This window comes from Geotrypetes seraphini, chromosome 1 (assembly GCF_902459505.1).
Source record: "Geotrypetes seraphini chromosome 1, aGeoSer1.1, whole genome shotgun sequence".
Lineage (NCBI taxonomy): Eukaryota > Metazoa > Chordata > Amphibia > Gymnophiona > Dermophiidae > Geotrypetes > Geotrypetes seraphini.
Window position 1 is genome coordinate 494,510,793 of NC_047084.1, and position 576,716 is coordinate 495,087,508.

Below are 576,716 nucleotides of genomic sequence, written 5' to 3' on the forward strand. Positions count from 1 at the left end.
CAGCAGAATGCTGGCCTACATTGTAAGTAGACGCGGCCCCTATACTTATCGCGGCAAGGGATCTCTCTGCCGCTATAAGTATAGCGGGCCGCGGCCCCCTGACCAGGAGGGTGCCCAAACCCTCTGCCCGAAGAGCCTGGGCCTGGGCCTGGGCCAATCAGGCCTTAGGCTTCGGCGGGATGGGCCGGGAAGGGGCGGGCCCGCTTCATTTTGACGAGGCGTGCCTGCCGGCTCAAGACGTACAAGACCCATCTAAGAACAGGTTTGGTGGAGTGGGGGTTAGCGCCGGGGGGGGTGCGTCTTCGAGCAGGAGGGATTGGGCACCCTCCTGCCAGCTATCGATATTGTCGGGGGGGGTGAGATCGGTAATGTCGGGGGGGGGCGGTCGATAGTGTTGGGGGGGCGGTCGGTAGTGTCGGGGGGGGTGCGTCTTCGGGCAGAGGGTTTGGGCACCCTCCTGGTCAGGGGCCGCAGCCCGCTATACTTATAGCGGCAGAGAGATCCCTTGCGATAAGTGTAGCGGGCCGTGTCTAATCTAACCCGTTTCTCTAACCCGCGTCTGTAACATGGACGCCGGTTACAGAATCGGGGTTTAGTTTAGGCCGATTCTGAATAGGACGCCTCTCCCGGGCATCCTATTCAGAATTAGGACCAAGGTGTCTTGCGGGCCTCGCCTTCAATATAGGCGGCCTGCCTGGGGAGCATTTTTTTTAAAAAACGTGCATCCTGATTGGCTGATTAGACAGCTGTAGGACGCCTACAGCTGCCTAAAATCGGGACGCACTTTTAGAGAATCAGGCCCTTAGTAAACAATCAAAGATAACCAGGACAATGAGACCCAAGAAGAACAAATTGAGGCTTGTTGATGAAGGACAGAAATGATTCACCAGTCCAAAGTCAGTCAGCAATCTTCAAAACAGGAAAGACCAAGAAGAAATACCAGGTCTTCAAACGTGCCTTGAACTTTACACAAGACATCTCCTTATGTAAGACTATCTCAAAGGAAAGGATCAAAATAGGTAAAAACGTGTCCTATGATTAAACTCTAGATAAATAATCACAAGTTTCAAGTCTAATTAATTTTAATATACTGACCATCGACGTGGACCTGGCTGGTTTACAATGCTAAAAAAAAAAAAAAAGAGGTTAAAATAAATTTTTGTAGGGAGGTAGGAAGGGGAAATTTGAACATTAAATAGACAAATTACAAATATGAACATGAGCTTAAGGGTAAAGGGGGAGGGGAAAGTTAATAATTTACATCATTTAAAAAAAATTAATTAAAGGGAAGGGGGAATAAAACACCAGGAATGAGGATTGCTTCTTAAAAGCAGTTCCTGTTTATACTGTTAGCTGTTGGAAAGGAAATATTTAGACACTATGGTATGCGTCTTGGAATAAGAATGATTTTAGTTTAGTCTTGAATTTGTCGAGTGAATTTTCGAGGCGAGTTGAGGTGGCATGGCGTTCCATAAAGTTGGAGCTACAATGGAAAAATTAGTTTTTCTAGTGTAGTAAAATTCTTTGATGGAAGGTATGGTCAGTAAATTCTGATCAGCTGATCTAAGGGTCCGGGAAGAGCAAAAGGGGATGATGAGTTTATCAAGAAAAGATGGAAGATGCAAAAGTTTGATTTTAAAGACCAGCAGTAAAGTTTTATAGGTGATGCGGTGGGTGATGGGTAGCCAATGAGTTTCTCGCAGAAGAGGAGTGACATGATCATATTTCCCAACCTTATAGATACGTTTGATTGCCATATTTTGAATGAGGAATAGCCTAATAAGCAGTGGGCTAAGAACCATGGGAGTCTGGTTCAAATTCCCTTCAGTTCCTTATGATCTTGGGCAACTCACTTAGCCTTCCACTTAGGGTTACCATATGGCTTCAGAAAAAGGAGGATGGATTGAGACATCCGGGTTTTACTTCCATTGCTTTCAATAGAAGTAAAGCCCAGATGTCTCTATCTGTCCTCCTTACTTCCATTGCTTTCAGTAGAAGTAAAACCCGGATGTCTCAGTCCATCCTCCTTTATCTGGAGTTATATGGTAACCCTACTTCCACTGCCTCAGGTACAAATTCAAATTATGAGTCCTCTGGGGACAAAATACCTACTGTAATTGAACATAGCTTGCAGGCAGTAAATAAAAAATAAATAGATGGCAGTTTTGTCATTAAATTACCCTGAGAGACACTCATGAAGAGCAACATTGTGACACAAGCCTAGATAAATAATGAACCAGTATGAAAAGCATGGTGGCCCAAAAGAAGAACTTTAAACCGAATTCTATAATTCAGTGTTTTCCAATCTTTTTTTGGGTTCAAGGCATCCTTAGTGTGTCAGCAATTTTTTCACAGCTCCCCTAAGTCATAAGAAATACCTAATAATTCTCTCCCAACCCCACACCTCTGTTTTGTTCTTCCCTTCTTCCCCCCTCCCCCATGTTCTGGTATATCTTTTCTTCCCTCCTTCCCCCTAATTTGGTATCTCTCGCCTTCCCTTCCCTCCCCTGTGGTCTCTCATCTCTCTCTCCTCTTCTCTATTTTACCTTTCCTTTTCTTCCCTTACCTGATCTGGTATTTGTCTCCTTCCTTCTCACTCCTCCTCCCCCCTGATTTGGCAGTTTTCTCACTTATCCACATTTCCCTCACAAACAGATGTGGCATTTCTCTTCCCCCCTCCTCACTGTACCTTTTTCTTCCTCCCCCAAACTACAATTTGTAATCTTCAGGCTGCTAGCAGCTTAAACACACTGCCATTGGTGGCCCTGGAACTTTCCCCTTTACTTTAACTTCCTGTCCCTGTAGAGCAGTGGTCTCAAACTCGCGGCCCATGGGCCGCATGCAGTCTGCCAGGTATTATTTTGAGACCCTCGGTATGTTGCCATTGTTCTGGAACGTTGCCCGCCTCACTGCTGTAACCTCACACAAGCGCTTGTCTGCACGCGATTGTGAGGTGGAGAGGACAATCGTGTACAGACGCAGAAAAGCGCTTGAGGTGGACAACATTCCAGTGAGGTGGACAACGTTCTAGAACATAAGGTAACCATTGGAGGCAGTGCAGCTTGTACGTGTGTATATAATCTCATGAACTCGTGAAATCTGGCACCTCTCCTGGCAGTGGCTGCTTGATGTAAGATGGCGGTTGTGTCTGGTGCTAGAGGAGGTGAGAACTGAAGGTGGTTGCTTACGCAACCACCGGACACTTAAGGCACAAGTCGAATATTGATTCTCCCCTCTACAAAAAAACCTAGAGGACTACACCTTAATCTTGTCTCTTGCAGTTGATATTTTAGAATCTAAATCACAATTTTGCATGAGGTAAAACTCTATAGTTTATAAATCTTTCCTTAATTGCTTCTGATAATTTCAGCTATACACAGCGTAAAGCAGTGCAACATGCAGAAAGTGAAAAACTATCGAAACTTCACTTTCTGCATGTTGCACTGCTTTCAGCTGTTTCTAGCTGAAAATATCAGAAGCAATTAAGGAAAGATTTATGAACTATAACGAGTTTACCTCATGCAAAGTTGTCATTTCTTTAATAAGACATTAACTATTTTTTCTGTGGTCCTCCAAGTACCTACAAATCCAAAATGTGGCCCTGCATAGGGTTTGAGTTTGACACCACTGCTGTAGAGGCAGTATGTTGCAGCAGAGGGAAAGCTTCTGTGTTGTCGAAGGTATTAATGGTCAATTATTGTCTATAATTGGTCTTAATTGGTACTAATTAGCAGTTACAAGTGTAACTGCCATTAGTCAGCATTCTATGAGCTGCACAAGCACACTTACAAGGTAGGTATATATCTGGGTTAAGGGTGTGGCTAACACACATGCAGGTTATAGAATATTAACATTCACACATCATAACTGCCTACAATTAGGTGCAGCCATTTACTACCAGCCATTGAGCTGGTATGTGTTTGCACCTACAGTTGGGCGCATAAATGGAGACATTCTAGTATTCTGTAAGATGGAACTTCTATCTACGTAGGTGTAGTCTACAGACCTCCGACTCAATCGCAGCAAATTGATAAGGATCTGATTGTGGATATCCAAAAGTTTGGAAGGAAAGAGGAGGTTCTGCTGTTGGGAGATTTCAATCTGCCGGATGCGGACTGGAATGTTCCGTCTGCGGAATCGAAAGAAGTAGGGAGATTGTGGATGCCTTTCAAGAGGCTCTGCTCAGACAAATGGTGACGGAACCCACAAGGGAAAAAGCGATATTGGATCTGGTCCTCACAAATGGAGAGAGTATCTCTAATGTTCGAGTGGGTGCTCACCTGGGAAGTAGCAATCATCAAACGGTTTGGTTTGATATAATGGCTAAAGTGGAGAGCGGCCGCACGATACTTAAAATCCTAGATTTCAAACGTACGGACTTTAATGCAATGGGAAAGTACCTGAAGAAAGAGCTGTTAGGATGGGAGGACATAAGAGAAGTGGAAAGACAGTGGTCTAAGCTGAAAGGAGCGATAAAAATGGCTACAGACCTTTATGTGAAGAAAATCAATAAAAACAAGAGAAAAAGGAAGCCGATATGGTTCTCCAACCTAGTGGCTGAGAAAATAAAGGCAAAAGAGTTGGCGTTCATGAAATATTAAAAAACCCAAGAAGAGGAGAGCAGAAAGGACTACAGGAAACTGAAAGAAGCCAAGAGAAAGATACGTTTGGCGAAGGCACAGGCGGAAGAACAAATGGCTAAAAATGTAAAAAAAGGGAGATAAAATTTTTTTCAGATATATTAGTGAAAGGAGGAAGATAAAAAATGGAATTGCTAGGCTAAAAGATGCTAGGAACAAATATGTGGAGAGTGATGAGGAGAAAGCAAATGTGCTAAACAAATACTTCTGTTCTGTGTTCACAGAAGAAAATCCTGGAGAAGGACCGAGATTGTCTGGCAAAGTTACACGAGAAAATGGAGTAGATACTGCGCCGTTCACGGAGGAGGGTGTTTATGAACAACTTGAAAAACTGAAGGTGGACAAAGTGATGGGACCAGACGGGATCCATCCCAGGATACTAAGGGAGCTCAAAGAGGTTCTGGCGAGTCCTATTAAAGACTTGTTCAACAAATCTCTGGAGACGGGAGTGATTCCTGGGGATTGGAGGAGAGCGGATGTGGTCCCTATTCATAAAAGTGGTCACAGGGATGAGGCAGGAAACTACAGGCCGGTGAGCCTCATTTCAGTTGTTGGAAAAATAATGGAAGTGTTGCTGAAAGAAAGGATAGTGTACTTCCTTGAATCTAATGGGTTACAGGATCCGAGGCAACATGGCTTTACAAAAGGTAAATCGTGCCAAACGAACCTGATTGAATTTTTTGATTGGGTGACCAGAGAGCTGGATCGAGGACATATGCTAGATGTAATTTACTTGGATTTCAGCAAAGCCTTTGATACAGTTCCTCATAGGAGGCTATTGAACAAACTTGAAGGGCGGAAGTTAGGACCCAAAGTGGTGAACTGGGTCATAAACTGGCTGTCGGACAGACGCCAGAGGGTGGTGGTTAATGGAAGTCGCTCGAAGGAAGGAAAGGTGACTAGTGGAGTCCTCAGGGTTCGGTGCTGGGGCCAATCCTGTTCAATATGTTTGTGAGTGACATTGCTGAAGGGTTAGAAGGAAAAGTGTGCCTTTTTGCAGATGATACTAAGATTTGTAACAGAGTAGACACCGAAGAGGGAGTGGAAAATATGAAAAAGGATCTGCAAAAGTTAGAGGAATGGTCTAATGCCTGGCAACTAAAATTCAATGCAAAGAAATGCAGAATAATGCATTTGGGGATTAATAATAGGAAGGAACTATATATGCTGGGAGGAGAAAAGCTGATATGCACGGACGGGGAGAAGGACCTTGGGGTTATAGTGTCCGAAGATCTAAAGGCAAAAAAACAGTGTGACAAGTCAGTGGCTGCTGCCAGAAGGATGCTGGGCTGTATAAAGAGAGGCGTAGTCAGTAGAAGGAAGAAGGTGTTGATGCCCCTGTACAGGTCATTGGTGAGGCCCCACTTGGAGTATTGTGTTCAGTTTTGGAGACCGTATCTGGCGAAAGACGTAAGAAGACTTGAGGCGGTCCAGAGGAGGGCGACAAAAATGATAGGAGGCTTGCGCCAGAAGACGTATGAGGAGAGACTGGAAGCCCTGAATATGTATACCCTAGAGGAAAGGAGAGATAGGGGAGATATGATTCAGACGTTCAAATACTTGAAGGGTATTAACGTAGAACAAAATCTTTTCCAGAGAAAGGAAAATGGTAAAACCAGAGGACATAATTTGAGGTTGAGGGGTGGTAGATTCAGGGGCAATATTAGGAAATTCTACTTTACGGAGAGGGTAGTGGATGCCTGGAATGCGCTCCCGAGAAAGGTGGTGGAGAGTAAAACTGTGACTGAGTTCAAAGAAGCGTGGGATGAACACAGAAGATTTAGAATCAGAAAATAATATTAAATATTGAACTAGGCCAGTTACTGGGCAGACTTGCACGGTCTGTGTCTGTGTATGGCCGTTTGGTGGAGGATGGGCAGGGGAGGGCTTCAATGGCTGGAGGGTGTAGATGGGCTGGAGTAAGTCTTAACAGAGATTTCGGTAGTTGGAACCCAAGCACAGTACCGGGTAAAGCTTTGGATTCTTGCCCAGACATAGCTAAGAAGAAAAAATTAAAAAAAAAAAAAAATTTAAATTGAATCAGGTTGGGCAGACTGGATGGACCATCCGGGTCTTTATCTGCCGTCATCTACTATGTTACTATGTTACTATGTAAGGCACTAGTAGGCATCCAAACTTTAGGCAAACCCTATTTATGCCAGGGTTTTCTTGGCCTAAATACAGGCACCTAAGTCCAAAACAGGAGCCTACATGAAAAACATCCACTCCTAACCATGCCTATTTTCTGGTAGGCGCCTACTAAGCCAATTATGAGATGCTAATTACTTTTTATCAGCACCAATTAAGCTTTTAAAATAATTAAGGCTCCCTTTTAGTAAGCCATGTTAGGTTTTTTATCACCATCCGCTATGGTATAAGCTCCAATACTCATAAGAATTCTATGAGCTTTAGAGCTTTTACTGCAGCGACGGGTAATAAAAAAACCCTAACACAGTTTGATTAAAAGGCCTAAGTTAGACACCTAGATCAGCTAGCACCTAACTTTTTATAGAATCAGGTCCTTAGTGCACATCATCCTGGTGCATAACTTTAGGCAATCTATATATAATTACCCCCAAGCTAAATTAAATGAAAAGGCTAGAAGTATCCCATTATTTGCTATAAGGTCATATGGGCTGAGTAGGTAGTGGAAGTGGTTGCTTTGCTATAAAGAAGATCCAGCTCGCATGGGATTGGGAGAGAGGGAGGTCTTGTTCCTTTGGCTTTTGTAGAGTTTCTTGTTGTTATCTTGGTGTCATTGTGGCCTGTTTTTGTTTATTACTGCTTTCTTTTGGGACTGAATAAAGATGATTAAAAAAAAAAAAGAAGAAGATCCAGCTCTGCAAAAATCAAGCAATCTGCATCGTAATGTATTGCAGTGGCTCAAGAGTATGAGGCAGTCTAGTGCATTTGTGCTGGAGACTCAGTAAACCTGTTGGCGTTCTGCCTCTCTTATACAGAATTGACTTTCCCAGGGGGCTCATTTAATTTCCCTTCTTTTTCCTAATCATCCTCCTGCACATTTCCTTGTGAGCACGACAGCTCTGAAAATGGATAGATTAAATGCATCCACGGCGTCCTGTTATTGAGTCAGCGAGTTCCATTCTAATGTAATAAACAGTTCCTCTTCTACAACGACTGAAAACAGAAACACCTCAAAACCTTTCTTCATTCAGAAGCTTTCAGTTGAAATGGCACATGCTATGCGTCAGATATCAGCAATGATTGCTTTCTTCCACATAATGCGATTTAACTTAGGAATTGTTTTGCTCTGTCTCTTATGAAGCCCCTCTTCTACAGCCTTACCTCTGAAGGGGGATTATTTGGATAATGCAATCTGTTTCCAAGAAGGGAAGGAAGCACATTGCAAGGCTCATGCGTATAGGACTATCAATTATTCCTTGACTCAAATGAACCACCCTCTCGACTTCATCAGACAGATTTTACTTAATGTATGGTAATTTTATACAGTACATTTCTTAAAAGATAAATACACACCTTCAGTCTGTACAGTCACCACCACAATCTCTCAGGATCCCTATTAATTTTTTCCTAACTCTGGAGCCCCGGTTGTAATATGCAGGATTTATTTACTACAGTACAGTAATTTGGAAGAAGAGAGTGGCCAAAATATAAACAACCTGCACTATGCAGATGATACAACGCTCATCACTAGCTGCAAAGAAGACATGTTGTATCTACTGAGAAAAGTCAAAGCCGAAAGTCATAACATAGGATTAGAACTGAATATAAACAAGATGAAGATCATGAACACAGAAAATGATGAAGATTTTGAACTTGAAGGTAATAGAATAGAAGTTGGACTCTTTTGTAAATACAGATTCAACTAGCAGAGAGGAAATACTCCACAGAATAGGAATGGTCGCTCTTCAATGAAGGCTTTCGACAAAGTATTCAAAGGCAAAAAGGTAACACTCCAAACGAAGATCAGTCAGGTTCACACACTCATTTTCTTAGTGGTCAGCCACAGATGCTAAAGCTGGACACTACGGAAACAAGACAGAAAGAAGATTGACTCATTTGAGCTTTGGTGTTAGAGAAGGATTTTAGGCATGCTGTGGACCGCCAGTAGAACAAATTGATTCTGGAAGAGATCAAACTGACTATGTCACTCGAAGCCCAAATGATGAAGTTATGACAGTCTTATTTTGGTCACACCATCAGAAGAGAAAGATCACTGGAGAAGGACATCATGTTTGGGAAGATCGAAGAAACCAAGCAAAGAGGGCGACCTGCAATCAGATGGCTGGACACATTGAAAGCAACCATAGGGATGACGCTGGAGGACCTTTCCGGACTAGCAGAAAACCGATTTCTTTTTAGATCCACAATTCATCAAGTCGCTAGGACTTGAGCACGAGTCAATAACACCTAACAACAACAACAGTATATGCTACATACAAAAAAAAAATTAACCATTAAAAATTCTGTGCAAAAATATAGAAAATTATAAAATTCTGTATTTTTTTATTTGTAATACTTTAGTGTAGAATTCTCCTACCATAAAGGAATGGCTTCTTTGTGCCCCAAGTCTTTCTCCCTCCCCAACTTTCCTTCTGCTCATGTTTGACCTCTCCCCCAGATCTCTGGCAGGTTCAATCACCAGAATTCTCTGTTCCTTTCCCAAGGTGGATACCCATGACTCTCTCTCTCTCCCCTTCCTTCTTTCTCAAACTCTGCCTCTGGCACAAACACTTCCCCATAGCTCTCTCTCGGCACAGACACAGCTCTCTCTCAAACCCCCTATCTTCTAAAATATCCACAGCTCTTTCTTGATTATTCCTCCTCCAGCATCCTATTCCTATACTGTAGCTCTCTCTCACCACCTCCAAAACACCCTCTACAGCATGTATCACTGATATCTCTCTCAATGACCATCCCCATATATCCTCCTGTTCCCCAACCTCTTGTTTCATTACCCATCCCTTTTTATTTGTTTTTGAATTGTATTTAAGCCACTTTTTTTTTCGTCTCCCTTTCTCAAATGTATTATTTTATTATAATTAGTACTAATTGTCCTGATTTTTTATTTTTATTTTAACCTAATTTTTAACTATATGTAAATCGCATTGGATTTTGATTTTGCGATTAAATATTTTAAATAAACTTGAAACTTGAAACATAGCTGTCTCAGTGACTACACCTAAACTTAACCCTTCCATACACCACTCCAGCTTTCTCTCTCTTTTCCACCTATACAAACACCCCTCCCCTAACCATATCAACTAAAATCCTTCTTATTTCTCATAACTTCATAATCAGATACATAAATATCAAGAAAGGTCAACCATTCCAAATCCTTGGGCTGATGTTTTTATAAAATAGGCATACAGTATGCACTTATTTGTTCTCTGTTAGAGAAAAATCTTGCTTTTATTTTACTTGTGTAAGTATTTTTCACTTTTTTTCTGTAATGAGTGGTTCTACTTTGTAATACATAAACTGGATTATGTTTGGTCTACTTGTGTATTTTTCATATATGATATTTTTTCCCTTTGTATGTTTGCGAGATATGTTTATGCTTTGGAAATAAGGCGGCTATTTTCGGAGAGAATAGATATTGGGTAGTTCCTGAGCTCAGATGTGTGTGAGATGCGTGTTAGGCGTGTCTGGCATGTGTGAATGATATCTTGGGTATTGTGAGAGTGTAATGGGGCAAGGTGTCATGGGTGTGGCTCCTGTGGCTCTTTACATCTCCCACTCTAGGCTAGTTATGTGTGGCTGGTATGGCACACAGGGTACAAGGAAAACCAGGGTGCAAACATCTTGCCTCATCCATTGGCTTCACGTCCTGATGTCATAAATCTGAGCGGTATCACTTGGGGGCATGTCACATAGGACACATTTGTGGCTTGTGAGCGCCTGCATTTATTAAATTACCCTCATTAAGAATCCATCCCCTTTTCTTTCAGAGAGAAAAGGGCCATAGACAATGCATCCAAACTATTTTCAACTAATGTACAGAAAGCTATGTCGAATGATAACTTGGCACCTTCAATTCCAGTGTACCTGGGGCCAAATCAGCTGAACTCCAACTCTGGTATTTACCATGTAGTCAGATAGTAACAGGAGTGCTTAACCACTGGTGCCCCTCCCCCCCCCCACACCAGGGTGCTGGAAGAGGTCAAATGGGGGGGGGGGGGAGGGCGTGAAGAAGGATCTTGAAATCTCGTTTACGGAAACTTACTAGACAGAGTGAAGGCAATTATTAGAACTGTTATTTATAGAATAACTATGTACTACCGTAATGTTAGTAATATGTTAGCATCTAACAGTGACATATGTGTCAGTAGTTATTAGTAATTTTATTATTCTTCAAGCATACAGCTTTAGCAGTTTTAAGGATCTTTGGAAAAGTGCAGGGTTGAAGAATACCGCACTTTTTCGAGGATCCTTAAAACTGCTAAAACTGTTTGCTTGAAGAATAATAACATTACTTTTATAGAATAATTGTCGCATTGATATCCATGCAATTAATATTTTGTGGTTGCCGAGTTCAGTGAGTAGTTATTAGTAGACACATGGTTTAGGAAGAAGATGTGAGGGTTTCATTGATCAATTAAAGGGGTACAGGAAACAAAAAAGGTTAAAAACCCCTGTATTATAATACCCACCAATATCTTTTGATTCTGGGACTTTAAAGCAGAACTGTCTGGATGAGAAAAAAAAAAAATAAATCAGCAGCTACTGAACACCACTTTTTTTTTTTTTTTTTTTTTTATACCCGTTCTGGCTTATATGATTCATTTTTTTTCCATTTTTAAAGTACTTTTACTGAGTTTTTAACATAAGAATTGTACATGAATAAATTTAAAAAACAAGGAAATTTTACAATTAAAATGCTACCAACATACAGATCATAGATGCAATGAGGACTAAAGCATCTATGCTATCTAACCAAAGTACGTATGAAGTCATTTATTCAAAAACAGATATAAATACTCCCATTTAGACCAAAAACTAAAATTAAAATTTGATTATAAAGGACCATTAAAATTACAAATATATATAAATTATACTCAATAATACCAGTTGGATAGTATCTATCTAAAGGTGAGGAAGTAATACTTGCTATTGGTGACTAAATATTATTAGTTTTAAAGTTTTTATTAGTAAAGGAATTAGCTTTATATTCGTATTTATGAATTATCATAATCGTTGCCCACCAAATGATGTGTTTAATGATTGAGCTGACTTCCAATGTGAAAGAATCATTTGTATAGTGACAGCTATTAATATATCAAGTAATTTGGAATGCCATTTATTCAAGGCTTCAGGCAAAGCAAGAGATCAAAAAAGAATAATAATGTCAAATGATAATTGAGACAAAATAGGTAATATAGTACCTAAGATTTTCCAGACTAATTTCCAGAATGGCTTTTCAATTCTGTCATACTGAAATCATTAAAATAAAGTATTCATCAAAAAACCCAGCCTGTTAATTTGATCCAAAACAGGGGCTTGTGAAGTCCTACAGTACATCATTCTCCATCATTCCTTTAGAATTGCAGTTGTGAGCTGAATCTACTCTGCTAGAATGCCTGCAACAGCCAGGTACAGTTGTGGTTTATGGGACTGAGAGGGACAGACCACACACCTCACTAGCAAACAAGATTGGAGACAGTGATAAGGGAAGGGGAGGGGCACACGATAGCTGCACAGACTGGATTGTAGCAGGTCTTGCTTATCCATTGGATGTTTAGATTTAAACTCAAGCTTAATTCAGAAAAAACTAAATTTTTCCTTGCAAGTCCAAATGATAGCATTGCAGACAAAAAACTTCAAACCAATAACCAGCATTTTGATATGGTCACCTCAATTAAGATCTTAGGGATGACATTAGATTTCTATTTAACATTAGAAGATCATTCCAATCTCATGATTTAAAAAAATGCTTTGTGATCCTCTGCAAATTGTGAACTATTAAAAAAAATATTTTGATCCTATCCAAGATGGCCACGGTCGCAGTTCTCTGAGCTACTGCCCGCAAAGTCTTCTCTTTTAAAACTTTTTTTCTGACGTTGTTCGTCTTACTACATACCAGTTATGCCGAAGAGGAGAGGGAAGAGCGTCTCTGGAACCTCGCGACGCTCTGGAGCAGCTCCCTTCGGGAACATAGAAGACTTGATGAGGCGCATGCAGGGCGCCACAGTTTCGTCGGCGTTGCCTTTGCCCAAGACGCTTCTGGGAAACGGAATGGAGGCATCTCTCCGGGCGTTCGAGACCACACTGAGCCTCGACGTGAGAGCTCCTCCCCCCAATCCTCGCGCCACCAGTTCCCCGGGTGTAGAGAGGCAGTCGGAAGTCAGCTTGTGTTCTCCCCCAGAGATTGCTGGGGACGGTGAGATAGATAGCGACCCAGGCCCCCAGAGTTTTCATCTGAGCCTGAGTGCTCTGAGTGAATTAACAACGGGGTCAGTTCCGACCCAGGAGAGACAAAGAGGAAGAGAACCTTTGGTTGCTAAGCAGAACTTTTCAGTATCAGACTTGCAAACTTTAAATATTGTAAAGCCCCAAGAGGTAACATTAGACACCTTGTGGGATCTGAGTGCCAATTTGGTTAGAACAATGAATACTAATTACCTTCAAATTGAAGGGAAGATAAAAACTCAAGAGAAGGAAGTTGTTCAAATAAAACAAGACTTGGGTGAATTAAAAATAGATATCCAGAATATTAAGGATGAACTCAAATCTTCCAAATTGACTCAGGACACATTAATCAAGGACAATGTTAACTTAAGAAGGAAGATAGAGACATTTGAAAATTTCTCCAGGAGTGACAATCTTAGATTGATTAATTTTTCTCGAATCCTCGAATCAAGGTAACATTAGACGCCTTGTGGGATCTGAGTGCCAATTTGGTTAGAACAATGAATATTAATTACCTTCAAATTGAAGGGAAGATAAAAACTCAAGAGAAGGAAGTTGTTCAAATAAAACAAGACTTGGGTGAATTAAAAATAGATATCCAGAATATTAAGGATGAACTCAAATCTTCCAAATTGACTCAGGACACATTAATCAAGGACAATGTTAACTTAAGAAGGAAGATAGAGACATTTGAAAATTTCTCCAGGAGTAACAATCTTAGATTGATTAATTTTCCTCGAATCCTAACAGTTACCCTGACGTTATCTGTTGGAGATATTAGAAGTGCCAGAAGACTCATTGCCTCCTTTTACCCAGGTCTATTACTTGCCGAATAAAAATCTGAATCAACAGGAAATAAATCAAGGACCAATTGATGTGTTTGCTTTACTTGAATTATCAGATAAAGAAAGTGCAATACCAGCAACATTGATAGTGACTTACATTGGACAAAAATTGGCTTTTGAAACTTTTCTTTAAGAATAAAGAGAAAAAGTTTTTTGATTTTAAGATACAATTGTTCCCAGATTTGGCAAGAGACACACAAAAGCGTAGAAGGGAATTCTTATTATTAAAACCTGGAGTATTAGCTCTTGGGGTGACTTTTTATCTTCGTCACCCATGCAGGTGCATAATACAATATAATTCTCAGAAATATATTTTCTTTGAGCCATATCAGCTAACGGCCTTTCTCTCTCCTAGAGAAGGAAAAGACATGAGGGCTTTAAATGTATTAGACGCCTGTATATCAGTTAACCGCGTACCACGCTTCTTATGTTAGTATTTCCATATTATTCCATTTATATTACATCTTGGATGTTATTGTGAGTTCAAGGAGGAAAAGCACACCAAAAATAATTAGCTGGGTTACGATAGATCTAAGAAAGCTACTGTTTAACCCTGAATATAAGCATCAAGGAACTACTCTGTTCTTTGCAAACTTACCAGATACTTTTGCCCTAGATTGGCCACTCTTGGAAATAGGATACTGGACTTTAGAACATAAGAATAGCTTTACTGGATCAGCCCAATGGTCCATCAAGCCCAGTAGCCAGTTCTCACAGTGGCCACTCCAGGTCACTAGTACCTGGCCAAAACCCAAAGAGTAGCAACATTCCATGCTACCGATCCAAGGTAAACAGAGGCTTCCCCCATGTCTTAATAACAGACCATGGACTTTTCCTCCAGGAATTTGTCCAAACCTTTCTTAAAACCAGCTATGCTATCCGCTTTTACCACAACCTCTGGCAACGTGTTCCAGAGCTCACCTATTTGAGTGAAAAAATATTGCCTTCTATTGGTTTTAAAAGTATTTCCCTGCAATTTCGAGTGTCCCCTAGTCTTTGTAATTTTTGATGGTGTGAAAAATCGATCCTCTTGTACCCGTTTCTACTCCACTTAGGATTTTGTAGACTTGATGGACATTTGATCTGACCCAATATGCAGGCTTGAAATAGCAATGCTACTGCTATCACCATTTAGAAAATTCTACTTATCCCATAACAGCTAAGCTTATAGCACTTGCAATCTAAATTTGACAACAGCGGGCAGCATTTGTTAAATTAGATGACTTATGGCTATTACAAACCAAAAATGCTTTGCAATTCAAAAAAAAGTATGAAAGTATATCTACTGTACTCTTAATGCATTCAAAATGTCTGCACTTTTAGACATCCATTATCTATTTAAAAGAGTACTCACTAATGCATCTACAAGTTATTAAAATAGCTGGTGCAAGCTACAGTTTGACTTTATCTTCAGGTTATAGACAATAAAACTGACACTGCTTCAATCTGGGAAAGAGTTCCATTCATGATGTGTCCACTTTGCATTGTTTTTTTTTATCAAGTTATGAATCAAAGCTAGTCATTAAATACTTGCAAGAAAAAAATATATATACACAAACATGTATACATATATCTATATTAGGGTTGTACTGAATATTCATATTCAATTTGATTTGGTCCCAAATAGTGCCTTGCATACATTATTTGTATTTAGCCGAATAGTGATTTAAATACAAATAATTCTGGGCTCTACTGTGCTAAATCCTAATGAAATAAACACTTGATCTTTGATTTCACATTGCTTCTTTTAGTATTTGTTATCTTACAACTCAATGCCCAGTACTTGTATTTGGCCAAATCGAAAATATGCTATTTGGTACAGCTCTAATTATATATGAGTTATATACTAAACTAAACTAAACTAAGCCTTAGGTTTATATACCGTATATATATATAATTACGGGGTGCATTTCTTATGCTAGCGAGTGGTGTGTACATGTACACTAACACAAATATACCTTACCTCCAGTGCGAGCTCTGGAGGTTCAATGGAGTAAGAAGCATGCATGATAGCACTGCAATTGGTAGCAAGACAATTGGTAGGATGTGAGAACTGGTAGGAAGTCAATTGGTAGAACAAGCTGCATGCTTCAAAACACCCCAAAAAATGCAATTTTTGCTCAAAAGTTGATTGTAAGATGTGGAGGGGCATATCAAAACATAGGGCTCCTTTTACGAAGCTGTGTTAGGGCATTAACACGTGGAATAGCGCACACTACATTGCCGCACACACTAGACGCTAAAGCACAGTTACTTACCGTAGCAGTTGTTATCCAGGGACAGCAGGCATCTATTCTCACATGTGGGTGACGTCATCCACGGAGCCCGGATGTGGACAGCCTCACAAGCAGACTTGCTTGGAGAAACATAGAAGTTTCGAGTCTGCCACACTGCGCATGCACGAGTGCCTTCCCACCCAGAACAGGGTGAGTCTCCTCAGTTCAGATAGCTAGCAGAGAAGCTAACTAGGGGAGCTGGGTGGGTTGTGAGAATAGCTGCCCACTGTCCCTGGATAACAACTGTTACGGTAAATAACTGTGCTTTATCCCAGGACAAGCAGGCAGCCTATTATCACATGTGGGTGACCTCCAAGCTAACCAGAATGGGATGGTGGGAGCGTTGGCAACTTAGGAGAATAAATTTTGTAATACTCTCTGGTCAAAATGGCCATCCCATCTGGAGAAAACATCCAGACAATAGTGAGAGGTGAAATTATGAACCGAGGACCAGGTGGCAGCTTTGCAAATTTCCTCAAAAGGAGTGAATCTGAGGAAAGCTACTGAAGCCGCCATGGCTCTGACTTTGTGGGCTGTGACTCGACTCTGTAGATGCAGTCCAGCCTGGACATTGGTTCAAATGGAGGCTTCATCAATTGAGCAAGAACAACATTGAGATCCCAAACCACTGGAGGTGGTTTGAAAGGAGGTTTGACATTGAAAAGTCCTTTTATAAATTTGGAAACCACCGGATGAGCAGAGAGGGCTGATGAAAAGCAGCAATTGCACTGAGATGGACTCGAATAGATGTAGACTTGAGGCCAGAAGTAGACAAGTGCAAAAGATATTCCAAGACAGAAGCCAAGGAGGTATCTCGAGGTTCCATGTCATGAGAAATGCATCACATAGAAAATTTAGTCCATTTTTGGAGGTAGCATTGTCTAGTGATAGGCTTTCTAGAAGCCTCTAAAATGTCTCGTACAGGTTGAGAAAACTGAAGGGGAGTTATGTTGAGAGGTACCAAGCTGTCAGGTGGAGAGACTGCAGATTGGGATGAAGTATAGATCCTTGAATCTGTGTAAGCAGAGACGGAAAAACTGGTAGAGGGTATGGCTCCTTGCTGCTGAGTTGAAGTAGAAGGGAGTACCAAGGTTGTCTTGGCCACCGAGGAGCTATCGGAATCATGGTGGCATGATCATTCTTCAACTTGACAAGAGTTTTGAGAATGAGAGGTAATGGAGGGAATGCATACAGGAAGAGATTTGTCCATTCCAGTAGAAAAGCACCTGCCTCGAGGTGATGAGGAGAATATATCCTGGAGTAGAACTGAGGCAGTTTGTGATTGTGGGAAAATGCAGAGATCTATCTGAGGAGTTCACCACTGAGAAAAAATGTGATGAAGAGGAGAGCAATTGAGTGTCCATTCGTGAGGTTGCAGAAGACGCCTCAATTTGTCCGCCAAACAGTTTTTCGCCCCTTGGATGTAAACAGCTTTTAGGAAGGTATTGTGGAGGATTGTCCAGTCCCAAAACTTCAGAGCTTCTTGACAAAGAGAGAAAGATCCCGTTCCTCCCTGCTTGTTGACATAGTACATGGCGACTTGGTTTTCCGTTTGGATGAGGACTACCTTGTCGTGAAGAAGATGTTGAAAAGCTTTGACAGTATTGAAGATCACTCTGAGTTCCAACAGATTGATATGACACTGACGATCTGTGCTGGACCAGTACAGAGACCGTCAAGGTGAGCCCCCCAAGCGTAGGTCGAAGAATCTGTCATGAGGACCCTCTAATGAGGTGGTGTCTGAAAAGTAATCCTCTGGAGAGATTGGAAGAGAGCATCCACCAGTGGAGAGACTGTCTCAACGAAGTAGTGACTGTAATGTGTCGAGGCAGTGGACAGCAAGCCTGTGTCCACTGAGATGCCAGGGGCCACTGAGGAATTAGGAGATGAAGTCTGGCAAAAGGAATCACATGTACTGTGGAGGCCATGTGACCTAGTAGTACCATCATGTGTCTTGCAGAGAGTGAAGAGCGGGAAGACACTTTGTGACAAAGCTGAAGAAGAGCATCCAGACGTTGCTGAGGAAAGAATGCTCTGAGTTGGATAGTGTCCAGAACAGCTCCGATGAACTGTAGATTTTGAGAGGGCTGAAGTTGGAACTTGGGAAAGTTGATTTCGAATCCCAAGCTTTGTAGGAACCACTTAGTCCATTGGGTCGCTACAATAATCCCCTGAGATGTTGAATCTTTGATGAGCCAGTCGTCTAGGTAGGGAAACACCTGAAGACCATGGTTCCTTAGAGCTGCTGCTATTATTCAGAATAGATAGGATATTTATGATAATATATGTTTGTGTTATACGGAATGATAATTGTTTGGATGGGTGGATGGATGGGTGGGGGGGGCAATGGATGAATATGAACATGAGAAAGATGAATGTGCTTTTATTGTATTACTATGAGTTGCATTGGTTGTATTGCACTGTTGTAGTTTTGAAAATTAATAAAGAATTAAAAAAAAAAAAAAAGAGCTGCTGCTACCACCACTAGGCACTTAGTGAACACTCTGGGAGATGATACCAGGCCAAAGGGTAGCACTCTGCATTGAAAATGCAGATTCCCCACCCGAAATCTGAGGTACTGACGGGAGCCCAGATGAATGGGGATGTGAGTGTAGGCTTCCTTGAGATCTAGAGAACATAACCAATCATTCTGATCTAGAAGGGGATAAAGGGATGCCAGGGACAGCATAAAAAATTTTTCTTTGACTAAAAATTTGTTGAGAGCCATGAGATCCAGAATGGATTGCAGATCACCCGTCGTCTTCGGAACTAGGAAGTAACGGGAGTAAAACTCCCTGCTCTGCTGTTCCAATGGAAATTTCTCGATAGCAAGGAGATGAAGCAGAGTTTGAGCTTCCTGAAGAAGAAGAGCGGTCTGGGATGGATTGGAAGGCTACTCTCTTGAAGGAAGCTCTGGTGGAATACGAGAGAAATGAAGACAGTATTCTTCCCGAATTATTGACAACACCCAGAGGTCGGATGTAATGGTCTCCCATCGATAGTAAAAATGATGGAGATGACCTCCTATGGGGGAAGGGAGGACAGAGGCAGAATGATGGAGGTTATGCTTTGTGTGAGACAATCAAAAAAACTGAGCAGCCTTAGGTGCAGCAGAAGGTTGAGGTTTCTGTTGCTTCTGCTGTTGTTGTTTCTTGGTGGGTGCTCGAGTATAAGGAGCAGCCCTTGGAGGATAACACCTCTGGAAAGTTGGAAGAGGTCGAGAAGGCTTTGCAGGAGTTGGCTTAGGCTTTGGTCTGACAATGGAAGCAAAAGATTTTTCATGCTCAGACAACTTCTTGGTGGCAGCCTCTATGGCATCATCAAAGAGGTCATTGCCTTCATAAGGAATATTAGCCAAATGATCCTGAAGATTAGGGTTCATATCAATGGTGCTAAGCCAGGCCAGGCGGTGCATCGCTACTGAGAAAGCAGTGACCCTGGAAGAAAGTTTAAAGGCATCGTAAGATGACTGGAGAAGATGTAGTCGGAGTTGCGCCAAGGTAGCACCGAGCTCCAGAAACTCCACATGTCTATGTTCATCCAAGTTCTTCATAAAACTTGGAAGATGGTCAATCAAAATTTTCAAATAAGACGTGAAGATGAAATTGTAATTTAGAATTCTAAAGGCCATCATGGAATTCTGGTAAAGGTGACGGCCAAACTTGTTCATGGTCTTTCCCTCTCTTCCAGGAGGTACTGTGGCATAGACTCTGGAAGGATGGGTCCTCTTTAATAAAGATTCCACAAGACGGGATTAGTGAGATAACTGTGAATTTTCAAATCCCTTGCAATATAGTGTTCTATACCTCGATTCCAATTCTAGATTTCTTTTGAAAGTTTGAGACAAAAGCCTATTAAGAGGAAGCTTGAGGGACTCCACAGGAGGCTGAGGCAGATGCATTTCCTCTAAATACTCCTTTGAATATTTAGAACCAGCATCCAATTTAATTTCTAGGTTGTCAGCCATTTGACGTAGAACAGAGGAAAAAGATAATTGGTCTGCTAGAGCCTGGCCTCGAGAAAGACTCGATGACCTCGAGGCGCCTCGAGTGGAGAAGGAGGGCAAAGCCGCTCTAGAGTACTGGTAATCCCAAAAATACACAGACTTGGAGGAGGCATTGGAATCAGCTGAGTCCTCAGGGTCTGGAAGTGGAGACCTCGGTCGAGGGGTTGGAGGCCTCGAAGAGCTGGAAGGTCTAGATTGAGGCCTGGACGAGGAAGGCTTTTCTACGGAAGAACACCTGAGCCTCGATTGATGCCTCGATGATGGCCTCGATCTATGACGAGAGTGCTGTCTGGAAGTAGGTCTCGGTTGAGATCGAGGAGAGGTTGCCCTATGCCTGAAGACGGGCAGTGCCGCTGTAGATTTAAACCCCATAGACTCAGTGGAATCTCGAAGCACTCCCAAAGACTCGGCTCCTTGTATGGAGTGTGAGGATTCCTGTCGAGGCACTCGCAAAGACTCGGCTCCTTGCATAGAGTGCGAAGATTTTAATCGAGACATTCGCAAAGACTCGACTCCTTGCATAGTGTGTAGATTCCAGACCAGACACTTGCAATGACTTGACTCCTTGCATAGAGTGTGTAGACACAGCTAGAGGCACAGGCAGGGACTCGACCTCGTGGGAGACTGCTGATTGCCCAGGCTGGACTGCAGGAAACAGAGTAAAGGCAGGCATGTATTTGGTCAGTAACTGAACAAATTGCTGCTCTAATATGGTCTGGAGAGAAGCCTGCAATTGTGGATCCGAGTCTGAAACTGGACCACTTGCTGAGGCTATAGGCTCCAAGGTGGCAGTAGAAGCATGCTTTGGCTTGGACTTTGATGCTTGGATAACTTGAGGACCACCGGAGGAACCTTCTGCTTAGGTATCTGACCTGAGGGAAGCTCAGGGGAAGATAAAGCAGGTGTACTCGAGGCCAAAGACAATCCAAACAAGGAAGGTCTGATGAGGTCGGAGTCGTCGAAGCAGGCGGACCCACGGCTGAAGTCAGGACCCGAGGTCGAGGTGTAGCTGAAGAGTCCATCCTGAACAGCTTTTCCACTTAAACTCGACGACGTTTAAGAGCTCGAGGTTGAAGAGTAGCACAACACGGGCACGACTTCGGACTATGGTCAGGACTGAGACACTTAAGACACAATATGGGTCCATGAGGGAAATCGCACGCTGGCACTGGCTACAATTCTTGAAGCCCGTTGCTGGCTGGGACATAGAAGGGAAGATAGCCACTGAGAAGTCAAATCCCGCAGGCTGCAGGCGAGCGACCTGCCCCGCCAGTCAGTCGATGAAAAAATAAAAGTCTTTTTTTTTTTTTTTTTTTCCATCAGAAAATAAAGATATGAACACAGAGATTCGCAAAAGAACTTATGACAAACCGTGGTGAAGAGAAGGCACGAAGCAATAAAGTTTCACAAAGAGCGTCAAAGATAGACATTGCGGCTCCGCAGAAATCTGAGAACTGAGGAGACTTGCCCTGTGCTGAGTGGGAAGGCACTCGCGCATGCGCGGTGCGGCAGACTCGAAACTTCTGCATTTCTCCAAGCAAGTCTGCTTGCGAAGCTGTCCGCATCTGGGCTCTGTGGATGACGTCACCCATATGTGAGAATAGGCTGCCTGCTTGTCCTGGAATAACGCCAGCATTGAGCTGGCATTAGTTCTAGCCGCGTAGCGCATGGTGTAGCGCTCAGTAATATCCTGTGTGTGCTAAAAACGCTAGTGCACCTTAGTAAAAGGAGCCCATAGTCTAAGTCTGATTTGGACATAGGGTGCTAGTCACCCAAAGTCGGAAGCAGCAAAATGTCCATTCTCGAAATGTACATCTAAATATTTTTTTTTCTGAAAATCTATCTGTACATCCAGGAATTTGATCATCCAGGCCACTACTATGTCTATCTTTATACCACATTCTCAACCAAAAATTCATCCAAGTCCCAAACGCTCAGAACAAGACATTTTAGACATGGGAGGGGCCAGCACTTTGTTGGACTGGCCACCCAGACTTAGCAACCGAGCAGAGGGGCACCTTACAGGGCACCGCTGTGAACGTCACAAAAAAGGTGCCACATAAATATTACATTACATTAAAGATTTCTATTCCGCCATCACCAGAACTCCCTTATAGATTATGGTGAGGCCCCAAAACACCCTATATCCACCAGTCTACAACCCCAATAGCCCTTATGGCTGTAGGCAGCACCTATATGGCATTACAGTAGGGTTTGGTGGGTTCATGTTTTCCACCATGAATGTAGTGGTTAGAGTAGCTTATGGACCTGGGTCCTCCTCTCTATGAGTCACTAGTCCACCCCCCAGACTACTTAAGCCACCTCTGTGCAGTTCTACTAGGCTTTCTTATGCCAGGTATGTACATTTTTATTCTGAATTTTGTGGGGGTACAACAGGGTCAGTGAACATGGGATGTGGGTCTTTACTTTGTTGAGAGTGGGTCATTACTTTTTCTCTGCAGTGATTATTTGGTCACTTTCCATACCTTTTGGGCACTTTACATCGTCTAACTCTCAACGTATAAGTTTTGCTTAGGCAGTCTCGTCAAACATTCAATTATCCCTGCAGGATGATTAAGTCTAGGTCGGCCCACATCCCACCCACATCCTGCTCTAACCACTTCTCCAAAAACACCCCTTTCAACTCTGGGCGCACAGCAGGATTCAGAGATCTAAAATGTCCCTGGATACATCAAAAAAACCTTTTCAATTATTGGCCAGGAAGATCTTCAAGCGGCACCAGCACGTCCTGTGGGCTGCGTGCCGGTGCCAGACGGGTGGGGGGGTAAGTTCAAGTTGTTTGGGTGGGGGGTGCCGGTTTGAGCGGGGGGGGGGGGCTTTGCGAGCGGGGGGAGCGATGCCAGTTCTCGGTGGGGGGGGGTGTGTGCTCGCAAATCGAGTCAATACTCGGTTTGCGAGACATGTTTTGCGAGAATGTTTTGCTCATCTTGCAAAACACTCGCAAACCGAGGTTTGACTGTATTTGAAATTCCATTGGTTACCAATGGAATTTAGAATCAAATTTAAGATTTTGATGTTAGCACATAGAGCATTGTTTGAGTTACAACTGTCAATATCTTTCTAATCTAGTACTGTTTTACACACCTAGGCGTTTATTGAGATCTTTGAATGATAATAGAGTAGCTGTTCCCTATATTTCGAAGGCTCATCTTGCCTTGACTAGAAATGGTGCATTTTTTTTTATTTAGTTCCAATATTATGGAACAGCTTGCCTGTAGAATTGAGAAAGGAAGAATCATTCCAAAATTTTAAAAGACATCTAAAGGCACATTTTTTTTCAAATGGCCTTTTAATTTCATTAGTTGAATTTGGGACTGCAGACTGCATCAATTTGCATTTATATAATTTTATATTGTTATAATTTTTTAATTTGTAATAATTAATTTTAGTTTGGTTGTAATAGGGTATGATTTATTAGAAATGTTAATTTTTTTTCTTTCCTATTTTAATGGAGTTCTTTTCACAAATTTGATTATGTTGTAAACTGCTTTGATCCTTTTTGGCTGTATATGCAGTATATAAAGATTTTAATAAACATAAATATTAAAAAACATATATCTCTAATATAATAAAGCTCTTACCCATGCATGCGCTGTTGAAATGGCGTGATCCCTGCTGCCGTGATTTGTGCCTCTGTGGCCGTGTTCCATTTGTGGCGCATGTGGCGGTTTCAGCAACGGCAAGAGCAATGGCAGGAGGGTGTCCTTCGGCCTGGACAAGGCCGACAGGGTGTGGGTGCTGCGAGGCGTCCAGCTGCTACTGCTGCTTTGGGGGCAGGGGTGTGCTGGGGGGCAGGCAGCAATCTTGGTTTGCTCTCGTGGGGGTGGGGGGAGACAGAAGGGGGCCATGGAGAGACAGGCAGGCATGGCACAACAGAGAGACAGAGAGAGAGAGAGAGGCAGGCAGGGGGCCAGGAAGAGAGCCAGACAAAAAGACAAGGAGCCAGGGAGAGACACAGACAGAAAGAATGACAAAAAGACAGGGGGCCAGAGAGACAGACAGCCAGTGGCCAAAGAGAGAAAGACAAAGAAAAAAAGACAGGCAGACAGTGGCCAAGGAGAGAGAGAGAAAGACAGACAGGGGTCTAGGGAGAGACACAGACAGAAAGAATGACAGACAGTGGGCCAGAGAGACATACAGAAAGAATGACAGACAGACTGCCAGCGGCCAAGGAGAGAGAGACAGAAAGAAAGAAACAAAGACAGACAGTGGCCAAGGAAGGAGAGAGAAAGAAAGACAGAAACGGGCTTAAAGACTACTATATATCTAAAACATTTCCATGCAGAAAAAAAGCAAATGTTCAAGAACAGAGTTCAAATGCTATAATGGTTTATTGAAAATGCGCTCTTGCTTTAGTGTAGATTTGTACTAACAACTCCAAAGCATCTTCATCCATATACAGTTGTTCTTAATGTCACCCATGTAAACCCACAAATAAGCAGATAAACCATTTTTTCAAGTGATCCATTACAGACCAAGATCGTAACTGAGAAGCCCTCTATGTGTTAGGAGAGTCACTGGTAATCAGAAACTACACTGTAAAAAATAACATTTTTAATCTGCACACTCCTCCCAAGACCAAACCGTCTCTGGTGCTAGATTTTAGTCATTGTTCATGTGTTTGATACACGCAATGCAGGACACAAAGTCCAGAAACCAGTTTTCAAAGTTAGTTGGGTTTTTTTTTTAGCCGCCTTGGAATCAATCTAAATATTTTTCTTCAAAGCTCATTTTCAAGAGCATAACAAAAAAATGTTTAATGCAGACTAAACTGTGCTCCTAGTTAAGTAAACAGATGACGGAAACATCCTAGGAGAAAAATGAAATTGAATGAACCAGATAAATACAAAACTCAAGGAATGAAGATACTGTAGTACACATTTATGGCCAAAAATACTATATTTTTAACCAGTAAGATCAGTTAGGGTATTACTGTACAACATTTGATATTGTCATAAAATTATTTCCCAACCCCAGACAGACAATACATGCATTTGAATGACAGTTTAAGAATAGCAAGTACGATTTCTTAAATACTGTAAGGGCATCTGCCCAAATTCTAAATATACAGCTCTAAGGGTGGCCACCATGCTAGCATGTGAGAAATCCAGCAAGATCTATCTTGCTGCATCCCAAACAAAACATTTCTTTGCCACTGGGTCTGGTTGGTTTTACAGTTCCCTTCACCATACAAATATTACTATTTTATGGAATAAATGAATTTGCAGCCAAAATATTTCCTTTTAACGTGTTAAGGTAATTCCCCCTCCCCCCATCTTTTTTTCCCATTTGGATTGTTTTCAATACAGAGCAAGACCAGCAACTAATATGTATATTTCATTTTCCTTTGGAAACAGGCATGGAGAAACCTGCAGAGAGAAAAGCTGGAAACCTCTGCACCACTTTATAAGTAGTAATGAATCAACATTAGGATATGTATCAATTCCTCTATGCCATATTGAAAAAAGGACCAATGTCAACAATGATTGACTACTGAATATAAGGTTCTGACTTCTGCTTTATCAGCATGGCGATCCAGTAAGTGAAATGTTCACCTGCTGACAAAGCAGAAGCCAGAACTTCATATTTCATTGTTTCCTATTTCAAAGATGTCAACTTGATGAAATCCCAAAGAATTGCTAACACTGTGTATATAAGCGCAACTGCAGATCTTTGGTAAGCCAAGTCAACTAACTGTGCATGTTGTTAATTATATTAGATAACTACATATATGTCACAATGTTGTGAATTTTATAATATTTATTAAAATATTCTTTTAAATAGTGCTCAGACCCACAGCCTTCAGTGTTTGAGCGTTTAAAACGAAACACAGGCTGCCATCAGACCATCATAGCACCATTTATGTCTTATACCACCATATATTATAATAAAGCAATCTAGTGAATAATATCTTTAAGAACTTATCTTTTCTGGTGGTAATGTCACACTGGATGGTCACGTGACAGGCAGCGCAGAATTATAAAGTGCTTATGCTTTCTTTAAAATGGCTCCTGGAAGCCAAGAAACACAAGTCCTCCCTTCGACTCGAGTTTCGCAATATACGTGCTTCCTCAGGGATTATTTTGCTCAGCTACCAAGGCAGGAACAAACCATACTGCTCATACTGATTTGCTTTATTATAATATATGGTGGTTTAAGACATAAATGGCATTATGATGGTCTGATGGCAGCCTGTGTTTCGTTTTATACACTCAAACACTATTTAAAAGAATATTTTAATGAATATTATAAAATTCACAAAATTGTGACATATATGTAGTTATTTAGTATATTATCACAATTATAGAAGATTTTTGTTCCCTAGTAGTAGGAAAAGTTAATTAAATTAGGAAATGAATTTGTCCATTAATGCAGTTAGCTCTCTTTATTTTGCATTTGTTTCAAGAAGGGCAGCAAGAGCGGCATGTGGGCAACTAAGTTTTCATTTCATTTCGGGCTCCCTGCTCCAATTTTTGTTGATTTTTTAGTTTTTTTTTTTAAAAAACCAACAAAACTTCCAATTTAATTAAATTCTGATCACATTTTAGAGCCTATCACATGGAAACTGACTGTACATGTTAATTTATAGGTCAATGTGCTTTTAATTGATTTTGTGCACAATTTTAAAGGTGCCTTAGCAAACCAAAAGTGTGCTAGTGACTGTATATCCCTAGTAGACAGTAGTACATTATTGAGGCATCCTATATCTTGTGCAAGTTAAACCTTCTGTTGAACTTTTTTTTTTTTTTTAAATTATATGCTTTTGTGACAAAGGATGAATGAGAAAGTGACGATCACCTTGCCAACTATCTACTACTATTACAATTACATTGGGGTCTTCTATCCCGCCAATACCTTTCAGTTCTAGGCGGTTTACAAGAGTCGGCCTGGGCATTTCCAGGGAGAATACATGGTTAATAGATGTAGTATGCATCGGGATCTGTGGTTTAGATCAGGTTATCTAAGGGGCATTTCTATTTAAAATACATGCAACTTGGTCAGTCAGTGAGTTCTGACTGCCATTCACCACTCACACCTACAAAACATCTTAAAGTTAAAAAAAAACAACCAACTAAACCCCACACCTCAAGTATGGCAGAATGAACAATGAAAATTAGAGTTCTTATATCTTCACAATCAAATAGTCTTTAGCTGTAAGAACACTGATTTCCCCTCACAGTGGCAATACATTGTTAGACATCATGAAATAGCTAATAAACCTATTTTTTTTTTTTAAAAAGGCTCTTTTGAAGGTTCTTTTAATACACTTTATAACTTTCTTGTGCTAGCAAACACCTAGTACAGAGAGGCTATCCAAAGTTTGTTCTGTTTTAACATTCAACAAATGAACACAGTTTTGGCAAACGTTAAAAGTAGATTTGTTGGGTGGAGGTGGGTTGCCTTCAGCTTTAGGTTAGAGGCACAATCTTCTTCTCTGTAAGGCAGAGCAAAAAAAAAAAAAAATCCTTCAATCTTACAATTACACAATACATTAACGACGCATCAACCCCCAGGTTTCTTAAAGAAAGTGCTTTGTAGGAGCCAATCTGGAGGCTCGGTGGCAACCAACTGTTTGATTCCGTGCTTAAGTCTTCTGCTTTCTAGACTTGCCAGAGAAGATACTGGAGATGATATGGTGGTGGGGAAGGGAAGTCGCACATAATAATGGCACCTAGTGGTCAGATCCAGGCTCAAAGATTGCAGGATTTCCAAAATAACCCCAGTACGACTACTGGACGCAATGACTAAGAATCCAAGATTGGGGAAGAGAGAGAAAGAGAAAAAAGAGAAGTGGTAAGAATCTAGGATAAGCTGTGGATATAGTTTATGGTTGATCTGGAAATCCAGAAGTGGTAGTTGGAAACTGCTGCATCCACAATAGAATAAAAAGCAAAGAAAATACGTGTGCTTCAGTGTGGTTCCTGCTGCTGCTATTTCTAGAGCGCTACCAGACGTATGCAGCGCTGTAGAGTCACAAAGGAGCCAGTCTCTGCTCGAATGAGTTCCCGCTGTGCGCCTCTGGTTAACTAAAGATTGCCTTGGTAAGTCCAAGATTTTTAAATATGGGTCTAAGCTTTACAGAAGCTCTAGACAAAGCTTTAGCCATAGCGCTATAATTCTCATGTCATGAGTAAATTCCAGTAAACCTGCTTAATATTTAAACCACCCACCACCATGGAACTTCTTAAATAAGCCCTTACATTATCTTTGCCTGCCTCCTTTCTTCTTCTTCTTTTTTAACAAGCCTATTTTTATAACTTTGACTTAGGTAATCTCTGCAGTTCTCAATAAAAGCTGGCAATAGACCTAGGGGTAACAGGGTCTGATTAACCTGTATCCAGAAAGGAAATAAAATAGGATTGTTTTAAGCAGCTAAAACAAAGCTTCCACACCTTCAGGGCCAAATTTCATCGTACACTCCCTCCACCACACCTTGCTACTGAAAACACAGGGCCTCTTCTTTATAGCCAACACACATGTGACCCTTTACGACTACCACTAATGGGCGTTAACTCAAAAGCCCTTTGAGATCAACATTGAGCGCTGGCTAGCTACACAAAGGCTTAAAAAAAAAAAAAAAAAAAAAAATTCCAGCCTAGTGAAAGCATAAGTTTTGATCATGTAAATTGCTCTATGGCCAAAATGATGAGATTTAACTCCCCCTTTTACAAAACCATAATAGCAGTTTTTAGCGCAGGCCAGTGCACTGAATGCTCTGTGCTACTCCTGACGCTCATAAAAACTCGTGTCGGGAGCAGCGCCGAGCATTCAGCGTGCTGGCCTGCGCTAAAAACTACTATTGTTTTGTAAAAGGGAGGGTGGGGGGTGTTAAACAGGTAAGTCAACTACATATGCAAGTAAATATAACTTCATATATATATAACTTATCTGTCATGTGAGCAGTGTTTGGCTGAATTCTTAGTTCATAGTTAGAGAATGCCCTGGAGACAAATTTGTCCCTGTTCCCACAGGAATTCAATTTCCCCGTCCTGACCCCGCCCCATTCCTGTAAGCTCTGACTTAACTACACAAACCTTGAACACTTACGATTTTAAAGTGTTTGAGGCTTGTGCTGATGAGGACAAAGCTTGCAGGAATGGGGCAGGGACAGGAAAAGATCTCACGGGGATAGGACAGGAAAATGAGTTCCCGCAGGGACAGGGTAAACTTTGTCCCCATGACATTCTCTATACCAGATTGCATCATCCTATTTCCTACATTTCGGGTAACTGTGATTTACAACCATAACCAAAAAATATTTATTATCACACAAGGTATTTTTGATGTGCAGATCACAGTAGCTATTAAGATATTTTTTTCATTGACCAAAAAAAATCCCTCAATATCACAGATATGAGAATACCCACATATTGCTCTTCACACTTGAAATCCTTCTGCAAAGCTGGTTCTTGTGCCCACTGTCGCAGGTCAATTTTAAATGCCCTCAGCATTAATCTTAAACGCAGACACCCATGGGCCTTCCTTATGGCTTAACCCTGGCCCAGAAATACAAATGATCTTAAAACAGCACGGTGCTAACAGTGTTTCTAGAAAAGGCAGGTTTTTCATCTTATGAGAAAAGAAAGATAAAGATATCTCTAGTCAGAAATAAACTGACAAAATTTTACATTCTCATCTTTTAAAAAAGTAAATAAAATACATTACTCAAAATGTGGATTAGCTATAAGACATACAATTACATAAATACATATTATCAATACAGAACATTCAATCTGCCAAAAATTAATGATTACAAAGCTGATATTGAGGCTGCCATACATATATAGGAGGAGAGCAACAGATGTATGTACAATGGTTACAGCATTTAGAATTGCACTATACCTATAGCTAGATTTCCTGCTGTTTGTTTTAAAGTCAAAAGGACACATTCTGAATAGTACAGAGAATGAGCTTGGAGGGGAGCAGTGGAAGGGATGTGTTTCATTCTGAGGGTCACTGTTATTGTTGGTACTCAAGCACCATTCAAAATCTTTTCTCACCTTGGCTCCCACCTCCCCTTTCACACGACTCACCTATTCCATGGTCCTGATTTCATTTTTTCTGGATGTATGGGCTTGTAGTTCTCATTATTCCATTGAATTTCCCCTCCCCGTCCAAAAAAAACCCAAAACAAAAACCCTAACTCTGTATCATAAAGAAGCAAATCCAGTCCTGGTTTTATCCAATGTGATAGTGTAAAATCTGGACTGGATTTGCTTCTTTATGATATGGAGTTAGATGGCAGCCCTAATCAATGTCACTCCCAGGTGAGCACTCTCTGGATAGCACCCTAGGTAACAGGCCAATTAGTTCACCTTAGAGGACTCTGGAGCTTAAAAGGCCTAATATGCAGAAACACATCAAAACAGAGCAAAGCTTATATGTGTCCGTGCTGTTTTCTTTCTTTCTTTTTTAAACTGAACATGTACAGTTTTAGCTGAGTCCTTCTGACAATTTGTAGTAACAGGTTGTTAAGGAAAAACAACGTTTAATTAACCATAAAGCCCACTGAGACAGCCATAAAAATGGTAACACATGTCCTAAAGTTGGTCTAATAATACTATGAGAGTCTGAGTTTCAGCTCAGAGGGCCAGAATAAAATGGCCCTTTGGAATGCTAAAATTTGCCTGCTTGGTGCAACTGGTAGTGGATTTGCTTACTTTCAATGCAGTACTAAAGCCGCACTTTAACAAACAGGCAGGAGCAAAAACACCCATTTTTGGAAGTAATTCTTGATTGAAAATGAGGAGGAATTGAGTGGGTATTTGAGCAGGGCAGTGAATGAAAATATTGAATTTGCTATTCAGAGCTGAAAAGGGGCACAAGGAATGCCAAAAAAGTGTGAAAATAAGCAGATCATGAACATTTCAGGCCCCCTTCAGAACTTATTAGCTGTCTAATTTCTCCATGTCTCACTGCATAGCAAAATATGGATACCATCTCTTTAGCGATATAGATTCGGTCCAGAGGAAGGCTACTAAAATGGTGTGTAGTCTTCGTGATATAGCATATGGGGACAGATTTGAAGATCTCAAACTGTATACTTTGGAGGAAAGGCAGGAGAGGGGAGATATGATAGAGATGTTTAAATTCAACATATAATCAAAATATTATTAGCCAAGTTGTGGGGATACCCCATGAAAAACCATTTATACTCAGTGGAGAAAAAGCCTCAACTATCAACAATATACAGACGGCAACCCAATGAGTTTTTTAGCCAGTCCTGTTCTGTATCATAGGCAAAAAACTCCACAAATTTTTCAAATGTACTTTTTCAAAATGGGAAAAAAACCACCACTGTGCACAGAGAACAAAGAAAAAGAACAAGAGACACAGTTCACTTATCTTCATAGATGTTCACTATGAATGTTTCATGTTCCTTCCAGCGAGTTGATCTTCCTGCTATAGCAATTCTCACCCTGGATGAAGATAAGGAATTAGCTGTTACCATCCAACAAGGCTCTTGTTTCGCTAATCAATGGCTGCGTCAGGGAAATTCACGTTCTCTCCTGCTCTGTTCACACATAGCTCAGAATGGCGCTTGGATTTAAACTTCTGGTTTCATGATGTCATTTCCGTTAGACTTCATTCTTTGAAACATTCATTGAAACATCTAATTCGACAATTCAAAACTAATAAAAAGTACACCATTCTAATTTCTGGTTAAGTCCATTAGGCCAAATGGTTAAAAAAAATGCATCTCTGTTCACTTTGATGCAGCAACGTCTTCACATCACCACGGCATGCTATGAGTGGAATATGGTCTAATACAAAACACCTGAACTCCTCAAAGGAATGTTTTTTTTTCAGCACAATGTCGTGTAAGTACATCCCACTTGTCTTTTATGCGTAATATTTGAATGATGCTGAAATAATCTTGTTTCTAGACTCCGTGCCGTATGCCCTATGTAGCATAAGTCACAAGGGCAGAGTATTGCATAAACTACCCCAATAGTTTCACAGTGGGTTTTCTTCCAGGTATACAAATCTGATCTCCCTCACCTACCATAATGTAAATGCGCATGAGTAGAGTCTCTTTCATTTGAAGGGAAACTCTGCAATGAGAGGGCATAGGATGAAATTAAGAGGTGAGGCTCTGGAGTAATCTGAGGAAATACTTTTTTACGGAAGTCTCCCAGAAGAAGTGGTGGAAGAGACTGTGTCTGAATTCAAGAGGGCCTGGGATAGGCACGTGGGATCTCTCAGAGAAAGAAAGAGGTAATGGGTACTGTAGATGGGCAGACTAGATGGGTCATTTGGCCTTTATCTGCCGTTATGTTTCTATGATTCTCTTACAGAAAAAGAAAGAGGGAAAAAACCACACTAAGCATGCTTGGCTAATGATGTTAGTGTGCTGTAAGGACTAGATATCAAATAGCACTTATTGTTGGCACAATGTCTCATTTGAATACTCCCTGAAACCCTTATTTGCCCCAGGTTCATAGAAATCAATGGTGAAAATTCAAGCACTGTGACCCACAGAAGAAAATAACTGGCAATGCATTAGCAAATTACAAGGCATGATGAACTGCTGGCATGCAGGGCCTGTTTGTGTCTAAATGGGAAAAAAAAAATGATGGATAACAAAAACAAGGGAAGGGAACAGGTGGGTGTAGGGGGGATGGAATAGGTCATATGGAAATATATTTTGGAGGAATGATAAACATATGTATGGAAATATCACAATTGTGAATCTACTTGTAATGAATACCTCTTTGTATTATTTTATTGTATATTTACTTGATTCCTTCAATAAAATGTTATAACTAGAAAGAGAAAAAATACCAACCGCACACTTGCTTACTTTACTTGAGAGTTATCCTGTCTATCAAGGGACAGCTTACTTAGGGCCTTGATCACACACCTTGCAATCCTCAACTCCTGAATTCCATACACGGAGCACGGGCCAATGAAGCCTCCACTGTCACACACAAGGATTGAAGGCTCTACTATTGCCTTACCTACCCTGCATTCTCAGCCATTACACATAGAACATCCTGGAAATTGCCATCCTGGGACAGACCGAAGGTCCATCAAGCCCAGTATCGTGTTTCCAACAATGGCCAACAGGCAGAAACCCAAAGAATAGCAACATTCCAGAGCTGAAATTGTGATGTCATAATGCCTCATTCCACTAATGCCTAAGAGCCAGGCTCATCACTGATGTCACAATGGTTTGATTGTCCTATACTTGGCTCACATAAGAATTGCCATACTGGGACACATCGAAGGTCCATCAAGCCCAGTATTCTGTTTCCAACAGTGGCCAGCCCAGGTCCCAAGTACCTAGCTAGATCCCAAGTAGTAAAACAGATTTTATGCTGCTTATCCTAGGAATAAGCAGTGGATTTCCCCAAGTCATCTCAATAATGGCCTATGGGCTTCTCTTTTAGGAAATTATCCAAACCTTTTCTAAATCCCCCTAAGCTAACTGATTTCACCACATTTCCTGGCAACGAATTCCAGAGTTTAATTATACGATGTGGGAATAACTATTTTCTCCGATTTGTTTTAAATCAACTACTTAGTAGCTTCATCGCATGTCCACTAGGTCCTAGTATTTTTGGAGAGTGAACAAGCGATTCACATCTACCCTTTCCACTCATTATTTTATAAACCTCTATCATATCACCCCTGAGTCATCTTTTCTCTAAGCTGAAGAGCCCTAGAAGAGTGGACTGTAGCTTTATCTCACACCTAAAATCACCCTGCTATATTACCAATCCTTACTTCTGCTGTGCATGTATGGAGGTAACTGTATAGACATCTAGAGGCCCTACGCTCCCTTCTATAAAGTTTGCTGTTTGTAATAACCAAAGAGCAAAGGATATCTCTCACCTGTGGGTAGGCAGCACAAATAGACCCAGGCCCTTTAAATGGCATAATGTGCCATTCTAGCAATACTGCTGGATAAAATACTTAAAAATCAAGTTTCAGATTTGGTTACTTGTTACGTCCTTTTTTTCTCATTTGAGAAGTAACTGAACTTTGTAAGACTAGGATTATTCATTGTCAGGGTCAGACTGTGTTGAAACACTCCACCAATGGCCTGGATGAGATTTCAGATTTTTTTTGAGGGTGAGGGCAGGAACTAGGGAAAAATCCTGGATTGCTGTATTATTTATTTATTCAATTTTCTATACCGTTCTCCCAGGGGAGCTCAGAACGCTTTACATTAATTTTTTTTCAGGTACTCAAACATTTTCCCCGATTTGACCTGGCGGGCTCACAATCTATCTAATGTACTTGGGGCAATGGGGAGATTAAGTGACTTGCCCCGGGTCACAAGGAGCAGCATGGGTCTGAACCCACAACCCCAGGGTGCTGAGGCGGTAGCTTTAAGTACTGCACCACACTGATCATTGTTTTTCATTTTTTTCACTGAAAAAACAGGCATCATCGTCTGTTTCATCATGCTCAATGCCAGGCCACTTAGCAACCTCTACTACAAACCCCAACCTACCTGCCCCATTCCTGCAGCTGTCTTTCAGGGATAAATACTGGAAGGAGGAATAACACTGGAATGAATGATGCCAACAATACACCAATCCAGAGTCTTATCCCTTTCCTCTACCCCCACAAACACAAAATAAAATGAAATCTCTGGTGGTGGGTTTCAATACACAAACTGACATTTGTGCATTGAAAAATGAAATTTGGAATGAAAAATCCTAGAATAATAAACAATAATGGCTATCACAACTTCCCACTCTACTAAATCTAGCATATTTCTGTGGGAAAGGCAGGAGCCATACACATTTTTGTTTTGATGGATCTAATATTTGCTGCTGGAATCTGGGGATCTCGTATAAATACCTTTCTTCAGCCTCAGACTGAGTCCACTAATGTCTGACTTCTCCACTCTGCCTTGAGTTGCTGTTCCTGATTCAGACATCTGAGGAGATCACTTTGGGTACCAAGGGACCAAAGTGAAAAAGGCAAGAGTATCCTACTGGTTGCTGGAGGACTGCATGGGTAGAAGGCCTGGAAAACCAGCTGTGGCTAGTAGATGTCATTCACCTTCCCTGTGCGGGTTTATTAGTGTCCATTATGGGAATCTGATTTGTATGTATCTACAAGTGTCTTTTCATACGGTATCTTACATACGGACATGGTACTTAATGTTCTTCGGACTTGTTTTGTCACACTGGCTCCCAATTATTCATCAAATTACATAAAACATTTTAATACTTATTTTTAAAAAAACAAACTAACACACACACCCGGATTTATAGACAGACTTCTTATCCTACACTGTCCAATTAGAACACTTCGATCAGGTAACCAGCATCTTCTGGCGATTCCTTCCCCGTGACATCTATTCTACAATACCATCAGAAAGCAGATTTTCTCCATTACAGCACCTATAGTGTGGAACTCCTTGCCCTCACATCTCCGGGAGGAAATACCTATGGACAGATTTAAAACCAACTTTAAGACCTTCCTTTTTAAGGACGCCTATGATAAGTAGACACTAGACCTCAAGAAGAAGGAAGAGCGTATCCCCCTCTTCCTGTGTTGACCTTTTATGTCTCTCTTTCCTATTAATAATTGTACTTCTCTGCTAATCCTTTTGTTTTCTATATGCCATCTAAGTCTTATTGTCCTAACATCTTCCCCTTTGATTTTAACAGCTATGACCTTGTACACCGCTTAGATAATTTTTTAAGTGGTATATCCAATTTTAAATAAAATTTGGAAAACATAATGCCTTGCCCATTGCATCTGTCTATGCTCTGTGGTGGTGTTTGTTTTCTCTTTTGAGGTGGTCTTCTGTTGTTTGCAACAGAAGGGCACATGCTATTTCCCTGTTCCTTCAGAAGCATTGGGTTGCTTCTTTTTTGCCTTTCTTGCTTCATTTGTTATTTTCTCTCTTCAGTACATCCGGCAATCAATGTTCACGCTTTTGTAGTATAACTGTTACCTTCTTGTTTATTAGTTTCATTCCACTTCTCCTTTCCCCTGGTTATCCAAAGCATAAGACAGCCTCTCCTAAGGGCAAATGTACTCTAATGTAGGTATGCCACCAGCGGCTCAATGCTTTCTGCAGGATTTTTTTTTATGTTCTGGTTCTGTGTGATGCCTTCTTCCGTTTTGCACCTGCTGCTTTCCAATTGATTTGTGAAGCATCCTGATCAGCTGTCCTTTTTTCCCCCTCACTTTCAGCCTTATCATGCTACCTCTGGAAGCCAAATGAAAAAGGACTCTTATCTAACTTTGACAATGGGAAAGAAAATTCAACCAATAATAACTGTGGTCTTAGTGACATTTGGTGCCCTTGGTGGTTTCACTTAGGCTTACTAACATGTGGGTGAATAATAACTGTGGGTGCCTTTACAGCAGGGGTGTCCAACCTGCGGCCCTGTGAAGTATTTTGTGCGGCCTCAGTCAATGCAGTGTTTTCCTCTGCTGCCCCTGGGTGTTTACCGTCTTGTCGGCTCCCTCCTCTGTCTTGCTGCAGCGTTTGCACGGCCCCAGAAATATTTTTTTCAGCCAATGAGGCCCAGGGAAGCCAAAAGGTTGGAGACCCCTGCTCTACAGTGTAGGACCCCACAAGTGCACACGGGTGAGAATGATCCTGTAAATGAAAGCAGATGAAGCTGGGAGGAAGCAGATGGGAGGAGGAGTATATGTGAATATAGTTGTTGATGTGCTTGTGCAATAGATAGAGGAGACTGATGCTATTTTCCACCGAACAGATGCCATGCTCTGCTGTGAAAACAGCAGTACTGTCTCTTTTAAAGTGAGAACCTTTTCATTTACTTTGCAACTTTTGCCCGAGCTGTTTTTCTGTTTTCTTTCCCAGCGGAATCAGAGGAAAAATAAGTATTGTAGAATGGTTCGGCTCTCAAGATTTTTCATGAGAAGGAAAAGAAATATATTTTTCCTCTTTAGGAAATAAAGGGAGCTATTTTGGCACATGGAAGGCCACATAGACTTGCTGCAGTACTAATATGCAGAGTAAAGGACATTGGGAAAGGAATCAAAACTGCATAGTCCAGTGAGTGAATAGCTTTGCAGGCAGGAATGAAGTCTGACAACGGGACTAAAAGCAGGCTCCATCTACTACTTACTCCAAATACTTTTCAGAAATGGAAAAACCAACTGAAGAGTGTCTAGATACCCTTCTAGGACAGCAGATAATATTCACATTTCTGGGGATGAAAACCACTGACAGAGGGGGAGGGGAGGTGAATAGACCCAAAATCTTGCGGCAGCAATTTTGTCCAGGTCCACTGCCAACCGGTTAATTTGACATTCCAGCCCCATCTGAAGATACAAGCTACTACGTGTTCCTGTTTTGTAACCAAGCTTTGGCAATGTAAATTTTTCCATAACTAAAAATTAAAAAGAAAAAAACGCTGACCTCACACGAACAGCTCCCCTAACAATAAGATGGCAGTGTAGTGTAGTATAGAGATTAGGCTACACAGGTATGAAGCACAGAACACAAGATGATTTTGAGTGAGCCTTAGGGCCTCTTCTATCAAACTGCACTAGCAGTTTTTAGCGCAGAGAGCCGTGCTGAATGGCCCACGCTGCTCACGACGCTCATAGGAACTCTATGAATGTCGGGAGCAGCACAGGTCATAGAAGAGGCCCCTAGAGTTCTTCATTCTTATATTTAAGATTATAAGCTCTTTGCCATAGGGACCTGACTTTGCAACACCTATGATCTACCCTGTATCACTGCCTCAAGACACCAATGGTGCTATGGAAATAGCACTATTCTTATCAAGAACACAATTCTAACTGCAGCCAACGGGGGAATATGTCCATGGCATATTTGGCATCTGCAATTGAAAAGGCTCGATCCAATAGTCTAATTATGGCACACGGTAATGCTACCAAATACAAATGCCTGTTCTTGCATGTTCAGGTAATTTTCCTTTTCTAAATATGAATTCTTTGTCTTCCATGCGTGTTTCTGGATAACCCAGGTATGGCTAAAGGCGAAATCCATGTGTGACTCCCTATTGCTTGATGAGCTCTCAAGGTCACAGCCCAAAAGTGGGCAAAATACCAAAACCCAGATGTACTTTATACATATCAATAATTTAAAAATCACAGTATCAATACTTTTTTGTCCTTCAGAAAAAAAAGGAACATAAATTAGAATAACCAATGGCTTAAATTCTAACAAGAAAACAGAATTATGCCCATTATCGCTCCAGGGACAGCTCAGAGTTGCCAAGGAATGAATCTGGAAATATACTTTTGTACCTTTTTAAATAATAAAAAAAAGCCCAAACCCATACAAAACAAGCTAAAAATGTAGGGCAAGGGCCAGGTAAAACAGCCTTCTTTTGCCTTAACAGCAAAAGGAAAGTGAAGATAATAATAATAATAATATCTTGCTCCCTGGTGAGTGCACAACTGAGAATTTAAATCACATTAAGTCACAAGATTTTGCTTTCAAAAAAACAAAACCCAAAAACAATTTGAGGAACTGTGCTGCATATATATTTCAGCATCCTCTGCTTTCCTCTGTGTAGTTTTAAATAAAATCAAATCTTTACTACATACTCTGTGGACATCTCACAGAGTCCAGGACGGCAATAAATTAGTATTATGCAAACTGTTTTCACAGATAATACACTCCCCCCTCTTGCATTTCATCAGTGGCCCAAAGGAGGAAAAGGGAAGGTCTAGCAGGCTCAAGCTAGACTAAATTGTACTCCTTTAGATTTAACTGTAAGATAGTGTCCTTGACTGCGGCAAAGACAAAGCGGATGTTCTCTGTGTCTGTGGCACAAGTGAAGTGGGAGTAGATGATTTTGTCGCTGTCTGGGTTCAAGTCTACAAACATCTTCAAGATGAATTCTCTTGCCGCTTGTGCATCTCGCTGGGGTCCTTTAAAAAAATGAAATATATAGAAAAGTTAAGTGTGCAAACAAGTTGCTGTTTTCAATGTTTTACTTTGCACAATTCAACTCAGTGGAACCCGACCAGCCATAAAAGGATCCAATCAATTCTCCCACAATTAGATTATCATTAATTCATTATGTGGTCGTTTTACTAAGGTGCGCTAACTGATTTAGCGCGTGCTAAATGCTAAGCGCCCATAGAATATAATGGATGCCTTAGCATTTAGAGCGCGCTAAATCGGTTAGCGCGCCTTAGAAAAAGAACTCCTATATAGTGCAATTTCCTCACAACTGCAAGGGAAACTTCAATTTCTCCAGAATACCACAATCAGATTTATTTACTGTTTGGGCAAATTTGAGAGAGCCTTTCTTTTACTGAAGTCATTACAATGGCTCCTGGTTGACTTGCAAGCCAAGTGTAAAACTGCTTGCTTGACTTTTTTTCTTTTCAAAATCAAAATTCTGAAAACACAGTTAGAATCTTGAATTCTATAGTAACCAGATCTCTATGTACCATAGTAAACAACTGAGCCTCAATTTTCCCATCAATGAAAAAATAAATAAATTAAGAAGCAAGTAGATCAAATGCCAATGCTGCTCTTTGTGACCTTGGGCTAGTCACTTAATCCTCCAGTGCCCACCACTTTGAATTCCAAAGCCACAAAAAGGTGGCATACAAATCCCCATTCCCATTCCCTTTCAGGTGGCTAGGATCCAGAATGACTTCCTTTTATGGCTCAGGGAATTATCTACCTATCTTTCACAAAGCTTTGAAAACATTTTTATTCTTTTAAATGTTTTACTAATTTTTGTGTAGGTAATTTCCCTCTAATTGTTAAGGCACTCATTAGAATTTTATTGAAATGAGCAGATATAGCATGCCGTTGCTCTCAAGAAATAGCTTACCATCATACTCAGGGAAATAGTCAACTAGATGAGAGTACATGATTTTCTCTTCTAGAAGATCCTTCTTGTTCAAGAACAAAATGACAGAAGAGTTCTGGAACCATGGATATGTGATAATTGTCCTAAACAATGCTTTGCTTTCCTCCATTCGGTTCTGAAATAGAATTTAAAACAACACAATTGTACTAGGTTATTACACTATAAAAAAACACACCTTTTTTTTCTTTTTAGTAAAGATACGACATATAACCTTCAGGAAATAGAGTAAGTGCTATGCAGGAGGTGGATTCGGAGAATGAAAACCATCATCTCATTTAAAGCAAAGTCAACTTGAGCATACCGCCTAACAAGGATTACAAATCTTACTTGGTATTAGGGATTTATATAACCCTTTTCCTCCCACAATCAGTCAGATTGTTTGTTTTGCGATGGACATTCATGTAAAGATTCTGTCCCGGAAGCAAGCCCTGAAGTACTAAAATTGAAAACACTGCAAGTAGGCAGGAGACAACCCCTGGATCGTCTCAATATTTCACAGATAGTGAGCAAACTCTAAATCTGAATTTCACATAGCTCTACAGCAGGGGTGCCCACACTTTTTTGGCTTGCGAGCTACTTTTAAAATGACCAAGTCAAAATGATCTACCAACAATAAAAAAAAAAAAAAAATACAAAGCACACTGTACGCAGAAAAAATGTTAATTATCTATTATATTCGGGGGGTTTTTTCCAGAAAGGTCAAGGCAGATGACTTTAAAATATGCAATGTAACAGCTACACAAAAATAGACAAATATACCCTCTCCCTATTTACTAAACTGCACTAGCAGTTTGTAGCACAGGGAGCTGCGCTGAATGTCCTGTGCTGCTCCTGACGCTCATAGGCTCCCTGCGCTAAAGGGGGCCAGAGTGCAAAATATAGACAGCAGATATAAATTCTGAAAATGGACACATTTTGATCACTAAATTTAAAATAAAATCATTTTTCCTACCTTTGCTATTTGGTGATTTCATGAGTCTCTGGTTGCACTTCCTTCTTCTGACTGTAAATCAAATATTTCTTTCTTTCTGCCTCCTGCATGCTTCCTCACTTCCAGACCTCATTCCATTCCCCAACCATCTCTCTGTCCCTCCATGAGTTCAACTTTTTCTTCCTCTCTCCCTGCCCCCTTTCTTTCTGTCTTTCTCTCTCCCTGCCCCCTTTCTTTCTTTTTCTTTCTCTCTCCCTGCCCCCTTTCTTTCTGTCTGTCTTTCTCTCTCCCTGCCCCCTTTCTTTCTGTCTTTCTCCCTGCCCCTTTCTTTCTTTTTCTTTCTCTCTCCCTGCCCCCCTTTCTTTGTCTGTCTTTCTTTCTCTCCCTGCCCTCCATTTCTTTCTTTCTGTGTCTTTCTTTCTCCATCCCCCACAAGCCACTGCCACCGATTTCTCCCTGCTTCCCTGACGCCAAGCCAGGTGTGTACAAGCACTGGACCCACAAGCCTTCCCCCCCCCTCCGACATCAATTCTGACGTCGGAGAGGAAGTTCCGGGCCAGCCAGGCAGCGATTGGCTGGCCTGGAAGTTCCTCTCTAATGCGTCAGGGGGAAGGCTGTGGGCCCAGAGCTTACACACGCCTGGCATCGGGGAAGCAGAGAGAACAGATCGCAAAGGCAACGCGAGTTTATCGCTGGTCGATCGTGATTGACCTTTTGGACACCCCTGCTCTACAGTATAGATATGCTGTTGTTTCATAAATACAGCATATTATGGTACACGACTTAATGCAATCAATCGATCTTCAGAAATCGTCAGAATACCAGCCAGGTAATATAACCTTTGCTGGGGCAATCGTCATTGATTCCACTTCATTTTTTGTGAATTTTTATGTTATGTACTATTTTCTAAGCAGCTAAATGAATGCGTATTTGAACAGTTTTCCTTCTTAGCATTAAAGATTACCTATCTTTGCAACTGCAATCTTTAATGCTAAGAAGGAAAACTGTTCAAAAACGCATTCGTTTAGCTGCTTAAAAAATAGTACATAACATAAAAATTCACAAAAAATGAAGTGGAATCAATGACGATTGCCCCAGCAAAGGTTATATTACCTGGCTGGTATTCTGACGATTTCTGATGATCGATTGATTGCATTAAGTTGTGCACCATAATATGCTGTATGAATGTAATATACGATAGCCAAAAAATAGAATAAGTTTTTTCATAAAGGCACGAAGACACCAAAGATACTCTTTATGCAGTCTTCTGTTATTTTCTATTCAAAGTGACATTAAAAATATATAAAATATTATTTCAGAGTGCCTTAAAATCTTTCAGCACTTACTCACTCGCCCCCCCCCCCACACTTTATGAAGCCGCGTTAAGCTTTTTTACCGCCGACTGCAGTGGTATTATCTCCGATGCTCATAGGAATTCTATGAGCATTGGAGCTAATACCGCCAAAGCTGGCGATAAAGCCTAACGTGGCTGCATAAAAGGGGAGGTACGTTATTTTGCATGCTCTGAATATTTCACCTAAAGGTTTCAACAAAGACTGTTGGTGACGTCACCCACGTAAGATTTTATGTTCTGCTTGTCCTAGGAGAAAATTTAAAGTACTTGTATTGTTAAAATAGAGCACATACTACAATGAACTAAACACTAGTGACTGAAAAATGAAAAGATATACACAGCATAAAGCCACTTTTTAAATATATTTACCCTTAATCTACAGGCAGCCTACAGCAGGCAAATAGCACACTCCCCAAAGTAGAATGAGGCTCCCAGGTTCCACATCAGTTCTTGGCCCTCCTTCTGAATTGCTGCATGGGCAGTGCTAGGCAACTTTTTCACCGAAGCTACTTAGCGACCCCTGGGGTCTCCTAAACATGATACTATCCTAAATGACCAATGTACTAAAACATGAATGCTATCAAAGGGAGTTAACATGCAAAAATTAGGTCACAAAAGTTTCAGTGTAAACTGTGCTGTTTTGTATCTCGTTAGCATACATTTATTGATGCTGAAAAAAGTTAACGAGCAAACCACCGTGCTAATGCAGACGTCTTCATTGTATCTGAGAAAGATGCATGTTTTTGCAATACTGTCTGCATGCACTCATGCCCCCTTTGCAGCTCATTATCAGCCATAATAACACATAATAATCACATTTACCTGCTTTAGTGGGGAAGATCTGTAACAATGGGTAAGGGCAAGACATTAATCAACTGTCCCTTGGGATTGTCATTTTTTTGGGGGGACTACTAAAGCTTGGCAGTGACTAGGGAACTGGGAGTGCACTATGCTGTGACGAGGGTTACAATGTTCTCAATAGCTGGAGTGAAAATGTGGAATGCACTAACAGGGAACTTGCGACTCTGTGCTGACTGTGTAAATTTCAAGACGTTGCTGAAAACAGTTATTTGTTAATGCATTTATGTAATATTTCTTAGCCGTTAGTAATGAAGATGCAAAGTAAGAGGTTCTTGTCTTCGTAATGATATTTGTCTTAATGACATGTATGTTTAATTGGAAACCGCTTGGTAACAGGCAGTATATACATTTTAAAAATAAATAATAATAATAAATACTTTGGGGATGTGTCATCGTGGAACGCAGAAATGTAGGCATTTCAAGAAAATGGCAATGCTAATAACTGCCACATGGCAGCTGGGCACCACCTTAGTAGGCAGTTGGAGAATTTAAGAAAAGCCATACTGGGTCAGACCAGTGGTCCATCAAGCCCAGTAGCCCGTTCTCATGGTGGCCAATCCAGGTCACTAGTACCTGGCCAAAATCTAAGGAGTAGCAATATTCCATGCTACCGATCCAGGGCAAGCAGTAGCATTTACTCACATGGGTCACAAGACCACAGCAGTAGTTTCCGCATCATCACCCATTACTAATAAAGATAGTAGCACCCAAATTCAATTCATGCAATGAGACCTAGTTACTAATAACTGGAGTTAACAGTAAAATAGCACATCTTAACAGTAGCTCAGATTGATAACTACATCTCTTTATGTCTGTCTGTCTATTTGTGGATAAACATATTTTCCTCGTTCTTTCCACTTGAGAATATGTAAATGTCTGCATATCTAAAATGGAAAAAAAAAGGAAGACTAACCCCCTCCCTTTTACTAAACCGTAGCATGTGTTTTAGCACCGGCCAAGACGGTAACAGCTCTGACGCTCATAGAATTCCTATGAGCGCTGGAGTTGTTATCGCTGCAGCCAGCACTAAAAACCTCTTTTGCAACAGGCCAGCTTGGTTGCACATATAATGTGCTAGATTCTAGAAAGACAAGACTAGACAAGATGATAGTCACTATTTTGATGATCATTGGCAGCCAACAAAGTAATCCAAGCAGCCTTAAGAATATACCATATATACTCGAATATAAACTTAGATTTGGGGGCCACAAAAATGGCCCAAAAATGGGGGGTCTTGGTTTATATTCAAGTCTACACTTGAGAACGTCTCTAACTAGTTTTAAAAAAATATCAAAAGTTAAATCTACCGGGGCTGAAGCTGTGGGGAATGGAGTCTGCCAGTCTCAATCCCGCCCTTCCCCCCCTCTGAAGTTACTTCCTGATTTTGAGGGGTAGGATCGAGACCGACAGAACCTATAGTGATTTGGCAAGAGCGAAGGCCCCTGCAGCGTCTGGCTTCATCATTGCCAGTTGGTTTAGCGGGACCGGAACAGAAAGCAGGGCTAATTGTAATCCAGATGCGCTGCTGACTCCTCACTCCCCCCTCCGCCAGGCAGGCAAACAGCATGTACGACCGCTGCAGCTGCTGCTGGGAGGAATCAGCTGCCTGCCTTACATGCATTCCCCACAACTAGAGCCCCAAGTAGCAAAGGGAAAGGGTGATGGGGAGAGATCATGGATGGAGGTAGAAGGAGAGAGAGAGAGAGATGAAGTGTTGGAAGAAAGAGGGGAGAGGATATGCTGGATGGAGGGGACAAGACAGTAGATACTGGTTAGAAGAGTAAAAATAAACACACTGGAGAATAATAGGATGAGGGGGATAGAAAGTTGTAAATAGAAGCAGATAGAGATGTAGAAAAATAAATGGAGGAAAACTGAAAAGAAAAGGTTAAAGTCAGAGATGGAAAGCAATAAAAACACACCTGTTCAACTAACTCCCCTGCCTAAGGCCAACAGATTACAAACAAATATTTATGTATATCAATTATGTGTCACATTAGGACAAAACTTATATTGATAAATCTTGCGTTATAATTACAGCATGTTTCAGGTTTCAGGTTTATTAAAAATTGGATATACCACCTTATCAAATATCAAAACGGTTTTACATACAATAATAAATTATAAAACATATATTAAAAACTAATTTCAATACAATAACACTAAGAGTCTGACGCACTGACAATGACTTACTGATACAAGAGGAATGTCAAATTTATCCTGTAAACTGATTATTATGTATATTGGTATTAGATCCCTAGTATGTGTCAAATTAGGATAAAAACTTGTATAAAAAAATTGTACTGTAACTATAACTATGGCAAATTGTAATCTGTTAACTATATAGTATGTATATCAACCTTTAACAGCTCTGAGCTGTTTGGGGAGAACGGGATAGAAAACGAATTAAATAAATGAATAAATAATAAATAAATAAGTGAAGGAAAGAAGGGGCAGATAAACTAAAGTCCCTGGAAAGAAAATTACGAAGAGACAGAAGAAAGCAGAGACTGGAAACTGGGATAAGCATGAATAAAATGACCAGACAACAAAGGTAGAAAAAAAAGAATTTTCCTGCTTAAATTTTTTATTAATTTTATAAAAACACATGGAGGGGCAGAATCGAAAGGAACGTCTAAGTCCGTTTTTGTCTAAGCCGCAAGTTGTCCAAAGTAAAAAAACAGCCTAGAACACATTTTCGAAAAATACATCCAAAATTTTTTTTGTTTAGAAAATCGTCTTAACTATACGTCCTGCTGATCTGATCGTCCAAGTCGCTAAAGCGGCCATCTTTATACCATATTTTCGTCCAACTTTCCGTCCAAGTCCAAAATGCCTAGAACAAGCCCTGTTGGATGTGGGAGGGGTCTGCAAAATGATGGACTGAAGACCCAGACATGGCACCTAAATAGTGGGCACTGCTGTGAACTTCACAAAAAGGGTGCCATGTCTTCTCCTCACTATAGCTCCCTTATAGGTGACGTTGAGCCCCCCCAAACCACCTCCAGAATCCCCTAGACCCACTTATCTACCACCCTAATAGCCCTTATGGCTGCAGGAGCCACTTATATGCCAGTAAAAAAGGGTTTTGGGGGTGTATAGGGGAGTGTACATGTTTAAGTATCAATGCAGTGATTACAGGGGCTTATGGGCATGGGTCCTCCTCTCCATGAGTCCCTAACCCACCCCCAAGACGGCTTAAGTCACCTCTGTGCTGGACGACTAGGCTTTCCTATGCCAGGCTGCCAGGTGATGATGGTCTGCAGGCTGAATTTTGAAGATGTGATTATGATTTTTATGGGGTTGAGGGGGTCGGTGATCACTGGGGTAGTATGTGGGGGTCTGTAGTTTGTGTCTGCAGTGCTTATCTGGTGACTTTAGGTGGGTTTTTGTGACTTAGACCATGTTTTAAATGGTCTAAGTCACAACATCCAAGTTCCGTCTAGGCTCTGTTGTAAAACTTTTGGTTATACATGCTGTACGACTAAGTCTAAGCCTACCCACGTCCCGCCCAAATCCCGCCCTCGACACGCCTCCTGAAACGCCCCATTTAGCTATCGTTGTTCAGTGGCACTATGAAGGCCTAGGTCGTTTAGAAATACGTCCAAAACCTGGTTTGATTATTATTGGCACTTGGTCATCTTTCATTTATGATCGTCCAAGGCCGCTTTTTGGACGTTTTTCTCTTTCGATTATGAGCCCCATAACATTTTTGAAAAACACTTATGTACTATACATGAATATAAAATAAACAATCCCCTCCCCCTCTCTGGATTTGTATGTATTTTATTTTTAATTTCATGAACAGAAAATGCAGTTTTACTGCAAATTTATACTGCTTTCTTTTTCTTTTCCAAAGTGATGTTTCTCTTTCTCTGGTGTTGAACTGCATATGGCTTCTTAAGCTTTAAGTCTGATTTTTGTCTACATTTACTTAAGTTTTTGGTTGCTTGTAGTTGCATTTTCCTATGTAGGAGGAGCCTTGTGAATATGTTAGCTTTGGGATATATGCATCACAGATAAATCTGTATTATGTTTAATGACTTATGGAGCTGATGGAGGATGAGCAGTCTTTATAGACTGGCTCACCATGTTAACCCACATTTGTAACCTCGTTTTTTATTCGAGTCAACCTTTTTTTCCCCCTTTTTGGAGGGAAAAAAGGATACCTCGATTTATATTCAAGTATATACGGTATTTCATCATTATGACTAGCAGGTCTAAATGATGTGGTTGTACCATTAGGCCAACTATGGGTAGACTTTGGAACATCAGAAAATTCATTTTCAAGGAAAGGGTAGTTGAGACTGGAATATGTGCATTGCAAAAAGTGGAACCTTTTTTAAAAAAAAAAAAAAAATCCTGTGGTAGCTGATTAGCTGATCTAGAATAAAATTATTTTTTAAATCTTCCATTGTAAACATAGAAACCTAACAGTAACATAAGGAATGATGGCAGAAAAAGACAAAAACAGCCCATCCAGTTTGCTCATTTGTGATTCATTCATGCAGGTAAAGCAGTATAAGAGTTCCCATATGTAATCTCTTCTTCCAGCATCTTTTCCAATTACTCCATACTTTCCTCAAAATAAAAAAATGACAACACAATTCTTTTTTTTTTTTTTTTTTTAGTTCAATATTTTTTATTAAGTTTTATGAAAAGATACAGTCCAAATATATATTCAGATATATGTAAGACACTGGGATCTCGAAACTAATAACATTTAGTGTAACACAGCAGTAACTACAATCAATTGTAATTAGGTTTGAAATCTTCTAAGAGAACCAAAGTACTTGGACTGTTTATGAGAAAACAGTAAAGAAAGAAAGAAGGAGAGAAAAGAGAAAGTAAAGAGAAGAAGAGAAAGAGAGAGAGAAAGAGAAAGAGAGAAAGACAGGAGTGTCTATGAAACAGAACTAACATAGGAGTCTAAGAATTTCCAAGGCGAGTTGCATAGTGTCATGTTCATGGATAGTCGAGCAATATTTTTCTTCTCATAAGCATATGATTCAAATTTATGATACATGCACAAAGATTTCCACCAAAAAGTATAATCCAATGATGAAGAGGATTTCCAATTCTTTAATATATGCATAAGGGCAGTCACAAACATAGTGTCAATAAGTTTAGGAGGACAATTCGAAAGAATAAAGCAGGGGTGCTGAGATCTGAGAATTATAATATCCAAGGTAAGTTCATCCGAACAGTTGGTAACATGTTTTATAGTGTCCCAAATGCGAGACCAGAAGGAGCGAACTGGAGTACAGTGGAAGAGCATATGATCAAGGGTTCCGGCCTCCTTCATACAATTCCAGCATATAGAGTCTTGTTTAAGTTTGGCTTTCCACATCCGAAAAGGAGTCCATACCGCATTCCACATGACGAAGAACATTGATTGTGAAACTCTGGAGGATAAGAGAGGACGATTTGTCGAGGACCAAAAAAGATCCCAGTCAACATCAGTAAGAGGGGTTGTTAGTATGGATTCCCAGTGTTTCATGGAATGAGGAGAAAAAATAAAGGAGTTGTCCCTTAGTATGCTGTAAAATAAAGAGATTGCTTTGCCTTTCGATATAGCCAGTAAAGACCAATGGCGTATAGTGTGAATGGATGACTCAAAGTCAAATCGTAGGGACTGAGAAGATATTGCTTCAGTGAGGGAAAGCCATTGAGAAAATGTGGAAGGTGGTAATAAGTATGTAGAGCAGAGTGTGTTGAAAGGAACAATAGAGGTCTGAGTAGTTATTTGATGAGGAAACCACAGCCCAGCCCGCTGCCATCTTTTCCATGAAAGTGATTTTCCATTGTGTTGGAGTTTGGGGTTGTTCCATATAGACACAAATGGGCTATCTTTGATTGAAATTTCTGCTATCGCATCTAATAGATGAAGGGCATGCTGCGTCGCACTCAACAGAGAGTATCTTCTCAGGTGTCTAGGGATTGGAATTGTTGCCATACAAGAGACATGTAGTGGTGTACATATAAATCGTTCTATCTCAAACCAAGCTGGAGGGTCCTGGGAACAGGGGTCCGTGATCCAATAAGCTCCATATTTGGCCATTGATGCAATATAATAAAAGTAGAAATCTGGTAAATTTAAACCGCCATTATCTGAATTGCTTTAGTTAATTATTACTGCTTGATGTGCAAGCTTGTGAAATCATTTTCACAGCACAGAAAAGGATACATACCATGGTCTTGTAAGATTAGATTTTACCCACCAGCTGCGATCAGCATTGGCTTTCCTGCTTACCGTGAAAATGTGCACATTACACAGTAGGAAAGAACATGGCCCCAGTGGGTTAGATACAGTCAAAAATGATTCAGATTTTGATTCAGTTCCCACCATAGAGATCAAAGAGGTGTAAAAATGTGCTAGGACATGCAGATTTAACATTAATGAAGCATATAACATGAGCAGTTATGCAGTTTATAGGGCCGAATGCAAGAGTCCCCAGCGATACAGGAGGTGATATGTTAAGGGCTTGGGGAAGGAGAGATGTACTTACATCAACTCATACAACAGCAATGTTCAAACAGTGTGGTAAAAATAAACAGACCACAATTACAATGAACTCATCACTGCATTATTTGAATCTATTTTAAAGAAAATATTAAAATATAATCAAGTTCACTGTGATGTAATATACTAGCTCTGTTTAACATCTTTGTGAGCGATATTGCAGAAGGGGTGTCTAGTAAGGTTTACCTCTTTGAAGATGATACCAAATCTGTAACAGGGTAGACACCACTGAAGGTATGGATGGCATGAGGAAGGATCTAGCAAAGATGGAATGGACCAGAAACTGGCAACTAAGATTAAATATTTAAAAATGCAGGGTCGTGTACTTGGGCTGCAGAAACCTTTTTTTTTGTGTGTTCAATATTTTTATTAAATTTGTCATACAATAAAATGGCAAGAACAAAGGAAAAACAGCAGGATACAAATCCGTACCAATAGCAGAAAATACACAACAACTATCACAGGGAATACTCTAAAAACATATAGTAAGGGAGAAAAGGCAGGCAGGACAATATATAAGAAACAGTCTAACACATGTCCACTATAGGAGCCCAGGTCTTATCGAAGGCAGACATTGAATTGGTTTTCTCTGCAGCTACTTTTTCCAAATTTACCATAGAGACACACTAGATTCCACCAGAAAGTTACATTTAAAGATGCAGAATCTTTGCAGTTTGAGAGAATAGATTTATGTGCTATCAGTAGTAAACTACATAGTAATCTAGATTGATATTTATCCAAAACATCTGGCAAAGCATGAGCCAAACATCACCGCAGCTTATGTATGGGGAGATGTGATCGGTAGATAATCACATATAATCACCCATTCCTGAGACCAGAACGTATACACATTAGGACAATGATAAAACATATGGGCAAATGTGCCAACCTCTACGGTGCAAGACCAACATTTATTAGAATGTTTAACATCAATTAAAGAAAGTTTATGAGGGGTCCAGTAGGCCCGGTGTAGGAGGAAGAACATCTGTTGAGCCATGACAGAAGACTTGAGAGATTTACGCGTGGAGATTCAAATCAGTTTCCAGGTGACAGGAGTAAATGAAGTATGAGCAGTATCTTCCCATGTTTCGTGTAGGGAGATGCAAGGCGCAAATTTATGATCCCGAAGCAAATGATACCAGGACGAGGCTTCTTTCTTTGCGCCACTAAATTTCGAGCACCACTGTAGTATAGAAGGAGTCAGCGATGTCAGTGGATGGGATTTAAGAGAAAGTGATAAACAATGGTGAAGCTGTAGCCAGCGGAAGCTATGCGTGGCAGGAAGTTGATACGCAGTGGCAATACATGAGAAAGACATAAGTGTAGAATTTTCCATCACATGAGCAAAAGACCATATGTCCTTTTTTAGCCATGACTTCCACTCTATGTATTGACCTTGAATCTTGACTAGTGGGTTGTTCCATATGGATGCGAGCAATGTCGAATTCCAGCATAAGTCAGCACAAGCATCGACAGCCTGTATCGCAGTTCCAGTGGAAGATAAGATGGCATTGTCCTTTGTAATACGGTTAGGTGCCATGAACGAAACATGTTTTAGACAATGTGTTGAATATAGGTGCAACTCAAGGGAGAGCCAAGGTGGAGGACGCTCAGGTGGAGATGTAAGCCATTTCGATCCTTGACGAGCGAGAAAAGCCAGGTGGTAATCATGGTAACTTGGAAAGTTCACACCTCCATGCTCCTTAGCAGCTTTTAGTTTTTTCAATGCAATACGAGGAGGTTTACGCTGCCACAAGAAAGCAACTAATATGGATTCCAACTTGGTATATATCTTATGGTCCAATAAGAAGGGAATCATGGATAGAATGTAGTTAAGCTTAGGTGTCAAAATCATCTTGATGGTATCAAGACGCCCCCACCAAGACAGTTTGAGAGGAGACCAGCGTTCCGTCAGAGAAGTAGCAATCTGAAGCAACAATTCTGCATTATATGTACAGGAGTCTTCCAATGATGGACCAAAGAAGACACCTAAATATTTCAGTTTCCGTGATGACGGTTGCAAGTGGAGACTCTTAAAGGGCTCAAGATCTACCAAGTTGTTCAGAGGCATGATCTCAGTCTTGGAGATATTTAGCTTATAACCAGATACTCGAGAATATTTTTCTAGTAAGAGAAAAATATTTGGCAATGAGGCAGGGTCAATATATAAGAGCACGTCGTCGGCATAAGCGGACAGTTTCACTTGAAAGTCCCCTATACGGAATCCATGAATGGTCGAAGCAGATCTGATGGCAATGAGTAGTGGCTCAAGAGCAAGATTAAACAGCAAAGGGGATAATGGACACCCCTGTCTTGTCCCTCGAGTAGGGTGAAATGAAGCGGAACACGAATCATTGATGCGTATGGAGGTAGTAGGACATGTATACAAGACTTTCACCATGGTAATAAATATATCAGGACACCCAAACCATTTCAATACTGCAAAGACAAAGGACCACTCAACGCGATCAAATGCCTTCTCTGCGTCCAAGGCTACAGCAACAAGAGGCATATTTGAGCTTTGAGCTTGATGAATAATATGAGCAAACATTCTGGTGTTGTCCGAGGAAAGGCGACCACTCATAAAACCACTTTGATCAGGGTGGATAATAGTATGAAGTATAGATTGTAACCTGATGGCTAATATTTTCGCAAAGAGCTTCGCGTCAGTATTGATCAAGGATAAAGGGCGATAATTTTTGACACTTAATGGATTTTTGTCTTGTTTCAGTAAAACAATAATGATTGCTTCAGTAAAAGTGCCATGAACTTGTCCAGATTCAATTAGGTGAAGATAAAGTTGTAATAAAATAGGGAGAAGCAGATCCTGAAAAGCTAGATAAAATTCAACTGTGAGACCGTCAGGTCCTGGTGCTTTCTTTTTTGCCATGGAGAGTAAGGCTTCAGATAGATGTGTATTCGTCAGTGGAGCAGCGAGGTTTGTGGATTGTAATTCAGAAAGAGTATCATGAGGCAAGGCGTCCAAGAAAGGACTAAATGAAGATATATCAGGGGCTTCCGACGAGTATAGTGTGGTGTAAAATTGGTGGAATTGCAAGCAGATATCGGCGTTGTTGAGCCACATAGATCCAGCATCATCCTGTATAGCCGGGATCATGGTTTTTTCTGATTTTATTTTAACATATTCCGCTAATTGGTGGCCACACTTATTGATATTCGCGTAATAGTACGCTGACTTCATGAAGACTTCTTTGGCAGCGGAAGAGCTGAGGAGCAAATTGTATTCAAATCTCAAAGCCCTCAAAGAATTCAGAGAAGTTAGATCATTAGGACGAGATTTATGCAGTTCTTCTGCCGCCTGCAGTTTTTGTAACAGGATGGTTTCACATTTCAGAATTTCCTTCTTCTTGGGGGCTGCATAGGAGATTATCAACCCTCTGATATATGCCTTGAAACAATCCCAGGTGGTAGTCCAGCTCGTAGCTTCTGGAGAATTAAGCTCAAAGAATTCTTTAATGCTGCTCCGCATGATAGACACAAATTTTTCATCAGACAATAAGCAGGAGTTAAAGCGCCATACCTTTCTATTTACTCGGGGGCTCAAGTCACTGAAGGACAAAAAAATTGGAGCATGATCTGACACTGCTATATCTCCAATGGTAGCTGAGTCGACCTTAGCCATCAGGTTGTAACTGAGCAGAAAGAAATCGATGCACGAATATGAAGCATGCGGTGCAGAGTAGAAGGTGTAATCCAAGTCTCCAGAATGTAAAGTTCTCCACGGGTCTCCAAGTTTCAGGTGTTCCATCATTTCATGTAACTTGAACCAAGACCTTGATTTACGATAAGGAACAGATGACTTCCTATCCAGTAAGGGGTTTAGGATTAGATTAAAGTCACCCCCTAAGATGTAGTGTGAGCCACAGGTAGATGCAGTCATATCTGCAATATCATCAAAGAATGATGGATGGTCCACATTTGGTGCATAGATATTAACAATACTGATTGGTAAATTATTAATGGCTATATTAACTGCTAACCATCTTCCACTAATATCATTAGTATGAGAGGTGATAGACAAATCAGCACATCTGCGTATAAAGGTGATCACCCCTCCTTTTTTGTGCACTGCAGGGGAGAATAGCACCGGGTAGAACCCTTTTAAAACCAGTTTAGTAGACTCCGTCACAGAGAGATGAGACTCTTGAAGTAAAATGATGTCTGAAGCAAAGCTTTCAATATATCTTAGTATCTTAACTCTCTTCACCGGGTTATTAAGACCCTTAACATTAAGGGATAAGCAGGTTATAGACATGTGAAAGCTTGAAAGAAGTCAGAGGACATATGGGATGAAATACATAAGTAACATGAGAACAGATGCATATAGTTGAAACATCTACGGTACAAACCTGTGATAATAAAAAAAAATGAAGCATGGCACAGACTGCATCAGCATAAGGGGTTAGCAAACAAGCTAACATAGCCTAAGGGTAAGTGAGTGGCACTGATAGACTAGCAAACCAACAGCCATGGAGACAAATCAGTGAGAAGTAAGCAAACATCACTACCATGAAGATCAAGAGAGGGCATGTCATATTAAGCAACATAGTGAGAAAACATCTGAAATGCAATATGTTCAAGTTCATATCTTATCAATAGAGGAGGGCTGAACAGACTCTAGGAACTCCGCCAGGACAGCAGGATCATTGTAGTCGGTGGTTTTGTTGTTATAGGTGACCCTCATGCGAGCTGGAAACAAAATGCCAAACTTAGCACCTATGTCTTTTAATTTAGGTCTGTATGCCAGGAATTGCTTACGTCGCTTAGCAGTCTCCTTCGCTAAATCTGGCACAAAGAGCAGTTTGGTACCTTCAAAGATGATCGGACCGTGAAGCTTGGCATGTTGCATGATGAGCATGGTCTGGTTATGTCGCAGCATTGTCACCACAATCGGTCTAGGAAACTTGGTGGTCAGATGGCGCTGATGAGGCACCCGGAAAGCATTATCAAACTCCAGTTTTGGAGCCTCATTCAATTTAAGTACCTGTGGCAGTAAGGTACCCAGAAATTCCACGATGTCACATGCTTCTCTCCCTTCAGCCAGCCCAAGAAGACGGAAACCATTGCGACAGGCCTTGTTGTCAGCGTCTTCTAGCGCATGCTCCAACGTGGCAACACGTGCTGACTGGCGCCGCAAAATCTTCAGCGATTCATCCGTCGCCGCAGCTCTTGTTTCTAATACATCTATGCGGGAAAGCGCTTTAGCAAATTCACCATTCAGGTTGGTAAGGTCCTCCTTTATGTCTGCGATGTCTTGCTTAGTGTCAGTGAGAAGTTCGCGAATGCCGCGAAGTTCCGCCATAATGGCGGACTGCTCATCCTCGGATTTACCGGTAGTCAGTTTGTGCGGAGAGGCGGGCTCAGCATTCTTCCGTTTACCGGGCTTAGAAGCCGACATGATTAGGACAACGAAGCGCTGAAAATGTAGCCCGACAAAAACAGCAAAAGTGATATTTATTGAGGCACAAACACGAGGGTCTCCGGAGCGAGTTTACCAGGCTGCCATTCGTGCACGCGCTCACTAGCGCTCCCGGGCTGCAGAAACCTAATTTAGTGGTACAGTTTAGGGGGTGAAGTATTTCTGTGAACGAAAGAGGAGCGAAAATTAGGGATGATCGTATCGGACAAATTTTTTGAAAATTATTTATATTTTTTAAAAATTATACAAGCTCTTGCAACTTGTTCAGGAAAAACAGAGAGCATTGATAAACAAGTATACATCTTCATTTAAGAGAACAATCAAGAAAAAAAAAACCTTTACTCTTCCTTAGACCACCATATAAAAGAAAAATTGAAGGGCGGTGGACAGAAAACTAAGGGCTCCTTTTACGAAGCCGCGTTAGCGGCTTTATCGCATGGAACTTTTCATCACGCGCTAACCCCCGCACTAGCCGAAAACCTACCGCCTGCTCAAGAGGAAGTGATAGCGGCTAGCGCGGCCGGCAGTTTAGCGTGTGCTATTACGTGCGCTAAACCGGCTTCGTAAAAGGAGCCCTAAAAGAAGATCAAAAAGAAAACAATTAGAAGAAAAGGCATTAAACTGAAAATAATCTACCTATCATTCACCAATCATACATTTTTAGTTGAATCAACACCATTGGAGATTTTTACTAATATCAACGAAGGCCCTCAAATGTTCCAGATCAAAGAAAACATATTTTACATCCGGGTATCTTATTATGCATTTACATGGATATGCCAGTAAATATGATGCTCTTAAAGCCCGAGTTTCTTCCCTCCGTGCCAGGAATTTCTTCCATCTATCTTGTGTAGATTTAGTCACATCTGGATAAATCCAAAATTTTTTACCATAAAATGGAATATGAGAATTAAACTGTATTAAGATCTTGTTCAACAACAAAAGATAACAAAAAGTGTTACTCGGACAGATACTTATAACAATGAATCCTCCAAAATAGATGATATATCCTGAAAAACGGCCTCTCTCTCTCTCCTGGGCCTAGACTTCTTCAGCCTGGGGTTTAGAAGAAACTGGCAAGAAGTATATCTTTTTTTTTTTCAGTTCAAACGTTTTTATTAAATTTTGTAAATAGTACAAATATAAAATCCGAAAAAACACCAAGCTGTGTATTGCAGCGATACAATCAACTGGTCATAAAATGTGCAAGAAAAGAGTGACGAAGGCTAATTATAGACAATCGCCAACGTACTTACTGATCATATCAGTTGTAGTTATGGACAGCAGATACAGTACATTATAGAAAGGTTCTAATATACTTGTCTACCCAGATTTGCAATAGGCTAAAACAGGAGACCACACCTTATGATATGAATAATAAGAGTTAGTCTTATCAGCAGCTACAAGTTCAAATTTAGAAAATAAACATACAGTATTCCACCAGGTGTTGTGATGCAAGGATGAAAAGTCTTTCCAACTTGACAAAATAGTTTTGAATGCTATGAGAGTTAAGCATTTAAGCAATCGGGTTTCATATTTATCCAGGTGATGTTCTGCAAGGCACTTGATCCATAAATGACAATAGCAAATGAAAGATCCTCATTGATATGTAGTATCTGACAGATAGTGGACCATACGTCTGACCAGAACGGTAGTAATTGAGTACAGTTATAAATCATGTGATCCAAAGTCCCTACATCATTCGCCCAGGACCAACATTTGTTTGAATTAGAGGACCCTACTTTGGACAATTTTAGTATTGTCCAATACGCACGATGATAAAGGAATAGGACAATGTGTAACATAGTAGATGATTTCAGAGCCTTAAATGATGATAGCCAAATCTCCTCCCAATTATACTGATCTGCAGGCACAGAGGCATCATGAGCCCATATATCACATAGGGCCATAGGTGGCGTAAATTTCTGTGTATGTAATAGCTTGTACCATGCAGAGGCTTGACCCGCCCTGGAAGTTATCAGAGCAGACCATTGGAATATGGTAGGCGTATCTGTTGATAAGGTAGTTCTCTTGAAATAAGCCAACAAGCAATGCCTTAGTTGCAGCCATTTGTAGTGATGAGAGGATTCCAAGTCATATGTCTTAGCGAGATCATGAAAATCTAGTAATGTATGGTCAGATAATAATTGTCCAATGGACCAAATGCCCTTCTTACGCCAAGATTTCCATTCCATATAGCGTCCCTGAATTAGTAAACACGGATTTCATCATAAAGGGGAGCTAGTGGTGGTGTTCCATCGTATTGGAGCAATGGCGTCCACTTCCTGTATAGCAGTTATAGTAGATGAGAAGATAATATTATTGCGTAGCACATTTCCCTTATTAGCAAATGGTACATACATGAGATGATCCTCAGGAAGTAAAGCGTGTTCTAATTTCAACCAAGCAGGCATGTTCGACTCCTCTGGAGCTACAATCCAATGTGATCCTTGTCTGCATAAAAAGGCCAGATGATAGTCATAAAGACTAGGAAAGTTGACTCCTCCATGCTCTTTAGTACATTTTAATTTTTTTAGGGCAATGTGAGGAGTCTTAGCATTCCATAAAAATTTAACCAGGGCAGATTCAAATTTCCTATATGCAGAGAGTGGAAAAAGGAAGGGAATCATAGATAGAATGTAGGTAATTTTTGGGGCTAGGACCATTTTAATCGAGTCCAACCGTCCACACCGAGATAATTTCAGTGGCGACCATCTGGTAGTGCTAGAGGTGATATGTCCATAATATAGGAGACGTTATATTCTTGAGTTTCTTCAATAGTGGTGCCGACATATACTCCCAAGTATTTCAACTTAGTCGGGGCGTATTTGAGATGGAGCGTTCTAACCTCCTTGCCACATGGCATTCCAGAAAGTGGCATTACTTCTGACTTAGTTGGATTTAGCTTGTATCCAGAAACAGTAGAGTAGGTGTCAATTGTATGCAGCACACTCGGTAAAGACTCCAGTAAAGTGTATATTTGGACGTCGTCTGCATAAGCCGATAATTTAGTTGAGAAGTCATCCAATTGAAATCTTCGTATGGAAGGGTTGGATCTGATGTCAATCAGTAGTGGTTCCAAAGCCAAGTTGAACAAGAGAGGGAAAAGCGGGCAGCCCTGTCTTGTGCCTCTCGAAGGAAAGAACATCTCCGAAAGGATCCCATTAATACGAAGTCTAGTTGCTGGGTGAGAGTACAGGACTTTCACCATTCAAATAAAAGATTCACAAAAGCCAAACCAAGAAAGTACTTTAAACATAAAGGACCATTCCACACGGTCAAACGCCTTTTCTGCATCCAAGGCCACGGCAACATATGGAGAGGCCGATCTGGAAACGTGCAGTATATGAGAGAAAAGGCGAGAGTTGTCGCTGGCAAGACGGTCTTTCATAAAGCCATTTTGATCAGTGTGGATTAATTTTGGTAATACCATTTGCAGTCTGGATGCTAACACTTTCGCATATATCTTGGTGTCGATGTTTATCAGAGCCAAAGGTCTGTAGTGTTGCACGTAGAGCGGGTCTTTGTCAGGTTTCGGTAAGACAATAATCATTGCTTCTGTAAAAGAACCCGTCGCCATGCCCTGATCGATAAGGTGATTTAGATACGATAACAGTTATGGTAATAAGGCTTCCTGAAAAGCCACATAGAACTCAACTGATAATCCATCAGGCCCTGGCGCCTTACGCTTGGCCATGGAGTTCAATGCTTCCTTGAGATGATCTAATTCCAGAGGTGAGGACAGAAGTTCGTCATCACGCTCAGTCAACTTGGGTCCAGTAATATGAGCAAGATACTCATCTATTAGCGGCGATGAAGGGTTTTCCGATTTGTAGAGATCTTGATAGAAGCTGTGAAATTGACCACAAATTTCCCTGTCTGTTAAGATCTCGTCAGTCATATTTTTTTATGGCCGCTATAGATGTTCTTTCCATCTTCAATTTTAGATATTGTGCTAGTTGATGACCAGCCTTGTTAGATGTGGCATACAAAAAGTATATCTTATTTAAAGGTGGAATTGAAATAGAGAAAAATTTCAATACTTCTATAAGGTATTTTTTATGTTTAAATCTATTTTATTAAGCAACAGTAAGTACAACAGCAATAATAACCATGGAATACAGTTTCATCAAACACCCGCGGAGGACTGGACTCTTATGTCCTCCCCGGACCCACAATACCCCCACCCCCCCAACAAAGAAAACCCTACCCCCACCCACCCCTCCCCATCCCCCCACATGTACAGAAAACTCGCAAGCAGGGAACAGCAGAGACATCTAGAAGCACAGTTTCAGAGGTGGAGTCTATTCAAGACCTGACTACGACTCTCAGCAGGCAAAATGTTCAAATATGGAGTCCAAGTGTGAACAAAGTCTCTGCTCCGACGTCGGGCTTCCCAACCCATAAGTTCATGGAGGCAATTCCTCCAATACCAGAATGAAGGTGGTTCAGAAGACAGCCAGCAACACAAGATACATTTCTTCCCCAAAATAAAACATTTGCTAAGAAATAATTTTTCATAAGAATTGTACATATACAAGAATGAAAAATGGGCAAACAGCATAGACTGCACGGAGACTGGCACAGGGGTCCGCAACAAGCCCTGTAAAAAGGAGGCCATCTCGGTCCAGAAGGTCTGAATCCCCTCACAACTCCAGAAACCATGAAAGTAAGAATTTACCTCCACCGAACAGCGGATACATAACTGAGTATCTACACAACCCATATGGTAAGCCTGACTCTGGGAGGCGTAGGCCCGTAGGACAGTTCGAAAGTGACATTCACGGAGCTCAGCACTATGTACCATGCCCGCAGTTCGAGTCAGGGTTTTTAACAAGAAATTGTCCCCCAGGTCCCTACCCAAGTCCCGCTGCCATGCCCCCAAAATACCAGGGAAAACCCTAGGTGGGCAAAGAGCAAGAAATACTGTGTTTTCTCAAAAATAAGACAATGTCTTATATTCATTTGGGGCCCAAAAAAATGCACTAGGTCAGTGATGGCTAACCTTTTTGAGCCCGAGTGCCCAAACTGCCGCACAAAACCAAAGAATTTCCTCAAAGTGCCAGCACGTCAATTAAACCTTAATAACAAGATTTTAGTATCTAAAAACTCTTTATAAAGTTGCCTGAACTATGTAACATCATTTTTAAAGGTTGGAATCTTTGTATTGTCAGATAATCAATTTGATTCACAATCCTTTGGTTTTCATTTCAATTTATTGGCAATTTATAATATTTTAATGATTTCATTCAATTTAATGAATTTAGGAAGAATTTGATTCAGTTACACAATATATTTTAAATGTATTATTCACATAACATGTCAAATGTATCCTGAGTAAAAAAATAAGATAAACTTCTTAAAACTGTTAACTGTGTCAAGACTCGGTGTGCATTCCCAAAGAGTCTATAAATGTTTTTTTGTAAAATTTACAATCAAAATTAGAAAATAGTTAAATCATTACATTTCTAATAATATGATATAAAAAAAACAAAAGAGCTTTCAATTAAACCAACCGTTTTTATTGGAAATTCCAGATTGGAATACAACAGGGCCATGTAAAGTCCCTTTTTTAAATAACATCTTTAAATAATATTTAAATAACTTAGAAAGTGTCTTAACTGCAAACTGAAAACACTGCTTCATGTAAACATATGCATTGGGCATGCTCTGAAAAAAATTAATGTGATTTTTGTTGTTGCATGCATGCTGATAACTTGTCAATCCTTGGCTCATAGTGCGTTAATTTCAGAGCAACACATGCAGCACTCATGTCATCCGTTAATGTTTCTAGCATCAGATTTTATATGATTCAAAGCCGAAAACAGCTGCTCACAAGCATAGGATGACCCAAACAAAGTAAGAAGAGCAATCCCAAGTGCTTTCATGGACTTAAAATTGTCTGGTAGAGAATTCCACGTTTTTAGGATTTCATTTTCAGAATTGCTAGCAGTGATTTCATTTGTCACCCTTTCACACTCAATACGTTCAAGAGCCGCACGCAGGTCATTTAATTTACTTTTCCAGATAGAGCTTTCTTGAAATTCCAGTAGCTCCATTTCCAAATTTTGAATATCCAACCACTGTAAGCAGGAAAGATCAAGATCCTCAAATGTGGACTTTTCTGGGGAAGTTATAAATGAAAGGGTTGTCTCCATCTTACGGAACTGAGAAAATCTTTTACTAAAATTCTCCTTTGCTTCGGCTACAATGGTGGAATATGCTTTGTGGATTTCCTAGTGTTTTTTATGACTGTCCACAAATGTTGTAGAATTATCCAAATGTATTTTTAGGTTGGGAAAATATTTTAGCTGTCCACTCTCAAGGTCTTTTTCAAAAACATGCAATTTTCTCTCAAAAAGCTTTGATGTCACTAAACATGCTTTCTACTGTTTTTCCCATGCCTTGTAATTTTTTGTTTAGTACATTAAAGTAGTTAGTAAAATCTGTAAAGAGCATGAGGTTGGTAAGCCAGGCCATGTTGGTGAGTTGAGGATAGTCTTCCCCCTTTTCGTTCATAAATAGCCTAACTTCTTCCAAGCAGGCCACAAATCTCTCTAACACTCGTCCTCTGCTCAGCCACCGGACATTATTGTACATCAGTAAAGTGTTATATTGTGCCTGAACCTCATCAAGAAGGGCTTGAAATTGTCGAAAATTAAGAGCACGCGCCATGATGAAGTTCACCATTTTTGTTACATCTTTGAGGACATCGTCAAGTTTTTTGCTGCTTTCTTTGGCGCAGAGAGCCTCTTGATGTATTATGCAGTGAAATTGAATCAGTGGATGTTTTGCTTCCTTAGCAAAGAAATGAATGAATCCTGATGTTGTCCCCACCATGCTAGGTGCTCCATCGCTAGTAACTGAAACTACTTTTTCTGGACTTATGTCTAGTGATGAAAAAGCCTCCATCACAGCATTGTGGATATCTATCCCTTGTGTTCTTCCAGGCAAAGACAGCAGTTTTACCAGCTCTTCTCTCATGATGTCACCAGTAGCATAACGCAAAATGAGTGCTAGTCTTGCATGGTTAGTAATATCTGTACTTTCATCCAAGCACATGGCGTAAAAGGGTGCTTTTTGTAAGTCGCAAGTAAGCTGTTGACTAACATCAGCAGCCATTCGCAGAACCCTATCTTTTGCAGTATTTCTGCTTAGCGGCATCTCAGAGATGCGCTGCACAATTTTATCCTTGTTTTGGAAATCATGGAAGAGTGAATTACTCCCAGCCAAAATTGCCTTTTTGATAAAATCTCCATCAAAGAGGGGCTTACCATGTTTTGCCATGCACAGTGAAATTTGAAAGCTGGCAACTGTAAGATGATTAATTTTTGAAAGATAGTTGCTAAAACTAAGAGACTGGGAGTGATATTTCTTTAATTTTCCTACAAGGAACTCTTTTCTTTGAGCTAAACCAAGTTCAGCAACACTGTTATGGTTGGTCTCAAAATGACGTTTGACACTTGATGTGCGAGACACAACACTTTCATTACACATAATACACAATGCTTTCCCACTACGTTCAATCACTCCATATGTCTCTGTCCAGGCCTCTTGGAATGGTCTTCCACTATCTGTTTTTGTTTTTTTGCTGTACTCATTTTCTTCTTCAAGTCTACAAAAAGATAAAATTTGTATAATAAAAAAAATCTAATGAAGTGCTGTATACAAATCCGTCCCCATAAAAAAATATGTGATTGGGGAATTTTACTAATTGTAGACATCCGTTTTGGTCAAAAAATATACTGTCCGGGTGAAAACCGGACTTGTGCAACCTAAGTGTATGGGAAAAGGACTTTTATTTTTCATTATTGGAGCCTTTGTTATTTTATTATGATGTTTACAAAAGCACTGTGAAGGGCCACATATACACTTTACTGTTTTTTGCTATATTGAGTTTTCCATAAGGTACAGCGCAGAGGATTAGTGTGTTGGTTGTTCACAGAGAGCCCAGCCCTCCTCTCAGCTTACTGAACTTCTCTATGCAATCATCATAAGCAGCTTTTTTATTTCCTCGAATTTAGCATGTCCCCCATGGAAGATACAGAGGGTTTTACAGAGGAGCACATTATTAGACACATTAACTTCCCCCCATATCCTCACCTCTCTAGCATGGGAGCACTAGGAACTGTTCCTGATTACAGATGTCACATGTGGAGTCACACTACAGCCTCACTGAGTTCCTGTGACAGACTGTGTGAAGCTTCTCTTCCTCCCCCCACTTTCCCCCTCACACACTGCCTGGCTCATAGGATACTAAGGGGAAGACAGGCAGGCTAAACATCCACTCACAGGACTGCAGCCAGCACAGGAGGATGGGCTGCGGCCCACCGGGACAATGCCCGGTCCTCCCAATGGCCAGTCCGGCCCTGTTGCCAGGTGAGCTGCAAAGCAGACACCGGCACACTTGCCTCCCGCCGCGCCGCATATCTTAATTGCGGACTAGAGAGTTGCGCGGGGACAGAAATCCCACCCATCCCCGCCAAAGTCTCACCCGTCCCCGTGAGGAATCCCACCCGTCCCGTGAGGAATCCCTCCATCCCCACCCGTCCCCGCGAGGAATGTCCTCTGTCCCCGCCCGTCCCCGTGAGGAATCCCCTCCGTCCCCGCCCGTCCCCGTGAGGAATCCCCTCCGTCCCCATAAACTTCTGAAATAGTTATTTCATTTAATTATGCTACTGAATTAAAGGCTCTGGTAGAAACCCATTTACAAATAAGCAAAAAGACTTTATTAATTTGGAAATATTAATTGGGAAGAATACACACTTTGTAAATGGGTTTCTAGCAGAGCCTCTTTTGTTTATAAATTTTTATCAACACAACTAATATACTACTTTATCCTGAAGCAAAAAAAAAAAAGAAAAAAAGAAATAGAATTCTTTTCCTACCTTTGTTGCCTGGTTTCTGCTTTCCTCATGTTCTCATTCAGTTCCTTCCATTCACTGTCTCTCTTCCTTCTGCGTCTTCCATTTGCTCTGTTACTGTGCCTTTCCCTTTCTCCCCCCTTCCAAATTGGTCTGGAACCCATCTTCTTCCCTCCGCTCCCCCCATAGTCTGGCATCTCTGTCTTCTTCCCTGCCAGCGTCTTCTCCCCACTCTCTCTTCCCCATTTCCTTTTAGCGTCCTTCTCCCCCCCCCATCTTCCCCATGTCCTGTCAGCGTCCTTCTCCCCCCTCTGTCTTCCCCATGGCCTTTCAGCATCCTTCTCCACCCCCCCATCTTCCCCATGGCCTTTCAGCGTCCTTCTCCACCCCACCCCCCATCTTCCCCATGTCCTTTCAGCGTCCTTCTCCACCCCTTTGTCTTCCCCATGTGCTTTCAGCGCCTTCTCCCCCCCGTCTTCCCCATGTCCTGTCAGCGTCCTTCTCCCCCCTTCTGTCTTCCACAAATGCTTTCAGTGTCCTTCCCCCACCCCGTCTTCCCCATGGCCTTTCAGCGTCCTTCTCCCCCCGTCTTCCCCATGTCCTGTCAGCGTCCTTCTCCCCCTTCTGTCTTCCACAAATGCTTTCAGTGTCCTTCCCCCCCCCCCGTCTTCCCCATGGCCTTTCAGCGTCCTTCTTCACCCCTTTGTCTTCCCCAGTGCTTTCAGCATCCTTCTCCACCCCTTTGTCTTCCCCATGTGCTTTCAGCGTCCTTCTCCCCCCCCGTCTTCCCCATGTCCTGTCAGCGTCCTTCTCCCACTTCTGTCTTCCACAAATGCTTTCAGTGTCCTTCCCCCCCCCACCCTGTCTTCCCCATGGCCTTTCAGCGTCCTTCTTCACCCCTTTGTCTTCCCCTGTGCTTTCAGCGTCCTTCTCCCCCCCTCCTTCTCTCCCGCCCCGGGTGCAGCACAGCCGGCCAGGTCCCCTTACTTTTGTGGCGCTTCTGCGACCGACAGACCGACAACAGCCCCGGTCTGACAAACCTCCCTGCCCTTAACCGCGAATCTAAATTTCCTTCTTACAGCAGCTGTAAGAAGGAAATTTAGATTCGCGGTTAAGGGCAGGGAGGTTTGTCGGACCAGGGCTGTTGACGGTCGGTCGGGTTAGCGCCACAATAGTAAGGGGACCTGGCCGGCTGTGCTGCACACGGGGCGGGGTGGACCGCCCCCTCCCTTGGTAGCCACTCGAGCCGCGAGGCTACTCCTCCTTACCTACCCTGCCTGCAGCACAGAGCCGAATGGAAGTCTTCCCGTGTCAGCGCTGACGTCGGAGTGAGGGAGGGCTTTGTTTACCGACGTCAGCGCTGACGTCGGGAAAACTTCCGTTCGGCTCTGTGCTGCAAGCAGAGCAGGTAGGGAGAAAAGCTGCGCGACTTAGTACATCCAGCCCCGCAGGAACCCCGCGACCCTCGGAGGCGTCCCCACGGGATCCCCGCGACCCGTGCAGCTCTCTATTGCGGACCTTCCCGCGTGCCAGCTGCAAGGCCTTCGCGTGCCATAGGTTCGCCATCGCTGCACTAGGTCTTATTTTCGGGTAAGGCTTATTTTTTTCATGTACAGTGTTGCCCCGGTCATTCACGGTCAGCAGTTCGCGGTCCCGGTCATTCGCTGTATTTTCCGACCGCGAGCTGCCAACCAGGAGAGGACAGCTGGAGAGGCAGGAGAGAGCAGCTGGAGTACCGGCGAGTGAAGGAAATCACTCGCTGTCTGCTCCGAAGGCCTCTTCCTGCACTAAAGTCGGGCCTTACCAATCAGGAGCTGTTTTGACACACAGCAGAACCCTTTGCCCAGCTTCCCTCCCTCCCATCCCCCTGTGCAGAACCCTTTGCCCAGCTTCCATCCTTCCCTTCCTCCCATCCCTCGTGCAGCAGAACCCTTGAGCACCCGCCGCGCAGTCGAAGCACTGATGACCCTTCATCCTTCCCTCCCAACCGATCCTTGCCAACTGCGACCATAAATACCTTGCTGCAGAGGAGCATTGGGCCTGCAGCACTCACAGACTGCTTTGCGGCCTTCTCGCAGGGGCCGTGTGTACTGATGGCAGCAAGGTATTTATGGTCGCAGTTGGCAGGGATCAGTTGGAGGGAAGGATGGAAGGTCAGCGGTGATTCGGCAGTTCGATTGTGCGGTGGGGGCAGGGGGAAGTGCGACTGCCTATGACTAGGGCTTATTTTCAGGGGTAGGGCTTAAATTAAGACCTACCCCGAAAATCACGCTAGTGCTTATTTTCGGGGTAAGTCTTATTTTGGGGGAAACATGGTAGGTCCAAAGGAGATACTCCCACAGGTTTAGGGAAGTTCAGAACCTGAAGTTTAAGTCTTTATCAAAATTTTCAATTTTTTGGTTTAGAATCATATTATCCTTAATTATAATTGTTACATTACTTTAAGTTCTGCAATATCCTTTTTTGTTAGGTCAATATCTAATCTAATCTAGTCTTTAATTTATATACCGGGTCATCTCCTAACGGAGCTCGACTTGGTTCACATGTAATTGATACTAGAGTACATAAGAAAGAGAGGATAAAAGAAAAAAAGCTGGATATCCAAAACATATTCTTGTTTTAAATTTCCAGCAACTGGGAAAGAAGATCGACTTCACTCATTATTAAGGATGTTTCCTGGGTAGATTTTATTAACGTCTCATTTAGCTTCTGAATGGCCCTCCAGACACTATCCAGAGTCACAACCTCAGAGCTAGGGAAATCCAACAAGGATCCTTCGATTCTTGCCCCACTACCTGAAGTTTCCTCTCCTGCAGTTAGCATCATCAGGAAACCACCAGTTCTACCTCGAATTAGCGCTGGACACAGTGGAGGTCCGCTTCTCAGAGGAGATAGTGAAGTGTCTTGCTCCAGGAACAACACCACTCCTTCAGCGTCATTCAATGCAGGGCACTTTCCGGGATATTGAGGTGCAGTTCTAAAGGCGAATCTGTCCAGGGTTTGCTGCATCGGGGGAAGAAGCTTAGGCAGGCAGCAGTAATGCCTTCACACTCCCCTTACATTTTGGATGGGGCATATTCAAAAGCAGCAGAAAAAACTACTGGAGCACCTCTCCTCAGTAAGCAAAACGCCGTCAGAGATTCAGTCCGCCATCTTGCCCCTGTATCTGACAATCTTAAAGTGGTCAGACAGGTAGAAAAGGTGACAACTAAAGCCAGAAGGATGCTTGGGTGCACAAGGAGAAAAATGACCAGCCGGAAGAAGGTGATAGTTTATTGTTTGCTTCTATTCCGCTACTAATGACTGGGATGTCAATTCAGAGCGGTTGGCATGAGCTTCTGTAAAAGGTGTTACAATACTTGAGCTTCTGTGGAGGTGTTATAATACAGAGTTACAAAGAGCTTCTGCGAGATGTTACAATACATTTATTTATTCATTCATTCATTTATTTATTCATTCATTCATTTAGCCCGTCCTCCCAAAGGAGCCCAGAATGGGTTACAAGAGTACATTCACAGTATAAGCAGGACAAACTTTGGTGGGAAAACAAACTTGGTGTACATGGCTCTATACAGAGTTACAAGGGCTTCTGTAGCGGTATTACAATACAGTTATTAATACCAGCATAATTATGGCATAAATCAATCAATCATCCAACTTATGTTACCGGCACATCGATCGTCATACCAAATCAATCATCCTACCTATCTTCACATCTAATATTAAATTTACTATTGCAGCCAAGCACACAATATTACACACTTCCTAAGGAGTTTGGCCTATTCAACTAAATATAGTCTATATTAGTGGTCTCAAACTCGTGGCCCAGGGGCCACATGCGGCCCACCACGTACTAGTTTAAGGCCCTCGGTATGTTTATCATAATCATAAGTAAAATAAAAGTTTCTTGATCATATGTCTCTTTAGCTAGAAATGACAATATTATTATTGACTTAGCCAAAAAGAAAGATTTATAAACTTTAAAGAGTTTTTATCTCATGCAAAATTGTCATTTCTTTAATAAGATATTAACTATTTTTTCTGCGGCCCTCTAAGTATCTACAAATCCAAAATGTGGCCCTCCAAAGGGTTTGAGTTTGAGACCCCTGGTCTATATACATGTATCTGTATTGTGTTTTATCTTTGAAGTATTATCTTCCTCAGTCTAGTTTTCTGGGCCTCAGCCCTTGGCCTATTTATATCATGTTATGTTCTTCCTAGTGCGCTCCAGATTTGGGGTGGAGGTGGGGGGGTAGCCAACTAACTCCTCTATGTTGTTTCATTGGCTAAGTGGTCTACGATAGTGCCTATGTATATGTCTTTGGTGGAGCTCCATTTACAGTAATGCATACATTTCTGAAGACTGCACCTTCAAAAAGATATAAAGTAGATGGATATATAGCAGGCCGCGTTGGTCGTTAAAAAACGGCTTGAAAAGTATGCTGAAAGATGCATTAAGGAATCTTGAGAAATACGAGAAGCAAAAATTAAAGTTGTATTTTTCTCTATTGAAATGTATGGATAGAGATTGAACTGCTGCTCCCTACGTTTAATGCTATTTTCTCAACAGAAGGGTGATAATATAGGGATTTTTTAATGTAATTATGCACGGGTCATAGTAATAATAATATAATAATAATAGTTTATATACCGCAGGACCGCGAAGTTCTATGCGGTTTACAAAGATTAAAAGATGGTACTAATAGATTGAACTTAACAGGGTAGAAGCTAGTGATTAACAGCTCAAGGGATCAGTTATTGAGGAGAAAGAGTTGTACGGGTCAGCTGCCTAGATATTTCAGGAACAGATATGTTTTTAGGCGTTTCCTGAATTCCCCATAAGTAGTAGGCGTAAGCAATTGTTCTTGATCTTTACCCCATAATGCTGGTTGATGTGAGAAAAGGTGTTGATGGTGTCTTTTGAGTTTACATCCTCTAACTGGAGGGGAAACAAAGTTCAAATGTGAACTTCTCTTATGTCTGTTGGCTGAGAAGGAGAAAAGGTCAGTTATGTATTTAGGGGCTAGAGCATATAGTACTTTAAAGCAGAAACAGGCGAACTTAAACTTTACGCATGCCTCCATCGGTAGCCAATGCAGCTGACAGTAGTAAGGTGTCACATGATCAAACTTCTTCAGCCCAAAAATCAGTTTGATCGCTGCATTTTGCACAAATTGTAATCGTCGCATATTCTTTTGGGAAATTGCTAAATAGGCGATGTTATAGTAATCAAGTTGACTCGGTACTAGGGACTGTACCAGGATTCTAAATGCTGGCAAATCAAAATATGCTTTAATGGATAGAAGTTTCCAGAGAGTGAAAAAACCCTTTCTGATTAAGGAGTCTACCTGGTCCTTCATGGTTAAGCACTGGTCTAGTGTTACACCCAATACCTTCATAGTAGACTGAATAGGATAACTAAGTTTATTGATGCATAGCGGTGTTTTGGTGTCAAGCGGGTGTGGCGAAGCTACAAAAATTTTGTTTTTTCTGAATTAAATTTAAGTTTGAATTCAGTCATCCATTGCTCCATCAAATTTAGTGCTTCTGATGCCTTGGGAGTAATTTCCGAGAGAGAGTTAGTAAATTGAATGATGATCATAAAGTCATCTGCGTAACTGAATAATAGTAGGTGTGGTTTGCAATTAAGTAAGAAGTATTTAAATAAGAAAAAAGAGAAAAAAAATAATATAATAAAGGGTTGGTTTTTTTGCCCACAACTGTATTGTGAGTTGAGTGAAATGCTACTTTTGTGGCCCTTATGGGTTAATGGCTCTAAACTCAGGCTTTTTCCCTATTGAACAAAAAGAAGTGAATAAAAAGATTAAAAGAAGACAATAATAATTTGGAAAAACCTAAGACAATTAAGGTTTCATATAAACCCTGTTGAGTGATAATATAAGTATAGTGGGTATCTTATGATAAGTATCCTAGCATTTGGGACTCCTAGGTCTTATTTACGAGAAATTTTGTGTGACTAGAATTCATCGGTTCATAGATGACATATTTATGTTATGGTCTGGAACTATGAAAAAGCTTAAATAATTTGGAACCTGAATCAACGCATGCAATGAATGCTTATCATTTACCATCAATAGTTCTGACAGGGGAAATATGCTCTTAGATTTGACTATTATCAAAGAGAATGAAAGTTTTAACCATCAAAGTGTTTGAAAAGAAAACAGACAGAAACACTTTCTGAAATATGATAGCTGTCATCCTAAAACGTTAAAGGACAGCCTTCATTTCTCTCAATTTCTAAGAATTAGGCGGAACTGCTCTGATGCTATGTTATTTAAATTACAGTCAAAATAGCTGTATATGAAAATGATCTATGAGAGGCTATCTGAACAAGATGGAAATTTTGCAACAAGAATTCTAAGAGATAATTGGGGGATTATAAAATAAATTCATGTAAACTATTCTGAGCTCCCTTGGGAGAATTGTGTAGAAAAATCGAATGAATAAATAAATAAAACCCCATCCATTGTTTACAATAAGGAGGCTTAAGATAGCATTTAAAAGAGATCACCAGTCCCACAAAATAATATCAGGAAAGACAAGACGGCCACAATTTTTGGTCACTATAATGTGACTCTTGTAATATTTGTGACATTACTCTTCAGGGAAGAGTTCACCAATCCCACAGACCAGTGTCCCGCAAACTTTCTCGAGCCGTGGCACACTAAAAAGGTAGTGGCCACGGCTCGAGGCATCTGGAAGCGAGCGGATATCACCGTGATGACATCATGCACATGAGTGACATCGTGTCAATTGTCTGTGTGTGTGTGTGTGTGTAGGCTCTCCAGGTGGGCCCTGAGATACCAGTGGGGGGTGCCAGAAGGGAAGAGAGCCTACAGGACGCGCCTCTCAAGACGAGAGGCATATCCTGTAGGCAGTCAGCTGGGGCCAGCGCCTCTCCTCCTCCCCAGTGTACCGTGGCACACCTGAAATCTCAGGAGGCACACTAGAGTGCCTTGGCACACAGTTTGAGATACACTGCCATAGATAATAACATTTATTCTCTTAAAAGCTTTATCAACTGTAAAACCGATTCTGTTATACTGTATATGTGATTGTTTGTCCCTGCCATAAATTATATGTGTTGAAATTCACATAGAAAAATAATTCCCGTGAGATTAACTGCTCTGCTTGCCCTCCTTCTCCCACCCTAAATCCAGTCCTGCAACCCCCGCCCCTTTCCTATAGCAGCATGGGAATTTTTACAAGTAGCTGCTCAGTTCCCCATCACCACAAAATTAAAAAAAAAAATCCAACCCTAGATTGTCACTCTTCCCAGATATGTGTAACAGTAGCCTGTATCCCTGCCTTTCTGATGAAGGTGGCAGCACAAGAATTATTCTTTACTAGTAACTGCTGTGGAATGAGCTGCATAATCAGTTTCTGGGCCCATATCGGCACTAGCAGCACCTGCCCACCACGCCCATGCAGCCCTCCTCCCGCCTCCGATCCCCACTCCTAAACCAAATCCAATAGTCACGGTTTTACGAAGTTCGCGGGTGCTCCGGGAACGCAACCCCCGTGAACTTTGAGGGAGTACTGTATTATTTTCTATCCCTTTCCTAACAATTCGTAGCGTTGTGTTTGATTTTTTTGGCCACTGCTGCACACTGAGCATATTGCAACACGTTGTCCACTATGAACACCTAGATCATTTTCTTCGCTGACAACTCCTAAAGTGGAACCCAGCTTCTTTGTAACTCGCCTGGGAATCAGGTAGGAGACTAGAGGCCTGTAACAAGTTCAGGAGGGGGGTCACCCGAATATAGGCAAGACCCCCGTTCTGGGGCCTTTTTTTGGCCCAAAAATCTCGTCCTATATTCGAGTATATATGGTACTTGATTTTCAACAATCACCTTCATGTCCCTACTAAATTCTGTGTTTATATCTCTTGCTTTCTTGATTTCCAAAATTGATTCTGTTTGCCCCACTGCTACAGAGGTGTATGCATCACCTTTAGTCAACCTCTTTTTGTCATTTAAAGAGCATGAAATTAACCTTTAAAAAATAAATCGGGGGCGCTTGTACAGTTTAGACCAGTGTATCGCAGATTGTGTGCCATGGCACACCAGTGTGCCTCCTGAGATTTCAGGTGTGCCATGACACACTGGTGAGAAGAATCATCCATGCCAACTGACTGTCAACAAGATGTGCCCTCTTGCAGTGAGAGGCACATCTTGTAGGCAGTCAGCTGGCACGGATGACTCTCCTCCTTGCCAGCGTCTTTCCTCCGTCTCCCCTCCTCCCGGATCCCTCCACCAAAGTGGGTCAAGACTAGATGGGCCTCCGTGCATGCGCAGACATTGACACAATGATACCATGCATGGGTGTGATGTCATCACGTCGACGACAGCACAGTTCTGGGTGCCTTCCGGCCGGGGCACGTGGGTTTAGTATGCCGCCAGCCAGAAAGTTTGTGAGAAACTGGTTTAGACACACATCCAAAGCAGAGATACTCAGTAAATAATGATCCTACCCACCCCTCAACTGGTCAATAACTTTAACCCTAAAGAAAACTAATATTTTCATAGGCAAGTTTTATAAGTGGTGAGAAGAGCAGAGCATGAAGCATAAGACAATGTCATTCTTCAAAACCTGTTCAGATTTTCCCAAAAAGGTTCCCAGAAGACAAAAACTTGCACACATATCTCTCAGTAAGAATGCACAAGTGGGGCACATGCTGTCAAATGTGACACTTAGGGTCGGATGCTCAAAAGCATACCGTGCAAGTAAGACTGATGCACGAAAGGATCCTTGGTGACTTTTACCAATCACAGTAGCAGCCACCGAGAATTCTATTCAAATACATTACAAGGAGCTCATTAATATTAAAATGAGCGCTCAGTGTAATGCACAGTGAAGAACGACTTATCTTTAGCATGCAAAATTTTCCTGCAGGTCTGGAGCTGTCATTAGGTTCTCTGGTAGGAGTAGTTTGCTTGAATTTTAAAAGTCTGCAAGAGTGACCATGTGCGTGTTTTGTGTGCATGTGTGGCCCGTGTCTAACTGCTGTGCCCAAGATTGCTATGGAACTCAAAAAAAGACTTCTTTCTTTCTTTGTAAATATCTGTAGCAAGTAGAAGAATCAGCTGCAGCTAGAAGGGTTTGTTTTTTTGTTTTTTTTGCCCTTGCTGCTGCTTACCTCTTCAGAGCTCTGACAATCCCAGCCCTGCACTTTACTAGACCTGCACCCTCTACCAATTAGCTCTTGTGTGCAGGCCCAGGCACAATTCCTTCCCTTTTTACTGATGTTTATATAGTAGCATTGTCCAGTAAAGTAAAATCGCTCACAACTTGGTGTTTTCCATCAGGTTGACGGAATTCTGTGCATTGGCCACTTAGTCCCAGAATGAACACCACAGCTCTAATACTACAGACATACTGTTCCTATATAAACAAAAAGCTACAGCACCACCTGGTGGACAGTTAACCAACCCACAGGACAAGTACCAGATGGAAGATACTGTATACACAGCATTTAGGGTGGTCCAAAAAATTAATTAACACATTTCATTTGTTTACAAGGCTAATTTTATTCCTTTATATAAAAAATGAAAACTACACAAAATTTTATTTAAATCAAACAGTTTAGGGGTCGCCCCACCTTGCTGGTGCAGCAAATGCGATGCAGTTCATAGGAACTGAATGGGCTGCATTGCATTTCCTGCATGGGAATTGCTACCATGGCTTTGTAAAAGGGACCCTAAATGCCAAGTAAAAAAAACAGAGGTGCTTGGGGAGAGGAGGGATCTGGGACTCCCCTCCTCCCCTCCGGATGTAAGGCTCCTAGAATGGTTGAACTCCTCAAGCTTGAGCCTTACTCATTAGCTTTTGTTTCTCTCTCTTTCTCTTTATTATTATTATTTTTTTTTTTTTTAAACCCCAGAAAACCCGAAATAAACAGCTTTTCTAACAGATCTGAGAAGAGGCAGCCCTGGATATCTGACCTACTACCAGCTGAAGACTGGAATTTTACAGCAGATGTTGCACACTGAGCCATTAACACACAGCTCTATCATGTGGCTTTCAGAATTGGCCACGGAGTACTCTTCGTTCAGTGGTGACAGAGTAGGTTCCTCAATACAACAGCCAGAGCTCTACAAATCCTCTGCATTCTGTATCAAGTATGATGCTCTGCTCCTGTCTGCTATGTGGAGATTCAGTGATGGGCTCAAAAGCTCATATTCTGTAAACAACACTCAGTTAGGCAACAGACACCCTACCGCCACCTAACTTAATTGTAGCATAGTAGATGACGGCAGATAAAGACCCAATGATTCATCTAGTCTGCCCAACTTGATTCAATCTAAAAATTTGTTGGGGGGTTTTCTTCTTCTTCTTAGCTATTTCTGGGCAAGAATTCAAAGCTCTGCCCGGTACTGTTCTTAGGTTCCAACTATTGAAGTCTCCATCGAAGCTCATTCCAGTCCATCTATACCAGTGGTCTCAAACTCAAACCCTTTGCAGGGCCACATTTTGGATTTGTAGGTACTTGGAGGAACTCATAAAAAAATAGTTAATGTCTTATTAAAGAAATGACAATTTGCATGAGTTAAAACTCTTTTTAGTTTATAAATCTTTTCTTTGGCTAAGTCTTAATAATAATAATAATAATATAATTTATAGCTGAAGAGACATATGATCAAGAAACTTTTATTTAACTTTTGTGATTATGATAAACACACCAAGAGCCTCAAAATAGTAACTGGCGGGGCGCAAGTGGTCCCCGGGTCACGTGTTTGAGACCACTGATCTACACCCTCCCAGCCATTGAAGCCCTCCCCACCCCATCCTCCACCAAACGGCCATATACAGACACAGACCGTGCAAGTCTGCCCAGTACTGGACCTTAGTTCTTCAATATTTACTGTTATTTTCCAATTCTAGATCCTCTGTGTTCATCCCACATTTTTTTTTAACTCCGTCACTGTTTTTCCTCTTCACCACCTCTCTCAGAAGCGCATTCCAGGCATCCATCTCCGTAAAGAAGAATTTCCTTACATTGCTCTTGAGTCTCCCACCCCTCAACCTCAAATTATGTCCTCTGGTTTTACCATTTTCCTTTCTCTGGAAAAGATTTTGTTCTACGTTAATACCTTTCAGTTGGTTTAATCAGCGCACTAATTGACTGGCTGATTAAAAACACAATTTTAAAAAATGGAGGCGCCTCAGGGCACCTCCAAAAAGGCTGCTAATATCCCCCTACGAAGGTGCCTTATGATGCCCAATGCCACTGTATGCATAGTTAACACTGGAAGTGGCATTAGGCATTGTAAGGCACCTCTGTAGGCACAATGCTTGTGAAAGGAAGGCGCCGGAAACGCAGGCCTTTAAAATCCTGGCCTACATTTCCAGTGGTTACTGTGGATGGGCAGACTAGATGGGCCATTTGGCCTTTATCTGCCATCGTGTTTCTATTTTTCATATAGCTGCGATTCTGAAAACTGCGCCACTGAGTGACTGACATGCGATCGGCGGCTGTTTTTAGGCGGCCGCCGATAACTGCGCTGTTTACAGAATTTGGGCCACTGTCTACAGCAGTGTTTTTCAACCTTTTTACACCTATGGACCGGCAGAAATAAAATAATTATTCTGTGGACCGGCATTGGTCTGTGGAACGGCGGTTGAAGAACACTGGGCTAAGTCGTGGGCCAGACCCCGCCTATCTCTACCCAATCTCCACCCCAGACCCCGCCCCCATAATAGTACTAATTGCACCTTGCACATCTCGTGCCTCATCTGGAAGCCTTCCCTCTGACGTTGCAACATCAGAAGGCTTCCAGTTCAGGTGCAGGATCCCCATAGGAGCCACCGGCAGGAAATTTCTGTGGACCGGCACTGGTCCACGGACCGGTGGTTGAAGAACACTGGTCTACAGCATGCAGAAAAGAGGTGGAAGAGGGTAAAGGAAAAGGGCAGTGGCTCTCCAGCCCTGATAGCAGATATTCTTGGAAAAATAAAAACATCGTAGTATAGGACTCCATAGACCAGTGTCTCTCAAATTGTGTGCCATGGCACAGTGGTGTGCCCTGAAGTATCTCAGGTGTGCCACGAGAGATTCCAGAATCTTACTTTATTTCCAAAAATTCCCTTCATAAGTATATATTAGAATAGATGACATGTACACCGCATATGTAAGAGTCTGTCAACGTTACGAGCGCCTGTGTGCGTAAGGATAGAACCGCCAAGGCAAGCATCATTCTTTGTTATGATTACTCACACTTAGCTTAAAGAACTTTAAATCGAAAAAAGAGAACGACTGCAAATAGTGGATGACGAAATGTGTGTTTGCTTGTTGACTATCGAGCCACGTTTTGAGTTAATTTGCACTCAAAAATAAGCACATCCATCGCACTGATTAGCAATTCTATTCTATCTGCTTTAGTTTCACTGTTGCTACAATTACCACCCATATATAGCTTAAAGAACTTTAAATAGATAACTTTCAAATTTAATTTTTTGTTGATTTAGCAATTTTATTATTTCAGTTATAATGTGCTGCAAAAAGCATGGTATTATAACTAGATGTAAAGCACCTGCATGTTACAATCTAGTGTACCCTGGTTAAAATAAAACCACTTCAGTGCCTGTGGTAGCATTCCAAATGTATAAGAGGCAATAGGTTCACAAGAGTACTGCATTTTTTAATCCATATAGGACTAGATTCTATAGATGGTGCCTAAAAAATTTGCCAAGTGCTGTTCTATAAACAGCGCTTGAAGTTAGGCGCGGTTTGTAGAACAGGGCTTACGTCCAGGAACTGTGCCTAACTTTAGGCACGGCCATTTGCATCAACTGAAATGTGGTTCATCCTAACTTTGGCATGGATCCCCCCTTATTCTACAATTATGCACATAAATCAAAGGAAATGCCCCTAATCGACCCCTCCCATTTCTATGCCCCCCTTTTTGACACGTGTAAATTTTAAGTGGAGGTGTGACCTAGTGGTTAAAGCTGCTGCCTCAGCACCCTGAGGTTGTGCGTTCGATCCCAGCGCCGCTTCCTGTGGCCCTGGGCAAGTCACTTAAACCTCCATTGCCCTAGAAACCATAGTTAGATTGTGAGCCCACTGGGAAAGAAAGGGAAAATACTTAAGAGTACCTGATTGTAAACTTGCTGTACACCACCTTGGGTGAATCTCTTCATAAAGGCAGTTAATAAATCTCAATAAAAAAGGGCTAATTAGTGCCAATAATTGCTCATTAAGATCTCAATTATTTATGCTAATTGGCTCATTATTCAATTTAGTACTTTTTAAAGAATTTGGGGAATAGCATTATGTTCTATAAGGTGACTTGATTCTCTTATACCTTTGTTGTAAACAGGAAAACACTGTCACCACAGCTGCATCAAAGCGATTAAAAACTAGAGGGCATGCTTGCTTTGCAAACTGTCTGAATCTTGGGGAAACATGCATGTAAATTCAACCCACAAACCCATGGATCTGCCAACCAGAATACTATGTGCCATTTTTGTTAAATGGCATGGCAAAATCCATGGTGGCTTGGCTGAAATCTGTCTTCTTAGTGACCCCTCGCCTTCTGACAAGTGATCCTCTTTCCCAAAGTAACGCAAGCCACGTCTTCCACCCCAACCCCCACGGCAAAAACCCGCATTACCAGAGTCTAGCGGGAGCAGCAGCGATGTTCAATTGCTCCTGTCTTTACAGTCCCAGGTTCAAAAATGGCTGCTGAGATCCCTAGTAATAATCTCACGGTATTAGCAATAGGGCTTAGTTTCCAAGTTTATTAAAATCTGATATACCACTTATAATAGCTGTCTAAGCGGTGTATAAAGTTACAACATAAAAAGTTTTAAAATTTTGAGGGATAGAACAAGGACATAAGATATAACACGACATACCGGAACAAATGGAGAGAAGGGCTGAACTACAATTGAAATGAGGACAGAAAGACAAAAATGGGATGGCACATTAGGAGATCACTTCTGAGAACCCCCTCAGGGCCAACTCCCCAAAACAATGACAACGGACTTAGCTTCAAGTAGTCTTCATAAGTCATACAGACGAAACAGGGGAGTAGGTAGTGTCGATTTCACTTGAGTTTTACTAGTTATTTCACTGTGTTTGATTCACATTTTGATTTAAAGCACACATGAGGTACCCGATGATGGTGTGTGGGTAGGGGTATGGTTTGCCTCTGCCTTGTTTGTATGAAGCGCTTGAGAATATTCTCCCTTCGCTGAGCCTTTGCACTGAGGTTACCACCCCAATTTCATTAATATCTAATATAATAAAATGCTAGGCCGCGCATGCGCACTAAAAAAAAAACGTGTTCCCTGATCTGTCGGGTTTTTTTAGTGCGCATACGCTGGTTGTACGTCACCAAACTCGGCAACGCAAGCCATGTCCGCCGTCGGCCTCAAGCTCCTGGGGGCCGGCGGCTCGAGTCGCCCAGCCGGTGCTGAGTCCCCCCCACTCCCACTTCAGCTGGCACGGACGGTTTGAGAATGAGGGAGAGAACGCAGCCAGATGGACCGCGGGAAGGGAAAGGGGGGGAGGGTTTCGAGGGAGCCGGCTGGCCGCATAAATTATTTTAATTTGAAATCTGCCGCCGTCGCTGCGGCTCCTCTCATCTTCCGACATAATATAAGTGCAGCTCATGAGAGGAGCCGCGGCGGCGGCTTTGAAAACAGCTCCCTTAGTTCGCTGCATTTTTTTTTTTAAGTTTTAAACTGCCGCCGTGGCTCCTCTCACGATCCCGGCCTGTGTCAGAGAAGGCTTCCGACGCAGGCCGGATCGTGAGAGGAGCCGCGTAGGCATCTTTAAACTTTAAAAAAAATCCAGCAAAGAACTAAGGGAGCCGTTTTATCTCCATGCTGCTACGAAGGAACAGGTGAGGGGGAGGGAAATGCTGATGCTGATGCACAGGGAGCAGGCAGGCATGGCAGGCAAGCAGGGGAAGAGGGAAAGGGGCTGCTTTGGGGGTAGGGGTGTGCTGGGGGCACATAGCAATCATGGGCAGGGGATCACAGAACAGGCAGGCATGGCTCAACAAGGGGAGAGGGAAAGGGGGCTACTTTGGGGTGAGGGGTTTCCTGGGCCAGACAGCAATCATAGGGGGGAAACAGAAAGGGGCCACGGAGCAGGCAGGCATGGCACAAAAGGGGGCAGGGGCATTGGGAAACGGGGCTGCTTTGGGGGAAGGGTGTTCTGGGGGCACACACCAATCATGCCGGGGAAGAGAAGGGGGCCACAGAGAGATAGGCAGGCATGGCGCAAGACAGAGACACAGACAGAAAGAATGACAGACAGACAGACAGCATCCAAGCACAGAGAGAGAAAGGAAAAAAAAAACAGTTGTCTACTCTAGCACCTGTTGCACAGGGGGAGAACGAAAGAGATGCTGATGGACAGGGGGTTGAAGAAAAGGAACGGAGGACTAATGTTGGACAGGGGGAGAAGGAAAGAGGTGCTGCTGGACAGGGGGGAGGTAAAACAAAGGGAGAAGGGCTGCTGCTGCATAAGGAGAGCAGTGAAGGGGTGGTGGTGGACACAGGGGAGGTAAAAGGAAGGGAAAATGGACAGGGGGAGCAGGCAAGGGGTGGTGATGGACAGCCAAGGAAAAAGAAAGGCAGAAAGAAAAAAAGCGGCTAAGGAGAGAGAGAGAAAGAAATAAAGACAGACACACACACATATGTTCTAGCACCCGTTAATGTAACGGGCTTAAAGACTAGTTTATTATATTATCTTATTTTGAAGTTGTGTTGATATTTACAGGTGTTTTTGCCCTCAAGTTACCACTCTTAGAACCTTCTGACTAGTTCTGCCTCTTTGTTGGTATCTTTTTCAAGTTTCAGTGGCAGGTTATCTGGAGGGATATAGAAGAAAAGCTTTCTTGTATTAAATATGAATGAAATATGTCGTGTGGATCTATGGATGTTTGGGGCCCCGAATGTGTGATGTGTAGTATGAATGATGTGTGACAGATTGATTTGTATTTAATTTCAAATGTTTTACATATATAAGATTCAAGAAACTTTAAGGGAGCCTAAGAGGCAACATCTGGAAATAGTTAAGTTAAAGCCAGGGACATTGTTACCATGAAAAAAACAGTTTTTGAGAGGCCCAGAGCAGGAAAGGTCAGCTAGTTTGACCTCCAGCATAGGAAGGGGGGTCTGGGTTTTTCTGTTGGTGTGTGTGTCAGTGAAACTTGAAACTGTCAGTTTTCCAAAGCAAGTTTTCTTCTGACACAGGCAAGATGTTTGATTTCAACTTTTTGAGAATGACAAAGTGTTCTTTGGGTATGTTATAATGTTTTATGTATATTCAGAAATTAATGTAAACAAAAATATGATTTGAAACTTTTGCTATGTCAAAAGGAATTTCTTTGTTCATACCTAAGGACAGCCTCTGTTGGCTGATTGGTTGACAAGTGAGATATCATACTGGTTAGTGTGAAGATATAAAAGGAACGCACCAGTATAGACTCGGAGAGAGACTATCAGGAGAGGTGCAAATTTCACGCCAGATGGGACTTCATCACACATATGTCTTCTGAGACAAGAATTTAAGATTAAAATTAATAAATAATAATATTGGACTGGTAATATATGTGTGATTGCCATTATTCCTAAGCACCTAGGAGCGAGGTTGGCGCAGTGCGCAGCAAGCGCGCTAATCACTAGTTAAGTTGTTAACAAAGTCACTAGTTCCTTAACTTCTTCCTCTTTTACAACAAGTCTCAAAGAGGGAATTAGTGCCAAAGATCTGGAAGCATGCATTAGTTGGCCATTACTGAAGAAACCAAACCTAGCTTTAGCATCACCATCTAGCTTCTGATCTGTTTCCAATCTCTCTTTTTTTCAGATTTCAATCATTTTTATTGGTATTTAAAGAAGAAATCATACATATGTAATTCTCAATACAATACATCATAGGTCAAATGTATGAAATAAAAAAAAACAACAAAAACTATCATACATATGTAATTCTCAGTACAACACACTATAATATAATTCATATGTATGAACAAAAGACAAAAATATAAAAAAAAACAACCAAAGCAAACAAAATTAGGCAGTAGATTAACATTTAAAATAAATATATCAAAAAGGACAGTATGGATGTACACCTTAATCAGACAAATCCTTATGGCTTAATAGGTGCATGGCTATAAGATTCCAATGGCTCCCATGCTTTAGCAAATTTTTTTAGAGCATTAATCCCCCTCTTTTACAAAGCCGCACTAGCAGCTGCCACGTGGCAACAGCCCCGAAGCCCTTTAAATCTCTATGGACTTCAGGGCCGTTATCACATGGCAGCAGCTAGCACAGCTTTGTAAAAGAGAGGGTAAGTCTCTCTGCAGCAACACGCTCATACTTGGCAGTTATACAAACTGTGTTCCACCAAGTTATGTAATCCACCCTAGAAGCATCCTTCCAATGTTGTAATATGATTTTAATAGCCACGAAGCCTTGCAGGATATAATATACCAAATCGGGCATTAACCTCTTTAAGATGTGGTCTATAAGCCAGTAATTGCTTGCGATTGCGGGTAGTGGTCTTACTCAAATTAGGTACAATAAGGACATTGAGGCCTTCAAATTTTAGTGGGAATTTGATTTTAGCTCGCTGCATTATTTCTGTTATCTGCTTGAATATGAGAAGGTGGACTATCACCAGTCTAGGATACTTTTGATTGGTAATGTGCTGTGAACGTATACGATGAGCAGCTTCCATTTCAAAATGTTCTTCAAATTTTAAATCCAACAGAGCTGGAACAAAGGTTGTAAAGAACTTAACCAAGTATTTCTCCTTGTTTTGGTCGTTTAACGCTTTTACTGCAGATTGGTTGGATTGTCTTTTTGTTTGGCGTTTTGATATCCACATGGCCTTCACAACTTGAGATCATATATTGAGCTTCCCGGTGGAACGTGATAGACATCTTCTACAAACTCACCTTTGGAAGTGTTGGTTTTTTTTTTAAATTCTTTATTTAAATTTTTTAAAATAAACAACAATTGTGCTTAACAGGCAACATACGATATTAGTACATCCAATATTTCTATTAGTGAACATAATAAGTCAAAAGGTAATACAGAGATAAGTCCATTTTTCTATTGGATCAATATAATAAAACATAAAAGAAGAAACCCATACTTTTTTTAAACATAGTCCTCAATAAAGGAGGAAGGAGACAAAGAAAGAAATTCTTCCAGGAAAGATCACATATTGAAAATTTAAAGGAAATTAAGTGAAAACCGATGGCTATAATAATAATAGACTTGAGTTATACCGAAAATCAATGTGGTGCAAATGAAACTCCTTTATCTTCTAAAAAGAAACGTAATTGTTGCGAATCATAAAAAATATATCTATTATTTTGAAATACAACAAAACATTTACAAGGAAATCTTAACTGAAAAGAAGCTCCTAATGATACAACTTTTTCCCGGTATGTAAGGAATTCTTTCCTTCTAGTCTGAGTCCATTTTGAAACATCCGGGTATATATATATTATTTCTCCCAAAAAAGAAACTTGTTTTAAACCATAATACAATTTCAAAATCATTTCTTTATCCTGATGGAATACCAGGGATACTATCAATGTGGCTCGTCCGGACAATTCAAGATTTGATGATTCCAAGAAAGTTGTTAAATCTTGTTTGGTAGTTGTCTCAGTCTCTTTTATTGTCCTTTTTAGATAATAAATCTTCTGCAAAGGTGGTATATTCATTTCCGTAATATTTAATATAGAAACCAAGAAATCCTTAAATAATTCCCTGGGAGTTTTAAATTTAGACATAGGAAAATTTAAAATCATCAAATTTAAACTCCTATTTTGATTTTCCAAATTTTCAATTTTACGAAGAAGAAAAACTTTATCCTTTGCATGCTGGTTATTTAAAGATTTAATCTCAGTTATAGATTTTTCAATATCTCCCACTTGTTTCATTTGATCATGACATACAGTTTCCAATTTATTAACTTTAGTAGAAACTTCAGCCATTAAATAAATAAATCCAGTACATACTGTTTGAAGGTTTTCAATTGCTCCCCACAGTGAGTCCAGTGAAACCACTGCCGGTTTCACAAGCGGCTTGAGTTGAGGTAACCCGGGTTCCCGTTCTCCTTCCCGGGTTTCACCTCCCCCACACTCACCACCGCTTGCCTGCAGTGCTCCTCCTCCTTCTGTTCTTCTCTCTGGGGTAACCTGCAACGACATTTCCTCCTGAGTCGGCTGCTGCCGGGATCCCTCCACAGGAAGGCCAAGATCCGTTGCCCCACTCGGAGGAGGAGGAGGGTCAGGTCTCAGAGGGCTCAGCGACGCGTCGCCGTCCGAGCTGAGCTGCTCCTGGAGCTCAGCTGCGGATCCGCCCAACGCCATCGGGACTGCATAGGATGTAATCACAGATTGACGCGGAGTCGAAGTCGCGGTCAGAGGTAGAGGGATATCCCTCTGCCGTCCCCTCCTCTTAGGCATCGAAAACAACTTTTAGAGGAAAAAACGCTACCGAAGGTAAAATTATTGCTTCCAGAGCGGGAGCTTAGACTCACACGTTCACTCTAGTCGCCATCTTGTCTCCCACCTTTGGAAGTTGAGGACTCTTCTCCACAACCACTATTAGACAAATGGAAAGATATCGGGTTCCTCAACAAAGAAGTCATAAGAGCCAATCTTCAATACACATTTTTGCTTGAATATTGTCGCAAACAGATGATCCCTAGAGGACTTAGAATGATGAAAACACCCAATGATGATAAGGTATTTTTGGAACAATGGTGTACCATTTTGAACAAATGCTCACTTGATTTTAGGGCTCCTTTTACAAAGGTGTGCTAGCGTTTTTAGCATGTGTTAGCTGAAAAACTACCACCAGCTCAAGAGGAGGCGGTAGCGGCTAGTGCGCGCTATTCTGCGTGTTAAGGCCCTAATACACCTTTGTAAAAGGAGTCCTTAATGATTTTACTGACTGAGACATCGAAAAAGAGATCAGATGAGATCAGAACTGACCTAGATGGAAAACTTGAGGACATAAAAAATGAAGACCAAGACTTTGACAATATCATCCAAGAGATAAATCTAAAAATGACAGAATATGAAAAGGAAGGGTCCTGTGTACTCACACAAGAGAACCATTTGTTTGGAATGCTACATTGCATTTTTCTTCAATAAAGATAAGACTTTTATATTTTGCACATTGTTTCTGCAGTTTTTCTCCTTGTTTTGGCTACAGTAGACTCTCAGAAGTGCTCCTCTTTGAAGGCTGCTATCCCCTAACCCAAGGGTAGACAATTCTGGTTCTCGAGAGCCAGAGCCAGGTCAGGTTTTCAGGATATCCACAATAAATACGCATGAGATAGATTTACATCTCTAGGAGGCAGTGCATGCAAATCCATCTCATACATATTCATTGTGGATATCCTGAAAACCTGACCTGGCTCCAGCTCTCGAGGACCAGAATTGCCTACCCCTGCCCTAACTCAGTGGTAAGCAAACTCATTAGCCAAAGATCAGCAAACTCAAAGAGGCAAAGATCAGCAGTACAACGATTAAGATTTATTTTGAGAGCCAAACTTCTTTTCAAGAACCATGGGCCGCTGGGTTTCCTGAACACTAAGTAGAAATACAATAGATGTATGGGACTAGGAGGGACAATTGGGTGATATAGAAAAGTGGTGAAATCTGCACAGTCAAGCCTGCAAGGATTACTAGATGTCTTTCAGCAGCTCCCCTCCCTCCCTCCTCCTTACCTTTGTGGTGATTTTCTTTTTTTTTTTTTTTGTCTTCCAGCTGCCCGAACAGGCTTTCATCAAGTCGCGTGTGGCTGCCAAAATTTCTCCTTTGATGCAACTTCCTGTTTCCGGTTGTGTCAGAGGAGAAGTTTCAGCAGCCACACGCGACTTGATGAAAGCCGGTTCGGGCAGCTGGAAGACACAAAAAAAAGAAAATCGCCATGGTAAGGTAAGGGAGAGGGAGGGAGATGCCCGATTGGTGACCGTGCACATTCCCTCCCTTAACTGTCATTCTTTAGCAGAGCTGCACTCAAGTGGCTAAAGAGCTGCATGCGGCTTGTGAGCCGCGATTTGCCGACCACTGCCCTAACCCAAGAGTCACAGTTCAAGACTGGCTTGAACCTGATAGCTATTTTCACTAGAAAAAAAAGCTTATATTTTGGATTTTTTTTTTTTCTGTCCTTTCAAGTTTGACTTTAATTTAACTGAGTTCCACTATCAGCTTTTATTTTTTCTACTTTGATGGTTTATTCTGTCAGAGTCCCTGCAAGGGATTATCTAGAACTTAATAGACGCAGAGGGCCTATCTTAATTAACCAAAAACTATCTGCATCCCGCAACCAAATCTCATTAAGACATTCTCATCCTCTCACCCTTCCTCCATCCATCACATCCTCTCTTACATCCACCAACACCTGACACCCCCTATTTTCCTTAAGTCTTCAATGGACTCCTCATCAGTCATTAATCTGCCTCCCCAAACTACCTCAATAGGACCAAACTCACCCATCCTCCCCAACTTACATCCATTAACCAGCTCCTGGGTGATTTTTGGATCTCTCAGTAGTAACTTTGAACTAGTTTGAAAAAACATATAATTGTGGGTTTGTTTTGTTGTATTATACTGTATCATGTGATCAACTAAAAAATATATAACCTTGGCAACCGGTACCTATACTTCTGCCCATCCCAAGCTCCTACTCTCTTCCCATCCCCCCTACCCACCACCTTTGAACCTTAAACTCAAAAATATTTGTTTTATGCAATTTAAAGTTGACTGCAGCTTTTTTTCTAGAATAAACTAGCTTGAGTCATGTAACAAAAAAAATTAACAATCGAATCACAACCCTTACCAAGCTACCTGCCATATTAATAGCTAGCCAGCTCAGCAATACCCAACCTACTCAGTACTCACCAAGGTAGATCCATAAACCCAACCACAGTCCACACCATGTTCCTAGTTGTGGACTATGCTGCCTGGATTTGGCCTAATGGTAAAGTTGCTGCCTCTGCACCAAGAGGTTGTGGGATCAAAACCCAGGGCTACTCCTTGTTGACTCTGGTCGATATGTTTACTCCTCCATTGCCTCAGGTACAAAATAAGTGCCTGTATATATATAAACCACTTTGAGTGTGGTTGTGCAACTACAAAAAGGCAGTATACAAGTCTCAATTCCCCCTCCCACTTATTCACATTAAACCAGCAATGATTTAATGCCCCTTGACTTGGGACTTCCAGCTGCTGCGATGATACCCTATGAACCCCTCTATTCCCAACACTATAACAGCCCACAACAAAGCCAGTTATAAATTGACAGCATGGAGGGCTGACAGGTAGGTACAGATCAGTAGCACCAACTGTGCCCAATCTCCTACTGAATAGGTCAATTCACACCACTCCTCAGCTCTACCCCATGTCCCCACTTTCCCTCCCATCATTCCATTCAAGTGGATCAATCACTTTTTTTTTATTTTCTGAATTTCTAACTCATCATCCCAACATACCTCTGCACCTTTTTCTCTGCTCCTCATCCCTGGGCTTGTGACCTCACTTACCTTGTGTCCCCCCTCCAATCATCACGCATCTCTACCCTCTACAAAACATTCTACCAGGTTAAAATTGGCTTCTGGTACTGGGCCAATGAAAAAAGACAGTCATTTCTAATTCATTCCAGCACTGTGTGTGTTAAATTATCAAAATGCATAACTTTAAAAAAAAAAAAAAATTGTCCCTTTAGAATGTGCATTGTAATGCTGCCAGAGAACTTTGTTGACTTTGTCCTCATATTTGATCCACTACCATCATGTACACTTTATATATTTACAGCCTACATGTTACAATGAAAAGTTTATTTGGAATGCAATCCTGTATTGTGCATACAGCCTTCAGCTGCCTCAGCTGTGTATATAGTATATATATCTATACGTATATCTTTTAATAGTACACCTGTCAGTGAGGGAATTTACAGTAACTGACCCAAAACAAACAGTTTTGAAATGGATGCAATTAGAAAGTCTGTGTGTACCAGATTCCTGGGCCCCTATGGTGTATATGGAAAAGGGAAGGAGGAGAGAAAAGCTTCAATGCTCGACTCTTATTGGATGCTCCCTCTCTTTATTCTTACCACGATGAGATCAGGAACAGTTCAAATTTGGGCTGTATACATAAAAACTGAGTAAAGCTCTTCTATGAGACAAACATGTTTTTTTCTGTTACATAGATCTTTTTGGATCCCTGTTAGGTTACATAAGTTAGACAGTTCTAAATCTAATAGATGCTGGCACTGTCATCTGGACATAGGGACTCTGGATCATCTGTTGTTCTATTGTCCTTTGATACTTAATTTTTGGAGGTCAATATGGGGTAAGATTAACAACATATTGAAATCATCAATTCCACTGACATATGAGGTGGTCATATGTGGAACGTTATTACATGCTAAACCCCCCTAAGGATCGATATAAATGCCGTGTTTTCCTAATAATGACCGGGATAGCCATGCAGATGGTTACCCGTAATTGGAAGAACTACGACCGCCTAAATTTCCCTTTCTGGTGGGCAAATTTATGCTCCAGCTATAGATATGAAAAAATGAATGCTGATAGTTTGGGGGCACAGTAATTTATTTAAATTGCTTTGGGGCCCGTTGACATCATATATTATTTCACTATAGTAGGTCTTTGATTATGAGTTAGTTTGTTTATTTTCGTACACATCCAGGGAAGGGTGGGGGGATATTTCTGTCCTAATTTTGACCTCTGAGTATTTATATTTGGGGTGGGTGGGAGGATGGGAGGGCATTATTAATTAGAATAGGGTAAGGCTATTGGGAAAATCTATGTTTCTGTGTTCTATTGAATAATCATTGGGTGGATAGGTGGATGGGAGTAAATGGTTTGGTTATGAATATCTGTAAGTTGAATATGCTTTTGCTGACTAAATGTATGTCATTTATCTGTAATTGCACTATTGTAGTTTGGAAAATCAATAAAGAATTTTAAAAAATAAAATAAAATAAAATCATATAAAAACTGAGTAAAGCTGTTATCTTCACAGAAAAAAAAAAAAAAAAAAGACAGACCGACAAATAGCAGCAGAAACTTGAAAACTTCCTAGCACTCCTCCCCAGAGTCTTCCTTGCTTGTGCTGCTAGCAATCTTCTTTTTCTGGGCTTACAGTCAGATCTACATTTCTGATCTGCAAGATATAGAAAAAGAAGGCAGATAAAGGCCATATATGGCCCATCTAGTTTGCCCATCCATATCATCCACTACCTCCTCTTCCCATATGCCTGCCCCATGCTTTCTTGAATTCCGATACAGACAATATAAGCTTTCTTTCTTCTCTCACAACCAGGAAATTTCACCTAGTAGCCTCCAAGTCACCTCAAAACATCTCCTTGCTCCAAGTCACTCACAAGGTTCCTTAAACCCAAGGGGTACATCCAATTAGGCTCTTCCCCCTCCTAAAGAATATACTTGCTCCCATGGGCTTCTACCTAGCTTGCTCAATCCTGCAGGACGCTCGACTGCGAGGACCCTAAACTCTATGACGCTAACCATCAGGTGAGTTTTCAGAACTAGGAAGGCTCTTTTCACAAAATCTGGAACGTCATCTCTCTAGGCCTCACCACGTCATCTCTCTACTACCTCTACTGGTTAACTTTCTAGGCCCCAATTTAAGCTTACTACCTGTTTTAGGATGGCGAGAACAGTAATCAAGAACTAAGCCAGAACCCAGGCAGCAGCCTCTCAGAACCATGTTTCCTTTTAAATGCCTGGCAAAAAAAGGAGGCAAAAGACAATTTGCCCTCTATTAGTGGTGTAAAAAAAGGGGGAGGGGGAGCGGTCTGCCCCGAGTGCTGTCTTGGTGGGGGCACCGGCACCCGTCCTCCTCTCTGCCCCCCCCCCTGCAGCACACATGCACCCCTTCCTTTCTCTCATACCTCTTCAATTTTCTCAGAACGAGCAGCATCATGAACTCTTGCACTGGGGTCGGCTCCCTCTGACGTCACTTCCGGGTCCAGTGCATATAAGTGACATCAGAGGGAGAGCAGATATGATGCAGGCAGCAAGTTCGTGACGCTCCTTGTACCAGGAAAATTAAAGAGGTACGAGGGAAGGGAAGGGGGAGGGGTGCTACCACCCCAGGCACCACTTACGCTAGCTATGCCACTGCCCTCTATGACAGCCTAATTCTCCTCCCATGACTATTCCCAGTGATAAAATCTATCTGAATATTCATATCTACTACTACTATTTATTATTTCTATAGCGCTGAAAAGGCGTATGCAGCGCTGTACATTTTAACATAAAATAGACAGTCCCTGCTCAGAAGAGCTTACAATCTAATATCAAAGTTTCTATATTCCTGCAGCATACCACCACCTCAAGGCAACACATACCTGAGGCAATATATAGAAACATACAGTGGCGTAATGAGGGTGAGAGGCACCCCTCCCCCGCACTCTTCTCTGCCCCCCCCACCTCCACCCACTCCTTCCCCAACCCCTCCTGCCACATGCGCCCCTTACCTTCCCCCCTACCTATGTGACATTCCCGGTGCGCACAGCAACCCCCAAGTTGCTGTCACATCAGCGTCGGCTCTTCCTCCAACGTCACTTCCTAGGTGCGGGTCCAGGAAATAGCGTCAGAGGAAGAGCCAATGCTGGTGCGACAGCAGGTTGCGGGCTGCTGCTCACGCCAGGAACATCACAGAGGTATGGGGGGAAAGGGGGCGGCATACACATGCGGCAGTGAGAGTGGGGAAGGAGCAGAGACGGCACTCAGGGTGGACCGCCTCCCCCTGCCCACACCTTACTACATCACTGGAAACATATTAAGGGCCCCTTTTACAAAGATTCATAACAAGTCTTGGCACAACGAGTATAACGCACCCCTTAGGTTCTGAATGGGCTGCGTGGCATTTGCTGGCCCTTGTTCCTTACATTTTTTTTTTTTTTGCATTTATATACCGCTTATAGCCTAGGTCAGGGGTAGGCAATTCTGGTCCTCGAGAGCCGGAGCCAAGCCAGGTTTTCAGAATATCCACAATGAATATGTATGAGATAGATTTGCATGCACTGCCTCCTTGAGATGCAAGAGATGCAAATCTATCCCATGCATATTTATTGTGGATATCCTGAAAACCTGACCTGGCTCCGGCTCTCAAGGACCGGAATTGCCTATCCCTGGCCTAGGTGGAAGGAGTGGCTCATTAGTAGAGCTGCTGCCTCTGTACTCAGAGGTTGTGAGATCGAATCCTTGCTCCTTGCGACCCTGGGTGAGTCACTCAATCCTTCAGTGCCCAACGCTGTGAATGTCAACTTTGAATGCCAAAGCCACAAAAAAGGCCCCATTCCCTTTCCCTAAGCAGCTTATTTTCAGGTACTCCAGCATTTTCCCTATCCGGCGGGCTCACAGTTTATCCAATGTACCTGGGGCAGTGGAGGATTAAGTGACTTGCCCAGGGTCACTAGGAGCAGCATGGGGTTTGAACCCACAACCTCAGGGTGCTGAGACTATAGCTCTAACCACTATGCTCTTTTCCCCTCCCCTTCCTGCTTTTCTTCTTATTTCATCTTTCCATCTCCTTATAGCTCTTGTATAGTAGTATATTGAATGGTTTGGAGTACAGTGGTGCCTCGCATAACGAACGCCTCACACAACGAACGCTGCACACAACGAACTTCATGTCTTGATTCACACAACGAACTTCGTTTCACACAACGAACTTCACACAACGAACTTCGTTTCACACAACGAACTTCGTTTCACACAACGAACTTCGTTTCACACAACGAAGTCGCCCGAGCTGCCGATGTATTGCATCCTTCCGCGCAGGCACTGCAGGCAGTCGTTAGTCACTGCGCTTAACTGCCCTCTCTCACTGTATACAGTCGTCCTTTTAAGATAAACTCAATATTTTTTATATATCATGGCTTCTAAAAAAAGCAGGAAGGTGATTTCTGTTGAAATGAAACGGGAAATAATTAGGAATGAATGTGGGGTAAAACAGTGTGACCTCGTCAAAGAGTTTGGCCTCAGCAAGACCACCATTTTCACCATTTTGACAAATTTATCTTTTTTTATGTCATCTTAGCATATTTTATGCTGCAGAACGAATTATTTTTTTTAACATGTATTGTTATGGGAAAACGCGTTTCACATAACGAACTTTTCGCATAACAAACTTGCTCCTGGAACGAATTAAGTTCGTTGTGTGAGGCACCACTGTATATATTTGTCTCTATTGTGTAACAATTATTGAATTGATAAAAGTTTTAAGTCTTTTTCTTCATTCTTAGTGCTGGAATGTCTTTTGTTGTTTATTCCCGTTTTGTATTTTGCCAAAATGTCAATAAAATTTCTTGGAAACCCCCCCCCCCTCAACAAAAAAAACATCACTATGCTATATCCTGCCAGCAACTCCTTTGGGTATTTCCCTATTTCAGTGAAGTCAGTGTGTTTGAAATACAGAACTTTATGTCTGGTGTGTCTAGACTCGAACTAACTTTTATATCAAACCTCACCATGTCGAGAATGCTGCTCCCCCTCCCCCACCCAGACATAAAAGACACAACTTCCTCCATTTGTGAGCAGCAAATCCAGTCAATCATCCCTTAGTAGGCATCATCAAAATTTGAATATGCCTTCCTCACTTTTTTGCTTGCAGCCTCATAGGATAGACTAAATATTTATTCTATTTAGCTGCTTTTTGCTGTGAAAATAGGAAAGAAGCTGGGTTGGAAATTTAAAAGGTTAAATGAATAAGGTTTTATTTTTCAAATATTTTTAATCACATCAGTGCTCAGCTGCTAGCTGCCACTGGCTAAATTAAACCCAGATATTGGTGCTTGTTCTTATTCATATCCAGCCTTTTTGCTGTCCTAAGTTAACCAAGTAACTACCTGGGTATCATCACTAAATATGGATGGTGGTGCCCAGATAACTCCCAGCTCTGTCTATGGACTGCCCTGGCACTAGGTCATATTTATTACAACAAATCCTCTTAACAAATGCATCAATTCTTTTATACACCCAAGCATGGATTCTCTAAATGGCACCATTGTCAGCGGTCGCCTAAAAAGCGACCGCTGATCACGTGTCAATCGGGCAACGGCGCCTTTTAGAGAATTGCGCCTCCGGCAAAAGTACAGGCCGGAAATGTAGGCCAGGGCTTTCAAGGTCTTTACTTTCAGTACCTACCTTTGATGTGAATTGCCCCTCTATGGGCGCTTCACAGTGCCTTGAAAATCAGTTTAAAATGGCATTTAAATGGCGTTTGCCACTTAGGGTTCCTTTTACTAAGCTGCGATAGCGTTTTCAGCGCACGCTAAATCCACGCTGCACGGCTAGAACTAACGCCAGCTCAATGCTGACATTAGCGTCTAGCGTGCACGGCAATTCTGCGCGCGCTAAAACCGCTATCGCAGCTTAGTAAAAAGAGCCATTAGTTTAGGTGCTCGTAGGGCACATACTGGACCTTAAAAACTGGCGCCGTTTACAGAATATGGGTCCTATTGTCTACTGAAAAACAAAGTCAACCTGGTGACAGCTGCAATTTTTCACTTATTTAGAATATACAAATTCAAGTCTTCATGAGTTTTCAGAGAGTAACTCCGGATGTATCAGTTCTATAGCTGAAGTTCCCTTAACTTTTGTTATTACTCACCCCAACTCACTCTCTTAATAAAAATATTGCATAGATTCAAATTCTGTGGAAAAATATAAACTTTGAAGATTCAGTTACTGGGTTGAAATTCACGTTTCATAGCACCCTTTGGGCTCATTTTACGAAGGTGCGCTAGTGTTTTTAGCGCACGTACCGGATTAGCGCGCGCTAGCTGAAAAACTACCGCCTACTCAAGAGGAGGCGGTAGCCGCTAGCGTGAGTGACATTTTAGCGTGCGCTATTCCGCGTGTTAAGGCCCTAACGCGCCTTTGTAAAAGGAGCCCTTTATGTGAAAAAAAAAATAATAATTCCCATGTTGTGCACTGCTGATATTATCCCTCTCCCCCCACCACCGAAAAAAGAAAAACCATAAAAAAATACAAAATAATCCCCAAACCACCCTATTAATGAAAAAATAAAAATAAAAAAATCCACTGTTGGCTTTCATGTCCCTCCAGGCTACTTACTTGTACAACACTTTATTCCTGGTCTTGTGGGTCCAGATATCAACCAAGCCCTGTAGTCTGGCGGAGGACCTGGCCAGGGCAACCTTGGCATTGGAGAATAACACGGGGACAAATTTTTCCCCATCCCCGTGGGAACTCATTTTCACGTCCCGTCAAGTTCTTTTTCCTATCCCTACCCCATTCCTTCATGCTCCTGTCCTCATCTGCACAAGCCTCAAATACTTTAAAATCATAAGTGTTTGAGGCTTGTGTGGTTAAAGCAGAGCTTAAGGAATGGGGCAGGGACAGGGATAGGGATAAAACTCGTGGGGATGGGAAAAATTTGTCCCTGTATCATTCTCTAGTTAGCATTAAAGCATGGGGATGTTAGATCAAAAGATAACTCTTTTATGACCTTGTTTAAAAGCTGACTGAAAACCCACCTTTTTGATATAGCCTTCAATCCATAACCCTACTCCCCACTGCCCACCAACCTAGCCAGCAGATTAACTGGCCCCCTAAACTGCATCCAAAACATCCTATTTGCTTAGACTGTAAGCTCTTTCAAGCAGGGACTGTCTTCTTTATGACTCTGTACAGTGCTGTGTACATCTGGTAGCGCTATAGAAATAATTAATAGTACCGTGTTTTCCCAAAAATAAGCCCTAGCATAATTTTTGGGATAGATCTTAATATAAACCCTACCCCAAAAATAAGCTCTTGTCCCTGGATTTGACGGCAGCAGCGCTTCCCCCGCCCTCACTGCGCAGCCGAACCTCTGCTGACCCTCCCATCTGAACCCCGCCGACTGCAAGCCCTACATACCTCCCTCTAGAGTAGCGTCGGTAGCACTCTAAACAGGCTGCTTCATGGCCTTATCCCTCCAGGACATTCCCTGTGCCGCATCACTGATGATGTCATCAGAAATGTGGCACACGGAAGGCCCCGGTGGGAGAAGGCCACGAAGCCTGTTTAGAGTGCTGCCGACGCTGCTCTGGAGGGAGGTATGTAGGACTCGCGGTCGGTGGGGTTCGGATGGGAGAGAGAGATGGAAGGATGGCGCAGCGAGGGCGGGCTGCTCAAGGGTTCTGCTGCATGAGAAATGGGAGGGAGGAAAAGATAGAAGCTGGGCAAGGGTTCTGCTGCACGAGGGATGGGAAGGAAGGAGAACTGGGGTGAAGGAGAGGAAGGGAGAGATGATCAAGTACATGAAAAAAAATAAGACCTACTCTGAAAGTAAGACCTAGTGCGATTTTTGGGCACAAAATTAATATAAGACACTGTCTTATTTTCAGGGAAACAAGCTAATTCTAAATGCTCATGTCAAAACTCAGCCATGCCTCTGAAAGTTTCTTTGCTCTTAGACTCTACACCAGTGTCTCGCAAACTTTTCCGGCTGGAGGCACACAAAAATCCAGTACCCTGGCTGGAAGGCATCCGGAAGTCGACATGATGATGTCATCGCGTGATCATCCGCTCATGCGCGAAGGCCCCTCTGGACCTCGACCCTACCGTTACAGGGATCCGAGAGGTGCGGGAAGAAGAGGAGAGACGCCGGACAGGAGGAGAGTCAGCTGTGCTGGCTGACTTCCTACAGGACGTGCCTCTCGCCACGAGAGGCACGTCCTATAGGCAGTCAGCCGGCGTGGACAATTCTCCTCCTCCCAAGTGTGTTGCGGCACACCAGAAATCTCAGGAGGCACACAGTTTGCGATACACTGCTCTACACACTATGGCATAGTGACCCTATAAGCCTACATACAAAATGCAAAAAAATAATCAATATTATGAATCCTATTAATGCTGCATGGCTTTTAGACTGCACAGGCATAATTTCCCTATAGTGTTAGGGATTAAAATATTTCCCATGCCAGCCACTGATCAGGTACACTCCTCACCTGCTTTCGGCTGGGTGCTTACCTCATTGTCTGACTCCACAAGCACTTGATCATATTCACTAAGGGCAACTAGAAACATGATTGATGTGACGTTTTCAAAGCAGTGTATCCATTTTCTTCTTTCTGATCGCTGGCCTCCTACATCCACCATTCTGCAAGGTTAACAAACACCACATAAGTTCTAGCTGCAATGCTCCACAATTATTCTATTCACATTTTGTGAAGACTGGTTTTCTATCTTTTCATTACATTTAAGCATGCATACCCATGAACAATTATAGAGGCTACAGATTACCGAGATTAAACTACTGGTTTACATTTTAATCAACATATAGGCGTATTTTAAAAATCTACACTTGGACCAAATCTCTGTAATTACAATATTTAATCTATGTTATGCGATCTACGTAAGCCAGTGGCCTAGAAAGAGGCGGCAGCGCCCCTCCCCACCCTCCCCTTTCTCCGCACCTTTTGAACTTCTCCGGCAAGAGCAACATGCCCATGTCAGTGTCTCCGTGCCCTCTGATGTCACTTCCTGGGCATGGGACCTGGAAGTGATGTCACACAGAACGCCAATGCTGACGTGGGCAGCAACCTTGCGCCGGGGAAGTAAAAAAAGGTACTGCAGAAGGCAAGAGGTGCACGCAGTGAGGAGTGGGAAGTAAAGAGGAGGAGGGGTGCTGCGCCCTTAGGAAGACTGCGCCCAGGGCAGACCGGACCCTTCTCCCCCACACCCCTCTTACTATGCCACTGACTTAAGCTGATGACCACTCACAGCAGTAAAGCTGATGGGGGGGGGGGAAGTTTAAAAAAAAAAAACCCAAACCTAATCCAATGTTTTAAAAAAGAAAAATATTTGTATACATTGAACGTTTTTGTATCAGCAGTACAAAAAAATAAATACCAGTATATACGATTGGGTGCCATCAACTTGTTTTCTACCTGAAAATGACGCTTTGTAAGTCGAAGGGGTATTCAATGATCCCTGTTGTTGGGACTCGAACTCTAAGCACATCTTGTTGGGAGGGTAGATAGGCAGGATCTGCTATACGGTCCAGGTCGTTAAGATAGCTACAGACAGGGAGAAACAACAGGAATGCAAGACAGTGACACCATAATCCCACAGGGGGAAGGAAAGAGAAGGGAGAGGGGAGAACAGTCCAAGAAAGAGGTAGGATGGAGGATAAAGCACCATTTTTCTCTGCCTGAACTTTGTGGCATCTCCCTCGTATGAACCTGTACACCACTGACCTTAAGAGCCGCATGGAAGGGCTACTGAACTTGGACAGGGGATTTCGACTGTCCTAAATGTCATGAAACTGCGCCTATAGCTTTTTCCCAGGGATTCAAGGTATGTTTTCCTAGGGCTCCTTTAACAAAGCTGCACTACCTAAATTACCCCGCGCGCTAGACGCTAACGCCAGCATTGAGCTGGCGTTAGCTCTAGCTGCTTAGCGCAGGGTTTAGCGCGTGCTAAAATTCTGCGTGCGCTAAAAACGCTATTGCAGCTTTGTAAAAGGAGCCCCCTAGTGTTTCGAAACCTTGAGATTTGGGTTGTTTCAAAAACGTGCATCCCAACATTAATCTAAAACAACATTTCCAAATATGGATAATTTTAAATAAAGTATCTGGAACAAAAGGGGAAACTCCCCTCCCCCACAAGAGCAGATGTATAAATCGGTTATATAAATTTTTGTATGAAATTTTTTGTTAGACATCTTGTGAGCAAGGGGCCAACTTTTTTTCCTTTTTAAGTGCAAGGTTATGAAACGCAAGGAAGACACAAGTTGCACTCACTGGGAAACATACAACCAGCTGCACTCAGTACCCGAAGACAATATTCTCCAGATCAAATGGATACTCAATGATGCCAGTTGTAGGCACTCGGACTCGCAGCACGTCCTGTTGAGTTGGCAGATAACCTGCTGCTGAAAATACGGTCCGTATCATTAAGGTAGCTGTGAAATAAGAAAAACCATTAGCGTCGACGACTTTCCTTGGTGAGAGAGGCTTTCGCCGCTTTTTGCTCTAGGCTCATGCTTTCAAATCTTCAGGAAGCTCAATTTTGTTTTCGTTATTTTGTTACCCATCTCTGCAACCCCTACAACCTAAGACATCCAGGCACCTGAGGAATCAACATTTAAAAATTCACGTTCAGCTGGAACATGTAGCAACCAAGCTGCAATGCTGTAACAGGCAAGTAAGGCACAATGAAATGTCATAATTTAATATGAAACTAAATACTAAAATATTTGTGATTCATTTAACAATTTTTTCCTCAAAAAGGGATTTATGTTTGTTAAGCAGCATTATCATCAATAGCCGATTTCTGTTGAATGCCTTTGCCTACAGAGAAGTCTGTTCAGACTTAGAAAATGGAGATTAAAAACTTCTCCAACATTTTCAACTTGTTAGTAAACTCTGCCCTTCTTTCCTCATCTAGCATATAAAAATGTACAAACTACAAATATAGCACAGTTACTTACCGTAACAGGTGTTATCCAGGGACAGCAGGCATATATTCTCACACATGGGTGACGTCATCTACGGAGCCCCAGCGCGGACAGCTTTTCAAGCAAACTTGCTAGAAGTTTCAAGTTTGCACACTGCACCACGCATGTGCTAGCCTTCTCGCCACTAGAGGGCGCATCTCCACCTCGTGGTCCTCAGTTCCATATCCAGCAAAGAAAAGCCATCCCCGGGGAGGTGGGCGGGTTGTGAGAATATATGCCTGCTGTCCCTGGATAACACCTGTTACGGTAAGTAACTGTGCTTTATCCCAGGACAAGCAGGCATGATATTCTCACACATGGGTGACCTCCAAGCCAACCAGAAAGAGGGTAGGTGGGAGGATGGCAATTTAGGAAAACAGGTTACGTAACACCGACTGGCCAAACCGGCCGTCACTCCTGGACAAGGAGTCCAGACAGTAGTGGGAGGTGAACGTATGAACCGAAGACCAGGTGGCAGCTTTACATATGTCCTCCATAGGAGTAGAACGGAGGAAAGCAACCGAAGCTGCCATCGCCCGGACCTTGTGCCCCGTAACTCGACCCGAGAGCGGGAGACCAGCCTGAGCGTAGCAAAAAGAGATACAAGCAGCTAACCAGTTGGATAAGGTACGCTTGGAAACCGGATGTCCTACCCGATTAGGATCAAAGGACAAAAACAATTGAGGAACCTTCCGATGAGACTTAGTACGTTGGAGATAAAAAGCCAACGCCCTCTTACAGTCAAGCGTGTGAAGCGCCGTTTCACCAGGATGAGAATGGGGCTTCGGAAAAAATACCGGAAGAACAATGGACTGATTGAGGTGGAAATCAGACACAACCTTAGGCAAAAATTTGGGATGGGTGCGAAGAACCACCTTGTCATGATGAAACACCGTGAAAGGAGGATCCGCAACCAAAGCCTGTAGCTCGCTAATCCGACGAGCGGACGTGAGCGCAATCAAAAAGACTACTTTCCAAGTAAGAAACTTAAGAAGAGCTTTATCTATCGGCTCAAAAGGAGGTTTCATCAGTTGAGCCAAGACCACATTAAGATCCCATACTACAGGAGGAGGCTTGAGAGGAGGATGAACATTCACAAGACCCCTCATGAAACGAGAAACCAGAGGATGCAGAGAGAGGGAACGACCCTCGAGATGTTGATGGAATGCAGCAATGGCACTAAGATGCACTCGAATGGAAGTCGTCTTCAGACCAGAATTCGACAGATGCAACAGATATTCCAGCACCGAAGACACTGGAACTGAACCCGGGTCAAGGTGGTTCGTGGAGCACCAGGATGAAAATCTGTCCACTTCTGGGAATAACAAGCCTAGTCGAGATCTTGCGAGAGGCCTCCAAAATTTCCCGCACTGACTGAGAAACAGGAATCGAAGTCAAGGGGAAAGGAACCCAAGCCGTCAGATGTAACGACATGAAGATTGGGATGTAACAGCGAACCCCGACTCTGAGACAGCAGAGAGGGAAAGACAGGCAGAAGCAGAGGCTCCCTGACACTGAGTTGAAGAAGAAGCAGGGAGAACCAGTGCTGTCTTGGCCAACGGGGCGCAATGAGAATCATAGTAGCTTTGGTCGATTTTAGATGAACCAGCGTTCTCAAAATCAGAGGAAAAGGAGGGAACGCATAAAGGAACCTCCCCTCCCAGTCGAGAAGAAAAGCATCGGCCTCGAGACGGTCCCGGGAGTACATACCGAGAACAGTAGAGGGGTAGTTTGGTGAGTCTCGGGTGAAGCAAACAGATCCACCTGAGGAGTCCCCCAGCGGTCGAAGACTTCGCGTAGAAACCCGGGAGTTCAGCGACCAACTCGTGCGGCATGGAGAAGGACGACTGAGTTTGTCTGCCAGACAATTCAGCTCCCCCTGAATGTAAACCGCTCCCGCAAGAAGATGTTCTGAGACACGGCCCATGTCCAAAGTCGCAGGGCTTCCTGGCACAGAGGCCAAGAGCCCGTCCCCCCCTGCTTGTTGACGTAATACATGGCCACCTGGTTGTCTGTCCGAACGAGAACCACTTGATCGTGCAGGAGGTGACCGAAGGCCCGAGCAGCCAGATAAATGGCACGAAGCTCCAACACGTTGATGTGACACCGACGATCCGTGGCCGACCATAGGCCTTGCGTTCGTAAACCGTCTAGATGAGCCCCCCACGCATACTCCGAAGAGTCCGTGGTCAGGACCTTGCAATGCGGAGGGACGCGAAAGAGCAAACCCCCGGACAGATTGGTAGAGTTGGTCCACCAACGGAGCGAGCGTCTGAAAGACGGAGTCACAGTCAAACGTCGAGATACTGGGTCGCGGTCCTGACGCCATTGCGAGGCCAAGGTCCACTGAGGAATCCTCAGATGCAACCGAGCAAAAGGTGTCACTTGGACCGTCGATGCCATGTGCCCCAAAAGCACCATCATACGTTGAGCCGACACTACCTGCAGTTGCGAAACCTGCCGGCCCAAGCGAAGCAGGGCCTCCAGCCGTGGAGAAGGGAGGAAGGCACGGAGGAGAACCGTGTCCAGCACGGCCCCTATAAACTGGAGGGATTGAGTCGGCTGCAAGTGAGACTTGGGAAAGTTCACCTCGAACCCTAGACCCTGAAGAAGCGTGATAGTCTGTTGGGTCGCTGAAATAACTCCTTCCCTTGTCGGGGCCTTGATCAGCCAATCGTCCAGATAGGGAAAGACCTGCAACCCCCGGGAGCGCAGAGCAGCCGCGACCACCACCATGCATTTCGTGAATACCCGAGGGGACGAAGCCAGACCGAAGGGTAGTACACGGTACTGCAGGTGCAAGTCTCCGACCTGAAATCTTAAAAACTTCCGAAAGTCGGGATGCACCGGAACATGGGTGTACGCTTCCTTCAAATCGAGGGAGCACATCCAGTCCCCCTCGTCCAATAGAGGATACAGAATCGGAAGCGATAACATACGGAACTTCTCCCTGACCAGGAACTTGTTGAGCTTCCGGAGGTCCAAAATGGGGCGCAAGTCCCCGGTCTTCTTCGGGACCAAAAAGTAACGGGAATAAAATCCCCGGCCCTGCTGATCGAGAGGCACCCTTTCGACCGCCCGGAGGCTCAACAAGGCCCTGGCTTCCTCTCGGAGAAGGGTCAACTGGCTTCGATTGGACGGGCACGCCCCGGGGGGCATGTCTGTAGGCTGCCTGGAGAAGTTTAACGAATAGCCCTCTGAGACGGTCCGGAGCACCCATGCGTCTGACGTAATCCCTGACCAAGCCCTGGCAAAAGCCGTGAGCCGACCCCCGATGGGGAGGGGGTTGGGCGACCTGGCGGCGGGGGCCAGCCCCCGGCCGCTCATCCCGTCAAAAGGACGGCGCCGGCTTGGATGCCCCCTGCGTAGCGGGCTTGGCGGGCCCCCCTCTACCCTGTTGGGTTGGGCGACGGGGTGGAGGTCTCGAAAAGGCCGGTGTCGATTTTTGAGGATACCGCCTAGGTGGCTGTTTAAAAGGCCTCTGAGGCGACGGCTTAGGCTTTGGACGAACCAGAGACGCCAAAGAGCGCTCTTGGTCAGAAAGCCTCTTGGTAGCCGCCTCCAGGGAGTCGTCGAACAACTCCGACCCGACGCAGGGTAGATTGGCCAATCGCTCCTGCAGGTTGGGGTCCATCTCGAGGGTCCGTAGCCACGCCAGCCGGCGCATGGCTACCGCACAAGCCGAGACCCTCGAGGCAAGCTCAAAGGCGTCATATACCGCATGAAACAGATAGAATCTGAGCTGGGACAGGTTGGACGCAAAAGTGGCAAATTTATCCCTGTGTGAATCCGGGATCACCCCCTGAAAATCTGGCAGATCCTTGACCATGGATCTGAGGTAGGAAGAATAGGCGAAAGCATAGTTGAGGACCCTCGTGGCCATCTGGGAATTAGCATACAGACGACGGCCGAATTTATCGAGGGTCCGACCCTCTCTCCCAGGGGGGACAGCAGCCGAGACTCTAGAAGGCTGCGAACGTTTAAGAGCCGACTCTACCAAGAGCGACTGATGGGAGAGTTGCCCCTTGTCAAACCCCTTAGGGGGAAGAGTCCGGTATTTGGATTCCATCTTGGTGGGCACTACCGCCACTGTAAGAGGGGTCTCAAGGTTCCGTAGCAAGGTCTGAAGGAGGACCTTGTTAAGCGGGAGGCGGGGAGATTCCCGCTGAGGGGCAGGAGAATCCTGTTCCTCCAAAAATTCTTTGGTATAGTGTGACCCTGCCGACAGGTCCACCCCCAAAGCCTTCGCCATGTCATGGACAAACTTTGAAAAAGAAGATGTCCGTGCAGGCGGAGAGGGTGACCGAGACTTCTCAACAGAGCCGAAGGGAGAGGCCTGGCGAGAATACCCGAACTGCCCTCCGGACCCCGAACCCCAAGAGGCACGATCCCGTGACCTCGAAGGGGTCGGGGACACAGTCCGCCGAAGAGACCCCCTTGGGGAACCCCCCGGGGTACGGGGTATGGAGGCCCGTCCCTTCCGCCTCGGCGAGGAGGCACGGGAACACTCCCGGAGCGGGGACCGTAAAAGATCGGGGTTGTCGAGGCGGAGTTCCTCGACACGCAAAGCCCCGGCCTCGGGCGTCGTCGAGCGATGACTCCTCAGAGGCGAGGCTCGAGACCGCTTGGCCTTTTTGAGGCGGTGCTTCGCCCGAGGCTTGCTCGAGGGCGATGAACCCCGTGAAGACCTCGGGGACGAGGACGAGGAGATCTGGCGTACCCGGCGCTGCTTGTCTCGGGACCGCACACTGACCTCAGGCTGTCTCACCGAGGTCGGGTCCGAGGGAAGCGTCGAGGTCGAGGCCGAGGGAGCTTCGGCCGCTGAAAGGCCGGTGCCCGAGGCCGAGGTCGCCAACTGCGGGGCCGCAGAGACCGAAGTCGAGGCCGAAGCCTGCTGCAAAGTCTCAATGGCCCCGGAGAGCTCCGAGGAAATTAAAGTGCGAAGCAATTCCTGGAACGCCGGGATCGTGAGACCCGGAGGCAACACCTGGGGGCGCTCCGCAGAGGGCGACCTCGGTTTCGAGTATTCCCTCGGGGCTAACCCCTTCGATATTTTGGGCTGGGCCGAGGCCAACGGTCCCGCCGACGAAGAGCCCGAGGATGGCTTCCTGGTAGATGAAACTGAGGAAGGAAGTGGAGACTTACCCGGGGCTTGCTTCTGCGAGGCAACCTGCTTCGAGGTAGCCGAGGGGTCCGAAGTCGAGGCCGAGGTCGAGGCCGGGGCCGAAGCCGAGGCCGAGCTCGAGGCCTTCCCCGTCGGGGCATCGACGGCAAAGAGATCAGCCATACGGGCCTTGCGATGAGTAAGGGCCCGTTTCTGGAAGGTGGCACACTTAGGGCACGATGCTGTCGGGTGATGGGGCCCCAAACACCTTAGGCAGCACCTGTGAGGGTCAGTGATGGACAAAAGCCTATCACACCTACCACACTTCTTAAATCCCGTTACGGGCCGGGACATGGGCCCAAAACAAGGCCGGGAACAAACGAGGTTCCTCGGCCACGGCTACCGGGAGCCCCCGGAGCACACGGAAAAGTTAGAATTTTTTTTTTTTTTGAAAAAAGAAGAAAACAAAGAAAGAAAACACAAATAACGCAGCGACCGCGTCGAAATTCCGCACACAGCCGCGGCGACAGAAGGCAATACGAGCACAAATTATCCACAGGGCTTCTGGCTCCGCGGATGAAAATGACTGAGGACCACGAGGTGGAGATGCGCCCTCTAGTGGCGAGAAGGCTAGCACATGCGTGGTGCAGTGTGCAAACTTGAAACTTCTAGCAAGTTTGCTTGAAAAGCTGTCCGCGCTGGGGCTCCGTAGATGACGTCACCCATGTGTGAGAATATCATGCCTGCTTGTCCTGGGATAATAGACTATACTTAGAAAATGCAACTTCATATGATAATTTGACTTAGGAAAAATATTCCACCAGCAAGAAAATCTGCTATTCCTTTTCTAAAATAAGATTATCCACACAAAAGTACCTATTCGTGTAGTCTTGGCTTTCAGGAGAAGCATAAGGTAAAATTATGTCCTTAATTTTCTTTCCTTTAGTCACAGCAGATGAATCCAGAGACTAGTGGGATTACATCCATCAACCAGCAGGTGGAGATAGAGAGCACTTGATTTATCCTCGGGTATATCTTGGATGCACAGTCTCCTGGTCAACCAGTATAGGTCTTCTCAAAGCAGTTGAATTAAAAACACAAAGTAAAGCACATAAAAGGCATGAGACATATGAAACATAAGACACATATGCAATTTAATTCCCTTACATGTGCAACCCGCACCACTGATGCTTCAAATTCGAGAATGCAATTTCAGCCAAAAGCTTGCTGAAACCGTGCCTGAGAGTGACAAAACCCCGCAACAGGGTGGGGCTCTGGATTCATCTGCTATGACTAAAGGAAAGAAAATTAACAGGTAAGGACATAATTTTACCTTGTCATCAATTGCGATGAATAAAGAGACTAGTGGGATGTACCAAAGCAGTCCAAACATAGGGAGGTAAATAAAGAAGCGAACGGGAAATCTCTCGCCCCCAAATCCTGCCCTGCAGCACGCGTCAAGGAGATACTACATTCCAGAGATTATGTCACCCATGATCATACAGAGGCTACCCTCCCTAGCATATGTGAGCAGGAGCCATCCTCGTCTGAGAGCACCATGCTGCGGAAACCACAGCTACATCGCCCCTCCACGAATAGAATGAGTGCAAAGCAGCCTCCTATCATAACCGCCAGGCCCCAAATAACCTCCAATGGTAAGGAACCATCCTGCCTGGCAATGGTCCTTAGCTGATATCAAAAACCCATGAGCACCGCCGCAGACCAGATCTTCTTTCCCTCACAAGGATCTAGAGCATCAAACCCGGTAACAGAACAAGGGAAGCCCTCTGAACTGTTGACCAAAGTCAAGAAGAATGCCAGAGGAGAGGCAAGACACCAAAACTGTACCTGGGCCCCGAAGTGACAAGTGCCTTTCCCAGAGCCCCCAAATAGATACAGCGACAACCGCAGACACTGAGACATCTGATCTAACTTTTAGCCCACTCCTCCACATGAATGACCCATAAGGAGCGGAAAAAAAAAAAACTTTGAGCCACAGAGAAAGAGCTGCAGCTAGCTCACAACTAGCCTAGCCCCAGCTGTCAGTCAGCAGGATTAAACAAGGTAAACTAGCGAAATGGCGCCCCGGCCAAGGCCAACCTCCTGGGGCCTGCCAAATACTGAGGGCAAAGGAATCACTGCCGGAGGCGGTGTCCCTCCTCCGAGAGAAGAAAGACTGACAGCGGCGGAGCATGAGGGGAGGGAAGGGCCTTGGCCGACTGCCCTCAGGGCCTCCTACCGCTGCCCACTCTAGTTGCAAGCCAGTAGTCAAGCGTGACTAAGGCTGAAGCAGCCTCAGCTGACCTATGCGACAAAGGAGTAAAAACTCCTCCCACCGGCGCCTCTACAAAGAGAATGGCGACCTCTGTAGTCCCGCGCCCACCTGAGTGAGCTTATGGGACTTAGGTATCCAGGTTCTTCAGGGGGGAGGGGGGAAGGGACCTGGGAGCTCAAGTGCTCTCTATCTCTACCTGCTAGTTGATGGATGTAATCCCACTAGTCTCTGGATTCATCTGCTGTTGATGACAAAGAATGAATTTTATAGAGCATATATGTACACTTTCTCCAGAAACTGTACTGTATGTCACCTTGAACCTTTGTAGGCATGGTGCGATTCATAAATCCCAGATTAGATTAGACTTTCACAGTGATTTTAACTATGTATCTAACGATAACATGACACAGATGATGTCAGATGCTGCATATCCTAAAGCAGTGGTCTTCGCTAATTTTTAAATGAGGGCCATTTTAGGTCCAAAAGGCTAAAGAAGAGCCAACAAGTATTTTCCTACTTGGGGCCATGATGCCAATAGCGCTTTTTGACATTCATTCCTACCAGAACATCTGGCCTTGGTCACACAATGCAGAACACAGATAACCCCTATGCAAATACAGGACAAAGTTCTAATGTACACAAATGAAGCCCTAAGATGCCAGACTCTGCATGCAGTACACCAGAGAAATAGAAAAAAAAAATGCATTTCTTCCTTAACAGTACAAAATATAGACAACAGATGTAGATTTTCAAAACTGACATATTTCTATCACATATTTACTACTTTTGTTATCTGCTGATTTTATTTTTTTAATCATCTTTTCCCAGTCTCTGGCTGCGCTTCAGTCTGTGTTCTTAATTGTTTCCAGGACCTTCTTATCCATTTGCTGTTTTTCTCTCCTTCACTTTCTGCCCTACATCCATCTTTGATCCAAACAGACCGGGAATTTTAAATTACAGTCCACTTGAGGGGGCAATACTTTCAAAATAGAACAAAACACAAAAAAAAACCCTCTCATCAATAATGGGTAAGTTTCTCTCCACCCCCAGGGCGTCTTTTTTCAACATCAAGTGTGTAGACCAAAGGACTCAGGCACTGCACACTGCAAATAAAATCAATACAAAAAGCTTATCCTTCCGACTTCCTGATGTAGCCTAGTGAAACACAGACTGTGTTGGAGCCATGAACTGACCTTTTCAGATAAGTGGGCTACTGTTAAACAACTTTTGTAGAGCCATAACATTTGCCACTCCAGTAGAAGCAAGAATCCTTGCTCCATGCAATGTGTTATGATTAAAATTCAAGCACCTTTCCAGCGACATTGTACCGCTGCTGTGGCGCCTTGCTGAAGAGTTTACGAGCACATTTAAATATTTAAAAGCCTTTAAATGTTATATGAAGATATTATTTGAGAAACTTGCCCAGTATTGATGAGAGGGTTTTTTTGTGTTTTGTTCTACATCCATCTTTGGCATTAATTTTTAACATTCAACTTTCTTCCATTTTTCTTTTTCCTTGCCAATCTATTTTTCCATGTATTCTGCTCCTCTCTATCCATGTGCACCATCTCCTCCCTCTCTCTGCCCTATTCCCATCAATCCTAAACAGCATTTCTTCCATCTCTTTTCCCTTACCCACTCCTCCCATCCCTGTGTACCATTTTTTTTCCCTCTCTCTCCCCCTCCTATGTTCTGACATTTCTGTCTTCCCCCTTTCTATGGTGTGGAATCCTCCTTCTCGCCTTCCGACAGTCTGGCATCTCTGGTCCTTCCTTCCTTCCTCCCCCCCCCCCCATACAGTGGTCTGGCATCTCTCTCTGTCTTCTCCATCCTTCTCTTACCTGGCATCTCTCTCCTTCCTTCCCTCCCCCTCCTCATGGTCTGACATCTTTTTCTTTCCCTTCCCCCCTTCCTGTGATCTGGTATTACTCTCTTCTTCCTGCAGTCTGGTATATCTCTCTCCCCTTCTTCCCTTCCCTCCTACTATGGTCTGGCATCGCTCTATCCTTCCCTCCCCCTCCTCCTTTCCATTTCAGTGGTAAGACATTTCTCCCCTTCCCTTTTTCCCATAGTCTGGTACCTCTCTCCTTCTTCTCAGTCTGGCATCTCTCTATCTCTCCTTCCTTCCCTCCCCCTTTCCATGGTCCATCCCCTTCTCCTCTTCCTGTGGTCTGTTCTCTCTCTCCTCACAGTCTGACATATCTCTCTCCATTCCTTCCATTCCATCCCTTCTCTGTACTCTCTCGCTCCTTCTCTTCCCCCGACTGTGATCTGACACCCACTGTGCACCCCTTTTCTTCTTTCTTCCTACAGAGGTCTGGCATCTTCTTACCCTTTCCTCCCCATCTCCAAAGTCCAGCATCTCTGTAGTACCCTCTCCTTCCCCTGGCTTTTTTACCCTTTTTTTTTGTGCTGCATTCTTAAGGAAAATTGTTAGTTTTAACAGGCCGAAAGGCTAAATTTAACAAATGGTGTAGCTTTCTTTGTTGTCATCGTTGCCTTTTTTTTTTTTTTTTGGTGGGGGGGATTGTGTAGGAGCAGTAGCCAAGTCTGTTGGATCAAGATTTACGGTTTACTCATAACCATGAATTGTCCAGCTTTCAGGCATTCTTCAGAGACCTGTAACATTCTTTAAAACCATCAATTTTTATTAAGCTATTATTTTTACTTTAGGAGCCATTATGTTCCTGTTTCACAGTCTCCTGTAATGATCTTTAATTTACACAAGCACTAAATAAAAACCTCCAATAAAATCATTTGACATTTGGATCACTATTTATCTAAAAAAAAAAGGGAATTAATTGTTTTGAAATCTGACTGTGTCAAAGTTGGTTTTTTTGGGGTTTTTTTTTGGGGGGGGAAACATATTCCCACCGATTGTATATAAATTAGAACTGTAAATTAGTAAAGAAATGATAATGGAGACATGACACGCCACAATGACAGCTGCACAGATTGACACCATTCCTCATGTTCAACTTTTCACCATTATATCAAAACCAATTTTCATGTCTTGTGCTACCATTCCTCTCCATAAACACCTTTTCCCATTCCCTCACCTCCTACTAGTATGCTACTAGAGGGGGGGGGGGTGCTATACTCCAAGACAAAATGTTTTTGGTCCATGTGGTAGTATAGCTTTAAAAGCTGGCTGCAGGACCTCACAAAAACTGGCATACACATGTTGCCAGAAAGCTCAAACCATTTTATTTATGTATACGAGGGAAATAATCAGCCCTATTTCCTCACAGGCTTGGTACTTCCAATGAAGTATGTACAAGCACAGTCTCAGTTTCAGTAACCTGTCCCTGACACAGCTATACACTTTATATGCAATAACTTCCTCACGCATAATCACAAATTGAAATAGCCAAGGGATAATTGGCCCTACCTTGGCAGTCTTCAGCTAGCTTTCACAAAATCCCTGGAGGCATACACTCACATAAGAATATAAGAATAGCTTTATTGGGTCAGACCAATGGTCTATCAAGCCCAGTAGTCCGTTCTCATGGTGGCCAATCTAGGTCACTAGCACCTGGCCAAAACCCAAAGAGTAGCCATATTAAGGCTTCCTACAACACAGGATACAAATGTTTGAGGTAGGACCACTCCTTTTCCCTGGAATTCCCCTCATGTACTTCAGCCAGGCCAAGACACCTTTACTTGGGGCCTCTCTCTTTCTGTTCTGCCAGAAGGCTTTTTAGTAAAAATAGGCACTTGCTTCCTTTTGTCATTACAGGAACGTAAGGTAGCTCTGCTTCAGTGAGGGAGTGATCCTAAGGAAACCCTGCCCTTGCCTTGTACTACCTACTCCCTCAAACGTCTACTACACCCACAGACAGATGATCAAGCTAGGCACATGTCTTGCGTCCAAAAGTGTATATGGGGAGAGAGCCCTTATCAGATGTGCTCAGGATTCAGTAGGCTAGGATTGCCAACTGTCAGGATTGTTTCAGGATTCTAAAAAGTTGTAAATTACCTGTCTCAAAACCAGAAGGATAGCTAAGTATGTGGATATTTTTCATAGTTTAGTCCACTACAACTCTCCATGATCCCCCCCTCTTCCACTGCAGAGGCTGTGGTAGGTTTCCAGCCAATGGGAAGGCTGCTCTAGTCAAAGGAATGAGGGGGAGCAGATCTCTGCACGGGGTCCCTTGGAAATAATCAGGAACTATTGAGTGGTTTTGGGGGGGGAGGTGTTGAAAAAGATTAGGACTGAAGAATGGGAGAAAATGTGAAGGGTTTGCTATCAGCAGAACTGACAGAAAATGTCAGAATTTACATGATGGTGGGCAGACCTGGTGGGGGGTGGTGACACTGCCTGATGCAACAAACCATTCACATTCAGTCCCATTGCAGGTAGTAAGATATCTTATATTAGTGCCTGTGGGATATCAGACTGACCCTGGAGAACTCAAGCTCCCCGGGGTTCAATTCCTCATTCCTCCCAGTACGGCACAATCTTATTTATCTCTTTTTCTTCTTCTTTCATTCATGATTTAAATAGTTTTAGCATTTAAATTTTATAACTATTCATTTCAATAATTTAATTTAATAACTTATTAACTTAGCTTTTCAGCCTTCAGTGAATACGTCCCCTGAATACGTCAGATTTGAAACGTGTATCCTGCCAGAGCTAAGATTTAACAGAGAGAGGAAAAGCCTTTTTTGTTTGTTTATTTTGTTTCCACCACAGCGCCAGTATGGTTAGGAGAAGACAAAGGGGGTGAAGAGGCTATAAAATGGGTGAAGAGGCTATAAAATAAACCCACCAAGATGTTTGAAAAAAACACCCTCTTGGGCAGGAAAATCGAATCGAATCAAAAAATAGATTCAATAGTCTAAATCGAATCAGAATTTTTTTTTTCTTGAATCGGGCAGCACTACTGTTTATGGAATACTTCTCAGAGCAGTTTACATAGTGGAGTTGCTCAAAGTCACTGTTTACATAATGCTTTATTTTTAAAAAAATTTGCTATTACTTTTGCTTAATAGAGCAGATTTCTTGGTATTACAGCTATAACTTTTATGTTTACACACCCAGCAATGATAAATTGATAAGACATTTTATATAGAAAATCTAGTACCAATGTGTTTTTTTTTTAAATTTTATCTGCCACCTCTTCAATCTTATCCTCAAACAGGTCGTCGCCCTTACAAGACTGCAGATCTTCGGGTCTGTTTAGGCCTCCAAAGACAAACAAAATTTTGTCTGATATAATCTCTACTTTTGGTCTATATTATATATGGAGATTTCTCCATCCTGATGAGGCAGAATATATGTTTTATTCTACTCCCCATGCCTCTTCTATGAGGGTGGATTACTTTTTAATATCCACCTCCTTAAATAGGCTCAGTTCTCATTGTTGATATTGTAGCCTGTCCCATCTCGGATCATTCTGGAATTGTTCTGCAGATAACAGATCAGACCCCTTCCTCAGCTCCTAGAATTTGGATATTTAATACAGCCCTCTTAGCAGATCCACAGTTTATTATGAAAGTCCCTTTATGGATAGAGGAAGCTTTTCAGTTTAATGCTTTGGGACACATTTAAGAAACGTTGAGAAATGTAAAGTATTACATGTGGGAAACAGAAACCCGAGGTACAACTATATGATGGGAGGGATGTTATTAAATGAGAGTACCCAAGAAAGGGACTTGGGGGTAATGGTGGACATGACAACGAAGCCGACGGCACAGTGCGCAGCGGCCGCTAAGAAGGCAAACAGAATGCTAGGCATAATCAAGAAGGGTATTACAACCAGAACGAAAGAAGTTATCCTGCCATTGTATCGGTGCGATGGTGCGTCCACATCTGGAGTACTACGTCCAATATTGGTCGCCGTACCTTAAGAAGGACATGGCGTTACTCGAGAGGGTTCAGAGGAGAGCGACGTGTCTGATAAAGGGGAATGGAAAAACCTTTCATACGCTGAGAGATATGGAGAAACTGGGTCTCTTTTCCCTGGAGAAGAGGAGACTTAGAAGTGATATGATAGAGACTTATAAGATCATAAGAGAGTAGAGAGGGACAGATTCTTCAAACTTTCGAAAAACAAAAGAACAAGAGGGCATTCAGAAAAGTTGAAAGGAGATAGATTCAAAACGAATGCTAGGAAGTTCTTCTTTACCCAACGTGTAGTGGACATCTGGAATGCGCTTCCAGAGAGCGTAATAGGGCAGAGTACGGTACTGGGGTTCAAGAAAGGATTGGACAATTTCCTGCTGGAAAAGGGGGATAGAGGGGTATAGATAGAGGATTACTGAACAGGTCCTGGACCTGTTGGGCCGCCGCGTGAGCGGACTGCTGGGCACGATGGACCTCTGTCTGACCCAGCAGAGGCATTGCTTATGTTCTTAAGGGGGAAAATTATTGCATATACGGCTAAAATTTGCAAGCAGAGTCAGAACTTGTTACTCAGGAAACGAGTATTAGGCAACTTGAACAGCAATTTTATGTTAATCCCACCCCTACTCTTCTATCTCAGTTGTATAAACAAATTTAAGTATAATATTTTATTATCTGAACGAGCAGAGAAGGCATTGCTTAACACTAGTACAGTATAATATGAACAGTGAAACAAAGCTGGCCGCCTCCTAGCTAATTACCTTAGGAAAAAGAAGCTGGCAGCTAAATACAGGCTATCAAAGATGGTGACACCATTATAACTAATCCTAAGGATTTTGCGGAAAAGTTTCAGCTGGTCCGTGAAAAAGCTGTTTACGTCTGGGACAGATCTCAGTGTAGCACATTTGAAAGACTTCTTTAAGGACCCCGGTCTCCTCAAAGTTACCATCCAATAAAATAGCACAATTAAACAGCCCCACAACAATCACAGGCTATCAAGGTGTTGAAGAAAGGGATGGCTCTGAGTGGTGATGGCTATTTGGTTGAATTTTATTGTGCTTTTCATTTACTTCTTTCTGTGAAGCTACCATATACAGTACACTTGAATATAAGCTGAGGTAGCCCTCCCCCCCAAAAGGAGGAAAAAGGGTTGACTCGAATAAAAGCCGGGGGAAGGTTTAATATTCAAGTGTCCTGCCCGGCTCTGCACCCAGCCCCCCTCCTTCATGATCATTACATTCCAGCAACCATAACATACTAGAGATTCCTTCGATGCAACCCATAGTATATGATATGACCCAAAAATCGATTTTCTCTCTCACTGCTCCGTTATGAAACAATATGCCATCTCATTTCCACAAAGATTCCTGTCTTTCTAAATTTAAATCAAACCTAAAAATATTTTTATTCAAGGATGCTTTGACTGCTAAAATCGCCTTAAGCAGATACAACTCTAACTCCCTTCCTCTTGTGTTTTCTTTCCATTGTCTTCCTTTCCTAAAGAACATTTCTTTTCTTCCCCCGTCCCTCCTGTAATCATGATTGTATGTCTAAGTCATTTATGATTATCTGTGAAATTTTATATTTTAGCCTTTTAAATTATGTATACCACGTAGACAATTATAAGCGGTATACCAAATTTAATAAAACTTGAAACTTGCCCTGCCAGGTTTTGCACCCATCCCCCCTCCTTTTCTGCCCTGCCAGGCTCTGTATTCTGTATCTCCCCTCCCTCCCTCCTTGCCCTATACCTTCTCCCTCCGTCCCGATGCCTTGCAGGCTTCCACTGGGTCTACTGTAAGACCTACTGATACAGCTGTGGGCTAGGACAGGAAGGATACCTTCCACCTCCTGTCCAGGCTAACTCTAAAAACTTTTACTTCCCTCCCCTCCCCTGCATACCTTTTGAATTCCCTGGTGGTCTCGTGGTGGGCTGGCACAGGAGGTATCCTCCTGCCTCCTGTCCTGGCCAACTGTGACAACTTTTACCTCGAATGTTGGGGTGAAAAAAGGCAGAAGGACCATCACAGAAACATGATGGCAGATAAAGGCCAAATGGCCCATCCAGTCTGCCCATCCACAGTAACCATTATCTCTTCCTCTCTCTAAGAGATCCCATGCTTTCTTGAATTCAGACACAGTCTCTGTCTCCACCACTTCTGAGATAAGAAGATGATACTACCATGCTGGTAGAGAGTGAGAAGGACCTCAAGAAGTTGATCCTGAAGCTGAAAGAAGAAAGATGGGACTTTACCTGAACATCAAGAAGACCAAAATCATGACTACCGCCAACAAGAAAGTCCACATAAAGATCAACAATGAAGAAGTAGAAGTGGTTGACAGCTTTGCTTTCTTTTGATCCCTCATTGATCACAGTGGTGGTTTGACAACAGAGATCAAGTGTCGATTAGCAATGGGGTGTGCAGCAATGGTGAGTATGTACCAAATATGGAAGTGCAAGGACATCTCAGTCACCATCAAATACTGATCACTGCCATTGTGTTCCCAATCATGACATATGGCTGCGAGACATGGATACTTACAAATGCAGATAGAAGAAAAATCGATGCTTTTGAGCTGTGGTGCTAGAGAAGACTTCTACGAATCCCATGGATAGTTAGGATCACCAACCAAGATGTTCTTGATCATATAAACCCAGATTTGTCCCTAGAAGGCAAGATTACCAGACAGAAACTGACCTATTATAGACATGTGATGAGAGTGAATTCACTAGAACAGGAGGTGCTACTCGGAACGGTCAGTGGTAAAAGGAAGCAGGGGAGACCAAAGGCCTGTTAGCTGGATGCCATCAAGAATGACATGGGAATGAACATCAAACAATTGAAAGAAGCCACGGAAAACAGAGAAGCATGGCAAGGACTGGCCTACAGAGTATTCAAATGTCGGACACGACTAAATGGATAGTAATAGTAGTATCCAATAGCTTAATGTTCCCTCTGATAGATCATGTCAAATGCGAACCGGTTATCTGGTCCAACCACTATTTTTTAAATTTCTACTTAAAACTACCTAAAACATTCTCCTTAAAAACTCAAGAGGATACATATACGAAAAGGCACAGTAAAATATCAACAATGGAATTCTGGCAGTTAATTATGGATCAGCTAAAACCTATGAATGCTGATGCAGCGGTTCGGGATAAGATTAATCCCATTAAGGTTACTAAGCTGAAGCAGAAAAACAACCCATGGTTCTCTGAATCGTTACCAGAGTTATGATGAACTGAAGTAAGGAAGTTGGAGAGAACTTGGAAGAAGCGTCAGAGTAAGGAGAAGAGAGGTAAAGCAATATAAAATAGTGATAACTGAGGCTAAAAAACAATATTATTATAATCTAATCAATCAATCAAGAAACTATTCAAAGGATCTCTTCAAGATTTTCAGTTCATTAATATCTACTAAAGAGGTTCTTGTCAACTCTACCAGATGTAGATAATTTGGCATGTTATTTTCAAAACAAGATTAAGTTAGTGAAAGAAACATTTATACTTCTCCCTCTGTATTCGCTGTGATAGGGGATTAACAGAACCTCAAATACAGAAAAAACGCAAATAACCTTTTCATATGTTATTCGCTGTTTTCTATTAAAAATCATTGTGAATATGGTGAAACTGCGAATAACATGGTGGGAGACCTGGCCTGTTGCTGAAGGAGAGGCAAAACACGGTGAAGAAAATGCTGGGAATCAGCAATTTTCTCTATGCAAGCTGATGTAATTTGGGGGGAGGAGCCAGCAAGCTAAAAACCGTGACTAATCAAAACCGTGAATGCTGAAACCGTGAATACGGAGGGAGAAGTGTACACATACATTAGAGGACCGCATCAAAATTATATATTTCCAATAATAATATGGAAACAGGAATTCCAGCTGATATAGATGCCCAGATGTCGGTCCATCAAATATGTTTGAGTATATCCCTTCTGATTTTCTCATGTGACTGACAGATCTTGTTAATGTATGCTTAGGAAAAGGCCAGTATCCAAAAACCTTATCCACCATTGAACTAACTCCTATAACAAAGGCCATGGGATTAGATCTATCAAAACCAGTGGCAGCAATACCATAGCCAACAAAACTGTTAGAATTCTGTGTTATCTTACAACTATCAGATTTTCTATACAAAGTAGATAGTTTTCATAGTTCCTAGCATGGATTTAGATCTATGCATAATATAGAATTCTTATTGTTAGAACTAACCATGATCGTGAAGTCTTATTAAGTAACGGCACACGATCTGTTCTGCTGGGCCAGACCGAGCCAATGGCAGCATGCACATACTGACACCGAAACAAACACCCACACTGTAGCCTCTTTCAGACATGGAGAAGCAGTGGGTCCCAACTGGAGCAGAAGATGAGGTAACCACATTAATTTTTTAATCAGCATTAAAAAATTAAGGCCCCTTTTTTAATCAAACTGCAGTAGAACTTTTTATCGCAGGCTAGCAAGTTAAATGCTCCAATGCTCATTCAATTCCTATGAGCTAGAGCAGTGTTCTTCAACCACCGGTCCATGGACCAGTGCCAGTCCACAGAAATTTCCTGTCGGTCCACAGGGCCAGCATGTGCGTCAGGCCCAAAACAGTGTTCTTCAACCGCCGGTCCACGGTGCGATCGATGCGGCATTATCTTCGAGCCAGCTCCCTCTTCCTAACTGATTCAGTTCACAAAGCCACGGGCAGCGGCTCCTACGTTGCAACGTCAGAGGGAAGGCTTCCAGATGAGGCACGGGACGTGCAAGGTGCAATTAGTACTATTATGGGGGCGGGGTCTGGGGATGAGATTGGGTAGTGATGGGCGGAGTCTGGCACACGACTTAGCCAAGTGTTCTTCAACCGCCGGTCCACGGACCGATGCCGGTCCACAGAATAATTCTTTTATTTCTGCCGGTCCATAGGTGTAAAAAGGTTGAAAAACACTAAGCTAGAGCATCTATCTCGCCGGCCCTTGGTAAAAAACTGTACCACATTTTGATAAAAGGGGCCTTAGCTTGTTAATCACGTTATTAATGTGCTAAATCTGCAGCCCTACTATTTCCATTTGTGAATCCTTTTTCACTTCTAAAACGTTATAAATTCATATTTTGTATACAGTGCCCTTAAATCCCACTCTTTTGATCAATTCACCCTTGGAATCTCTGGTTTGTACCAGAGGCAATGGAGAGTGAAAAGGACTTGCCCAGATTCCCCGATTCTCAACCCACTTCTGCAGAGCTGCTAAGTTACCCAGCTCCAGGAGGGGGATGTTTTGGTCAGTCCTGTTTTTGAGCTTGTATCCCAATTCAGTGTTCTATTTGTAATCCCTGATACTGCCAATTGAAAACAGCACTTCAGGTCCCAAAATGTACCAGGATAAGGTTGCAGAAATCTAGGAATGAGTTTCCCTTTTGAACTGGGTAATTTGGCTATTCTCCAGCTCCACCTATTAAGCTTCTGTATTCATAGCATGTGCTTACATAGGGCTCCTTTTACAAAGCTGCGATAACGTTTTTAGCTCACACGCTACGCGGCTAGAACTAACGACAGCTCAATGCTGGCATTAGTGTCTAGCGCGCGTGGCAATTTAGCGTGCATTAAGCGCGCGCTAAAACCGCTAGCGCAGCTTTGTAAAAGGAGCCCATAGTCCCCCTGCACATTCACAAACTATTACTGCTATCATACCCACAGCTAGGATCTGTACTTTTCCCTGCTGGAAAAGTTAAAAAATGGTGGGGAGGTCCCACAAATATATGTTTGCCTAGGGTCCAATATAGTGTTAATCTGGCCCTGACTGTGCCAAGAATGGAGCTATGAACTGGAGGCAGTGTTGTTGCCCTGGGAGCTATGAGCATGCACCTACATATAAGACTAAGTGGATCATTCTAATTTGCAGTGCAGTACACTTCTCCCTCCGTGTTCGTGGTTTCAGCAATCTCCCAACTTACATCCCCCAAATTACATCAGCTTGCATAGCGAAATCGCCGATTTCAAGTGTTTACAGAGAAAATCGCTAATTCCCATCACTTTCACCTTGTTTTGCCTCTCCTTCAGGAAAATGCCAGGTCTTTCACCATGTTATTCGTGATTTCACCATATTCACGATGGTTTTTAATAGAAAACAGCAAATAACATATGAAAAAGTTATTTGCGGTTTTTCTGTATTTGCGGTTCTGTTAATCCCCTATCACAGCGAATACGGAGGGAGAAGTGTACACTGTATGCCTCTACCATGGCAATGATCAATAGGAGACTCGTGGTGGGGTTGAGCAGTGGTAGCCATGATTACCATTCAAGAACTCATGAACTTGCGAGTAACAACTTGAGGATTGCTCTTCTCCAGGACTTCCTAAGTTGGAAAATCCAATAGTTACAAATGTGACTTTTTGCCCTCATGGCCAAGAGACAGTGAGTCATTAGTAGCCTAATTTTATCATGGCAAAAGAAACCCCCCCCAACAAAAACCAACCAGAGGAAGCAACAGAAATCTACAATTTTTACATTGGAAGCCACTGAAGAAATACCCTGAGCTCAAGCAGACTGTGAACATGTAACTTCCTTATACTGTATATCAATTTTTAGCCACCATATGGCTATCACCAGGCCAAAAATCCTTCTCACTTGCCTTATACTATTCATATAGTGAAGGGCAGATGAACAGTACTATCACCAGTATTCCCAGAGAGTACCGATTTGAAGCAGCTCTCTTATATTTACAGTAGTTTAGGCCTGTTTTGTATAGCAGGCTTCAACTTAAAAAACTGAAGTTGTGGGGTGGTCACTGCGCAGTACATATATTCCATGTCATTGAATACATATATTAAATTCAATGCTGATGCTTAAAATTAATCCGCTCACCACTGCCACTGAATATCAGCTCCAAAGATGCAATTTGCACATGGAGATTTATTGCCGGAGAAGTCCTGCAAAGCAGGATTAATGTGCCTAAAACAAAAGCTTGTAACAAGAATGAGGCAGATGATAGGCTGAATGAGTCCACCTCATTTCCTGAGACTAGTGCAATATTTTAAACATATAATAAAAATCTGATTAATAAAAAGGGCAAAAGGGAAATGACCCATCTTTAGCTAAGCCTTTAAATAAAATCACATAGGTCTGAACAATTCTATTTCACAGAGCAAGTTCAAAAAAGATAATTATAGGCATAATTTGTGCTGTAAAATGGTTTGGAGTGTCTGTTGAGGTAATTCTCAGTGGGTTGCTATAGATACAGGCACAAGGTGCATTACCAAGGTATGGCATCTGTTTGTCAGGCTACTGGCTGGTTGTACTGTAGCACGCTGCTTACATCTGGAAGAAAGAGTTTTCGCTGCATGGCAACCAGGAACAAAATGCAAACCTAGGTCTTTTCCCTTCTCAACTAATTACACAAATACAATAACATACAATTAAATACACAAAAGCACTCTGTGGGTGCTACATTCCCCTATAAAACATTCAAATATGTTCATAATGATGACTATATATGTTTTCATAAAAAAAATAAAAATAAAAATGTACATGCTCAGAGACTTGAAGGCAAAAACACGGGGCGAACCCCAAGAATATTGCCTCATCACCCAGCCATTGCATATGTTTAAATAGTGTTGAAAAACATTTTCTTCATTGCATCATACAGTCAACTTTCTTTTACTATTCATATGCACGATAAGCAAAGCACTTATCTTGTCAAAGGTTCTGACGTGGCCCGTTTCGATCCTGCGTCAGGGAACCAAGATGGAAACTTGAATTAACTTTAAAGGTGGCTCAGTCTCTTCCTAAACTTGGAAAGGATTCAAAGGCAAAAGCCTTCAAGTCTCTGAGCATATAAATTTTTTGAACATATTTGAATATTTTACAGGGGAGTAACTTTTTCTATTGTGGCTATATTGCACAAAGACAAGTTTCAGTAGCAGAACTGAGGGGTGTATTAGAGTATGGAGCAATTAGCGAGTGGACAAAAGGTTATGAGTGCCTGTAGTGGCAGGAGGATCGCTGCTTTTCCAGGCTGATGGCCTGATGTCGAACCCTGCCCTGTTTGACCTACTCTCAAAGTCGGTGGTTATCGGGAGATGGATTATGCTGTTGGAGAAGGGTCTGTTGTCAACGCTTTACTGTTATTTGGACTGAACTAAAGTTTTACTTTTTGCTGAGTTTTTCTGAGTTTATTTTTTAATCTTGTTAATTCATACCAAATTTGCATATTATTTTTTGCTTATGTTAAATCTGATCTGTTTCTTTTATTTACACTGTATAAATTACTTTACCTTTTCACTGTCAGGTATTTAACTTTTATGCCTTTAGTGCAGATTGTGATGACATGTTATCTTCCCTGCTTCAATTATTTTTCTTTCCTAGTAAACATGCTTCATACCAGTTTGGGACAAATAGGGAAATTTTATGACTAACAGCTTAATTTTTTTCTTCTTTCCCATTCCATCTCTTCTTCCTTTAAGGGGAATTTGCCTTTTATTGAGTTTATAATATTCTTTTCTTCTTTCTATTATGAGTACATAGTTCCTATCTCATTCAGGCTGCATAACATAGATTGTGATCCCGTCTGGGACAGACAGGGAATATCTTTGAGCCTTATTATTATGTTTTTATCTATCTTCAATGTTAATATCTTCCTGATGTGTTCTTTCTGTGAACCGCGAGGCATTGTGCAGTATACAAATAAATACTTATGTTATGTTTTTCATTATCATGTCTCAGATCTCTCTAACATAGCATTTCTGAGACTGTTATACTCTTATCTTGGTTATCAATCTGTGTAATGAATTTTCCTAGATGAACTCTCCTCAGTTTCTGCAGTACAGTCTCCTTTCTTTTGTTTCAAATTCCATCCTACTCTTAGGGCTCCTTTTACTAAGCTGCGTTAGCGATTTTAGGGCACGCAGCATTTTAGCGGCTAGAACTAACGCCAGCTCAATGCTGGTGTTAGTGTCTAGCGCACACGGCAATTTAGCGCACACTATTCCGCATGTTAATGCTCTAACGTGGCTTAGTAAAAGGAGCCCTTAATACACTAGACTTTTTGGGGGGTCTTAGGGTTTATTTTAAGAAAACTATGCCATTTTATTGACTGATATTTCAGAGGCTGTACATATGAACATTTTACTGTCACAGTGGGCAAATCTGGGATCTTTTAAGGCAGTGTTTCTCAACTCAGTCTTGGAGTAACCCCTGGCCAGTCAGGTTTTCAGGCTATCCACATTGAATATGCATGAAAGAAATTTGCATATAATGGAGGCAGTGGAACTCACTTGTTGGTCAATTACGAAAATGTTTGACAAGGGTAATTTCAGAAAACTATTAAAAACGCAGTTATTTGTTAATGCATTTTTCTAGGAACTGATCTTTGTGATTGTTCTTTTGATGGGTACTTTACGTGATTTTCTGATGATTATATGTTAATGTTTGTTTGATTGTATTTGTCCTACTGAATTATGTATGTAACGATATATAAACCGTTTAGATTTAAATGGTATATACATTTTTTAAAATAAATAAATAATTCATTGTGGATATCCTGAAAACCTGACAGGCCAGGGGGTACTCCAGGACCGAGTTGAGAAACACTGTTTTAAGGTAAGCTCACCTTGACAGCTAAACTGAACAGAGCTTGTGATGCTTTCAGGTCAGAACAAAAAAACAAAACAGAGTTGCCATACTGGGACAAACCAAAGGTCCATCAAGTCAAGAATCCTGTTTCCAACAGTGGCCAATCCAGTTCACAAATACCAAATACCTAGCAAGAGACCTACCGTATTTTTACGCATATAACGCGCGCGTTATACGCGTTTTTACCTACCACACATACCCCTCGCGCGTTATATGCGTGAGCGCGGTATACAAAAGTTTTAAAACATAGTTCCCACCCCGCCCGCCCCCCGATTCACCCCCCCCCCAGCAGGACCGCTCGCACCCCCACCCCGAACGACCGCTCGCACGCGCTCCCACCCGCACCCGCATCCACGATCGGAGCAAGAGGGAGCCCAAGCCCTCTTGCCCGGCCGACTCCCCGACGTCCGATACATCCCCCCCCCCCCCGGCAGGACCACTCGCACCCCCACCCCGAAGGACCGCCGACTTCCCGACAATATCGGGCCAGAAGGGAGCCCAAACCCTCCTGGCCACGGCGACCCCCTAACCCCACCCCGCACTACATTACGGGCAGGAGGGATCCCAGGCCCTCCTGCCCTCGACGCAAACCCCCCCCCCCCCAACGACCGCCCCCCCCCCAAGAACCTCCGACCGCCCCCCCAGCCGACCCGCGACCCCCCTGGCGACCCCCCCCACCCCCCTTCCCCGTACCTTTGGTAGTTGGGCCAGAAGGGAGCCCAAACCCTCCTGGCCACGGCGACCCCCTAACCCCACCCCGCACTACATTACGGGCAGGAGGGATCCCAGGCCCTCCTGCCCTCGACGCAAACCCCCCTCCCCCCCAACGACCGCCCCCCCCAAGAACCTCCGACCGCCCCCCAGCCGACCCGCGATCCCCCTGGCGACCCCCACGACCCCCCCACCCCCCTTCCCCGTACCTTTGGTAGTTGGCCGGACAGACGGGAGCCAAACCCGCCTGTCCGGCAGGCAGCCAACGAAGGAATGAGGCCGGATTGGCCCATCCATCCTAAAGCTCCGCCTACTGGTGGGGCCTAAGGCGCGTGGGCCAATCAGAATAGGCCCTGGAGCCTTAGGTCCCACCTGGGGGCGCGGCCTGAGGCACATGGGCCCAACCCGACCATGTGCCTCAGGCCGCGCCCCCAGGTGGGACCTAAGGCTCCAGGGCCTATTCTGATTGGCCCACGCGCCTTAGGCCCCACCAGTAGGCGGAGCTTTAGGATGGATGGGCCAATCCGGCCTCATTCCTTCGTTGGCTGCCTGCCGGACAGGCGGGTTTGGCTCCCGTCTGTCCGGCCAACTACCAAAGGTACGGGGAAGGGGGGTGGGGGGGGCGCCAGGGGGGGTCGCGGGTCGGCTGGGGGAGCGGTCGGAGGTTCTTGGGGGGGGCGGTCGTTGGGGGGGGGGGGGGGTTTGCGTCGAGGGCGGGAGGGCCTGGGATCCCTCCTGCCCGTAATGTAGTGCGGGGTGGGGTTAGGGGGTCGCCGTGGCCAGGAGGATTTGGGCTCCCTCCTGGCCCGATATTGTTGGGGAGTCGGCGGTCCTTCGGGGGGAGGGATGTATCGGACGTCGGGGGGAGGGCATCAGGCTTTCAGGATGGGGACAGACCTTCAAGGGGGGACAGTGCACGGAAGTCAGGGGGGGTGAACGGAGAGTCGGAAAGTCAGGGCGGGCGAAAGGAGCGTCGGGCAGCATGCGCGGTATACCCGTGAGCGCGGTATACCAAAGTTTTTGTACATATCATCGTGATTTCTGCGCGCTATACCCGTGTGCGCGTTTTATACGGGTGCGCGTTATTTGCGTGAAAATACGGTAAAACAGATTTTATGCTGCTTATCCTAGAAAATGTAGGTTTCCCCAAGTTTATCTTAACATAGGTACAAGATCCTTTATCCAAAATCCTTGGGTTTAGGCATATTTTGGTTTTTGGAATTTTTCAGATTTTGGAATGGTAACGTAAAAGATTTTCCTCTCCTCAAGTCCACATATTTTCTTACACAGACAATATCTTCCTCCTGTGTCTAGCCAAAGAATCCTTCAATGTTATCCTACAATACCTAACAAAGATTATGGAAGACCTGAGTTTCTGGACACAGAAGAACGTCCTCAAACTCAATAAACTGAAGACTAAAGTACTTTGGTTTGGAGACTATAATTCATTACCACACACAGATCTGGTGTGTCTACAGAGAGAAACTCAATATTGAGAAAACTTCAAAAGTATTAGGCATTATTCTAGACTCTCTTCAAACTTCTGGAGACCAGATTGACTCCTTGGTCAAAAAAATATTTTTCAGATTAAGCAAGTTCCACCTTAAGATAACCCAGTTTTCAAATAGTTGTGCAGCCTGTTTTACTCCCAAATTTGGATTACTGTAACTCACTGTACTATGGTATCACAATGGAAACATATGACTGGACATTAAAGCTTCAGAAGAATGCATGATATTGGCATGATAATATAATATATCTGCAGTTCTGAAATCACCAAAAAGGAATATAAGAGATTGCAACTATTACAGAACACAGTGGCTAGATTCATTTTTCAAGTAAACCAATTTGGGAAGACCGGTTCGCTTTTGGGAGAATTACACTGGTTGCCAATGAAAAAAAGAGTTCAATTTAAGATCGCTTGTACGATCCACAAGGCCATATAAGGAGAAAACTTAACAGCCTAGTATCGTTTATTCAGGTTATCTACTCCTTTCTTAACTCGAGAACACCACAACGACTCATGCTGACCTTCTCTTTTCCCCATGTTCAACGGAAAAAGTTATTTAAGTCTACCTTTGAATTTCAGGATCCTGAAGTGTGGACTAGCTACCTCTATATTTATGTCAGCTCCCTGTATTTTTTGCTCCATAAGACGCACTTTTTTCTACCAAAAAGTGGGTAGAAATCTCGGTGCGTCTTATGAAGCGAAGGTACAAATTTTGTTACCTCCCTGTACCATTGTAAAACCTGCCCGCACCACCTTTTATTAAACCCCCCCCACCCATCCCTCATCATTGCCCTCCTTTTTAACCTGGTAGTCCAGCATGTATCCTTCTTCCTTTGTCTCATTTCCCGGCCAGCGGCGCAGAGATCAGCAGCGCAGACGTCAGGAGCAAGCTTTACGCTCTCCCGCTCGGCCGCATGCTGATTTCCGAATGGCTGCCGTAGGTTCTCGTGAGAACTTACGGCAACCATTCAGAAAGCAGCACGGGGCTGAGCGGGAGAGCGTAAAGCTTGCTCCTGATGACTGCGCTGCTGATTTCTGCGCTGCTGATTTTTGCACCGCTGGCCGGGAAATAAGGAGGAGCCCGGCAGAGCAAAGGCTGCGAACACTGTCTGCAAGGTAGGTGCCTGGGCAGGGAGGGAGGGAAGCCGGCTGGAGCTGCTGGGCCCAGGAGCAAGGGAGGTGGGCTGGGGCCGATGGACCCACAAGCAGGGGATGGGTGGGCAGGATTTAAAAAGGTATGGACTGGGGGCTGGCTGGCTGGTTGGCCCGGGGCTGGCTGGTTTGAGGCTGGCTTGCCTGGGGCAGGCTGGCTGGCCAGCTGGCTTGGGGCTGCCTACCATTAGATGTGCCCACCACTTGATGTGCCCTGTACCCTGTCCCGGCCTACCACTAGACCACCAGAGGGGAGACAGGGTACACCATTTGGTTCAGAATTTTTTTTCTTGGTTTTTTTCTCCTTTAGAGGTGGGTATGTCTTATGGTCAGGTGCGCCTTATGGAGCGAAAAATATGGGTAATACAATTTCAGAAAAATGCTAAAGATATATCTCTGTTCTTTGTAATTCACTCGATGTCTATTCATCTCAGATCCTAGAAATCTTACTGTAACCTCAATGGACTATGTTCACAAACTTATTTTAAAATGCAATGAATCCTAGCTGAAATTTGTGGGATATAAGAAATTATATGGTATAGTAAGACCATAAAATTCTGTTACTAAAAGTCATGAGGGGAAGAAAAAGCCTCAAATTTATATAGAAGCACTATTCAGTTTAACACCTTCAGTTGCTTTCAATACTATCACAGGCTGAGACTGCCATTGAAAGTGGATTTCTGCATGGCAGATTTTTGATGCGGTTCTCTCCTGAAGCAGCCAATTGTGTTGGCGAAAGAAGGTCTCTTGTTGGGAACTGTTTGCTGGGAGCTTTGGGATTGCGAATGAGCAGAAATCATGCTGGATGTTTGAAGATAAGTCCCATTTTGTGATGTTAATCCTCTTGTGTGCACCTGACTGGCAGTTTTCATATTTAAACGCTGTATATAGCAAGTGGGAGGTTTTTTTTTATGCCTGTGATAGTATTGAAAGCAGATGAAGTTGTTTTACTGAATAGTGCTGTAAATTTGAGACTTTTTTCTCCCCCCCTCCCATGATTTAGTAACAGGGTTTTGAATGTGATACCTTTCAGTGACAACAATAAAAACAGCTTATTGAGAAATATTTTATTAGCATAAATGTTACCCTTTTTTGTTATTTGTAAAACCATAAAATTGACACCAAACTTTTCATTCAGCCATTGCAGATACACCATGATCAAGCTTCTTCAATATCTCAACTTTCTGTGCTATTGACAGAGATAAATGCTTCCTTTTCTGCTTCTCACTGCCACCCTGAGTGGAGTCTGCAGCTCTTTGTCATTTTTCCAGCCCTCTGACTTGAATTGCACAGAGAACAGGAGAAACACACACAACTGTGTTGGTTACTGTGTGTGCCATGTCAGGGAAATTAACTACTTCTAGTTTGCATCAAATTTCGGTTTTCGGAATTTCAGATAAAGGACCTTGTACCTATGATGGTGCCAATCAGTGACTTCCTTAGAGAGTAGCCTAAGGAAGTCCCTGATTGGCCTTTGGTTTGGCCAATCAGGGATTTCTTAGGTTACTCCCTAAGGAAGTCCCTGATTGGCTCAGGCACCTTGGGCTCCTCCCTTGGGAGGGGCCTGATGTGCCTGAGCCAATCAGGGCCTTAGGCCCCTCCCCATGAATCATATTCTGTACCGGGGTGGAGCTTAAGGCCCAGGCAGACGCATCGCTGGAGTCCGAAGGAGCAGGAGGGACTGCGCACCGCTCCTGCTCCAAACTTAAGGTACAGGGAGGGGGAGGGGGCATTGGTGGCTGGGCTGTTGTCCGGTGGCAGGAGGGAGTGGGCATCCCTCATGCCTTTTGGGATTTTTTTTTTGGGGGGGAAGAAGAAGAGGGGCCAATGGTAGGAGGGAGTGGGAATCCCTCCTGCCATAATTTTGAGGTGACTGCGGCAGCGAGGGGGCATTTTCGGGGGTTTGTGGAGGGAGTGGGAGGAGGCACCATGTTGCATGGAGGGGGCTTAAAATTTTTTTTTTTAAATCGGGCAGTTATTTTACGTGTGTAATACATGTAAAATATCTGCCCGATTAAAAAAAAAAAAAGAAAAAAACCCGGCAGAAGCCCTGACAGCAGTGACAGTAGGCTGCTTCTCCTGTCACTACTGTCAGGGCTCTGCCCCCAACTCAATTGCTCAATGAGCGATTGAGTTGGGAGTTTGTATGCAAATGATTTGCACCTCTGTGCAAACCATTTGCTAGCAAAAAAAAATAAATAAATAGTCAATCAATCGCTATTTTAAAATCAGCCAGGATTTGGCCAACGGCGACTGAATCGCTATCTAGTGAATCTGGGCCTTAGAAGCTTCACTGCATGTCCCCTAGTCCTAACATTTTCGGAAACAGTAAACATGCAATTCACATCTACCTGTTCCATTCCACTTCAGTATTTTATAAACTCCTATTATATCTTCCTTGAGATGGTTCTTCTCCAAACTGAACAGCCCTAGCCACTTTAGCATCTCTACAAGGAAGTCTTCCAAGTGAAATGTAAGGCTTTCGGTCCTATAAAGTGCTTTATTAAGTTGAAATGCACTTATGTCCATGCCTTATATCTTTAATCAACATGTTACAGATCTGTACAGCAAGGTAACAATGTGTATCTGAATGGCATGAAATAGAAATATAGATAGCTCAATGGCTGGTAGTCATAAGGGTCTTTAACTCCAGGAAGACAACTTACCTAAAGGCAGTAAATATACCTCCTCTCTAGCCATCCCCCTGTTTCTCTCATGCCCCTCTGCAGCCTGCCCCTATTGCACCCCTCTGCAGTCTTTCCCTGTCACTTGTTTTGCACTTCTGCAGCCTCAAACTGCTTCTTTTGGTCCTGAACAAAGACCTGGCTCTGCATTAGAGAGTTAGCAGGGACAGAAATCCCACCCATCCCCGCCAGGGTCCTCTCCGTCCTCACCCATACCCGTCAGGATCCTCTCCGTCCCCACCCATCCCCACAAGGAATTACCTCCATCCACGCCAATCCCCATAAAAAGCAGCAATTACTTTTGACAGGATCATCAATTCCACAGTTTCTTTTGTGTTTGCGCTGCTCTTTTCCTTGTGGAATCTCTTTGGTGGAACCCTTTTTTTGTTGTCTGTTCAGGTAATTAACTTATAAACCCCCTCTTTTACTAAGGCTGACCTGCCCATTATATTATATGGACGAACCCTGCTTTCAAAGCCTTCCATCCCTGTGGGAGTCCCGTTGGCTAGAGGGGGGTCCCCGTGGGAGTCCCGTGGGCCAGAGAGGGGTCCCCGTGGGAGTCCTGTGGGTTAGGGGGTGATTCCCGCGGGAACCACGGGATTCCCATGATCCTCGTTCCCGTGCAGACCTCTACTCTGCATACACTTGAACCACTCAGTTTAGGAAGCTGGGGAAGACTTGCCAAATCCCCTGAACCCTGAAGCTTAAGAATACACAGAGCCCAATCACCATGCAGGGTCGTGAGAAGCAGTTTGAGGCAGCGCTGTGGAAGGAAACTTTTTTTTTTATAGGGGGGGGGGGGTGTTAATGAAATCCTTTAGGTGCCGTAGTAACCTGGTACCTGGGATTTGTCAAGCCCTGTTCTAAGGGCCCTTAATATCTACCATTGTCTGCACCCAAAAGCAAAATGTTCAAAAAATAAATGTAACGATGGAGCTGTGCAGACACACAAACCAAAGCTTTGAGAGACAGAGAAGAAGGGAGAGAAAGAAATGCTGCTACCACCATATTAAGGTTAACAGGAAAGACAGTTGCCATTATAGTTCAGAGCAGTTTAGTCTCAAATCTACAGAACGGTGCAGTGAAAAACAGTCTGTTAAATGACTGGCCCACTGCATAATTCATGTCCAATAATGCTTAACAATGCTTTTGTATGAAGGAAGTCTATATTGCTCACAGAACTGTCATTAATCAGTCCAAAATATAATAATTTAGTTAATAGTTTCTAATCATATTACAGTATGTTACTGGATATGCACAATTTCTACTTGATTAAGACTTACTTTAGGTGTTTATTTTCAGTATGAAAAGATCTTTAGAGACTGGGATGAGGCTTTTCTCTTATCATGCTCCATCTGATGTTTTAACTGAACACTATGGGCTCCTTTTACGAAGCCGCGGTAGCGGCTTTAACGCGCGCAATGTTTAATCACGCGCTGCCCCCTGCGCTACCCGAAAAACTACCGCCTGCTCAAGAGGAGGCGGTAGCGGCTAGCGGTTTAGTGCGCACTACTACGTGCGTTAAACCACTACCGCGCCTTTGTAAAAGGAGCCCTATGTTCATTATCTTTTTAATTTCACCCATTTTTTTCTTCTATTCTCATTTTTTTTTTTTTTATTGCATACTTGTATCAGATGACTCAAATTCCCTGTCGATCATAGGCTGTAAAAAAGTCTTCCAATGCTGAGCCCTTTCATACCCTCTTCATGCCAGAGTGGCATTGTCCCTAATGTACAGTCATGTTCTGGGGCCTGGAATAGAGATCCCTTTCATGTGACTGAATCCAGCTAGTGACATGAGTGAGAACCTGGATAACCTCATTGCATTCAATTTTCATAAACCCTACATTCCTGGATTTATCAAGGGTTTACTCCCATTCAGTATTTTTTGAGGGACAAACGCTGAAAATCCAATCCCAGAGGGTCTTGCTTCTCTCTACACTATCAGAAATATAATAAATTAAAATTAAAGTATAAGATACAGAGATACACTCCTCCCTCAATATTCACGGGGGTTAGGGGCAGAGCCGACCCGCAAATATTGAAAATTCATGAATAACTTTTGGGCTGACTCTGACCCACCCTTGCCTCCCTCCTGCCTTCCCCCCGGCATCCCGGACCTTACCTGGTGGTCTAGCAATGTTTCGTGGCAGGAGCGATCTTCCTATGCTCCTGCCCTATGCAGATGAGTCAACCAAAATAGCTGCATGGGGCAGGAGCGTAGGAAGATCGCTCCTGCCCCAAAAGACCGCTAGACCACAAGGTAAGGTCCGGGAGGCGGGAGGGAGATTTCGGTTTTAGGAAATCACGAATAATCGAAATCGTGAGTCCTAAAACCACGAATCGGGTGGGGGAAGTATAATGATAATACCTGAACATGCCCTATATACATTGAAAAATTTCCAGGTGGGAACCTTTTATCTGAGGATGAAATTTCTAATAATTCATGAAGAAACAAACTTAAGAAATCAGCTGTTGCCCATGTATATGAAAATAGACTGTTTTGAACTATTTTTTTGTGCAGTAAGAGATGCTTCTGGAGTTTCACATGTGGTTCCTCATCAGTTACAGATTGAATATCCATGATTTACACAGCCCTGGAGAGAACTAAAGGACTGGAAGAATAATCTACCTGTGCTCCCCTCCCCCCCAAACACATACAGTGATCAAAACTAACCCTCTGCTACAACCTTCCTTAGTTTGGTTACACACCTAACAAAAGTTTCTGCAATCCTATGACACCTCAAAGCAAACTGTGTACAATCCTCAACCCCTTCCCACACCAGAAAAAAAGCAGCCATCTTTACTGGTGTATTCCACATTCTACAAGCTTCAGCCTAAACATGTTCAGCCTGCATTTCCTGTGAGATTAAAAAAGGTCTGATAAATTCAGACTAGGGCCAGCAGAGGAGGCACACATGCAGTGGCATAGTAAGGGGGAGGGGGAACCTCCGCAAGCGCTGTCTTCATGGGGCAGAGGCACCAGGGCCTCTCCGCCCCCACCCCAACATACCTCTTTAAATATTCGCTGGCACGAGCAGCATCTTCCAGTTGTTGCTCGTGCTGGCCTCCGCTCCCTTCTGACATCACGTCCTAGTTGCAGGACCAGGACATAACCTCAGAAGGGAACCGAGGCCAACACGAGAAGCAGGTGAACGATGCTGCTTGTGCTGGTGAACATTTCAAGAGGTACGCAGGGAGTGTGGTGCAAAGTGCGGCGAGGAACAGTAGGGGGTGTATGGCACGGTGATGCCAGGTGCCATTGTCCCGGGCACCAACCTGCCTCGCTATACCACTGCACACATGGGTAAATAGGTACTGTTTTCCTGCCAATGGAAGGACGGGGGTAAATTATCAGATTTTTGATGTATTAAACAGAGATATTATTTCGCTCCATTAGGATTCCAGTAGTAAACAAGCATTCATTTTGATGAGAAGGGGTAGTCTGGTACACTAGGACCATGTCTCACAACAGCTAAAATTCTGTTATTACAAAATATTTGTGGCCCCATCGAAAAGTCTCAGGGTGCTGTGTAAAGTTCTATATACAAAGATATAGAAAGATCAAATTTGTGAACAAAACCCAACTATTCCTAAGAAGTAAATGTTGTATGGGAGTTATGTCTGGGTCAGAGACTGAACTGAGACCTAGGATATTATACATTGATAAGTTATTACTATTCATACTCAGGAAATCCAGATTTCCAACCTTTGGTGTCTCTGGCTTGCTTTTCTGATTCAGTGTGTCCTATTAAAAAAAAAATCATAGCCATGCAGATAATAACACGTAATTGGAAGAATTATGATCACCTTAACTTTCCTTTTTGGTGGACGAACTTATGCTCCAGCTACAAATATGAAAAAATGAATGCTGAGATATTGGGGCATAGTAATGTATTTAACTTGGTGTGGGGTCCATTGGCATCTTTTATTGCTTCTATATAGTTGTCATTTCTCTTTAATTTTTGTCTGATTTCCTTACACATCCAGGGTGGGAATGTATTACTACTTTAAAAAAGAGTGGGTTATTGGAAGAATAATTGCATTTATATTATTGATTAAGTAAAGGGGTGGGGGAAAGATTACTTTTGAATATTTGTAAGTTCAAAGTACTTTTCTTGATTTGTTATACATTCAGATTCATATGTATTGCACTGTTACTACTTGAAAATCAATAAAGATTTATTTTTTTTAAAAAAATCATTCTTTGATATTCTCTCTTTTCTTATTTTCCTCCATTTATCTCGTGTCCTCCCTTCTTTTTCTAATTCAATTTACTCTTTTTGTCCTTGTCATTATGATGGATATTTTAATACCATCTTTTACGCCAATCTTTCTGCTCACTTCTTTTGATTCTGTTTTCTTCTTGCCTGTATGCTGTTATCACCCCATACTACTTCCGGTTTCTCTTAACTTTCTCCTCTGTTTCTCACCCCCTTCGTCTTCCTTTCTCTCCCACAATTCATTCTCCCCTCTCCCCCCCCAAAATTTAGTTTTCTCCCTGTGTGCCTATCCCTATCTCCATCATAGGTCCTATTTTTTTGTTTCTATTCACTTAGTACATGGTTCTTTTTATTTTATTTATTTAAATTTGGCTCATACCTTTTTCAGCTGTACTCAAGGCAAGTTATATTCAGGTACAGTAGGTTATTTCAATGTCCCTTAAGGCTCATAATCTAAGTTGTTTTCTCCATCCATCCTAGGTCTTCTGTCCTGCTCCCTCTATTCCTTAATTCAATAGGCTTCCTTCTCTCTACCCATTACATTACATTACATTACATTAGTGATTTCTATTCCGCTTGTGCCTTGCGGTTCTAAGCGGATTACATTAGAATATGGCTGGTCATTTCCAGGCGATGACAATACAATTATTTGTATAACTTTACAAACTTTGCATACCTAACTTTACATAACTTTTTGTACATAACTTTACATAACTTTACGTGGTGTTACTTTGTGTTACTTTACATTATCCTTACCTTACCCACCACTTATCATCTCTCTGCTCCTCTTCTATTCCGACTCCACTCTCTCACTATATTCTCAGTCATTTCTCTATTTCCGCTCCATTCCTCCCTCCATCTTTTATCTCCCCCTCTCTAAATATCCTTTCACAATCTCTAGTCATGTCACAACTGGATTACTGTAAACGCCCTATATCAAGGCATCACCCAAAAAGAGCTCGGAAGACTTCGAATCATCCAGAACACCGCAGTCAAACTTTTCAAAGCAAAAAAATTTGACCATGTTACCCCTCTCCTAATCAAAGCACGCGGGTTACCCGTATCTTTTCGCTTGACTTATAAAATTCTTCTCCTAACTTTCAAAACAAAAACGACACATTCCCAAGGATTCATCAACAGATTTCTCACCCCATATACTTCCTCACGCTCCAGCAATTATAACCTACTAGAGATTCCTTCGACCAGTCATATATTTTATAATACAACCAGAAAATCCATCTTCGCAATTGCGGCCCCAACATTATGGAATAACTTGCCATCTTACCTATGCAAAGATTCTTCTTTTTCCAAATTCAAATTCAACTTGAAGACATTTCTGTTTGCTGATGCCTTCAATTGTTAATTTCTCCCCAGCATTTCTCAACACACAGAATTTAAATTCAACCCCTCATTGTGTTTCCCTTTTAGCTCTCTCTTTCCTATCAAATATTGTATTTCTTCCCCTGCCTCTCCTGACCATGTCTGTATGTCATTGTGATCATCTGTTTTATATATTTTTAAAAATATTTTTAATAATGTACATCACTTAGTCATTTTATAAGCAGTATATGAAATAAAAAAAAATTGGAAACTATCTTCTATTTCCACGCCTTTACCATCTTTTCTGTATAAAAGTATTTCCTTAGATTACTCCTGAGCCTATCACCTCTTAACTTCATCCCATGCCCTCTCACTCTAGAGGGCATGGGATGAAGTTAAGAGGTGATAGGCTCAGGAGAAAAGGTGGTAGATGAGTGGAATAGTCTCCCGGTAGAGGTGGTGGAGAGTGTGTCTGAATTCAAGAATAGTGTGGGACAGGCACGTGGGATCTCTGAGGGAGGGAGGAGATAGTGTATGCTGTGGATGGGCCATTTGGCCTTTATCTGCCATCATGTTTCTATTTCTATCATCCTGTCCCTTATCTAGGGTTCTTTTCCCCTTTGTTCTCACTCTTCTATCCCTTATCATTATGTCCTCTACTCTTGATCCTCTCTTTCATATCACCCTCTGCTATTTATATGTCTTCTTTCCTTCCATTTTGCCCCTATTCTAGGTTTAAATATCCCCTCTCTTTTTCCTACACCTGAAAGCTCTCTAACCCCTGCCCTTCTCCCCAGCAATTCATGGTATATTAAACATTTGCCTCCCAAAGACCCCATTTGACCTCTAATGCCCATCAGCTTTCTGTTCTAACCTCCCATCCAAAAGCTTTCACATTTCACCTAATCTCCCCTAGCATGCGCTACTTCTTCCATTCTCTTCACAGTATTCATTTTTTTCTTTCCTCAAATCAGATCAGCAAGCATCTTGTTCCTCCCATCCTACCCTCTGACGTGACTTAAAACACTGGGTAACTCCCTCTTCCCCTCTACTGTCAGTTGAGTCCCGTCTACCTACAATTCTGAGATCTAACACTTACCATATTTTTCGCTTCATAAAATGCATTTTTTTTCCACCCAAAAGTGGGTGGAAATGTTGGTGCGTCTTATGCAACAAAGATATAAATTTTTAACACCCCCCGGGTGTTTTAAAAACAACCCCAGTACCTTTTTAACTCTCTGAATGGTGCCTTCAGTTCTCACGAGAAACTCCAAGAGACTTGCGAGAACTGAAGGCCCCATTTGGAGGGCGGCGCTGACCCAGGCAGGTGGGCAGAAAGCTCACGCCTGCTGGCCGACACTGAAAGAACCATTCAGAGGGCGGTGCTGACACACCGCTGGACCACCAGGCAATGGGAGATACTTAAGGAGGTGCGAGACAGGATGGGAAGAGGCGGCGCGGGCTCAGGCAGGCAGGCAGAGGGCTTGCGTCTGCCGGTCAATGCACCGTTGGACCACCAGGCAATGAGGGAGATTTGAAGAGGGACAGGGAGTGTTTTAAAAAGGGATGAGGGTTAATAAAGGTACTGTGGGTGTTTTTAAAAAGGCCCAACAGGGGGTGGGGGGTGTTAAAAATTTATATCTTTGCTACGGGACGAGGTGTTTTAAAAAGGGACGAGGGTTAAAAAAGGTACTGGGGTGTTTTTTAAAAGGCCCTACAGGGGGTGGGGGGTGTTAAAAATTTATATCTTGGCGACGGAATAAGGGTGTTTTAAAAGGGACAAGGGTTAAAAAAGGTACTGGGGTGTTTTTAAAAGGCCCAACCGGAGGTAGGGGATGTTAAAAATTTATATCTTTGCTACGGGACAGGGGTGTTTTAAAAAGGGACAAGGGTAAAAAAAAAGGTTATTTTTAATTTTTGTTTTATTGTTCTGCATACTGGAGGTTGCTCCCTGCTCTAGGAGAGGGTGGGGGTTCATGCTGTGGTATTCTTGATTATTGTTCCAGTTTTGTTTGGGACTTGTTTCTGTTTTGGGCTATGCCCTGTTTGTAATTTATTTTGGAAACCAATAAAAAATGTTATACCATAAAAAAGAGAGGGGGGATTAAAAAAGGTACTGGGGGACAGGTTATAGTACAGGGCAGTGCAGCGGGACAGGGTACAGAGCCTGACAAGGAGTGTAGGGTTAGGTGCAGAGCCTGGCAGGGAGAATTTGGTTCCGAATATTTTTTTTTCTTGTTTTCCTCCTCTAACTTTAGGGTGCATCTTATGATCAGGTCGTCTATTGGAGTGGAAAAATACGGTAGGTTATTGTCTGCTCCAACCCTACCCATCTACACAGGACAGGAGGGTGTACGGCTGGCATAGACACAGGTCAGCAAAAACTCTCCATTATATTCTATCTAGCAGGTTTAGAGGGGAACAGAAAAGAGAATGGACTGAACAGGGAGCCCATATAGCAAAGGAATGAAAAACAGAAAGAAATCTATTTTCTACTCCAGCATCTTTCTCCTATTTCCATACCAACTTGGCAGCACTATAAAATATAGAGAGGGGCTGCAGCATAAGTTTTGCTCTGCCTTTCACAGCCGCTACTTGGGCTTATTGCTCCAGTCCCACCCTTGTCCTCTGCAATACGGTGTGGTTGCAGCAGAGATAGGAGAAAGAAGTTGAAACAAGGAGTATAGCTACAGGCGGGCCTGGGTGGGCCTTGCCTGCCCAATCTCAGCTCAGGTCCACCCAGTCTCTTTCATGGCGCGAGCACGTGGTGGCGCCAGAACCAGGCTGCAGCGCCAGTCCCGCTCACAGCAGCACCACCCATGCAGCCTAGTGTACCACTTCTGAGAAAGGCCAAGTCACCACCTGCCACAGTCCCAGCTCTGGAGGTAGGCAGGGCTCGATGGCATGCTTGCACAGTTGCACTCCTCCAGAGTGGGTCTGCCTGCCCCCAAAATTGGTTGTCTATATTGGTTGAAACAGGAGATTTAGGGCATAGGACTCAGGATAATCATGCTAAGGCTGCTACTGCATATGTATAGGAAGGGTTTTCCTTTGGCACATGGTTTCAGAAGGAATGGCCTGGGGTTATAAATTATTACAGCACCATATTGGGATTAAACAATGTAGCCAAGAAAAAAAATAGAACTATCAACCAAAATTAAACATTTTAAACCTTTTCTATTTTTTGTATATTCTTAGAATATAATTTATAACATAATAATACAAACCCTGTGTTTGATATTTTTAGCTTGTTAATGACTTTTTAAAACTCTTGAAGCCATTAATTGTTAAGAAATGACCCTGCCCTCATCCTATTCACACTTCGCATCAATACTATTTAAATACTAAATTACATTAATTTTTATACGATACCCATCCAGGACATCTTAGGCTGAGCAGTGTGGGATAAAGCGTAGTTACATGGAAAATGTGAAAACCAAACATTAAACTTCAGTACTGTATATATTATTTAAATTTGTTTTCTAAGGGGGGGAGTACTATGTTTGTCTGTCTGAAACAAACAGAGAAGAAAATCAAGATAAGTAAGCAATACTTACTATTTTGTTGAGTCAGATAGCTGATACTCCCGTCGCCTGTCATAACTTTCTTGGATACCAGGATCATTCCATAAAGTTTTTATTGCATCTACATAGGGATTCTCAAATGATGACACCTTCTCTACATCAACATCTCGAACTAAATATGCATTGCCCTGTACCAAGATAAAGGCAAAGAGAGAATCTTCAGAATACTATATGTTATGCAAGAAGTTAATTCCTAGAATAAAATTGAATTCTTCATTTACAAAAACATGAAAGGAAATGTGCACCAGACAAAACATTGAGGTTTTTATCCAAGTTTTAATCTATAACTACCAAATCTATCACCACCCCCTGGCATCCCCACCTTCCCTACAGCCCTCTGGATGGAATTCAATTGGCAAAAGGAACTAGGCGCCAAAGCGGCTCACAATTCAACGTACATAATCTTTAAAACACACAAAACACAATCTGTATCCCCCACTATAACCCTTTCTATATTACACTATTCATAAATAGTTTAAAATCACTGAACTATAGACTGTGCTTTGTTCTGGTGGTATGCGTGGATCTGAGGCTTTTTCCCCTTGCTTAGAAGTGCGGCGGGCATTTACAGTCTATAGTTCAGTGATTCTATAAACTCTTTATGAACAGTGTAATATAGAAGGTTTATAGTGGGGTATATACAAATTTTCCCTTTCAATACAACCTATGGAGTGGAAGATTGATACAAGAAAAATTTCTTACCTGCTGTTTCCTCTTTTGCTGTCTTCCTTCTCAAGTCTGAACAGCGTGAGACCCACAATCTAGCAAGCAGTCAGCCTTACAGAGCTGCAACTTCAGAAGGAAAACCAGCAGCAGACGAATGCTACTTGCTGACTTCTGCTACTTGCTGACTTCCCCCTGCTAGCAGAAGGCAGCCACCATGGAGCACTCTTGAAATGTTATGGGAAGCATACAGTGGTGAAACAATTATTTATTTTTTTATTTAAAAGCACTTATATTCCTCACATCCAAACAATCTATGCTGCATACTCTCACAGACAGCTTCATTAGATGGAGAACAAGGCTAGAGCTAAGTAGACTTCAATGGTCTGTGCCCTGAAAATAACATGGACAAATCAAGATCAAGTCTATATATGTCTAAGTTCTTCTTTACCCAACGTGTGGTGGACACTTGGAATGCGCTTCCAGAGGACGTTATAGAGCAGAATACAGTACTGGGATTTAAGAGAGGATTGGACATTTTTCTGCTGGAAAAGGGAATAGAAGGGTATAAATAGAGGATTACTGCTCAGGTCCTGGACCTGTTGGGCCGCTGCGTGAGCGGACTGCTGGGCAAGATGGACCTCAGGTCTGACCCAGCAGAGGCATTGCTTATGTTATGTTCTTATGTTATGTTATGTGGTATCCCATCATACCTTATGCCAGGGGTCATCCAGTCTGCCCAGCAAGATAAACTCATAGCATAAGGCAGGGGTCTCCAAAGTCCCTCCTCGAGGGCCGAATCCAGTCAGGTTTTCGGGATTTCCCCAATGAATATGCATTGAAAGCAGTACATGCACATAGATCTCATGCATATTCATTGGGGAAATCCCGAAAACCTGACTGGATTCGGCCTTCGAGGAGGGACTTTGGAGACCCTTGCCTTATGCAATGAGTTTATCTTGCTGGGCAGACTGGATGACCATACAGGTCTTTTATCTGCCATCAAATACTATGTTACTATGTTAGTAACGGCATTTATTTGGGTATGTCTTCGGTCCGTATAAAAGCATTACAGACTGCTCAAAGACATTCTTCAAATAATACCAGATTGGCTTTTCATATGTTAAATTTAACAAAAGCTATGGAAGATTCAGCCTTCTCTGTATCTTTGGATGCAGAGAAGGCCTTTGATCGTGGTGCGCCCTTACCTGGAGTACTGCGTCCAGAACTGGTCGCCCTACATGAAGAAGGACACAGTACTACTCGAAAGGGTCCAGAGAAGAGCGACTAGGATGGTTAAGGAGTTGGAGGGAGATTAGAGAAACTGGGCCTCTTTTCCCTCAAACAGAGGAGATTGAGAGGGGACATGATCGAAACATTGAAGAGAATAGACTTAGTAAATAAGGACAGATTGTTCACCCTCTCCAAGGTAGGGAGAACGAGAGGGCACTCTCTAAAGTTGAAAGGGGATAGATTCCGTACAAACATAAGGAAGTTCTTCTTCACCCAAAGAGTGGTAGAAAGCTGGAACGCTCTTCCGGAGGCTTTAATAGGGGAAAACACCCTCCAGGGATTCAAGACAAAGTTAGACAAGTTCCTGCTAAACAAGAACGTGCGCTGGAAGGGCTAGTCTCGGTTAGGGTGCTGGTCTTTGACCAGAAGGTCGCTGCGTAAGCGGACTTGCTGGGCATGATGGACCACTGGTCTGACCCAGCAGCGGCAATTCTTATGCTTTTACCTTCATGCATCAAGCAATGGATTGGTTTGGTATTGGTTCCGGAATTATACAAATGATTCAAACCTTGTATAGTTCCCCTTCTACCAGATTATATATTAATAATACTTTTTTAGAACGTTTTCATCTGGAGAGGGGAGTTAGACAAGGGTGTCCATTATCTCCTTTGCTTTTTGATATTGTACTGGAACTCTTGCTATTGGCTATTCAACAGGCAAAGGAGAATCAAGGTATTACTTATGCAGGTCAGGAATATAAAGTCTCTGCCTATGCAGATAATATTTTGCTTCATTTGAGGAATCCTGAAACTTCCATTCCGCATTTACTGGATTTGATTGACCGATTTGGCAAATTTTCTGGCTAAAAAATAAATTGGAGTAAATCAGAGGTTCTTCCGCTACATAGTAACATAGTAGATGACGGCAGATAAAGACCCGAATGGTCCATCCAGTCTGCCCAACCTGATTCAATTTAAATTTTTTATTTTTTTTTTCTTCTTAGCTATTTCTGGGCAAGAATCCAAAGCTTTACCCAGTACTATGCTTGGGTTCCAACTGCCGAAATCTCTGTTAAGACTTACTCCAGCCCATCTACACCCTCCCAGCCATTGAAGCCCTCCCCTGCCCATCCTCCACCAAACGGCCATACACAGACACAGACCGTGCAAGTCTGCCCAGTAACTGGCCTTGTTCAATATTTAATATTATTTTCTGATTCTAAATCTTCTGTGTTCATCCCACGCTACTTTGAACTCAGTCACAGTTTTACTCTCCACCACCTCTCTCGGGAGCGCATTCCAGGCATCCACCACCCTCTCCGTAAAGTAGAATTTCCTAACATTGCCCCTGAATCTACCACCCCTCAACCTCAAATTATGTCCTCTGGTTTTACCATTTTCCTTTCTCTGGAAAAGATTTTGTTCTACGTTAATACCCTTCAAGTATTTGAACGTCTGAATCATATCTCCCCTGTCTCTCCTTTTCTCTAGGGTATGCATATTCAGGGCTTCCAGTCTCTCCTCATACGTCTTCTGGCGCAAGCCTCCTATCATTTTCGTCGCCCTCCTCTGGACCGCCTCAAGTCTTCTTACATCTTTCGCCAGATACGGTCTCCAAAACTGAACACAATACTCCAAGTGGGGCCTCACCAATGACCTGTACAGGGGCATCAACACCTTCTTTATACATCCCAGAATCCTTCTGGCAGCAGCCACTGCCTTGTCACACTGTTTTTTTCGCCTTTAGATCTTCGGACACTATCACCCCAAGGTCCCTCTCCCCGTCCGTGCATATCAGCTTCTCTCCTCCCAGCATATACGGTTCCTTCCTATTATTAATCCCCAAATGCATTACTCTGCATTTCTTTGCATTGAATTTTAGTTGCCAGGCATTAGACCATTCCTCTAACTTTTGCAAATCCTTTTTCATATTTTCCACTCCCTCTTCGGTGTCTACTCTGTTACAAATCTTGGTATCATCTGCAAAAAGGCACACTTTTCCTTCTAACCCTTCAGCAATGTCACTTACATACATATTGAACAGGATTGGCCCCAGCACCGAACCCTGAGGGACTCCACTAGTCACCTTTCCTTTCTTCGAGCGACTTCCATTAACCACCACCCTCTGGCGTCTGTCCGACAGCCAGTTTCTGACCCAGTTCACCACTTTGGGTCCTAACTTCAGCCCTTCAAGTTTGTTCAACAGCCTCCTATGAGGAACTGTATCAAAGGCTTTGCTGAAATCCAAGTAAATTACATCTAGCATATGTCCTCGATCCAGCTCTCTGGTCACCCAATCAAAAATTCAATCAGGTTTGTTTGGCACGATTTACCTTTTGTAAAGCCATGTTGCCTCGGATCCTGTAACCCATTAGATTCAAGGAAATACACTATCCTTTCTTTCAGCAACACTTCCATTATTTTTCCAACAACTGAAGTGAGGCTCACCAGCCTGTAGTTTCCTGCTTCATCCCTGTGACCACTTTTATGAATAGGGACCACATCCGCTCTCCTCCAATCCCCAGGAATCACTCCCGTCTCCAGAGATTTGTTGAACAAGTCTTTAATAGGACTCGCCAGAACCTCTCTGAGCTCCCTTAGTATCCTGGGATGGATCCCGTCTGGTCCCATCGCTTTGTCCACCTTCAGTTTTTCAAGTTGCTCATAAACACCCTCCTCCGTGAATGGCGCAGAATCTACTCCATTTTCTCGTGTAACTTTGCCAGACAATCTCAGTCCTTCTCCAGGATTTTCTTCTGTGAACACAGAACAGAAGTATTTGTTTAGCACATTTGCTTTCTCCTCATCACTCTCCACATATTTGTTCCCAGCATCTTTTAGCCTAGCAATTCCATTTTTTATCTTCCTCCTTTCACTAATATATCTGAAAAAATTTTTATCTCCCTTTTTTACCTTTTTAGCCATTTGTTCTTCCGCCTGTGCCTTCGCCAAACGTATCTCTCTCTTGGCTTCTTTCAGTTTCACCCTGTAGTCCTTTCTGCTCTCCTCTTCTTGGGTTTTTTTATATTTCATGAACGCCAACTCTTTCGCCTTTATTTTCTCAGCCACTAGGTTGGAGAACCATATCGGCTTCCTTTTTCTCTTGTTTTTATTGATTTTCTTCACATAAAGGTCCGTAGCCATTTTTATCGCTCCTTTCAGCTTAGACCACTGTCTTTCCACTTCTCTTATGTCCTCCCATCCTAACAGCTCTTTCTTCAGGTACCTAGTCCGTACGTTTGAAATCTAGGACTTTAAGTATCGTGCGGCCGCTCTCCACTTTAGCCGTTATATCAAACCAAACCGTTTGATGATCGCTACTACCCAGGTGAGCACCCACTCGAACATTAGAGATACTCTCTCCATTTGTGAGGACCAGATGTACATTGTCCAAAAGGATTATTTGACACAATCCCTTTTCTTTGGAAGGAAGAGGGTATAAAATATTTAGGTATTTGGATACAGAAAACGTTGGAAAAGACGATGAAAGTAAATGAGAAATCTTTATTGCTAAAGGTTACTGAAATGTGTGAACAATGGAACCCACTACATCTGTGTTGGTGGGGGAGAGTACAAACAGTAAAGATGATGATTTTGTCTGTGGTTTGCTACCAAATGGGTATGTTGCCAGTGTTTTTTCAGGGGTCCTTTTATAAGAAATTAAATAGTATTCTCAATAAATTTATTTGGCTGGGTAAAACTGCATGAATTGCTTTAGTATCTTTACAAAAACCAATTGCAGTGAGTGGGGTAAATTTTTCCAATTTTTATAGGCCTATATACTGCGTCAGGGTATGTATTGGATCCTCCCCAAGCTCATGGAAAATCTCCTTGATTGGTTGTATTTAGAGTGGCAACTTATGTCCCCATTACGATTGTTTCATGTGTTAAGTATCAAGTTACCTAGATATGTTAAGGACAATAGTATTTTATTTGACACCTGGAAAACTTTGAAATTTATTAACAAATTAACAGATATTCCAGTAGAGAAATCTACTTATCAATCCTTATGGCTTAGCTCCAAGATTCAAATTGGGAAGTCTAGAATCTTCTGGAAGCATTGGATGCAGGCAGGTATACGTACGCTAGATGTTACATCAGATGGGAAAATGCTTGATTTTTCATGGCTGCAACAGACATTTGGTATTGCTAAGTCTCAAAATTATAAATGGTTGCAGTTGAAGAAAGCCATTCAGAGGGGGTTCCCTGATTGGTAAAGTCTAAAAAATCACTATAGCCTGCAGCTCCTATTCTTCCAGACAGATTTTTTAGGACATCAGGCTGCCCGGTGGTATAAATTAATATCTGATTTCTTGAATAAAAAACCCAAAATCTAGTCTTAGAGACATTTGGAGCATTGAGATAAAGCAGTATATTTCTGCGTCTCGATGGCCACGAATTTGGACTCGGAGGATGTGATGTACAGTGTCAGCATCTATGAGACAAATATGTTTTTTCTTATTACATAGATCTTTTTGGACCCCGGTTAGGTTGCAAAAGTTAGACAGTTCTAAATCTAATAGATGCTGGCACTGTCATCTAGACATTGGGACACTGGATCATCTGTTGTTCTATTGTCCTTTGATACTCAACTTTTGGAGGTCAATATGGGTAAGATTAACAACATATTGGAATCACCAATTCTGCTGGCGTATGAGGTAGTCATATGTGGAAAATTATTACATATTAAGCCCCCCCTGGATTGATATAAATGCCATCTTCTCCTAATCATGACCGGGATAGCCATGCAGATGGTAACCTGTAATTGGAAGAATTACGATCGCTTAAATTTTCCTTTTTGGTGGGCAAATCTGTGCTCCACCTATAAATGCCGATAGTTTGGGGCACAGTAATTTATATAAATTGGTTTGGGGCCCGTTGACATCTTATATCACTTCAGAGTCAATTTTTGTTTATTTTCATACACATCCAGGGAAGGGTTGGGGGGGGGGTTATTTCTATTTCTGTCCTAATTTTGACCTTTGAGTATTTGTATCTGGGGTGGGTGGGAGGATATTATTAATCTGAATAAGGAAAGGTTATTGGGAAAAATCTATATTTCTGTGTTTTATTGATTAATCATTGAGTGGGTGGGTGGGATAAAATGGTTGGTCATGTATATTTGTAAGATGAATGTGCTTTTGTTGACTTATTATATGTTATATACTTGTGTCCTGCACTATTGACGTTTGGAAAATCAATAAAGAATTTAAAAAAAGGAAAATCAAGGAGATTGGTGGGCAGGTTGGAGTCCATCAAAATGATAATTTCCACAAAAGTCAATTATATTTTAAATATGCTTCCTTTACATTTTCCCAAGCATGAATACAAATCTATGGACTCCTTATTTTCTCAATTTTTATGTAACAACAACCCCGCATCGCACTGAGTAAGCTGAAAGCTTGCAAATCTAATGGTGGAGTCAATTTTCCCTGTTTCTATCAATATCATACTGCTTTCATATTGCGACAAAGTTCCCTTAACCATTGTAACAGTACACACTTGGGATCCCTACAGCCATTTCCTCATGGCGATCTACTCGGGGCAGGAGTGTAGGAAGATCGCTCCTGCCCCGAAAGCCTTCTAGACCACCAGGTAAGGCTGGGTAGGCGGCAGGGAGGTAAAAAATATGTTTTTTTTATTTTCCCCCTCCCCAGAAAAAAATCACGATTATGTGAAATCACGAGTGCAGAAACCGCGAATGGGGAGGGGGAAGTGTAGTTCATTTGTACTCATGACTCTGGGTTGATACATTGTAATGAATTTCTTATTTTCATTACCAATGTTATACCTTTCTCCGTATCATTGTTATGTTACATTTAAAAACTCAATGAAAAACTTTTTGAACTAAAAAAAAAAAAAAAAGAAAACCAAGGCGAATTACATATAAATTATTCTAATAATCACATTAAAAACAAAAAGAATGACAGCCACATTAAGGCCCCCTTTTATCAAGCTGCATTAGGGTTTTTTATTCTATGAGCTTCGGAGCTTTTACCGCAGTGACTGGTGATTTAAAAAAAAAAAAAAAAAAAAAAAACAACCCTAACGAGGCTTGATAAAATGGGGCCTAAATGTACATGAAAAGTATGCATAAATTCCAATTATATAAATCATCTATAAATCCATGAATAAATAAATAATTAACTAAGCCATGAATAAATACAATGCTTGTCACTAAAAATGTATTGCTTATCAATTTTAGCAGTTTTTTAAATTAATAATTTTAGCAGTTTCCAAATTTGACATATATCTTTGCCAGCAATCCTTTTCTTCCCACTCCCGTTATGTACTTTCCTTCTATGTACTTTTTTTTTTTTTTTTAAATTGTAGTTCTCCCTCTCTTTCCTATTGTTTCTTGTGGCTTTAAAATGCAGTTACCCAAGTATGTCCTATATTGTATAATGTATATTTAATTTAATGTATAGTGTCCTTTTATTTTATTTACTCTTTGTACAACGCTTTGTACCTTAGGATAAGCGTTTAATCAAAAACATGAATAAACTTGAACTTGAAACTTGAAATGATTAATACACAGAATAAAATAATTAAAACAAACATAAAATTCCATAAATAATAATACATGTGGGTATCCTTCCTAAAAAGAGTATCCTGCTGATGTTTTATAAAAATACAGATAAATCTGAATCTTAAGATCCGTAGGAATAACAGTGCCAAACTTAAAAATGAAACAATCAGCTTGGAGAAGAAGTCTATCAGTATCAGTTTATCAGACAGTTTTCTTTTAATTGCACTTCTGTGTTCTATAATACATTTGTTAAAAGTCCCCTTAGTTTTACCAACATGTGGGCAAATTGCAGCATAAATAACCCGTTCTGTTTTACAGTTGGAGAAGAGATGCAACTCATATCTCTCATTGGACTCTGGTGAGTAAATTAACATAGCAAACTGTACAATTATGACAGGGGAAGTGTCCCCAAATATCCTTCCTCGAAGGCACTGGTAAACAGGATGGCAGGAAACGTCATGGCCACAGTGTTATTATGTCTTCTAAAGGCAACTAGTAATTCTCTATCTTTGAAATGTGATACTGTCTGAATAATTGGCCAGTATTTTCTAAGAATCTGTATAATTTCATAAGATGGTCATAATAAAGGGCACACACTACTTTCTCTGTTGTTTTCTTTGGGCGAATGACAAGGAGGGCACCTCTAGATAGCCTCATTAGGGCTGATGTCCTTTCTTTAATGCAACTGACTGGATTACCCCTTTCCTAAAACATGGAAGTCATTTATTTAGTTTGCTTCTTCATATACACTTGGTGAATACTCTGGGAGAGTTTGCAAGGCCAAAGGGCAGAACCTTGTATTGATAATGGTGCTGTGCCACCTGAAATCTGAGGAATTTCCTGGAGGTCAGATTCACTGGAATGTGAGTATAAGCCTCTTTGAGATCTAGAGAGCAAAGCCAGTTGTTGCTATCTAAGAGGAGATATAAAGTTGCCAGGGACAACATCCAAAACTTTTCCTTCACTAGAAACCTGTTGAAGCCCCTGAAGTCTAAGATTGGGCGCAGACCTCCTGTCTTCTTTGGGATGAGAAAATACCAGAAGTAAAACCCTCAGTTTCTCTGCGCAGCATTGAGAAGGAGGAATTCTATCTCCTGAAGAAGGGACATCTGCTGAGGATTGAAAGAGGACTCTCTTGACGGATGATCTGGAGGCACATTGATGAAGTGAAGAGAGTATCCCTCTCGAATGACTTTTAGCACCCAAGGGTCTGTGGTTATCAGTTCCCAATGGGGATAATATAGCTGGAGCTGACCTCCAATTGGTTGAAGAAGAAGGTGAGAAATAGGAACAGTGGCTATGCTCTCTAGAAGCTCATAAAAAAGACTGAGCAGGCTTTTGAGGAGCTGCTGATTGAGATTTCTGAGGACGCTGTTTTTCCTTTTTCTGCTGCGGCCTACGAAGAGCTGCTGGTTTTGAAGAAAAACGCCTTTTGATATGAAGATGAAGGCTTAAAAGATTTAGAAGTTGAAGGCTTAGGCTTGGATTTAACCAAGGCATCCCAATGTTTTTCATGATCAGTAAACTTTTGTGTAGCATTTTCAAGAGTCACCAAACAGGGAATGTTCACTAATCTGTCCTGAAGATTGATGTCCAAATCTGAGACTCGTAGCCATGCAAGACATCTCATTGCTACTGATAAGGCTGATTCCCTGAAAGATAATTCAAATGCATCATAAGAAGATCTTATCATGTATTTTCTAGCTAAGGCAAGGGTGCGAGAGATATGATGAAATTCCTGAAAATGTTGTGGAGGAATGTATCTATCAAAAGAAGGTAATTTCTTAACAAGATGCTTTATATAGCAGGAAATATAGAAATTATAATTTAGAACTCTATTTGCTAGCATGGAATTTTGGTACAGGCGATGCCCAAATTTGTCCATAGTTCACATCCTGGTCGCACTGAGGCATAGACTTTTGATGAAGTAGATTTTTTCAAAGTCGACTCTACCACTAGGGACTGGTGCTGAAGCTGTGGTTTGTCAAAACCCAGAGAAGAAATTATTTTATATAGTGTCCAATTTTCTGGGAGCCACTGTAATGGAAAGGGGTGTTTCCCAATTCTTGTGAAGAGTCTCTTTGAGTATACCATGCAAAGATAGTCTGAGAAGTTCTTTAGGAGGCTCATCATAATCTAAGGCCTCCAAGTATTCAGCACTGTAAGCAGAATCAGCTTCTAGCTTGACTGGTAACTCCTTACCCAACTGGTGAATAAATTTGATAAAAGAAAGATCTTTCAGTAGGAGATTTAGCGAGACTTTTGCGAAGACTTTTCTGAGGTAGTATCATAAGCCTCCGCTGCAGACTCAGGTCTTCAGCTGAATCAGAGTGTCAGAGTCATAAAAGGGTTTTGGTGAAGGAGTGCTTCGAGTAGATCAATGCTTGGGTCAAGCCTGGTGTTGATCTGATGACGAAGACGATGTCCGACGTGACACTTTTACTGGATTTGGAGCGTTGAGACGAGGAAGAAGAAAGATGATGCCTCAATGAACTGGAGCGGGGCCTCGATGGAGAACTGGACCTGCGATGATGTGGTCTATGCATAGGCGTGGAACGTCGATGCTTCTCTGGAGAGCCAATGTTGATACCACAAGACCTTGTTACCTTATGCTCAGGTTGGACCGATACCGAGGAGTGAATGTCGGAGTAAGGAGCTTAAACATATCACTCACTTGGAAAAGTGCATCAAGTTTTTCGCGAAATGAAAGCACCGGTACCTTTGGCCTTTCTGCCGGTACCTTCGGTGCTGCATCTTGCCTCGGAGATGGTGACCTAGAAGAGAATGCACACCTCGATGTAGGAGAGGCAAGACACAGGAAAGGTTGTCGCTTAGTCGGACTCGAGGGACTCTATGTAAGAGTGACCTGTGAGACCTGTTGGGAAGTTGGCGGCTTCTTAGCTGGCTTACCAGAAGGACCGATGACTCCCGACACTGGTGTTTATGTCGATGTCTTCGAAGTCGAAGGCTGTGATGTCTTCTCCATTTCCATGCCGGTGCCGAACAATTTTTCTTGCTGAAGGCTCCGGCTCCTGATGGAACGTTTTTGCAAGGTAGAACACTGAGAACAAGAATCTACCTGGTGTTCTGGACCAAGGCACTGCAAACACCAATTATGGGGGTCAGTGATGGAAATTGGCCTTTGGAAATTGCAGCACTTTTTAAAATCCAACAAGGGCCAGGACATTGACAGAAAAAGCGCCTCAGCCAAACTGAACTCAATGGCTAAGGAAAATGAAACGGCCTTGGTCAAAGCCCGCGAGGAAAAAAAAAAGGGGGGGAAGTTCCCTCGCTCTTTTTTTTTTTTTTTTAAGAAAATATAAGTACTCTTAAAGGAAGTATAAAAATAGAAGAAAAAACACGTGAGCGGGAAGGCAAATGGCAAAAAACTGAACAACGTTCCGAAGAGAGACTTCTTAGCTCTGCGGAAAACTAAGAACTGAGGTACTGCAAGCTTACATCAGGCAGGAAGGCACTCTCGCATGCGTAGTGCGGGCAGTTAGCGAACTTTCTTAAGTTCTTAAGTGGTGATGCACTTTTAAAGCTGTCCGTACCAGGGCTCCGTGGATGACATCACCCACATGTGAGAATGCTGCCTGCTTGTCCTGGAGTAAAAATTAAATACAAAAGTAAAAGGGTCCTGACAAAGGAAAAACAGTCATTTGCTCTTTTCTTGTGCCAGAATTTACTGCCAATGTCATCACATTTGTAGCTGCTCACTCATGTGCAAGAATGTTAATGCCACATTTAGATAATCAAGCAGTAGTTTTGAAGGCTGCTTCTATCGATGATCGGCCAAGCAATCACAGCTGTTTTCTTAAAAGCTTAAAACACCAGCATGTATATGCAGCCAGGGATAAGAAAAAAAATGATTACAAGGGGGAAAAAAAGCTGCTGTCTAATCATTCGTGATGAATGGATTCAAGACTACAGGATCTACATTTAAAATAAAGGAAAAGTGCTCTTTCCAGCCTCACGTACATCACCTTGGGTGAATGTCTTCAAACGGGTGGTAAATCAATCAATTCCATCAACACAGCAACAAACCACCCAGACAAATATCCACCAAAAGACATAATTATTAACATTCAACTCTTGGACTTGAATCATATTGAAAAGACATGTTTTCAGCTGATTCATAAATTACAGCAATTGGTTGGAATGAGCATGTCAAATAATCACCGCTTTTTCCATTTTCTATCAGAGTTCTCATTCCAGTGTTTCTCTGGTACTGTGGAGTGTTTCTGGCTCATTTATCAGTTTGGTAGCTATTCTGCATGTATATAGTTTCAAGGGGGGTTCAGGGACAGTTATTTTAGATTCTTACAACACTGTGCGTTTGCCAACCAAAGACCACTGCGCTTCAGCTTAGCATCTGTATCCTTCCCCCCCCCCATACACATATATATTTGGAGGTGAGGACTGACCTAGAGGTAGAGTTGCTGCCTTGGCCCCCTGAGGTTGTGAGATTGAATTCCAATTCTGCTCCTTGTGACCATGGGCAAGTCAATTAATCCGAAAACAAAAAAGAAAATCCAACAAATCTATAGTGAAAATGCGGTAAACCAAGGACAAAGAAAGGAACTGCAGACAGATGTACAAGATATAGGCAAAGTTTATTTATAACAAACAGACTGTTGTGTACAAATAGACCATTTTTTACAAGATATGGGACCCAACACAGTCCGTGTTTCGATCAACACGTCTTCTTCAGGGGTCCCATATAATGGTGGTATCAAAGGACACACAACAATTATGCCTGATCTGTATGCTGTGTATTTTAGCAATCAAAATATGCTGCTGAAAAAGCTCTTTTACTGGATTTTATGGGATCCCTGAAGAAGACGTGTTGATCGAAACACGGACCGTGTTGGGTCCCATATTTAGTAAAAAGTGGTCTATTTGTACACAACAATGTTTGTTTGTTATACATAAACTTTGCCTGTATCGTGTACATCTATCTGCAGTTCTTTTCTTTGTGCCTAGTCAATTAATACTCCATTGTCCCGGGTACAAAATAAGTACCTGTAAATACATAAATTGCTTTGAACATATAGCCACAAAAAGGTGGTATACAAGTCCCTTTCTTTATATTTTTGAGGTTAGGAGATAAAAGAAGCAAGCCAGATGATAAAAGTATATAAAAGTCAAACATTGCCACTATGAGTGATTTATAAATGTACTATACTAGTTGTTCCCCAGTACTGATTAAGTAAAATGCTAGCAGACATTATTGCATTTATGCTCAAGAAGGTCAGTTTAATTTCCTGTTAAACAATTTACTCCAGAAGCACTATTCATCTCTTGGCAGCAAGATATCTGTCATGAGTCCACGCCTCCAAATGGGTTTTGTTTTCGGTGTTCCATGGTAGAAATGAACCTCACTCTTCAGGGTATTTTGGGTGCCGCCTCTGTCTTGCAAGGTTTCTGCTAATTTTCTTCTTAGTACTTGAGTTAAGGACAGTGTTTGGTGATTTCTCCAGTTAAAAATCAGCTTACTAGCACAAATTACGTCAATGTTTGAAAAATGTCTTCTCTGTGTGTGACTAAAAGTCTACATGATGGACAACTGCATATTCTTTCTGCTGCATTAAGAGGGGATGTTCATGGTGCAAAGTGTGGAGCTCCAGGAATGAAAATTTAGAGTTCTTCATAGCGGATATGTTTCCCAGAAACAGACCTTCCATTTTGGATGTGCTACTATGCTCAAATGCCTTAAATGGCTTGTGGTCTTGTGCAAAGATTAAGGACTTTTGGTTAGATGTCCTTATGTACCTCCAATCATTGGTAGGCTATATCCTCCCGGGTAACGATGTTGAGGGGATTATCTTTCAGGCTAAAGGTTAATTGGGGGGTCACCTTCAGTGTTCCCTCTAAGCGGGCGGGTGTTGTGAGCAAACTTTTTTCACTGTGAGCTAAAAATATCGGGCGCCAGCAAGTTATGAGCCAAATAAATATGTTGCTTTCTACCACAGAACTTCCTTACGTTTGTATGGAATCTATCCCCTTTCAACTTTAGAGAGTGCCCTCTCGTTCTCCCTGCCTTAGCTACTAAGTCTATTCCCTTCAGTACCTTGAATGTTTCTATCATGTCCCCTCTCAATCTCCTCTGCTCAAGGGAGAAGAGGCCCAGTTTCTCTAATCTTTCGCTGTACGGCAACTCCTCCAGCCCCTTAACCATACGTGACAAAAAATCAATTCATGTAGCAAATGCTACATTTATCTTTTGGCATGGCCCATCATGTAGCAAATGCTATAACTGATGGGCCATGCCAAAAGATAAATATATATATACTAAAAAATAAAAAATAAAAATAAATATATACTAGGAGTAAAGGGGCATGCAATAAAGCTTTTAAGTAGTAGATTTAAAACAAACCTGGGAAAATATTTTTCATTCAACATGTAATTAAAAAAAGATTTGGATAATTTCCTTAAAAAATCTGCATGACATTATTAAGATGGACTTAGGAAAGCCCACTGCTTATTCCTAGAATAAACAGCATAAAATCTGTTTTACTCTTTTGCACTGTTGTGCTTTCAGCAAAATGTTTTAAACACAAAAACAGAAAATCACATGCACAGGCATTAGGTCACCCAGGCATCTAGAATTAGCAATCTTGCACAGCCAGCCTATGATTGACAGGAGCTGCCAAATCACATTGAAAAGGATGATAAGGAAGGCAGATAAGAGATGGTGGAAGGAAGACAAAACGAAAAGGCAAGAACAAAACTGAAGTAGAAACGAGCCAAACATACAGTATAGCATACAAAAAATGTATGTTTTCCTTTGGCTTCCAAAAACTGATTGGCATCCAAGTTCCCTAAAGTTTCACACAGTCATCTTCTAATAATGTCACCATATACAGTTGGCTTGCCAGAAATATGTTTAGGATGCCACTGCAACTCTACCAACAGCATATTAACTTAACAGTGTAGCTTCAAAATAACTGCATCTCTATCCTTCCCTCCCCCCTGTGGTTTTTAGCATATCTCTCTTCTCATTTCCTCCACTCAGATCTGATCATTCTCTGCTCTCTCTTCCCTTTTCTTCTCTGGTCTTCCTTCTCTATTTTCTGCCTCCATCTAAATTAAATTCTTTCTTACTATTTAGTCCCGTTTCCCTCTTTTCACTGTGTCTACACACAGCTTGTCAGTCACCCCTTTCCCTCACCCCTCCATTATCTTACTATTTTCTTCCCCCTTTATTTATCTCCTCCTTCCATCCAGTATGTGTTCTTTCCCCACTTCCATTCAGCATCTGCTCTCCCTTCTCAACTGACATCCATCTGCCTTCTGCTCTCTCTCCCTTCTTCTCACTTCCATCATCTGTCCCCTTCTCTCTCTCTCTCATCTCCTCCATTCCATCATCTGCCCCTTCTCTCTCTCTCTCTCTCCCCCCCCCAACTTCCATCATCTGCCCCCCTTCCCCTCACCTTTGTGGGTCACTTTCTTTCCCCTGAGGGTGGCTCATGTCACAGGGGAAGCTTTGGCCGAGCAGAACCGCTTGATTGACAGTGGAACTTACTTGATTGATGTCGATGCTGGGGCCCGTTGCCGTTTGAAGGAAAAAAAAAAAGGTGGAAAAAAGGAACCTGTAAAGGCGAGAGGAAGGGAAACCTCCAGGACAGCTGCTTTTTGCCCTCCTTCAGCGGCCCAAGAGTTCAGACCAGCAGCGGCAGCTCTGTATGCTTTTAACTTCGGCACAGAGCTGCCCCTAATCAATAGTTTAGCGCGGTTTCATGAGGCAGCCTCGGGGCCTTTGATAGCCGGCCCGCTTCGATGATGCGATGTGGGCCGGCCTAGCAAAGGCCCCGAGGCTGCCTTATGAAACCGCGCTAAACTATTGATTAGGGGCAGCTCTGTGCCGAAGTTAAAAGCATACACAGCTGCCGCTGCTGGTCTGGAGGTGCGGAGACAAGGCAGGAGGCAAACGCGGTGGAAGGCAGGAGTCCCGGCACAGCGACTACAACAGGAAGTTGCAAGTCAGCTGACGCCGGCCTTTCGTTGCGGCGGGGACCGAATCCTTTGCGGACCGGCAAGATTTTGTTTGCGGACCGGCGGTTGAAGAACTGTGCTCTACACTGTGTGCGCTGTGACGAGAAACTTGTGCGCTGCGAGGTAATATTAAGCTTATTTGGAAAATGTTATATCTGTTTGTATTGCTCTATGCTTTATTTTCTTGAATAAACTGTTTAAAAAGAAAAAGAAAAAAGAGGAGATGTTCACAGGGTCAAGTAGGCTGAGGGAGGAATAGTATCCCTCTCATTCTATAATCTCGTGTGCACCCTTTGGCATTTAGTATGCAAATTTGTGCATGCAGATTGTAGCATAGTGCCAATTATATGCATAACTTAATTGATAAATTAGGCACTAATTTGCAAAATCAATAATCCAGCTATAGCTGGAGTTAATTGTGCTAACTGGCATTTTTTTATTTATTTTTCTAAATCATTTTCCCAGGGGAACGGTTTACATGAATTTGTTCGAATACTCGAGGATTTTTCCATGTCTGTCCTGGCGGGCTCACAATCTATTTAATGTACCTGGGATAATGGGGTACCAAGTGACTTGCCCAGGGTCAGCAGTGTGGGTCTGAACCCACAACCTCAGGGTTTGGGGGCTGTAGTTATAACCCCTGTGTTACACTCTCAGATATAGTGTGGTAGGAGATAGCATGGCAAGCACTGTCTGTCTGAGATTAGTCCTAATTCTATAACCTTAGCCCAGAAATCCTTTAGTGCATAATGGGGGAAGGTATAGTTGGGTCAGGGGCATGCCCAGCACTTAAATGCTAAAGTTATAGAATAATGATAGATAGTTACACATGCAACTACAAAATTTCATCATGGACATTTAAACCAGCCACTGACGTCTTGGAAGTAGCTGCGCCCGAATACTGGCATGTAAATACCAACTTATATTGACATTCTATAACGGCAATTACGTGCATAATTGTTGAGTGTGAAATAATCATTTGGTATTGATACTACAGCAATGCCATTTTCTCTCGTCTCTCTCTTTTGCCACTGTCAAGCTTGTTAATCACTTTTTTCCCTTGGATAACATGTCACACAGATATAAAACAAAATATTATGGTATATTTGGTTGGTCTGGAGTGGGCTTTGATGGGAACTCCAGTAGTTGAAAATTAAAAATTAAGCTAGTGTCAGGCAAACTTGTGCCCTGAAAATTGGAAGTACAGCTCCTGATCAAGTATGCATATGCTATCATATATATATATGATAAATGAGGAGAATCGGACAGGGACAAAGTGGACAGGGACACGATTCACTAAAGAAAATTTCCAATCCGACTGAGCTGGCCGATCAACCCCAAAAGCAACTGCTAGGGACCAGTTGAAAATGGCTTTCCGACTCTCCAGCTTCATTTAAAGCCCTGCTCTCTGCCGGCCCTGCTCTCTACTGCCCCGAATCTCTCCTGCCTGCCGCCCTGATGTTCTTCCCTGGATCTCTCCCCGAATCTCCGCCCTGCTCTGCCCACATCTCTCCTGCCTGCTCACCCTGACTCTCTGCCTCCCCCAACTCTCCTGCTCTCTGCCGCCCTTCCCCGCAGTGCAAGCACGTGGTTTTAAAGCAGGCCTGTACTGCGGGGAATGGCAGTAGAGAGCAGGAGAGTCGGGGGAGCCAGAGGCGCCGCAGCCAATTAGGGCCTTAGGCCCCTCCCAGTGCATCAGATGATGCGCTGGGGCGTGGCCTAAGACCGCTATTGTATAGCGGCCGGCAGCAGCAGGAGCAGAAGGACTTTGCACTTCCTCCTGCTTCCGAAGAGAATCGAGGCCTAAGGAGCAGGAGTGACCAGGCACCCCTCCTGCTCCCGAAGATGGATCCTGGGGGCCTAAGGAGCAGGAGGGACTGGGCATCCCTCCTGCTCCCAACATTCGTAAGGTACACGGGGTAGGTGGGCAGGGCCCGGCCTGGGGTGGGCCGGCCGTGCATCCTGTGGGCCGTTCGGGGATGCAGTGGTTGAGCCGGTGGGGCCTGTGGCAGGAGGGAATGAGCACCCCTCCTGCTCCCAACTTGTATGTACCGGAGGGGTGTCGGGCCAGTGGGTGGGCTATTCTCTCGGGCTCCCCGACTCTCCTGCTCTCTGCTGCTGTTCCCCGCCGTGCAGCCCCGCTTTAAAACCACAGGCTCGCACTGCGGGGAAGGGCGGCAGAAAGCAGGAGAGTCGGGAGAGCCCTAAGTTAAAGGTTTGTGAGGTTTTTGTCCTAGTACTGGCATTTTAAAAACTGTATCTACTGAGGAAAAGAGTCACCCTTTGGAGCTTGTAAATGTAATAAATACTGCAGAGACACCATTTTGAAGGTATGAGTTTTTGGGGAGGAAGAAGGTCTTTTTATTTCTTGCTCTTTGTGCTTCCTGATCAGTCATTCAATGCCATGAGCCTTTTATTTGCAGCTATGCAAGAGTTTTTCTTTTCTATTTGGTAACCTCCCTTTTCTGAGCATGGTGATGGTTCTCAAATTACCCACTAGATGTCATGCTTAAACAATGGCCACAACTGTTCTTGCTGGAGGCTGTTTTATGTGACATTCTTGCTTCTAATAATGCAAGCTGTAGGGAATGAAAGCATAGATAAAATACTTCAGCATCAACAGTCTTATATAAAGCACAGCTTCTCTCATTCTGGCTACAGTGGTAACTCCTGCCCCAGGCTTAGGAGCAGGAGACAAGTGCCAGATCATAAGCATGGTGTCTGAGATTTTTCCAGCCGTGATAAATGCTTCTGGCATCTCTTTCCCATGCATAATGTTATTACTTATAACCTCCTTGACCTAGGGCTAAGAGTTACAAGTAACAAACATTTGTGTGAGCAAATTAACTTCCATCCCTGAAAATGGCATGGCATGGCATTTAGGATTGGTTGCAAAGTACCAAGTTGGTCAGTTACTGGATTTTTTTTGTTTTTAACAAACAGTAACAGAAAGTTCAGCAGAGCTATTACACTTTTTAGGCCACTGCCGTTCCCTTTATGTATCTCACTGTTGCTTTCTCTCCTATGTTCTGGCTTCATTCATACACTGTCTTGTGCCCTGAGTTTCACTCTTTAACTTCCCCTACCCCATGCTTTACTATTAATCTCCCACATTGGAGGAGGGCGTGGCACAGGGGTTAACGCTACAGCCTCAGCAACCTGAGGTTGTGGGTTCAAACCCACAATGCTCCTTGTGACCCTGGGCAAGTCAGATTGACCTAGGTACACTAGATAGATTGTGAGCCCACCAGGATAGAGAGGGAGCACCTGAATAAATCTTTTTTTTTTTTAACTTTATTAGGTTTTAATGCCAACAAAAAGTGCAATACAATTTACATACAAATAATAATAATCAAATAAGCACTTATAAATAATCAGAATCTATACAAAAAATAAAATTCCCTCCCCCATTCAACATTACCATCAGGAATAATACCAAAACAAAAGATATACCCCCTCCCGCTCCCACCCCCTCCCCTGGATGTGTGGGTGCAAAACAATGGAAAATAAAGATAAAGGGCAACTATAACAAATCTACAAAAGATGTCAATGGATCCCAAACTAATTTAAATATCTTATTATGCTCCAGCACGTCAGCATTCATTTTCTCATACTTATAAGTTAAGCATAAGCTCGCCCTCCAGAAAGGAAAACTAAGGCGATCCCAATTCTTCCAATTGCGAGTAATCATTTGCATGGCTATCCCGGTCATAATTAGGAAAAGCCTGAATAAATCTATGTAAAACTGTTCTGAGCTCCCTTGGGAGAACGGTATAGAAAATTGAATAAATAATATGGAAAACAGTATTTTAGGCTAGATTTATTTATTCAATTTTTTTAGTCCGTCCTCCCAAAGCTTAGAACGGGTTACAAATTAGGTGAGCAAGCATTTCACTAAATGGCGCTAAAAAGTATGTGCTAAGGAAAAAAAAAAAATCGCCATTCAGTGCAATTCTATAAAGGGTGCTCTAGGATGAGTGCCATTTATAGAACAGTATGAAGTGCCGATACCCCTACAAAAAATAGGTGACAGAGAACTTAGAACTGCTGAAACCGGGTATAAATCCTGGTGCAAATTGGACGCATATCCCCCCAATTCTATAACACTGTTCAAATCTTATGAGAACGTCCAAGACCAGCTCATGATTCTCCTATAGCCATGACACATAGCTAGATTCACTAAACCTCCGATCCGTGTGTGATCCGTTTCCGTTTACATGCAGGCCGACAAATTCACTAAAGGCCTGCATGCAAATGGAGATTATTGTTGGCACGCCAACTGCACGGATCGCTAAAGCCCTGAAAGTAGTGACAGGAGAAACAGCCTCCTGTCACTGCTGTCAGGGCTTCTGCCGGCTTTTTAAATTTTTTTTTTTTTTAAATCGGGCAGATATTTTGCATATTTTACACATGCATAATATCTGCCTGATTAAAAAAAAAAAAAAATTAAACCCCCCCCATCCCAACAAGTGCCCCGAACCCCACAAAAAATTTGCCCCGCACCCTGCTCTCTGCTGCTCTGAAGCTCTGCCCCGAATCTGCCTGCCCCGACTCTCCTGCTCTCGCCCCAAATCTCTCCTGCAACCTGCTCTCGCTCCGAACCTCTCCTGCCCTTCCCCGCACTGGGAGCTCGTGATTTAAAGGGGGTTAAAACCATGGGCTTCCTGGCCTACAAAAAAGGAAAAAATCATGTATGCCTCCCCCTGCGTCAATGCCCCTCCCCCCTCCCCGCGCGCCGATGACCCCTCCCTGTGGAAAAATCTAGTCCAGCCGGCTGGCCGGGCCCAGCCCACCCACCATAAAACAAACTGTAGGAAGGATACCACCTCCCTCCCCATGGACACCCCCTCCCCATTCCAGGCCCCCTTTACACCCCCCTCCCTGTACCTTTAACAGAGCTGGAGGGGTGCTCAACCCCTCCTGCTCCAATGCCTCCCGCGACAACTCTGAGGCTTTAGGCCCCGCCCTGTTGCATCATGTGATGCACGGAGAGGAGCCTAAGGACCTGATTGGCTCAGGCTCCTACCTTGGGAGGAGCCTGGGGCACCTGAGCCAATCAGGGACTAAAAAATGGTTCCACCAAAGAGATTCCACAAGGAAAACAGCAGCGCAAACACTAAAGAAACTGTGGAATTGATGATCCTGTCAGAAGTAATTGTTGTTTTTTATGGGGACGAGCGGGGAGGAGGTAATTCCTTGCGGGGATGAGTGGGGACGGAGAGGATCCTGACGGGGACGGGTGGGGACGGAGAGGATCCTGGTGGGGATGGGTGGGGATGGAGAGGATCCTGGCGGGGACGGGTGGGATTTCTGTCCCCATGCAACTCTCTAATCGGTACATGATATGTTTGCTTAGTGAATCTAGCCCATAGATAATTACACATAGATCACACATAGATAATTACATGTGTAACGCCAAATCAGTGCCAATTAACACCAATAATTGAAAGCAGCTAATTATTAAGTGTTAATGGCTCAGTAACCTGTAACTTTTTCTGAGCTCGCTGGGGAGAATGGGATAAAAATTAATTAATTTGGCTGTGCACGAAACTCAGTACTGAGTCCAAATCTGGGCAACCTCTACAGAAGCCAGGAGTTTATGTCCAGAAATGTGCATATGTTCAAATGCATATGTCTTGGAGATTTCATAAATGGCTTTGTAACCTTATGTACAGATAACTCATCTAGGGGGTGAAGTTTTGTGCACATGCACACATGTTCCAAAATATGTCCATAAGCACATAAAATAAAATGGGAAATGTGTACACACTTCTAAGCAGGGTGAATAACATGTGGACAAATATGATCCGTTTGATACATGTATTTGGGTTTTCAGAAGGCATCGGACAAAGTACCTCATGAATGACTTCTAAGGAAATTAGTAAGTCATGGGAGAGAAAGTAATGCCCTACTGTGGATTAAGAACACGTTAAAAGATTTAAAAAAAAGAGAGTAGAGTTAAATGGTCAATATTCTGAATGGAGAAGGATAAACAGTGGAGTTCTCCTGAGATCTCTGACGGAACAATGCTTTTTAACATATTTATAAATGATCTAGAGATGAGAATAACAAGCAGTTAAATTTGCTGATGACACAAAGTTATTCAAAGTTGTTAAATCACAAGAGGATTGTGAAAAACTGCAAGAGGGCCTTATGAGACTGGGAGAAAACTACCGTCCCATTGCCAATCTTCCTTTTATTGACAAACTCACTGAAAAAATAGTATTCATTCAGCTCTCTCTGACTTTCTCGAAAAAACCAATGCACTACATCGGCCTAATCAAACAGGTTTCCGCATTAATCATTCAACAGAACTGTCCCTTCTTGGACTTACCACTACTTTTAATATAATTTAGATCACCGCAAAGCCATCCTTCTCATATCTCTCGGCAGCATTTGATACTATTGGTCACAATCTTCTTCATCGACTCAAACACTGCAGAATCTCAGGACATGCCCTCAACTGGTTTTCCTCCTATTTCTCAAATCGCAGCTTTCAAGTCCACTCTAGAGATTCATCATCTTCTCCAATCATTCAGACCTAAGGCATCCCACAAGGCTCTATTCTCTCCCCCTTACTCTTCAACATCTTCTTGGTCCCACTACTGATATCAGCCCAATCAATAGGATTCACCCTTTTTTGCCTATGCCAATGATATCCAACTTCTGCACCCCATTAATCACTCAAATCAAAAAGACTTACAAGAAATAAATCACAAACTTGATAGTATCAGCCTATGGTTATGCAATAATCGACTGGCTCTTGTCGCAACCCGCGGGCTCCTGAAATGCGCAGCGAGCCTGGGCCACAGCGACCGATACTATTCCCAGAGCGTTCCCTCCAACTAGGGAATCTTTCAGGCACCCTAGGCAAGACTAAGTGAAAACAGCAAGTGAAATGTCCACAGTGCAAGCACGCAAGGAATCCACACACACTCAAAGAGGTTCAAAAATAAAGCTTGACAGGTTGCTTTGAGGTTCCCAAGTAGGTTGTGATATTTTCCAAATACATTAATGCAAAAGCAAAAACATATAATACTGGGCCAACCTGGCCACACTGGTCTCACAACTGTCAGAATGACCCTTATTTCCAAAACCAGAAAAGACAAAAAACACAAAAACCAAAACTATGGCTAGGCTTCAATTTCTACAGCTCAGTCCTCTTCACCAGCCTAAATGGGACAAGGTAAGTTCAGCAATGAGGCAACATACACACAGGTCTTGCTGTATGGCAATGAACTTTTCATAAGCAAAAGATAAACTGTTCAAGCTGAAGCACACTGGCTGACTGCAATCAAGGAATTTATCCAAACTCGTGGCTGACATTCCCTGCAGTGGCTTATCAGTAGTAATTAGTCTCCAGCTGTGTGGAGAGGAGCGTAAGTCAAACGCTCCGTAGTTAATTGTTCAAGAAGTTGGTTGTTTTTTTTGCAATCATTTTTATTAGAAAGGGTAAAAAAACACAGCAAAAAAAATCTTCACAACATAGACATTTCTGTGGCACACCAAAATAACACAATCCCAGGCTTTCACCAAAACAACAGGTAAGAAAAAAAAATATCAAACACTCCACACCTTTTCAGCTTGCCTCTCACTAGGTTCACTGGAAAAACCAATATCCATTGGTTCACAGCTTCCAAACTGCTTCTCAATGGTGGGTTCAGACTCTTCTGAAAGGTGCACCATCTCACACTCTTCCCCTGGCTCATCAGCATTCAGTCGGTGAGGGAAGTCATGCTGCCTTTCTGGGAAATGCTTCCAGCTCCTCTGCTCCTCCCCCTCTCTGGGTCTCAGCTGCCCTGTTTTAACAGGCTCCAATTCGCCCCTCCCTGCTCTGAAGAGGGGGAAGGGAGAAAGCTCCCTCTGCAGCTGTGTCTGCTTAACTGACAGCTTCCTGCCAGTTCTCTGGCTTTCTGGGAGCTGTAGTTTCCTAGCTCCTGAGTTCCTCTGAGATTTAATAGCAGGCTTGGGAGAGTAACCTGCAACTGGACTGAACTCTCCCTGGCAGTCAGTGTCTGGCTCAATGTCGGTACAAGGAAAGTCAGTGCTTTCATAATCGGCAGGGCCAACCTGGTCAGCTCTCCTGCATAGGGGTTTACTGCTCTTCCTATCTAACCCTGTATCAAAGCTAGAAAGTGAGCTAGATTTGTCACACTCTGAATATAGACAAAACATCAGGTACTCTTTTTCCCATCACAAAGAACGAAACACTAACTGGTCCAATTTGTATTGAATCCCGTCAAATCAATATCAAATTCAAAGTTAAATTATTAGGAGTTATTCTAGACAATCATCTTACCTATCATGATCAAATCAGTTCAGTAATTCAAAAATGCTTTTACAAACTCTGTCTAATCCGTTCTTTAACCTCCCTCCTAGAACATTCTTCTATTCAAACTGTTATTCACTCCCTGATCATCTCACATCGATTATTGTAACTCCCTCTATCACGGGATTGCTCAAAAAGAAATTTGCCGGTTACAGCTTATTCAAAATACAGCTGTCAAACTTATTCACAATGCAAAGAAATATGATCATGTCACCCTGCTTCTCCGTGAGTCACACTGGCTACCGGTCTCCCATCACATCACATATAAAATTCTCCTGCTCACATTCAAAATCAAGTCAACCCATTGTCCATCTTTTTTAGACAAACAACTCATCCCCTATGCCTCTCCTCAAGCCTTGAGATCCACCGACCAGAACCTTTTAACTATTCCATCAATCAAAGAACTTTTCTACACTCATAATATCAACTTTTCCACCACTGCTCCTACCCTCTGGAATGCTATGCCATCACACCTTCATCTCAAAAATTCCCTTGACAAATTCACGTCTAAACTTAAGACCTTTCTATTTCAGGATGCCTTTCAAAGTACAAGCTAGACATCTCCTTAGTTATTCATCAGCGCTTACTAAGATCCGCTTTTAAGAAGCGACCTCCACTCCCTATTTGTTTTTTCCCTTCCCCTTCATTCTTCCATTTTTAATTTTACTTTTAATCTAGATGTATTTATGAAACACTCCCTCCCTTATTTCCTTATGTATCAACTCCCTTATCCCCCAATCATCTTTGTCTAGTTTATTTCCCCTCCCCTCCCTTTAAAAAAAACATATCATTTAAATATTTTCCCTTAATTATTTTAAATTGTTAATTTTAGCTCTGTAAACTGACCAGATACTCATTGATGACTGGTCTATCAAATTATAAATAAACTTGGACCCCTGATCCCCCTTTCCCAACCTAGAAATTCCCCAGTGATCAAGTAGATATCTCTGATCCACCCCCAACCCAACCACCCAAGGCCCCATGCACTGAGCCCTGGGTCAGGCACCCTAGCAAATGCTTGTCCTAGTGGTCTATGAAATCTCTCCCCTCCCCTCATACCTTTAGTTGGAGACAGGAAGAAAGCCACCTCCCTCCTGCCTCTCCTGGGCCTGCCCTTGTCAAAATGATGGCACCCTGCCCAGTGCATCTTAGGATGCACTGATAAGGGCCAAGTTACTATATAAGGAAAAACTTCTTATATGGCAACTAGCCCCTCCCAGTACATTCCAGTACATCCTAAAAAATAAAACTGACCTCTATTAAGATGTAATTAATGTGGCTTGGTGACTTCTTTGATTAACCTTTCAAGCAATAGTAATGTTGTTAACATCTGGAATATATAGTCTACTTAAAGAATGTAACTTATTTCCCCTTTATGAAGTAGGGGTAGAAGAAAAGCCTAGGTTGAGCTGATCAAGCTCTGTAAGGAAACAGTAAACAGATCTCCTTCTATAAAAGGTATATCGACTAAAGTATCAGTAACCTTTGGTCTTACTTGTATGAAGGAAAGGAAAACCCTTTGTATAAATCAAAAACCTCCTGACAACAGTCTGAACCTAGTAATATCAATCATTAATGATTTTATTTTGTTAGAATTAATTGAAGAACAGTTGTAGAGAATTAAGTAGGGTATATAGGTAGTGTAAGCCTAGGGATGGGTGGGATGAGGTTGCAGGGTGTGGGGGGTGGCTAAACCAGGGGTGCCCACATTTTTTGGCTTGTGAGCTACTTTTAAAATGACCAAGTTAGATTGTAAGCTCTTCCGAGCAGAGACCGTCTATAAACGTCAAAATGTACAGAGATGCGTACGTCTTTCAGTGCTATGATAAGTATATAAGTGATAAGTAGTAGTAGTAGTAGTAGTAATAATAGTCTCCATATACATTTGGCACTTCTTTTCTCTCCATGTCTACCCACCCATCATCTCTCTGCATCACTTTATCTGTCCTATCCAACAACTCTCCTCTATGTCCCTCTCTCTATCCTCCTCCCATATTCTCATCTACCTGCCCAACCCTCACCACCATGTCCAGCATTATATCTCTGTGCCCCTGTCCTTGGGTTCTCTCCATGCCCAACATGTTTTTCTCTGTGCCCCTGTCCCATCCCTTGTCCAGCATATCCCCCCTGTTGATTCCCTTCCAAGAGCACCCCCATCCCAGGGCCAACATCTCTCCCACTCTCTTTCATGCCCATCCTTGCAGTCCAGCATCTTTCTCTCTTCCCGTCCTTCCATTGGTCTAGTGTCTCTAACTTGTTATCTTTCTTTTCCCTAAACTCTCCACTTCCCCTACCATGGGTCCATATCTCCCCTTCTACAGTCCGGTCTCTTACTCTCCTCCCTTCACTCCTCCCCACCCCCAAATCTGCCATCTCTCTCCTCCTTTCTCATACCCTCTCCATCTGGTCTCTTCCCACCCCACCCCTTTGTGGATCTGCCATCTTTCCATTCCTTCCCCCCCAAATAATAGGTTTCTTCCTCTTTCCTACCCCTCATCTTGCAGATCTAGCTGCTCTTCCTCTCCCCACTGCTAGTCTTTTAAAACCAATAGGAAGAAACCTTTTTTCACTCAGAGAATAGTTAAGCTCTGGAATGCAGAGGATGTGGTAAGAGCGGTTAATGTAGCTGGTTTAAAAAATAAAAAAGTTTTGATAAGTTCCTGGAGGAAAAGTCCATAGTCTGCTATTGAGACAGAAATGGGGGAAGCCACTTCTTGTCCTAGATCAGTGGCATGGTACCAGGCATTGCCAGGTACTTGTGGCTTGGATTGGCCTCCATAAAGACGGGATGCTGGGCTAGATGGACCATTGTTCTGATCCAGTAAGGATATTCTTATGTTCTTATCTATTCCCACCTACCCCCAAGGATCTGACATCTCTTCATCCCTCACACACACACACCCTTGGATCTGGAATCCCTCCCTCCTCCCTCAACAATGGGTCTGGCATTTTTTCTTCTCTCCCCTTCCTCCTATCCCTATCCTGCAGGTCCAGCAGTTCTCTCCCTCTCCCTTCCCTCTTCCCCCACCACTAGTCCAGCATTTGTTCCACCTTTCCTCAAAAACTAGCGGGTCGTGGGCAGCACTACAGACATATTGTTGCTTTCTGGCTGCCAGTCTGTTTTGACCCACTTTTTTGATTAAACTTCCTGTGTGCTTTTTTTGAAGATTTATGGGGGGGGGAGGAAAAAATGCTGGACCAGCAGTAGGAGGAGGCAGGAAGAGAAAGAGAACTGTCGAACCTGCGGGGGAGATGCAGTACTATGGAGTCAACAGGAAACCATTGCGTGAGATCGGGCCCCTTAAGCATGTGAGCTGGATAAGGGGCCTGAATGTTTGTGACTTGGCATATCTGCAGGCACACATTTGATTTTAATCTTTTACTAAATGTACACATTATAGAAGCCACACATACTGTAGTTTTTGCTGCATTTCATCATTTTCAAATTCAGTTCAATGAAACGGATCAATCTGAAATATAACTTATCTTTCCAGATCACAACCTGTATATATTATAATATTACATCTATTATCACATGCCAGATCCTTCAGGAGAATCAATATGGAAAAAACCAACATATCTATTTATGCAAGTATCTAGCAGAAGTTAGGTTACCATATGATAGAGAAAAGAACAAATTAACCATCATAAAATAACAGTATAACTGAAAACACCAATAACAAGAGATCCTACTCTTTCTATAATATTAGAAACGCATAGTAAAAACTAAAGGCTTAGATTAGAAAAAAACATGGTAATTCGGTTTTAGAAGAACAGCACCTGAAAACAGCAAAATTTGAGAAACACGCAATAATTTATACAGTACTTTCCCTTTAATACCCTCCATATCTAGCACTGTGGAAGATGGTCTCTATTTCCCAAAAATATGAAACAGAGCTTTTCAAATATATTCCAGTAAAATGTACAGTCAAAAGTTAACCTGTACAAAAACTAGATTTTACAGGTCCGGCTGCAAAGTTTGGTCATGGCTGCTATTCTGAGTCTCACATGACTCAGACTGGCTCAACACTAAAAATTCTGAGGGCTCCTTTGTCTCTATATAAGCTGAAGCCTCATACAAGCAATCATGAACTGCATGTACTTCCGATCTTCAGAGTATACGCTGAATAAACTTATTTAACTATCCTGCTTTAAAATCATGCCAATACAAGAAGTTCTTCGACAGAATTCTCTCATTCCAGGCCGCCAAACTGAATACAGTGGTACCTCGGTTTACGAGTGCACCGGTTTGCGAGTGTTTTGCAAGACGAGCAAAACATTAGCAAAATCGGCGCCTCGGAAACCGAGCGCGCCTCGATTTGCGAGCGCCCCCCCCCCCTGCTAACCGGCACCCTCCCCCCCCGCGATCTGGCACACACACACCCCCCCGCCGCCATCAGGCACCCCCCCGCTGCGACCTGAGGTCCCCAACCCACCCGAACCCTCTTCTTACTTCAGTGTAGCCTCTGCACTGGCACCGGCACCAGCATGTCCTGCCGATGCCCGAAGATCTGCCTCCTGTGCTGGGCCTTGAGCATGTGCGCATGCTCAAGGCCTGAGAGTTTCCATTATTTCCTATGGGGAAACTCGCTTTGATAAACAAGCATTTTGGATTACGAGCATGCTCCTGGAATGGATTATGCTCGTAACCCAAGGTACCACTGTACCTGGCTTGGAAAACCTATACTAGAAGCTTCGTCCTACCTAGACTTTTGAAAATCACTAAAGACACGGCTGTTTGATATGTGCACATTTAACAATGGTCATTGATTTAACTCTCCATGCTTCCTGATGTATTCTTTATCAACTGTCTTACCATGTACTCTATTTACTGATTGTATGTATTCTCTTGTTGTGAACCGCTTTGAACTTCTGATATAGCGGTATACAAAAAATAAAATTATTATTATTATTATCTTAGGCTGTTGGTAGGTGACTGTACAACTCACCTTATTGTGTTCATACTTATATGGGATCTTGAGTGTATCCATGGCTTTGATCATTGCCTGCATTGCTGTGAATATATTCTGATACACCAGTTTAGTGAATCCCCTTTTGTCTTCATCAGAGTACCCCGATCCATGGATGATTCTCATCTGTTTGATGAATGTGCTCTTGCCACTCTCTCCAGTACCTGCAAAACAGCCAAATTATGATACATAGTCAGAACCTTAAAACCACAGGGGCAGACCATTCTTCCACAAAAAAAAGCCTGAAGATGAGTATACTGGACTAGATTTGACTTGATCGCTATGATCTGATGCAAAGAGGGCATCTTATTTTTGTGCTAAGTCACTGCCCTTCATCAATGGAAACTACCATATGTCTTCCTGAGATCCAAGATTCACTTATGCTCCTAAAATTTAAAACCACACTTGACCCGACCTCCTTCCCCAATATTTCAATTTTTCCTTCAGTTAATTAAAAATGAGTTTCCCTTCTTTTTACTGGGCTCAATTTAACAGAGACAAGAAAAATAACAAAGAAAGAAAAACGCTAGTCAAAGCTTGAGCAGAGTTTGAGCAAAAGTCAGTAGTGCAGCAAACTTCATATTTTTATTCTATTTCATGTCATATAAAAATAATAATAATAACAGTTTATATACCGCAGGACCGTGAAGTTCTATGCGGTTTACAAAGATTAAAAGATACCACTTGCAAGCTCAAAAGCTAGGGTGTATAATCAAGTATACTAGCTATGACCTGGAATCAACTTTCAGTTGGATTGCGCCAAGAACCCAATTTAATTTAGAAAATTGAAGCAGCATTTGCTCATTCAGGACAGATGATTTAAAGAGACCGTGGGATGGGACTCCTTTGATGTCTATATATGTTCTGTTGGTTTTAACTGCTATGTACGTTTTTAGGTACACTACCTTGGAATAAGGCGGTTTAGAAATTTGCAATAAACGAAATGAAAATTTTCTGTGGACTTCCAATATAAATTTGTACCTGAGGAAATCAAGAGTTTAGAGTGTTGTCCAAGATTGCAAGGAGCCACAGCAGGATTTGAACAGGGTTCCCTTAATTCTCAGCCTGCTGCTCCAACAATTATGGCTATCCCAGCTCTAGGTTCTAAACTGCATTATCTCTCATCTCCCTACACCATTAGCCCAATTATTCCTTCTCAAGGAGAGGGAGACACAGAAAATCTCACATGCCACAGAAACAGGAGGTGAACCCCAGGTACTACTGGGCTTGATATCTGCTACAGGTATTAGAGTCAGCATTAGACATGCTGGGGTCCAGAGTAGAAACTGGAGAGGGCATCTCCAAAGCCCACTTGCAGGCTGTGCCTTCCTGAGCTTCAGGTAGGGTTGGGACTCCTTCTGGTATGGGGCAACAGGGCAATTCCCCTTTACGTGACCCCTTCCCTGCCTCAAAGCTAGCCCTGAAAAGTACACTGGCTAACCACATACAAGTCTTAACGTTGCTATTAAAAGGTATATCTACTTAACAAGAAATTATTTTTATTGCATTAATATTAGACTATAAAGTAGACATGTTATTCATCAACAGAAATATGACCAGTTTCTCCTTGGTGAATTTCATCCCACAGGTTTTTTTTCTATTTTCCATTGTCCAAGAACTGAGAAAATAAGAGGTAGAGGGGTATATGCGTGTATCTGGGTCTGGGCCTGCAATTCATATCCTGTTTCCTAGGAGATACATCTCTTGGTACTCAAAGTCTAACATTCAGGTCACCCCATTCCACAAACACACACTTATCACAGTTTTTGTTACCATATCAGGGATTTGCGTTCTGCTTAACAATCGTCTCCAACTCTCTACATGTTGTGTGGTCTGTCTTTCTTCTATTTATAAGATCTTTAATGACAGAAGCCCTGTCCTGTGGAAAACTGTTCCCGTTGACCTTTGTTATAGGAGGTAGAGAATGACACGGTGACAAAATTCATCACCGTTCCCATCCCCGCAGATAACCGCAGGAAATAATCCCATGTCATTTTCTAGTGTCTATTTCAACCTCGGTCCTTCTACACCAGCATTCTTCAAAGCAAAGCTTGCGGGTCAGTGGTTGTGGCCATTTATACTCTGATTCTTCCCTCTCTCCTTAATGAATAACATGAAGATGGTTTCCCGCGGTTATCCGCGGGGACGGGGACGGTGATGAATTTTGTCACCGTGCCATTCTCTAATAGGAGGTTAAGAAATCTTTTAAATAAATAAATAAATGTTCACTGCTTGAGTCTAAGTCCAAGCTTAATACCTTTTTGTTTCTTAAAACTTACGGGCTGTGACTTGTCCTTTCTTTGCTTATCTGGGTTGAGATTTTTGTGTATGGCTGTGTTTGTTTTGTGATAACTCTCTGCTTATACTTGTCGAGGGGGGGGGGGTTGGTGAGGGGGCTGTTAGGGAGTTGGGAGGACAGGAAGGGGGACACAAAAACAGGACTTACATATGCTTGTCCCAGCCAATATACAGCTGAAAGCAGCTGTGTATTATGAGGGTCCTAGTTCAATACTGGCCAAGACCTGCGTAAGGGCCAGCAGCTGAACATACTCCAGTATGCCAACATTTAATGACAGGATGTGTCTGGGAACCAGCATGAAATATCAGGGTCTAATTTGGCATTTAAAAAACTACCACTTTACTCCCACCTCCTTCACCCACAAACACACACCAGTGTGCTGCATGCAAATGATAGGTAGGTGTAGCAAAAGTGAACTGGAGAAGCAGCACATCACAGGCAACCTACAATTTAAATTAAATCAAGAGAATCTTAAATATCATTTTGTATTGCTAGTGTCATTTTTAAAGCAATGTACAGTAAATGTAACTAGACACATTGCCTGAAAAATCTCATTTATTGGCCTTCCGTTCACTCGTTGAAATGGGCCACACTTGGCATCTGAGCAAATCAAATTTCTGCAGGAGACAAAACAGCTTTTGTCTGATTATACTTGTGCCAACTAGGAATGTGCATTCATTTGAAACCGTTCCCATGTTATTTCATACCCTTTTTTGCCCGGAACAGGGGGGGGAAAACCCCCCCCTAAAATTTCAGGATCTTTGCATTAGTCGAGAGGGTTCAAAGGAGAGCAACACGTCTGATAATAGGTATGGAAAACCTGTCATATTCTGAGAGATTGGAGAAGCTGGGTCTCTTTTCCCTGGAGAAGAGGAGACTTAGAGGGGATATGATAGAGACTTACAAGATCATGAAGGGCATAGAGAGAGTAGAGAGGGACAGATTCTTCGAACTTTCGAAAAATAAGAGAACAAGAGGGCATTCGGAAAAGTTGAAAGGGGACAGATTCAAAACAAATGCTAGGAAGTTCTTCTTTACCCAACGTGTGGTGGACACCTGGAATGCGCTTCCAGAGGACGTTATAAGGCAGAGTACGGTACTGGGGTTCAAGAAAGGATTGGACAAATTCCTACTGGAAATGGGGATAGAGGGGTATAGATAGAAGATTACTGCACAGGTCCTGGACCTGTTGGGCCGCCGCATGAGCGGACTGCTGGGCACGATGGACCTCGGGTCTGACCCAGCAGAGGCATTTCTTATGTTCTTATGTTCACTCTGCACAAATTGGATACACTCATTCCGATAAGTCCTCGAATCGGGGGAGGGAAAAAAGTTTCTGTAAACATAGGAAACTAAACGGAATGAAAACATTTTGGCTACACACCTTTGGTGCTAACAAGCACTACATTAGTTTCAATTAAAGGGTATGATCACATTTGTGTATATTCTTGTAATCTAATTATAATAACATATTTGGTTTGGTTTTAGATTTTATTTATACTAATTTTTCTATACCATTCTCCCAGGGGAGCTCAGAACAGTTTACATGAATTTATTTGGGTACTCAAGCATTTTTCCCCGTCTGTCCCAGCGGGCTCACAATGGGGGGATTAAGTGACTTACCCAGGGTCTCAAGGAGCAGCGTGGGTTTGAACCCCCCAGCCTCAGGCACCACACTCTTCCCCTTTTGCTATATAGCTTTTCACTAAGGGCTCCTTTTACAAAGGTGCATTAGGGCCTTAACGTGCGGAATAGTGCGCGCTAAAATGCCGCGTGCGCTAGCCGCTACCGCCTCCTTTTAAGCAGGCAGTAATTTTTCGGCTAGCACATGCTATAGCACGCGCTAATCTTGTGCGCGCGCTAAAAACGCTAGCGCACCTTAGTAAAAGGAGCCCTTAGTCACAGATCAAAATGATTTACAATTTAAAAACATATAGGAAGGACGAAAAGGAACTACAGTACTTAATTAAAGCAGACAAACACTCAAGACCAGCCATAACCATATTTACTGTGTGTTACCTGTATAAATATAAAGAACATACAGCAAATGTCCTATGCTGTTTATTCTAACTATACTTCTCCCGTTTTGAATATTTTGCACCTGTTACAAAATTTATGTAAATGTCCATTTTAATTATTAATATTATTATGATTTTTACCGATACTAAAAAGAATCAAACAGGTCCATGTCCCAAAAGGACATCATTATATTCTTTCAATTCCTGTGCTGCCACAGGCTCGTCTGTCAAATGCAGAACACTTTGGCACTTGTTTGGTTTTTACTTTTGAAAACATCTGTGAACCAAGTTTATTATTATTATCAAGTTTATTAGTCATTTATATATCGCCTATCAATGGAAGTTGTCTAAGCAGTTTTTACATTCAAGTGCTCAAACATTTTTCCCTGTCTGTCCTGACGGGCTCACAATCTACCTAACGTACCTGGGCCAATGGAGGATTAAGTGACTTCCCGAGGTCACAGGAAGCAGCGCTGGGCTTGATTTCACAATATCAGGGTGCTGTAGTTCTAACCACTAGGCTACTCCTCCTGCACATACCCTTAGGCCTCATATATAGTAGCTCACTTACCCAAAGTCCTTGTAAAAATATGACACCATCAACCATGTCAGGTTTGCGCTCTGTTCTTTGGTAGTTCTACGGTAAGTCCAACAAGTGAAAATGTCCTATCAGATGAGGGTACTGATTTCTGGAACAACTAAAAGATACTTTGCAAGCTTTCTTAGTTTAGGCCAAACTATTTCCTTGCTCTGTCAAGTTTCTGAATTCATTAAGTTATAGTGATGTGTAAAGGATTTTGTTCCCCCCCCCCCCCAATTTCCCCAATTATTGTATATATGTGACACTGAATAGTACCTGATTGTTCAACAAATTGTAATATTAGACAAAGAGAACCTGAGCAAACACTTAACACAGCCTTTACATCACTATATCACTTATTTAAGAAACAAAAGGACGATGGCTGGAAAACTTTGTATACCAATGCCCATAGTATGGGAAACAAAATTCCAGATCTAGAGGCTGTAATGTTAGAAGCTGAATTGGATTTAGTGGCGGTCACAGAAATGTGGTTGACAGAAAACCATGATTGGGATGTACTTATACCTGGCTACAATCTATTCAGGAGGGATAAGGTAGGTAAAAAAGGCGGAGGTGTAGCGTTATATGTTAAGTATAATATTAAAGTGACAATTGCAAGACATAGGGGGTAAAGAAGAAGCATTGTGGGTTAATTTGGAAAGAGGGAATGGAAAGTGTATCTACATTGGTGTGATATACAGGCCTCCTTCACAGTCAGAAGAAATGGACAAAGATTTAATTAAAGACGTTCACAAAATAGCTAGGAAAGGGGAAGTACGACTGATAGGTGATTTTAATATGCCGGACACTGATTGTACCATCTCTGTTATGGGACTATCTAGAAGCAATGAGATCTTGGACTCACTACAGGAAGAATTGTTCCAGCAATTAGTAACAGAACTCATACAGGACAGAACTATTCTAGACTTGGTGCTTACAAATGGGGACACTGTTTCTGAGGTTACGGTGGGTGATCATTTGGCATCCAGTGATCACCAAATGATGAGGTTCAATATTAAAATGTGGGATGACAGGACTTAATCAAATTTGAAGGTTCTAGACTTCAAAATAAGTCTAACTTTGACAAGATGGGAGAATACCTCAAGGAAGAGTTAGTTGGATGGGAACAGCTTAATGAAGCAGTAAAGCAGTGGAAAAAACTGAAAGAAGCTATTCTAAAGGGGGCAAACCTTTATGTTAGGAAAGTACATAAAGGTAAAAAGAAAAGAAGGTTGCTTTTGGTCTCAAATGTAGTAGCTGAAAAGGTTAGAGAAAAATGGTTAGCCTTCATAAATTACAAGCTATCATAGAAAAAGGACGACGGGAAAAAATATGTGGAAAAGCTACGAGAAGCGGGAAAACCTATCAGAAAAGCAAAGATGCAAATAGAAGAAAAGATAACCGATATGGTAAAATTGGAGGCCAAAACATTTGTTTTTGATATTTAAGTGATAGAAAGTAACCCAAGGGTACTCAAGGAACTCAGAGAGGTTCTAGTGGCTCCATTGTCCGGCGAAGCATGAAGAATGGTCTGGTAATTGGCAACTAAGATTTAATGCTCAAAATGCAAAGCCATGCATTTGCAAAAATCTAGAACGATAGAGTAGAGGAGGCAATGTACTTCTATGTATGGAAGAAGAGTAGGACTTCAGGGTGATTGTGTCTGATGATCTCAGGGTAGCAAAACAGGTAGAAAAGGCAATGAGCAAAGCAAGGATAATGCTTGGGTGCATAAGGAGAGGAATGGCCAGTAGTGAGGCCCCATTTGGAATATTGTGTAAAATTTTGGAGACTGCACCTTCAAAAAGATATATGTACAGTAGAAAGCAGTTGGTCCAGAGGGCTGCTACAAAATTGGCTACTGGTCTTCGTCATAAATCATATGGGGACAGACTTAGAGATCTTAATATGGATACTCTGGAAGAAAGACAGAAGAGAGGGGATATGATAGAGACAATTAAATATCTCCATTGCATTAATGTACAGGAGGTGTTTCTTTTTCAAAGGATGGAAAACTTCAGAAGGAGAGGGCATGGGATGAAGTTAAGAGGTGATAGGCTTAGGAGTAATCTAAGGAAATACTTCTTTACAGTAAGGGTGGTAGATGCATGAAATAGTCTCCCAGTAGAAGGGGTAGATATGAAATTAAAATAGCATGGGACAAGCAAGTGGAATCTCTTAGGGAAAGGAGGAGCTATGGATGAGTAGACTGGATGGGCTATTCGGCCTTTATCTACCATCATGTTTCTATGTTTATAAAAGTTATCCAATGTCCATATCACCTACTTGAATAGTAACTGCCTCCTTAATCCACCAATTGAATAAATTTAATATGTAATTAGATTCAGCTGATTGAACGCAGCCAGGCTCAACTGCTGTCAGCCCTGATCAATATAAAACTCACTATATATTGAATCTTACCATAAGAGTGAAAGAGTCACCCCAAAGTTGTTGAGTTTTTATAATGTTTTATTATTTTATATAGAAACAGGAACAAATCAGACAACAAAAAAAAGAAGGAATAACTTGTGCTCTACAAAATTACACAGGCTGGGGTTATTTGGGGCACCGATTCAGAAAATTGCATTGGATAGATTGCATCAGCTCTAGTTTCTTAGATCTGATGGCTATACAAAGTATTCTTGCACTTTTTATGCCTTTGGGATAGTAGAAACAAACATGAACATTGGGCAAAAAAAAAAAAAAGAAGATTGGCCTCCGAGGGAATATAAGGTGGTTGGAGGACAAAATGTAATTTATGACCCTTTGGTAGCACAAGATAGAATCATACTGCCACCACTACATATAAAGCTAGGCCTGCTGAAACAATTTGTAAAGACTTTGAATAAAGATGGTTCATGCATTGAATATATAGCGCATATATGTAACCCGGACTTACCATGGAAAAAGTGAAAGCAGGAATTTTTGATGGTCCACAGACCAAACAACTTATAAAATGAACATTTCATAGCTTTAATGAATGAAATTGAATCATGCGCCTGGTCTTCATTTGTTCTTGTGAAAAACTTTCTTGGCAACAAGAAGGCAGACAACTACACACAATTAGTAGAGGATATGCTTTTTCATTTCAACAGGCTTGGTTGTTAAATGAGTGTTATAAAGTCCTAGATCGCTTTTCAGAGAACCTTGGTGATTTAAGAGAAGAGCAAGGTGAAAGATTTCACCAAGACATAAAAACAATGGAAGCCAGATATCAAGGAAGATGGGATGCACATATGATGTCAGACTATTGTGGGAATCTTATGCGGGATTGTCATGGCAGATCCCACCCTCGGAAGTCTTACAAAAGGAGCTTCTTGTGTGTCAAATGACTGGAAAGTTTGCATCATAAACTTGTGCTTTTGGTATAAAATAAGTAGATTTTCATATTGTACACTTTTCTTTTAATTTTTTAATATGTTTTCTTCATGCTTAAAAGATATTAAACACTACATTAAAATATCCTGATTTTTTAATGGGCAAGCAGAGTGAAGAGTGGTATATAGCACATGTTCTATCTCAAAGACTAGAGCTGATAGGAGAAAACTGGTGCCATTTTTGGAATCAGCAGAAACAGGTCTAACATTTGAGGCACCAAAATGATTGTTATCAATAAGATATTATATACCATTACGTTTAAATAACAATTCCTCCCACTCAGTAATGACTCTCTCATACTTATAAAGCTGACAAACAAAACCCCTCAACAAATGTATTTTCCAACTAAAAATCAATTTCAAGGCTAATGTAACAAAAATATTTAACATGATCAAAGGAAATTCCAAAGAGATAAGAAAAAAGTTGTTGAAATATATCAATCTGAAAAGGGGTACAAACACATTTCTCTTGCTCTGGGTTACCACTGAACCACAATGAGAGCCATTATTTCCAACTGGAGATGCCATGGAGCAATGGTGACTCCTCCCAGGTCCAGCTAGCCTGCAGAATTACTCCAACGCATTCATCATCTAGGATGACACAAAACATCTCAAGAATTGCAGGCTTCCCTAGTCTCAACTAAGCTCACAATAAGAAAAACCAGGATTTTTTTAATAAAATGCTTTTTTGAGGGAAAATCTATCTAAAGATATTTTCTATTTACTGTAAAATACATTATCATCCAAAACTTATTCATCATGAAATAAAGATTAGTTTTTCATTATGTAGCAGGTATTTTCATGCAATGTTTAAAATTTTGGGTAAATGAATTCCATTAATCCATTCATAATGTCATGGGCATGATTTAAATCAAGTCTTTCCGACTGGTGATTTAAATCAAATCCACCCTGAGAAAGACTACACAAAAATGGGGTTAATGGAAGAGTAGCAAGGTGGAAACCACTGCTATCTAAGAACAGCATCAATGTTCATCTCACATCTGCAAAAACATACCTGGATGATCCCTTTTGGGATAATGTATCTCTATTATCCTATTATGTCTGGCGTAAAATAAATACAGTATTACACAGTAAGATCATACTAATAGTCAAACATGGTGGTAGCAGTACAATGATGTGAGGACCGTGGTGCAATAAGGGGGGAGGGGGCGGTGCGCCCCAGGTGTAGACCATAAGGAGGTGCTCCCGGGGTCAGCTTCATGATCCATGATTATTGCTCTGACAGTGTCGAGCCTTCCTCTCTGCTGGGTCCTTCCTTCGCAGAGTTAAGGCTGCTGACAATGAGAGAATGCTCTGAACAGGCTTCTTACAACATGCCGGGGTCTTCCCTTTGCTATGCTGATGATGATGTCACTGATGACACAGCAGAGAGAAGCCCAGACGGAGCAGGCCGCAAAAAAATCTCACAATGGGATTGGGGGGGTTCGGAGGTGCTGCAATGGAAGGAGGGATAAAAATCTGCTGCACAGGGGATAGGAGGGAGGGAGAGAAAGCTGCTGAACATGGGGGGGAGAGAGGAGAGGAAGAAATGTTGGACATGGGCTGAAGAAGAGGCAGGGAGATGCAACAAAAATATAGAAAGGGGTGAGAGGGAGAAATCCTGCATATGGTGGAGGGGAGGGAGACATGCATGGAGAAGAGAGAAGAAAAAATGTTGGATACAGGGTCAAGGGCAGGGAGAGATGGTGCATGGGGAGAGAGAAAGAAATGTAGCACATGATAATGGAGGGGAGGAAGGGAGAGATGCTGCATGGAGGGCAATAGAGAGGTTTGACACAGGGCACAAGGCAGGGAGAGAGAAAGAGAGAGATATGGTAGCAGTGGAAGAGAAGGTCCAGAGATGGAAGATGGATGGTGAGCATGGAGAAAAAAGAAAACGTCAAATGGGTAAGAGACCCTGGCAAGCAAGTTAACAGAAGACAAACAGAAACCAGAGCCTGGGACCAACATGATTTGAAAAATAAAATGACCAAACAACAAAAGATAGAAAAAATAATTTTATTTTCTATTTTGTGATTACAATGTCAGATTTGAAATGTGTATCCTGCCAGAACTGGTGTTAGACAGCAAGCGTGATCTATAACCTAAAAGAGAGAGGGAAAGTCTTTTTTTATTTTGTTTACACCACAGCGCCAGCATGGGGTTTGGTTGTAACCCTATGTAATGTTATATTGCAACACTGTGAATATTAAACCGTAACCCATTCTGAGCTCTCTGGGGAGGACAAGATATATAAATAAATAAATAATAAATAAAATTACTAAAAATATTTTTATACGGAAGGGGTGAGGGGTGATAAAAATGATCAGCTCCGGATGTCACATATCCTATTTCCGCCACTTTGTAAAGATTCTTTGCTGCCTCAGAATCTGGAAAACTTGCCATTATTAAAGGAACTGCACTTAACAGAAAATTCTTAAGGAGAACGACTTGTTACCAGTATTTATCTGTGAGCTGGAGATTAAGCTGAAGTGTAATTGATCCAAAACACAAAGGTAGATCTACAGTACATCTGAATAGCTAAGGAGAAAAAAAAAATTAAAGTTTTGGACTGGCCTAGTCAAAGTCTGACTTGAACTCAATAGGAGATGCTGTGGCGGAACCTGGAATTTGTAGTTCAAGTATGAAACTTTCAAATGTGTCTGAATTAAATCAGTTCTGAAAAGAAGAGCAGGCTAAGATTCCTCAACAGAAATGTGAAAGACAGATACCAAATCATAGGAACTGTTTAGTTGCTATTATTACTGCTAAGGAATTAGCAGCAAGTTTAGGGATCAGTTACTTTTTCACAAGGGTGGTATGGGTCTTGAATAAATGTGTACCTTAAATAAATGAAGTAATAATTTAAAACCTATGTTATGTGTTTACTCAGGTTCTCTTTATCTAATATTATATTTTATTTAAAAACTAGAAGCCATTAAAAGTGGCATTTTTTACATCACTGCTACTTCATGAACTTGGAAACTTGTAAGAATGTTTTGTCATTTTGGAAGAGCAAGGAAATGATTTGGCCTAAACTTTTACTAAGGTGTGTTAGGGCCTTAACGTGCGGAATAGCGCGCACTAGACCTTAATGCCAGCATTGAGCTGGCGCTATTCTAAAAGTGTACCGCATGGCAATTTCGTGCGTGCGCTAAAAACGCCAGCTCACCTTAGTAACAGGAGCCCTAAGTCAGCTTCAAAACTGTCTTTTAGTTGTTCCAGCCTAAATAAAATTGACTCCAAAAGGAATTGTGATAGACCTCAGAAGAAAATCTCCCCAGCCCAAGGGGGGAAGGAAGGAAGGTTTCAATCTCTGGCTCCCAAATTTTTGGACTGGCTCCTAAATCTTAAGAAAAAAAATGTATGAAGGTCTACCTACAACGGGAAGAAAGCATTTCATGTAAAGCAGTTTGCCACGTCTTCAAACCCACCCTCATCACAAACTGTCATTCTATTTTAATACCTTAACAACAAAAGCATTAGAATTCATGCTGACCACTGTGGGATATACTGTATTACTTTCTCTAGTTAATGGGCTTTGCCGTTTAGCCAGAAATGACACTGCACTTTGATAAGTCCTGTTCATCCAGATAATTTGGCTAGAGGAAACATATAAAATTTGTAACACACTGAGCAGTAAGTCTTAGTCGGACAATATTGCTATATTTAATTTCCTGCAAGACAGTGAAGAGAAGGATCGGCATGTATATTATAACCAACCCTGTATCTAAACGCAAGGGTTTATCTTATTCACCAGCAGGGTGATTTCGCTTTTGTGAAGCTCAGTTGTCCAACTGACCATAACTACATACCCTATTGTTCTTTGAACAATTGCGAGTACAGAGCTCCACGGGTTCTTACATTAGTTTTTCAGTAATAATATATATTCCTAGAAGAACTCTGCACAATAAGCAAGTATAGAAACTGCACTCCCACTAACGGCACATGTGTGGGCGTGGCATTCCAGCACGCAGGCTTTTTTGCACAGTCAATTTACAGATCACAGATCTGGCATACTGACAGATTTTAAAGTGCACAAAAATTTTGTAGTGCAGGTAATTACTGCAACCAGATCACATTAATTAAATAAATAAAAGACCCAAAAAATTCAGAAGCCAGTAATATTTCCAACAAACGTTCCAATGATAATACTGAAGTATAAATATCACAAGGTAAACTCAAATCATTCTGTTTAGTGGTTTGTCTCTCGAGACTAAGTCACAGACAGATGGACATGCAAATATCTATATATCAGGCTTTCCCATTTCCTTAAAAAAAAAAAACCTGCTTAATAAGGAGAAATTAGTTCATACTTGATTAATTTTCTTTTCTTTGGTCTATTGGATCAGTCCAGTCAAATGGGTTATAGCTATCTACCAACACGTGGACATACTGAACACAGAACTGTTTTCTGTGATAAGGGACAGTAATCACTATCCCAGATCAGTACTTCGATAACAAAACAGTTGAAACACAAAAAAAACCCACAAAAAAAGTCTCCTTCCTCTTTGACAACAAATGCAAAGCAAACAGTAAAGAAAGATATAGTCTTCTAAACAGAGGACCTTGTAGAACTATAATACAAAAGAAAAATCTGTGAAATGCACAAGAAACAGGGTGGGCCTCTGCTCTGGTCCACTGGTTGAAAAGAAAGAAAAAAAACCCAAACATATTCTCTCTTTCCTTTTCATCTCAATGGAGTTGTCCAGATGAATGTGATGTAACAAAAGACATCTTTATTTTGGGTGGGACTCTGACACTCCTGCCAACAGAACAGAACAGAAGCTCCAAAATACGCATCAGAGGAAGTTTGGAGAAGTATTGTTTGGAGAAGAAATGTGCCGAAAACCAGGTCACCACCCTGGGTTACCAGCCTTGTTCTCATGTAGTCACCCAACCCGGCTGAATAAACCCCCAAAAGGGCTATGAAATTGGCTTACCCGCCAAAAGATAATGCCAAATGAAGACTACAGCTTTCATCCATCAAGCTGTATTGGCCTTTCTGCCTCAAAGGCCAATACAGCTTGATGGATGAAAGCTGTAGTCTTCATTTGGCATTATCTTTTGGCGGGTAAGCCAATTTCATAGCCCTTTTGGAGGTTTATTCAGCCGGGTTGGGTGACTACCTGAGAACTACATGAGAACAAGGGTGGTAACCCAGGGTGGTGACCTGGTTTTCGGCACATTTCTTCTCCAAACTTCCTCTGATGCGTGCAAAAAGCACAAGAAAGTGATCCAACAGGCATATTTCATTAGTGCCCTGCAACTACCTATGCAGAACTCTACAGGCTCCAAAAATTCAAACGCAAGAACTCCCCCCCTCATACTGCTCCTTATGGAAAGCAGGAAGAAATACTGGCTGGTTGACGTGAAAGGGGAACCATCTAGAAGAAAGGAAAGTATAGTATAATAGCAGTCCCCCTTCTGTAAAGCAAAGGAAAGAACCTCTACAAGATATGGCTTGCAATTCAGAAACTCTTCTTGCAGAAGTCATCGCAACAAGAAATACTGTCTTCAGTGTGAGATCCTTCAGCATGGCCCACCAAAGAGGCTCAAAGGAAGCACTCTGAAGGGCCATCATACCATTGCGATAGACTTTTCAAGAACTTGCATGTTTACGGTCTCCTATCATTCTGTCTACTGCTTTGGTAAAGAAAGATGCTATCTTCATATCCCATTAGATTTAATATTTGATCATATCATTCCTTCATGTTAAAATAAAAAAACAAAACAGACGCCGAGGCTTGGATTCTATAAACGGTGCCACTGGCAGTGGTCGCCTAAAAAACAGCTGCCGATCGCATATCAATCATGCGACGGTGCGGTTTATAGAATCGTGCCTTCAGGAAAGAAAGGCCCAAAAAATGTAGGCCAGGGTTTTCAAAGTCTACATTTCTGGTGCCTACCTTTCACGTTAATCGATGCTACGGAGGTGCTTTATGACACCTAATGCCACTTCTGACATTAGCTATGCTTACAGGGGTATTAGGCATTGTAAAGAGCCTCCGTAGATGTGATGCAGGAGCTGTTTTTTTTAGGCGCCAGTAAGCACTTTGAATCTTTTTTTAAAATCCCTTTTAAACGGATTTTTGCAACTTAGGGGCTAAGAGAGCGCTTACCAACGCCTAAGTTAAGGCACCATTTATAGATTATAAGCCTGAATGCTTTGCTAGGCTCTGTTTCTCATAACGATCACAAATTATCTTAATAGACTTTTAGGGAGAAAAACAATGAGATATCTTAGCATTGGTTAAATTAAAAACTGAGTTTTTGTGTCCTTATTTGCAGCAGGGTATAAAGTAAAAAGTTGTACAGGGACAAAAATCAAACCCATCATCGTCCATCTCCGCTGGAATCTAACTAATCCCACTAAGATCTATTCCATCCTTGACCATTCCTCCAAGTAATCTTTTCCATTCCCGCCTGTACCCTTCAGAAGCAGTTATTTCATTTAATTATGCTACTGAAGCATGTTGGAGGCTCTGGCAGAGACCCACTTACAAATTACTAGTATGTAGTTTTACAAAGTACTAGTATATATTTTCACTAAGTACCGTAATTTTTCACTCCATAAGACGCACCTAGTGTAGAGAAGGAAAAAACAAGAAAAAAAATTCTGAACCAAATGATGTACCCTGCCTGCCTGCCTGCCACTAGGCCTGCTCTGTACCCCCTCTGGTGGTCTAGTGGTAGTCCGGGACAGAGTACAGGGCAGGCCTAGTGGCAGGCAGTTAGCATTCCCCCCCCCCCCCCCCACGATACCTTTTAAAAAAATTCTGGTGGTCCAGGCAGGCAGACAGACACAAACACACTCACACACCTGGGTATCTCTTCTTTAATTCCGGCGGTCCGGAGCTGTATCTTCTGCCCCTCCCTTGCTGGATGGCCTTTTGCGCTCCCGCCTGGTCCTGCCCTGCTCCCTGAATGGCTGCTGGTGAATTAATTCTGCTTTCTTGATGTCCATCAAGCTATCCAAAAACCTGATATGTGTGGGCAGTGAGTTCTATAATCTAGGTAGGAAGTGGGTATAGGAGCGTTTACAAGCTGTTTCCAGTAAGAGGGGGGAGGGTATGATGCTGAGCTGTTTCTCATTTTCTTAGAGGCAGTTCTTGGAAACAAGTTTTTAAGTACAGTTCTTGGAGGCAGGCTTTTAAGTAAAGAGAGGGCACACTCACAGAGACAGACAGTGGCTGTTTGCGGTCTCTCTCTCCTTCTCCACTTTCAAGGCTTGCATGCAGTGGCTCCTCTCCTCCCTGTTTCCAGCCAGATTCTCTCCCTCATACAGCTCTCTTCCCCCACTCCAAGGTCCACATACAACTTCTCTACTGCCTAGGTTTGTCTGCTTCTCCCCCCCCCTCGGCATGTCCTGGGCTCTCCCTCTGCTTGGCTTCCCTCACCAGGACTTCCTCTCTTGCTCTCCCTTCTGCAGCTTTCTTCACTGGTTCCTGTCTGGGTTTACTTTCTCAGCTCCTGATCTCACTCTCTCTCTCATAGTAACATAACATAGTAACATAGTAGATGACGGCAGATAAAGACCCGAATGGGCCATCCAGTCTGCCCAACTTGATTCAATTTAATTTTTTTTTATTTTTTCTTCTTAGCTATTTCTGGGAAAGAATCCAAAGCTCTACCCGGTACTGTGCTTGAGGTCCAACAGTCAAAATTTCTGTCAAAACCAATTCTAGCCCATCTACACCCTCCCAGCCATTGAAGCCTTCCCCAGCCCATCCTCTCCCAAACGGCCATATACAGACAGACACAGACTATGCAAGTCTGCCCAGTACTGGCCTTAGTTCAATATTTAATATTATTTTCTGATTCTAGATCTTCTGTGCTCATCCCACGCTTCTTTGAACTCCGTCACCGTTTTCCTCTCCACCACCTCTCTCGGGAGCATATTCCAGCCATCCACCACCCTCTCCGTAAAGTAGAATTTCCTAACTTTGCTCTTGAATCTACCACCCCTCAACCTCAAATTATGTCTTCTGGTTTTACCATTTTCCTTTCTCTGGATAAGATTTTGTTCTATGTTAATACCCTTCAAGTATTTGAATGTCTGAATCATATCTCCCCTGTCCCTCCTTTCCTCTAAGGAATACATATTCAGGGTTTCCAGTCTCTCCTCATATGTCTTCTGGCACAAGCCTCCTATCATTTTCATCGCCCTTCTCTGGACCACTTCAAGTCTTCTTACGTCCTTTGCCAGATACGGTCTCCAAAACTGAACACAATACTCCAAGTGGGGTCTCACCAACGACCTGTACAGCCAACATCTTCTTCCTTGTACTGGTTACACCTCTCTTTATACAGCCCAGCATCCTTCTGGCAGCAGCCACCGCCTTGTTACACTGCTTTTTCGCCTTTAGATCTTCAGACACTATCACCCCAAGGTCCCTCTCCCATTCCGTGCATATCAGCTTCTCAGCTCCCAGCATATATGGTTCCTTCTGATTATTAATCCCCAAATGCATTACTTTGCACTGAATTTTGGTTGCCAGGCATTAGACCATTCCTCTAACTTTTGCAGATCCTTTTTCATATTTTCCACTCCGTCTTTGGTGTCTACAAATCTTGGTAATATCCGCAAAAAGGCAAACTTTTCCTTCTAACCCTTCAACAATGTCACTCACAAACATATTGAACAGGATCGGCCCCAACACCGAACCCTGAGGGATTCCACTACTCACCTTTCCTTCCTCCAAGCGACTTCCATTAACCACCACCCTCTGCCTTCTGTCTCACAGCCAGTTTCTAACCCAGTTCACCACTTTGGGTCCTAACCAGGCTATCTTGCTCCAACCCAGGCTCCTCAGCTTCACAGAGCTCACCTGCTCCTCTACAGTCCAGCTTATCTTGCCCAAGCTCATCCTTCCTAACAGAAGCTCTGTTCCTCTGCCTGCAGCTCTCTTCCTGCAGTCTGCTGCACTTTTCTTCTGCCTCCAGTTGTCCTCCTGCCCAGGCTTGCAACAGCATGGTGTTCTCTTCCTGGTGCTCCCAGGGCTCTTCCCTTCTCATTCTCAGGCTTCCTCAGAATTCCTCCCCTTCCTGGCACCTAATTAGCAACAGATCCTGCACCAGGCAGGGGCTCTCGTTTTCTCCCTCTCGATTCACTCAGATTTTGCGCCGGTACAGGTGATTAGCTGCCTGGTCTGTTTCTTATTGGGCTTGGCCTTCCCTGCAGGCCCTCCTCTTCTACTGGGCTCCCGATTGGCCCATCACTCTCAGCTTTCCCCTGGGCTCCACCTCACTCTGTTCTTGGTTCTCACTGGCTCGCTTCCTGGCTCTGTCCCTTCTGTCAGCTCTTTCTCTCTCTCTACACCCGTGGCCCGCAGCTCCCCAGGCTCATGGGGAACAGCTGGTCAGTTTTTTCTTCTGCTGTGGCACTCTCCCGTGTTGCAGTTCGTCCCCCCTGCTGGTTTCTGGCCTCTCTGCCCAGCTGCTCTGCCTACCTTCCCTCCCATGACCTGGAATGCAGCCACGGTGTACCGACAGCACTTCTGGGTTCACATAGGGAAGAAATAGAGTCAGCTCCTCTCTGCCCACACCAGAACTTGGGCAGCTCTGTCTCCATCCCCCCAGCCCGGAGTGCAGCTATGATTTGTGGCAATGGCACTTCCAAGTTCGCAGGACACAAAGTAACCCATTTACATTAAACATGATTTCTCACTTGTAATGATTGATATTTATTCAAATATCTCTCATTAATATTTGAGGCAGCTCACTGTACTTATTAAAATGATCCTGCTGTTTTGGTCAAGGTTCCAATTTGGTGCTCTCTACCGTTGGATCTTTGTTATACTGAAGTTTATTCTAGCATTGGTAAGCTGCCATTCAAGAAGTTTTTTGTTTGTTTTTCGTAACCATTGTGCCTTGTTATTAAATGTTTTATTTTAAATAAATTCATGTTTGTTTTATCAATTGGTTATGTACTTATGTATTTATGATTATTAATGTATTATTCATTTAATATATATTTCACTTAATTTTGTTTCATGTTCTCATTTTATTAATTTCACTTTTTGTAATGTCATTTTTTGAACAGACCCCTGATGCAGCAGGCAATGCCAAAACAAAGACCATGTCGTGTCTACCAATAAAAAGAACCTTTTTGCCCCATTCTATGAGGCCCTTGATGCTTTTTTTTGTTCACTGCTCTTTGGTGTACTTTGATTCCCTCTCTTCATTACTTTGTTCTATGCATGAATTAAATATCAGCTACTGTGGCTGAACAGCACTGTTCCTATAAACTGCACTGCATGGGTCCCTCTTAATACGTCTGAGCCACACAGTGAAGCAATTTCTGGCTGTTCATGTGAGACTTGAGATGGTGAGGCCAGCCAGAAGCTCTTGCACTACATGGTTCAAAGTTACTGAAAACCAAACAGTACTACATCAAAGCTATTGTGCAGCAAACAGTGAGGTGAAGGGAGCCAGTATCAAAGGCAAATAGATCATTACCAGGCTATTGTAAGTACGGTATTTATATATCTACTAGTCTTTAAGCCCGTTACATTAACGGGTGCTAGAATAGATGTATGTGTGTGTCTTTCTTTCTTTCTTTCCCCTTGGCCGCTTTCTGTCTCTCTCTTTCCTCGGCTGTCAACCATCATCCCTTGCCTGTTCCACCTGTCCAGCAGTAGGCCTTCTCCCTTCCTTTTACCTCCCCCTGTCCAGCAGCACTCCTTACCTGCTCCCTCTGTCCCTCTTCCCTGCTCCCCCTGTCCAGCAGCACTTCTTACCTGCTCCCCTGTTCCTCTTCCCTGCTCCCCTGACCCTCTTCCCTGTTCCCCCTGGCCAGCAGCACTCCTTACTTTCTCCCCCTGACCCTCTTCCCTGCTCCCCCTGTCCAGCAGCATTCCTTACCTGCTCCCCCTGTCCAGCATGTGGCTCCTCTTCTTTAAAACAGCCTACCAGCTGTAACGAACCTCTGCCGCTCTGAGGCACGGTTGACATGGCCACTTTATGGTTGGTTTTTCTTTTACTGTCTCTCTGTCTTTTTAATTGGCTACTGTATGTGTGCCTTTTTTCCCATCTATCTCCTTGGCTGTTGTTTGTCATTTGTTTCCTGTGTCTCTCTCTGTCCTTAGTGTTTTGTTATTTTTTTCAATCTGTCTCTTTAGCCCCCTGCCCTTCTGTGCGTGTCTGTGTGTCTCTGTCCTTGTCCACTGTTGTTTGTTTGTTTTTTTAAATCTCTGTTTATTTCCTGATCCCCTCTGTTTCCATGGCAACCCTGAGATTGTGGCCCACGGCGTAGACGCTCGCCGCCTCCCCCCTCTCTCCTGGCGCTTGCAGTCCTGTCCCACTGGCGTAACGGGGGATCCGCCGTTTTTGCAGCGTCAGATCCGATGCTTCGGTCAGCCGTCTAAGCCCTGTGTGCATGATCGGCCTGGAGGAGCCGATCGGGGTGGTGCTCCCGTCCCCGCCGTCTATGCGTGCCGTGCGTTAGGCCGCCAGTCCCGCCTCCTTTTTCTTCAGTTTGTATCTCCCTCTTCCGCTTCTCCAACCCCCTGCCAGTCCAGCGCGTCTCTCCCCGTCTCCTCCCTGTGCGCGCACGGTCGCTCTCAGGCCTCCGCACCCCACCATCCTAATATCAAACTCATACCTGAGGCCGGCCACCACCACCACTTCCGCAGCTCGCTCGGCTTCGATACCCCGTCCCCTCTGACGCGCCAGGGGCGCGCATGCGCACTCGTATTTTCACGACGGACCAGGGAACATGTTTTTTTAGTGCGCATGCGCGGCCTATCATTTTATTATATTAGATATAAACATATATAGAGACAGAGACCAGACTATGCTTCCTTTTGGAAATTGTCAAAAGTATATGAAAAAGAGAGAGAATTAGACACTGTGTAAAGATTGGAGGTAGGGGAAATATAGGAGGTTCATGTAGACCAGTCATGGTGAAGAATCAATTGTCTCTTCACGTCATCTATCAAGATGGTACTGCCAGACTCCTGACAGTACCCATTAGGAAGGAAGGCTGCTGACTTCTGCCACAGATGTGCAGTGCGTACTAAAGGACTTATTTATTAAACATTCTTTCCACAGAAACACAAAATGGGAAGTGTCTTATTGTGTCAGTTTGTAAAACTATGGGGAGAGGAGAAGAGAGAGAGAGATTCACTGGCTCCTACATTTTTGTGCTGGCTAACAGATTCAAAGTAAATTTGCTCAGACCTGGACATGTTAACTGGGATCTGCAATGTATTATAAGAGCATAGGATTTCAATACACTGGGTATTAGCAGCAGTGTTAACACATCTGCTATGCCACTAAAAATAAATATGAAAAATAAAAATAACAACATTTATTTTTAAAACTATAAACGTGTCCAATCTACCAGTCTTGGCAGGGATCAATTGTACATAAACAGTAACAAATAAAATATCAAATCACTAAAACAGGCTACAGACATAAAAATATAAAAACACTTTTGGCAAACTTCATGTCATCTACAAAAAAATCGCCAACAGAGTATTCATGCTTAATGACTGCATATTAGTTTTAACCTTTTCAAAAATTAGTTGTACCTTGTTCTGTTGTATAGGATGAAGAGTGGTTACATTTTAATAAACCTTAAATTTAAACCGTAAAGCTCTTCAATTTCTCTCCTGGTAGGAAAAGTACTACCAGAATAGAAATATAATCAATACATGGCTCGGTTTATCTAAATTTATGTAAAACCGCTGAGAACTGTTGTAAGATTTGGCAGGATATCAAATTTTAATAAACAAGGGCTCCTTTTACAAGTTTCAAGTTTATTAAGTATTTGATTAATCGCTTACTCAAATATCTAAGCGATGAACAAATCATTCAATTTACAGATAATACAGGGGTTATAAAAGACAGATGGACACTGAACAAAACATATTAAATTAACGACTAACAGAATAAACAAAAGGAAAACAAAAGGAAAGGCGGGGTAATGAAATACAATAATAATGATAGAAAGAAGGACGATTATGGTAAAAAAAACAATAGGAGTGAAATAAAAGAAGTAGCCTTATGAAAATAAGCAAAAATAGGCTGGGACTCCTAAATATCATAAGCGTCTTTGAAAAGAAAGCTCTGAAGTTTACTTTTAAATTTATCTAAGTTATTTTCTTCTCTGAGATAAATAGGGAGGGAGTTCCAAGTTTGAGGAGCTGTAACAGAGAAGATAAAGTGCCGCCGTGTATTAATAACTTAAATGAGGGCATAACTAATAGATGTTGGTCAATAAATCTCAGGGCTCCTTTTACAAAGGTACATAGGAAAAGCATATGAAAAATAACTATAATATTATCATTTTTGTTGAGGCTGTAGTTAAACCATTTAAAAATTGTGAGAACAACAAAGTTTTCAGGAATTTACGAAAAGCTTAATGGAGTCAGGAAGTTCATTCCAGATCTCTACAAACTTGAAAACAAAAGATTGACTGAGCTTTCCAGCAGATTTAATTCCCTTAAAGGAAGGAAGGCTAACTTATATTTTTGTGTGTTTCTTAAATGGCACAGTCTAAGGATATTCCAACATAAAGTGGCACTAAGCAAGATTCTGTGCAGTGTGCCAAACATTTATAGAAATGCACTTAGCTCCACTAGTCAATGCCAATTTTTTAGGCAACTTACATACAATCTGGCCCACAATTTATAAAATATGTCTAAGTGCATGCAGCATATATACACTTCTCCCTCGTTATTCGCGGGGGATAGGGGCAGAGCCGGACTGCGAATATCCGGCTCTGACCCACCCCCGCCTCCCTTCCGCCTTCCCCTGGCATCCCGGCCTTACCTGGTGGTCTAGCTGGTTTTCAGGGCAGGAACGATCTTCCTACGCTCCTGCCCCGTGCAGATAGCCATTAGGAAATGGCTGTGGGAGAGACTACGGGAACTCCCCACAGCCATTTCTTAATGGCTATCTGCACGGGGCAGGAGCGTAGGAAGATCACTCCTGCCCCGAAAACCAGCCAGATCACCAGGTAAGGCCGGGATGCTGGGGGAAGACAAAAATATGTGTTTTTTTTCCCTCCTCCCCCCCTCCAAAAAAAATCGTGATTATATGAAATCGCGAGTAGGGGAACCGTGAATGGGGAGGGGGAAGTGTATGTATTAAAAGCCATTTTAAAAAATATTAATCTATTTTCCACAGCCACCTCTAATTAACCCCAATGTTTCTATTATTAATCTGGTTATGTTTTATAAAAGGATCTTGCTAACAGTATCCTATTTCTCATATTTCTATCAGCAGACCTGCATAATAATTAAAGTAAAAAGTAAAAAAAAGAAAATGGGGGCGGGGGGGGGACACTCAAATGTTTTTGCTGTAGCAGTAACAAACCATTCATTTGTTCTCGAATTATGTTAAAAAAAAAAAAAAGTACATTAGGTTTCAATTGTAGTAATGCAAAAATCATCTCAGTCAAGTGGAATTAGTCTGATTACAGAGTAACATAGTAGATGTTGGCAGATAAAGACCCAAATGGTCCATCCAGTATGCCCAACTTGATTCAATTTACATTTTTTTAATTTTTCTTCTTAGCTATTTCTGGGAAAGAATCCAAAGCTCTACCCGGTACTGTGCTTGAGTTCCAACTGCCACAAGAGAGAAGGATTTGTATAACCCCAGCCGAACGGCTCAACCCTACAATAACAAAAGAGTTAACCCAAAGGGATAAAGTAGTGTGAAGTTGAGCTTAATTTCTCTATGAAACATTTTTAAGACAGGAACAAATTCCTTTACGAATCCTTTAGTATGTGTAAGCTTGATGGCTTTGAGAACATTGAATGCTTAACCATGCAACAGCTTCCCTTCATAGACCTGGACACAAAGCCAGTGGCCTTGCTGTTAGAGCCATGTAGCTTCATTCCCCTTTCCTCCCCCATTTTTTGTAAATAAAAAGCACAATAATATATCATCCAACCATGAAAGCAAAGCATAAATTCAATAAGTAGAAAAATACAGATAGCTGTTCCTTGTAACAATAGTAAACAGTAATCAAAGCAAAAAAAAAAAATTCTGAAAACAAACTTATTAATTGTTTTCGTGGAGGGGTCTTTTCTGTTGGATTTAGCACTGCCAATCATTTTGAAAAGTTGGCTCCAATGACCTGAACTGTTAATGCCACATGCTCCAGCCCAAGTATTGAGAAGGCTTAACCTCCCCAAGTCCCTTGCATAGGGCACCTATGCACAGCAAGTTCCAAGTCCTGGTTACAAATAAGGTAAAAGCCCAAAGGAGAAGAAAATCTAGTTTAAAAGCAAACAGAGTAACTACAACCATTAGGCAGTATAATCATTAGGCAAACTAGCGAATCACCGTCCTAGAAGATAGCAAAAAGCAGTTGAAATGAAAGCAAAATATTGACACCACCACTTATTTCAACAGCCATCAGGAGGAATTGGTAACTGCAGGAAAGGTGGGCAATTTTCAAACAGCCTATATTCATTTTGGAAATTTGCCTTCATTTTTTGTAAGGGTCAAGACAGCAGGGAACCAGTTGAACATCAAGAGTATGAATCCAATTCTGCATTTTTACAAGATTGTTCAGAGAGGCAAAGTGATGGGGTGACCTCCTTCCTGCCTGCCCCCTTCACCAAAGCCAACCCGGAAAGCTGCCCTCTGATGTCAGAGCTAACATCGGAGGAAAGCCTTCTGGGTCATCAGGGGATCCCAGTTGCCTCCTTCCTGCCTTCAGCAGTACTTGTTGCAGGAACACGGTGGCTGACCTGGAAGCCTTCTCTCTGATGTCAGAGCTGACATCAGAGGGACGGCTTGTAGGTCAGTCATGTGCAGCATGTAAGAGCTGCTTCCCGTGTTTCTACAACAAGTGCCACTGAAGGCAGGAAGGAGCAGCCCAGCTGAACAACCCTGAAGGAAGCGAGCAAGGGAGAGAGGGGACATATCTGGGAGAAAAGGGGGGAGGAGCACATTGGGACATGGGAGGGGCACAATTTTGGGAAAAGGTTGGAAGGCAAGGAGGGGCCACAAATTTGGGATACAGAAGGAAGGGAGTTGGCATGAACTTGGGACACAAGGGAGGAAGGGGGCACTAACTTGGGACATAGGAGAGAGGGAGGAAGAGAACAGAAAGGGAGAATTGTTGGGCATGAGTGTGTGAGAGGAAAAGAGATGATGCACATGAGGAAAGGAAGAAAGGAAAATTGGGCATAGAGAGAGAGAGAGGAGTGAGATAGATGCATGGGGAATAGAAGGATGAGAGGGAGAAATCTTGTATATTATTATTATTATTCTTTATTCTTATAGGTGGTGGAGAGGGAACAGAGGGCTTGAAGGGGATGCAAGGGAGAAGAATGTTGGACATAGTGATGGAGGGAGAGATGTGGCATGGTGCTGGAGTGTGTGTGATAGGAGAATTGGAAATGGGGCTGGTGGGCAATGAAGAAAAATGCTGCACATGATCTGGGGGATGAGAGAAGGAGCAATATTGGATGTGGCAATAGAGGGGGTGGGAGAGATGAACCCTGGATCTCTCTCTTTCTCCATTCCCTTTGCAGCAAGGGAGGAAATGAGAGAAAGACAGATGGACAGTGAGAGAGGGAGACATGTTGTCAACAGGGTTGAAGGAGAGAGGAAGAAAAGTTAGACTCATAGAGGGACCGAGAGAGATGTTAGTTGGGCTATGAGAGAATGAGGTCCAGAGGAGAGGAAGAGTGCAGGAGGCAGAAAGAAAGAAATACTGGATGCACAGTCAGAAGGAAGTACAACCAGAGACTCATAAAATCACCAGACAACAAAAGGTAGAAAAAATGATTTTATTTTTAATTTAGTGATCGAAATGTGTCAGTTTTGAGAATTTATATCTGCTTTCTATATTTTGAAGTGTATTTGTCTATTTTTCTATAGTTGTTACCGAGGTGACATTGCATATTTTAAAGTGTTCTGCCTTGACCTCTTTGAAAAAAAACCCAAATACAAATAATTAACATCTTCTCTGCGTACAGTATGCTTTGTCTTTTTTTAATTTTGTGGTTACCATTATGTATTAATAAAATTATATTATTTGTATATAAAAAATGAATGGAAGAAATTGCATTACAATTAGCACTGATTATGGGGGTGGTGTCTGGGCCAGAGCTTGGGCGTGTCTGGGGTGGAGCTTGGGGGGTACTCAGTTGATATTTGTTAAACTTAGGGGGTACTTGGCTTGAAGAACTTGAGAAACTCTGCTCTATGAGACTGGCCTGGAAGTAGCAGTCCTTCCATGAGTGACTGTGCCCTTTCCCTGATGGAGGATGCCTGAGCAGGGGACCTCTGAGCACTGAAGCTATGAAGAATTTCAAAAATCCAACGGAAAGATACCAAAAAATAATAAAGAGAATCAGAGCAGAGCAAAAAAAACCTTATGAGCTCACCTGCAAAAGGAATAACTGAGGAGGGTGCTGTTTTTCACTGCAGAAGGGGAAGAGTATCAAGTTCTTAAAGTGATGCCTTTCTGCAGTTTTGCAGGAAATGAGAATCAACAGCTCAAGTACGGACTCCTGTGTATCCGCAACAGAACACTAAATTGTATTCCCTTCCAATTTTAATATATTAATTTGTAAACCACCTCATCATATTGCCAGGAAGGGCAGTATATCGAACATAATAAACTTATGGTCCATCTAGCCCAATATCCTGTTTCCACAGTGGCCAATTCAGGTCACAAGTACCTAGCAAAAACCTATTCTACCAGTCTCAGGGCAACCTAAACTTACCTGTAAATGATAGTATGACACCTCAGTGTTTTTTGACAAATACCCATATGCTTTACATCATATGTATTTAGCAAGGGGAGAGCAGGGGTAGAACATAGGCAGGGTTCCCATTTATACATGTAATTTACACAAGCATCTTACGTCATGCAAAAAAAGATATGACCATGTCTCTCCTCATATGATACATCATTGGTTATCTTTTCAGTATAGCTGGCTTAAGTGAAAACACCTAATTTTTAGGCAGGTTGATACAGGATACTGAATGCAATCCAAAAAAAAACAAGGCAAATAACCCCACGATAAGTAAACCAGAAAAAGAGGGAACAAGTGGGGAAGGCACCGTACACATCAGCATGAGAACAAATGGCGTTTATTAAGTATAATCATACATCAAATTATGCAGATGAAAATAAACAGTCCATCTTTTATGTACTTCTGGACCTGACACAGTCCGTGTTTCGGCTTCGAATAGGGGTAAAGGTGTCAATCTAGAAAGTACATGTACCTTTCACAAATACTGTGTCGGGTCCAGAAGTACATAAAAGATGGACTGTTTATTTTCAATTGCATATGTGATACAAGTCGATGTATTATATTTAATAAACCCCATTTATTCTCAGGCTGATGTGTATGGTCCCTTCCCTACTTGTTCTCTCTTTTTCTGATACAGACCACTAGCATAACTGGCTAAAAGACCCCAGGCACCTAGGTTCCCTTCTAGAATAGATTCCTACTGTGTGCCTTCTGAACACCTAATTGGAAATGCTCAGTAACAGAATTGCCCCATATGTCTCTTCTGAATGTCAGTCCCACTTCCATACCTGACTGTGGTTGTGTAAATTGCCTCTACTGTATTCCCTGCCAAAGCTGATTCGTGGAGCTGAAGACCTGACCCAGGTATTCAACTGGGATCATCTGCATGATTCCGGTTTTGATTCATCTTAGGGACAGCCAAAACCATATCTAAGCTCTGTCATACTCCCCAAAGAGCTCAGAACAGGTTATAGTTTTACAGTTATAGCGTTATATAAAATTATTCTTAGAACACTGCATGGAAAAATTGGGGCCCCTACAAATCATTATTATTTGCAATTTGCAAATTTGCAATTTTGCAAATCATTAGATTTGCAAATCATTAGATTATTTGCAAATCATTAGATTATTTGCAATTATGAATGGTCACGTTGTTACAACACAAAACTTCAACACAAGCAAGTTCCTGATTACCACTGCAAAGTCTCTTTGCTCTTAACTAGGTGTGTCCTTAATCTAACGATTGCCTCCCTGTGCCTCAATTTAGTGGGTTTCTGTATCTGTATATTCTAAAAAAAATTTTTTTAAAAATCAACATTTTTTTGTGTTTAAAAGGGGATATTTGTGCATGCTGCTTATAATTTATGTTGTTCTTTTTCCTAGCCTGCTACAGTATAGGACTTACCATCATTTCAAAGCAGAAAAAAACATCTATGGTCTTATATTCCCCTTGTGGAGAATAAAAGATTGTTTTTCAGACTCTGTTTTTGGCAACAGAAATCTCAACAAAAACACATCACCGACAGGTCACACTCTTTCTAATAGTTCCTTGTTTAAAAGAAAATCTGGATCAAGGAACAACAAAAACTTGGGCTATTTCCTTGATCCGATAACCAGTATGGATTAAGTGGTGAGAGAGCTATTTTTAAAATGAACAAAGATGTCAATCTGTGCTGTTCTCTGGCAAAGGTCTACACTTAGAGTATACTATGTACTTTATCCTGAAATAACAAAATTGCAGAGCCTGAAAATGAAATGAATAAATGTGAATAAACTGATAAATATTTTTCTTGTTAAATTTGACAAACTGAAAAGGCCAAACAACAACAAAAAAGTAACTAATGTGTATATTCCCATCTTCCTAGGCAGGAAAAGAGAATCAGGAATAGGGCAACGAGTGGTTTTTTAACACCATCTACTGAGGGTTGCCAGCAAGGTACCCAAGCCAAGCAAACTAGCCTTGTTCATAAATCACATATACATATACAGTATCAAACCCATCGTAGACATTCTGCAAACCACGTGTATTTTTAGTCTTTGCTGAGAACCACCATCCAGGAACTAAGAAAGGTATTCAACCCACAGAGTTCTATGACATACTGGGAAACCACTGGGCTAGGGCAGTGCTTCTTAAACAGAGCCCCCTGTTCCAAGTCATAGTAACACTATGGTTCCATCTTTCCTATAACCCTGTGAACCAATACATATCAGATTCAAGATTGCATAAGAGCAGAATTATTAAGGATTACTAGATTATTTAAACTAAACTAAACCTTAAGTTTATACACCGCATCATCTCCACGGATGTTGTGGAGGTCGACACGGTTTACAAGAATTTAAAATATAGGAAGAGAAGGAAAAAAAAGGTTTACCTGAACTTATATATAGAAGAGAAGAGTAAGGGGGAATAGAATTACATTACTGTATCTAGAATTATCTAGAAAAAAAGGGCAAATTATTTTTCTCTACCTTTACCAGGTTGTAAATTTAGCTGACAGTGCTCCTATTCCTGGCCTAGCTCCCCACTCTGCTCGCCGTGGCCCCATAACGTGGTCAAATTTAACAGCCACTCTTATTTATTTAGCCCATCCTCCCAAAAGAAGCCCAGAATGGGTTACAAGATTCATAGTATAAGCAGGACAAACTTTAGTGAGAAATACAGACAGATTTGGTAGACATAGGGGGTTTATATTACAGCATTTACAGTATAGACATAACATACAGACTTAGTAGACACAGGGTGGTTTAAATTGCAGCATTTCCTGTATAGATGAGGCATAACATATAGGTAAAATAGCTTTTTCTTTGCAGGCGGGTGCATCGTTGTTGTCAGAGAATGTGGAAGTAATTCAAGTTATATTCGTGGTGGCATACAAGTTTTAGTGAGATTCCATTTGGTATATTAGTCGATGCCTTTGAGTTCCATTCGTCAGAGGTACAAAGCTGGGTTTGTTACGAGATGGGTTTGTAAAAGAGGAAGATTAGAGAAACTGGGGCTCTTTTCCCTGGCAAAGAGGAGACTTAGAGGGGACATGATAGAAACTTACAAGATCATGAAGGGCATAGAGAAAGTGGAGAGGGACAGATTCTTCAAACTTTCAAAAACTCCAAGAATGAGAGGGCATTCGGAAAAGTTAAGAGGGAACAGATTCAAAACCAATGCTAGGAAGTTCTTCTTTACCCAGAGGGTGGTGGACACCTGGAATGCGCTTCCGGAGGGTATGATAGGACAGAGTACGGTATTGGGGTTCAAAAAGGGATTAGACAATTTCCTGAAGGAAAAGGGGATAGAAAGGTATAGATAGAGGATTACTATACAGGTCCTGGACCTGATGGGTCACTGACCTAGCACAGGCACTGCTTATGTTCTTATTAGGGATTTCTATTTCGCCATTACCTCGCGGTTCAAGGCGGATTACAAAAGAGTTAAAGAAGGTGGATTACAGAGATGTCTGGTCATTTTCAGGGAGAATAAAGAATAGAGTAGATTATTTCTGGGGGTTGGGAAGTTAGTGGAGGAAAGGAAGAGGACTTGTGGTGTTAAGCCTTTTTCCAAGGATTTCTTGAGCAGTATATATGTGGTGTCACGTACATAAGAACATAAGAACATAAGCAGTGCCTCCGCCGGGTCAGACCATAGGTCCATCCTGCCCGGCAGTCCGCTCCCGCGGCGGCCCAAACAGGTCACGACCTGTCTGAATCACCAGAAGGGGCTCCCTTGCCACCTTGGTTTCTCATTGAAGTCCTATCTTCCCATCGAAGTCCTAACCCTCCGGTCTTGCACATGCACGACCTGGTTGGGTTTCTATACTTATTACCTGTTACCTGGTTAGCTTTCTATACTTGTGTTACATCCCAGCTCCTCCCTCAGTATCCCACGATCCCTTTATCCCTCAGGAATTCGTCCAATCCCTGTTTGAATCCCTGTACCATACTCTGCCTGATCACTTCCTCCGGTAGCGCATTCCAAGTGTCCACGACCCTTTGGGTGAAGAAAAACTTCCTTGCATTTGTTTTGAACCTATCTCCCTTCAGTTTCTCCGAATGCCCCCTCGTACTTGTTGTCCCCTTCAGTCTGAAGAATCTGTCCCTATCCACCCTCTCTATGCCCCTCATGATCTTGAAGGTCTCTATCATATCTCCCCTGAGCCTCCTTTTTTCCAGAGAGAAGAGCCCCAGCCTATCCAACCTCTCGGCGTATGGGCAGTGTTCCAGCCCTTTTACCAGTTTCGTTGCTCTCCTTTGGACTCTCTCAAATACCGCCATGTCCTTCTTGAGGTGCGGCGACCAATACTGAACGCAGTATTCCAGATGTGGACGCACCATCGCTCGATACAATGGCATGATGACTTCCCGCGTCCTGGTTGTTATGCCCCTCTTTATGATGCCCGGCATCCTGTTGGCTTTTTTCGAGGCTGCTGCGCACTGTGCCGATGGCTTCAGTGATGCATCCACCAGCACACCCAAGTCTCTCTCAAGTCTGCTGTCTCCCAACAATGCCCCCCCCCCCAATTTGTAGTTGAACAACGGGTTCTTTTTCCCTATATGCATGACCTTGCATTTTTCCATGTTAAAGCACATTTGCCATTTGTTTGCCCAGTCTTTCAGCTTGTCCAGGTCCCTTTGCAGGTCCTCACATTCCTCCCTGGACCTAACTCTGCCGCACAGTTTGGTATCATCTGCAAATTTTATAACCTCGCACTTTGCCTCCTTTTCCAGGTCATTGATAAATATGTTGAAGAGTAGCGGCCCCAGCACCGATCCCTGTGGCACACAGCTCGTGACTCCCCACCAGTCAGAATATTGGCCCTTCACTCCGACCCTCTGCAGTCTACCCGACAACCAGTGCTTGATCCATCTGTGCACATCCCCTCCCACCCCGTGGTTCCATAGCTTTCTAAGCAGCCTTTCATGTGGCACCTTGTCGAAAGCCTTTTGAAAATCGAGGTAAATGATGTCGATGGGTTCCCCATTGTCCACCCGACTGCTTATTCCCTCAAAGAAGTACAGAAGGTTCGTTAAGCACGACCTTCCCTTACAGAATCCGTGCTGGCCATTTCTCTCAATGTGCTCGCAAATGCCGTCCTTGATCATAGCTTCCACCATCTTCCCTATAATTGAAGTCAGGCTCACCGGCCTGTAGTTCCCGGGGTCACCCCTCGATCCCTTCTTGAAGATAGGTGTGACATTCGCCAATTTCCAGTCCTCTGGTACCTCTCCAGTTTTCAAGGATAGGTTGCAAACATGCTGGATTGTGCCCGCTATTTCTTGCCTTAGTTCCTTCAGAACCCTTGGGTGGATCCCGTCCGGACCCGGTGATTTGCCGCATTTTAACCTGTCTATCTGTTTGAGGACATCCTCCTTACTTACCTCCATGTGCTCCAATTTTTCAGCCTGTTCCCCACTCATGAGCTCCTCTGAGTCCGGTATATTAGATGTGTCTTCTCTCGTGAAGACCGACGAGAAGAACGTGTTCAACCTCTCAGCTACCTCTCTATCCTCCTTAATCACTCCCTTCCTATCCCCATCGTCCAACGGCCCCACCTCCTCTCTCGCTGGTCGCTTCCCCTTTACGTAACTGAAGAATGCCTTGAAGTTTCTCGCCTCCCTGGCCAGCCCCTCTTCGTATTTCCCTTTTGCTTTTCTAACCTCTCGGTGGCATTCCTTTTGGCATTTCCTGTGCGCCTGGTGATTTTCCTCCATTGGGTCCTTTTTCCATCTCTGGAAGGATACTTTTTTGTCATTTATTGCCCTCTTTACTTCTGTTGAGATCCAAACCGGGTCCTTTGACTGCTTGTTCTTGCAGCCTTTCCTGAAACTGGGGACGTACAATCTCTGTGCTTCCTGCAGGGTGTCCCTGAATAGGGTCCAGGCGCTTCCTACAGTCTCCATCCTAAAGATGTTTCAGAGCCTCCTCCCCACCATTTCCCTCATAGCAACATAGTTCCCTTTCCTGAAGTTGAGCGCAGTTGTTGCGGTCCTCCTTACTATGGGTGTCCCCCTTTCTAATGTGAATCTGATCGCATTGTGGTCACTGTTGCCTAGTGGTCCTCCCACTTCTACCCCTCTTGCAGGCCCCCCTAATCCGTTCAGGATGAGGTCAAGAGTAGCACTCCCTCGCGTCGGTTCCCTGACCAGTTGCTCCATGAAGCAGTCCCTCACATCTTCTACAAATCCTGTTTCCCTAGTGCAGTTCGAGTGACCCGTACTAGGGAAACAGGATTTTTCAGGAATTTTTTAAACAGTGTAGTCTTATTTTTTTTTCTGAATGTTTTGTAGTCTGGGGTCGTTATCAGTAGATTGGAGATTTGGTAGTCAAGTTTTGCTGCCTGAGTGGCCAGGAGGCCATCATATAGTTTTTTCCTTTTAACTTCTTTGATTGGTGTGTGTGTGTGAATGGGGTGGGACGCCTGGTTCCCAGAGAATATCAACATTCTAAGAGCTCAAACTTCGTACTCCTTCAAGGGGTTTCATGGATAGATAAGCAGTTAGGTGAGAAGGTTCAAAGAATACATATTTCAAGGATTGATATCTCACTATACATTTGCATGGGTATCTCAAATCTAAGATCCCTCCTACAAGAGTGACTCCTGGTTTTAAGAGCAAAAACTGACGTCTTCGCTTTTGTGTATCCCGAGAAACATCTGGGATTATCTGGATCTTAAAACCCCAAAATTCTGTCTGTCTTTAAAGAACATTTTCAAAATCCAAATTTTATCTGGCAAAAGTGCCGCTGTCGCTAATGTTGAGGATTTAGCTGCCGCTTTATCTGAGGTCTCCAAAATAGTTGAAATATCTAAAAGTTGTTCATTTTTATTAAGAGTTTGTTAGTCTTGTGATTTTCTAATTGGTAGATACTTGAGAAAATGGAAGAATTGATTCTTCTGGAACCAGAAGTATTTCCCAAAAATATCTTTTCAACATCTCTCTAGGAGTAACTGAGAACACCTGAGAGAGGTTCAGGAAACATAAATTATTATTCAGAGAACCATTTTCAAATACTGCAATTCCATCTTTCTCCTTGAGTTAGTATTATCTTTAATTATAGCTTCCTTTGTTTGATGTATCTCCCTTAAATCCTTATCATATTTATCAAACCGAAGTTTTGAAAAACGTATCTCTTTCAGTTCTTCTTCCTGTTTCTTAGTTCTCTGCTCCAGATATTGAATTTGGGGAAATAAAGATTTCTAAGTTTCTCAAACTATGCCCTATCAGGAATCACGAAGGGCCCCCAAGAGACACTGCAAGGAATACCCACTGCACTTGTACACAAGCGGCACGCACACACACCCACTAAGTCAATCTAAAAAGAAAAGAAAAAGAAAAGTGGAGAAAAAACCTCAGTTGAGCTTCATCTGGCAAAAAAACTCCACTTTTAAGACAAAAGAAGTTAAAGTTACAAAAAAACGTGTAGCAACTAATTTGCAGTGAGAAAAAACACTGTAGCAGCCCTCACAGGAACCACCTCAAAAAAATCATCAGCACGTCAATTTTGAAAAAAATTTAAAGTGTGAGTACAATATGCAGTACATATCAAAGCCTCAAACAATGTCTATAGCAGTGGTCTCAAACTCAAACCCTTTGCGGGGCCACATTTTGGATTTGTAGGTACTTGGAGGGCCGCAGAAAAAATAGTTAATGTCTTATTAAAGAAATGACAATTTTGCATGAAGTTAAACTCTTTATAGTTTATAAAACTTTCCTTTAACAGTTAAAAGGAAAGATATATAAACTATAAAGAGTTTTACCTCATGCAAAATTGTCATTTCTTTAATAACACATTAACTATTTTTTCTGCGGCCCTCTAAGTACTCTATTTTTTCTGCAGCCCTCACATTTAAAGTTTAATATCTTTTCTTTCTCAAAACTGGCACATTTCAATCACTAAATTGAAAATAAAATCATTTTCCTACCTTTGTTTGGTAATTTCATCAGTCTTTGATTGCATCCAATATTTCCTCTCTTCTTTCAGCCTCCTGTATGCTTCCTCTCCTCCAGACCTCATTCCCTCCCCCAACTTTTTCTTTCTTTCTCTATGTCTGTCTTTCTCTGATTCCGTGTCCCATTTTTGCTTTGTTTCTGGCTCCCTGTCCCTCCCCCTTCTTTCTTCCTCCTTCCTTCCTGCCCTCCCCCATGCCACCGCCGCCAGGGAATAGGCTGCTGCCGCTGCCGCCATCGGGAACAGGCCGAGATCTCCCTCTTTCTCTTCTCCAGGGGGCAGACCAACTCTCGCCGCCTGACGTCAATTCTAACATCGGAAAGGACGTTCTGGGCAGCCAGGCAGCGATTGGCTAGCCAGAACATCCTCTCGACGTCAGAATTGACGTCGGGTGGCAAGAGTTGGTCGGCCCCGAAGAGAAGCAGGGAGATAAAATAACACGGTGCTGGCCTGAGAAGGGAAGGGAAGCAGGTTGGGCACCACTGCTCTAGACAAGCCACACTCTAGGGAGAACAGTGGACCGCCCCCCCCCCCCTTGGTACGCCACTGGAGCAGCAGCGTGTCTGGCCGGCTCTTCCGTGGATAGCGCAAGGAGCCGCCAACCCGCGGCTTTGGGAATGGAACGAGCTGGCCAGACACGCTGCTGCTCCAAAAGGAAGATAATGATCCAGTCCAGACCGCGGGCCACAAATAAAATCTGGAGAGCCACATGCGGCCCGCGTGTTTGAGACCGCTGGTCTATAGTGAGCAGAAAGATTTTTTTTTAAAACCTTAGCTGCAGACGGTGTCCAAGCTGTTTTCCAAGCACCAAAAATGTACTAGCCTGCTCGACCCCACAACCACTCTTGCCCGACGGGGAATCTCCGTTTCGCTGAGCTGCGTCAGGGGAAAAATTCCATCCTACTCCACCAGCAAAAGTTGAGGCCCACCATGTACTGGAACTGCACACATCCAAACACACAAAAGCAAACTCAGGCATGAAGAATTCTAACAGCAAACATCTTCAAAAAGAAGTCCAGACTCCTCCCCAAACAGCCATGCACTAATCCAGGAACAGCCTTAATCAAAGAACACCGTCCATTCAATCCGGATATTCAACCCAGCTGGGTGGACGGCACAAAAGAGTGTAGATCCACCTCTGTTCCCTCTGACGTAGCTGACGTCTCCAATCGCCGCGTCTTGCTGAAAAAGGAAGGAGTTCAATTACCACACAACGCAGAGAGCCAAACAGATGTTTGGCTTTCAAATAATGCATAATGAGTGGTTCCTCCATTCGCCTGGTATGTACACAGGACTTGTGCTCTAGTAATCTAGTCTTCAGTTTACGTGAAGTCTGCCCCACATATAACAGGGAAAAAAAGGGGGTATTAGGGATAATTCACTCCAACGAGGTTGAGCAACTAAATAGTGGTACAGCAGTAATATTGTCCCCCGATGAAGGCTAGTTAATAGCAGAAACACTCTAAAATAGTTTGAGCGTCGGGTAGCTCATAACTTACCAACGTTGGTTCTGGCTGGGAAACCATTAAGATAAGTGTTGCTGTTCTTCTTTAACACATAGTAATACATCTAATGAATTGAATAAATTGATTTTAATTTTAGACATCATCCTTAAATTAACTTTAATATTGATAAATTAAATAAAGTGATTTTAAGCTAGGACATCACAATTAAATTAAATTAATAATACATGTTTGTGATCAATTAAATAAATGATAGGTTTGTACTCTTAGTTAGTTAATTGATAGTTTTCTGATTAAATTAATAATAAAAAATTTTTAGTTAGGTAGGAGGTTTGAAGTAAATGATTATACTACATGCATTCAGGATGAAGACTTGAAATAACATCCAAGTTATAAGAGAAACATAGAAACATAGAAAAAAGCAGCAGAAAAGGGCTATAGCCCACCAAGTCTGCCCATTCCAAGTATCCCCTCCCCTGAATTTACTCCCTTAAAAATCCCACGTGAGTATCCCATTTTCTCTTAAAATCCGTCACGCTGCTGGCCTTTATCACCTGGAGTGGGAGTCTGTTCCAATGATCCACTACTCTTTCGGTGAAGAAGTACTTCCTGGAGTCACCATGAAACTTCCCTCCCCTGATTTTCAGCGGATGCCCTCTGGTGGTCGAGGGTCCCATGAGCCAGAAGATATCATCTTCTGACTCGATGCGTCCCGTGATGTACTTATATGTTTCAATCATATCTCCCCGTTCTCTTCTTTCCTCAAGTGAGTACAGCCGCAATTTTTTTAATCTTTCTTCATACGTGAGATCCTTGAGCCCCAAGACCATCCTGGTGGCCGTTCGCTGAACCGACTCGATCCTCAGCACGTCCTTTCGGTAGTGTGGTCTCCAAAACTGAACACAGTACTCCAAGTGAGGCCTCACCATAGCTCTGTACAACGGCATCATAACTTCAGGTCTCCTGCTGACGAAACCTCTGCGGATACACCCCATCATTTGTCTTGCCCTGGAGGAAGCATTCTCCACTTGATTGGCAACCTTCATGTCCTCACTAATGATCACCCCTAGGTCGCGTTCCGCCGTGGTCCTAACCAAGGTCTCACCATTTAGTACATAAGTTCTACGCGGGTTTCTCTTACCCAGGTGCATTATCTTGCATTTTTTAGTATTGAAGTCTAGCTGCCAAGTAGTTGACCATTGTTCCAGCAACAGTAGGTCGTGTGTCATATTATCAGGTAATAAGCTTTTGCCTACTATGTTGCAAAGTTTGGCGTCGTCGGCAAACAGTGATACCCTTCCTCTAAGTCCTTGCGTCATATCTCTTATGAATAAGTTAAATAGAATCGGGCCCAGGACCGAGCCCTGCGGCACTCCACTGATCACGTCCGATGCTTCGGATGGGGTAGCGTTCACCACCACCTTCTGAAGTCTACCGCTCAGCCAATCCCCAACCCATGTAGTTAGAGTGTCTCCTAATCCTATCGATTTCAGCTTGTTCAGTAATCTTCGATGAGGGACGCTATCAAATGCTTTACTGAAGTCCAAATATACCACGTCCAGTGACTCTCCGGCGTCCAGTTGTCTAGTAACCCAGTCAAAAAAGCTAATCAGATTAGATTGGCAGGATCTGCCCTGGGTGAACCCGTGTTGGTGTGGATCACGCAGTTTTTCTTCGTCTAGGATTGTGTCAAGATTCTGTTTGATCAGTGTTTCCATGAGTTTACACACTATAGACGTGAGACTCACTGGTCTGTAGTTTGCTGTCTCTGTCCTGCAGCCCTTTTTGTGGAGTGGGATTACGTTGGCGGTTTTCCAGTCCAAGGGGACCCTTCCTGTGCTTAGGGAAAGATTGAAAAGAACAGATAATGGTTCTGCCAGGACTTCCCTTAACTCCCTGAGCATTCTGGGGTGTAGGTTATCCGGTCCCATGACTTTGTTTACCTTGAGTCTTGATAGTTTGTCATAGACGCTACTGGGCGTAAATTCTAAATCTTGAAATGGGTCTTTCTGGTTATCTCCCGTCTGCAGCTGTGGACCAGCTCCCGGCGCTTCGCGGGTGAACACTGAACAGAAGTATTTGTTTAGTAGTTCTGCCTTCTCAGAATCTGATTCCGCAAAGTTACCGTCCGATTGCTTCAGGCGTACTATCCCATCTTTGTTTCTTTTCCTGTCACTAATATAGCTGAAGAAAGATTTATCCCCTTTCTTAATTTTCCGTGCTAGCTCTTCCTCCATTCGGAATTTGGCTTCTCTGACTGCTGTTTTGACAGCTTTAGATCTGTCTAGATAATCCTCTTTCGCCCCATCTCTGCCTAAATGTTTGTAGGTGATAAATGTGTCTTTTTTCTGTTTAACTAGGCCTGAAATTTCTTTACTGAACCATTGGGGTCTTTTGTTTCTCCTGCGTTTACTTACTGCGTCTACTTACTTTATGTATCGGTCTGTTGCTTCGTGCAGGATGGACTTCAGAGACGACCACATATCCTCCACATTGTCAGATATTGCTTGTTTATGTAGCTCCTGATGGACAAAATCTCCCATGCGGTTGAAGTCTGTGCCTCTAAAGTTGAGAACCCTTGTTGCTGTGTTTGTCTTAGGGAAACCTTTCTTGAGGTTGAGCCATACCATATTATGGTCGCTGGAGGCCAGTGTGTCTCCTACTGAGACTTCCGTGACGCTATCTCCATTGGTGAGAACTAGGTCTAGTAACGCCTGGTCCCTGGTGGGCTCCAATACCAATTGCTTGAGACGTGCACCCTTTATGGAGGTTAATATTCTTTTGCTGCTACCCGTAGTCGCCGAGAGTGTGTTCCAATCTGCATCTGGCATGTTGAAGTCTCCTAGCATTATTGTGTCCCCGCGCAGTGTGATGTTCTCTATGTCCTCGATTAATTCCATGTCTTTGTCCTCCTGTTGCCTGGGAGGTCTATATATCACCCCAAGGTATAGGCATTTTTCATTCCCTCTGGCCAGGTTCACCCAGAGGGATTCCCCGGTGTATCTAACATCTGTGATTCTGGTGGTTTTGATGCTTTCCTTAGTGTATAGCGCTACTCCTCCTCCCAATTTACCCTCTCGGTCGCAACGAAGTAGGTTGTACCCTGGTATAACCATATCCCACCCATGCGATTCCGTGAACCAGGTTTTGGATATCGCTATCACGTCAAGATCGGCGTTTGTTATCTCAGTCTCTAATGCTAGAATTTTATTGCCCAAGCTGTGTGCATTAACATACATAGCCCTCTATATCTGTGAAGAGATTCCTTTACGAGCTAGTGTGGCTCCTAAATTATCAGTGATATTTCTCCCTGAATTATTGTGGATATCATTGGTACTTACCTTAGACTTGGTAGTGTGAGTGCGACTTGCCTCCTCAGGGTGGTTTCTTACTGCTCTAGGATATAAGTATGTACCCTCCCCCAACTTACCTAGTTTAAAGCCCTATGGAGTAGGCGGGCCAATCGATGTCCAAATACGTTTCTACCTCTTCTGGTTAGGTGGAGTCCGTCTGGTCCTTGTAGTCTCTGGAGCGTCTCGCCGTGGTTTAGGAATCCAAAGTTCATTTCTATGCACCATTCTCGGAGCCATTCGTTAGTCCGTTGAATACGCTCTTCTCTAGCTCTGCCTTTGTTTCTTACTGGAAGAATTGATGAAAAGACCACCTGTGCTCCTATCTGCTTCAACTTCTTTCCCAGCGCTCCAAAATCTCTGGGGATGTTCTCTGTGGCATTCCTAGCAGTGTCGTTTGTGCCTACATGGATGAGAAACATGGGAAAATGATCATTAGCTTTTAGAATTTTGTCTAGGCTAGTGGTAATATCCTGGCTCCTGGCTCCAGGGAGACAGCAGACCTCTCTTGACTGCAAATTAGGCCTGCAAATTGGTCCCTCGGTACCCCTTAGCATGGAGTCACCAATAACTACCACTCTTCGTTCCTTCTGAGGGGGCCGGTCTGCGTGCTCTGGATTTGACGTTGTGAGCTGGGTATCCTCATGAGTCCCTTCTGCTATTTCCTCGGTGGTTCCATCCTGTAAGATCTGAAATCTATTTCTGAGAGTTGGCTGTGGTATTGATGAACGGCTATCCTGTTGAAGAGAAAAAAAAGAAGAAGAAGAAGAAGAAGAGAGTGAGAATGAGGTGGGTTTACTTCACTTGCCCGTAGAGGATGTTACTAGTTGCCAGGACCCAGCATTTCCAATCATCTCCTTTACTCCAATCGTTGTGTTTAGTGCTGTAGGTTTGGGCGTGTCGAGGGTGGACCTGTCGTGGGTTCTCTCTGTGATGTGTGACAGTTCCAGGATGGCGTCGTCGATGAAGGCCTCCCTGATGCTCCTCAGGCGCTTTACCTCCTCCCTGAGGCTCAGTAGTTCCTGCAAGATATCCTCGCCTAAGTTTCCTAGCTCCTCTGTCTGCGTAGAGACCGTAGTGCACTTTGGGAGGGGGGGGAAGGTCTCAGTCTGCACTGAGACCTCTGCCCTCTGATCCATGTCGCCCTCTGCCTTTTGTGTACAGACCTTGACCATCCCCTGGGTCCCTCCGGATGCTGGAGTGTCGATCTTGATAGTAGCTTTGGTACTCCGTGTCCTCCCTGCCATTTCCAAGTTAGAGGGATTTATTTCTGTAAAGAGAAAGGTTTAGATGTCAGAGAGTATGCAAGTTAGAGAGATTTATTTCTGTATAGAGAAAGGTTGAGATGTCAGAGAGTATGCAAGGAGAAAGAGGAAGATAGAGATACTAGAGAGTTTGTGAGTGTGTTTGGTTGTATATGAGAATGAAAAGTTTAGATTAGGCCTTGTGTTTGGTTGTATATGAGAATGAAAAGTTTAGATTAGGCCTTGTACAAGGCCCTTCTCAAGGCTCTTCGCAAAGGCGCTCTCGCTAAGGCGAGCGCCTTTGCCGCTCGCCTTCGCCGCGCGCCGAACAGCTGCGCGCCGTTGGCTCGTCCCCTTTTATGGGGGGAGTTTGGCTGGTGACGTCAGGGGTGGGCGGAGTTAGCTCTCGCCTCTTCCCCTGCTAGCACCGCCTTCTCTGCTCCTCTCTCTGCTTCTTCCTGCTAGCACACTCTCCGCTCACTGTTCTGCCATGTGCTCAGGACTCTTCCACCATGTGCTCAGGACTAGGCACAGCTCCTACAGTCTCCCTTCGGCTGGCCTTGCACTGTGGACTCTCTGCTGTTGGCTCGTCCCCTTTTATGGGGGGAGTTTGGCTGGTGACGTCAGGGGTGGGCGGAGTTAGCTCTCGCCTCTTCCCCTGCTAGCACCGCCTTCTCTGCTCCTCTCTCTGCTTCTTCCTGCTAGCACACTCTCCGCTCACTGTTCTGCCATGTGCTCAGGACTCTTCCACCATGTGCTCAGGTCTCTTTACTGAGAACATGCATCCTTTATGATACTTCAGCCTCTCAATTTATATATTGGGGTAAGTGTGTTGTCATAAAAAGTTTTTTCACATGATAAAAAAAGGGTTATTAGTAACAATAGATTATTTATAAAAAAGAAGCCAGACACTAATATGTAGAAAAATCTATTGAACTAGATTTTATATGAATTATCCCTAATACCCCCTTTTTTCTTGATTGATGATATATTATTTGTGGGTTGGATAACTTAAGAAATGATCCGTTTGTTTGTCAATTGATCCACATATAACAGGGGTCAGGGACAGACTATAACATAGATTACACCCTTCGTGTTACAGGTATCTAAACAGTTAACAATAAAATAATTTATTTTTTTTTTTTAAGTAATATAGTATCTAAGGCTAAAAGGAGGGAGAACATGTACGCAATGAAGTAAATGAAACAAAAAGGAAATGAGGGGAGGGAAGATTATTAAATACATCGAGATAGAAAATAAAAGGAGGTAAGTGTAAAAGGGAAATACATTTGGGTAGGGCTCGCTTCAAAAGAAGCATTTTGATTTACCAGAGAGGTTCTGTAAAAACAAAATGAATTGTCAAAGATGGCATGGATTAGAGACTAAAGGCGTCTTTAAAAAAAAGGGCTCGAGTTTAGTTTTAAATTTTTCTAAAGCGTTTTCTAATTGGAGGTCTGTTGGAAGGACATTCCACAAAGTGGGAACAGTGACAAAGAAAATGGATTTTTGGGTAGTGTCATAAAAGACTTCTTGTATCGATGGAATAGTAAGCAGGTTTTGGTTGCTAGATCGAAGAGCCCTATAGGATGCATACGGGATTAAAAGTTTATCAATGAAGGCTGGTTTGGTGGGAGATTTTAGTTTTGAAAGTAAGGAGTATTTTATAAGTGAAACGGTGAGTGATGGGCAGCCAGTGAGCTTGACGGAGGAGTGACATGGGACGGAGGAGTGACATGGTCATATTTTTTTCATGTGGTAGATTAATTTAATAGCAATGTTTTGCAGAAGTTGATAGAGGGCATTACAGTAGTCAAGGGTCAAAATTACAAGGGAATGGATCAAGATATTGATAGAGGGGAGATCAAGAAGAGAGGAGATAGAGCGGATGAGTCATAGCTTGTGAAAACATTTCTATGTGACGGCACGGATTTGCTGATGGAACGTAAGGCTTTTGTCAAGGATAGTTCTATGAGCGTCAGAGCTGTTACCATCCCAGCCAGCGCTAAAAGATATGCTATGCTTTGTAAAAGGGGGGGATTAATTAGCTAAATAAAATGTGATTTGGTAAGAAACAAATTTGCTTGGGGGGGGGAATGGATTACACCGACAGTTGGTTATTGCTCTAATTAAATGCTCATCCAAAAAACGTGACAATGAAAAATAGCAAAAATCAGATAGAATAATAGTAAAGGACTATAGAGTCATCAGATTTAATGGGCAAGCAGATGGTCCAGTCTTGTACTCTTCAGTTCCTCGGTCTTGACTCTCAGAATAAAATGTCACAAGCTTATTTTTGCCTTGCTGTTCTTTTATTCAGCCAGTGAGTTGGCAGAGATGTCATATGGTGAGACCAGATGGCTTACAGGACTCAACCACAAACTTCTCAGTAGGAAGTAAAAAACAGGGCAGCTGACTTGCACACATAACATGGCAATACTGAAGCACCTGAAACTGCTTCCAAGATTATGGTAAAAAGCCAGTGATGATGCCCTGCATTCTTTAGATTCTGGGTCTTAAGAGCATCCTTGACTCGTGAGTCACTCCCAGAACATTTGCTCCCTTCTCCTGTGTGGATTGTCTCCCCCCCCCAAAAAAAAAATTAAACTCATAACAAATAAATATGAAACAACGGACAACATATCAGTACTAGAGATATGAAGGCAAAAAAACCCCCAAAAACTGGAACCTCAAGAAATCAGGCTCTGTGTATACAGTACAGCCAGAATGAGAAATATAAACTGAATTGCAAGATATCAGCTATGTATTTCCAAAACCTGTCATATTCCAACTAATATGAACTTCAAAGTAAAAAATTTTTCTAGCTTTGTTTTTTTTTTATCAATTTATTCTTTTTTTTTTTTTTTTGTCCCAGCGTCTTTCCTACTTTCCTGTTTCTTCTATTTTTGCAAGGCCTCCTATCCATCTGACATTTCTTCTCTCTCCATATCCACCATCCTTCTGTATGCACTCTTACTTGTCCTGTCTAGCATCTCCCTTCTGTATCCCTGTCCCTATCCTACCCCCCAAATTTGCCTTTGTTTTCCCATCTCTCCCCTTTTGTGGTATCTGTCCTCCTGATGTCCCCATCTCTTTGGCATTTGCCCTCCCCTTGTACATCATTAACCCCCTCCCCTCTGTCCCTATCTTCCTCCTTGTCCAGCATTACTTCTGTGCCCCTCATCTCTGCCATTTTCCAGCATTACACCCATTGCCCCTCTTTCCAGCATTAGAACATAAGAATAGCCATACTGGGTCAGACCAATGGATGGAAAAGGTTGCAACAGGGGCCTCAAGGAGGTGGAGAAGGTGTGAAAAATACTAGGATCTGAGTTACATACAAATTCAATTTAAGAACGGTTTAAAAAACAGAACCCGTTCTTAACCCGGGCACTGCATGTACTGCGCATGTGCGGCCTGTGGTGTGTGGCCTCTAATATGTGGCCTATTACTTAGGCCGTGGTAATTTATTAAGATTTGAAGAGGGTGTGAGAGCTGAGTTTGGAGACCCTTGGTGAACCTAACACCCAATAAAGTGCAAAAAAGTCATTTATAATAAATAAAAAAAATTTCCTGCAGCTAATTGTGATTTGTGATGGGGCAGTTCTACAGGTGAGGGGTAGATTTTTTTCAATGAGATATTCATTAAAATGCTGAGAGTCAACACAATAATGGCTCTAGTGTTACTGAATATCTCATAGGCTGCTGTTATTTACAAATTTGTAAAAAAAAATCTTAATCTCACTGAAAAAAAAAAATCTACCCCTCACCTTCAAAACTACCCCATCACAATCAGCTGCAGGAGATTTTTTTTTTTTAAAAAAAAAAGGTTAGTTAACTTTAAAAATTAACAAAAATATTTAGGGCTCATTTTACAAAGCTGCGTTAGCGGTTTAACGCGCAAAATAGCGTGCGCTAAATCGCTAGACGCGCTAGGCGCTACCGCCTCCTCTTGAGCAGGCGGTAGTTTTTCCGCTAGCGCGGGGGTACCGCGTGATTAAAAGTCACGTGCGCTAAAGCCGCTAACGCGGCTTCGTAAAAGGAGCCCTTAATGTTTTTTAATTATTAAGTACACGGTAGTTAGATTTTTGAAAAATAATATACATTTTTAAGTATACCTAATTGAAGGTCTTGAATTCAGCCTTATTTAATTACGGCTAAAATAATGCAGCCTTCCAACATGAGGAGATTCTTCACCCCTGGTCTAATAGAAAGGTATCTCCTTATTTTATTTATTAATCTTTCTCAACAAGCAATTGGTAGGCAGTGTCCACTTTCGAAGTTCACCTCAACCAATCTCAGCACTGCCTCACTGCATGCCCAAAGAATTAGAACAGGGGACAGCTCTAATCAGCCTCTCAAGTGGCATTAATAAGAATGTGCTGCTACCTTTTAGCAAGAGCCAAGGAGGTGTACCGATCTCTGACTGACCAATTGTTTAAAATATAACAAACTGCTGGTCGCTGGCCTCAGATGACTGCCCCTTCCAGCCCTGTTAAGGCCATGTTTAAAAAAAAAAAAGAAGAAGACATTTTTACAAAGCTACACTAAGAAATGGGCTTAACGTGTCCTTACACAGGCCTCTTTTGCGCATGCTAAGCCCATTTCTACAGTTCATTTATGGCTGAGCACTAATGTTAGCATTAGCATGCAACTATCAATAGTAATAAAGGAAAGGTCCCTTTATTTAATCTTCTTTTTTTTTTTTTTTTATAAGGTCCGTATTCTATAACATGCGCCGTTGTTGGCAGCCACCTTAAAAGCGAGCACTGATTGCGTGTCAATCACACAACAGCACTGGTTACAGAATTGCACCTCTGGTAAAGTTAGGCACCAAAAATTTAGGCCAGGGTTTTCCAGGCCTACTTTTGATGTGAATCGTGCCTCCGTGGGCACTTTAGTCCGCTTAACGCCACTTCTGGTGTAAGCCATGCCTATAGTGGCACTGGATGGCCTTGAAACTCAGAAACTTTGTTTAAATGGCGTATTTATATTGAACTTGTGTGCCTAATACCACCTAAAAAAACTGGCACCGTTTAGAGAATCTGGGCATATGCGCTCCTGGTAGGTCAGCATTATTTAGTTAGTGTGTATTAATGTCTACATAATAGCTGATTAGTGCATTCACACACATTCTCCCCCCCTCCCCCCAACACATCCCCTGCCAAAAACATAATTACCACACACTTACTGTGTAGTATACACAGATGGCATAACTAATGCAAATGCTGTAGTGTCCCACATTAGGCCAATTTTGTTCCATGTGGTGCAGGTTAACACCTAAGAACATAAGAATATAAGATTTGCCGCTGCTGGGTCAGACCAGTGGTCCATCGTGCCCAGCAGTCCGCTCACACGGCGGCCCTTAGGTCAAAGACCAGTGCCCTAATAGAGTCTAGCCTAGGCATGGGCAACTCCAGTCTTCGAGGGCCAGAATCCAATTGGGCCCCCTGGATTTCCCCAACGAATATGCATTGAAAGCAGTGCATGCAAATAGATCTCATGCATATTCATTGGGGGAATCCCGAAAACCTGACTGGACTCCGGCCCTCAAGGACCAGAGCCGTCCACCCCTGATCTAGCCTTACCTTCTGGTCTAACAGGAACTTATCTAACCCTTTTTTTAATTGAAATTTTACAAATACAAAAGTATAAGAATAAAACAAAACAATAAGCTGCCGATACCAAAATATACATAATAATATGCAAAATATAGTATAGTTAATAACAAAGTAAAGTTAATTAGGATTTACATGAGTCCTTACATATTCATCAAGAGGGGATCCAAATTTTTGTGAATCTGGCTATGTTATTTTGTTTGAATGTTATTATTTCCTCATACTTTCTGATGACACAAATGTGATTCCACCATTCGTAAAATTTAAGCCTAGAATTGTGCAGGAGATATTTTTATTATAAATTACTTTTTTACACTTTATTGGGTGTTAGGTTCACCAAGGCTCTCCAAACTCAGCTCTCACAGCCTCTTCAAATCTTAAAAAGTTATGAGTGAGCTAGGGAGGGCCATGGAAGTGACTGAATCTGATTTTTGGAACTCCTGCTACATGCAATTAATATGCAACAAGTGAGGACCCACTCAACACAGCAGTGTAATTAAGAACTTCCCAGTTCTTAGAGTTGGCCGGGACAGGAGGCGGGTAGAATCTCTCCTGTTCCGGCCCACCACTGGACCATCACGGATTTAAAAGTTCCGGGGGAGGGGGGACGGAAGGGAGATAAAAGTTGTTGAAGTCAGCCAGGGCAGGAGACACCAGGTCTTACAGCAGGTCCGACAGAGGCTTACAACAGGTTTAGGAGGATAGGTCAGTGCTAACCCAAACATAAACCAAGACCCCCATTTTGGGCCTTTTCGGACCCAAAAATCTTGGTTTATATTCAAATATATACGGTATCAAAAAATACTACAAATTATGAAATAGTTTCCAAATAACGGTAATATAAAAATATTTACTTGTAAAATAGGTAGCTCAAAAATAAACCCAAACTTAGTGTGGCATTACTATACTTAATTAGTGACATTAAAAGGTTTGTAAAATGCTATTGCTACATGCAAAGGCACTGGATTTGTGCCACTCCTTTTTTTTTTCCTGAAAAAATTTCTTCTTGCAGCATAACTCCTTATCACTGGTTCATGGACAGAGTTTTCAGATTCAATTTGTTGCGCATTAAAAGATAGGATTATTTTAGCATTCATGCGCAGCAGTACGGTAGTTTAGCTGCTTTGTTCCATTTAATAATTCATAAGAAAGGATCTGAGAACTTTGTCAATAAATTATGAAAGATGAGGCAAACTAAACTTTCTCAAGAGGAATCTTAAGAATCATACATACTCCATGTGAAATGGAAAGAGACTTTGAACTTATATGTAGCGATCACACATTCAGACCGGAGAAAATGAAGTGTTCTTATGAAGCTGGAAAAAGCATTTCTGTTCAGAAATTGCGATTTAAAGCAATTCATAATGATTTATCTAAAAGTACAAATTCCCTTTTTGTGTTACATGCAACCCCTGTATGCATAAATAAGCCAGTAAATTTGTGTATATTAGAGAAAGCAATGTTACTTACCGTAACAGTTGTTATCCAGGGACAGCAGGCAGCTATTCTCACTAGTGGGTATTCTCACTAGTGGGTGATGTCATCCGACAGAGCCCCGATACGGACGTCTCACAAGCATGTCTTGCTTGAAGAAACTCAGAAGTTTCGAGATGCCCGCACCGCGCATGCGCCAGTGCCTTCCCGCCCGATGGTCCGGGCGTGTCTCCTCAGTTCAGGTAGCTAGCAGAGAAGCCAACCCAGGGGAGGTGGGTGGGACGTGAGAATAGCTGCCTGCTGTCCCTGGATAACAACTGTTACGGTAAGTAACATTGCTTTATCCCAGGACAAGCAGGCAGGTATTCTCACTAGTGGGTGACCTCCAAGCTAACCTCAATGGGATGGTGGGAGAGTTGGCAACTTAGGAGAATAAATTTTGTAACACTGTTTGGCCAAACTGTCCATCCCGTCTGGAGAAAGTATCCAGACAATAATGAGAGGTGAATGTATGAACCGAGGACCAAGTGGCAGCCTTACAAATCTCCTCAATCGGTGTCGATCTGAGGAAGGCAACAGGGGCCGCCATTGCTCTGACCTTATGGGCTGTGACCTTACAGGGAAGGGGTAATCCAGCCTGGGCATAGCAGAAAGAGATACAAGCTGCCATCCAGTTGGAGATGGTGCGCTTTGATACAGGTCGTCCCAACTTGTTCGGATCAAATGAGATGAAAAGTTGAGGAGCAGTTCTGTGTGGTTTGGTGCGAACCAGGTAGAAAGCCAAAGTACGTTTACAGTCCAGAGTGTGAAGAGCTGATTCTCCAGGGTGAGAATGAGGCTTTGGAAAAAACACAGGAAGTACAATGGATTGGTTGAGATGAAATTCAGAGACCACTTTAGGCAGGAATTTCAGATGAGTTCGGAGGACCACCTTGTCATGATGAAAAACTGTGAAAGGTGGATCCGCCACCAAGGCCTGAAGCTCACTGACCCTGCGAGCAGATGTGAGGGCCACCAGAAAAACCACTTTCCAAGTGAGAAACTTTAGTGGAGACTTTTTTAGAGGCTCAAAAGGAGGTTTCATAAGTCGAGAAAGGACAACATTGAGATCCCAAACCACTGGAGGCGGTTTGAGAGGAGGATTGACATGAAAAAGTCCTTTCATAAATCTGGAAACCACAGGATGAGCCGAGAGGGGTTTCCCCTGTAGAGGCTGATGGAAAGCCGCAATAGCACTCAGGTGGACTCGAATAGATGTCGACTTGAGACCAGACTGAGACAGGTGTAGAAGATAGTCCAACACCGAGGATAGGGAGGCTCGCTGAGGCTCCTTAGAGTTGGAAATACACCATGAAGAAAATCTAGTCCATTTTTGGGAGTAGCATTGACGAGTAGCAGGCTTCCTGGAAGCCTCCAAGACATCCCTCACCGCCTGTGAAAACTGGTGAGGAGTTACGTTGAGAGGAACCAAGCTGTCAGGTGGAGAGACTGCAGGTTGGGATGAAGTAGTGAACCTTGATGCTGAGTAAGTAGAGAAGGAAACACTGGAAGAAGCACCGGCTCCCTGCTGCTGAGTTGAAGTAGAAGGGAGAACCAAGGTTGTCTGGGCCACCGAGGAGCTATCAGAATCATGGTGGCATGGTCGGATCTCAGTTTGACCAGAGTCTTTTGAATGAGAGGAAATGGAGGAAACGCATACAGAAAGCGATTCCCCCAATCCAGCAGAAAAGCGTCCGCCTCGAGGCGATGAGGAGTGTAGATCCTGGAGCAAAATTGAGGCAGCTTGAAGTTGTGGGGAGCCGCAAAGAGATCTAACTGAGGCGTCCCCCACTGAGCAAAGATCTGATGAAGGGGCGTGGAATGGAGTGACCATTCGTGAGGCTGGATAAGACGACTCAGTTTGTCTGCCAAGACATTGTCCTTCCCCTGAATGTAGACAGCTTTGAGGAAGGTGTTGTGGCGAACCGCCCAATCCCAGACTCTGAGAGCTTCCTGGCAGAGGGAGGCTGAGCCCGTGCCCCCCTGCTTGTTGACATAATACATGGCCACCTGATTGTCTGTGCGAATGAGGACCACCATGTCGTGAAGCAGATGTTGAAAAGCTTGAAGAGCATTGAAGATGGCATTGAGCTCCAGAAGATTGATTTGATGGAGTCGGTCTGCACTGGTCCAGAATCCCTGAGTGCGAAGACCATCCAGGTGCGCTCCCCAGGCATAGGTCGAGGAATCGGTTGTGAGAACCTTCTGGTGGGGAGGAGTGTGAAACAGCAAACCTCTGGATAAATTCGAAGAGGTCATCCACCAAAGTAGAGACTGCCGAAGAGCAGGAGTGACGATGATGTGTCGAGTCAACGGATCCGACAACTGAGTCCATTGAGACGCCAGGGTCCACTGCGGAATTCTGAGATGGAGTCTGGCAAATGGCGTCACATGAACTGTAGAGGCCATGTGGCCCAGGAGGACCATCATGTGTCTCGCTGAGATGGACTGGCGAGAAGACACAGACTGGCAGAGACGAAGAAGAGCATCCAGGCGCTGAGGAGGAAGGAATGCTCTGAGACGTATGGTATCCAGGACCGCCCCAATGAAGGGGAGCGACTGTGAAGGCTGTAGATGAGATTTGGGAAAGTTGATCTCGAATCCCAAACTCTGCAGGAACAGAATCGTGGACAGAGTCGCCGAGATGACCCCCGAGGCCGAGGGAGCCTTGATGAGCCAGTCGTCGAGGTAGGGAAATACCTGAAGACCCTGGTTCCGGAGTGCAGCGGCCACCACTACCAGACACTTCGTGAAGACTCTGGGAGACGAGGACAGGCCGAAGGGAAGCACTCGATACTGCAGATGCAGATGTCCCACCCGAAATCTGAGGAACTTGCGAGAGGCCGGATGAATGGGAATGTGAGTGTAGGCCTCCTTGAGATCCAGAGAGCATAACCAGTCGTTCTGCTTGAGGAGAGGGTAGACAGAAGAAAGGGTCAGCATGCAGAACCTTTCTTTGACTAGGAATTTGTTGAGGACCCTGAGGTCCAAAATGGGTCGCAGGTCGCCCGTCTTCTTCGGAACAAGGAAGTACTGGGAGTAAAACCCCTGGTTGCATTGGTCCACAGGGACCGGCTTGACGGCCCGAAGCCGGAGCAAAGCCTGAGCTTCCTGAAGAAGAAGGGCGGTCTGAGTCAAGTTGGAGGGTGGTCCAGAGGGACCCGATGGAAATGAAGAGAGTATCCCTCCCTGATGATAGCAAGGACCCAGAGGTCGGTGGTTATGGCCTCCCAACGATAATAAAAATGATGGAGGCGCCCTCCGATGGGAAAAACAGGGGGAGGCAGGGCGAGACTGGTTATGCCCTCGACAAGACAGTCAAAAAGGCTGAGGAGCCTTAGGGACAGCAGACGCCGGAGACTTTTGCTGAGCCTTCTGAGGGGCCTGCCGCTTCGCAGGTTGCCACGCAGGTGGAGCTTGCCTCGGCTGATAACGCCGCTGATAGATCAATGGCGGTCGAGAGGGTCGAGACTGCTGAGGCTTAGGCTTCGGCCTAAGAATGGACTGGAAGGACTTTTCATGATCAGACAACTTCTTCGTGACTGTCTCGATGGATTCGTCGAAAAGATCCGCCCCAGCACACGGAACGTTCGCCAGGCGGTCCTGAAGATTCGGGTCCATGTCAATGGTCCGCAACCAGGCCAAACGGCGCATCGCCACTGAGCAGGCCGCTGCTCTGGCTGAGAGCTCAAAAGCATCATAGGCCGATTGCATCAATTGAAGACGAAGCTGGGACAGCGAAGCCACCACTTCCTCAAACTCAAACTGAGCCGTGGACTCGACGTAGGGCGTAAATTTGTGAAGCACAGGCAGAAAAAATTCCAAATAGGTGGCAAAGTGGAAATTATAGTTCAGGACTCGGGACGCCATCATGGAATTCTGATAGATGCTTCGTCCAAACTTATCCATGGTTCTGCCCTCGCGGCCCGGAGGCACCGAAGCATACACCTGGCCTGGATGAGATCGCTTGAGCGAGGATTCGACCAAGAGGGACTGATGAGAAAGCTGAGGTCCCTCGAAGCCCTTATGATGCACCGTGCGGTACCGAGAATCCAACTTTCCAGGGACCGCAGGGATCGAGTAAGGAGACTCAAAACACCTCATGAAAGTTTGGTCGAGGAGCTTGTGCAATGGGAGGCGCAAGGACTCGGCCGGAGGGCGAGGCAAGTGCATGGTGTCGAGGTACTCCTTCGAGTATCGAGACCCAGCGTCGAGGGTAATGTCCATGTCATCCGCCATTTGTCTGAGAAACGAGGAAAAGGACAGCTGGTCCGCCAGTGCCGGTCTTCGAGAAGGACTAGAAGAAGTCGAGGCTTCGGGCTCCACCGAGGCCTGTGAGCAACAGGGGGAATAAAAAACCTCGGGGTCCTCGAACTCCGGGCCTGGAGGAGGAGACCCAGCTGAAGCAGAATATCCCATCCGGGGCAACTTCTTCTGAGGCGAGACTGTCGAATGTCGAGACGAATGCCTCGAAGAGTGCCTGGATCGATGCCCTTCTCGATGCCTGGACGGGGATCGAGCCCGTCTGAGAGAACACTGATCCCCAGAAGCCTCCAAGGAGCAGATAGGACTCGATGCTGTCGATTGAAGAGGCGGAAGAGTCGGCGCCTCCCCAGAAGCCGCCCAGGCTTGATAGGGGGTCCGGAAGAACTCGTCCTGCTTCCTGCTCTGCCCAAGACTGGGAGGCCTCGAAGGTGGACGCCACACTGAGTCATGGGGCGGAGTAATAGGCTCCAAGGGAGGTAAGTCACTAAAGGAGGCTTTTCTCAAGGGAATCGGTTCCAAGGGAGGCATATCCCCAAGAGGGGCCTGCTTCGATGGAATCGGCTCCAAGGGAGGCATGCCACTAACCGAGGGCCGCCTCGAGGTGCCGGACACCGCCCGCCGCTCCTCCTCGCCGAGCAACGAGGTCGTGCGGCGCGGGGGAGGAGGAGGGGGCGGCCCGCCCCTCGGGACCGGAACTGGGAGGTCACCCTGGATCGAGGCAATCAGCCGGGGACCCATGGTGGTCATGAGTTCCACAAACTGAGCCTCCAGGAGGGACTTCAACGAAGCCGATATGGAGGGATCCGCACCAAACGGGGGCCCTTCCACACGGTCTCCACGCTCCTTCGGTGCAGTGTGCTTCTGCTTGCCAGCCTTCGGCACCTTAAGCACCACCGGTGGAACAATGGGTGTCGGTACCTGATCCGTAGGGACAGAGGAAGGCACCGGCGCCGATGACGAGGCCGAAACCGGCGTAAACGATGCTGGTTTCAAAAGGCCAGAAGCAGCCGGGGAGGCAGAGGGCTTTGTCGACGAAGTCGAAGCACCAGTCGATGTCGAAGCGATAGGGTCCAACGAAGCTTCCATCTTAAACATGGACTCCCACAGCAGGCAGCGGCGCTTAAACGCTCGCGCCGTCAAAGTGGAGCAAGGCCGGCACAATTTCGGAAAGTGATCCGGACCCAGACACTGGAGGCAGCGTCGATGAGGGTCCGTGAGCGAAATCGCGCACTGGCACTTGCTACACTTTTTAAAACCGGTGATTGGCCGGGACATAGGCCGGAAAAGCTCCGCCGCAAGGTCGAAGGCACGGGGCCTCTGCCACGCGGCCGACCCGGTGTCGTAAGGAAAAATTTTTATTTTTTTTTTTTGAAAAAAAGAAACCAAAGAAATAAACAAACGCACGGGAGAGCCAAAAGACCCCAACCCGCGGGAATAAAGAAGGCAAAAAACAGATTCAATGGGCGCAGAATTGAAGTTGAACTTCTCAGCTCCGCGGAAGAAAATGAACTGAGGAGACACGCCCGGACCATCGGGCGGGAAGGCACTGGCGCATGCGCGGTGCCGGCATCTCAAAACTTCTGAGTTTCTTCAAGCAAGACATGCTTGTGAGACGTCCGTATCGGGGCTCTGTCGGATGACATCACCCACTAGTGAGAATACCCACTAGTGAGAATACCTGCCTGCTTGTCCTGGGATAATAAGGGTGTATGTGTGTATACTTTTCATAGGAAAACTATGTTGGTAATTCTATGACCTAAAGGAAATTAGGTGCCAACTTTTCCTTCATAGAATACTAACATTAGAGTGAAATAACATGGTCTTCTTCGTGGGGAAGTTTTAAAGGGTATTTCCTATGTTAAACAAACTCCTAGCAAACCGTGCAAGGATATAGTCATGTAAAAAAAAGCGGTATGCCAAAAAGATTGTCCCTACCTTACCCTCTCCTTTACTAACGTAGCGTGGGTTTTAGGGCTGGCAGCAGTGGTAACTGCTCCAACGCTCACTATGAGCATCGGAGCAGTTACCACCGCTGCCGACGCTAAAACCTGTGCTAAGCTTTAGTAAAGGAGTGGGTTTTTTAATGTTTACGTTAAATCATGTTTATTGAGTCAAATCCAGCAAAAGTACAGATCATACAGAAGAATAACATGAAGCTCAGTTTTATGTACAAATAACGGTATAAAAGACAACAACCCCAACCCCCCCCCCCCCCACACACACACACACACACACACAGAAATGTGGAAAAAAGAAATAAATTACAAGGAGTGATATGAAATCAGCATCAACAATTCAAAAGTCAACTACATGCAAAGGGAGTCATAGCAGACCAGAACGGCTCCCAAGTCAACTGGAATTGAATTCCTCGTGCTGAAGAAAAGTCAGTAATATCCCGACGCTCCCACATCAGCAGGGGTAATCAACTGGGTTCTCCAGGCCATTGAGTTTGTACATTTGCCGAAGATGGCATAGCAAAATATTTATCTAAGTTAAGAGAAAGGCCGGAGTGAAACCCATATTCAGAAATGAGGTCCAGAGCAGTAGATAAAGAAGATTCTGGCTGAGTGGGAATCAGAAACAAATCATCAGCGAAAGCTAGGGTCTTGAGGTCTTAGTCCTCAATATGAAGGCCCCTCACCTCATCAAATTTTTTTTCTTTTAATGTTTAAATCAATGTGCTGTGAAGGGCGGAGATGGGCAGGACTGTGATAAAATCTTCCTGCCTGTGTCTAGAACACATGCACACGTTTACACCAGCTTTGCAGCAGGTGTAAATTTGTGCAAGAGGAGGAAATTTTTTTTCACTCAGAGAATAATTAAGCTCTGGATCGTGTTGCCAGAGGATATGGTAAGAGCATATAGCGTAGCTGACTTTAAGAAAGGTTTGGACAAGTTCCTGAAGGAGAAGTCCATAGTCTGTTATTGAGAAAGACATGGGGGAAGCCACTGCTTGCCCTGTATTGGTAATATAGAATGTGCTCCTTGGGTTTTGGCCAGGTACTAGTGACCTGGATTGGCCACTGTGAGAACGGGCTTCTGGGCTTGATGGACCATTGGTCTGACCCAGTAAAGCTATTCTTATGTTCTTAATCAGGCTGGATCTGGGATTCTATTTCACAAATGACTGTTATGGGAGGTTGCCATCTTCTGGAGTGATCTGTAACCAAGCTGGTTAGGTGACACATACCATTTGCATTATTTAACACAGTGGTTCCCAACCCTGTCCTGGAGGACCACCAGGCCAATCGGGTTTTCAGGCTAGCCCTAATAAATATGCATGAGAGAGATTTGCATATAATTGAAGAGATAGGCATGCAAATCTGCTCCATGCATATTCATTAGGGCTAGCCTGAAAACCTGATTGGCCTGGTGGTCCTCCAGGACAGGGTTGGGAACCACTGATTTAACACATGATGCAGCCCTTGCATGGGTAAAACACGGTTAGTTGTGTCAGGCTTCTTTGTTTTTATTTTAGACCTCATAAATGAAGGATATATTTTTGTTCTTAATCTGCTCCTTTCCACCACTATATTGGATCTAATGGATGGGTTGCCCTGTTGTTTCCTAGACTAGAATACTGCACAAGTAACCTTCAGGTGGGTTACTAATTATTTCGTTTAGCAACAGCATAAATTTTGGTAACACAGTAATTTGTATTTTTTTTTTAAACCCACAACCCCCCACCCCCACCCTGTACACAACGAAAGATGACCCAGCTCTGTTGCTGGACCTTCTTACCACTCCTTAATCCTTTACATTTAAAAGACAGATTTAACTAGGTTTCATTGTATCATGGCAGCTACGATGCTGATATAAAACCACACGCATTATTAAGCAAGCCACTGTACTCTTCAGTTACCAAAAAGTTTTCTATTTCATCTTAATTCTTCTTTCCATCATTTTTTCCAGCTCAAAAATACTGTAAATGTTTCAAATATAGCAACAGGAGATACTTAATAGAATTACTGATTTTCAAACCAAGTTTCCCCTTGATAATATAGCTTACTTCCTCCTCTTTTATCAAAAGATAAAAATAGAAGAGCCTGAAGAGTACTTTATGAATCATAGTATTCTGTTTTCTTATGAAAGTACTTATGTGTATTTCGAGCTCTCTGATAACTTTGCTGTTGCTCCCTCTTGTAAAACGAGTGCACCACCTTTAGGAAGATCTTTGGAGTAAGTTCTAGCATCTGTGGAAAGGCAGCATGGTAGCTGTTCAGTCTTTCTTTGACCGAGTTGTGAAATGCATTCCTGTTCTACTTTCCACAACATCTAAGGTGAACAAAGGGGGGAGCAATGCGTTCCGACTTCTTGTGCTGTTCACTCCAATAGCATTCAAAATGATTCTACTTTTGTTTCATGCTCCTTAGATAGACAAACACAGCACTACTATGCCTAAGGGGTCCTTTTATTAAGCTGCAGTAAAAACGTGATCTTAGCATACTCTTATGCGGATCTTTCCTGTGCACTATGGCCCTTTTTTTTTTTGTTTTGTTTTACCACAGCCAAAAAAACAGGACTTCTTTGTATTTTTTTTTCTCCATTACCACATGGCCATTTTTAAAAATGACTGCATGTGTTATTTGCCACCATCCATTTTGTATTCAGTAAGGACTCACGTGGTATTCATGTGCTAACCAGTTAGCGCGCAGTAACAGTAGTGCTGCCGATTCACTTCGGTGAATCGATTCATTTTCCCCACGAATTGGACATATCGATTCAGTGACAGCCTTCCCCCCGGTGAGGCCTAACATACCTCCAGGGCCTCCTAAAGCAGCAACAGCAGCAGCAATGACTGGCAGACAGATGCAGAGCTCTGAGTGGCTACTTGTGGCTTGCCCCAGTTGGGCCTTCCCTCTGCCACATCACTGATGACCTCACTGATGACACAGCATAGGGAAGCCCTGGCAGGCAGGCCATGAATATCCTGTTCAGAGCACTGCATCTGCCCCCCAGTAATCACCACTGCTGCTGCTTTAGGAGGCCCGATGGTTTGCCAGATCTCTTGGGGGGGGGGGGGATTGGTCGGGAAGTGCCACATAGGGGGTTGGCAGACATGGAAAACTGCTATACAGGAGGCTGGAGGGAGGGACAGAAAGTTGCTGAACATGAAGGGAGAGAGGAAGAATTGTTCAGCATGGGGTGGAGGAGAGGAAGGGAGAGATACAAAAAAGAAGTTAAAAAGGGTGAGAGGGAGAAATCCTGGACATAGGGTGGAGAGCCGGCAAAGATGGTGCATGGGGAGACAAAGAAATATTGCACATGATAATGGAGGGAGGACGGGAGAGATGCTGTATGGAGGGGAATAGAGAGGTTTGATCCAAGGCAGAAGGCAGGGAGAGAGAAGAGAGATGATAGACAGTGAGAAATAAATGTTGGATATGGCACTGGAAGGGAAGGTCCAGAAATGGAAGATGGATGGTGAGCATGGAGAAAGAAGAAAATGTCAAATTGGCAGGAGACCCTGGTGAGCGAGTTAACAGAAGACAAGCAGAAACCAAAGCCTGGGACCAACATTATTTGAATAATAAACTGACCAGACAACAAAAGGTAGAAAAAAATAATTTTATTTCTATTTTGTGATTACAATATGTCAGATCTGAAATGTGTATCCTTTGAAATGTGTATCCTGCCAGAGTTTGCATTAGCGAGCATGAATTAGGACTTAACAGAGAGAGAAAATGTCATTTTGTTTATACCACAGCACAGGCATGGGGTTGGAGAGGGCAAAGGAGGTGGGGTGGGTGAAGAGGCTACAAAATAAACCCACCAGGATGTCTGAAAAAAAAAAAAAAACAACAACAACCCCACCTGATTGAGTAGAAAAAGCAAATCAAAAGCAAATCGAATAATCAATTCAGTAGGCTGAATCGAATCAAAAAGTTTTCCCTGAATCAGGCAGCACTATAACACAGGTGTGCTAACAACTCTTTATCAAAGCAGTACAGTAAATACTACACCAGGCTCTACAGTAGAACACCACTGTATATCCCTACTGGTAACACTCATAATAACCATACTATTTCAGATTGCTATACAGAAACTATACACTAACCCAATATCAACTGAATCGAACATGTAGAACAGGCAAACCCTCACCAAATACTGAATTAAAGTAAAAGCATTCATAAATTTTATCCAAATTTGGAAGTCAGCAGAATAACCCTCTTGCTGCTCTCTCATCCTCACTGTTCTTCTCATTCTCTGTTCAAATGCAATAGCTAATCAAAGTCCTAGCTGTGCCCCTCACACTTGCTTGAGTCTGCCTTTCCACCATCACTATGGAACAATACAGAGGCATTATAATATTCTTAGACTTTACCATCCCTTTTCTAATAATTCCTATCATCTTGTTTGCTTTTTTGGCCGCCACCACACATTGGGTAGAAGATTTCATTGTATTGTCTACAGCAGGGGTGTCCAACCGCCCGAGGGCTGCATGCAGCCCCGTGAAGTATTTTGTGCGGCCCTGGTCGAGGGCGATGCAGTGTTTTCCTCTGCTGCCCCCAGGTGTTTACCGTCTTGCCAGCTCCCTCCTCTGTCTTGCTGCAGCGTTTGCATGTTTGTGCGGCCCCAGAAACATTTTTTTTGCCCAATGAGGCCCAGGGAAGCCAAATGATACTCAGATCTTTTTCTTGGGCGCTGAAACCCAAGGTGGACACTAGCATCTGGTATCTATAATTTGGGTTATTCTACCCAATGTGCATCACTTTGCATTTGTCCACATTAAATTTCATCTGCCATTTGGATGCCCAGTCTTACAATTTCCTAAGGTCTGCCTGCAGTTTTTCACAATCTGCATGTGTTTGTAACAACTTTGAATAGTTTAGTGTCACCTTCAAATGTCACTTCACTTGTCGTTCCAATTTCCAGATAATTAAAGTTAGATTGCACCTGTCCCGGAACAGATCCCTGCAGTACTCCACTATTTACCCTCCTCCATTGAGAAAAATGGTAATTTAACCCTACCCTCTGTTTTCTGTCCAATTCCTAATCCACAACTGTTACTATTGCTTAACAACCGTGGCACTCTAGGAGACCGCATAGTTTGTGGTTTAAAACTGGCCCTGCAAGTGAAAGAATATTGCCTGGAGGCTCCTGAAAGTCATTTTCTAATCAGACTCTGGATATATTTTTACTGTCCTTTTAGAGAGGCTTTGTCAGTTTTACTCAGTGAATGTGTCAGTCTGCTTCTCAACTCTTATTGTTTGTCCACCAACTGTTGAAAATATTTAAACTTGTGTACCAGACTAATAAGCACAGTTAGTTAGTTACCGTAACATATGTTATTCGGGGACAGCAGGCAGATATTCTCACATGTGGGTGACGTCATCCACGGAGCACCAGTACGGACACTTTAAAAGTGCATCTCCACTTTAAGAAACTTAGAAAGTTTGTGATAGCCCGCACTGTGCATGTGCGAGTGCCTTCCCACCCGACATAGGTACGCGGCTCCTCAGTTCAGTAAACCAGCTAAGAAGCCAACCAGGGGATGAGGGTGGGTTGTGAGAATATCTGCCTGCTGTCCCTGGATAACATCTGTTACAGTAAGTAACTGTGCTTTATCCCAAGACAAGCAAGCAGCATATTCTCACATGTGGGTGACCTCCAAGCTAACCAGAATGGGATGGTGGGAGTGTTGGCGTTTAGGAAAATAAATTTTGTTATACTGACTGGCCGAATCTCATCTGGAAAAGTAGCAGCTTTGCAGATTTCGTCAATAGGAGTAGATCGAAGGAAAACTACTAAAGCTGCCATAGCTCGAACCTTATGGGCTATGACATGACTCTCCAGTTGCAGCCCAGCCTGAGCATAATAGAACAATATACAGGAAGCCAACCATTAGAAATTGTTCTTTTGCCCCAACTTGTTAGGATCAAAGGAGACAAAAAGTTGAGGAGGTGTTCTATGCTTTGTCCTGCTGAGATAATAGGCCAAGGCTCGCTTGCAATCCAGAGTGTGAAGTGCCGTTTCTCCTGTGAATGAGGCTTAGGAAAAAATAATGGAAGCACAATTGACTGATTGAGATGAAATTCGGTGATGACTTTTGGCAGAAACTTTGGATGTGTGTGAAGTACCACTTTGTCATGGTGGAACACTGTGAATTGTGGATCTGCCACTAATGCTTGAAGTTCACTCACTCTTCTGGCAGAAGTGAGTGAGATGAAAAAAATAAATCGACGGGAACATTGCCTCAGCCAAATTGAACTTGATGGCTGAGGCGTAACTATGGGCCCCACCGGACAAGCCGTGGACGGCCACAAAATAAAAAATTAAAACTCTCGTTTTTTAGGGGGGTTTTTATGAGGAAGAAAAGAATACAATAAAAAGTGCAAGAGCATGAAAGCAAGCGACAAAATAACGAAGACCATTAAGAAACACGACTTCAAATGCGCCAGGGAAAAACCAGAATTGAGGAGCTGTGCGCCTACGTTGGGCAGGAAGGCACTCGCATGAGGACGGTGCGGGCTATCACAAACTAAGTTTCTTAAAGTTCGTGATACTTTTAATGTATCTGTACCGGGGCTCTGTGGATGACATCACCCACATGTGAGAATATGCTGCCTGCTTGTCCTGGGATAATACTCTATATACAGGGTTTACTTATTTTCAAATTTCCATTCTGCTCTCTCTCTCTCTTCAATTTTAAAGTCACATAACAACCACAAACATAAGATGGTTAGGCCAAACAAAAATAAAATATAAAATAAAATAATTGACATTTACATCATCTAATAATAGAAAAATCTTGTGTAAAATCCAAATGGTCCTGATACAAATAGAACCCTGCACAGCCTTAGGGAGGAAAATGCCTGCCAAAAACCAAAAAGAAATCCTCACTAAGTAGATTGGGAGGTGGCATACAATACTAAAATAATAATTTAAAAAAAATGTACGTGAATATATATAAACAAGTAAGTATAAATATGTGAATGTAAGGGGAAGTGAAATCAATTATAAGGTCTCCGCCAATCAAAAGAAAAAAAATCCCAACGGCGATTTATACTTATTTATCTCGTATATATTTATTATATAATAATATACAGTATTATGTGCCACCTCCCAATCTACTTAGTAAGGATTTCTTTTTGGTTTTGGCCTGATTATAAAGTATCAGCACAGAGTCTATCATAGACAAGCGTTGGTACTGAAGGCCTGTTGAAACAGGAATATGCTATGCTAAATGCTATACCAAAATGTCTTGTATTCTACATTGTCTCCAGTAGATTCAATGCGGATCACAGCAAGAAAAATAGTACAATAACTATAAAAGATTCCTAATATACCCAGCTGTCAAACAAATAGGTTTTCAACATTTGTTTGTCAGGTTTTGGAAAGTCCATCCAGGCACCTGGACAGTCCTCTAAAAAGAGGACATGTCCGGGTTTTCCCGGACATTTGGTAACCTTAGGCTATACTATCTTGCAAGTCAAGTGCAAGAATGCTCCCTTTGTCAATGGCCACAATAACCCACACTATGAAAATTATCCCAGTGCCTGATACAGTTGGAGGGGATGAAAGGAGTTACTGCCATTAGAGAGGTGGGAGTGGGAGGGTCGAAAGGGAGGATTGAGGGGTTGGGGAGATAGCCTTAGTGAGGCAATTGCTCTCCTTGCCAGTAACAAGGAAAGACCTAAACCAGTGAGCTCATGTAAAAGATGCCATGGACCAAGTGTGACTGTGATTGGGATGCAGGGGATTTGGGGCTTGCATATGAAACCCCCTTTATAAAGAGGGTTTCAATAAGACTTGGTTTTGTGTGTGTTAAACAGGCTGGCATTTTGTTTGTGAGATTTCCCAGTCAGTTTTGATGTGACATGACTGTTGAGTGCTGCAAGTGAAATGTAACTTTTCTCATCTCCATAGCAACTTGTGCTTAAGAGGAAGGAGGAGTTTCCTGAGTAAACAGAGAGGGATTTGTTTGCTCAGGAGATCTCTGAAATCTGTGAGAAGGTCACAGATGAGAGAGGAGTGGAAGAACTTAAGAGTTAAATTTACAGAAGTGTTTGGTTTTTTTCCTGGGGAAAAGGGTAGGGTAGTCCCTTATAAATACAGTACCTACATCTATACTAGTATTTATCATTTCTATAGCGCTGAAAGGTGCAGCGCTATAAATCTATAAAGGGACTGAGCTGGCCTGGGGTTTTGTCAAGTTGGCCCTTCCAAAACAAGGTACATTCCTGGGGGGGGAGGGATGGCGTTAAGAACAGTGGTACCTTGGATTACAAGCATAATCCGTTCCAGGAGCATGCTCGTAATCCAAAATGCTCATTTATCAAAGCGAGTTTCCCCGTAGGAAATAATGGAAACTCGCTTTGATGTGTTCCCCCCCCCCCCCCGAGAACCGGCATTGCTCCCCTCGAAGGCCCCCTCCTGCGATCAGGCACCCCCTCCTGCGATCCGGCACCCCCCCCTGCCTCGAACCGGCACCCCCCGCCACGATCCGACCCCCCCCCCCCGACACGATTGGGCACCCCCCCCCCCCCCGACACGATCCGGCATCCCCCCGACACAATTGCCCCCCCCCGCCACTTCTTACCCTCATCTGGGCAATCTTGAAGATCTGCCTACTCGTCTGCTGGGCCTTGAGCATCTGAGCATGCTCAAGGCCCAGCAGACGAGTAGGCAGATCTTCAAGAGTGCCCAGATGAGGGTAAGAAGCGGCGGGGGGGTGCCCAATTGTGTCAGGGGGGATGTCGGATCGTGTTGGGGGAAGGGTGCCGGTTCGAGGCAGGGGGGGTGCCGGATTGCGGGGGGGAGGTGCTCGTAAATCGAGCCATGCTCGGTTTCCGAGGCACCGATTTTGCAAATGTTTTGCTCGTCTTGCAAAACACTCGCAAACCGGTGCACTCGTAAACCGAGGTACCACTGTATAAATAATGGAAGTAGGGAAAAACACAGGACAGTGGAGATGCTTGAAGAAGTTGATAAAATTAAATTATGCTGCTTCCATTTATTCACAAGGGGCAAAGGCTTATGGTCGCAATGTACTGTATTTCTATTATAGCAAATATGTATTTTGCCCATGGTTTGTTTCAAAAATCATCTGTAAAAGGTTAAGAAAAATTGTCATACAGTTAGAAATGCCTAAGCAGTTAGTTTCATATGAACAGAGAGAGCAGTTTTCAAAGAGATTTCTACAGCTAAACAGAAGTTATCTATATAAAGTGTCTTTGTGAAAAATGACCCCTCTCTCCCCCATAAAAAATTAACAAAACAGATTACAGACAACGCAGAGGGATATAAAGAAAGAAAGGTGGACACAGATCTTTCATTTTGAAAGCCCCCCAAACACTTCTGGCACATATATTTTCCATATTTCATGGGGAAGCTACCTAACTAGAAGGCATGAAATTAAACTGCAAGGAGATCAGCTTAAGAGTAAAAGCACATCAGGAAATAACTTTTCCACTAAAAGGGTGGCTGGGTCCAAAACAGCTACAGAATTCAAAAAGACATGGGCTAAATACAGATTGCCTTAGTGCTACTTTTACTAAGGTGCGCTAGCGTTTTTAGCGCACGCAGGAAATTACCGCGCATTACGCTTCTAGAACTAACGCCAGCTCAATGCTGGCATTAAGGTCTAGCGCGCGCTATTCCGCGCGTTAAAGCCCTAACGCGGCTTAGTAAAAAGAGCCCTTAGTCTAGCAAGAGGATGGCATCAAAGCAAGACAAATGGCACTGAGGGATAACATCAGCACAGAGCAGCATAAGAGGGCTGCTCAAAAAGTATCAGCCCTTTATTCATAAAAAATACTTGTATTCAGATAAAACAATCTTATATTAATCTCTTTCAAAGTAGTCCCCTTGGGCTGCCACACACTTCTTCCAACGGTTCTGCCACTATCGGAAGCAGCGCTGGAACGCCTCTTGAGATTGCTTGCAACTGGTCCGTCACATTCTGCATGATGTCTTCACTTGACTGAAATCTGTTCCCTTTCAGGGGCATTTTCAGCTTGGGGAAAAGCCATAAGTCACACAGAGCCATGTTGGGAGAGTAGGGAGCCTGAGGAATCACAGGTGTGTTGTGTTTGGCCAGAAAACTCCGTATCAAATGCGAAGAATGGGCAGGTGCGTTATCGTGATGGTGCTGCCAATTGCTTGCTGCCCACAGGTCCGGCTGTTTGCGTCTCACAGTGTTACAAAGGTGACGCAGAACCTCTTGGTAGTACCCCTTGGTGATTTGACGATCCTGTATCACCAGGGTCCTCACTTGATCAATGACGATCTCATTTCTGGATGTTGAGGGTTTACCAGAACGTGCTTCACTCTCCACTGATGTGTGGCCATCTCTGAAGTGGTTGTACCACTCCTTTATCTGTGTGGTGCCCATTGCTTCGTCCCCAAAGGCCTGTTGATTCTTGCAAATCGCCGAGCTTTACAAAAAATTTAATGCAGTAGCATTGTTCAACTTTTTCTGTCATTTTGCTGGCGACTTGACAGCTTCTGTAGGCGGGGAAAAAAATGCAAGCATGTGCACACCTCCCTAGCTTTATTTGTTTACGCAAGAAAAATTAAGGTCTTTGAACAGCCCTCGTATACAGTCCTGAACAGAGGCAGAAAGGAGGTAACCTGTATAGGGTTTCCAGACGTCCGGATTTCCGTGGGCATGTCTTCCTTTTTGAGGCCATGTCCAGGGGTCCGGACAGCTTTTCAAAACCTGGCACTTTGTTTATGCATAAGAGAAATTTGCATGCCTACTATCTACTTTATAGACAAATCTTGCTGATGCATAGTTTGACGCCAAACTATGTAATATAGTAAGTGAATGCAGTTTACAGAATTATATGGCGCAGGACCTGCTTACATTGGAAAGTTGGTCCTCAACCTGGCAGCTAGGCTTCAATGCTAAGAAATGTAAGGTCATGCACCTTGGAAGCAGAAATCCATGCAGGACGTACTTCTTGAACGGAGAAACTTTAACTAGGACTTCAGCAGAACGAGATTTAGGAGTAATCATCAGTGCAGACATGAAAACTGCCAATCAAGTGGAGAAGGCTTCATCTAAGGCAAGGCAGATATTGGGTTGTATCAATAGAAGTTTCGTCAGCCGAAAGCCTGAAGTCATAATGCCGTTGTACAGGGCCATGGTGAGACCTCATCTGGAGTACTGTGTGCAATTCTGGAGGCCACATTACAGTAAAGATGTGCGCAGAATTGAATCGGTTCAACGGACGGCCACCAGGATGATCTCGGGGCTCAAGGGTCTCTCGTACGAAGAGAGACTGAACAAATTGCAGCTCTACACTCTCGAGGAACGTAGGGAGAGGGGAGACATGATCGAAACATTTAAGTACCTCACAGGACGCGTCGAAGTGGAAGATGATATTTTCTTTCTCAAGGGACCCTCGGCCACAAGAGGGCACCCGCTCAAACTCAGGGGCGGAAAATTTCATGGCGACACCAGAAAGTATTTCTTCACAGAAAGAGTGGTTGATCATTGGAACAAGCTTCCAGTGCAGGTGATCGAGGCAGACAGCGTGCCAGACTTTAAGAATAAATGGGATACCCATGTGGGATCCCTACTAGGGTCAAGATAAGGAAATTGGGTCATTAGGGCATAGACAGGGGGTGGGTAAGCAGAGTGGGCAGACTTGATGGGCTATAGCCCTTTTCTGCCGTCATCTTCTATGTTTCTATGTTTCATATTCATTAGAGATGAAAACCTGACTAGCTGGGGGTCCCCTAGGACAATTTTAAGAGCCACTATTCTAGCTAAAGATGGAATTTTGCTTGTAGATTACCTGGAAAAGGATGCAATTATCACAGCACAGAACTATGTTGCACTTCTCGACAAACTGAAGCACCAACTGATCTCTAAGGGCTCCTTTTACGAAGGTGCGCTAACGTTTTTAGCGCATGCACCAGATTAGTGCACGCTAGCCAAAATACTACCGCCTACTCAAGAGGAGGCGATAGCGGCTAGCGCGCACGGCATTTTAGCGCGTGCTATTCCGCGCATTAAGGCCCTAACGCACCTTCGTAAAAGGAGCCCTAAATGTTAAGGGAAGCTTTCAAAAGGAATATTGTTTCTTCAAGATAATGTCTTTCCTCATATGGCAGCCATTACACAGCAGAAACTAGCAGAAGTTCTGAAACTTTGAAGTTCTGAAAAACTCGGCCTACTCACCTAATTTGGTCCCTTCGGACTACCATTTCTTTCCTAACCTCAAGAAACACTTCAAGGGAAAAAAGTGTTCAAGCATTGAGGATGCCACATTAGCTGCGAACAAAGTAGCTTGTAGCACAACCAAAATTAATTTTCTCAAATAGGTTAAAGAAGTTAGAACAACAAAGTGTGTGGAGATCAGCGGTGAATATGTAGAGTAAATAGTTGGGGGGTTTTTTCAATCCCATAGCTTGTTGTTTTCTTTACAAAAGTCAAGAACTTATCAGCACCTCCTCATATGCAACAATAACAGTCTGAAACAAAAATATAAAAGTTATGAAAAGAAATAGTAAAAAACAAAACAATACAACCAGCCACAGTCAACCCGCTACAATCTAGATTCTAAGAGTCAAATCATCAGTGAAACAAAAATATTTCAGCTTCCTTCTAAATAAAATAAGATTCCTCTCTAATATCAAATCTAAGGGAAGTTTATTCTATAAATCTGACCCAATAACCTGAAAAGCCAGAATTAGAGGTTTGCAGATCTGCAATAATAATGTTCCCACTGGCTTTCATGCCTCAGAGCCAGTCTGAAAACTCTCCCAGTAATATGCAGAAAAGAATCAGACTCAACCAGCTCATCCAATACATATTAATTAACAGACCACGTACTGCTTATCTATATTGGACAAGACTATACTACTTTGTACCAAGTATTAAAGCAGTTTATGGCTACAGAGTACAATATAATAAATACAATATCTGCAAATCATTTGTTTACTGATAAGGGATTTCCCTACCTTTTTTCCCAAGAAACAACAAACACTCTTTCAAAAAATACTAGGACTAGGGGGCATGCAATGAAATTACTAAGTAGCAAATTTAAAACAAACCAAAGAAAATATTTTTTTCACTCAACATGCAATGAAACTCTGGATTTTGTTGCCAGAGAATGTGGTGAAAGCAGTTACCTTAGCAGGGTCTAAAAAAAGTTTATTTATTGTCAACCACAACTCTGAGCTAGTAGTCACCTAATCCTTCATTGCCCCATGTACAAAAAGTAACACCTGTATATACTGTAATACATAAGTCACTTTTTTGAATTCCATCATTGTTTTCCTCTCCACAGGTATTTGTGACCTAGATTGGCTACTGTTAGAATCAGGGTATTGGGCTTGATTTTAACATAAGGGGGATGATTCTCTAACACTGCGTCCTGATTTTAGCGACAGTAGGCATCCTACCGTCGTCTGGCAGCTAATCAGGATGCACATTTTCTAAAAAAAAAAAAAACACCTCAGGCATTGTAAGCATCTGTTGCGGGTCTACAGAGGCATGTAGGGATACTTAAGTACTCAAGTGTAGACTCGAATATAAACAAAGACCCCATTTTTGGGCCCAAAAATCTCAGTTTATATTTGAGTATATTCGATAGCCATTTTAGCCTTTCCTCATAGGGAAGTTGTCCTATCCCTTTTATCATTTTCGTTGCCTTTCTCTGTACCTTTTCTAATTCCACTATATCTTTTTTGAGATACGGCGACCAGAACTGCACACAGTATTCGAGGTGCGACTGTATTGTAGAATGATACAAAGGCATTATAACATTTTCATCTTTGTTATCCATGCCTTTCCTTATAATTCCTAACATTCTATTTATTTTCTTAACCGCCACTGCCAGATATTGAGCTGAGGGTTTCAACGTATCCTCAACAATGACACCTAGATCCTTTTCCTGGGCAGTGACTCCTAACATAGAATCCAACATCACTTTACACTTGCTCACATTAAATGTCATCTGCCATTTTGATGCTCAGTCTTCCAGTCTCACAAGGTCCTCTTGCAATTTTTCACGATCTTGCGATTTAACAACTTTGTGTCATCAACAAATTTAATTATCTCACTAGTTATTCCTTTCTCTGTATCACTGATAAATGTTAAAAATAAGCAGTCCCGGCAGAAGCAAGATGGCCGCGTTATAGTGAGGACGCTCACTATATACTCTCCTGTTGAAATTGTTTCCTCCTGATTATCAGGTTTACTGCTTAATACGTCATGCCTAAAAGGGGAAGAGCGGCTGCTACAGCCCGGCAGAGTGAGCTTACCCCGGGAAGGCAGGAGACGATTCGGAGCTTCTTTACATCTTCACCTCGGGGCGAACTGGCACTGCTGAGTCAGAGGGAAGTCTCGGCGCTCGAGAGAGATCTCGCTCAGCCCTGCAGGACCTGTGTCTCCCCAACAGCCGCAAGAGAGGGAAACTACGGCAGCTCAGAAGGGACAGGAAGGATCCACCCCGACAGAGCTGGAGGGCTTAGCAGCATCCCAAGTCTCCCAGGCAGAGATACCATCATTGGAGAAGGCAATGCTGGCGTCAGAAGCTGGAGGACAAGCTTTATCGGTCTCCCCACTGGTAAGGCCAACGGAATTCGCTTTGGAATCCATCTGGACTGCTTTAGACTCCTTATATAAATTGTGTGCAGGAACTCTTCCTCTGGTAAATGCACAAACTGTGAGAATTGACTCTTTACAGGAGGAAATAAAGTCACAGGGGGAAAAGGTGGACCGCTTGGACCAACGGGTTCAAGGTATTCAATCAACTCAGACTACTTTAATGCAGGACAAACTGTTGCTAGTAAGGAAGGTAGAAAATTTAGAAAATTATACCAAAATGTTGAATTTGAGCATACTTAACTTCCCAAAGACACTAGCAATGACTCCTAAAGATTTATTTTATAAATTTTTGGAGAACTCATTTAAATATCCTGAGACTAGTTTTCCTTCTTTACATAAAATTTATTACCTTCCAGTTTCAAAGAAGGCTTCTAAAACTGAGGCTTTAACTGATTCAATAAGTCCTATGAATGTAACAAAAATTCTGGAAACCTTAGAAGACGAAGTCATCTCACATTCTACACTTCTGATGACATTCGTCTTTCAGCAAGACAAAGAGGCACTCCTTAAGCTATTTTTTAGGCTTAAAAAAGTGACTTCTATGGATTCTAAGATTTCCATGTTCCCAGATGTCTCTAAATTAACTCAATCCAAAAGGAAAAGGTTCCTGGAAATGAGACAATCTGCACTATCTTTGGGGGCTAAATTTCAACTCAGATACCCTTGCAAATGTTTGATCTTTTTTGATTAACATTCATATATTTTTTTTTATCCCCCACAGCTACGATTTTTTTTCTTGAGGCAAAAGGAGCAATACTCTCCAGTGCTCCCATAGTTAAATAAGGTCCCAAATTTTCAGTGGAAGATGTAACATTAATGTACATTAATGATTTTCTTTATTTCCTGCATATATCACACCCTATGATTGTGAATTGCTTCTCCTATAATGTGGGCTTTATTTGAGAGATTGTTAATATTATAATTAATGTTAGTTGGCAAGATTGGTCATTAGATTTTTTCTTCTTCTTTCATTTAATATGCTAAATCTCTCTTTTCCTTATATACTCCAAGGAGAGAGGGAGAGGTGATGCTGGACAAGGGGGAGGGAAAGGGAAGGGCGAAGAGGTGCTGCTGGACCTGGCAGAAAAGGGAGGGGAAGGGAAGGTGCTGCTGGACTTGAAGGAGAAGGGGAGAAAAAGGAAAGGCGCTGCACGCTGGAGGGGAGGGTGAGATGGTGCATGGGGAGAGAGCATATTAGTTGTGAATGGGGTTGGAAGGGAAGGAAGGAAAATTGTTGCAGGATGAGTGAGAGTAATAGGAGAGGGAGAAATGAGGCATGGGGAGAGAACGTGCTGTGAGTGGGATTGGGGAGAGATGGACTGGGGGTGGGAAGGAGGGATGTCACACTTGAGGGAAGGGGCAGGGAGAAAGAGAAAGCATGGAGGAGGCAGAAAGTGTTGGACTCATGGAGAGAAAGGGAGAGATGGATGTGGAGGGCAGAAATGAGGGAAGGAGAGAGGGTAGAGTAAAAAGTTGGACTCATGGAGGGAGAGAGAGACGTTGGTTGGGGGATGGAATGAGAACTGGAGGAGAAGAAGTGTGCAGGAGGCAGAGAGAAAGAAATGATGGACTGGTGGAAAGGAGGGAGAAATGTTGGATGTAGCAGTAAAGGGAGTGGGAAAGATGCACCCTGAATCTTTATCTCTGAGGTGACACTGTATATTTTAAAGTCATCTGCCTTGACCTCTTTGAATAAAACCAAATATAGAGTGGCCTAGTGTCTGGGAGGGAACAGTAACAGGATAAGATGGAAAAACTAAACTGAATACAAATGATAATTAACATTTTCTCTGTGTACAGTGTGCTTTTTTGAAATTTTGTAATTACCATTATGTATTAATAAGATTATATTGTGTAAATGAAAAATGGATGGAAGAAATTGCATTACAATTAGTATTATTATTATGGGGGTGGGGTCTGGGGCAGAGCTTGGGCGGGGGTACACGGTTGATATTTGTTAGACTTAGGGAGAACTTGGCTTGAAGAAGTTGAGAAATTCTACTCTAGGGATAGAAAGAGTACCTGTACAGAATATAATATGTAAATTGCTTTGCACAAAAAACAGTATATTAATGTATTACCCTTACCCTTATGTATCACACTTAAACAGTGAAAACAGTGCATCCATCTCCCAGTCATACACAGCCTTCAACTCTTGACCCAAGCCACCCTCTTGCACTTGCAGCCTAAGTGACTGAAGGAAATTTTAAACCTGCTGATCCTGGAACTAGCAGTTGCATTTTGTGACATTCACAAACCTTCTCCCCCCCTCCCCTCAGAAAAAAAAGGCCACGGCTGTTAAAACAAAAACACTGAACAAAGTCATCCATGTAATTTAAGCACATTAAGTAGAAAAACTTACTTTAACTCTGCCATATTTTCTAGTTTCCTTGTACCCTGCCTTTAGGCTCTCACAAAACATTATATGAAATCCTGTGAACAGACACAGCAAAAGCTGAGGTGAAGAGCACAGACGGGAACCAAACGTATTAACACACTGACAAGTGATAAACCATTGCCAAGGCTTAATTATAAATCATGTATAATGAAATTTCCCTGCACACCCAAAAGGAGATAACATCTCTCCTCAACTGTAAAATGCTAGCCAGGACTTTTTTCCAAAATCTTGAACAAACTCACTTTCCTATATAAGTACCTCATGCAAATTTATTTTAGGATTCCCAGGCCAGTCGGGTTTTCAGGATTGCCCTAATGAATATGCATGAGAGAGATCTGCATATAATGGAAGTGCCAGGCATGTAAATCTACACCATGTATATTTATTAGGGCAATCCTGAAAACCCGACTGGCCTGGGGGTCTAGCAAGTTTACAGCACTTTGAGACCTGTATTGTAGGGTATGTATCCCTTGGCTTTTTGAGCCTATGACCTACACACAGCTTTTACGGATCAGTTTATTTTTGATTGGCATTTTTATCCGTATATCTTGACTTCATAGGAACCCCTGAAGAAGACATTCTGTCAAAACACTGACCGTGTTGGGTCCAGGCGGTCCAAAGCTTTTCAGCGGACTGCATCCTAGAGGTTTTTATGTGGTTTGCCAAGTTTTAATATTATTTTAATATTAATAAAGTCTATCTCAGGAACATCATTTCTCCGCATTGTTTTATGTTTCTTCTAGGGTATGTATCCCTACCATCAGTGCCAAATGCATCAACACAACATTCAAAAAAGGTACAAATTGATAAAAAGACAGGTATATCAATCACAAAAGAATCTTCACTGCGCTGAAGAAGTAGCTCAAGGCTGGGGGAGATCACTGCTTATTGCACCATCTTCCCATCAGACAAGGCTGGATCTAACCACAAGCCCTCCTCTTCATGGCACAGAACAATAAGCAAGAGTCCAGTACACAAAGATGCATCTGACAGTCATGATCTACCAGATACCACTCGAAAGTAGTATCTACCTGACTCCAGAATGATTCATAAAAATAAAAAAGAGACAAAAAATAGACACCCAATAATAAAAACCTTTGGTCATATTAATCCAAAAACTATGAGGAACTGGTCAAATAAAAATAAATGGGTTTTGTTTTGTTGGGGGGGGGGGGCTAGGGGGGATGGCATTCATACAGCCCCTTCAAATGAAGCACTTTAAAACCAACAAAAACCTGCAAATGGTACAATGAGTCCTGGCCAGAGAAAGATTACACTGAAAGTAGTTAGGAAGGATTGAAAGATAAAGTGGATTTCTGAAGGTCACAAGTAGCCATACCAACAAAAACTGAACCCTTGTCTTCTAATTCTCATATTCTAAGGGAGCATTTTCTAACTAGTCTGCTATGGCACATTGGTATGCCATGGAGATAGCACCAAGGCCTAATGCTCAGATCAAATCAACACCCAGGCTCTGTTCTCAGTGCTCTCAAGCAATAGCAGATGTCAGAAGAGACTCTCAGGCATGTAGCAGGCATATCTTTCTTTTAGGGCCCTAGGGCAGGGGTTAGCAGCTCTTCTCTTGTGGAGATCCCGTGATGTGTACCTGTCTCCTGTTAGCCTCCTCTTCCTTCCAGGCAGCCGCATGTGTTTCTTCAAAAAGCCGCAGGAAGCTGTTCCAACATGCTGCCCACGACTGACATGGAAGGCTTCCCTCTGACATCAGACAGCCTGGGTCAGCAACAGGCACTGTGTTGGAACAGCTTCCTGTGGCTTTGTGAAGAAACACGTGCGGCTTCTTGAAGGAAGGGGATGCCGACAGGAGATAGGTACACACTGCGGGAGGAGGGCACAAACTTAGAGCACAACAGAAAGGAGGGAGGGTAAACTTGGGACGCAGAATGGAGGGAGAGAGGGAGGGGCCATGAACTTGGGACAAAGGATGGAAGGAAAGAGGAAGGGAGGGAAAGAGATGCTGAAGTGGGGGAGGAAATAGAAAGGGAGAATTGGGCATGGGTGTCTGAATGAGAGGAAAAAAGAGAGATTGTGCACATGGGGAAAGAAAGAAGAGAATAGTTGGGCATAGGAATGAAGAGAGAATTATTGGACATGATGATAGTAGAGGAGTGAGGAAGAGCTGCATGGGGAGGAGAGAGATAAGTATTGGATGTGATGGTGGAGAGGGAACAGTGCAACTGATGGAAAGGGATGCAAGAGGGAGGAATGTTGGATATGATGATGGAAGGAATGGAGGGAGAGATACAGAATGGTACTGGAAAAGGGTGATAGAAGGAGAAATGATGGAAATGGGGCTGAGGTTCCATCCTGTGAGATCTATTCAGATACAATCTGGTAAACAGCTATCCATCTGATAAGAACTGTGCAGTTAACATCCTGGCTACTGTAAGGAGAATGTATATCAACTGTAGATAATTTGGAACTGGTTATATTTAGTAAATGTTCAAGGACAGTACCCTTTTCACCAACTGGAAGAATAAAGTGGCACCCTTCCCCTGCCCCCCATCCAAACTTTCCCTGTCCCCTCCTGCCATTCGCGTGCCACTTCCCCTGTACCTCTTTAATGTTCCCGGTGTGAGCAGAAACCCCAACCTGCCACTCGCACCAGCATTGGCTCTTCCTCTGACCTCACTTCCTAGGTGCAGGTCCAGGAAGTGATGTCAGAGGAAGAGCTGACGCTGGCACGAGCATAATAAATAAATAGGAATAATGGGTGATAAAATTTGCAGGTGACACAAAATTAATTGTTAAAATCTCATGCAGATTGTGAGAAACTGTATGAGGACGGATGTTCTTGGGAGATTGGAAGAATGGGTATCCAAACAGCAGATGTAATGCATGTAAGGAAGAAAAACTATATACAGTATACTTGTAGCTACAGATGCTAGGTTCCATATCAGCAGACAGCATCCAGGAAAAGGATCTTGGTGTTATCATCAACATTAAATTGAAATCTTCTCAGTTTTACAGAGGTGGCCATAAAAAAAGCATTTTTGGGAATTATTAGGAAAGGAAAAGAGAATAAAATCATATGTCTCTGCATTGCTCCATGATGCGACCATACCTTGAGTACTGTGTACCATTCTGGCATCTCAAAAATTATATAGCAGAACTAGAAACTGTACAGGGAAAGGGCAATGAAAATGATAAAAGTGTAATGAATGACTCCTGAATATAGGAAGGCTAAAGAGTTTAAAACTCTTCAGTTTGAAGAAATGGCTGAGATGAGATTTTTTTACTTTTCCCACAGCGAAGGTTTGATTGTGCCAAGCTCTGGTGGACCACGCAGGTAGGACTAAGGATTTCCTGTCGCTTTGCAAGGATATTATTCCTTTTGTGTCTCATCGCACCAGCACTTTAATCTCCGCTCCTGATGAAGACATCGAAACAGAGCTCTGTCGGGTGGCGATACAAAGTGTTGAGTAGCGACATGAACTTGTAACAGGACTCAGCTAAGTATACTTTATTGATGGATATAAGTTTTCAATTAATTTTTTTATGTGAGCACATTCACGGTTTTTTATGTGGATTTTTGCTTTCAGGAGTTTATTAAGTCTTTACTCCTCTTTTTTTCATTTGGTTTGAATGTTTATGTAAGATTAATTTATTTAACAAGATTGGACTGCAAGATGTATGGGGCAGTTCTTATTTAGACTTATTGTCTGGTGCTTGTCATCTATGAGTTATTGTCCGGGCCAAATTTCACTCTCACTAAGTGAGTTGTGCCCATACCGATGTCCATTATATTGATTTTTTTCAGTATATAGCAAAGACCAAACATTCTCACCAAAAGAAAAAAAAGTGTTACAATTATGTTTTGGATATGAGATAAGATTTGACAGAGGTCTATAAAATCCTGAGTGGAGTGTATAATAGGTAAATGAGAATCAATTGTTTACCCCTTCAAAAAGGTTCAAAGGCTACAAACCATGAAGTAGTACATTTAAAACAAATAGGAGAAAATATATTTTTTTCACTCAGTGGATTGTTAGGTCCTGAGTCCCGATACCAGAAACAATAAAAGCAATTAGCAAAGCTAGATTTAAAAAATACACACACACAGGGAAGGGGGGAGAGAAAGAAGCAGATGCTGATGGAAGTGCAGTGTAGGGAAAGCGTGGAAGAGAGAGAGAAAGAAAGAAAGAAAGAGAGAGGGGGTGGTGGATGGCACCTCCTGGCAGAGAGACGTCATGACACATGTACATTTATTTTTTAGCCCAAAGTAGGCAACCTTTATGCTTTCAATAGCCTGTTTTCAAGGTAATGTTCCTTCTTTTATCCTTGTATCTATTTTTTATGGTCTTTTTTGCGTGTTTTCTACATATTGAGTGTCACTTTTAAAATACATTTCTTCAGACCCCCTCCTAACTCTCTTCACAGTAAATAATACAAAGTTTATAGATCCTCAGAAGTACCACCTAGCACTCAAACAAATTCATTGTGTCAGGCTTTATGTACTACTTCCTCACCGGATCTTCCATACTTTACTATTAAATTTATAAATACTTTTTTCAACCGTGGAGGGGCATAATAGAAAGGGACGTCTAAGACCGTTTGCGTCCAACTTGCAAGTCGTCCAAAGTTAAAAAAACAGCCTTGGACACATTTTCGAAAAATACGTCCAAAATTTTTTTTGTTTCAAAAATCATCTAATTATACATCCTGCCGATCTGAAAGGGTGGTTGATCGCTGGAACAGTCTTCCACTTCAGGTTATTGAGGCCAGCAGCGTGCCTGATTTTAAGGCCAAATGGGATAGACACTTGGGATCTATTCACAGAGAAAGGTAGGGGAGGGTCATTGGGGTGGGCAGACTAGATGGGCCGTGGCCCTTATCTGCCGTCTATTTCTATGTTTCTATGTCCAAGTCGCTAAATCGTCCATCTTTATACCACATTTCCGTCCAACTTTTCATCCAAGTCAAAAACGCCTAGAACAAGCCCTGTTGGACATGGGAAGGGTCTGCAAAGTGATGGACTGAACACCCAGACATGGCACTTAAATAGTGGGGTACCTTACAGGGCACTGCTGTGAACTTCACACTGGTCAAACAGGTCATTAACATGTCTGAAATTGTAGGAGAATAAGATAAAATGTGCATTTGTAAACAAAGTTTGCTCTTTTAATAAACCTCTTACTTAAAGCCATTGGTTGGTTCCTAGCTACTTCTTTTTACCACACTGAGAAAGTCCCAGTACAGTGGTTACAAGTGAGGGTTGGGCTAAGACGGCATTTGAGAATCATTTACGCCAGTGTATCGCAAACTGTGTGCTATAGCACACTAGACGCCGGCAAGGAGGAGAGGCGCAGGTGCTGGCTGACTGCTTACAGGATGTGCCTCTCAAAGCGAGAGGCACGTCCTGTAGTCAGTCAGTTGGTGCCTATCCTCCCCACCGGTGTAGTGATAACAGGCTCAGGACCCTGTCTGGAGGGCCTCCGTGCAGGCTCAGATGTTGATGTGATGACATTATTGTATGCTTGTGATGTCATCACCTCGACATCCACACATTTCTAGATGCAATGCAGCTGTGGCCCCAACTACAAAAAATTTACAGGACACTGGTGTAGGCAGTCAAGTTTACATGGCTGATGCTTGGAGATCTCCTAAGTTGGGATAGATGGGATGTGCCATATAATCCTTATCTACCAACATTCACTTTGGCGTGACTTATATTCAGTTCATGAAAACGGATGGGTAGGACTCCAAAAATGGAACTGTTTTTAAAACTTACGACTTCTGATTTTAGGTTTTGTACAACAAACACAGATAGAATAGCCCTGTTGCAGAAAACATGAAAAAAGGTTGTTTATTGGATGACTACCAAGAAAACACAACTTCCACTAATAGTTGTTTTTTTTTTCAAGTTTATTAGCATTTAATGAATCACCTATACAAAGTTTCTAAGCGATGTACAAATTAAAAACCATCAGATGGTGGTCACATATATAATTTTTACACATTAATTATAAAACAAACTATTGACATTTTAAACAATGGGGAAAGAGACAAACATGAATAAGAGGGAAAAGAGGGAAAAGTTACAATATCATTATCTGTTGAAATTAACAATTAAGGAAAAACACAATAGGGAATAATGGGGTTGGAATGTTTGATAGTCTTAGTCAAATGTAAAGGAGTTAACATAAAATATGCTATGTATCAAAGGCATCTTGAAACAGAAAGGTTTTTAAAAGTTTCTTAAAAGTTAAAAGATCTTTTTCAATTCTTATAAAGTTTGGTAAGAGTTCCACAATGTTGGGGCCATAACGGAAAATATGTCATTTCTTCTTGTGCCGATGATTTTCAAGGAGGGAATCGATAAAAGATTTAAGGAGGATGAACGTAATGAACGTGATGTATTGTATGGAATAATCATTTTAGATATGAATTGTGGTTCATTAAGAAGTAATGTTTTATATACTAAAAGTATGATTTTAAACGTAATCCGATGGGAAATAGGAAGCCAGTGTGATTTAATCATTAGGGGTGTGACATGGTCGTATTTTTTTACTTTATGAATTAATTTTATTGCTGTGTTTTGAATTATCTGAAGTCGCCTTTTTTCTTTCTGAGTAATATTGATCAGAAGTGAATTGCAGTAGTCCATTTTGGAAATAATTAGTGAATGGATTAGAATATTAACAGATTTGGTCTCTAAGAACGTGGAAATGGAATGGATGAGACGTAACCTATGAAAACATGATTTAACTATTTCACTAATATGTTTGTGAAATGATAAATCTACATCAATGGTTACACCAAGGATTTTCAGATATGGTACAGATTCTAAAGGTGTATTGTCAAGAACGAATGGCAAAATTGGAGTTAGGTTTCCTTTCCAGGTGAAAAACATGGTTTTTGATTTTTGGATGTTCAGAGCTAATTTATTGCTGTTTAACCAATTTTTTATTAGTCCCAGTTTTTCATTAATGGCTTTTATTTCGTCAGCTTTTTCTGGATTGTAGGGGTGTAGAAGTTGAATATCATCTGCATATGAAAAAGATGTGAAACTTAGTGATTGAGAAATAGTTAGAAGAGGTGATAAGAAAATATTAAATAGAAGAAGAGATAGTATAGATCCTTGGGGTACGCCGTATGTTGATGAGTAAGTTGAAGAGTAGACGTCGTTAAATCTGACTTGGGAAGAGCGATCCGATAGAAAGGAAGTTAGCCATTTTAAAACTCTCTCATTCTTTCTCAGCTTGTCTTGTATTCTCCACTTAGCACAAGGGCCCCCCCAAGACATTTATCTTAACAATACTGGGTCACTTTTCTATTACAATTTTTACCCTCCCTTCCGTGTTTGCCTGCTTAATGTCACTTTTCTATTACAATTTTTACCTTCCCTTCCGTGTTTGCCCGCTTAATGTCACTTTTCTAGTTCCACCTTTCTTGCTTCTGTTCCCGTCAGTGATTGTTTTGTCTTAAGTCTTGTATGACTTGAGTGTTTTGTATTTATTTACCCTGATTCTTTTAATTGTGAATTCCTTAGAAAGTTTGTATAAGTGTTTTATCAAATCTATATTATATATATAAAATCGGAGGTATGTATGTATGTATGTATGTGTGTGTGTGTGTGTGTGTGCTGCGATCACGCAAAAACGGCTTGACCGATTTGAACGAAACTTGGTATGCAGATCCCTCACCACCTGGGATGATATGTTCTGGGGGTCTCGCAGCCCACCTGCACACGTGGGCGGAGCTACAAACATAAAATCAGATTTCACCCATTCATGTCAATGGAAAAAATGTAAAAAGCTGCCATTCTCACAGTAATTCAAAAACGGCTTGACCGATTTGAACGAAACTTGGTATGCAGATCCCTCACTACCTGGGGTGATATGTTCTGGGGGTCTCGCGGCCCACTTGCACACGTGGGCGGAGCTACAAACAAAACATCAGATTTCACCCATTCATGTCAATGGAAAAAATGTAAAAAGCTGCCTTTCTCACAGTAATTCAAAAACGGCTTGACCGATTTGAACGAAACTTGGTATGCAGATCCCTCACTACCTGGGGTGATATGTTCTGGGGGTCTCGCGGCCCACCTGCACACGTGGGCGGAGCTACAAACATAAAACCAGATTTCACCCATTCATGTCAATGGAAAAAATGTAAAAAGCTGCCATTCTCACTGTAATTCAAAAACGGCTTGACCGATTTGAACGAAACTTGGTATGCAGATCCCTCACTACCTGGGGTGATATGTTCTGGGGGTCTCGCGGCCCACCTGCACACATGGACGGAGCTACAAACAGAAAATCAGATTTCACCCATTCATGTCAATGGAAAAAATGTAAAAAGCTGCCTTTCTCACAGTAATTCAAAAACGGCTTGACCGATTTGAACGAAACTTGGTATGCAGATCCCTCACTACCTGGGGTAATATGTTCTGGGGGTCTCGCGGCCCACCTGCACACGTGGACGGAGCTACAAACAGAAAATCAGATTTCACGGATTCATGTCAATGGAAAAAAATGTAAAAAGCTGCCATTCTCACTGTAATTCAAAAACGGCTTGACCGATTTGAACGAAACTTGGTATGCAGATCCCTCACTACCTGGGGTGATATGTTCTGGGGGTCTCGCGGCCCACTTGCACACGTGGGCGGAGCTACAAACATAAAACCAGATTTCACCCATTCATGTCAATGGAAAAAATGTAAAAAGCTGCCATTCTCACTGTAATTCAAAAACGGCTTGACCGATTTGAACGAAACTTGGTATGCAGATCCCTCACTACCTGGGGTGATATGTTCTGGGGGTCTCGTGGCCCACCTGCACACGTGGGCGGAGCTACAAACAGAAAATCGGATTTCACCCATTCATGTCAATGGAAAAAATGTAAAAAGCTGCCATTCTCACAGTAATTCAAAAACGGCTTGACCGATTTGAACTAAACTTGGTATGCAGATCCCTCACTACCTGGGGTGATATGTTCTGGGGGTCTCGCGGCCCACCTGCACACATGGGCGGAGCTACAAACAGAACATCAGATTTCACCCATTCATGTCAATGGAAAAAATGTAACAAGCTGCCATTCTCACTGTAATTCAAAAACGGCTTGACCGATTTCAACGAAACTTGGTATGCAGATCCCTCACTACCTGGGGTGATATGTTCTGGGGGTCTCGCGGCCCACCTGCACACATGGACGGAGCTACAAACAGAAAATCAGATTTCACCCATTCATGTCAATGGAAAAAATGTAAAAAGCTGCCTTTCTCACAGTAATTCAAAAACGGCTTGACCGATTTGAACGAAACTTGGTATGCAGATCCCTCACTACCTGGGGTGATATGTTCTGGGGGTCTCGCGCCCCACCTGCACATGTGGGCAGAGCTACAAACAGAAAATCATATTTCACCCATTCATGTCAATGGAAAAAATGTAAAAAGCTGCCATTCTCACTGTAATTCAAAAACGGCTTGACCGATTTGAACGAAACTTGGTATGCAGATCCCTCACTACCTGGGGTGATATGTTCTGGGGGTCTCGTGGCCCACCTGCACACGTGGGCGGAGCTACAAACAGAAAATCGGATTTCACCCATTCATGTCAATGGAAAAAATGTAAAAAGCTGCCATTCTCACAGTAATTCAAAAACGGCTTGACCGATTTGAACTAAACTTGGTATGCAGATCCCTCACTACCTGGGGTGATATGTTCTGGGGGTCTCGCGGCCCACCTGCACACATGGGCGGAGCTACAAACAGAACATCAGATTTCACCCATTCATGTCAATGGAAAAAATGTAAAAAGCTGCCTTTCTCACAGTAATTCAAAAACGGCTTGACCGATTTGAACGAAACTTGGTATGCAGATCCCTCACTACCTGGGGTGATATGTTCTGGGGGTCTCGCGCCCCACCTGCACACGTGGGCGGAGCTACAAACAGAAAATCATATTTCACCCATTCATGTCAATGGAAAAAATGTAAAAAGCTGCCATTCTCACTGTAATTCAAAAACGGCTTGACCGATTTGAACGAAACTTGGTATGCAGATCCCTCACTACCTGGGGTGATATGTTCTGGGGGTCTCGCGGCCCACTTGCACACGTGGGCGGAGCTACAAATAGAAAATCGGATTTCACCCATTCATGTCAATGGAAAAAATGTAAAAAGCTGCCATTCTCACAGTAATTCAAAAACGGCTTGACCGATTTGAACTAAACTTGGTATGCAGATCCCTCACTACCTGGGGTGATATGTTCTGGGGGTCTCGCAGCCCACCTGCACACGTGGGCGGAGCTACAAACAGAACATCAGATTTCACCCATTCATGTCAATGGAAAAAATGTAACAAGCTGCCATTCTCACTGTAATTCAAAAACGGCTTGACCGATTTGAACAAAACTTGGTATGCAGATCCCTCACTACCTGGGGTGATATGTTCTGGGGGTCTCGCGGCCCACCTGCACACGTGGGCGGAGCTACAAACATAAAACCAGATTTCACCCATTCATGTCAATGGAAAAAATGTAAAAAGCTGCCATTCTCACTGTAATTCAAAAACGGCTTGACCGATTTGAATGAAACTTGGTATGCAGATCCCTCACTACCTGGGGTGATATGTTCTGGGGGTCTCGCGGCCCACCTGCACACATGGACGGAGCTACAAACAGAAAATCAGATTTCACCCATTCATGTCAATGGAAAAAATGTAAAAAGCTGCCTTTCTCACAGTAATTCAAAAACGGCTTGACCGATTTGAACGAAACTTGGTATGCAGATCCCTCACTACCTGGGGTAATATGTTCTGGGGGTCTCGCGGCCCACCTGCACACGTGGACGGAGCTACAAACAGAAAATCAGATTTCACCGATTCATGTCAATGGAAAAAATGTAAAAAGCTGCCTTTCTCACAGTAATTCAAAAACGGCTTGACCGATTTGAACGAAACTTGGTATGCAGATCCCTCACTACCTGGGGTGATATGTTCTGGGGGTCTCGCGGCCCACTTGCACACGTGGGCGGAGCTACAAACATAAAACCAGATTTCACCCATTCATGTCAATGGAAAAAATGTAAAAAGCTGCCATTCTCACTGTAATTCAAAAACGGCTTGACCGATTTGAACGAAACTTGGTATGCAGATCCCTCACTACCTGGGGTGATATGTTCTGGGGGTCTCGTGGCCCACCTGCACACATGGGCGGAGCTACAAACAGAAAATCGGATTTCACCCATTCATGTCAATGGAAAAAATGTAAAAAGCTGCCATTCTCACAGTAATTCAAAAACGGCTTGACCGATTTGAACTAAACTTGGTATGCAGATCCCTCACTACCTGGGGTGATATGTTCTGGGGGTCTCGCGGCCCACCTGCACACATGGGCGGAGCTACAAACAGAACATCAGATTTCACCCATTCATGTCAATGGAAAAAATGTAACAAGCTGCCATTCTCACTGTAATTCAAAAACGGCTTGACCGATTTGAATGAAACTTGGTATGCAGATCCCTCACTACCTGGGGTGATATGTTCTGGGGGTCTCGCGGCCCACCTGCACACATGGACGGAGCTACAAACAGAAAATCAGATTTCACCCATTCATGTCAATGGAAAAAATGTAAAAAGCTGCCTTTCTCACAGTAATTCAAAAACGGCTTGACCGATTTGAACGAAACTTGGTATGCAGATCCCTCACTACCTGGGGTAATATGTTCTGGGGGTCTCGCGGCCCACCTGCACACGTGGACGGAGCTACAAACAGAAAATCAGATTTCACCGATTCATGTCAATGGAAAAAATGTAAAAAGCTGCCTTTCTCACAGTAATTCAAAAACGGCTTGACCGATTTGAACGAAACTTGGTATGCAGATCCCTCACTACCTGGGGTGATATGTTCTGGGGGTCTCGCGGCCCACTTGCACACGTGGGCGGAGCTACAAACATAAAACCAGATTTCACCCATTCATGTCAATGGAAAAAATGTAAAAAGCTGCCATTCTCACTGTAATTCAAAAACGGCATGACCGATTTGAACGAAACTTGGTATGCAGATCCCTCACTACCTGGGGTGATATGTTCTGGGGGTCTCGTGGCCCACCTGCACACGTGGGCGGAGCTACAAACAGAAAATCGGATTTCACCCATTCATGTCAATGGAAAAAATGTAAAAAGCTGCCATTCTCACAGTAATTCAAAAACGGCTTGACCGATTTGAACTAAACTTGGTATGCAGATCCCTCACTACCTGGGGTGATATGTTCTGGGGGTCTCGCGGCCCACCTGCACACATGGGCGGAGCTACAAACAGAACATCAGATTTCACCCATTCATGTCAATGGAAAAAATGTAACAAGCTGCCATTCTCACTGTAATTCAAAAACGGCTTGACCGATTTGAACGAAACTTGGTATGCAGATCCCTCACTACCTGGGGTGATATGTTCTGGGGGTCTCGCGGCCCACCTGCACACATGAACGGAGCTACAAACAGAAAATCAGATTTCACCCATTCATGTCAATGGAAAAAATGTAAAAAGCTGCCTTTCTCACAGTAATTCAAAAACGGCTTGACCGATTTGAACGAAACTTGGTATGCAGATCCCTCACTACCTGGGGTGATATGTTCTGGGGGTCTCGCGCCCCACCTGCACACGTGGGCGGAGCTACAAACAGAAAATCATATTTCACCCATTCATGTCAATGGAAAAAATGTAAAAAGCTGCCATTCTCACTGTAATTCAAAAACGGCTTGACCGATTTGAACGAAACTTGGTATGCAGATCCCTCACTACCTGGGGTGATATGTTCTGGGGGTCTCGTGGCCCACCTGCACACGTGGGCGGAGCTACAAACAGAAAATCGGATTTCACCCATTCATGTCAATGGAAAATATGTAAAAAGCTGCCATTCTCACAGTAATTCAAAAACGGCTTGACCGATTTGAACTAAACTTGGTATGCAGATCCCTCACTACCTGGGGTGATATGTTCTGGGGGTCTCGCGGCCCACCTGCACACATGGGCGGAGCTACAAACAGAACATCAGATTTCACCCATTCATGTCAATGGAAAAAATGTAAAAAGCTGCCTTTCTCACAGTAATTCAAAAACGGCTTGACCGATTTGAACGAAACTTGGTATTCAGATCCCTCACTACCTGGGGTGATATGTTCTGGGGGGTCTCGCGGCACACCAGCACACGTGGGCGGAGCTACAAACAGAAAATCAGATTTCACCCATTCATGTCAATGGAAAAAATGTAAAAAGCTGCCTTTCTCACAGTAATTCAAAAACGGCTTGACCGATTTGAACGAAACTTGGTATGCAGATCCCTCACTACCTGGGGTGATATGTTCTGGGGGTCTCGCGCCCCACCTGCACACGTGGGCGGAGCTACAAACAGAAAATCATATTTCACCCATTCATGTCAATGGAAAAAATGTAAAAAGCTGCCATTCTCACTGTAATTCAAAAACGGCTTGACCGATTTGAACGAAACTTGGTATGCAGATCCCTCACTACCTGGGGTGATATGTTCTGGGGGTCTCGCGGCCCACTTGCACACGTGGGCGGAGCTACAAATAGAAAATCGGATTTCACCCATTCATGTCAATGGAAAAAATGTAAAAAGCTGCCATTCTCACAGTAATTCAAAAACGGCTTGACCGATTTGAACTAAACTTGGTATGCAGATCCCTCACTACCTGGGGTGATATGTTCTGGGGGTCTCGCAGCCCACCTGCACACGTGGGCGGAGCTACAAACAGAACATCAGATTTCACCCATTCATGTCAATGGAAAAAATGTAACAAGCTGCCATTCTCACTGTAATTCAAAAACGGCTTGACCGATTTGAACAAAACTTGGTATGCAGATCCCTCACTACCTGGGGTGATATGTTCTGGGGGTCTCGCGGCCCACCTGCACACGTGGGCGGAGCTACAAACATAAAACCAGATTTCACCCATTCATGTCAATGGAAAAAATGTAAAAAGCTGCCATTCTCACTGTAATTCAAAAACGGCTTGACCGATTTGAATGAAACTTGGTATGCAGATCCCTCACTACCTGGGGTGATATGTTCTGGGGGTCTCGCGGCCCACCTGCACACATGGACGGAGCTACAAACAGAAAATCAGATTTCACCCATTCATGTCAATGGAAAAAATGTAAAAAGCTGCCTTTCTCACAGTAATTCAAAAACGGCTTGACCGATTTGAACGAAACTTGGTATGCAGATCCCTCACTACCTGGGGTAATATGTTCTGGGGGTCTCGCGGCCCACCTGCACACGTGGACGGAGCTACAAACAGAAAATCAGATTTCACCGATTCATGTCAATGGAAAAAATGTAAAAAGCTGCCTTTCTCACAGTAATTCAAAAACGGCTTGACCGATTTGAACGAAACTTGGTATGCAGATCCCTCACTACCTGGGGTGATATGTTCTGGGGGTCTCGCGGCCCACTTGCACACGTGGGCGGAGCTACAAACATAAAACCAGATTTCACCCATTCATGTCAATGGAAAAAATGTAAAAAGCTGCCATTCTCACTGTAATTCAAAAACGGCTTGACCGATTTGAACGAAACTTGGTATGCAGATCCCTCACTACCTGGGGTGATATGTTCTGGGGGTCTCGTGGCCCACCTGCACACATGGGCGGAGCTACAAACAGAAAATCGGATTTCACCCATTCATGTCAATGGAAAAAATGTAAAAAGCTGCCATTCTCACAGTAATTCAAAAACGGCTTGACCGATTTGAACTAAACTTGGTATGCAGATCCCTCACTACCTGGGGTGATATGTTCTGGGGGTCTCGCGGCCCACCTGCACACATGGGCGGAGCTACAAACAGAACATCAGATTTCACCCATTCATGTCAATGGAAAAAATGTAACAAGCTGCCATTCTCACTGTAATTCAAAAACGGCTTGACCGATTTGAATGAAACTTGGTATGCAGATCCCTCACTACCTGGGGTGATATGTTCTGGGGGTCTCGCGGCCCACCTGCACACATGGACGGAGCTACAAACAGAAAATCAGATTTCACCCATTCATGTCAATGGAAAAAATGTAAAAAGCTGCCTTTCTCACAGTAATTCAAAATCGGCTTGATCGATTTGAACGAAACTTGGTATGCAGATCCCTCACTACCTGGGGTAATATGTTCTGGGGGTCTCGCGGCCCACCTGCACACGTGGACGGAGCTACAAACAGAAAATCAGATTTCACCGATTCATGTCAATGGAAAAAATGTAAAAAGCTGCCTTTCTCACAGTAATTCAAAAACGGCTTGACCGATTTGAACGAAACTTGGTATGCAGATCCCTCACTACCTGGGGTGATATGTTCTGGGGGTCTCGCGGCCCACTTGCACACGTGGGCGGAGCTACAAACATAAAACCAGATTTCACCCATTCATGTCAATGGAAAAAATGTAAAAAGCTGCCATTCTCACTGTAATTCAAAAACGGCTTGACCGATTTGAACGAAACTTGGTATGCAGATCCCTCACTACCTGGGGTGATATGTTCTGGGGGTCTCGTGGCCCACCTGCACACGTGGGCGGAGCTACAAACAGAAAATCGGATTTCACCCATTCATGTCAATGGAAAAAATGTAAAAAGCTGCCATTCTCACAGTAATTCAAAAACGGCTTGACCGATTTGAACTAAACTTGGTATGCAGATCCCTCACTACCTGGGGTGATATGTTCTGGGGGTCTCGCGGCCCACCTGCACACATGGGCGGAGCTACAAACAGAACATCAGATTTCACCCATTCATGTCAATGGAAAAAATGTAACAAGCTGCCATTCTCACTGTAATTCAAAAACGGCTTGACCGATTTGAACGAAACTTGGTATGCAGATCCCTCACTACCTGGGGTGATATGTTCTGGGGGTCTCGCGGCCCACCTGCACACATGAACGGAGCTACAAACAGAAAATCAGATTTCACCCATTCATGTCAATGGAAAAAATGTAAAAAGCTGCCTTTCTCACAGTAATTCAAAAACGGCTTGACCGATTTGAACGAAACTTGGTATGCAGATCCCTCACTACCTGGGGTGATATGTTCTGGGGGTCTCGCGCCCCACCTGCACACGTGGGCGGAGCTACAAACAGAAAATCATATTTCACCCATTCATGTCAATGGAAAAAATGTAAAAAGCTGCCATTCTCACAGTAATTCAAAAACGGCTTGACCGATTTGAACGAAACTTGGTATGCAGATCCCTCACTACCTGGGGTGATATGTTCTGGGGGTCTCGTGGCCCACCTGCACACGTGGGCGGAGCTACAAACAGAAAATCGGATTTCACCCATTCATGTCAATGGAAAAAATGTAAAAAGCTGCCATTCTCACAGTAATTCAAAAACGGCTTGACCGATTTGAACTAAACTTGGTATGCAGATCCCTCACTACCTGGGGTGATATGTTCTGGGGGTCTCGCGGCCCACCTGCACACATGGGCGGAGCTACAAACAGAAAATCATATTTCACCCATTCATGTCAATGGAAAAAATGTAAAAAGCTGCCATTCTCACTGTAATTCAAAAACGGCTTGACCGATTTGAACGAAACTTGGTATGCAGATCCCTCACTACCTGGGGTGATATGTTCTGGGGGTCTCGTGGCCCACCTGCACACATGGGCGGAGCTACAAACAGAAAATCGTATTTCACCCATTCATGTCAATGGAAAAAATGTAAAAAGCTGCCATTCTCACAGTAATTCAAAAACGGCTTGACCGATTTGAACTAAACTTGGTATGCAGATCCCTCACTACCTGGGGTGATATGTTCTGGGGGTCTCGCGGCCCACCTGCACACATGGGCGGAGCTACAAACAGAACATCAGATTTCACCCATTCATGTCAATGGAAAAAATGTAAAAAGCTGCCTTTCTCACAGTAATTCAAAAACGGCTTGACCGATTTGAACGAAACTTGGTATGCAGATCCCTCACTACCTGGGGTGATATGTTCTGGGGGGTCTCGCGGCACACCAGCACACGTGGGCGGAGCTACAAACAGAAAATCATATTTCACCCATTCATGTCAATGGAAAAAAATGTAAAAAGCTGCCATTCTCACTGTAATTCAAAAACGGCTTGACCGATTTGAACGAAACTTGGTATGCAGATCCCTCACTACCTGGGGTGATATGTTCTGGGGGTCTCGTGGCCCACCTGCACACGTGGGCGGAGCTACAAACAGAAAATCGGATTTCACCCATTCATGTCAATGGAAAAAATGTAAAAAGCTGCCATTCTCACAGTAATTCAAAAACGGCTTGACCGATTTGAACTAAACTTGGTATGCAGATCCCTCACTACCTGGGGTGATATGTTCTGGGGGTCTCGCGGCCCACCTGCACACATGGGCGGAGCTACAAACAGAACATCAGATTTCACCCATTCATGTCAATGGAAAAAATGTAAAAAGCTGCCTTTCTCACAGTAATTCAAAAACGGCTTGACCGATTTGAACGAAACTTGGTATGCAGATCCCTCACTACCTGGGGTGATATGTTCTGGGGGGTCTCGCGGCACACCAGCACACGTGGGCGGAGCTACAAACAGAAAATCAGATTTCACCCATTCATGTCAATGGAAAAAATGTAAAAAGCTGCCTTTCTCACAGTAATTCAAAAACGGCTTGACCGATTTGAACGAAACTTGGTATGCAGATCCCTCACTACCTGGGGTGATATGTTCTGGGGGTCTCGCGCCCCACCTGCACACGTGGGCGGAGCTACAAACAGAAAATCATATTTCACCCATTCATGTCAATGGAAAAAATGTAAAAAGCTGCCATTCTCACTGTAATTCAAAAACGGCTTGACCGATTTGAACGAAACTTGGTATGCAGATCCCTCACTACCTGGGGTGATATGTTCTGGGGGTCTCGCGGCCCACTTGCACACGTGGGCGGAGCTACAAATAGAAAATCGGATTTCACCCATTCATGTCAATGGAAAAAATGTAAAAAGCTGCCATTCTCACAGTAATTCAAAAACGGCTTGACCGATTTGAACTAAACTTGGTATGCAGATCCCTCACTACCTGGGGTGATATGTTCTGGGGGTCTCGCAGCCCACCTGCACACGTGGGCGGAGCTACAAACAGAACATCAGATTTCACCCATTCATGTCAATGGAAAAAATGTAACAAGCTGCCATTCTCACTGTAATTCAAAAACGGCTTGACCGATTTGAATGAAACTTGGTATGCAGATCCCTCACTACCTGGGGTGATATGTTCTGGGGGTCTCGCGGCCCACCTGCACACATGGACGGAGCTACAAACAGAAAATCAGATTTCACCCATTCATGTCAATGGAAAAAATGTAAAAAGCTGCCATTCTCACTGTAATTCAAAAACGGCATGACCGATTTGAACGAAACTTGGTATGCAGATCCCTCACTACCTGGGGTGATATGTTCTGGGGGTCTCGTGGCCCACCTGCACACGTGGGCGGAGCTACAAACAGAAAATCGGATTTCACCCATTCATGTCAATGGAAAAAATGTAACAAGCTGCCATTCTCACAGTAATTCAAAAACGGCTTGACCGATTTGAACTAAACTTGGTATGCAGATCCCTCACTACCTGGGGTGATATGTTCTGGGGGTCTCGCGGCCCACCTGCACACATGGGCGGAGCTACAAACAGAACATCAGATTTCACCCATTCATGTCAATGGAAAAAATGTAACAAGCTGCCATTCTCACTGTAATTCAAAAACGGCTTGACCGATTTGAACGAAACTTGGTATGCAGATCCCTCACTACCTGGGGTGATATGTTCTGGGGGTCTCGCGGCCCACCTGCACACATGAACGGAGCTACAAACAGAAAATCAGATTTCACCCATTCATGTCAATGGAAAAAATGTAAAAAGCTGCCTTTCTCACAGTAATTCAAAAACGGCTTGACCGATTTGAACGAAACTTGGTATGCAGATCCCTCACTACCTGGGGTGATATGTTCTGGGGGGTCTCGCGGCCCACCTGCACACGTGGGCGGAGCTACAAACAGAAAATCAGATTTCACCCATTCATGTCAATGGAAAAAATGTAAAAAGCTGCCTTTCTCACAGTAATTCAAAAACGGCTTGACCGATTTGAACGAAACTTGGTATGCAGATCCCTCACTACCTGGGGTGATATGTTCACGGGGTCTCGCGGCCCACCTGCACACGTGGGCGGAGCTACAAACAGAAAATCATATTTCACCCATTCATGTCAATGGAAAAAATGTAAAAAGCTGCCATTCTCACTGTAATTCAAAAACGGCTTGACCGATTTGAACGAAACTTGGTATGCAGATCCCTCACTACCTGGGGTGATATGTTCTGGGGGTCTCGCGGCCCACCTGCACACGTGGGCGGAGCTACAAACAGAACATCAGATTTCACCCATTCATGTCAATGGAAAAAATGTAACAAGCTGCCATTCTCACTGTAATTCAAAAACGGCTTGACCGATTTGAACGAAACTTGGTATGCAGATCCCTCACTACCTGGGGTGATATGTTCTGGGGGTCTCGCGGCCCACCTGCACACGTGGGCGGAGCTACAAACAGAAAATCATATTTCACCCATTCATGTCAATGGAAAAAATGTAAAAAGCTGCCATTCTCACTGTAATTCAAAAACGGCTTGACCGATTTGAACGAAACTTGGTATGCAGATCCCTCACTACCTGGGGTGATATGTTCTGGGGTCTCGCGGCCCACAACTCTATGTTGCTTGCTCAAGGCTGGGTTCACCCAAGAATTTATATGTTCTTGCTCCAGGAGGTGAAACTAAAATTGTTGTTTATAATCACGTTTTGCGTTAGTTGTATTGTATTCATTTTGTCAAATATTTCACATTATAATTTGAATATTGTACTTTTTATTACGCTGTAAAAAATAATTTCATTCACCACTATAAAGTATCTTTATTTGAATCCATTTACAGTGTTATTGCTATAATTAAATACCCGTGCAACGCCGGGGCATCAGCTAGTGAAATTATATTTATCATGTAAAATACATTGAAAATACTGTATATTCATTTTTAGTTGCTTGGATTGCAATATTTTATAATGGCAATTATGCTCATAATTGTTATAGAATTCACGCTTAGTTCGTTCTATCCGGGTGCCTAACTTGAGGTGTTCTTTTTTTAAAATTTACCCCTATATGTAATAGTGGGAGGGTCTGCCTACATTATGCATGTTAGGCTGGCCGCTGAACTATTTCCCTGTCTCAAAGCTTACCTTTCTGAATTTGCTTTTAAACTGTAGCCATTTTGCTGTAACAGGTTCTCATAGAATCTTGAGTAGGCTGTATATAAGCCCTAGGGAGCATGGACTGTCTTGTACTTACATCAGTTGATTTTATTTCTTTCTTAAAGGTGGCAAAGAAGCCCTGAGTGATTTAGGCATTCACCCGGATGATAACTTAAATCATTTCTGTGAGTACAGCAGTGCTCTTTAGGGCAAATTCTATAAGAAGCGCCCAAAAGTTAGGTGCCGACATAGGCACTGTTCAGCGCGATTCAAGTAAAATTGGGTGCTGTTTACTGAATCATGCTGAGCGGCACCTATTTTGGAGGCGCCCAATAAATAGGCCAGCTCTAGGTACAACTAAAAGTTAGGCACCTATCTGAGCGCTTAAGCACGCTTAAGAGCAGCGATTCTGCAACAAAGCGCCTAACACATAACCACACCCACACCCAACATGCATAGCGCCTATTTTTTTTGAAGGCCGCCTAAATTTTTAGAGGCGCCTTATTGCAGAATCCCTTTCTTGCTAGGCGCCTAAGTTTCAATTATTAATAATAATAATAACTTTATTTTTCTATTCCGCCATAGTCAGGTGACTTCTAGGCGGTTCACACTGTAAGAAGGCTGGACATTCAGCGAATAACAAGGACACAATACAATACAATAAGTCAACATACAATACAAGACAAAACAATACAATACAATGAGTGTATACAACACAGTACAATATAATACAACGAGTCTAAATATAATACAATACAATAATTCTAAAGACAACACCATACATAAGTCTAATACAGTATCGTACAATGAGTCTAAATATAATACAATAGTGAAGAGGGGAAAGTTACAGATTGGGGTTCAATGGGTAATGAGTAACTGAGTATTTCTTTAGAACTTCCATTTGAATTGGAGTACTATGGATAGCGAATATCTGAATACATGAGGGGCATCTTGAGAAAGAAAGAAAGGCGTTTAAAGGGAGGGGAGTCCTAGTGCGGGAGGGGACGATTTTAGTCAGTGAATTTTTTCGAATAGGGCGGTTTTGATCGATTTGCGGAATGCACTGTAAGACAGGTTGGGTTCGTTTATGTAGTTTTTCAGCCAAACTTGCTGTCTGTTCGCTTGGAACTTAAAGGTTCTATCCAGGAATGATTTGTATCTGCAGCCCGTAATCTTTGGGTATGCAAATATGTTTTTGTTTCTGGTCGCTCGTGTGGGGTTGTGTAGGATGAAGTGAGTTTGTAGATATGAAGGTGCTAGTCCCCAGACTTGCTTGAAACAGGTGCAAGCAAATTTGAATAGTATTACTGATTAAAAAGCTTAATTGGGCTTCTTAATCAATTTAGATAGGCACCTATCTAGTTTTAAATAAAACTTGGAAACTTAGCATTCTAAGGGTAGCTAATCCAGGTTACAAGTACCCAGCAGAAGCCCATAATGATATCTGCCTTAGCTGCACAAGGACTCTGTTCAATATGGATAAGTTATACACATATCTTTATGTATCATGCTAGGGAGCACTCAAAGGCCCAAATTCTGAAACCAGCACCTAATGTTAGGCACCTATTTGGAGGTGCCCAACTAGATAGGTGCCTATCTAAATTGATTAAGAAGCCCAATTAAGCTTTTTAATCAGTAATAATTGAAACTTAGGCGCCTAGCAAGAAAGTGATGCTGCAATAAGGCGCCTCTAAAAATTTAGGCGGCCTTCAAAAAAAATAGGCGCTATGCATGTTGGGTGTGGGTGTGGGTGTGGTTATGTGTTAGGCGCTTTGTTGCAGAATCGCTGCTCTTAAGCGTGCTTAAGCGCTCAGATAGGTGCCTAACTTTTAGTTGTGCCTAGAGCTGGCCTATTTAATGGGCACCTCCAAAATAGGTGCCGCTCAGCATGATTCAGTAAACAGCACCCAATTTTACTTGAATCGCGCTGAACAGTGCCTATGTCGGCACCTAACTTTTGGGCGCTTCTTATAGAATTTGCCCTAAAGAGCACTGCTGTACTCACAGAAATGATTTAAGTTATCATCCGGGTGAATGCCTAAATCACTCAGGGCTTCTTTGCCACCTTTAAGAAAGAAATAAAATCAACTGATGTAAGTACAAGACAGTCCATGCTCCCTAGGGCTTATATACAGCCTAGTCAAGATTCTATGAGAACCTGTTACAGCAAAATGGCTACAGTTTAAAAGCAAATTCAGAAAGGTAAGCTTTGAGACAGGGAAATAGTTCAGCGGCCAGCCTAACATGCATAATGTAGGCAGACCCTCCCACTATTACATATAGGGGTAAATTTTAAAAAAAGAACACCTCAAGTTAGGCACCCGGATAGAACGAACTAAGCGTGAATTCTATAACAATTATGAGCATAATTGCCATTATAAAATAATGCAATCCAAGCAACTAAAAATGAATATACAGTATTTTCAATGTATTTTACATGATAAATATAATTTCATTGAAACAAAAATAAATAGACTATGGGCTCCTTTCACTAAGGTGCGCTAGCGTTTTAAGCGCGCGCTAACCACGCGCTAAATGAAAAATACTAATGCAAGCTCTATGGAGGCGTTAGCCCTATATCTCCCACCCATAGATATCTAAACTCTACTATCTCTATCTTATACTATAGGTGGAAAAATAGCCTCAGAGCAGAGTGACTGCATAGTTGTATGGGGTCACATCAGTTCACATTTTCAATCATAGGCTATTCCACCTCCCCCCCTCTTTTATTATTGTTATATTATATCATTTTAATTTTTAATACCTTTTTTTAACCTTATTCCCTTTATTTTCTTTATTGCTTTCTCTATTAAAAACTGTTCAATAAATAGTCTTTGTAAAACTTATTAATCCATTTTCAAGAGGGCTGATTTCTTTACTCCTTATAGGTAACTCATTAAATTAATTTCCAATCCTCTTATAGATACACTCATAAATCTTCTCAATTCTTCTTAATCCATCTCGGTAGAGAAACCAGTGATATAATTCTTATAATGAACTCATGAATGGGTCGCAAAAATTTTCATAAGACATAGTACATAGTCCAATAGGAAAACACTGCCATCCGTGTTCAAATTGTAACACCTGCCCAGGTCCTATGGATCCTGTTCTTGAAACATTCTATCAATTGGTTTCAAAAGAAATTTCAGAAAATGAAAATAAGAAATGTAAATTTCGGTAGAACTTGACTAAGAGTGAGAATGATGCAATTTACACATTAAAACAGGACAGGAACTTAATACTCCATAGGGCTGATAAAGGAGGGGCAATTGTACTACAAAACAGGGAAGATTATTTGGCGTCAACTAAATAGCTCTGACTATGTTGAACTTGAAGAAGACCCCATAAGAAATCTACAAGTGATCATCAATAAATGTACTTATTCAGCAAAAGAACAAGGAGCTTTGAGTAAAAAAGAATTTAAATTCCTTATTTTATTGCATTCTACACTTCCAGTATTCTACCTGTTAGCAAAAGTACATAAATCAGTGGAAAAACCACCGGGACGTCCTATAGTATCAAATAGAGGTTCGCTTCTGGAAGCCTCATCTGTATACATTAACCAGTTCCTGTATCCTCTAGTGACACTGACTACCTCCTATGTTAAAGACACTACAGATTTTCTCAATAAATTACAAGCTTGTGAAATACATGCTAATATGTTCATGGTAACTATGGATGTTTGTTCCTTATATACAATCATACCATAGCATGAAGCATGATATGATATGATATGATAGAGACCTTCAAGATCATGAGGGGCATAGAAAGGGTGGATAGGGACAGATTCTTCAGGCTGAAGGGGTCAACAGGCACGAGGGGGCATTCGGAGAAACTGAAGGTTCAGAACAAATGCAAGGAAGTTTTTTTTCACCCAAAAGGGTCGTGGACACTTGGAATGCGCTACCGGAGGAAGTGATCAGGCAGATACTGGGATACTGAGAGAGGTGCTGAGATGTAACACAGGTATAGAAAGCTAACCAGGTAATAAGTATAGAAATCCAACCAGGTCGTGCATGTGCAAGACCGGAGGGTTAGGACTTCGATGGGAAGATAGGACTCAATGGGAAACCAAGGTGGCAAGGGGGCCCCTTCTGGTGACTCAGACAGGCCGTGACCTGTTCGGGCCGCCGCGGGAGCGGACTGCCGGGCAGGATGGACCTATGGTCTGACCCGGCGGAGGCACTGCTTATGTTCTTATGTTCATTGTCTATTATCAGGACCACCTTAGAAAAGAAACCGCATCCCTATAAAGTATCGACAGAATTTATTGAACAACTAGCCAAAATTGTTTTGGAAGAAAGCTTTTTTCTGTTTGAAGGAAAGTTATTTCGCCAAACATCAGGGATTGCAATGGGGATAACAATGGCCCCATCAGTGGCCAATTTGTTCATGCCAACTTTTGAGGACATGTGGGTATATATATATATATACCCTTCTCAATATTTTCTAGATGTATGTATGTGGATCAGATATATAGATGATATCTTTTTTATTTGGAAAAACACAGAAGAGAAATTGAAGGAATTTATTGAGTACCTGAATAATTGTCATCAGAAGGTGAAATTCACTTATTTATACAGTAAAACAGAGATATCATTCCAGGATGTGTTGGTAAAAATACAGAATGACGATATAACAACAGTAGTGTATAAAAAACCAACAGATAAAAACTCTTTGCTTCACTACTCAAGTTTGCATCCGACACTATTAAAGAACGGATTACTGTTTTCACAATTTCTACGCTTAAAACGGATCTGTTCCTCGAAAGATGAATTTAAATCACAGTTACAAGAGTTAAAAAACAAAATATGAACAGAGAGGATATCCTATGAAGATAATAAAAACAGCATACAAGAGAGCATTGTTCAATGATAGAGAATGGCTCCTGAATTCAAGAGGAAATGTAACTATCTAAGAGGATCATATCAGGTGTGTCATGACATATTCCCCAAATAGTTGGTTAGCTGCACATATTTTGAAGAAATACTGAAGTATACTGAATATCTGAGGTTCTCTGAAAGATAAATCTTTGAGGATAGCCAATCGAAGGAATAAAAATCTTAAAGAACTGCTATGCCCATCCATAATACCGGAAGTAGAACCAGCTGAAACGACTGGGCACAGTCAATGTGGACATTGCCAAATGTGCGAGATCAAGGAATGTACAAAATCTTTTATATATCCATATGATGGTAAACGGTACGAACTCAATCATAATACAAATTGTAAGTCTGAGGGAGTAGTGTATGCAATCAGGTGTTCCTGTGACCTGGTCTATATCGGGCTAACAATTCGTAAATTGAATATTAGACTGACTGAACATAAGAGTAACATTAAATGGCAAATAATAGGAGCTCCATTAGTCAGACATTGTGCCGAAAAACAGCATATGTTTTATTTGTTAAGAGTTTTGGTACTAGAGAAAGTATATAGGGGGAGGAGAGATGGGGAGTTCAGCAGATACTTGGCACAAAGGGAGCAAAAATGGATTTATAAACTTAATACCTTGATTCCAAATGGATTGAATAGAAGCATTAAATGGCAACATTTCTATTAAATTTCTTATTAAAAATTTAAATGAAATAAAATGGTGCCAGAAAGATAAGAAGGAGCGGACCCCATTCTAAATATGAAGTTTAAAAGCTCGGATGTTTCTGCTCAGATTGGTCTGACGTCATTACACTCACTGCATTCAGGGCGGCTATTTACAAAAAGACGATGACACCATTTTCTGCAGTAGCCACAGGAGGAACTGCAAGCCTGGAGATAGACAAGGTACGTGCTCTGGTGTAGCATTGAACATATATGTTAAAATATTTTTTAAAAAAAGGGAGGAAGTAGTAGTAAATCTATTCTAATTCTTTGCTTCAGCTAAATCGCTCTGGATAATTCCCTGAAGCAACGGTTAGGAACTAGAAAACCACGAAACGCTGGCTGCGTTTGGAGATGTTAATGAAGCAGTCTTGGATAACAAAAGAATAAAAGGAGTGAAAATGAGCTAAATCAAGCTAAGTAACAGTTTAGAAGACACATGTTTTTTCAAATAATGTGAATTTAGAAATTTGAATACGGATGTCAGTATTTTCCTGTTGGACTATTTACTATGGGGCTCATAATCGAAAGAGAAAAATGTCCAAAAACCAGCCTAAGTCGGCACTTGGACGATCATAAACGAAAGATGTCCAAGTGCCGATAATCGAAACGGGTTTTGGACGTGTTTACAAATGACCTAGGCCTTCCCTGTGCCGCTGACCGACCAGAGCTAAACGGGGCATTTCAAAAGGAGTGTAGAGGGTGGGATTTGGGCGGGACAAGGGCTGTGCTAGACTTAATCGTACTGAATGTATAACTGAAAGTTTTTCAATAAAGCCTAGATGGAACTTGGACATTGTGATTTAGGCCATTTAAAACATGGTCCAAGTCACAAAAAACTATATAAAGTGACCAGATAAGCACTGCAAACACATAGTACAGACCCCCACACACTACCCCAGTGATCATTGACCCCCCCCCCATAAAAATCATAACTTTAAATGTCTGCCTACATAACATCAGCACCTGGCAGCCTGTCATAGGAAAGCCTAATAGAGCTGCACAGAGGCGGCTTAAGTCGTCTTGGGGGTAGGTTAGGGACCCATGGAGAGGAGGACCCAGGCCCATAAGCCACTGTAATCACTGCATTCATGGTGAAACATGTGCACCCCCCAAAAAAAACCCCAAACCCTTTTGTACTGCCAAATAAGTGGCTCATGCAGCCATAAGGGTTAGTGGGGTTGTAGACAGGTGGGTACAGCACATTTTGGGGGTGCTTTGGTGGGCTCACCATGACCTATAAGGGAGCTGTAGTGAGATGTTTATGGGGCACCCTTTTTGTGAAGTTCACAGCAGTGCCCTGTAAGGTACCCCACTATTCAGTTGCCATGTCTGGATGTCCAGTCCATCACTTTGCTGACCCCTCCCACGTCCAACATGGCTTATTCTAGGCATTTTTGACTTGGACAAATATTTGGACGAAAATGTGGTATAAAGATGGACGATTTAGCAGCTTGGACAATCAGACGGATGGACATATAATTAGACGATTTTCAAAAACAAAAATATTTTGGACTTATTTTTTGAAAATGTGTCCTAAGCTGTGTCTGACTTTGGATGACTTGCGACTTGGACGAAAATGGACTTAAGACGTTTTTTTTGATTATGCCCCTCCACGTCTTCTGAAAATTTGTGCGAACCAATCATGAGTTCATTACAAGAATTATATCACTGGTTTCTCTAATGAGATGGATTAAGAAGAATTGAGAAGATTTATGAGTGTATCTATAAGAGGATTGGAAATTAATTTCATGAGTTAACTATAAGGAGTAATGAAATGGGTTAATAAGTTTTACAAAGAAAAAGCAATAAAGAAAATAAAGGGAATAAGGTTAAAAAAAAGTATTAAAAGGATAAAAAGTTAAAAATGAAAATGATATAATATAACAATACTAAAAGAGGGGTGGTATAGCCTATGATTGAAAATATGAGTGAACTGATGTGACCCCCATACAACTATACAGTCACTCTACTCTATGGGTGGAAGATACAGTATATTTATTTTTGTTTCAATGAAATTATATTTACATTATAAAAAAACTAACATGCCTATTTATGCACTTAACTTTAGGTGCAAGCACTTACACCAGCTTAATGGCTGGCATAAATGTACACACACCTTCCTAATATCCATTATGCATTTAAGTGATAATATTCTATAAACTTATGCATGTCCCAGAATCCCCATACCCCTCTCATGTCTACAATTTCCTAGGTGGAAGAGGCTGGAGTTCTAGAAGTTGCATGTGGAAACTTAACTTCTAGAACACATGTAACTGCTAATTGGTAGCAATTAGTGTTAATTAAGGCCATTCATGGCCTATTTCTCATTAACATCAAATAGCTCTTCATCTAATACAAGATTTCTGAATCGCTCTAATACCATTTAGTTTAAGGCAATTTACAACAAAGAGAAGCCATAATAATTCTACTGGAAAATACAATTCCTTGGATTAAAAGAAGATGTCCTTAAAATTCTTTAACTAAAAGTACATAGGGCTAGATTCTCTAAGCTCATAGATCAAGTTCTAATCACTTAGCAACCCCTTTTTCCCTCTGACCCGATTCACTAACCTCTGTCCTGATCATCCTCCAATCTGCGCATGCAAATGAGGGGGAACGACATTCAAATGTAGGCAGGAAGCAATTCACTAAAAAAAATGAGGGACACCGACTGGGCTGACCGATCCAAAAATAAGTGACTGCTGAGGACCAGTCGCTCAGGTCTTTTCCGACTGCCCTGCCTTCTGCCGCCCTGCTCTCTGCCCTATGAGCCATGGAATCAAGGGTGACATACTCATGTGGATAAAAAACTGGTTAGCGGATAGGAAACAGAGAGTGGGGGTAAATGGACAATACTCAGACTGGAAAAGCATCAAGAGCGGAGTGCCGATCTCCTGCTCTCTGCCTCCATCTACTCTCTTCCTCGCAGTGCAAGCCTGTGGTTTTAACCCACGGGTTTAAAGCGAGTTAAAACCACAGGCTCACAAAAAAAAAAAGTAAAAAGCTCTGTTGGGCACGAAGGGCTAACCAATGTGCAGACCATCTAAAGATGGTCTGCGCATGCATCGGGATCGCTATTCAGCGATCCCTGCAGTTGGTTGAAGGCGTGATTCTGATCGCCCTCATTTGCATGAGGGCGATTCGTGAATCAGCCCCCCGGACACGGATCAGATCAGATCCCTCACGGATCAGATCTGATCCGTGCCCTTAGTGAATCTAGCCCTAACTTTACAGTCTCTCATATAAAAATGTTTTCAACAATTTATGAAATTTCCAATAACTAATTTCTGTCTTTATTTGTACAGGTAAATAATTCCAAATAACAATAGCAGAATATGTAAAAGAAGAATTAAATTGACGTTTAAAATGTATACCTCAAACGGGGTAACTGCAATAAAAATGTTATCACTCATGAATAATACAAACTTGAAAAGAGCAAAGTGTTCGTAGGTTTGTCCAATGGAAGAAGCTGAATGGTCTGCTAGGCCAGCTCATCAGTCCTTTTATAGCCTTAACTCCATTCACACAGCCACAGAGTGACCCCAAAACCAGAGATGCGGACCAGTGACATAGATTATAGGTTTGCAACCTCATTTGGGCTGGTGACCCACTACACACATCAGATGTGAAGGTTAAAAGAGGTCATCTGAAGCTTGAAAAGTTTATATACAGTACTTCATTTTCATATTCAGATGATAAACAAGGTTGGATTTCTGCCTGTTACTTGTGACCTATATTGGCCTCTATTGGAAGCAGGATACTAAGCTCGATGGACCATTGGTCTGACCAAGTATGGCTTTTCTTATGTTTTTTTTAATCAAGGCGTATACTGCACTTGGCACTGATAAATCTTTTGACTGTAAACATATCTTCAATGCTGTTTGCACACACCTGAATAATTGGGATTTTCTTTTATTATTCCAGTTTTATACTGCTTGTTTGTTTTCTGTTTTCCCACTTTTCTTTTACTTTCTTCCCCATTCCCTTTCAGAAGTGGCCTAGAGGTTAAAACAGTTGCCTTAGCATCTTGAGGTTGCGAGTTTGATTCCCACTGCAGCTCCATCCACAACAGTGGTCTCAAACTCGCGGCCCAGGGGCCACATGTGGCCAGCCAGGTACTATTTTGAGGCCCTCAGTATGTTTATCATAATCACAAAAGTAAAATAAAACAGTTTCTTGATCAAAGGTCTCTTTAGCTATAAATTATAATATTATTATTAAGACTTAGCCAAAAGGAAAGATTTATAAACTATAAACAGTTTTGCTTCATGCAAAATTGTCATTTCTTTAATAAGACATTAACTATTTTTTTCTGAGGCTCTCCAAGTACCTACAAATCCAAAATGTGGCCCTGCATAGGGTTTGAGTATGAAACCACTTATCCACAATGAACAGTTATTCTTATCCGAGTCAGGCAGTCTTGATTTAAATCATGGTTTTCTGCAGACTCATTCTTGCTACAACCAGATGCCATCAGAACAGGCCAGTTCTTGACATACTGCTCAAAACAGTCCACTATAGAGTTCCATCCAGTGGTGTGCAGCGACATTTATAGCATGGGATTCAGTAGATGAGCTAAACTAGGGGTCACCAACCTTGGCCCTTGCCAAGTCAGGTTTTCAGGATTTCCATGATGAATATGCAGGAATCTACTTCCATACAATGGAAACAGTGCATGTAAATAATTTCATGCATATTCGTTGGAGAAGTCCTGAAAACCCAACTAAATTGAGGCTCCCAAGGACTGAGGCTGGACACTTTTGTGCTAAACATTAGTGCAATACATACCCTTAACCATGTGTTCACTGTGCTGAACAATTTCACATGCTACTTCTACTTTTGACTTCTGTAATTACTGTATTTTCACGCATATAACGCGCGCGTTATACGTGTTTTTACAAACCGTGCATAACCTTGCACGGTATACGCGTGAGCGCGTTGTACAAAATTTTTTTTACATAGTTTCCCCCTCCCCGACGTCCGATTCACCCCCCCCCCCGCCGCAGGACCGCTTGCACCCCCACCCTGAAGGACCGCTCGCACGCGCTCCCATCCGCACCCGCATCCCCACCCTGAAGGACCGCTCGCACGCACTCCCACCCGTACCCGCACCCCCACCCTGAAGGACCGCACGCACGCACTCCCGCCCTCTTGCCCCAGCCAACCGCGGCACCCCCGACACGATCAGGGCAAGAGGGAGCTCAAGCCCTCTTGCCCCAGCCAACCGCGGCACCCCCGACACGATCGGGGCAAGAGGGAACTCAAGCCCTCTTGCTCCCCCCCCCCCCCCGACACGATCGGGGCAAAAGGGAGCCCAAGCCCTCTTGCCCCGCCGACTCCCCAACTCCCCGACAATATCGGGCCAGGAGGGAGCCCAAACCCTCCTGGCCACGGCGACCCCCTACCCCCACCCCGCACTACATTACGGGCAGGAGGGATCCCAGGCCCTCCTGCCCTCGACGCAAACCCCCTCCCCCCAACGACCGCCCCCCCACAAGAACCTCCGACCGCCCCCCCAGCCGACCCGCGACCCCCTGGCCGACCCCCACGACACCGCCACCCCCCTTCCCCGTACCTTTGTGTAGTTGGCCGGACAAACGAGAGCCAAACCCGCCTGTCCGGCAGGCAACCAACGACGGAATGAGGCCGAATTGGCCCATCCGTCCCAAAGCTCCGCCTACTGGTAGGGCCTAAGGTGCCTGGGCCAATCAGAATAGGCCCAGGAGCCTTAGGTCCCTCCTGGGGGCGGGGCCTGAGGCACATGGGCCCAACCCGACCATGTGCCCAAGGCCCCGCCCCCAGGAGGGACCTAAGGCTCCCGGGCCTATTCTGATTGGCCCAGGCGTCTTAGGCCCCACCAGGAGGCGGAGCTTTGGGACGGATGGGCCAATTCGGCCTCATTCCGTCGTTGGTTGCCTGCCGGACAGGCGGGTTTGGCTCTCGTCTGTCCGGCCAACTACACAAAGGTACGGGGAAGGGGGGTGGGGGTGTCGTGGGGGGTCGGCCAGGGGGGTCACGGGTCGGCTGGGGGGGGCGGTCGGAGGTTCTTGGGGGGGCGGTCGTTGGGGGGAGGGGGTTTGCGTCGAGGGCAGGAGGGCCTGGGATCCTTCCTGCCCGTAATGTAGTGCGGGGTGGGGGTCGGAGGTCGCCGTGGCCAGGAGGATTTGGGCTCCCTCCTGGCCCGATATTGTCGGGGAGTTGGGGAGTCGGCGGGGCAAGAGGGCTTGGGCTCCCTTTTGCCCCGATCGTGTCGGGGGTGCCGCGGTTGGCTGGGGCAAGAGGGCTTGAGCTCCCTCTTGCCCCGATCGTGTCGGGGGTGCCGTGGTTGGCTGGGGCAAGATCGTGTCGGGGAGTCGGCGGGGCAAGAGGGCTTGACGTTAGAGAAAGGGCGAACCGCTGGAAGAGGAAGCAGCGCAGGCGCAGGGCTCACGGAAGGGCCGGGACCGCCAAGAGAAAGCAGCAGGACACCGGTAGGAGCTTCTACATGATGGGGGGGGAGTCGGGAGGCTGTGGGGGTGCGAGCGGTCCTTCAGGGTGGGGGTGCGGGTGCGAGTGCGTGCGAGCGGTCCTTCGGGGTGGGGGTGCGAGCGGTCCTGCGTTGGGGTGAATCGGACGTCGGGTGGGGGGGCATCAGGTTTTCAGGGTGGGGACAGGACTTCAAGGGGGAGAGGAGAGTTGGGGCGGGCGAAAGGAGAGTCGGGGTGGCCAGAGGAGAGTCGGGGCGGGCGAAAGGAGAGTCGGGCAGCATGCGCGGTATACGGGTGTGCGCGTTATATAAAAATTTCTGTACATAAATTTGTGTTTTCCGCACGCTATACCCGTGTGCGCGTTTTACACGGGTGCACGTTATCTACGTGAAAATACGGTACTACCACCCTTCTGAAATTTGTCCTTCAGATTTATAAACAGACCAATACATTATGTGACGTAGAACTGCAAATCCCCTTTCTCCCTCCATTTTTAAATCAGCAGTCTTGTATACTTAAAAGAAACCCTCCACCTCCAGCTTGTTTTAAAAATACCCGGTAAAACCATCATTATTACTGATCGCATCATTCAACAAATTCTTCTATGTGAGCGTGAAGTTTGGATTCTCTACAGGATCTTTGAAGTTCCAATTCCGTATTATAAACTCCATATTCCCTAACAATGAAGCTACCCCCCTTACAACTAGCCACAAACACACACACACAAAAAATCAAATGATGATAACTGACTCAGGAACAACACAGACTCCTTCGACTGTCAGATACTTCGTTTAAAACAGATGGAGATGGGGGGTAGTTTGACGACACTACTGCAGTGCTTCTCATCCCAGTCCTTGAGGCACAGCCAACCGGGTTTTGGGGATATTTACAATTAAAATGCATGAGTTGGCTTACGGAGGCATTGTATGAAAATCTCTCTCATGCATATTCATTGTGAATATCCCAAAAACTTAACTGGTAGGGGTCTGCCCAACACTTCTCTACCAGAAGTGGAGACCCCACTAGTCCTGGGTGTTTTTATTTTTCAAACATTCCAGACACTTTGAAAAATAAGACAAATCGCAGCAAAAAGGCACTCAAAACCTATATGGATAACTTATTCATAATAGCGCTAACCATTCTATGAAGATAGGCCATAGAGAATCAATATATCTGCTACTAGGAAAATGGAACAAGATGGACTGCTACAGATACCTATACAGACACCACATTGCCAGCAAAATCCTTCATCAGTTGCAGATGCAGAACTTAAAACTCTCACCCGATACAAAACGGGGAACTGCAAAAAATATATATATATATGCAGACAAAAAATGAAAGCAGATATCAGAATCTGCATGTCGTGCAACAACAGAGAAAGAGAAAGAAATGATATCCTCCTGTACAGTGCAAAATAAAGATAAGAGATGTAAATTCTCAACATCATTCAATCACTAAACTGAAAATAACAATTTTCCTACTCTTGTCTGGTGATATTATTATTCTAATCATTTTGCTCTGCTTTCCTGTCTGTGATCTTTAACTCTGTGTCCAGGCCTCCTTTCCATCTGCTATTTCTTTTCTCACCTCCTTTCTTCTTCAGGACCAAACAGGCAGGAAGTGAACATTCACATTCAGCTTTCTTCAGTTTTTCTGCCTCCTCAATCTATCTAGCTTTCCCTCTTCCCTTCATGTGCAGTACAGGCAGTTCCTGTTTTATGAACATCCGACTTACATCAGACACGTACTTACGAACGGGGTCCTTTTCTAACTTCGGTGTCCCAACACATCCCTCTCCCTCCCTCTTAAGTCCCAACGAGCCTTAACCCTCTCCCTCCCTCCCGAGTCCAAACAAGTCCTTCTCTCTCCCTCCCTCCATTCTGTGCCCCAAATACGTGGCTCCCTCCAGCAGGGTTTACCTTCTGACCGGCTCTTTCCTCCTTCCAGCCACAGTTGTTTCTCTGCATAAAGTCACCGATGTCAGAGGGAAGGCTTCCAGCTCAGCTGCTGCCTGCGGCTTTGTGCAGAGAAACAACTGCAGCTGGAAGGAGGAAGGAGCTGGCCAGAAGGTAAACACCTGTCAGAGGGAGGCATGTACTTGGGGCACAGAATGAAGGGAGAGAGAGGGCCGTGTTGGGACCTGGCAGGGAGGGAGAGGGTCACGTTGGAACTCGGGAGGGAACACAAACATTGGGCAAAGGATGGAAGGAAGGAGGGAGGGGGGCATGAACCATGGAAGAATGGAGGGAATGAGGGAAAAAGATGCTGAGGTGGGAGAGAGAATAGAAAGGGAGAATTGGGTGTCCGAGTGAGAGGGAAAGAGAGATGGTGCACATGGGGAGATGAAGAAAGAGGAGAACTGTTGGGCATAGGGAGGGAGAATTATTGGACACGGTGGTGGGAGAGGTAGAGATGCATGAAGAAGAGAGAGATGAGAGGGAGTAATGTTGAATGTGGTGATGGAGAGGGAACGTGGGATGGATAGAAAGGGATGGGTTCATAGACAACGGCGCGAAAGACAAAGGTGCGCCCGGACAATTGAGCGCAGCGCGGAGGTGCGCGCCGCTCAAAATTACTGTTTTTAGGGGCCCCATGCCGGCGTTATGGGGGGTTTGGGGGGTTGTAACCCTCCACATTTTACTGTAAACTTAACTTTTTCCCTAAAAACAGGGAAAAAGTTAAGTTTTCAGTAAAATGTGATGGTTACAACCCCCCACACCCCCCACAACGCGGCGCAATCTCTATTAAGTAAAGTGGGGGGTTCCCCCCCACACACCCCCGTCGGAGCCCTAAAAACAGTAATTTAGAGCGGCGCGCACCTCCGTGCTGCGCTCAATTGTCTGGGCGCGCCTTTGTCCCGGCGCGCTTTTGAACTGACACCAAAGGAATGTAAGGGGGCCTCAAGGAGGTAAAGAAGGTGGGAAGAATACTAAGATCTAAGTTACATACAAATTCAACTTCAGAACGGTTTAAAAAAAAACAAACAAAAAACGGAACCCATTCTTAACCCTAGGACTGCCTGTACATCTTCCCTCTCTCTCCTCCTCCTCCTTCATATGTAGCCTCTCTTCCTTCTTTTCCATGTGCATTTTCCCACTCCCTGCCCTTCTACCCAAATGCAGAATTCCCCCCTCCCTGTCTCTCTCTCTTTTACCCAATCTAGCATTTTTCCCATCTCCTCCTCCTCCTCTCCCTGACACCCAATTTTGGGTAGCTAGACATCCAATTTTGGGTGGGCCAGGGCTCAAGTTAGGTGGACAGAACCCCACCCTACAGGCAATCTGGTTTTTCCCTTTTCCACTTGGGTGTAATGGCATAGTAAGGAGAGCTGGGGGTGAACTAACCCAGTCGCTGTCTTCACGTGGGGGTGCCGGCACTTCTTCTCTTCTCCAACCCCACCATGCACCTCTTTAAATGTTTGCCTGCATGAGCAACACCTTCTACCTGCTGTTTGCGCTGGCCTCAGCTCCCTTCTAAAGTCACTTCCTGGTTGGGGGACCAGGGCATGTAGTCAGAAGGGAGCCGAGGCCAGGGTAGAAGATGCTGCTCACACTAGTGAACATTTAAAGAGGAATGCAAACTAAAGAATGACTAAACTAAACCTTAAGTTTATATACTGCATCCTCTTCATAAAGATAGAGCTCGGCATGGTTTACAGGAACTTTAATATAAGGAAAGAAAAAACACAATAAGAATTAGTGATTATAAGTAGGATAGCGATATTTACATTTTTGAGAATAGTCAAGTTTTCAGATGCTTTTGGAATAATTGGAAGGAGCCCAGATACTGCAGCAGGGCAGGAAGGTTATTCCAAAGCTCAGTGATTTTGAAGAAAAGAGATTTCTCCTAATTTTCCAGCATAGATGACGCCTTTTAACGAGGGGAAGGTAAAATTATGTTCTCACCTGTTAATTTTCTTTCCTTTAGAAGCAGCAGATGAATCCAGACAAGTGGGAATAGCTCACATCGACCAGCAGGTGGAGATAGAGAAACTGATTAACCGTTGGCCTTATAGCCCGGTATTCTCTCTGTCCATTCAGTTATGCTCCTTGCCCAAGCATCCCGAGATAGGAGAATGAGCATCTTAAAAAACTTCTTTCCAGTATCAAATGCAACAATGAAACATTACTGAATACAACTACCAACAATAACCCAATTGGAAAATAAACAAAGACTGCCCCCGAACACCTATACAGATATTGAAGTTAAAGGGTGGGGCTCTGGATTCATCTGCTGCTTCTAAAGGAAAGAAAATTAACAGGTGAGAACATAATTTTACCTTCCTTAGCAAAGCAGCAGATGAATCCAGACAAGTGGGATGTAGCAAAGCAAAACTCAAATCGGGTGGGAAGTTAATGCCGCCTCCGCAATCACAGAAGCGCCAAAACTAACCTCCTCACGGGCTGCCACATCTAACCGGTAATGCTTTGAAAAGGTATTTCCCGACGACCAAGTAGCCGCCCTGCAAATCTCCTCTAAGGAAAGACCCCCGGACTCCGCCCATGACGTAGCTAAAGCCCGAGTTGAATGAGCACGAAGTTGCTCTGGCACTTGCTTCCCTGTCAACAAATAAGCCGAAGCAATCGTCTCCTTGACCCAACGCGCAATGGAAGCTTTCGACGCGGCCATTCCTTTGTTTTTCCCCGCGAACAAAACAAAGAGGTGATCCGACCGGCGAAAGTCGTTAGTCACCCCCAAATAATGTAGAATCATCCGGCGCACATCCAGGAGACGCAACAACGAGTACTGCTTCCCCCAATCTTCCTTCCGAAAGGCCGGGAGGAATAAACACTGGTTCATATGAAAGGAAGACATCACTTTCGGTAAGAAGGACGGTACCGTTCGAACCGATACACCAGCATCCGAAATCCGCAAAAAAGGATCCCTACAAGATAGCGCCTGCAATTCAGACACCCGTCTTGCCGAAGCCATAGCCACCAAAAACACTGTTTTCAAAGTGACATCTTTTAGCGTAGCCATGGATAAAGGCTCAAAAGGTACCATTCGTAACCTCCCAAGGACCAGCTTAAGACTCCATGAGGGACACGGTCTCTTCATAGGAGGTCTGATATGGTGAACTCCTTTTAAAAATTGGACTACGTCGGGTTGTGATGCCAGCGCCAAACGAGAAATCCGGCCCCTGTAACAAGCAATGGCCGCTACCTGAACCTTCAGAGAATTATAGGCCAACCCTTTAGCTACGCCCTCTTGCAGAAAGGAAAGAATAGCCGATAAAGACGCCCGAAAGGGCGAAATCCCGTGCCTCCCACACCACGAGTCAAAAACTTTCCAGACTCTAGCATAGGAGGTAGACGTGGAAAGCTTCTTTGCTTGAAGAAGCGTGGCAATCACCTGCTCAGAATAACCTCTATTCCTTAGCCGTGACCGTTCAATAGCCAGGCCGTAAGACCAAAGTGGGACGGATCTTCTATGGAGATTGGACCCTGAGTTAGTAAGTCCCGAGTCACTTGAAATTTCAAACGATCGCCCGCATACAGTTGCATCAGATCTGCGTACCACGGACGACGTGGCCAATCCGGAGCTACCAGGATCACCTGTCCCTGAAAGAGAGCGATGCGTTGTAACACACGATTTATCATCGGCCAAGGAGGAAATATGTATAGGAGGGAATTTGGAGGCCACGGGAGAGATAACGCGTCTACCCCCTCCGAGTTCGGTTCCTTTCGTCGGCTGAAGAACCGAGGCAGCTTTGCATTGCGAGACGAGGCCATGAGATCTATCTCCGGGAGCCCCCACTTTAGGACTAACATATCGAACGCCTGAGCGGACAGCTCCCACTCCCCTGGATCGAGACGATTTCTGCTGAGGAAGTCTGCCTGAATATTTTCGTGACCCGCAATGTATGCCGCCGAGAGGAGAGGAACATGCGTCTCTGCCCATTGAAACAGCAGCCTTGCCTCTTCGGCTAACTGAGGACTCCGGGTACCCCCCTGCCGATTGATATACGCCACTGCTGTGACGCTGTCCGAAAAGATCCTGGTTGGACGATCCTGAATCCTGGACTGAAATGCCAGAAGCGCCAGCCTGATAGCCCTCAACTCCAGCATATTGATCGACCACTGGGCCTCTACCGAGGACCAAACCCCCTGGATCGATGCTTGTAGGCACTGAGCCCCCCAGCCCCGAAGACTGGCATCTGTCGTGATTACGACCCAATCCGGCGTCGCCAACGGCATGCCCCGAAAAAGATTGAACTCGTTGAGCCACCACTGCATGCTGGAAGCCGCTCGAGGAGTCCACTGGAGACGCAGATCGTAATCCTGGGACGCCGGGGACCACCGTGAAAGAAGAGACCTTTGCAACGGCCTCATGTGGAACCGAGCCCAGGGTACCACCTCTATAGCCGCCACCATCGAGCCTAGAACCTGTACATAATCCCAAACCCGAGGTCTCGGGGATTCGAGAAGTAGACGAACCTGAGACTGTAACTTCTCTCCCCGCTCTCGGGGTAGAAACACCTTTCCCCGATAAGTATCGAACATCACCCCTAAATGCACTAAGGATTGAGACGGGGACAGCGAACTCTTGGGAAAGTTGATGATCCACCCCAAAGACTGAAGGAGAGAAATCACGCTCTGAGTCACCGACAAACTTTCCTGCCTTGAAGAGGCGCGGATCAACCAATCGTCTAAGTAAGGGTGAACTCGAATCCCCTCCTTGCGGAGACATGCTGCCACAACCACCATCACCTTTGAAAAAGTGCGAGGAGCTGTTGCCAGACCAAAGGGCATCGCCCGAAATTGATAATGCTGGCCTAGGATCGCAAACCGCAGAAACCTCTGATGCGGGGGCCAAATCGGAATGTGGAGGTACGCCTCCTTGAGATCGAGAGAAGTGAGGAACTCCCCCGGCCTCACTGCCGCAATGACAGATCGAACTGTCTCCAACCGAAAATGACGGATACTGAGAAATTCGTTGACTCGTTTGAGATCCAGCACCGGTCTGAACGACCCCCCTTTCTTTGGCACAATGAAGTAAATGGAATATCTGCCGAGTCCCACTTCTTCCTGTGGCACCTGCACCACCGCCCCCAGATCCAGAAGCACCTGAAGAGTCATTCGTACCGAGTCCCTCTTGGTTACCCCATTGCATGGGGACACCAAGAAAGAATCGGCGACGGGAGAGGCGAACTCTAACTTGTAACCGTCTCGAATAATTTCTAGCACCCACTGATCCGACGTGATATTGGCCCACTCCGCTACAAAAGCCGACAGCCTTCCCCCTAAGGGAATAGCGGAGGGAGCCAAGACCCCGTCATTGTGAAGACCGATTTGCTGGGGCACGGGCTGACTGAGCTGAAGGAGGTTTTGCTGCACGAAAGGAACCTTTCTGCGGAAACCTAGGCCTTGAAGAAGGGAAGGAACCATACGTGGACCTCAAACCCGGTTTACCTGTCCGATATCGGAAACGCTGTCTCGAGGTGGAGGATTTCAACGGGGGTCTAGGCCTATCTTCCGGCAACCTTTGGGTTTTGGTATCCCCAAAATCCTTAATTAATTTATCCAAATCTTCCCCAAAAAGCAAACGGCCTTTAAAAGGGAGCTTTATGAGCCGGAGCTTAGACGCTGCATCTGCCGCCCAATTACGGAGCCATAAAGACCTACGAGAAACCACCGCCAGAGACATTTGTTTTGAGGAAGCCCGAATAATATCATATAAAGCATCTGCTAAATATGCCAGACCTGACTCCAAATCAGCCAGTTCTACTGGAACCGAACCTCCCGACTCCATTAAATTATCAGTCATTAACTGAGACCACTGCAGACACGCTCGTGCCGCGTATGAACTACAAATTGCAGCCTGTAGAGTGACCGCAGCTACCTCGAAGGACATTTTCAAAGAAGATTCAATCTTCCTGTCCTGAGTATCCTTTAAGGCAACTCCCCCTTCAACCGGTAAGGTAGTCTTTTTGGTAACTGCGGCCACCAGCGCGTCAACCCTGGGTAATTGAAATTTTTCAAGTTCCTTCTGAGCCACCGGGTACAATAGCCGCATGGCCTTTGCTACCCTCAGACTTGCCTCCGGCGTGTCCCACTGCGCCGTGATAAGTTCCTGCATAGCCTCATGCACTGGGAAGGACCTGGGTGGCTTTCGCGTCCCTATCATAAGGGGATTGGTGGAACCAGAATTAGGAGCATCATCTTGCGAGATGTTTAAGCCTTGCAATGCTTTAGAAATTAATGAAGAAAGTTCTTCCCTATGAAAAAGACGTAGAGCGGACGGATCATCCACTTCCCTCCCCGGGGGATCTTCCAAGTCCAATACCTCACCCTCTTCAAGGGAGTCCGGAAGAGATAACGGGGAGACTGGAATAGTATCACCCTCGTCCGCGGCTGCGAGTCTGCGCTTTTTTGCTACCCGTGAATTTCCGGGAGAAACCGCAAGAACCGCAGCCGCACACAAAGGTTTGCTAGCAAAACCAGAAGTGGAAGTAGATGGAACCGGACGCTCCGACATACTCATAGGCACCGGCTGAGCAGGCTGAGAGCCCTGTAACATAAAAGCTCGGTGCATTAACATTACAAACTCTGGCGAAAATGAAGTTAGCCCAAATCCAGCCAACCCAGTCTGATCCGAACAGAGGAGCGGACCCGCGGCTCCTCCCAGCGTCCCTGACGCCACTGCCTCCGCTGGCTTCCCCTCCTCTGTCCCAGTAGTTTGGTGTTTGGCCGACTCAACCGCAAGGGAAGGGGAAATCACTTGCGCTTCCCCAACGCGGGACTGAGCCACTTCTGCTGCCTGAGAAGCCTCAGCCGGTGTATCTGAACACCCGGCTGAGCACAGACCTAGCAGTGTCCTTCGCTTACCACAGCGAGAACACCGCTTTGCAGCTTCTGCCGCCATTATCTGTCTGCTCGTTTGGAAACCCGCCCTTAACTCGCGACCCCGACCCGCCCTCGGTCGACGTCGCAACTCGTGTCGGATGGTCGGAACGCGGAGCGGAGAAACAAAAATTAGCAGAAGTACTCACCCCCAAAACGCGACGTCTAAAACGCGAAGTTATGGCTGGCAGTTGTAATTATAGCTGACCAAACAGGAACAGCACAGCACTAACAGGCTCTGTCTCTTTTTTTTTTTTTTTTTTATACTGGAAAGAAGACAGCAGAGCCCAATGAATCCCTCAATCCTCCGGAGGGTAGGGTGGAGAAGGGACCTGGGAGGGCCCAGGTGTTCACCTAAAGCCGGCACCGCTCAGCCAGGCACCCCTGTCTAGCAGAAGAGAACTAGTCTCAACAGCAGACTCAAGTCGCTCAGACATGCACCCGGCACAGCCAAAATCCAGGAGCTAGAGGACTAGCTCACAGTCCTGCTGGGAGATAGAGCAAACTGAATGGACAGAGAGAATACCGGGCTATAAGGCCAACGGTTAATCAGTTTCTCTATCTCCACCTGCTGGTCGATGTGAGCTATTCCCACTTGTCTGGATTCATCTGCTGCTTTGCTAAGGAAAGATAGTTTAAGTTTTTGGGTGGATCTGGTAGTGTCAGGTCTCGTAGAATTCCAAGATAGTGGAATTAGAGGAGGAAGAATATCATTCAAGATCTTGAATGTTAGGCAGGTACATTTATCCAGAAAGATCTAAGAAAACCACTGCTCATCCCTAGAAATGAGCCATAAGAAATAGAAAGACATCATTTTGGGCAGGGGTGCCCACACTTTTTGGGCTTGCGAGCTACTTTTAAAATGACCAAGTCAAAATGATCTACCAACAATAAAATTTAAAAAAAACACAAAGCACACTGTACGCATAGAAAATGTTAATTATTATTCCTATTCCAGGGTTTTTCAAAGAGGTCAAAGCAGATGACTCTATGCACTATCACCTCAGTAACAACCATACAAAAATAGACAAATATACCCCCCTCCCTTTTTACTAAACCACAATAGCAGTTTTTACCGCAGGGAGCTGTGCTGAATGCCCAGTGCTGCTCCCTGTGCTAAAAACCGCTATTGCGGTTTAGTAAAAGGGGACTAAAGTGTAAAATATAGACAGCAGATATAAATTCAGACACATTTTGATCACTAAATTTAAAATCAAATCATTTTTCCTACCTTGTTGACTGGTGATTTCATGAGTCTTTGGTTGCACTTTCTTCTTATGACTGTGCATCCAATCTTTCTTCCCTTCTTTCAGCCTGTATGCTTCCTCTCCTCCAGACCTCATTCCCTCCCCCAACTTTTTCTTTTTCTCTCCCTGCCCTTTCTTTCTCTCTGCCTCCCTTTCTTTTTTTTCTGTTTCTCTTCTTTCCTTCTGTCTCCCTGCCTGCCCTTTTTCTTTCTTTCTCCCTGCCCTCCCCCAAGCCACTGCCACTGCCATCGGAGACCAGGACCCAAACTGCCATCGGGGACCAGGACCCAAACCGCCACCAATAACAGGCCCGAAAGCCGACGCCAATAACAGGCCCGAAAGCCGACGCCGCCCCAACCTCTCCCTGCTTCGGCTGACCAGCATCGCGATCGAGCTGTTGGGGGAAATGCTGCCGGGTCCTGCCTTCGCGGAAACAGAAAGTAGGCAGGACCCGGCAGCAAGAAGAGGAAATGCTTCACTAACATGTCTCCCGCCTTAGCCCGTAGCAAACGCTTGCTTTAGGGCTCTCAACATGTGCGTGCCGGCTTCCCTTCTCGCTCCCCCCCCCCCGGACATAACTTCCGGTTTCGGAGGGAAGAGAAGCCGGCACGCACACTTTAGAGCCCGGAGCATAAGTTCGCTACGGGCTGAAATCTCCAAGCTGTTTTTTTTAAAAATGTTCAGCGACGGCGGCAGCAACTAAAAGCCCCTAGGGAGAACACTGAGGAAGGCTGATCGGCCCGGTAGATCAGGACGGCAACACTAGTCTATCACGGAGCCCGGGATGGGCTCAGCGATCGACTCACGTTGCCTTCCTGAGCTACCGGTTGATCGCGATCGACGTATTGGGCACCCCTGATTTTGGGGATCTTTCAGGAAATTGTGCTCCAAACTGGCCATTGTCAGAAACAGGATGCTGGGTTCAATGGACATTGGTCTGACTCAGCATAGCTTTTCTTATATTTAGAAGACTTGCAAAATAATTTACATAGCTACCAATACTAGTGTGGCTGTTGCCCAATTATTCAGTCTCCCATTACCACCAATCTACAACACACTCCATTGAACATGAGGTGAGATGGACAGAGTAGCAACTAAATAAAGATAGATCAATTAAAAAATGTAAACACATTAGAAATAAGAATTATTTTCAAACCAAAAGGGGAATTAAAAAAAAAATAAATACAAAGGGCTAGATTCACTAAATTGCAACCTGATTTCCCTCCGGCTCAATTCACTAACCTCTCCTGCGATCCACTTCCAATCCGTGCATGCAATTGAGGGGAAACGGCATGCAAAGTAGGCAGGGATGCTATTCACCAAACAAATTTGGGACACCAACTGGGCTGGCCAATCAAGAGAAGAAGCAACTGCTGGGGACCAGTCTCGCATGGCTCTACTGACTCTCCTGCTCCATTGCCGCCCTGCACTCTGCCCGGATCATGTAATCTGTGCTCCGAGTTCTGGATCTCTGCCGCCTTCCCTACAGTGCGAGTCCATGGGTTTAAAGCAGGGCTGCACGCCGCAGTGCAGCCCCGCTTTAAACCCGCAGGTTCGCACTGCAGGGAAGGCAGCAGAGATCCAGAGCTCAGGGCAGAGAGCAGGGCATGACAGGCTGACAGGAGAAAGCAGGCTTCAGTGTCAACGGGAAAACTTTAGGCCTTGGACAGAATACAAATCTCCCAGCTCCAAGAGAGCACTGAGCAGCAGAAAGGCAACAAGCCAGTGTCGGCAAAAGGGAAGAGGCTGCTGCCACCAGGGATAGCCCTTCCCTTGGAGAGCAGGAGAGTCAGGGCCCGGGAAAAAAAACAACAACCCAGCAAAAAAAAAAACGGACACAAAACGCATGCACAGACCATCTTCAGGGAAAGTAGATGGTCTGCGTATGCATCAGGATCGCACACTAGCAATCTGTGCGGCCAGAAGAGGGCATTCCTCCGATCGCCCTCTTTAGAATTTTTTGCTGTTGTGAATTGGTTGGGCCTGCTGGAATCGGCCACGGAAGGCAGGTTAGTGAACCTAGGCCAAAGAGCACTTTGTGCATGTTGCCGATTAGCACGTACGCAACTTACGTGTTGATAATTGGCAATGAACAGTAATTAACACTGAGTGCACAATTTTCTAAGCATATTCTATAAAGTGGTGCACATAAATTCTAGTGCATGAAGCTCAAAAAAGGGTATGGTGAGGGGAGGAGCATAGGCAGGTTGTGGGCATTCTTAAAAAATTTGGCGCACTTAGCATATGCCTGATCCACGTACAACTTAGGCACAGGTATTTAGGCCTGGTTTTCACTGGCATAAACGGGGGTGCCTAAATGTTAGTTACGCATACGGGTGCTATGCATGATTCTATAAACATGACTTCAGATGCATTTTATAGAATTGTGCTAAGCACCATCCTTTTTGACATCGATTTTTAAGGCGTCATATATAGAGTAGAATAAGGCCCTAAGAGTGCAACACTATATACATTGATGCTCTGAATGCTACGTTTTAAAAATTAACACCAAATAAAATGGAATATTATTGTTTCTGATGTAGAAATATCAGAATTTTCCAAGATTTAAATCAGTTCCCAAAAGGTGCCTAACGCAACCAGACCTTTAGCATTTCATTTTGATAGCACATTTCAGCAAAATAATCTTAATTGTGAATTGTTTCATCAAACTGACCAACCACAAAAAAATAACAAAATAAAAGCCTATTTACAGAGTTTACTTTTTTAAACAAAAGTGTACTATTCCATGCTGCAAAACAGAAACACAATCAGGACAGTGTAGAATCTGAAGTATCAAGATCACACGGTCTGGTGTTGAAATCTCTACACTGGCTGTCAACTGTGGCTGGATGCAAATTTAAAGCAATCCTGTTGATTTCCGAGGCATTACAGGTTATATGAGAGGATGCTTTGTGGTCTCTGCCTCTGAACCACAAGACGCTCATCTCAAGAACCACTCACTCACTGTCTAGTACAGAAAATAGGGGCCCATGGATTTGCAATATAGACCCCCATTATTGTGAAGGAGCTCCCAAAGGAGCACAAGGGATTAAGTGATTCCTCTCAGTTCTTCGGGATTGACATTTTGTCTGTATAATATAGCAAATGCTGCTAAGAAGATGCCTGCAGTGATTCACAGAGGTGAAAATAAATCATCATAATAAAACAGCCCCCCAAAATCAAATAGCAGTTCCAGCCTCATGTATTCGTGGATGTTTAAGAACCCTACATTTCTGAATGCTCGTATGTGAAAAGATTATATGACCACCATAATAATTATTTACTTAACAACAGAAATGCGGTGTACCTATGAGCGCACACACATTTTGGTTCCTTATGATATTACAACATTATGGGCTCCTTTTACAAAGGTGCGTTAGGGCCTTAACGCGCGGAATAGTGCGCGCTAAATTGCCACGTGCGCTAGACGCTACCGCCTCCTTTTAAGCAGGCGGTAATAATTGTGCTAGCGCGTGCTATAGCGCGCGGTAATTTTGTGCGTGCGCTAAAACCACTAGCGTACCTTCGTAAAAGAAGCCCCATATCTAAGCACCTACTCCTTAATCAAAATTAGTTATTACAGCCTAATAAACATTCATGTTATGCTACAGAATATTTTTAGTAGTAACATAATTTATCGCCCATATGTTGATAGCCTCTCAAAACTCTGCTAGCGAAATGGGAACCCTGCTGTACTCATGGGCACTGTGCTGGCACATTTCTCCCCTTGCCTACAGCAAATGAACACTAAATTTGGTTGGCACAGTAGTTAAGGCAGAACCCCTTGCATAAACTGAAGCCAAAACCAAAACAGTATTTTATAAATGTCCAAAACACTCCACTGCAAAGTATAGATGGCCTTAGGAGTAGTAAATCATAGGCCTCTAGCTTCAAAATTCCTCCCCCCTCCCCCCAAAAAGCTAAGCAAGCTGTTGTGACAAAGAAAAATGAGGTAGGCTCAGTGCATCTGCAAACCTGGTCGTTTTTATGGGAGTATTTACTTGAGTCTGTTCTTGCAATATAAAGTGAATACGTTTAAAAAAAATTACAATATGTAGTTTGGATAAGTACTGCTAGGGAGGTGCAAGGCTGCATCCTGAGGAAACTGTGCTGTGCTATATGAAGAGAGCAGAGGGCTTGGGTTGAGCAACACATGCATCACATGTTTTATTGGCATTGTGGGTTTTCACCCTGCTACAAGCCCCTTTCAAGGCTGCTCCCCAGGTGAGCAGTCCACCCCCACACCTCCATCATAGATACCCGAAACAGAATTTTAAAAAACAAATCTATTACATAGAAGCAACAACTTTGATTAATGCTCGTGCACAACATATAACCAGATATGGAATGCATAGGGTACCACAGAACAGCCTTTGTCATAATTTGGGTATTATTATTAGTTCAGCACTTTGACAGCATAGCAACGGAGAACACTCAGCAGGCATGTAGGCCCCGTTATTTGAGAACGATAAAGTGCCTACTGTAGCACCTTTAAATTTCTCGTATTTTGCTTCAAAAAAGCATTAAACTGACTCAACAGGGGGGGGGGGGGCCCAAACTGTCACATAGGTCACTCAAGCTACACATCCCTTTTCCTGGATCTCAGCCTCCATGTTCTGTCACAAGTCACTGGCAAGTCCTACAGCTTTCTCCCCCTACCCTACAAATAATCTGATCACCTACAAAACTTCAGAAGCCTTACAATCCTTTCTTCGAATGGCCAAAGCAGCACTTGCGATCGGTTGGAAGAGAGAGCAATTAGTTGCAGTTTGGAGCATTCTCCCCCCTCCCCCCAACCTGTCGCGTCACACAGTCCCTAGTTCACCCCCTATCTTTCTCCGAAGGCCACTTGTCCCCCTATCCTGAAGCGCTGTGACAACCCCCACGGAGCCAGCAAGGCCCCGAGACCCCAGTGCGCTCATGCAAGAAACTCCGGGCGGGGGGGGGGGGCCCTCCAACCCTTCCCCTCCCCCAACATGATGCACACATGTGCAATATCTTCCCCTCCCCCCCCCAGTCCCCTCCTCTCACGAGTCTGCATGGGTGCGCAAGTAGCTGCACGTGCGATGCTGCAGAGCTGTGCACGGGGGCCACCGGCGATGGAGGGAGGGAGGGAGGGAGGGAGAGGGGGGGGGAAGGGCGATGGCGCCATTCCCCCGGCACTCACCGAGCAGGAGGAGCTTGAGCTCCCGGCGCGAGTCCCGCTTGTCCCGGCGCAGCTGCTTCTCGATCTCGTCGTTGATCCGCCGGGCTTCCTTGGCTTCCTCGCTCAGGCAGCACGCCATGATGGACTCTAGAGTCATTCTCCCCCAGCGCGCCCCCTTTCTCCCCCGAGCCCGGAGAGCACCAGCGGCTGCGGCGGCAGAGAAAGCGGGGGAAGGGGGGGGAGGAGGATCAGCGAGAATTCGGGGGCCCCCCGCGATCAGCAGAGCACCGCGCCGCAGCCGTCACTCGCCTCCCGCAGCAGCAGCAGCAGCAACAACTCCCCCTCCTCTTCCTCCTCCTCTCGAAATCATGCACCAAACAACACGGGAACATTCGAGGCTGCACCGGCTCCGCCGCTACCTCCGGCGATCCCGTTTCCTCTTCCCTTTGTCAGGGAAGGAAAAAAAAAAAAAAATCCCGTTTCCTCTTCCGTCCTTAGTCCCAGAGCTCGTTGCAACTGACAGCCGGCGCAGAAATCCTCCGCCCTCCCCCCCAGACTCCCCGCTGAAGCGCTCGTGCGCTTTTCTCTTCCACTTAAGCGCAGACTGGCCTGGCTGCTTAATCAAATCCTCCTTTCTCGCCTTCTGTGCAATGCTGCGTCTCTAGACTACTATAGGGATTCGGCGCTTCCCTTTTTTTTCCCTTCTGCTATGGTGTAGTTTGCAAGAAAAGGAAAAAAAAAAAGGAGGGGGGGAATCAGCATCTCTCTCCCTCCACTGTATGGCTTTTCACTGGTTTAGCTCCCCGGGCGTGGTAAAGGCAGAATATGGCGGACCTTCCCTTTAATCCATTAGACAAGGAATAAACCTGGCTACATGCAAAAGCGATGCAAACCTTTATATTCACGCAGCAAGCTTAGCGGCATCCCCCCCCCCCTCCCCCAGGCCAGGGGGAAACCACAGTTGCCTTAGAGAAGGCAGGAAAGGTGCCATGATAATTTATTCTCTTCCAGACGCGGTCTATAGGTTTTGTATGTGCCTGTGGTTTGGGTTTGCTTTTGTATCATGCTTGCTAAAATGTTATGTTCGTTCGTGGGTGAGGAGAAGAAAATTTATTTCTTATGGAGGAATTCCACCCCTCCCCCCTCGCTGCTTTTTAATATAGAGGACCTGAGCTGTAATTCTTTAAGTTCATGTCATCTTTCTAGAGAACAGACAATTAAACTCCTGTAGTAGTTATTTAGAACCAAAACCAACTCTTTTTTTTTTTTTTTTAACACAAAGAAAACAACCAGGATTATATAACAGCCCAGTCTCCCTCTTTTATTATATCTATCTGGCTTTTCAGTTTCTGTACTAATAGAACATTACACTACAGTGATTCTGTCTTTTTCATATATTATTGTTTGTTGTCACAATGCCCCTGTATCACCTCATTTGATTAAATTTGCAGACGATACAAAGTTATTCAGAGTAGTGAGGACGCAGAAGGATTGCGAAGACCTGCAATGTGACATAAACACGCTCGAGAAATGGGCTGTGATATGGCAAATGAGGTTTAACGTGGATAAGTGTAAGTTGATGCATGTCGGTAAGAAAAATCTTATACACGAATTCAGGATGTCCGGTGCACTACTTGGAGAGACCCCCAGGAAAGAGACTTGGGAGTACAGGTCAACAAGTCAATGAAGCCATCTGCGCAATGCGCGGTGGCGGTGAAAAGGGTGAACAGAATACTAGGAATGATTAAGAAGGGGATCACGAACAGATTGGAGAAGGTTATCATGCTGCTGTACTGGGCCATGGTATGCCCCCACCTGGAATATTGCGTCCAGCACTGGTCGCCATACATGAAGAAGGACACAGTACTACTCGAGAGGGTCCAGAGAAGAGCGACTAAAATGATTTAAGGGACTGGAGGAGTTGCCTTACAGTGAGAGATTAGAGAAACTGGGCATTTTCTTCCTTGAAAAGAGGAGACTGAGAGGGGACATGATCAAAGCATTCAAGATAATGAAGGGAATAGACTTAGTAGATAAAGACAGGTTGTTCACCCTCTCCAAGGTAGAGAGAACGAGAGGGCACTCTCTAAAGTTAAAAGGGGATAGATTCCGTACAAACGTAAGGAAGTTCTTCTTCACCCAGAGTGGTAGAAAACTGGAATGCTCTTCTGGAAGCTGTTATAGGGGAAAACACCCTTCAGGGATTCAAGACAAAGTTAGACAAGTTCCTGCTGAACCAGAACATACACACGTAAGGCTAGACTCAGGGCACTGGTCTTTGACCTAAGGGCTGCTGCATGAGCGGACTGCTGGGTATGATGGACCACTGGTCTGACCCAAAAGTGGCAATTGTTATGTTATGTTCTTAATTCTAGTCTCCTTATCTCAAGAAAGATATAGTGGCACTAGAAAAGGTTCAAAGAAGAGCGACCAAGATGGTAAAGGGGATGGAATCCTCTCATATGAGGAAAGACTAAAACAGTTAGGGCTCTTCAGCTTGGAAAAGAGACGGCTGAGGGGAGATATGATTGAAGTCTACAAAATCCTGAGTGGAGTAGAACGGGTACAAGTGGATCGATTTTTTGATCCGTCAAAAATTACAAATCTAGGGGACACTCGATGAAGTTACATGGAAATACTCTTAAAACCAATAGGAGGAAATTTTTTTTCACTCGGAGAATAGTTAAGTTCTGGAATGCGTTGGCAGAGGATGTGGTAAGAGTGGATAGCGTAGCTGGTTTTAAGAAAGTTTTGAACAAGTTCCTGGAAAAAAGTCCATAGTCTGTTATTGAGAAAGACATGGGTGAAGCCACTGTTTGCCCTGGATCGGTAGCATGGAATATTGCTATACCTTGGGTTTTGGCCAGGTACTAGTGACCTGGATTGGCTACCTTGAGAACAGGCTACTAGGCTTGATGGACCATTGGTCTGACCCAGTAAGGCTGTTCTTATGGTCATTTAGAATGTCACCAAGAGATTTCAAGAATAAGTTGGTAAAACACTCATCTCTGCTCCGTCAAAACAGCAGTCAGGGAGGCTAAATTCCACATGAAAGAGTCTCTGGCAAAGAACATCCAGAAGGGAGATAAATCCTTCTTCAGGTATATCAGTGACAGAAGAAAAAACTCAGGCGGGATTGTACGTCTTAGGAATCCAGATGGAGACTATGTGGAAAAGGATTCGGAAAAAGCCCAACTATTAAATGAATACTTCTGCTCAGTCTTCACCCGAGAAGCGCCAGGGCTTGGCCCTCAGCTACAGACAAGGGTTGGCTCAGTTGACCCTTTTAGTAACTTTGAGTTTACGCCCAGCAGTGTCACGGTGAGCTGTCAAAGCTCAAGGTTAACAAAGCAATGGGGCCGGACAACCTGCACCCCAGGGTCCTTAGGGAGCTGAGTGATGTCTTGGCGGAGCCACTGTCTGCGCTCTTCATCCTCTCCCTTAGTTCAGGCAGCATCCCTTGGACTGGAGGACAGCTAACATCATTTCACTCCACAAGAAAGGCTCAAAGATGGAGACAGCAAACTACAGACCAGTGAGTCTAACATCGATAGTGAGCAAACTAATGGAAACTCTAATCAAACACCAATTGGATAAGATCCTGGATGAGGAGAATCTATGGGATCCCCGACAACATGAATTTACCAAGGGGAGATCATGCCAATCCAACCTGATCAGCTTCTTTGATTGGGTGATGGAGAAGCTGGATATTGGGGAGTCCCTGGACATCGTGTACCTGGACTTTAGCAAAGCATTCGATAGCGTACCACACCGCAGGTTGTTGAGCAAGATGAGTTCTATAGGATTAGGTGACACATTGATGCAATGAGTTGGGAACTGGCTTGGAGGTAGGCTTCAAAGGGTGGTGGTGAACGGCACCCCCTCCGAAATGACGGAGGTGATCAGTGGAGTGCCACAGGGCTCAGTCTTGGGCCCGATCCTATTCAACATCTTTATAAGGGTCTTGGCAGAAGGGCTTCGAGGTAAAATAACATTATTCGCCGATGACGCCAAACTAAGTAATGTAGTGGGCAAATGCATAACAGACGAAGATTCAATGCCCGACAACATGATGCACGACCTACTCCTACTGGAGCGCTGGTCTAGGACATGGCAACTCAACTTCAATGCCAAAAAATGCAAAGTTATGCACCTGGGCAGCCAAAATCCATGCAAGTCTTATACCCTTAATGGCGAGATCCTAGCAAAAACGGTAGCAGAACGAGACTTGGGGGTAATCGTCAGTGAGGACATGAAGTCTGCCAATCAAGTGGAGCAGGCTTCGTCCAAGGCAAGACAAATCATGGGATGCATACGAAGGGGTTTCGTAAGGCGGAAGTCATTATGCCATTGTATAGATCCATGGTGAGGCCCCACCTGGAATACTGTGTGCAGTTTTGGAGGCCACATTATCGCAAGGATGTGCTGAGACTGGAGTCGGTGCAGAGAATGGCCACCCGGATGGTCTCAGGACTCAAGGATCTTCCATACGAAGAACGGCTTGACAAATTACAGCTATACTCGCTCGAGGAGCGCAGAGAGAGGGGAGACATGATTGAGACGTTCAAGTATCTTACGGACCGCATCGAGGCGGAGGAAGATATCTTCTTTTTCAAGGGTCCCACGACAACAAGAGGGCATCCATGGAAAATCAGGGGCAGGAAACTACAAGGTGACACCAGGAAATTCTTTTTCACTGAAAGAGTGGTTGATCGCTGGAATAGTCTTCCACTACAGGTGATTGAGGCCAGCAGCGTGCCTGATTTTAAGGCCAAATGGGATCGGCACATGGGATCTATTCACAGGGCAAAGGTAGGGGAGGGACATTAGGGTGGGCAGACTAGATGGGCCGTGGCCCTTATCTGCCGTCTATTTCTGTGTTTCTATGATAGTGCAAAAAAGAATCGGTGCTAAATCTGATGGTTAATATCTTCTTGCAAAGTTTATATTCCTTAATTATAACATTCAAATTTATATCTTTAAATGTTAAAAATGATAGAGACAAAATAAATAGGAAATGAAACATTTCAGGAAAATACACTTCTCCCAAACACCCACCCCCAATCAAATCAGATTAGCTGGATTCAGGATTATGAGCCTTTATTTTGATCCTTTATTTTGCCCATGTCTGAGAGTTAGAGGTAATAATGCATTTTCATTTTTATTGGCATGCACTACCTCAGTGGCACACCTTAGAAAACCTAGCTTTAAGTTTACCCACTCTGAGAAGAAATATTCTCAGGGGTGGGTTAGGAAGGGGTTTACATCTGCACACATGCTTCTGAACTTTCAAAAAGTATGCATATATTTATTCTCCTGGAAACTATCTACAGAAATTAGCAGGTGTAAATGAGCCTTGCAGAGTTTTCTTGGGTTAATTTTCAAAATGAAAGCACATGTAAAACTTAGCTTTCAAAATTAGTGTATGGAATATGGATGGATAAGTTCTTCTTTACCCAACGTGTGGTGGACTACTGGAATGCATTCCCAGAGGGTGTAATAGGGCAGAGTACGGTACTGGGGTTCAAGAAAGGATTGGACAATTTCCTGCTGGAAAAGGGGATAGAGGGGTATAGATAGAGGATTACTGCACAGGCCCTGGACCTGTTGGGCCTCAGCGTGAGCGGACTGCTGGGCACGATGGACCTCAGGTCTGACCCAGCGGAGGCATTGCTTATGTTCTTATGCCTGTATACTTGACAGAAAAACAGGCAGTAACACAATTACAGTAGACTTTCTCTCCTTTACAAAGCCACACTAGCATTTTTAGCGCCGGCTGCGGCAGTAAGAACTCCGACGCTTGTAGAATTTCTATGAGCATGAGTTCTTGCCACCGCAGCCAGAGCTTAAAATGCTAGTCTGGCTTTGTAAAGGAGGAGGTCTGTTAACTGGAACTCAATTCTAAGAAATACTGTTAACCGGAAAAAATTCTAAGAAATACTGTAATACGTTAAATAAAAATTAAAATAAAATCAATTTCTGTTGGAAATTTAAGTGTAAACTTGGCAAGTCACACCTGAGTACACCCACACTTTTCCTACCATATGGCATGACTTAGTAAGGGGTATAGTATTAGGTCTATTTTTAATAGTAACTCTCAAGCAAACAGAAACTACATTTATCTGGCATCTATCAATCCACAGGGGTGAGAGTCTACTGTACCTCCAAAGGGACTTACCAGAGGTCACCGGGAATAAGAGTGGGGAAAGTTGATTGGTTTCTATAGCTCTTAGCCCTTTCTCTAATGCTAGATCAGCCCTCCCATTAAATTCTTCTATTCTGCTATGTCTGGTCAATCAGGCCTGCTGGATCATGTATGCAGTCTCCAATAGAGCAGAGTCTCAAAGAAGACTAGAAGCTCTCTTTGTGCTGTTCTCCTCTTGTCAATAATGTAACTATAATTAGTACTTTAATACAGTGATAACCAGGCTATTCCCTTCATTTCCAGCAGTCCAGTTGTTCATTGGCATCACTTGAATTTTTAGGTTTGCATTAATGGTGTTTCAGTGTGCTAATGTGGTAATGCACCTTCTTAAATCTAGCTCTTTTCAAAGTGCCTATTCACAGTATCCTTATGGGGGATAGGCATTTTCTAACAGCCTGTTTGTACATTTTTAAAGTTTTTTATTAGATTTTTAAATACTCATTCTGAAATAAGAAAGAAAACACAGCAATACATTCTCTCTTCAGTACAAGGAAATGCACACTTAAAACCTATGAGGATGAAAGTGCATCAAGTCTGCATAACTGACGACAGAGCAAAAACAAATCGAAAAAAAAAGGAAATTCTAGGAGAAAAGGAGAACATTAAACCCTCCCTGTACGTACAAACCAGCGGTCACAAGAACTATCCTCAACATTATCCCTCATTAAATTGCAATATCCCTCATTAAATTGCCTCCAACTGCTCAGGATCCAGAATCCCTTGATTCTGTAAAGGCCTGCCCATATCTGAACACAATCTAATTGATTAATGAGCCAATTAACATAAATAACTGGATGCTAACAACTGATGTTAATTGGCTCTAATTAGAGGTTGTGCGCACATCCGGCTGTGCACTATTTTATAAGCCTGGGTGCCCAAATCCCATAGTGCACAACCCAAAAGGGGGTGTGACCAAGGGAGGGGTATGGCGGGTCAGAGACATTCTCAAAGGATGCATGCGGTATTATAGAATTTCTGGGAACAGTGTCCAACTTGCACCTCAAGATTTATGCCAGGTATCAGCTGGCATAATTCTTCATACCCAAAGTTGGGTACCATCCTATAAAGGACAGTCATCCTGGAGCTCATGTATGAGCTTTTATTAAAGTTAAAATCCTGGACTCTTTGGCCTCCTATTTGGAAAATTATGGCTTGTGAAATTACGGAAAAATTGCAAATGAGTTCTATGTATTTGTTGCTTTGTGTGTTTTTGTCCTCCAGGAAAATGGGATTTAGCCAAGAATAGCTTTGCAGATTTTCTTTCTAGAAACATGGTGAATTTTAATTATAGTACATATGTTAATGAGTGATGTTATAGTTAATTTGCATTTCCTTAGTACCAGCAGCAGATGAATCCAGAGATCTGTGAGATAGCACATACCTACCAGCAGGTGGAAATAGAGCCCTGATTTTCAGGAGTATACCTGGATGGAACTCCCTCTTGCCAATCAGTATGCTCTATCTCCAGCAGGTTGGATGGCGGCTATCATTCTGGTTCCTGGTTGCTGCTCCTGAGAACAGAAGGCTTGTTGCTCCTGTTGCTGCAGCTTCAGTTGAGCCTTGGGGTGTTAGCCGAGCTGGGCCAACTTTGGGGGCAACATCTGGGCCCACCTGAGTCCCTTCCCCACCCTCCCTACCATTACAGAGAAGCTGAGGGGATCGGAGGTTCTTACATTTTTCAGAATCGGGGGTCTCGATTTGGACGGTTCCTTCTTTTCTGCCTAAGGTAGTTTTGTCTTTTCACGTCAATTAGGCTCTCTTCCTTCCGGCTTTTAGGGAAGAAGAGTGGGGGGGGTCGTGATTTCAGTCTTTGCATTTGCTGGATTTTCATAGAATTCTCTTGCACTATCTTCAGGTTACTAATGACTTTCGGAAGTCAGATCATCTCTTTGTTCTATTTTCAGGATCTAGGAAGGGCATGGCGGCCTCAAAAGCTTCAGTGGCTCGGTGGGTCCAAGAGGCTATTGCTTCTACTTATTTGGCAGCAGGCAAATGGCTACCGGAAGCCCTCCATGCTCACTCGACCAGGACAATGGCTACGTCCTGGTCTGAGTTCAGAGGTTTTTCTCTGGAGGAGATTTGCAGGGCGGCCACTTGGTCCTCCTCTAGCTCTTTCTCTAGACATTACTGCTTGGATGTGGCTGAGCGGACAGAGGTGTCTTTCGGGGCTTCTGTCATTACAGAGGCCGCATCTTAGTCCCACTCAGTATGAATTGGCTTTGCTACATTCCACTGGTCTCTGGATTCATCTTCTGCCGGTGCTAAGGAATGTAAAATTATGTCATACCTGTTAATTTGCTTTACTTTAGACGCAGCAGATGAATCAAGAGCCCCACCCGAGCTAGATTCTGCGGATGCTCCCCTGGCAGGGAGGGGAGAGTACTGGGGATTGTTGTTAAATTAGCGATTGTGTTATGCTTGGTGTTCTGGTTCTCTTATGGGGAAGTTTTCATGAGCTGCAGCTGCATTGACCTGGATGCTTGGGCAAGAGCAGTACTGATTGGCAAGAGGGAGTTCCATCCAGATATACTCCTGAAAATCAGAGCTCTATCTCCACCTGCTGGTAGGTATGTGCTATCCCACTGGTCTCTGGATTCATCTGCTGTGTCTAAAGAAAAGAAAATTAACAGGTAGGACATAATTTTACATTAGGTGATTTTACAAATACTAATGTATCAGACTTTTTTTGAATATGCAGAATCTTTAGCTTGTTCAAGGTTTAAGGTTCCAAAAGTCATAATAAAGGGCATCAATTCAATTTAGTAGCATTTTTACACTTTAGATGGTAATGATTTTATTTTTAACTTAGAATATTGATATCGGGTTCCTTGGTCTGATCATTTTTTTTATTTGAATTTGTTTGTTGTTTTATAGAGAGAGCAAAGTAAATTAATTTTAATTTTTGAATGCAAAGGTTGATTTGACCTCAAGACCCTATGCTATTTTGGGATAAAATTAAGGAATTACAAACAGATGTACCTGAATTTAATCTAATCGGTCATTGGAATATGATCAGTAGAAGTGTTCTTGATGAGATGACACCTTTAATTAAGAGAAGAAAGCTGATCCAATGATCAAATAAATAGTTTAAGAAAGAACTGTTGGAATTAAAGAGAAACTGCAGAAGATTAGAAAGGAGATGAAGGAAGGCACCATCTGTAGAAAATAGAGAGGAATGAAGAAGAGCAATTAAGAACTATAAAGATAAATGAACTACTAAAAGGACATATTCAACTTTAATTGGTGAGGAAAAATTAGATTTAAGAAAGGCTTTTAATGTGATAAATCAACTATATCAGTCAGGGACTCTTATCTCCCATAATACGATTACTCCTACAGCTTCAGATTTGGCTGTATATTTGAAGGAAAAGGTAGAAATGCTATAGTATTTAAAAATTAATTACCTGAGGGATCTAATAGATCAAGCCCTGATATTTCAGCTGACAGGATCTGAGAAAAGTATTATATTATTGGGCATCCCTCCTGTCGATCTTAGGGAGGGGGCTGGGGGGCTCCAGCAGGAGGGACTGGGCATCCTTCCTGCTGGTGGATGTCTTGGCAAGGTGGTGGCAAGAGGAATTGGGCACTCCTTCTGCCGTGGACATTCAGGGGTGGGGGAGGCAGCTTCGGAGGTTCAGCAGGATGCCCAGTCCCTCCTGCCGCCACCCCCCAAGACATCCTCCGGCAGAAGGGATGCCCAGTCCCTCCTGCTGCAGCCCACCAGTCTCACCCTAAAATCAGCAGTAAGAGGGATGCCCAGTCCCTCTTGCCAGAACCCCCGAAGCTGCCCCACCCCTACCCCTGAATGTCTGCGGCAGGAAGAGTGCCCAGTTCCTCCTACCACCACCTCACCAAGACATCTACCAGCAGAAGGGATGCCCAGTCTCTCCTGCTAGAGCCCCCCAGTCTCCCCCTAAGATCAGCGGCAAAGGGCATGTTCCCTGACCCTCCCCCCAAGCCCACCCAGACTCCACAATTCTTTTTTTAAGTTGGCCGGCCAGAGAGATGTTTTCTCCCTCCAGCAGGCAGGCCTGCTTTTACTGAATGGTGGGCTTGTCCCTTCCTGGTGCATCATGGGATGCACCAGGGAGTAGCCTGATTGGTCCAAGTGCTTAAGGCCCCTCCACCAAACAGAATCTTAAGCCTCTATCCCAGTGCATTCTGGGATGTGCTGGGAGTGGCCTAAAACTCAGATTGGCCGTTCTGATGCAATCTTTGGCAGTTGAGTTCAAAAAAAGTGTTTTTTTTTCCTCTATCAGTAAATAATTAGTATGGGCTGCAGTGTTGATTGGAACTGATGAACCATAGGTAACTGGCCATAGGCTGAAGCAGAACTAGGAGAAAACAAAATTTTTATGGGTTGGTCAGATATTCAGACAAGCAATTATTTTTTTATCTGTTGGCTTAAATTAATTTGAACTGGACTTTACTGCTTGCATTATAGGGATTGAGTTTGTCTATTACAGATGAAAATGCAGGTTAATAAAGTAGTGAAAAATTCTTTTGACATAATGAAGAAGTTAAGAACTATTCACAAATTGTTTGAACAAAATGTGTTCAGACTCCTTTTTCAATCTCTGCTCCTGGTAGTTTGACTCTGCTAATGTTACTTACGTAATAGGTTGCTCAAAATCTCATGTGTAAGCTTCAGCAGGTTCAGAATTTATTTATTTTCTTTCTTTCTTTATAATTATTTGTAGCCCGCCTATCTACAAATCTAGGTGGGGAACAATACAAACATACAAAATCAGCAAATGACAAAACAACAAAATGCAAAAGCAATACACACTGGAAAAAAAATCATAAAACATCTGAGCATCTTTGCACAATCATAAAATACATCTTCAAAAAGACAAATCAAAGCTAGTACAATCCACAGCCTAACACAGAAAGATAAAATCTTATACACCCACGCAGCAGATGCCAAAAGCGTGTGAAAATAACAGTTTTTACTACTTTTCTAAATTGGCAAAGCATGGTCAATTGACGCACAGAAACCAAAAAGGCATTCCACAGGACCGGGTCCTGAACCGACAACATGGAATTCTAATTGCCAACAAGTTTCACAGTTACTAAAGATGGAATTTCCAATCGCAAACTGTCAGCAGGCTGTAACTCATGGACAGGAAAATACTATCGAAAGGGTGAGCGAACAGCTATAGGACAATTGCTTTGAAGCACCTTGAACATCAAACACAGGATCTTGAATTCTACCCGCATCTCAATGGGCAGCCAATGAAGCGCGCGTAATATCGGAGTGATATGATCAAATTTGGACACATGAGCAATAAGGCAAGCAGCGGCATTCTGTGCCATATGCAGGGCATGCAAAACACATTTTGGCAGCCCTAAATAAATAGAGTTGCAGTAATCCAACAACGGTGTTATCAATAACGTAACAGAATGCAGCAGTCTGCCTGATTTTATTATTGTTACTTCCCAGAGTATACTCTAGTATCTTACCTTGTATACCACATTGAACTATTTTTTTTCAGGTTTTTATTGATAAATTTCTTTATTGATCTTTTCCAAGAGATATACATTATACAGAAATTTTCTTTTTCTAAGAGTTTAAGCATAATCTCACATAGACCACCCCTGAACAAATCCCAACCCCTTCCCCTTTCCTCCCCAAATACTGCTTTTATTGACTAAAACAATTCATTCCATAAGACTTCCCTAAGCATATCCAAAATGAGACCAAATTATAAGAAACTGCAACTCCCCCTCCCGATTCACAGTTTCCCACTCACAAATTCTGTTATTTGTGATTTTTTTTTCCCCCTTGTTTTTTAATGCAGAAACACTGCCCCTGACATCCCCCAGACCTTACCTGGAGTTCTAGCAGTGACGCGAGGCAGGAGTGATCTGCCTATGCTCCTGCCCCATGCAGACCTGTCATCAAAATGGCTGCCGTGAGTTCCCGTTGTAGTTCTCGAGACTACAATGGGTACTCATGGCAGCCATTTTGATGACGGCTCTGCATGGGGCAGGAGCGTAGGAAGATTGCTCCTGCCCCACATCACCGCTAGACCACCAGGTAAGGTCAGGGAGGCTGGAGGGAGGTGGGGGTGGGTCAGAACTGACCCAAAAAATTATTTGTTATTTTCCCTATTCACGGACCGGCTCTGCCCCTAACCCCCGCGAATATTGAGGGTCTGCTATACACTTCTGGGGTGGGACATTGTCAATATTACATATGATCTTGCCAAGTTATGTATGAGTTTCATATCTAGTGATAAGTCTGTACAGTATAACGTCTCATAATTGTTAGCTGTGAAATGGCTTGCAGGTAGTCTAGTTTAATTTGCACCTGGACTAGTGATGGAGTTTTGTCATCTCACCCTGTCTCTGCTAATGTGTGCGGCTTCAGGCAATGTGTGCAGCAGTGAAAACATAAGCAGTCAATTTCTGTTCCATCAAGGTATGGCCCGGGATAGGAACATTTAGAAGACAGCATTCCATTAACAGAAAACAATGCTTGCTGGTGATCCTCACGAGGAGCTTCCCAGTTTCCTGCCAATAGGGTTTTATTATACGGCGGGACCACCAAATATGTAGAACATCTCCTTGATTTCCACAGTTCCTCCAACAGCTACCTGAGCCAACTCCAAATATCTATTTAGTTTTGTTTGGTGTGTACATTTTGTTTGGTGTGGTTTGTACATTTGAATAACCACATGTAGATGGATTCCCATTGGCTGGTTATGTATGAGCTCTGTAATGAGTGCTCCCACTTGACTCTATATGGGTTGTGAGGTGATTCTCAAAACAACAACGCTCTATATAACCAAAGATTCCTCCTTTCCCTATGCCCTTTCTCAGTGCTGTTTCCATTTCTGTTTTTCCTAAGTGAAGCACCCAGGCAAAGGTACAGAACTGAATGAAAAAATAAGAGTCTCGGGTTGGCATGCCATATTTCTCCTGGAGGGTTTCAAATGATATAACATAGTCCATATCCCAAATTTGGTCTACAGTTTGCAATCCTTTCATTGACCATTGTCTGCACAGACATAGATTCTTCGATCACCACAAAATCCTGCAGCAAGCACAGAGGCGCTTGTCTGAAGTAGCTGTTCTATAGGGGCTCAGGGCAGCTTCTATTAGGAAATATCTTTAATAAATTTTTACTGTACAGGGCTTATCTACGTACATTAACCATGCAACAATTTCTTGCAATAAAGTATCTTTATAATACAGTTGGAAGTGAGGTACTCCCATGTCTCCCTTGGCTTTTGTTTAATATAATATGGATTGACGAACCCAGGGGGGGCTTCTTGCACCAGAAATAAGCAAACACTTTTTTAGTTAATTGGCAGAAGAACTATTTAGGGATCATTATTGGGAGGACCATAAACATATATAGCAATTGGATGCAATTCTTCCCATCCAGCTTAGTCTTAGGCCTACCCATCTGTCTAATTCTCCAAAGAGCTTTTTAATAAGGCTGGATAGTTTGCTGTGTATAATCTTGCTGGGTCTGCTGTTAAATTCACCCCTAGGTATCTGATGCAATGTTCAGCCCATTAGAAGAGAAATTCTGCCTGCCAAAAATACTGATCTCATCTGGGGGATAGACATGAGTTGCACTAACAATAATAATAGCTTTATTTATATCCCGTCATACCTTTTCAGTTCAAGACGGTGTACAACAAGAGGTGATATAAGGACAGCGAGATAACATCAATTAGAATTGGGGAGTGGTAGAAAGACAGTAGTGTGATGAGGTAGCATAGGCTAGGAGGAAGAGGTGAGTAAGATGAGGTAGGTGTCACGCAGATTTGGAGGATCAGGTAAATTTGTCGAATAGGTGGGTTTTTAGTGATTTTCTGAATAAGTGGTATGTTAGGGAGTTCTGGACTAGGTCATGTAAGGTGTTGTTCCAGACCCCTGCTTGAAAGAGAGTGTTCTGTTGAGGAATCTTTTGAATTTGCATCCTTTGGGAGAAGGGAAAGCGAACAGCAGTGTTCTGCGAGAGAAGCGGAGTTTGTCCTGCAGGGTGAGATGTTTCAGGAGGTAGGTGGGTGCGGTGCCGAAAAGAGTCTTGACGCAGAGGCAGCCAAATTTGAAAATTATTCTTGCCTCTATAGGTAGCCAGTGGAGTTTCTTGTAGTATGGGGTGATGTGGTCAGATTTTTTTCAAACCAAAGATAAGTCGGACGGCTATGTTCGGGATAAGTCTCAATTTTTTGATGGTTTTTTCCCCCTTGTCTAGTTGTGAAAGGACAAATTTTAGTTTGTGGGTTTATATTTGAAAAGCTGTTTTTTTTTCCTGTTTTCTGCATGTGTGACTGAGGCCAGGTGTTATGGTGTGTATAGAAGACCAGAAACTTTGGTTGGTGTTGTGGCCCCAAGTAGGACAACATTTGTCAGTTCTCCTTCAGCTTATTTGGAGTCGAAACAACCCCAACTGAAAAATTTGTGATTACTTATGGCTTGATCCCTGACAAACGACGCTCACGTACCCAGATTTCTAACCTTGGTTTATAATCAGATCCATTTATATTCAAGCATATATGGTAACTATGGGCCTGTTTTACGCTAGCGGCTGCCACGCGGCAACAGCCCCGAAGCCTTTTAAATCTCTATGGGCTTCGGGGCAGTTACTGCAGCTTTGTAAAACAGGGCCTGCAAGACAAAATTAGCAATTTTGGACAAACCAACATTTGTTCTATAAAACACTGCCGTGAAATTCAGGAAATGTAAATGCATGCTCTGACTGAGACGAAACTTTAAAATTTTTGAGAGAGATCTGGAATAACCCAAAAGAATTCCACAAAGTAGTAAAATTGATCCAACAAGCTGAAGAACATGTGAGCCTGTCTAAGTTGGACAATGTTGCAATAATGACTGAAATAATTAAACAACAAGCAAGGAAGGTTAAAAACAGGAGTACACCAGGAAAAGATAAAGAGCATGAATTCTTTATCAGTTCACATGAAAGAATAACTATGAGGATTAATGAAATACTGTACACAAAAACCCTCCCATAAGAATGGATGACAACTGACCAGATTATTTCTGATCATAAAAGACAAAAAACGGGTTCCATGGTAAGCAACTACCGCGCAATCTCATGCTTTCAGGTGATGTTCAAATTGCTAACTGGAATTTTAGCTAATGCAATAATGCAGCTACATTCAAACTGGAACTACCCCAGCCTTTCCAAACACATCTAGGGCCTGATTCTATAAAGGGTGCTTAACTGCGCCTAAGTTCTACCTAAAGTTAAGCAGGAGTTAGGCATCCAAACTAAGTGGTTAATGAGTGATTTAAGGGTCTTAACAAGCAATAATTGGCAGATGGACATCCTAGGGATGTAGATGCGAATTTCAAGACGCGTCCACAATTCAGTAGGCGCCCTTCGGGAAAAACTGTACCTAACCATTTAGGCATGGGTGTGACACAGGCATGACAAGGGAGAGGCTTCAATGTGGACGTCTCTTCACTCATTAACATATATTTGGGTGCCACAGTGTGTCCATCTAATGTGGAAATTGTAAGCAAATGAAAACCAGGTCTACTTTTCAGTGTGGTTTGGGCTTTAGATAGATATGAGTTCTATGGACGGAATTTAGGCGGGCTTTGGACATTCTCAATGCAATCTTCTAAATAGGGTTTAGGAATTTATTTTTGTTTTATTAAGCTCAAAATACATTTAATAAGCCACCACATAAACAGGACACATCAATACAAACATATTGCATGTCAAATCTACTTGTTTTCTGGCCAAACAGCAATGTTATTTGCTAATTAGAGCACATGGAAAACACAGCTTTAGGTTACTTGCTAAAAAACAACCCTTTTTTCTCATTAAACAGTGCTCCAATGAGCTCATTCTTCAAAGAGATGCAACCACATGACATAAATATATAGATTGCACAGATAACTTCATTTGCAAAAGGGTAAAAACTGAAAAACCAGATACAGACCTTAGCATGGCTTCTAGTTCATTGCAAATGGAGGTGTGCAGCTGCACAATGGTGACCTCATTGTGATATCATCAATGTGCACCTGCAAGGTAGAATTCCACAATTAAAATAAGAACATGTGCTGGGGGGAGTTGTTTGGGATTTGAACACACGACCTCTGGAAGATGAACATAGGGCTTTTACCCATTGAGCCCAGCAGCTTCTAGTCAGTTATCTCTGACTGTCCTGTGATATTATAGCTTAGTGATATGCTACAGTACCATCACATGGCTAGGATATCCTAAGCTTTCATGGTAGGAACCTCCCTGACTAATAAGAAGCAGCTCAATGGGTAAAAGCCCTGTGCGAATCTTCCAGAGGTTGTAGGTTTGAATCCTAAACAACTCCCCCAGCACATGTTCCTATTTTAATTGTATAGCATGAAATCTAAATTCCAGCAAACACATTCGTATGAAAAATGTTTTTATATTCTTTTTTTTTATCCTCATACGAATGTGTTTGCTGGAATTTAGATTTCATACTATACATATTACATTCCGGCTTGTGAAAAGCCTATTTTAATTGTGGCCAAACAGTCACATCCCAGGTGCTTCCGATTTTATTTCTTGTTTACTTGGGGCACCATGTAGTTTTGAATGAGTGGGATGGGGGATATTAACATGTCATCTCTGCTGTCCCTTTGGCAGTAAAGGTAAGCCACTATGCCCTAGGCCAGGGATTGGCAACCTGTGGCTCGTGAGCCCCATGCGGCTCTTTGACCACATGAAACATAGAAAAATGATGGCAGATAAAGGCCAAATGGCTCATTCAGTTCATCCGCAGTAACCATTATCTCTTCCTCTCTCTAAGAGATCCCATGTGCCTGTCCCACGCTTCCTTGAATTTCAGACACAGTCTCTGTCTCTACCACCTCTTCTGGGAGACTGTTTCATGCACCTATCACCCTTTCTGTAGAAAAGTATTTCCTTAGATTACTCCTGAACTTATCACCTGTTAACTTCATCCTATGCCTTCTCATTCCAGAACTTCCTTTCAAATGGAGATTCGACTCCTGCGTATTTACGCCATGTAGGTATTTAAAGGTCTCTATCATATCTCCCCTCTTGCGCCTTTCCTCCAAAATATACATATTGAAATCTTTAAGTCTGTCCCCATACGCCTTATGATGAACACCACACACCATTTTAGTAGCCTTCTTCTAGACCGACTCCATCCTTTCTATATCTTTTTGAAGGTGCGGTCTCCAGAATTGTACACAATATTCTAAATGAGGTCTCACTGACCTACTGACCATACTTCTTTCTATACACCCTAGCATCCTTCTAGCTTTGGCCATCACCTTTTCATCCTGTTTGGCCACTTTAAGATTATAATCACACCAAAGTCCCGTACTTCTGTCGTGCACAAAAGTTCTTCAACCCCTACACTATACCTTTCCTTTGGGTTTTTGCAGCCCAAATGCATGACCTGGCATTTCTTAGCATTAAATTTTAGCTGCCAAATTTCAGACCATTCTTCAAGCTTCTGCCTGCCACTGTGTCCACATCCCCCCCTGCCATGAAAACCGGCCAGAGGTATGACCCAAACGCAGGTAGTGACTTAGATGTATTGTAATTCATTAATTTTCTGGGTAAAAAGGTATGCATTATAAAGGATTCACCAAGACCACATCGTTTAGTGCAGAGATTACCAAACCTTTCAAAAGATGGTCTATATAAGGATATCAAAGTGCTGAAAAGGCTGGCAGAGGAGTTCCCTTTGGAGGCTGTGAACCACAAGGGGCGGAAGTGGCATGTCAGATTCATTGATGATTTGTGATTCTGTGGAGGGGAAGAAGATAAATCAGAGTCCCAAGTTTTAGGACTATGGCACAAGATAGTGTCAGTAAATTTCTATATTTCTTGGAAGTTGTCAATCTTGCCACACCCTTGAGAATCCTGCCTTCTCTTGCATCTAGCCCCTGGGGATGTCCATGGCACGTCCTTCTTTTACCATAGCAAAAGAGTGACAGCAGTAGAGAAAATATTAAAAATAAATAATCTTAGCAGCTCAAATAGGCAGAAAGATAAACAGAAGATAAGAGACAATATGTAACTGAAAAACAGTGAGCACAAATGCAACCTCTGATGTTACAGGTAGAATTGAATATTGTTTATATTACAGAAATGGTTCATGACTGCCATGGGATGCAAACATGACTTGACGAGCTATAATCTATTTAGGAAATATAGAGATGATTGAAAAGGTAGAGCAGGTCTGTATGTGAAAAACAACATGCATGGGACAGACACAGAAGATGCTTAAATAGAAAGAAGATGGAAATGCAACATAGCTGTTGGTGTTACCTTGAGCAAGAATAGTGGGAGCTGAGGCCGATGTCAGACACACTTGAATGGAGAGAGACAAATAAGAGTGGGGGAACGGAGACAGATGCTGAATAAACTTGTTTCCAAGTTTTATTATTACTGGTTGCACGCAGTGGTTTGATCTGCGAACAGACAGCTTGGAGTTTTGTCAAGGCCCTGAGGCAGTGGCGTTTTGCCACAAAATGATCATCTGCCTGGCTGTGTTTTTTTTTGTTGTTGTTGTTGTTGTTAATAGTGGTTTTTCCACAATAATACTCCATTTGGCAGTTCTTTGTTAAGCTCCCACCTGCTAACATTTATTATATGCAAAAGTATTTTTGCCTATGATGCTTGGGTGGAAGAGTGTGGGTACCCCTCTCTGATAGTCTGAGGCTTTTTCTTTCACTTAGAGCTCCTTTTACTAAGTTGCGTTAGGGCTTTAACGCGCGGAATAGCGTGCGCTACATTGCCACACGTGCTAGACCTTAACGCCAATATTGAGCTGGTGTTAGTTCTAGCCATGTAGCGTGTGGTGTAGCACGTGGTAATTTCCTGTGTGCGCTAAAAATGCTAGCGCACCTTAGTAAAAGAAGCCCTTAGTTTAATTATTCTAAGCACATAGTGGGTTTTTTTCTCTAATGGAGTGATTTGTTGTTTGAATATTTGATCATTCCATTGTTGCATACTGCCAGTGGGAAACTGTGCAGCTTAGGAAGGAGAGGAAGGCATCTTGATTGGTAAGTTGAATCAACCCCGTCATGTTTGACTGCCTGTATAGAACATGAGAATAGCCTTATTGGGCCAGACCAAAGGTCCATCAAGCCCAGTAGCCCGTTTTCACGGTGACCAATCCAGGTCACTAATACCTGGCCAAAACCCAAAGAATAGCAACATTCCATGCTACCGATCCAGGGCAAGCAGAGGCTTGCCCCATGTCTTTCTCAATAACAGATTAGGGACTTTTCCTCCAAGAAATTGTCCAAACCCTTCTAAAAACCAGCTACGCTATCTACTCTTACCACAACCTCTGGCAATACGTTCCAGAGCTTAACTATTCTCTGAATGAAAAAATATTTCCTCCTATTGGTTTTAAAAGTATTTCCCTATAACTTTATAGTTGGCAAGGTAGTAACTTCACAACCAGCATTTAAACATGGGTGACCTGGGCCTACATAAAGTTGTAGGCAAGGCTATGATCACTTTGTTGAACAGACTGGATGGACTGTGAGGGCCTTTTTTACTATCATTGACTGTGTCACTGTGCCAGACTCTAGTACAAATAGCTATTTTGTGCATTAGCATTTGTAAATTTGAACTTTTCATCTTAAAATGACAAATGTGACTGTTCTAGTAACTACTGGATTTGGAAATAGGAAAACTAGTGCCTCCTCCTAGTGTACCTCTCTCTAGTCTAAGCATATCACCCTTGTCCTGCATATTTGTCTCATCTACATATCCCCCCATCTAGTCCCAACCCCAAACCAGCATGTTCTTTCATAGTGTCTCTTCCCTGTTCCCACCACACCCTCTTGCTAAATCCCCTCTCCTTGTCCTAACCAGCATATCTCTCTCAATCCTTCTTCCCTGTCATCAACATTCTTTTCCTTTCTTAGTATCTCTCCTTCTATCTACCATTCTTGCCTTATTGTTTGTCTGTCACTCTCAAACTCTAACCTTGTTCCTACCAGTGTGTATTATTATTCTTTTCTGTCTGGGCAGTTTCTACCCTCTTCTCCCAGGCTTGACCCACCCTCCAGTTCTTTTACATCTGTGGTTCAAGTTTCAAGTTTACTAAAAAAAATTTAAACCGCTTAATCAGGTTTCTAAGCAGTGTACAATATAAAATGAACCTAAAAACAGGTTAAAATTAGGGATACTAAACAATACCAAACTAATTTAGTGAAACACATAAGACATATGGATTAACTTCAAACAATAGGAAAAAGGGAAGAACTACAGTCTTGAAAGAGATAGCGCAACAAAAAAGGGAAAGAACGCTCCCCAGTTCTAACATCTCCCTGTAATTCACCTGTCCTCGCTTGTTAGAGGTATTGGCAGAGAAATAGCAACCAAGGGAGGGTTTTGGAGGAGGTGCTGCTGTGTGCCTTTGTACCTCTCATTTGCTCTTGTGATTTCCCTTTTTACCATCACTAATGACATAACTGCATAGGGGATCTTTGGGGGTGCATCATGCGTTCACCTCAACAGCCAGTGCCCAAGGGTGTGACAGATGTATTTATTTATTCAATTTTTTAACCCATTCTCTCAAAGGAACTCAGAATGGGTTGCAAGGACACATTCACAATAAACAGTAGTGGAAGGAGAATACAGAATAGATACACAATTTACACGGATAGAGCAGATGACCACACTTCACATATTAGAGTTAATTTCTTTGTGAACAGAATATCGTACATAGTTCAAATCAAGTCAAAGGTTATTTTGTGGCCTGCTGGTATGTAAAAAAGATAAGTCCACAGCCCCCCTCCCAGTGCTAAGTATATATATAATATAAATCTAGCCATCAATTCACATTAAATTAATGATGACTACTTGCTCTCCCAATCCTTTTCCTTATTATTTATTTTCTTAGAAGACCAACCCACACAGATTTTCCATCACTTAAGATGAAGCATTTTCTTGAACATGACTGGACTGGGAGAGCACACAAGCCATCTTTATTTTAATGTGATTTGATGGATCTAACCACACAGTCCGAAGGTGAAATGTAATGTAACGAGGAAGAAATGGTGTGATATCATATTCCTTAAATAATAATAAAATAAAAATTGAGAAAATCAATGTCTTCTGTATTATACTTACAGTAAGGCACTCTAGGTCAGGTTTCATCTGACCATAACAATATTTCTCATCGAGTCATTTGGCCTTCAGTTTCTTACCTTTTAATGTAATGACTAGGTAATGAGCACTATGTGTGGCCCTAATGCTTAATTACAGTTATGGAGTACAGACTGCTGTACTAGCAAATTAAATATATTTCAGAACTAGTCAACAGCCTCTGGTAGAATTCTGTTCATAAAAGAAAAGGTATAATCATACACAATCTTTATTAACTAGCTGCTAAATAATACATTGTTCTCTTTGTTTTCTATTTTTCTGAATATACAGTGGACCTGCTTTAAATGCAAATGTTATGTTGCCTTTCTTTTTATTTATTTATCAAATTTTTACATGTTATAAATCAAGTATCCACTTTGTTATGCTGCCTTTCAGTGCAATAGCTTCTTTGTCCCGTTTCCTTTTCAGAAAACAGCATCTGTTGTAAGTCTTTAATATTTTCTCTAAAACTTTGCAGGGAAAAGAGGTGAAATCAATTGACCTCTTAGGGAGTCTTTTTACTTTTTTTTTTAAAGCCACTTCTGTTTTACCTACAAAAAAAGGTCTTTTAAAAAATTGCGTAATTTCATGATCTATGTGCAGGTGATATAGTTTAGGCAGAGTGGAGGCAGAGCTGCAATACACATGGAACCACATGTTTGAGGGGGTGCTGAAAAGTTCTCAGCCAAACTAACCAACTTCCCCCCACCCCCCCATTTTTTTTAATTTGCCATGTTTGTTCTTTGGAGGCTTTTCTTCTCTCTTCTCTTTTTTTGTAAATGTGTGCATCAACATTTGCACACTGTTGTAGGTAGCCCAGGTAGCCTATTGTGTTAAGGCACTTAAGTATGAATGCCGATAGTTTGGGGCACAGTAATTTCTTTAAATTGGTTTGGGGCCCGTTGACATCTTATATTATAGTAGGTCTTTGAATATGAGTAAGTTTTTGTTTATTTTCGTACACATCCAGGAAAGGATGCGATGGGGGGTTATTTATGTCCTAATTTGATCTTTGAATAGTTATACTTGGGGTGGGTAGGAGGATGGGAGGATTTTATTAATCGTAATAGGGTAAGGTTATTGGGATAATCTATGTTTCTGTGGGTAGGCGGGTGGGTGGGAGAAAATGGATGGTTATGCATAATTGTAAATTGAATGTCCTTTAATGGACTTATTATATGAGATGTATATTTGTGTATTGCACTATTGAAATTTGGAAAATCAATAAAGATTTTTTTTTTTTTAAAGGCACTTAAGTATCTAAGGGCTCCTTTTACTAAGGTGTACAAATGAATCCCGTAGGGATTTGGGCAGCTTGTTCCTAGCATACGGCGCAGCAAGGCAAAAGGGATGGAGTCTGGAGTTGGCAGTTGAAGAGAAGGGCACAGATAGGAGGGACTTACCAGCTGAGCGGAGCTCACAGGAGGGAACATAGGGGGAGATAAGTGAAAAGAGATAGTGAGGGGCAGCTGAGTGAGTGCATTTGTAGGTCAGTAAGAGGAGTTTGAATTGTATTTGGCAATGGATGGGAAGCCAATGAAGTGACTTTAGCAGAGGGGTAATGTGAGTAAAGCAGCTCTCCTGGAATATGAGTCATGCAGCTGAATTCTGGAAGGACTGGAGGGGAGCGAGATGGCTAGGTGGAAGGCCTGAGAGTAGCGAGTTGTAGTAGTCTAAGTTTGAGGTGATGAGGGCCTGTTGATGAATTTCCCCCCTAATAGAAATATAAGAAGAATACTTGCAAACAGCAGGAACACACTGCCATAAAAAAAATACTGTAAGGGTAGGAAAACCTCAGCGTCAGATGCAAACACTTGAAAGGAAAAGTAACCATAACAACAACAAAACCAAGCTGCATTTTGGCACAGAAAGTTAAGGCTCATTCTGGCAGTAATGTATCCAAAGCCAAGCTTCATCCTGATATCAAAGAGTCAAACCTCATTTTGATACCATTAAAACAAGGTAACTTTTAAAAATAGCATAGGAACCACTATAATATAGAGCACAATAAAGTTACTCCTCCCCCTTTTTACTAAACTGCGATAGCGGTTTTTAGTGAAGGGAGCCATGCTGAATGCTGTGCGCTGCTCCTGACGCTCATAGGAACTCTTTGAGGGTTGGGAGCAGCGCAGAGCATTCAGTGCGTCTCTCTGCGCTAAAAAACGCTATTGCAGTTTAGTAAAAAGGGGGGAGTGGGTTAATGAAGTAACAGCCTATAAAAAGCAAACATAACTATCAATAATTCCCAAAACTATATATATTAATGTGCATCTCTATAATTAAATAGGAAAGAAAAAAATGCCTATTGTAAAAATACATCAGTCAAAATCAAACAGCCTGCATAAAAGTAGAATACTCAAATTTTGTTATATATAGCCAAAAAATAACTTTAAAAAAAGGCCACAATGAAAGAGGGGAAGAAGAGAAAACAGCAAAAAAAAAATTGTCCATAGCAAAGCACTTCTGCAAAACAGTGGACCATGGAAAACTGTTACAATGCCTAGACGCAATCGGAATCAGAGGAGAGGTACTGAACTGGTTTTGAGGTTTCCTTATATCACGCACCTACCAAGTCCGTTTTAATCATGATCTTTCTGACACATGGAGCAATCCATCTGGCGTGCCACAAGGATCACCACTATCCCATTTGCTCTTCAATGTTTACATGTCCTCATTGGGTGCACAACTGTCCCAGCTGGGGATAAAACTATTTAGCTATGCTGACGACTTCACAATAATTATCCCATTCACAACTCTGTCTCAGAAGTCACCCCCAAAGCAACAAAAGTACTAAATCGGATGGAGCAATGGATGACTGAATTCAGACTAAAACTAAACTCAGAGAAAACAAAATTTTCATAGCATCGCCATACCCACTTGACACTAAAGCACCAATGTGCATCAATAACCTTAGTTATCCCATTCAACCCACTATGAAGATATTGGGAGTAACACTGGACCAGAACCTGACCATGAAAGACCAGGTAGACTCCTTGATCAGAAAAATCTTTCTCACCCTCTGGAAGCTTCGGTCCATCAGAGCTTACTTCGATGTCTCATCATTTCGAATTCTGGTACAATCCCTTATACTGAGTCAACTCGATTATTGTAACATCGCCTACTTGGCACTCCCCCAGAAGTATATGTGGCGATTGCAACCAGTTCAAAATGCAGCGGTTAGACTACTTTGTGGACTGAAGACACCTTCATATCGACTTTTACACTAACTGCCGATGGAGGCACGTGTGAAATTCAAGTTTGGTTGTTTTTGCTTCAAGGTACTTTATGGCTTAGCCCCTAAATACATAACAGACCTTTTCTCTTTCACAACCAACAGACAAAAGTGAAGCTCACACCCAAACTTTGTTTCTCCACCGGTTAGAGGTTGTAAATTTAAAAGTCATTACCAACATTTTTTTGCACATCAAGCAGCATTATGGGGTAAAGACCTTGAACAATTGCTCATGCCTACTACCAATGGGGAATTCAGGAAACGCCTAAAAACACATCTGTTCCTGAAATACTTAGGAAACCAACCTATACAATCTTAGTCCTCAACAAATGATCGCTAGAACTATCAATCACTAAGTCTGTACTTTGTTTATTCCATTCAATCTGTAACATTTCTAATCATTGTAAACCCGCATAGAACTTCACGTTCCTGCAGTATATAAACTGTTATTATTATTATTATTATATTCAGTTTCCATGTTAAGATTGCTAGGAACTACAGTGTTAAGTGAAAATATAACCCTTTGTTCTTCCTGGAGTAATAAATCTAGATTACCACCTTTCCATCGTGGTTTGACAGATTTAAAAACAAAAAACTGTAGATCGCTAATTGAATGTCCAAACCTATTCCAATGTTCCATCAGTGGTGTTGATCTCACATCTTTGACAATACTGCTATCTCAGGATTGGGGTGTTTCTAGCAGAAGGAATGATACAGTGAGTAGAGATAACTGACGGTGAGTGACTGTGTTTTCAAACATGCCATAGTTAAACCTCTCCTCAAAAAACCTGCAGTAGACCCCAAATCCCCCTCTAACTATTGCTCCATCTCTCTCCTCCCCTTCCTATCCAAACAACTCAAATGTGCGGTTCACCGCCGCTGACTGGACTTCCTTTCTTCTCAAGATATTCTTGACCCACTTCAATTGGGCTTTCACCCTCTCCATTCTATGGAAACTGCCCTTGCTAAAGTCTTGACCTTTTCCTGGCCAGATCCAATGGCCTCTACTCTATCCTTCTCGATCTGCTGCTGCCTTTGGTACTGTTGATCACCACCTAGTTTATTTATTTATTTATTCACTTTTCTAGGGGAGCTCAGAATGGTTTACATGAATTTACTCAAGCATTTTTCCCTGGTACTCAAGCATTTTTCCTTGTCTGTCTCGGCGGGATCACAATCTATCTAATGTACCTGGGGCAATGCGGGGATTAAGTGACTTGCCCAGGGTCAAAGGAGCAACATGGGTTTGAATCCACAACCTCAGGGTGTTGAGGCTGTAGCTTTAACCACTGCACCACACACTCCCCAATACTCCTCGATATGCTATCCTTGCTGGGATTCCAGGATTCTGTTCTCTCCTGGTTTTCTTCCTATCTTTCTCATTGTACTTTCAGTGTATGTAGTAGTGGATGCTCCTCTGCAGCTATCCCATGATCAGTGTACCTCAGGGCTATTTCTTGGGTCCTCTGTATTACTATTTAAAAAGGCTTACCAAAGACCTTCAGTCACTTTCCGCACTGGACAGAATGCCAGGAAATCAAAATAGTATACAAATTAAGTTTTATTACATATATACAATATTTCTAGCCATAATCATTGATTAAGTACAGAGTTTGAATCAATACGTTACCAGTTATTACATCATCACGGTTATTACATCATTACTCTTGTCCACGAACAGGAGGCTTACTCACAAAATGTCATCACACAGCGTATCAGTGGTGGAAATGTCCCCTTCCTTACAGGTAACTTTCCTTTCTGGGAAGGCAATATTTATACATATCCCCTCCTTGTAACTGAATGCCGGGAGGATGTTTACCAATATACTCCTAGCCTGCCTCGTGAGCTAATTTCCCATCCCAATGTCGGGAGGATGTTTACCAATCAGTATGTGTTAATTTCCCATCCCCTTCCTTGTAGAGGATATTTACCAATCTGATTACACATCCCCCCTTTATGGATTGAGCTAACTGAATGTTTGTGGATTGAGCTAGAAACTCCTAGCCTGCCTGAGCTGACAATGACCTGCTCTCATAATTATCAGTAGGTGCTGAAAAATTTCTGGCCTTGCTCGTTCTCATAATACTTGTGTTTCCCTGTAACAGCTATCATGGATCCTAGGCAGTGTCATTCAATATTAATAATCCTTTCATACCATACGTTTCACATTCGTGTCACATTCGGTCCTTATTGAGTGATACTGCCACAGGATACCATCGTGGGTCGTGTTGATTTACAGCATAGTCCATAAACCACATAACAATTCCACAAGGACAGAACAAGTACTATTATGGTTAGTATAATTACTAATCTGGTGCTCTATTATGCTTTTGTTCAAATTCCTTATGGACTGATTTATCCTACGGGATCCTAGTATTAACTTTCCCAACTTTAAATCCCAATTTGGAACGGAAAAGTTGTTCTCCCAGAATCCTATATCAGGTGTTCAAACATAAGTTTGATTCTGCCAAAGAAGTGTTGACATATTGTGTAAGCATCCTGCAAAGGGTACTATCATTTTTTGGTATTATTGGCTCATTAGTCACCACACATATTACGCGTGGTGCTATTTCAATAATATAGTCCATTCATATATTATTGATTGTAATTTACAAATTCGCCCTTGCAATGTGGAGTCACAAAATGTTAAAATTAAATTTAGGTGCCCAGAAAAATTGCTTCTGAGGTTCCCCTAGTATGAGGGGTAACACTACATATTTACACATGAGTATCATTACATTGTCTTGAAATTGTTTATTAAACACGGTCCTCCATATCTGCTCATTTCTAGTGTGTTCATTGCTTTTAATTTCTGTAATCCATGTATGGTCTCTTGTTGTCACATTTGCAATGATACATCTGGAGTTAGCGCTGCAAGTGAAGTTATCTTGCTTCCGATTCATTGAAGAATGCTTCCATCTCCATGACGTAACGACCCCTTAATACGTCACCCGGGGGCAGCGCCTCTTACCCCATACCATATTCCAAGGATTCCAAGGCACACGTATATCTGCAAGTTTCAGAAAACATTATTACTCTCTCAAATAACATTTCTCCTGAGGGACATATTCCCATTTTTCCACTCCCGGTTTCATTACAAGGAGAGCCTTATCTTTCCCGATTGCAATCACCTCCGCTGGTTCCGGAGGTCCTTTAGGATTGCTAATCCAGATTTTGGCTATGGACAGTTTCCCAATCGTCAAATTGGGGGTTACATTATCCCTCCACTGCCCATATTTGTCATCTGTAGTTAGTTTTTTAAGGGCCTCTTTCAAAAGTCCATTCATCTTCAATTAATCCCGCTGCCTGGGGATAATAGGGCATGTGATATACCCATTCAATATTATTTTCCTTAGCATATTCTTTTATCTGCCCTCCCATAAAATGTGATCCATTATCAGTTTGTATTTGTAAGGGCATACCATAATACTGAATAATCATGTCTAAAGTCCTTAGAGTGCTCCATTGTGACGCAGAAGCACAAGGGAATGCTAGTAATAATCTACAGCAGTACACATATATTTACATTTATGACTTTCGGGTAACGGTCCTATGAAACCCATTTGCCAAATCTGGGCTGGCAAATCGCCCCGTGCCCCATTACCTTATGTGGTACTTCCCGTTCTTGATATGTTGACACACCGGACATTTTCTGATCACATGTTAGATCAAAGGAATCCCTCGTTCCTGAGCCCACCTGTAAGTAGCTTTTTCTCCAAGATGTCCACTTTTCTGATGTGTCCAAATGGCTGTACCTTCCAACCATTCTTCCACCTTAGGAATTTCATTAGTAGTTGTTACAGAAATGGTAGCTGCGGCATCTGCTTGGGAATTAAACAATCGTTCCATTGAATCAACAGGCATATGTGCATCTACATGAAATACTGACACTGTTGTCTCCTGTACAATTTTTTTTTTATGTCTTGCCACAATTCTTTACCCCACAGTTAACCAATTATGGGACTTCCACCTCATTAACCATGTAGCAAGACCATTAGCGACCGACCAGGAGTCAGTAAAAAGATATCCCACTCCCCATTTCACTGGGGATTCATGAGCATATACTGGCTTTATGATTTCCAGCTCTCCGTTAGGAATATTAGCTATTTTTTCGTGCAAAGTAGCTACCCCATGCTCACCTATTTTAGCTCTTTGAGAAATGTACCATTTCCATTTAATAATACTTTGTTCCTGAGCATATCCTACTCTATTTGACTTGGGATCAGACATTACCCATTGCATAATTGGAATTTGTGGTCGCAATAGTAATCTGTTCGGTCTCAGCCAACGCCCAATAACATGCTAAAAGTTGTTTTTCGAAGGGAATATATTTTTCACCTGCTTCCGGGAATTTCCTGTTCCAGAATCCTAAGGGTACCCGTTTCCCACTTTGTTTTTGCCATACATGTAATTCCACTTCCCCCTCTCTCATGGGCCACATATCTACAGCTGTCTGTATGGCTTGTTTAGCATTTCCAAAAGCAACCTGCTGTTCCTCTCCCCACATAAACTCATATTTTTTACGAGTTACCTTGTATAATGGGCTCAGTAGTTGACTCAAATGTGGAATATGTTGTCTCCAAAACCCAAATAAACCAATGTATGATTGCATCTCCTGCTTATTCTTTGGAGTAGGAAAATCTAATATTTTTCATTTTGCTTTCTCTGTGATTTCCCTAATATCCTCTATTCCACTGAATTCCTAAAAATTTTACCGACGTTGCCGGTCCTTGTATTTTTGTTGGATTTATTTCCCTTCCCTTCTTTTTCATATGGTCAATTAATAAATCCAACTGCCCTTTCACCTCTTCCTTCGTTGTTCCCGGTATCAATATGTCATCAACATAATGAGAAATTTGTATAGAGGTGAATTTCTGAAATTCATCTAAATGTTCCGCTACTATTTGAGGACAAATGGTAGGACTATGTAACCATCCCTGTGGTAGCCTAGTAAAAGTAGATTGGGCACGTTCAAACAAACCTGAAACCTACTTACAGGAATATACATTAACATTTTATAACATTTCCAATATTCTTTTATCGTTCTTAAAAAACTTATTTCGGACTGCTGAAAAGTCCGCGGCCAGCCTTCAGACAGTGACTAGTCAGCCTGCTTGTTACTACAACAAAAGGCACATCCTTCCTTAACACGTCTCACAAAGCTTTCTTCCACATTCTTGTACGTTCGTTCTACAGACTATCTCCCTGTTTTTAACCATCTCTTAAAGAAACAAGGAAAAAAAAAAAATTCAGGCTACATCAGGCAAACAGCTTCTAAATTTTTTATCCATAAACCCTTTGGTTCCTTGTTTACATTATTAATTTCATTACAAGTTCCTACATTTAAATCCATAATTTGTTAATATTTAAGCATATTTTAAATATCGATCCCTGTTTTTGCAACATTCGTAGAATTGCAGATAGACCCCATGCTGTCTCTCTCTATTTTTTCTCCCCTTCCCCCTCCCCTCTGCCTAGTGAACAAAGGAGAAACTTAAAAAAGCCCGCCAAAGGAGGAAAAAGGTGGGGGTGAAAATCCCTCTCTTTGCAGTTCGCTCTTTCAAACAAAGGAACTTTTACTCCAACATCCTATTTACTCGACCGCGCCTTTTCTTATATTTTGTGGCAGCAATATGAACTACTAATACCCAGCTCCTTCAAGCCAAAGCAACTACATCACCCGATTTATCGGGGCATTTTTTTTTCTAAACTACATCACCCGATTTATCGGGGCATTTTTTTTTTTCTAAACTACATCACCCGATTTATCGGGGCATTTTTTTTTTTTTTTTTTTTTTCAAAACTTGTACAAGATCAAGTGGTTCTGCCCTTCCCAGAACCCAGAGCAACTACATCACCCGATTTATCGGGGCATTTTTCTAAACTACATCACCCGATTTATCGGGGCATTTTTTCTAAACTACATCACCCGATTTATCGGGGCATTTTTCTAAACTACATCACCCGATTTATCGGGGCAATTTTTCTTTTTCTAAACTACATCACCCGATTTATCGGGGCATTTTTCTAAACTTGTACAAGATCAAGTGGTTCTGCCCTTCCCAGAACCCAGAGCAACTACATCACCCGATTTATCGGGGCATTTTTCTAAACTTGTACAAGATCAATTGGTTCTGCACTTCCCAGAACCTTTTCCCATGACTCTGCTAATCCATGATTATTGGCTAGTTCTTGTGCTATTAAATTATACGGTGCCTCGATCCAGCTGGGCACCTCTGTAGGTTCTTTTGAGGATTTCTCTCTCTTCCTGAACATTCCTGTGTCACAAGAGCGCTCAGGTTTTCTTTAGAGAAATCCTGCCGACTACGCCAATTAATGTATTACTATTTAAAAAGGCTTACCAAAGACCTTCAGTCACTTTCCGCACTGGACAGAATGCCAGGAAATCAAAATAGTATACAAATTAAGTTTTATTACATATATACAATATTTCTAGCCATAATCATTGATTAAGTACAGAGTTTGAATCAATACGTTACCAGTTATTACATCATCACGGTTATTACATCATTACTCTTGTCCACGAACAGGAGGCTTACTCACAAAATGTCATCACACAGCGTATCAGTGGTGGAAATGTCCCCTTCCTTACACCTCTTCTCCATGTATACCCATCTCTCAGTACACTGTTGTCCTCCCAGTTTTCAATATCACCTCTATGCTGATGACTCCTAGATCTACCTCTCCATGTCAGATAACTACAGGAATTCAGGCCCGAGTCTCAGCCTGCCTGTCCGACATTGCCGATTGGATGTCTCACTGCTATCTACCACTAAATATGGCTAAAACCAAACTCCTTATCTTTATGCCTCCCTCCCCTCGCCTTTCTCTATTTCTGTAGATAATGCTCTCCTCCTGCCTTTCTTGTCAGCTCGCAACCTCAGGGCAATCTTTGACTCCTCTCTCCTCTCCAAGCACACTACCAAAACCCTTATCCATGCGCTCATCACCTCTCGCTTAGATTACTGCAATATACTTCTCTCAGGTCTTCTGCTCAAACGTCTCTCTCCCCTTCAATCCATTCAAAATGCTGCTGCATGACTCATATTCCATGAAAGTCGCCATACTCACTTTACCCCTCTCAAGTCACTTCATTGGCTCCACATCCATTTCCAAATACAGTTCAAACTCCTCTTACTGACTTATAAGTGCATTCACTCTGTAGCCCCTCAATATCTCTCCTCACTTATCTCCCCTATGCTGCCCCCTGTGAACTTCGTTCATTGGGTAAGTCCTCTTATCTGTACCCTTCTCCTCCACTGCCAACTCCAGACTCCATCCCTTTTTTCAGCTAATCCACTGGAAGCAGATTCTGCATCTCAGAGTCTGTGATCTCCCGCAGCCAGAGCTGTCCCTGAAGGGGATCCTCTGCAGTACAAAAAAAAAAAAAAATCACACCAAGTAGCAAAAAATACTAAAGTTAAAGAAAAATAACATGAGCAGAAAAGACTTGCTTCTACTGTCTCACTTGTAGGAAGACAACTGGAAGTTGGAGGGCAGTTTAGAGGTAAGAGAGGAGCAAAACTATGAAAATTAAGCTTCGTACAAGAGATCTCGTAAGATGGGATTGGCTGCCTGAGAGTTCATGAATAAAGTGGGGTTGTACGTGGAAAAAGTCAATTTAAATCTAAGATTAAATCTAGTATTGTGTCAAGAGTAGAAAAGATGTAGATGTTCTACAGTTCCCTTCCATAGTAAAAAAAAAAAACCAAAAACAAAACCCAAGCCATCAATAAATTGTCTAGTTAAGCACAGTTCTTCTTTAAAAGGATGATCTTCCAAAAAGGAAGCAATATATAAATTTGCCAAATCTGGTGCCATAGAGGTACCCATGGCCATGCCCTTTATTTGTTGATAACAAAAAGATATTTTTTGTTAGGAATGTATCTGGGTTTCTCCAGACAAAAATCTGATGATCCTAGGTACATAATCAATCCTGTTAAGAATAACAATCCCACCTCCTTTGGTAGCAGCTTTTATCACAATATCTGGATTGTGTGTTAATGATCGAATAGCCTCAAATTATGAAGTTAATATTGACTTATGAAGTAATAATATGTGGAACACTATTACATGTTAAACCCCCAATGGACTGTTATAAATGACGGCTTTTCTTAATTATGACAGGAATAGCCATGCAGATGGTAACCTGTAATTGGAAGAACTATGAACGCCTTAACTTTCCTTTTTGGTGGGCGAACTTATGCTCCAGCTACAAATATGAAAAAATGAATGCTGAGATATTGGGGCATAGTAATGTATTTAACTTGGTGTGGGGTCCATTGGCATCTTTTATTGCTTCTATATAGTTGTCATTTCTTTTTAATTTTTGTCTGATTTCCTTGCACATCCAGGGTGGGAATGTATTACTACTTTAAATAAGAGTGGGTTATTGGAAACAATAATTGCATTTATATTATTGATTAAGTAAAGGAGGTGGTGGGAAAAGATTACTTTCAAATATGTGCAAGTTCAAAGTGCTTTTCTTGATTTGTTATATGTTCAGATTCATGTGTATTGCTCTGTTACAACTTGAAAATCAATAAAGATTTAAAAAAAAAAAAATCGCTACTTTTATGATTTTCTAAGACAAGAACATCTTTCTGAACAGAAAGGGTGCTAGATGCATGAAATAGTCTCCCGGTAGAGGTGGTGGAGACAAAGACTGTGTCTGAATTCAAAAAAGCATGAGACAAGCATGTGGGATCTCTTAGGGAGAGGAGGAGATAGTGGATCTGCAGATGGGCAGACTGGATGGGCCATTTGGGCTTTATCTGCCATCATGTTTCTATGTTTTTAACACAGCAATCACATGTATATGCATATAAGAGGGTCAATCGGTCCAGGAGGGATCCAGGTGGATGGAACTGCTTGCTGTTAGAGTGCTGAATGTGACAGCTATGCTGACACCAGATAGGTTATGCCTTACACAGCTTCTGACTAATCATACTTAATCCCCTAACGCAGACCCATAGGGGGACGAAACATGGCCATGCTGGGCTGGTAGAGAGTATTGTGTTCATCTTAAAATTCGCAGCTAATAAAAATGTTTATAACATTTCTATGGTCTACTTTATCTTCTGCTGCACTGGATCTTATAGAGCTTGAGGACTGTTTGCCTGTTTGATTTTTTAGAACAATTTCTGGGTTATAAGAAATGTGGATCTTATAGTGTGTGCATATGTTCTTTAGAAATCAGGGAATTTGTACATCTCCAAACTGGGAAAGTGTTCAAGTTACAGCACACATCTCATTACAATACTCTCTGTGGGTTACATTGTGATTTGTCCGTGCCCTTTATTGTATGTCGGTAAGATTAACATCTTATTAAGTCTAGAATCATAGAATATTGTAGCTATATTGTTAGAGATGTGAGATCTGCACCACTGATGGAATATTGGAATAAGTTTGGACATTCAATTTGCGATCTAAAATTTTTTGTTATTAGAGAGAGAAGGTAATCTAGATGTAGTATTTCTTTGAGAAAAACAAGAGTATGGGGTTCTTAATAATAAAAAAAAAAATCTAAAAAGTGGCCTAAATGGGTACTTGGACGATCAAAAAGCCTGATCATCCAAGTACCCATAATCAAAGCACGTTTTAGACATATCTAAAACCAGCTTAGGCCTTTCCTCCGCCTCTAAACGCACAGAGAGAAAAGAGGCGTTTTTAGAGGTGGGGAAAGGACGGGGGGTAGGCAGGAGGTGGGCCGACCTACATCTAGGCCTAAAACAGGTATAACCAAAACTTTAGACAGATTGCCTAGTCGGCACTTATATGTTTTGACTTAGACCAAGTCAAAACAGGTATAAGTGCCAAAAAGGGGCCGTTGAGCTGATCGTGGCTGGCGCGATCAGCTCAGCGATCCGGCAACCTACCCACCCCTCATCGCAATCATCAGGGCAGGAGAGATGCCTCATCTCCCCTGCTGCAATAGCGATACTACCAAGTGCCGCCAAACGCGGCACTTGGGATTGCTAACGCGGCAGGAGAGATGACCCATCTCTCCTGCAGCAATCCACTCATCCCCCGATCTGATCGGGCCAGGAGAGAGCCCAAGCCCTCCTGGCCCCGCCAACAACAATCAGGGCAAGAGAGAGCCCAAGCCCTCTTGCCCCGCGGCACCTCCACCCGTCGATCACAATCAGACAGGAGGGAGCCCAAGCCCTACTGCCCGGTGGCACCCCCATCTGCTGATCACGATCAGGCAGGAGGGATCCCAAGTCATCCTGCCCAGGCAAACCCCCCCACTCCCACTAAGATACAGGCAGGAGAGATCCCAGGCTCCCCTGCCCTTGATGCAACCCCTCATGACCGCCCCCCCGATTGGCCCCCCGCTGACCCGCGAACCCCCCGCCGACCCCTTGACCCCCCACCCCCAATTCCCCTCCCCATACCTTAAAAATCATTGGTTGGACGGATGGGTGCCAAGCCCGTCCGTCCGACAGGCCAGCCATCCTCAGAATGGCTGGCCTTAGGGCCTGATTGGCCCAGGTGGCTCAAACCCCGCCCACAGGTGGGGCCTGAGGCACCTGGGCCAACCGGAATTGGCCCAGTAGCTCTAGGCCCCTCCTGTGGGCCAAGGACCGAAGCCCCTATAGCCAAACCCACCACCCAATCACTGTGTATGGAATATTTTATATCAACTATAAATTCTTCAATATATAAATATCATAACTTATACTTATATTTATGTATTGAAGAATTTACAGTTGATATAAATTATTATAAAATATTCCATACATAGAGATTGGGTGGTGGGTTTGGCTATAGGGGCTTTGGTCCTTGCCCAAATTACACAATTCCAAATTCTGAGAATTTAATGTTAAATTAACATTCAGGCCAGTAGACACTCAATTGGAGATCCTGTGTTGGTTAGGTTCCAGGATTTTTGATCTCCATACTCCTACATGTCGCTTTTTTATAGATAATCTCCCTATGTTTTTCTGGGTCTGCCCCTTTTATAAAGCCATGCTAATGATTGCCTCTGTGGGAACTGCCCCAAGCCCACACAGATTTAAAGGGCTTTGGGGCTTTTGCTGCATGGCAGCCGCTAGCACAGCTTTGTAAAAGCAGGGGGGACGACAGTGCATACTTGTAATTGCTGTTTTGCTGAAGTGCTTTGCTATGCTGTGGGTAATTTTTTTCTGTTTTCCCTTCTTCCTCTTTTTGTCATTGTATCCTTTTTTTTTTTTTTTTTTTAGCTATTTTTAGGCCATATACCTGTATATTTTTTTTATTAATATTCAATTTTTATTCAGGCTGTTTGGTTTTGAATGATATATTTTTATAATAGGCAAATTGTTTTTTCTTTCCTATTTAATAATAGAGATACACATACATAGGGCTCCTTTGATCAAGCCGCGCTAGCGGGGTTAGCACGTCGGACATTTCATCACGCGCTAACCCCCGTGGCCGGCTAAAAAACTAACGCCTGCTCAATGCAGGCAATAGTGGCTAGTGCGGCAGGCGGTTTAACGCGCAGCATTACGCGCGTTAAACCCCTACCACAGCTTGATAAAAGGACCCCATAGTTTTGGGAATTATTGATAGTTATGTTTGCTTTTCATATGCTGTTACTTCTTTAACTTTATTGAGCTCTATATTATAGGGGTTTCTATGCTATTTTTAAAGGTTACCTGGTTTTAATGCTATCAGAATGAGAGTTGACTCTGTGTCAGGATGAGGCTTGGCTTTGGGAATATTACTGACAGAATGAGGCTTGGTTTTGGAAACATTATGCTTCACTTTTGATCCTCTGAAGGTTCAGAGAGAGGCTGTGTTTTCCTCAATTGCAGCTTGGTTTTGTTGTTATGGTTACCTTTCTTTTTAAACGTCTGCATCTGACGCTGAGGTTTTCCTATACTGAAAGTCTTTTTTATGGCAGTGTGTTACGGCTGTTTGTAAGTATTATTCTATTATTCCTTCTAGTCCTGTGTTCACATTTTACATTTTGTTGTTTTACTTACTCTGTTAGCATGCTTAGATCTCTTATTACTATGGACACATGTAAGTGTACGTTCACACTTTATTAATTTGTCATTTTATTCACTCTGTAGATTTTAAATTATTTTATTATTTTGAAAAGTTTGCACAAGATAAATTTGTTTAAAGAAACATGGAGTACAATCTTAAACATTCATTATAAGGTATTAAAAAAAATAATAAAAAGATAATTTGTGCTCTAAGAAATCATAAACTTCCCCTTTTATCAAGCTGGGCTAGAGATTTTTAGCGCAGGCCAATGAGGTAATTGCTCTGATGCTCCTATGAATTCTATGAGCGTCGGAGCATTTACCATGCTGGCTCGCGCTAAAACCTCTAGTGCAGCTTGATAAAAGGGGCCCTAAGTAGGGAGAAGCTATAAATGCTAGGAACCAGCAATTTAGGTAATATCCTACATCTTATAGTTTAAGTTTAATAGGATTGATACTGTATATCAGGAGTGTCCAACCTGTGGCCTGAGGGCCGCTTGTGGCCCCCGTGAAGTATTTTGTGCGGCCCCGGTTGAGAGCGATGCAGTGTTTTCCTCTGCTGCCCCCACGTTTACCGTCTTGCTGGCTCTCTCCTCTGTCTTGCTGCAGTGTTTGCACACCCCGAGAAAAATTTTTTTGGGCCAATGCGGCCCAGGGAAGACATAACGTTGGACACCCCTGCTGTATATCATTTTTTTCTCTCTTCCATTTGTTCAGCTGTTATCATTGCTACTGCCTAACCATGATATTGGTATGTTCTCTCTTTCTCTCCTCTATTTATTTTTAAAATAGGTGTCACTCCATACTTATGCCTTATTTTTCTTTGTTCTCTTTTAATAGTTCTTTTATATATGTGGCACTTGCTTTCATTCACCCTTAATTGACACGTTTCCCATTCCCATGTTCCTTAGATATTTTTAATCCATTTGTGGTACTTATTTTTATCCATTTTAAAGGTATGGAGGGGCATAATCAAAAAAAAGTCTAAGTCCCCTTTTGGCCTAAGTCCTTAAATGTTCAAAGCAGAAGCAGGGAAACGTCCTTGTTTTGATTATGGTCTGCCTCTACTAAACGCCCAGATCACCACTACGTCTAAAAGTACATCCCCTCCCCATGACATCTACACTTTTTGGCCATAATGAACTAAAAAAACGCCTAAGCCCCAAACGTCCAACAGAAGGGCTTTTAGGCGAAGGAGGAGCCAGTCCTTCGCCTAAAAGCTGGATACTGTAACCGGTGTCTGTCAAAAACAACACCGGTTACAGAAACACCCCCCCCACAACGATCCAGGCAGGAGGGTGCCCAAGCTCTCCTGCCATGTTGAACCGCGCCCCCCCCCAACATCGGGGCAAGAGGGAGCTCAAGCCCTCTTGCCCCATCCAACCGCGACCCCCCCCCCCCGACAACATTGGGGCAAGAGGGGGACCAAGCCCTCTTGCCCTGCGGCACCCCCGACTCGATCTGGCCAGGAGGGAGCCCAAGCCCTCCTGGCCTCGGCGCCCCCCCCTCTGATTTAACGGGCCAGGAGAGAGCCCAAGCTCTCCTGGCCCCGGCGACCCCCCCCTACTGGATTGGGCCAGCGGCCATCAGCTCAGTGGTCCCTTTTTCGGCACTTAGACCTGGTTTGACTTCGTCTAAGTCAAAAAGGTCTAAGTGCCGACTAGGCAACCTGTTAATGTTTTGGTTATACCTGTTGTACACCTAGGTGTAGGTCGGCCCACCTCCCGCCCTTTCCCCGCCTCTAAACACACCTCTTTTCTCTCTGTACGTTTAGTGGCAGGGGAAAGGCCTAAGCTGTTTTTAGATACGTCTAAAAACCAGCTTTGGTTATGGGTACTTGGACGATCAGGCTTTTTGATCATCCAAGTAGCCATTTAGGACACTTTTTAGACTTTTATTATTATTATTAACCCCATACTGTTTTTATGTGACTCATCACTTTTATGGTATCTCACATTCTTTATTAGTCATTTGTGATATATATGCATGGTATATATGTGCCTTGTTTATGGCATTTTCGATTATTAACAAGCACGGCTGCATTTGTCTTTATCTCTATACATTCTTTCCATATGTGCACTGTTAATACATGTAGACTATTTTGAATTACACATATTGAGGGGCATTTTCGATTAGGCATCCAAATCTGAATGTGGACGTTTTAAGGAATATGCACAAAAATTCAATGGCATCTTTTTTTTCTGAAAATGGCCATTTTTCAGATGTGCCTCCATCTTTTTGAACCATTTTGTTAAAAATACATCCAAAAGAAAACCTCATAAAACAAGTCATTGGGATGTAGAGGGTCACACAGACTTCCCAGCACAGCAGTGGGGCATCTCAGAGAGCACTGCAGTGAACGTCATATAAAAGGTCCCAGTTACATATCTCACCATAATCCCCTTACATTGTGTGGTTAGCCCTCCAAAACCCACCCAAAACATACTGCACCCAACACCTTACGCCTGCAGTTAGCACCTATAAGATGGTCCAGTAGATTTTTGGTAGGCTTACATGCTCCACCACAAGTATAGTAGTTAGAATGGGATATGGGCCTGGTTCCCTTCTCTGCAGTGCACTACACTGACCACGACTACTCTAGAGACCTGATTACTGTTCTACTAGGACTGCCCAGAACATCTGATGCTGTCATATACTGTTTCATATATATATCTTTGGGGTCTGGAAGGGGGTAAATGACAACTGGGGGAGTGTGGGGAGTCATGCTTACATCCCTCCAGTGGTCATCTGGTTAGTTTAGGCACTTTTTTGCCACTTATTAATTGTTAAAACAGATCTAGCCCCAAATGTCTAAATTGTGCCCTGGATGAAATCTTAAATGTTTGATTATGGCAGAAAAATGTCCAGGTCATAAGCCCTAGTCCCACCCAAACCATACCTCTAGCATGCCCCTTTAAGATTTAGATGAACTGTGGATGAAAAGCATAGAAATCCATCTAGAAAACAGATTTTGAAAATAGAGAATTGGAAGGTTTTATCGAGCAAAGGCCCATTTATGTCACTTTTTGTACGTTTTTCTTTTATGAAAGTGAGCCCCATATACTGCCTGGAAAGGTATTTTAGCATACACTTCTCCCTCCATATTCGTGGGGCTTAGGGTCAAAGACAGCCCGTGAATACCAAAAAATCGTAAATAACTTTTTGCTATTATATTCACGGGGCTTGTAGTATAGCCCTCACGAATACCGTGAAAACACAAATAAAACCTATCATTGGTATTCACGATTGTTTAAAAAAAAAGTTATGTATTGCAGTTCTTGCATTGTACTGTACACTTTAGCAATACAATTCAAGTACTTTACAGTATTATAGAACTGACCATGTGCATACAAGCATATACTGTACTGTGATCCCATTAAAGCATAGTTCATATACAGTAGAGTACACTTTTCTCCAATGCTACCATTTGCCCAACCACACTGAAGCAAGTGCTGAACTTTCTCTCTGCACTCTCTTCTCCGACGCTGCCATTTGCCTGACCATGCTGGAAAAAAGTGCTGAACTTTTTTCTTGACACTCCAGAATGTCATCATTTGGGGGGGGAGGTGGAGCCAGCAAGATAAAAAACGTGAATAATCGAAGTTGCGAGTGCCAAACCTGTGAATATGGAGGGAGAAGTGCATGAATTTCATGCACTGGGTAAAGGAGTACATAGTGCATGAGTTCATCATGAGTGCTCAAATTGGTGTTGGGGAGTTGCAGTCCTCAAGCTGCCTGAAATTTAAAAAAAATCATCACAGTTGTACTCAGTCCCAGGCTTTGGGACTGATACAGTTTTGTCAGCCTGACTTTAAACTTCAAGCACCTGGAGTGGTAGAGGTTAGCAGACTAGTTGGGGCTGGGAGTATTCTTCTGGCCCAGTTAAGATAGAGCAGTATATCACAAACTGTGTGTTGCAGCAGATTCCAGGTGTGTTCTGAGACGCCGGCAAGAGAGGCGCTGGCTGCTTATAGGACGTACCTCTCGCAGTGAGAGGCATGTCCTGTAGGCAGTCAGCTGGTGCCAATGACTTTCCACCTCGCCAGCATCTCTCCTCCTCTCCTCTCCCTGCACCTCCCCTCCTTCAGGATCCCCTACCGGCAAAATGACAGGTTCATGTTCGCGGCTGAAGGGCTCCGCGCATGCGCAGACGTCAACATGATGATGTCAGTCATGCGCGTGACATTATTGCATCGATGTCCGCGCACTTCCAGATGCCTTCCAGCTGGGACACCGGGTTTGGTGTGCCGTGATGCCAAAAAGTTTGTGGGACACTGATATAGAGACCAAGGAAAACCTTGAACTCTCTGGGGGGTGGGGTATGGAGTGAGCTGTAATATGACCTCACACTAGAGAGTTTTAAATTAGTAGTTTGGGTGGAAGATTTGTCTTTTGGGCTATCTCCACCATTAGATCAAGGTCCATCCAAAATGGAAGATCTTTTCCAGGAGACATAACTGATGAAAGTAGTCTTTTGTAAATAAGTTATAAGTGTTACAACTAAGGGCCCAATTCACTAACCTGCCACGGGCTCGCACTGCGGGGAAGGGCAGGAGAGATTCGGGGTGGCAGGCAGGAGAGATCCAGGGACGAGCAGGGCGGCGATTTGTGGTAGAGCAGGCAGGAGAGATCCAGGAAGAGCAGGGCAGCAATTCACAGCAGAGAAGGAAGGAGAGATCCGGGGTAAAGCATCGGGGCGGCAGGCAGGAAAGATACAGGCCAGCAGAGAGCAGGGCTTCAGTGGAGCTGGAGAGTCGGAAAGACATTTGCGACTGGTCCTCATCAGTCGCTTCTTGGGTTGATCAGCCAGCCCAGTCGGTTTCATAAATTTCTTTGGTGAATCTTGTCCCTGTCTACTTTGCATACGTTTCCCTTCATTTGCATGCACAGATTGGAAGCGGATCGCAGGAGAGGTTAGTGAATCAGGCCGGAGGGAAATCTGGTCACAAATGGTACACGATCGGTTTGCTTAGTGAATCTAGCCCATAGTCTAGGTCAGTGGTTCCCAACCCTGTCCTGGAGGAACACCAGGCCAATTGGGTTTTCAGGCTAGCCCTAATGAATATGCATGAAGCAAATTTGCATGCCTATCACTTCCATCATATGCAAATCTCTCTCATGCATATTCATTAGAGCTAGCCTGAAAACCCGATTGGCCTGGTGTTCCTCCAGGACAGGGTTGGGAATCACTGGTCTAGGTTACCATATTTGTGAAGACACATGACCATGCCTTTAGCCTCTCCCCAGCCTCTCCACTGCTTTCCCCCATCCACCCTACACACTAACTCTATCCTTTTCCATCCAGCAGATCCAACTCTCTCTTTTCCCCTTCCATCCAGTGTGTCCCCCCTCTCTCTCTCCCCACTTCTATTCAGTGTGTCGCCCCTCTCTTTCTTGGGTTTCTCCTCACTTCCATCCAGCATCTCCCCTCTGACTCTCCCTCTACCCTTCCATCCAGCATGTCCTCCTTCTCCTTCCATTTAGTGTGCCCCCTCCCCATCCTTCATATGTCTCCCCTCTCTCCATCTATTATCTCCCCTCTCTCCTATCCTTCCATCCAGCATCTCTCTACATCTTTTCTATCCAGTGTCCCATCTTCCTCTCCTCTCCTAACCCTTCCATCCAGCATCTTCTCTGCCCCTTTTCTATCCAGTATGTCATTTTTCTCTCCTCATCCTTCCTTCTCTGTCCCTGATAAGACTGGCCCTAGAGATCCAACACTGTAAGGCTTGTAGAGAGAACTATAAAAGGCACTGCTGGAGCCCAAGAGCTAGTGAGGAGCAGGAAAAAGAGTAGCTTCTTTGTGGGTTTATAGTTTATTAAAATTTGATAAAACGCTTAACATAACATTTCAAAGTGTTGTACAATAAAAATTAAAACTAAAGACATAAACAAAACAAAAATAGACTTACATGGGGGAGGGGGAAGGATAAAGCTAAAAGGATAGTAGGGGAAAAATTACAATTCTTAAAAAATAAAAAACAGAGGAAAGGAACAAAGGAAAAAGATTGGGAAATGTTTAAAATTTGTAAAAGTTGAAAATAGATTAAAAGAGTATGTGATACATCAATCATATGTGTCTTTAAAAAGAAAACATTTTAAGCTACTCTTAAGGAGTTCCAGTTCATTTCAATGTTTGATTTTCCATAAATCTTTAAAAACTACTCTATTTGCCAAACATTTTGAAAATTAATTTTTTTGAAATTTTGCTATTTATCTTCTATTTATCATTTGTAAATCATTCCGTTTATTTAATTGCTGTAAACTGAGTCAAGCCTTCTCTGAATGATGACTTGGTATACAAAGCTAAGCCTTAGTTTATTTTACTCTTGAATTTGTTCAAATTTTGTTCAGCTCTTAAATATAATGGAAGAGAGTTCCAAATAGAGGGTGCCGTTATTGAAAAAATATATGCATGGCGAGTGCCAATTATTTTTAATGATGGGACGTTAAGAGTATGTTGAGATGAGGACCTTAAAGTTCTGGGGGGATCGTATAGAATAAGAATTCTGTCGATAAATGCTGGTGTATTGGTCTGTCGGGTCTTAAATGTAAGAAGAGTGATTTTATAAGTGATCCGATGAAGAATGGGCAACCAGTGAGTGACCTCTTTTGCCAGTAGTAGCTATGCCCATTCTCCTCCATGCTTTTTGGCCTGGGGTTAGTAGGGTGAGTCCCCTTCCTTTCTTCAGAGTCAACTTCTCAAGAATTGATTCCTCATAGGAGCCTGCATCTCATTTCTGGCAGCAGGACACGAATATGCATGCATGCCTAGGAAACAGATGGCTGCTGGAGCAGGGGCTTTGTGTGCAGGTACACAAGTAGGTGCTCCGGACCCATATCATGGAGACATTACACTGACAGCTGGGAAAATCCCTTCCCCAAAGTAGCAGCTTGCATCTGCATGGCTGAAGGGGGCGTGGAGCTCAGGACCCTGGCAAGCTTGAGAGCAGAGCTGGGACTGAAGCTCTTCCAGGGGCTGCAAATATATCATAAGAACATAAGCAGTGCCTCTGCCGGGTCAGACCAGAGGTCCATCCCGCCCAGCAGTCCGCCCCCGCGGCGGCCCAACAGGTCATGACCTGCCTTAATCACCAGAAGGGGCCCCCTTTAGGTTTCTCATCGAAGTCCTATCTTCCCATCAATGTCCTAACCCTCCGGCCTTGCACCTGCACGACCTGGTGAGCTGTCTATACTTATGCAACACCCCAGCACCTCCCTCAGTACCCCACGATCCCCTTTTCCCTCAGGAATCTGTCCAATCCCTGTTTGAATCCCTGTACTGTACTCTGCCGGATCACTTCCTCCGGGAGCGCATTTCATTTGTCCACGACCCTTTGGGTGAAGAAAAACTTCCTTGCATTTGATTTGAATCTATCTCCCTTCAGTTTCTCTGAGTGCCCCCTCGTACCTGTCGTCCCTTTTAGTCTGAAGAACCTGTCCCTGTCCACCCTCTCTATGCCCCTAAGTATTTTGAAGGTCTCTATCATATCATATCAAGGTATGTCTTTTTTGACCCTGAGATGGCTTGGGGGAAATCCACTGCTTATTCATAGGATAAGCAGCATAAATTCTGTTTTACTACTTGGGATCTAGCTAGGTACTTGGGACCTGGGTTGGCTACTGTTGGAAACAGGATACTGGGCTTGATGGACCTTCGGTCTGTCCCAGTATGGCAATTCTTATGTTAATCAATGCAATGCTCTTAATGTCAGCTGTTTACAAAGCACAGCACTTCCTGGACTTTAGAATGTGACCTAAGGGTTTGGGGCATTACCACACAGAAAGACTTTGGGGTGGGGGGTTGGAGAGAGTGAGTTCAAAACCCGGACAAACTCCCCCAGTCCAGGAAACCATCTGGACTGTCCAAACTATCAACTCTGCCCCAGTGCCCCCGCTCCTGATCTGCCACACTCCCCTGCTATTTCAGTACTGAACTCTGCCCCCCGCAGAGAATGAAAACTAGATACTTGCACAAAATGGCTTACCGTGGCCCAGATGCACTAAAGACAGTGATCGTCGCTAAACCTATTTTGACAGCTTTAGCGACGATTGCATTTGCCGACCTGATGCACAAAATGGCTCACCGCATGTTTTTCCCTCTCGATCACTCGTTTTCCAGTCCGGCTATGCAAATTAGCTAAAACCCCATGCAAACTAGCCAAGTGATTGATGCACTAACATTGTTTGGCTATGCCCAAAACAAGCAAGGGTTTTAGTGATCCCCAAAAAATGACAGGTTTAGTGATCCAAAAAAAATGACAGGTGTTGGTAACTGTGTACTGAAAGGTCTGTCTTGGGTTTTTTTAAAAAAAATGGCATATTCCCCTTGTATCCTGTGATACAGAGGGAGGGGCCTTTGGCGTCTGACTCAATCAGGGCCTTAGGCCCCTCCCTGTGCATCACATGATGCACCGGCGAGGGAAAGGCCCGCCGTTTTGGACAGGCAGGCCTCCGAGGAAGATGACCGAGTATCCCTCCTGCTCTCAACTTCCTTGAAATGTGTGGGGGGGGGGGTCCACGGGCTGGGGGGTTCAGGGGCCCTCTGGTGGCAGGAGGGAGTGGGCATTCCTCCTGTCCTTTTTTTAGAGGGGGAAGGGGATAGGGTAGGGGATGTTTGGGGGGGCAATTGGCTTAGGGGGTGGACCTTCAATGGCAGGAGTAGGAATCCCTCCTGCCAATTTTCTGCCACAAGGGGGTGGTCAGCATGGCAGGAGGGAACGGGCATCCCTCCTGACAGTTTTCACTAGAACGAGAGGAAATTCATGGTGCCACATTTGCCAGGGATCATTGTGGAGGGCTGGGGGGGTCTTTTTTATTTTTTTAAATAGGGCAGATATTGTGAGTATGTAACACATACAGCATCTGCACCCATGCAAAAAAAAAAAAAAAAAGTTTCCTGCCCTGAACAGCTGAGTGGCAGGAGGCTGCTTTCTGGGATTCCCCTGCCAGCTCTGCCATGTGTGAGAGTTGCTCTCACACATCGATCAATCAGAGGGGAGAGGCAGGGATTACTATTGTGCCAATGTGAATCATTTGCATGCAAACTTTTTAGTACATCAATAGCTCTTTTTGAATCAGTCAAAAATCGGATTGGCGCAGACCCACAAGGTCTTACCGATCCTCTTTAGTGCATCTAGCCCTAGGTGCTTGAGAGAGACAGAGAGTTTAAGCTTTTGGGGTGGGGGCTCAGGGTTGGCTCAGGGTGCCATCAAAGTTGGCTCAGGGTGCCATAGCCCTTTAAGCCAACCCTGCTGCACAGCAAGTCTTGGCTTCAATGATCAGACAGCAGCAGTCAACCTGATCTACTGGCCAGTGGCTGTGGTGACCTCCACGTGCAGGGAGCCAGCTGACCACATGCATGCTCCCAGTAAATCAGGTGACCTTTGATGCTGCTAGCCCGCGCACGTGTCAGGGTGAGCTTCGCTGCGTCAGCACAGGTAGACACAGCAAGAATCGATGAAGGGAATATGAGACGGTACTCGGACGTCTTGGGAGGACCCTGGGTGGGTAGTTGATCACTGAGAGGGTCCTAAACTCGCACGTGAATGCCGCAGCAACTACTTCCATCCCCGCAGACCCCGTTCCAGTGCAGTTCTCTGTTTCTAACTTGTCTTTTGAGGACCTGTCGCAGCTTTACTTCTCTGGCGTCTCTTTCCCTTTCTCCGCTGCGCCGTTTTTCCAATTTTATTTCAGCATCCCGCCCTCCTCTGACGCAACTTCCTATTTCCGGCAAGGTGGACGCTTCCAAATAGGGGAGGGGAGGGGGTGGGAGGGAGAAAGGTTTGCGCTGGTGGGACCGGGGGCACCGGAGAAGGAAGAGCTGCGGGACTGGTGGTGGGTAATCATGAGTTTGACGGGAGGGGGGGTTCATGGAGAGATGCTGAATCGCGGACAGGGAAGAGAAGGGGGCGAATATGTTGGACCGAGGAGGGAGGAAAGAAGGAGAGGGAGAGCTGGCAGGTTATGAGGAGGAGCGACCAGTCTGCGAATGCGTTTGGGGTAGGGGTTCGGCGTTTGAGAGTGAGAGGGGCAGCCGAATGCGTGTGGCTTGTTGAAGTCTCATTTCTGTACAAGTGGAATTTGTAAATCTAGTTCTAAATTTATACCTGTGTTGCAGGTGAGTTAAGAGGCTTGCACAAGTTCACAATGGGATTTGAACTAGGGTTGTGGTGACCTAGGCTGGGCTTAGTGCAGAAATTAGTAGGTTGTCCCAAAGCCCTCCACAGAAGGCAGTATTTTGTTCAGGCTTGGGATATCTTGTATCGTGGGGGTGCGGGGCAATTGCCTTGTTTTACATCTCTGGCTCTTAGCCTACTGCTCTAACCACTGCCTTATTCTTCGCCAACACAGGATCATTGATGCTGCAAGGCCACTACTTTTTGGGGGTACTTACAGTGGATATGCATGGGCATTAGGTATCCACTCCTGTCTCCCCTTTCTTCTTCCTTCCCCCTCTAGTTAGGGTGACCTTAGCTGTATCTGTTTGGTGGAGGATCAGCTTATGTGCATGGTGCCTGCATCAGTGACTGCGTTCTGAGTTGCTGACAGCCAAACTTTAGTCTCAACCGGCTAAAGAAAGGTGTGTCCAACCTGGGTGGGCCTAGAACCTCTTGTGGCTATGGCCCCTACACAGGATGCTTTTTCTTTGAAGGTCTGGAGACACTCTCATATCTGTCACTTAGAAGCAATAATGCATAATTAAAACCTTTGTCATCCCTGGGTGTCCCTTTTACCTCTTGATCATCTAATGTACCTCATTAGATGATCAAGAGGTAAAAGGGACACCCAGGGATGACAAGATTATAGAGATACTCAATAAATTCTTTGCTTCAGTCTTCACTGAAATATATTGGGAGATTACAGGGGTTCAAGGAAGGTTTAGATAGGTTCCTAAAGGATAAGGGGATTGAGGGGTACAGATAGAAGTAGAGGTAGGTTAGAGAAATGGTCAGGAACCACTTCACAGGTCATAGACCTGATGGGCCGCCGCGGGAGCGGACTGCTGAGCGCGATGGACCTCTGGTCTGACCCAGTGGAGGCAACTTCTTATGTTCTTATTTCCTGCCAAAAATGGTGTTTAAAGTTAATTAGAGGAATTGAAACAAATTTTTGTAAACCTGGAAGATGTAATAGGGCAAGCTGACAAACTAAATAGCAGCAGATCATCTTGATTGGATGGTATACACCCCCAGTATACTGATAAACTACAAATTACTAATTTATAGATCTGCAATTTAATTTTTGAGTTCTAGCTTTTAAAAAAAATCCAGCATGGTACCTGAAGATTAGGGCAACCTAATGCCATTTTTAAAATGGATTTCAGAGCTGACATGGGGAATTAGAAATGATGAACATGTCAACTGCACAGTAGAATGGTGCAGTTTTTTTTTTTTTTTTTAAAGGCTTATTGAGGCTGGCTGGATATCTGTTACCTGTAATCTTCACGTGCTGCCATGTTTTTTTTTCTATTGGGTTCATGTGTGGGATTGATTGACTGGCACTAAGACATTTCCCTCCTTTTTTTTGCTGAAGCACTCCATTGTTGTCTTTGCTTCTGCACTTAGGGTCATTGTGCTAATGAAAGGTGAATCTTCTCCGAAGTCCTAGATGTATGGCAGCCCAAAATTGTCAGCTGCTGATGAGGCAGGATTAGTAAGGTCATTAGACATTACTAATACTGTACTTCAAAGTTCATTTTGATCTCATGTAATACAAAAAAAAAAAAAAATCATACACCATATATACTCTAATATAAACTAAGATTTTTGGGCCAAAACCTTGGTTTATATTTGGGTCACCTCCCAGACCTGTTGCAGGCCTCCACTGAGCCTGCCTTAAGACTTGGTGGTCAGTGGTGACTGGGACAGGTAGAATCCCTCTTGCCTCCTGTCCTGGCCAACTCTCACCACACTCCCTCACTCCAGATTAGTAAATATGGTACCTTTTAAAATACCTGGAGGTCCAGCGGTGAATTGGGGCAGGAGCGATCTTCCTACGCTCCTCTTCAGTGTAGACTTGCTATCTGAATGACTGCCACAACTTCCTGCGTCAGCCATTCAGATAGCTGTGCATGGGGCAGGAGCGTCGGAAGATTGCTTCTGCTCACCACCAGGGATTTTAAAGGTATCATATTTACTAATCAAGAAGGCGGGAGGGAGGTGAAAATTGTTAGAGTTGGTCAGGACAGGAGGCAGGAGGGATTCCTCCTGTCCTGGCCCACTGCTGGTCCACCAGGTTTTATGGCAGCCTCAGTGGAAGCCTTCAAGGCATCTGGAAGAGGGAGATGGGGAACAGGGTGCAGGGCAGGAAGGGAGGGGGATCCAGATGCCAGGCAAGGGAGGTAGTGAGGGAGGGAGTTGGGTGTAGAGCCTGGCAGGGCTGAGCAGGGCACTTGAATATGAACCCCCCTGGTTTATATTCAAGTCAAACTTTTTTCCTTCTTTTTTTGGGGGGAAAAAGGTTACCTTGGTTTATATTTGGGTTGGTTCTCTTCCTACTACTGTGTCTGCAGAATCATTTCTGGGACTTCTTTTTAAGAAATTTTGGTCCCGATGTTCTGAACTTACTGTGCCTTTAATGATCAACGCTAAACCAATTCTAACAAGTTTAGTATCAAAGTATTTTAGCTTCCAATGTACATAATAACTCTGTGCAGTCTTTTCTTGGGGATCTGGTCACCTAGATTGAGAAGGCATAAAGGTACCTATTTGCAGCCTAGACACACAAGAGGTGCCAGTGGGGTTGAACGAAAAGTAATACTTCTATAATTTATCACTGCTACACATGTTAATTTGTTTTTTGAAATCTCTTCCTTCACTTCAGTTGGTTAGAGGTGCTGTGTGACGAGGTTGTTTTGCTATTTCTAGTGAAATGGAACATGAAGTGAGTGCTTGTTGTGATAGACTTTCTGATGGAATCCCTCCAGTTAAACTTAATGCTGCTCTCAGGTTGTTTATGCTGGTGATTGTATTGATATGAGTGCTGTGGCAAAAAAAAAAAGTATTGTGAACTGGGAAGGGCTGATTTGTGGAATCAAATAAAAGTGGATGACCTATGATAGAAATTATCGAGTCTCACATGGGAATGACAAACATCTAAACTAGTCTAAGTGTTGTAGGAAGGAGGGAGAGTGGCACGATGGACTTGGAAGGGAGGGAGCTCAAACTTCAGACAAAGGATGGAAGCGTATAGGGAGGGGGCATGAACTTGGGACACAGATTGGAGGGATGGAGGAGAGCATGAGCCATAGGATGGAAGAATGGATGGAGTGATGGGAAGAGATGCTGAGATGGGGGAGGGCATAGAAAGGGAGAATTGTGTCTGAGTGAGAGGGAAAGAGAGACGGTGCACATGGGGAGATGAAGAAAGAGGAGCATTGTTGGACATGGTGGTGGGAGAGTAGTGAGGTAGAGATGCATGGGGAAGAGAAAGATGAGAGGGAGTAATATTGGATGTGGTGGTGTAGAGGGAAGAATGGGATGGATGGAAAGGGATACAAGAGGAGGTGGAGAAAGTGGAAAGAATACAAGGATCCGAGTTACATACAATTTAACTTAAGAACGGTTTTAAAAAACGGAACCCGTTCTTAACCCAGAGACTGCCTGTAGTTTTGAAATCGCCTATTATTATTGTGATATCCAGTTTGTTAGCCTTCCTGATGTCAAATATTGTAACATTTCAGCATCTGTTCATCCTGGTCAGGCAGATGGTAGTATACTCCTATCACTATTAGGGCTGTACATCGAATATAATTTTTAATCACATGATTAATTGCAATTAACATTTTTAATCACATGATTAATCACTATTTAAAAGCACCCCTTGTACAGTGCAATATAGAGATAGCAGATGTAAATTCTCAAAATTGACATTTTAATGAAAGTAAAAATAAAATAATTTCTTACATTTGTTATCTTGTGATTTTCTTTCTAATCTTCATTTCCTGCCTCTGGTTCTGCATCTCTGTGCTCTCAGCACAGTTCTGTCCAGCACAAGCAGATTGGGGGATGGGCAGTGGCATCAGCAGCTTGTCGATGGGTTAGGGTTAGCGTAGCGACACCAGCAGCTCACTGCTGGGGGAGGGCAGCGGTACCAGCAGCAGCACTAGCAACTCTGGAGGATGGTTAATGGGAACAGGATTGTTAAGCAGGACTGATGTTAGACCTGCTGGGGCCCAGGGCAGAAATTAAGGAGGGGGACCCTAAATTAGAACTTCTCCTCCTGACCCCTCCCCAATTTTCCCATCCACCAAAGCCTTTCCATCCAGTATCACTGTCTCCCTCCCCACCACCCTTGGGTTCACCGTCTCTCTTTCTTCCCACCTGCCCTCCCATCCAGCATCTCCCTTCCTTCCTCCCACTACCACCAAATCCACCATCTCTCCACTTTTCTTTCCAAATGCCCTCCCACCCAGCATCTCTCTCTTCCTCCTTCTTCCAGTAATGTTAGGGGGGGTCAAGCAGGGCAGCTCCAGGGTGGGGTGGGGGAGGCGATAGGCGGGATGATCTTCTCTTTCGCCCTGCTTGGTCTGACGCCCTCTCCAAGAGCTCACCATTTATAATTCAAGAGGATCGTAAGCGGGCCAGCTGTTGTCTGTATATCGTGCACGCACACAACACAAGCACAACAGCTGAGCCGGGACTTTTTTGGTTTTATTTTAATGGGCTCAATTATTGTGCTGTGTTGTGTACTCGCACAACACACACACACACTAAAACCGGGTACTCCAGCAGAGCTCCCCTTCACCCCCATGGACAGCCATTCTTTTGAAGCCAGTCAGCGCCCTGCCGATGCCACTGGCATACCCCTGCCCATGATGCCGACACCCCCCTCCCCCATACTAAATAAATCGGCAGGAGGGATGCCCATTCCCTCCTGACACAGTCCAGGCTCCCCACCTTGGCCCCCCTCAACCTGGCTGCACGACCAACCAAATCTCCCTGTACCTTTTCTTAGAAGATCCAGCAGGAGGGCTGACAACTCCCTCCTGCCGGCAGACCTACCTCTTTGAAATGATGGAACTTCCTCTTCCTGGTGTATCCTGGGATGCACTGGAAGGGGCCTAAGGCCCTGATTGGCTTGGAGCCTTTTGCACCTGAGCCAATCAGGAGGGTCTGCAAGCAGGAGTGAGTGAGCGAGTATCTCTCCTGCTGAGTCTTTTAAAAAAGGTACGGAGGAGTTGTGGAGGGGGTTGTACAGCCAGATGGGAGGACCCTGAGGCAGTAGGCATCCCTTTTATGATACTAGCTACATGCCCTATTATCAAATCTCCCACTATAAAGGCCGTCATAACCTTCCCTCCTGGGCAGAAGTCATTGGCGATACTTTAGTAGTAGTGGTAATACCTGGAAATGATGAATCCCTTTCATCTTTTGGATCATCTCTTTGTGTTGACTAATCCTAGCCATTTAGGGAAGCTGGCCTCTTAAGGCTTCTGTTGCAAGATGGAATGGTGCAAGTATCTCCTGGGTATATTTTGGGTACGGTAAACAGCCTTTTTTTTTAGCGAGCCTACTTCTCTAGGGAGGTGGCTTCTTCGTGAGTGGAGTCCTGAGCGGTACCGCCTGACAAGATTTGGGCAGCCATGTGATCCACTCTTCATGCTTTTACTAAATTTTGTAGAGTGGATGTGGTAGCTTATGTGGATACTGCTATTGGGTCTTGTGTTTTGTCTGCAGGCTCCTTTATCCCACCTTAGACTCAGGGAATTGCTTTGGTACATCCCACTGGTCATAACTTGTATGCCTTTTCAACTAGAAGGGAAGATTAGGTACTTATTTGACGATCATTGTTCTAGTAGAAAGCCATACAAGTCTTTATCTCCCTCTCTGTAAAAAAAAATTTCATATCGTTTGCTTACTGTCTCAGGCACAGGTGTTCTGGGCCTACGCTTGATCTGCTGCTGCTCGGGGTATGCAGAGTGTTGGATTTCCTGGACAGCTCAGCAATTGCTGTGTGGCATTAGCCTCTGCAGGAGAGGGGGCCTAATGCTACATAGGTAAAATTCTTCCTGCTTTATGAAAAAAATAAAAAAAATCAAATACATGAAATAAGAGTTCATCTCTGCCTGATATGGGTGCATGGTTGTTATTTCAGTGTTAGTGCCTATTGCACTGTGGCATAGTCTTGTTATGTTTATTTTTTAATTGATTTCTTTTCTTTATGGTCAAAAGCATACCCCTCCTCTTTTGACTTTCTAGTGTTTCTCGACTGCTTTGGTATGAACTGAGGAATACAGAGCAGGTCGGAGGAGCTGGAGCTGGAAAAAATCTGAAATATTACCAGGAACAATTTACATTAAATCCACACCTATACGTATGGATACTAAAATAAAATTATTAGGCGTCACCTTAGATAGCGAACTTACATTTCATGACCACATAAGTTCTGTTGTAAAAACTTGTTTCTTCAAATTACATATCATTCGTTCCCTCAGATCTATTTTAACTACTGACTCGATTAATACCTTAATTCATTCTTTAGTCATTTCCCACTTAGACTACTGTAATTCTCTTTTAAATGGACTCCCCCAAAAAGAACTTCGACGGTTGCAACTCATTCAAAATACCGCAATCAAACTCATTTACAGAATTGGTAAGTTCGATCACGTCACTCCTTTTCTTAAAGAGGCTCATTGGCTCCCAGTCACCCATCGGATAATTTATAAAATCATACTGCTTACTGCATACTGCCACAAGGCGAGGGGAATCAAACAGAGCCTCAAGGGATGATAGCCCAGGAGGAGACCGGTAGGGCTAGAAAACCCAGAGGAGAAGCTGGGGAGAGGGGTGGCGGAAATGTGGAGAAACCGAAAGCTGCGAGAGTAAAGGCTAAGGGCAAAGCAGAAGCACAGGAAACAGGAGAACTGCCCGAAATTCAAGGGGAGGCGGCCCAGGTAAATACGGAGGTGGAGGAAAAACGACGGGACCTGCGGTGCTTATACGCCAATGCAAGAAGCCTCATGGCCAAGATGGGTGAACTAGAGGCCGTAGCCAAGGGGGAGGAACTGGATATAATTGGAATTACAGAAACATGGTGGACAGAGGAGAATCAATGGGATGTGGCGCTGCCAGGGTACAAGCTCTACAGGAGGGACAGGACCCACAAGAAGGGGGGAGGCATAGCACTATATATAAAGGACTCTATCTACTCGGTCGGGATGGATATGGCAAAGAAAGCAGAGGGGCTGGAATCGCTATGGGTCAAATTGCCGGGAAACAAGGGTACAGGCATAAAACTGGGGTTGTACTATCGCCCACCTGGTACGCCGGAGGAAATCGGACACGACTTGGAAGCTGAACTGAGACAAGAATGCAGGACTGGAAGTGTAACAGTGATGGGGGACTTCAACTACCCGGGGATTGACTGGAGTATGGGTCACTCCAACTGCACTAAGGAAACAGGATTTGTAGAAGCTGTGAGGGACTGCTTCATGGAGCAACTAGTCAAGGAACCGACGCGAGGGAGTGCTACTCTTGACCTCATCTTAAACGGATTAGGGGGGCCTGCAAGAGGGGTAGAAGTGGGAGGACCACTAGGCAACAGTGACCACAACGCGATCCGATTCACATTAGAAAAGGGGACACCCACAGTAAAGAGGACCGCAACAACTGCGCTCAACTTCAGGAAAGGGAACTATGCTGCTATGAGGGAAATGGTGGGGAGGAAGCTCAAAAACGTCCTTAAGATGGAGACTGTAGGAAGCGCCTGGACCCTATTCAGGGACACCCTGCAGGAAGCACAAAAAATGTACGTCCCAAGTTTCAGGAAAGGCGGCAAGAACAAGCGGTCAAAGGACCCGGTTTGGATCTCAACAGAAGTAAAGAGGGCAATAAACGACAAGAAAGTGTCCTTCCGGAGATGGAAAAAGGACCCAACGGAGGAAAATCACCAGGCGCACAGGAAATGCCAAAAGGAATGCCACCGAGAGGTTAGAAAAGCAAAAGGGAAATATGAAGAGGGGCTGGCCAGGGAGGCGAAAAACTTCAAGGCATTCTTCAGTTACGTAAAGGGGAAGCGACCAGCGAGAGAGGAGGTGGGGCCGTTGGACGATGGGGATAGGAAGGGAGTGATCAAGGAGGATAAAGAGGTAGCTGAGAGGTTGAACACGTTCTTCTCGTCGGTTTTCACGAGAGAAGACACATCTAATATACCGGACTCAGAGGAGCTCATGAGTGGGGAACAGGCTGAAAAATTAGAACACATAGAGGTAAGTAAGGAGGATGTCCTCAAGCAGATAGACAGGTTAAAATGCGGCAAATCGCCGGGCCCGGACGGGATCCATCCAAGGGTTCTGAAAGAACTAAGACAAGAAATAGCGGGCACAATCCAGCATGTTTGCAACCTATCCTTGAAAACTGGAGAGGTACCAGAGGACTGGAAATTGGCGAATGTCACACCTATCTTCAAGAAGGGATCGAGGGGAGACCCCGGAAACTACAGGCCGGTGAGCCTGACTTCAATTATAGGAAAGATGGTGGAAGCTATGATCAAGGATGGTATTTGCGAGCATATCGAGAGATATGGCCTACTGAGAACAAGCCAGCATGGATTCTGTAAGGGAAGGTCATGCTTAACGAACCTTCTGTACTTCTTTGAGGGAATAAGCAGTCGGGTGGACAATGGGGAACCTATAGACATCATTTACCTTGATTTTCAAAAGGCTTTCGACAAGGTGCCACATGAAAGGCTGCTTAGGAAACTGTGGAACCACGGGGTGGGAGGGGATGTGCACAGATGGATCGAGCACTGGTTGTCGGGTAGACTGCAGAGGGTCGGAGTAAAGGGACAATACTCTGACTGGCGGGGAGTCACGAGCGGTGTGCCACAGGGATCGGTGCTGGGGCCGTTACTCTTCAACATATTTATCAATGACCTGGAAAAAGAGGCAAAGTGCGAGGTTATAAAATTTGCAGACGATACCAAACTGTGCGGCAGAGTTAGGTCTAGGGAGGAGTGTGAGGACCTGCAAAGGGACCTGGACAAGCTGGAAGACTGGGCAAACAAATGGCAAATGCGCTTTAACGTGGAAAAATGCAAGGTCATGCATATAGGTAAAAAGAACCCGTTGTTCAAATACAAATTGGGGGGGGCATTATTGGGAGACAGCAGTCTTGAGAGAGACTTGGGTGTGCTGGTAGATGCATCACTGAAGCCATCTGCACAGTGCGCAGCAGCCTCGAAAAAAGCCAACAGGATGCTGGGCATCATAAAGAGGGGCATAACAACCAGGACGCGGGAAGTCATCATGCCATTGTATAGAGCTATGGTGCGTCCACATCTGGAATACTGCGTTCAATATTGGTCGCCGTACCTCAAGAAGGACATGGCAGTGCTTGAGAGAGTCCAAAGGAGAGCAACGAAACTGGTAAGAGGGCTGGAACACTGCCCATACGCCGAGAGGTTGGATAGGCTGGGGCTATTCTCTCTGGAAAAAAGGAGGCTCAGGGGAGATATGATAGAGACCTTCAAGATCATGAGGGGCATAGAGAGGGTGGATAGGGACAGATTCTTCAGACTGAAGGGGACAACAAGTACGAGGGGGCATTCGGAGAAACTGAAGGGAGATAGGTTCAAAACAAATGCAAGGAAGTTTTTTTTTCACCCAAAGGGTCGTGGACACTTGGAATGCGCTACCGGAGGAAGTGATCAGGCAGAGTACGGTACAGGGATTCAAACAGGGATTGGACGGATTCCTGAGGGATAAAGGGATCGTGGGATACTGAGAGAGGTGCTGGGATGTAACACAGGTATAGAAAGCTAACCAGGTAATAAGTATAGAAACCTAACCAGGTAGTGCATGTGCAAGACCGGAGGGTTAGGACTTCGATGGGAAGATAAAACTCAATGGGAAACCAAGGTGGCAAGGGGGCCCCTTCTGGTGTCTCAGACAGGCCGTGACCTGTTCGGGCCGCCGCGGGAGCGGACTGCTGGGCAAGATGGACCTGTGGTCTGACCCAGCGGAGGCACTGCTTATGTTCTTATGTTCTTATGTTTTAAAATTAAACATTCTCACCAGCCCCTATTTCTAGATAAACTATTAATCCCCCAAAGTTCTTCTCGTTCCTTAAGATCAACTGATCAAAAACTGCTTTTCATTCCTTCTTTAAAAGAATCCTACTACACTAGGAATACTAACTTTGCTATAACTGCCCCCACATTATGGAACTCTCTCCCTCAATTTCTTCGGGATGAAATCCAATTACCAAAATTTAAGACTAATCTTAAAACTTATCTATTTCAAGATGCCTTTGCCAAATCTTAATCTTTTCTTGGTTTACTTGTTGATCTCTTTCTCAAAACTAACCTTCTCTTCAGCGCATATCTCTCATACCATGCACCCTTACCCCTCGTGTTATATCCCTTCCCTCTATCTCATTTCTTCTAAGATTATGTAACTTTTCCCTTCCTCCCCACTCATCCTCACTGTCAGGTTTGTCCGTATGTTTTATATGTTTTTTTTTTCATTTTTTTTTTATTTATTTTATTTTTCTTACTAATCTTTCTAATACACCATTAAATAATTCTTCCTTTCCTATTTCAAATTTTATTGTTAACCGGTCAGATATTTGTTTTATGATCGGGATATTAAAAACCAATAAACTTGAAACTTGAAAATGTAGATAATTCCTTGTACACAAACTTGCAATTAGGGGTACACAACCCATTGGACAAGACTCGTATGCTTTTCTGCTAGAAAGAAGGTTATCAAGGTAAGTACTTAATCTTCCCTTCGGCAGTTAGTGATCTGTAAGCTGTCACTAAAATTGTCTGTAGTACCTAAAGATTGTAGGGTGGCCAATGTTATGCTGATTTTTTAAAAAAGGGGTCCAGGAATGATCTGGAAAATTACAGACTGGTAAGCCTGACTTCAGTGCCGGGCAAAATAGTAGAAACTGTTATAAAAAATAAAATTATGGAACATAGTTTAATAGGACAGAGTCAGCATGAACATAAGAATTGCCGCTGCTGGGTCAGACCAGCAGTCCATTATGCCCAGCAGTCTGCTCATGCGGCGGCCCTTAGGTCAAAGATCAGTGTCCTATTTGAATCTAGCCTTTATCCCAGGACAAGCAGGCAGGCTATTCTCACATATAGGTGGCATCATCAGCAGAGCCCGGATGCGGAAGTGCGCAAGCAGACTTGCTTGAAGAAACTAGAAGTTTCGAGTCGATCGCACCGCGCATGCGCGAGTGCCTTCCCGCCCAGCGTAGGGCGCGTCTCAGTTCTCAGTTTTCCACAGAGCTGAGAAGTCCGTCTTTGACTCTCTGCGTTTAACTTCGTTCCTTCGTGCCTTCTCTGAACCGCGGTTTGTATTTTTTCTTCACGAATCGCTGTTCTTACTTTATTTCTTTTATTTCTAGTTTAAAAAAAAAAAAATTTTCAATCTTCCGTCCGACTGCCGGGGCAGGCTGCTCTGCCGCAGCCCAAGGGCTTCGATTATGCGGTTGTCGTTTTTCCCTCTTATGTCCCGGCCTGTAACGGGCTTCAAGAAGTGTATCCAGTGCCAGCGTGCGATTTCCCTTACGGGCCCACACCATCGGTGCCTCAAGTGCTATGGGCCAGAACATCAACCGATGTCGTGCGAGCGCTGTGCTACTCTTCAACCTTGAGCCCTTAAACGTCGTCGTCTTTTGGTGGAAAAGCTTTTCGAGATGGATTCTTCCTCCGATCCCTCGACTTCGAAGGCGACCTCGGCCTCACCTTCGACCGAGACTCCTCCTGCTTCTACTGCTTCCACCTTGAGCATCATCAGACCTTCGTCGTTTGCAGTGGCTCTCTCTTCGACGACATCTGCTGTATCTTCTCCTGTTGCCTCAGGTCAGATAGCTCAGCAGAAAGTTCCAGCAGTGGTGCTCAAAGTGCCTAAGACTTCCAAGTTGAAGCACATTTACACTGCCTCGGTGGAACCTCCAGCCAAAGCAGGTCCGGTTTCAGATGTGGATCCATCCTTGCCGGCTTCTTTCCAGACCATGTTGGAGAAGAAATTCATTCAGTTCCTTACTAATATGGGACCAAAGCTTCTTCCTCTCATCCAGCTTGGACATTCTGCAGACTCCTGTGAGGTCGAGTCGCTTCCTTTGTCTCAGTCTGAGCTTACACACTCTAGCTATCTGAACTGAGGAGACGCGCCCTACGCTGGGCGGGAAGGCACTCGTGCATGCGCGGTGCGGTCGACTCGAAACTTCTAGTTTCTTCAAGCAAGTCTGCTTGCGAGCTTCCGCATCCGGGCTCCGCTGATGACGTTACCCATATGTGAGAATAGCTGCCTGCTGTCCCTGGATAACACCTGTTACGGTAAGTAACTGTGCTTACCTGCGTATGTTCTGGTCCAGCAGGAACTTATCTAACCTTTTCTTGAATCCCTGAAGGGTGCTTTCCCCTATGGGTACAGCCAAGGGAGGTCTTGCCTCACCAAATTGCTTGATTTGTTTAGAGGTGTGGAAAAACATGTATATAAAAGTGAGCCAGTTGATGTAGTTTATCTAGATATTCAGAAAGCTTTTGACAAAGTTCCTCAGAGTCATGGGATAGGAGGCAGTGTTCTGTTGTGGATTTAAAATTGGTTATTGGACAGAAAACAGAGGGTAGGGTTAAATGGCCATTTTTCTCAGTGAAGGAGGGTAAATAGAGGAATGCTGCAAGGATCTTTACTTGTATTGGTACTATTTAAAATATTTATAAATGATCTGGAAATTGGAATGACAAGTAAGGTGATTAAATATGCAGATGAGACACAATTATTCAAAGTTGTTAAAACACATGAGGCCTCTGAAAAAATTGTTGGAAGACCTTAGGAAATTGGAAGACTGGACATCCAAATGGTAGATGAGATTTAATGTGGACAAATGCAAAGTGGGAAGAATAATCCTAATCATAGTTACCTGATGCTAGGGTCCACCTTAGGAGTCAGCATCCAAGAAAAAAATTCTGGGTGTTATTGTAGACACTACGCTGAAATCTTCTGCCCAGTGTGCTGCTATGGCTGTAAAAGCAAACAAGATGCTAGGAATCATTAGGAAAGGGATGGCAAATAAGACTGGGAATGTTGCATTCTTGCCTTGAATATATTGCACACAGTTCTGGTCACCCTATCTAAAAAGATATAGCAGAAGTAGAAAAGATTCAAAGAGTGACCAAAATGATAAAGGGGATTGAACTCCTTGTATGAGGAAAGACTAAAGAGGTTGGGACACTATAGCTTGGAAGAAGGGGGGGAGGGGGCTATGATTGATGTCTATAAAATCCCAAGTGGTGTAGAATGAGTAAGAGTGAAAGTACTTTTTGAAAGGGTGAAAAATCGAAAGATAAGGGGACACTCAATGAAATTACATGGGAATAATTTTAAGAGAAATAGAGAAAATATATATATTTATTTTTTTTACTCAAAGAATAATTAAGCTCTGGAACTCATTGCCAAAGAATGTGGTTACAGTTGTTAGTGTAGCTGAGTTTAAGAAAGGTTTGGACAAGTTCCTGGAGGAGAGGTCCATAGTTTGATATTGTGGAGGACATGGGGGAATCCACTGCTTGCCTTGGATTGGTAGCCTCAAATGTTGCTTCTATTTGGGTTTGTCATGTACTGGTGACCTGGACTGGAAAAAGGATATTGGGCTAGATAGACCATTGTTCTTATGTTGGCACAACATTCTTGTAGGTGGCATGGTGGCTAAAGCCTTATAGGCTACCTAAGAATAGCATTTTTCATAGTGGTAGCATGCTTAGCCTGCTTGCTGGCAGGCAGTATCCTTAAAAGCTACATGGTACAGTGTTAAATGCTCTGTGATGATAGTAGCCACGGTGGATGCCATTTAGTGGCAACACCATTATATATAGCAAAATAGTAGCATCTTGGTATTCTGCAGAGTGGCAAACCTCTTTATATGTGGCATAGTTGAGGTGTCATGTGTATCCCAGTTCCAGCTTCCTTCATGCTGCATGATGGCAGCTGCCTTATCCACTACTCGGTAGCAGCATTCTTCATCACTGCATGGTGCAAGCGTAATTATATGCTGCATAGTAATAATGTTCTTATCTGCTGCATGATGGTGGCATCTTTATATGTTGCAAGGTGGCAGAGACTTTTCAGCGAGGTTAATTCAGCACCCTTTATTCTTTTAGCTGCATGGTACTGACACTCTCCTATTTTATGACGCATTGGCAGTAGGCTGAGTATTTTCAGTGGCCTCATTGGCTCTAAAGTGGCAGCAGCCTTCTCTGTTATGTGACAAAATGCCAGCTCCAACTTCTACTGCTCTGCAGCAACAGTTACGTAATACGTGGCTTTGTGTCAGCCTCCACCATATCTGTGCCCTCATGGACTTTGTGGGTTCCAGTCTCTGATTCTCTGTGGTGCCACTTCCACAGGGGGGGCATAATGGTAACTGCCTTGGAGGGTGCACAGTGGCAATCCAAGGGAGGCATGCTGACATCACTTGGCTTCCCTCACTACAGTTTCCTATTGGGCTGGACAGGAACATCTCATCTTTGGTATGCTGTTTTGGCTCCTAACAGGACCAGTGTTTTTGTTTGCTTTTTACTGACAGCATCTTAAGATGAGACGTCTGCCTCTATCGTGTAGTTCCAACTTTCTCGTATATTTGGGACTGGCCCAACCTCAGTTCTACCATTCTAGATGATGGCTTTAGTGGAGTCTGCCTCTTCTATTTGAGGTTCTGTTTTATCAGGACCCTCACTACTGCTCTGCATGCAGTTATTTCTTGCCTGTAGCATGTTCTATCTTGAGCAGTTTCCCATGTCCTTTTAGCAACAACTTCTTTTGTTGTTCTTTGGTTTGACTGCAATGTGATTTACTCATCAGCTTGAAGGTTGGCATCTTGCCTTTGCAACCTGCTGAGTTGCCATGACGACACACATTCAGTGCTTGCTCATAACACACCTTCGCTACAGAGAGAGATAGTTGGGTTACAAGTGCCATCCTAACACATGGCTTCATGCTCTTCCATCATCGTGTGAGGATTGGACACCTCTGTTTCATAGTTCTTAGCTGTCCACAAATGTAGCTTCAGGAGATAGCATACCCAGATGTGACTTGCATGTGATTGGTGCTATCCACAGATGTGGATTTTGGATGCAGCAGCTGCAGATAACTTCATATATAGAGGTTGTGAAGTGACTGTATATGTGTGGGCCACAGGCATATCTAAGAAGTTGATTTTACAGGAGTGGCCTTGGCTGCAGCTTATTCAGTTCTACATCTGATACAGTAGCCTCCTGTATGATGTCATTTGCCACAACCTATTCTTTTTTTTTCTACAGAGAAGTTTACAATGTAAATTTTAAAAAGTTTTTATATATATATATATATATATATTTTTTTTTTAGTCATATTTTTTTTGCCATTCTTCACAACTACATCCCATAAATCTTCTAAGAGTTCAAATTCAGAGAACATTATCCTCATGTGTTTAACAGCACAACAGGAATAATATTCTTCATACTGATGTGACCCTCATCACAACCTCACCAGAACTACTTTCTTCTAAGGAATCTTCTTGAGGTCTCATCCTATTAAACTGATGTAATAGTACATAGCCACACTGAATTCTTGGTGAGCTTAACTGTGTTGGATGAACTAAATTACTGGATCTTAAAGCAGACAGTGGCTACCATAATGCCCTACTTGATGACATACCATGAATACTCTCCTCTATATCTGTAGCTTTGTCATAATTTAGTACAGCCCAATGCAGTTAACAGCTCGCCACCATTTAAATACTTTGAAAACTGCTGCTCCTTCATGTATAATTAGATCCATGAAACCATACATTCAATAGCATATTTGAAAAAGAATGCCTTTTCTTTGCTGTACTGCATAGGGGCTGAATGCTGACCACAGATGCCAAGACACACTTGGTATTAGAAACAAGTATCCTAGGATAACAGCAATCATCTGAACTTTCTCAACAAGGGTTACAGTAATGCTTTGCCACTGACAAGGTTTTTTGATTTTAATTGCTATAACATGATATCTATAACAGCAAAGTTCGCAGGTCCATGACCCTCTTTCACTGATCCACTTTAAAAGACATAGTTGATGTGTGTAGCCATCACACCGGCAAGGATTGAGTAATTCACAACCTATTATTTTAACATGGTGAGCTGTTTCTTCAGCAGCAATAATACTGGGTGCATTTTTTTGCTCCAACGTCTTACTATATAACACCATCTAACCCTTCTGCTGCTCTGCAGTACTGACTGTCTGCATGTGCATTTCCAGGAACCACTTTCAATGCCTTGACCTCTGAACTACTGTTTTGGGTCAGCTTTGACTGTTGTCTGCAAAGCTTTACCTCTCACAACTACATAGTAACATAGTAATACAATAGATGACAGCAAATAAAGACTTTTGTATGGTCCATCCAGTCAGCCCAACAAGGTAAAACCATAAGGTATGGTTGAGATACTATATATGCATACTTGACCTTGATTTGTGCTTGCCATTTTCTAGGCACAGATAGAAGTCTACTCAACACTGGCATATCTGTTCAGCTACAGTTGGGGCACAGACTGTAGAAGCGATCCAGTCGGTAATACTGACTGACTTTTGTGCATCTAAGCCATAAATCTAAAATGCTGCCAAATTAATACCAGTAATACCAGTAATACACAGCATCGGACAGGAGGAGCAGCAAGGATAGCTAAGGGAGAGGAAGAGGAGCAGGAGAAAGCTGTTTAAACACAGTTAAAAGTAAAGAAAAGAGCAGAGGAGGAAGAGCAGGAGGCTAGGGGCAGGGCGAGAGTAAGCTCCGCCCACCCCCACCGCGTCGGAAGAGTCAGCGTCCGAACTACCCTACAAAAGGGGAGGAGTCAAAGACACACGCGGTGCACAGCATCGGACAGGAGGAGCAGCAAGGATAGCTAAGGGAGAGGAAGAGGAGCAGGAGAAAGCTGTTTAAACACAGTTAAAAGTAAAGAAAAGAGCAGAGGAGGAAGAGCAGGAGGCTAGGGGCAGGGCGGGAGTAAGCTCCGCCCACCCCCACCGCGTCGGAAGAGTCAGCGTCCGAACTACCCTACAAAAGGGGAGGAGCTAACGGCGCGTGGCCGTTCGGCGCGCGGCAAAGGCGGGCGGCAAAGGCGCTCGCCTTAGCGAGAGCGCCTTTGCGAAGGGCCTCAAGAAGGGCCAAGTCACTACACCCAGGAGCACAGGGAAGGACTGAAAGGTAAGGAAGCGGCAAGTACAGAAACACAGAAGGTAAGGAAGAAGCAAGCGCAGAAAGAACCAGCACACACAAGAAGCAGTAAAGTAAGGAAGAGCAAAGACAGCACACATAAGAAGGCAGCAAGGCAAGAAGCAGGCACAGAAGAAATAAACACACAAGCAAAAGCAAGGAAAGGTAGAGCGTAGGCAGCGCACACAAGAAGAAGGTAGCAAGGCAAGAAACAGGCACAGAAAGAGCACATAATCTTAACTGTTATCTTAAAAGTAGGAACGACGATGGAAGCAGAGGGAAACCAGAAGATGAGCTTTCCAGTGTTCTGCACAGACTGTCATATGTATGACTACCTCCCCTCGGGGAGACAGTCTTATGTATGCAGTCGGTGTCAGGAGCTGAAAAGCTTGAAGAAAGAAGTCAAGCGACTTGAGGACAAGATACTGGAGCTAGAAGGACTTTACACCACAGAGGACCCTATCAAGGCATTTGAAGACTTCAGGAGTGAGAGACACATTGAGAAGGAAGTCAGGGAGCTCGAGGAATTCATTGAGGAAGCATACAGGAGGAGGGTGGCAGAGAACGAACTCCAGATGAAGGATGAAGTTACACCAATATGGAAGGGGGAGCAAGAAGCAGATGACCTCAAAGAAGACAGCCACGGAGGAATACCACAAGAGGGGGAGAAATTGGCTAGTCGATGCCCAGAAGAGAGAGAGAAGCACACTGAGGACATTGACCTGAGACCGAAGCGAAAACTGAAGAAGGGAAAGTCAGCGATCCTAGTGGGAGACTCGATCCTGAGGCATGTGGACAGCCACATAGCAGGAGGGAGAGAGGATCGACTGGTGACCTGCCTCCCAGGAGCGAGAACCAAGGACATCGTGGACAAAATTGGGATGATCCTGGATGGAGCAGAGACGGAAGAGACCACAGTAATGATCCACATCGGGACGAATGATGTCAGCAGGAGAGACTACAGAAGAGGCACGCTGATAGAACAGTTCAAGATTCTGGGAAGGAAGCTGAAGATGAGGACCCAGAAGATAGCATTCTCAGAGATCCTACCGGTACCGAGGGCAGATGTGAAAAGGCAGGAGGAACTACAATCAATAAATGCGTGGATGAGGAAATGGTGTGAGGAAGAAGGTTTCCACTTCGTGAGGAACTGGACAACGTTCTGGGGCAAGAACAAGCTCTACAGGAGAGATGGACTGCACCTGAGCACAGCGGGAACAAGACTTCTAGCAAGCAACGTCATGAGAGGAATAGAACAGGCTTTAAACTAAAAGGAAGGGGAAAGCCGACAGTCGACCTAGAGTCGACGATTCGGAAGAAGGTATCCCATGAAGATACTAAGGGGAAAAAAGGCTGGGAAGAAGCAAGGGATAAATTACAGGAGTCGACTAACCCAGAAGAGGAGGTTAGAAAGAGTGCAGCAAAAGAGAAGACACCAAGGATCGAAGCACAGGGAAAGGTAGTGAAGACAAGAAAATGCCAGGACCTAAATTGCATATATACTAATGCAAGGAGCCTAAGCAACAAAATGGGGGAACTAGAGGCTTTGGCCAATGCAGAGGACATAGACATCATTGGAATCTCTGAAACATGGTGGAATGAGGAAAGCAAATGGGATACAGCACTGCCGGGGTACAAGCTCTACAAGCTCTATCGCCAGGACAGGTCAGGACAGAAAGGAGGTGGAATAGCCCTATACATAAAAGAAAGCATACAATCGACAAGAATGGACACAGTGGAGATGACCAACAAGCTGGAATCGCTATGGATTAAAATACCGGATAGGAAAGGACATGAAATAAAGATGGGCCTATACTATCGTCCACCCGGGCAAACCGGAGATATCGACAGAGAAATGGAAACCGAGATGAAGCGAGAATGCAAAAGTGGTTACACAGTTATTATGGGAGACTTCAACTACCCCGGGATAGACTGGAAACTTGGAAGCTCCAGATGCGCTAGAGAGACAGAATTTCTGGAGGCTACACAAGATTGTTTCATGGAGCAGCTTGTTAGAGAACCGACGAGAGGAAATGCCACTCTGGATCTAATCCTAAATGGGTTAATGGGCCCTGCAAAGGAAGTGGAAGTAGTGGGACCGTTGGGAAACAGCGATCATAATATGATCAAGTTCAAAGTTGAAGTAGGAATACCGAAAGGAAAGAGAACCATAGCAACAACTTTCAACTTCAGGAAAGGAAACTATGAAGCAATGAGGGAAATGGTAAGGAAGAAACTTAGGAACACTTCCAAGAAATGGCAAAAGGTAGAACATGCCTGGCTTTTTTTCAGGGACACGGTGAGTGAGGCGCAAAATTTGTACATACCCAGATTCAGAAAGGGGAACAAAAAGAGTCGAACAAAAGACCCGGTATGGCTGACTAAAATAGTGAAGGAAGCGATAGGCAATAAGAAAAATTCATTCAGGAAATGGAAAAAGGACAAAACTGAGGGGAACTGGATGGAGCACAGGAAGTATCAAAAAGAATGTCACCGAGTGGTTCGAAAAGCCAAAAGAGAGTATGAAGAGAAGCTAGCCAGGGAGGCACGAAATTTCAAACCATTCTTCAGATATGTTAAAGGGAAACAGCCAGCTAGGGAGGAGGTGGGACCGCTGGATGATGGAGACAGGAAGGGGGTAGTGAAGGAGGAGAAAGAAGTCGCAGAAAGACTTAACATGTTCTTTTCGTCTGTATTTACGAACGAAGACACAACCAACTTACCGGAACCTGAGCAATTCTTCAATGGAAATGAAGCAGAAAAATTAACATCCATGGAAGTGAGCCTTGAAGATGTGCGCAGGCAGATAGAAAAACTAAAAACTGACAAATCCCCGGGTCCAGACGGAATCCATCCAAGGGTTCTGAAGGAATTAAAGGAGGAGATAGCAGAACTACTGCAGCAAGTTTGCAACCTATCCCTGAAAACAGGTGTGATACCAGAGGATTGGAAGATAGCCAACGTCACGCCCATCTTCAAAAAGGGATCAAGAGGTGACCCGGGAAACTACAGACCTGTGAGTCTGACCTCGGTTCCGGGGAAAATGGCAGAAGCGCTGATAAAAGAAAACATCGATGAACATTTGGAAAGAAATGAACTTCTGATACCAAGCCAACATGGTTTCTGCAGGGGGAGATCGTGCTTAACTAACTTATTGCACTTCTTCGAAGGAATCAACAAACGGACGGATAAAGGAGACCCCATAGACATCGTATACCTAGATTTCCAAAAAGCCTTTGACAAGGTGCCTCACGAGCGTCTACTCCGGAAACTGAAGAACCATGGGGTGGACGGAGATGTGCATAGATGGATCAGAAACTGGTTGGCGGGTAGGAAACAGAGGGTAGGGGTGAAGGGCCACTACTCGGACTGGAAGAGGGTCACAAGTGGTGTTCCGCAGGGCTCGGTGCTCGGGCCACTACTATTTAATATATTCATAAATGATCTAGAAATAGGGACGACGTGTGAGATAATAAAATTTGCAGACGACACCAAACTATTCAGTGGAGCTCGGACTAAAGAGGACTGCGAAGAATTACAAAGGGACCTGAATAAACTAGGGGAATGGGCGACGAGATGGCAGATGAAGTTCAACGTTGAGAAATGTAAAGTACTGCATGTGGGAAGCAGAAACCTGAGGTACAACTATACGATGGGAGGGATGTTATTGAATGAGAGTACCCAGGAAAGGGACTTAGGGGTAATGGTGGACATGACAATGAAGCCGACGGCACAGTGCGCAGCGGCCGCTAAGAGAGCGAATAGAATGCTGGGTATAATCAAGAAGGGTATTACAACCAGGACGAGAGAAGTTATTCTGCCGTTGTATCGGGCGATGGTGCGCCCGCATCTGGAATACTGCGTCCAATATTGGTCGCCGTACCTTAAGAAGGATATGGCGATACTCGAGAGGGTTCAGAGGAGAGCGACACGTCTGATAAAAGGGATGGAAAACCTTCCATATGCTGAGAGATTGGAGAAACTGGGTCTCTTTTCCCTGGAGAAGAGGAGACTTAGAGGGGATATGATAGAGACTTATAAGATCATGAAGGGCATAGAGAGAGTAGAGAGGGACAGATTCTTCACACTTTCAAAAAATAAAAGAACAAGAGGGCATCTGGAAAAGTTGAAAGGGGACAGATTCAAAACAAATGCTAGGAAGTTCTTCTTTACCCAACGTGTGGTGGACACCTGGAATGCGCTTCCAGAGAATGTAATAGGGCAGAGTACGGTACTGGGATTTAAGAAAGGATTGGACGGTTTCCTGCTGGAAAAGAGGATAGAGGGGTATAAATAGAGGATTTCTGCACAGGTCCTGGACCTGTTGGGCCGCCGCGTGAGCGGACTGCTGGGCATGATGGACCTCAGGTCTGACCCAGCAGAGGCATTTCTTATGTTCTTATGTTCTTAATTGATTGTTATCACCTAATTAGGTAATTAATTTAGGTATGGATCTAGGATGCACACCCAGCTTTGGGTCACTTATACAAAATTTGGAATTGGAAGTTTAGATTGTTCCAACTGACAAATTGCCAGAACCAGATGGTATTTGCTCCAGAGCCCTGAACAGGCACAAACATAAAATTGCTTACCTGTACATGAAAAAGGACATAGTACTACTCTAAAGGGTCCAGAGAAGAGCGACAAAAATGGTTAAGGGACTGAAGGAGTTGCCGTACAATGAGAGGCTAGAGAAACTGGGCCTCTTCTTCCTTGAAAAGAAGAGACAGAGGGGACATGAGCGAAATATTCAAGATAACGAAAGGACTAGACTTAGTATAGAAAGAGAGATTGTTCACCCTCTCCAAGGTGAAGAGAACGAGAGGGTAGTCGCTAAAGTTAAAAGGGGATAGATTCAGTACAAACATAAGGCCCTTATCTGCCGTCTGTTTCTATGTTTCTTCACCCAGAGAGTAGTAGAAATCTGGAACACTCTGCCAGAGGCTGTTATAGGGGAAAGCACCCTTCAGGATTCAAGAAAAGGTTAGATAAGTTCCTGTTGGACCAGAACATATGCAGGTAAAGCTAGACTCAAATAGGGCATTGGTCTTTGACCTAAGGGCTGTCGCATGAGTGGACTGCTGGGCACGATGGACCAGCAGTGGCAAATCTTATATTCTATCCATACTGGCTTTGCTTCTAATATGATGTTGTCATCTAATCACTGATAAGCTTGTTTGGTTCCATGCCTTCCACACAGGATTTCTTAATTGCTTCTATGATGCTAACTCAGCAGCCTTCTCTAGAACTCTAGCCATAGTTGTTGGCTGCATGGCTCCAGCAGCTTCTCCTGATTTGTTTTCTTTCATTTTCATTCTGGTTCTTGATGGTACTTCCATCAGTGGCATTTTGTGTCTGTTCTGCTGCAGCTTTCTTAAGGAGCATGCTTCCTTTGGTCACGTATTTGGTGTCTTTCCAGTCTTCCAGTTTGTGCAGATGTCCTCTTTTTGGAGGTGTCTGAGCCTTTGTAATTTAGCATGGCTCCTCATTGAGTCATGAGCCTTCACCTTTTAATGTCTGTGGTGTACATGAGCTAGATCATTTTGGTTATTCTGGGCCTGTTGTCCTTTTTCTGTTTTCCCTGTATCTCCTCACTTCCTCCATTGGTTTGTGCCTTCTGGATGTATAACATATTCAATGGCATTAATTCCTGCTCTAATCATTAGCCATCTTCATTGTTCTAGATCACAGGTGTCAAAGTCGGTCCTCGAGGGCCAGAATCCAGTCGGGTTTTCAGGATTTCCCCAATGAATCTGCATGAGATCTATTTGCATGCACTGCTTTCAATGCATATTCATTGGGGAAATCCAGAAAACCTGACTGGATTCCGGCCCTCGAGGAGGGACTTTGACACCCCTGTTCTAGATCAATGGTCTTCGCTAATTGAGTGAGGGCTGAAGGAGGGCTGACATATCTTCCTATTTTGAGCAATAATGCCAATATTGCTTCTTGGCATTCATTCCTACCAGAACACCTGGCCTTGGTCACACAGTGTATAACACAGATGAACCCTATGCAAATATAGGACCACAAACAAAGTCCTAATATACGCAAATGAAGCTCTAAGATTCCAGACTCTGCATGCAGTACACCAGAGAAATAGAAAAAAAATGCATTTCTTCCTTAATAGTGCAAAATATAGACAACACATGTAAATTCTCAAAATTGACATATTTCAATCACTAAATTAGAAATATAAAATCACCAAAGGTATGAAAAATGATTTTATTTTCAATCATCTTTCCCCAGTCTCTGGTTGGACTTCTGTCTGTGCTCTTAACTCTGTTTCCTGGGCCACCTTATTCAGTTGCTGGTTTTCTCTCCTTCACTTTCTGTGCTTCATCCATCTCTGGCATTAACATTTAACATTCTTCCATTTTTCTGTTTCCTTCTCAATCTGTCTACTTTTCCATGTCTTCTCCTCTCCATCCATGTGCACCATCTCCTCCCCCTCTCTGCCCTTTCCCTCCTATTTTCCCATTCTCTGGTATCTCTCCCCTCTTTTCTTTCCCTCCTCCTTCCCTTGATCTGCTATCTCCTTTCCTGGCAGTCTGGCATATCTCTCTCCCCTCCTTCCTTTCCATCCCTGCTCTGTATCTCTCTCTCTCTCTCCTTCCATTCCCTTCCCCTCCTGTGATCTAGCATTGCTGTCCTCCTCTTACCTTTCCCTTCCCCTCTTTTTCTTTTCCCTACAGAGGTCTGGCATCTTACCCTTTCCTCCCCATCTCCTCAATCCACCATCTCAGTACTACTCTCCTACCAACCCCCATCCCCGGCAGAATCTGGCACTTTTTTTTACCCTTTTTGTTTTCAATGCTGCACTCTTCAGGCTGGGAGCAGCATAAGTGAAGTAAACACACTGCTTTCAGCTTCCCCGGAAGCTTTCCCTTTGCTACTACTTCCTACTGTGGGGACAGGAATCTATAGCTAAGGGAAAGCTTCCGGTGCTGCCAAAGGCAGCATGTTTAATTCACTCACACTGCCCACGGCCTGAAGAGTGCAGCCTGGAAACCAAAAAGAGTAAAAAGTACTGGATCCTGATGGTGGAGAGTAAGGATGATATTTTGCAAAGGCTCTGCAGGCCGCCTCAGAAATCTCAAAGGGTCGCCATTTGTTTGCGGGCCTTGTAGTGAAGACCACTGTTTATCTTTTGTGCTTCTATAGAGTAGTTTTACTCTTAGATAGTTACCTTTGGAACTCCCATTTGCTGATGCTGCAGTTCACTTCTCTGTTTTTTTTTTCTTTGTCCCGCCCTAATTGCGGCACTGCTTTGCTATATCCCATTCATTCGGAACTGGTCTGTCATAGATTTAATGGAAGGGAAAATTTATGTTTCTTACCAGACCAGTCCAGAAGCTCTCCCTCTCTGTTTTCATTAAGTGTTTTCTTCTTACAGGTAATAAATAGTTTCTGCTTTTCATTTCCTTTACATGGATGCCTCATATCTCCTGACTCGATTAAATACCTGTATGTTAGTTGAGTATGAGTCATTCTGTGTTATCAGTAAAACCTTGGTGACATATTGGCTTTAATTATAATTGTTATGAGCACCATTGCTTGGCTATTTGAAATACTGAATATTCCAGGCTGCACAATACCCTTAAAGGACAAAGCTCTTGGCACTATTTATTTTTCTCTGTCTCCATCCACTGATAGATGGACATAACCCATTCATTCTGGACTGGTCTGGCATGACTAAAGGAAAGAAAATTATCAGGTAAAAAACATAATTTCCCTTTTTCCCAACATTGAAAGAATACCTTCTGGACTATATGAGCAACTGGTTGAAGAGACAAGATGGGCAAGTTTTTGAAAACTATCGCAAAGGAACTTCATGTCATTGGCAGAAATGTGTCGACTATATAGAGAAGTAAATACATAATACATAAAGAACAAGTTTGATGCATTTATTTTTGTTTACAATATCTTTATTTAAACAAAAGTTATGGAAGTGGAGTCATTACTTTTTATTTAACCCTTATATATCACAAATCCTGCAGAAATGGTGCCTAAATAGAAGGTGTGAACACAAGGCTGCTTGAGAGCAGGTATACATGCGAGTACAATATGCATGATTGTATTATGACTGTACCCCAGAATATACCTACATAGAACGTACATACAACTGTATTTGATCTTATCACATCGCCTTTTGTGCATAGGATAAGTTTGATAGTCTTCTCATTATATGCAATTTCATTAATCTTTTTAACATACAATTTCAGCAGTTTTTAGGATTTTCAGAAAGGTGCAGTATTCTTCAATAGCTTTTTTTTGACGATCTGCTAGATCGTCATTCAATCCTGCTTGTGCATTTTTTAGAACTAATTTTTCAACCTTTTTGACTTTCTGAAAATCCTAAAAACTGCTGAAATTGTATGTTAAAAAGATTAATGAAATTGCATATAATGAGAAGACTATCAAACTTATCCTATGTATGTGATAAGATCAAATGCAGTTGTATGTTTGTTCTATGTAGGTATATTCTGGGGTACAGTCATTAATCTTGCAACATACAATTTCAGCAGTTTTTAGGATTTTCAGAAAGGTGCAGTATTCTTCAATAGCTTTTTTTTGAAGATCTGCTAGATCGTCATTCTATATATATATATATATATATGTATATATGTATATATGTATATATATGTATATATGTATATGTATATATGTATATATGTATATATATATATATATATATATATATATATATATATATATATATATATATGTATATATAGTAAAAAAGGTTGAAAAATTAGTTCTAAAAAATGCACAAGCAAATAAATATATATTTTTTTCACTTTTAAGTCCCCAGCCAACGAAATTGAAGCTGATTTCAAAAGTTAAAAAAGATAAGTAATTCAGCTTTAACTTTAAATATTTTAAAAGTAAAAATAATATATATATATATATATATATATAAATTATAAAAAATGCACAAGCAGAAGGATTGAATGATGATCTAGCAGATCTTAAAAAAAAAAGCTATTGAAGAATACTGCACCTTTCTGAAAATCCTAAAAACTGCTGAAATTGTATGTTGCAAGATTAATGAAATTGTATATAATGAGAAGACTATCTTGATATTTATTGCAATCTAAATGTGTGGATGCTGAGGTCTGTGACTTACTAGGATAAGTTTGAAGCATTAGATGTACAAAAATGACTTTTAAATTATCCCCTTTATGAACATAGCCTTGTATCTTAGCTTTTATCTGCTAATAACAGGGGCCTTTTACTAAGGCGCGCTAGCCAATTTAGCACGCCATAAATGCTAAAGAATCCATAGAATATAATGGGCGTGTTAGCATTTAGCGCGCACTATATCGGCTAGTGCGTCTTAGTAAGAGGATCCCAATGTGAGAATACTGTGTACAAGTTTCAGAACCAGAGAGTTGGAGGAACAATTTATTTTGATTGTAGACTTAAAAGGGAACCTTTTTTTTTTCCCCCCTCTCTTTCTCTGCAGCATATAATTAAAAGCAATGATTGACTCAGTTCAAATAAGACGACGGGGTGCCTTGGACTTTGCTTCTCATTATGAGTACCTCTGCATCCTTCAAGATACAATCCCATTACAAGCTGTAAATGCCAACCTGGATCAGGGCATTCTTGATGTAAATGCAGATCGCTTGAAATTGGTCGATTGGGCACCTCTGTTGAATACTCTCAAGATAAACAAGAATTTAACATCTGTTATAATAAGAAGTTCTTTCCAACTAACTCGGAGAGAGACAGGTTTGTGCTGAATTTGGTAAAGGTGATTAGATTACCTGTAAAGAATTTGACTTTTTAAAAAAATGTTGGCATCTGCTTTTTTGCTTAGTAGTTACAGTCGTGTTCTGAATATGACAGACAGAAACTTGCATAACTTTTATAGTGTAAAAGAGACTTTAAATGCAGTTTTCCATTTGTTTGTGGCCCACATTCTTAGAAACAAAGAGGAGGAAATAGTTTTCTCATGAAGACCATTCTAGTGTTTAGTTGTGGTAATTTTATAACAGGTCTGTAAAAATTCTTACTAAAGAACCACATTTTCTATAGTCTCCAGTAGTGCACAAGTACTCTCACACAAACTTACACCTAGCAAGGTAGGTGTAAATGTGAGCTACTTTTTGTGTACATGTGTTACTCCTGGTGGAATTCTGTGTAACTGCGCAGTGCAGAAATTCAGTACATACTAGCTAGCTAGCTAGCTATTTATTTTGTGTTGGTTTTTTTTTTTTTAAATTCATTTTTTTTAAAATTCATTTACTCTCCTTTTTACAAAACTGTAGCGGTTTTTAGTGCCAGCTGAAGTGGTCTAAGCTCTGACGCTCATAGGAATTCTAAGAGCATTGGAGCTGTTAAGGCTGCGACCAGCACTAAAAATGCTAGTGCGGTTTTGTAAAAGTGGGGTTATTTGTTCATTCAGTTTTCTATACCATTCTCCCAGGGGAACTCAAAATAGTTTACGAGGGTAAAGGCAAAATACACTTAACAGCTTTAATTGAAGTAATTGTGAGCTATTGAACGTATCACTTTTCCACATAGTCCCCATGCAAGATGACACATTTATTGCAGATGATATTCAACTCGTTCATCCCATAATTCTGCGCAAATTCAGGAAATCAACCATAAACTTAATCTCATTAGCAACTGGTTATCTCAAAAATTTACTCACCCTTAATATCGCTAAAACAAAGGCTATGCTCTTTCCAACTAAAGAAAATGAAACATTGAAATCTCAATTATGCATCTCTTCTACTCCAATCCAACAGGTACCAACTATTAAACTTTTAGGTGTCATTCTTAACAATTCACTCTCTTTTAAAGCTCAAATTGGCTCCGTAGAGCAAAAATGTTTCTTCAAACTAAGGATGATCCACTCTATTTCAACCCTTCTAGACCCAAAAGCTCTCAATATTCTAATTCATTCTTTGATCATTTCCAGCTTAGACTATTGCATCTCCCTCTATCAGGGAATCACCCCAAAACAGATCAGGAGACTACAGATTCAAAATACTGCTATTAAAATCATCTTCAAGGCTAAAAAATTTGACCATGTTTCTCCTGTTCTTAAAAAAGCCCATTGGTTACCCATCACTTACAGTATTTCATTCAAAACTCTCTTACTAGCATTCAAAGTTCAACTCGATCACTCCCCCATATTCATGGACAGGCTTTTAATCTGTTATGAATCCTCAAGGCCACTGAGATGTTCTAAGCCAGTGGTTCCCAACCCTGTCCTGGAGGACCACCAGGCCAATCGGGTTTTCAGGATAGCCCTAATGAATATGCATGGAGCAGGTTTGCATGCCTGGCACCTCCATTATATGCAGATCTCTCTCATGCATATTCATTAGGGCTATCCTGAAAACCCGACTGGCCTGGTGGTCCTCCAGGACAGGGTTGGGAATCACTATTCTAAGCAAACATCTCCAGAGTATTCCCTCAATCACATAACATAATATTGTGCTTGTTGACCATGTAACCATTAGTTCAACGCAGTTTACAAAAAGTTACTAATGAAAATCATAATAAATGGGATGGAGAAAGTTAGTTGGTCAAGTATTTATCAAATAGGTTTTCAGTTGAGATCTAAAGTCTTTATAAGAATGAGCTGCAAGCAACAAAGCTCGAAACTCCTTATCATGAAGGGGCTGCCTGGGATGTCAAAGTGTGATTGAGAAATTTTATACTTTTACAACCCTGGATTGAAGGAGGATTAAACAAAGAGTGGGTTCTTCTACTGTATCTGTATGATGCCAAGGAAAATCTGTTAACCAAGTAATGAAGGGCTGTGGCGTAAAGAACCATGTAACAAAAACAGCCCAACTTGAACAACACACGAGCCTCCACAGGCAGCCAGTGCAACTCACAGTAAAAAGGCGTGATGTGATCATATTTCTTTAAGCCATAGGTCATTTTGACTGCTGTGTTCTGTACTAATATACTATACAAAATACTATACTAATATACTATACAAAATACAGCCCTAAGACTCATCTACATCACAGAAGCATACCATGACTCTCACTGGCTCCCAAAACAAGCAAGAGTACACTTCAAATTCTACTGTATACTATTCAAAGCTATTAACGGAGATAGCCCAACCTACTGGAATAACCGACTATCTCAATACTTCTCATCCAGGCACAGGAAAACCCACTCACTTTTCACACACCCACCATCCAAAAAAGTCAAACGAAAAAAAATATATGGCAACCTAATAGCCACCAAAGCAGCTAAACTGTACAGGCAAATCACCATTCTGTTGTCATCGACCACAGACTACAAAACCTTCAAGAAAGATACTAAAACCCTACTCTTCAAAAAATACATAAAACCTATCTAATACGACTAGTTCCTACCTAAACCCCCCTACCCACTCTACACCCTTAATATACTCTAATATGCTTCTAACTACCCAACTAATGCTAAAACGCCTCTATTTACCCAACATTTACCACCTTAAGATCTCGATAACTCTTTGGTAATTCTTATTACCCAACATTTATCACCTTAAGATGTAGACAACTCTTAGGTAATTCTTATGTAACTCTTATGACATCTCTTATGCTATTCCTGTAAACTTTTATGTAATCTCTGAAAACTTTTATGTAATCTGCCTTGAACCGCAAGGTATTGGCGGAATAGAAATCACTAATGTAATGTAATGTAATACAAGTGTTGCCAGTTCTCTCTTAGTAATTTTCAGATAAATGATATTACAATAATCAAGAAGACTTAGTAAAAATGATTGAGCTAATAGTCTAAAAGCAGCAAATTCAAAATAAGATCTAATAGTTCGTAGTTTCCAAAGAGTAAAATAGCATTTATGCACTACAGCATCTATCTGGGTTTTCATAGTGAGGTGCTGGTCTAAAATAACTCCTAGTATTTTAATTGTTGAATGTATTGTATACGAAATTGAATTTATGTTAATGGATGATTCGAAAGGAACTTTGCTGGAGGACGCCACAAAAAACTTAGTTTTCTCTGACTTTAATTTAAGCTTAAATTGTTGCATCCAGACATTCATCTGTTGCATTACGGCTTGAATTTTAGTAGTAATATGAGACAGATCTGAGTTAAATGGTATGACAATTGTGATGTCATCGGTGTAACTAAACATCCCTATGTTCAATTTACTTAAACATGAGCCAAACGATGATAAATAAACATTACATTACATTACAGATTTCTATTCCGCCATTACCTTTCGGTTCAAAGCGGATTACAAAAAGAGTTATGGAAGAAGGGTTACAATGTTAGATCAGAGAAGGTTTCCAAGAGAGGGAAAAGTAGGATCTGGGGTTAGGGAGGGAATGGTAAGAGGGGGGTTAAGCTTTATCATGGTATTAAGCTTTATTAAGGGATTTCTTGAAGAGTATAGTTTTTATTTCCTTTCTGAACATCTTGTTAAATAATGTGTGTGAAAGCGGTGATCCCTGAGGAACACCGCATGGGTTCTTCCAGATAGTAGAAAGTAGAGTCTTAAACCTAACTTTATCAAGTCTGGTTTCCAAAAATTCCTCTAAACCATGAGTAGACATATCTTTGGAAACCTAGAGCATCCAAACAGATTAGCAAATTAGAGTGGTCCATGAGATCAAAGGTGCTACTAAGATCGAATTGGAGCACCAAGACATTACTGCCTTTACTTAATAGGCTTGTTAAGTAGTCATCTATTTTTTGATACAACACAAAAAACCATTTATTCGATAGTTGCACCCACACTTTGGAACGCCTTTCCCCTAACACTACGGCAATAAACTAATTTAAACAATTTTAAAATCAATCTTAAAATTTTTTTCTTTTCAAAGACGCTTACGAGATTTACGATCGATAATGGGAAAAAAAGAGAGAAAAACGCGAAGACGTCTGTTCCTGACATTCCCTCTCCCCCCGTTTTTTTTTCCTGTACCCTTTCCTTTTATTTTCAATATTGTACCCTAACCCTTTTTCTTTTTGTTTCAATCCTACTTTTTTGTCTTAATTGTCAGTATTGGTTTGTTTGTCTATCCCCCAGGCTTTTAATTAATTTTTAATGTTGTAAGGATGTAAACCGCTTTGGTATATAAAAGCGGTATATCAAGTCAGAATAAACTTGAAACTATTGTTCAACTAGCTTCTGCATTCTTACAGAGAAAAAGTTTTTCGGCTGCTCCTGTAGCCAAGTGAGCACCACTTCCTTTACTACATCATGCTTTCTCTTTTGTTCTACGGGTCGCAGTGATGCACCCATAGCTCATCGCCAGTGACAATTCTCTCCAGAATACTCAGATCTTCTTCGAACTGAGTCGCAACCTCCACACGCTGTTGCTTGTGCTGATCAGTAAGCTGTTTGGGAACCCATCGTATGCAGACCTTCCTGTATCCCAAGTCATCATGCATTATGGCAAATGCAGATCCATAGTTGATATCCAAATCTGCAGCCAATTGAGACACCGTTATCCATCGGAGGGGACATGGATGCTAGACCTGCAGGGGGAGAAGGAGAGGGAACATGGATGATGCACTTCAAGTTGGGGGGAGTGAGGAGGGGACATGGATGTTAGACCTGCAAGGGGAGAAGGAGAGGAGAGGGGACATGGATAATGGATCCATAAAGAGAGGGGAAGGGGGGTGAGAAGGAAACTCGGACCAGAAAGGGGGGTGAGGAGAGATGCTTGACTGTAGAGAGAGGGAAAGGGAGATGCTATACTATGGGCAGTAGGGAAGGGATTCAGGGTGCAAGTGAGAGAGGTGGTGGGTGGGGTGAGGGGACGTGGGCGCTTGACCTGCAAGTGGGGATGGGGGGGATGGTAGAGAAAGGGAGAATGACAAAGACCAGAAAGGGGATGGGAGGAAGAGACTCTTAGCCAGTGGGGAGAGGGAGAGAGAGATGTCAGACTATGAGGGTCAAAGAGGGCATTCATAGCGCAAGTGAGAGAGGGGTGGGATTTAGAAGGAGACAGAATTGCAGTTGAAGTGAGAGAAGGAACTAAGGAGGCTGGAACTTGAGAAAGGAAAAAAGCAGGAAGGAATTTCAGGCCTCAGGATAGGAGAATTCTATGCAAAACACTACAAATAAACTTTGCAGAATTTTGAAATATTGTGCGCAGAATTTTCAAAACATTTACGCAGAATTCCTCCAGGAGTAATGTGTGTACATCTCAGTTATGCTTCTGGGACTTCCCAGGCAAAAGCACAGGTTATATAAAAAATAATCTCGCATATACTTGAGTATCTGAATAAATCCATGTAAATCGTTCTGAGCTCCCCTGGGAGAATGAATGAATAAATAAATAAATATGTATACACCAGTGCAATTCTATAAGAACTATTTTCTGCATATAATGCATGCTTTGCATATGAAAAGAGCATTATAAAATTACCTTCCTTCTAACCCAGTAGTTCCCAATCTTGTCCTGGGGATCACCAGCCAGTCAGGTTTTCAGGATATCCCTAATGAATAAGCATGAGAGAGATTTGCATATAATGGAAGTGCCAGGCATGCAAATCTCTCATGCATATTCATTAGGAATATCCTGGTTAATTGGTGGTCCCCCAGGATAGGGTTGGGAACCACTGTTTTAAACTTAAGCTATCAGGCTTACACTATAAAGTGGGTTTTTCAACCCAATCCTCTGAAAGCTCCAAGCCAGACTGGTTTTCAAGATATCTACAATGAATATGCATGAGGTATATCTACAGACAGTACATGCAAATTTCTCAAGTATATTCATTGTGAATATCTGGAAAACCAGACTGGGGTTGAGAAACCTTGCAAAATAGAACAGGAGGAGAGCTATTGGACTAGGTGTTGAAAATTGATCACCCTGTTAAATGTACAGGCAATCCCCATCTTACGAACTTCTGACTTGTACTTATGAACGGGGATCCTCTCCCTCCCTCCCAAGTCCAAACGCACTTCTCTCCCTCTATTCTGTGTCCGAAGTTTGTGCCTCTCTCCTACGAGTGTTTACCTTCTAGCCGAATCTCGGTCTCCACCTATTGGCAGAGGAGCATAAATTCATCCGTTTCTGTGAAGTCTGGAAGGACTAAAAGAAAGAAAATTAGCAGGTATGGACCTAATTTCTCCTTCCCAAAGCATGCTGTCAGCTGTATGACAACATCATCTAGATAGGTGAAACAGGCAGTTGCCTCTTTGTTTCATATGTCACCAAAAAACTGGGTCCCCACCTGCCTCCCCATGGACTTCAACCAGTCTTTCACTTGGATACACTGACCTTTGAGTGCAGGACAAAAGTGCTCCTACAAAGCCGTGCTTACAATTGCATGCAGGGACAAGTGCATGCAGGAGAATTCGGGATTTTGGGGGCGCAATTGTGCTTTTCAAGAAAATCATTTTTGAGCTGTAAATGACGGGAATTGCATTTTCATTTTCAACAGATCTTGCAAAATATAAGAAACCATTTGGAAGACGAAGTCCATCCATTTCATCAGGAGACCTGACTTTTCAGTTATGCAAAGCGATCAAAGACTGTCTGTGTGTGTCGGGTGCACTGAAGAAATTGGAACTGCATGGATTGCCATTACAAGAGAGAGATATGATAACTCTTGCAAAGGTGAGAGATTTTTTCACTCGGGCCTAGATTTTCAAAAAACCAATGGGCTGCTGTTGCAGCTATTATAGTAATGATTTTAAAAAAGCGAGTCATTCTCCCAAAAAACGCTCATGCAAATGAGGTTGTCGGAGAGTAGCGAAGAGTCGCTAAATTAACATGTGTTCATCGCTAGTTATAGTGATAGGCACATGCGCAGAATAAACGGAGCCCCTCTCCCCTACAAAAACAGCAGGAGAGATGACCAATGTCACCCGCCAACCAACAGCCAACCCCCCTTGGCAGCGGGAGAGTTGCCCAGTCTCTCCCACTCAACTGACATACCCCCAGGCAGTGGGAGAGGTGCCCAATGTCTTTCGTTGCCAACCAACACCACCCCAACCCCTCCTCAGCAGCAGGAGAGTTGCCCACACTCTTATCACTGCCACACAACCATCTCATCCACCTGTGCCTCTGACGGGGCCAATCAGAGCCTTAGGGCACTCCCCAGATTCATCTAGGGTGGGGCTTCAGGCTCTGATTGGTCCAGGTTGTTTAAGGCCCCTCTTATGGGTGGGGCTTTATGCATCTGAGCTAATCAGAGCTCTGGCCCAGAAGCATAAGGTCCCACCCATAGGAGGGGCCTTAAACAACCTGGGCCAATCAGAGCCTCAGGCTCCTCCCCTTTGCATCCCAGGATGCACTGGGGAGGGGAAGGCCTGCCATTTTGAAGAGACAGAGTAGGCATCCCTCTGGCCAGTCATCTGAAAATAAGGTAAGGAGGAGAGGGCGGAGGTTGTTGGAGGCACGGGAAGGGTTTGCGAGCCTTGGCAACTCTCCCACTGCCAAGGGGAGTGGGGGTTGTTGGTTGGTGACGGGAGAGATTGGGAATCTCTCTCGCTGCGGGGGGGTGGGGGGTGTATATCAGGTGGTAACTCTCCCACTGCGGAGGGGAGTTGGTGTGGGTGTTGGTCAGTGTCGATGTGGTAGGAGAGAGATGGCATCTCTTCTTCCGAACTTCAATTTGGGATTGTGTTTTTTCAGAACATGCTAGAGATGTGTTTTTCACAGTGCTATCACTGTACTGGCACCCCTGGACCAGTTGCTAATTTTTGTTGCCAAAAGCAGATGCCGCTCTTGGCGAATGGCTCAGTTATATTTAAGAATCCACCAAAGTGCTCGTTTGAATACCGAAGAGCCTATTTGCATGGCAGTGTCGGAGACTGCTAGAAAAGCTCACAAAAGACCGTCATAAGCCATTTTGATAATCTGCCACTAAAATGCATTCAGGCTAAACCGTCAGAAATCAGTTTAGCGACCGCGTTAAATGCCGATTTTTTTAAAATAGTTAAGCTCTGGAATGCGTTTGCAGATGATGTGGTAGAAGCGGTTAATGTAGAAAGGTTTGGACAAGTTCCTGAAGAAAAAGTCCATAAACTACTGTTGAGACAGACATGGGGGAAACCACTGCTTGCCTTCGATCAGTGGTATGGAATGCTGCTACTATTTGTTTTTTTTGCCAGGTACTTGTGTCTTGGATTGGCCTTCATGAAGACTGAAAACTAGGCTAGATAGACCATTGGTCTGATCCAGTAAGGCTGTTATGTGATTTATTTAGAAAACTGAATCTATAACAGGAGTACAGTTTTTCAGTATATGTTTAAATAATTATTTTTTTCCACAGGGATTGAGTAAAAATTCCTCTCTTGAAGCACTGTCATTACCATATTGTTTAATTGGAGATGAAGGACTAGAAAGTGAGTTCCAAAAATGAACACAGTTGTCATAACCATGCATGTATCGCATGTATCTTTAAACACATGTATTCTATGGTGTAAGAGGAACTGCAACTCCCTTATTCTAATTTTCCTAATTTTTAATGAAATGCTTTATTAGGTGCTATATTAAAAACTGATTAGATCTTACATAAACATATTTATTAAAGCAATGGTTGATAACTTTGAGGTTGAGGTTCCATAACTTGTCATTGTTTATAGTGGTGATAGTACTCATCATCATCAGTCTATTGCCTCTTCTCTAATTTGGCTATTTCAGTTATGATTCTCAGAATAGGATCCTGATTTTTCAGACTTGAACCTGGAATGATGCTATGACATTTTGCTTTCGTCTTTTAGTGTCTCTTCATTAACAGGCATAGCATCAGAATTCCAATTATATTTTATCTTCTACTCATTTATGGTATAAACAAGACTCTCTCTAATAATAAACCTGTTTCTTTAGTGTCCCTCCAGACCAGCAGGTGGAGACTGAGACATTGACTTTTAGCTGTAGTATAAGTGGGCTGTGTGCAGTCCCATCTACAATCAGTCTGTTCTCAGTCTCCAGTAGGTGGAGGTGGTAAGCCTGTGCAGACTTTCCTTTAGTTAGTGTAGGGCCTGTTGGATTGGATTAGTGGCCTTCTTGTCCCTGTTTGTGGGTGCCAGATTGAGCTTGAGGGACGTCTGACCTTAGGGGTGCCACACTTGACTGGTTGAGTCCCTCCCCCACATTTCCCCCACCTCCCCAAATTGTTTTTATCTTAGATGTGCCTCTCAGCTATAAGTCTTGCCACAGTTCAGGCAAGGCATATAGCTTTGAGAGCCAGTGAGGTCTGCTCACTTGTTCACTAAAGTTGTATAAAAAAAAAAAATCCTGAGGCAGTGCCAGTCTGAAAGGAAGTGTCTAATTGATTTTAATTGGGTTTTATTACTAACCGGCACTTTTGTTATTAGTCCTAGCAGTTTTCATAATGAGCACTTTTAACAAACAAGGTGCAAGATTGATACAGCCGGCATGAGCACAAAGTGCTCTGGCCACTGCGAAGGGGTATCCTCGCCGTCTTCGGGTGCCTGTGAGCAGGGTTCCCCTTCACGAGTGCACTGCTTGTCGCCTGCAGGAAAGCTTGGGCTTCCCCTACCGTCCACACAGGGATTTCCCCAGCTACTGACGGTCAGGGAAATAAGGTTTCCTTTACTGCCGATAGTGCTGGGGACTCCCTTACCACTGCAGCTGCTATAGCAGGATCTCCTACTTTAGCAACTGGGTCTGTTCAGGCCTTTTTGTCACTACAGGCCTCAGATTTTTTTGGTGGGCTTTTTATCAGGAAGCGCCGCCATTTTGTGTAAGGCCTCGGGTGACCTTCCTTCTGTCTTAGAGAGACAGGAACAGGTTTTAAATGTTTCTCCTGCTTCTGCCGCTGGGGGGGAGTGGGTGTTTGCCCCTGATTTTGTTTTAGCCATGTATAAGGCTTACAAGTGGCTGGGGGTCTTTTTCCTTCCCTGAGGGTCTCTTTTTTTTATTTGGGGGGGTTTGCCTTCCACATCTGCCCCCATTCAGCCACTCTTGGCGTCTGCTCCTGCCTTGTCCACCCCCAAATCTTCGTCCAAGTGATGGCGAATTTTGTAGGACGTGGATTTTTTTATTTGCAGACATGTTTTTGCCTGATGAGGACTTGGACCTTTTGTTAGATCCACCAAGATCCTCTTGGGTGGGGGGGGATGAGGCAGGCATTTGTTTTTCTGAGATGCCAGTTGGTGAAAATGTGTTAATAGTGCACATTTTTCACCGAGAAGAGATGAAGGAGCTTATTTATTCAGGTTTCTTCGGTTTTGCACTTTGAGGAAGAAGTGAAGGACCCCCTGCGTGTGGTGGACCCCCTGCATTGGGGAATTCGGTCAGCCTCCCGTTCTTTTCCTATGCATCAGGATATTTGGGATGTGGTGTATGCACTGTGGAAGACTCAGGACATGCCTTTTCACTTGGCGCAGTCCCTGACCATGCTCTATCCCATTCCTGAGGGAGATAAGGATACCTTTAAGTCTCCTGCGCGTAGACATACGGTGCCAGTTGAGGGTGGCTCAGCCTTGCGAGACTCCCAGGATCGTAAGATGGAGTGTATTCTTAAGCAGAGTTTTGACGTGGTTGCCTTGGCTTTCCAGGCAGTGATTTGTGGCTGTCTGGTTGCCTGAGCTTGTTTCCGTTGTCTAAGAGTCCTGGACCGGGAGTCTGATGTCTCGGTCGTTTGGCTCAGGGCAGATGGTCCCTGGAGGAAGCGTCTTGATCGATCAGTCTTCTGGAGACCAGAGCTATTCAGTTGGCTTTATTAGCTTTCCAGGTGTTGTTACAGGGCAAGTTGGTTTGGGTTCTCTTGGACACAGCGGTGGCTTATGCCAAGTCTTCAGGGGGAAACCAAGAGTCATCTGCTAGCACAGGAGACATCTCTTCTCATGGAATGGGCAGAGACTTAATCTTCAGGACATCTCGGCTTCCCACATAGCGGGAGTGGGTTGTCCAGGTGGATTTTCTCAGTTGTCATGTGCTGGATCCCGGAGAGTGGTGTCTCAGGCTAGAAGCCTTTGAGTTGATTGTTTGGGCCTGGAGCTAGTGTGAGCCTTCTTTTCTTCAAGCATGCAGCAATCTCCTGCATAACTATAGTTGGACTCATCCTTGCCAGCCTCCTGTACCTTTTTCACAACTTCCCTAAACCTATTTCCAAGTTTATTAAAATTTTTGATAAAATGCCAATCATACATTCTAAGCGTTTAAAAGTTAAAAAATTAAAATGGGGAACAATTAACATATTTATTAATGACACAACAGTACTTACATGAAAACAAGGGGATGGTAGGGAGAAATACAATTTTTAAAGGAAGAGAACAACTAAGGTTAAAAACAAGAGGAAAAGGGAGGGATCATGTCAGAGTTAAATACTGTATATATAAACAGCATTTGGCATGGAAGGACCCTAGAATCATTTAACGTTCAGAAGCGTCTTTAAATAAGAAGCTTTTAAGACCACCTTTAAATTTATCAAGATTTTTCTCAGACCTTAAATGTGGTGGTAACGAATTCCATATTGTAGGGGCTATTGTGGCAAATGAAGTTGCCCCACGTGCACTGATGATGTTTTTAGGATGGGACATAAAGAAGGTGTTGAGAGGCAGATCGTAAAGTTCTTGGAGGATCATGAGGAATGAGGAGTTTATGAGTAAAAGAAGGTTCCTTGGCGTCCATAGTTTTAAAAGAGATTAAGGCAATTTTTTTTAAGTAATGCGATGATGGATTGGCAACCAATGTGCACCTTTCAGCAAGGGAGTGACGTGGTCAAATTTTTTCCTGTTGGTTATAATTTTTATGGCCGTAAGCGTCTGATGTCTTTTTGACAGATACCTTTGAGTAGAGAATTGCAATAGTCAAGTTTGGAAATTATGAGTGAATGAATTAAAATGTTAAGAGATTGTGGATCAAGAATGTTAGCTAAAGACCTGACCATTCTGAGTTTCCAAAAACAATTTTTTGACAACTGCGCTAATCTAAAGGTGATAAGAGAGTTTGTTGTCAATTATTACTCCGAGAATTTTGATTGAATTGACGGAGTTTATTAATGTGCCTTTGATCGGGGATGCTAAGTGAATATTTTCTTTCCAAAGGAAGAGTAGACAATTAGTTTTGGAGATATTTAGTGAAAGCATGTTATCGCAAAGCCATTGGCTGATCTTATCAAGTTTTAAATTGACGAGGCTGATGTCATTGGGATCGGATGCATCAATGGGATGGATAATCTGAATATCATCTGCATAAGCGTATGCGGTAAGACCAATGGATTGACATAAAGTGAGTAGGGGGGCCAAATAGATATTGAAAAGAAGAGGGGAAAGTATAGATCCCTGAGGGATGCCGAATTTATTTTTGAATTCAGTTGATGATGTGTTATTGAAAGATACTACAGAGGTACGGTTTGAAAAATAAGAAGAAAATCAATCAAAGATTTGTTCTGAAATTCCAACAGCAGCAAGTCTTTGGAGTAGTGAATGGTCTATGGTATCAAAAGCAGTTGAGAGATCTAATGAAACAAGAATGACAGATTTGTGTTGATCCAGATGATATTGTATAGAAGTGGTGAGACCTATCAAAGCATGTTCAGTTGAATGGTTTTTATGAAAACCGGTTTGATTGGGGTGTAAAGCATGGGTATAGCTGAAGAAGTCGGATAGTTGATTGAATACTATTTTCTCTGTTAATTTTGAAAGAAATGGAAGATTTGAAATAGGCCTGTAGTTGGCGCAGTCTGAGATGCTTTCTTTACTGTTTTTAAGTATAGGATAGATTATAGAATGTTTCCAAGCAGATGGTATTATTGATGTGGAAAGACTTTTAGTGATTAATTTAAGTATGAATGGGCCAAAAATAGAAAAATAATGTTTTAGGATAAATGGTGGAATGGAATCAGAATTTGAGCCTTTGGGGTTTAAGGATTGCATAATGCGCTGGATTTCATTTAGGGAAGGAAGATTAAAGTGAGAGCAAGTTGCATATAAGTGGCTTTTGGTATTCCCGTCTGTTTTGCATGTTTTGATTTATTTTTTATTGAATTCCTTATGATTTGAATTTTTGTTTGGAAAAAGTTTGCTAGGCTTTGGGTTGGGGGGAAGAATCACTTTTAATATTTTGTCTTTGCTTGAAGTATGTCAGATTTTTTAAAATAGAGAATAAAGCCGAAGAGTTCTTAGCTTTTGAGATGCATTTTTGTAATATTTTTTCTTTGCCAAATTGATTGTTTGTAAAATTTTGGGTGTTTATTATATTTATCAAGATTAGATGAGGTGGGGTAGCTTGCTATTTACGCTCTAAGGAGCGTAATTGACGTTTAAGAAGTAGTAGTGATGAATTGAACCAGGGATTTTTTTGTTTTTTTGGAAGAAATAGTACGTGTTGAAAAGGGGCAATTTTGTCAAGAAGGGAATGGCAGGCTGTGTCCCAGATCTCTGTTTGTTTGTCTGGGTCTTCCTGGATGAAGGAGTTAATGTAAACATGGAATATGGAAGATGTTAGTTTTTCTTTAAGCTGCCAAAAGTCTCTTGTGTGAATTGATAAAGGTGGAGGTGGGTTATGGTAAGAATAGTAGTCAAAATGAAATAGTGGTCAGACTAGGGTACTTGAAGCAATGAGGTGTTAGAAAAGTTGGATTTATGAGATGATGGAATAAAGACCATGTCAATAATATGACCTTTCAAATAAGTAGGGTCTAAAAACAAAGGGGTGAAGTTAAGATCAGACATATGAGTCAAGAAGTTTTGAGTAATGGAAGAACTAGCATCTTCCAAATAAATATTAAAGACTCCTAATATGGGAAATTGAGATCGAGTGGCAAAATCAAATATTAGAGACTGAGTTTGAATCAGGCTATTTTGACTAATAGGTAGAGGAATGTAAAGTAGTAGTAGGTCTATTACAGGATTAGTATTGATTTTAAAGAAGAATGGATTTAATGGCCAAAATTGCTGGAGGAGTTTCAGAAATCACAGAGAGGGAGGATTTATAGTTGATAGCTAAACCACCTCCCCTTTTTCCAGTACGGTGATTGAATGAGTAAGAATAGCCAGGAGGGGTCAGAAAGGATAAGAATGTAATGTAATGTAATTTATTTCTTATATACCGCTACATCTGTTAGGTTCTAAGCGGTTTACAGAAAATCTACATTAAGATTATAAATAAGAAAGGTACTTAAAAAATTCCCTTACTGTCCCGAAGGCTCACAATCTAACTAAAATACCTGGAGGGTAATAAAGAAGTGAAAGGTAGAGATAGAGGAAAAATAAAATAAACATTTTAGTAATACAGCATTGTTCTTAATACTTTGGAAGGTAGAAGAGAGAAAGGAATAGATGCCTCCTCACTATCACATAACCAGGTTTCTGCAATATAGAGAATGTCAAGGGGTTTTGTTGAAGAATGTGATGTTTGTTGCAAATAGATTGTGAGTTAATTAAGCCAAAATTTAGAGATTTCTGTGGTCTGCGTTTATTCCCAGGATGAATAGTCGAAAGGACAAACTTAGGTGTAATCTCAGTCAGTTGTGAAGATTGTGGTATGAAAGTTTGATTGGGTAAGAGTGGCCTGTTACCTCAGAAAGCTGGGATCTGTTGAGGCTGTGGTTCCATTTTGGAACAGAATCTTTCAAACCTTTTCCAAAAATACTTTTCCTTGTCCAGACCAATGGAATAGTTGTGATATTTGGGATAGTTACTTTTTGGTATTAGTCTGTAAACCACTGTATTCCATTGTTGGGTAAGTGGTATAGTAAATCTGAATGAAAAGGAGACACACAAAAAAAAAGTAGTTCTGTGTGATTTGCCTCTTTTTAAGCGTAGTGTATAATCACAGACTGTTTAGTATTTTTCTGTCTTCAAGTTGATGGTGGATAGTCTGTACAGACTATCCTGGTACTTTTCAGCCAGCTTCTGACTTAGTTAGCTGTTGGTTGAGCAGGTGTTGGTTTTGTATTGCCTTTAAAAAAAAAAAATTATTATGCTTTTCAAGTACACTCTTGCTCAAGCAATACAGAACATAAATACAAAATCCATTACAGAAAAAATATGACAATTAGGAAACAAAGTTCTTTCTTAGACCCCAAAATGGAAAGGGGGTGTTCTAATTAATCAGGAGAAAAAAGAAGTAACAAAAAGTAAAAGAATTTAACATGATTTAAGCTCTGATACAATTCTTAAATTGCAATCTAAATGACTTGAAATTGAGGTGGATAACTTCTTTAAATTAATAATTCTGTTACATCCCTTCCAGATTCTATACGCTAGGTGTTCAATCCCAACCCGCAGTCCAGGTGTTGCAGAAATCTACATCTTTTCTGAACACATGTTCCACCCTTTTAGCCCGAGAGTTAGTAAACAGTTCCAGTTTCAATTTCTGCAAGCAGTCCATGCAGAAGTCTTTTGTAGTTGCTCTGCTTCTGCTTCTTATTTTTTTGCTTAAAGTTTTGTTTTGGTGGCTTCAGTGCCTTGAGACCCCTCCCTGGTGGTCCCCTGTCGGAGAAAAAGACGCAGTGCTGGACTGTAGCTTCACAGAGAAACTCTGGTGGGTCTGTGGAGCCAACCTGCTATCTTCTTCAAGTACCCGGGTTCCCTTCCTATGGAAATCTGCTGGTCTGTGACTCTGCCACAGGTTTCTAGCGCAGGCTATGTGTGTCTGGACAGAAACCCACTTGGGTTTCGAGGCGCAGGCTACCTTTCCCGCCCCTGACCATGTGGCTGAGGTTCTGTGGGAGCAGAGGTTGTAGTTAGTCTTTTGCCAGCTGACAGTCCAAAGATCTTCACTTCTGTGCATTTGGAGCTGTTTCTGAGGCAGAAAGTCCCTTTTCTCCACTCAGCTGCTTTAAAACCACTGACAGGCAAAGGCACTACATAGACTGAGTGTACCTTCATTATTTCCTATGGGAACTTTGGGGGCGGCTTGTGGATCGATTTAAACTTTGTTTTTCAGTTTCTTTGGGTAAGTTTCCAGTCCCCCACCTCCCCAGACCTCAAATCACTATTTTTTATTTTCAGTTTTTGTTTATTTTTGCTGTTTTTGGTGCAAATTCGTGATGGTGACCATCTTGGATTTTAAAATCAATCTTTTTTTCTAACTTCTAGTTCTGCCTCAAAATCCCCTTGATTTGGCTCAAAATCGATTGGGATGAACTCCCCAGCCTCTAATCTATTGGTTTTGGACATTGATGGATTGTGCTGGATGGGCACTAGATCAGCGATTTTTGTACTGCGTGCTGTAACGTGCCGAGGGAGGGGGCAGGAGCTGTGGACTTCATCTCCTCCATGTTCAATCCCAACCCCAGTCTGGGTATTGCAGAAATCCACAACTTTACCAGCACATGCTCCACCCCCTTAGCCTGAGAGTTAGTAAATAATCCCAGTTAGTCCCAAATCCAAGCACTTAACCTGAACAAATCCATGATAAGGAGGTACAGGGAAGAATCCCCATCAACAGAAGTAATTCATGAACTGATCTGCTCTGCAAAATATTAACAAGTGAGAAACAGGCACAAAGGCAACTCAGAAAATCATTGAGGAACAATGTATCACTAACCTGCAATGTGCAGCGAGCACCCCAAGAAAGGACTTCAGAGATGTGTATACACGCAGAAACTCCCCATAGGATCTGCTAACTGGCTGGAAAAGCTTTAAACCTGTAATGCCTGGAGGGACAGCAGCTATCACCGTGTACTCCGTTGTCCATTCATAAAAAGGAATTCGCAAGAATATTTTATAACATAACATCCACCCTGCGATCCTGAGAGTCATGAAACCTCACTCCCCCATCACTAGGGAGGGCTGTGCGCTAGAAAACTGGCGCCATGACGGATCTACCTCAGGTTGTTCAAACCTTCCAAAACTCAAGATCCAGGTGAGAAAGCGTAGACATAGATTTAGCAGATCGGAAAGAGCTTTCTGGGGATCACATTGTTCTGGAACCAGACCAAGGAGCTGTGGACTGAATGGAAGGTCTTTTGAACCGTTAAGATCAAGTGAAGCAGAGACTGTTTCAACTTCTTGACCACAAGAAGATATGTTTCTTTGACGGGTTCTTGGAAGCAGCATTTCTTGTGAAACGCATCAGAACCCCGAGAGGAGCGTTAACTATAACAACTTTTAGGTGAAATGTATAACATCTTTTTGAGAAGTGAAAATTCACCTACTTTCTTGAAGTTTTTGAAGATTTGCACAGTTGAGAAAATATTAAAAGTGCAATGATTGAGAATATGAGATGTTGACTAGTGGGCTTGATCCACATTATAGTCTCACATTACCACCATTTTCTCTGAGCACTTTTATAGTTTAATAGTCATTACATGCTAAAAAAATATACAAAGAATAAATATCTGCTGGTAGTGTTTGTTTTGATATGGGCTCTATGCAAGTGTCAGTTGCTTTCGCCGATGACTAATTGGATGGGATTATGATGGAACTCCAGGAAACATTTATTTCAAATGCTGACAATAAGCATACCTATCCCAACCCGCCTTTGCAAGTCTATAAAACCTGTCAGTCCTCTCTGTTGTCATCGCATGCTCCAATTTCCATACCCTTCCTTTTCCTAATTCATAAAAGCTGCATTATTCCCTGGCATAAAAAGGGAGTGACCTCTCAATGGTATCTGATCTGTGACATAGGGGTCCCCATATAAATTCCTAATCAACCACTTCCATGCCTCCACCAAGGATCACAGCAGTAAGCTCTTTTTAAATCGATCAGGAATCGGACATCCGTCAAATGTAATAGTGAGAATAAAACGATCAGGGCCACAATACTCCTTTTCCATCGTCACCGGTGTAAACCTGTGGGAATGTAGGAACCAATCTCCAATATGCTGGAACTCCGGGAAACATTTAAACTCATTTGCATGCCAAATTGTTTGAACATTAATTGCCGTTTTCAAATCAGACAGTTGGCACCATAGTGACCCATAGGATTTTAATGACAATTTTTGTGCATCTGGCCCTGAGATGGAAGAGCAGATGGGTGGGAATTCTAGATCTGGCATGAAAGAGAAAGGGGAGATTAAAAAAGGATGAGAGGGGGTGACAAAGGGAACCAAAAAATACATGAGGAGGGAATAGGGGTTAGAAGATATGTAAGTAGGCAAGCGAATGTGAAGGGAAGGGAATGCAGAGAGGAAGATTTATTGGGGAGCTTTCTGAAATGAAGACAACTTAGCGGTGGGTAAATGGAAAAGAAAGGAAGATGGAGAAAACATTGTGAAAAGTAAATGGAAATAGAAAAGGAGAAACGATAGAGAGACCTGAAATACCTATAATAATGAAAGAAAACTATTTTCTGAATGAAAAATGTTTAAAACTTAAAATCTATAAAGTAAAACGGTCAACCACTTGAAATGTGTTAAGATTTTTAATCCTTGTTGAAGAATTTGTATAAACTGCTTCAGGATAGTGGGGACCTTGCTTCTGAGGACTACTTTAATATTTAAACTGCTTTGTTCATACAGGAATTTTTACAGTTCACTTCCCACCTTGATATGAGGGGTGTTAAATAATTTATCTACCTGAGTGTGAAAGAAAGTAGCAAGCGTGTTGAGAAACAAGTCTGTGCATGTTGTGATCAGTGCTCCCTCTAAGCGGGCGGGTGTTGTGAGCAAAATTTTTTTCGCTGTGCGCTAAAAATATCGGGCGCCAGCGCCAACTCGCCCGATTCTCCTCTCGCCGCCCTGCCATCTCCGTACGCCGTGCGCTGTGACGTGACATTGTGCGCTGCGAGGCAATATTTTGTGCGCCAGCGCACGCCAGCGCAGCTTAGAGGGAACACTGGTTGTGATATGTCTCAAGGTTACTCATGCACAGTTGCGGCTCACTGCAAGGCTAACATTCCAAAAGATACGATGTCAGGAGAGTCCTCATGCGAATCAAGTAAAATACTGCTAGATTTGGAGCACCATTCAGTGATTAAATTTCTCACAAAAGAAGGGAAAATGCCAAAGGAGATCCATGAACGCATGACTAATTTATGGTGAGTCTGCCTCATTATCCTGCAAAGTAAAATTTTGGAGCAAGCAGTTTAAGTGGGGTAGAGAGCCAATATTGAAGATGATCCCCCCCCCACACTAGATGGCCTGTGGAAGCAACTTCCACAGAAATGTGCAAGAAAGTAAGTGGGATAGAAATTTTAAAAATAAATAAAATCAAGGATTTAATTTTGTCAGACAGACGAATTAAGGTTTCCTGAATAGCTGAAGAAATGAACATCTTGGCAGGTACAGTTTGGAAAATAATTCATGAAAAGTTGGGCTTGTCCAAAGTTAGTACAAGATGGGTTTCAAGAATGCTGATGCCATGTTAGAAGGCCATGAAGCTTCAGTGCTGTCAGGAGAACTTGGAGATGTTCCATGAAGACCAAGTGAATTTTTTTCATCGTTTGTTGACTGGAGATGAGACTTGGGTCTATCACAGAGATCCTGAGTTCAAAATGAAGCCAATGCAGTGGAAACACAAGTCATCCCCCAGCACAAAAAAAGTTCAAGACAAAAAAATCTGCAGGCAAAGTTATAGCAACTGTTTTTTAGTGTGATGAAAGGACTTTGGTTTCTGAAGTTCATGACACACAGGAGAGTATCAGCAATACAATGATGCTTGCAGGAGTCAATCAAGGACAAAAGCCGAGGAAAACTCATAGTAGGTGTGCTGCTTCTTTACGACAATGTGCCAGTGCACATGTCATGAAAATCACAGGCTGCCGTCCGAAAATGTGGGTTTCAGCAGCTGAACCATCCATCATACAGTCCTGACCCAGCTCCCTCAGATTATTTCTGGTTCTGAGTTTTGAAGAAATCTCTCCGTGGACAGCAGTTTTCAAGTGATAAAGACGTCAAAGAAGCTGTGATGTCCTGGTTTGAAGTTTAAACAGAAGAATTATTTTCTAAGGGGTTAAAGTCATTGCAGGAAAAGTGGATGAAGTATATGGAGCTATCAGGAGACATTTAAAAAAAAATCTCTTTTCATTCCTACTGAGATAGATATTATTGAACGCCCCTCATATGACTGATTTACATTTTATTACTTTCTTAAGGGGCAAACAATTTTGAGCAAAATAGTTATTTAAAACATTTTGGTTGAAAGTTTGTAAGTTATCAGCATAAAAGTTATCTGTATATTGAAGATTTGAAAAATATTTAATGCGAGATGGGAGTGTGTTTTGTTTTTCTTGGAAATATTGGGGGTCCTTTTACTAAACAGCGGTAAGTGCTAGCGTGCCCTTTCTACATCTTAAAAAGGCTTACTGCAGGATGTATGTTAGTGTTCTGTGGTAAATTTGCTTTATTTTTGGGTACGTAAACTGCGCTTTCCTATATTTCTTGAATGTTTGGGGATGAAGTGTGGACATGACAGTGCTGCTTGGTGTGTGGGGCATTGCTGCATGCTAACAGAGTAGGGTTAGCATGTGGGCCCTTTTCGTCTACAAAATGTATGGCGGAAAGGGCTGACATAGTAATATTGTAATGATCATATGTTAATTGTGCAATTAGTGTGACACCATTAATTTGGGAAATAGAAAAATTTCCCATTTTCTGGCCAAGGCAAAAACATTTTCTTGCCACAGGAAAAACATGTGTAAGGGTAAGCTAATGGTCACTTTTACTGCAGGGTTAGTAAAAGGACCCATTGTAAAGCAGCAAAATTGAATATACTTGAAAAAATTTATATTCAAGCATACTGGATGTTCTTTTTTTCATTCCTTATTTCCTTAGCAATTTGTAAAAATATAAAGAATTCAACGACAATCAAGACTCTAAATTTTACTGGCTGTAACTTGACCTGGTGTGGAGCAGAACACATGGCTAACTTAATAAAGGTAGAAACCAAAATGGTTCTTTTTCTTGGCAAAAATCAGTGAAATCCAGTAATTAGACATTTACTTCAAGAAACACAGGACTCTATTTTTTTTGTGTGTGGATTTTTTTTTTAAATATATGCACAAAGTAGATGAAACTCCTGAGTAAAGTGAGATGAAAAATATTCTCTAAGCCCTTCCTTTTCTTCATCTGCTGCCTCTGTTAATCTGCTTTTTAATTTTTCCCTTTTATCTTGGGATAGTATGATGAAGCTGTGTTACTGTATTATCTAGTAAATTGTGTGGCAAAATATTTTGGAATTTACTGTATATTGCAGAAGTGATACTGTAATTTGCTAAAATTATAATATGAATTTTTCCCAAACTACTAACGGTCCTTTTACTAGAGTTTAGCACATTAGTGTGCATTATAACATGGCTCATAGGTATAGAATAGGGCATGCAGCATTCCGTATGCTCTAATTCTGTTAGTGTGCGCTATGTTTTAGTAAAAGGAAAAAAAAAACCTACTGTATTTTTCGCTCCATAAGACGCGCCTGACCATAAGACACATCCTAGATTTAGAGGAAGAAAACAAAATAAAAAGCATTCTAAACCAAATTCTCCCTGCCAGGCTCTGCACCCTGTTCCCCCTCCTTGCCAGGCTCTGTACCCTGTCTCCCCCTTCTGGTGGTTTAGTGGTAGAGCAGGAGCAAGGTACAGAGCAGGGAGGCCTAGTGGCAGGCAGGCAGGCCTAGTGATGGGCACAATAATAATTATGCTCAGAGTACCTTATACAATCCAATGGGAGTTCTGATTCCACTTTCTCAAAGCGAGTCAGTGGTGTTGGAATTCTTCATCATTCCCAATACATGGAAAGTACTCAATATGTTTTTTAGAGATATATGTTTTTAAAGATTTTTTTCTCTCTTTTTGCTTTTTAAAGATTTTTTCCTATTTTCACATCAATATAACTTATTATAGCTTAAATAGCTTGTATATAGAAAAAGGTTTAAAAGTGCATCACTTAACTTAAATCCTTATCTAAGATGGGTGAAAAAAGTGCATCTTATGTAGTGAAAAATACGGTATGTCTTTTAGTATGAAGCTTACATACTCTAGAAATTGTGTGGCCATTCCAATGTTTCACCTAATTTAGTATTTATGGAAGCTTCAGATGAGTGAATTTGTTTGTTTGTTTTAAAGTTGAACTAGCATGGGGGTGGTGGTTCATGGTATTGGTTCCTTCATCTTCAGATTTTTTTTTGGGGGGGGGCCTAAAAAATCTGGATTTTTCTGTAAAATATGTTCTTTGAAAATTTTGACATTTAGTATGGGAGTAGTGGTGGTGGGGAGTTACACACTTTAACAGTGTAGACTATGGCTAAACAATTGTCTTCTCCTGGTTTTCATGAACTTTGTTGTGTGTATATAGTCTTTGTAATCACTTGCCTTCATTACATGAATGTCTGTCTTATACATATTCATTGTGGATACCCTGGAAACTCAATTGTCTGATGATCCCCCAAGACAGGTTTAAAAATCCACTGTTTTAGATGTTTGTTTATCTTGCCAGTTTGTCCTTTTTCCTTGCCCATCTCTTCTCTCCTTTCATGTTTGGTCTCCATCTATCCTTTTTAAACTCTTATATGCTTGGAGTTCAGTTTTCATCCCTTTTTTTTACTTTCATTGTTATATTTTCTTTGTTTGTTCTTTTTTCTTTCTTTGCTCCTTGAATTGTTTCATTGTGGCTTTTCTGTTTCTCAGACTAATTGGTTCAATGTGGCTTTTCTTTTACCTAAAAATAACAGGTTTATTGTTTACAGGTACAGAAATAACTTTCTTCAGAACTTGGAGGTTTTGCTGTAAACCAAAATGTTTTTCTGTACCTATTTACCTCTCTTTTTTTGTCTACAATATTTATAAGCACCAGGCAACCAAAAGACATACTGAGGCCTGGGCAGAGAGTCTACGGTATAGAAGACCTGACCTTGACTGCATGGCTGGCTTGAGACGCATCACTCTCAGTTATAACAACCTCATTGGTGATCAGGGAGCTGCTGCTCTTTCAGAACCACTTGTAGAGGACATGTGGCTAAAAGGTACAGAAAACAAGTTGCTTTTAATTTAAAGCACTAGTGGCAGACTTTAACATGAATAACAAAAGAACATAAGATTTACCATTCTGGGAAAGACCAAAGATCCATCAAGCCCAGTATCCTGTCTCCAACAGTGGCCAATCCAGATCACAAGTATCTGTAAGATCCCAAAAGAGTGAAACTGGACTTTTCTTTTAGGAAATTATCCAAACTATTTTTTAAAACCCTTTAATGCTAATTCTAGCGCAAAGGGTACAGTAGTCTTGACAAGTGGGTTTCTTACCTTCACCCACAAGGATTTCAGAAGATATTATCTACATTTTTCAACACCATCTCCTTGTGTGACTGGGCAGTGCCTCAGCTGCTCAGTTTTTCCTTTTGCAGGCAAGTTGAGAAGGTGTCTTCCTCCGCTCTGCATGTCATTTATTATTTTTGAGGTTTCATGGTGCTACAAAGGTTCCCAGGATATCTGGGACAGCTCTGCCTGGGAGAAGATACAGTCTGTGGATCAGAGGCTAGGTAGGTCCCCTTTGGATAACTCAGGGCGTGTTCCCCTGGAGCTGGACTTGCCCCTGATTTTTCAGGCATTTGTGTGTAGGCTGAGTGACCCCATGTTGATCCAGAGGACTGTAGCTCATTCTGGCTGCACCCCTCTCCAAAGATGGGCTGAGGGTTTCAGGCTCTCAGAACCTGTTTAAAAGACAGCCCAAAGAGACAAGCAGATGAAGAATCCTAGAAGCTTGTCTAAGGCAGAAATCTTCTCCATTATCTAGCTGTTGCAGGCACAGCACCAAGCAATTCTGTGAGTAAAGTCTATTACTTCTATGGGAAATTGGGGTGGTTCAAGAACTGGACTTTTGAGGGTCTCTGGAGCTCTTTCTATAGGGTCCCTCTCCTTCAAAAACCTCTTTTCTTAATTTTATATTGCTCTCCCTGGCTGTTTTCTGGTGCAAAAATGCTGTCATGGTGGCCATCTTAGATTTCCCAATTTTATTTAAAAAAAAGCCTCTACCTACCTCAAAACACCTCATTTTTGATAATAGTTTTTTTTATGGATTCCCAGGCCTTTTTTCTATCCCTATATTATGTCAGTTTTATGCTGGGTGGTCGACCTGAGAAGTGTCCATGTGCTGCACAGGATCACAGAGTGGTTTTAGTTCCCAAATGACAGTATGAGGCTTTAGCTGGCTTTGAAAGCAGTGGTAACAGCTTCCTGCCATAAGATGCTGCAGCAGGCTTCGGAGGAGAATGCATGGTCTTTTGGGGGGCTGATTATGTAATAGATGATCTATATGACATGAAAAAAGTCTGCTTGTTCATTCACTACATGCGCCATCTATAGCTTTCCCTGTCTGCTAAGGTTAATTAACTGCAAAAAAGTTGATCTAAAAGACAAAATTCATTTGTCACCTCAAGATAACGGAGATGAACTCTCCTCACATTCAGAATATCAAAACTTTGTCCTTTTTCATCATGCCTGTGGCATGGAATGCCGGAAGTCAGATTTCCAGATTTATATGGAAGACAGAGACCACTTTTGGTACAATGGAAGGTACAGTGCATAGAGACACACCCGCCTACGAAAACCTGAGGGAAAGCTCTCTGCATGACAGTGCACGACACGCCGAAACCCTTCCTTATGGTGACAGCCACTAGGAAAACCGTCTTGACTATAAGATCTATCAGTGAGGCATTAAGGGTTCAAATGGAGCCTTACAGAGGGTCCGTAGAACAACATTAAGATTCCACGTAGGGAGTGGTTGTTTCAAGGGAGCATGCAGCTGCAACACTCATTTCATGAATCTGGTTATGTCAAGATGGGAAGCTAAGGATCCTTTCTCCACTTGAGCTCCAAAGCATGAGATGCCGCAACCTGCACTTTGAAAGAACCACCACCAGGCTCTTTTCAAATGTGTCCTGAAGGAATGACAGGATTACGGAGCCATACATGGCTCCACCTTCTGATCAGCACACCAACGCTGAGAAATCTTCAAGTACTTAGCATAAGCCAAAACAGTTTCTGGCTTCTTTAGCACTCTCCAGACCAGTAGAGGTTAACTTTACGATTGGGTATATATCTAATCATGACCAGCAGGTGGAGACTGAAAACAAAACTTTGGGACAGTATATCCTAGCCCCTCCTCTCTATTTCCCTCAGTCTTCTTTCAGTCTCCAGCAGGTGTTGAGTGATCTGTACCCATCTCCCTTGGTAGGGCTGTTGGAATTTGTTTAGAGGTTTATTGTCCCTGTTTTTAGCCGGACGGAGCTTGGACGGACTCTGTTTGGGGGTTCGTCCGACCTCGGGGGTGTCAAACCCGGCGGGTCACGAGCGGGGTCCCTCCCCCCACTTCCTCCACCTCCCCATATTTTTTTAGAGGAGCCTCAGCAGTAAGCCTTGCCCCCTAAATCAAGCAAGGCATATTGCTTCGAGAGCCTGTGGAGTCTGTTCTGTAAAAAAAAAAAAAAAAAAAAAAATCCTGAGGTAGTGCTGGTCTGGAGGGTTGTATCCCTTTAAGAAAACTGTATTTTACTGTATTTTTTCAACTAACCGGCACTTTTTTACAGCTAGGTCGCGTATGGAGCAATGAGCACTTCTAAAGGGAAAAAGTGCTCATTGTGCTCCAGACGCGAGGCACTCGCGGCCGGCCTGTGCAAGCGGTGTTCAGGCCGGTGCGGTGGAGGAGCTCCGTCGGCAGCGGCTGCAGGCGCCCAGAGCTCCCCGCCGATGGTGCCTCGCGAGTCGGCAGGGAACGGTGGAGAAGCCCGGTCTTCTCCGTCCGCCCACGGAGGGATTCCCCGAGCCGCCGACGGTCGGGTTTTAGAGGATTCCCTCTCAGCTGATATTTTGACAGCTGATGCCGGCTTGCCTGTTTTAGCGGCTGAGACTATTCAGGTCTCTCAGCCGCTGCAGGCTATGGAGGGAGCTGTTTTGGCGGGAAAGACGCCATCTTCTCTGTCTGGCCCCTCCATTTTGTCTTCCACCTCAGGTGACCTTCCCCCTGTTTTGGCTAAGCAGGGGCAGGTTTCTGCTGGGTCCCCTGCTGTGGCAGGGAGTCCCTTGGGACCCTCGGGGGGTTTTTCCCCTGATTTTTTCTTTTCATTATGCAAAGCCTATTTTCAGGCGGCTGGGGGTCCCGGTTGCGCCCAGGGGGTCTCGGGGGGTGGGGTTTCCTCCGCGCTCCCTGCGGCTTTGCCTCTCTCGTCTGACGTGACGTCCCCTCCGCCGCCTCTCTTGTCCAAGCGTCCGCGGGTGTCGTGGGACGAGGATTTGTGGTCGGAGGAACGTGTCGGTCTGGAGGAGGACCTGGACCCTTCTGAGGAATTCCAGGACCCTCTGGAGGGGACGGAAGCTGGCGGCGGGTTGTCGGGTTTCCCGTTCTCCAGTGACGAGGCGTCCGTGGTGCGCCTTTTTCAGAGAGATGAGCTGCCTGACCTTATTCAACAGGTTTCTTCGGCTTTGCGTTTTGAGGACGCGCCGCCGGAGACTCCGCGTGTGGGGGACCCTCTGTTACGAGGGATCCGTTCCGTTTCCCGCTCTTTTCCTATGCATCAGGATATTCGGGATATTATTCTTGAGCAGTGGAAAACGCCGGAGACGCCGTTTCGGCTGGCGCGCAGCATGGCTCGCCTGTATCCCATTCCTGAAGGGGATCGGGCTACGTTAGCTTCGCCAGTCGTGGATGCGGTGGTCTCGGCTATTTCCAAGCGGCATACCGTGCCTGTTGAGGGCGGTTCTGCCTTGCGGGACTCTGAGGAGCGCAAATTGGAGACCATCCTTAAGCAAAATTTCCAAGTCTCTGCCTTTGGGGTCCAGGCGGCTATTTGTGGGGGACTGGTCGCTCGCGCCGTGTTTCGGTGGGCGGAGCGGGTCTTGGATCGAGAGTCTGACGACTGGTCTCTGGTGGATCAGGAGGTAGCGAAGATTGAGATGGCTGCCTCATTCCTCTCGGATGCTCTGTATGACTTGGTGCGGATCTCGGCTAAGTCCATGGCTTTTGGCGTGGCCGCAAGGCGTGTGTTGTGGCTGCGCGCTTGGGCGGCGGATGCTGCGTCCAAAGCTAAGCTTACTAAATTTCCCTTTCGGGGGTCGTTTTTATTTGGAGAGGACTTGGATAAGTTGATTCAGACTCTGTCGGACTCGAAAGTTCCCCGTTTGCCGGAGGACCGTGCCCGCCCGGTGTCTCGGGGTGGTGCGGCCCGGGGGCGTTTGCGGGAATTTCGCAAGTATCGCCCTGGGCGTGGGGCTGCTTCTTTCCAGTCTCCGGGGTTTTCCCGGGGTCGGTTCTTCCAGCACATGCAGCCCTTTCGGGGGGTCCGTCGGGGGGCAGGGAATCCCTCCGCCGGTTCCCCCGCTTCCCGTCCTGCACAATGACGCCTTGCCGGCGCCCCCCTTGGTTCCGGTGGGGGCCCGGCTGCGCGACTTTTTTCCCAAATGGGCCGAGATCACGTCCGATCAGTGGGTCCTGGAGGTGGTGCGGGACGGTTATGCCCTGGAGTTCGCCCGCTCTCTGCCGGATTTTTTCCTCGCTTCTCCGTGTCAGACTCCTGGGAAGACGCTGGCGTTTCGCCAGACCCTTCAGCGCTTGCTAGATCTCAGGGCAGTAGTTCCAGTGCCCCCCCCGGAGTGGGGCACGGGCAGGTACTCCATTTACTTTGTGGTGCCCAAGAAGGAGGGGACTTTTCGGCCCATCCTCGATTTGAAAGGGGTCAACAGGGCTCTCAAGGTTCCCTCTTTCCGTATGGAAACGCTGCGGTCGGTCATTCTGGCGGTTCAGCCGGGGGAGTTTCTCACTTCTCTCGATCTGACGGAGGCCTACTTGCATGTTCCTATTCGGACCTCTCATCAGCGTTTCCTGCGCTTTGCGATCTTGGGTCGGCACTATCAGTTCTGTGCGCTTCCCTTTGGGCTGGCCACGGCTCCCCGGACGTTCACCAAGGTGATGGTGGTCGTCGCGGCAGCCTTGCGGTCGGAGGGCATCCTGGTACACCCCTACCTGGACGACTGGTTAATTCGGGCCAAGTCGTTGCAGGAAAGCTCCCGGGTTACGGCTCGGGTGGTGGAGTTTCTCCGGTCGCTGGGCTGGGTGGTCAACCTTTCCAAGAGTCGGTTGGTTCCGGCTCAGCGTCTGGAGTACCTCGGGGTGCTGTTCGACACCTCCTTGGGGAAGGTCTTCCTCCCAGAGGCCCGGGTGAGCAAATTGCAGTCTCAGATTCGCCTGCTTTTGGCGTCCCGGTGTCCTCGGGCGCGAGATTTCCTCCAGGTCCTGGGGTCGATGGCGGCGTCCCTGGACGTGGTGAGGTGGGCGCGGGCCCACATGCGTCCTCTCCAGTATGCTCTGCTCCGGAGGTGGTCTCCCCAGAGGCACGGGATGGATGTTCCGGTTCCCCTGCGAGGCTTGGCGCGCTGCAGTCTGCGTTGGTGGCTCCGGACCCCTCACCTAGTTCAGGGGGTGGGTCTGGATCTTCCGCAGTGGACGGTGCTCCTTACGGATGCGAGTCTCCTGGGTGGGGGGGGCCCAGTGTCTGGGTCACTCAGCTCAGGGAACCTGGTCCACGGAGGAGGCCTCCTGGTCGATCAACGTGTTGGAGACCAGGGCGGTCCGGCTAGCGCTGTTGGCTTTCCACTCCCTTTTGTTGGGCAAGTCGGTCAGAGTCCTGTCGGACAATGCCACGGCGGTGGCTTATGTCAATCGTCAGGGGGGCACCAAGAGCACTCTGGTGGCGCAGGAGGCGGCTCGGCTCATGGTTTGGGCGGAGTCGCATCTTCTGGACCTCTCGGCCTCTCACATTGCCGGGGTAGAAAACGTTCAGGCGGACTTCCTCAGTCGTCACTTCTTGGATCCAGGAGAGTGGTGTCTCGGCGCCGAGGCGTTTCAGTTGCTAGTGCGTGCTTGGGGGCAGCCCCTGATGGATCTGATGGCTACAAGTGGCAACGCCAAAGTACCCCGCTTCTTCAGTCGTCGCAGGGACGGTCTGGCCGAGGGTCTGGATGCTCTGGTCCAACCGTGGCCAACGGAGGGGCTGTTGTATGTGTTCCCTCCGTGGCCATTAGTAGGCAGAGTACTGCTTCGCATTGTTCGCCATCCGGGGCTGGTGGTCTTGGTGGCTCCGGATTGGCCTCGTCGTCCGTGGTATGCGGATCTGGTGAGGCATCTGGTGGCGGATCCTCTTCCTCTGCCTCTCGAGTGCGATCTTCTGACGCAGGGTCCCATTCCCATGTTCGACCCGTCTCCCTTTTGTCTTACGGCTTGGCTCTTGAAAGGGGCCGCCTGAGTAAGAAGGGATATTCCGACAAGGTGATCTCTACACTTTTGGGGTCCCGGAGGCTTTCTACCTCTCGGGCTTATGTACGGGTTTGGCGTCTTTTTGAGGAATGGTGCCGAGCGCGGGGAGTGGTCTCCTTTCGCGCTTCTCTGCCTAACATTCTAGAGTTTTTGCAGGATGGCCTGGATAGGGGCCTGGCCTGGTCTTCTCTTCGGGTTCATCTGGCGGCCCTGTCGGCTTTTCGGGGGCTGGTGACAGGTAAGCGTTTGTCAGCCATTCCTGATGTGATTCGCTTTCTTAGGGCGGCCAAGTTGATCAGGCCTCCCATAAGGCCCTCGATTCCCTCTTGGGATCTCAATCTGGTTCTCTCTGTTCTAGTGCGCCCTCCTTTCGAGCCGTTGGATGGCTGTTCGTTGAAGGACCTTACGCTGAAGTCGGTCTTTTTGGTGGCCATTACTTCCGCTAGACGGGTGTCTGAGCTACAGGCTTTCTCTTGTAGGGCTCCCTTCCTGGAGTTTTCGAAGGAGCGGGTTGTTTTGCGGCCTGTTCCTTCCTTTCTGCCGAAGGTAGTTTCTCCTTTTCATGTCAATCAATCGGTGGTCCTCCCGGTCTTGGGTAGTCGGGAGGGTTCTTCTGAGCAACGACAGCTGCGCAAGTTGGATGTCGGTCGGGTCCTCCATGCTTATGTGCAGCGGACCCGGGATTTTCGGAGCTCCGATCATCTCTTTGTGTTTCTGGCGGGTCCTCGTCGGGGGGCTGGCGCTTCTAAGGCTACTATTGCGCGTTGGATCAAGGAGATGATTGCTTCCGCTTATCTTCTGAGTCAGAAGCCGGTTCCGGAGTTTCTCAAGGCTCATTCCACTAGGGGTCAGGCGGCTTCTTGGGCTGAGTCGTCGCTCGTGCCTCCGGTGGATATTTGTAAGGCTGCGGTTTGGTCCTCCTTGCATTCATTTGTTCGGCATTATCGGGTAGATGTTCAGGCGCGTCGGGACGCGGTGTTCGGTGAGCGTGTTCTGGTATCGGCCCTTCGGGGGTCCCGCCCGTGAGAGGGACTGCTTTGGTACGTCCCAATCGTAAAGTTAACCTCTACTGGTCTGGAGAGTGCTAAAGAAGGAGAAATTAGGTTCTTACCTGCTAATTTACTTTCTTTTAGCTTCTCCAGACCAGTAGAGGTCCCCACCCTGTCTGTTGTTGTTGTTGTTGGGGCTGTTGCGCGGGCAGTTTTTGGTTTTTGCTGCGGGTTCTAGTATTTTTCTAGGGCCGGGGAGAATTGAAGAACAGCGGCTGTGGCTCGGCTGGCTTAGCTGGCGAGCTGTGGGGACCTTCTTCCTTCGGGAATTTCTCCTCTGCATTTTCCAACAGCATTTTTGGGTATGTTATTTGTTACTCCTTTCGGAGTATTGTTTTTTCTCTCTGTTGTTTTCCAGTTCTTGGTTCTGCTTGGCTATTCGGCAGACTGAGGGAAATAGAGAGGAGGGGCTAGGATATACTGTCCCAAAGTTTTGTTTTCAGTCTCCACCTGCTGGTCATGATTAGATATATACCCAATCGTAAAGTTAACCTCTACTGGTCTGGAGAAGCTAAAAGAAAGTAAATTAGCAGGTAAGAACCTAATTTCTCCTTCTTGAATTGCAGAAAGGTAGTTATGACTACCTCTGAATATCCTTTCCATGCCAAGGCTGTGCACTCAACAGCCATGTTGGGAGACCAAAACTTTCCAGATTCTCCAGGGCAATTGGTCCCTGCAACAAAAGCATTGAAAGTAATGGCAGCTTGAGACATCTGTCTTTTTGTAGCCGCACTAGATCCATGTACCAAGATTCCATTAAATGCCCACCCTCCACTTTGCTCTTATACTACAAACATACCCCAATTCATAGCAAGTCATCCATAGATTTTATGGCTGGCATCTTTTCTTTCTCCAATATCAATGGTTTCTAAACTTTTTTTTTTAATTGGCTAATGAAAATAGACGACATGGCCAATCCAGTGCCACTAGCATCACCAACCCATGATGGTTTGATATTCTTCAAATAATCTGGCCTACCATTGGCCACGGGGGAAACACGTACAACAGCTCTTTTGTTGGCCAAGGCTGAACTAAGACATCTATGCCTGAGCTTCCCAGCTCAAATCATCAGGTTAAGCACCAAGAGATTTTCTTGTTGTCTGCTGATGCCAACAGGTTGATCGTCAAGTCTTCCCCAGCACTGAAAGCATTCTGGGACAAAGACCACTCCCCCGGATCCAGGGTCTGCCAAATGAAAAAAAACCCAAACAACACAGCTTGTTTACTCCTACTACATGCGCTGCCTATATGTCTTCAGGTGGGCTTCCACCCAACGAAACAATAACACTGCAACAGAGGTTTTGGGGCATGAATTGCAGTGGATGTTCTATAGTGATTTGGGGGGTTGCTGAATTCAAAACTAACTTTAATTTTTCAGTATAACCCTCAGATTTTTGGCAAAAGAGCATTATAATGCAAAAATTAACATTTTTCCTATATTTTCTAATGCTTGGAGTAAATGTTATAACAATTTCTGAAATATTAAAACAGTTTCCCTCAAATTAGATTTTTAAGCTAAAGTATTAATTTAGTGTTAGTGATGAACACAGGGAAAGGTTTAACCAGGACTTTGCTACAATGGAGAAAGGTTATCAGGGCAGATGGAATTCATCAATGCTGGCTGACTATTGTTGCACATTAATTAGAGATGCTCCTAATCTCGTTTATAAACACATTTCAACAGCAAAATGATTCTAGAAAATAATATTTATAGGAACTCTTAAATTGGCTAATGTGTTACATTATGACTTTATCATGCTATAAATATTTACGATTTGCTCAAAAAGCTATACGTGATAGGAGAAAACTGAGGCTATTTTCATACACAGGTCAAAACTCTATAAAAGTAAACCTCATTTTCTTCTTGCCCCAGAAAAAAAGTTAAAAATTTTTACTCAAAAATGTCTTAAGATTGGATTTAAAGTTTGATAAAGTTGTTGTCTTTTCTAAGGTAGTGGGGGAGGGCGTTCCAAAGGGAGCTGTAACCATGAAGATTGTTTTCAGAGTTGTGTCATAGAATATATGACGAATCAAGGGGACTGAAAAAAGATTTTGTTTGGTCGAACAAAGTGATCTTGAAGGGGAATAAGGTATGAGCAGTCGATCAATGAATGCTGGTGTACGTTCTGATCTTGCTTTAAAAGTAAGTAGGGGGATTTTGTATGTTATTTGATGGGTGACGGGAAGCCAATGCGCAGTGTGAAATAGAGGTGTGATGAACGAGGTTTTTTTCTTGTAGATTATTTTGATGGCGGTATTTTGGATTAATTGAAGTCTTCTCATCTCCTTTCCTTATTAGTAATCCCTTGATATAGGACATTACAATAGTCTAGCTTAGATATCACCAAAGAATGAATGAGGATATCCAGTGATGGGGTTTCAAGAAGAGTGGCAATAGAGCAGATCATTTTTAATTTGAAAAAACATTTCCTGATGACTGTATTTATCTGCTGGTGGAAAGAAAGTTTGTTGTCAATAAGGACTCTAAGAAGTTTGATTATATTTAATTTGATCGGTATTGATTTTATACGGATCGGGATTACTAGGGATTCTTGTTCATTAGAAGGAAAGAAGTGCCTTTTCTAGTTCCACTTTATCTTTTTTGAGATGCAATGACCAGTATTGCACACAGTATTCGATGTACGGTCACACCATGGAGTGATATTGGAGTGCAAATTTTCATTAGCCAATTAAAAAAAAAAAGTTTAGAAACCATTGATATTGGAGAAAGAAAAGATGCCAGCCATAAAATCTATGGATGACTTGCTATGAATTGGGGTATGTTTGTAGTATAAGAGCAAAGTGGAGGGTGGGCATTTAATGGAATCTTGGACAATAATACATATTTCATGCTTTAGAAAAGGTTGAAAGTAGACTCAATAACTGTAAGCATGGTTTAATGGTGAAGTGGAAAAGGCATTATTCAGAAAATAGAAAGCAGAATTAATGAGGAAAACAGGGATGAGCACAATCAATGGTAAGTTTAGATGTGAAATATTAATAAGGCAGGCCAAGAGAGACTTTGAAAAGAAGTTTGCGGTAGAGATGAGGACTAATACTAAGAGCATTTTCAAGTACATTTGAAGCAAAAACTCCATGTGGGAATTAGTCTGCTAGATTTCCAAGGGATAGAACAAGTGTTCAGGGAGGGCCAGGAAATCTTGCCTTGGTCTTTTACTGTGGAAGATGTTGGGGCTTACTCATATCAGAAACTTTGACAGTGATTCAGAGTACTTAAACCCTAAAATTTGAGTGTCCTCTATATAATCCGGGGGGCAGTGTTTGTTTCACCTCCTGCCCACAAACCAAGACTGCTGCAATAAATCCGTAAAGGCAGAAATCTATCTTGACTGGCTAACCCCCTCCTTTACTAACCCATAGCGTGGATTTTAGTGCCGGCATCGGCGGTAACTGCTCTGATGCTCCTATGTGTTCCTATGTGTGTCGGAGCAGTTACTGCCACTGCTGGCGCGAAAACCCGCGCTAAAGATTAGTAAAGGAGGGGGGGGGGGGTAAGTTTGGTTCTGTGCCGCCTATGAGAATACAGGGGCTGCTTATGCTCCACAAACCCGACGTCATCAGTACCAGATGAAATGCTAGAAGCTATTCTAACAGGGATTATGTACTGCACTGTAGTAAGATTTTGCACTTAATTTTTGCATTTAACTTATGTTAAGCACAAAACCTGTGCACAGTTAGCTTACTGCCTTAAATATTCCCATATAGTTATTGCATAGAAAAGTACTTTATCATTTGGTAAGTGTTATGAGGTAGTAAGAGTAACTTCCCTGTCACTTGTGCAATTAGCATGGATAAAGTACCCTGCAGTAACTGTAATGTGCAGAACATCTCCATTTCCCACCTGTAACCTGCCTATTTTTGGTTCATAGTCAGTGGTGCGCAAGACACCAGCGTGCTGACAATTCAGCGCAAGAAAAAAGTGTGCCGCCGAAAGCCGCCAAAAACTTATTTTTAAAGAGTTCCGATGAGGGGTGTGGGGTGAACCCCCCCACTTTAATGCATAGTGTTCGCGCTGCCGTGGGTGTGTGTGTGTGTGTGTGTGGGGGGGGGGGTGCAACCCCCCACATTGTAGAGAAAACTGAACTTTTTCCAATTTTTTTTTTTTTTCAGGAAAAGTTCCATTTTCTCTACAATGTGGGGGGGTTGCACCCCCCACACTCCCCCCAACAGCAGCGCGAACACTATGCATTAAAGTTGGGGGGGTTCCCCCCACACCCCCCATCGTAGCTCTTTAAAAATAAGTTTTTCGGCATGCGCTTCTTTCTTGCGCTGGATTGTCGGCACGCTGGTGTCTGGCATGCGATTATCCCGTCACCCTATTTTCTGCTCCATAATACTGCTTGAATTAGCATATGCAACCTGTTACACACACTGGTTTGACAGTGTATGCTAATTCACATGCAGTAAAAGAAGAGGATTCCCCATAAAACTGACAAGTAGATTGAAAACAACTTGTCAAAGAAAAATACTTTCTGCTGTTTTATTGTTTCTATAGCACTATAGGGGCTGATGTAGGAAGACATGTCGCAGAGCTGGCTCTATGCATTGGTTCTATTGCACAGTTGTGACCATGTCCAGGAAAACATGACTTAAAGTCACAGATCAAAATATTGAGAGTGGCCAATTTTTATGTAACTGCTTTTGGGTCTGTGACATGTTTTATGTGAAAAAAAAGGAAAAAGCTATTTTTTTAATATCAGAGTCAGGGGGGAAGGATGGGGGATCATTAGACTATCAGGGATGTTGTGGGAGTAGGGGCGAGGTCAGAAGGAAGGATGGGAGCCACTAGATCAGTGTTTTTCAACCTTTTTACACCTATGGACCAGCAGAAATAAAAGAATTATTTGGTGGACCGGCATCGGTCCGTGGACCAGCGGTTGAAGAACACCGGGCTAAGTCGTGGGCCAGACTCCGCCCATCTCTACCCAAGTTCCACCCAGACACCGCCCCCATAATAGTACTAATTGCACCTTGCATGTCCCGTACCTCATCTGGAAGCCTTCCCTCTGATGTTGCAACGTCAGAGCGAAGGCTTCCGGTTCAAGCACAGGATGCCCTTAGGAGCCACTGCCCATGGCTTTGTGCACTGAATCAGTTAGGAAGAGGGAGCTGGCTCGAAGATAATGCTGCATTGATCGCACCGTGGACTGGCGGTTGAAGAACACTGTTTTGGGCCTGATGCACGTGCTGGCCATGTGGACCGGCAGGAAATTTCTGTGGACTGGCACTGGTCCATGGACCGGTGGTTGAAGAACGCTGCACTAGATTACAGGGCTTTTTGGATATATTTGGGGATGGGTTAGGGAAAAAGTTGGCTAGATTCCAGGACCGGAATGAGGGGGAACAATGTAGAAAAATACTGGAACAGTTGGTTTGGTTCAGGGGTTCCCGCAACAAGTTGATTTCTCATACTGTACGCATCAGCACACAAGTTATAAGCCGTTCTGCATTGCTGAGAATTCACTTACAGCTAGGGGGCATTCAATGAAGCTACTAAGTAGTAAATTTTAAAACAAACTGGAGAAAATATTTCTTCACTCAATTTGTAATTAAACTAGAATATTAATTTGTAATGAAATGTTAAACTTTGTGCTTATATGAGAGTTAATCAAGTGTATATCTTTAAGTTCATATGAGTTTAATTGCTACACTTGTTGTAACATAAAAAAAATAAAGAATTAAAAAATAATAATAATTTGTAATTAAACGTGTAACAAACTGTACATTGTAATTCGCTGCATTTCTTTTAAGTTTCTACTTATTATAATTTCACTGACTATTCTACATATTGTAACTCGCTGTTTGTCCAGCTCTCTTCAATGTAAACCACCTAGAAGTCGCAAGATTATGGCGGTATAGAAGAATAAAGTTATTATTATTATTAAAATCTGGAATTCATTAAAATCTGGAATTATTAAAATCTGGAATATCATTAAAATCTGGAATGTAGTGAAAGCAGTTAGGGCTCCTTTTACAAAGCCGTGCTAGAGCCTTAACGCGCAGAATAGCGCGTGCTAAATTGCCCCGCACGCTAGCCGCTACCGCCTCCTTTTGAGCAGGCGGTAGATTTTTGGCTAGTGCGTGCGTTAAAAACGCTAGCGCACCTTTGTAAAAAGGAGCCCTTGGCTTAGCAGGGTTTAAACAAGATTTTGGAAAATTTTTTTCCGTTGTCCGGGTGTCGCTGTATCTGGGTAGCCTAAGAGCAAGATTTGGATAATTTCCTAAAAGAAAAGTCCATCAGTCATTATTAAGATGGACTTGGGGAAAATCCTCTGCTTCTTTCTAGGATTAGTAGCATGAAATCTGTTTTACTCCTCTGGGATCCTGCCAGGTAATTGTGAGCTGGCTTGGTTACTGTTGGAAACAGGACACTGAGCTTAATGGATGTTCAGTCTGCCCCAGTATGGCAGTGCTTATATGATCTTAACATTATATAATAAACGATTTAATAGTGAATAGACAATTTAGTAAGCAAGATTTTGTGTGACCCTGGCAATACATAAGTAAAGATTGAAGTTGGGTTTTTTTCTCTTTATTTGTACTATGACCTACATTTAATTCAAAACCAAGGTTAAGCCATACCTTTTTTTTTTTTTTTTTTCCCCAGCTTATTCTGTCCTTATTGTACAATGGTCTAGATTTTTGTGCTTTTTTTGAGTTTTAAACATGTCTTTTACAGCTCTTGATCTACGGCAATGTGGTATTTCAAATGAAGGAGCAAAAACTTTACTGAATGCTCTTCAGTCCAACATGATCCTCATGGTATTAGATATACGAGAGAATCCATTAATTGGTACGTACTGATTTTATCTTGGTTCTGTGTTCTAGATAAGTGGAGTGCAGTAAGATATGTTCCCTTCCTTGTCATTGTGGTTGTTTTTTTATAATGGTATCCCAGGAAACTGTTCATAGTTGCCTTTTGATACAATGCATGTTTGCAATTTTGTATCTAGATGAACTAAGATGCATCTTAAAATGTTTTACTGCAGTGGTCTCAAACTCCAACCCTTTGCAAGGCCACATTTTGGATTTGTAGGTACTTGGAGGGCTTCAGAAAAAAAAAAATAGTTAATGTCTTATTAAAGAAATGACAATTTTGCACTAGGTAAAACTCTTTATAGTTTATAAATCTTTCATTTTGGCTAAGTCTTAACAATAATATTGTCATTTATAGCTAAAGAGACATGTGATCAAGAAACTCTTTTATTTTACTTTTTGTGATTATGATAAACATACTGAGGGCCTCAAAATAGTACCTGGTGGGCCGCATGTTGTCCCCGGGCCGCGTGTTTGAGACCACTGTCTTACTGCATTCAGATCCTAGGCTGATAAATGTTTATTCTCATGTGGTGCAGTGGCTGAAAATAATGTTTAGAATGATAACTAATATTTTCTTAAAAAAAAAAAAGCATGGGAAGACACTTTTTAAAATGTGCACACATTTCATAATTTCCTCTGCAATCAAAATAATAATATGTAACTCCCCTCCGAGTACTTGATTTGGCAATTGGGAGAAGGAGGGTGAATTTCAAATCTGGGGAAGGAGACAAAAATCATTTCAAAAATCTTTGCAGAATTTTTTTTGTAACTTCATTTTTATTGAGAAGAAAATTTTCCAAATACAAGAGAAATCAGAAAATAGCATCTCTTATATTTTTTTAAATATTGTGCACAGAGGGGGAATGAGCGATTGAGTCGGTGCAGATCCCTGACAGTAGTAGCAGCCTCCTGTCACTGCTGTCAGGGCTTCTGCTGGCTTGCTTTTTTTTTTTTTTTAATGGCACATATTTTGCGTGTATTACACTCGCAAAATATCTGCCCAATAACAAAAAGAAGAAAAAAAAGTCGTCGTCCCCCGACAAAGTGCCCCTCCTTCCCTCCCTTCCTGAACAAAAAAAAATGGCAGGAGGGATGGCCACTCCCTCCTGCCACCAGATGCTAAACTAGAGAGCTGCACGGGAACGGGGACGACGGGGGACCCGCGGGCATCCCGCGGGTTCCCCCTTCGGGTCGCGGGGATCCCGTGGGGACGCCCCTAGGGTCGCGGGGATCCCGTGGGGACGCCCCCTAGGGTCGCGGGGATCCCATGGGGATGCCTCCGAGGGTCGCGGGGCTCCTGCGGGGCTGGATGTACTCAGTCGCGCGGCTCTTCTTCTCCCTACCTTCTCTGCTTGCAGCACAGAGCCGAACGGAAGTCTTCCCGACGTCAGCGCTGAAGTCTGAGGGGAGGGAGGGCTTAAACAAAGCTTAAACAAAGCCCTCCCTCCCTCCGACGTCAGTGCTGACGTCGGGAAGACTTCCGTTCGGCTCTGTGCTGCAGGCAGGGCAGGTAAGGAGAAGGAGAGTAGCCTCGCGGTTCGAGTGGCTACCAAGGGAGGGGGGCGGTCCGCCCCGCCCTGGTTGCAGCACAGCCGGCCAGGTCCCCTTACTTTTGTGGCACTTCCCCGACCGACCGATAACAGCCCGGGTCCGACAATCCTCCCTGCCCTGTAGCCGCGAATCTAAATTACCTTCTTACAGCAGCTGTAAGAAGGTAATTTAGATTCGCGGTTAAGGGCAGGGAGGTTTGTCGGACCAGGGCTGTTGTCGGTTGGTCGGTCGGGGAAGTGCCACAAAAGTAAGGAGACCTGGCCGGCTGTGCTGCACCCGGGGCGGTAGAGAAGGAGGGGGGAGAAGGACGCTGAAAGGCCATGGTGAAGACAGGAGGGGGGGGAAGGACTCTGAAAGCACTTGAAGACAGAGGAGGGAGAAGGACGCTGAAAGCACATGGGGGAATACAAAGGGGTGGAGAAGGACGCTGAAAGGCCATGGGAAGGGCGGGGGGGGGGGAAGGACTCTGAAAGCACTTGTGGAAGACAGAGGGGGGAAGGACTCTGAAAGCACTTGTGGAAGACAGAGGGGGGAGAAGGATGCTGAAAGCACATGGGGAAGACAAAGGGGTGGAGAAGGACGCTGAAAGGCCATGGGGAAGACAGAGAGGGAGAAGGACGCTGAAAGGACATGGGGAAGATGGGGGGAGAAGGACACTGAAAGGAAATGAGGAAGAGAGAGACGCTGGCAGGGAAGAGGACAGATGCCAGACTATGGGGGGAGCGGAGAGAAGAAGATGGGTGCCAGACCAATTTGGAAGGGGGAAGAAAGGGAGAGGCACAGTAACAGAGCAAATGGAAGATGCAGAAGGAAGAGAGACAGTGGATGGAAGGAATTGAATGAGAACATGAGGAAAGCAGAAACCAGGCAACAAAGGTAGGAAAAAAATTGTATTTCTTTTTTTTTTTTTTTTTGCTTTAGGATAAAGTAGTATATTAGTTGTGTTGATAAAAATTTATAAACATTAGAGGCTCTGGTAGAAACCCGTTTACAAAGTATGTATTCTTCCCAATTAATATTTTCAAATTAATAAAGTCTTTTTGCTTATTTGTAAATGGGTTTCTACCAGAGCCTTTAATTCAGTAGCATAATTAAATGAAATAACTATTTCTGAAGTTTATAGGGACGGGCGGGGACGGAGGGGATTCCTCGCGAGGACGGGTGGGGACGGAGGGGATTCCTCGCGGGGACGGGTGGGGACGGAGGGATTCCTCACGGGGACGGGTGGGGACGGGTGGGATTCCTCGCGGGGACGGATGGGGACGGGTGGGACTTTGGCGGGGACGGGTGGGGACGGGTGGGATTTCTGCCCCCACTCCACTCTCTATGCTAAACCCGACGTGCCCCCCTCCCCCCTGTGCAGAAGTAATATGGCAGGTGGGATGCGCTCTCCCTCCTGCCATTGCCCCCACCCCTCCACAAACTGATATGGCAGGAGGGATGCCCACTCCCTCCTGCCATCGGGCCCCCTCGGTCGGGTCTCCCCCCCCCATTTGGGTTTCTCTTACCATCGCCCTCTCCCTCCCAGTACCTTTAAGTCTGGAGCAGGAGGGATGCCCACTCCTTCCTGCCACAGGACACCCCTCACCCCCCCTGAACCTCCCCCTACTTTTTTAAAAAGTTGGAAGCAGGAAGCCCGCTCTGAGGCTCCTTCTTTGGGCCTGACAGTCATAAATGATGGGTCTTCCCTTCCCTATTGCAGCATGTGATGTATGGAGAGGGGCCAAAGACCATGATTGGTTCAGTCACCTAAGGCCTCTCCCAAGGCATCTGAGTCAATAGGGCTTTAGGCACCTCTCTCTCTAGCCAGGATATTGAGGGAGGAGCCTAAGGCTCTGATTGGTCAAGCCAATGGGGGGTGGGGGTGGCTCAGGGGTGCCTGGTACATGGGGGGGCATGGCGCGGTGGTGTTCTGCATGGGGGAGGGGGTTCTTTTTTTAATGGAGCAGATTGTGTGTGTGTAACACTTACATGACATCTGTACCATTAAAAAAAATAAGAAGCCCTTACAGCAGTGACAGGAGGCTGCTTCCCCTGTCACTGCTGTTAGGGCTCTGTGCATGTGTCAGTCACTCACTGAGCGATTGATCGGTCGCATTTGCGTGCAAACTTGATAGCACATTGATCGCTGCTCGAGAATCGGCCAAAGAATTGGCCAACAGCGATCCAGTCGATAACTTTAGTGCATCTGGCCCTTCGTGTATCTGACATTTGAGCAGTGTTTTCTAGTGCTCCCAGTTGCTAACTTTTTTTTTTTCAGTTTGATGCTTTGAGCTATGTAGGACTTAAAATAGTGAGAAAAAGTTTGTTTAAGTCACTGGCATGTGTTCATCTACTGTTTCTCTTTGTTCTTTGAGGATGTTTTAGCCCACTGATTTTGCCAGGTACTTGTGACCTGGATTTGCAACCGTTGAAAACAGGATACTGGGCTTGATGGACCTTTGGTCTGTCCCAGTATGCCATTGCTTATGTTCTTATGTTAGAAAAGCTTTTTTTTTAAATGTTGAGTTTTTTTCTTTAAAAAAAAAGCTCTGGGTTTTAATATGAGGATATTGACCATTAATTTATACTTTTCAGCAGTTAATTTTTAATTTATTCTTCTTAGATCGTGCTTTGCTGAAAGCCGTTATTGAAAAAGTTCTGGTGAATGCAAAGGGTATTAATTCTGAGGTAAGTTTTTATTTTTTATTTTTTCCTATTTTAGGATGTGACCCTGTTTGTGACTTTGCAGAGACTCATGTATGAGTACCAGTTGTATGTAAATTTTTTCAAGAAACTGTTAGAATAATCTTTATATGTCTCTTAATTAATACATTAGTCAACCTAAAAATATATTAAAAATAGTAATTCATTTAGGGCTCCTTTTACAAAGCCGCGTTAGCGGTTTAACGCACGTAATAGCGCACACTAATTTGCCGGCCGCGCTAGCCGCTACCGCCTCCTCTTGAGCAGGCGGTAGTTTTTCGGCTAGCGTGGGGGTTAGCGCGCGCTAAAAAAGGTGCGTGCGATAAAGCCGCTAACACAGCTTCGTAAAAGGAGCCCTTAGTAAAGCTACAAACAAAGCTATTCACATCTTTTACCTCTTTGTCTATAACTGTGTCCAGAGGCCAAACATATGAAGGACTTGTAAGTTTTGTTAAAACAGTATCTTAGGCAACATAAGCAGCAGAATTTGTTTAGGTATTTTCCTGTATTTGAGTTTAATTTAATCACTGCGATACCTTTTTTTATTTTTTAATATTGGACTAACTTTAATACAGGACATCGGGATCTGGAATTCCTATCACATTTTAAGCCTTAAAATTTTACTGCTTTTGTAGCCTTTAGAGTACTGTATACACTCGAATATAAACCAATACGAATATAAACTAAGGTAACATTTCCCCCCCCTTCCTATTTTAAGGGAAAAATGTTAACTCAAATATAAACCGAGGGTCTATAGTCAAGTGCTGCCTAGTTGAACACCCATCCGATCTGTCCCCCTTCTGAACCCCGTGCTGGTCTCTCCACAGGTCCACATTAAATCCTGGAGGTCCAGTGCTGAGCTGAACCGAGACGGGAGCGATTCCGCCCTCTCCCGACGTGAGGTGTCGAGTTCTGTCCCAGCTGTCATCTGGCTATAGAATCACATAAGAACATAAGAATTGCCACTGCTGGGTGAGACCAGTGGTCCATCATGCCCAGCAGTCCGCTCTCGCGATGGTCCTTAGGTCAAAGACCAGTGCCCTAACTTGAGTCTAGCCTTACCTGCGTACGTTCTGGTTCAGCAGGAACTTGTCTTTCCTTGTCTTGAATCCCTGGAGGGTGTTTTCCCCTATAACAGCCTCTGGAAAAATGTTCCAGTTTTCCAACACTCTCTGGGTGAAGAAGAACTTCCTTACGTTTGTATGGAATCTATCCCCTTTTAACTTTAGAGAGTGCCCTCTCGTTCTCCCTACTTTGGAGAGGGTGAACAACCTGTCTTTATCTACCAAGTCTATTCCCTTCATTATCTTGAATATTTCGATCATGTCCCCTGTCTCCTCTTTTCAAGGGAGAAGAGGCCTGGTTTCTCTAACCTCTCACTGTACGACAACTCCTCCAGCCCCTTAATCATTTTAGTCCCTCGTTTCTGGACCCTTTCGAGTAGTACTGTGTCCTTCTTCAAGTATGGAGACCAGCGCTGAACGCAGTATTCCAGGTGGGGTCATACCATGACCCAGTACAGCGGCATGATAACCTTCTTCGATCTGTTCATGATCCCCTTCTTAATCATTCTTAGCATCCTGTTCACCCTTTTCACCACTGCAAGCTCCCTCCTTCCCTGCCTCAAAGAAGCAGCATAGGCTTCTCTCAGGTCTACCTTAGTCACTGGTGATTCAGTGGAATGGGTCATGGCAGGAGAGATCCTTTTATGCTCCTGCCCATGCAGTCTCACTGAAAAAATGGCCGCCTATTCACCACCCCTTCATTTCTCTTGAGACTGTCATTGGAATACTTTTAATGTTTTACACATACATTTTGATATTGTCATCTTTTGTTCATTCCTGAGCTGAAGAATGTTCTGCTTTTGAAAGCTTGCTGAATGTGTTAAGTTAGTCCAATAAAAAAATCACCTTATTTTCCCTTTGTTTTACTTTTTTGCTATCTTATAACATACTAATTTGACTCTTGTTTTTTTCTGGACCATCTCTTTATGGTATTCAATAGTTACAAAAATATTTCATTGAGATAAATCAGAGCAGGCTCACTAAATACAGGCTAACTTCCAAAGGAGATATCGGTGATCTGGGGGAGGGGGTGATAGAGATTAGTGCTGCCCGATTCAGGAAAAAAAATTTTTGATTCGATTCAGCCTACTGAATTGGTTTTTCGATTAGATTAGATTTTCCTGCCCAATTGGGTGTTTTTTTCAAACATCCTGGTGGGTTTATTTTATAGCACTTACTTAAACAAGGGAATTCGAATAATCAAAGGTGAACTTTATATCCACTTTCATTGATCACCTTACAAAATCATGCTATTTAAATATATAATGTATAGCTACATTATAGCTGGTGCTTAATAGTGAACACTCAGACCCACAACTTAATCCGAGTGAAAAATCACAGAGAAGCATCATAGTAGTTCACAGTTTCACCCACCAGAACCATATACCATAGATCAAAAAATTCCAATTATCTCGAATGAAGCAAAAGATAACTTATCTTGGTCTGTGGTGGGAAAACATTACAGCTGCTCCGGGCACCTCCTTAAATATTTGAATAGAATTAATACATATACACCGACCCCCCCCAACCTAGGTTTCACCGATGGCTTTTTCAGGAGGGGTACTACAAAAAAAACAAGTGATACTGATTAGAGAATGACACGGGGAAAAAATCTGTCCCCATCACTGCACCGTCCCCGGCCCACCATCCTCTGCACCGTCCCGTTACCGCCGTTCCCTTCACCGCCCCGTCACCGTCACCGCCATCCCTTTCACCGCCACTTCCATCCCATTCACCGCCCCGTCACCGTCCCCATCTAGCACCCATCTTCTTCCCTCCGCTCCCCCATAGTCTGGCATCTGTCTTCTTCCCTTCCAGCGTCTTCTCCCCACTCTGCCTTCCACATTTCCTTTCAGGGTCTGTTCCTCTCTACCCTCTTTCAATGTCTATTCTATTCCTTTCCACCACCACCCTTCCCTCCCTCCTTTACCATCTGTTCCTTTCTACCACCCTTCTTTCATATCTTCTATCAGTCCCCCCACCATCACTAGCAGTCTCTCTTCTCCCTTACCATGAGCAAATAGAACTTCTGAAAATTGTATTGCTGAGGCATTATTTCTAGTACGCCATTTTTTCCAGATGGATAATGACATCAATTTTATAATTCTTACTGTCTGCTCAGATTTCATTCACAATTTGGTTTGTGTTTTGTACCTGAGGATTCCATGAGGCATTTAACCTTTTCCTGTCTCTTCTGTGATTTCAAGTTGATTCCTTCAATAATGGAGTCTCAAGGCAGTAGCAGTTTTCTATTTTGGGCTCTTTTGACATTGTTTAAGGGATTTCTTGTACATTTGGTGCTGGTCTTCTTTGATGAGGTCACTTCAGAATCTATTTCCAAGGAAGAGAAACTTTTTCCCTTTCACCCCCTCCTTCCTTGTGTGAGCCGGAACACGCGGTCCCCGCAAGCAAGTAATTTTATATCATTTTAATTCTATTCATTCATAGAAATTAAAGTCTAGATAATGCCAGTCACATAACAAAACATGATTTTACAAAAATAATTCCCTGCACAGTCAAGCCTGCAAGGATTACTAGATGTCTTTCAGGAGCTCCCCTCCCTCCCTCCCCCTTACCTTTGTGGCCAAGTCAAAATGATCTACCAAAATAAAATTTTAAAAACACAAAGCACGCTGTACGCAGAGAAAATGTTAATTATCATTTATATTCCGTGGGTTTTCAAAGAGGTCAAGGCAGATGACTTTATGCAATGTCACCTCAGTAACAACTATACAAAAAGACAAATATTCCCCCTCCCTTTTTACTAAACTGCGATAGCGGTTTTTAGCGCAGGGAGCTGCGCTGAATGCCCCATGCTGCTCTCGACGCTCATAGGCTCTCTGCGCTAAAAACCGCTATTGCGTTTTAGTAAAAGGGGGCCATAGTGCAAAATATAGACAGCAGATATAAATTCTCAAAACGGACACATTTTGATCACTAAGTTGAAAATAAAATCATTTTTCCTACCTTTTTGTCTGGTGATTTCATGAGTCTCTGGTCCTTCTTCTGATCCTTCTTCTTTCTTCTCCTGCCCCCCTCTTTCTTTCTCTCTCCCCCTGGCTCCCCTCTTTATTTCTGCCTTTCTTTCTCTCTCCCCCTGGCCTCCCTCTTTCTTTCTCTCTCCCCTTGGCCCTCGCCTTTCTTTCTCTCTCCCTCTGGCCCCCCTCTTTATTTCTGCCTTTCTTTCTCTCTTCCCTTGGCCTCCCTCTTTATTTCTCTCTCCCCCTGGCCCTCCTCTTTCTTTCTGCCTTTCTTTCTCTCCCTCTTGACCCCCTCTTTCTTTCTGCCTTTCTTTCTCTCTCCCCCTGACCCCTCTTTATTTCTGCCTTTCTTTCTCTCTCCCCTGGCCCCCCTCTTTATTTTTTCCTTTCTTTCTCTCTCCCCCTAGCCCCCACAAAGCCATCATGCCAATTTCTCCACTTCCACGATTCTTTCCCTACCCTAACCCCCAAGCCAGCAGCCGATTTCTCCCTGCTCCTTCCCCGATGTCCTGATGTCCTGAACTTCATCGGTCAGCAGCAGCATTCACAATTCACTGCTGTTGCCCGCTTCAGGCCTTCCTCTCTGTCGGGCCCTGTCTTCATGAAAACAGGAAGTAGGCAGGACCCGGCAGAGAACAAGGCCTGAAGCCGGCAACAGCAGCGAATTGTAAATGCTGCTGCTGCCCGAACAAGGTAATGGAGCACCAAGGCAGACCGTTTCTCCCCCCTCCCAGCCGAACCCCCGCTGACCCTCCTATCTCTCCCCCCCGTGAACCTTTCCGACCCTCCCAGTGAGAGCAGCAAACCTCCTTCGCGGCTTTCTCCTACCTCTGCCGCGTCACTGATGACATCATCAGTGATGCAGCAGAGGGAGGAGAAAGCCGACGCTACTGGAGGGAGGTTTGCTGCTTTCGCTGGGAGGGTCGGAAAGGTTCACTTGGGGGGGGGAGAGATAGGAGGGTCAGCGGGGGTTCGGCTGGGAGGGGGAGAAGCGGTCTGCCTCGGTGCTCCAAGGCCTGGCACCATTACCTTTTTCGCCCCTCCCCCCCCCCCCCTTGGTACGCTACTGCTCTCCAGCTCTCCTTAGTTTGCCGGTTTTCTTTTTCGGCGACCGGCACGCTTTCAAAGAGCCGCGCATGCACGGCTGCTCAAAGTTCAATCTTCTGCTCTGCTGCAACTTCCTGTTTCCGGTTGGGTCAGAGCAGAAGATTGAATACTGAGCAGCCGCGCGTGCGCAGCTCTTTTGAAAGCGTTCCAGTCGCCGAAAAAGAAAGCCGGCAAACTAAGGTGAGGTGGAGAGAGGAAGCTGGTTAAACAATCGAGCCGATGTGCGGGTGGGGGCTGCGGGGACCGTACCATCCTTTATGCCTCACTGCGGTGACAAGACCATTCACCGATCCACGGGGCGGTGATGGCCTTGTCCCCGTTCCCGCAGAGGCTGCTAATTTTCATTCCCCGTTTTTGGCGGGTTACCCGCTGCTAAACGCAGTAGCCGCGGGTAAACCGCCACCGTGTCATTCTCTAATACTGATCATCATTGCGTCCACTAGCACACAGCCAAACTCCTAAAAGAACAACTAACATTCTCATAATACATATTACAATTTCTGCATACAGCTTACAGGGAAGGGAACTCCATCCTACTGACAGTCTGGTGTCGCGTTACACACCAGCAGGCCACACCTCTAAAATACCCCCGTGTTGCCGACATCATAGCTGACATCATCTGGCGGGCATCTCAAACCCCCTAAATCTTAAACCAGTCTATTTCATTGTTTAACCCTGTCGGGGCCAGAGTATGCCACTGAAAAATGAACTTGTGTTTTTGATACAGCAAATATTGAGATATATTCCCAGTATCTTTATAAGCACACAAAAGTACCAGCTGAATGTGTAGGTGATCAATGAAAGTGGGTTTATTTTATAGCCTTTTCACCCCTTTTATAGCCTCTTCACCTCCTTTGCCTTCTCCTAACCACACTGGCGCTGTGGTGTAAACAAAATAAACAAACAAAAAAGACTTTTCCTCTCTCTGTTAAATCCTAGCTCATGTTTGCGGTCTAACACCAGCTCTGGCAGGATACACGTTTCAAATCTGACATATTGTAATCACAAAAGGGAAAATATAATTACTTTTTCTACCTTTTGTTGTCTGGTCATTCAAATCTTGTTGGTCCCAGGCTCTGGTTGTCTTCTGATAACTTGCTGCCAGGGTCTCCTTCTTTCTTCTTTCTCCGTTCTAACCATCCATCTGCCATCTCTGTCCTCCCCTTCCGTTTCCCTTCCCTCCCCCGGAGGTCTGGCATCTTTCTTTTTTTTCGTCTCCATTCACAGATCCATCTTTTCTTAACTATCCTTTCATCCAGCATCTCTCTCTCCTTCCCCACCACCCCAGGGTCCACCATCTCTCCCTTTCGTTTCCCAACTACCCTCCTTTCCAGTATCTCTATCCCCCCTCCACACCATCCCTTGTGTCCAACTTCTCTCCCTTTCTGTTCCTTCCCTCCCTAAATCCCATTGTCCATTATCTCTCTTCCTCTCCTCTATTTTCAGACCCATTATTTCTTCCCCCCCAAAGTCCTGCAAATGCACGTCTCTTTGAACCCCCCTTACCTCCCTCCCTCCCTCCGTGTACTTCTACACTAAGGCCTACATCCCCCCCGAAGACCTGCCTGCCTGCCTGTCCCCCCCTTTGAAGGCCTGCAAACCCCCTGAAAGCCTGTCCCCCCCTTTGAAGGCCTGCATCCCCCCAGAAGGCCTGCCTGTCTCCCCTGAAGGCCTGTCCTCCCCTTTGAAGGCCTGCATCCCCCCCGAAGGCCTGTCCCCCCCTTTGAAGGCCTGCCTGTCCTCCCCCCTTTGAAGGCCGCACCCCCCCAAAGGACTACACTTCCTCCTTGCGTCTTCCCCACTGGCCTCCTGAATCAATCTTCTTAACTTCGGCAGCCTGCAATAAGATCGCTGGCGCTAGCGATCTTTGCAAGCTGCTGAACGGCTTCGGAGCATCTTCTCTCTGCCGCGATCCCGCCCCTTCTCTGATGTCAGAGAAGGGGTGGGACTAGCGCCAGTGATCTTATTGCAGGCTGCTGAAGTTAAGAAGATTGATTCGGGAGGCCAGTGGGGAAGACGGAGAGCACAGCAACGGGAGGCCAGCGGGTAAGCTACTTTCCAACTGACCCTCCTCAGTCACCCTCTAAAGCAGGAGCGGCAGGCCAGCAAAAGGCAGTGCTGCTGCTCCTGCTTTAGAGGGCGAGTGGGGAGGGTCAGTCAATGAATCGGGAGGCCGATTTTTTTGGCGGGGTAAATTGATTCGAATCGATTCACCCAAAATGAATTGGTGAATCGATTTGAATCATGAATCGGGCAGCACTAGTAGAGATCTCTTGAGTCATTTGAGAGATACCTTGGCTTGGTAGAACAACTGCCCCCATTTTTTCTTAAACAGAAACTTATGCCCAGGTGGGCTTCTCTTGCAATCATCAAATGACAGGAAATCTGAGACAAATAATACATTCTCTATAGAAGGTGAGGCTGGAGTTGACACCTTCTTTGCGTATCAGTTTTGATACAGAGAAGGCATTCAATAAAGTTAATTGGCCATTTATGCTTGAAATGTTGCACACACAGGGTATTATGGGATCCTTTTTATCAGCAATTCAGGCTTTATATTACCTTCAAACAGTGGAAATGGGAGTCAATGGGAGATCTTCAAAGTCCTTCAAAATAGCAAGGGGAACAAACAAAAAAAAAGTGCCCCTTATCTCCCCTTTTTTTAATTCTCTTTTTGGACCTTATAATTTTGGGCAATCCAAAGATTAAGGGTGTACAGATTGGGCCTAGAGAATGACCTGGGGGACAAATTTTTCCCCGTCCTCGCGGGAACTCATTTTCCCATCCCATTCCAGAGAGTTCTTTTCCTGTTCCTTCCCCATTCCTGCAAGCTCTGTCCTTATATGCAAAAGCCTCAAACACTTTAAAATCATAAGTGTTCGAGGCTTGTGTGGTTAAGGCAGAACTTACAGGAATGGAACAGGGATAGTGTCAAAACTCGTAGCGGTGTGGAAATTGAGTTCCTACAGGGACAAATTTGTCTCTGTGTCATTCTCTTAATTGGGACTGAGACTTTTTATCTGCTTTTGCTGACAACCTCCTGGTTCACTTAGTGAACCTAAAATGGTCTTTAGCAACTTAATTAATAAACATCAGAGTTTGGAGATTTTTTTTTCTAGTTTTAAATTAAATCTTTCAAAATCCATTTTTGGCGACACAGTCACAACTGGGAAATTGGTTGAAGAGGGGATGCCTGTTGAAACAAGCTCAGGACTCTTTCTTTGGGCTTGGGGTTGAGTATGTTGATACTTCTAGGATATGTATTACAAAACTGTTGTATTACTAGACAACACCCATGACAATGGGCTGCAGTTTCTTTGTCCCTAATGGGGAGGATTTGTTTGTCTAATGTGATTTTCCCGTTCAATAGGGATGATATACTGAACCATAGGGTTGTCCATCTGTGCTTATGAGTATACTGCAGAAGATATCAATCACAGCTTTTCAACTCCTCCTTCTCCATGGTCTCTGCTTCCCCCTTCAGTTCTTCTTTCTGTTCGAGCAAGAAGGTGTTCTTCTGATCTGCTCCGTTTATTTCTTTATTGTTTAGCGGTACCTTTTTTGGTTTATTCGTTTTTTTATGTGGTTTCAAAGGATTGCTTTGCTTGCTTGGAAAGGAGCAGACATTTAGTCCTTTGGGGACCTGTACATCTAGCCCCTAAATGAGGATGGACACTTGAAAAATAGCTCTTTTAGAACCCTCGATAAAGCCTTTGTATGGCGAAATGGGTCCCGTCGGGCTGGCTAGTAATTCTGCACAATAAAGATAAGTGATAAAGCTTGCTATGACAATGCTTCATTAAAAAATCCAATCATATAGTAAATCAGCAACAGTAAGATTTTGGCAAAACATTAAGGAGGAGGTGGTGATAAGGGTCAATGATTAAGTTACTAACCCATTTAACTTTAACATTACACATGTGTTGAATCAAGCGGGTTTCTGAGACTCTTTACCCTCCTTTCTTATATATTACACTCTGAAGTGGGGTGATTTGTATTTGTGGAAGTTTATGTGGCACCCTTTTTGTGAAAGTTCACAGCAGTGACCTGTAAGGTGTTCTGCTCTGTTGCCATGTCTGGGTGCCATGTCCATCACCATGCTGGCCCCTCCCACGTCCAAAAGGTCTTGTTCTGGGCGGTTGGGACTTGGCCAAATTTTTGGTTGAGAATGTGGTATAAAGATAGATGTAGTGGCAGTCTGGATGATCAAACGCCTGGTGTACAGATAGATGATTTTTGGAAAAAAAAAATTTAGATGTACTTTTCAAGAATGGACATTTTGCTGCTGCCGACTTTGGGCGTCTAGCACCCTACGTCCAAATTGGACTTAGACATTTAAAAAAAATTATTATGCCCCTCCACGCCTCCATTGATTCGATCCACCCTATCACTACAATATAGCTTGTATCCTGGTATGACAGTGTCCCCCATTGGTTACTTGATATCCTTTTGGAGGAGGAGTGTGTGGCGCAGTGGTTGGATCTACAGCCTCAGCACCCTGGGGTTGTGGGTTCAAACCCCGCACTGCTCCTTGTGACCCTGGGCAAGTCACTTAATCCTCCATAGCTCCAGGTACGTTAGATAGATTGTGAGCCCACCGGGACAGAGAGGGAAAATGCTTGAGTACCTGATTGTAAAAACCGCTTAGATAACCTTGATAGGCGGTATATAAAATCCTAATAAACTTGAAACTTGAAACTTTTGCATTCCTTATTTTTCATAAACACTAACCATTTTAGCTATTATTTTTGTCTACCACCTCCTTGGAAAACCGTAATGGTTTTCTTTTTTTTATATAACTAACATTAAATATATATTGCCCTCTTTATGGATCCTTCAATTTGGCTGATATTCATTTTGATAACAGATGTTTGGCATCACCAACTTCTCTCAGATGTTGTGGCCTCTCTCTCAGGGGCATGTCAAAACCTGATGCTGCAGTGTGGCCAGATGTTGATTGGTATTCAGGCTGATCTCTTCTACTCAACTGATGACAGTTAAAATTTAAACTTTGGTTTGTCTTGCAAGGAGGGTGAGGGGCATAGAGTCCTACTTATAAAGGAGTAGTACCATATTACATTCTATCTTGATAGTCCTTTGGCATGTTGGGTAAGGGGATCTGCTAGAATTTGGGGGTGGGTGAGAAGGAGGGATTGGGAAACTGTGATCACCATTACCGTACCAGTTCCTGCTGCTGAGAAGTACACCCTCAGAAGGAAGTTCTTCGAGTCATAGAACAAACCTGAGTCACTTTGCAGGCCCTTTGAGGAATGGAGAGGAGGTAGAGTTGAGAATCCACAGTATATACCACTGGTTCCCAACCCTGTCCTGGAGGACCACCAGCCAGTTGGGTTATTAGGATAGCCCTAATAAATATGCAGAGAGAGATTTGCATATAATGGAGGTGATTGGCATTCAAATCTGCGCCAAGCATATTCATTAGGGTTATCCTGAAAACCTGATTGGCTGCTGGTCCTCCAGGACAGTTTGGGAACCACTGGTATATACATTTGAAAACTATGTAACTATAGTTGGAATATAGAATTACTCTAACTTTAATTTTTGGAAGATTATATTATGAGACCCATTTTTAAAGCACTTAGACACACAAAGCACCATAGGTTTCTATGGTAGTATGTGTCCTCTTTGAAAATGAGCTCCTATAGGTCTTACCTACCGGAGAAAACATGGACTGAAATTGTCATTTTAGCATGATTTTCATAGATAATGAGTTCATTTGTTTTATTTTTGTGTGCAGTTCTCTAATATATGCCCCCTCTTCAAACACAAAAGGGCTTGTTTGTATACTAGACTTTCTGCACAAATATGATTTTTTATTTATTCTAACCATTAATTATGATTTAGTCGCAAAATAGTCACTAAAATAGTGTAATGCTTCTTTCTAGTTTCCATGGTTCAGATCTCCTCCATCTCCAAAAGAGGCTTCCAGAATAAAACAAAGGAAAAAAATGATTGTTCTAGGAAATGGACGGAAAGGAAAAGCTACCATTCGCATTGGTAATGCTTTCTTGCATTCCCCTCGTGAGTGTTTTATTTTCATATCCTTCAAAATATGCCAAACTATATTGTGATACCTGTTTATAACGCAAATAAATGACTTACTAATTATACAGTAGGATTTGTAAATGGCATACACTACACGACTGGAGAATCGGAATCTCCATGGATGTATGCCAGGAATGCTAGGAATCAGAATCACCATAGAAGTATGCCAGGAACGCTAGGCAAATTGCAGCAGTCATTTTAACTTCAGGGGAGGTTTTATTAGTTTTGAACATGAGAAAATGAGCATGTGGCCAATTAAATCATTTTAAGCCCAGTCATGTGTTTATAAAGTTTTAAGGTACTTTTTTTCCCATAACATAATAAAAAGCCATGCTGAATCAATCCTGATATCCCATCTCCTATAGTGCTAGTCTGGATCATAAGTAGCCAGCTGATTTTAAACTTGCCCATAGCTCAGTTTTGGGCATGAACAATGGCTCTCACAAGTGTATCTGATTAATAATATTTTATGTACTTTTCCTCCAGGAATCTGTTCAAACTTCTATTGAATCCTACTCGTGGTTGCCTTGAGCACATCCCTCCAGCACTAGATTCTGCATCTTAATTATGTGCTGCATGGAAAAAAGTTTTACCATTTAATTTCTTTTGGATGGCCATTAGTTTTCATGGTTTCCTCTTGGAAAGGTTAAATAACAATTACCTATTTAACCATACCACCCACTCATGATTTTATACTTTTTTTGTTGTTCCCAGAGTTGTGTGTTGTCCAAGCTGAATGCCTTAACCTGTTTATTCTTTCTTTATAAGACATCTTCTCCCCCCCTTTATCATTTGTCACCCTTCTCTGATCATTTTGTAGTTGAGCTATATCCTTTTTGAGATGAGGCAAAACTGCACACAACAGGCCCGTAGTACACATTAAATATACTGAGTCATAACAATATTCTCAGTTCTCTGTACACTCAGGCCTGGATTCTGCAAACAGCGTCCCGATAGGCAGCAGTATGTGTCCTACCACTGTCTAACCAGCCAATCGGGATGTACGTTTGTTAAAAAAAAAAAAAGCTCCCGAGGCAGGCCGCCTACATTGGCAGCACCTCCAGGAGCCTAGATAGGCCTGCATTCCCATCTAAGCTCACCTAAGGCTAGCTGTGGGCGTGGTTTGCCCTGGAAGTAGCCTCAGGTGAACCTAGGTGGCCATATGCGTCTCCCTAGTCCAGACTCCCCCCCCCCCCGCTAACCTTGAATGATGGCCGGATGGACATGTCTTTTCACCATCTGGCCGGCAGGCCCGACTCAGTCCAAGCGCATTGTAGGCGAGGCCATAGACGCCTGGGCCACAGACGCCTTAGGCCCCTCCCCATCCCACAATGCACCAGAAAGGGGCAGACCTGCCTCATTTCGACAGAGGTTGGCCTTCTGGCAGGACAGTGGGAAGACCCGTATAGCCATCATTCAAGGTTAGCGAGGGGGTAGGAGAGGGTGGCATTGCAATATCTACGGTGGGGGGTGGGAGGTTTCCGGCAGGAGGGATTAGGCATCCCCCCTGCCACATTCGTTCGGTGAGGGTGGGGGTGGGGGTGTTGTGATATCTACGTTAGGGGGTGGGAGGTTTCCAGCAAGAGGGATTAGGCATCCTCCAGCCAGTTTTGTTTGGGGGTGGGTGGGGGGTGTTCCGGCAGAAGGGATTGGGCATCCACCTGCCGGCGATGTTCAGGGAGGGGGGTGTTCCGGCAAAAGGGATTAGGCATACCTCCTGCTGTGTTTGTTTGGGGGGACGGTGGGGGAACTGGCGGCTGCAGCCATGGCCACTAAACTTATCGCGGCAGGGAGATCCCTTGCGTCTGTAACATGGACGTCGGTTACAGAATCGGGTTTATTTTAGGTGGCCTTAGGCCCGATTTCTATATAGGACGCTCGTTGGCTTCTGAGAGTGGGTATCCTATACAGAATCCGGCCCTCAATGTGTATGTGCTGAAACAAGGCTGCCCTGTGAACTTCTAAAAGCTAAGTTACTCAGCATTTCATATTCTGCTCTTTTCACTGGTTTTCAGCATTATATCTGCTTAATTTCTCTTCTCCTCCCTGTTTCTTACTAAAAAAAAATATAAAAAAGCACAAAAAAATAAATCCTTCTCTTTCCTCTGTTAAATCTTATTTCCTCTTCCTGCATTTTTGTTTAAAATACTGTGTTTTAGGTGGTATAGAGCCTATATTTCTGGTGCCTGTGGCTCAGGGTGACTAAAGTAGGGAAAATCCTGTTATAAATCCTGTGTTTTAGGGTAGCACTGATAGAACCTGCATTTTTGTTTAAAATACTGTGTTTTAGGTGGTATAGAGCCTATATTTCTGGTACCTGTGGCTCAGGGTGACTAAAGTAGGGAAAATCTGTTAAAAATCCTGTGTTTTAGGGTAGCACTGATAGAACCTGCAGTTTTGTTTAAAATACTGTGTTTTAGGTGGTATAGAGCCTATATTTCTGCCTTACTTGTAGTCTTACTTATAGTCCCACCAACCCCAGGGACCACTATTCATATATAGAGACCCATATAATCAGGACTACTCAAATCAAGTCACTTCACAACCAATCAAGATGACTTTTATTCTATGCAATCACTGTGGTGCTTTAATTCCAAGACATACTATTTGGAGGCTTAAGGCTTGCCCCATCTGTCTTCAACTTGCCAGTATTAAGGAGGAGCTCTGCAAACTTAAACAGGAATTGAATACAATTAAAGCAGCTTCCATCACTCCACAAAATCATACCAACTTACCACCTCTACCTCAAAGAATAAAACAGCCCAGGAATAAATGGGTCACAGTAGGCTCAGGAAGACTGCGACATGTAACACAGAAACATCCACCTTCACTTATATTACCTCTACAGAATTCCTTCACTCCACTAGTGCACTGCGATACTCAGGAAAACAGAAGGGAGGTGGGACTGGAACCAATGAAGGTAACTCAAGAGAACAAGCACACCCTAAGTACAAATAAAAAAAGCCAAAAACAGAAAACTATTACTGTTGGGGGATTCCATCATCAGAGGCATTAACCTTGGAACACAGGGCGAGGAGACCAAAATAGTGAAATGTCTTCCAGGATCCTCAGCTACCAGGAGTTCCAGGCAAATACTGACTATAATTAAGGAATAAACTAAGGATTTTAACACTGATGTTGTTATCCATCTGGGAACAAATGACCTGGCCAACAACTCCACACTTGCAGCACAGAAAGCTTTTCGGGAGCTTGGTGAGGGCGTGAAACCTTTTGTAAAGACTTTAGCTTTTTCTGAAATACTGCCTGCATATGGAAAGGGAGAGCAAAGAGTGAAAAACACAGAGGACTTTAATAGATGGCTCAGAGCCTGGTGTCATCAAGAAGGCTTCAGGTATATAGGAGGATGGGGAAATACATGGAAGGACAAGAAGCTATATTGCACTGATGGGCTACATATTACTACAGCAGGAAAAAGAAACCTTGCAGAGAAATTTAGACAATATTTTTCTAGGCATTTAAACTAGAAGGTGGGGGTGGTGTATGTACGAAGGACAATTATAGAGACCACCCCCGGCAAAAGAAAAGATGTGATAGTAGTAAAGGCTGCAACATAAGCAATATCAGCAACTCATTTCTTAGTATTGCAACGGAAAGTGAAACGACACAAAAATCCATACGAAAAAGGAGATTATCGCTGAAAAATAGCTGGAAAGCGATGACCACAAATGCTCGCAGTCTAAGCAACAAAGTTCATGATCTGCAAGCCCTGATATTAGAGGCAGATCTAGATATTGTTGCTATCACAGAGACATGGTTCAGTGAATCACATGGATGGGATGCAAACATACCGGGATATAATCTTTTTAGGAAGGACAGAGATGGTCATAAAGGTGGAGGAGTAGCTCTCTATGTAAAGATCAATATCCAAGCGACCGAAATGCAAGGGACCTGGGGAGAGGAAGAAGCGATATGGATTGCTCTGAAAAGAGAAGATGGAACTTCTATCTACGTGGGTGTAGTCTACAGACCTCCGACTCAATCGCAGCAAATTGATAAGGATCTGATTGTGGATATCCAAAAGTTTGGAAGGAAAGAGGAGGTTCTGCTGTTGGGAGATTTCAACCTGCCGGATGCGGACTGGAATGTTCCGTCTGCGGAATCAGAAAGAAGTAGGGAGATTGTGGATGCCTTTCAAGAGGCTCTGCTCAGACAAATGGTGACGGAACCCACAAGGGAAAAAGCGATATTGGATCTGGTCCTCACAAATGGAGAGAGTATCTCTAATGTTCGAGTGGGTGCTCACCTGGGTAGTAGCGATCATCAAACGGTTTGGTTTGATATAACGGCTAAAGTGGAGAGCGGCCGCACGATACTTAAAGTCCTAGATTTCAAACGTATGGACTTTAATGCAATGGGAAAGTACCTGAAGAAAGAGCTGTTAGGATGGGAGGACATAAGAGAAGTGGAAAGACAGTGGTCTAAGCTGAAAGGAGCGATAAAAATGGCTACGGACCTTTATGTGAAGAAAATCAATAAAAACAAGAGAAAAAGGAAGCCGATATGGTTCTCCAACCTAGTGGCTGAGAAAATAAAGGCGAAAGAGTTGGCGTTCATGAAATATAAAAAAACCCAAGAAGAGGAGAGCAGAAAGGACTACAGGGTGAAACTGAAAGAAGCCAAGCGAGAGATACGTTTGGCGAAGGCACAGGAGGAAGAACAAATGGCTAAAAATGTAAAAAAGGGAGATACAAATTTTTTCAGATATATTAGTGAAAGGAGGAAGATAAAAAATGGAATTGCTAGGCTAAAAGATGCTGGGAACAAATATGTGGAGAGTGATGAGGAGAAAGCAAATGTGCTAAACAAATACTTCTGTTCTGTGTTCACAGAAGAAAATCCTGGAGAAGGACCGAGATTGTCTGGCAAAGTTACACGAGAAAATGGAGTAGATTCTGCGCCGTTCACGGAGGAGGGTGTTTATGAGCAACTTGAAAAACTGAAGGTGGACAAAGCGATGGGACCAGACGGGATCCATCCCAGGATACTAAGGGAGCTCAGAGAGGTTCTGGCGAGTCCTATTAAAGACTTGTTCAACAAATCTCTGGAGACGGGAGTGATTCCTGGGGATTGGAGGAGAGCGGATGTGGTCCCTATTCATAAAAGTGGTCACAGGGATGAAGCAGGAAACTACAGTCCGGTGAGCCTCACTTCAGTTGTTGGAAAAATAATGGAAGTGTTGCTGAAAGAAAGGATAGTGTATTTCCTTGAATCTAATGGGTTACAGGATCCGAGGCAACATGGCTTTACAAAAGGTAAATCGTGCCAAACGAACCTGATTGAATTTTTTGATTGGGTGACCAGAGAGCTGGATCGATGACATATGCTAGATGTAATTTACTTGGATTTCAGCAAAGCCTTTGATACAGTTCCTCATAGGAGGCTGTTGAACAAACTTGAAGGGCTGAAGTTAGGACCCAAAGTGGTGAACTGGGTCAGAAACTGGCTGTCGGACAGACGCCAGAGGGTGGTGGTTAATGGAAGTCGCTCGAAGGAAGGAAAGGTGACTAGTGGAGTCCCTCAGGGTTCGGTGCTGGGGCCAATCCTATTCAATATGTATGTAAGTGACATTGCTGAAGGGTTAGAAGGAAAAGTGTGCCTTTTTGCAGATGATACCAAGATTTGTAACAGAGTAGACACCGAAGAGGGAGTGGAAAATATGAAAAAGGATCTGCAAAAGTTAGAGGAATGGTCTAATGCCTGGCAACTAAAATTCAATGCAAAGAAATGCAGAGTAATGCATTTGGGGATTAATAATAGGAAGGAACCGTATATGCTGGGAGGAGAGAAGCTGATATGCACGGACGGGGAGAGGGACCTTGGGGTGATAGTGTCCGAAGATCTAAAGGCGAAAAAACAGTGTGACAAGGCAGTGGCTGTTGCCAGAAGGATTCTGGGCTGTATAAAGAGAGGCGTAGTCAGTAGAAGGAAGAAGGTGTTGATGCCCCTGTACAGGTCATTGGTGAGGCCCCACTTGGAGTATTGTGTTCAGTTTTGGAGACCGTATCTGGCGAAAGACGTAAGAAGACTTGAGGCGGTCCAGAAGAGGGCGACGAAAATGATAGGAGGCTTGCGCCAGAAGACGTACGAGGAGAGACTGGAAGCCCTGAATATGTATACCCTAGAGTAGAGAATGACACGGTGACGGTTTACCTGCGGCCACCGCATTTAAGCCGCGGGTCACCGCCGAAAACGGGGAAGAAAAATAGCAGTCGCTGCGGTGACGGGGACAAGGCCATTCACCGACCGCGGAAACGGTGAACAGGTTTGTCCCCGCGGGCCAATGTACCCCCTTCTAGGAACCGCTATTTCACCGTGCTCCTCATTTGTCATTTCAACCCTTCCTGCCAATCGCAGCAGAAGGGTACCCAACCCCTCCTGCCGGTCCTCCCAATGGCCTCCCCTAAGATCGCCGGCAGGAGGGTACCCAACCCCTCCTGCTGGACCCCCCCCAACGAACCCTCCCACCCCGGAACCCCCTTAGTCTTACTTTTCAAGTTGGACCGGACAGCTCCTCGCTCGTCTGGCCAGCAGGCCTGCCTCCGTCCAAATGAGGCGGGCCCGCCCCACCCCTCCTGCCGGTCCTCCCAATGGCCTCCCCTAAGATCGCCGGCAGGAGGGTACCCAACCCCTCCTGCTGGACCCCCCCCCCAACGAACCCTCCCACCCCGGAACCCCCTTAGTCTTACTTTTCAAGTTGGACCGGACAGCTCCTCGCTCGTCTGGCCAGCAGGCCTGCCTCCGTCCAAATGAGGCGGGCCCGCCCCTCCCCTCCCCTGCCTAACCCACAGGATCCTAGGGCCTGATTGGCCCAAGCACCTAAGGCCCCTCCTATAGCGGGAGTGGCTTTAGGTGCCTAGACCAATCAGGCCCTAGGATCCTGTGGGTTGGGCAGGGTAGGGGCGGGCCCGCCTCATTTGGACGGAGAGAGGCCTGCTGGCCAGACGAGCGAGGAGCTGTCCGGTCCAACTTGAAAAGTAAGACTAAGGGGGTTCCGGGGTGGGAGGGTTCGTTGGGGGGGGGTCCAGCAGGAGGGGTTGGTTACCCTCCTGCCGGCGATCTTAGGGGAGGCCATTGGGAGGACCGGCAGGAGGGGTTGGGTACCCTTCTGCTGCGATTGTCGGGAGGGCCGTTGGGGGGGTCTACAGGAGGGGTTGGGTGCCCTCCTGCCGTGATCGCTGGGGGGAGGGGAGACTTGCAGCCGTAGCCGCGGTCACTATGCTAATCACGGCAGCATTTAAAGTACATGTCGTGTTTGTTTTTGCATTGCTAGCCCCAGGGGTGGTGGAAGATTAGTGATTGAAAAACTGTATGAAAAATAACTATTTTAAATTTAGTGATCAAAATGTGTCAGTTTTGAGAATTTTTATTAATTAATTTTTTCTCTGCGTGTTTTGTTTTTGTATAGTTATTAACTAATATTTAACTAAGTTTTAAAGTTTTAAAGAATGTTTCCTTTATACGTAAATAAAGAAAAGTGAATGGGATTGCAGTGGCGGTGACGGGGCGGTGAATGGGGTGGCAGTGGCGGTGACGGGGCGGTGAAGAGGATGGTGAGACGGGGACGGGGCGGTGACGGGGTTGGTGAGACGGGGACGGGGCGGTGACGGGGATGGTGAGATGGGGACGGGGCGGTGACGGGGACCAATTTTTTCACCGTGTCATTCTCTACCCTAGAGGAAAGGAGAGACAGGGGAGATATGATTCAGACGTTCAAATACTTAAAGGGTATTAACGTAGAACAAAATCTTTTCCAGAGAAAGGAAAATGGTAAAACCAGAGGACATAATTTGAGGTTGAGGGGTGGTAGATTCAGGGGCAATGTTAGGAAATTCTACTTTACGGAGAGGGTGGTGGATGCCTGGAATGCGCTCCCGAGAGAGGTGGTGGAGAGTAAAACTGTGACTGAGTTCAAAGAAGCGTGGGATGAACACAGAAGATTTAGAATCAGAAAATAATATTAAAGATTGAACTAGGCCAGTTACTGGGCAGACTTGTACGGTCTGTGTCTGTGCATGGCCGTTTGGAGGAGGATGGGCAGGGGAGGGCTTCAATGGCTGGGAGGGTGTAGATGGGCTGGAGTAAGTCTTAACAGAGATTTCGGCAGTTGGAACCCAAGCACAGTACCGGGTAAAGCTTTGGATTCTCGCCCAGAAATAGCTAAGAAGAAAAAAAAAAAAAAATTTAAATTGAATCAGGTTGGGCAGACTGGATGGACCATTCGGGTCTTTATCTGCCGTCATCTACTATGTTACTATGTTACTATGACCTACTGTGTGCAATACTAATTGCACCATCTCAGAAACACAGGTATTTTCTATCCTTGTTCAAATAATTCTAACTTACTGTTATCTTTTTTTGGATGAACATTTTAACATATGTCGATTTGTAATCTGCTTAGAAATTTTATGATAGTGCAGAATCTGAATGTAATAAAATAAACATAATGTCTACAATGACTCCAAGGTCTTTTACTTGAGTCTTTTACTCAGGGAACAATAATTCCAATTACACATGCAAAAAACTGGTTCTGTGTGCATCACAAGTGCCTGTTCTCACTTGAAGAAATTATGGGCTTTCTGGAGTTTGGATGAATATTACTGGCAGTTTATATTGAATTTGCAGAAAAAGCAGTCTTTGTCCTCCCTTCCTATAGAAGGCAGCATGAAAAAATCATTCGGTTGACAGAGCTATGGAAGCGGCTTTCCAAAGCTTGAAAGAAGCCCTGTACTCTGCTACTAACTGTAAAGTGGGCTTTGGAAGTACAGTATTCCAGTATTACTGGGGTGACGGCTCACCTTGATCCTGGACCATTAGCTCCTCAAATGATTGGCCAGACAAGGGAATCGATGGCCAAATCACACAATGGCTCCTAAGCCTACAGTCTTTCCAACAGGCTGGAAAGAAACATCTAAATACAGGCTTTCTTGTGAGGTGGTCCCCAGTGAAGCAGGTGCTCAACAGGATCTATTTTGTTTGCTTTTTTGGGGGGGAGTGGGGGAGAGTGTATGACATATGTCTACAGTAGATGTGATCAGGTTAGGGTTTGACAAAGGGATTCGGTGCTTGCTTATTTCGTTAGATATCGCAGCTTCTTTTGATGTCCTGACAGGACTTTGGCTTTATTAATAGGTGATTATTTTTCTGCTCAACAGCTATAACCCTGTCAATAATATATTTTATATCAATTATATAACCATATATAAAAATCAATTTATGTAGGAAAAGTATTTTGTATGTGTAGAATTCTCAGCAGGCTTTCCTTTTCTTTTATGTGCATCTGATATGAAAATCGCACGAGCCACTTACTTTACCAGATCCTACACAAGGTTTGGTCAGTTCTAAGGGCTCCTTTTACTAAGGTCCACTAGCGTTTTTAGTGCATGCACAAGATTAGCGCTCGCTAGCCGAAAAATTACCGCCTGCTTAAAAGGAGGCGGTAGCGGCTAGCGCGCGCAGCATTTTAGCCCTAACGCATATTTGTAAAAGGAGCCCTAAATAACTTCTACAGGAGCGTGACTTGAACACAGCTCATTAATTGTGTGTTGGAAGCCTCAACCCTGAAGAAATGAATTGAAACATGGCATGTCGATGGAGGCGCTCCCTTGATTTACTTATAAGATAAGTTTTTCCTACTAAATATTAAGTTATTATCACTATAGGTGTTTATGCATATATATATATGAGCCACTTTCTTCACCAGATCCTCTTTATATATATATATAAAGATTTTAAACATATATAAATAAAAATAATATATATATAAAAATCAATTTATATAGGAAATGTTTTTTGTTATGTGTAGAATCCTCAGCAGGCTTTCCTTTTACGTGCATTTGATATGAAAATCGCATGAGCCACTTTCTTCACCAGATCCTCTTTATATATATATATAAAGAGGATCTGGTGAAGAAAGTGGCTCATGCGATTTTCATATCAAATGCACGTAAAAGGAAAGCCTGCTGAGGATTCTACACATAACAAAAAACATTTCCTATATAAATTGATTTTTATATATATATTATTTTTATTTATATATGACTATATAATTAATATAAAATATGCTATTGACAGGGTTGTAGCTGTTGAATTTAAATGATTTCCCAGTTGAATTAACAGCCTTTAGTTTTAATTTGTATTCAGGTTAGACAGCTGTCCCTCAAGGGTCCACTCTTTCAGCTATCTCTAGGGGGGGGGGGGAATTCTAAAACATACCAGTGCCTAAGTTAATTGTAAAATGCTGTTAGAAACAGCAAAAAACGGTGAGGTTGAAGTGCCTACTAGCACCTAAATAAAAGGTGCTAGTTTTGCACCTACGTAGGTACTTTAGGCCGCTGAACCACATAGTATGCATGGCCAACGCCAGAAGTGGCATTAGGGGGCCTAAAGTGCCTACATAGGTATGATTCACGCAAAGATAGGCACTAGAAATATAGGCCCAGAAAACCCTGGCCTACATTTCCAGTTCCTGTCTTTCCCATAGGCACAACCCTGAAACCTCTGAGGCGTGATTGATGGCTACCAATATCAGCGCTGGTTACAGACTCCGTCCCTTAATGTTTGTATGTGACTGCTTTGTACCCTATTGCAGAATTTAGAAACTTACTGCAGATTATATTTCTGATGATCTTTTATTTTTTTTCACGGAATGGTTAGATGATGATTTTATTAGGGCAAGAGCATGTCTTCAGAAAATTCTAAAGAGGATGTCTCAATCATATTGTTATAAATTTATCTAAAACTGACCCCCTCTTTTATAAAGGTGCGCTAAGCTTTTTAGCGCATGCTAAATATTAATGCGCGCTAGACACACGCTAAACGCTAACACGTGCATGTTATCCTATGGACGCATTAGCGGTTAGCACACGTATTGATTCAGCGCACTAAATCCGCGCTAAAACGCTTAGCATGCCTTTTGTAAAAGAAGGCCTGAGCTTCTTGTTTGTAGCAGAATTCCTTTGTATTTGCTGCCTTTAATTCTGATGGTTAATAATGTGACTATTCCAATTTGTTTTGAGATCAAGAGTCTAGGAATTGCATTAGATTAGTCTCTAAAGAAGTCTCAGTTTAAGGGCTTGATATCGACCATATATTTTTGTCTGAGATTATATAGGCACTTAAAGATTGTTCTGACAAATTCTGATTTTAGAACAGTGTTGCAAGTTTTGATTCTAGTCTGATTGGACTATTGTAGTTCTTTATTTTTGGGAATATCTCAGACTATGATTAGGGCATGTCAAGCCATACAAAATTTGGCAGCTAGACTGCTAGCAGGGGCTATATATTATGAAATTATTACTCTAATAACTTTATTCTTTACAATGGCTTCCTGTATTTTGGCAAATTAAATTAAAAATACTTTGATATACAAGATTTTGGCAAGTAAAACACCATCATATTTTTCTGTCATCAGTGGTATTATATACTTCCTCTAGATTGTGGAGGTGTGATGATGCTAAGAAATTGTAATTGCCTGCCAGTCAACCGTATCTGTTGAATTGCACAGTCATTAACTTTGAGGGCCATTTGAATTGAATGATCTGTCACTTGATGTAAGAGTGGCAGATACACGAGTGCTTTTTGAAAGTGATTTGAAAATATTTTTTCTCCGAGGACAAGCAGGCATAATATTCTCACATGCAGGCAACGTCATCCATGCACCCAGTATGGACACTGCCAAGTGCACTGTCAGTTTAAAATCTTTAGGCAGTGCCCATACCACATGCATACTGGTGCCTTCCCACCCGCAGACGGCTTGCGGGACAATAAATTCTTAGTTTTCCATGAGGCCAAGAAGCTATTTTAAAGGCTTACATTTCCTGCACCTACCTTTGACGAGAATTGTCTACGGAGGCGCCTTAGAATGCCAAATGACATTTCTGGCATTAACCACGGTTACTTTTGACCTTCAGCTTTCTAAGCTGCCTCTGTAGGATGCAATGTAGGTGCCTCTAGGCACCTATATTTTTCTTTTTAATGATTTTTTAAAAATAGTTTTATAACGGCTTTGCAAATTAAATTAGATGCCGGTAGGGTACCTACCAGCATATAACTTAAGGCGCTGTTTATAGAATATGGCTCTTAGTACATAGCTGCTTTGAATACAACTGCGCTGTGTTATAGCAATGACATTGGTATACCGATCTGAGCTCTAATGGAAAGTTGTTGTTTTTTGTTTTATTTTTTCAATTTCTTTATTAAATTTTAGAGTATTGTTAGTAAATATAGTAACAGATAAACTTAACTGTGAACAATATAGGAACAAATTTGTGTAATGAGAAACAAACCTGTAGTGAACAGTTAGGATCCCTGTGGATGAGCTTATATGACTAAAGAGAGTTTAAGTATATAGCTTTACAAATTATAAAGTTTGGCCTCCACTGGATTTATTTTGTCATACTTTTTGTAAGGTGCAGATCTATATTTGGAAGCTGCTGCTACTACTTCATATTTACGCACAAGCTTTTCACATTTGGCAGTTTTAAAGTAAAATTCAAAAATGTTTTAAAGTAGGAGTATGTTGTGATGTGAGCGTGGTACGGATGGTGGTCAGTGTGTTCAAAGTAGGAGTATGTTTCACTGATCTGCACAACATAATTTACGCATTCAGTGTGAAACCAAAAGTATAGAAATATTAAAAATTAAGAATAAGAAACTAAAAAGTCTTTATTGCATAAGTCTTAATACCCCTTGTCATAGAAAACTCAAGTTGGGTGAGAGAAGGAGTTAAGATGGTGACAGGAGTAGACATGGTGGTCTGAGCTTCGCTATTCTTGGACTGCTGCCCAAGATCTGGAGCTGATGGGGAAACATAGGGGGGGTAAGGCATGTACCTTTCCTTCTGAGGAGACTACCAATGCTCTCTCCCCAAACAGCAGACACTCGACCACTTTGTGATTCACATGTTGGAGGCTACCCTAAATGTGGCACGCTACAGTAGAAAAGCTTGTGTTTGCTGAGGGAATTGATTACTCCTTCAGCCCTGGTATTTGTAGCACTCCTCCAATACCTGAAAGTAGAGCTGCTGGAGGAACAGGTGCAACCAGAGCTTTGTTGAACATAAGAACATAAGAATAACCTTACTGAGTCAGACCAATGGTCCATCAAGCCCAGTAGTCCATTCTCATGGTGGCCAATCCAGGTTACTAGTACCTGGCCAAAACCTAAGGTGTAGCAATATTCCATGCTATCAATACAGGGCAAGCAGTGGCTTCCCCCATGTCTTTCTCAATAACAGACTATGGACTTTTCCTCCAGGAACTTGTCCAAACCTTTCTTAAAACCAGCAACACTATCTGCTCTTACCACATCCTCTGGCAACACGTTCCAGAGGTTAACTATTCTCTGAGTGAAAAAAAATTTCCTCCTATTGGTTTTAAAAGTATTTCCCTGTAACTTCATTGAGTGTCCCCTAGTCTTTGTAATTTTTGACGGAGTGAAAAAGTGATCCCCTTGTACCCTTTCTACTCCACTCAGGATTTTTGTAGACTTCAATCATATCTCTCCTCAGCCATCTCTTTTCCAAGCTAAAGAGCCCTAACCGTTGGTCTTTCCTCATAAGAGAGGAGTTCAATCCCCTTTACCATCTTGGTCTCTCTTCTTTGAACCTTTTCTAGCGCCACTATATCTTTCTTGAGATAAAGAGACCAGAATACTCCAGGTGAGGTCGCACCATGGAGTGATACATGGGCATTATGACATTCTTAGTCTTGTTAACCATCCCTTTTTTAATAATTCTCAGCATCCTGTTTGCTTTTTTGGTCACCGCCGCACATTGAGTGGAAGGTTTCATCGTATTGTGTACAATGATACTCGGATCCTTTTCTTGGGTGCTAACTCCCAAGGTGAACCCTAGAATCCGGTAACTGTGATTCAGGTTATTCTTCCCAATGTGCATCGCTTTGCATTTGTCCACATTAAATGTCATCTGCCATTTGGATGCCCAGTCTTCCAATTTCCTAAGGTCCGCCTGCAATTTTTCACAAACCGTATGTGTTTCAACAACTGTGAACAGTTTACTGTCATCTGCAAATTTAATCACCTCATTCGTCTTCTAGATCATTTTTATAAATAAGTTAAATAGCACCGGTCTCAGTACAGACCCCTGCGGCATTTACTCTCCTCCATTGAGAAAAATTACCATTTAACCCTACCTTCTTTTTTTTTTTTTAATTCTTTATTCATTTTCAAAACTTCAATTGTGCACAAAAGATGATGCATTTACATCAAATATTAATATTACAGCACAATAAACTTAATAGAATAAAGACAAGACTTATTTTCCCCCACCCACTTTCCAATTAACCAACACCTCATAAAAATATCTATAAACAATCGATCTATACCTCTTAACCAAGGCCAAAACATATCCCCCTCCCCTTCCCTGGATGTGCATGTTTTCCACATTTATATAAATAAATCAATCCTTACAATATTTAGTTAATGGTTCCCAAACTTCCATAATTTTTTTATAATATCCCTTCTGAATGGCCATAAACTTTTCCATTTTAAAGACATAACATAGGGATTCACACTAGAATGAATAATTGAATCTATCCCAATTTTTCCAATTCTTTAAAATAAGCTGCTTGGCAACTCCTGTCATTATAAACAAAAGTTTGTTATTTTTTGCTGAAATTTGACTTTTTCCCCTCATAGATGTTCCAAATAAATTGGTATCATATGATAGTGCCACTGGATTTTCTAATAAATTATTAACTTGATCCCAAATAGATCGCCAGAATTTTAGTATCAAGGGACAATAGTATAGTAAATGATCTAACGTCCCAACTTCCAGATGACAATGCCAGCATCTATTAGACTTGCAACTATCTACTCTATGCAAACGAACTGGGGTCCAAAATGCTCTATGTAATAAGAAAAACCATGTTTGTCTCATAGATGCAGACATTGTACATCTCATCCTCCAAGACCAAATTTGTGGCCATTGAGAAGCGTTAATTTGATGCTTTATCTCAATGCTCCAAATGTCACGCAGACCATTTTTTGATTTCTTATTCAAAAATCCAGATATTAATTTATACCACTGAGCAACCTGGTGAACCAGGAAGTCCACCTGAAAACATAAGACCGGCAAGCTGTTTTGAACCTTCAAATTTTTCCATTCAGGGAACCCTTCCTGAATGGCCTACTTCAACTGCAACCATCTATAATTTTGTGATTTATTAAGACCAAATTTGTGTTGCAGTTGTGAAAAATCAAGCAGCTTACCATCAGAAATAATATCATCCAAAGTGCGTATACCTCCCTTCATCCAATACTTCCAGATGACCTTAAATCCGCCAATTTTAATCTTGGAGTTCAGCCATATAGTCTGACACGTGGATTTATATATAGGAATAGGTGTTAAATTATCTACAAATTTTTATAGTTTCCCAAGTATCTAATAAAATTCTATTGTCCTTGTATAATCTAGGCATCTTGATACTCATAACATGACATAATCTCAGTGGTGACAGGAGTTGCCATTCCAACCATAACCAATCAGGCAGAGTTTCCATGAGCTCAGGGAGGATCCAATACATACCCTGCTGCATAATATAGGCTTGATAATACCTATAGAAATTTGGAAAATTTACCCCACCCTCCGCAATTGATTTTTGTAAAGATACTAGAGCAGTTCTCGCTTTTTTCCCTAGCCAAATAAATTTAGTGAGAATACTATTTAACTTTTTATAAAAGGACTTCTGAAGATATACTGGCAACATTCCCATTTGGTAGCAAACCACAAGCAAAATCATCATTTTAACTGTTTGGAATCTCCCCCACCAAGACAAATGTAAAGGGTTCCATTGCTCACACATTTCCGTAACCTTCATCAGTAATATTTTTTTTTTTGTTAATTTTAATTGACTCATCCAACGTTTTATGAATCCAGATTCCTAAATACTTAATCCCGTCCTCCTTCCAAAGAAAAAGGAATGACCCAAATAAACCCTTTTGACAATGGACATTTAAAGGAAGAGCCTCAGATTTACTCCAATTTATTTTATAGCCAGAAAATTTTCTGAATTTTTCAATTAAACCTAACAAACTTGGAATGGTAGTCTCAGGATTTCTCAAATGAAGCAAAATATCATCTTACATATGCAGAGACTTTATATTCCTGACCTGAATAAGAAACACCCTGAATCTCCTCTGCCTGTTGAATAGCCAATAGCAAGGATTCCAGTACAATATCAAAAAGCAAAGGAGATAATGGACATCCTTGTCTAACTCCCCTCTCTTGACAAAAACTCCCGAAAAAGTATTATTTATATATAATCTGGCAGAAGGGGAACTATACAAGGTTTGAATCATTGTATAAATCCAGAACCAATACCAAACCAATCCATTGCCTGATACATAAAGGTCCATTCTACACGATCAAAAGCCTTCTCTGCATCCAAGGAAACAGAGAAAGCTGGATCATTTATGGCTACTCTCTGTTTTCTATCTGATAGCCAATTCCTAATCCACAACTGAACTATGCCACCTATCCCATGACACTTCAATTTTCTCAGGAGCCTCTCTTGAGGAACTTTATCAAAAGCTTTCTGAAAGTCTAGATATCAACTGGCTCACCTTTATCCACATGTTTATTCACACCTTCAAAGAAGTCAAACAAATTGGTGAGGCAAGATCTCCCTCGGCTGAACCCATACTGACTCCATCTCATTAAATCATGTTTGACTACATGTTCCACAATTTTATTTTTTATAATCATTTTGCCCGGCACCGAAGTGAGGCTTACCGGTCTGTAATTTCACAGATCTCCCCTAGAGCCCTTTTTAAAAATCGGTGTAGCATTGGCCACCCTCCAATCTTCATGTACTACAGACAATTTTAGCGACAGGTTACAGATCACTAACAACAGGTCAGCAATTTCATGTTTGAGTTCTTTTAGTACCCTGGGATGTATACCATCCAGTCCTAGCGATTTAAAACTTAACTTGACGATTTGGCTCGGTACATCTTCCAGATTCACTGAGATTTCTTTCAGTTCCTCCGCATCATCACCCTTGAAAATCATTTCCGGTTCAGGGTGATCTCTTACATCTTCTGTAAAGACTGAAGCAAAGAATTCATTCAATCTTTCTGCTATGGCCTTTTCCTCCCTGAACGCCCCTTTCACTCCTTGATCATCCAACAGTCCCACTGATTCCCTCACTGGTTTTCTGCTTCTGTACTTAAAAAAATTGCTATGGGTTTTTGCATTTCATCTCCAGTGTTGCTTAACAAAATAGCCCCTGTGTTTAGCTCTGTCCAAGAAATGTTGTTGTGCTTGAGCTGTGGTCTCAGACAAGCTGGAAGCGGGGAAGCATTTGGGAATGGAAGGAGCTCCAGCCTTGTAGGTGACTTTTATGACCCTAAAAAATTGAAAATATTTTGCTGGAAATTCCATGTCCTAATTTATGAATCTCCTGATTGATAATTTTCTTGTTATGTTGTATTTTCCTTTCTATGCCTCCTGAATTTTCCAGTTCATGGTTGTTTTCCACCTCCTCTTTTCCTTTTAATGTTAATATTGTGTTATTTTTCCTAAAATATTTTTCTTTGTTTTAATGGATATATAGTTGTAATTGTGAGGCAATATTTTTCCATTTCAAGAAATTCTTGAATAGTGTGTTAGAAAACCTATAAATAAAACAAAACACATTAGCTATGGTTTGAAACATTTTCTTAAGTCCAATTTAGATAAAGCACAGTGTAGTGAAGCTGACTTGAATATTCCTGGATGAAGAATTATTTATATAAATTATCCTATAAATTTGTACTCACATTTTATTAAATACATGTATATATCAAAACGGTACTCTGAATGTCTACATGCCCATATTGTGTGACTGTGTTCATGTTTTTTTCTGCATATAAAAAGACTTTACACAGTAAAATCTTCTTAAAATTATACACCCTCTCACAGGTCTGAAGGATATAATAATTTCAAATTTGAGTAATTTGAATGTACTAAGACTTATGTTTTGTTCTTGAATATGGTAGTTTTGATACATGCTTCCATATTTTTTCAGGGTTTGCCTCTAAAAGAAATCCAGCTGCTGACGAAAAGTGTGTGCCTAGTAAGGATTTATATTCTCCAGAGCCGTTGCCCCCAGGTGTTCGAGGATTCCTGCCATGGCGCACTGCAGAACGTGCAAATAGACAAAGGTAAATAGTAGGGTTGTAAATTTAATGTGATAATATGATCAATGCATTAAAAAAAAAGCACACTAAATTTTTAATGCTCATTTGCTGTGCCCACTGCTTCCCTGAGTCGCACAACTTGTCTCTCTCCAACCCCTCTTCCAGCAGTGCTCTATCTCTTCATTCTCCCTCCTCCCCACCATCCAGCTCCCTTTCCTCTTCACTCTCTTCACTTGGATTTTAGGGCTCCTTTCCTCGCTCACAACCCAGCTCATTCACTGGACCTACTGTTTTCTCGAGTTTACACAGTGGTGGCAGCAACAGCAGGAAATAAAAGGCAGGCATGGAGGCATTGCTGCTGCTGTTGGCTCTGTTAGTCCCATTTCTTTAAAACAGGATGTTGCATAAGAGGGGGTTAGACTGGCAGAGCTTCCAGTGGTGTGAACAAGATAATGCCCCTGCACCTGCTTTCTGTTGTTGCTGCGGCCATGTAGACCCAGGGAAGTAGAGGATCCGGTGAGTGAATGAGTAAGGGAGCAGGAGGGGGAAAGAGGCCCTGGAGAGAGATGAAGTAATGGTGGTGGGGGACAGCCATTTCCTACCTCAGCTATGGAACCGACTACCCACATAGATCAGGTTGCTAGACTCACTAATGACCTTCCGCAGAGCAGTAAAGACCTTCCTCTTCCGCCAATCGGGCCATTAAAAACTGCCTCCTCAATATACTTCTTCTAGTACTCTTTGCTGTGACCAGTCTGGTCTCTAGAATAAGCTCTGTTATTGTCTACTGTAACCTATTTGTTGTCATGACTAGTCTGTTTTCAAACGATTGTGAATGTCTACTTGTAATCCGTTCTGAGCTTCTGGGAGAACAAGATAGAAATCAAAATAAATAAAGGTGTTGCTGGATGGGGGTGGGGAGAGAGAAGTTGAGGGGCAATGTTGGATAACGTGAGGTGAGACCTCTTGTGCAGTCTGGAATACTATGACAATAAAGCCAACTGTTAGCCTGCTGCGTCTAATGGAGCAAAAAATATGGTATATACTACTACTACTAATACTACTTCTCATTGCTATTGCACTACTAGATGCATGCAGCATTGTACATTGGACACACAAGAGACAGTCCCTGCTCAAAAGAGCTTGCAGTCTAATTATGACAGACAGGACAAAAAGGGTGACTCAATAAACGCTGCTCAGGTTAAGGTAGATAAGGTAGGTGACGAAAAAGGGAATGACAAATAGATATGAATGCTTTGTAACTGGTTTGGAATTAGAATTTGAAAACAGCTTCAAAAAAGGAAGGCTTTTAGCATGGATTTGAAAAACTGCCAATGACGAAGCCTGACATAACGAGTCAGGCAGTTTGTTCCAGGCATACGGCGCAACAAAGTAGGAAGAGTTGGCAGTAGAGGAAAAGGGTTCAGATAAAAGAGACTTATCCAGTGAATGGAGTTCCCAGGGGCAGAGTATAGGGAGAGATCAAAGTGGAGAGTTACTGAGGAGCTACAGAGTGAATACACTTGTAAGTCAATAAGAAGAGTCTGAATTGTATGAGGAAATGGATAGGGAGCCAATGAAGTGATTTGAGGAGATGAATAATCTGAGCATATGAGGCGTATAGCAGAATTCTGAACAGATTGAAAGGGAGAGAGATGGTTTAGCGGAAGACCTGCAAGTAGCAAGTTGCAGTAGTCTAGGTGGGCGAGATGTGATGAGAGAGTGGATGCGGGTCTTGGCAATGTGCTAGGAAAGGAAAGGCTGGATTTTTGCAGTGTTGTAGAGAAAAAAACAACAGACTTTGGCAATCTGATGGATATGTGAAGAAATCAGGAGAGAGATCAGTAAAAGATGACCTCAAGGTTGTGAGCCAACGAGACAGGGAGGATGAAAGCAATATATACAGAAATAAAGAATGGAGGAAGAGGAGAGGTGGCCATGTTTAATTTTAGATGGCAGTGAAACAGCCTGAATGCCTGTAGAAATGTCAGGTGTAGAGCAGTAGATCTGTGAGTTGTAAGTATAGAGGTGATACTGGAAGCCATGGGGAGGAGGTTAGAGCCCCAAGGGAAGAAGAGGGAGAAAAGAAGAGGTCTCTGGACATAGCCCTAAGGTACACTGACTGATAATGGAATGGTGGTGGATCCACCCGAGCATAAGCTTAAAGTGTGATGAGAAAGATAAGAAAACCATGAGATAACGGAGCCCTAAAATCCAAGTGAGGACAGTGTATCGATGAGTAGATGGTGATCTACAGTGTCAAAAGCCGCAGATAGATCAAGGAGGATGAGGACTGAGTAGAGGCCTTTGGATTTGACCTGGAACTGGTCACTGGAGACTAGCAAGGGCAGTTTCGGTAGAATGAAGAGGGTGAAAGTCCGATTGAAGTGGGTCGAGGATAGCGCTATCCAAGACAAAGGCTGTGAACAGCACGTTCAAGTCACTTGGATAAGAAGGGGAGGAGGGAGACGGGGTGATAATTGGAGGAGCAAGTAACATAGAAATATAGAACATGACGGCAGAAAAGAGCCACAGCCCATCCAGTCTGCCCACACTAATGGTCCATCCCCTAACTACCTCCATGAAGAGATCCCACATGCCAATCATATCTTTTCTTAAAATCTGGCACGCTGCTGACCTCAATTACCTGTTGTGGAAGATTATTCCAACGATCAACCACCCTTTCGGTGAAGAAATATTTTCTGGTGTCGCCATGAAATTTCCCACCCCTGATTTTCAACGGATGCCCTCTTGTTGCCATGGGTCCTTTAAGGAAAAAGAGATCCTCTTCTACCTCGATACGGCCTGTGACATATTTGAATGTCTCGATCATGTCTCCCCTCTCTCTGCGTTCCTCAAGTGAGTACAGCTGCAACTTACCCAGTCGTTCCTCATGCGGTAGATCCTTGAGTCCTGAGACCATCCTGGTGGCCATTCGCTGCACCGACTCAATTCTCCGCACATCTTTTTGATAATGTGGCCTCCAGAATTGAATACAGTATTCCAGATGGGGTCTCGCCATGGATCTGTACAACGGTAGGGTCCAGTGATGGTTTTTGAGGAGAAGTGTAACTGTGGAATTTTTTAAGTTGTTAGACACAGTTGAAATGGAGAGCGATAGGCTGAGAATATATATGAAATCAATGTATAATCAAGTATATACAGTAAACCCTTTGGATACTTCTGTGCCACCAATAGTCATGGTGGCAGTCAAATCTACTTCAATCCACAGTAATCTAAACATCTCATCTCCTGTTGCACCTGCAATCTTCAAGCCTCAGTAGAAACAAATATGGTAACAAAAAACCAGAACACTGTAACTGGGCTATTTATGTGGCTCTGCATATTTGAAAGTTGAGATTTTATTCATTTATTGTTAATCTGTTTTAACTTAATTACTGTGAAATAGAAAGGGCACTATATTTCATCTATTTCAGGACTCTGTTTATGCAGAAAAAATTAGTTCTATAATATAAGAATAGCCTTACTGGGTTAGACCAACATCTGTCCAAGCCCAGTAGCCCGTTCTCATGGTGGCCAATCCAGGTAACTAGTACCTGGCCAAAGCCAAAAGAGTAGCAACATTCCATGCTACTAATCCAGGGTAAGCAGTAGCTTGCTCCATGTCTTTCTCAATAACAGACTATGGATTTTTCCTCCAGGAAATTGCGCAAACCCTTCTTAAAACCAGCTAAGCTATCCGTTCTTACCACAACTTCTGGTAATGCGTTCCAGAGCTTAATTTTTTTTCATTCAGAGAATAGTTTGCTCCTATTGGTTTTAAAAGTATTTCCCTGTAACTTCGAGTGTCCCCTAGTCTTTGTAATTTTTAAGAGTGAAAAATCGATCCACTTGTACCCGTTCTACTCCACTCAGGATTTTGTAGACTTCAATCATATCTCCCCTCAGCCTTCTCTTTCCCAAGCTGAAGAGCCCTAACCTTTTTAGTCTTTCCTCATATGAGAGGAACTCCATCCCCTTTATCATCTTGGTCGCTCTTCTTTGAATCTTTTCTAGTGCCGCTATATCTTTCTTGAAATAAGGAGATCAGAATTGAATGTAATACTCCAGGTGAGGTCGCACCATGGAGTGATACAGAGGCATTATAACATTCTTAGTCTTTTTAACCATCCCTTTTAAAATAATTCCTAGCATCATAGCAATTTATTTAGGTACTTCAGTATCATAAAACCAGTGAGAGAATCCGTGGGACCATTGGCTGATCAAGGAGCAAAAGGGACACTCAGGGAAGATAAGGCCATAGCGGAGAGACTGAATGAATTCTTTGCTTCGGTCTTTATGGAGGAAGATGTAAGAAATCTACTAGAACTGGAAATGGTATTCAAGTGTGATGATGCGGAGGAACTGAAAGAAATCTCTGAATCCTGGAAGATGGATTAAGCCAAATTGACAAGTTAAATCACCTGGACTGGATGGTATACATCCCAAGGTACTAAAGGAACTCAAACATGAAATTGCTGACCTGCCCTTAGTGATGTGTAACCTGTCGCTAAAATCATCTGTAGTACCTAAAGATTGGAGGATGGGCCAATGTTACGCCGATTTTTAAAAAGGGTTCCAGGAGAGATCCGGGAAATTACAGACTAGTAAGCCTGACTTCAGTACCAGGCAAAATGGTGGAAACAATTATAAAAAATAAAATTGTAGAACATGTAGGCAAACATGATTTAATGAGATTGTCAGCATGGGTTCAGCCGAGAGAGATCTTGCCTCACCAATTTGCTTGACTTCTTTGAAGGTGTAAATAAACATGTGGATAAAGGTGAGCCGGTTGATATAGTATATCTAGATTTTCAGAAAGCTTTTGACAAAGTTTCTCATGAAATGCTCCTGAGAAAATTAAAGAGTCATGGGATAGGAGGCAAAGTTCAGTTGTGGATTAGGAATTGGTTATCAGATAGAAAACAGAGGGTAGGGTTAAATGGTTATTTTTCTCAATGGTGGGGAGTAAACACCTCCCAGAGAAATCCGTTCCTCGGAAAAGTCACTCTTAGTTTTATCCTTCTCTTCCACTGCCAATTCGAGACTTTGTTCCTTTCATCTAGCAGCCCCCTATGCCTGGAATAAATTACCTGAGTTTGTCCGTCAAGCCCTTTCCCTTGTTTTAAAAACAGACTGAAAACCCACCTTTTTGATATTGCTTCAATCCTTAACTGTTAACCGTACTCCTCTGCCCTCCAACCCAGCCCGCTGATTAACCGTTTCATTTAACTGTATCCATGACATCCTATTTGTCTGTCTTGGCTGTTTATATTGTAAGCTCTTTCGAGCAGGGACTTTCTTATTCTTTATGACTCTGTGCAGCACTGCATGTGTCTGGTAGTGCTATAGAAATAATAATAGAGGAAGGGGAAGCCCTGAAAGCAGGCTTCTAGCACTCAGCCATTTGGGCAGGAAACCTTTTTTTTTTTTCTTCTTTTTTTTTTTTTTTTAATGGGCACAGATGCATATGTATAAAATGGAAAGACCATTGGCCATTCAGAAAGGGAATTTTAAGAGGTTTTAGGAGATTTGGGAGCGATTAGAAAAATATTGTAATGTTTAAATAGTGTTTTCCCCTTTAAATAAGCACATCCGGAAGAGGGGAGGTGGGGGGATGATAGGTTAATGAATTTTGAATAATTGTTATGTATGATTATAGATAATGTATGGGCATTGTGATTGTTTAGGGGGAGGGGGGATTAATTCTGAAATGGATATTGCAAGAATATTAAGTGTGATATTTGAGTATAAAATGTTATATTTACTGTTACACTTATTGTAAGTATTGAAAATAATAAAGAAGTGGAAAAAAAATGAAAAGAAAAAAAAGACCCCCTGGTGATGATGGCCTTCTGCAATGAACCAATGAATGTGGCACCAGGAAGACCCTCCCCCCCCGCGCTAGCGAAAAAAACAACAAGAGGGATGGCAATTCCCTCCTACCATTCACCCCCCTCCCATGCCAGTGAAAATGGCAGGAGGAATGCCCACTTTCTCCTGCCAATGCGACTCCCCCCAAAAAAAAAACCAGCAGCAATATGGCAGGAGGGATGCTCACTCCCTCCTGGTAATGCGACCTCTCCAAACAGCAGCGAAACTACAGGAGGGATTCCCACTCCCTCCTGCCACCGAAGGCCTACTCCTGTGCCATGTGCCCCCTGCCCCACCCAAACATCTCTAACCTCCCCTAGCCCCTTCCAAAAAAGGCAGGAGGGATGCCCACTCCCTTCTGCCAATGGAGGCCCCCCCAACCAATGTTTAAGAAAAAATGTATAGGGGAGGTTGAGGAGATGGGTTTAAGGAAATAGGGAATAGATCTTGTTTTTACATTAGTCACTACAGATTTGCCTGAGCAGTCAGAGTACATCACCGAAGGGGAATTCTCCATTATAGGTTGTGTCAGCTGAGGGAGATAATCTTTTACCCAATTTGCTGGTCACTTTTTGGTGACATTCTTGGCTCTTGCACTGAAAGCTTTTTTAATTTTTTAATTTATTTTTTATTAAAGTAGCCCCTACTTGAAGAATAGTATATAGCAGATCACTGCTTTAGGGACTTTTGAATCCTGCCCCTGTCTCATCCCTTTATGACCTGGGCAGCAGTAGCCAATGCTGATAATTCATATCTAGCATTCCTCATTGTAATTAATCAATCATTCAGTTTTCTATACCATTCTCCCAGAGGAGCTCAGAACAGTTTACATGAATTTATTCAGGTACTCATTACTTGCAACTGCACTGTCTGGGCTGACATTGTTTTGAGTTTTTAGAGTGTGTTGCCTCAAATATTTTAAAGTGCTTCATATTTTACTATGTTTATGCATTAAATAGTGTGTGTGCATGTAATTATATATTTCTTTCTCTCTTTCATATGCTTATTTAACTTTTTCACACAAAAAATGTAAAATGTCTTTCTTCTAGGGGTTTCCATGGGGTTACAAGCATCCAATCTCCATTTCACAAGCAGGTATTATGAAGTAATTTTTTTTTAAATTTATTTAATTTAATTCATTTTAAAGCATCAGAAGCTTCTTGCAATATGTCAAAGTTCAGTAGATGTTAATTTGCCCCAGGTGACTGTATTTGTCTGAATTGTAGCTTTTTATTGTATACTGTATATAATTTTTTTTCCCATTTTAGCCTTGCTAACATAGGAAGCTGCTATGTTGCTTTTTATTCTGTCAAACATAAGTTGTAAAGAACTATACAAAGGGGCAAAAATACCTGTCTGGAGGCAAAATAACTGGGATGAAACTTGGTGTGTGGGGAGGGCCCCTTTTCAAAGCTGCAGTAGTGTGGCTGCCATGGTAAAGCACCAAAACCCATCAACTCCTATTGGCTTTGGTGTATTTACAGTGGCAGCATCACTACTGTGGCTTTGTAAAAGAGGCCCTAGGTTTGAAAATGGGCCAAATCAGATTGGGAGTTAAGAGAAATGATCCAATGCATTTCTATGGGAAAAAGAATTCCAGCTTCTGTAGCAAAGAAACTTAGGTGCCCTTTTATTAAAGTTGCAGCAAAGGTGGCCTTAGTGCACCACTTATAGTAACATAGTAAATGACGGCAGATAGACCTGAATGGTCCATCCAGTCTGCCCAACCATTCATGCTCCATAAATTAATCATTTAATTTAAATGGCCCTTTTTCTTAGATATTTCTGGGCCAGAAACCCAGAGCTCTGGCCCAGTAGTGTGCTTAGGTTCTTTCTCCTGGAGTCTCCATCAAAGCTCACTCCAGTCCATCTTAACCATCCCAGCCATCGAAGCCTTCTCCAGCCCATCCAGCCCATGATACTTATGTGGGTTTTTCCTGTTTGCTGTGGCTGGAAAATGGCTGATTTTTCAAGTTAGTACCACGTGCTAATTTTACATTTAGCATGCGGCCATTAAAAAACCTTACTGCTTGAGCCCCTACTGCTACATATTTTGTAGGTGATAAGGGCCCCCGCACTTAACCCTAAGTTAAAGGAATTAGTGCTTAACAATGCCTCATGTACTATTAGTGCTGTTAACACTCGCTCTCTACTTCTAACATGCCCCCTTCAAAGAAATTTTTTTAAAAATTTTGTAGTGCACAAATTTACCACAGGATGCTGCTGCACATCCCACAGTAAGTCTCTTTAAGGTGTGGTAAATGGGTGCTAGCACTTATCACAGTTTAGTAAAGGGACCACTTAGGTAGGGTGACATGTATTGGAGAACAGGACAAGGCAGTTTAAAAAGTGGAATTCCCTACTCTTCCATACCCCAAACTGTCCTCCTTCAAGAAAAAGAATCACTTACACGCCATAAAACTACCGTACCTGCAACTGAAATGCTCCATAAATTGCCTCACTCCCAGAACTAGTACCCTGCAGAGTCCTAATTCTTGTATAATCCCACTTTTATTCCGGGATCAGTGGGTTATGCATCTCTAGCCACCAGGCACTGTAGAAAGCTTCAATTAATTGAATTCATAACCCCTTCATCCTGGGGCATGCTCAGTAGCATCCAGTTTTTGCTTGCCAAGCCTGTAGAGGTTTATCTCTTCTTTTCGTGTTTTATTTGGATAGTTTTGGGTTTGGTTTTTTTTTTTTTTTTTTTTTTTTTTTTACTGTCCTTTCAGCTTGGACAGTTTGGAGCTTTCAGCTCTTTCTTCGGGATCCTTATTGTGTTTTGCGGGTTCTGGTGTGCTCTTGCGTGTGCAGTTCCTTCTTCAGAAAGGATTTACTGTTTCTATGTGATTCGAGTAGTTTGCCTTTTTGGCGTTTGTCCCTTCTGCTTGCGGCCAGGGACCAAGTTCTGTGGTCCTTGGATGAGAGCAAGCTCTTGTGGCGGTCCTTGGAGGTATCATCCGGGTTTTGGGTCTCGGACCACCGGTTGGTCTGGTGGGTCCTGCCAGCAAGGGCTAGCCTGCTTTTGGGGCTTCCATTTCAAGGGACATTTGAGCAACTGTTCCTGCAGCTTATATAGCGGCAGGAAAGGAGTCTCCCCTAAGGTTGTAGGCCCTTTCTACCAGGGAGGGGGTTCCTCCTGGACCGAGTAGTTGATGGTGCCCCAGGATAAGATTTACAGGGCCGCTACGTAGGTCTCTCTGCATGCCTTCTCTGGGTTTTGTAGGATTGGTTTGACGACCAATCAGGATGCCGTTTTGGTGCTTCGGTGTGGGCTGCGAGCTCATCAGTCCCACCCTGTTTTGCTACATCTCATTGGTCTCGGTATAAAGTGGGATTGTAAATCCACACTTTATTCAAGGAACCCGCCCTATGTATCTCTGATTCGCTGTTCACCTGCCTGGAAATACTGGTAAGCTGGATTTATGTTTCAGTCCTGCTTAAGAACATAAGAACTGCCATCTCCGGATCAGACCCATGGTCCATCGAGTCCGGCGATCCGCACACGCAGAGGCCCAGTCAGGTATACACCTGATATAGTTTTAATCACCCATATCCCTCTATGCCTCTCGTAAGAAGATGTGCATCTAATTTGCCTTTGAATCCTAGCACAGTTGATTCCTTAATAACCTCCTTTGGGAGAGCATTCCAGGCGTCTACCACTCGCTGCGTGAAGCAGAACTTCCTGATATTTGTCCTGGACTTGTCCCCCCTTAGCTTCAAACCATGTCCTCTTGTCCGTGTCACGTTAGACAATGTAAATAATTTATTTTCCTGCTCTATTTTATCGATGCCTTTCAGTATTTTGAACGTCTCGATCATGTCCCCTCGCAGCCTCCTCTTCTCAAGGGAGAACAGTCCCAGTTTCTTGAGTTGTTCCTCATATTCCAAGTTCTCCATACCTCTTATTAGCTTCGTTGCTCGTCTCTGCACCCTCTCCAGCAGTTTTATATCCTTCTTTAGGTTGGGAGACCAATGTTGGACACAGTATTCCAAGTGTGGTCTGACCATTGCTCTATAAAGCGGCATTATGACTTTTTTCGATCTACTCGTGATTCCTTTCTTTATCATGCCTAACATTCTGTTTGCTTTCTTTGCCGCTGCTGCGCATTGTGCCGATGGCTTCAGGGTCCTATCTATCAGTACACCCAGGTCCTTTTCTTGTTTGCTCTTACCCAGAGTTGCACCTGACATTCTATACTCGTGTTCCTTATTCTTACTACCTAAATGCATTACTTTGCATTTCTCCACGTTGAACTTCATCTGCCATTGCTCTGCCCATTTCTCTAACTGATACAAGTTGCACTGGAGTTCCTCGCTATCCTCCTGCGATCTGATTGCCCGGCATAGCTTTGTGTCGACTGCAAACTTAATGATCTCACTGGATATTCCGTCTTCCAGGTCATTGATATAAATATTAAATAGGATCGGCCCAAGTACCGAGCCCTGGGGCACACCACTAGTCACTTTCTCCCAGTCTGAGAACTTCCCATTTATGCCCACTCTCTGCTTTCTGTTTTCCAGCTATTTGCCTGTCCACCTTTGTATATCTCCCTCTATTCCATGGCTTTGTAGTTTCCTGAGAAGTCTTTCATGTGGAACTTTGTCAAACGCTTTCTGGAAGTCCAAATATATTATGTCCACCGGCATTCCACTATCAATTTGCTTGTTCACAGTCTCAAAAAATTGAAGTAAATTCGTTAAACATGATTTCCCTTTCCTGAACCCATGTTGGCTGGGTTTCAGCAAGTCGTGTGTATCTAAGTGCCGGACTATGCTATCCTTGATCAGTGCTTCAACCATCTTTCCAGGGACAGACGTAAGGCTCACAGGTATGTAGTTGCCCGGTTCTCCTCTCGATCCTTTTTTGAAAATTGGCGTGACGTTCACTATCTTCCAGTCGTCTGGTATCTGTCCAGTTCTGATTGTCAGATTGGCAAGTTTTTGTAATAACTCTCCGATTTCAACCTTCAATTCCTTTAAGACTCTCGGGTGAATTCCATCCGGTCCAGGGGATTTGTCACTTTTAAGTTTGTCGATCTGGTAGTATATCTGGTCCAATTCCACTTCGACTGTGGTGAGGCTGTCTTCTATTACTCCACTAAACACTTTCACTGCTTCTGGTATTTTTGTGGTATCCTCCTCCGTAAAGACGGACGCAAAGAAGGAATTTAGTTTTTCTGCAATTTGTTTATCTTCCTTGATGTACCCTTTTATGGGAGTACCATCTGCTAGATGTAGCAATATATTTGCAGGTTCCCTGAGTTAGCGCTCCCCTTATGTCGGTGCAGGCTATGTCTCTCTAGAGCACTGTTTTGTAGTTCAGGTTCTAATGTGTGATAATCTGCTTTACAGTTTTCATTGTTGCTGTTTTGCATGTTTATATGAGCAGAATTAATCATTTAACGGGGAATTCCCCGATTTCCTTCTCTCTCTCTTGTTTCTGTAGATGTTTCCGGTTTCTTGGATTCTGACTGGATGCTACTGAGTATGTCCCAGGATGTGCTGGCAGAGGGGAGGGCTTATGAATTCAATTAATTGAAGCTTTCTACAGTGCCTGGTGGCTAGAGATGCATAACCCACTGGTCCCGGAATAAAGTGTGGATTTACAAGAGAGAAGATTAGCAGAGGTAAGAACTTCGTTAGCCCCTCCTCCTTAAACCTGTCGCTCCAAGTGCCTATCCAGCACTAGCTTTCTCCTTGGCAGACACCACACATGCTCAGCACACACAACAAAAAGAACACAGACATCCCTATCTGTAGAGGGTTGGAAATAATTCTGAGAATCATAGAAACATTGAAACATGACGGCAGATTAAGGCCAAATGGCCCATCTATTCTGCACATCCGCAGTAATCATATCTCTTTCTCTCTCCGAGAGATCCCATGTTCCTATCCCAGGCCCTCTTGAATTCAGACATAGTCTCTGTCTCCACCACCTCTTCCTGGAGACTATTCCACGCATCTACCCCCTTTCTGTAAAAAAGTATTTCCTTACATTATTCCGGAGCCTATCACCTCTTAACTTCATCCCATTCCCTCTCATTCCAGAGCTTCCTTTTAAATGAAAGAGATTCGATTCATGTGCATTTACATCACGTAGGTATTTAAACGTCTCTATCATATCTCCCCTCTCCCGCCTTTCCTCCAATGAGATCTTTAAGTCTGTCCCCATACACCTTATGATGAGGACCACACACCATTTTAGCATCCTTCCTCTGCACCAACTCCATCCTTTTTATATCTTTTTGAAGGTGCGACCTCCAGAATTGTATACAATATTCTAAATGAGATCTCACCAAAGTCTTATACAGGGGCATCAATACCTCCTTTTTCCTACTGGTTATACCTCTCCTTATGCACCCTAGCATCCTTCTAACTTTCACCGTCACCTTTTCAACCTGTTTGGCCACCTTAAGATTATCACATACAATAACACTCAAGTCCCACTCTTCTGTCATGCACATAAGTTCTTCACCCTCTAAACTGTACCCTTCCCTCAGGTTTTTGCAGCCCAAATGCATGACCTTGCATTTCTTAGCATTACATTTTAGCTGCCAAATTTCAAACCATTCTTCAAGCTTTGCTGGGTCTTTCTTCATGTTGTTCACACCATCCTGGGTGTCTACTCTATTGCAGATTTTGGTACCATCCACAAAGAGGCAAATCTTATCTGACAGCCCTTCAGCAATATCGTTTATAAAAATGTTAAAAAGAACAGGCTCAAGAGCAGAAACTTGAGGCACACCACTGGTAACATCCCTTTTCTCAGAGCGATCTTCATTAACCACTACCCTATTTCACTTTCAATTCAACCAGTTCTTGACCCATCCCGAAGGCACTCAGTTTATTTATTAGACGTCTGTGTGGAACACTGTCAAAAGCTTTGCTAAAATCTAAATACACTACATCTAGCGCACATCCTCTATCCAATTCTCTGGTCACCCAGTCAAAGAAATTGATCAGATTTGTCTGACAACACCTGCCACTAGTGAATCTATGTTGCCTCCAGTCTGTAATCCACAGGATTCCAGAAACTTCACCATTCTCTGTTTTAAAAGCATTTCCATTAATTTGCTTACCACAGAAGTTAGACTTGCTGGCCTGTAATTCCCTACTTCTTCCTTACTTCCACTTTTGCAGACATTCACGGTCTGAATTCCACAAATGAGATGGTTTGGATAGGCTGTAGTGTGCTTTGATGGCAACTGCAGTAGTTGGAACCTAAGTACAGTACTGGGCAGACTTCTAAGGCCTATATTTATTTTTATATTTATGTACCACTTATAGCCTAGGTCAGGGGTATCCAACCTTTTTGGCTTCCCTGGGCCGCATTGGCTGAAAAAAATGTTTCTGGGGCCACGCAAACGCTGCAGCAAGACAGAGGAAGGAGCCGGCAAGACGGTAAACACCCGGGGGCAGCAGAGGAAAACACTGCACGGAAAATACTTCACAGGGCTGCATGCGGCCCTCGGGCCACAGTTTGGACACCCCTGGCCCTCCTGGTGGGCTTGGCTCACACACTATCTAGTGCAGGGGTGCCCACACTTTTTGGGCTTGCGAGCTACTTTTAAAATGACCAAGTCAAAATGATCTACCAACAATAAAATTTAAAAAAAACACAACGCACACTGTACGCATAGAAAATGTTAATTATCATTCCTATTCCAGGGTTTTTCAAAGAGGTCAAAGCAGATGACTCTAGGCACTATCACCTCAGTAACAACCATACAAAAATAGACAAATATACCCCCCTCCCTTTTTACTAAACCACGATAGCAGTTTTTAGAGCGCAGGGAGCTGCGCTGAATGCCCAGTGCTGCTCTCGACGCTCATAGGCTCCCTGCGCTAAAAAACTCTATTGCGGTTTAGTAAAAGGGGACCTTAGTGTAAAATATAGACAGCAGATATAAATTCAGACACATTTTGATCACTAAATTTAAAATAAAATCATTTTTCCTACCTTGTCTGGTGATTTCATGAGTCTCTGGTTGCACTTTCTTCTTCTGACTGTGCATCCAATCTTTCTTCCCTTCTTTTAGCCTGTATGCTTCCTCTCCTCCAGACCTCGTTCCCTCCCCCAACTTTTCCTTCCTCTCTCCCTGCCCTTTCTTTCTCTCTGCCTCCCTTTCTTTTTTTTCTGTTTCTCTTCTTTCCTTCTGTCTCCCTGCCTGCCCTTTTTCTTTCTTTCTCCCTGCCCTCCCCCAAGCCACTGCCATTGGGGACCAGGACCCAAACCGCCACCAATAACAGGGCCGAAAGCCGCCGCCGCCCTAAGCTCTCCCTGCTTCGGCCGACCAGCATTTCTCTCCCCGACGTCAATTTTGCCATCGGGGAGAGGAAGGTTGATTGGCCCAAGATCGCGATCGACCTATTGGGGGAAATGCTGCCGGGTCCTGCCTTCGCGGAAACAGAAAGTAGGCAGGACCCGGCAGCAAGAAGAGCAAATGCTTCACTAACCTGTCTCCCGCCTTAGCCCAAAGCGAACGCTTGCTTCAGGGCTCTCAACATGTGCGTGCCGGCTTCCCTTCTCCCCCCCCCGGACATAACTTCCGGTTTCGGAGGGAAGAGAAGGGAAGCCGGCACGCACACGTTAGTGCCACGGAGCATAAGTTCGCTACGGGCTGAAATCTCCAAGCCGGTTTTTTTTTTTGGTTTTTTTTAATGTTCAGCAGCGGCGGCAGCAGCAGATGACAGCTGGGCAGACCGCCCAGCTAAAAGGCCCTAGAGAGAACACTGGAGAGGAAGGCTGATCGGCCCGGTAGATCAGGACGGCAACACGAGTCTATCACGCGATTGACTCGCGTTGCCTTCCTGAGCTACTGGTCGATCGCGATCAACATGTTGGGCACCCCTGATCTAGTGTACCTGGCGCAATGGGGGATTAAGTGACTTGCCCAGGGTCTTAAGAGGCAGAAATAACAAATCAAAAATACATTTTAATTTAATCATGAAATTGTAATGTATGTAATTACAGGACAAATTGGATGGACCATTCAGGTCTTTATCTGCTGTCATTTACTATGTTACTATGGTTCATTGTAAGCAGAAACGGCTAGAAAATTTTGCTAGGCACCTAAACATCAGTTTGATTAGTTTCTCTATCCTGCCCTGGGATACAGCTTCTAGATGTTTTCAAAAAATATTTGACTGAAGTACTGTAAATTCCTATTGAATTTGTTCTGCCAGTTGACAGGATTTATTATTTACCTAAGAGAAGGTATTATTTAGGTATTATTTACCTAAGAGTATTATTTACCTAAGAGAATTAGGCACTTTGGATGCATCTGTTACTTGGAGTTTTTAATTACTGGAGTGTGTGGTGCAGTGGTTGAAGCTACAGCCTCAGTACCCTGGGGTTGTGGGTTCAAATCCCGCGCTGCTCCCTGGGCAAGTCACTCAGTCCTCCATAGCTCCAGGTACGCTAGATCGATTGTGAGCCCACCGGGACAGATAGGGAAAATGCTTGAGTACCTGATTATAAAACCGCTTAGATAAACCTTGATAGGCGGTATATAAAAAACCTAATAAACTTGAAACTTAAACTTGATACTGAAATTCATAATAGTAGCATTCTGGGTTAGTTCTGTGTTTGGACAAGATTTGAATATTGTCATGTGTTTATATTTTTGGAGTTTGTGAATTGTGTTTCTGGGACAGGATATTTCCTAATGGGGCTCAAAAGGCAGTGTCTTTCTGGCTATGCTCCAGGAAGCTAGCATTGGTGGCTACCTTTTTACTTTATCCATGTAACTGTATTGTTAAATCCTTGCAATTGAGATGTTGCATGTTGCTTTTTTTTTTAATATAAAAAAAAGCTTGAAGTCTGTCCTCCCTTAGGCCTTCTTGTGTTGAATCTGAATGTTTATGATTATAAATGCCCCGAAACCAACATACCAAATCCCTTTGTTTCTGTAATTTCTCATTTTCTTTTTTGTGTTGATTGATTTGATTTTAATACTTGATGTACCGCTAAAAACCTCCCTCTACAAAGAAAAGAAATTAAAGACCAAAAATCCAGTGATAAGCTGTATATTTCATTTAGCTTTGCTTCTACTTGTAGAAGAAACCTGGATTACATTTCTTCTACAAGTAGATCAAGCAGAATTAGGGCTTTGTCATGGTAAATGGACTTTAGTGAGACTTAAATAGCCTTAATGCTGCAGGGCCAAAAATAGCACAGTGATATTTAAATCAAATGCATGTTTTGCATCTTATTACTATTCTAATTGTCAAACGTGACTTCTGGTGATATATTGCAAATCGTGTTAGGGCCAAAAAATCGATGGTAAAATAACCATAGCTATATGGTGGGGTTATTTTACTGTTTGACAGCTCCTGGGCTGCAGGCTGCCACCCCCCCCCCAACAGATCTGACGATTTAGGTCCTCCACCTCCCTGGTGGCTACCTGTACTGTTCGAGGAGAGGGACCAGTGGGAAATTATGACCCCTAGTGGTAGTCTCGTGAAATAGTCACTAGGGGTTCCATTTGTTAGTGGTTCTGGAGAGGCCAAGAGGAATGGGTCATCGGTTCTGGGCTGTCTCCTGGGAACCCCCCCTCCTCCCATGGATAATATAGGTACTCACCAGGGGGTTGTGGGGATTTGCTGGGCAGGGGAGCCCTACATTGTTGGGTCTGCTGGGATGGGGTGGGGGTATTCAGCCTGAATCCCGAGAGCATTGGGCTATGGCTTTGCGTGGCCCAATGTTCCTGGGCCACAGGAATAATGCTGATTGCAAGATGGCTTGCAGGCAGTGTTATTCCTATAGGATGGGATTTGGCAACCTGTGCTACTGGGGTACAACAGATTGCTGAGTTCTGCAGGGCATCAAGGTGTGGTAATGGGTAAACCTTTACCGCACCTTGATGGATTTCCCTCTCTTGTGTGTGTGTTTTGATTTCTTGAATAAATAAAATTTAAGGGGAAAAAGTAACTAGTTGAATACATTTAAACAGGAGCTAATATAAAAATACTTGCCTTTAAATTTATTTAATTGAAGGATTTATATTCCTCTCTATTAGTAAGTTTCTAGGCAGATTACAGTGTTACATACATAATAATAGAAGTGACATTACAAGGTCTACATGAGAAAAGGTGCAGTATAGGGGTACATTATACATAGGAGTAAGAGACTAGACATGTTTATATTTAAGCATTTAGTTTGACAGAAGTATATTAAAGCTTTGGTTTCTGCTTTGTTGGACCTGTTTCCAGTCTTGTATTATTAGCAGGCTAGGTAAGCTTCTTTTTGTGTACTTCCCAGGAAAACTTCCGCATAATAAAAGACAAAACAATGGAGATGAGAGGCAGGGACAAGGTTGAGCATTATAATTTGAATTTGTTTTATACTTTAGTATTGTTTTGCACAGATTTTGCCACAAGAGGGCACTGATGTCTCTAAATATAGAGGCATGTAATTCAAAGATATTTAACTAGGAGTTGATTTAAATATGAATGTGTTAAATGGTTTTTTTCAGCTGCATGAAAAGGGCATTCATTAAATAGTGATATACCCTTCAAATAAAAGTTCTTTTCATTTAGCTGTCTTTCAAGGTCAGCTCACCCAGGTGACATGGTATATTCTGTGCTAGTATCCTGGTATGCCTCTGTGATAAGGTGTCGTATATATAATAATTCATTGAAGCAAGGTCCTCAGAAGTGCCAGTATTAGCCAAGTGTTTTCAATGGCTATAGTAATTTCGGCACTGGCCTCCTCATTAGACCTGCAGTTAATTCTTTTAGTATTTTTTACTTTTCTATAAAATGCTTTGTTTACAAAAAAGTGCTTCTTATATTAAAGTGCTATATTCAATAATTTAATCACTGATTAGAAGCTCAAAGAGCTAAAAACGTATCTTTTTGTATCGCTATTCATATCGGGACGGGACCTGTCATTCGACATGTTTTGCCAAAAGGCTGTATCAAGAAAAGTGTTCTACTATACAAACATACTAAAATAAGATTCTATACATAAAAACATAAGCAATGCCCCTGCTGGGTCAGACCTGAGGTCCATCGTGCCCAGCAGTCCGCTCACACGGTGGCCCAACAGGTCCAGGACCTATGCAGTAATCCTCTATTTATACCCTTCCAGTAGGAAATTGTCTAATCCTTTCTTAAACCCCAGTACCGTACTCTGCCCTATTACGTCCTCTGGAAGCGCATTCCAGGTGTCCACCACACATTGGGTAAAGAAGAATTTCCTAGCATTTGTTTTGAATCTGTCCCCTTTCAACTTTTCCGAATGCCCTCTTCTTTTATTTTTTAAAAGTTTGAAGAATCTGTCCCTCTCTACTCTCTCTATGATCTTGTAAGTCTCTATCATATCCCCTCTGTCTCCTCTTCTTCAGGAAAAAGAGACCCAGTTCTCCACTCTCTCAGCATATGAAAGGTTTTCCATCCCTTTTATCAGACGTGTCGCTCTCCTCTGAACCCTCTCAAGTAACGCCATATCCTTCTTAAGGTACAGCGACCAATATTGAACGCAGTATTCCAGATGTGGGCGCACCATCACCCGATACAACGGCAGGATAACTTCTTTCGTTCGGGTTGTAATACCCTTCTTGATTATACCTAGCATTCTATTCGCTCTCTTAGCGGCCGTCGGCTTAATTGTCATATCCACCATTACCCCCAAGTCCCTTTCTTTGGTACTCTCATTCAATAACATCCCTCCCATCGTATAGTTGTACCTCAGGTTTCTGCTTCCCACATGCAATACTTTACATTTCGCAATGTTGAACTTCATCTGCCATCTCGTCGCCCACTCCCCTAGTTTGTTCAAGCCCCTTTGCAATTCTTCGCAGTCCTCTTTAGTCCGAGATCCACTAAATAGTTTGGTGTCGTCCGCAAATTTTATTATCTCACACTTTGTCCCTTTTTCTAGATCATTTATGAATATATTAAATAGCAGTGGCCCGAGCACCAAGCCCTATGGAACACCATTCGTGACCCTCCACCAGTCCGAGTAGTGACCCTTCACCCCTACCCTCTGTTTCCTACCCGCCAAACAGTTTCTGATCCATCTATGTACGTCTCCATCCACCTCATGGTTCTTCAGTTTCCGGAGTAGACGTTCATGAGGCACCTTGTCAAAGGCTTTTTGGAAATCTAGGTATATGATGTCCATGGGGTCTCTTCTGTTTGTTAATTCCTTCAAAGAAGTGCAATAAGTTAGTTAGGCACGATCTCCCCCTGCAGAAACCATGTTGGCTGGTTATCAGAAGTTCGTTTCTTTCAAAATGTTCACTCTGATGTCAGAGAAAGGGCAGGACCGCCGGAAGAGGAAGCAGCGTAGACGCAGGGCTAAGAGAAGGGGCAGGACCGCCGGCAGAGGAAGCTGCAGGACGACGGTAGGAAACTTCTACATGATGGGGGGGTGGGAGGCTGTGGGGGTGCGAGCGGTCCTTCGGGGTGGGGGTACGGGTGCGTGTTCCAGCGCGAGCGGTCCTTTGGGGTGCGAGCAGTTCTGCGGGGAGGGGGGTGAATCAGATATCGGGGGGAACTATGTAAAAAAAAAAAGGGGATAACACGCTCACGCATATAACGCGCATGGTTATACACGGTTTGTAAAATCGTGTATAACGCGCGCGTTATGCGTGAAAATACGGTAGTTTAATTCCTTCAGAACCCTTTGTCGTTCCTACTTTAAGATAACAGTTAAGATTACGTGTTCCTTCTGTGCCTGCTTCCTTCTGCGCCTGCTTCTTGCCTTGCTGCCTTCTTCTTATGTGTGCTGCCTTTGCTCTACCTTACCTTACTTTTGCTTGTGTGTGTGTGTGCTGCCTTCGCTCTACCTTACCTTACTTTTGCTTGTGTGTTTGTTCCTTCTGTGCCTGCTTCATTCTGCACCTGCTTCTTGCCTTGCTGCCTTCTTCTTGTGTGTGCTGCCTTTGCTCAACCTTACCTTACTTTTGCTTGTGTGTGGTTGTTCCTTCTGTGCCTGCTTCTTGCTTTGCTGCCTTCTTGTGTGTGCTGTCTTTGCTCTCTACCTTACCTTACTGCTGCTTGTGTGTGTTCGTTCCTTCTGAGCCTGCTACTTCCTTACCTTCTGTGCTTGCCGCTTCCATACCTTTCAGTCCTTCCCTGTGCTCTTGGGTGTAGTGACTTGGCCCTTCTTGAGGCCCTTCGCAAAGGCGCTCTCACTAAGGCGAGTGCCTTTGCCGCTTGCTTTCGCTGCGTGCTGAACGGCTGTGCGCTGTTGGCTCCTCCCCTTTTATGGGGGAGTTCGGTCGCTGACTCTTCCGACGCGGTGGGGGTGGGCGGAGCTTACTCTCGCCCTGCCCGTAGCCTCCTGCTCTTCTCTGTCTCCCTCCTCGGCTCTTTATTGCTTTTAACCTGCTTTTCTCCCTGCTCCTGCTACTCCTCTTGCCTGATGCTGTTATATATATATATATATATATATATATATATATATATATATATATATATATATATATATATATAACAACATTGTTTTTGGGATATATCATTCAAACTCTATAACTAAAAAGAATAATTACCCCTTATCACATTGTTTTGCACCATCCCGATCAGTTAGTTTCTTTTGTGCTATATTTAACCCTCCCACTTCACTGACATCAGAGATACAAAATAGTGAATCAGACTAGGGACTTCCACTCTATTTCCTGGTTTAACCCAAAAGGTTCTACTGTATTTAAGATAAAGATCCATCGTTGTTCACTGTAATTTACTCCCGCCCACCCTTTTATATGATCTATAACAGTGTTTTTCAACCTTTTTACACCTATAGAAACATAGAAACATAGAAATAGACGGCAGATAAGGGCCACGGCCCACCAAGTCTGCCCACCCCAATAACCCTCCCCTACCTTTCTCTGTGAAGAGATCCCACGTGGCGATCCCATTTTGACTTAAAATCAGGCACGCTCCTGGCCTCGACCACCTGCAGTGGAAGATTATTCCAGTGATCAACCACCCTCTTGGTGAAGAAGTATTTCCTGATGTCACCGTGTAGTTTCCCGCCCCTGATTTTCCACGGATGCCCTCTTGTTGCCGTGGGGCCTTTGAAAAAGAAGATATCCTCCTCCACCTCTATACGGCCCGTGAGATATTTGAACGTCTCGATCATGTCCCCCCTCTCTCTGCGTTCCTCGAGTGAGTATAGCTGCAATTTTTTCAGCCTTTCCTCATACGGGAGATCCTTGAGCCCCGAGACCATGCGGGTGGCCATACGCTGGACCGACTCAAGTCTCAGCACATCTTTGCGGTAATGCGGCCTCCAAAATTGTACACAGTACTCCAGATGGGGTCTCACCATGGATCTGTACAATGGCATAATGACTTCGGGCTTCCGGCTGACGAAACCCCTACGTATACAACCTATGATTTGTCTAGCCTTAGATGAAGCTTTCTCCACTTGCTTGGCAGTCTTCATGTCCTCACTGATGATCACCCCTAAGTCACGTTCTGCTACAGTCCTTTGTAGGATTTTACCATTAAAGATGTACGTCTTGCATGGATTTTGGCTGCCCAGGTGCATGACTTTACATTTTCCGGTATTGAAACTGAGTTGCCAGGTCCTGGACCAGTGCTCCAGTAGGAGTAGGTCGTGCACCATACTGTCAGGCATTGAGTTTCCGTCTGGCCCTGTGCTTTGGTCTGACGTGTTCCTGCCTACTACATTGCATAGTTTGGTGTCATCGGTGAATAGCGCTATTTTACCTTGAAGTCCCTCAGCCAAGTCCCTTATGAAGATGTTGAATAGGATCAGGCCCAAGACCGAGCCCTGCGGCACTCCACTGATCACCTCCGTCTTTTCGGAGGGGGTGCCGTTCACCATCACCCTCTGAAGCCTACCTCCAAGCCAGTCCCTAACCCATGCTGTCAATGTGTCTCCTAATCCTATAGAGCTCATCTTGTTCAACAACCTGCGGTGTGGCACGCTATCGAATGCTTTGCTGAAATCCAAGTATACGATGTCTAGGGACTCCCCAACATCCAGCTTCCCTGTCACCCAATCAAAGAAGCTGATTAGGTTAGATTGGCAGGACCTCCCCTTAGTAAATCCATGTTGATGCGTATCTCGTAGATTCTCCTTGTCTAAGATCGTATCCAATTGGCGTTTGATTAGAGTTTCCATTAGCTTGCTCACTATTGACGTGAGACTCACTGGTCTGTAGTTAGCAGCTTTCGTCCTGCATCCTTTTTTGTGGAGTGGAATGATGTTAGCTGTTTTCCAGTCCAATGGGACTTTACCTGTACTAAGGGAGAGATTGAAAAGTGCGGATAGCGGTTCCGCCAAGACGTCACTTAATTCCCTGAGTACCCTGGGGTGTAGGTTGTCTGGCCCCATTGCTTTGTTAACCTTGAGATTAGATAGTTCAAAGTGGTCAGTGCTGGGTGTAAACTCGAAATTTTGAAATGGGTCTGCAGAGCTATCCCTTGTCTGCAGCTGAGGGCTGGATCCTGGCGCCTCACGGGTGAAGACAGAGCAGAAGTATTCATTTAATAGTTCAGCCTTTTCAGAGTCCGATTCTACATAGTTCCCGTCAGGTTTCTTAAGGCATACTATCCCGCCTGTGTTTCTGTTTCTGTCACTAATATACCTAAAGAGGGGTTTATTGCCCTTCTTGATGTTTTTCGCTAGATTCTCCCCAATTCTAAATTTGGCCTCTTTGACCTTTGTTTTGACTGCTCTTGACTTGGCCAGATAGTCTTCCCTAGAGTCCTGTTTCCCTGATTGTTTATAAGATATGAACCAGCAGAAATCTGATTGTTTATAAGATATGGACCAGCAAAAATAAAAGAATTATTCTGTGGACCGGCATCATTCCATGGACCAGCGGTTGAAGAACACTGGGCTAAGTCGTGGGCCAGACCCCGCCCATCTCTATCCAATCTCCACCCCAGACCCCGCCCCCATAATAGTACTAATTGTAACACTATTTTTTCCATTCATTTTCACAGATACACAATATAATCTTATTAACAACACATAATGGTTAACCACAACATTAAACTACACAAAGCACACTGACAGCAGATGTAAAGTCTCAAAATTGACATAATTCAATCACTAAATTCAAAAATAAAATAATTCCCCCCTACCTTTGTTGTCTTCCTGTTTAGGCGCAGGACACGCGTAGGAGCCACTGCCCGTGGCTTTATGCACTGAATCAGTGAGGAAGAGGGAGCTGGCTCGAAGATAATGCCGCATTGATTGCACAGTGGTTGAAGAACACTGTTTTGGGCCTGATGCAAATGCTGGCCCTGTGGACCGGCAGGAAATTTCTGTGGACCGGCACCGGTCTATGGACCGGTGGTTGAAAAACACTGATCTATAACACGCCACTGAATGTCTTCAACTTTATGAGCATACCGCTGCCAGTGTAGTGCCTCTAGTCCTTCATTGAGAATTCTAGATTTGTGTTCATTGAGCCTGATATTCAATGGATGGCTCATTCTCCCCACATATAACAGTTTACAGGGACTTATTATAGTATACACTACATTATGAGATTTACATGTTGTGTGTGTTCTAGATTTAATAACAATGTCCCAGTCTGGGAGATGCCACTCACTACCCTCAATAGTTTTCTTGCACCACTGGCAGTTGCCACATTTACCATGGTTACCAATTTCATCATTCGCAACTCCTTCATTGTATCTATATTTAGCCATGTTTTCATTGAAGCGACCAAACAGGAGTAGGACCACAAAAGCTGAGGAGAGATTTCACTTGTTATTTTACTGAACTGTACTTGGCCAAAGTGGAATTTTCAAGAGAGCAGCTAAATGACATACCCCTGGCATGCGCTATTTCTTGGATGATGTTGTTAGCTCCTTGAATAAACCACTCCAGGCCAAAGAAGTACAAGCAACTATAAAATGATTGAAAACTAGCTTGGTGCCTGGGATAGATGGCTTTGCCAACAAATTTTATAAATTATTGCAGGACTCTTTGTGCTTCTTTTGTTGGCATATTTTGATGAGATAGTAGCCAAGGGATCAATATGCCAATGAAGCTTTAATCACCTTGCTTTTAAAACCTATTTCGCTGCTCAACCTAGATATAAAGGTTGCTATCTTGCATTTTAGCTGATAGACTGTCATCCTACTTGCCAATGGTGATAGATTCAGATCAAACTAGGTTTGTCCTGAGCAGGTAATCTGTGTACAAAATACGTTAAGTACTAATTGCCTTAGGATATTGTAAAGCTTGATCTATACCTGCATTACTAGTTAGTATTGATGAATCTAAAGCTTTTGACAGTTAGAGGTTTATTTTTATTTTTTTTTTTTGCTGGAACATGGCACAAGACAGGGTTGTCCTTTGTCCCCATTGCTTTTTGTGTTATCTTTGGAACCCTTATTAGGGCTGAACAATTAAGGTGTTATAAATGTGATTAATGCATTAATTGTTTAACAGCACCAAAATTTTTTAATGGGATTAATGGTCTAGTTGATAGCACTTCTGGTGCACTCCACCAGAAGTGAAGTCAGGCTGAAAATGACAGAGGAATATTGTATTACTGCTTCTTCTCTGCCATTGCTGATACTGCCCATCCCCAGAGAAATGCCTTGTTGCCACTGTCACCCACCCCTGGGGAGATACCTTAGAACATAAGAATTGCCATACCAAGACAGACCGAAGGTCCATCAAGCTCAGTATCCTGTTTCCAACAGTAGCCTAACCAAGAGATCTTGCCACCCCTGGAGAGCTGCCTTGCAGCTGTCGCCACAGCCATTGGCTGCCATGGTCCACTATAGCCCCTCTTTCCATCCCACTAATCTTTTATACCCTGCCGGCAATGCTAGCAATTAAAGTAGAGCACCTTTCTGGCTCCAGTCTGTCTTTTCAGTCCCTGCTATACTGGAACATGAAGTTAACATCAGCTGTTCTAGTGTAAGCAGAGACTGAAGAGACCGAGAGAGGCTGTGAAGCAGGTGAGCTTGCCGGCAGTGCTCTGCTTTAATCGCTAGCACTGCTGGCAGGCTATAATAGAGGGAGGGAAGGAGAGCAGTGAACCTGACCCTGGGGGTGGAGTGGAAGGGAGGAAGGAGAGAGAGATGGAGACCCAATCAAGGGGGAGTGGGTGGTAGGGTGGAGGAAGGAAGGAAACATACCCAGCCACAGAGAGGGAGGAGAGAGAGAGACCCAAAAATGGATGGGGGGAGGAAGAAGCGAGACCCAACCAGGGAGGAAGGAGAGAGAGAGATCCAATTATGGAGGGAGGAAATAGAGAGAGGGTGACCCAACCACAAAGGGAGGAAGAGAGAGAGAAAGAGAAAACCAACCATGAAAGGATGGAGAAGAGTGAGAGAGAGAGACCCAATCATGGAGGAGGAGAGAGAGAGAGAGGGACCCAACCATAGAGGAAGGGAAGAGAGAGAGAGGGACCCAACCATAGAGAAAGGGAGGAGAGAGAGAAAGAGGGACCCCAACTATAGAGGAACGGAGAGAGAGAGAGAGAGGGACCCAACCATAGAGGAAGAGAGAGAGAGGGACCCAACCATAGAGGAAGAGAAGAGAGAGAGAGAGAGAGAGAGGGACCCAACCATAAAGGAAGGGAAGAGAGAAAGAGGGACCCATCCATAGAGGAAGGGAGGAGAGAGGGACCCAACCATAGAGGAAGGGAGGAGAGAGAGAGAGGGACCCAAACATAGAGGAAGGGAGGAGAGTGAGAGAGGGACCCAACCATGGAGGGAGGGAGAGAGAGAGACCCAACCATGGAGGGAGAGTGTGTGTGGGAGAGACAGGCTCAACCATGGAGTGAGAGAGAGGCTCAACCATGGAGCGAGAGAGAGAGAGAGACCCAACCATGGAGGGAGAGTGAGAGAGAGACCCCAACCATGGAGGGAGAGTGAGAGAGAGAGAGAGAGAGAGACCCAACCATGGAGGAAGAGACAAACTGAGCATACTCCTTCAACCTCACCAGTGGTCTCAACACATCTGTCTTGCATCAGATATTATCAGACTGAGGAACCCAAGATAGATCTCTTTTGCTTCCTTCTATACCCACAAGCTTCTGCTATACCGCTTCAGACTCTACACTCCCAATTGACTGCAGTTCAATGCTTTTCTTCTAGACTGGCAAGAGAAGTTCCTCCAATACCTCTCATCAGGAAAGCTGTACTCAAACTTCATCAAGATCTCATCGTGCCCTGTTGGTTTTGTCAACCATGGTTTCCTTTCTTTCTACAGCTCAGTGTACAGTAATCCATTACACTGCAGTTGTTTCCAACCTTACTCACACAGAGCGAAGGCTCTTTCCTCCATCCGAATCGATGCTCATTAGAACGCACAGCATGGTATCTCTCTTCCAGTGAGTAGATGCTTTTGCCCTATCTGCACCAGTGTTGGCTATCATTGAAGCTTTCAGAAACCACTTACACAGTATTGCTACAAAATGCAGATTGACTCGCTTCACTATCATCTCCACTCACTAGATCCTATCACTTGTCCTATGCCATCAATTCTGAATTATCTCTTTCACTTTTCCAGTTATGGGCTCAAGACTACTTCAGTACATGTTCATCTCAGTGTCAGTGCCTTTCATTCACCATTGGACAAGAAACCGTTGTCTGTACATCCCTTGGTATCCAGATTAATAAAGGGTCTTTAGTATATCAAGCCACCTCTCAAGCCTCTTGCCATTGCCTGGGACCTCAATGTCATTCATTCCATTCTGATGAAATCTCCCTTTGAGAGAAGAAGTCAAGAAAGATTCAAACATCTTATTTGGAAAGTGGTCTTCCTTGTGGCTTTTGCATCTGCATGCTGGATCAGCGAATTTCAGGCACTGGTAGTGGATCTACTCTATACAAGACAGGGTTGTTCTCCAAACAAATCCAAGGTTCTTCTGAATTTCATTTCAACTAGTCCATCATTCTGCCTTTCTTCTTCCCAAGAATGCATTCTCACTCTGGTGAGGCAGCTCTCCACACCTTGGACTATAAATGTGCACTTGCTTATTACTTGGATCAAACCAAACCTTGTAGAACTACCACTCAACTCTTTGTTTCCTTTGTCCCTAACAGACTTGAAGTTCTTGTCACTAAGAGAACCATCTCTACTTGGCTAGCAGACTGTATCTCCTGCATATATTCTTGGGCTGGAATGACACTAGAGGTCTATGTCACTACTCATAAGGTCCAAGCAATGGCAATTTCATTTAGCTCATTTGTGCTCTACTCCTATTAAATTTGTAAGGCAGTCACTTGGTCCTTAATCCATACCTTCAATTCCACTACTGTTTGGAGAATCATTCCAGATGGGATAGTCAGTTTGGGCAAGTGGTTATACAGAGCTTATTCTCTTCCTAAATGCCAACTGTCTCTACAACCTTATAGGGTTTCACCAGACTCAGGTTTGTTTACTATAACCCTCTTCCTAGAGGCATGACCCTGATAGTTTGAGAGTCCCATATGTGAGAATATGTAGCTGCTTGTCCTTGGAGAAAGCAAAGTTACTCATCTGTAACAGATGTTCTCCAAGGATAGCAGCTATAGTCTCTCAACCTGCCTATCTCCCCTAGATGGCTTCTTAACTTTTGTTACTGAACTGCAGGTCCCGCGAGCCGACGTCTGGCAGTAAATTTAAAGTGACAGTACACTTTTTGACTGTCTGGTCAGGTTCCGTGGATATCATCGCCCATATGTGAGAATATATACATGCTGTCCTCGGAACACCTACTACAGATAACTTTGCTATAGAGGTGACATGATTACTTTGGATGAGCAGCCCTGACAAGTGAAGAATGTAGGATTTAAGTGGCTTAACTGTTAGCCCAAATTACAAAAGTGCCCATCAGGAGACCATTATTAGAGAGGTAATTTCCATTCTGTTCATTGAGTGGATACTGGTGGCATAAGGTCACTGGGTGAACATAGGTGGTGACAGGCAGGGCACTGGGTTGGGCCCCTCCGGTAGGAGGCAGGCAGGTACTGGCGTCTGAAAACAAGCAGGGTACTGTGGCAGTGGTAAAGTTCAATAAACTTCTGCAAATGTGTATGAACCCCACAGGCAGTATGTACTCTTCTGAATGAATGGCATCAGCCCCTAAATGAAAAGGAAGATTGAGACAATTAAAAATGAACCATGCCTCAAATGACACAAAAAGAAATGAAACCAAAAATTTTGGGCTGCCCATTCCTATCCAGCAGGTCATTTCATGGCATTTTTGAATCGTTCTGTTTCCACCCTTCATCCTTTTGATGTTTGAACTAGAGAGTTGCATGGGGACAGAAATCCCACCCATCTCCGCCCGTCCCCGCTAGGATCCTCTCCGTCCCCACCCATCCCCGCCCGTCCCCATAAAAAGTAGCAATTACTTCTGCCAGGATCATCAATTCCACAGTTTCTTTTGTGTTTGCGCTGCTGTTTTCCTTGTGGAATCTCTTTGGTGGAACCCTTTTTTTGTTTTCTGTTCAGGTAATTAACTTATAAACCCCCTCTTTTACTAAGGCTGACGTGTCCATTATATTATATGGACAAACCCTGATTCCAAAGCCTTCCCTCCCCGTGGGAGTCTCGTTGGCTAGAGGGGGTTCCCCGTGGGAGTCCCGTGGGCCAGAGGGGTCCCTGTGGGAGTCTCGTGGGTTAGGGGGGGATTCCCGCAGGACCCGGTGGATTCCCGCGATCCCCGTTCCTGTGCAGACCTCTAGTTTGAACCATGAGGCCACAAGAGGGGACTTAAGAGTATCACTGGCCGTAGGAGATTCGTGTGTTTACTTGAAGCAACTGGTTCGTAGACATTACAGTAGTGCATGATATCCTCATGATAGGAAAGATGATTCACTGTTCCTCCACCACCCAACTGGCTGTGAACTGTAGAATTTCTAAAATTTCCCATATTGGTTTATGAAAAAATGTTTAGTACATGTTGCCTAAAATTGAACACCTCAAGTGTCTGCGCTAACCACAAATTATATAACGGCAATGAAACACTTAATTGCTGTTATAGAATGCTAGCACAAGTCTGCAGTTGCATACATTTAGGCATTTAACAGTAGTTCTATGGCAGGCACCTATATCTGGCATTTACACATGTAACTAACAGTTTTCTAAAAGCATAGCATGTAACTGCTTGGCATGCCCTTGTGTCACATATGCCCCTCCCATGGCCATGTCCCTCACGGTTGTGTGCTATAACATGTAGGTGCTAACATTATAGAATGGTGCATAAGTGCAGTTACATTGGTAACTATAATTTAGAGCCAATTAGTGTCAGTTAACACCAATAATTGCAATGGGTTGTTGGTATCAATTTGCACCTAATTATAACCTGTGCATGCAATTTAGTGTGCTAAATGAACAATGTGCATCTGTTTGAACTAGGTAGTTGTGTTTTAATATGCATTCTGTAATCAGACAGGTGCTCCTGTAAAAGAAACTGTGGAAAGTGGCTCCTCTTCAGAGACAGAAGAAAGTGGCACTGGTCTGGATACCTTTGTGCATAATACTGATGATGCCAAGTTTTCTGAGAGTGCCTCTCCTCTGCAGTATAAACGCTTGCAGGTAATGTGCTGCTTTTAGGTATTTTGTGTTCTATGCATATTATGGAATAAGAGTGTCTTTACTTCTACCTTTAGGAAAATAACTTTATATTATGATTATTGCAGTTGTCTGGGGCTTCTTCTAGGTAGGTAGAACCAACATTTCAGCCAGCATGATGACTGAAGCATCAGTGGTTCTCATCCAAACGTGGTGAGACCTGAACCATTGCAACAATCATGATGCCAGCCACAGAAGCCTAAGAGAACATAAATTTATGTTGGCAGTGGTTGAAAAATATTTGATTGTAGAAATGTTTTTGCTATGTAATCCTTTTACTATCTGGTATCTGACTCTACATACTACATATTAGCAGAACAGAAGCAGCAAAGGAAGAAGCAAATTGCTTCTACTGATGCTGTTTAGAAGGGGATGCTTTATATTGCAGAACAGGAATGTGCCAACTTTTTCATTTGAAAGAGTTGCAGCTTGGGTCACTTGTAAGTTTAGGGGAAAAAATGGGGTTTGATATATCTGTAAGGTTGAATTATTCTTTTAACTGCTGTGTTACTGACCCTGTCCCTCTTTTACACATATGGGCAAATGGTTATGTTAACAAATATGCACGTATTAGAATTATAATTTTCAGTTTTGTGAAGTCATTAAAATATTTTGTTTGTGCAATGTTAAGTAAAAAAAGAAAAGTGGGAGAGAGAAACCTAGCAGTTGGTGTGGACCTTCAAAATCTTAACACATCTTTCTGTTGCAAAGACATAGGATTTTGTATTGAAGCTGTTGTCCTCCTCTAGTCGCAAACTTCACAGAAGGGTGTTGCTCATATCTTTCAACTCCTCCTTTTCACCAGTGGAAAACAGCTCCCTCTTCAGTTTTTCCTTCTGCAAGTATTCTGTCATGAGCAGCACAGAAGCACAGACTGTCTTTTTTCAGTACATCCGGACATTACCTCGTTAGTCACTGATCAATGGGAATCTCCAGAAGGCTCCCTAAAGGTGGCAAAAGCTATGTCCCTATGGCTTCAGAACTCCAAAGGCTGTTTTCTAAACTGAAGGTGGATTCCGCAGTAGCTCAAGTGGCCATGCGTACCTCCCTTCCTAGTGAGGGAGGGGTGATGCTGAAGGAAGTGCTAGCTTTATGAATCAAAGTGGCAGTGGCTGCCTCCTTTGTGGCACATGCCTGCCACACCAGGTTGAGGCGCAGTCCTATGGAGCAGGAGGACGTCTGTCCCCACTTGATTATGGAAGGAGTGGACTATGTGGCAGATCCTCTTTATGACATCATTAGAGTCGTGAGCAAGGTATCAATATATACCATTTCTGCCTGCCGGATGCCCTGGATCAGGCACTGGGCAGGCGATTCAGCCTCCAAGGCTACTCAAAACCTTTTTATTTGAAGACGCATTCCACAATACAAGATAGTAACCACTCCTCAATTGCAGCATCATTCTGTTATAAAGAACTTCTTCTATGAAGCAACCCTCCATTCCATGCTGTTTTTCCCCTCCCCTCGTACCCTCCTTTACTTTTATTTTTATGATGTAATTATCAACTTTCCTCACCCCTTACTCTTTTCATGTCCAGTTATGTCCATGTCTGTCCTAATTTTGTTTAAATTTTTGTCCCCATACATGTATTTTAATATTTTTAACATTGTAAATTGGTCAGATACATGTAGATGGTTGGTATATTAAATTATAAATAAACTTGGATTACCCTTTAATGAGCAGAGGATTTTTGGCAAAGGCTTGGACAACCTAATGGCTAGCATGTCGGATCGCTGACCCATATCACTCTCAGATAGCAGAACTCAACATTCCTCAAGGGGGGGCAGAAGCACTTTTCGTTCCTCTCAGGGATCTCACAGTTCTCCAGTTCCTCTTCCTTGAGACCTTTCCAAGGGTCCAGAGAGAGATTTGGCAACTATAGACATCAGCAACCCTTAGGTTTGCGTGGCGGCACAGCCAACAGAAAGCCACAATGATACCAGGTCAACTGCCATGCCTCTTCACATTGACAAGAGACGGTCGGCTTTTTGAAGGGAATGGGAACAGATCTCAGACTGCTGGGTCCTGGGTATTATTTGAGAGGATCACAGGAGCATGTTTTCTCACCTTGTTGGATGGCTAGAAAAGGAGGCCAGGGTCTGAGCGATGGTATATCTCTGGGACATTTCATACCATACAACCAGTTCCCGAAGAAGTCGGGATCCTGCTGATAGCCCATATACTTCATGGTGCCCAAGGAAGACACAGAAGACTGAAAACCTATCCTAGTTCTGAAGTCCATAAATGCGGTACTGATAGTTCCGCGCTTCCACATGGAGATGGTCTGATCAGTCATTGTGATGGTGGCTCTGGGGTATTCCTAGCCTCACTGTTATAATAGAGGCATATCTTTGCATTCCATATTTTCCACAGACACTCCCAATTTGTGGTGCTACCTTTCAGATTGGCTGTGTTCCCACACACCTTCACCAACGTGATGGTGATAGTAACAGCTCACCTTCACAGGATGGCATACAGGTTCACCTATACCTGGTCGATTGGCTACTCAGAGCCCCTTCAACACAGGAAGGCAAGCATGCAATAAAACAGGTGGTGGACCTGCTCCAGGGCCTCGGTTGAATAGTAAACTTCAGTGCTTGGAGTATCTGGGAGTCTGTTTCAAAATGGCGAGAGGCCATGCCTTTCTTCCTGAGCCATGCAAACAGAAGCTCAGGAAGCAGATTGCAGAGATCTTAGCGATGCTGACGCCTACAGCCTGGCATTACCTTCAGGTACTGGGCTATATGGCAGCCTCCCGGAAAGGCATTCCCTGGTTGAGAGCACTTGTGCATCCACACCAGGATTCTCTCCTCTGCACGTGGTCTCTGCAATGGCATTCTCTTAAGATGCATCTCCCCTAGTCATGGGAGGCAGGGAACAGCCAGGGGAACTCTTTATGAAAGGACTTGCCCCTCCAGATCATGGATGATGCTTACCACTGATGTCAGCCTGAGCCGGGGGGGGGGGAAGAGGGGGCATTGCTTTGGTTGCCCGCTCCAGGGCCAGTGGACACTATCAAAAAACAAGTGGTCAATAAATTGTCTGAAACTGACAGCCATTCATTTTGCATTGAAAGCATTGGAGACTTTGACTTCCCCGATAGGAAAGGCAGTCCTAGTATTATCTTGACAATGCCACTGTGGTAGCTTATGTGAACAGTTAGGGAGGCACTAGGAGGGAACTCTCCATGGCCCTCGTGGCATGAATAGAGAATTTCTAGTCTGATTTTATCAGACTCTGGATCCAGGGGAGTGGTCCCTGTCCCAAAGAGCATTCATCTTCATTGTGTAGTACTTCATTGTGTAGTACTAGGAAAGATGGAGCTCATGACCTCAGCCATGATCGTGAAGGCGATCTGCTTCTACAGTTGAAGAACCGAACCAGGAAGTGCAGGGATGGACACCCTGGTTCAGCCCTACCCACAGAGAATCTCCTCTGTGTTTCCACCATGGGCCATGGTGGCCAAGATCATCCACAGAATCATGAGGCACCAGAGTCTGCTAATACTGGTGGCTCCAGTTTGGCTTCGTTGGCCTTGGTATACAGATCTAGTGCGGCTTCAAAGAGACAGGTGTCATTTCATCCAGGGCTCCTCAGTCAGGACCCAGTCCCCATGGAGAATCCAGAGCACTGTGGTCTTACGGCATGGCTCTTGAGCACACAGCCCTAACACATAAGGGTTACTCGGAGGTAGTCATTGCAACTATACTTAGAGCAAAGAAACTTCTGACGTTTGTAGCTTACACTAAGACCTGGAAGACTTTCCAGTTATGGTGCGCCAAGGAACAGGAAGAGCCTGTAATCTTGGCATGTTTGTGAGCAAGGCTAAAAAAACCCCAAACAAACCACGTAGTGGTGACTGGAAATGCTGTGAAACCTCCATCGATCAGTGACCCCAATTAGCTGTATATTGTATATATTTATTAGTAATCAATAATAGCTTACAAAGGATAAGTCTTAGCCAATTGAATTAACAGAACATATACAGAATGCCAGTCTTCTGTATACCTGGTGTCTGTTCTGCCTATACATTGGTAACACTGACCTTTTATACATTTTTAACAACCTAGGACCATGTTAGTTCAATCTACATCCTTTATTTCTATTGGATATTTGTAATTATTATTTTCATTAATTGGTCAACACATACTTTCTGAGTCATTTTGAAGCATGATATCCTATTGCTAAATCCAGCTTTCCTAATTTCCCTGACATATGCCCTTTCAGTACCAAGGTCAATAATTTCTGAGAACGAGCCTTCCCTATTCCTGAGTTCTTACCCTTGTGGTTGATATAGTTTCTGGTAAATTAGCTTGACTTGGAGTTATGTGTTAATTTCCTTTTTCACAAACTAAATGTTTGTCATTGTCAGCAGATGTTTATCAGTTTCTGGGTTAAAGTTGAACTTCTCATGAAATCTGCTTATGCTGACAGAGTGAAAGATATATAGAGAAATATGATCTTCTAGTTGCTTATTTAGTGTGAATAAGCTTAATATATCAGGATCATGCCATTGTCAATTTGATTTGAGGGTTCACAGGGATTTATCTTCACCTCCAGTTTCATGGAGGTCTTAGGATCTTCACCGATACAGGTCTTTTCTCCATCTTTTCCCTTTAATTATTCCTCATGGCATCCTTCAAAGTGTAGGTGGCAGGCCTCTCCCACCCATGCTTTCGGGCTAGAGGTGGTAGGCGGTTGCTGGCTTCTTATCCAAATGTCACTCGGTTTTTGAATGGGTTGCTTAGATTGCATTCTCTGTTCCACCATTCTTTCCCATCTTGGAACCCTAATATTGTTTTGAAGAACCTTTCTCAATCCTCATCCAAAGCTCTGCAAAATGCATCTCTTCTGGACCTTAGTCTCTGGGAGGCGAATCTCGGAATTCCAGGTTCTCTCTTGCAGATAACCTTTCCTCTAGTTTATAGAGGTTGGTGTTTCATGGGATGGTACTTTCCTTTCTTCCGACGGTGGTTTCAGCTTTGCATGTCAACCAAGAGATTCATTTGCCTATTTTTCACCCTATGGGATTGGCTACACAGGACAGAATTCTACAGAGGCTGGAGGTGAAACCAAAAGTGACCCTCTCCTTCTCTTTTCTTCTGTTTAGTGGAGTTCGATCGCTATGGTACTAACTGAAGAGGGATTCTCTACTGGTAAAAGAGAGGAGTTGAAAGATATGAGTGACACCCTTCTGCAAAGTTCACGACTAGAGGAGGAGAACAGCTTCAGTACAGAATCCTGTGTCTTATAACGGAAAGAAGATTATTGAGGTAAGAACCTAGTCTTCCATTTATACTAGGACAAGCATGCAGCATATTCTCGCATGTGGGGTGACATCATCCGGTACGGACGGTGCAAAAGTGTAATGTTACTTTAAGCTTTTGGAAGCTTTGAGACTGCCTGTACTGCACATGTGCAACTGCCTTTCTGCTTGATGCCAGCTCAGGGTTCCTCAGTTTTTCATTCTTCACAAAGCGAAAAAGTTGTGTTAGACTTAGTCTATGTCCATTGCGATGAGATGTCTCGCTGTTATGAATATTAATCTTCAGGATCATTTGGCAAACATTCCCTGTCTTGGTGAAGTTTTTCAGGGACAAAGTAGATGATGCCACATACAGACTTACCCGGCATCAACAGAGCTGGTCGGCTTAAACTGGATCTCGGACTAAAGCTTGGCTTTCAAGTCCACTTCCAGGCCTGCTCCCTGTGTCTTCAAGAGGCGTTATCCAGCCATATCCTCTTCTTCCAAGCCCGCACCACAGAAGAAGCAGAGAGCATAGAAGCCCCTCAGGCTTCGGCTACTTAGAAGCCAACTTCGCTGTTTTTTAGCGTGTTCCTAGACAGCATAACCAAAATACCTCTATCAACCCATTGGAGGAAGACTTCTGTCTTATTGTCATTGCTGGGCTCTCCTCACCACAGTCACCTGGGTCCTCAAAATAGTTCAGGAGGGTTACTTTCTCCATTTTACTTCTGTTCCATTAGATATCCTCCAGGAGAGTCCTTTTTCATATCTCAACAGATGTCCCCTTTCTTCAGGAAATTGAAGTTCTACTTCAACTAAATGTCATAGACGTAGTAACCCCTTCCCAGAAAAATTAAGGGTTCTACTCCAGGTATTTCCTAATTCCAACGTAGATGGGAGGTGTTCATGCTATACTCGACCCCCAAATCATCAACAAATATCTAGTAAGAGAAAAGTTTGCATACTGTCCCTGGGATCTCTACATCCACTTCTCTTAAGAGTTTTCCTGCACAAAACACCTGGCTTCAACTTTGCAGTCATGTGTCCAATCTGCCAACCATCTCAGTAAGACAACTGCTGAGTTTCAAAGATCTCATGCCATCCATAATTCTGGTAACCACCATTGCTCGTCTTCATCTCAGATCAGATCAGTGCATACTGGCGTCTCAGTGGCCTCAGGGATTCCTTATCCCAATGGATCAATGTCAACTTTCTCCAATAGTGGATGGTCTCGACCAACCTCTTGTCTACTTTTTCACATACCTCCTCATTAGAAAGTATTCTTGGCAGATTTGTCTATATATGATTGGAGAGCTCACCTGGATAGCCTCACAACTTGGGGAAGGTGATCTACTCGAGAGAATACACTTCACATCCACCCATTACAGCTGCAGGCGATCTGCAATGCTCTCAAAACATTTAAGGTTTGGCATTCTCCATCTAGATTATGCTCTCCATTAAGAAATTGATCCTCTTCATTGAAGCATAGATGCTGTACATCAAGGCAGGTAGAGCTGCAAATTCCAAATGCTATAAAGACCTTTTCATAGAGTCTTTCCAACCAAGTCCTCCTTGTTCGAACAGACAATCAGTAGCCATGTACTATATAAACAAACAAGGAGACAGAGAATCTCTTCCTCTGGGTCTGAAACAGAAGATATTTAAAATTGGGCAATTCCTTGAAACTTGTTCTCAAAGCCCTATATGTACATGGACAATAGATTGCTCTCGCCAGTTATCTCACCAGATACCTTCGACCACATAGTGCACTTGCAACTTCGGAGATGTACATCCCATTTTCTCCCTTTGGGGGACTTCCCTAAAAAACCCGTTTGCGTCTCCCAACAACTGCAAGTTACTAATATTCTCCTCTAGAAGCAGATGCATTTCTTCTGGCTTGGACGCACAAGTTCCTGAATGCGTTTTCACCAATTTCTCTGATCTTGACAATGTTCATCACAAACAACAATCTGCCACCATGATCCTCATAGCTCCTCGATGGCCCAGACAACCTTGGGGTTTCCTTTCTATTTCAGCTGAGTGTCAGGGATTCAATTCTTTTACAAATTTTTTTCCATTCGTGGTGTACTCTCCATCACCAAGATGTTTCCTCCTCTTTTCTACCTTCAGTGTTGGATTATCTTCTCCATTTATCCAATTCTGGTCTGGAAACCACTTTGGTCAGAGTTCACCTCGGTTCTATTTGTGCTTTTCCAATAAATCTCTGGCCATTTTATCTGCTTATTTCAAGGTTTATGAAAGAACTTTTCAACTCCAAACCTCCACTTAAGCCACCTTCAGCTAACTGAGATCTTAATGTATTTTTGGGCAGATTGATCAAACCACCATTTGATCAAATGGCATCTACTCATCTTTTAAGTTTCTCACTTCTGCTTTCCACTTTCCATCACTTCTGCTCGAGTGAGTAACCTTCAAGTATTAATTTTTGACCCACAGTTCACAGTATTTCATCATGACAAGGTAGTTCTCAGGACTCATCCTAATTTGCTCCCAAAAGTAGTCATGGAATTTCACCCAAATTAACTTGTTGTGCTTTGTTTTCTTCCCAAAGCCTCTTTCTCATCCTGGAGAAACAGCTCTATAGACTTTAGACTGTAAGCATGCCTTGGCTTACCACTACATTCAAAGGACTTAGCCACACAGGACTTCATCTCAACTGTTCATCTCTTTTCATCCTAACAGATTGGACCTGCCTGTCCCCGAGAGAACTCCACATGCAGCCTGTATTTCCTTCTGCTATGTTCAGGCCGGGCTGCAGCTCTAGAGACACATTCCAGCCCATAAGGTTTGAGCTATGGCAGCCTTAATATATTTCTTACATTCCGCTCCCATTGCTGAAATTTGCAAAGTAGCTACTTGGTCCTCAATTCAAACATTCACATCTCACTACTGTCTAGAATCCTATTCCAGATGAGATGGTCATTTCGGCCAAGCACTAGTACTGAATTAATTTTCTTACCTGCATCCCATTGTACTAAGCTAGGGAGTCCCACATGTGAGAATATGCTGACTTTGTGGCTATCCTTAAAAACCTGACTGGCAAGGGGATACTCCAGGACCAAGTTGAGAAACACTGCTTTACTATTGTGTTTCCCCCAAAATAATACAGTGTCTTATATTAATTTTGGGTCCAAAAAATGCACTAGGGCTTATTTTTGGGGATGTCATTTTTTTTTTCATGTACAACAATCATCTCTCCCATCCTCTTGTCTACCCCAATTCTTCCTCTTTCATTTCTCCCCCTCCCTTGTGCAGCATCATTCCTTCCCTCTCACCCATCCCCTTGTGCAGCAGAACCCCCACTGACCCTCCCAGCATGAGACTGACATATCTCTGCTCCGAGGCCTCCTAAAGCAGCAGGGGTGGGAGTTGCTGAATCGATGAGTCTGATTTTTTTCAGCAAATCAGGCAGCACTAGTGTCGGGGATGAAGTTAGGGAGTGTTGGGGACATTCGGGGGGGGGGAGGTGGCTTTGGGAGTCGATCTTAACTAGGGCACATGGGATCTCTCGGAGAGAGAGAAAGAGATAATGGTTACTGCGGATGGGCAGACTAGATAGGCAATTTGACCTTTATCTGCCTTTGTGTTTCTATATTTTTGGGGTAGGGCTTATATTAAGAGCATCTTTAAAAATCATGCTAGGGCTTATTTTCGGGATAGGTCTTATTTTGGGGGAAACGGTATATGTTGGGTAGATTGGATGAACCGTTCAGGTATCATTTACTATGTTACTATAATTTTGCTATTGCATAATAAAAGCAATACATTTTTTTAATTATTAAAGGTTTGTAAAGCTAAAGAAATTTTTGATTGTTTTGAATTTGATGAGGACATCCAAAAATCCAGAGTCTGTTTTCCTTGTATTGCGACATTTTAAAGTTGGGTGTTCAGAAAGGGTGCCCCCAGGCTCATAATCTACTTTGCTCTATCTGTCTTGTGGATACATGAGAAAGTCTAGTTCTTTATCAAAGATTCTGTGTAATAGTGTCATTTCAATGTAAACCTTCACTGAAATACTATCCTAAGTAGTTATAAAATAAGGGCTGTGTTTCTGTCTTGGTGTTTATTGCAAAGGGCAGTATGTGATAAACTGTGGTATTAATGAACAGGTGGAACTGAAGAAAAGTGAACTAAAATTAAATGAGGAGAGAAGAGCAAGGATAAAATCTGAAAATCATATAATTGAGGTAATGTATTTGCAAATATCTTAATATTAATCACCCTTTATGTGTTTGACACAAGGGTTTGTTTGTTTTTTTTTGGGGGGGGCTAAGTGTTAAATAGGTAATTCAATTTCATTTATTTCTATATCACTCTCTCAGCAACTTGGACAAAACTGAAATTGGACATGGCTAATACTACACCATCTTGCATGCCTAAAGCTTCATTTTGAAAATATCAATATTTCTATTTACATCTGGGCATGGTTTTATTTTTTTTGCTTGCATAGGGAGATTTGAGCCAAAATTCTAGATCAGTGTGTCTCAAACTTTTTTTTTTTTATTTTTTTTTACAAAGGCGTGCTAGCGGTTTTAGCGCGCGCTAGCTGCTAGTGCCTCCTTTTAACCCTTTCAGGACCATAAGGATCGTAGGCCAATTTTTGTGGTTTTGACGACATTTTTATGGTAAAAAGGGCTTGCAGATGCCAAAAAATTGATTTTTTTTGTGAAATATCATTATTTTTTTTTTAAAAAATCACACTTCTGGCTTATGGACAGTGTGGCAAGTGAATCTTCTCGTCAATCTGGCAACGACGCTAATGAATGAATGTCGGAACCAGTTTGTTTACATAAAGGCAGTATCATATGGAATCCGTACATATCAAATTTAGAACTGTAGACTATCCCAATCAAAATTTATAGGATTTTAAAGTTATGGGACAAATATGTCCCTTGGTCCTGAAAGGGTTAAGCAGGCGGTAATTTTTCAGCTAGCGCACGCTAATCTTGTGCGTGCGCTAAAAATACAAGCACACCTTAGTAAAAGGAGCCCTAAACAGAGCAAATGTTTTTTGCGGCACGTTATAACTGAAATTATAAAATTGCAAAACCAACAAAAAATTAAATTTGAGAGATATTTATTTAAAGTTTTTTAAGCTATGTATGGGAAATTGTAAAAACAGTGAAACTAAAGTAGATAGAATAGAATCGCTAATCAAAGCGATGGATGAGCTTGTTTTTGAGTGCAAATTAATTCAAAATGTAGCTTGATAGTCGACAAGCAAACATGCATTTCATCATCCAACATCTGCAGTCATTCTCTTTTTTTGATTTAATTTTTGTCGGAACTGGAAATTCAAGTTTGCAAAAATAAGTAGATCATTAACCGGTGATTTTTAAAAAAGCCTAATGCGGCTTCATAAGAAGGGGGGGGGAAATTACTTTTAGATTTTAAGGACCAGTCACATCAAAGAATGATGGTTGTCTGGGCAGTTGTATCCGTATGCAAGCAGATGCTCATAACATCGATAGAATCTTGTGTATGCTACATACATGTTGTCTATTGTAGTGTATACTTATGAAGGGAATTTTTAAAAATAAAGTAAAATTCTGGAATCTCTCATGACACATCTAGAATCTCGTATCCAATCTATAATTGGCTAACACTCTTAATCCCTTGGGGAGAATGTTTGGACTTAATTAAGGATTAACTGTTAAATAAAAATTGAGATAATGGACATCAGTATGGGCCCATTACTTACAAACGAGAAGCTGTGGGCTCGGGCAGTAACTCATAGATGACCAGCACCAGACCATAAGTCTAAATAAGAACTGCCCCATACATCATTTGGTCCAGTTTAGTGCAATTAATTTAATCAAGATAATATATGTCACAAGCAAACATTTGCATCAGGGACAAGGAAAATAAAAGCTTAATAAACTCCCAAAATCAATATGTGTCACAATTGTGAAAGTGTGAAGTGCTCACATAAAAATTGTTCTAAAATGATTCAATGGAAAGTGTTGTGCTGAACTGAGTCTCATTGAGATTTCATAGTATCACTTGATGGTAGATTTTCAAAGTGCATTAGAATACTAAAAAAGTTCATAGAAAAGTTAGTATTTGAAGTAAAAGTCCCAAAAGTCCTCACATATCTGCCGAGTGCACCAAAAGTTCCCCAACTCGCAGGGCTCCGAAAAAAGCCAGTGAAAAGGTGGCCTTACCACCCTTAGCAGTGCTTCCAATAAGCGCACCAGCAGCTCATGTGTGATCGGGAGCCACGCAGCCGGATGCCACGCCTCCGCCTGACCCATTACCGCTACTATCCGGCGAACTAAAAAAACCATTGGATGTACAATGCCATCTGAAGGCCTTGCAGAATAATGTGAATCCAGCAAAATGTCCAGCGACCACACACTCTGGGAGAATCCCGCATGGTGGGATTACGTGATGAAGGTCGCCAGCAGATCTTCCGATACGGGCCCAGGAGATCACCCCTTCTTTTACAAGTGCAGGTTTGATTGCGCCACGCTATGGAGGATTGCGCTGACCGGTTTAAGTAGTTCCTGCTGCCTTGTCAGGACATTCATTGTTCCTTTGGCGATTTATTGCATTAGTACTTTAATCTCCACTCCTGATGAAGGTGTTGAAACTGAGCTCTGTCAAGTGGTGATATGAACTATTGTATGGCAGCACAAGCTTTCAACAAGATTCAGCTAAGTACTTATTAGTGAAAAACATTTTTGCATGAATTTTTCCATGAATTGAGTGGCAATATGAACTGTTATGTGGCAGCATGAATTTTCAATAGGATTCAGCCAACTATTTATTAGTGACTTTATGGACTTTTACTTCAAATACTAACTTTTCTATGAACTTTTTTAGTATTCTAATGCACTTTGAAAATCAACCATCGAGTGATACTATGAAATCTCAATGAGACTCAGTTCAGCACAACACTTTCCATTGAATCATTTTTGAACAATTTTTATGTGAGCACTTCACACTTTTATTTTCCTTATCCCTGATGCGAATGTTTGCTTGTGACATATATTATCTTGATTAAATTAATTGCACTAAACTGGACCAAATGATGTATGGGGCAGTTCTTATTTAGACTTATGGTCTGGTGCTGGTCATCTATGAATTACTGCCCGAGCCCACAGCCTCTCTTTTGTAAGTAATAGGTCCATACTGATGTCCATTATCTCAATTTTTCTTTAACAGTTAATCCTTAATTAAGTCCAAACATTCTCCCCAAGGGATTAAGAGTGTTAGCCAATTATAGATTGGATATTACATTACATTAGGGATTTCTATTCCGCCATTACCTTGCAGTTTAAGGCGGATTACAAAAGAATTATCCAAGATGTATTACAACAAGAACTTACAAAAAAAAAAAAAAAAATTGGTCATTTTCAAAAAGAGTAAGAAATGGATAAGGTTATTTGTTTGGGGTAGTTGGCTTTAGTGAGAGGTGGAGTTTAAGACTTGCGGTATTATTTCTTTTTTCAGAGTTTTCTTGAAGAGTACAGTGGTGCCTCACACAACGAACTTAATCCGTTCCAGGAGCAAGTTTGTTATGTGAAACGTTCGTTGTGTGAAACGCGTTTTCCCATAAGAATACATGTAAAAGAAAATAATTCGTTCTGCAGCCCTGTTTTCCCATAAGAATACATGTAAAAGAAAATAATTCGTTCTGCAGCCCTACATTTCCCTCCCTCCACCTCACCTTATATGCAGAGTTTGCCAGCTTTCTTTTTCACCCAGCCGCACGCTTTCAAAAAGCTGTGCACGCGCAGCTGCTGAAGTTGATCAATGTTCTCTTCTCCTGCAACTTCCGGTTTCCGGTTGCGTCAGAGGAGAAGATTGAACAACAGAGCATGCGCGCATGTGCTGCTCTTTGAAAGTGTGTGGCTGGCCGAAAAAGAAAGCCGGAAAACTCGGCATCTAAGGTAAGGTGGAGGGAGATGATGGAACACTGCATTCAGACAGGAGGGTGCTGCTGTTCCCGGCTTCGGCGAGAGTAGTTCCGCCCCCCCCCGGGCCCCTCGGGCGACTTCGTTGTGTGAAACGAAGTTCGTTATAGGGAGCAAGACAAAAAGTTCGTTATGCGCAGCGTTCGCTGTACGAGGCGTCCGTTATGCGAGGCACCACTGTATATAGTCTTTATTTCTTTTCTAAAAGTCTTGTAGTCGAGGGATGCCGTCAGTAGATTGGCGATTTGGTTGTCTAGTTTGGCTGCTTGAGTGGCCAGGAGGCCATCATATAGTTGTTTTCCGTTTGACCTCCTTAATTGGGGAGTATGAGAATGGGGTGTGAGTTTTCCTATGTCTGGTTGCGGTGTTGTGGATGAGGTGGTTATTCAGGTAGTTTGGACTGTCTCCGTATAAAGTCTTAAATAGTAGGCAGTAGAATTTAAATTGTATTCTTGCTGGGATCGGAAGCCAGTGCAATTGGAGATATGCTTCTGTAATGTGATCATGTTTCTTTAATGAGTAGATGAATCTTAGTGCTGTGTTTTGGATAGTTTGTAGTTGTTTTGTTATGGTTGTAGGGCATGGGAGGTAGAGGATATTACAGTAGTCAAGTAGGCCTAGTATTAAGGACTGAACTATGAGCTGGAATTGAGTTTTCTCGAAGAATTTCTGAACTTGTCTTAAGTTTCTCATGACTAAGAATGACTTTTGTATTGTTTTATTGATTTGCGGTTGCATAGTGCAGCATCTGTCAATAGTTATTCCTAGCCGTTTTAGGGTGGTTTGTATGGGGTAGTTGATTGCGTTGATTTCAATGTTGGTTATGGTTGGTATTTTGTTGTTTTCTAGGAGAATGAATTTAGTTTTATCTGGGTTCAATTTCAGTTTGTGATCTTTCATCCAGGTTGCTATTGATTTTAGTGTTTGGTGTAATGTGTTTGTCATGGAGAGTTCAGGTTGATTGAAGGGTATGAGAATGGTAATGTCATCGGCATAGCTGTAGGAGGCTATGCCTTGTTTGTCCAGGTGAGAGCTGAGGGAGGCTGTAGAGAGATTGAAGAGAGTCGGGGATAGAGGGGATCCTTGGGGAACTCCGCAGGGGTTTGACCAAGGTTCAGATTTTTGTTTGTCTGATTTTACTCTATAGGTTCTTGATTTAAGGAATCCTTCAAACTATGTGTATACTTTATCTGTGATACCTATTGTATCCAGGATTTGTAGTAGAATGTTATGGTCCACCAAGTCGAATGCAGCGGTAAGGTCTAGTTGTATGAGCATCATTTTTTTTCCTGTGCTGAGATGTTGTCTGGCTGTGTCCAAGTAGTGTTTCCGTGCTGAAGTTGTTTCTGAAGCTGGATTGTGTGGGATGGAGTATGTTATGGTTTTCTAGGTAATTGGAGAGGAATTTGGCAACTAGTCCTTCTATTATTTTGACATAGAGTGGAATAGAGGCAATGGGTCTGTAGTTGGCTGTTTGGTCTATCGGTCCTTTGGGGTCTTTGACGATCGGGGTGATGATGATTTTGCTGAGGTTGGTAGGGTAGTGGCCATTTATTAGCGAGATTTGTATCCAATTTAGAAGAAGAGCGCGGAATTTTGAGCTGGATGTTTTTAGGAGATATGGTGGACAGTTGTTGAGGTCACAGGATGCATGGCTGTATTTTTTGTAGTATTTGTTGAATTCAGGCCATTGTATGTTGGGGAATTGAGACCATATTCTATCTGCTGCAGTAGAATCTCTATCTATGGGGAGAATTGTGAATTCGTTAGGATGGGTAGAGGTGTCATTGAGGGTAGCTCTTGCTTTGGTAATTTTATTTTGGAAGTGTTCTGCTAATAAGAGTGGCTGAGGGGGGTAGTATTGTTAGTGGTCAGGTAGGGTTTGGTGTCGGTTAGGGTTTTTAGAATTTGGAATAGTTTTTTGGTGTCTTGGGTTTCAGTGCCTATTAGGTTGGTGTAGTGTGCTTTTCTCTTGTCCTTTAATTGTGATTTGTATTGTTTGTTGATTTTTTTCCAGGCGGATTTTGTATGATCAGAGTTTGATTTTCTCCATTTTCTCTCTAGTCGTCTACATTTTCTTTTGAATTGTAGCAGTTCGAAGTCGAACCATTTATCTGATCTCCTGGGTCTGGATTTGGTTTGCAGTGGGGCTAAATAATCAAGGGTATTAGAGCAAAATCTTTCCCAATGTAAGATGAAGTCCTCGGGGTTGTTTTCTAGAATAGTTTCATCTATTTTAGACTAGAATATGGAGGGTTCGATGTGTTTGCGTGAGGTGTATGTTACTTTATTGAGTTTTGTTATAATTTTTTTGTTGTTTTTGGTCCAGTTGATGTTGAAAGTGTAAGTGTAGTGGTCTGACAGATGGATCTGGACCATGTTCCGTTAGATGTATGAATTTCTGTTAAGGATGGTTGGTGGGTCATGAAGGCTGCAATATCAAGTTGGTGGCCTTTTTCATGAGTTGTTTGTGGATTTGGCATTTGGAAGGATAAGGCTTTGAGAAATGAGAGAAAGTTGTCTACTTATTTGGATGATTTAGGTGTAGATTTAGGTCTCCTAGGAGTAGGTTGTAGGTTGCTATTAGTGAGTTTTGGTATATGAAGTCTTCCACTTCAGTTCTTGCTAAAGACCAGTTTCCCGGCGCTATGTAGCAGAGCTTGCAGTTTAGTGTGTCTTTTAGTGTGGTGCTTGAGAGTTGGCAAGCTAAAAGGTCCATGTACGAGTTAGATGTTTTCTCAATTATATAAAGGGTTAGATCTTGTTTGATTAAGATTGCTAGGCCTCCGCCTCTTTTTTTTTCTCTGCTGTCAAAGCTCAAGGTTAACAAGGCAATGGGGCCTGACAACCTACACCCCAGGGTGCTCAGGGAGTTGTGTGATGTCTTGGCGGAACCGCTATCCGCGCTCTTCAATCTCTCCCTTAGTACAGGTAACATCCCGTTGGACTGGAAAATGGCTAACGTCATTCCACTTCATAAGAAAGGCTCCAAGATGGAGACAGCAAACTACAGAACAGTGAGTCTCACATCAATAGTGAGCAAACTAATGGAAACTCTAATCAAACGCCAATTGGATACGATCATGAACGAGGAGAATCTACGGGATCCCCGTCAAGATGGATTTACTAAGGGGAGATCCTTCCAATCCAACCTGATCGGCTTCTTTGACTGGGTGACGAGAAAGCTGGATGTTGGGGAGTCCCTGGACATCGTATACCTGGACTTCAGCAAAGCATTCGATAGCGTACCAAACCGCAGGTTGCTGAGCAAGATGAGTTCTATAGGATTGGGCGACACGTTGACAAAATGGATTGGGAACTGGCTTGAGGGTAGGCTTCAGAGGGTAGTGGTGAATGGCACCCCCTCCGAAACGACGGAGGTAATCAGTGGAGTGCCACAGGGCTCTGTCCTGGGCCCGATCCTGTTCAACATCTACACAAGAGACTTGGCAGAAGGGCTCCGAGGTAAAATAACATTATTCGCCGATGACACCAAACTAAGCAATGTAGTGGCCAAGAGTACAATAGACAAAAATTCAATGCCCGACAACATGATGCATGACCTACTACTACTGGAGTGCTGGTCTAGGTCCTGGCAACTCAGCTTCAATGCCAAAAAATGCAAAGTCATGCACCTGGGCAGCCAAAATCCATGCAAGACTTACACCCTAAATGGCGAGATCCTAACAAGAACTGAAGCAGAACGTGACCTAGGGGTGATTGTCGGTGAGGACATGAAGGCTGCCAATCAAGTGGAGCAAGCTTCCTCCAAAGCAAGGCAAATCATAGGTTGCATACGCAGGAGTTTCGTCAGCCGTAAGCCTGAAATCATTATGCCATTGTATAGATCCATGGTGAGACCACACCTGGAGTACTGTGTGCAATTCTGGAGGCCGCATTACCGAAAGGATGTGCTGAGACTAGAGTCGGTCCAGAGAATGGCCACCCGGATGATCGCGGATCTCAAGGATCTCCCGTATGAGGAAAGGCTGGATAAATTACAGCTCTACTCACTCGAGGAACGCAGAGAGAGGGGAGACATGATCAAGACGTTCAAGTATCTCACGGGCCGCATCGAAGTGGAAGAAGATATCTTCCTTCTCAAGGGTCCCACGGCAACCAGGGGGCACCCATGGAAAATCAGGGGAGGGAAACTGCACAGTGACACCAGGAAATTCTTTTTCACTGAAAGAGTGGTTGACCGCTGGAATAGTCTTCCACTTCAGGTCACTGAGGCCAGCAGAGTGCCTGATTTTAAGGCCAAATGGGATAGACACGTGGGATCTATTCACTGATTTAGGTGGGGGAGGGTCATTGCGGTGGGCAGACTAGATGGGCCGTGGCCCTTATCTGCCGTCTATTTCTATGTTATGTTTTTATGACCACTGTAATTTTGTATCCTTGTGGGCAGACTTCAGTTATTCTGGGGTCTGATTCGGAGGTTAGCCAGGTTTCTGTGAGGAAAAGACAGTCCAGGTTTTCTTGTGTTATTCAGGTTTTTATAAGCTCTGTTCTTGGACCTAGCGCTCTGATATTTAAGTAGGCGCATTTGAGTGTGGATATTTCTGTGTGATAGTTGTGGGTTGTGTTTGGATATATAAGTGATTTGGTGTGCCAGTGTGGTTTAGTCTTAGTGTGTGTTGGTCTTCTTCCCCATGCTGTGGTAATGGAGTATAGAGTGTTAGATTGTAGGTTTGAGTTTCTGTCACTTGATGTTCTCCTATTTTGGAAGAGAGATTTATTTATATCTGTAGGGGGTGTAGGGAGGAGGTTATTTGCTGCTGTCTTCCCGCTGGTTAAAAGAAGGATTAACAGTATGAAGTGCTGGGCTCATGAGGTTAGCTTCATTTTGGGAAGTTTTTTGTTTGGTGGTTGGTGGTTTGTGGTTGGTGAAAGGTGGTAGAAGGGTCTTTGGTGGTTTGGCTGCTGTTTTTCGGTTGGTTTTATGTTTGGTAGTGTTGTGGGGGTGGATCGCTTCTTGGTCGCTTCACAAAGGTGCTATGAGCGTCTTAGACAGCGTGCTGTTAGGCGCTGAATCTTTTATTGGTTCAGCGTAGTCCCGTCGGGTGGGGGGAGGGGCGGAGTGCGCTACCACGCTGGCAAGCCTCCCTGCCTGCTCCTGGGTCCAGCGATGTCGGCCCTGTGCAGTCCCGTCGGGAGGGGGGAGGGGTAGAGTGTGCTCCCATGCCGGCAAGCCTCCCTGCCTGCTCCTGGGTCCAGCGATGTGGCCAAAGTGAGTTTCAAATGAGAAACAAGAAGTAAACAGAAACTAACAGAAACACGGGTGCTGAGAGCCTTCCTGAGCCTTCCAACTGGCTCAGTGTAGTCTCGTCGGGTGGGGGTAGGGGCGGAGTGCGCTCCCACGCCGGCAAGCCTCCCTGCCTGCTCCTGGGTCCAGCGATGTGGCCAAAGTGAGTTTCAAATGAGAAACAAGAAGTAAACAGAAACTAACAGAAACACGGGTGCTGAGAGACTTCCTGAGCCTTCCAACTGGCTCAGTGTAGTCTCGTCGGGTGGGGGTAGGGGCGGAGTGCGCTCCCATGCCTGCAAGCCTCCCTGCCTGCTCCTGGGTTCAGCGATGTGGCCAAAGTGAGTTTCAAATGAGAAACAAGAGGTAAACAGAAACTAACAGAAACACGGGAGCTGAGAGACTTCCTGAGCCTTCCAACTGGCTCAGTGTAGTCTCGTCAGGTGGGGGGAGGGGCGGAGTGCGCTCCCACGCCGGCAAGCCTCCCTGCCTGCTCCTGGGTCCAGTGATGTGGCCACAGTGAGTTTCAAACGAGAAACAAGAAGATTGGACATTATTAGCAACAAGATTGTCTTAAGGGTTTTATTTTTTAAACACATAGAATCTCTTCAGGGCACACCACAACAGTTTGAAAGACACTGTTCTAGATCATGGAAGTCATTTTAAAGGCTAGGCAGTATTTACACACGTAAAAAGCTAGTTTAAACATGTAAATGGACATACATGTGTAAGTAACAGTTTTAGAAAAGCTGTTTCTCAGTACTTGGATCATCTACAGCATGTACACATTTCAAGGGGACATGATGTGATTGGACCTTTAAGATACACTATACTGCATGTTCACTTCCAGTTTAAAAAAGAAATACGTGTGTATTTAAAAAAACAAAACAAAAACTTTCCTGTCAGCATTTACTATTCTCTACTATAATAAATTCTTCTAGTGCAACAGGAATATCAACCTTGTCCAATGGATATTTACCCTACTTTACTGTGAAGTCTGTAGAGAGCCTAATTTATATATCCTTCAGCTCCTCCTCCTCTCACTCTGGGTTGTTCTAGATTTCTTCCAATCAAACAAATCCTCACTCAGCAGGAAAAGGTATATAATGGAAGAACAGACCAACTTGTATCTTTCTTATTTCTTTATTGAAAATTCTTCATTCATATAAACATTCTTGCTCCAAGCAATACTGCCCGATGGGACCCGTTTCGCCAACAATGGCTTTTTCAAGGGTTCCAGCAGGGAGCACTAAAATACATAAATTACGATAAGGAATAAATTTAAAACAAATTATTACACCATAATATCCTGAAAATTACTGTGTTTTAACCTTATATCTAGATAAAGACCATATTTAATATACAAATTTCATCTATATATAAATAAATATTCTATTGATGAATTACTCTTTTACATAATTATTATTTTACATAATTGTACAAATATATTATATACATTTATCATGACCCAATGAATACCTTCAAACTAAACATAATATTATATTATAGATTATACTATATAATCTGCATTAGATAATTCATATTAACCTAAAATTACTTAAATAATACATGAAAATTATACATAAAAATTAAATTGATACCTTTCCATTCACAATTGTTTAAATAATTCAATTAATAAATATTCAATTACTAAATATTAAATAGACATTTAATTGATACCTCTCCAATCATACTAACCTATGTCTCAGTCTTTCTCTTCACAGCAAAGTTGTAGGAGCTTCTCTGTTCTGCTTGTGTTTATTTTCTTTATTTGGGGGGGGGGGTTCTCCCATAAGTGAGGCTTTTGGTGCTGCAGAGGCTCTTGGTTCCCCTGATACATCTCTGGCTGTAGCCCACAGGCACATTCTTTTTCATGATTCCTATTTGGCCGACCTGTATTAACAATCCGGAGGCTCATGGACCGCCCCAGGTTTCGTCCGCAGTGGGCTTGAACGCAGGATGTGCGGCTTCCATGGCAGTTTTGTACCAACTGCATTCTTCCCCCCACAATGTCGTGGGGGTCTGAGGGTCTGGTCCCTTGGGGAGACTGGGCGGCTAGTTTTTCTTTGTTAGGCTTGCCTGATGCAGAAATCTTCTCATACCGGTTTGACTGGAGGTTCTCTGTTAGCAGCTCCCAGCATCCAGCATGGCATGAATAAGTCACAGCCTATTGGAGGGGTGGGGGGGGTTGTCCTTAAAAGTTAATTTTAAAGGTTTTTGAGGCTAGGGACCGGGTCTCTGAACTCCAAAAACCCCTTCCTTGAATTTTTGGTGTTTCATTTTTTAGGCGCTAAAATCGCTATCGCGATGGTCATCTTGGATTTTTCGATTTGATTTTAAAAGCCTCTGTCTCAAAATCCCTCAGGTGGATCTCCCTTAGATATATGCCAGATTTGTGGTGGATGCCTGACTGAGGGAGGGTCATTGTTCCACGTGCAGGGGACGGGAGTTTCGGGCTTCACCCCTTCTCATGCTTTTGAGTGGGAATTGGAGCCCTTCACCTCTTCCTCCTAACAACCACAAGATCAAGCTTAAATATATAACCTCAAGAGCTTGATCTAATTCGTACTGTAAACCACATTGATTCCTTGTAGAGAACTTCGGTATATAAGACACTGTATTATATTGTGTTGGAAGAGGCCAGTTTTCAGTGTCTGCCGTGTTGCAAAATTCATTAGCTTAATGCATTCCTCAGTCATTACTGACTAGAAATCAAGTGTAACATAGTAACAGTGAATGACAGCAGATAGAGACTTGTTTGGTCTATCAGTTTTTCCAACAAGAGGGGCCATAGCTATACCTCTGTGCTCTTTTTAAAGTGAAGGTGGTTTAAGTTTTGCATTGATACATTCTCTTTCTATATAGGCATCCTCTTTGTTTATCTCATGCAATTTTGAATTTTGTCACGGTATCTGTCCTAAATCACCTCCACTGGTAGGGTATTCCAGGCAGTCAGGCCTAGATGCACTAAACACTTCAATCGTGTACTGAGGGTCACCAAACCAGTTTGACTACTTTAACGACTGACGGAATTTGCCAACCCAATTTTCAAAACGGCTTACCGCGTGGCTTTCTGTGCGGTGGTACATTCTCTGACTGGCATGCAAACGATCTCATTACTATTAAAATGAGGTCATTAATATTAAAACAAGCCATCCGATTGATGGCTTAATGTTACAATGCCATAGTTGGATCGCTAATACTGACTGGAAGAAACTGACGGGTCTAGTATGTTACTGACGAGTCTGACATGTTTTTCATTTTTTTCTGTAGGCAGAGATTGTGTGTGTGTGTGTGTGTCTGTAACACACTCATAATCTGGCCCATAAAAAAAGAACCCCCCCAACGAAGACTCTAGAAGAAAAATAGAGGCAGGAAGCCACGCCTTCCTGCTGCTCTCCCCTGAGCTGAGCAAACTGCCTATGGACACCCCCCCACAATCTCCCCCCCCATACTTTAATAGAAATCAACAGGAGAGATTCCCACTCCCGCCTCCTGCCACAAACACCCAAATGTTACAAAAGTTTGTCAGGAGGGATGCCCACGCCCTCCTGCCACCAGATGCCCACATAGCCCCCTGAATCACCCCCACACTCTTGTACCTGTATATGAAGAAGACAGCAGGAGGGATGCCCAGTCCCTCCTGCTCGCAAGCCCACCACTCCAAAATGGTGGGCCTTCCCATTCCTGATGCATCCTGGGATGCCTGAGGAGGGACCTAAGGCCCTGATTAACTCAGATGCCTAAGGCCCCTACCTCCAAAATGGTTGGCCTTCCTCTTCCCGGTTCATCCTGGGATGCCTGGGAAGTGGCTTAAGGCCCTGATTGACTTGGATGCCTAAGGCCCCTACCCTGGGATGCACTGGGAAGAGGAAGGCCCGCCATTTTACAGTGGCAGACATGTGAGCAAGAGGGACTGGACATCCCTCTTGCTGTCTTCATGTTCTGGTATGGGGCTTGTTAAGGGGGGATCCGGTGGCAGGAGGGAGTGGGCATCCCTCCAGCTGATTCTTTCTAAAGTAGGGGGAGTGGGGGTAGGGGATAGGGATCGTGGAGGCAGGAATGGGCATCCCTCCTGCCTCTCTTTATTTTTCATCCGGGGGTCAACAGGAGGGGGGGGGGTGCGGCTCAAATCACTTTTTTTTTAAATGGGCAGTTATTGTGCATGTATAATACACACTGTGCCATTAAAGAAAAAAGCCCCAACAGCTAAGTGGCGGAAGGCTACTTTGGGGCTTCCCCTACTACTTTGGGGCTTTCAGCTGTTCGGGCTTCCCCAAACCGTCTGTGCATATGTGAGAGCTGGTTTCTAAGCAAGTGATCAGATGGGATTTTGACTGCCCTCTGCAAAACTCATTTGCATGAGCAGCTGTTTAAACATCAATTGCTGTTTAGAAATCGGCCCACAGCGAACCCACATGGTCTTAACCGTTTTTAGTGCATCTAACCTTCACTCCCCTCTTTTTGCAAAAGTATTGTCTGATGTTATTCTTGTCTACTACTCTGCAACCTCGATTCACGTCCTCTAGTTTTACTGCTTCCCTGTCTCTGAAAATGTGTGTGACAATGGATAACAATTCTACAAATGTCCTATTTCTTACATATGTTTTCAAAGCACTTTTTCCTGCTGTTGGAAATAGAATGCTAGCCTAGATGGACTTTTGTCTGACTCATCTGTTTTGGGGTTTTTTTCCTCTTCCTAATAAGTTCAAGTATCAAGGCCAGAGATGTCAGACATGTTTTTTATACCAGTTTGAAAACAGGCCACTCAGTTTTTCACATTGTTTCTTGTAGCTAGAAGTTGAAAATGCTCGCTTGAGGCGAATCAACTTGTCCCTTTCTCAGACTCTTCATAAACAGACGATAGCCAGCACAATTCTAGAAGATGAAGGTATTCTGGAAAGCATTGAGACATCTTTCCAAAAGTTTCATGCATTTTTGGATCTTCTGAAGGATGCAGGGTAGGTGTTTTGTTTTATTTCTTGTTTTTCTTCTTCATATATCTGGTAATGTTTCTTAGCAGTATGTGCTGTTTTTTTAAACTAATATTTGTATTCTTGTAAATCTGAGAGGTTTTTCATAACTGCTGTGAAAACAATAAACTGAAATCCTATCTTATACTGTCAGCATTTAATGCTAACGTGGCATGTGGGCTATTTCCCATTTACAAGGTCCTTTATTTAGCCCACTGAATGCAGCCAGAAAAGAAGGGTAATATTATTTAGTAGAGAGATATTTAGTAGATCTTTAGAGACCTCCCAGGCTTTATTAAGCTCAGAATACATTTAATAAGACACTTCATAAACGGGGCACATCAAAACAGATATATTGCTTGCAAAACCTTCTATTTTTGTGGATAAACAGCAATGCTATTTGCTAGAGGAAAAGATCCATTAACTGAAGCACAGCACAGGATAAACATAGCTTTAGTTTTCTTGCTAAAAAGCTACCCTTTTTTTCTGACTAAACAGTGCTCCAATCAGCTCATTCTTAAAAGCAAAGAAAGCACATGACAGAAATATATAGATTGCATACATAACTTCATTTGCAAAAGGTTAGAGACAGAAAAAAACAGATACAGACCTTAGCATGGCTTCTTCTTAATTGCAAATCGAGATTTGCGGCAGATCCCTAAGCTATCATATCACAGGGCAGTCAGAGACACCTGCCTGGAAGCTGCTGTAGCTCAATAAGTAAAAGCTCTGTGCTCATCTTCCAGAAGTCATGGGTTTGAATCCCAACCAGCTCCCCCAGCACATATTTTAATTGTGGCATTCTACCTTGCAGGTGCAAGAAGGGTATTACAACCAGGACGAAAGAAGTTATCCTGCCGCTGTATCGGGCGATGGTGCGCCCACACCTGGAATACTGCGTCCAGTTTTGGTCGTCATACCTTAAGAAGGATATGGCGTTACTCGAGAGAGTTCAGAGAAGAGTGACACGTCTGATAAAAGGGATGGAAAACCTTTCATACGCTGAGAGATTGGAGAAACTGGGTCTCTCTTCCCTGGAGAAGAGGAGACTTAGAGGAGATATGATAGAGACTTATAAGATCATGAGGGGCATAGAGAGAGTAGAGAGGGACAGATTCTTCAAACTTTCAAAAAATAAAAGAACAAGAGGGCATTTGGAAAAGTTGAAAGGGGACAGATTCAATACAAATGCCAGGAAGTTCTTCTTTACCCAACGTGTGGTGGACACCTGGAATGCGCTTCCAGAGGACGTTATAAGGCAGAGTACAGTACTGGGATTTAAGAAAGGATTGGACAATTTCCTGCTGGAAAAGGGAATAGAAGGGTATAAATAGAGGATTACTGCTCAGGTCCTGGACCTGTTGGGCCGCCGCATGAGCGGACTGCTGGGCAAGGTAGACCTCAGGTCTGACCCAGCAGAGGCATTGCTTATGTTCTTATGTTATCTCACAATGAGGTCACCATTGTGTAGCTGCAAACCTCCATTTGCAATGAAGTAGAAGCCATGCTAAGGTCTGTTTCTATTTTTAACCATATGCAATCTATATATTTTTGTTATGTGCTTTATTTGCTGAATCCACCTGTTTCAAGAATGACCTCATTGGAGCAATCTTTAGTGAGAAAAAAAAGGGTTGCGTTTTAGCAAGAAACATAAAACTGTTTTTTTCATGTGCTGTGCTTCAATTAGTTGATCTTTTCCTCTAATTAGCAAATACCATTACTGTTTGCTCAGAAAAATAGGTTTTGCATGCAATATCTTTGTATTGATGTGCCCTGTTTAGGTGGTGGCTTATTAAATGTATTTTGAGCTTAATAAAGCAAAAATAAAAACCCAGAGAGCTATTTAGCAGATCGCATTAAGGACATCCAAACTGTGCATAAGTTCAATCCTTAGAATGCAAGTCTGTCTGAAGCCTAAACTATGCTCAAAAATAGACTTCTTACAATGCCCATAAGACCTAGTTTTACAATTGCTGTGCAACTTGCTATGATTTAAACATAAAATCTAAGTTGTAACGCACCCAGTTATCTAACAGACCTAGCAATAGTACTACAAGACTCTACCAGATATTCAACTAGGATCTCCTCCAGCTGAAATTCCTAATGTTTAAGAACTTGAAATCTACCAGACAGCTATCTCTGTCCATTCAGTACTAGCTTGTAAATATATGGAACAATCTTCCTTTCAAACTGCACCTATGTGAACACTACCTAAATTTCAGGGAACTACTAAAAGCTTTTTCTCTTCAAGACCCTAAACCTACTATGAACTAAAACATACGCCAAATCAGACTCAGAAACTATCAACATCTTACCTGCTTAAGCCCCTGGATCTACTAACCCAAAACCCTTATAGACTTGCCAACCTATCTTGAAAATTACTATCCTAACCAATGTAATTCCCATACTCACTAACCCAGTCTCTTGATTTTGTAATCCGTCCTTGAACTAAACAGGTAAAGGCAGAATAGAAATACCGTTTTAACATATGTCAGGAACATTGGAATACAGTAGACTCAACACAATGCTGATCCCCCAAATACAAGCAACCTTCGAAGGTGGTTTCTTTCATTTACAACAACTATGCTGCCTCTCTCCTTACATTTGAGAAGGCTGCCACATTCACTCTTTGCCCCAGACAAACTTCGTCCTACAAAAATTCTGAAATACTTTTTAGTGTGCGATTTGCATGTGCACATTGGGATTTTATTGCAGTATGTCTCAGTGCTTCCCACAGTTTAATAAAAGGACCCCTAAATTGGATGAGGTGGAAGAATAAGTAGGACTGTCTAAGAATGTATTTCCACTATAATTGGAGATCCATAGAAGGTTTTATATAATGGACAATCAAGCAAGAAAATTTTATTTGCAGTTTAATGTCCCCCAAAGCTGTGCTAGTATGCCCTTTGGATATACTGTGCAGTTATTTTCAAGGAGTTGTTGAAAATTCTATCAGAATCAATGCCCTCATTTTGAGGGCTTACTAACTGCCTGCAGCCCCCACTAAAATAAATTCAGAAAGGGCGGGGGAGAAGTTCAGAGAGGGTATAATCTTCTGACAGCTTGAATATATCTGATAAATTGGAGTCACCTGGGGAAGCTATTAAATTACACACTAATAGGAAAGCCTTCTTTATTTTGGCATATGATTGGAATTAGATACTGAAGTTGGGTATTTTTTTAGTGGGGCAGTAAAATAATGGATCTTTCTTGACTTATCTAAACTTAATTGGAAGAATCACAGAGGCAGCAATCTATACATACTCAATCCACAGACAAAGCAGAGCGGGCCAAGAAATGTGGAGAAAAATGTTTATTATTCAAGGTGCCCGACTTGGCCACATTTCACCTTCAAAAAGGCGTCAAGGACATATAAAAAAAATTAAAATCGTACATAATTCTCTTTTAAACAATCAAGTAAATAGATAATAATGAAATGATAAAACAATGCATCTGTCTATTCATCCTGGCCAGATGGATGGTCATACACTCCTATCAGTATTATTTTCCCCATTACATATGGGGTTTCTATCCATAGGGATTCCATGATATATTTTATGTTCTGCAGAATTTTGTTTATTCGGTTCAAGGCTCTCTCTAACATACAATATAACCCCATTACCAGTCCATTCCACCTTTTCACTGCTATTAGAATACTGAAGTTTCTTAAACATGAAGGTGGAGTAAATTTCATCAATTAATCCAATGCATTTATTTTTAATTAAGGTAGCCAATTGTTTCATGTGCCCATTTCTAATTATACTCCCTCTCGGTTGAAGTTAGAAATAGGAATTTCCTCTTCTGTTCCTCTTTATATCTCTCCCCTCCTTTACAAAACTATGCTAGTGTTTTTTATCGCTAGTCGCTGTATTTTTTTGTTGTAGTTTTTTTTTGTTTTGTTTTGTTGTAGTATTTGATTGATTGACATCAGTCCTTGGTTTACTTATGGTATTTCTCCCTTCTCTTTCTTGGTGGGATAAGCTGTTAAATGTGTACTTTCTCTTGAGCTTTTGTTTTCCCCCTTTGTAATCTTTTTTCATATGTTACATATAAATCAGTAAAACAGAAATGTGTCAATAGTGTCAGAAGAAATGTATATTTCTTGGTTCTATTCTCAGTCCTTGGGACACACCTACCCAGTCAGGTTTTCTAGATTTCTTGAAAATCTGAGCTGGATGTACCATACACTGGCTTGAGTACACAAAGGTCTTTAAATTATGTTATGTTGTCCTAGATAACTTTTCAGTAGAAATGTTAACCTTAGTTTTTAATTCTTATGTTGATATATATCTCACAGGTTTCTGCACTATAAATACAATTATGCTTGAAGAAGAATTGTCACATTGCTACTCCCATGATAAGGCAATATCTGTAGTACATGTGATATGTATTAAACAGGTGTCATTGTGTCTTTCCTGCCCCTTTTTTGTCTGCGTTTATAGTCTTCTGTTGACTTTCTGATCCTTCTCATGCTTACGTATACAGTATTGGCCTTATTACTTCTGCCATTACTAACCTTTAAACAAATTTACCAGTTTCCCTTCTAATAAATATTTCTTACCACCTGAATCAATAAGTGGGGCACGAGCCTGTGTCAGTGTAATAGAGGATATTATACAACTCATTGGGCATCCTGGAATTCAGTTTATATTGATAATTTACTTGGGTGTCAGGTCAAAAGCGGTCCGGGACAAAGGCGCGCGCAGACAATTGAGCGCAGCATGGAGGTGCGCGCCGCACAAAATTACTGTTTTTACGGCTCTGACGGGGGTGTGTGTGTGGGGGGGAACCCCCCCACTTCTCTTAATAGAGATTGCGCCGTGTTGTGGGGGGTGTGGGGTGTTGTAACCCCCCACATTTTACTGAAAACTTCACTTTTTCCCTGTTTTTAGGGAAAAAGTTAAGTTTACAGTAAAATGTGGAGGGTTACAACCCCCCAAACCTCCCACAATGCCGGCGCGATCTCTATTAAATAAACTGGGGGGGCTCCCCAACAAAACCCCCCGTCGGAGCCCCTAAAAACTGTAATTTTCTTCGGCGCGTGCCTCCGTCTTGCGCTCAGTTGTCGGCGCGCACCTTTGTCTTTCGCCGACTTGTCTATGAACCATTTACTTGGGCTCCACTGAATACCTCAGATGATTTATGTGATGCTGAATCTACCACACCACAGTTGCTCACTGTATATGTTTGCTTACTTTTCCCTTTTTACTTTATTTTTGCAGCCTTGGACAGCTAGCAACTATGGCTGGAATAGATCAGTCAGATTTTGGTCTATTGGGTCGCCCTCAGATGTCTTCTACGCTCGGCAAATATACTACAAGGCATTCAAATGCAATACACCAGAAAGCACAAGAATACTTAAAGGGCAATAAAGTAAGTAAAAAAAAATAGTTATAGTTATCTAAGTCACAGTCTAGTGCAGGACTTTTCACAATGTGAACATGGTGATGCCCAACTATAGCTGCTAAGTTTTGATGGGTGGAATGCTATTCAGGATAGACACCCCCAAAATTTTCTTTCTCTCTCTGACTCCCCTCTAGCCCAGCCTACAAACCACCTATAGCTTTCTCTCTCCCTACTCCCTCCCCACTCATGCACATTGATGGCTGTCTCTTGATTACCATTGTTTCCATTGGTTAAGTGAGTTTAGATGGCTTTCTACAATAGCATGATAATAAACACTTTCAAATGGAGACTGTTATGATGTTCAAAATACAGTGTAAGAGCAGTGAGGGCTCAGTATTAGCTCAAAAAGAAGGAAAAAGCCTCAGGACAGGCCCTCCCACCTCCACAAAGGTGGATATAAAAGGTGGTTGAGCTGGTTGAGCGATAACTTCACAGGCAAAACCTTCAATAAATACTGAGCACTGTGCTTCACTGATATCTAAAAAGATTTTTGATAGAGGAAAAATCCATTTATCTTCTTGCTGATCGGCACACCAACGAAGGCCAGTGTTTCACCAATAGGCTACATCAGGGTGTGACCCGACTGATCAGGCTTCTTTCAGAAGGAACGTCAAAGTGCCTTATAAGTCCGAAAAAAAAAAATAGCATTACACTCCCTACTATTTTTCCTAGGGGTGACTTTCTGACTTCCCTTGCTTCCTTTTGTCACCCCCACCCTCTAGTTTAAATGTCTAGAAACATACTGTCTGAATTTCTCCCCAAGGATCTTTTTTTTCCTGTCACCGAAAGATGTAGCCAGTCATTACAAATACAGCCTGCTATTTTTCCACATACTGCCCCATCCTCCTATTTATCTAAAGCCTCCTTTAAACCAGGCATCAAGTTCTTTTCCAGTAGAGACATTCTAGACTCCTGCCCTGTCCTTCCTGTGCCTGCTCCCAGTTTTCAGTTTATTTATACTTCTCCAGCCCTTGATGACTGGGAAAAATTTGCATACATGTTTCCTTTTATTGGGGAGTAGTTTCTGAGCTCCTTTGAAGCCTGTGTTGGCAGTTAATGGTAATGTTTAGTTACTTTTTGAGCAGAACAATTTGTTTAAGCCTGTTGCTGCAGGTGCCTCTACTTCACGTGTATTGGGTGGCTGTACTTGCTTGGGTACTAACTGAAAGTGGAGCTAGAGAACCCTGTCAAGTACAACAGAGGCAGAGTGGATTCCTTCTGTAGCAGCACGCGTCTATGGGAAACAACTCTATTGTCTAGAACAGGGGTATCAAAGTCCCTCCTCGAGGGCCGCAATCCAGTCGAGTTTTCAGGATTTCCCCAATGAATAGGCATGAGATCTATTGGCATACAATGAAAGCAGTGCATGCAAATAGATCTCATGCATATTCATTGGGGAAATCCTGAAAACCCGACTGGATTGCGGCCCTCGAGGAGGGACTTTGACACCCCTGGTCTAGAATGTCTCACCTAAGTACTGGAAAAGAGCTTACCAGGGTAAGTACATAATCTCTCTTTATTTATTTTAAAAATTTCTTTTCCACCTACAACCTAGATGGATTACAATAAAACAAACACAATATTTCACATAGTCGTCACAACAAAACAAACTGCAACAAGTAGCCATACTACATCATTCCCTCTTCTAAATTTCAAATATAAAATCTCACAAAGACATTTCTATCAAAAAGGAATATTTCACATTATTTTGCTCTAGAAAAAAAAGCTCATACTAATAAGTAAGTTTTCAATTCTTTTTTGAAAGATTTTAACTCTCTACATAATCTCAAATGACTTGGCAACTGGTTCCACAATTGTGGCCCTGCAAATGAAATTGCCATTGTCTGTGTCCTTTTATAATGAGTCTATAAAAATGATCCTTTTAAATAAAGGACTCCTCCCCCCCCACCTGAGGCACCAAAGAAAGCTAAAATTTTTGTTACTTATTTGTGAAGTCACTTTGACACTTCAATTTTTCTAGATTTATACTTCAGACACATTGCATATAAATCTCGCTCTGAGGCAGCCCTTTCTTGTATTCTGTCCGGTTTGTACTAAAGCTAATGAGGGATGAAAATGACTTGCCCAACTTCCCTGGTTCTCAGCCCCATACTGTAACTATTAGGATACGCTATTGAAATCATCTGCTTAAATAGGCCTTATGCTCATTCACAACTTGCTGTTGCTGCAGCTACCACGGTTGCACCTAGAACCAGGCCATGCAATTTTTCCTGTTATTTCTAGAGAAGTGATGTGTGTTTGTGAGGAGGGATTAGAGGTGAGGCATGTACATAGATCTAGCAGGGAAAAGGGCATGGAATGAGTGAGATTTTTTTGTAGGGGACGAGGGTTGAGTAGGGGCCCTAAGCGAACATACATTTTTGTAGGACATAGCATAGCAACATAGTGGATGATAGCAGAGAAAGACAGGTACAGTCCAACCAGTCTGTCCAACAAGATAAACAATCTGGCCCTGGCCGTGGTACAGTGGAACTTTATTTTTAAACTGTGAAATACATGCTTTAAAATCTGTTGTCAGTGACATTTAATGGTTTTCATATCACATTTTGGTTTAATTTTATTATTCCTTTCAAACCAAGAGAATATTTGAGTACTGTGCTAGTCAAGCCGCCCCCTCCTCCGGTGACGGGATAATCGCGCACCAGACGCCAGTGCACCGACAATCCAGCGCCGACAATTCAGCGGAAGACAAAAGCGCGCGGGGGAAAAATATAATTTTTAAAGAGCTCCAACTGGGGGTTTGGGGTGGCAACCCCCCCACTTTATTGGTTAGTGTTCGCGCTGCCATTGCGGGGAGGGGGCGGGGGGGTGAAATCTCCCACATTATAGAGAAAATGGAACTTTTCCCGAAAAAAATCAGAAAAAGTTCCGTTTTCGCTATAATGGAGGTTTCCAACCCCCTGAACTCCTCTCCATCAGCAGCGCAAACACTAACCAATAAAGTGGGGGGGTTGCCACCCCAAACCCCCCGTCGGAGCTCTTTAAAAATTACTTTTTCCACCGCGTGCTTCTGTCTCGCTGGATTGCCAGCGCGCTGACGTCTTGCGCTCCACTGTCTATGAACCCCTCCTCCCTTTCCTGCAAGTCAGGAACATTCTATAGCTATACATTCAAATATATGCAAAGAGGTCAGAAAGAATTTCATGAGCCATGTTGCATGTGCTTTTTCATTAATTTTTTAAAATTAAATAATATGCTTTCTCTACTTGTTCTCCCTTGTCCTGCTAATTTGAACCTGCTGTCAAGGACATGGAACTTGATTTTTCTGGTCTATTAAATTTTCAGGCCTTAGCCAGTGATGCTCTGCTAGCATCCAGAGAAGAACTTGAACTCCAAGCCACTGACCAACTGCACCAGCTGGAAGACAAGAAGGAGAACATCTACGTGGGCTTTGATATTCCAAGGGAAGGTCAGAAGATCGATAATCTGCATTCGCCTCGCATAAATACCAGCAGAGAGGAGGAATTTACCAAAAACATAACCTCATCCCTTGGTAGATCCTTTTCCCCTTCAGATTCCAACAAAAGTCACAAAAGCAACAGCATCAAAAAGTCTAATGGTTCTGCTGGTAGTAAAATCCAGCACTCTACCTCTCAAAGACATTCTTCTTATGGTAAAACTGGAGTTAATGATGCCCTTGTAAAAGCTGGAGAAGGTGATAGTAAATCAAAAACACCACCTGTAACCAGAAGTGATACCACAGGATCGAATTCTGAAATACAAGAGAATATCTATACAGTAGCAAGCTTAGAATGTGAATCTGAGGGGACTGTTTAGGTTTAATAGAACTTCATTTTTTGTTTTAATTGGTTCACATCCTGTGGACTCTTCGGTGTCAGGTCAAAAGGCACGCGCAGACAACTGAGCGCAACGTGGAGGCGCGTGCCGAAAATTGACTGTTTTAAAGGGCTCCGACGGGGGGTTTTGTTGGGGAACCCCCCCCCACTTTACTTTATACAGATCGCGACACGTTGTGGGGGCGTTGTGGGGAGTTTGGGGGGTTGTAACCCCCCCCACATTTTACTGAAAACTTTACTTTTTCCCTAAAAAACAGGGAAACAGTTAAGTTTCCAGTATAATGAGGGCGGTTACAACCCTCCAAACCCCCCACAACGCCGCTGCGATCTGTATTAAGTAAAGTGGGGGGTACCCCAACAAAACCCCCCATTTGAGCCCCTAAAAACACTCTTTTTCTTCGGCGCGCGCTTCCATCTTGCGCTCAGTTGTTGGCGCGCGCCTTTGTCTTCGGCGGTTTTGTCTATGAACCGACTCTTCAGGTGAGGGAGTAGTCGGCGAACGGAAGAAATAGTTTTAAACATAGTATGCACTCATTCACTTACCATCAGCTGTTAATTCTCATTACTGTCAGGCTATTATCACACTTGCCTACATAGCATTAGTTTGGTCATATTTAATTCTGGCACAGAGTATGCATTTGTGTATTTTATATTCCTGTAGTCTTTTGTTTTTTACTATACAGTTTTTCTTGCCTATATCCCTTCTCCCCTTGACAACTGCTACAATAGGCTATAACAGTATAGTAGAGATGGTGAATGCACTGGGTAAGTATACACTAAAATGTGAGCTTCTGATAAACTAAAAAATGATGATTCCCCACTTAAATGTTGTTACAGGGCCTCTAGTACTGAGACCCTTAAAGCAATGGCATGTGATACAGACTAGAGAATGACACGGGGACAAATTTATTCCCCTCAGGAACTCAGTTTTCCCGTCCTGTCCCTGCCCCATTCCTGTAAGTTCTGCCTTAACTGCACAAGCTTCAAACACCTGATTTTAAAGTGTTTGAGAGGCTTGTGCAGATGAGGACAGAGCTTGCAGGAATGGGGGAGAAAAGAACTCGCCGGGACAGGAAAAATGAGTTCCCGCGGGGACGGGGAAAAATTTGTCCCCTTGTCATCCTCTAATACAGACTAAACGTGTGGAGATTGATAACTTTGGAATATGTCAGATGGAAGGTGAAACGTGCATCTGTGTGCTATCACAGTGAATGACAGCTAGTATATATTTTGGATTTTTAAAAGTAGATCTCTCAAATTGTATAGCAATGGATCCCAATGTAGATTCGTGCAGGAGTCTACTAGATAAAAAGGCTATTTAGCCTGATTTCCATTTAACTAGCATTTGAGCCATACCATGCTTTCAACTTCAGCAAAATTAGTTTTTAAAAATCTTTACCTCTTGCTATGAGCAGTACCAATATGCAGTGCACTGTCTTTGCAATTCTTTTTCTTCTCATATTTTCAGTTATTTTTAGTTGCTTAACTGTGTATATATTTGATGCTTAATACTTAAACCTGAATGTTATTTACTATTTTATTTTTTCTTGATTTATCAATGAAATGATACAATTTATTTTTTATTACGTTTTGTTACTTTAATATGTGAAAATAAAAAAATTTACCATTTTTCTACAGCCTACATTATCATTAAAGTTGATTTTCATATTTATAGTTGTTCTGACTTTTTCATTGCTTAGAGCAAGAGTGCCCACACTTTTTGGACTTGTGACCTACTTTTAAAATGACCACATCAAAATGATCTATCAACAATAAAATTTAAAAAAACCACAAAGCACACTGTAAGCAGAGAAAATGTTAATTATCATTTATATTTCACGGGTTTTCAAAGAGGTCATGGTAGATGACTTTATGCAATGTCATCTCAGGAACAATTATACAAAAAATAGACAAATATACCCCTCCCTTTTTACTAAACTACCCCTCCCTTTTTACTAAACCACGATAGCGGTTTTTAGTGCAGGGAGCTGCGCTGAATTCCCTGCGCTGCTCTTGATGCTCATAGGCTCCCTGTGCTAAAAACTGCTATTGCGGTTTAGTAAAAGGGGGCCATAGTGCAAAATATAGACAGCAGATATAAATTCTCAAAACGGACACATTTTGATCACTAAATTGAAAATAAAATCATTTTTCCTACCTTTGTTGTCTGGTGATTCATGAGTCTCTGGTTGCACTTTATTCTTCTGACTGTGCATCCAATATTTCTTCCTTTCTTTCAGCCTGCTTTATGCTTCCAGACCTCATTCCCTCTGCCAACTTTTTCTTCCTCTCTCCCTGCCCCCTCCCCTTTCTTTCTTTCTGTCTCCCTGCCCCCTTTCTTTCTGTCTTTAGCTTTCTCTTCATGCCCCCTTTCTTTCTGTTTCCCTGCCCCCCTTTCTTTCTGTCTGTCTTTCTCTCTCCATGCCCCCTTCCTTTTGTTTTTTTTGTCTCCCTGCCTTCTCCCAAGTCATTGCCTCACCATCAGGGAACAGGCCTCCAAACCACCGCCACCCCAAGCTGTCCCTGCTTCCCAACACAGAAGCGCCGGGCCGACCAGATTTACTCTCCCCGATGTCATTTCTGAAGTTGGAGAGGAGGTTCCGGACCAGCAAGAATTGACGTCAGGTGTGGGAAGTTGGTCAGCTCGGCGCTTCTGAGTCGGGAAGCAAGTAGAACGCGAAGACAGCGTGATCGACTTACCTTTGCGTTCTACTTGCTTCCAGACTCAGAAGCGCGTTGCCGGTGAATCGCGATCGACCTTTTGGGTACCCCTGGCTTAGAGCAATTAAATCAATATTTGTTTTAAGCCAGTAGGGACAAAATAATTGATACGTATTTAGGGGGTAAATATCAAGCTATGTTATGGTCTTTATCTGCCTCTTGTACCCCCTCCCCCCATTTATAAAACCGTAGCACGGTTTTTAGTACTCTTACTAAGTCACAGAGTCAAGTCCCAGTATCTTCCTTTCAACATTCACTCGATGATATTTAGATCATAGGCCTTTAGGTTTGCAGACGTCTTTATAGTACCACTCTAACATGTCTTTTTAGGATTTATAGTGCTGTAGTTCTTCCAGTTAAGGCAGTGATATCAAACTCGAACCCATTGCTGGGCCACATTTTGGATTTGAAGGTAAGTGAAGGGCCGCAGAAAAAATAGTTAATGTCTTATTAAAAAATGACAAGGTTGTATGAGGTAAAACTCTTTATAGTTTATAAATCTTCCCTTTAACTGTTAAAGGAAAGATTTATAAACTATAAAGAGTTTTACCTCGTGCAAAATTGTAATTTCTTTAATGACATTAACTATTTTTTTCTGCGGCCCTCCAAATACCCCATTTTTTCTGCGGCCTTCACAGTTGAAGTTTAGCATCTTTCCTTTCTCAAAACTGACACATTTCAATCTCTATATTATAAATAAAATCATTTTCTCTAACCTTTGTTGTCTGGTGACTTTATTTTTCTGTGCTTTTAACTATGTTTCCAGGGCCTTCTTGTCCAGTGATTGTTTTTCTCTCTGTTTTCACTTTCTGCCTTGCATCCATCTTTGGCATTAACTTAACATTCAATGTTTCCATTCTTTTACTTTCTTCTCAAAAATCTAATTTTCCATTTATTCCCTTCCAATCTCTTTCTCCTTCCCTCCCTATTTCCATGGTCTGACATCTCTCTCCTTCCTTTCCCCCTCCTTCCTTCCTTCTTTACCCTGGTCTGGCATCTGTCTCCTTCCCTCACCCCATGCCCTGGCATTTCTCCCTCCCCCCTCCATGGACTTGGTATCTCTCGTTCCTCTCCTCTCCCTTGTCTTCCTTCTCCCTCCTTCCCTCTCCCCAATTGGGTGCAGCAGCAGCATTTCTCTTCCCCTTCCCTGTGCAGCAGCAGCAGCATTTCCCTATCTCCCCCACTTCCCTGTGCAGCAGCATTTCCCTATCTCCCCCCACTTCCCTGTGCAGTAGCAGCAGCATTTCCCTATCTCCCCCCACTTCCCTGAGCAGCAGCATTCCCTCCCCTCCACTTCCCTGTGCAACAGCAGCAGCATTCCCTCCCCCTCCACTTCCCTGTGCAGCAGCAGAAGCATTCCCTCCCCCTCCACTTCCCCTCCCCCTCCACTTCCCCTCCATTTCCCTGTGCAGCAGCAGCATTTCCCTCCCCCTCCACTTCCCTGTGCAGCAGCAGCATTTCCTTCCCCCTTTACTTCCCTGTACAGCGGCAGTAGCATTTCCCTCTCCCTCCTTCGCTGTACAGCAGCAGCAGCAGCATTTCCCACTCCCTCCACTTTCCTGTGTAGCAGCAGCATTTCCTTTCCCCTCCACTTCCCTGTGCAGCAGGGCAGCAGCATTTCTATTCCTCGTTTCTGGCCGGCTCCCTTGCCGAAGTCATCTTTCAGTTCAAACCCATGGGCGGCGGTGAGTCTCGCATCAATAGTGTGCAAACTAATGGAAACTCTAATCAAACGCCAATTGGATACGATCCTGAACGAGGAGAATCTATGGGATCCCCATCAACATGGATTTACTAAGGGGAGATCCTGCCAATCCAACCTGATCAGCTTCTTTGACTGGGTGACGATGAAGCTGGATGTTGGGGAGTCCCTGGACATCGTATACCTGGACTTCAGTAAAGCATTCGATAGCGTACCACACCGCAGGTTGCTGAGCAAGATGAGTTCTATAGGATTGGGCGACATATTGATGAAATGGGTTGGGAACTGGCTTGGAGGTAGGCTTCAGAGGGTAGTGGTGAACGGCACCCCCTCCGAAATGACGGAGGTAATCAGTGGAGTGCCGCAGGGCTCGGTCCTGGGCCCAATCCTTTTCAACATCTTTATAAGAGACTTGGCAGAAGGGCTGTGAGGTAAAATAACATTATTCGCCGATGACGCCAAACTAAGCAATGTAGTGGGCAAAAGCACAACAGACATAAATTCAATGTCCGACAACATAATGCACGACCTACTCCTACTGGAGTGCTGGTCTAGGTCCTGGCAACTCAGCTTCAATGCCAAAAAATGCAAAGTCATGCACCTGGGCAGCCAAAATCCACGCAAGACTTACACCCTTAATGGTGAGATCCTAACAAGAACTGAAGCAGAACGAGACTTAGGGGTGATCGTCAATGAGAACATGAAGACTGCCAATCAAGTGGAGCAAGCTTCATCCAAGGCAAGGCAAATCATAGGTTGCATACGCAGGAGTTTCGTCAGCCGTAAGCCTGAAGTCATTATGCCATTATATAGATCCATGGTGAGGCCCCACCTGGAATACTGTGTGCAATTCTGAAGGCCGCATTACCGTAAGGATGTGCTGAGACTAGAGTCGGTCCAGAGAATGGCCACCCGGATGGTCTCGGGACTCAAGGATCTCCCGTACAAGGAACGGCTGGATAAGTTGCAGCTGTACTCACTCGAACGCAGAGAGAGAGGTAACATGATCAAGACATTCAAGTATCTCACGGGCCACATCGAGGTGGAAGAAGGGGTCCCGCGGCAACAAGGGGGCATCCGTGGAAAATCAGGGGAGGGAAACTGCACAGGGACATCAGGAAATTATTTTTCACTGAAAGGGTGGTTGATCGCTGGAATAGTCTTCCACTTCAGGTTATTGAGGCCAGCAGCGTGCCTGATTTTAAGGCCAAATGGGATAGACACGTGGGATCTATTCACAGAGAAAGGTAGGGGAGGGTCATTGGGGTGGGCAGACTAGATGGGCCGTGGCCCTTATCTGCTGTCTATTTCTATGTTTCTATGATCTGCGCCTGCATTGGAAGCCTTCTCTCTGATGTTGTGACATCAGAGAGGCTTCCGACGCAGGTGTGGCTCGTGAGAGGAGCCGCGGCGGCTTTGAACTGAAAAATAACTTTGGCAAGGGAGCCAGCCTTCAAACACAGGCCCGGATGCACGAGGAGCCGCCACCACTGCTCACGGCTTTGAACTGAAGAATAACTTCAGTAAGGGAGCCAGCCAGACCGCGGGCCGCAGAATAGTACCTTGGGGGGCCGCGAGTTTGAGACTGCTGTTTTAAGGTATGTGAGCAATGCATTGTATGTTATAGAAACATGATGGCAGATAAAGGCCAAATGACCCATCATGTTTGCCCACCCGCAGTATCCACTATCTTCTCCTCCTCCTTGAGAAAACCCACATGCCTGTCCCATGCTTTCTTGAATTCAGACACCATCTCCACCGGGAGCCTATTCCACACATCTACCACCTTTTCTGTAAAAAAATAAAATAAAAAAGCATTTCCTTAGATTACTCCTGACCCTATAACCTTTTAACTTCATACTATGCCTTTTCATTCCAAAGTTTTCCTTCCTTTGAAAAGGGCTCAGCTCCTGTACATTAAAACCATGGAAGTATTTAATCATCTCAAACATATTCCCTTTCTCCTGCCTTTCATTCAAAGTATACATATTGTGGTTTAAAAGTCTGTCCACATATGCTTTATGAGAGAGACTCTGACCAATTTTGTAGACGCCCTTTGGACCGTCTCCATCCTATTTATATCTTTTTGAAGGTACGGTCTCCAGAATTGCACACAGTATTCTAAATGGGGCCTCACCAGAGACTTATAAGATGGCACTGTCATGTAGTCCCACATATACTGCAGCCACTCTGCTTGGTCTCCAAGTTTGTTCAAATCTTACTATCCCGCACCACGGGTGAACTTTTTGGATGGCTTACAATCTAAAAATCCAGTGGGAAAGGCGAGGGTAATTAGTGACACAAATATATCACATACAACATGAAAATGAGGTTAGGATGGCAAACTACAAGTTTGAAAGGATGGGAGGGAGGGTAAACACATTTGGTAAACTTTGTATTTAGCATTACTCATCCAGTGTGGTTAAATGATCAACAGTTTATGTATATAAGAAGTAATACCTGTCAAGACAGTTTCGGTACTATGATAACGAAATTCTGTTGGTGTGAATGTAATACATGCATTTTATCAACAAAGTCTTCTAGCTGTAAGTTTATAGTGGCTTCAACAAATTTGGACAAGAATGTGAGATTAACAATTAGTCAGTAATTGCAAGGTTCTAAAGAATCTAAGGAAGTGTTTTTAAGGTTTGGGTCATAAAAGAAAAAGTATGCTTCCGTTGATCTGGGAAATAGTCTGGCTGAAGTCATGGAAGAGATCTTTTAAGGAGGGAATAGGATTAGCTGGAGAGGTAATTCTGCAAAGCCTTGAGATAATTCAAAAAAGTTGTTCTAAAGACGGAAGATTAAAAATTGTCACAGTACTGAATAAAACATGAACAGTAGGGAGTCTAGTGTAGTGGATGACAGAAATATTTATGGAAATCGTCTTTCTTCTGATGGTTTTATTTTGATAGAAATTAGGTGGACCTTGAGCAGCTGGTAACAAATTAAGAGGTTTAGCCACATGGTGTGTTGTTAATGATTTAAGAGTTTTACATAAAATTTAAGTATTTGGTACATTCTTTATTTTATTTGTATAGTAAGATTTCTTTGTTAGAATAACAGCTTTTTAAAATAGGAACTAGCATTTGTTTTGTAAGAAAGAAGTGTGGACTGAGTTTGATGGTGACACCATTTATGTTCAGCTTGCCATACCTGTCTTTTCAGAAGAAAAAGATCTTTTGTGAACCATGGATTTCTAGTGTAGATATCAAAGACTGTTTACAGGGTAGCTGCAGAGCAACTATGCCTAAAGATAACTTAAGATTTTCATTCCATGTAGAGACACATTCTTGAAGTGGGAGAGACTTAAATGAATCAAGATCTAACTGAGAATAACTTAAAAGAGTAGTAGAAGTAATAGCTTTTAAATCCCTATAAGTAAATTGCTTATAAGAAGAAGAAATCATAGAGCCAGAAGTTGTAAAAGAAAATGTTATAAGAGAATGATCACTCCATGGCAGAGGATGAAGCTTAGTAATATGAATAAAATGAGAAGAGGACTGAGCAGACAGAATTTTGCCAATAGTATGGCAATCTCTATGAGTAGATTTAGTAATGTGTGTAATCAGATCAAAATCAGAAACAAGCGTAAAAAAGTCTAGGTGTAGAGGATGCTAAATTGTCAAACTGAATATTGAAATCACCTAGCATTTCAATACTTAAATCAACATATCAGACCCTAAGGCTAAACTTCAAGATTCAAATTGGCGGATTTAAGGTCATCTGGAAATATTGGATGAAGGTAGGTATACGTACCTTAGATGATGTTATTTCTAATGGTAAGCTGCTTCACTTTTCACAATTGCAACACAAATATGGTCTTAATAAATCACGAAGTTATAAGTGGTTGCAATTGAAGCAGGCCATTCAGGTAGGGTTCCCTGAATGGAAAAATCTTAGTGATAAGTATAGTTTGCCTTTCTTGTGTTTTCAGGTGGACTTTCTGGGACACCAGGCTGCTCAGTGGTACAAATTGATATCTGGACTTATGAATAAAAAACCAAGGACTGGTCTTCGGGACAGTTGGAGCATTGAAATTATGCATCAAATTACTGCATCTCAATGGCCACAAATTTGGTCTTGGAGGATGAGATGTACAGTGTCTGCATCTATGAGACAAACCTGTTTTTTTCTGTTACATAGAGCATTTTGGACCCTGGTTCGTTTACAGAAGTTAGTTAGTTCTAAATCTAATATGTGCTGGCATTTTTTAATCTTGAAGCTGGAACATTAGATCATTTGTTATTCTATTGTCCATTCATTCTTGCTTTTTGGAAATCAATATGGGGTCAAATAAATAATTTGTTAGAAAATCCAGTGGCATTATCCTATGACACTGTATTGTTTAGCATGTCAATGAGGGCTAAAAGCCAAATATCCTCTACTAATAACAGGCTTCTGCTCATTATGACAGGGGTTGCCATACAACAGATCACGAATAACTGGAAAAATTGGAAGAGGCTGAATTACAGCTTTTGGTGGAACTCATTATGCCACATATTCAAAATGGAAAGGATAATTGCTATACAGCAGGGAAATTTTAAAAAATTTCAGGTTATTTGGGAGCCATTAACAAATATTGCAAAGATTGACAGTATTGTATAGAATAAACATTAATTTTTTTCCTTTGGTTCATATACATTCAGGGTAGGGTGTGGTGGGGGAATGGGATTATAATATGATTTCTTTTACTTATGAATAAATATAGGATACAAGGGAGAGGGATTAGTCGATATAGTCTAGAACTTGATGTTATATTATGTCTGATTTAAGTATAAATGATTGTATTATATATTACTCTTACTGGGAGCTTTAAAAATGAATAAAGATTAATATAACAAGTTAGAGGGAGGAGGGGAGAAATGATTGTTTTATGTATTGATTGTGTATTTAAAGTGTCTTTTTTGTAGTGTTTATATCTAAATTAATTGTATGGCACTGTCAAAGTTTGAAAATCAATAAAGATTAAAAAAAAAAAAGAAGAAAACACCTAGAATTATAGAATGAGAAGCATTTAAGCATACAGTGTTCGCCTGGTCATTCGTGGTTCGCTGTTCACGGTCCCGGTCATTCATGGATTTTCTGACCGTTAATGACCGGGCAGCCGCAGTGGCAGGAGAAGGCAACTGGAGCGCCGGCGAGTGAAAGAAATCACTCACGATATGCTCCGACCGCCTCTTCCTGCACTAAAGTTGGGCCTCACCAATCAGGAGCTGCGTGTCAAAGCAGCTCCTGATTGGTGAGGCCCGACTTTACATTACATTACATTAGGGATTTCTATTCCGCCATTACCTTGTGGTTCAAGGCGGATTACAAATGGATTGTCCAGAGATTTAGAAGTATTTAGGGAGTAGTTTGTCATTTCTTTGAGTTGTTAAGGATTACATCTGAATTTAGTGCAGGAAGAGGCAATTTAGTACTGAGGCAACTAACCTGCACAATCTCATTCCACAATAACCGATCCCTAGCGCTGTTAATCACTAGCTTTTAACTCTGTTAAATCCACTCAATTTGTAGCATCTTTCAATCAATATTAACTAGCAGAACATTGTTAAATCCACTCAGTCTGTAACATCTTTTAATTATTGTAAACAACATAGAACTTCACGGTGCTGCGGTATATAAACTGTTATTATTATTATTAAGAGGCAGTCGGAGCATACCGCAAGTGATTTCCTTCACTCACTGGCGCTCCGGCTGCCCTCTCCTATCTCCCCTGCTAAAAATTGTATTTGCGGTTTTTCAGCATTTGCGGGGGTTTTTGGAACGGAATCCCTGCGAATATCAGGGGAGTACTGTATATCTGTAATGACTTCCTGCAAGTATTTAAAAGAAAATAAATACAGGAGGAGGGTGATAAAGAGGAAGAAGGTCATATGGAGGAACAGCAGCAAACCTGAACTGAAGTGTTTCAAATAATGCGCTTGAGAAAGTAGAAAAATTAACAATATTTAGAGAAGGTGAGTAAAGAATTTCCACACCACCTCCTTTATGCAATGAACAATTACATATATACCGTGTTTCCCCGAAAATAAGACCTACCCCAAAAATAAACCCTAGCATGATTTTCAGGGTCGGTCTTAATATAAGCCCTACTCCAGAAAATAAGCCATAGTTGCTGACAGCAGCAGCGCTTCCCCCCCCTTGCCAACTCATCTCTCCCTCCCTCCCATCCAAACAGCGAGACAGAAATAAATGTACCTTATAACAAACCGGCAGCATCGGCAACAATCTAGACAGGCTGCTTTGCTGCCTGGGCCGTTCCTCTGCTGCATTGCTGATGATGTCATTAGTGATGCAGCAGAGGATCAGCCCAGGCTACAAAGCAGCCTGTCTAGATTGCTGCTGACCCTGCCGGTTTGTTATAAGGTACATTTATTTCTGTCTCGTGGTTCGGATGGGAGGGAGAGATGGGTTGGTAAGGGAAGGGGGCAAGGAGGGGCACGGTGGCGGTGGAGAGGATAGAAAGATGCTACATGGGGGGATGGGAGGGATAGAAGCTGCAAAGGATGGGAGGAAGGACTAGAAAGATACTGCACAAGGGGATGGGTGAGAATGGAGGAAAGATGCACATGTGGGGGAGAGAAAGGAAATAGGAAGAATTGGGGTGGAGGAGAGGAAGGGAGATGATCATTGTACATGAAAAAATAAGACATCCCCGAAAATAAAATCTAGTGCCTTTTTTGGGCCCAAAATTAAGAACATAAGAATTGACGCTGCTGGGTCAGACCAGTGGTCCATCGTGCCCAGCAGTCCACTCCCGCGGTGGCCCTTAGGTCAAAGACCAGTGCCCTAACTGAGTCTAGCCTAAAAGAACATAAAGAGTCTTATTTTTGGGGAAACACGGTAATACCGATAACCTGGAGGTGTTGCTTGGTTTAGATAAGAAGCATCTGAGTCTGTTAACCATGTTCCAGTTAAGCAACAGAGGTCTAGTTTAAAATAAGATCCTGCATAAGATGAAATTTGTTATGTATGGAACAGCAGTTAAGTATAGATGTCTTTTATATGTTTATACATTGGTTTTATATGTTTTCAGTACCTTACTATTCCCCTGAGGAAGACTTTTGCCAAAACTGGGATCCTAGTTGGGACCATAACAGAAGAGAGGTTCTCACTTATTTTGGACTGTCTTATGGACCAATAAATGAATTATATTGGGTTGGATTAAGACATCTCGCTTGCCTCTGTGTGTGTTTGCTTTGCTGTTCCTCGAGGCAAGTTTAGCTTTTCTCTTTGCCTGTTTTCACATGCATTCTGATGTAAAACTATCAAGAGCTCAATTATCAACAGAGATAAGGAATAAGGATACTTTTCCCAATTAAGATGATTGATTTCCTGTGAACTTTACGGTCACATTTCATTTTTTAATTACGCTTGTTTCCAATGGAATGCGAAGACGTTTTTTCATTCTATGTCTAGTTTGCAAACTGCAGTATAACGAGCATAAAATGCCAGCCCTAATAATACTTTAAGCATCCAATTTGCCAAAACACCTTGTCTCTTTTATGGTTATTCCTAGATTGTGTTGCTAACCGTTCAGATATCATTTATAGTAAATATAGAAATAATTACACTATTTGCTTTAGCTAAACAATTAATATTTTTGTCTCATCAGTTTTTCTCCCAACCAAATTCCTGTGGAAGAAAATTCTCATCTAGAAAAGCAAGAGTGATTGATCTTTAAAACTAACTCATGGTTAATCATCAGTTTCCAAAGTCATTGTGAAGTGCATCATGTACAGAGAGCAAGCAAATTAGAGAGAGGTAACTAGAGAGCCAGTTAGCTAATAAGCAGCCGTGCTAGTGAATTGTTTTATAACATAACATAACTTTATTCTTCTATACCGCCACAATCAGATGATTTCTAGGCGGTTTACACTGAAGAGAGCTGGACAATCAGCGAATTACAGAATACAAATAGTAAAAGTACAACATATTTCTCAAGAATAGTCAGAATAGAATTATTAAATTTAGTATGACTTCTGTTTAGGAAATAGATCTGTCAAACCATGCAGTCTTAATTTCTTTCCGAAATGCGCCATAAGTCAACCTAGCTCCATTGATGTAATTACCTAACCAAGACTGCTGTTTACTTGCTTAAAACATGAAAGTTCTATCCAAAAAGGACCTGTATTTACAATCGGTGATCCTTGGATAGGCAATAAATTACAATTTCTAGTTATCCTTGTAGGGCTATATAGCATGAAATGAGGTAAGAGAAAGGTAGGAGCTATTCCCCAAACCAACTTAAAGCAAATGCATGAAAACTTAAATATTATTCATGCCTCCATTGGCAATCAGTACAGCAATCTATAGTAGGGACTAACATGATCGCTTTTCTCCAGTCCAAATATTAAACGGACAGCTATATTCTGTACTATTAATTGTCTCACAGTTTTTTTAGGTACACCCAAGTAAACAATATCCGAATGCCTGTAAGGAACTTACACCACCTTCATAATTTGTCATTGTCAGTCATTATTCTAGTCTTGGCTATAGATTCTCTGTAGGAAAATACAGGATACTATACAGACACAGATTTCAGATTTGTTTACCCCCCTTTTTTTACAAAACCATAGCATGTTTTTTAGTGCCGGCCATGGCGGTAACAACTCTGATGCTCATAGAATTACTAAGAGCATCGGAGCTGTTACAGCCACGGCCAGCGCTAAAAACTGTAGTACAGTTTTGTAAAAAAAAGGGGGGGGGGGATTAATTTGATAGATATACTGCCACATTACAATAGCAATCAAAGAGGTTAACAATCACAATAAAATATATCACACACTGGAAAAGAACGCCATAAAACCAGGTAGACACCCTCCCCAAAGCCCACCCAGCCATACAAAACCCAATTTTTTTTCTTTTTTTTTTTTTTTAAATCTTTATTAATTTTCAAATATTAACAGTGCATTGCAAAAAATTTTAAAACATAAACAAATCAGGAAAAGCACTTTAAATATACAAACATTCTGAAAACAATCATTTTCTCCCCCCTTCCTCCCATTCATCCATAAAAGTATAACCACATATAGAATTTCAATAAACTAAATACAAGAAATAATGATCTCTTCCCACCTCCCTCCCTCCCACCCTGGATGTGTAAGGAAATTATCTAAAAAGAGAAGGTACACGACAACTAATGTGATTCCACAAATGATGTCAACGGGCTCCACACCCTTCTAAATGCATTACTATATCCCAAAAATTCAGCGTTCATTCTTTCATATTTGTAACTACATCATAAGTTCATCCACCAAAAAGTATAATTAAGTCTATTATAACTCTTTCAATTGCATGTAATCATCTGCATTGCTATCTCCGTCCTTATTAAGAAATCCGGCTTTTATAACGATCCAAAGAAAGTTTAACATGTAGTAAAGTACCACAAATTATGGCTTCATAAGTCAATAGTATCGATGACCCAAGCACAACATTAATTTGGCCCCATATCGACTTCCAAAAATTAAGTATCAAAGGACAATAAAGCAACAGATGATCCAAAGTCCCGATATCAATATGACAATGCCAGCATCTATTAGATTTAGAACTGTCTAACTTTTGCAAAGAAAATTAAATGTTGAAAGGGAGGGGGGGCATCCCTTAAACATTCGCTTCCAAAAGTGAACCTGGAAAGGCTTGTTGAAACAAATATTCCTTAAGCTGTTTCCAAAAACAATTTAAACAATGCTCCTCTCCACCCCCAACCAAACAGGATTTTATAGGATTGGTAATATATTTGCTTCCTGACAAACTGAACATCATCACAAGATCACTTATGCTACTGGGAGTGGTGAATGATATTAGCACAGATCTTCAGCTAAATTTGTTGACAAAGTACTTTTCTCTGATGATGTGTATCCCCTGCTATTGACTAGCCAATATTCAGTTTTCATGCGCTCAGAACAGTGGAATGCTATCATGTTACTAGAAATGTAACAGGAATATTGCCAAAAGTATGAAAATAATGACTTCAGAAAGTATAGAAACAAACTTAAAAAAAAAAGGCTTTTATTTGATTATGTCTTCAGAATTTATAGAATTTTTCCTTTATTATTTTTAAAATTTGAACTTTTTTCTTTTATTCTTTTAAGCACCATTTCCTTGATTTGTGTAGTTATTTAGGGCTCCTTTTACTAAGCTGCGCTAGCAGTTTTAGCGCTCGCTTAGTGCATGCTGCAATGCCGCACGTGCTAGATGCTAATGCCTCCATTGAGCTGGCGTTAGTTTTGGGCACGTAGCGTGCACTAAAAACGCTAGTACACCTTAGTAAAAGGAGCCCTTAATGAGAGTTACTTTTTTTGGAACATCGCTTTTTCAAAAAATATTTTTTCAATGTATCTGGAATATCAGTGAAATTAGCATAACCTAAACAGAAACCTGGAGGGCAAATGACTTATCCAGGTTAGCTTTCATCATAATAGGTTTAATTACAGACGGTTTTCCATACTGGGGACAACTACCTGACGTTAAGCTAGAATTCTCTACAACTAGAATAAACTCGCATGTCCTCTGTCTTTGGCTCTGAGAAATTTAATTTAAAAAAAAAATGATTAAAAAAGTTCTTAATTTTCTTTTCAATTTTTATCAATACTTTAAAAAATTATTTACCCTCCTTTTGTACTTTCCTTTCATGTGCCCTTTACTATGCTTATTGTAGTTCTCCCTACTTCCCTTATGTATCAGTTCGTCATGGTCATGTGTTTCTGTTGTAGTTAATAATTAACACCCTGTTTTTAATTGTAAATTGCTTTGAATTAATGATATTGCCATACATCAAAATTTTAATAAAACTTGAAACTTGGATCAAATCACCTGCCCCGCCCCACCACCATCTTTTACTAAGCCGCGACAGAGGTTTCTAGCATGGCCCAGCGCGCTAACTGCTAAGCATCAGAGGATTTAGTACTCTGGGCCATGCTAGAAACCTCTACCACGGCTTAGTAAAGAGGGCCACTATGAAGTAGTTGGATGGGTCAGTGAGAATATCTTGTCAAGGTGGATAAAATATATAAAATGAAAAGAATGAACAACGGATGAATCTGAAGACTGATCAATATCAATTGTTATAACCATGGGAAAAGTTACAGACTGAGAATCAATCATGGTGCTAAAGGAGGAATAATTTGAGTTAATCTTTTTTTTTTTTAATACTTTATTCATTTCATATCTTAAATCAAGTATAATCAATACAAATATCAATTTCACTTTCAAATACACTTGACATCTTATAAACAACTCTTATAAAAAATAATAATAACTCCCTTCCTTATATAATTATGAAAAATATATTCATTCCATTATAATCAAAAAATACCCACCCACCCTCCCTCCCCTATTTTCTTAAACTTTTAATTCAGGGAAGAATATTTTTAAATCTTTACAAAAATCCATCAATGGCCTCCACACATCCTTAAATTTGTTATAATTCTCTTTTTGGACAGCTAACGCCCTTTCCATTTTATATATATGACAAACAGAATTCCACCAGAAACAATAATTAAGACCACTCCAATTTTTTCCAATTATAAGTAATCTGTTGAATGGCAATCCCAGTTAAAATTAACAATAATTTGTTATTATTAGATATTTGTTTCTTCGCTCTCATTTCTACACCAAATAAAACTGTGTCATAAGATAATGCCACATGATTTTCTAACAGGGAGTTAATTTGATTCCATATTGATTTCCAAAATTCTAATATATAAGGACAATAGAACAACAAGTGATCTAAAGTCCCCGCTTCAAGATTACAATGCCATCATGGTGCTAAAGGAGGAGTAATTTGAGTTATTCTATAAAGTAGGCACTAAAGTATGTGTCTATAGTGTGTGTAAATATTAAGAATAATGATGTTTGCACTTAAATGTCAAATTCTACCTAAGTGGTATTCTATAAATGCACTCTATAACCAATGGTTCTTACTGAAGTATATCCTCCCAGCTAGACTTTTATTATCTGGTATCTAAGCCATCATGTTTTCTTACTGGGGGAGGGGGGCAGCGTGGATATGAACCCACAACCTCAGGGGGGCTAAAGCTGTAGCTGTAGCTCTAACCAGTGCACCACTGACTCCCCTGACTGGGAGAGAACAGGAAAGGGGTGGATCCGTTTGAATCTCTAACAGCTATGTTTTAGTGTTTCTGTGTTACAAGTGCTGAAACTCTCCCACAGAAATGTATTGGGCCATTTGGGGGGAAATTTTTTGACCCCCCCTCCCCTCCTCCCCAAGTTTAATGTGGCTTATTTTCAAACTCAGAATGCCATTTCTCTGTTTGTTTGTTTTTCCTGCAAAACCAAATTTAGGGCCCCTTTTACAAAGCTGTGGTAGCGATCGAAGCCCATAGGAATTTGAAGGTAGTCATGCATTTGCTGCGGGGCACTCAGAGCGGCTTCATAAAAGAGGTCCTTAGTCCTATTGTATTAGACTTTCAGGCAGCTAATTTGCTCCTGAACAAATTGACAGACAGATATTTTTGAACCTTTATATATAATTTTTTCCCATCATTCCATTGGTACAGAAAATAAAAATCAATAATTCCCTCTGGCTACTTCTCTCAGAATCTCACTCTTCTTAATGAGAATGTTCTGCAGAGGGACTGTGGTACTAAAACACACAGGAAGAAAGCAATCAAATCAAATTTACAGCAAGTGGATGCAGATCAAGTCACTGCGCTGTGGTTTCAGGTTTTGAATTGCTTGTGATTACAGGAAGTTTGCTTGAATGAATTTCTTGGAATTTGCTTCACCCTAATTAGTTTCGATCTGAAGGGGATGAATGGCAGGTGATACTCAAGTTTTGCTATAATTTGCACTTGGAAATTTCACGACCCCCCAAAATATATTCACCAAGAGCTTAATTATCCAAAATCATTTTGGTCTCTGGGAAGGGAAATAGCAGGAAACATGTGGACTTTGCAGAATGAAACTGCTCATAAAAAGAAATATTCACTAACGCTGAGTTTTACTAAACAGAAGTAGAGGTTTCCACTGTGGGCCGGCAAGGTAAGTGCTCCGACACTGACAGGATTCCTGTGAGCACCAAAGCTTTTACCTTGCTAGCCCACAGTAGAAAACTCTACGGCTGTTTTGTTAAAGGAGCCCTAAATATTTGATTATTTATAAAGATACGTGGACCAGCCTGAGAAATGATATCTAGGAATTATCAGTGTGGCCTACCAATATGAGGTGTTACTTTACCACTAACTTGTGAAGCAGTGTTACTATAGGCCTCATTTTGTGCAATGAGACCTAGGGCTCCTTTTACTAAGGTGCGCTAGCGTTTTTAGCACACGCACAAGATTAACGTGTGCCAAAAAATTACCGCCTGCTTAAAAGGAGGTGGTAGTGGCTAGCGTGCACTATTCTGCGTGTGAAGGCCCTAATGCACCTTTGTAAAAGGAGCCCCTAGTTACTAATAACTAGGGTTAACATTAAAATAACATGTCTTAACGGTAACCCATGCTGATAAACTATGACCCTAAGTTGCTAAGGTGGACAGCAGGTTAATCATCCATGCATTGGCGATATCATCTAATCTAAAGGCACCAGCACAGACCCCTGGATTCTATATTTATGGGTCTAAATTTGGGTATATTCCCAGATGTGCATACAAATTAATTGGCTAATGAACTGTTAATCATCAATAATTGGTGAAGTTAATTGGCACCAATAGAATGCGTATGGCTATGAGCTATTCCCTTAGTATGTATATCAAAAGGGGGTGGTGTCATGGGTGAGTCAGGGACGTACCACAAAGTTGTGAGCACAGATACAGAATACTGACTCAGCATACCCAGCTTGGCACTGGTATTTACACCTCTTTTTAGCAGGCATGCATCTGGTGCTTAAAGTATGGACGCAGAAATTAGCACTAAGCGCGATTCTATAAAAGATGCCTGCCCTTTATAGAATGTAGAAGAGGCAAGGGAGGAGTCTAATCAGCCAAGGAAAACTGTCTTTATTCAAAAAACACAAGTCCCAACAAGGAACCTAGTTTTGGCGTCCAAACGGCGCCTTCCCCAGGGGACACAGTTACACATTAATAATAAAAAAATAAATATAAAATATGAACAATAAAATATAGAAAATAAAATATATAATATAAATCTGTATTAAATTTTCAAACTACATTTATGCATGCAAATAATTCATGTACATATATTACAAGAAAAGCACAATAAACTTAAAGGTATTAATAAGCAATTATTCCCCCCCCCCCCACCTAGTAATTAAGAAAATAAATACCCACAAGAAACTACCTAAAAAAATCCCTGAATCAATTCCAGTGCAAACCCCTCCCTCCCACCCTGGCTGTGTATGTTTAAAGGTCAGTAAAATAAAGTTAGTTATCATTCCTTACAAAATTTAGCCAATGGCTCCCAAACATCCAGAAATTTCCTGTAACTTCCCTGCTGTATAGCCATCAAACATTCCATTTTTAAAGTATAACAAAGAGATTCCCACCAGAAAGTGTAATTTGACCTATCCCAGTTCTTCCAATTCTTCAATATAAGTTGTATGGCAACCCCTGTCATTATAAGGATAAGTTTGTTATTCCAAGCAGATATTTGGCTTTTAGCCCTCATTAACGTACCAAATAGGATGGTATCGTATGTCAATGCCACTGGATTTTCCAATATTTTGTTCACCTGATCCCATATGGATCTCCAAAATTTAAGTATCAAGGGACAATAGTACAGTAAATGATCCAATGTCCCAGCTTCGAGCTAAAAATATATGAAAGATATAAAAACACGACATCCAAAAGAATGACATGTACAAATAGATAAAATATATACATGTACATCAATGGCTAGTATGCTAAAAAGCACATCAAAAATGTCACAGAACAAGAGTGCACATGAACAAAGCATAACTTTTTGGATATCATTGCACTTTTATATCGTTCATATATTTTTATACATTCAGGGGTTCATAATAAAAAAAAAAAAAAGTCTAAAAAGTGTCCTAAATGGCTACTTGGAAGATCAAAAAGCCTGATCGTCCAAGTACCCATAACCAAAGCTGGTTTTTAGACGTATCTAAAACCAGCTTAGGCCTTTCCCCTGCCTCTAGACGCACAGAGAGAAAAGAGGCGTGTTTAGAGGAGGGGAAAGGGCGGGAGGTGGGCCGACCTCCACCTAGGCGTACAACACATATAACCAAAACAGTTGACAGATTGCCTAGTCGGCACTTAGACCTTTTTGACTTAGACGAAGTCAAACCAAGTCTAAGTGCCGAAAAAGGGGCCGCTGAGCTGATGGACGCTGGCGCCATCAGTTCAGCGGCCCGGCAACCTACCCACTGCAACCATTGCGGCAGGCGAGATGCCTCATCTCCCCTACCGCGATGCGATCACCCCTCTACCCGAACTGCCGTGACCCGCAGCAGGAGAGATGCCCAATCTCTCCTACCGCGGGTTGTGGCAGTTCGGGTACAGGAGCGATCGCATCGCGGCAGGGGAGATGGCCAATCTCTCCTGCCGTGATACATCACCCCCCCCGATGATATCGGGGCAAGAGGGAGCCCAAGCCCTCTTGCCCCGGCGATCGTGCCCCCCCTGACTCGATATGGCCAGGAGGGATCCCAAGCCCTCCTGGCCCCGGCAACCCCCCTCCGACACAACGGGCCAGGAGAGAGCCCAAGCTCTCCTGGCCCCAGTGACCCCCCCCGACTGGATTGGGCCAGGAGGGAGCCCAAGCCCTCCTGGCCCCGGCGACCCCCTACCCCCCACCCCCCACTACAATACAGGCAGGAGGGATCCCAGGCCCTCCTGCCCTCGACACAACCCCCCTCCCCCAATGACTACCCCCGAACCCCTGATCGGAACCCCCCACCGACCCGAGACCCCCCGGCTGACCCCCCAACCCCCACCCCTTCCCCGTACCTTTAACGTTGGGCCAGACGGATGGGTGCCAAGCCCGCCCTTCCGGCAGGCCAGCCGGGTCAAGAATGGGGCTGGATTGGCCCAGGCGGCAGAAACCCTGCCCACAGGTGCCTAAGGCCCATGTGCCTAAGGCCCCATCCACAGGAGGGGCCTAAGGCTCCCGGGCCTATTCTGTGGGTGGGGTTTCTGCTGCCTGGGCCAATCCGGCCCCATTCTGGACCAGGCTGGCCTGCCGGAAGGGCGGGCTTGGCACCCGTCCGGCTGGCCCAATGTTAAAGGTACGGGGAAGGGGTGGGGGGGTCTGGGGTCGGCCGGGGGGGTCATGGGTCGGTAGGGCAGGGTTCCGATTGGGGGTACTGGGGGGGCGGTCATTGGGGGTTGTGTCGAGGGCAGGAGGGCCTGGGATCCCTCCTGCCCGTATTGTAGTGGGGGGTGGGGGTTAGGAGGTCACTGGGGCCAGGAGGGCTTGGGCTCCCTACTGGCCCAATCCAGTGGGGGGGGGGGGGTCGCCGGGGCCAGGAGAGCTTGGGCTCTCTCCTGGCCCGTTGTGTTGGAGGGCGGGTTGTCGGGACCAGGAGGGCTTTGGCTCTCTCCTGGCCATATCGAGTCGGGGGGCACGATCGCCGGGGCAAGAGGGCTTGGGCTCCCTCTTTCCCTGATATCATCGGGGGTGCTGCGGTTGCCGCGGGGCAAGAGGGCTTGAGCTCCCTCTTGCCCCGATGCCTTCGGGGGGGGGGGTCGCGGTTCAACGGGGCAAGAGGGCTTGGGCTCCCTCTTGCCCCGATGTTGTCGCAGGACGTGGGGGTTCGCGGTTCGACAGGGCAGGAGGGCTCAGGTACCCTCCTACCTGGATCGTTGTGTGTGGGGGATTCTGTAACCGGTGTTGTTTTTGACAGACACCGGTTACAGAATCCAGCTTTTAGGCGAAGGACTGGCTCCTCCTTTGCCTAAAAGCCCTTGTGTTGGACGTTTGGGGCTTAGGCGTTTTTTTGGTTCATTATGGGCAAAAAGTGTAGACGTTGTGGGAGTGTACTTGTAGACATAGTGGTGATCTGGGCGTTTAGTAGAGGCAGGCCATAATCAAAACAAGGACGTTTGTTTTGGTTATGGACACTTTCCCTGCTTCTGCTTTGAACGTTTAAGGACTTAGGCCAAAAGGGGACTTAGATGGTTTTTTTGATTATGCCCCTCTCAGTATTCTCGGGTTTATCTGTTTTATATTATAGATTTTATATTTTACACTTTATTCATATTTTATATTAATTTTTTTCCTATTAATGTTTAGTTGTGTCCCCTGAGAAAGGTGTCATTTGGACGCCGAAACTAGGATCCTTGTTCGGGCTTGTATTTTTTTTTTTTTTTTTATAGATCTTCATTAATTTTCAAAACTAATACAAAGTGGCATAAATTATACATACATTCGTTACAAAATAAGCACTTAAATTCCATCAATAACAAAGAATATAATAACTATCCTCCCCTCCCATCCAACAATTTTATCAAGAAATGAACCAAACAATATATCCCCCCACCCACCCTGTCCTGGACATGTATAAAAATAAAGAAAAGATTTAAAAACCATGAAACTATGGGCTCCTTTCATCAAGGCGCACTACAGGGGTTAGCGCATCGGACATTTCATCATGTGCTAACCCCCGCGGCAGCCTAAAATCCTAACACCTCGTCAATGGAGGTGTTAGGTACTAGCGTGGCAGGTGATTTAATGCGTGGTATTCCGTGCGTTAAACCACTGCCGCGCCTTTGTAAAAGGGCCCCTATGTTAAATTCACAAAGGATATCAACGGGGACTTGTATCTTTTTGAATAAAGACAGTTTTCCTTGGCTGATTGGACCTCCTCCCTTGCCTCTTCTGCTGTACTGTTTGCAGTTTTGAAGCAAAGTGTTTACAACGATTGCTTTTGGCCCGCATGGGCACCATATCCGCAGCCCCAACAGGGGCTGAGACTCTACCTGGCCGTGCCGGGCCGTGTGTAGCTCAACACACTCTTTCGGCCGCATGGGCGCCATATCCCCGCCTGAGACCTCAGTGACCATGTGCGCTGTGGCCACACCTACTCCTCTCCTCTGCCGATGTGTCCCAAGATGGAGGAAAAAGGTCACCCGGAGCAAGCCTCCGGTGCAATAGAGTGCACACTGGTGGCTGAGTGCCATGACGCTGAAAGCGCCGGAGAACTGGCCCGGGCGCAGGAACACGGAAGCGCGCAAACGCGCCTTCCTGGGGACTCACCGGCAGAGGCGAAATGTGGCCGCACGAAGCATTCCTTCACGGCAGGCGGCAAACTTTTAAATGGCCGCGATCCTGTCCGCTCTGCTCCATGCGGCCACAGCGTCTGAACGCTGTTCAGGCATGCCTGCTAGCTCGTGGCCGGTCTCCCGAACAGGCCGCGTGTGCACCGTCAGCGGCCAAACGCCCCTCTAGGCCACCAGGGGAGCCGCGCGTCTATGTCATGATGCTGCGAGCCGCCCGATGTGGAAGTCGGGATGGTGGCTGGGTGCTGGTGAGGCTCCCATGGCTCAGGAGGTAAGGGGAAAATGGGCGCCGCTACGGGCCGGCGACGCTGCCAGGCCGCCTGTGCAGCGGCCCAACCCCGTCTAGGCCTCTGCGCACTTACCCGAAGGTCGACAGTTGGAGCCGCGTCTGCGGCCGCCTCCCACTCACCGCAAGGCAAAGAGCCATAGAGAGGACCTCCCTCCACAATCGCACCGCCGCGGCTGCAGATGACCGGCTGCTCTGCTCCCCGACGGCCGAAGGAGAGGGAAATTTTTTTTGAGTCGAGGGTGAGCGGGAGGGAAGCCGCGTCCGCCTCGTGTGATGCTGGACCGAGAGGGGCGACCTCCCCCCCGCTCACCCCTAATCTATCCTGCCCTTCTCCCCCTAACCCTAGCCGATTGGCCACAAGGCTTCGGCAGATTTGTCATCGCTCCTCCCTATGTGGCTCGGAGCTTGTTTTTTTCTTCTTCTCTTTCACTGCCCTTTATAGAATCACATTTACCCCCTCTTTTATGAAACTGCAATAGCAGTTCGCAGAGAGCCGCACTGAAGGGCCCACGCTCCTCCCGACACTCATAGGAACTCTATGAGATTTGGGAGCAGCGCGGGCCATTCAGCACGGCTCTCCATGCTAGAAACTGCTATTGCAATTTTGTAAAAGGAGGCCTTAGTGCCTTTTTTTTCCGGTACCCATTTCTGAGTGTGTTTTATAGAATCTGGTCTAGAGTGTTTCTCCAAAACTGTAGAAAAATAGGTATCACCAAATAAGAGAAAGACTTCTTGTTATGGTGCCTTTGGGCCATTAATCTTATATAATTTTGTTGTTAAAACAGCATAATTTAAGCTTTGTATAACTGACCACTAGAACTTGCTATTTGCTTACTTTTTCTAATGTTTAAAAGGGATATGATAGAGGTCTATAAAATACGAGTGACGTGGAATAGGTAAATGTGAATTGCTTTTTTAATTCTTTCCAAAAGTAGAAGGTCTAGGACAGTGTCTTTCAAACTTTCTCAATCTGGGGCACACTAAAGGAAATGGCCACGGCTTGAGGCACCCAGAAGTGTGCGGATATCGCCGTGATGACATCATGGATATGCGTGACATCATCACGTCGATGTCCACGCATGTGCAGAGGCCCTCCAGATGGGCCCTGAGACACCAGTAGGGGGTGTAAGCAGGGAAGAGGGCCGAAGAGAAGGCGCCAGCTGATTGCCTACAGCAGTGTTTCTCAACTACTTCAAGCTAAGTACCCCCTAAGTCTAACAAATATCATCTGAGTACCCCAACCACAGACCTCCCAAGCTCTGCCCCAGACCCCACCCCCTTTACTAATTGTAATGCAAATTTATCCATTCATTTTTCATATACACACAATATACACAGCAGATATAAATTCTCAAAACTGACACATTTCAATCACTCTATTGAAAACAGAATCATTTTACCTACTGGTGATCCTCTGCAGGCTGCTGAAATTAACTTTAAAAGTGAGACTAGGAGGCCAGGGGGGAAGCTAGAGAGAAGGGGGATACATGCAGGCCTTCGGCGAATCGGGCAGCGCTGGTGCCGTACCGCAGGCGCCTCTCTTCCTCCTCAGTGTGCCGCGGCACACTTGGAATCTCAGGAGGCACACAATTTGAGATATACTGGTCTAGGAAGTGATGTAGCAAGGGTGAGAGGCACCTGAGGTGGTGGCGCTCCCTCTCCTTCCCCACTCTCCTCCTGCTGCGTGTTTGCATGCCCCTTCCCTTCTCCTGCACCTCTAACTTTCCTGGTGTGAGCAGCATTGCGAACATGCTGTTTGCCTCGGCGTCAGCTCTCACTCCAATGTCATTTCTTAGGCGCAGGAGCTGGAAGTGACGTCAGTGGCAGAGCCGAAGCTGGCGAGAGCAGCAGGTCGAAGTTGCTGCTCGTGCCGGCGAAGAGCTAGAGGAACCTGTGCACGTTCTCTCATGAGTTTTAGCGTAATGAGATTTTCAATAAATATGCAGAAATATATTGAAAATAAAGTAACAATACACGCTACCACGCCCTTCCTATAACGCAGTTATTCCAGGTCCTGGTCAAAAAGTTCCAACCTTCAGTCATTTAACTCTCAATCCTCATGAATTCTAAACTCATATAGCATTATGAAAACAGCAACAAAAAACCTCAAGTAAATTGCATCTAAATAATTCTTTTCAACTTATGTAAAGTTCACCTATCTTAAAGTGACAGTGCATGTATTATAGCCCAAGTGGTTTACATTCAGGTACTCAAACATCTTTCTCTATCTGTCCCTGGTAGGCTCACAATCTATCTAATGCACCTGGGGCAATGGGCGATTAACCCCCTCTTTTACTAAGGTGCGCTAACCGATTAGCGCATGCTAATCGAATTAGTACGAGCTAAACCCTAACGCATCTATAGACTAATCGGTTAGCGCACCTTAGTAAAAGAGAGTCTAAGTGACTTGCCCATGGTCACAAGGAGCAGCATGGGATTTGAACCCACAACCTCAGGGTGCTGAGGCTGTAGCTCTAACCACCATGCCATACACACAATTAGAAGAAAGGTGACCACTTCTCTTGGTCCATCAGGACTCCAGCACTGGCCTATATCAATGCTCCCAACACTTGAAGCTCATTAACGATTCATGCTCCCAATATTTGCTAAATCAGCATTTCGGTACCTCAGACCTGCCTCGAGGGATTCGTGTCACCAAAAATCTAAAGGAAACAAAACCACATTAATACAAAACGGCTTCAATAATCTAGCAATGTTTCATCATGCACGCTTGCCTTACCATTTCTGCCAATACAGTGTTGACGTGCTATGTTCTGCAATACTATGCTCACCGTGTTTTGTCTTGCTGTGTACTGCCATGCTTTGTTAACTATGTCTGCAATGCTTGATCCTGCTGTCTCCTACCACTCAATATCTGAGATCTGACCATGTCACCCCTCTGTTGATAGACTCTCATTGGCTTCCTATTGCTCATCGAATTTCGTATAAAATATTACTGCTAGTTTTTAAATCTATGATCTATAATGAACCTCAATTCATTACTAGAGTGCTCATTCCATATAACGCTTCACGGACCTTTCGATCAGCTTCAAACAATCTGTTAAGAATTCCATCTTTAAAAATTATTGGTACTAGAAGACAAAACATGTTCTCAATTATCGCCCCTACCTTATGGAACTCTATACCTCAGTACATTAGAGACATAAAGGACCTCATTTTTTTTTAAAGAGCTTTAAAAACCAATTTTTTCAAGGAAGCTTTTAACATTTGAATCTCAGATTTACAAATTTTTATTTTTTTAACACTAGATTTAATATCCCATAATTTTGCTTTTTTTCTCCTCCCTGAGTTATTTTTCCCTTAAATGTATATTTTCCTCTACAAATATATTGTAACTTTCCCCCTCTACCCTCTTGTTTCATGTGTGTTAACCCAGTTTGTTTTCTTATTTAAAGGTCAGTGTATTTGTATTTCTATTTTACTTGAATTGTACATCGCTTGGGTATTTAATAAGCGATTTATCAAGCACTAATAAAACTTGGAAACGAGTTATAGCTACAGCCTTAGCACCCTGAGGTTGTGGGCTCAAACCCCCGCTGTTCCTTGTGACCCTGGGAAAGTCACTTGGTCCCCCATTGCCCCAGGTGTATTAGATAGATTGTGAGCCCACTGGGACAGACAGGGAAAAATGCTCGAGTACCTGAACAAATTCATGTAAACCGTTCTGAGTTCCCCTGGGAGAATGGTATAGAAAACTGAATAAATAAATAGATAAATGTGATAGAGAGCTATCAAATACTGAGTGGAGTGGAATGGGTACATATGAATCACTTGTTTACTCCGTCCAAAAATACTAGGACTAGGAGGCATGCAATGAAGCTACTAAGTCAGGGGTGTCCAATGTCGGTCCTCGAGGGCCGCAATCCAGTCGGGTTTTCAGGATTTCCCCAATGAATATGCATGAAATCTATGTGCATGCACTGCTTTCAATGCATATTCATTGGGGAAATCCTAAAAACCCGACTGGATTGCGGCCCTCGAGGACCGACATTGGACACCCCTGTACTAAGTAGTAGATTTAAAACAAGCCAGAGAAAATATTTCTTCATTCAACATGTAATTATTTATTTAATTTTCTATACCGTTCTCCCAGGGGGAGCTCAGAACAGTTTACATGTATTTATTCAGGTACTCAAGCAGTTTTCCCCATCTGTCCCGGCAGGCTCACAATCTATCTAATGTACCTGGGGCAATGGGGGGGGGGGGGGTTAAGTGACTTGCCCAGGGTCATAAGGAGCAGCATGGGTTTGAACCCACAACCTCAGAGAGCTGAGGCTGTAGCTATAATCATTGCACCACACTCTGACATTTGTTCCCAGAAAATGTGGTGAAAACAATTATCTTAGCAGGGTTAAAAAAAAAAAAAGGATTGAATAATTTCCTACAAGAAAAGTCCTTAATCCATTATTAAGATGGACTTGGGAAAATACATTGCTCATCTCTAAGATAAGCAGCATAAAATCAGTTTTACTCTTTGGGATCTTGCCAGATACTTGTAATCTGGGTTGGCAACAGGATACTGGGTTCGATGGACCTTTGCCCTGTCTTATATTCTTATGTACAGTTTCCAAGTTTATTTACATTTTAATATACCAATCATCAGCGTATATCTGGCCGGTTTATAAAGCTAAAAGAATAAAAGTAAATTTAAAAAAAACAACAAAAAACGGGGTAAAAAAGAAAAAGGTATAACATGAAGTAGATGAAAACAATGATGTATATGGTCTTAGGGGAAGAGGGAGAGAAAAGTTTATAATTACATCATAAAAATAAAAGTTAATGAAGGTATGAAGGGAGGGGGAAAAAAAAAGACCAGGGGAGGATGTCGCTTCATAGAAGCGGTTCTTTTTGTGGAGTGAGTTACAGTTGAGAAGGGGTATTATTTAGCACTGTGGAATGCGTCTCCAAAATAAGATAGTTTTAAGTTTAGTTTTGAATTTATCGAGAGAATTTTCTTGGTAATGAAGAGATGTCACGGCATTCCAGAGAGTTGAGGCTGTAATGGAAAAGTTTGTATTTCTACTGTAGTAAAGTTCCTTAATTGGAGGGATAGAGCTGCAGATTCAGTATAGGAACCTCATTCACCACTGGTTTCTTTTGGTTTCTAAAAACTATCCCTAAATACAAAGAAAGGGCCTGACTTACTACTGTATGATAACATGTTAATGTGTGTTAGTGCAAATTATGTGCTTAATTAGAAAATAGGTGTCATTGACATTAATGTGGCTTATGTTAAATAATGGGCATTAAATCACATTAATCCATGTAAATGCAAATTTATAGATCTAGCTTGAAGATTGAACATGTCCTTTTTGTTTTATTAGATACTTGAATACTTCTTGCTTGTAGTAGAATTCCCTATCTCTTTCCATTTGTTGAATAAATGCAGCCACCAGACACATTTGTGATTCTTGGTTTTCTGTTGTCACAGAAAGCAACAGCGAGAGCTTCTGTTCTATTGCCAATAATTTCAGAGTCGTTTCCCAAATGAAAGACAAGCCCTCAAACAGATAAAATAGTTGAACGAAGAGTCCCTAGTTAAAGGCATCCTTTCCAATTGAAACTGAGTCCTTAGGCAGGAAGGGTTTGCCCTCATAAGTTTGTTCCAGTGTGTATACCTGCTTAATGAGACTCCTGATTAGAACTCCTGACTGCTACTGCACAAAGCCACGATGGCCAAATGCTTTATTTTTCTGCTTGTGGCATCCAGCAGCTATTATTCCTCAGGAAAATCATGCAACTCCTGTGGCCTAGAGCTTGCTTCTCTAAATTTAATCAGGACCACGGCACATACATAAACACAGTCAGGAGAAGGGAGGCAGGTTTAGATGCTGTGACCTCCTGTTTACATTAGTCTTTAATATTTATTCTTTGATGGAGGGAAATCTCTGGTAATTGCAGTAAGAAAGTGACTCACTCCTCCCTGTGGTATGTGCTCCAACCGAACTTAGCTCTGAAGATAATTTTTCCAGTGGCAGTTCCAGCCTGATCGTAAGTTACCTGCTTGTTTTTCAAATAAGGAGCGTCAGTGAGCAAAACAAATGAAGAAATTCCCTAAAGACCAATTCTAGGAAACAAGAACAGCAACAAAAACACTCATCCATATGCATAGAGTGGGTGAATACTCTGACAGGCTTGGTTTATAAATGATAACAATTACAGGTCATTTTTCATTTCATTTCCATTGGAAAGGCATATACTGTATTAATAAATGAGAGAGAAAGAGAGACAGACTGAAACCAGCCATGAACATGTGAATGATCTCCCCAGTGTCTTATTCACTCCCTATTCTACAACCTACCAGAAGCTTCTTCTGATTCTGTTAGGTGGCTCTAATTGTGGCTCTTCTGTCTGTTGGCAGATGCGGTTTCTATAAAACAACAGCCCAGAGACAGAGCTGCCTGATTAATGCCTCCAGCTGTCCTATGCCCCATTATCTTTGCATTTACATAACTTAATGGTTTAGGACAGGGGAGAGAGGATGCTTAATTTAATGTTTAGCAGGCCCTTGATAGCTGAATAATTTAAGAACTGTCAAGGGAGGTCAGGCCTACAGCGATTCATTGAGACAGCTATGATTTCTGTGTATCGTTAAAATTCTTAGGAATAATTTAAAAACAAGCCGAGAACAGCAATGCCTGAAAGGGATGATGACATTGCTTCTCTTTTATCCATGCCTTTTCTATGGGCTTCTTCTCTTCCTGCCCCTCCTCCTCTCCCTTTGACAGTCTCTTTACATATTCTAGGAAAGAGTTAAAATCTCTTATGTCTCATGGCCTCTGGTTGATATTGGGCACTACTGAATTTATTTCATGTCCAGATAATAGGCTATATATGGAATAAAGAAGGAAATTAGGATAAACACACTGTATTATAAGTATGGCATATTGTAACCATTGTGACTATATATTATGTATGTTAACCTGTAATCCATTCTGAGCTGGCTGGGGAGAACAGGATATAAAACAAAATAAATAAATAAACCCCTTTTCAGTTTCGTTAGAATCCAATTAACTTTATTAAGCTAATCTGGCATTTATTTCCTAATTCTGAATTATAAGGCACTATAGTGGTGTAACTAGAGTTACCATATGGCTCCAGAAAAAGGAGAATGGATTGAGACATCCAGGTTTTGCTTCCATTAAAAACAATGGAAGTAAGGAGCACAGACTGAGAGCAAAGGAAGTAAAACCTGGATGTTTGAATTTGTCGTCCTTTTACTGGAGCCATTTGGTAACCCTACCAGTGGTGTAGCATCTGTGCAGATTGGTCGGGGTATATTTATGTTTCCACTCTTTTGATGAGTGTTTACCATGTCCATAGAGTAGGCATGGACTGCTTAAACTATGAACTGGATGGGGGCACTAAACTTGGTGTGCCTGAGATAAAGTTTGTCAAAATCCCATGTCTCTGGTACCACTGGCTTATCCTATGATGGTGATGGGGGGATGAGTTACATAAGCACTAATTAGCTAATGGTGCTAGACATTTTCAATAACAAAATGAAAACAAGGGGCTGACCCAGCCCTGATTGAGAAGGGTTCCTGATTGTTACTTTATAGTGATATCTACTGGTAGGTAAGATCATAAGAACATAAGGATTGCCATGCTGAGACAGACTGAAGGTCCATCAAACCCAGTATCCTGTTTCCAACAGTGGCTAACCCAGGTCCCAAGACCTAGCTAGATCCCAAGTAGTAAAACAGATTTTATGCTGCTGATTCTAGGACAGGGGTAGGGAACTCCGGTCCTCGAGAGCCGTATTCCAGTCGGGTTTTCAGGATTTTCCCAATGAATATGCATGAGATCTATGTGCATGCACTGCTTTCAATGCATATTCATTGGGGAAATCCTAAAAACCCGACTGGAATACAGCTCTTGAGGACCGGAGTTCCCTACCCCTGTTCTAGGAAAAGGCAGTAGATTTCCCCTAGCTATCTCAATAATGGCCTATAGCCTTTTAATAAATTATTCAAGCCTTTTTAAAACCCTGCTAACCATGTTAACCCTCCCATAGCCATTGTTTCATGGCTGAGGGCTGTCACCTAGGTGTGTGCAAAATCTTTTCTGTTAATTTTCTAGTTAGTTTTTACCTTTTTTTCCATTTTCAGAGTCTCTTTAGTTTGTTTCACCTTTGTTGTCAATAAAACATTTTTAACACTTAAAATCAACTTACTGTACATCGTTTGCTTGCCCCAATTTTCTTCAAGATGTGATAAAATAACAAATGCATGTCCTACTGCTGCAGCCAAGTTGAAGGGAGGAGGAGGGACATGAGAAAAATCCAACTGGCATTGCTTATGGAGCTGGAGGCTCAATATTAAGCAGCAGGATGCTGCATTGAAGAAGAAGAAAAGAAAAACAGAATAGGTGGGGTGGCCAGATGGTTCTGTGGCAGTGCTGTGCACTGACATGCATGAAATCTGGATTTAATTACAGAGTCTACCTTCTGTTCATTAGGCTAACTGGGTTTTGGGATGCTGTAGAGAAGGTTTCTACAGCACTCTGGCTGGGGAAGAGAGAAAGTTTTAATCACTCAGTAGTAACACTGACTGGCCCGACTCCAGCTGCGTTCCTGAGGAACCTTGACTAGGGGGGGAAATTTAAAAAAATCACAAGCGTCAGAAAATGAAGGCTCCATGCATCAATGTCTTAGTAAATTCTACTTTGGATTTTATTTTATTTTTTAATTTCTTTATTCTTTTTCAAACTTACATCAAGTGCACAAAAAGAACAACATGAAATACTGTCATATAACACTTGAACATCAAACATTATATTCTTAATATGTAAATTAATTAAAAACCCTCCCATCTTTCTATACAATCATTAAAACTATCATATTCCTTCTGCTTTGGATTTTAAATTAATTTAGTCACGCTTCAGAAATCTGAGCTATAGCAGGTAGATATCTGCTCAAGAAACCATCCTGTCTAAATTGTACCTGAGGCAAAGGATGGTAACATGACTTGCTCAAAGTCACGACAAGTGTCAATGGGAGAGGCAGGATTTCAACTCTGGTTGCTTTGGTTCTTAGTGTGCATTATTTATGAAATGACCCTCATACTTAATGAGTACCTGATTACTGTTCAGTGTATTGAATACCACTTTAGGTGAATCTCTTCATGAAAAGGTAATTAATAAATCTCACTACATAAATGAAAAAAATGATATAGAATGGTGGTTTATTACTTTACAAGTTTTGTAAGACAGAGTAGCCAAATTAGGATGGAGAACTTCCTCAGTCACCATTTTCTGTCTCCACCCCCCTCCTCTTGCATATAAAAAAATAAATTGTTGAAAGGCAGATTATAGTCTGTCTCTGTTATGCAAGGTAAAATTTTAATCTTTGTTGATATGAGGCAGATCAGCAGCAAAAAGGTTGATGATTCTTACGATTTCATGACCGATGTTGTCATCTTTTGACTTCCTAACAGTTGTTCAAGCAATGGTTTTGTCAAGGCTTGATTACTGCAATGCATTGTACCTTGGAATAACTAAGACAAGTTGCATGGCATTGTAAGTTGTGCAAAATGCAGCAGCAAGACTGATAATGGGAGTATCAAAATTTCACCCTATCTTCAACAACTACATTGGCTGCCTGTTGTTTTCAGAACTCAGTATAAAGCAATAATGATTTGTCATCAGTTCTTGAATGGTGTCATACCTGAACTGTTTAAGAGCAAGATGACCAATTATTTACCAAATAGATCTCTGCATTCTGAAAACTTAGGGCTCCTTTTACTAAGGTGCATTAGGGCCTTAACGCGCGGAATAGCACGTGCCAAATTGCCATGTGCACTAGACCTTAACGCCAGCATTGAGCTGGTATTATTCTAGAAGCATACTGCGTGGTGTAGCACTTGGTAATTTTGTGCGTGCGCTAAAAATGCTAGTGCACCTTAGTAAAAGGAGCCCTTAGCCTTATTAAAAATCCAAAATATGTTGAGACCAGTAAAATGACCTTCAGCTGTGCGGGGGTTAAACTGTAGAACTCACTTGTCAGCCAGTTACAAAAATGCTGTGAAAATGGCAGTTTTAGAAAATTACTCAAAACACAGTTATTTGTAAATGCATTTTGCTGAACAATTTTTATACGATTCCTTGTACGAGGGCTGCTCAAAAAGTATCAGGCCTATATTCATAAAAAATACTCGTGTTCAGATACAGCAATCATATACTAATCTCCTTCAAAGTAGTCCTCTTGGGCTGCCACATACTTCTTCCAATGGTTCTGCCACTGTCGGAAGCAGCGCTGGAACGCCTCTTTTGAGATTGTTCGCATTCTGCATGATGTCTTCTCTTGACTAAAATCTGGTCCTTGTCAGCTTGGGGAAAAGCCAGAAATCACATGGAGCCATGTTGGGCGAGTAGGGAGCCTGTGGAATCACAGGTGTGTTGTGTTTGGCCAGGAAATTCCATATCAAATGTGAAGAATGGGCAGGTGCATTATTGTGATGGAGCTGCCAATTGCTCGCTGCCCACAGGTCCGGCCGTTTGTGTCTCACAGCATTACGAAGGCGACGCAGAACCTCTTGGTAGTACCCCTTGGTGATGGTCATGCCGTGTGGAGCGTACTCATGATGAACCACTTGGTTTCTGGGTCGTACCCATAAACCCAGGACTCATCGCCAGTGATCACTGTGTTGAGGAACTTGGAAGCACTATTCACAGTCTCCAGCATTTGCTTGCGATCTCCAAATGGAGTTGCTTCTGCTCGATCGTTAACAGCTTTGGCACGAACTTCGCTGAAATTTAACTGAAGCCCAAATCCTCAGTCAAAATCGAATGAATAGATCCAATGCTGATGCTCGCCTCATCTGCAAGTTCTCTGATTGTGATTCGATGATCCTGCATCACCAGGGTCCTCACTTGGTCAATGACGATTTCATTTCTGGATGTTGAGGTCCTACCAGAACGCACTGATGTGCGTCCATCTCTAAAGCGGTTGTACCACTCCTTTATCTGTGTGGTGCCCATTGCTTCATCCCCGAAGGCCTGTTGAATCTTGCGGATCATTTCCACTTGGGAACCACTAAGCTTTCAAGAAAATTAAATGCAGTAGCATTGTTCAACTTTTTCTGTCATTTTGTCAAAAAAGAAAATCCGACGGCGCTCACTTACATTTCCTCACTCATCGACGGTCTACCGGCGACTGACAGCTTCTGTAGGCGTAAAAAATTCAAGCATGCGCATTAGGGTCACCTACATACGTGCACCAAACCAAGCCTCCTTAGCTTTATTTGTTTATGCAAGAAAAATTAAGGTCTGATACTTTTTGAACAGCCCTCGTATAAGCCTGGTGTGGCTTTCATTCCTTTATAATCGATCTGAGGATTATTTGTTCATGTTTGTTTGATCTTATTTGTTTTATTGAATTATGTATGTAAAGATATGTAAACCGTTTAGGTTTAAACGGTATAGAAATTTTTTAAATAAATAAATAAAATAAGAAAGCGCTCCTTCCTTGTCCTCTTTATGTGTATGGATATTTTGAGGTCACACAGAAGAAAAAATATTTTAGGGGGGGTTGTTGACCCTCCCACATTATCTGCAGTGAAAGAAGCATGCTTTTCAAAACTTAAGAAAGGCAGATGAAGTAGGGAATATATATATAGAGAGAGCAGGGTTGATTTTCAAAGGGAAATAGCCAAATAACTCTCAAAGTTATCTGGATATTTCCTGCAGCCAAAGCTATCTGGGCATAGTCAGTGACACTATGCAGTAATACCACTGAATATCCTTACGGACTGTCTATCCGGATGTTGTCAGGGCAGAGTTCAGTTATCTGGATAGTGGCTATATTCAATCTGCAAAGTGGATAGCAATCCAGATAGAGTTAAGACAGGGAAAAGCTGCTATCCAGATAGTAGCACCAGTCATCCTTGAATCAGTGCTGTCCGGATACTGGTGCTGAATTTCCAGATTTAATTCAGCTGCAGCATGTTTAAGATTAACTCTGACTGCCCAGTTGAATACTGATCCAACAATTTTTTTTTTAACGTCTTGTGGGCTAGCCCTTTTTCTTGAGACATTACTGCTGTAAGAGTAAGTATATGAAAAGAATACAATGGAAGGGAGGCAGGCTGACGTATGCATTCTGAAAACAAATCGGGGTACAGGTTTTATGCAAAATGAATTTTTTTTCCAGTTTCACTTTTCTAAAGACTTTTCACATGGGAGACACTGTCTATTGTTTAATCAGGTCTATGCTTTATCTGTGAATCTTCTGAATGTGATTTGGTGAAGGGTGAATGCTTTTGCTTAAAACATTTAATTACCTATGCTATGAAACTACACAGGGAAGGTGGGGGAATGTTATGTTGTACACTTGTACAGTATTATATTTATATACCACCTTCCTTGAACAAAGTACAGTGGTGCCTCGCATAAAGAACGCCTCGCACAGCGAACGCTGCACACAATGAACTTCATGTCATGATTCATACAACGAACTTCGTTTCACACAACGAAGTCGCCCGAGCTTCCACGATTGCTGCCGATGTATTGCATCCTTCCGCGCAGGCACTGCAGGCAGTCGTTAGTCACTGCGCTTAACGCATTTCACATAACGAACTTTTCGCATAACAAACTTGCTCCTGGAACGAATTAAGTTCGTTGTGTGAGGCACCACTGTACAATCAAAAGTGGCTTTCAAAAGAGTGAAGACAAAACAAAAACACACATAACAAAATCATTACATTGCTCAGGTCCTTAAAATGCTACTTCAAAACTGAATAAGTTTTCTGATTTTGTCATTTTTTTAAATCAAATGGGTGTAAGGCAAAATGAACAGATCCAAACAAACGAGACTGTGGAAACTCAATGTCCTCGGGCCTTCAGTTGTAATTTATTCAATATATTCTTGATAAAAACAATGGCAATGACAGCACTGTCCACATTTATCATACGAGGACCCAACACGGGCCGTGTTTCAGCTAAACACGCCTTCCTCGAGGATCCAAGATGTAATGATACAATCTTTGATAAATGTGGAAAAGATGGAAGACTTGAAAAATTCAAATTTTGTAGCCAAAGTGCAGGATGCGAGGTTGCATTTATCATCTTGGTCTCTCTTCTTTGAACCTTTTCTAATTCTGCTATATCTTCTTTAAGATAAAGTGACCAGAACTGAACACAATATTCAAGATGAGGTTGCACTTTTATACCCAATCAAGAAAAAATTAAACCGAGGTGTTGACCTTTCTTCTCACTGTGCCTATATTTTAGGCACCTAGGCCTAGATTCTATTTGTTGCCTAAACAATTGATGCTGAAAAAAATCCACACAAAGTGCAATTCTGTAAACCATATCAGGAATTAGGCACTGTTTATAGAATAAACATAGGACCAGATTCCCTTAACCATGCCTAACTTTTAGGTGCCTATCCGCAGAGTTGTCAATCATTTGCTAGGCGTCCTTTATAGAATCATATCTAGCGTCCTTAGGTGTCACTAGCTGTTATTGAGATAGGCACCAGTGTATTAAGCCAGGTTTTACTTGGCCTAATTTACCAGCGCCTATTTTACATACCTAGTGATGGTTTTAAAAGTATTTCCCTGTAACTTCATCGAGTGTCCCTTAGTCTTTGTAATTTTTGATGGAGTGAAAAATCTATCCACTTGTACTCGTTCTACTCCACTCAGGATTTTGTAGATTTCAATCATATCTCCCCTCAGCTGTCTCTTTTCCAAGCTGAAGAGCTCTAACCTTTTTAGTCTTTCCTCATACGAGAGGAGTTCCATCCCCTTTAACATTTTGGTCGCTCTTCTTTGAACTTTTTCTAGTGCCGCTATATCTTTCTTGAGATGAGACCAGAATTGAATTCAATACTCCAGGTGAGGATGCACCATGGAGCGATACAGAGACATTATAATATTCTTAGTCTTGTTAACCATCCCTTTTAAAATAATTTCTAGCATCTTGCACATTGGGCAGAAGGTTTCATCATAGTGTCTACAATAACACCCAGATCTTTTTCTTAGACACTAATATCCAAGGTGGATCCTAGCATCTGATACCTGTGATTTGGGTTATTCTTCCCAATGTGTATCACCCTGGAGTGATAGTGTTTGAGGATCTGAAGGCAACAAAACAATGTGACAAGGCAGTGGCTGTAACTAGAAGGATGCTGGGCTGCATAGAGAGAGGTGGTGAACCAGAAAGCAGAGATCTAGCACTGGATAAAGTAAATACTAGCAACGGACACAGCAAGCCTTTAAATAAAAGATAAGTTTCATGTTTATGTTCTATATGCATATCTGTGTTCTTTATTGAATCACAGCTCTTTATTATGTTTTTAGCTATCAAGCCAATATATTAAAATCAAACATCTATCATTCCCAACAAAATGATGATTCAGTTTCCAATAATGCTGCAACTAATCATATGATTAGATAGTATATCGCAATGTCTAAAAGATCCAACCATTTTTTATCGTACCCATGGTGGAACAAGAATAAAAGTCAATAGCAGCGTCAATGGATTGTGCAAAAGTACAAACTGCAAAGAATTTTTTATGTAATGTGCTGAAGTGCTCTTAAAGTGCTAGATAAAGTGCCAAGTGCTTTTTACTTCAATGCCTGGCCCCCCATAAAGAGAGTTTAACGGAGTCAAATTTTCAGGAGAAAGTGGTCTCTTTACAGCAGAAGAGGGGAGTTTTGAGCTATTCAGTTACAAGCAATTTTTGAGAGTATTTTTGGATATAGAATTGATTTTCTCAACATCCTGCATATATTTTTTGTTTAAATAATATATGCATGGGTTATGGTGAGATGTGTACCTGATCCTTTTTAAATGAAATTCACTGCAGTGCCTCCTAAGGTGCCTCACTGGGATGTCTGTGTGGTCAGCCTACTAAAACTGCTGGCCCTTCTTACATCCCAGTGACTCGTTTTGTGTATTTTTCTTTTGGACATGGTTGTTTTTTTTTTTTCTTAATGGTTCAAAAACAAAGATGCAGTGAAGACAAGCACATTTGAGAAATGACCACTTTTGAAACAAAAAGATAAGATGTTTTTCTGTTTCAAATCTCCAGCACTAAGCATTCTAATACACTCATTAATTGAATAACCCATCTAGACTACTGTAATTAATCACAGTGCCAGAAAGAAAGATATTCAACACCTTCAAATTGTACATAATTGTATTATTTGGGATGACAAGAAAATTTTGTTGGGACAAATGATGGGTGCAAAATAGGGGATACATTACATTACATTACATTACATTAGTGATTTCTATTCCGCCTGTGCCTTGCGGTTCTAGGCGGATTACAAATTATAAGAGATCTGGACATTACCGAGAGAATTGCGTAACAACGATTATCTAGAGAAATTACATAACAGTGATTCATGTACTTTACATGGTGTGGTAGAGGATTCAATTGTAAGAATTACATAGCAGAGAATCAAGTGCTAACAGGATACAGTAGAGAATATCAGTATATACGGGTTACAGACTAGAAGTTACCTAATAATGACGTAAGAAGTTTGTTGGATAGTGAGGTACGGTAAATGCTTATATAGGAGTCAGAATATGTTTGGAAGGACAGGTTCTAGGAGAAGACTAATGTGTTATTCAATAGAGGGAGAGCTTGTGCGAAAGGGGAGGATATTAGTTGGTAAGGACGTGTTTTTTGAATAGAAATGTTTTGATTTCTCTTCGAAACACTTTGATGTCTGTTGTGTTGATCATTAGTTTGGTGATGGTGGGGTCAATTTTCGCTGCCTGTGTCACTAGAAGGCTGTCGTATAGTTTCTTACGTCGGGTTCCATTATGAGGGGGGAAGGTGAATAGGTTTTGAGTTCTTCTTGATCTGGATGAGTGGTAGCGGTATAGGCGGTTGTTTAGGTAACAGGGGGCAGTTCCATGGGTTACTTTAAATAGTAGACAATAGAACTTGAATTGAGTTCTTGCTTTTATCGGAAGCCAGTGAGAGTCTACATAGGCGGGAGTGATGTGGTCAAATTTGCTGAGACAGTAGATGAGTCTGATGGCTGTGTTCTGAACGGTCTGTAGTTGTTTTATCATGTTGTTTGGGCATGGTAGGTAGAGGCTGTTGCAGTAATCCAAGGTACTGAGTGTGAGGGATTGTACAATGATCTTGTAGTGTTCTTTGGTAAAGAACTTTCTTATTTTTCTTAGGTTTCGCATGGTGAAGAATGCCTTCTGTATGACTTTGTGTATCTGTGTCTGCATAGTGCAGCGTCTGTCTAATTGTATTCCTAGAATTTTGAGAGTGCTCTGTATGGGATATTTGATTGCGTTTACTTCCAGTTCTGTTATAGATGGCTTTTGTTCCTTCTCTAGTAGTAGGAATTTGGTTTTCTCCGCATTCAGTTTCAGCTTATGGTTCATCATCCATTTTTCTACTGTTTCCAGTGTTGTTTTTAGGTGTCCATTGGAGCTGGGGTCTTGGATGTCAAATGGGAGAATGATGGTTATGTCATCTGCGTAGCTGAAAGAAGTAATATTTAGGGCGTCTAGGGCAGTGCCTAAGGAAGCTATGAAGAGGTTGAATAGTATGGGCAATAGTGGGGATCCTTGTGGTACTCCGCAGGGGTTTGTCCAGGGTTCGGATAAAATATCTTTTGACTTAACTCTATATGATCTTGTTTGAAGGAATCCTTGGAACCAGTTGTGAACTTTACCAGTTATTCCTATGGCATCTAGTGTCTGGAGAAGTATTGGATGATCTACTAAGTCAAATGTTGCTGAAAGGTCGAGTTGGATGATTAGTAACTTGTTTCCTTTGCTGAGGTGATGTCGGGCTATATCAAGTAAAGATACCAGTAATGTTTCTGTGCTGTGATTAGCTCTGAAACCAGATTGAGTTGGATGCAGAATGTGGTGGTCTTCTAGGTAGTAGGATAGATATTGTGCTACTAGACCCTCTATGAGTTTGATGTATAGTGGTATAGAAGCGATTGGTCTATAATTTGTTGGGTTGTCTATTGGGCCTTTGGGGTCTTTTAGTATGGGGGTGATTATGATTTCGCCAAGTTCCGGAGGGAACTGACATTCCTTGAGAGTGGTTTGCAACCATAGCGTGAGACAAGCGATGAATTTGGTGGATGCTGTTGCTAATAGGTAAGGAGGACAGTTGTTCAAATCACAGGAGGATTTGCTGTATTTTTTGTACAGCCGGTCCAGGTCTGACCATTGTGTCATTGGGAAGTTGGTCCAGGTCCTATCTGCTGAGATGGCTTCATCTTTTGTGGGTTTTATTAGTATCTCTTCTATGATATTTTGAGAATTGTTGAATGTGGCTCTGATTGTGATGATTTTATTTTTGAAGTAGTCCGATAGTTGTGAAGCTGATGGAGTCTGGGTTCCTTGGGTGGCGAGGAAGGGTTTGGTATCTGTGAGGTTTTTTACAATGCTGAAAAGTTTTTTGGTGTCTGGTTTTTCAGTGCCAATGAGTTTGGAGTAGTAGTCTTTATGTTTTTCCTTCAGTTTGATTTTGTATTGTTTGATTTGGGATCTCCATTCTGTTTTATTGTGGTCTTGTTTCTGTTTTTCCATGTTCTTTCTAGTTGTCTGCAATGCCTCTTTAGGTGTAGGAGTTCGGCGTCAAACCATTTGTCTGATGGTCTGCTTATTTTGTTTTTTGTTTTTTGTTTTTAGTGGTGCTAGTTTGTTCATAGTGGTCTCACTAATAGAACGCCATGTGTTTATGAACTCCTTGTGGTTGTTTAAGTCTAGTGCTGGGTCTACTGTGTCCCAGAAGGTAGTGGGTTCGATTTTCTGTCTGGACTTGAAGCTGGTTGTGCTTGGAATAGGTTTGATGTTATTATGCACCCAGTTGATGGTGAAGGTGTACTTGTAGTGGTCGGACCATAAGGTTGGATTCCAAGAGCCGTTGGTGATGTGGATGTTTTGTGTGTTGAGGTTGGGAGATGTGTAAGCGGCAATGTCAAGTTGATGGCCCTTTTCATGTGTGGGTTCAGGATTGAGTATCTGGTAGGATAGGGTGTTGAGGAATGAAAGAATGTCTGCTACTTGTTTGGAGGTGTGGTCTTCTAGGTGGAGATTAATGTCTCCTAGGATCAGGTTGTGTGGGGAAGATAAGGAATTCTGGAAGATAAATTCTTCTAGTTCTTGTTTAGAAGTGTTCCATTTTCCTGGTGTGACATAGCATAGAAGGCAGTTCAGAGTTCCTGTGAGAGACTTGTCTGAGAGTTGGCAGGCAAGAAGGTCTAGGTGAGGGGTGGAGTGCTTGGTTAGGACTTTAATGTTGAGGTTGTTTTTTACAATGATTGCTAGACCTCCCCCTCTTCTGTTTTCTCTGCAAACTAGCTCTAGTTTGTATCCGTTTGGGCAGAATTCAGTAATGCGAGGATCTGAGTCTGAAGTGAGCCAGGTTTCGGCTAGGAAGAGGCAGCCTAAATTATCTTTGATCAGCCAGTCTTTGATTAGTTCTGTCTTTGGGCTGATGGATCGTATATTCAAATATGCGCAAGCAATTGACGTGAGTTTAGTGGGAGATTGCGTAGTGTGAGTATTGATAATTGTTCTGGATGGTGATTGAGGTTTTTGAGAGCTGGCCTTAGTTTTTGATGGTGGTCTTTTTCCCCAGGTTGCGGGAATGTTTTCATGATTGGATGATGGACAAGGTATCAGGGTTCTGGGGGTTTGCAGTTTCCTAGTGGGTTGAAGCAGTCTGTGTGTTGTTGTGAGGATGGGTATAGAATGAGTGTGGTATCCAGCTGTTTTCCATTTATCTAAGAGAATGGAGAGCAGTAGTAGGACTAGGCAGAGTTTGGTTGTGAGTGTTGCCATTTTTTTTTATTTTTTTGGGGGGTAGGCAGAAACATAAGTTTAAAAGATAAGAAGTAAATTCGACCATGTTACCCCCTTGCTTAAATCAGCACACTGGTTACTGATATAGCACAGACGTACCTACAAAACATTACTTCTGATCTTTTAATTTGTCAAACTCATATTTCTGTCTACCTTGATCAACTGCTTACCCCTTATATTCCACTTCGCACCCTTCGCTTATCCCAACAAAACCTTCTTGTCATCCCAAATAATAGACATATTACCTATGCTACAATACGTCATTCAGTCTTTTCAGTTAATGGTCGCTCTCATTGGAATACCCTCCCACTACACCTATGATTCGAAACCTCTCTAGATAAATTCAACTCTGCCTTAAAAAACATCCCTCTTCAGGGACTCCTTTGATTAAACTAATACTACATCATTAGTCCTATGAGACGACCCTCATACAGGCCTTCATGTGCAACCTGTTCTGACACACCCAACCTTTTGTCTTCCCCTCCTCTTTCCTATCAATTATTGTATTTCTACCCATTATCCCCTTTCTTTTTCTTTCTTGGCATGTTCTTTCTTTTCTTTTCATTTCTCCTCTATTAATTTGATTGTTGTAAACTGACTAGATATATCTTCAATGGGCGGTAAATCAAGTGCTAATGAAACTTGAAACATTCGCTACTGGATTTTTTGTGTGCCTTCCACAAAATGTCCAAACTTGGATTTGGACGTCATAGCAACAATGCTCCTCCATGTATAAGCCTATGCAGGACAAGCGTAAGTTGACAAGTAAAACGCAGCATGAAGTGTTTGTGATACATTGAGTAATTAGATGAAATACCACATTTTTCCCACCATAGTTTCAAAGTCCAATTATAAAACATACCAACAAAAGTTCAATTATAAAACATACCAACAAATGATCGCTCTGGAAGTCTGGTTACTGAAATGCCCAAAATTCTGAGTCATTGCTCGAGGAAGAAAATTCAGCCACAAGTTAACTAGGTGAGCTGCAGACGTGCACACCAAAAGCAGATAACATCCTCGCCCAACTGGGTCTGACACAATGCATATCTTGTTTTACATATGCAAAACTCTCTCAGGCATAATGCATACAAGAAACCTTCACCTCACAATGGGATCCTCAAGCTCCCAAATGGAAAAAAAGAGGATCTCTGTCCATTTAGAACAAAGCAGCAACAGGCAACTGGTTGGGGAATGTCTACCAAACATGCCTGTGCACTGCTCGTGCCAACTTCATAGCCTTCTGTCTGCTTCCTGCCTGAGCAGAAACAGGAAGTTGTGTCAGGTCAGGCTGTTGGGTCAGCATGAGCAGCACGTTTGAATTGCTGCTAGCTGCTGTAGACCTGTACAAGGAAATACAACTTTTAAAAGGTACATGAGGTATTTTAGAGGGAAAAGGAGATGCCAGAGGAATAGCTGGCTATGGGGTGGGGGTACAAGAGGAAGTAGGGGTGTGCTGTAATAATTGGTAAATACTTTTGCTTTGACTGCAGGGAAAAAGCTTTTTAATGTTTCTGTGGAGCAGTAAACAGCTTTTTTTCCACATCCACGGGAATTTCTTCAAAATGTTTACCTTTACCGTATGTCCCTGTCTCTGTGTCATTCTCTACATTGGATGTCAATGTTGTTGCCATGGATATGGAGGCTGAGTCTGCACCCCCTGGTGAAAGAGAGTTGAATCAGGAGTTGGAACATCATAAGGCAGTTTGCCAAGATCCTCAGTCTTTTATTGATGTTAACAGTTGTACTGGGGGAAGTAAGATGCCAGAGAAGTTCACACTGGAGAAGAAGCTCTCTGATCATTTGGATCAGGGTCTGCACCAATAATTCAGGGGCAATTGTGCTAACTCCTGTAATGTCTACACCAGTGTTCTCAAACTCGCGACCCGGGGGCCACATGCGGCCTGCCAGGTACTATTTTGAGGCCCTCAGTATGTCTATCATAATCGCAAAAGTAAAATAAAACAGTTTCTTGATCATATGTCTCTTTAGCTATAAATGACAATATTATGATTAAGACTTAGCCAAAAGGAAAGATTTATAAATTAGAAAGAATTTTACCTCAGGCAAAATTGTCATTTCTTTAATAAGACATTAACTATATTTTCTGAGGCCCTCCAAGTACCTCCAAATCTAAAATGTGGCCCTGCAAAGGGTTTGAATTTGAGACCACTGGTCTACACCATCTCAAATTTCCAGGAAAACGAATCACCTCACTTGGCCGATAATTCACTCCTCTTCTATGTGCAGCTTTTCAGCTGTTTAAAAAAAAAAAATAAAAAAATGGGCATAAGCATGTAGGCAATGTTACAGATTTGGCTTCTCAGGGTAGAATGCCCTAAGGCTACTCTTGTTAATTCGGATGTTTCCACAGTACTTGTCAACAAAATACTCCTGCACTCCTGCATATCCTTATCTGTATTTTACACAAGGTTCCTTGTTCATTAAAGACTTGTGTAAAATACTGAGGGGCATGGGAACGCCCCGTCCTGGATATCTCAGTTCCCATGCAACGTGGGGCTTATTGTTTTTCAGAAATATTTTCTGAAATGTTTTAGCTATATAATTGTCTGTTATTTATTTTTTTATCCTGATGGCCTGCACTGAAGAAGTTGTTGAAGCTCTATGGCTACTGATGGTCGTTGGCTGCCTAACCTCCTGGACCTCACCTAACTGCCATATGTTTCTTGAATCGAGTGCTGATGAGCTCACTTGGCCTGCAGCGGTGTTTAACAAACCGGCTACATTACTTTGACTGTCCTGATGCTGAGCGATAATTTTCATGTTTTTATTTTCTTATTTTTTGTTTTTTTATTTTTATTTGTTAATTTATCTGGAATGGTTTATTGTTACAGACTGATCTAATGTTAACTATTCTTCTATTTAATTTTTGTTATTTTTCCTTTTTGTACTCTTAGAATGTAAAAAAAATTGTTCATACAGGTGCTTTAGTCAGATTGTGAGCCTATATGTAAGTATGTAATTTGTTATAGTATGTTTTTGTATTGATTTGTACGACAAATATTAATGTCTTATTTTGTATGTTCATATGTAACTCGCCCTGGATAAAGGCGGGCGAGAAATAAACCAAACGACCAACCAACCAACCTAATATTTGATTGCTTTATTGTTTGTGAACCGCTGTGAACTTCGAAGAGGTATTGGTGGTATACAAATAAAAATGGTATTGTATTGTATTCTGTATGCTGTTCTGAGTTTTTGGAATAGTAAGAGGTCTATAAAATCCAATAAATAAAAAAAATAATAAATACATTGTGCATTATCAATGACCTAAAGCAGGGGTAGGCAATTCCGGTCCTCGAGAGCCGGAGCCAGGTCAGGTTTTCAGGATAGCCACCATGAATATGTATAAGATGGATTTGCATGCACTGCCTCCTTGAGATGCAAATCTATCTCATGCATATTTATTGTGGATATCCTGAAAACCTGATCTGGCTCCGGCTCCCAAGGACCGGAATTGCCTACCCCTGACCTAAAGAAAACATCTAATCAAGAATTCTCTCTTCCCCCTTACATTTAGAATCCTTGCAATAATTAGCAAACATGAATATTAGCTGGTGCTCAACAGCTTTCCCAGCATGCTGCTCTGTACTAAACCAATTTTTTTTTTAACTTCATGGCTTTACGTAATCCTCTGCTCTAAAGCTCCCTTTACCCCTCAACTACTTAACTGCAGGCCTGGCTGCCCTAAAATCCCTTTCTTATATACTATGTAGCTTTTTAAGCAAGGCCCCCTTTTAAGTAGACATAATCCCTTCGCTGAAGAAAACATGAAAGACCTTGAACAAATCAAGATTTCTCCATGGAGAATTCAGCTAATCCTGTGCTTAGCTCCTAACAAGAAAACCCATCTCTCCACCAAGCACCCCATTACTGGGACTAATGCCTGACTTGAATAACAAGGAAATTATTGTGCTCAAATTGTAGCATTGCTCTGTCACATGGAAAAGTTGAGCGAGAAATGTGACTAGGCTTCTCTAGGAAAGACAGGTCACGCCTTTTGTTTTTGCAAGAGATTATTATTATTATGTAAAATTAGACTAAATTGACTTACTGACTTTTTATAAAGAAGTATGCACGATACACGTTGAAGTTTGATTAGAGCATAACAGCTAGTTATTTCTGCCTTATAGATTGTTTCAGAGTGATTGTTATTATAATTCATTGCACACTCTGCAGTACATAGACTTATTCATGCCACTGCATTTATATTCAAATGATGTCAGGGCACAATCAGGCCCTAAAATGATCAGTTCAAGACAGAGACAGGAAGCTTCAACAAGCAAGTAAAAACACAAGAGAAAAAAAAAGAAAGAGGTTGATTTTTTTTTTTCCTGAGCTTGGTTGCTAAAGTAAAGTATGGCTTCTATTTAAGATTTAGTTATGTGGTGGTTTGTGGCCTTTATAGGCTAGAGGTTGATTCTGCCATTGGTTTTATCTATGGCTGCTTTCTTAGTGCAGGCAGCCTTGTGGGGCCCTACTCTGTGGATTGATGGGTCAAAATGTTTCCTATATTCTTCATTAAATGGTAGGAATAATAGTAATGACAGCTAGGAGGATAGTTATCAAAAGAATCTAGCTTGTTAACTAAGGGCTCCTATTACATAAGTTTGGTAGTAGTTACTGATGCGGTAATTGCTCTGACACCCATAGGGATTTAATGGGGATATGAGTGTTTGCTGTGCAGCAGCCACTACTGTAGCTTTGTAAAAAGGGGGAGGGGCAAGGAATTACCTGGCTAGATTCATGGGGTGAAAGTTGTGCTGTCTCCTTCAGAACAGCTAAATTATTTGCTTTATTTGCGCCAAGTGATTAGATTTAGCTATGATATAAATGGGCCTTGCCAGGGGTAGGGATGGGTAGGTGAAGGACAAGTAGTAAAAAGTACCCCATACATGCTGCCTCAGTCAAGGACTCTTTCAGCAGACATGCAGTATATTCAACAGAAAGCTAAACCTGATCACACTAACGCACACATGGGCAAGCCTTATAATTTTCTGAAATATACTATATCAAATAAATGAATATAGTAGATATACTCACAGTTGGTACATTTTTTAATATTGCAGCTGGAGGTGAAGATGAACATGGAAAATGGTGAAGATTTTGAGCTTGAAGATGATAGAATAGAATTTGTAAAGGATTTCAATCTCCTGGACCCTTTTGTAAACAAAGAAGCAACTAGCAGGGAAGAAAAACTCTGCAGAATAGCACTTGGTCCTCAATGAAGGTTCTTGACAAAGTATTCAAATGCAAGGAAATAACACTCCAAATGAAGCACAGACTTGTCCACACACTCATTTTCTCAGTGGTCAATTATAGATGTGAAAGCTGGACACTACAGAAATAAGACAGAAAGAAGATTGACTCATTTGAAATTTGGTGCTGGAGAAGGATTTTATGTGTGCCATGGACTGCCAGAAGAAGTAACAAATTGATTCTGGAAGAAATCAAATTGGCTATGTCACTTGAAGCCCAAATGATGAAGTTACAACTGACTTATTTTTCTGACACCATCAGAAGAGAAAGATCATTGGAAAAGGACATCATGTTTGTGAAGATCAAAGGAATCAGGCGAAGAGGGCAACCTGCAATCAGATGGCTGGACACTTTGAAAACTACTATGGGGATGATGCTGGAGGACCTTTTTAGACTAGCAGAAGGCCAATTTCTTTTTAGAACTGTAATTCATCAAGTTGCTAGGACACGAACACGAGTCAATGGCACATAACAACAAATTATTTACAATGTCCAATGTGACACGGACAAGAGGACATGGACTGAAGCTAAGTGGGGACAAGTCCAGGACAAATATCAGGAATAAATGGGTCACAGTAGGCTCAGGAAGACTGCGACATGTAACACAGAAACATCCACCTTCACTAATATTACCTCTACAGAATTCCTTCGCTCCACTAGTGCACTGCGATACTCAAGAAAACAGAAGGGAGGTGGGACTGGAACCAATGAAGGTAACTCAAGAGAACAAGCGCACCCTAAGCACAAATATAAAAGCCAAAAACAGAAAACTATTACTGTTGGGGGATTCCATCATCAGAGGCATTAACTTTGGAACACAAGGCGAGGAGACCAAAATAGTGAAATGTCTTCCAGGATCCTCAGCTACCAGGAGTTCCAGGCAAATACTGACTATAATTAAGGAAGAAACTAAGGATTTTAACACTGATGTTGTTATCCATCTGGGAACAAATGACCTGGCCAACAACTCCACACTTGCAGCACAGAAAGCTTTTCGGGAGCTTGGTGAGGGTTTGAAACCTTTTGTAAAGACTTTAGCTTTTTCTGAAATACTGCCTGCATATGGAAAGGGAGAGCAAAGAGTGAAAAACACAGAGGACTTTAATAGATGGTTCAAAGCCTGGTGTCTTCAAGAAGGCTTCAGGTACATAGGAGGATGGGGAAATACATGGAAGGACAAGAAGCTATATTGCACTGATGGGCTACATATTACTACAGCAGGAAAAAGAAACCTTGCAGAGAAATTTAGACAAAATGTTTCTAGGCATTTAAACTAGAAAGTGGGGGTGGTGTATGTATGAAGGACAATTATAGAGACCACCCCCGGCAAAAGAAAAGATATGATAGTAGTAAAGATTGCAACATAAACAATATCAGCAACTCATTTCTTAGTATTGCAACGGAAAGTGAAACGAAACAAAAATCCATACGAAAAAGGAGATTACCGCTGAAAAAAAGCTGGAAAGCGATGACCACAAATGCTCGCAGTCTAAGCAACAAAGTTCATGATCTGCAAGCCCTGATGTTAGAGGCAGATCTAAATATTGTCGCTATCACAGAGACATGGTACAGTGAAATCACATGGATGGGATGCAAACATACCAGGATATAATCTTTTTAGGAAGGACAGAGATGGTCAAAAAGGTGGAGGAGTAACTCTCTATGTAAAGATCAAAATTCAAGTGACTGAAATGCAAGGGACCTGGGGAGAGGAAGAAGCGACATGGATCGCTCTGAAAAGAGAAGATGGAACTTCTATCTATGTGGGTGTGGTCTACAGACTTCCGACTCAATCGCAGCACATTGATAAGGATCTGATTGTGGATATCCAAAAGTTTGGAAGGAAAGAGGAGGTTCTGCTGTTGGGAGATTTCAACCTGCCGGATGCAGACTGGAATGCTCCGTCTGCGGAATCAGAAAGAAGTAGGGAGATTGTGGATGCCTTTCAAGAGGCTCTGCTCAGACAAATGGTGACGGAACCCACAAGGGAAAAAGCGATATTGGATCTGGTCCTCACAAATGGAGAGAGTATCTCTAATGTTTGAGTGGGTGCTCACCTGGGAAGTAGCGATCATGAAATGGTTTGGTTTGATATAACGGCTAAAATGGAGAGCGGCCGCACGATATTTAAAGTCCTAGATTTCAAACGTATGGACTTTAATGCAATGGAAGAGTACCTGAAGAAAGAGCTGTTAGGATGGGAGGGCATAAGAGAAGTGGAAATACAGTGGTCTAAGCTGAACGGAGCGATAAAAATGGCTATGGACCTTTATGTGAAGAAAATCAATAAAACAAGAGAAAAAGGAAGCCGATATGGTTCTCCAAACTAGTGGCGGAGAAAATAAAGGCGAAAGAGTTGGCATTCGTGAAATATAAAAAAAACCAAAAAGAGGAGTGCAGAAAGGACTACAGGGTGAAACTGAAAGAAGCCAAGAGAGAGATACGTCTGGCGAAAACACAGGCGGAAGAACAAATGGCTAAAAATGTAAAAAAAAGGGAGACAAAATTTTTTTCTGGTATATTAGTGAAAGGAGGAAGATGAAAAATGGAATTGCTAAACTAAAAGATGCTGGGAACCAATATGTGGAGAGTCTGAGGAAAAAACAAATGTGCTAAACAAATACTTCTGTTCTGTGTTCACAGAAGAAAATCCTGGAGAAGGACTGAGATTGTTTGGAAAAGTTACACAAGAAAATGGAGTAGATTCTGTGCCGTTCACGGAGGAGAGTGTTTATGAGCAACTTTAAAAACTGAAGGTGGACAAAGCGATGGGACCAGACGGGATCCATCCCAGGATACTAAGGGAGTTCAGAGAGGTTCTGGTGAGTCCTATTAAAGTCTTGTTCAACAAATCTCTGGAGACGGGAGTGATTCCTGGGGATTGGAGGAGAGTGGATGTGGTCCCTATTCATAAAAGTGGTCACAGGGATGAAGCAGGAAACTACAGACTGGTGAGCCTCACTTCAGTTGTTGGAAAAATGATGGAAGTGCTGCTGAAAGAAAGGATAGTGTACTTCCTTGAATCTAATGGGTTACAGGATCCGAGGTAACATGGCTTTACAAAAGGTAAATCATGCCAAACGAACCTGATTGAATTTTTTGATTGGGTGACTAGAGAGCTGGATCGAGGACATATGCTAGATGTAATTTACTTAAATTTCAGCACAGCCTTTGATACAGTTCCTCATAGGAGGCTGTTGAACAAACTTGAAGGGCTGAAGTTAGGACCCAAAGTGGTGAACTGGATTAAAAACTGGCTGTCGGACATACGCCAGAGGGTGGTGGTTAATGGAAGTCGTTCAGAGGAAGGAAAGGTGAGTTTGCAGAGTAAATGCAGAATGATGCATTTGGGGATTAATAATCTGAAGGAACCGTATATGCTGGGAGGTGAGAAGCTGATATGCATGGAAGGGGAGAGAGACCTTGGGGGTGATAGTGTCCGAAGATCTAAAGGTGAAAAAACAGTGTGACAAGGCAGTGGCTGCTGCCAGAAGGATGCTGTGCTGTATAAAGAGAGGCATAGCCAGTAGAAGAAAGAAGGTGTTGATGCCCCTGTACAGGTCATTGGTAAGGCCCCACTTGGAGTATTGTGTTCAGTTTTGGAGACCGTATCTGGCGAAGGACGTAAGAAGATTTGAAGCGGTTCAGAGAAGGGCAACGAAAATGATAGGAGGCTTGCGCCAGAAGACATATGAGGAGAGACTGGAAGCCCTGAATATTGTCACAAGCCCGAGCCAAATGCCGGCCTTGTGCCAGAGAAGAATGAAAGAAAACATCCCCTGAAACTGGTCCGGGCTAATCACTGTGTCCCTGATAGGCAGGAACAAGACCAGAAAGCACAGGCTGTGTTCAGACCTGATGCAGAACACAGCCTGGTGAAATCTGGTAAGGCTCCTTTAAATCCTCCATTTTGTGGAAAGCTGGCTAAGCAGGGGAAAAGGCAAACACAGCTGAAGGAAGTTCAGCCCCGGAGTAGGGCTGGGCGTGGTACAGCAGCTTGGCAGCATTTAGAGAGCTGGCTGACCAAGAGAAAGGGGAAGACTGGAGAAGCTCTCATGTGGAAGGAGCCTCCAATTCCTCCAGAGCCACGGGATGTGGAAATGTTGGACTCTGAACCAGTTGAAACAACCTTGGTAAATCCAGAATGTGAAGATATGGATTACAGTGTTTCACCAGAGGTGGGATTGCATGAAGCAATGGAAATCAGTTAGTTTGGAATTGTTTTTTTTTTTGGAATTAAGTTGTGAATATTTCCAATTCTGCTGGGCATGAGGTTTTTGGTAAGCATGCTAGCTAAAGGGATGTATGCTAGTGAAAATGTGTTTGCTTTAATGGGAAGTTTTATTTTTCTTTTGCCAAGATGGCTGCTATGAAAAGAACCTCAATATTTTCTTTTCATAAGAGGTAAACATCCTGATAGCTGGAACAGGATTTACCCAGCACCTTAGTGAATTGTTTGCAAATGATTTTGCCCTTGATAGCAAGGAGCCGCCTTGATAAATCCGCCTGCCTTATGCCTCTGTGTTTTTGAAAGGGCAGCGCTGCACAGTGCAGTATAACATAATTGTTTGTCAATTTTCAAATAAGACTTTGAGAGAGTCAAGAACTGCCAGAGACTTTGTGATACCTGGGACATTGATAGATGAACTTGGAGAAAGTTATCCAGACCAGGCTGGTTACCTGCATATTATTTTGTTTTCATGTTTATAACCAAGACCGTTTGGAATTCATGTTCTTTTCATATTTTTTTGCTTGGACCTGTTCAGTAGAACAATAAATTTGATTTCTTCATTTTAATTACTTACCTGTCTGAGGCCATTCTGTGTATGCACTTAAGATAAGTTTTGCACAACAGGGACTTCCTCCTTCTTGAGGAAGCACGCTGGAGGAGAATATTGTAAGCGTGGGCCGGTTACCGCGAGCCTTGAGGGCCGGCCACGCTACAATATGTATACCCTAGAGGAATGGAGGGACAGGGGAGATATGATTCAGACGTTCAAATACTTGAAGGGTATGAACGTAGAACAAAATCTTTTCCAGAGAAAGGAAAATGGTAAAACCAGAGGACATAATTTGAGGTTGAGGGGTGGTAGATTCAAAGGCAATGTTAGGAAATTCTACTTTACAGAGAGGGTAGTGGATGCCTGGAATGTGCTCCCGAGAGAGGTGGTGGAGAGTAAAACTGTGACTGAGTTCAAAGAAGCATGGGATGAACACAGAGGATCTAGAATCAGAAAATAATATTAAAAATTGAACTAAGGCCAGTTCTGGGCAGACTTGCACGGTCTGTGTCTGTATATGGCCGTTTGGTGGAGGATGGGCTGGGGAGGGCTTCAATGGCTGGGAAGGTATAGAAGGGCTGGAGTAGGTTTTAACAGAGATTTTGGCAGTTGGAACCCAAGCACAGTACCAGGTAGAGCTTTGGATTTTTGCCCAGAAATAACTAAGAAGAAAAGATTTTTAAAATTTTTTTTAATTGAATCAGGTTGGGCAGACTGGATGGATCATTCGGGTCTTTATCTGCTGTCATCTACTATGTTTAAAGTTCTGCTTCACGCAACGAATGGTGGACACCTGGAATGCTCTCCCAGAGGAGGTTATTGTGGAATCCACCATTCTAGGATTTAAAAGCAAACTAGATGCACATCTCCTTACGAGAGGCATAGAGGGATATGGGTGACTAAAATTACGCCAGGTGTACACCTGGCTGGGCCTCTGTGTGTGCGGATCGCTGGACTTGATGGACCGAAGGTCTGATCCGGCGATGGCAGTTCTTATGTTCTTATATTCTAAATATATCGAACTTTAAGAATAATATGTATATATATATATACTAAAGAAGAAAATTTAAGAAGATCAAAATATGTAATAGCTGAGTGGGTGGGCTTTCAGAGTTAGGCAGGAGATGATTTCTGTGTAGTAACAGAAATGACCAAAACTGCTCAGCACCTTTTCTCTCACCATAAAGGTACAAATAGGCATGGTAGGAATAAGTCCATAAGAAAGGAAATATCACCTTTTTAAGCAGGCTGTGCAGCTGCTCTATATGAAGAAGTGGATTTAGTCTGGTGTGTGACTGAGAATGGAATTTACTTGTAAACCGTGGAGAACTGCATTCCTATTTCATCACCCATCCTCACTACTGAAAAAATGCCTTCATTAAATGACTGGATAGCTATCATGTAGCTCAGCTTGAAAATATTTATGTGACATAGGAATCAATAATGGAATTATCTGTGGGAAAAGCAAGCCCTGTGGTTAGGAGTGCTGTGATGAAGCAAAACTGCATGAGTAATTTAGCTTTCATTATTGACTAATGAAAAGTACCCACATAGATTTCTACCTGTTTTGTGCATATATTTTTCTCTCCCTCTGAACTAACCCTGTCCCAAGAATGCCTCTTCAGCCCTATGGGTGCAAATATGTATCTTGGGTGTAATAAGAAAAACAACCCATTTTCACATGCAGTCAACTTTTTACCCGAAGAAAGGACTTTGATGATTGCCCTCCAAGTCATATGATTTAAGGGAATTCATATGATGCAGCAGAATCAGAAAAGGTACAGAGAAGGGCGACAAAAATGATAAAAGGGATTGGACGACTTCCCTATGAGGAAAGGCTAAAGCGGCTAGGGCTCTTCAGCTTGGAGAAGAGACAACTCAGGGATGATATGATAGAGGTCTATAAAATACTGAGTGGAGTGGAAAGGGTAGATGTGAATCGCTTGTTTACTCTTTCCCAAAATACTAGGACTAGGGGACATGCGATGAAGCTACTAAGTAGTAGATTTAAAACAGAGAAAATATTTCTTCACACAATGTGTAATTACACTCTGGAATTTGTTGCCGGAGAATGTGGCAAAATCAATTAGCTTAGCAGAATTTAAAAAAGGTTTGGATAATTTCCTAAAATAGAAGCCCACTAGGGCTCCACCTGTTGGTCATGATGAGATGTGTGCTCGCTTGTGGAATGCCTATACTGGTCTGGAGAGTTGCTAAAAACAAGTGTTATCCATTGACTAGTAGATGAAGACAGAGAAACAAATGTAGTTTTGCGAGATTCATTCCACAAAGACATCATGCAGGCATAGCATGTTCAGTATTTCTCTGTCTCCAGTGGATGGTGACAGGACTCCATATGCAATCTGCCTTGAACTGCAAGGTAATGGTGGAATATAAATCACTAATGTAATGTAATTATTGAGATGCTGGACTTGATGGACCTTCGGTCTGTCCAGTATGGCAATTGTTATGTTGTATAAAGATTTTTTTGAAAGTAAAGCCTATTTTATGAATAGAAAAGGCCTTTTATAAAATTTGGTGACCATATACATACATGTAAGAACGAATGCTGAAATGCTGGTGTATACTAACAGGTGCAATGCATGTAGATGTTCTTAAGAACATAAGTTTGAAGGAGTTGAGGTGGAGTTACAATGTATGCACATATTTTATAACATCTGTAGGTACATGTATAGAGGCCATATACACATTTACACCTTCTTCAGAGCACGTTTTAATTTCTATGGTGCTCATTTTCAAACCACATAGATTTACAAAGTTCCACAGAAACATATGTAACTTTGTAAGTCTATGTGCTTTGAAAATGAGCCTTTGAAAGGGTGTATATTTGCATTCTGTTAGGGCTAGTTCTGTGTGTATTTTATGGAACCTATGCTTTCTTTATAAATAGGAATCTATGCTCCATTTATAAATTGGTATAAAATAGGTGCCTTGAAAATTTATTCTCATATGAAAAAACAAACAAATAATGGCTGACTTTTTGTAAGAACAATTAGGACATATATATTATCCCTGAAGCAATAGGACAGAAAAGCCTTTTTTGGGGTTCCTCTTAATCTGAATAAACCCCATCCACTTTCTGTTTATGTATTACTCCAAAAAGAAAAATTAGAAAAGTAGTTGAAGCAATTTTACTAGAGTTCCACAAGATGGTAGTAGAGATCTTTACAATGAACTAACTAGTGGTGACAAGCACTTCTTTGTATGGAGGTAAAGGCAAAAATGGTAAATCAGCACTTCAACTTGGATTTTGTCCAAGTCCCTCCGAAGTAATGAGGTGGTCCAATTCACAGCCACCCCATTCGCACTGCAATTAAAATGATGCCATGCGTAAGGTATGCAAACAACTTTCAACAGCAGCAAGTACTTTAATTAAAATGTGAAAATCAGTGTATTAGTTGAGCATTAAAATTCACTTGTTTCTGAATCAAATTGTAATTTGCTTAATTTCTTAAACAAATTAAAATAGGCTAGTATCTCTCCACTAACATTTTTGATATTACTATGACAGAAGATAATTGTTCAATCTTATTTTAAGAAACTAACATTATAAAAAGAAGTGACAGCTTTTTGGAATGACTTAAAAATAGGCTTGGATATGCAAAGAAAATATATTTTGATATATGAGGCTCAAATTTGCATAATTTGTCCAGGTGGGAAATAAGATGCCCAAAAGGCATGCTATACTTGGAATCTTTTGTAATATATAGATAAGAATGCTGTGAAATACCCATGTAAGTGATATTGTATCCAGCAGGAGCAGCCATTTTAGTACAATATGGGGCTCATTTTCAAAAAAGAAAAAATGTCCAAAAAATGGCATAAAGGGGAACTCTATCACTATTCTTGAAACCTATTTTTTAGACTGATTTATATGCTGTTTTTCTGTAGTTCGTCTAAATCCCAAGAGAGTGTGTTAGAGGCATAGAGTGGGCGGGGCTAGGGCGGGCTTATGACTTGGACGTTTTTCTCACATAATTGAAGTTTCAAGTTTCAAGTTTATTTAAAATTTCTTATACTGCCTAATCAAGCCTTCTAGGTGGTGTACAAAAATGCCCAAAACCCTGCGCCAAATTAATTTACAATATAAACAAAGACAGATTGGAGGAAATGACAAATTTTTATAGACATTGACGAACGGGAACGAAAGGGAAGAAGGGTTGGAACTACAATTGATAGAGAGAAAAGGAACAAAGGAAAGGGAAACTGATGATAAAAACCTTTCCTGAATCTAAGTCGCCCTTAAAAGGGCAGTTTAAGTTACAAAGGCATCAAGGAATAAAAATGTCTTTAGCTTCGCCTTAAAATTGGCGATACCTCCGGGGCAGTGCTCCCTCTAAGGATTGGCCAGGTACATGCAATTCTTTTTCTCATGTGAGCAAAAAGTTTTTAAAAACCAACAGTGTTCCAGATTTGCAAGTAATTTTGTGAGTGACCACATATAATCTGTGAGTGACTCTCCTAGAATGTATAAGCAATTGCTCATGTTCTGAACTTAGAGGGAACAGAGTTCCAGGGCACAATTTGAATGTTTGGAGCTTAGACCTGTTCTAACAGTGAATAAGTGCCTAAAAGGTGCCCAAACTGACCAGATGACAACTGGTGAGGGATGTAAGCAAAACCCCTCTATTCTTCCTCAGTGGTCACTGACCTTCTCCCACCCCCAATAATATACAGTAAATGTTATGGCCAGTCCTATTAGAGCAGCAAGCAGGTCTCTGGAGTAGCTTGGAGGTCCGTGCAGTGGACTGCAGAGAACGGAACCCAGGCCCATATCCCACTCTAACTACTACACTTGTGTTGGAGCGTGCAAGCCCACCAAATCTCACAAAAAAACATATTGGACCATCATATAAATACTTCCTGCAAGCATAAGGGCTATTGTGGTGTACAGTAGGTTTTGGGTGGGTTTTAGATGGCTCACAACTAGAGAATGACATGGCGACAAATTTGTCCCCATCTCCATGGGATCTATATCCATCTCTGTGCCCGTGAGTTCTGTCCCTGTCCCATCCCTGCAAGTTCTGTCCTCATCTGCACAAATCTTGAAAACGTTAAAACTATAAGTGTTTGAGGCTTGTGTAGATGAGGACAGAGCTTGCAGGGATGGAGCATGGAGAGGGACAAAACTTGTGGAGATGGGACAGGGAAGGAGATAGATTCCACAGGGACGAGGACAAATTTGTTCGGGTGTAGGGTTACCATTTTTTGAGGCTGCAAAAATCCAGACACATGGCCCCGCCCTGTTCTGTCTCTAACCCCACCCTCTTCTGCCCCAGGTCTGCTCAGTTCCACCTTCGGCTCTGCCCAGTTCTGCCCCAGCCCCTCTTAGTTCAACCTCCAGCCCCGCCCACACAAACCTCCTCTCTCCTTCCCCCACAAGCTCCGGTCACGTCTGGAGGGCCTGGAGCATGCATGGATGTGTATGACAATCATCTGTGCATGCTGAGATGCCCTCCAGATATGGCCAGAGCTCGGCAGGGCTTTCCAAAACCTGCTCAAACTGCTGGGTTATGGAAAGTCCATCTGGACAATCCTCTTAAAATAAGACATGTCTGGATTTTCCTGGACATCTGGTAACCCTATCCCTGTGCCTTTCTCTACTCACCACACAATATAAAGGGGTTATGGTGAAATGTATACCTAGGACCTTTTATGCGAGGTTCACTGCATTGCCCCCTGAGGTGCCCCACTGCTCTTCTGGGATGTCTGTATAGCCATTCTTCTACAAATGTTAGCCCTCTCCTACATCCCTCTGGCTTGTTTTGTGCCCAGGATGATTTCATTTAAAACAAAAATGTTTTTTTATTTAATGTTGATGGGTTTCTGGGTTGGCATGGGCTCTACTGTGCCCAGGATGGTTTTAATAAAGAAAAGTTTTTATATTTAATGGTGGTGTGTTTCTGTTCTGATGCTATGGGAGGGGAGGGAGAGGGCATGGTTGACATTAGACTCGGAGGGATAGGGCTAAGCTGATGCTATACTACAGGGAAAGATGGGGGAGTAGGTAAGGGTAAAGCTGATTCCAAGCTACAGGGGTGGATGGGAGGAGGGTAAAGCTGATTCTGGGCATATGGCAGGGGGTAGCAAGGGAAGGGTAGGGCTGATGCTGGGCTACAGGGAGGTGTGGGAGAGTAGAGAAGGGTATACCTGATTCCGGGCTAAAAGACAATTTCTAAATTTTGAGCCTTTATTTTGTGATTGATGAGGGTTGATCTGTGTTCTGCATGTGACTGTGATAAAAGATTCTGCTGACATATGGTTTGCATCCCACCCCCCAACACAACTGGTCAACACAAATGAACTCCAAGCCACAAGAAAATATTCACCCACAGATCTGTCAATAGCAACTACTACCCAACCTATCCAGTTCCTGTCATCGACAGTAACCGTCCAATCAATAAGAAAAAGAGAACCAACCACAAAATCTTCACCAAGTACAATAACCTTTGACTGGTTCCAATACCCCACGTACTCACTCAAGAAAGATCCATCACTCCAGTCCCAGGTCTGTAGCGAATAAACTCCTACTGCTTAATGAATTGATCTCCTTCAAAGATGTTGGTTTGGTCTTCTTCACTGAAACCTGGCTTAAAGAAGCAAACAGCCCCGAATTAGCTCATCTTTGCCCCCTTGGCTATAGTATCATGCACTCACCCAGACTAGTCAAAAGAGAAGGCACTATTGCCCTGGTCCACAAGAGTTTCTTTCACATCTCTATAACAGATGCTGCTACTCTCCCTGGCCTAGAATACATGCTATGTACTCTGCAGGATGAAACATAACCACTCTAGCACTATTGGCATCCTATCGCCTACCCAGGGTATGATCACAAACCTGACATAAGATTCAGGAGATCATCTCAAGTATCATATGCCAGTTCACCAGAATTCTTATCATTGGAGACATAAACATACCCATAGAATCCCAAGAAAAATCTATAGTTCAAGACTTCAAACTGATCCTATCAGACAGTCACCTAGAACTGATACCATCAGGTCTGATGCACAATAAAGGACACACCTTAGATTTCATCGCAACCAGCTCTACTCGCCTAGCCAATGACCTATTCTGGACTGCAGCCCCCTAGTCAGATCATTCTCTATTATCCTTCATACTTCCTCTCTACATGGGCAGCACCACCCACAAACCAGCCAAATAGAAAATATTTAGCAGAGGCAAAACTGACACTGATCAATTTTGGTCCAAAGTTTCCAACCAGCTTAATCAGCCTATCGCAGACAACACAGAACAGATGAGCAACTGGGACAATGCAATTCTCCAAACACTTCACCCTTTATGTACTCGCAATGTAAGAACCTCCCCATGGTACAACAATGTAAAATACTCCCCATGGTACAACAAGAATCTAAAAGCTGAAAACCACATTTGCTGTCACCTGGAGAGGCAATGGCTGAAAATGCACTCTTATGATCACAAACAAACATGGAAATCAGCTATTAATCCTATAAACACCATGTTGCTGAAGCCAAGAAAACATACTACGCCTCAGAAATAGACAATTGTACTTTCAAAATTAAGAAACTATTTCAACTAATGCATTAATTAACTACTCCTCCCCAAAACAAGCCTAGTTGATGTTAACACCCAAACCTAGTGTCCAAGAATTAGTAAACTACTTTCTAGACAAGTAGATTAAGTAGAAATCAGAAACATATAACACTCCGCCTCCCCAGATACACAACCAGACCATGCTATCACCGACCCCTACATAGTAGACCAAATCTGGAACATTTTTGAACCTCTTACCCAAAAGGAGGTTCTCCCCAGCTAAACAAACTAGCCACCAAAAGCTGCATACTTGACAAATACCCCCCCATATTTCCCCCCCCCCATGCTTATACTTCCAAATACCAAGCGACTTTATTCACTGGCTGGTTGCATTGCTGAATAGCCTCTTAAACAATGGCCAGCTATCAGCACAAATGAGTCAAATTGCATTCACCCCAATTCAAAAAAATCAAGGAGCCGCCCTAACCTCATCTCCGACTCAATAGCCGGAATACCACTGCTCACCATGCTACTGGAAACACTAGTTTATACAAAGCTCATGGCCTACATAGACAAATTCTCTTGTCTACACCCTACCCAATATGGTTTTAGAGCCCAATGTAGCACCGAGTAACTATTGCTAACACTAACAACCAAAGTCAGACAAATGCAGGGCACCGGATGACAAGCAATCCTTCTACAGTTCGACATAACATCTGCATTTGACTTTGTTGACCATGATCTCCTACTAACTAAACTCAGTGAGCTGGGTCTGACTGGAACAGTCCTCAACTGGTTCAAAGAATTCCTGAAAAACAGAGAATATTGCGTACAGAAAGATGGGTCCTTCTTCCAGAGCTGGAAAGCCTTCTGTGGAGTGCCCCAGGGGTCTCCTCAGCACTCTTCAACATTTTTATGAGTACCCTAAGCAACATCTCCTTCACAATGAATGTCTACTATCCTATGCAGACAACATCTTTCTCCTAATTCCACTCAATACAGAAGCCTCCACAAAAGTGTCCAAAGGCATAGAAAAAAAATATATTCTTGGATACTCTCCAATAAGCTAAAACTAAACACCACTAAAACAAAACTACTCTGGTTTCATACTGCCACTCAGACTGCCTCCACAACCCTATCCCTACCCTCAGGAACAACACTAAACTTAGAGAAGACTTCCAAGGTACTTGGAATCATGCTGGACTCCACCCTCTCCTATGAACCACAAATATCCAGTTTAGGGGAAAAAAACTTTCTACAGTTTAAAGCAATTAAGAATGATCAGACCTTATTTCTTCATTATATTGGTCCAAATGTTTGTCCTAACTCAACTTGACTACTGCAACTTCCTCTATTCTGGCATATCCTATTCCAATAGGCACAAATTCCAAATGATCCAGAACCCTGCAATCAGACTGATCTTTGGCTTAAAGAAATATGACCCCGTTTCTACCTACTATCACAACCCATAAATGCTCGGATTTTGTTTAAGCTATTCTGTACCATCTACTACGCCCTCAACTTCAACATTCCTGAACAAATAATCCACTTGTTCTCCGACTCCCATTTTACATCTTCCAGAATCAACAGCCCTAGTCAACTGATCATCCCCTTATCCAGAGGAGTAAAATATAAACAAATATTAAACACCCTGTTCATTTACACAGCTACACGAATCTGGAACAGCCACCTCACATCTATAAAGACAGAGATATATGACCTCTCCTTCAGGAAAAGATTGAAAATGTATGACTTTGGTAAATTCCTCGCAGCTCAGTAATTCCATCTGCTTGCCTAGTCAAGAATTGTCAACATTCCTTCACCCCTTTCTGACTCTGTCACTACGTCCCCTTCTCCCATTTGTAGTTCTACAACTCCCTAGCTACTGCATTTCCCTATACTCTGAATAAATGTAACTCTTCCTCCCGTTGCCCTATCTGCCTGCTATGGATTACCTTTACTCATTGATGAGATGTATCTAACATTGCCAATACTACTTCATGGGCCTCTTAACTTGTAAATCACCTTGAACCTGTCCTGGATAAGTGCAATACAGAAATTCAGATTAGATTAGACAATATGAATCTGAGTTGTCTGGCTTTTTCAGTGGGACAAGGCTCAAATCTATATGCATAGTATCCACCCAAAATGTCAGGTCTGGCTATGCCAATGTTTTGATATCATATCAAAAATGCCCTTCCACATCTACAAATGAAAGAGCAGCATCATTTGGGGGTTTTGCACATGTAGCTGTCAGATTTTATAGAACTGGATGTTTAGGAAAAGCCTGTTAAAGACTCAAGTGGAATAACTCTATTTTTTTGTACATTTGGAAGTGTTTCTAAACATGGAGCACACTTGCTTTCTTAATCATTTGCGCAGACCCTCTAGGACCCCCTAGGACAGGCATAAATGCTGACATCTAGTCCAGATTTTTTATTTTTAAAAATGTATTTTAGCATTTCAAATTATAATCAAGCAATCAATAGGTACAATAAAGCATATATCACTATACATCATTTAAAGAAAATATAAGGAAAAAACAAACAATATGCCAATTCCCACAATATTAGGAGCTCCAATACTGCTAAAAGGAGGAAAACAGAAAAACTATTTATGGCACAAATCAAAGAAATGCTTTAATCCAGGAAAGTGAACTGACTAAACTACCTCTTGTACCCCAAAACATTTCAAGACACATCCAGATTTTTTAAAAGTATGTGTGCATTGCTGCTGAAGTAAAATATACATATATTTTACACATTATTATTTCTATTCTGTGTTATACCGAGGCAGATTACAAAAAACATACATAATAAAAGAAAACAAACACACACAGCAGCAAACAAAAAAGGAGGAATAGTTACCAAAGTCCTCTCACCACTATTCTTTTTTACATATGTTTCTGGCACACCCAAAACATGACACAACCAAAAAAATACCCTCAAAACTCCACTCAAAAAATTGGAGGAACCTCAAAACCAAAAGAAGAGAAATGGAGTAGATCGCTGAGACAACCAAGACCTTAGGAAATTGGAAGACTGGGCATCCAAGTGGTAGATGAAATTTAATGTGGACAAGTGCAAAGTGATGCACATTGGAAAGAATAACCCAATGTCAGAAAGCGGAGTGGTAAGTATAGCGTCCCAGTGCTTCATAGAGTGAGGTGAAAAAGTGAAGGAGTGATCTCTTAAAATATTGTAGAAGGATGATATCGCCTTGCCTTTTAATAGAGACAGAGAAGACCAGTTGTAAATAGTATTTTTGGAAGTCATATAGTCAAATCGTATATGCAAAGAAGGCAACACTCCAGTGAGAGAACGCCATTGTGAATAAATAGAAGGAGGCAGCGAGTATGTAGAGCACAGTATATCGAATGGAACTAACGAGTTGAGGGTAGACAATTGATGGACAAACCATATACCTGCCCGCTGCCACCTTTTCCATGATAGAGATTTGTCGTGATTTTGAATTTTGGGATTGTTCGCATGTGGAAAGCTAACTTAAAGCAAGACTCTGTTTGCTGGAACTGCTTGAAAGAGGAAGGAACTCTTGATCATATGTTATTTCATTGTACTCTAGTCCGCTCTTTTTGGACCTATGTCTGGAACACCATACAATCTATTACTAACTGCTCAGAAGAAATCTCTATAGACATTGTAATCCTTCGCTCTCAACACCCATGTTTCACACAATCAAATTGTCCACCTAAACTCATTGATACCATGTTGGTGACTGCTCTCATGCACATTCTTAAAAATTGGAAATCACCCTCGCTATTAGATTATACCTTTTGGTGGAACTCTCTGAGTATGTATCATAGATTTGAATCCTATGCATATGAGAAGAGAGTTACATTCCGAACCTGCATGAACTTGAAATACAACAAATCTCCATGGTCATTCTTAGACTCCTATGTACGCTCATCTTCTTAGACACTCCTGTTATCCTTTTCTTCTCCTCTCTTCTCTCTTTCATTCTTCTTTCCTTTTTCTTTACTGCTCTCTCTCATCTTTATCTTATATATCCCTTACATACATTTTTAATAACTGGAGCCTTTGCTCCTATACAGTTAAACATAGATTTATATATTTTATATACAGAAAGCTTTATTTTGTTTCTATGTACTTTAAATGATTCTTGTATCTTTTAAAATACTTAATAAAAATTATTGAACTTAAAAAAAAAAAAAAAAGGAAAGAATAACCCAAATCACAGTTACCCAGTGCTAGGGTCTACTTTGGGGGTTAGCGCCCAAGAAAAGGATCTGGATGTCATTGTAGACAATATACTGAACCCTTCTGCCCAATGTACGGCAGCGACCAATAAAACAAACAAAATGCTAGGAATCGTTAGAAAAGGTATGGTAAATAAGACTATGTCAAAATAGATATAGTGGTATTAGAGTGACCAAGATGATAAAGGAGATGGAACTCCTCTCGTATGAGGAAAGACTAAAGAGGTTAAGGATCTTCAGCTTGGAAAAAAAAAGATGGCTGAGAGGAGATATGTTTGAACTCTACAAAATCCGGAGTGATATAGATTGGATACAAGTGAATCGATTTATTTAATTCATAAAAATTAACAAAGATTAGGGGACATTTAAAGTTACAGGGAGATAATTTTAAAACCAATAGGAGAAAATATTTTTTCACTCAGAAAATAGGTGCAGGGGCATAATCGAAAGGAACATCTAAGTCCATTTTCGTCCAAGTCACAAGTCGTCCAAAGTAAAAAATAGCTTAGAACACATTTTCGAAAAATACGTCCAAATTTCTTTTTGTTTCAAAAGTCGTCTAACTATACGTCCTGTCGATCTGATCTCCAAGTCGCTAAATCGTCCATCTTTATACCACATTTTCATCCAACTTTTCATCCAAGTCCAAAATGCCTAGAACAAGCCCTGTTGGACATGGGAGGGGTCTGCAAAGTGATGGACTGAACACCCAGACATGGCACCTAAATAGTGGGGTACCTTACAGGGCACTGCTGTGAACTTCACAAAACGGGTGCCATATCTTCATCTCACTACAGCTCCCATATAGGTCATGGTGAGCCCCCCCCCAAACCACCTCCAGAATCACCTAGACCCACTTATTTACCACCCCAATAGCCCTCATGGCTGCAGGAGCCACTTATATGCCAGTACAAAAGGGTTTTGGGGGTGTATAAGGGAGTGCACACATTTCAGTATCAATGCAGTGATTACAGGGGCTTATGGGCATGGGTCCTCTTCTCTATGGGTCCCTAACCCACCCCCAAGACGGTTTAAGCCGCCTCTGTGCTGGACAACTAGGCTTTCCTATGCCAGGCGGCCAGGTGATGATGGTCTGGAGGCTGAATTTTAAAGGTGTGATTACGATTTTTATGGGGTTGGGGGTGGGGGGTCGGTGATCACTGGGGTAGTGTGTGGGGGTCTGTATTATGTGTTTGCTGTGTTTATCTGGTGACTTTAGGTGGTATTTTGTGACTTAGACCATGTTTTAAATGGTCTAAGTCACAGCGTCAAAGTTTTGTCTAGGCTCTGTTGTACAATTTTCAGCTATACATGCTGTACGACTAAGTCTAAGCCTGCCCACGTACCGCCCAAATCCCGCCCTCGACACTCCTTCTGAAATTCCCTGTTTAGCTATGAACAATAGCCATACAAATATGTACTCATTATGAGAACATACAATATCATACTTACGGTAACAACATGGCACACGCCTGTCCAATTGCCCCAACATGCCTAACACGGCTCCAACCTGTGCAAAGTAAGCGAGCAGTTCTGAGCCTCATATACTTTTTCATTTCTAAGGGCCAGCAAATTTCTGTGAAGGCTGTCTTGCGGCAGCTGCCTCTGTCTCCAGAGGTTGTGGCTTCTAATCTCAATGGTGCTCCCTGTACCCATGGCCTGGTTGTATCATCATCATCCATTGGCCCATAGGTTATAGAAGCTATTTGTGACCTCAGAAATGCAGCCTAGCATTCCCACTTTCTCACAGTGTCAATCTTTATGGCCTCCTCACCACATTCCATCTGATGGTAGGGTCTTTTCATTTCACTGGATACCTCTTTTCCACTGATATGGGGAGGGTACCCCTTCTTGCGTTTAACACTGTCCCACCATATGCATGTCTTCCTACCCTAGTCATGGGATTGGAACACACCTTTAGTGCAACTATTGCACACCTTAACCATCACTGTACAGTTTGTATCTGTACATCACATCTCAACACTTGCAATCATTGGCAGAGAATATGGTGACAGCATTGTACACAACAGCCAGTAACATCAAGTAGGTTAATATCCAAGTATGTCCCAATGAGATACAGTAGGTAAAGTCTCCTGAATATGTGAAGGAGAGGCCGTGTGATGTCCTTTCAGTCATTGGATTTCTGGCAGCTACTTGTGAGCTGTCAGGGACACTGTTGGCAACATGATTGGGGCCTCAATGGCCCATTGGCAGCTTGGCCTTCAGTTTAGCCCCTTCACCCCCTATACTGGCTCCTTAAATATGGCAACCAGCTGCCGCAGAAGGCTGACAATCTCCTGCAGGGTCTGCATTGTTTTGCGCCTCCCCTCCTGCAGTTCACTGCGCATTTTGCCCACAATATTGATTAGCTCTCCATATGCCTCAGGAGGGGGTGGAACTATTGGGGCCTCTGGCTGCACATCATGGCATGGGGCTGGGGCTGCTGCCTCCATAACCACATCCTCATCCTCTTCAAGAGGGGGCATATTCTCATATAGATCAGGGACCTCCCATGCTCCCTGCTCCACAACCACATGCTGCTGGTCCACCTCCGCCACCACCTGTGCCTCTACCTCCGCCGCCACCTGTGCCGCATCCTGCACCTCTACCACCTAGGTCTCGTCCTCCACATCAGACACCTCAACAACATCCTCAGGTGGCAGACTTTCCTCCAATGCAGAGTACCCTTTCACCTCCTGTTCAGCCTCTACCTCTGCCACTGCCTCCCTGGCTGCCTGTAGGCACATTTCATGCACCACCTCCTGGGCTAGGCCCTCAGCAGCATGCTGTGAGCGACCTGTTTGCAGTAAGAATATGAAGTTAGGGTTATCATAGCGTGCATTGGTTGCATATTACATACACAATTATGTATGAACCCCCCACCCAACCCATTGAGACTAAGTGGGTGTAGGGACACAGGTCAGGCCAGTGTGTGACAAATATGTAAACTACTTTCTGTGTACAGTTACACTGGTATACATCTAAACAAAAGATGGCAGGCATATGCAGGTGACACTGAATGGGCTTGATGTATTTGTTGACACAGTGGATCACCCACATTTTGGGTGGCAATAGGTTGCATACTAGAACAGCTGCCAAGGAAGAGCACATTCACAAGGAGGTGAGCTTTGAGAGGTACCAGACATGACATGACATAGGATAGAACGTGACAGGTGCAACTATGAATCACAGATTATGCTTTGAATCGGATAGTGTCTCTCTGAACCCCATCTGCAATCAACTGAATTTTCAAGGAGCCATACCTGAACAAGGGAAATATGCCTCAGAAACAGCAGGCCTGACATTGGTCTGGAGCTCACCTTCATAGCTCCAGACCAATGTCAGGCCTGCTGTTTCTGAGGCATATTTCCCTTATTCAGTTATGCCTCCTTGAAAATGCAGTTGATTGCAGATAAGGGGTTCAGAGAATAAGCACTCAGTATGCTTCCAGCGCCGATGTCAACTGGAGAGATATTCATTGATCTGAAGATTCCCTCCCGTTCCTCCATTATAGCTTTTTAGCATCTGATAGTCACCTACACGTTTCAGGGTTTCTGGTATGTCTTACAAGGCAGCTGCCATACCTGTGCTACTGACTATGTTGGGAGGGGGGGGCTGCCACTTACGTCCAGCTCTGAGGCGATGTCTGGTGTACCGGATGAGGCCAGGATTGTCCCGGTTGACCCTGCGCCATCTGAGCCTCAGGGACTCGAGGTCACGGTACACACCATAACGCCTGCAAGAAGAATATGGTGGAGAATGGGGTCAGGTGACAGTCCTTTGCATCCCCCCTTTTCAAACATATGCAGGGTTATGAGGGCACTGAGCACATCACATCTGTCATGTATATTCTGATGAGGTAGGGACATATCCAGAAATGAAACATCTGCCTGCCAAGATATTGTTATCCTTCTTTATCTATCTAACTATGTTTCCTTTATATCTGTGATATATATATATATATATATATATATATATATATATATATATATATATATATATACAGTGGTACCTTGGATTACGAGCATAATCCGTTCCAGGAGCATGCTTGTAATCCAAAATGCTCGTATATCAAAGCAAGTTTCCCCATAGGAAGTAAGGGAAACTTGCTTTGATATGTTTCCACCCCCCACCTTCCCCCCCCAGAGGCCAACAGCGCTGCTCCCCCCCCCCACGAGAACCGGCATTGCTCCCCCCGAAGGCCCCCCCGCGAACCGGCACCCTCCCCCCCCGCGATCCGTCACCCCCCGCCGCCATCGGGCACCCCCCCGCTGCGACCTGAGGTCTCCCCAACCCACCCGAACCCTCTTCTTACTTTTCTGTAGCCTCCGCAGCGGCACCAGCACCAGCATGTCCTGTGCGTGGTGCCGGTGCCTGAAGATCTGCTTCCTGTGCTGGGCCTTGAGAGTTCACGTTCGACGTGAGAGTTCACGTTCGACGTGAACTCTCAGGCCTTGCACAGGAAGCAGATCTTCAGGCACCGGCACCACGCACAGGACATGCTGGTGCCGGTGCTGCTGCGGAGGCTACAGAAAAGTAAGAAGAGGGTTCGGGTGGGTTGGGGGGACCTCAGGTCGCGGCAGGGGGGTGCCCGATGGCAGCGGGGGGGGGGGGGCCCGAGGGGGGGGGGGGGGGCCGGATCGCGGAGAGGAGAGTGCCGGTTCGCAGGGGGGGGGGGCGCTCGCAAATCGAAGCGTGCTCGGTTTCCGAGGCGCCTATTTTGCAAATGTTTTGCTCGTCTTGCAAAACACTCGCAAACCGGTGCGTTCGTAAACTGAGGTACCACTGCATATATATATATATATATATATAATAATAAAACGCTAAGCGTGCATGCGCACTCTTAATGCCGTGTTGCCTGATCTGTAGTTCCCTGGCCGGCAGAGTACGCTGGTGCGCTTACCACGCATCTCTCTGTCTCGCAGCGGGCTTGCCGGGTCAGACAAAGTTCATTTTTTTGTTCAAAGCCCCCGCCACAGCTCCTCTATCGAACCTCACCAGAGTCGGAGAAAACTTCCGACTCTGGCGGGGATCGAGAGAGGAGACGCAGTGTCGGCTTTGAACTAAAAAATGAACTTTGGCTTGCCGGATCCGGCTAGCCCGCTGTGAGACAGAGACATGGCTCCCTTACTGCCCCCCCCTTCCCTTCCTGCGGTCCCGACTACAAACCTGCCGATTCCAGCAGCATGTGCAGCACTCTACTGCCCTGATTTGTTCTGCCGCGTCTCCGATGATGTCATCAGGGACGTGCCAGAGTAAATCTGGGCAGTAGAAGGCCCCGAAGCAACGTGTGTAGAGTGCTGCACACGCTGCTGGAATCAGCAGGTTTGTCGGGACCGTGGGAAGGGAAGGGGGGAGCAGTAAGTGAGCCGGCGAAACTGCGGGAAGAGAAAGGGGAGGTAGGGGAAACGCTGCTGATGCACAGGGAAGTGGTGTGGGGGAGGGAAATGGAGGGATAGGGAATGCTGCTGTGGCTGCTGCACAGGGAAATGGAGGGGGAGGGAATACTGCTGTTGCTGCTGCACAGGGAAGTGGGAGGAGAGAAATGCTGCTGCATAGGAGGCAGGGAGAGAGACAGATAGATAGAAAGAAAGACAGACAGCGGGAGGAAGGGAGACAGAAAGAAAAGAAGAAAGACACAGGGGCAGGGAGAGACACAGAAAGACAGACAGACAAAGGGGGCCAGGGGGAGAGACAGACAGAAAGAAAGACAGTGGGAGGGAAAGAGAGAGACAGAAATAAAGACAGACATATATTCTAGCACCCGTTAATGTAATGGGATAAAATACTAGTATATATATATATATATATATATATATATATATATGTATTTATAGAACACACAATAAGCAAGAAGTTCCTTGAAAGATGGGGTGGGGGCAATAGGTGACAGGTTTAGAGACTGGGACACACTGGCTACATAGTGATAGGTACTGGGTGATTCTCACCTATGCAGGGTGTCACATATTCTTGACCAGGCCCTCATCGCAGCATTGCAGGGTGGTCTTCTGCCATTGTGGCCAAACACCCTGGCCTCATACTGGAGGCACAGCTCCACCAGGGACTCCGTCTCCCCTAGGGAGTAGTTTGGTTCCCTTCTTTCCACCATCACACCCCACCCACTCACGCAAGCTCGCACACACACACTCACACACCCTCTCAAACACTCACCCTGGTGGCCACACACTCTTCCTAGCACACCCTTCCTCACTACACGATCTCTCACTCCCACAATCACTCACACTGTCTCTCCTGTCTGTAACCCTTACACTCTCTCTCACTTGCTCTCACACACACACTCACGAATCACTCTCTAATCACTCAATCCCACTCAGAAATCGAAATAACTAAACTCTCCACCAACTAACGCCTACAACCCTCCTAACTCCTCACACAATGCCTACTACACCCACAAGGAGGTTTATATATGGGCATGCAGGACGTTATTGGGGACAGTGTGACATCAGTAGGACATGTGCCAGGACAACTAATAGATAAAGAGCGCTATACGACTAGCAAGTAGTCCAGTGGATAGCGGCAAAAATATTTGTACGTCTAGTTTGGACGATCGCCATTTTAGTCGGTAATTTTAGGTGCTTCTGTATACTGCATGTGGACGTGTTTATGTTGGACGTCTTTTGTGCCGATAATCGAATGACTTAGACATCTTTTCATTATCGGCACATTTACCTGGACGTCTTACATCGCCGACGCACAGATCTTTTATACGACCTATTGATTATGCCCCTCCAAGTGCCTTAGGAAGATTATTGTTGAATCAATTTTTATTTTCAAACAAAAATCCAACCAACATCCAGAAAACAACAGAAAAACTCCCCAGTACAAAGTAAACCGTCCCACCCTCAACCCCCCACTCCAAAAACAAAGAAAAACCAAAATGCAGTAGACCTGGACTCTTACAGAGAAAGATTACATAAGTAAATACAAACCTTGGGAAGGGTAGGTGAGGGGTACGAAGAGAGGGATTTAAAGTGTTCTAAAGCTGTAGACCCACATCTTTTCAAACAGGCCAAATTTTCAGCCTTTTACCAAGACACCACAGTGAAGAGAGAACCAGAAAAATTAACAAACTTCTCTTTGTTAGAGAAACAAGGCAAGGTTGTTTTTTTTTTTCCTTTTAAATAAATCAGGTGTATATCTGGTTTGATTTATTCCATACAGACTAGACACTCATCTAACAGGAAGACTATTATAGAGCTTTTAGAATAAAATCTCCTGTTTCCTCCACGCAGAACATTAAAGCAGTTGCAAATAGCAAACACAAATCAAAGAGGTGCTCTAAAAGCAAAAACATCACCACTTCTGTTCATCTCTTTCTTGCAGATGTTTTTGTGCTAAGCCACAAGATTATGTATCTAGTTTACCCCAGCCAGCTCCCTTACTTGTATACCAGGTATCCAAAAATGAGCAATGAAGAGGAAGATGATACTTAAAAGTCAGCAGCTGAAAAGTACAGACTAGTGGTTACCATCTTTGGAGCCTCACAAACATGAACAAATGGCCACGCTCCATTCCGCCTCCAGCCCCTCCCAGATCTGCCTCACACCCGCCCCCATTCCACCCCCAGCCCATCAAAGCCCTGTCTTCTTCCCCGATGAGCTCCGATTGTGTCTGAAGGGCCATGAGCATGTACAGATATGTGTGACGTCATCCGTGAAGGTACCTTTTAGGATAAGGCCCTCCTTTAGTAGTGCAGAGACTTGAGCCAGAGACTGAAGAGATTTAAAAAGGCTTTTATTAAACAAGCATATATGCTGGACTTCTGGGCAGAACTAGCTGCATAAACAGAAGACCCTGAGAATTTCAAACACAAAGATTATATAGTGTCCTAACCAGTCCGAACCAGTTTGACCAGTTCTGACCAAAAGGTAGGAGCAAAGAGAAAAACAAAACCATAAATCCATCCTATAATCTACACATCTTAGGCTAACTAGCATCTACATTCCTCTGCCTCCTGGCTGTACCAGGCACTAAGACAGATACATAGTACAGGCCTGCATGCATACGTGATTTCTCAGAGCAGTAAAATGGAGTCACAGGTTGTTCTTTTTACTAATTATGACCCACTGATCTAAAATGGAGTTTTCTTCATCTACACCGTGACCCAGCCATGTCAGCTAGCTGGGGATCCTTCATTCCCAACTTTTCTTCTGTAGGCTAGCTGACTAACTGGGTTACGGGAGGTCAGGGCCATCTGTATCAGAGGTGGGGACTGGGTGATAGGAGGAAAGGGCCAGGACTAGGGCGGTGGTACTTTTGTCAATCGTAGTCCTAATAGTACGGTTAAGGGTTTTCAATAAACATGGTAACAGGCAAGGAAGAACACAAAATATGACAGAGAATACCAGGAAAATTATGGTGAGGGCTTTAAAGAGTCCCGGTTTGGAGGCCCAATCAGTCAGTGAGTTAAGTCCAAATATATCAGCAGAAAAACCCTTCCAAGTCTGAACAGGAACGTGAGCTAATCTGGTAATTTTATCTATGACCTCTTCAACCACAAATCCTTCATCATCCAGTTGTAGACAGCAGTTGGAAAGATTGAATTTGCCACATACCCCTCCTTCAGCGGCCAATAGATAGTCTAAGGCCAGTCGGTTCTGATAGATGGCGGTACGCATCATAGTGTTCGCTTTGGCCAGGGCTCCCAGGGCCCTAGCTGTTTCATTGGTGATAACTTCTAAAACTGCCTGCAGTCGTATGAGGCGGTTAAGCATGTAGATTGGGGTCCGGTACCCAAACATACCATCATCAGCCCAAGTAGCAGGACCGTAGACAGCAATGATGCGCTCCGGGGGCCAAGTGTCTTCCCATTTACCAATTTCCAGGCTTCTTTCAGAACGGGCCCGTTGATCGAATACTGGGACAGCCAGATGTTCTCCTTCGGATAACGGGAGGAGGAAGAAGGCTGATTTGATAGTGCCCAGAAAACAAGTGCCAGTCCAATTTGAGGGTAGAGTGGGGTATGCCATTTTCCCACAGATCCAGTAGTATCCTTCCGGTGCAGCCCAAGGGGCAGAAGCAGGCAGGTTGAGGTAGACATTTAATGTGGTAGCATTGCCAGTAGTATTCCATCGTCTGGGTATTTTTAACTTAGGATCTCCGGTCCAATAAGTCCATCCGGGCTGAGAGGTGCTATTTTTAGTCCATAAGGATTGGCACTGCAGGTGTCCAACACGAGTGGTAAAGGATGGTCCGAGGCGCTGTATGCAGTGTTTTGCCAGAATGGAGTTTTTCAGAGGCCAGCTGGGTGCCCCCGCAGACATAACAGTTTGTCAGATTTAAGGTGGCTCCTATGGTTTCAGCGAACTGTATGAAAAGGTTGCGGGTGGTGGCAGAGGGCACAAAGTCTTGTTGGTCAAGTTTCATATGTTCATAAAAGTCGGGAAACACAATGCTGTGTTGTTCAGGGATCCGGTGTCTCTCAACGAGTTTGATGTGTAAGACAGTACCAGGGTCTGTGCCCTTACCATATATCTGTAGGCCCACAAGATAGCGAGCTTTCCGGAGGCTATCATCGAGGTTCCATTTAAACGGCTGTAGGATAGTGAAGTTAAGTGGGTTACAGTTCTGGAGGCCACAGTCAGAGGTAGTCACCCATTTTGGATAATATGGCTCGGGTGGTAGGCAGTTGGGTCATACCCCAAGTAGCCCAGGATACACATCTCCAGTAGTTACAGTAGTAGTGTTCGGAAGAACCTTCACAGTGGGACGGCTTCTGTCCCGCCAGGCACATGTATTTATCGTTGTGCATATATTCCCTCCTCCATGCTAGGGCACCACAACGTCCAAGGAAGGTGGGGTTCTTGTCCATGGCATGGCAAGCATCAAAGAGGACTGAGGCCGGGACATGGGGATTAGTGACCAGGGTTTGTAGAATCAGGGGGCCCTGATCCCAGACTGACCTGACCTCTATCCAAGTATCCCTATTAGTTGCTTTGGGGTCGAAACAGATCTGTGAATCTCCATTATTACATATAGAATATACAGGGGTCACTAGTTGACCCTTACACTCATAATTAGTTTGAAATCTAATAACATTTTCCGTTTTGCCCCCATTGTCCACTAGTGCCACACAAGGGGCACACCCAGGCGTGGGAGGGGTAGGGGACATGGACAATGTTGGCAAAACGCAAATCACAAGCAGTAAATATACAACAGAGTTCATATTAAATATCTTGACAGATCTCTGGATCAGGCGTGCGTGATTACTCTTCCAGAGTGTGGGGCAGCCGTGTGATTTTCAGTTGAAGGTCAGTAGGCCCTTTTTCACAAATATACTCAGCAGCGGGCTTCACACGGCTGTAGTGAATCCAAGACTCGTGGCGGGACAATTTGACAGCTGTGGGAGAAGCAAGTAAGACAGTGAAAGGCCCTGTCCAAAGGGGTTTCAGCGGTTCAAATGGGGACAACTGATTGCGTTTACCTGGGGTACAGCGGATGCAAAATAGAACAGAAGGGATCAGTTTGGGCCATGGCAGGCGGCTTTCTTCTGCCGCTTTGCCGAGGAGGGTTTTAATAGTTCTATTGATGCGTTCAACTTGGCCAGAGCTCTGGGGGTGATAGGCCGTATGTAATTTCCAGGTGATTTGCAGAGCCCGAGAGACAGCTTGTGTGACTTGTGATATGTAGGCGGGGCCATTATCGCTGCCAATCACTAGGGGCAGGCCATAGCGAGGGATGATGTCATGGAGTAAAACCTTTACTATTTCCCTACTTTTCTCTGTGCACACTGGGTAGGCCTCTGGCCACCCAGTGTGGGAATCAATGAAAACCAGGAGGTAACGGAACCCATGGGAGGGGGGCAAGTGGGTAAAATCTGTAGAGAGGACTTGCATGGGATGTGAACCGATAGGCTGGTGGCCAGGAACGGAGGGTCTGACAGAAGAGGGGTTGTGTCGGAGGCAAATGACACAGCGGAGCAGAACATGGGAGATGAGTTGAGAGAGATTCGGGATATAGAAATTCTGTCGGAGAAGGGTGCGGAGGGCTGGGTTACCGGCATGAGAAAAATCGTGTGCACGTTGGACAACAGTGAGGGCCAGGAGTTGAGGGACGTACAGGAGGGGGGTGGATGTGTGGGAGGAAGGTATAGTAATCCATCCGGATGGGAGGGTGCAATGGCCAGATTGCTGCGTGGCCCACTTGCGCTCGGGGTCAGTGTACTGGGGGGAAAGGGAATGAAGGAAAGGTTGAGGGGAGGAAAGGGATAACAGAAGAGGGGGTGTGGGCGGACCTTGGAGGGCCGCCTGGCGAGCCGAGCGGTCAGCCAAGGCATTACCGCGACTGATGAAATCACGGAGGCGACGGTGGGCCCGGCAGTGCATGATAGAAACTTTGGAGGGTAGCAGGATAGCATCCAAAAGGTCCAGGATGAGTTGGTGGTGTTGGATAGGGGATCCAGAGGAGGTGAGGAAGGAACGCTGGCGCCAGAGGGCAGCGTGGGCATGAACAGCTAGAAAGGCAATTTAGATAGGAAAAAAACAAAAATGCAAAAAGGGAGAGAAAAATCTCCAAAAATGGCCAATGGTATAGTTGGTTTCCCCGGGGTACCCCACAAACCAAACAGATAGACAACACAAAGATTACAGGGCATAAACAAACATAGAAAACAGAAAAGGCATGGAACTTTTCTTCCAGCTGGCAAGGATTCAGAGCTGAACTTAGATCTGCAGAGAAATGCACAGTTATACAAAAACAAACGTCCATCATAGCACGAATCATAATTGTGTGCACACAGTGGCAAAGTAAAGTGCGATATAACACATGGCATAATAATCACATAATCATAAAAGGCATCTATTAATGGTTATTGGAACATCCGAAAGAGAAAACGTAAGAATGTGATCACTCTGGCTTGGTGCCCTGCCAATTACATTCATAAGGCAGACAGGGACGCAACTGCTAGGGTGAGCTTCAATCTTGAAAAATAAGCAAAACTTACTAGGTAAAGTAAGATACAGTGTACAATGTTAAATATAGAGGTATTCTGAAGTATGGCAATGTCAATTCAAAGGGAAAAAAAAAAGAAACATGTTAAATGTTAAGTGCAAGGTCATTTCAAGGTTACTGAAAGCAGAACATTGTCCTCCTTCTCTGGGTAGAAAAAGACTCATTGTAACAGGTCCAGAACAGCTCTGTATGTATGACTGCGAAGACAAAGAAGAGACATTTTAACGTGACACCACCCCTGAGGTCACTTAGCCATGTTCCCTGCAGGCAGACCTGGAACCCTTGTCTGCCACCTGGGTCCCGCTACACTCTGAGGAGTGGGCACTGCTGCAGACTAGATGTAGCTACTTTACTCTGCACTGTCCTTACATAATAACTACCCCCTTCCTCTGGAGTTTGAGCTACCAAGTTTATTTTAAAGGTATTTCTGTTTCCAATTGTATTTAGAATCGGATTGATAATAACACTTTATACAAACATGCATGGGAAGAAAGAATTCATAAAGAACACCAGGATAAAGACACAATACGGGAAAGCAAGGGAGACTGTTAGCACAAAAGAAGTAATCTCAATCCATCCGTTATCAATAAAACTCATTCATAAATCCAAGAAAGAATCCAATTCAAATTCTACTGCATATTATTTAAAACCCTACACGGAGACAGCCCATCATACTTGAACAATCGCCTCATCCAAGCACCTAGTACCAGACACAGAAAAACGCACTCCCCATTCATACCCCCCCCCCAATCAAGGAAGTCAAAAGAACAAAACTACACGACGGCCTCCTAGCCACTCGAGCCGCAAGACTGGACAACCAGATCTCCAACCTTCTGATGACCACCCCAGACTATAGGACGTTCAGAAAGGAAATAAAAACCATACTTTTCAAGAAATTCCTGAAGCAGCAATAACATCACGACCTCTTAGCAACTCTAAAACTGACATTAGACCTACCCATTACCGCACTAATAATAACAAAAGAACCTCCACTACGACCACCTTTTAATTCTTTTACAAACCACCTCACCCACAACAACACGTTAAATGTTTATAAGATCTACAACTTACCTCTCTAGCTAATCATTGTAACTCTACTTTTTTTAATTAACCTTTTGTAATCCGCCTTGAACCGCAAGGTAATGGCGGAATAGAAATCCCTAATGTAATGTAATGTAATGTAATAAAGGGAAAAAAATAAAAAAATAAAAAAGTTGACCACATTACACCGCTATTGATTAAGTCCCATTGGCTACCTATTAGCCACCGAATTACTTTTAAGATATTATTCTTGGTTTTTAAAGTTCTAGCTTTCAATGAGCCTCAATTCATGTCTAGAATGATCATTCCTTATTATGCCCCTCGTTCTCTACGATCATCATCACAAGACTTATTAACTGTCCCTTCCTTAAAAATTATGGGTACAAGAAGAAATGACATGTTTTCTGTTACAGCGCCACAAACGTGGAATGCACTGCCACTTTACATCAGAAAAGAAAAAGATCTTATCTCTTTTATAAAACTCTTAAAAACTTTGTTATTTAACTTTGTACTTGTGTCTTAAAATTGTTTGTCCTCTAAAATGTGTTTTTTTTTTTTTTTTTAATTGTTCAGCGCTTAGAATGTTTGTATAGGCGATTCATCAAATAATAATAAAACTTGAAACTTGAACTTGAATTATCAAGCCCATGTTTAGCAAATATTTCAATTTTCAGAAAAATATGGATACTTAACCTCTATCATTGTTAGTCTTGTACTTTAAATCCCCCAACACTGGGATACAAAGGCAGGGATGTGCCAAACACAAATCCCACATGTCTGACAAACGGTTGCTTTTTTTTTTCTTTTTTTTTATTACCAGCAGACACCACTTTGACAACTGCGAGAACACGTAAACTATCTGGCTCAACTTTCTTTAAATTACTCACTGTCTGTAACAAATCCACTGCACGCAACATATATCTAAAATCACAGTCCTTATTCTCGTTCATCAGTGCGAACTCACATTCTTAATTCTGTCTTGATCCACATGCATTTTACCCTGTTAAGCAACTTACACTATCCTGTCTGCAACTTTCGGCAAAACAATCATGCTGGCTTGCTTTACCAACTTTTCCCAGGTTTCCAACCTAAATGCTATTTCCATCTCCCCGGGTAATTTCTCAACATCACCAATTTCTCGTTCTCTGTGTCTTGTCAGGTGTCCCCAGAGCTTTTGTTTTTTTTTTTTTTTTTTAATTTGACAAGTATGACAAAAAGTTGATTATATTCCAAATACTAAGCCTTTGACAACAATAAAAATAAGGATGAAGAAAACAATAAAAAATCTTAGGGTCGCCATAATCGCCAGAAAAGGCAGTTGTAAAATATTTAAGCATGATCTGAAGGGGCTCGATGGTGTTCTGACCCATATTATACAATCTATATATGCACCCAACAAAAGTTCCAATTTCCAGAAACCAGAATCCTATATACCTCTCTGTGCTTCACAACTGATTAAGAAGTTACTAGACAGAAGAGATAGAGACAGGATAGAGAAGGAATCAACTTCTCACTTACCAAGACAGGTCCGGTACCGGCACAACAAAACCAGGAGCCAGAAATCTCCACCGATTCGTTCCTTCTCGAGGTGCAATCCGTTGTCTTCGACGAGAAAACCGTTCCTGGTCAACCACCAGGTTAATGCCGGCTATTACGGGTCTCGTAGGAGGCAAGGTTTGAAATCCTCCGAGGGAGACGATCGTGCCAAACAGGCTCAAGTCTGTAGATCAAGTCCCTGTTCGGCTGCGCCAAATGAAGGTACCTTTTAGGATAAGGCCCTCCTTTAGTAGTGCAGAGACTTGAGCCAGAGACTGAAGAGATTTAAAAAGGCTTTTATTAAACAAGCATATATGCTGGACTTCTGGGCAGAACTAGCTGCATAAACAGAAGACCCTGAGAATTTCAAACACAAAGATTATATAGTGTCCTAACCAGTCCGAACCAGTTTGACCAGTTCTGACCAAAAGGTAGGAGCAAAGAGAAAAACAAAACCATAAATCCATCCTATAATCTACACATCTTAGGCTAACTAGCATCTACATTCCTCTGCCTCCTGGCTGTACCAGGCACTAAGACAGATACATAGTACAGGCCTGCATGCATACGTGATTTCTCAGAGCAGTAAAATGGAGTCACAGGTTGTTCTTTTTACTAATTATGACCCACTGATCTAAAATGGAGTTTTCTTCATCTACACCGTGACCCAGCCATGTCAGCTAGCTGGGGATCCTTCAATCCGCACATGCTCAAAGGCTTGGACCACCTGCCAGGTTTTGAAAAGTCTATCTGGGAACTTGGACAGTCCTCTAAAAAGAGGACCTGCCCGGGTTTTCCCAGATGTCTGGTATCATTAAATAAATGAAACAGAGAAACATAGAAAAATGATGGCAGATAAAGACCACATGGCCTATCTAGGCTGCATGTCTATGCTATTTACTATCTCTTCTTCTCCCTTAGAGATCTACTTGTCCCAAGCTTTCTTGAATTCAAATACAGTTTTTGTCCTCACCACCTCCACCAGGAGTCCATTCCATGCATTCACCACTCTTTGTAAAAAAGTATTTTCTGAGTTTATCCTCTTTCACTCTGATCCTATCTCCCTCATTCCAGAGTTTCCTTTCAGTTGAAAGAAACTCATCTCATGTGCATTTATACCACATAATGTATTTAAACATCTTCATCTCCCTTTCCTCTAAAGTATACATATTGAGATCTTGAAGTCTGTTTCCTTATACTTTGCCGTAGACCACTGACCATTTTAGTAGTCATCCTCTGGACCAACTTCATCTTGTTTATATCTTTTTGAAGGTATGGTCTTCAGAATTACACACAATATTCTAAATGGGGTCTCACAGGTGTCTTATACAGGGGCATCATTATCTCATAAGAACATAAGAACATAAGCAGTGCCTCTGCCGGGTCAGACCACAGGTCCATCCCGCCCAGCAGTCCGCTCCCGCGGCGGCCCAAACAGGTCACGACCTGTCTGTATCACCAGAAGGGGCTTCCTTGCCACCTTGGTTTCTCATTTAAGTCCTGTCTTCCTATCGAGGTCCTAACCCTCCGGTCTTGCACATGCACGACCTGGTTTGGTTTCTCCTTTTTCCTACTGGTCATACCTCTCCCTATGCACCCATGCATCCTTTTAACTTTCACTGTCGCCTTTTCTACCTGTTTGGTCATCTTTAAAATCATCACATACCTCTTTTGTGCTCAAACGTCTTCACCCCTAAGCTGTACTGTTCCCTCGGGTTTTTGTAGCCCCTAATCAGCAGTCAGTGGGATATTGTCCAAAATCCCTGGTAAGTTCCTTTGGGAGTCCGTCCCAACACTTTCTTACCAATACCTGCTACAAGTAGCAATATGCAGGATCATCAGAAGGTATGTATCACTGTTTCCCATGGAGGCAGACCACATATAGCAAGGCTTATGCCATATTAAATGCACTCCAAGATGGATGCTCATTGCTCTACCATCAGCATCATTTTTGGACACAGAGACATTGACAATATAGTGCGACACAGTATAGAGATGATGTACCTATCTTATTCTCTCTATGGCTTCTAACCCAACAGTATGATTTAATGTCACAACTATGACCTGGCTCCAGAGCCATGGGTGGCAGGGGATATGGGGTTGGAATAATTCTTTTCAGTCTACTGGCCTAGGAAATGATTGGTGTTTAGGTTATCTGTTGCTAGATACTTTTCTTGTTATGTCACCTGGCATTTTTTAAATTAGATGATCTTTATCTGGCTTAAGTGATGTGTAGGTAATTGTCAAAAGGTCGCTTGACTATGCAGCTCCTATGTTCTGTCATCCTAGCTCTGATGCACCGTTTAGTTTTACCCATAAACAGCAAAATGAAGGGGCATTAAATGACGCATATAACTTGAGAAGAATTACAATTAGGAGCCGCATGCATAATGACCCAAAGGATCAGTCCTGTTCAGTATTGAAAGCATTGCATTGTAACATCTACATTCATATATCTGCCAACTAAACAAGTTTATAAACTTTGGCATTTCAGTAGTTGCAATTCATCTCTCGTTATAAATTGCCCCTGCAATTTGCATGATGTGGGTAAAACTAAACGGTGCTTCAAAACTAGGATGATAGAACACAGGAGCTGCATAGTCAGATATGTACAGATAGCATCCATTGTAGAACGTTGGTACTCTGCGAATCATTCATCTTCTGACCTACATTTCCTGGTGGCAAAAAAGATCAACAGTAAATGGAGGGGAGGTGAAAGTGATCTTACTTTATTAAGAGAAGAACAGCATTATATTTTTGAACTAAATATAGTGTCTCTGCATGGTCTGAATTCATAATTGGATCCAAGGCCTTTTTTGTGATCATTTTCTGTTATCTTTTGTCAGTTTAAACTGCCCTTAAGTTTGTTTAAACATTTTTCAGCAGATAGTCCTTTCCCCCTCCCTTTTCTCCCCCCTCTTTCTCTCCCTTTTTTCTCTTCTTTCTTGTATTATTTATTATTTCTTTTTCCTCTTCTCCCCCTTTCCCCACAGCTTTCTGTTTATTTTCACTCATACACACTTTTCATATTTTTTTCATTGCAATTTTCACTGCCACACACGCTTCACATATTTATGCTCAAACTTTCCATTTTCTCCCCCCTTTTACAAAACCGCAAAAGTGGTTTTTAGCACAGGCCGGCATGTTGAGTGCTCTGCGCTGCTCCCGACACTCATAGACCCTCCATTTTACAAAACTGTGGAAGCGGTTTTTAGCGCAGGCTGCTGAATGCTCTGTGCTGCTCCCGACACTCAGAGTTCTTATGACCGTTGGAAGCAGTGCAGAACATTCAGCGCGCCAGCCTGAACTAAAAACACTTCTGTGGTTTTGTAAACAGGGGGGAGGAGGGGGGAGGTTTATTATTTACAACACTGGGTGCTAGATAATCCTTTGAGTTTTTAAAGTTGCACATTTGCATATGTCACTACGTCACTTCTTCGCTTCTACATTTAAATGCTCTGGAGATGCGTTCACCTCTTCACCCCCCGTAGTGCTTTGCTATACGAGTTTACTGCTCAATTAGAGCACATTTTTTAAATTAACATTTAAGATGAGTAATTATCATTGTTTGTTTCTCATATTTCTTGCAACAAAACTGTTTGCCATCCTGTCAGCACACAATGGCCGGACTTTGCTAGCATGTGAGTTTATGAGCGGTAAATGTGGTGTTGTGTTTGCATCGGTCTTTTATTACTGCATTTTGGAATGTTTAATTAATTTGCTATTCGCTTTGCAGTCCTCCACATTTTTACTTTGATCTCTTTAAGTCAGTTGTCATCTTTACCTTTTGATAATGAGTTCCTTAGTCAATTCATTTGCATAATCATCGGCAATGGATCAAGATTTGGCATACACCTAGTTATTAAATATCACTTATTATTCTTCTATTCTTTAGTTTACATTCACTTTCTCTGATCACATTTCTGCTATTTCACCTACATTTAGCATATTCTTACAACGATACCATAATATACTGTATGTTATGCTATCACTTTCACGGTATAATTTCTATGTTATCACATATGTATATGGAGACATTACCTACTACTCATTGTCCTTTCTTTTAGTTAATTATTTTCATTTTTGTTTTATTGCTCAGTTAGCATTATATCATCTAGCATTATACATCTGGCATGCTGCTATACACAGAGGGACATTTTTGATAAGTCCAACTTTGGACATTTCTGCAAGGATGTCCATAGGCTGGACCTGGAAAATGACCATTTTCAAAACCACAAGATGTCTATTCTTTTTTTTTTTTAATTTAAAATGGCTTGTCTAGATGTTCTGGTCCTCAGAACGTCAATCTTTTTTGACCATTTTTTAAAATAAAAATGTCCAAAATAAGCCCATTTGACCACACAGAAATGCGAATAGAGCAGTGGGGCACCTTAGGCGGCACTTCTGTGAACTTCACATAAAGGGTGCCAGGTACACATTTTACCATAACCCCCTTATAATATGGTGAGCCTCCAAAACATCCCCCAAACCTACTATACCCACCTGTCTACCATCTCAATAGCCCTTATGGCTTCTGGTGTCACTTATATGGCAGAACAGTAGGTTTTAGGTGGTTTTTTTTTGGGGGGGCTCACACTTTCCACCATAAATGTAATGGGAAGGGTAAGATAAGGGCTTGGGTCCCCCCTCTCTATGGTTCCTTATTCCACCCACCAGGCTTTACCAGACACCTGCTTACTAGGATTTCCCATAATATCTGCAGCTGTCAAAGAGAGGTATGTACTGTTTCTTTTACATTTTTAGGGGGTAGTAGAGGGTCATTGACCACTGTGGGAATGTAGGGGGGGTCATACCTTCATGCATCCAGTGATCATCTGGTACCTTTTTGGCCCTTATGCACTTTTAAAAAAACAGGTCTAACTACAACCATCTAAAAAAAGGTTTCATTACCTCTTCAAGATGTCCAAATCCTAAGGCTGCCCTAATTCCACCCACAACTCACCTCCAACATGCCCCCTTAAGATTTAGAGGTACTGAAGGAAAATGACCTGCAAGACATCTACAAAAGTCTGTTTGGTAATTGGCACTTAGATGTTTTGGCAATTAAAACACCCAAGTGCCCCTTTATGATGTTTATTGGAGCCCCATAGCCATAACAGGCACTTTACTCTCATGATTGTGCTTTCTACTTACTGGTTTATTTTGAATATAGTGCTGTTCTTGTTTTGCTCATTATTATCTTTTAATTTTAGGATATGAGTTTTATTGCATTAAGGACAGGGCAGGATTAATTTGTCGAGGGCCCCTAGGCACACAAGTACACTGGGCCCCCCTGCCACCCCCTGCCCCCACCCCACCCCCATGTATTTACCCATTTTCTTATACGGCAACGGCCCCCCCTCGCATCAACGGCAATGGGCCTCCCCCACACATCAACAGCAACGCGGCCAGATCTGTTACAGGAAGGTCCCACGTTGGAGGGGGATGGACCAGCAGACACAGTCATCGTGGGACCTTCCTGTAACAGAACCAGCTGCATTGCTATCGATGGGGGGGAAGCCCATTGCCGTTGATGCGGGTGAGGGGGGGCATTGTCACTGATACCAGGAGGGGGCCGTTGCCGTTTAAAAAAAATGGCAAGGTGAGTCATCCTCCTTCAGCGGGCCCCCCTCACAGTTTCGGGCCCTAGGCACGTGCCTACTTGGCCTATTGATTAATCCTGCCCTGATTAAGGACCCCTTATACAAAGCCACGGTAGTGAGTTCTGGCGTGACAAATGTGATGTAACCCAAAGGAATTGAAATGAGATATCAATTTTTAAAATTTCTTTGAGCTTTCCTTTTTTCAAAATAAAAATTTTATTTATCAAAGTTCAATTATCAAGCATTTAAATATTGTACAGAAATGATTGATACAGTCACCTAAAATTCAGGAAAATAAAACATTATTGACTAAATCATTTTCAAGTCCACAAATTAGGATCCAAAATTACATTAAAGTGGAATTTTAAAGGCATTACTAGAATAATCTAGAAAAAGAAAGAAGAAACAAATCATCTGATGCCTGTTTCTGGAGACCACCAATCTTTTTTAAGAGCTCATACTTCGTTCTCCCTTGAGGCATTTCATGGATATGAAAGCAGTTAAATGAGAAGATTCAAAAAACACATACTTCATAGATCAATACTTTACTATGCATTTACATAGGTATCTGAAAAAGTCCCTCCTTTAAGAGTGACTCCAGATTTCAAGAGCAAGAACTGACACCTTCGCTTTTGTGTATTATGGGATGCATCAGGAAATATTTGAATTTTAAGCCCTAAAAATTCCTTATGTCTGTTATTGAAGAACATTTTCAAAATCCGTATTTTGTCTGGCAAAAGAGCCACTTAAGCCACTGGTGTTGAAAGTTTGGCACTTTGGCTGCCTCTTTATCAGAGGTCTCCAAGATAGATGAAATATATATTTGTTATTCATTTTGATTTTGATTAGGAATTTGTTGATCTTGTTGACTTCTAATTGGCAGATAATAGACCTGTAAAAAAGGAGGAATTGAATCCTCTGATACCAACAAAACTTTCAAGAAATATCTTTTCAGCATTTCCCTTGGTGTCACTGCGAACACCTGTGGGAAATTAAAAAATCGTAAAGTATTATTCTGAGAATTATTTTCAAATATTTCTATTTTTCTCTTCAGGTTCATATTATCTTTGATCATAGTTTCCTGAATTTGATGTATCTCATTCAAGTCTATCAATTTTATCTCTCTGAGTCTTTGAAGAACCTACAGTATTTCAACTTTGAGTCCATTCAAGTCTTTTTCTTGCTTAGTTATTCTTCCCTCCAGGCAATGAATTTGAGGGCATAGAGATTTCCTTACATTCGCCACAAAATCCCATAATAAGTCTAAAGTCACTTCCAAGGGTTTTTTTTAAAATGTTTTTATTGAGAATGGCAAATGGCCCAGCCTGGTAAATACAATCAGCAAAAAACATTACAAGAAGAACAATAAGAACATTGGAAATAACAAGCAAATGCTAGCCTCCCTAATGAGAGAGAGTCTGGTTGAGAACAGGGCAAATTGTAATTGTACAGTTTTAAGTTGCTCACCATTCTGCCTCTCCTCCTGAAGGCCTCCTTTGGAGTTCTGCTCCTGCTCAGAAGTTGGAAAAACTGCAGAATCCTTCACTATACTCTCCTCACAACAAGGAGAATCTAAATCCACTGGCATTGACACTATAAGGCCTCTGGGAGAGGATTCACAACTGCATCCAGTATATTCCCCACCCGCTTCGGTAAACTGAGGCTCAGCGGCAGCTCATGGATGCCTGCCATGGCTCCACTTACTGCCAGCGTCTCACGCGGGTGTCCCTTCGACATTGTTCCTTCGACATTGTCTCACATTGCATCCTCTTCAGAAAATCATCCTGTGTACCGAGTGTAGCGGACTCGGGGTGCCATGAGGCTCCAGCGGTGCTCCTACCGTGTTGCTTTGGCATAGTAAAGAAAAAGTTTCTCTTCCAAACAGAGAAATTGAAAAAAAATAGGAAAGCACTTTGAAGAGACCTTCCCTGCATCAGATGCGTGCGGCATCTTGGATCCTCTTCTTTGAATTTTCCAATTATACGTTGTACATGACAATACCACAATATCCCCCACTTTTATGAAGCCATGTTAAGCTTTTCTATCGCCAGCCACAGCGGTATTATCTCTGACAATCATAGAATTCCTATGCGTGTTGGTCCCTGGGCTCCCTCCTGCCGGTATTGTGTGTGTGTGGGGGGGAGTTCCGGGGGTGTGCCTCGGCAGTAGGGCCTGAGGAGGGAGGGGGTGTCGGGGGTGCACCTTGGCAGGAAGACCTAGGATCCCTCCTGCTGGTATTCATGGGGGGAGGGCAGTTTTGGGGGTGCGCCTCGGCAGGAGGGCCTGGGATCCCTCCTGCTGGTATTCGAGGAGGGGTGGGGGTGTCAGTGGTGCATCTCAGCAGGAGAGATTGGACATCTGTCCTGGCAGTATTCGCGGCAGTTCGGGGGGGGATCACAATTAGCGGCAGGAGGTGGGCAGGTTGATGGGGCTGCTGACCTGATCTTGGCAGCCGTGATCAGCTCAGTGGTCCCTATTCGGAACTTATACCTGTTTGCATGTTGGACTTGATATTTATTGATGACATTGTATATTAGTTTTCTAAATTAAGTTTTGGTTATTTAATTAGAAAAAACATATATTTTTTTCCTAGATCCTACTATTCAAAGACTTTTACAATATATGAAGGAGGGGAGCAAAATAATTTTGCATTTGGCTCATGCCATTTTCAGTTGCAGTTCAAGGCATGTTGCATTGAGATAGAGTAGACATTTTCCTATCCTTGGAAAAAGGTTTGAACAAGTTCTTGGAGGAAATGTCCATAGTCTGCTGTTGAGACAGACATAAGTCAGTAGCATGGAATGCTGCTACTATTTGGTTTTTTTGTCAGGTACTTGTGACTTAGTTTGGCCTCCGAGAAAATGGGATACTGGGCTAGATGGACCAAAAAGACTAGTCTTATGTTTATATCTGAAGCAACGGAGGGTTAAATGATTTGCCCATGATCACTAGAACCCACAATGGGATCTGAGCTGAGCTTCCCTGGTTTTTAGCCTGCTGATCCTCCATTTTTTTTATTTATTTTTTTATTATTTTTTTTATTTATTACCCCACCAAGACTCTTACAAAATCAACATGCATAATTAAAACAAAGATATATCGCAACACAAATCTTACAACAAATTCCAGACTTTCTGAAAAAAAAAAAACCCCAAAAAAACCCCAACCCCATCCCATATCCATTCCTAATAACAGCCACTCATCTGCCTCAACAAATAAACAAGCACCCCCTACAAAGATTTTGGAAATGCATCAAGACACAGAAATAAAATGATTTTTGTCTTAATGCTATAAGAATTCTGCAGGACTGAAATATTATAGTCCCTAAACCTACACTATTCAACCACCAACAGTTCAATACAATCTTGTCATGCTATAACATGCCTGTGTTGTCACCTGTGATGTTTACTCACAGGACCATCCAGAATGTGCTCAATGAAGAGGAAAGAAAAGGAGAGAGGACATTGGCATGTTCTCTGTAAAGAGGAAAGAAAGGATAACTGTCCATGACATAACAGTGAAACAGGCTTGTGTTTGCTTATAGATAGATTGACAGGAAAGGTTGTACGCAATGATTTGTGACCGGGCCTCACTGCCACTTAT

The 576,716-nt window shown here is 42.9% G+C and overlaps 2 protein-coding genes and 1 pseudogene across 6 annotated transcripts; 1 reads left to right on the forward strand and 2 right to left on the reverse strand.

Moving 5' to 3' along the window:
* Positions 1-37,630: 37,630 nt before the first annotated feature.
* LOC117351589 (guanine nucleotide-binding protein G(q) subunit alpha) lies at positions 37,631-283,750 on the reverse strand. Its single transcript, XM_033927084.1, has 7 exons — positions 283,131-283,750; positions 165,206-165,390; positions 135,479-135,633; positions 95,926-96,054; positions 95,006-95,135; positions 39,955-40,108; positions 37,631-39,034 (listed from the first exon to the last, which is right to left on the reverse strand). The coding sequence occupies exons 1-7, from the start codon at positions 283,264-283,266 to the stop codon at positions 38,844-38,846; spliced, it is 1,080 nt and encodes a 359-aa protein (XP_033782975.1). The 5' UTR covers positions 283,267-283,750; the 3' UTR covers positions 37,631-38,843.
* A 45,331-nt stretch (positions 283,751-329,081) lies between these two features.
* On the forward strand, positions 329,082-489,547 carry CEP78 (centrosomal protein 78). 5 transcript variants are annotated; one of them, XM_033927115.1, is made up of 16 exons: positions 329,082-329,163; positions 356,321-356,589; positions 363,232-363,407; positions 365,068-365,140; positions 377,433-377,536; positions 379,443-379,617; positions 393,648-393,761; positions 397,944-398,008; positions 409,082-409,217; positions 427,289-427,424; positions 434,324-434,369; positions 456,613-456,759; positions 466,175-466,252; positions 480,027-480,193; positions 485,428-485,578; positions 488,918-489,547. In XM_033927115.1, exons 2-16 carry the CDS (start codon positions 356,337-356,339, stop codon positions 489,407-489,409), a joined length of 2,313 nt encoding a protein of 770 aa, XP_033783006.1. In that variant the 5' UTR covers positions 329,082-329,163; positions 356,321-356,336; the 3' UTR covers positions 489,410-489,547. The 5 variants fall into 5 exon arrangements, with proteins under 5 accessions (XP_033783006.1, XP_033782989.1, XP_033783015.1 ...); XM_033927098.1 differs by lacking the exon at positions 329,082-329,163 and adding an exon at positions 329,415-329,494; XM_033927106.1 differs by lacking the exon at positions 329,082-329,163 and adding an exon at positions 329,606-329,777.
* Positions 345,115-345,848, reverse strand: LOC117368964 (annotated as a pseudogene).
* Positions 489,548-576,716: the final 87,169 nt, after the last annotated feature.

Coding starts and splice junctions, on each gene's coding strand:
- LOC117351589 (XM_033927084.1), bottom strand. CDS start 283,266: ATGACTCTAGAGTCCATCATGGCGTGCTGCCTGAGCGAGGAAGCCAAG. Junction 40,109..95,005: donor TTGTGGAGTCAGACAATGAG/GTAAGCACCCAG, acceptor ATTCTATTTCAG/AACCGAATGGAGGAAAGCAA. Junction 39,035..39,954: donor CTATTTCCCTGAGTATGATG/GTAAGCTATTTC, acceptor ATTTTTTTAAAG/GACCCCAGCGAGATGCACAA.
- CEP78 (XM_033927115.1), top strand. CDS start 356,337: ATGATTGACTCAGTTCAAATAAGACGACGGGGTGCCTTGGACTTTGCT. Junction 456,760..466,174: donor TGCAGTATAAACGCTTGCAG/GTAATGTGCTGC, acceptor ATTAATGAACAG/GTGGAACTGAAGAAAAGTGA. Junction 485,579..488,917: donor AATACTTAAAGGGCAATAAA/GTAAGTAAAAAA, acceptor TTAAATTTTCAG/GCCTTAGCCAGTGATGCTCT.